Here is a 447,276-nt window from a genome sequence, read left to right as displayed (position 1 = left end):
TATACTTTAATGATTTAGATGAAGGGATTAAAAGTAACATTAGCAAATTTGCTGATGACACAAAGCTGGGTGGCAGTGTGAAATGTCAGGAGGATGTTATGAGAATGCAGGGTGACTTGGACAGGTTGGGTGAGTGGGCAAATGTATGGCAGATGCAGTTTAATATGGATAAATGTGAGGTTATCCACTTTGGTGGCAAGAACAGGAAGGCAGATTACTATCTAAATGGAGTCAAGTTAGGAAAAGGGGAAGTACAACGAGATCTAGGTGTTCTTGTACATCAGGCAATGAAAGCAAGCATGCAGGTACAGCAGGCAGTGAAGAAAGCTAATGACATGCTGGCTTTTATAACAAGAGGAATTGAGTATAGGAGTAAAGAGGTCCTTCTGCAGCTGTACAGGGCCCTGGTGAGACCCCACCTGGAGTATTGTGTGCAGTTTTGGTCTCCAAATGTGAGGAAGGACATTCTTGCTATTGAGGGAGTGCAGCATAGGTTCACAAGGTTAATTCCCGGAATGGCGGGACTGTCATATGTTGAAAGATTGGAGTGACTGGGCTTGTATACACTGGAAATTAGAAGGATGAGAGGGGATCTGATTGAAACATATAAGATTATTAAGGGATTGGACACACTGGAGGCAGGAAACATGTTCCCGCTGATGGGTGAGTCCAGAACTAAAGGCCACAGTTTAAGAATAAGGGGTAGGCCATTTAGAACAGAGATGCGGAAAAACTTTTTCACCCAGAGAGTGTTGGATATGTGGAATGCTCTGCCCCATAAGGCAGTGGAGGCCAAGTCTCTGGATGCATTCAAGAGAGAGTTAGATAGAGCTCTTATAGATAGCGGGGTCAAGGGATATGGGGAGAGGGCAGGAATGGGGTACTGATTGTGTATGATCAGCCATGATCACAGTGAATGGTGGTGCTGGCTAGAAGGGCCGAATGGCCTACTCCTGCACCTACTGTCTATTGTCTATTGTCTTCTGACCTCTCATTAACAAGGCGTTTTTTTCCCCACAGAACTGCCGTTCACTGGATGATTTTTTTTGTGCACCGTTCTCTCTAATCTCTAGAGACTGTTGTGCATGAAATTCCCAGGAGATCAGCATTTTATGAGGTATTCAAATCACCTCAGCTGGCACCAACAATCATTCCATGATCAAAGTCACTTAGATCACATTTCTTCCCTATTCTGATGTTGGGTCTGAACAACAACTGAACCTCTTGACCATGTCTGCATGCTTTTATGTATTGAGTTGCTGCCACATGATTGTCTGATTAGATATTTGCATTGACAAGCAGGCGTACAGGTGTGGTCACTAAGTGTATCAGCCCACGTGCGATGCTTGACTTCTGACTCTGCTGTGAACATGAAACAATTTTGCAATTAACATGCTTTGTTGACGACACAGGGGAAAGCAGATCTTAATAAGTGATAGACCGCTGCACCTGCATCATTTAAAGGTTTAATCAATTGTTTGCTGACTTTATGCAGATAAATTGGAACTGGGCTCATCTCATCCCACTGAGGAAAAGTGAAGAGTCACACAATGAGTCTCGATGAGCATGGAGCTCAAGTTTCCCTTTTATTATTGGTTTTAATGCACAGTGGAGTAGAGGTGCCTGGGGCCACCAGCATGCTCTATTGCAGAAGGTACAAAGGTGAAGACAACTCACTGAAAAGCAGAAGGCACCAAAGATTACATACAAATTAGAATAGGAGTAGACTGCTCTCCATCAAACATTCAGTAAGATCAAGCCTGATCTGATTGTAGCTTCACCTCCATATCTCTGATAATCTTTCACCTCCTTGCTGATCAACAGTTCATCTTCCACCCCCTTAAAATTATTCAAATCTCCGCTTCCATTCTCCTTTGAATGGACAGCTCCTTATTTCTAAACGGTGAAATCTATCCTCTCTATATTGGCAGGATCTTATGGTTCATCCAGTACCACTTACTTCTCTAAATTCCAACAGATCAAAGTCTAGCCAGTCCAAACTTTCCTCATAAATGTTTGATTAGATAAGGAGACCAATAATGTATCCAGTACTCCAAATCTGGTCTACCAGTGTCCTAAGTATCTAAATCCTAACATCCCTATGTTTGTATTCAGTTACTTTTGCAATAAATGACAGCATATTTTGAGCTTTCCCAATTAATTGATTCATATGCATATTCACCTTTTGTGAATCATGTGATAGGATACCCAATTCCTCCATCATAGACCTCTGCAATCCCTACACTTCAGAAGATATGTTTTTATTTTAGCAAAGAAGACTCGATGGCCTGAATGGCTTAATTATGTTCCTATATTTAATATCTTATGTCTTATTTCCCTGCCAAAATGGACAATTTCATATTTTCTCACACGGTATGCCATTTGCTTGATCATTGTCCACTCACTTAACCCACCTATATTCCTTTTTAGTCTCTTTATACCTCCATTACAATTTACTTTACTAACTCACTTTGTGTGATTCGCAAACTTAATAGCCATACCACTATGCTTTCATCCCAGTTATTGATATAAATTGTAAAATGTTTCGACCTCAGCATCAATTCTTTTGGTACATCACCCACTATATTTTACCAAATAGGAAGTAACAAACCTATATATGTGTCTTCTTTCTACTTCCTATTCACATTCTATTCCACTTCTATTTTTCCTGTAGCCAGCCAATTTTCTATCCATACCTGAGAGATTTGCTTTTCCTTAGTAACTTTTGATGTGGAACCTTATCAAAGGCCTTCTGGAAATCTAACTCTACTATATCTAATGGCTTGTCTTTATCTACTGTGTGTGATTCTTCTTCAAGGAATTCCAACACTTTGGTCAAATATAACCTCCTTTTCACAAAACTCAAATTTTTCAAAGTGCCCTGCATTAACATCTATAATAAAAGGCTGTATCAGTTTTCCTCTGACAGATATTGAGTTAACTGCCCTTTAACTACCTGCTTTCTTTCCCCCTCTTCTATTTCCTATTTCCCAGTCTTCCTGTCTTAGCAAATTATGGAAAATTAAAATCACTGCATCAGCATGTTAGCATAACGGTTGGCATAACAGCAAGCCAGGTTCAATTTGGCCGCTGTCTGTAAGAAATTTCTACGTTCTCTCCATGACTACATGGGTTTCCTCTGGGTGCTCTGGCTTCCTCCCACATTCCAAAGACGTATGAGTTAGTAAATTAATTGGTCACATGGGTGCAATAGGACAGCAGAGTCTCGTTGGGTTGGAAGGGCCTGTTACCATCCTGTATCTCTAAATAGAATTAAACTAATTAAGATAACCTATCTCACAAGCCACTTCTTTAAAGACCACCTCCAGGACCTGTAGCCTATAACACCAACAATTTAGTGAATACCTTTTCCCTGATATGGATAATTTTCCTGACTTCCTCCTAATTCCTGATTTGCAGCTTTTTTTGGAAATTTTATTTGCATCCTCTGTAGGGAAAATTGATATAAACTACCTGTTTGATTCACTTGCCAGCCCTTTGTTTTCCACTCTTAATTACTCAAGCAGATTCCTGATCGGATTAGAGCTCATTTAGTTGATCCTTTTTTAAAATATCTATGAAAATGTTTTCGGCTAACTTTATCAAATGCTTTACTTTTTTCTACTTTATTTATTTTTGTTTCTCCTTATATTCTGCCCAACCTACAGACTTGCTTCCAACTTTTGCGTAATTGAACTGTTTTTATTTAAACTTTTTATTATCATTAACATAATTGGGAGAAATGTGCATAATTCACAACCACCGACATTGAGTTGAGGTTTAATTTGGCTGATCTGACGTGATGACATTGTTACGTAAGAATTTTTAACGCACTTTTGCATTTAGGTTTTGGAGGTTGATAAAATGTATTATGGGTTTCATTAAACATAAAATGGCTCACTTTAATTTATTTGTGAAAACCTGTGTTGGTGACCCTGATGCTCTAGGACAATTCCAGAGTTATTGAACTTGTCGGCCAATGCAGTCGCTTTGAAACTGCTGGAGTTTTGGGAGTAAAATGCCATCGCTTGGTTCGCCCTGTGAGAAATCTCTGCCGACACCAAATTCTACTACAAAGTACATGGTAGTATTACTCAGCAATTCCATGGCACGCACGAGTGGTGAGTCTGCTTGAACACCCAGCTGAACATGATAAATACCGATCGCTGCGTGCAAATAGTTGCTCTCCTTACCCAATTTCTGTGATGCTAGGCCTTTGGAGCTAATGGACCACATGATGTCTCTCCTGGGAAATCACCATCCTTGTTTAATTTTTAAAGAACTCTTCATGCTGCAAATGCCTGATCAAATTCATATAGCCCTTGCTAATGCAACCGTGAATGATTATAGGGAGCTTGCTAAAATGCCTGATAGTCTACCCTCAGCTCAGCAGCAATGCATCATTCCTCCTCCTTTCTCTGCTTCAATAAGCCTGGTCAGCAAGGCCCCCAACCTAAGGATGCCCACAGCTGTGAAGCCACATCTGTGAAGTCAGGTCTGTGTTTTCACCATCCTCACTTTAGTATGAATGCTGGGAAGTGCCAACTGGCTTGCAGCTTCAGCAGTGCTAACACATCGGGACATCAGAGATCTGTGAACACCATGGGTTCCAGCTGCCAGAGTCATCTACTGTTCATTACAGACACCCTTTCAGGGCAACGCTTCCTGTGTGACACAGGTACTCAAGTGAATATGCTGCCATCATCACCTATTGATGAGAAGGCAAAGAGCGAGGAAACCTCGCTGGAGGCTGCCAACAACAGCAGGATCCAGACTTACGGGACATGATGGGTGACACTCTGCTTCAGTAGGCAACATTACACATGGGACTTCCTCCTGGCTAAATCGGCTAGACCTCTGCTTGGTACAAATTTCCTGTGTGGCCAAGGACTGTTGGTCGAGCTTAAGAACTGCCAGCTTGTGGATGTGACCCTGCTCCCCCAGTAAGTTCCCCACAATGACTCTGTCAAGCACATGCACCACCACATGTGAGTTTACTCGACTGCTGGTCGAATTTCCAAACCTCACCAAGCCCACATTCTCCACTACAGTCACAAAACATGGGGTTGTGTACGTCATTTTTACTGGACTCAGAAAAGTTGGCATAAACGAAGGCTGAGTTTGCCAGCATTGAAAGACTTGGCATTATACACCTGTTGAATAGTCTCTGGGCTTCACCCCTCCATATGGCCCCCAATCCCGATGGTGGTTGCCACTCATGTGGTGATTACCAGTGCTTTAATGAGGCCACCTCTCCTGATCATTACCCGGTCCCAGACATCCAAGACTTTTGGCATGTTTAGTTGGAAAGTTAATTATTTCCAAATTTGAGTTGTTGAACTTATGCTTCCCCTGTACAGTGCACTTAAAAGCAATACCTCTAATCACGTGTTTGACTGGTCAGCGGACATGACCAGGGCATTTGATGATACTAAACAAGCTCTTTCCAACGTGACCCTACTGGCACACCCGCTCCCCATAGTACCCATTGCCATTACTACTGACTGTGCTATGGGTGCTGTGCGTGAACAGTTGGCTTCTCGGTCTCTATCTGGCTGTTCACCTTTTTCGTTTTCTTCTGGAAAACACAAACCCCTCGTGCACGCAGTGGCCAATATCAGAGCCTTGGTCTGCACAGCAACAGCACCACATGGCCTACATATCGGAGTTCACAACTGATATACAACATATCATGGGGAAAAATAATACTGTGGCTGATTGCCTCTCACAGCCAGCCATTGAGGCCGTACACATAGGGGTTGAGTATGCCAGCATGGCAGCCGACCAAGTTACTGACCCAGAGATCCAGGCTTACCGAACAGCAGTCACGGGCCTGTGGATGGGGAAAGTGCGGTTTTTCTCCTGTGCGATGTCTCAACCAGTCACCCTCACTTTATCACGTCCAGAAACTGGAGATGGACTGTTTTCAACTCCATCCAAGCCGGAAGACTTCAGAGAAACTAGTTGCAATAAAGTTTGTGTGGCAGAGCCTTAGAAAGGATGTGGGTGATTGGAATGCAGCCTATGTGGAGTGGCAGCGGGCAAAAGTTAACCATCATGTTCATGCGCCGTTGGCACCTTTTGCTCCGCTTTCCTGCCCACATAGTTGCATATATTTTCTCTCCCTTCTTGAGGTGTTTTCATTATGAGATCATTAATTACGTCTGTCTCATTTCAACAGTCTCCTCTTGTCTACTCTCTGATCCTTCCAGAGGCAACACTTTATCTCCAACTGTTTGAGACCGAACTTTTCTTTTGCAGAGATCTATCACTTTCTGAAGACAGTGAGTGCCACAGCCAAGTAGCCATACTTGGGCTACATCTGCTTGTTAATACAAAGTTCTTGGCACTTAAATGGATTAGATTTTGGATAATTCCAGGCAAAGCCAATTGATACAGATTCTCCTCAGGTTACAAATATCCAACTTAAGTACAGTCCATATGTATGAATGAGCATTTGGGAGACTGGCAGGATGGATTTACTGTGACTCTGCAGACATTTCCTGCTGTGTGGAAACTCTATTCATGGCAATATTGGAATGGTTGAGCAAGAGACTGGGATTTAATGACATATTGCCCTTGATTGGCCTATGCTTTTATTTTAAACACAAGAATTTCCGCAGATGCTGGGAATCCAGAGTAACACAACTGATATAGTCTGCTTTGCCCATCGCACTTTACTGGATACACTGGAAAAATAGATGTCATCTGGAAATCGAGAACTAATCTATCTACTGTATACTTAACTCCTCACTACACTCCACGTCCTGGTCATGCTGGAAGGTATACTCTAAGTACAATTGGCACAATTACAAGTACACATGGCAACTATGGAGATTGCCATTATCGTCCAAGAGAATCAATGATTGGGATTACTCAAGGGAGCCCTCCAGTATGAAAAATTTAAAAAATGCTGAAAACACTGAGCTGGTTTGAAAGATCGATAGCTGGGCTGTGCATTTTAAAATATCACATGCATTAAGGTAAATTGCTGCATTAGTTTATTAACGCATGTGCTGAAAAACAACGAGGTTTTGTTTTGCATGCCATCCATACAGACACTTCTTTACAATAGTGCATTGAAGAAGTACAAAGGAGTGATGCCTTCCATGGTGAAAGAGACTACTTTAAAGCATTGGTTTGTCAGCAAAGAGCAACCAAATGAACAACATATTAAAGTACCCTAGCAACTTTTAAGCAAACTCCTAAACACATTAGACACTGTAACTTGAGAAGTTCATAACATCAATGGGGAAATAGCAAAACAGAATTAAAATTAATGACTTTATTTGAATGTCCATTATGATAAAGTTCATATTTCCAATTTCCTACCATTGATTCCATGGTATAATTTCAAATCTTTTAATAAAATGATCTGTTGCTCATTATGGTAAAGTGTAAGATGATTTTTCTTTCATTTGAACTCAATATACTGGATACAGGAATATTTAATAAGTAACATTTTATGTTTTGAGGCCTGATTCTATATCTAAATTATGTTTTGTTAGATGCGGCAAAAAGAAATTGCTTTTGATCAAACATTATTAAAAACCTGCAAGGACCTAATAAATTATTGATACATATTTTATTTATTTATTCCCAACATTGTTAAGTGGCTTGTGTTTATTTTGGTCCTCGTCTCTCTGCATATCTATACAAAATATTGAATATATTATTCCACTCACAGTCTCCCACATAGCTCTACCAGGAATCACTTGTCAAATTTTGATTACCACCTCCCTGGGTAAGTAGCTAAGGTCTGTTCACCAATATACATTCACTACATCAGACTGACTACCCAGTTTAGGCTTTAAGATTAGCATGGGGAGCAATGGCAGGCAAACTTTCTTAATGCATAACATGTTGCACTATCCACATCGCAGTGTGAAAGGAAGAACTTACTTCATTAAAAAACAGACACTGCTTGAGACAATCTACAGATCAGGGTGGAGTCTGTGAAGAGAGAAATGCTGTCAGCATTACAGGTTGACGGCATTCCATCTAAGCAGGTTATCAATTTGAAATATCAACTCTGCTTCCCTCTCCACTTATGCTGCTTGACCTAGGCAAGTCAAAGCATTGACTGACTTTCGTGTAACACAACGTACTTTCTAGAGCAGTTTAGCTTTTCAGCCAATGGCCTCCCAAGATGCTTAGGAAAGATCAATTGCCAGGTTTACATCAAGAATTTCTTTGCATGCAACTTGTGGCCAACATTACAGTTTGAATTATCCTTCATTTTCCAGTGGAGTAGATGATATCAGTATTCATATTCCACAGGACTAAGCCCTGTCCTTTGACTCCAAGGAAGATTTAAAGCCATGTTTTCTGAAATTGAATCAAATTGAGCTGTTAGTTCTTTATACTTCATACACCACCTAGACGATGGTTCAACATCAACTGTGTAAATGTTAACTCTCATTTCTCAGAAGGGAAACAGTCTTGAGTGCATTCAAGCTTTAATGGTGGAAATTGCTTGTTGCTCTAGATGTATTTATTTTTGTTGAGTTAGTTGGCATTAGAATAAATGATAGAGTTGCTCAACTGGACTGGGAACCACTCAGTTGGATTTGATTTGATCACAACTGTAATTTAGAATTGTGTCCACATGGTAAGCCAGGATTGTTTACCTCAGAAAAGTAGACTAAGTCAAAGTTACAATGGAAGGAATTTGTGCTGTCCTTGCTCATGACCTTCATTGATGTTTCAGGCTGAGTTCTTCCTGTTTTTTTTACACTTTCAACCTAGTATTGATGAACAGGTGAGACACCTGTCCAGAGTGAGATCTAGGTGTTTTGGGAGGTTGTTGTGTGTGAGTCACCTTCTGCAGAACAAAAGTAAAAGTTATTTCTTAGTAAAGTTGTTGTTCAGGAAGATCACCAACACTTTGAAATAGAGGTACTGTAGATACCCCAGGTATCAGAATAATATTCAATGTGGTCAGTGTTGCTTATGAGTATCCTATTCATTCCTCCACTGTTAATTGTGCTTGTCATGCTTTGGTCCAAAAGAAACTTCCAAAATTCATTGTAAAATATATCTTGTATTTCGATATTGAAAAAAGACATGAAGTGCACCAAACCCTGCAGCTGACTGTGAATCATGCCACAGTGATAGTTCTGTTACTCAATAAGCTGATAAAACTATTTCAACAGCACTGAGGAGCTGCTGAAAGGTTCATTTCCAAACTTCAGTGTCAGGAAGTGTCATTTTGCTGTTGTAAAGTCTATAAACCTTTCTCAATGATTCCATTGGTTCCAAGGACTTGGCCAGAACAATTTCTTCATTCTCTGAGGTTCATCAACACATACAGCAGGCTAGTTTCTGAACTATGTTTTTATAGACATCAAGCAGTGGCAGAAGGAGGATGGACCACCATCTTTATGTATTATCAGCTGCTTCTCCTGGTTGCTGCATGATGTTTTGAGGGATGTAGAACACACATTGAACATGTCATTGCCATAAATTTAGGCCATGATTCTTCAGGTATTTTGGATAGGTGCCATCAATTCTGTCAGCCTCCCAAGGTGGTCGCCAAAACGATCTCCACACCTTAGTGGGAAAGGCTGCCAAAAAGATGGAGACATAAGAGATAGCAGATGCTGGAATCTGGACCAACACCTGGTCTGCTATAGGAGCACTGCAAGTTGAGCAGCTTCTGTGAGAAGGAAGGAATCATTAAAGTTTTGGGTCAAAATTATGCATCCTCATGCAAGTTTTCAATCTGAAACATCAAAAATTCCATCCCCACCACTCTTACCCCACGGATCCTGTTCATTCCTCCAGAAGAACGAATGTTGATACCAAAAGATGATGCTGGAGTGCTATTTTGCAGAGGCACTTTGTTACACTGCACTTATTTTCACTGGTGCCCTCTGTCATTGAGATGGCAGTGACCACCAATGAAGATAATTGCAGTGTGAAATGCCAACCACAGTGTAATGTGCCTTGACCCTTAGTGCCTCATTTGAGGTCAAACTTGCTTGGACCATATTGTCAGAGCTCATTATAGGACATCTATTAATCTGCATCCAGATTCCATGAGGATGAATTCTAACAAGTTGATCACTTCCACTTTATATTGCACACTTCTTTCTACCTTTAGCACCTAAAGGTGTTTTACCTTTAGGTGCTATATGTTAAATCTAGACCACTTGTTTGGCTTAGCTCATGTTAACTCTCCTGGAAGAAATAGCATTAATAGAGCATTTTTCATAGCCTCAGGTTATTCTAAAGCACTTGTGTATGCTTGAAGTGTTTACGGTTGTATGTAGCAAGCAAGACAATTTACGCACAGCAAGGTCCCACAAGCTGAAATGAGTTAATGATCCAATAATCTGCACTAGTGATACTGGTACAGAGAGAGATATTTCTTAGCACCTTCGGGAAAATTCCCTATTCCTCTTTCTCAGAGACACACAGGAAACTTAGCCTAGATTATGCTCTCAAGATTTAGTAAGGAGATTTATTGGTGAAAGTTCAACCTTTGAGACACAATGGTCTAAATAGAATCTCATCCAGCAACAACTGCCATTTTATAATGAATGGGGAGACTCTTTGAAGCTTTTACTTCTGATGATACTCCTCCATTGGTATTAACATCAAGAAAATAATTTATGATTTCTTATAAGCTGAATAGGCAGTCCTAAATGCCAGAAGCAGAAAAAAGATGAAATATGGTGATCTGAAAGTTGAAAATGACAAAAACTATAAATACATTTAAATAATATTCACACATACCTGACATCTAATTTATTAAATTTACACTTTCAGCCATAAACACTTCCCTGGTCCAAAGACACTCTGAATGTTACTTCTCTAAAATATGAATTAATATTGCTCTGGTTAAATAAGATATGTGTTCATATGACACCAGATTATTAATTGGCTTTAAAAACGCTGTTGGGTTAAAATGACATTTTCAAATGGCACTCTTTAATTCTTATTTCAAACTTATATTAAAACTGTTTGGTGATTAATTCGGGCAGTGCATGAAATATACAATGCTTAATACAACTGGTGTGAAATTTGGATTATAAATGGAAGTCCATTTTTAGTTTTGATTTCTCAAAAACTAACAAAATCAATCCAAGTAATATTGCTTCTTAGTGGGTTAGTACCAAAACAAAATAGTTTGCTTGATTATTTGAATGTAACAATAAATGTAGATTTGGGTAATTTTCAACTGTTTATCAAAGATATCATTTTTCACTGATGCATTGGCATTCACTAATGTGAATTTCAATATATCCAGAGTGAACTTTACTTTGAATTATGTGAATAAATTGCTGAACAGCTTATCAGTTATGATGCACTTTGGTGCTGATCCATGACAAGAATAATTTCATAGTGCAAGTTACACATAGCATGCAAAGAGGTAAGGAGAGCTTAAGCCAACTAAATTCAGAGGATTTAATTTGGTGGGAAATGAAAACTTAAAAATAAGTTCAAACTTGAAAGAAGCTACATTAGATTAACATATTTTTGTTTTCTGTAATCCTTTCCTAAAACTGCTTCAACTCAAAGTTTCCAGAAAGGACCTTTCCGATCATGTATTCAGCCTTCTCTTGACTCTTCCTGCTTATTGTCTGTGAAGTGTAACATATAGGCTCTCTCAAGGAACAATATAGAGAGATTAAGGTATAGCTTTAATATGAGCATAAATATTTATGGATCAACTTGATCATTGACATAAGAACATAAGTTGTATTTTGAAGTTATTGAATTCAGTCTTCACCTGATAAATATGTTAAGTGGAATTGTTTTACCAATTAGTTATTGCTGAACATTTTCATTGTACTCTTAGTTATAGTTTTCTTACAACAACACTGGCATGAGTCATCTGTCTGAGAGGATCTATTGAACAAACAGTACTGGTCTTAACAAAGAGACTAAGCTGACTGAAGATTCGTGTCCTTCCTGTTTTGGTGAAACATTACATATTTCTGCATTGTTTCTTCTACAATAATCTGGCCACCGAACCTGCATTAAAGGCCATTGACACTTCAATGCTAGACAGCAGCCTTATTACCCCTAAAGCTAGTTGTGTGTTCAATGATTGCTGAATTGCAAGTAATCGATGTCAAGAAGTATTGATCACCTGGCCAATTCAGTGGTAAATAATTTGTCAAAACATTTTCAAATATATATAGTTATTACAATCAACCTAAGACTGGCAATTAAATAGCATTAAAAGATAGATGTATATCTCCTTTTTGGAAACTCTACTTTACAAAAGCTCAAATTTATTTTAAGTATCAGATACTGAAAGGCTTGGAGGGTGTGGACATGGAGAGGATGTTTCCATTTGTACGAGAGTCCAGCATCTGAGGGCACAGCCACAGAATAAAGGCGCATGCCTTTAAAACTGAGGCAGGGACTAACTTCTTCAGCCAGAGGGTGGTGAATCTGTGGAATTTGTTGCCACAGAGGGCTGAGGAGGCAAGTTATTGAGTGTATTTAAATCAGATATTGACATGTTCTTGAATGGTGAGCAATATAATGGTTATGGGGAGAAGACAGGTGAATGGGCTTAAAATGGGCTGAAAGGCCTAATTCTTTTCTTATGGTCTAAATGCATTTATTTATTCTGATAAACACAAGCAATGTGGAAATCCAGAGCAATACACACAAAATGCTGGAGGAAATCAGTAAGTCGACTGTTTATTCATTTCCATAGATGCTGCCCGAGTTGCTGAGATCCTCCAACATTTTATGTGTGTTGCTATTTATCCTGATAATACTTTTCTTGTTTTAACATCAAGAAATTACTTCATAAATGTCTTATCTGAATATAAGGTAGTGGCTGGAAACATAGCCCCACAAAGGAAGATAGTTATGATTATTGAAAGTCAGTTATCCCAGGACATTGCGGCAGGAGTTTCGAGGGAGAGTGTACTAGGCCTAGCCATCTGCAGTCACTTCATCTTCTATTACCTTCTTCTTTAAAAAGATCAGGCATAAGAATGTTTGCTGATGATTGCATAATCCTCAATTCCTTTCATAATTCCACAGAAAATGATGCAGTTCATTTCATAATGCATAGGGCCAAGACTACATTTAAGCATCAGCTGGTATGTAGCAAGAAACATACTTACTACACAAGTCTAACCACCTACACTTGACATTCAATGGTATTGTCATCTCTGTATCCCCTATTATAAACATACTTTGACAGGGAAGTGTCTCTATTGACCAGAAATTCAGCTGTACCAGCGAAGTACTGTATCACTATCCTGCAATGAGTGACTCATCTCTGGACATCCCAAAGCCTTTCCACCATTTATAAGACTGAACTCAGAAGTGTGATGTAATGATTTCAACTTCCATGCTTGGAGGCAAGTCAACAACACTCAAGGTGTATAGAGGCAAGTGATATATTGGCCTTTGTTGCTAGAGAATTTGAGTACAGGAGTGAAGGTGTTTAACTTTCTGCGGAGGGTCTTGGTGAGACTGCACCTGTATTAAGGTTTAATTTTGGCCTCCTTTCCTAATAAAACACATGCAGAGTCTAAGATAGGGTATAGCAGGATTCACCCGGAGATAGGGCTGCATTCTCCAGAGTTTTCAGAACAAGGGGTAATTTTATTTGAACTTTCAGGGTTTAGCAGGGTGGTACTGGGAGAACGTTTGCCCTGCCGAAGGAGTCTAGAACCAAGGTCACAATCTTAAAGGCTAGACCATTTAGGACTAACATAAGAAGAGTTTTCTGCACTCACAGGGTGGTGAATGTTCTGAGTTCATTCAAAATAAAAATTGTTAATTTTCTAGATAATAAGGGAATCAAGAGATATTGGATAGTGCAGGAAAATAGAGTTTAGATAGAAAGATCAGCCTCAATCTTGATGAATGATGGAGCAGACACAAAGAGACAGCTTATTTTTATTCTCAGTTCTTTTATCTAATTTTATTTTATTTTATTTTATTTATTTATTTTGCTCAGCATAACAAAACTTTCAATTTCCAGATACATTTACATTTACATTTCTTCCCCTCACAGATATCAGCTATCAGAACACTTCCATCAAAATACAGACATCACCACAACATCCTATACAAAAGCCCTTATTAGTATAGCAGACAGGTTTACATCTATATACTGCAGAAAAGGTTGCCATGTTTAATGAAAACTATTTGTTTTTGAGTGTACCATACATGTCAAAAAGTCCAAAGGAATATATTCCATGATTAATTTACGCCAACCAAAAAGTCCAGGAGCCTTATTGGATATCGAACACAGTAAAATATTCTTCCTCACACAAAAAGTAAGGATGTTAAAAAGTTTTTTCTGATGTGCATTAATAATACGACTGCTGGGTAAGCCTAAGAGAAAAGACACTGGGTCCAGTTCAAGCTCCATCTTCAGAATCTTTTCCATTTCACCCAAAGTATCACTCCAGTATGCCTGAAGTTTGGGACGTCCAAAAACAGTGGGTGAAAGTTCCAGTATTTACATTTAGAACATATTGGAGAAACCCGTGTCTTAAATTTCGAGAGGCGATCTGGAGTCAGATGGGCTCTATGCAGAATTTTGAGTTGCAATGCTTTAGTTCTATGACAAACTGAAATCTTCTTTACATTATCACAGATGTCTTCCCATGTTTCAGCTGTAATTTCTACTCCCAGCTCTTCCTCCCAGACCCTTCCCAGTTGCTCAGCCTCTCCACAAGAACATTCTCTCAGGATGCTGTAAAAAGTACTGATGGAGACTGCACCCTTAGAACAAAACACCCTCTTTTATATTCTAATTATGCTTCCATATCAGAGGAGTCCATTTGACTGGCATCCCATTCTCCACCCTAAGCATTCATTCTTTCCACTGTTATGATCCCAGCCCCCTCCTTTGTGAGAATCGCCAGAGCCCTAGTGAAGGGGGGGTCAATGACCCAAGAGAAGAGAGAGATACGTGCGGTGTCCCTCGTTTCACGGCGAGGCAAAGCTGGTGACTGTGGTCATTGTCTCATAGAGACACCTTTGTGAATTGGGAACTGTACTACGTGTATACCCTCAGGGCAACGTGGGTGGAGAGATGGAGAGAGATTGCATCATCGCAACCTGATTGACATCTGAGACCCCGTGAGTTCAGATAAAAGAGGGGTTGTAAAGACGGCCCCCCAGACGCACCAGAAGACACGTTAGAAATCCTGCGACAGCGTTTAATAGCAATAGCCGGTGGGGGGGTTCGTGTGCGTCTTTTCCTTGCCTGGGATTGGTGACCTCACCACGAAAGAACGGCTTTAGCTACCGGAGAGGCCACAAGTGAACGGCCACCCCCCAACAAGACTCCGACGGATCGAACTCCTAAAGGTTGGAAAAAACCCGCCGGGTAACTGTTTCATTCAATCTCTATTTCTCTCTCACTAACAAAAGTGCACCACCGCGACACCCCAGAAGACGGCAGCTGGTGGAACTGCAGTGAACGCAAGAGACTTTTAGATATACAGCGGACAATAAATACCTTACCCCTAGACAACGATAGAGCTTATTTCTTATTGATTATTACTATACCTGCGCTTTAGATTGAGTATTGACAATGTAGGTTATCTGAATGTTTGTATTAACCTTACTTTTGTGCCCCTTTATAAATAAAAACGTTTGAAAATGGTACCATCAGACTTCAGCGGACCTCTCTATCTTTGCTGGTAAGTGATCCAGTTACGGGATACGCAACACCACTCATAGTTCCCCTTTGGCTGAAGAGTGTATCATCTACACAATAAACTGCTGTTACTGGCTCGGTTACTCCTTCAGCACCTTCTAAACATGTGGTATCTACAATGGAAAAGGACAAGAGCAGCCCAAGCATGGGAACACCCTGCACGCGCAGGTTCTCAACAAGCTGAATACCACCCTAACTCTGATAAATATTGCTGATCTTTTGTGTGGGTCTAAATCCTGGAATTAGCTCCCCAACAGCACTATGGGAGTACCATCACCAGAAGGACTCTAGCGGTTCAAGAAGGAAGCTCCTCACTGCTTCTCAAGAACAATTGGAAATGGATGATAAAAGTTGTTCTTGTCAGTGACACCCATATCCCTAAATAAATTGGGAAGAGCCCAGAAATTTATTGTTAACAAATTCAGCTGATATCTATTTGATATAAATAAGTATAGTTGTTTTGTTTTTTTTTAAATTTAGGCTAAGGACTTAAATGTTTTAATTATTTAAATGATACATTTATATTAAATTCAGCTTCTTACTTATTATCACAAGAAGACATACTAGCATCTTTTATTTGTATCAACCACATTAATTTATTATCATATTCATTTCTAGCTTCCTAAGTTTCCTTCATAATTTCATAACAGTATCATTCTCGCAAGCTTCTGTTTTAGCAAGTAAAATTTTTCCTCATTGTTGTAAATATTTTATAATGAGAAGGAACTACAAGTATTCAAACAATGGTCTAATATTATATTTGCAGTGTTCAATACACATCTCTGTATGCATTTAGCCATTTATTGTAATCCATTTTTTCATTAAATTTACTGACAGAGAAAAATGGAAGCCTTGGAGGTGGAATGGAGATGACCACTTTGAGAAGTGGAAAGGTTCACGCTCATGAATTAGTAGATATTATGTGACTGTTATGACACCCCACTCAGGCAGAAACTTAACCAAAGCTGTATCTTTCACATTGAAATACTTGAAAATAATGCAGTTTCCTTGGATAAATCTCATATTTCTAATGGTATTCAATGAAAGTTTGCTTAGCAGGGAGAAAGCAAGGAACTATTGATCCACTATGAGCTTCACACTTCAATGGTCTAGCACTGATGGAGTAGATCCCAACATCCACTCCACCTTCACTCCAGGGAAAATGCATTCACTGGAAGAAGGCTGAGATGCTGCAGATCAATCTATGTCCAGGATTTAGTAACGTTTAGTAAGGAGAAGATAATCAGTAAATGGCAACATCTAAAGGTTCTGGTGGAAGGCCATCAGCAGGAGCTACTTACTCCATCTCCAAAGACTCCTCAACCTGAAACATTAATTCTGTTTCTCTTTCAAAAAATTGCTGTCTTACCAGTCAAGTGTTCTCAATTTAATTCTGGATTTGTTTCTGTCACATTTATACTTTTTATATTAATATCCTCTGTTCCGTAAGAAATTGGAGATCATAAGCTTCAGATATTTAATTGAATTTTTTTTGTAGGGGACCTCCTTGAGAAACAGGAGCAGTGAAATGAATTGTCTTGAAATGTTAAAGTTTTATTTTGTAACCAATATGATTTAAAACATTTCAGATGTGGAACTTGTGATACTTTTTCAATATTAATAGCACAGTATCTGACAGAAAATGCAAGTTTAAGAGAAGTGCACTATTTCATGATTAAATGATAGTAAGGAACAGCTATCTCAATGTGCGATCCTAAGTGACATATAAACTGACCCCGTCATCAAAGGAGAAAATAGGTTTTAGTAATCAGTCATAAATTTCAGTCACCAAGGAGACCATCTGTTCATTCTATTTCTGTTCTATATCCAGAATGCAAAATCTTTTTAAGTTTTTTAATTAATTTTTAAGTTTTAATTGTTGTATCCATATTTTACCTGCTCATTTTCTTCCCCTTCTCTGACATGCTTATTTTACTTTCACCTCCCCACTGCTGCCCCTCCTTCTTCCCTTTCTCCTATAATCCACTCTTCTCTCCTGTCAGATTTCTTCCTCTCCAGCCCTTTACCTTTGTCACCTGCGTGGCTTCATCTATCACTTTCTAGCTTGTCCTCCTTCTCCCCCCCTCCCACCTTTTTATTCTGGTGTTCTCCCCCTTCCTTTCCAGTCCTGAAGAAGTGTCTCGGCCTGAAACGTTGACTCTTTATTCATTTCCATGGATGTTGCTTGACCTACTGAGTTCATCAAGCATTTTGTGAGTGTTGCTTTTTTTAAAAAAATACTTTTCCTTTGCATGGCTCTGCTCCCCAGAATTTGGATTTCAGAATCAGGTTTATGATCACCGGCATGTGTTGTGAAATTTGTTAACTTAGCAGCAGCAGTTCAATGCAATACATAATCTAGCAGAGAGAAAAAAAATCAACCATTCAATCAATCAATTACAGTATATGTATATTGACTAGATTAAAAATCGTGCAAAAACAGAAATAATATATATTTAAAAAGTGAGGTAGTGCTCATGGGTCAATGTCCATTTAGGAATCGGATGGCGGAGGGGAAGAAGCTGTTCCTGAATCGCTGAGTGTGTGCCTTCTGGCATCTGTACCTCCTACCTGATGGTAACAGTGAGAAAAGGGCATGCCCTGGGTGCTGGAGGTCCTTAATAATGGACGCTGCCTTTCTGAGATGCCACACCTCCAGATGTCCTGGGTACTTTGTAGGCTAGTGCAAAGCCTACAATGGAGCTGACTAAGCTTACAACCCTCTGCAGCAGCCCACCCCCGCACCCCCCAATACCAGACAGTGATGCAGTCTGTCAGAATGCTCTCCTCGGTACAACTATCGAAGGTTTTTGAGTGTTTTTGTTGACATACCAGATCTCTTCAAACACCTAATGAAGTATAGACACTGTCTTGCCTTCTTTATAGTTGCATCGATATGTTGGGACCAGGTTAGGTCCTCAAAGATCTTGATACCCAAGAACTTGAAACTGCTCACTCTCTCCACTTCTGATCCCTCTATGAGGATTGGTATGTGTTCCTTCATCTTACCCTTCCTGAAGTCCACAATCAGTTCTTTGGTCTTACTGACGTTGAGTGCAAGGCTGTTGCTGCAACACCACTCAACTAGTTGGTATATCTCACTCCTGAACGCCCTTTTGTCTCCATCTGAGATTCTACCAACAATGGTTGTTTCATCAGCAAGTTTATAGATAGTGTTTGAGCTATGCCTAGCCATTCAGCCACGGGTATAAAGAAAGTAGAACAGTGGACTAAATGCACCGCTGTTGATCATCAGCAAGGAGGAGATATTGTTCTATTTATTATAAACTATTATAAATTACTATAATTGCACATTGCACATTTAGACAGAGAGGTAATGTAAAGATTTTTACTCCTCATGTATGTAAAGGATGTAAGAAATAAAGTCAATTCAATTCAGTACTATCACCAATCTGCACAGATAGTGGTCTATCAGTTAGGAGGTCAAGGATCCAATTGCAGAGGGAGATACAGAAGCCCAGGTTCTGTAACTTATCAATCAGGATTGTGGGAATGATGGTGTTAAACGCTGAGCTATGGTTGATGAACAGCATCCTGACATAGGTGTTTGTGGCTTTGCACATAAGCGCAACTTTTAGACAAATAAATCTTTAATAAAATCATCAAAATTAGAGTCTGACCTTGCTCAGAGTTCTAAATGGTGAAGCATTTTGGTTTATTATTAAAATACCAAAAACATATGGTAGGTATTAATTTTCCAATAATAGGCTTTTTGTTCATATGTCTAGATGCACAGAATGGTCTACCTAATTATTCTTTTGAATCTGGTATATGGATTTTTTCAACTCAAATTAAACTAAATTTTAATCAGATCATCAATATTCTAATGTATGTTTATTCTACAATGAATTGGCCCACCCAGGGACTATTATATGAAGGTGAAGTTGTAATGAATTCAGAGAAAATGCTCCAAGAACACAGAAGAGGGGTTACATTTTTGTATTGCTTGATATTTTTGGAAGAGTTTTTAATATTTCAACTGCAGGTTTATAAAAACTTTTGGAACTAGTTGGTTAAAAAGGACATTGGAACTGATTGTAACTTTTCAAATAGATCTAAGCAAAAAAAAATATTAATTTCATACACAAGAGTGCCTCCATGGAAATTAAACAATAATATAAAAACTCACAGAAAGATATAAAGTGTGAATTATTTTATATTATTGTTTAATGCACAAGTACATGTACACACAGGTACAATGCAAAACTTGCAACAGCATTAAAGGCACATAGCATCAAATATGCAATATTCACAAGAAAAAACATGTATATAAATTATACTCAATTTTTACAAGAAAGAACACAATTAGAACAAAGGAAGTCTATTGTGGTGCAAAGTGGGCAAAATTGGTCATGTACAGTATTGTGATGTTGAGAAAGTGGTAAGGGTTGAGCAGGTTGGTTCAAGAACCGAATGGTTGAAGGGAAGTAGCTGTTCTTCAACTTGGTTGTGTTTGACTTCAGGATTCTGTACCTTGTGCCCAGTGGTAGCTGTGAAAAGATGGCACGGCACAGATGGTGAAGGGAAGTGAAGGCCAGTGAAGGTGAAGGGCCTCAATCTGCTCCATCAGGCTACCTAACAGAGAGAAACTTGGCTTTTAGAATGTGAATGAACTGAAAGATCTACAGTGCTTATAACAACAGTGCTTTTAAAAGACAAGTTGAAGGCTTATGAAATAAACATTACAATGACAGGGAAATAAGTGCAAATTAGAGTGGGTGTTTTCAATGGTATAGAAGGGACACCTTCAGAGTAAGGCAGATTGATTAAGGAAAGAAATAGAATAAAACATGAAAAATATAATACTCTAAAGTGGAAAGAATAAAAAAGAAAAATATAATAATCTAAAATTTAGCATTTTTAAAATGTTCAACAAAATTTAACACACAGGGAATAAGATTCACACTTGTAACAGTTAGCTTTCAGTGACAGAGAATTTTGTAAACATATATGACAACAAAGGGAGATATCAGGTCGCTTGTTGGTATCAGCTTTAGGGCAACTGAGCTCTGCATCTATGCCTCGGCTAGAAAGCTGTCTTACCATGAAGACCACCGCTAGCCCATGTTGTTTGGAAGACAGGACTTGAAGACTGCATGATGATTTGGCAGGGCTTGAAGACTGCATGATAAGTGCAACCAGACAATCCAATTATTTTGATAATGGCCTCATATTCAGCAAGCCTGGGTGCTTTGAGCTGAGATGCTGCTGGAATAGCACACAATTATCTGCGATACATAAGTGGCTTCTTGATCATAGAAAATATAACTTTGGAAGGAGAAAACGTCAATCAAGTGCTGTATGTTGTGTGCTAATAAGACAGGTCAATAATTGCAGAATTGTTTCACTGCGGAGATGTTGTAATAGTGGTGTGTGTAGAACAAAAATACCCAATACCTGCTGGTTCTTTGTCTGAAATGCAACTCTATGTCAGACTTAGATAATAAAGCACAGCTCCCCAGTCCACCATCTTCCCTATACAATCAATATAACTTAGTCTCCTGAGTGACACCACGGACTTCCCACCCGTTACCCTCAGTCTGCAACAGACACAATTCCATTGTGTGATGCGTACAGTATTATTCAAAGGATGAGTACACATTTTTCCAGCTTCAACAATTGAATTCTTAATTATAGTATTGTAATAGATTATACTGTAAACATTAATGTTTACAGAGGCAAATATGGATTAATAAACACAAAAATTAATCCCACTTTACCTATAAAGCAAAATTCTTCCCCTGCCCCAACCTTACTCAAATCAGCAATTTGAGTAAATTGAGTAAATATTCAAATATTGATGTGTAATTCAATAAGTTTGGTAAAGAAAGCTAAATAGGAAGATCAGAATTTTGTAATCATCTATAACGCTATTCCCTGGAAAGTGAATCTGACAGAATCACAGGTGTTATGCAGATGCTCTCTAGATGTTAACACTTTAGCCAGAAAGTTAAAATGATTCAAACTATGTATGCTGGGAGCTGAAGCTGAACAGGGACAATCATTTAAATCCAACGGTTCTGAGCAAGAAAGATTTCATAAAGGACAGAACTTTTCCTTCTTACTTTCTAGCATTTGCCTCAAGGAATCTGGTCTCTTTGCTTTCTGCTAGTTATATTTTATTGACACCTGAAAATTTTGATCTGATGAAACTTAGAACTAGGTAGCAGTTTATAGAGAAATACCAGCCAGCTAGGGACTCGGGTACATGCACATTGCAAGGGCCAGGTACAGAATGTGCAGGAGGTCAGATTCCAGGCATACTTGCAGTCAATAAAAAAGAACTTTCTCACAACACATGCAGACTCATAAGATTCCTACTTTTCATGACACACAAACTGTAAGTGTAACCTGGTGAATCAGTGGTTCATTTGCACTTCTTTCAATTCAATGTACTGCACTTGACGAACTTGATTAGATTTGATTTTGATATCATCAAAAGGCAGTGCCTCAGGAAAGCAGCATCCATCTTTAAGGACTCTCACCATCCAGGACATGCCTTTTTCTCATTACAACCATCAGGGAGGAGGTATGGGAGACTGACGAAGCTTCACCCCTTCCGCCATCAGATTTCTGAATGGTCCATGAACCCATGGACACAACCTCACTATTTTCCTCCCTTTTTACACAATTTATTGATTCATCATTGCTACCTACAATATATTTTTTTAAAAGTCTTGTGCGGTATGCTGCTGCAGACCACCCCATTTGATGACAGTGAACCTGATTCTGATTTTGAATCAGTGTGGTATTCTCTGCAATTGAGAAACTGCAGGTCTGATAACAGTTTGGTAGGGCTCCTTTCCTGTTACCTGCTACTTTAATTCTCCTTCTATTCCCATTTTGATTTACCTTCTGCAGCATCCTGTTATGACAGTCCAAAGCAAACTGCAGGAGCACCATAGCTTCCATCTTGACACAACACAAAGAATGCTGGAGGAACTCAGCAAGACAGGCAGCATCTTTGGAGGGAAGTAGACAGTTGATGTTTTGGATTGAGACCCTTTATCAAACATCGTGCTGACTACCAAACACAATATCAAGTTGAACAATACCAGTAAACATGCTTTTTCTGTCTGCTTCAGAAATGCCATTTCTGCTCTGTCTTCCATGACATTGGCTTTGTTTTAACCTCTTTATTAGCATAGACTGACCTGTCAGTTACATCTGACAACCCTATTTACATTTCTCTGTTTGTATTATCAATATCTAACTATGTTGTAGTACATCAACCACAACATATCTGCACAGTAACACTGGCCTCACCCAATCACAAATATTCTCTCTGCCCTCCCTCTTTCTCAAACTGGCTTGTTTTCCTTTCTTTTCAAGTTCTGACAATGGGTCCTCCACCTGAAACATTGACTCAGTTTTTCTTTCCACAGTTGCTTCTCGACCTGCTGAGTGTTGCCTTGATTTTCTGTTATAATGTAAGGCAACAGGTCTTTAGGAAGGTTTTTTAGTTGACAAAAAAGAGTGAGTAAAACCAGCGATGACCAAGACAGCAGAATTGCAGCAACGCTGGTGGTAAAGCTGAAGGAAATGGTAGTGACAAGCTATGGTGGAGCCATACCTGGGTTTGAAAACAAACAAAATGCTTTTCTTTTAAGAGAGTTTGCATGGAGGACAATATGGTCAGTGAGCATTGGATAATTTTCAACAAGGCTTGGGTGGCCTCAAGTGCTTGGGGGTTAGAAAATGTGAGGTTGGCAAGGGCTATATTGGTGTAGGCAAATCCAAAGAAAACGAAGGCATGGCCATTCAGTTAAAAAGTGCCATTGCTGTCAGACATTATCCAGATAATTTGGCTTGAGGTACTTTACTTTGACCTGTTCCATTCTCTCTATCCTTATCTGACATTTTGCTTTTGCTTCCTAATAACATGTCTCTGATGCTTATACAAGGTACTTAGAATTCTCAGGTGACAAACCTTTTGTGGGCTTTCTACTCAGGGATCACTAAAGGTCACAATTGCTTTCTCATTATCAGCAATGAACATATGCAGTGAGGAAGCAACTGTCATATGATGATAAGTAAAGGATTTTAATAATTAATGCCTTGTTCTGATTATTAGGCTTGGACCGAGGAAAATAATGATTTTCTAAATTTCTACTGGATTTTCGTTTGACAAGGCAAAAGTGCCTCACAAGTTCCTGACTTTTCTTCTGGGATTTGTTCATCATGCAAGCCACCTCCTCTTTGCCTTCTGCTCCTTTTCTCCACTGTTCAGAAGACATGGACTCTGCTGTAGCTGCCAATTATTCCCCTGTAACTAGCTAGAGGCTAATTTACATAAAAGAGCTCCAATAGTGTTGTCATAAACACAAAAAATTCTGCAGTTGCAGGAAATCTTGAGCAACACACGTAAAATCCTGATGAAGGGTCTCAGGCCGAACTGTCAACTGTTTATTCCCTGCCATAGATGCTACCTAACTTGTTGAATTCCTCCAACATTTTGTGAGTAGCTTACCTGGAGTCACAGAATCATAGATCAATATGGATGCAGGCTGTTCAGCCCAACCATCCCGTGCAAACGGTGAGAAATCTCAGTTAAGCCCTACGGCGTATCCATTTGTCATTCAATATCACAGATCCAACGGGCAGGGCTTCCCAAACCATTTTCTAATTTGATCCTATTTTTAATGCTGAAGACTTGACATGATCCCAGACACTGACCAAAGCCAAATTGCAATCAATGGGTACAAAGTTCCAAAAAACAGAAGTGTGATGATCATCAGATTATTCCTAACAGTCAATATTACTCTATCAGTCAGGACAACAAAAAGAATTCCTGAGAGTTATTCAGATGGAATTTTTTTTTAACACAGTTTTTTATCCATTAGTCTGGGTCTCGATTTGAAGATGGCAAGTTTGACATTCCCTCAGGAAACTTCTTAAAATGAAAGATATTGATTGATTGATTGATTGATTGATTGATTGAGATACAATGCTGAATAGGCCCCTCCAGCGGGAACTGAACCCTGGTCGCCTGTACTGTGAAGCGTTGTGCTAACCACTACACTACCATGCTGCCCTATCATATCATATGACAGTGAGTAGGTAATGGATTGTTCAACTGAATCCCTTTCGTTAAAGTCAGCACATTTATATTTCTGAATAAGATTTTATTCCTGCAGATGTTGTGTCCCGGAGACGAGCATCGTGCGCAGCACATTACTCATCAGGCATCATCTATTGTTCATCTTTTATCATCTCAATCCATTCTCCTGTATGTTCAACCCAGTCTCTCTTGGCAGGCAGTTCTCTAAAACTTGTGAGAAAAGAGGCAACAAGTATATTCCTGTTTAAGCATTATGGAAACATTTCTATTAATGGAAAGAAGCACAGAAATATCAGGCCAACTTTTGATTGAAAAATAATGGTCCAAATTTTGCATTTGCAGGTAAGGGTAATCATACTCTCCACCCTGGCTTTCCCTAATGTTGACTTGATTTACCCAGCGCTCATTTTGTTTTTTCCAAAGTCAATTATTCTCTGGCATCAGTTCCAGGAGACTCGCAATATCAACAACAGTAATATCAAGCAAACTGAACAGCCAATCATACACTGAAGATATCTTAGGCAAAAAAAAATCAGGAAGTAAACACTGCAATTTATATCTAACTTCTTAAATATTTTATTAACCTCAAGATGAAGTTTGAAATGTACACATAGCATTATAGGAGGAAGGAACATATTGAACAAGCTTTAAACAATAAAATCTAATTCTTTTAAAATATTTTAAGCAGCCTTTAGGACTTGAAAATGGTTATCTAGAACAATGACAGTTGGGGCATCTACATTTTGAGGGTCAGAGATGGGTTTTACAGCAGGAATTATGGTTTTTAAATCCACTTACACTTCAGCTAACCAAGTATGCCAGTCCCTTGCAGAAGGATCAGCAACTGCACCTCCCCAGACACTGAGTTCTCAGCTCCCAAAAGTCTTATTAATTCACTGATGTCTACAGATTAAGGGGAAAAGACTATAATGTTACATCCCTTGGACACACATGGGATAAGTGCACATGTGTATCCTCTAGTTGAGGCTAGAATAACTTTGGTATGATGGTGAGCACTGAGCGTCTCATTGTTTTTTTTCTTATCACAAATTCAAGGCAAAGATATATGATCAACTCATACAAATGATATCTGCTAGTAAATTCAAGAATTTAAAAGGGTACAGAACTTCCTGGTCAATTTTACATCACTCTGCAATTTGATTTACACAAGCTGCTTGTAGTCCGCAGTCCCCTAATCCAATCCATGGTACTTGCACATTTACTGATCACTAAATTAGTCATAGAGGTCTATTAAACATTGTTGAAGCAATAGCAGTTAACTGGGGCTAGCCTGGAAGGTGAGCAAAATCCCTGAGTCCCATTTATTCAGGTAGTAAATTAAAGACTTCAAAGATGGCTTGAAATTCTTTGGTGTCTTGAATGACATATTAAATTGGTATTGCGTACTGGGTTAATAAACGGTTTCCTAATCTAATACAGCAAAATATTGCAGTGCACAAGGCTGTGCTCTTTTGATTAGCCCTTGGAAACCCAGTGCACGAACAGGTAAATTTAATTGGTTCTTCACTTGTGCTGATAGCAGATAGGGAACGGAATTGATTTGTGGGTTACAAAGTGGGGTAGTGTTGTACGGGAGAGAGCCTACAAGTAGCAGATGGGGATGGGAAGAGTCAGACTTATGATCAATTCGACACTTAAAGAGGTCCTACCTCATGTCGATTCCCATCATCAGACAATATAAATAATGAAATAGCTCTTAGATGTGATCCATTGGGTTCTGGATAACGTTCTTCTGCTACTGGAGAAGGAGTGACATGGTTGGGTAAGGAAGCTCCTCAATTAGTGTGGTAGTATACCACACCAGAGGACCACGAGAGTGGCAACAGTGATACTGATGTGCACAAATGTAATAGAACAGTACTGAAAGCATTGACTATGAATGTAAAGAATGAAAAGAATGAAGTTAATTTTGATCGGAAAAAATCCATGGGCTCTGTTTACCCTAGAACATAACAGGCTGAGAGGTGTCCTTATAGAGGCTTACAAAATGTGGTATTGATACAGGAGTTGGTTTATTATTGTCACATGTACCGAGATATAGTGAAATGCTTTTGTTTTGTGTGCCATCCAAACAGACAGACACACATAATTACAGTGAGGTAGTAAAAAGAAAGGTGAATGCAGAATGTAATGTTACACATCGAGAATGTGCAAGGGACATATTGAAGTAGATTGGGATATCAAGACTTCAGGAGTTAGAAACATAGAAAATCTACAGCACAATACAGGCCCTTTGGCCCACATTGTGCCGAACATGTCCTTACCTTAGAAATTACTAGGCTTACCCATAGCCCTCTAAACTCCATGTACCTATCCAAAAGTCTCTTAAAAGAACCTATTGTATCTGCCTCCACCACCATTGCCAGCAGCCCATTCCACACACTCACCATTCTCTGAGTAAAAAACTTACCCCTGACATCTCCTCTGTACCTGCTTCCAATCACCTTAAAACTATGCCCTCTCATGCTAGCCATTTCAGCCCTTGGAAAAAGCCTCTGACTATCCACATGATCAATGCCTCTCATCATCTTATACACCTCTATCAGGTCACCTCTTATCCTCCGTCGCACCAAGGAGAAAAGGCCGAATTCACGCAACCTATTCTCATAAGGCATGCTCCCCAATCCAGGCAACATCCTTGTAAATCTCCTCTGCGCCCTTTCTATAGTTCCCACATCCTTCCTGTAGTGAGGTGACCAGAACTGAGCACAGTACTCCAAGTGGGGTCTGACCATGGTTCTATAAAGCTGCAACATTACCTCTCGGCTCTTAAACTCAATCCCATGATTGATGAAGGCCAATGCACCATACGCCTTCTTAACCAGAGTCAAACTGCACAGCTGCTTTGAGTGTCCTATGGACTCGGACCTCAAGATCCCTCTGATCCTCCACACTGCCAAGAGTCTGACCATTAATACTATATTCTGCCATCATATTCGACCTACCAAAATGAACCACTTCACACTTATCTGTGTTGAACTCCATCTGCCACTTCTCAGCCCAGTTTTGCATCCTATCAATGTCCCGCTGTAACCTCTGACAGCCCTCCACACTATCCATAACACCCCAACCTTTGTGTCATCAGCAAACTTACTAACCCATCCCTCCACTTCCTCATCTAGGTTATTTATAAAAATCACAAAGAGTAAGGGTCCCAGAACAGATCCTTGAGGCACTCCACTGGTGACCGACCACCATGCAGAATATGACCTGTCTACAACCACTCTTTGCTTTCTGTGGGCAAACCAGTTCTGGATCCACAAAGCAATATCCCCTTGGATCCCATGTCTCCTTACTTTCTCAATAAGTCTTGCATGGGGTACCTTATCAAATGCCTTGCTGAAATCCATATACACTACATCTACTGCTCTTCATCAATATGTTTAGTCACATCCTCAAAAAATTCAATCAGGCTCGTAAGGCATGACCTGCCTTTGACAAAGCCATGCTGACTACTCCTAATCATATTATACCTCTCCAAATGTTCATAAATCCTGCCTCTCAGGATCTTCTCCATCAACTCACCAATCACTGAGGTAAGACTCACTGGTCTATAATTTCCTGGGCTATCTCTACTCCTTTTCTTGAATAAAGGAACAACATCCGCAAGGAGTTCACCCTTTAATATATGAGAGGTCCATTCAAAAACCTGATAATGGTGGAACAAAAGCTGTCCTGGTGTCAGGTGGTTCGTGCTCTCAATCTTTTGCATCTTCTGCCTGACAGGACATGAATAAGGTGAACGGTTACAGTGCATTTTGCAGCATATGGCTGTCTAAGATGACAGAGGCAAGATTTAAAGGGTCTTGAGAAGCATTTTTTTTTCTACACAGAGGGAGGTGGGCATATGGAATGAGTTGCCTGAGGAGTTGATAGAGGTAGGTATAATTACAATGTTTAAAAGACATTTGGACAGGAAGCATGTGGGCCAATTGCAGGCATATGAGACTAGCTGAGGAAGACATGGACAAGTTGGGCTGAAAGGCTGTGTAACTCTGTTGTATAGTTTACCCACTAACATTCCTCACAGCACTTGCTGAAGTGTTCAAACCTCAAATGCTTGGTCTCATTTCCCTTCAAAACAGACTCCATAATTCCCACATATTAGAGATATCAGAAATTCATTCCTATAATTCCCCGGGTTATCTCTTTTAATTAATTAACAGTGTTAATTAATTAACTAATTGGTAGTGTTCTATGCCTGAAAGGTAATTCCCAAATCAAAGCTACTTTTGAAAGCTGTATAAGTGAATATATTAACAAATATCTCATGTATTTATTTTAATATCGTGAGTTGGGAAACATCAGGACAGTGAATTATTTATCCATTATCTTCAGCATTTGTCTATCACTTTTAGAGAATAGTTAATACTTCCCCTTGATTTATTTTTGGATTTCCTTGCATTGTTTTATTCTCCTAATATCGCCTCATATCACAGCCAGCCTCCCCTCATCGCTTGATCCTCAACAGTTTGCTTATCGTCCAAATCGCTCTACGGAGGACGCAATATCCACCACACTACACACAGTTCTCTCTCATTTGGACAACAAAGACACTTATGCCAGAATCCTGTACAGTTCAGCGTTCAATACCATCATCCTGCAGAGACTAGTGGAGAAACTGTCGCTGCTTGGCCTTAACACTGCCATGTGTCGCTGGATTCTGGATTTCTTGAGGGAGGGACCACAGTCAGTCTGTGTTGGCAGGAACATCTCTGACTCTATCACACTGAGCACTGGATCCCCACAAGGCTGTGTGCTTACCCTCTTGCTGTTTACACTGCTAACACATGACTGTGCAGCCAGATTCAAGGAGAACATGATCATTAAATTTGCTGTGGTGGGGCTCATCAGCAAAAATGATGAAACAATGTACAGGGAGGAGGTCAAACACCTAGAGAGCTGGTGCAGTGACAACAACTTGATGCTTAATGTCACCAGAACCAAGGAGGTGATCGTCCATTTCAGACGGTCTCAGCCTGAGCACACACCCCTCAGCATCAGCGGCTCCACAGTGGAGAGAGTGGAAAACATCAAGTTCCTTGGGGTGCAGATCTCGGACAATCTCACCTGGTCTAGGAACACCACTGGGATTGTGAAACGAGCCCAGCAAAGATTGCACTTTTTGAGGAAGCTTAAACAAGCATCACTCCCCACTAACATCTTAACTACATTCTACAGAGGCGTGGTTGAGAGTGTGCTGACCTTTTGCATCACAACCTGGTACTCCAGCTGCAGTGCTGCCAACAAAAAAGCCTTGCAGAGGGTGGTTAGGGGAGCAGAGAAGGTTATTGGGGTCTCCCTACCTTCTGTCCAAGACCTCTTTCAGAGTCGATGCCTCCAGAAGACACGGTACATCATTAAAGACGCCTCACACCCTCTCCATGAACTGTTTGTTCTTCTGCCATCAGGTAAACGTTATAGGAGCACTAAAACCACAAGGCTACTAAACAGCTTCCTCCCATAGACAGTCAGACTGCTAAATAGCTGCTCTACCTGACCCTGCTTTGGACACTTTTAACTTGCACTGGACACTTATAACTTGTTTTTAACTGACATGTGGCTGTTGTGTTTTACTATTTATTGTTATGTTTATTATTTAGTGTTGCGTTTGTTATGTTATGATTGCATTGCTCCTGGGAAACGCTGTCTCATTCTGCCCTGCAGAGCTGATGTACGGTTAGAATGACAATAAAGTTTTTGAATCTTGAATCTAATCTCGTGTGCTAATTGATTGCCTTCCATTTCCTGATATCTAATTTCATTGCATGCCATAACTGTCATTAAAGCATTAAATATACCTTTCTTTTAAAATATTATCAAAAGACTGTAGTGGTCTACTTTTTACTGGAGACTTGTATTTTTTTTGTTGTCAATTAACATTTTATGTATTTGATTTCTTTCCATTTATCCAAAACCCATTAGAGATCAATTTTAGCCTTTGCTGAAATGACGCAACTTTCAAATTAATAATAAAGGTGTTGATTGGTTTTTTTGCCTCTGTTCGTGCTTAGTTCTTCAGCCAGAGGGTGGTGAATCTGTGGAATTCATTGCCATAGACGGCTGTGAAAGCCAAGCCATTGGGTATATTTAAAGCTGATGTTGACAGTTCTGGATTAGTCAGGGTGTCAAAGGTTACGTGGAGAAGGCAGGAGGATGGCACTGAGAGGTTGCATGTGTTCCTGGATTCTGGTCACTCTCTTTTTTGCTGTTTTTGACCAGCTTGATCGACGCAGACTGTGTCACAGGCCTGCAGCAGGCTAACAGCGCTGAACGGAGCTGAACTGACTACTTCTGGATGTTTGTTATTCTATGTGTTGTTCACTCATTTTTTAACATTTGCACAATTTGTTCTTTTTTTGCACGTTGGGCGTTTGATGTTTCCTTGAACAGGTGCCATGGTGTTTCTTTGTTTTGTGGCTGCCTGCAGAAAATGAATCTCAGAGTTGTATTCTGTATACATACTTTGATAATAAATATAACTTGACTCATTGAAATCGGCCATGATGGGATGGCGGAGCAGACTCGATGGTCTAATTCTGTTCCTGTATCTTATGGTCTTATTATAGATGATGCCACATTAAAAACTGAGTTATTCAGCTATGTTAACTGCATCTGTATCATATTATGTCTCAAGTAAAGAATTTAAAAAAACTATAAATGCAAGATTCTTCTCTCACTCCACACTTGGTTACAGCAAAATATGCAGTGGTTTAAATGCAGAGCATAATCACAGTTGAGTGAAATTCAGAATGAAGGATTTCATTTAACAGCAATGAAATTAGTTTAAGGCTTCACTTCGAAAGTGAAGAAAGAGACTTTTGTTGAAGTACTTCAGTACATATTTGATCAAATAATGGTTTGCCACTTGTCCAAAATCTGCAGCTTAAATATATGATAGTCATGAATAAATACAATAAAGAATTCAGAGTTTTTCTTTACTCAGAATGGTTAGAATGTGAAACATGCTATCACATGCAGGAAAAAGGTTGACTACTATTTAGAAGGGTTCTTTCCATGAAACAGGCATGAAAGCAAGGATCTGTTAACACTGATAGTAAATTTATTGGGAGGAGACTCACATGGAGCTTAAACCTTGGCATAAAACTATTAGATTCTTTCTGTGATCCAAATTTAATGTGCTGCTTTATAATTAATGAATAATTAATGAACCGATAACAGGAAAATAGCCTAATGAAATAATGCATAGTATCCGGAATAGCAAAATCACTCTTAAGCAGTGCCCTTGGTAAAATGTGGATAAAAATGACTTTTCATTTGTCAATGAGTCAAAAACAGTTTATTACATATTTTAAATACCGTAAAATTACTTAGAAAAAATTATAAAGCTCATAATTGTTACATTAAATGCCTTTGGTTGTGAGTATTTACTATAAGTACCTTACATCCTACTTTCTGCTCAAACTACGAGACCGTGAACTGATAAGGGAGTGGCTAGGATCAGGAAATTACACTGTTGATGTCTTCTGATTGTTGTTGGCATTGTGAATCCTTTTAGACATTATTAAAACTGAAATAATTGCTTCCCGTGGTAACAAATAGAGACTCCATGTATTAAATGGAACACTTTAGACACCAAAAAAGGTGGAGGCTAGAAGTGCTTTCTACCACAGGTCCCTGCTGATATTCTTCCCCAAACTAAGCATAAATAATAAGTCAAACAGATGGTAGAGCATATTGATCCTGTTCTTAATTTTTCACCATTTCTCCAAGTTTCTGCTAGTCACTTGGTGCAAAATCCAGCAATGTGGCAGGTCAATGCCTGATTCCCTCCACCTACTCCTCAGGGTGTCACAGAGAAGCCTGGAGATATTTCTACCTTTGCTGTAAATCTGATTCTGGGGTATTTTCTGTTGTGGGTCCTGTTCTTGCATCTGGCCTGTTATGTCTTTGTTGCTCTTTCTGCCTCAAAACATTGACAACTCAAAGGAAAACTCAGAGGATTGGAGGGTTGCACATGTTGTTCCCTTATTCAAGAAAGGGAGAAGAGATAGCCCAGGAAATTATAGACCACTGAGTCTTACCTCAATGGTTGGTAAGTTGATGGAGAAGATCCTGAGAGGCAGGATTTATGAACATTTGGAGTGGCATAATATGATTAGGAATAGTCAGCATGGCTTTGTCAAAGGCAGGTCATGCCTTACGAGCCTGATTGAATTTTTTGAGGATGTGACTGAACACATTGATGAAGGTAGAGCAGTAGGTGTGGTGTATATGGATTTCAGCAAGCCATTTGATAAGGTACCCCATGCAAGGCTTATTGAGAAAGTAAGGAGGCATGGGATCCAAGGGTACCTTGCTTTGTGGATCCAGAATTGACTTGCCCACAGGAGGCAAAGAGTGGTTGTAGACGGGTCATATTCTGCATGGTGGTCGGTCACCAGTGGAGTGCCTCAGGGATCTGTTCTGGGACCCTTACTCTTCGTGATTTTTATAAATGACCTGGATGAGGAAGTGGAGGGATGGGTTAGTAAATTTGCTGCTGACACAAAGGTTGGGGGTGTTGTGGATAGTGTGGAGGTCTGTCAGAGGTTACAGCGGGACATTGATAGGATGCAAAACTGGGCTGAGAAGTGGCAGATGGAGTTCAACCCAGATAAGTGTGACGTGGTTCATTTTGGTGGGTTAAATATGATGGCAGTATTAATGGTAAGACTCTTGGCAGTGTGGAGGATCAGAGGGATCTTGAGGTCCGAGTCCATAGGACACTCAAAGCTGCTGTTCAGGTTGACTCTGTGGTTAAGAAGGCATACGGTGCATTGGCCTTCATCAACCGTGGGATTAAGTTTAAGAGCTGAGAGGTAATGTTACAGCTTTATAGAACCCTGGTCAGACCCCACTTGGAGTACTGTGCTCAGTTCTGGTCACCTCACTACAGGAAGGATGTGGGAACTATAGAAAGGGTGCAGAGGAGATTTACAAGGATATTGCCTTGATTGGGGAGCATGCCTTATGAGAATAGGTTGAGTGAACTTGGCCCTTTCTCCTTGGAGCGATGGAGGATGAGAGGTGACCTGATAGAGGTGTATAAGATGATGAGAGGCATTGATCATGTGGATACTCAGAGGCTTTTCCCCAGGGTTGAAATAGCTAACACGAGAGGGCACAGTTTTAAGGTGCTTGGAAGTAGGTACAGAGGAGATGTTAGGGGTAAGTTTACTACGCAGAGAGTGATGAGTGCATGGTGAGTGGCTGCCGGCGATTGTGGTGGAGGCGGATACGATAGGGTCTTTTAAGAGACTTTTGGATAGGTACATGGAGCTTAGAAAAATAGAGGGCTATGGGTAACCCTGGGTAATCTCTAAAATAAGTTTATGTTCGACAGAGCATTGTGGGTCAAAGGGCCTGTATTGTGCTATAGGTTTTCTATGTTTCTATACGAATACTTCAGTGACTTTCACTCCCCACAGGCATGATAAACAGTATATGTAATCTGTCCTTCTTCCTTTGTTTATTCTTCATATCTTGCTGCAGTACCCCAAGTGCTTTGGAAGTCCCTTCCGCCTGGTGGGAATGTTACTAAGACTCTGTCCCATGTGGTCAGTGATGTAGGAAATGGGAGAGGAGGGTGACTTGTAGAGAAATGCAAGTTTCCTGCTGATCCATTACATTTTCAAAGTTCAAAGTAAATTTATTATGGAAGTATGTATAAGTCACTATATGTTACCCTGAAATTCATTCTCTTGCAGGCTTTCACAGCAGTACAAAGAAATAAAATGAAATCAATGAAAAACTACACACAAAGGCAATCAATGTGAAATAAAGACAAACTGTGCAAATACAAAAAAGATACAATAAATAAATAAATAACTAGATAGCTAGATGGATCGAAAGATAGATAGATAAATACTACTGAGAACATGAGTTGTAGAGTCCTTGAAAGTGAGTATATTTTCTTGGTAGAACAGTTGCACTTCAGAGTATCATCTTTTCCTTAACCTATCCATGGAGCAAAGTTATGTCATCTCTTCAATAAGTGACCCCAGGCTGATATTGAGCTTAAATCTTGCAATAGAGACTTTAAAGAGAGTTACATAATAATATGTATCATTGTGAAGCAACCATTCATTTACATTCTGCCCTCCTCTGCTTTGAAGGTTTGCATTTGCTGCTGCAGGACGTTACTGTGTAACTAATGCAACACATTTGATATTAATATAAAATAATCTTAATTCTTCAAATCAGCGTATCTAAAATGACATCCATAAAAATACTGCTGGGAGCTCAGAGCCAGTGATTTACTTTGGTTATTGTGTTGGGAAGCTGAATTTTATTTCTACCTTTCAAACTCAGTTTAAGATGATTGGAATCAAATGGAACAAGGATGTCTGCTTTCTACAGACACTTTGATACCCCCAGGGCATAAACTAAGTATACAATAACATGCAACAAACTGTCATTCCACTTCAAATAGGACTCACAATCAGAGGAACAAAAATGTCATAAATTGAAATTTCAGCATTTTGTGGCAGTAGTGCTGGGAGAGTGTCTCTACTGAGAAGAGATCACAATGGAAAGTTAAAAAAACAATTTTCCAATCTTTTGATCTCCGGTCATGATAGGCAACATCAGAAAGTCATTAAATAAAAAGAAGAACATATGGAGCATTTTAATTGTGACTGATTTGATAAGGAAAAATAGCTCTCGAATGAAATATTTAGAACTGTCGAGGAGTCATTGACTTGAGAAGTTAACTGTGCAGCTTGCTTCCTTTATGTCTAAGAATGGTATTGGTTTCTATTTTTGATATGGCAGCCCATGTAAATGAGAAATAAGAACAGACAAGAACTTGTCATGTCTAATATTTACTTTGGGTTCTGTCTGCACATTCGCTCCATGACCTTCTGGGTTTCCTTTGCAAGCTCTTGTTTCCTCCCTTATCCCAATGACACACATGCTATTAAGCTCAATTAGGTTAATTAGCTACACAAACCTCCCCCATAGTGTAGGTTAATGGCAACCTAAGGGAGTTAATAGACTTGTGTTAGAGAGAAGAAGTTGCAGTGTTATAGGGAACTAACTAGAGGAGGAATAGAATTACTGGGATTGCTCTTTTTGTGCCTGCTCTGGGACCAGAGACTTCACTTGCATTGTTGGGAGGTACAATTGTCCGTGAGTTGTATGCCTTTGGATTAACCTAGCTGAAAAAATAAAAATTCTGATTTTACTGATTCATCACTGAAAATTTGTCCTCCAGTATTATCCAGATCCTGAGTGGCAGGCCATTGTGGTAATATGTTACACACGCAGGGATGGGTGTTCAGAACAAATCCGTCCATGAACCAGCTGCATGTCAAATCAAATCTGAATGTTTCTGAAAGTTGCTCTCAGCCTGAAAGAAACTAAACTTTTATAAATCATGGTACGGGGTGGCAGGGCAGTGTAGTGGCTACCATAATGCTTTACAGCACCAGTGATCAGGGTTCAACCCCTGTAAGGAGTTTGTACATTCTCTCCGTGACGGCATGGGTTTCTTCCCACATTTCAAAGACATACGGGTTAGGGTCAGTGGGTTGAGGGCATGCTATGTTGTCACCGGAAAGATAGTGACAATCGCAGGCTGTGCCAAGCACATCCCTTGATTGTGTTGTTCACTGGTGCAAAAGACGCATTTCACTGAATGTTTTCATGCACATGTGACAACTAAAGCTAATGTTTATCTTCAAATCAATTAGAACAGTTTTTTTTAAATCTCAATAACTTTTAAACATTTGGCTAAGGTCACATTCACTCAAAAGGTACACAGACCACCTACCTCTGTTCTCCAGTACTTTCTGCTTTGAACTCAATGGATTTGCTATCCCTGCACCATGTCTAAGCAGACATAAGCTCACTTATTACTTTCCCATTATAAGGAACTTGCTCCAAATTCACTACCTGCTCCTGAAATCCATGGCAAAAGTTTGTCAGGAAATACCACCAGTTCCATGCTGAACTGCCTAGAATTGCCAGCAATTCTCTGTGCAATTCCATCAACAGACTCTATTTTCCCTGGAAGTTCAAAGTTCCAAAATTGCTGGTTGCCAACAGTTCTTTAATTAGAATTTCCTGGCAACTTGTTTTAATTGGTGTACATTTACCAATTTAAGAATGCCCTATTTTATCACTTTAAAAGGTTAATTGCTTGAAAATCAAAAAAAAATTACCAACCGTGGTAAAATGAAATAAAAGGGAAAGTTCAGCAAGTCGAGCAGCATTGGTGGGAGGAGAAACAGTTAAGCTTTTTGATTGAAGGCTCTTTTTCAGTACTGGGAAAGTGAGAAAACAAGCTGGGGTTACATTACAGAGAGAACAGGGGAGAAAAGGAGAGGACACAGAGAGTATTCCTGATTTTTAAGATTAGCTTCATTTGTCACATGTACATCAAAACATACAGTGAAACGTATTGTTTGTTTCAACGACCAACACAGTCCGAAGATATGCGTGGGGCATCGTGCAAGCATCGCCATGTTCCTGGCGCCATCATAGCATGCCCACAACTTACAAATGCTAATCTGTAGGTCTTTGGAATTTGGGAGTAAACTGGAGCAACCACAAGTGACTCTTTATAGACAACACCCCCGATTGCTGGTGCTGTAAGGTATTCCACTAACTGCAACACTGCCATGCCACCCTGGTGGAGTGAAGCCAATATTTTCTGCAGTTGTTTGCTTGTTCTCACTTGCCATGTCATGCTGTATGTCCTTATCATTGTGGGCCGGGTGATCTGTAGATGGTAAATGCATACTAATGTTGATCAGCATTGAGATGCATTATGTGTAAACAGTTGCCAGTGAAGATCTGGTTTCTTCCCTCTTCCTTTCCAGTCCTGATGAAGAGTCTCAACTTGAAATGCTGATTCTTTATTCCTCACCATAGATGCTGCCTGACCTGCTGAGTTTCTATAGCATTTTGTGTGTGTTACTCTGGATTTGCAGCATCTGCAGAATCATTTATGTTTATGTTCTATGTTTCACCCAAGAATACCAGACTTGGTGGCACTTGTATGGAAAAATGGCAGCATTTCCCTACAATGCTGTGGATTTGAAATCTTTATCTTAAGCATAATTTGAAAAACCAAATAATGACATTCAAACTCTCTGGCACTTTCTGAGTACTTGAAGTGCAAACTATTCTCCACGTTCCAATTGAGGTATTTCTATTGCATGCTCATGAAGCTGCTTCAATAGGAAGCCTATGTTTTAGTCATAGAATGATTCTGAATCTCACTATTACCACTTATATTGGACTAGTACTTGAAAATGGAAAGAAGGTGAAATATTAGATACAGCTACTGAAAAAGATATCTGACCTTTTTGTTTAAACATGACAACAGGCATTTTTAATTGATGGCTGTTGATCATGTTCCCAGACACTTGCACAAATCTCACGCACACTTATTCATTTATAAGCAGTGCTTCACCACTCTGACCAAGGATGGAGGTCAGTTTACGAAACATAGCGTGGGTTGAAGGAGGTTGAAGGGAAAGGATCTTGAGAGCTTTCTTCACTTACCTGATAAAATGGCGAATGTCATCATCCTTCTAGTTTGCAATAGTCGACATTTTGCTACAGGGAAGAAAACATGATCGTAGCCTGAAATTAAAGGGGAGGTGATTGATGAAGTAGGTCAACATGGAAAATTGCATCATAATTCAAGTCTAAGAACACAAGGTAATGCTCGTCCCCATGATATTTTATATATTGAATTGACTTTATCACTTACATCCTTCATATACATGAGGAGTAAATATCTTTATGTTTTGTCTCCATCTGAATGTGCAATGTACACTTTATAGTAATTTATAATAAACAGTATGTACAACAGGACAGTCAATATAAGATAGAAATACAATTGTATCAGCATGAGTTAATCAGTCTGATGGCCTGATGGAAGAAGCTGTTCTGGAGCCTATTGGTCCTGGCTTTTATGCTACCGTACCGCTTCCCGGATGGAAGCAGCTGGAACAGTTTGTGTTTGGGGTGCCTTGGGTCCCCAATGACCCTTCTGGGCTTTTTTACACACCTGTCTCTGTAAATGTCCTGAATAGTGGAAGTTCACATCTACAGATGCGCTGGGCTGTCCGCACCACTTTCTGCAAAGTCCTGCGATTGAGGGACGTACAGTTCCCATACCAGGCAGTGATGCAGCCAGTCAGGATGCTCTCAATTATGCCCCTATAGAAAGTTATTAGGATTTGGGCCCATACCAAACTTCTTCAACTGTCTGAGGTGAAAGAGGTGCTGTTGTGCCTTTTTCACGACACAGCTGGTGTGTACAGACCAAGAGAGTCCCTCAGTGATGTGTATGCCAATTTATATATTTATAAATCTGCTTCAGGCTTCAGTACCACAGCCGTTCCCAGGAAACAGCCTGGCCCACAAGCTGCAGCTAGCTGTCAGGTGGCAGATGCAGGTCACCCCAGCTGCAGAATGTGGAAATCAGCAAGACAGGAGCTCAGGGCCTTGTGTTTGGAGTTCTTTCATTAGCGAGTCTGGAGTTTGGGGTCCTCATCTGTCATCATCAGTAAGTCCTGGGGTCGATACCAAAGATTAAAGCACAAAGGTCAATCAGAAATTTGGAAGTTGAGGCCTGATGGCCAGAGTCCTGAGTCTGAGTCCACTGGGAAAGGCGAAGCCCAATGTCAGTGAATCCGTGAGTCCAATGGAGGCTGGAGGCTGGAGGCTGGAGACTGGAGATGGCCTGTCCTGGGGTTGGAGGATTGTGTGCGTGTGTAGGTGGGCAGGCGGGAGGGGGAAACTGGATTTGTTTTGCTGCTCCAGCTTTGTTGCTTGTTGCATTCTGTTTTGTGTACCGTGTTGCTCTGCTTGGTTAGTGCTAGAATGCGTAGTGACACTTGTGGGCTGCCCCCAGACCATCCTTAGGTGTGTTGGCTGTTGATGCAAACAGTGCATCTCACTGTATGTTACGATGTTCATGTAAGAAATAAAGGAATCAGAAGGAGGTTATCTGACAGCTTGTTACCGTTGACAGCATTTTTAACCATATCCAATTTTCTCTGATAATTAGGGACATATGAAGAATGCTTGTAAATGATTCTAATAACTTAAGACTCTGAGTACTTTTAAAATGACATATGTAATTTATATAAGTTAGGATCAGTGAATTAAGTTTGAATTGAATGAACAGGTATTTGCAGTGCAGATCGGTGATTCTATTTAAATGAATGGGGTTGTACTACCACTGTAGTACATGGTGCAGATAATTGGATCAGCAGATTTGCAGATAACATGAAGATCGGCTGGGGGGGGGGGGGGGTGGTGGTGATGGTAGAGGATAACAAAGAAGACTATCATGGCTTGTAGCAGGATCTAGACCAGATGGAAAAATGAGCTGAAAAATAGCAGATGAAATTTAATGCAGACAAGTGCGAGGTGTTTGACTTTGGAAGGACCAACTAGGGTAGCTCCTACACAGAGAGTGGTAGGGCTCTGAGGAATGCTGTAGAACAAAGGGATCTAGGAATACAGATCCATAATTCATTGAAAGTTGCGTCACATGTTGAGAGGATCATAACAAAAGCTTTTGGATCATTGGCCTTCATGAATCGAAGTATTGAGTACTGGAGATGGGATGTTATGTTGAAGCTAGATAAGATGCTGGTGAGGCCTAATTTTGAGTACTGTGTGCAGTTTTGGTCACCTGCCTACAGGAAAGATGTAAATAAGGTTGAAAGAGTACGGAGAAAATTTATAACCATATAACCATATAAAAATCACAGCACGGAAACGGGCCATTCTGGCCCTCCTAGTCCATGCCAAACTCTTAATCTCACCTAGTCCCACCTACCCGCACTCAGCCCATAACCCTCCACTCCTTTCCTGTCCATATACCTATCCAATTTTACCTTAAATGACACAACTGAACTGGCCTCTACTACTTCTACAGGAAGCTCATTCCACACAGCTATCACTCTCTGAGTAAAGAAATACCCCCTCGTGTTTCCCTTAAACTTTTGCCCCCTAACTCTCAAATCATGTCCTCTCATTTGAATCTCCCCTACTCTCAATGGAAACAGCCTATTCACGTCAACTCTATCTGTCCCTCTCAAAATTTTAAATACCTCGATCAAATCCCCCCTCAACCTTCTACGCTCCAATGAATAGAGACCTAACTTGTTCAACCTTTCTCTGTAACTTAAGTGCTGAAACCCAGGTAACATCCTAGTAAATTGTCTCTGCACTCTCTCTAATTTATTGATATCTTTCCTATAATTCGGTGACCAGAACTGTACACAATATTCCAAATTTGGCCTTACCAATGCCTTGTACAATTTTAACATTACATCCCAACTTCTGTACTCAATGCTCTGATTTATAAAGGCCAGCGTTCCAAAAGCCTTCTTCACCACCCTATCTACATGAGACTCCACCTTCAGGGAACTATGCACTGTTATTCCTAGATCTCTCTGTTCCACTGCATTCCTCAATGCCCTACCATTTACCCTGTATGTTCTATTTGGATTATTCCTGCCAAAATGTAGAACCTCACACTTCTCAGCATTAAACTCAATCTGCCAACGTTCAGCCCATTCTTCTAACCGGCATAAATCTCCCTGCAAGCTTTGAAAACCCACCTCATTATCCACAACACCTCCTACCTTAGTATCATCGGCATACTTACTAATCCAATTTACCACCCCATCATCCAGATCATTTATGTATATTACAAACAACATTGGGCCCAAAACAGATCCCTGAGGCACCCCACTAGTCACCGGCCTCCATCCCGATAAACAATTATCCACCACTACTCTCTGGCATCTCCCATCTAGCCACTGTTGAATCCATTTTATTACTCCAGCATTAATACCTAACGACTGAACCTTCTTAACTAACCTTCCATGTGGAACTTTGTCAAAGGCCTTGCTGAAGTCCATATAGACTACATCCACTGCCTTACCCTCGTCAACGTTCCTCGTAACTTCTTCAAAAAATTCAATAAGGTTTGTCAAACATGACCTTCCACGCACAAATCCATGCTGGCTACTCCTAATCAGATCCTGTCTATCCAGATAATTATAAATACTATCTCTAAGAATACTTTCCATTAATTTACCCACCACTGATGTCAAACTGACAGGTCTATAATTGCCAGGCTTACTTTTAGAACCCTTTTTAAACAATGGAACCACATGAGCAATACGCCAATCCTCTGGCACAATCCCCGTTTCTAATGACATCTGAAAGATCTCCGTCAGAGCTCCTGCTATCTCTACACAAACTTCCCTCAAGGTCCTGGGGAATATCCTGTCAGGATCCGGAGATTTATCCACTTTTAAATTTCTTAAAAGTGCCAGTACTTCCACCTCTTTAATTGTCATAGGGTCCATAACTTCCTTACTTGTTTCCCACACCTTACCCAATTCAATATCCTTCTCCTTAGTGAATACCGAAGAGAAGAAATCGTTCAAAATCTCTCCCATCTCCCTCGGCTCCACACATAGCTGACCACCCTGATTCTCCAAGGGACCAATTTTATCCCTCACTATCCTCTTGCTTTTAAGATAACTGTAGAAACCTTTCGGATTTACTTCCACCTTATTTGCCAAACCAAACTCGTATCTTCTTTTAGCTTTTCTAATCTCTTTCTTAAGATTCCTTTTACATTCTTTATATTCCTCGAGCAATTCCTTTACACCATGCTGCCTATATCTATTGTAGACATCCCTCTTTTTCCGAACCAAGTTTCTAATATCCCTTGAAAACCATGGCGCTTTCAAACCTTTAACCTTTCCTTTCAACCTAACAGGAACATAAAGATTCTGCACCCTCATAATTTCACCCTTAAATGACCTCCATTTCTCTATTACATCCTTCCCATAAAACAACTTGACCCAATCCACTCTCTCTAAATCCCTGCACATCTCCTCAAGTTAGCCTTTCTCCAATCAAAAATCTTAACTCTAGGTCCAGTCCTGTCCTTCTCCATAATTATATTGAAGCTAATGCTATTGTGATCACTGGACCTGAAGTGCTCCCCAACACATACATCTGTCAGCTGACCTATCGCATTCCCTAACAGGAGATCCAACACTGCCCCATCTCTAGTCAGTACTTCTATATATTGTTGCAAAAAACTATCCTGCACACATTTCACAAACTCTAAACCATCCAGCCCTTTTACAGAATGAGCTTCCCAATCTATGTGTGGAAAATTAAAATCTCCCACAATCACCACCTTGTGTTTACTACAAAGGATGTTGCCAGGTCTGGAGAACCTGAGTTATAAACAAAGATTGAATAGGTTAGGACTTTATTCGTTGGAGCGTAGAAGATTGAGAGGAGATCGGATAGAAATACAAAATTATGAGGGGTATAGAAAGGGTAAATACAAGCAGGCTTTTTCCATTTAGTTTGGGTGGGACTACTACCAGAGGTCAGAGGTTAAGGGTGAAAGGTGAAGTGTTTAAAGGGAACATGAGGGGAAACTTCTTCACTCAGAGAGCCGTGAGAGGGTAGAATGAGCTGCCAGTATAAGTGGTGCATACAAGCTCAATTTCAACATTTAAGAGAAGTTTGGATAGGTGAATGATTGGTAGGGTTATGAAGGGCTATGGTCCCAGAGCAAGTCGATGGGAGGAGACATTTTAAGTGGCTAGGCACGGACCAGATGGGCTGAAGGGCCTGTTTCTGTGCTGTACTTCTCTGTGACTCTATGGCTCTACCCCTTGAAATGCCTTACACCTCATTCTAAACCTATGCCTTCTAGATTTAGACACTTCTGAATAAGGAAAAGTCTCCTACTATCAATGCTATGCAGGATACTTGTAATTTTGTAAGCCTCTATCTGGTCCCTCATCAGTTTCCTCTGCTCCAAGGAAAACAAATCCAACTTATTTGGAACAAGATAAAATCTGCAGAAGCTGGAAATTCAAGCAACACACACAAAATGCTGGAGCAACTCAGCAGGCTAGGCAGCATCAATGGAAAAAGGTACAGTTGACATTTCAGGCTGAAACCCTTCTACAGAACTGAAGGGGGAAAAAAAAGCTGAGGAGTATATTATCCCAACTTATCCAGTCTTTCCTCAAAACCAAGGTAATTCATTCCAGCCAACATTTTGGTGGATCTCTCCTGTGCCTTCTCTAGCTGCACCACCAGGAATAAGAATGGAGTCAGTGGTTCCCAAACAGCTTAATTTTGCATGAGATTACTGTTCGGTTGTTGGTTCTGGCATTTTAAGAACAACTTTGTAACTCACTTGCTCTCTGTACCTGGAACATTGGACACTTACCTATCATTATATACTGAACAAACAACCTGTATTTTGAACTTTTAAAAAAAAATATGGAACGCTTCACGAATTTGCGTGTCATCCTTGCGCAGGGGCCATGCTAATCTCTGTATCGTTCCAATTTTAGTATATGTGCTGCCGAAGCGAGCACAAACTTTTTTTTAACCTATTTTCTCTGCAAACTTAAAGCATTTGATCTCTCTGTGCCATGTCTCTGCTCATTTTAGTAACCTACCCTTTTCAACCTGAAGTCTGTTTCCCATCATTGGCAAAATTGATAACCCTGCTTGCCACACCAAACTATAGTTTTTTCCAAAGATTGAAATGCAATGATTGAAAGTCTATCCACTGGGGACATAGCTGCACATTAGCTCCCACACACAAAAAACATCCAGATACCATCCCCTTTAGTTTCTGTCACTGCGCCAAATCTCCATGATGCACCATGCTCTTATTTCCATTATTTGTGGGTGCTTCATCATGTTTTCTTTTGACATTAAAAGTCCATTTTGTCTATAATGACTTACAGAACAATCTCAGCTCTATTCCCCCACTTATTTCTCTTTCTTCTATCATCCACATGACTCAGGGATAATCTATAAATTAACCTCTCAACTAGAATGCCTTTGAGATGTAGGAGGAAATAGAGCACCCAGAGGAACGACATGCCATCATGGGACAACATGCAGACTCAATACAGTTAGCAATGACGTACTGAGTTGTTGAAATTGTAAGGCAGCAGCATTTATGGAATACCTTGGTGTGGTGTAAAGATGCTTTCTTCTTTGTCTGCACTTTTCCATTTCCAAAACTGAATTCCCATGGAAGTTTAGTCCAACATACATTCACGATGAGCTTAATGACACCACTTCCCAATCATTTCATTAACATCAATAAATGAGACTTTCAAAAAAGAATTACACAGGTTTGGAAGACATCAGGAATGTTTAGCAAAGCAGCTATCTAAATTGAGCAAATATAATTTCTCTTTCAGAATCAGGTTTAATATCATAGCATATGTCATGAATCTTTTTGTTTTGCAGCTATTTTGCAATACTTAAAACTATAAATTGCAACAAATATGTGGATACACATATATAAAAATTACATTAAACAAGTAGTGCAAAAAGAGAGAACAATACTGAGGTAGTGGTCATAGGTTCACTGTCCACTCAGAGATCTGATAGCAGAGGGGAAGAAACTGTGCCTGAAATGTTGAGTGTGTGTCTCCAGGTTCCTGTACGTCCTCTTTGGTAGCAATGAGAAGAGGGCATGTCCTTAATGATGCTAGCTGCCTTTTTGAGCCATTGTTTTTTGAAACTGTCCTCAATGCTGGGGAGGCTGGTGTCCATGATGGAGCTGGCTGAGTTTACAACTTTCTGCAGCTTTTCCCAACTCTGTGCAGTGCCCCCCTCCCATACCAGACAGTGAAGCAGCCAGTTAGATTGCTCTCCGTGGTACATCTGTAGAAATTTGTAAGTGTTTTTGGTGACATTCCAAATCTCCTCAAAGTCCTAATGAAGAATAGTTGCTGACTTGCCTTCTTTATAGCTGTATCAATATGTTGGGACCAGGTTAGATCCTCAGAGATATTGACACCCAGGAACTTGAAATTGCTCACCCTTTATACTGGTGACCCCTCAATTAAGACTGGAGTGTGTTCCCCCTTCCTGAAATCCACAAGCAATTCCTTGGTCCAATGGACATTGAGGGCAAAGTTGTTGTTGTGACACCACTCAACCAGTTCATGTCTCTCACTCATGTACATTTCCTCTTTGATACACATATGTCTAGTAAACACCCATATCCTTGGAAAATGCCTTTAATTTACCATATAAAGGAGAGCACCATCATGTTCTGATGTTACAGCTTTGTAACATCTGCTATAAAACACAGGAAGCAGACACTGATAAGCTATTCAGCATAAACTAGCTTGAATAAATATACATAATCTTCTACTTTTAAGCCTTTGGGTGTAAAGTGTCAATCCAAACTTCAACTGGGAGCTCAACAGCTTTTTGCTAAACAGTTCCATGTGTGTCTGGTAAGACTGAAGGCCAGAAGGTCAATGCTTGGGCAATACATCCAATGTTAGACACCCTCAATCAATTAAACAGTCTGTTGAACATGATGGATGGCCCATGGGATACATTTGTATGGTCAGCTGCTGGGCCACCCGAGGTGCCATGTGTGATTAAGTGCATTGTAATATCTGGGTGGTTAAAGAATGTTTAATCAGTTCCTCAGCTTAAACTAATGATAAACATATCAAAACTTTTTCTATTTTTTTGTGAAAGCAGATTTTCAATAATACATAAACACATTATTTGAGGTATATTATTTTAATATGAAAGTGTATAAATTGTTCCATCTTCTTCTGTGAATTATCAAGCCTTTCTTCAAAGGAGATAAACCCATCAATGAACTGCTACTTGTGCCACCTCCTCTTTGATGACATGCTTATTACTTCCTTGTGTCTAAAAAAAGGCACTTGTCTCTAAATTGTTGCTGAAAAGAAAATATGGAGTTTCTCCTTTATAATCATAGCATGTTGAATTGATGTTTCTGAGCTGTGTTGGGTGTTAGCATTTACTTACCCTCAAGCCCACTCAAACCTAACAAATCACCTTCATCAAAGTTGTCCGTTCTATGACCACTTTATAATGAGTTTTGTACAGGGACAAGGAGGAAAAAGAAACTTTCTCAGGCATGGTTGCAGAGATATAGTTCTGGAAAAAGCAGGACTATGGAATAAACACTGCAGCACATGGCATATTTAAAGGCAGAGATGAAAAAAAGGAAGCTGGTGTACCAAAACTTATTAGCAAATGACCTAATTTTAGTAGAAAATAAGGATGTGGATACAACAATGATAAAAAGATTCAATCAGTCTAGTAGATGCAATCTGCAGACCATTTAATATGGGAAGATGGGTAGAGGAAGAAATGTGCAGATAACTGGATAAGCAAGTGGGAAAAAAAAGTACAGTATAGGCGATTTCATCCATCCCATTTGAACTGAAAAAGTAGGTAATGGAGGTAAATGAGCATATTTCTGACTGTATACACTAGATTTCTTTCTAATACAATATATGAAAAGCACAATACACGAGGATTTTCTCTTGTAATAAGTCCAATCATATGAGAATTAAAACTAAAGGGATATCCAGGCAATATGACCATAATCTAAAAGTGTATGTTTTAAGCTGATAATTGAGAAGATTAAAGTGTCATGAGCAACAGATTGCTAGATTACTACTTTATGGGGCTGAGAATTGAACTTGGATAAGGTGGGTAATTATATCATAACGGAAAGATTAAAAAAGGATTGGTTAGAGTTCAATAAACAAATAGGAGGGTCCTTAAGGAAGGCTAATGATATCTCTCTCGTTCATTATCTAGATTTTTTTTGGAAGGCATTCCACAAGCTATGCCATAATAGGCAAATAAATAAAGTCAGAAAGGCTGCAAGTAGTGTAATATACTGCTAATTAAAAAGGCAGAAAAAGTGTGGCTATTCAGAAGGGAAGGAGGTGAGCAGTGATGTTCCATGAGGATCAATGCTGGGACCACTCCTACAGCAGACACTGTACTCAAAGTTCAGTCATAGCAAACAATTTCCAGGTCAGCTGAGTCTCAAAATCTTTTGAAAAATATGAAGTCCTTTACAGTTTATGGGAATCCTTAGGCAATCACTGTTCAAAATCAAGGAGCCCCTGGCAGAAGTACATGGCTCTATGGATTCCATGTTAGGATTCTATTTCAGGACCCACAGAACGATAGTGGAAGCAAACCATCCTCAATCTGCGGCCTACTGTAATGAGATGGTTAAAAGCAGATCTTTTTGTTTAAAAGGGAATTGTCAGTCCACAGTCCATACAATGTGCAGGTATGTTAATTAACAAGATAAGTAAACAAACGGTATTGATTCATAGTGTCCTTGAGGCCTTGAAGCATGCAGATGTGAGGCATTAAGGAATGTGAAAGACAAGATCATTTGTTTTTTCTTGGAGACAAGCAAGACTGGCTCAGTTGACAATGTAAAAACCATTAAGAAATAATTAGTTTTAGAACTGTAACTGGTAGCTCATCGGACTTCTCGTTTTGGGATTGTGACTGGTGCCAAGGACTTTCTTCAGACCAGTCATTGTAAATTGGAGTCCCTGACACTTGCTCTGTCATTAATCATTCTACACTGTGTTTTAGACATACCATTTTGTGTATTTTATATTATATACTCTGTAATAACTTTGAAATGTCCTTTCTCCTTCATTAATCTGAATCCTGGAGACCTGTTTATTTCCCATTACAGCTGCTTAAGAGAAGAGGTAAAAGAAACAGAAGAAGTCATGGCTTCTAATTATTGATGTTACACATGAAGGGCGGCATATTTAAACATAAACACGGAAAGACAACTCATTGAGGGTGTAATTGGAATGACTGCATTGATAAGAAGTTTCTCTTAAACTGCTGCTTAACCTGAATGACTGCATTTTAAGACACAAGCATTAAAATTGATTGACATTATCCTTCATTTGGCACTGAGGGCAAAAGCACTTTTGAACATGATTGTGGAGGAAGTTCAGGGTGAATAACCCATGTCATTTGTATGGGATGCACCAAGCTCCTCTATGCAGCTATGTAACCCAGTCAAAAATATGTAAAATTAATATCATTGCAAATGTGTGGAAATGTAACAAAATTACTGAAAGGTGTGCTTAGCATAGTAAATTCTGGTACAATTTCAATGGTTATTGCATCAATAACCTAAGGTAATTTAAAAGGTTCATTTTATTGTCAAAGTACGCATATACAATATAACTCTGATATTCATCTTCTCCAGATAGCCATGAAATACAGAAAAAACATAAGAGTTGTGTTGAACGAAAGGACATCAAACCCTCCCCCACACAAAAGGGAAAAATAAAAAGAAACAAAACTTGTAAGTCCCAAACCCCCCATCCCCTCCCTCGTACAAAAAGCTAACAGATCGTCTGCTTCTCAAAAAAGAATAGCAACAGTAGTATCAAATGCTCTTGTCACTCACCAACAAGTTGAAATAGAGCCTTTGATGTTATGATATCGCAGCATCATAACTAGTAAACTTCAGCACCACCAAACAAGATGTACACATCTCAAAAGTAGCTGCTACGGACATTCAATACCTCATTAAATTATGAATCCTGTGTTTCCTGGGGCTGGGAAGGTGCTCTGTCATCCTTCATCTTTAGGTCCTTTCCTTTCCTGGTCCAGTAAGAAGTCCCAGATGTTTTGTAGCATGCCCATAATACTGTACTCACATATGGTAATGGATGTAAATGATGAAGCATTCAAGCCAAAGTAGGTACCTATGAATTCCAATTGTTCACCACAGTTCACTTCAGATCCAGATGTAAAATTCCTGTTTTCCAACATGCCAAAATCATAAGGCAAACTGTTTATAATTTTTTAACTAAATAGCTATTTAATCACAAGGAGTTCTCCCCTCTCTTCTGAAGTTAGAAACCACCATTCTAAAAAAATAATTGGAAACTGGGAATGTAATTGGACATAAAGAACATTACTTTATGGCTAGGTCACTTCAATTTGCCATCGATTTCCCCAATAATTCAGGACTGTGTTTTGTGTGTGGCTGTCAGGATGACCTCTATATCCCCCAGCAATGTACTATTACATTTGCATCCATCATCCAATTGACATACAAGTTTGTGTGCAAGAATGGTTTGCAGTCTGGAATGTACATGACTCAAAGTTGCACAAATATATGTTACAGAAGTTGCACATTCTGTTAGTGGGCAACCTCTACATTGGACCCCTTACTGGTTGTAATGAGACACTGGGATGGAAGGAGTTAACTATATTAGTTTATCAATTGCCTAATAGCATGATGGATTTTAGACAAATGCAAACATATGAAAATTCAATGACCAAATTTTGCATAGAGTGGTTAGGCCATGTAATTTCCTACCACAGAAAACAGCTTTGATGTCATCAAAAGGAAACTGGAGAGGTGTATGTGAGAGAAAGAGAGAGAGAGAGGGAAGCAGGAAGATATTGTGAGTATTTGAAATAAGGTTCATAGAATGTGAAAAGACTTACAGCACATAAATAGCAACACAAACTATTTGGGCTAAATAGCCTAGCTATGTGCCAAATATTCAATGTAATTCCTAGTAATCTACTGTAGGCAAGGAACACCATGCATTAGACATGCTCTTACCCATTTATTATCTATGAGCTGTCTCAGAGTGAGATGTTGTAAGTGGAAATAGCACTACACTTTCTACAGAATATCTGGGGGTTTTTCACGGATTAATAACAAACAGAAAGTTCAAAACAACAAGTTCCACCTCAGAGTTCGAAGAAAGTGATGTGGGCTCAAATATTGAATTAAGCATCAAGTAAATTGGAAGAGTTGAATGGAAAAGGCTTAGAGGGGAAGAAATAGAGATTAGAAGTAAAAATGAAACAGCTTTTTAAATTCTCCAACAATTACAAGTTAAAGAAATGTGATTCAATATTGATAAAAGTACATTTTCAAGCAAGAGAATTTGTATATTAGTAATTAAGATAGGCTGAAATATTATTAAAATGTACTTGGACTGAAATAGACAAAGTAACTGTGGTGAATTTAGAATCAGAATCAGGGTTTACTATTACTGAAATATGTTGTGATACTTGTTGCTTTACATCTGAAGTACAGACAGACAGACATACTTTATTGATCCCGAGGGAAATTGGGTTTCATTACAGCCGCACCAACCAAGAATAGTGTAGAAATATAGCAATATAAAACCATAAATAATTAAATAATAATAAGTTGATCATGCCAAGTGGAAATAAGTCCAGGACCAGCCTATTGGCTCAGGGTGTCTGACACTCCAAGGGAGGAGTTGTAAAGTTTGATGGCCACAGGCAGGAATGACTTACTATGACGATCAGTGTTCCAGAGTACAGAGCAATACATAAAAATACTATAAGTTACAATAGGAAATATTCAAAGTTAAATAAGTAATGCAAAAAGAGAGTAAAGATAATGAGACCGTGTTCGTGTGTTCACAGACTATTCAGCAATCTAATGGCACAGGGGAAGAAGCTGTTCCTAAAACATTAATTGTGTGTCTTTCAGGCTCCTGTACCACCTCCTCAATGGTAGCAATGAGAAGAGAGCATGTCCTAAATAGTAAAGTTCTTTAATAATGGATGCTGCCTACTGAAGGTGTCCTTGATGGTGGGGAGGCTAGTGCCCATGATGGAGCTGGCTGCATTTTGCAACCCCCTGCAGCTATTTTACCAATCCTATGTGTACAATGTCCTGTGTATGTTACTAAAAAGGGCTTCTTTGGTTTGTTACGAGTAGGAATGCTTCTTTGTTAAAAGTTTCTCTCGCCGTTGTTTCGCTTTAGAATGGCTGATATGGTAATTGTATTCATTTCTTAATCAATGGGGAATGTTATTGCGTTTTGTGAGGCTGGGAACTTGGGGGAGGGGTTGCGCGGGCTTGGGGTGTGAGGAGAGTCGGGAGGAGAGACGGACGAGGAAGGCGGACGGGTGCTGGACGGCTCGTAGGACCACCGCGACTGGCGCTGGACGGCTCGTAAGACCACCGGGTGGTCCCAGGGGTGACGACGTGGCTGTCGGATGATTCGTTGATTGAGCTCCTACAATGTGCACTACACTGACTGAACTTTGATAAGTTGGCGCCTTTTGTTTTTTTCTTTCCTTGTATATATATATTGTATTGCCTAATACTTCTTTAGTTAATGTTAGTAAATTCTATAAAGTATATTTCATAACGGTATTTGGTGTGAAGTTGATACGGTGAGCGGCGCGAGGCATAAACTCGATTCTCACAGCACCTGCGTGTACGGGAGGTGGGTTGGTGTGTGGCTGGATCTCCGTTTCCCCTAGACATATACCAGCCTGTTGGGTAAGTGTTACATTTGTGGGGGCTCGCCGGGATTGGATTGTCAGGGGGCTGTGGAATCGCGCAGGCAGCAGAGCGGAGATGGACAGAGATAAAATTGTTCGCTGGTGCGGATTTGAAGGTGTACCGGTACAGTACGCATGCGTAGTGAGCGGAGTGGATTTTCGAGTTTCGGGAGACGCGGTAGTGCGGGGGTTAAGTTTGGTGAAGGGTATGGGGCAGGTAGAATTGGTAGCTAGACAGTGTGGTAAAGAGATGGAGTCTAGCTGGGTGTTGGTTAGTACGAGTGCTGACGTCAGGACATTGGAACTGCCGGCGACGGTCAGTGTACCGGGGGAGGAGGGGCTGTGGGGGCTCCACACTCTCTCCAAGGATGAGGCGGAGGAGACATCGGAGGAGGAGCTAGAGCTAGAGGAAAACCCCAGAGAGGTGGCAGGCACTAGCAAAGGGAGGAGGGAGGAGGGAGTCGTGACTAGGCCCCGCTCCCCAGGTAGGGTGGAAGCCTCCGAGCTGGCAGCCGCACTTAACTCCCTGGTGGGAGTGGCCGAGAGGCCATAGCTGAAGCTGGGGGTGTTCTCCGGAGCCAAGCCTACTCCGGACGGGGAGGTGGACTATGAGACCTGGATCGAGCATACGTCCTTGATGTTAGAGGAGTGGCCAGGCTCGGAAGAGAAGAAGAGGCAGCGATTGGTGGGAAGTTTGAGGGGTTTAGCAGCCAAAACAGTTCGGGAGTTGAAAGCTGAAAAGTCTGGGGCCCCAGTGGAGGAATGTATAGAAGTTTTGGAGGGAGCGTTTGGGTTGTCAGGGGAACCCTGGCTGCTTTTAGCAGAGTTCCAACGCCTGGAACAATGGAGAGGGGAAAAGCTCTCCGAGTACATATTTAGGATGGAGGGGATGCTCTCGGGGCTGCGGTGCCGGGGGGGTAGTGAAGGCGCCTGACGTGGCTAGCGTGAGGATGAGTCAGTTATTCAGTGGCTCTCTGGAGGAGGACAAGGTGGCGTGGACTATCCAGCAGGCTTATAGGAAAGGCCCTCCTCCATCGTCTGGGCCACTGATTAGAGAGGTGCGGGAGGAAGAGAGAGCGTTGGGGCGAAAAAGGGGCGGGGGCCTACGGGAGCGATCCTCAGCGATACAGGAAGTGGTGGCTGGGTGGAGGAATGACAGCCCACCGGGGGGTAGAGAACCCCCTCTGGAGGGGAGGGACAGGGGAGGTACCCACTCTCAGGGGCGACCAGTGCCGTGGGTTGGGAGCGGGAGTCGTCCTGGGAGAGGAGGGGCGGCAGGCAGCGTGTGCTTTAACTGTGGGAAAGAGGGGCATTTCAGGCGGGACTGTGGGCGGCCGAGGGTGTGCTATAGCTGTGGAGAGGAGGGACACTTTAGGTGGGATTGTGAGAGACCAGGAGTTCCGCGGAGGACAAGCCCCCCTGCGACTAAGAAGGGGGAGGTGTCGGGAAACTTAGGAGAGGCTCAGTGAGGGAACGGACTGGAGCCTCTGGAGGAACACGTTCCCAGAGATCAGCCAGGGGACCACCGGGTGCCCACGCCTCTATTCCAGATGGGCTGGTAGGACCCCGTGCCAGTGTGGGTCTACGGATAGAGGGAGTTTACGCAAAAGCTGTTCTTGATACGGGATCGCAGGTGACCTTATTGTACCGGTCTTTCTACAACCAATATCTAAAGCATTTGCCCGTAACCCCATTTGATGCCCTGCAGATTTGGGGTGTGAGCGAGGGTGACTACCCGTACGATGGGTACCTATTGGTGAGATTGGAGTTCTCGGAGGGCGATGTGGGAGTGTCTGAAGCTATTGAGACGTTGGTGTTGGTGTGTCCTGACCCGGTGGAAACCGGTGGTGCTGCCCTCCTGGTGGGGACTAATTCCCCCGTTGTGCGACGGCTCCTGGGAGCTTGTAAGGAGAAAGCGGGGGAAGACTTTCTGGAGACCCTCTCGGTGCATCCAGTGTTTCGAGCAGTGTTCGAAGAAGGGGTTGCCTCCCTAGGACTGGACCCGGAGTGTAAACGAGGGACGGTGTGGTGTACGCAGGCGAGGCCCAAGGTGATCCGACCCGGGGAGGTAGCACTAGTGATGAGGACCCCCAGATTCCCAGGAGTGCCGACGGGCGAAGCCCTGTTAGTAGATGCCCCGGACGATCTTGAAGGGGAGACACGATTTCCGGCGGGGGCGCTGGTGAGGCCCGAAGTGCAGAGACCAGGGGTGGTACATGCGAGGCGTATAGCTATAAGTGTCAGGAACACCACGGCAAGAGAAATCACCTTTAAGAGGGGAATGCTGCTGGCACATCTGTTCCCGGTGACGGTAATGTCTAGCGCACCAGTGAGGACCCCTAACGGGGAGGGATCGGAGCATCAAAGGGAGCTGACCGCTGAAGTCTTTAACTTCGGGGATTCCCCTGTGTCGCCGGAGTGGAAACACAGGCTAGTGGAGAAGATGCTGAAGATGGAAGCTGTTTTTTCTCGAGGCGAGTTTGATGTGGGCTGCTCCAAAAGCACTCGCCACACCATCCGGGTGACAGAGGACACCCCGTTCCGAGAGAGATCCCGGCGGCTGGCTCCGGCAGATGTTGAGGACGTGCGGCAGCACTTGTGCAAGTTGAAGGAGGCCGGAATCATAGCTGAGTCCCGAAGTCCTTATGCGTCCCCAATAGTGGTGGCACGGAAGAAGAATGGGCGAGTGCGCATGTGTGTTGACTACAGGACGTTGAATCGGCGAACTGTCCCAAGAGTCGAGGATGCACTGGCCTGCCTGAGCGGTGCGAAGTGGTTCAGTGTGCTGGATTTAAGAAGTGGGTATTACCAGATCCCGATGAGTGCGGGTGATAAAGAGAAGACCGCTTTTATCTGCCCGCTGGGGTTCTTTCAGTTCGAACGAATGCCCCAAGGCATATTGGGAGCCCCAGCCACCTTCCAGAAGCTCATGGAGAGAACTGTGGGGGATATGAATCTGTTAGAGGTGCTGGTGTACCTGGACGATTTGATAGTGTTTGGATCGACTTTGGAGGAACATGAGGAGAGGCTGTTGAAGGTGTTGGGCCGGCTTAATGAAGAAGGGTTGAAGCTTTCCCTGGACAAATGCCAGTTCTGCAAGTCGTCGGTAAGCTACGTTGGCCATATCATTTCGCGAGAGGGAGTGGCTACTGATCCAACCAAGATAGAGGCCGTGACCACCTGGCCGAGACCCCAGAAAGTGGGCGCTCTGCGCTCATTTTTGGGGTTCTGTGGGTATTACCGGCGATTTGTGAAAGGATACACTAAAGTGTGTCACCCGTTGACTCAGCTGTTGTGTGGCTATCCCCCGGTGGGAAAGAAAAGGACGGGGGACCAGAGGCAGGACACTGGAGGATACTGGAACCCGGCGGAACCTTTTGGCTCGAGATGGGATGATCAATGTGAAGAGGCATTCCGATCTTTGAAAAGGGCACTGACCCGATCCCCAGAAGCCATATGTGCTGCACACGGATGCCAGTCGAGAGGGTCTCGGGGCTGTTCTGTACCAGGAGCATGGCAAAGCATTGAGGCCAGTAGCCTTTGTCAGCCGAAGCTTGTTGCCCTCTGAGAGAAACTATCCCACTCACAAGTTGGAGTTCCTGGCGCTGAAGTGGGAGGTGGTGGACAAGTTGGGCGATTACCTGTACGGAGCCAAGTTTGAGGTGCGAACGGATAACAATCCGCTCACTTATATTTTGACTTCGGCGAAGCTGGATGCCACAGGACATCAGTGGCTGGCGGCCTTGTCGGTATATGATTTCAGCCTGAGGTACCGGCCCGGAAGCAAGAATGTCGATGCAGATGCTTTGTCTCGTCGGGAGCCGGGGGAACAGGAGAGGGACAAGGAGTGGGAGAGTGTCCCTGCCCCTGGAGTGAAGGCGATGTGTCAGTTTGCTATCACCGTGAAGGCCGAGGGAAGAGGGAGGCTGGAACGAGCCGTGGACCATTTGGGGGGTTTTGACGACACCATACCCCTAGCTTACTGTGACCTGACCGCACTGCGGACTAAACAGTTGCCGGAACTGAGTCCGGGGTGTCATGACTCCAGCCCCCTCCTTTGTGAGAATCGCGAGAGAGAGAGAGAGAGCCTTACGGTTTGGAATGTGGTCTGGCCGCTCAGCCAGACAAAAGCCTTGGACATAGCCATTGTCTTGGGAGACACCTTTGTGGAATAAGGAACTGGACTATGTGCAAACCCTCAGGGCAATGTGAGATGGGTGATGGGGGAAAGATTGCCTCACCCCCACCCTGATTGACATCTACAACCCTGCCAGTCCAGATAAAAGGTGGGCTGCCGAGGCGGGGCCTCAGACGCACCAAGGAGACACACGAAGAAGACACGATAGCGCTTCCCGTCGGAGCGGGAAGCCATTCTGAAGGAAGCTACGTGCATTAGATTCCGGACCGGGAGTCTATGGCTGAAACCAAAAGGAAAAATCGTTTTAACTAACAACAGGGATTTGCTTCGCAAAGACGACAGGCAAGTGTTCCTTCTCTCTCTCTCCAACACGTGAAATGCCAGCGGTTCCCGAAACGGGGAAGCCTGCAGACTTTGAGTGACTCTTATATTCCATTGGACTCAGTATCCCCTAGACAACGATAGAGCTTATTTTTGATTGATTATTACTATACCTGTGCTTTAGATTGAGTTTTGACGATGTATATGATCTGAATGTTTTGTATTAACCATACGTTTGTGCCCCTTTATAAATAAAACGTTTGAAAATAGTATCATCAGGCTTCAGCGGACCTCTCTATCTTTGCTGGTAAGTCACCCGGTTACTGGGAACGTAACAGGGGGAAGTGGCAGCTGCTCAGCAAAATGACCTGGGCATTGGCACAGTGTGGAGAGCAGTCGAGAGGGGGGATGGGGCGTTGGCTGAGAAGGCGAAACACCCATTCGTGCCCCTGTTGTTGAAGGAGTGGTCTCGGTTGAAGTTAAAGAACAAAATCTTGTACCGGGTAACGGTGCCTCCGGACCAACCCCACTGTTGGCAACTGGTCCTGCCAGAGGAGTATCGGCAGGCTGGACTCCAGGCCCTACATGATGATTCTGGACACTTGGGGGTGGAAAAGACCTATGGATTACTCAAAGACCGGTTCTACTGGCCCCGGATGAGGGGGGAAGTCGAAGAATACTGTAGGGGATGCAGTCGTTGCATCCGGAGGAAGACCCTGCCCGCGTTGGCGGCTCCACTGTCGCACTTGCAGAGTGCGGGACCTCTGGACCTGGTATGTATGGATTTTCTGTCGATTGAGCCTGACACCAGCAACACCGCGAATGTCTTAGTCATCACCGATCATTACATTCGCTATGCTCAGGCATTTCCCACTAAGGATCAGAAGGCGACGACAGTGGCGAAGGTGTTATGGGAGAAGTATTTTGTTCATTACGGCCTTCCCAGGCGAATCCATAGCGATCAGGGGCGGGACTTTGAGAGCCGCCTTATCCATGAATTACTGACTATGCTTGGGGTTGAGAAATCCAGGACTACCCCTTATCACCCACAGGGAGATCCGCAGCCAGAGAGGTTCAACCGGACCCTGTTGGATATGCTCGGGACGCTGGAGATTGGGCAGAAAAGCAGGTGGAGTCGTCATATCGGACAATTGGTTCACTGTTACAATTGTACTCGCAATGATGCTACAGGATATTCGCCCTATTATCTGATGTTCGGGTGGGAAGCGAGGTTGCCCATTGACTTGTGTTTTGGGGGTGAAGTGGGTGAATTACCCGGGAAGTCCCATCTAAAGTATGTGTCCGACATGAAGAGGGAGTTACAGCGGCCGTGCGAGTTGGCCGAGGCGGCGGCTACCAAACAAAATCAGAGGAATAAGATGCGGTATTATTGAAAGGTGAAGTTTGTTCAATTATTGCCTGGCGACCGGGTCCTTTTACGGAATTTGGGACTCCCTGGTAAGCACAAGTTGGCAGATCGATGGGCGGCCAGCCCCTATGTAATAGAGAGCCAGATGCCGAACCTGCCAGTTTACCGGGTGAAACCTGAGGATGGGAAAGGGCCTATCAAGGTACTCCATCGGAATCACCTGCTGCCGCTGGGTCAAGCGGTGCAGGTGGATACGGAGCCCGAGTGGCAGGTTACGCCTAGTACAAGGACTCTGCGAGGGCGCAGAGAAAGGGAAGAGCCCGCTGCTGAAGAGCGGGGACGGGTCCCTCGCCCGGAAATGGCTACTGATTCGGAAGAGGTCGACTCAGATGAGTGGCCCCTGTTCCCATTCGCTGGTGCTCCAGTACCAGGAGAGGAGGCTCCTGGCCCTTCCCATACTGAATTGGGTGAGAGGAGGGAAGGTCTTGAGGGTCAGATGGAGAGGCAGCCAACATTGGTGAGAGAGAGGGTGGAGCCCGAGCGTGAGCCGGAGAGATCTCAGGGGAGGGAGGACCCCCATGAGGAAGGGGGTGAGGGTCTGTCAGGAAGACCTGGGGTGTCTGAGACAGTGGGTTCGCAGGTGAAGAGGGAGCCCAGTGGGGCAGAAGGGGTATGGAGATCTCAGAGGATTAGGCGCCCCCGGAGCGGTTGACATATGTGGTACCAGGAGAACCGAGTGTGATTTCTACTGCTCTGGGTAGTTATGTCACTGCTTTCTGCACCTGGGTTGGGTTTTGTGTGTTGCAAGAAGCTTTGGGGAACTCTAGTAATGCCATGAGGGCATGACATTTGCTGGTGGGGAGAGAATGTACAATGTCCTGTGTATGTTACTAAAAAGGGCTTCTTTGGTTTGTTACGAGTAGGAATGCTTCTTTGTTAAAAGTTTCTCTCGCCGTTGTTTCGCTTTAGAATGGCTGATATGGTAATTGTATTCATTTCTTAATCAATGGGGAATGTTATTGCGTTTTGTGAGGCTGGGAACTTGGGGGAGGGGTTGCGCGGGCTTGGGGTGTGAGGAGAGTCGGGAGGAGAGACGGACGAGGAAGGTGGACAGGTGCTGGACGGCTCGTAAGACCACCGGGTGGTCCCAGGGGTGACGACGTGGCTGTCGGATGATTCGTTGATTGAGCTCCTACAATGTGCACTACACTGACTGAACTTTGATAAGTTGGCGCCTTTTGTTTTTTTCTTTCCTTGTATATATATATTGTATTGCCTAATACTTCTTTAGTTAATGTTAGTAAATTCTATAAAGTGTATTTCATAACGGTATTTGGTGTGAAGTTGATACGGTGAGCGGCGTGAGGCATAAACTCGATTCTCACAGCACCTGCGTGTACAGGAGGTGGGTTGGTGAGTGGCTGGATCTCCGTTTCCCCTAGACATATACCAGCCTGTTGGGTAAGTGTTACATTTGCATTGGCAAAGTTAATATTTGCATGTACAAGCACTTCTCATTGTACAATGCATTTAAGAGCACTCTGTAGTTGGAGTAGTTTTCTCACCTTGATGTAAAATCAATTAATGAACAGAAATAGAAAATAGAATAAACAGGTCACTTTCACCATATTAGGCTGTGATCAATTGGGGCTGCAGGAAATGGAGCTAGGGGTCCAGATGCTCATATTCTACATCAATAATTTGGTGATCAGATAGGATAACACAAGGAGCACAGGCCCCTTACTCATGTAGAAGTGCCTTGGGAGGAAAGAAGAGATTGTTTCAGGCACACTTTCTTCAAGTCTGGAATGTGCTGTCTTAAGAGGTGGTGGAGGCAGATACTTTCAATGAACAACATGGTGGATATGCTACACCTTAAATACTGCAACAGTTCAAGAAGCAGCTCAGCACCATCTCCTCAAGAGTAACTCGGGATGGGCAAATAAATGCTGGCTCAGTCTGTGAAGCTCACAACCCTTCAATGAATATGAAAACAAAAACAATTTTAAAAAATTCTTAAATGGCTTGACAGATACGATGTTTTCCTTGGGCTGTCTAGAAACAAGTTCACAGGCTCAAAATAAGGGATAATTTCTTCAGGTACAGTACTGTTGATCAGCGCTGGACTTGGGGGTGAGAGGTCCTGAGTTCGAATCCAGTTCCATCTGTGGGTTGCTGGGTTGAGTGTCAAGCTAGCAACTCGACCTGATAAAAAAAACCTGGAGAGGGATGGGCTCTGCCAGGTTTCAGATGCCCAAGACATGCCGTATGATGAACACAGCAAAAAGCTTGTCATGACAGCGCTCTGAGGACTCCACCAGGAGTTAAGGGCGCGCGCGCGCACACACACAAAGGTCTTTGTCTCATATACTGTACTATAGTTAGGGTGCATAAGACTTTTACACAGTACTGTATTTGTTAACGGAGCAGAGAGCAAGTCTGGTGGGAGCAAAGGATGTTGGGAATGGTGAGAGTGGAGCACTATGGGAGGGATGTGAGACAGATGGCAGAGAAGGAGTGCCAGGGCGGGGGGGGGTGGGGGAGGTTGCGGTGGCACAGGTGCAGACACACCCAGCTCTGAGACACCAGGCAAGTTCATTTGATTTAAAATAATTGGTTCTTTGATCATTACAGAATGACTCCCTGGTGCTTGCCGCTCAATCCCTTCTCCCTTCCCCTTTTCCCAACCTGCCCCTCTCCCTGCCCCCTTCCCACTCTCAGTCCACAATAAAGACCCATATCCAGATCAGGTTTTTCATCACTTATATAGGTCATGAAATTTGTTTTCCTTGTGGCAGCAGAACAGTATAATACATAAAATGACTACAATACTAAGCAAATGTCTTAGACACCACAAAAAAATTGGTGGCATCCGTCGGTCTCGAGAGACCATGGATCTGCGCCTGGAGTTTCCAGGGCGCAGGCCTGGGCAGGGTTGTATGGGAGACTGGCAGTTACCCAAGCTGCAGGACACCACAGCTATATATATAAATGCCTAAGACTTTTACATGGTAGTGAAGAAATTCCCTGCCCAAGTCTGCTCCAAAGGCTCCGACATTATTATCAATACAAGATAGAATGTAAGAGATTTTTGGATAATAAAAGAATCAAGGGTTACAGGAAAGGTGCTGTTATAGAAGATCAGCTATAATCTTGCCAAATGGTGGAGTAGTCATGAGGTTTGACTAGCCTAATGTCTGTTTCTTACGTTGTATCAATGATGTATTTCCTCTAAGTTACTTATACAATTTAACCTTAAAACAAATTTAAGTTGTTTGTCAGCAATTCCTGAATGTAACCCAGTCAATTAAAAGATATTTTCTTATTTTTCCTACTAGAATTTTTCAATCAGCAAGAGTCTGTAAGGCTTTACACTTTATTCTCAGGTTTTCTTGTCATTTATCTGGTTATTTGCATCCTTTTCTGTTCAGCTATCAGCTTTCCATACTCCCAATGTATTCTGATGAACAGTGACAGGAAAACCTCTTTTCATCTATAATTCACTCTGCTCTTAGACACTCTGATATTTTTGTTCATTCACAGGATGTGGCATTCACTGGTGAGGCCAACAGTTATTTCCTTCCCTAATTACTAACAAAACTCAATAGCAGTTAAGAGTCAATCATACTGCTATGGCCCTGGAATCAGTCATAGAGTGATATGGCATGGAAACAGGCCCATCATGCATGCTGACCATAGTGTCCACCAAGCTAATTTCATTTGCCAGCATTTGGCCCATATCCCCCCCCAACCCCTCCTATCCATATACTCATCCAAATGTCTTTTGACAATCTAGATGGGAGAACGAGATTTCTTTTCTGAAAAACATTAGTGAAACATATAAATTTTTATACTTGTCGATTTCTTAATCACCATTACCGGTTTATTTAATTTCCTGGATTGAAAGACTCCAGCAAGCACCCATGATGAATTCACTTCTATGGATAAATAGGAACGACTTTAGGATTAACTTTTTTTTTGTTATATATATTTACATGTATATGAGGCTGCTTAACAAAGTAAGATCCCATGGTATTACAGGAAGTATACTAGCACGGATGGAGCATTGGCTGATTGACAGGAGGTAAAGGGAGCTTTTTCTGATTGGATGCCGGTGACTAGTGTTCTGCAAGGGTCAGTATTGGGAATACTTCTTTTTACATTATACGTCAATGATTTTGATGACGAAATTGATGGGTTTGTGGCCAGGTTTGCAGACGATGCAGATAGGTGGAGGGGCAGGTAGTGTTGGGGAAGCAGGGAGTCGGCAGAAGGACTTAGATAGATTAGGAGAATGGACAAAGAAGTGGCAGATGGAATACAGTGTCGGGAAGTGTATGGTCATGTACTTTGGTAGAAGGAATAAAAGCACAGACTTTTTTTTAACGAGGAGAAAATTAAATAATCTGAGATGCAAAGGTTAATTTGCAGGTTGAGAAGGTGGTGAGGAAGACAAATGTAATACTAGCGTTTATTTCGAGAGGAACACAATATAAGAGCAAGGATGTAATGCTGAGGATTTATGAGGCATTGGTCAGATCACACTTTGAGTATTGTGAGCAGTTTTCGGCCCCTGATCTAAGAAGAATGTGCTGGCATTGGAGAGGCTCCAGAGGAGCATTCCAGGAATGAAAGGCTTATGGTATGAAGAGCGATTGATGGCTCTAGGCCTTTACTTGCCGGAATTTAGAAAAGTGAGGGGGAATTTCATTAAAACCTTTTGAATGTTGAAAGGCCGAGAGTGGATGTGGAGAGGATGTTTCCTATGGCGGGGAGTCTCGGACCAGAGGGCACAGGCTCAGAATAGGGAGACATCCATTTAGAATGGAGATGAGGAGGAATTTCTTTTTCCAGAGGGTGATGAACCTGTGTCATCTGTTGCCACAGGCAGCTGTGGAGGCCAAGTTATTCAGCATATTTAGGGCAGATGTTGACAGGTTCCTCATTAGTCAGGGTGTGAAAGGTTATGGGGAGCAGGCAGGAGAATGGGGTTGAGAGGGAAATTGATCAGCCATGATGAAATGGCAGAGCAGACTTGATGGGCTGAATGGCCTAATTCTGCTCCTATGTCTTATGGTCTTACGTAATATGAATTCACTGCACTGTGATGTGTGAGACATGCATTGAAAAAGCATTCAACAACTATAAATAACCTCTAACTAAAGTATGAAAATAGAATAGAATGTGCATAAATACATTAAGGCTAGCATGTATTTACAATGTAAGCAGCATTATAAAATATGGTTTAAAGTGTCAACAACACAGTACAGTTATGAAGGTAATAGATAAAAAGGGATTGGGGTGGCTAACTAGAATAGTCAGAAACAGAGAAAATCTACCGTACAATACAGGTCCTTCGGCCCACAAAGCTGTGCCGAACATGTCCTTACCTTAGAACTACCCAGGCTTACCCACAGCCCTCTATTTTTCTAAGCTCCATGTACCTATCCAGGAGTCTCTTAAAAGATCCTGTTGTTTCTGCCTCCACCACTGCCGTTGGCAGCCCATTCCACTCACTCACCACTCTCTGCATTTTTTGAAAAAAAACTTACCCCGATATCTCCTTTGTATCTACTTCCAAGCACCTTAAAACTATACCCTCTCATGCTAGCCATTTCAGCCCCGGGAAAAAAGCCTCTGACTATCTACACGATCAATACCTCTCATTATCTTGTACACCTCTATCAGGTCACCTCTCATCCTCCGTCGCTCCAAGGAGAAAAGACCGAGTTCACTCAACCTGTTCTCATAAGGCATGCTCCCTAATCCAGGCAACATCCTTGTAAATCTCCTCTGCACTTTTTCTATGGTTTTCACATCCTTCCTATAGTGAGGCGACCAGAATTGAGAACAGAACCCCAAGTGGGGTCTGACCAGGGTCCTATATAGCTCTAACATTACCTCTCGGCTCTTAAACTCAATCCCATGATTGATGAAGGCCAATACACCGTATGTCTTCTTAGCCACAGAGTCAACCTGAAAAGCAGCTTTGAGTGTCCTATGGACTCATTGCCCAAGATCCCTCTGATCCTCCACACTGCCAAGAGTCTTACCATTAATACTATATTCTGCCATCATATTTGACCTACCAAAATGAACCACCTCACAATTATCTGGGTTGAACTCCATCTGCCACTTCTCAGCCCAGTTTTGCATCCTATCAATGTCCCGCTGTAACCTCTGACTCCACACTATCCACAACACACCCAACCTTTGTGTCATCAGCAAATTTACTAACCCATCCCTCCACTTCCTCATCCAGATCACGTATAAAAATCACAAAGGGGTCCCAGAACAGATCCCTGAGGCACACCAATGGCGACCGACCTCCATGCAGAACATGACCTATCTACATCCGCTCTTTGTCTTCTGTGGGGAAGCCATTTCTGGATCCACAAAGCAATATCCCCTTGGATCCCACGCCTCCTTACTTTCTCAATAATCCTTGTATGGGGTACCTTATCAAATGCCTTGCTGAAATCTATATACACTACATCTACGGCTCTACCTTTATCAATGTGTTTAGTCACATCCTCAAAAAATCCAATCAGGCTCGTAAGGCACAACCTGCCTTTGACAAAGCCATGCTGACTATTCCTAATCATATTATACCTCTCCAAATGCTCATAAATCCTGCCTCTCAGGATCTTCTCCATCAGTTTACCAACCACTGAAGTACGACTCACTGTTTTATAATTTCCTGGGCTAACCCTATTCCCTTTCTTGAATAAGGGAACAACATCCGCAACCCTCCAATCCTCCAGAACCTCTCCCGTCCTCATTGATGATGCAAAGATCATTGCCAGAGGCTCAGCAATCTCCTACCTCACCTCCCACAGTAGCCTGGTGTACATTTCATCTGGTCCTGGTGACTTGTCCAACTTGATTCTTTCCAAAAGCTCCAGCACATCCCCTTCCTTAATATCTACATGCTCAAGTTTTTTGGCCCGCTGCAAGTCATCCCTACAATCACCAAGATCCTTTTCCATAGTAAATACTGAAGCAAAGTATTCATTAAGTACCTCTGCTATCTCCACCAGTTCCATACACACTTTTCCACTGTCACACTTGATTGGTCCTATTCTCTCTTACTCTTCACATACTTGTAGAATGCCTTGGGGTTTTCCGTAATCCTGTCTGCCAAGGCCTTCTCATGGCCCCTTCTGGCTCTCAAAATTTCATTCTTAAGCTCCTTCCTGCTAGCCTTATAATCTTCTAGATCTCTATCATTACCTAGTTTTTTGAACTTTTTGGAAGCTCTTCTTGTCTTCTTGACTAGATTTACAACAGCCTTTGTACACCACAGTTCCTGTACCCTACCATCCTTTCCCTGTCTCATTGTAACGTACCTATGCAGCACACCACGTAAATATCCCCTGAATATTTGCAACATTTCTTCCGTACGTTTCCCTGAGAACATCTGTTTCCAGTTTATGCTTCCAAGTTCCTGTCTGTTTGCCTCATATTTCCCGTTACTCCAATTAAACGCTTTCCTAACTTGCCTGTTCCTACCCCTCTCCAAAGCTATGGTAAATGAGATAGAATTGTGATCACTATCTCCAAAATGCTCTCCCACTGAAATACCTGACACCTGACCAGGTTCATTTCCCAATACCAGATCAAGTACAGCCTCTTCACTTGTAGGCTTATCTACATATTGTGACAAGAAACCTTCCTGAACACACCTAACAAACGTTACCCCCATTTAAACCCCTTGCTCTAGGAAGATGCCAATCAATATTTGGGAAATTAAAATCTCCCACCATAACAGCCCCGTTATCATTACGCCTTTCAAAATCTGTCTCCCTATCTGTTCCTCGATGTCCCTGTTACTATTGGGTGGTCTGTAAAAACACCCAGTAGAGTTATTGACCCCTTCCTGTTCCTAACTTCCACCCACAGAGACTCAGTAGACAATCCCTCCATGACATCCTCCTTTTCTGCAGCTGTGACACTATCTCTGATCAACAGTGCCACACCCCCACCTCTTTTGCCTCCTTCCCTGTCCTTTCTGAAACATCGAAAGCCTGGCACTTGAAGTAGCCATTCCTGCCCCTAAACCATCAAAGTCTCTGGCCACACCATTATAGCTTCAAGTGTTGATCCATGCGCTTAGCTCATCCGCTTTGTTCATAATACTCCTCACATTAAAACAGACACATCTCAAACCATCGGTCTGAGCGCGTCTCTTCTCTATCACCTGCCTATTCTCCCTTTCACACTGTCTCCAAACTTCCTCTATTTGTGAGCCAACCTCCCTTTCCTCTGTCTCTTCAGTTCGGTTCCCACCCCCCAGCAATCCTGGTTTAAACTCTCCCCAATAGCCTTAGCAAACCTTCCTGCCAGGATATTGGTCCCCCTGGGATTCAAGTGCAACCTGTCCTTTTTGTACAAGTCACACCTGCCCCAAAAGAGGTCCCAATGATCCAGAAATGTGAATCCCTGCCCCTTGCTCCAATCCCTCAGCCATGCATTTATCCTCCACCTCATTCTATTCCTATACTCACTGTCGTGTGGCACAGGCAGTAATCCGGAAATTACTACCTTTGTGGTCCTGCTTCTCAACTCCCTTCCTAACTCCCTGTAGTCTGTATTCAGGACCTCCTCCCTTTTCCTGCCTATGTCATTGGTACCAATATGTACCACTACCTCTGGCTGTTCTTCGCACTTCAAGATATCATGGACACGATCAGAAACATCCCAGACCCTGGCACCCGGAAGGCAAACTACCATCCGTGTTTCTTTCCTGCAGCCACAGAATCGCCTGTCTGATCCCCTAACTATACAGTCCCCATCACTGCTGCCATCCTCTTCCTTTCCCTGCCCTTCTGAGCCACAGGGCCAGACTCTGTGCCAGAGGCGCGACCTCTGTTGCTTCCCCCAGGTAGGCCATCCTTCCCAACAGTACTCAAACAGGAGTACTTATTGTCAAGACATACAGCCACTGGGGTACTCTCTAGTATCTACCTATTGCCCTTCCTTCTCCTGACTGTTACCCACTTCTCTGTCTCCCCAGGCCCCCGAGTGACTACCTGTCTATAGCTCCTCTCTATCACCTCCTCACTCTCCCTGACCAGACGAAGGTCATCGAGCTGCAGCTCCAGTTCCCTAATGCAGTCCCTTAGGAGCTGCAGCTCGGCGCACCTGGCGCAGATGTGGCTGTCCGGGAGGCTGGGAGTCTCAGGGACTTCACACATCTGACACCGAGCACAGAAAACCAGCTTCACACACATACTTTTTGTCTGTATTCTAAACAGATAACCTACTTCGCCTCGACCCTTTATCACTGAAGCCCCGTTGAGCCAAAGCCTTCCTACTCTGTCTCCCTCTACTCCGACACCCGCTGTATGAATCTGTCTTCTTTTTAAACTCTTCCCGCTGTTCTCACTGGCTGACCTCCACGTGCTTGTGCAGTCGTGCCCCATTCAAACCGCTGAAGAAATAACCATCACCTTTTGAACTCTTCTTGCTGTTGATGAAATTAACAGCATGGGAGAAGAAACTTTTAAGATAGTGTGAATTTTTTTTTTGTTTCAATAGCCCTTTAGCGCTTTCCAGAAGGAAGCTTTTTGAAAAGGCAGTCTGCAGGAGCCTGAATCTAGATCTAGATTGGAAAAAATGTTACATTACCTTATATCTGAATTGGTTTGGCCCATTTCCCATGAAATGTTGTTCTTGTTTATTATGGCCTTCCTCTTATTAACTGATATTCTGATGTCATCCTAATAGAGAATACATGATCATACAGTAAATTTGGAACAGAATAGGATCAACATAAGAAGGAAAAGCAATGAGGTCCTGAAGAGAGAATTTAAAGAGTCGGCAGAAAGATGCCTCTAGGATAGTAATTTCTAAATTGCTACCTGTGCCACATGCTGGTGAGGGTAGAATCAGGATGATTTAGCAGATAAATGTGTGGTTGAGAAGCTGGTGCAGGGGGCAGGGCTTTGGGTTCTTAGATCATTGGGATCTTGGCTGGGGGAGGTATGACCTGTTCAAAAGTGACAGGTTGCACCTCAACCTGAGGGGGAGCAATATTCTCGTGGACAGATTTTGTTAGAACTGTTGGGGAGGGTTTAAACTAATTGGGCAGGGGGTTGAGAACTGAAATGAAGGGACTCAGGATAGGACGGATGGTAAAAAAGCAAAGATGGTGTGCAGTCAGTCTGCCAGGAAGGGCAGGCAGATGATAGGACAAAATTACAACCAGCAGGGTGAGTATCAGTGCATTAGGGATGCAGAATCAAAAAGGGTAGCAAATAAAGTACTCAAAGTGTTCTATCTCAATGCACGGCGTATAAGAAATAAGGTGAATGATCTTGTTTCAATATTACAGATTGTCAGGTATGATGTTGTGGCTGAATCACTGAATCACTGAATCGTGGCTGAAGGATGGTTGAAGTTGGGAGCTGACTGTCCAAGGTTAAACATTATATCGGGGAGATAGCATGGTAGGCAGAGGGGGTGGCATGGCTTTGCTGATAAAGAATGGCACCAAATCAATAGGAAGATGTGACATAGGATTGGAAGATGTTGAATCCTTGTGGGTTGAGTTCAAAAACTGCAAGGGTAAAAGGATCCTGATAACAGTTATATACAGGCCCTCTAACAGCAGTTGGGATGTGGACTTGAAATTTGTTAGGAAGAAAGTAAAATCTGACGCAGTAGTATTTCATTGGAGTAAAGGAAATTACAGTGGTATGAGAGAGGATTTGGACAAAGTAAACTGGAAGGAGGTGCTGGCAGGGATGACAGCAGAGCAGCAACAGTGTGAGTTTCTGGGAAAAATGAGGAAGGTGCTGGACATGCGTATTCCAAAAATGAAGAAATACTCAAATGGCAAAATAGTACAACTGTGGCTGACAAGGGAAGTCAAAGCTGATGTAAAAACAAAAGAGAGGGCATACAACAAAGCAAAAATTAGTGAGAAGATAGAGGATTGGGAAGCTTTTAATAACTCACAGAGAGCAATTAGAAGAATCATTAGAAGGGAAAAAAGATAAAATATGAAAGCAAGCTGGCAAACAATATCAAAGTGGACAGTAAAAGCTTTTTTAAGTACGTAAAAAATAAAAGAGAGATGATAGTGGATATAGAACCACTAGAAAATGAGGCCAGATAAATAATAACGGGGGACAAGGAGATGGCAGGTGAACTAAATGAGTATTTTGCATCAGACTTCACTGTGGAAGACACTAGCAGTGTGCCAGATGTTGTAGTGTGTGAAGAAAGAGAAGTAGGTGCAGTTACTATTACAAGAGAGAAGGTGCTCAAAAAGCCGAAAAACCTAAAAGTACATAAGTCACCCAGACCAGATGAACTGCACCCTAGTGTTCTGAAAGAGATAGTGTTAGAAATTGTAGAGGCAATTAGTAATGAGCTTTCAAAAATCATTGGACTCTGGCATAGTGCCAGAGGATTGGAAAGTTGCAAATGTCACTCCACTCTTTAAGAAAGGAGGAAGGCAGCAGAAAAAGAATTATAGACCAGTTAGCCTGACCTCTGTGGTTGGGAAAGTGTTGGAATCAATTGTTAAGGATGAGGTTATGGAGTATTTGGTGACACAGGACATGATAGTTCAAAGTCAGCATGGTTTCCTTCAGGAAAAATCCTGCCTGACAAACCTGTTGGAATTCTTTGAGGAGATTACAAGTAGTATAGATAAAGGGGATGTAGTGGATGTTGTATATTTGGACTTTCAGAAGGCCTTTGACAAGGTGTCACACATGAGACTGCTTATCAAGTTAAGAGACCATTGTAACAGAAAAGTTACTAACATGGTTAGAGCAAGTGGATAAGGCTTTGGGCTGGTGATCCAAAGGTCGTTAGTTTGAGCCTCATCCGAGGCAGTGTGTGTGTCCTTGAGCAAGGCACTTAACCACACACTGCTCCTGCACGTTTATAGCCCAGTGGCAGCAGTTGGTGCAGCATGGACATGACAAGACAAGTGGGAATAAAATGATCCTTGTATGGTTGGCTGCCAGTGACTAGTGGTGTTCCACAGGGGTTGGTGTTGGGACCACTTCTTTTTATGCTGTATATCAATGATTTGGATGATGGAATAGGTGGCTTTGTTGCCAATCTTGCAGATGATATGAAGATTGGTGGAGGAGCAGGTAGTGTTGAGGGAACAGGTAGGCTGCAGAAGGACTTAGATTAGGAGAATGGCAAATTAAATACAATGTTGGAAAATGCATGGTCATGCACTTTGGTAGTAGAAATAAATGTGCAGACTATTTTCTAAATAGGGAGAAAATCCAAAAATCTGAAATGCAAAGGGATTGGGAGAAAAGATGTGCTGGCATTGGAGATGGCCCAGAGAAGATTCACAAGGATGATTCCAGAAAAGAAAGGGTTATTACATGAGGAACGTTTGATGGCTCTGGGTCTGTACTTGCTGGAATTTAGAAAGATGAGGGGGGAGGATCTCATTGAATCCTTTCGAATGTTGAAAGGCCTAGACAGAGTAGATGTGGAAAGGATGTTTCCCATGGTGGGGGAGTCTAGGACAAGAGGGCACAGCCTCAGGATAGAGGGGTGTCCATTTTAAACAGAGATGTGGAGAAATTTCTTTAGCCAGAGGGTGGTGAATTTGTGTAATTTATTACCACAGACAGCTGTGGAGGCCATGTCGTTGGGTGTACTTAAAGCAGAGATGTATGGGCTCTTGATTGGACACAACATCAAAGGTTGGGGAGAAAGTCGGGGAGTGGGGTTGAGGAGGGGAAAAATGAACAGCCATAATTGAATGGCACAACAGACTCGATAGGCCTAATGACATAATTCTGCTCCTATGTGTTGTGGTTTTATAATACATATAGCACTAGTCTTTTATCAGTGATAGTTATAACAAAGTATTATGAGAATTTCTCTATAATTCCATGTGCTTATCTAGTGTTCATATAGGATATACAATCTAGAAAGATTCTTGGTTCATTTCCTAATCTCTCATGATCTTTACTGCCCTGGTGTACCGCACAGAGTGCTGGAGGAACTCGGGTCTAGCAGCCTCTATGGAGAGAAATATACAGTCAACATTTCGGGTCAGGACGATTTATCTTGAGATACTATCCATTTCTTTCCAATAGCTGCTGCCTGACCTGGAGAATTCCTCCAGCACTTTGTGTGTTGCTCCACGTTCCAGCATCTACAATCTCTTGCCTCTCCATTGATACCTTGGGTAAATAATGACCACAGCAGACCAGGCTGGATAATTAATACTGGGCAACATTTCTGTTGCTGTTTGGTAGACACGGACTCCTGCTGCAGTGAATGCATGGAAGTTGGGTGAGGATTAAATCAAGGCTTTGTTGTGACTTTCTAACAGCGAATAGATTGCTTCTGCTCAGCGATGAGCACAAATTCATCATGAATGACAGAAAACTGCATCTCAGTAGGACAACATCTGCATTGAAGTAATGAGTGGAAGATGCACAGATACTAGGACACTAAACTTAGGAATTATATTTTATTCAGATTTGCTACAAAGCTTCTGTTGACCTTTATCACTCACAAACTCGGGACTTCTGCAGGTTAAACTTAAAATCCTATTAAGTTTTTTTTTAGTATTAGACTTGAACACAAATTACAATGTACAGAGTTGTAACAGAGAAAGAAACAATATTAATTGATAAACATGCATCATCATCCACAGCTATCACAATGTTTATTTTTCACAAAAATTGCACAATCAGGTGTTAAATGCTTTAGCAATATTAGCAATGAATATAAATTTAAAATGACAGCCCAAAATATCTACAGCACATGGAATGGAAAGCAGCAGAAACAATGCTTGAATTTATAGCAATGTTAAAAGGATGTACCTTTAACAGTATTGCAACAGGGAGAAGAATATAAGAGGAAATAAAGCAGATCAACATTTTCAACAACTGGAACTGTTCATGTTTCAAGGATTAAATGCAATCTGAAGACCTGTGATGGCGAATTCACATTGAATGTCTATAAGGCAATATTGACTCTCAACACTGCATGACGTGGTCTTGTTCGAGGCTGGTGAAGCTTGCTTCTCAAATCATTGCCATCTGAATGGCTATTGTAACGATTCCTCCTTTGCAACAGAGAGAATTACAAGCCGAGTTATGAGACAAGTAATGCTGGTGCCACTAGAATTTTCAACAATGGGTTAAGCATAAAGATACCACTAAAACAAAATGAAATAAAAAGTCATAATGCTAACAAGAATTGATGTGGTAAGTACAATAAACTGTTGAGAGCTGATGAATCAACTCTTCTCGGGCTTCAAGCCGGGTACAGGTATTAATTATAACCGATGTTTCGATGACAAACTCTGCCATCCTCATCAGGGATGATGCCCAAGCATCATCCCTGATGAAGAGTTAACTTTCCAAATTTATCTCTGTATGCACTGTTTGACATTAGAAAGGCTATGACAAACTTTACAGTAGAAAAGTATTACTGATCTTACAGTCACCTATTTATAGCTTGCATGGGATTATTAAATTTCATATAACCAATGAATTTCTGCTATTTAACTACAAATCATAAACTAGTTAAAAAGATTTTTTTAATTTAAGGATTAAGTTATTCAAGAATGCAGGGTCTGTGTTCTCATTTAGTTGTGGTGGCTTTTAAAAGGCCGCAGGAACAGAAAGCAAAATTACATTAGAGCTAAGTACTTTTCCGATGTCTGCAGCATTTTGTGAAGACTGCAATCAGAAAACCTATAATAATTTAACAGCAAAAAATAATGTGGTAAACAATCTCATTGTTATATATTAACATCATGAAGAGCTTGCTTTTCCTATGGAAATCAAAAAAATGTTTAAAAAAGTTAGACCTGCAATTCCAATAATAATACTGTTTAAAGGAAATCCTTCCACGGTATTTCTGATGCCATTAGCACCCAGCAATCAAAGGACATTTTCCTTTATTATTCCATATAAAAGAAATCAGGCCAGGGTATTTTTGAATATAATATAAAAAATATTGCTTTACTTGACCAGTGATTGAAATGAATAAACACAAGATAAGTAAGCCCTTCAACCCTACTGATCTCCTTTACTACTAAACTAGTGCCGAATTAATTAAAAGCACGCTCTAGTGCTCTCAAAAAGCAAACGTGCAATTAAATTCAGACTGCTGTCTTGAAGCACAAATAGTGGAACAATCCAAGATGCAGAGTTGTACTGCAAGACAAACACTGTAAATTTCCCCCTTTATAGCAAAGGACATTCAAGGTACTTCGTTATTCCAGAAATTCACATGCTAATACAATTTCTGCAGACCAATATAATTTACTGCAACCAAGCTTAGCAATTGCACATTTAACTACAGAGATACATTGGTCAAAAAGAGTATTCATACATTTTCAGTTTTACTGTCAAATGCTAATTTACACACATCTGCAAGTGCGTGTGTTTATACACACTCAAACACACCAAAATAAAATTGCAGGCCAGCTGCTCATTGTGATTTGCTAAATTGCAAGTTAGTATAGCTTGCAGACAAACCTTTTGTATAGACCACACTACCACAGCTTGTAGGGTGATTTTGATGATTTTGTTTCTGGGTCCAATGTCATCTTATTAGGTCTTTAAAGGTAAGCTTTAAGAGGATTAATGATTTCTAGCATTCAAATGTTACAGAGGTGTTGTTTTAATTGGCTTTTGATATTTTTGCTTCCACTAAAATAAATGAAGTCACATTTCATTACACACTCATTTAAAAATAAGGTCTATATCAAATGGCAGGCTAACTATTTAAGGACTACCATTCTCCATGCAGACATGGGACACAACTAGTAATACACTTTATACTCTATAAACAATACAGATTCTTATATTGTAATTTTTTATGCGTAACCATGATTAGCTTCAGAAATACACATCTTTATTGATAATCAATTCAAATAAATGGAGTAATACTGCTCTCAGAAATCTTAAAGGACAAAGCTAGGAAAGTAGTAATTTTGATTACAGGTATTTAAAATAATGCCCCATACTGTTATTAAATCCAAGCACTCTCACCTGCATTCTCTATTGATTTCTTATAAACTCAGTAGGCAAATATGAAGAGGGTATCTGAGCAGTCTAAGAAGTGAAAGCTTTGAATAAGGTTCATTGATCGTGAAGCTAGTTGGGGACAGAAAGAGATATCTGACCATTTTTCAATGTAATCATTAAACATATTACGCAAATGTACTGTACAGCTATGTTTATCTGTAACATGATTAATGATTATTTCGGGCTCCATGCAGGCCTGTCCTCGCACATGACCCTAAACCTGGCAACACAACGCCTGAGCTACTAAGACGCAACTTTACTAAATTTACAGATCTAAGTGAATACCTTGCCACGCTACCTAGGCAAATTGAATCGCAGAGGACAGAGTCATAGAGCACTACAGCACAAAACTAGGCCCCTTGGCTCATCTAGCCCATGCCAAACTGTTAATCTGCCTAGTCTCATCAGACCTCACCTGACCATAGACCTTCATACCCCTCCCATCCATGTACTTAACCAAACTTCCCCTTAGTCTTGCAATTAAACTTGCATCCACCACCTCTGCTGGCAGCTCATTGCGCACTCTTACCACTCTCTGAGTGAAGAAGTTCCCCCTCAGGTTCCCCTTAAATATTTCACCTTTCACCCTTAACCTACAGCCTTTAGTTCTAGTCTCACCCAACCTCAGTGGAAAAAGCCTATTTGTATTTACCCTATCTATACCTCTCGTAATTTTGTATCCCTCCATCAAATCTCCCCTCATTCTCCTATGCTCCAGGATGTGGGCATTACATCTGTGCAATGCTCTGCATATTGCACTTCCCAAACAAATTCCTTAAAGCCTTGTTGTCGGGACAGTTGCTTCTTACAAAACACTCAAAGAAAACTTAGTCAGTGGAAGACTGTCAATCACTTCAGTAATGCAGGTAACACCTTTGTTCACATTTTTAGCATGAAAATGGTTTGTTCATTTAAACATGTGGCTTGGTGAGCCTAAACTAATTGCTGCCTCATATAAATTGCTTGGTAAATATTTTATTTCCCCCTACCAGCTCAGAGAACTGTCCAAGGACCTCAATGCCTGTATGCCCGTTTATGTTGATGGAAGTTGCGTGCTTTGACCTCCTAGGGCTGATGTGCATTTTTTTCAGAATTCCATCCAGAATAGAAGCTGAGTTGTATAGTTTTGACAACCTCATATCCTCCTGCCAAGTCATATCCACGCTCAGTCGAACCCTTTTACCGTAGTGCCAGATCCCTGGATCTGGAGAGGTTCCTGAAGTGATTTTCTTGAAAAAGGGGCAATATAAAATGCATTCCAAAGTTGGCTTTTTCCCTTGGCTGTGCGGTATATGTGTATAATTAAAAAATATAAAGAAAGCTTTGTTTTGCCAGATTTTTAAAGAAGTTTTAATTATTGATCACATTATATAATAGTAAATGACTAAATTCTAGCAATAAAAGACTATTGCAGTAATTAATGAAGGTTCATTAATATTGCAAAAGTAAGGTGATAAGGAAATAAAATATGTCACTTCTAACCCTAGTTTCTTAATTATAAATGAAATTTGACAAACTGTTTCTTTTGATTTGCCATGGTCATAATTTATTGGTTTGATTTGATCAAATAGTCATTGCATTGTGAACATCTTGGAGTCTGGCTTAGGTGCAAATCCACTCTCCCCAGAATAAACAAAAATTTCATTTTAATATGAAGTCCATTTCAGTCATTCAGCATGATTAGAATATCTTGCACCTAGTGTGCAGATGAAGATGATACAACTATGGCCCATGACTGTGAATATGTATCATGCTACCATTCCACTGAAAATAAAAAAACAACGCCCTGCTTAAATTAACAGGTAGAAATTCAGACCATATTGCTCACAAAAGCAGTTGCAGAGCATCAGAACATCTTCACTGCTTGAATTTATGGGAAGTAACATTATAACTATAAATGCTTTTATGCAATTTATAATGAACAATCTCATTTAAACTATTCACAGATAATCTTGGCTCAAATACACATATCTGAGACTTAAGTTAATTGACCCGAAAACTACAAGGTCTTGATAAAACAAATAAGTGTATCTTCCACACAGGTACAATGGGGAATAAATGCTTCAGAATGCATTGAACGATTTATGTTTTAAACCCTGCTGAAATTCTCCAAGCATAACTTCAGAAAACACAACTTTGAGTTCACCCACAAGACAAGTAGAAGTGTTGCACTCAATATATGTGGTCATCTCCAGAGTGAAAGGATCAATGGAAGATTACAGTACATGTAAGAACAAGATCAAAAGGATAATCAGAGAGGAAAAAAATAATTGGCAATGTTTATTGCTAGAGCACAGAATCCCTCTAGCACTAAATTTTAAGCAGACAGTGAAGGAAACAATTTCACATGGAGAATGAAATGGAAAAACAATACAGAATAAATCCAGTCAATAAATACCTTCTTAACAAGAACACAGCTGCATGTACTGCATTACTAAAAAGAAATTCATGCCTATTTTGTGAGCAAGTGGGAGCTCAATTAAATGAGCTCAATTGGGAATTGGGAAGCCAATTTGTTAAGATATTTTGGCATAGAGTACAATTTGAGACATGGAACATGCATAGTGTTCAGTGAAAGAACAAATGAATTTTGAACAATGGCTTCCAAAGCCTTCCATTAGTTAAATAATCCTTGCCTCCTGTCTAGTCCATTGTAGACTAAATGATAAAGATTTATTACTGTGATTTATCAATAACTCTTTCCTTGTGGTATCATAAGACTAACTGGATGGCAGCATTTGCAGAATCTCTTGTTTAGGATATGAATTTTTAAAAACTTTTTTATACAATAATTTTAATGCTCCTATGGCCTTTTGCCAATAACTAACACAATCCATGCAAGAGCGGTAGAGTCAGGGAATGAGCTCTGTGAAACGCTGTTGATCATCACTCAGAAATGTATGGCCCTTTGGACTGAAGGGAAGTTAATATAATCATCCCATTCAAGTACAGACAACCACAGGCCCATTGATAATCTGGTTAAATACTTAAATGTCAATCAAGAGTCAACAGTTGCAGAGTAACATCCATGATGGTTCCTCTTATAGAAACATCCTGCTCAATTAAACTCTGGCTTTTTCCCTCCACAGAAGTGATATCCAAAGTGGATAATATTAAACAAATATTTCTAAACAGTTTTTGCAACTTTCCTTAGAAAAGCCTGCTAAAATTGGGAGACATGTTGCTGATTAGTAGACGTTCTTGTGGATGCATGAAATTTGGGTAAAACTTCTAATCAATATCTGGATGTGGATAAAGCAAGACCTGGAGGAATGGCAGGAAGCAACGGGGGCTTGTTGGTGGATTCGTGTCAAGATGAAGCTGGAGGTATGCTACAGAATCAGTGTCTGGGTCTCCCAACACTTCTCTCTATGTATACGCATTCAGGAATATAGTTCAGCTTGAACTGGATAGAGAGCTCGCCATGTGAGGTGCAGAAAGCAGCAAAAACCTCAGAAGCAAGCATGCAAATAAACAAATCAGCAGCAAGTGACAATTGATGAGTACAGCATCTTAGATTTTGGAAAGAAAAATGTAGCTTGACAAATAAATAGCTAAAGGTGAATGAACATTGAGTGTGATACTGGATTTGATGTATAATTAGTGATAGACAAAATGAGCAGAATCTTTAAAGGTGCTGGGTCGAAGTGAAACCATGTCATGTTACATTTTGTAGACAGACTTTGAACATTGTGTTCAATCACCAAGGTACAAGAATAATGCAGAGGTCAAAGAAGGCCACAATAACTAATTACAGGGTCAAAGGATTAAATATAAAAATAGCATTTGTGTAGAAAATGTACATTAATGTTGATGGTCAATGCTGAATTGGCAGATAGTTTTGTGCCGTATGATTGAGCTGTAATGATATTCCAGAGAAACTAGTGTTTTTCACTTAAGACAGGAGGTGACTGAGAGGATAAGTGATATCATCGAAAAGTCATTAGACAGCAAAGCACTTCTTCAGAGTATGTCAGGCCACAGGAACAGAGAGAAGCAGATATTAAAACAGACAAAATAGCTTACTAAGAACTTACTTGAAAAGTCTTTGACTCTCTCTGATAGGAAAATGGGTATAATATTGCAAACTCATTCAAAAGAGATGAACTGATGACAAAATTGATGACTCCAAATGATGTAAGTAGTTAGTGGTGAATGTTCTTTACATCTGTGGTCCCCCCCCCCCCATTAAGAGGCTCCAGAAGTTAAAGCAGTCCATGAATAACATTGAAGCAATTTAGCTAGGAAATTGGTAAAAATAAAAGTATCCTCAATAGTTGCCAGTCACAAAGCATTCCCCAGGAATCTCTAGTAAAGACCCAACTCCTGATTAAGAATGATTAGTAATATCATTCATTTATGGGAAGGAATGCATATTAAAACTGGAACTTTCATTCATAAAGATTGGGAGTCATTAACAACCTGAACACTGTTCAATAATTGATAATCGGGAATGTGGTCACCTTCTGCATTGAGTAACTGCTCCCTCTTGTGGCATTGTTTAGAACAAAAAATTCACTTGACAATTGATGTTAACAAACGACCAGCAACTCTGAAACATCTGTTATTCAATTGCATGCAGACATTTTGAGATACTGGTTTCCTCTTTTCTAGACAGTTAAATAAGTAATTACTGTTAAAGGACTCAATACTGGAACTTTTCAGCACCATGTTTCACTTAGATGAAGAGAAGATTGCAGATACCGGAAATCTGGAGCAACACACTGTGGTGAACTACATATACCTGTCTGGACACGCCCCCTAATGACTGCTCCTGTGGCTCCTCCCACAGACCCCTGTATAAAGGTGATGGAGGTCTGAGCCTGGCCTCTCAGTCTCCAGGATGTAGTATGGTGGTCACTCACTGCTTGTTCCTTCTTCCAGTCAATAAAAGCCGATAGCTTGCTTTTATGTCTCAGAGTGAGTTATTGATGGTGCATCACACACACAAAATGCTGGAGGAACTCAGCAGGTCAAGCAGCATCTGTGGAGGGAAATGAACAATTGACATTTTGGGCCTTACCTCCATAGGTGCTGTCTGATTTGTTCAGTTTCTCCAGCATTTTGTGTGTTGCTCCATATTTCACTTATGCAGCTCCTTAACACTAATTGTACTGTATGTTGTATTTTAATCACCAAGGGGTTCTATTGGGCAGTTTACTTAAAAAGTTCTACTGGTTTCATGTTGGGAATTTTAAAACCAAATAGTCATGCATATTTTGTAGGAGTAAGTCCTGTAAGAGACCAGGAAGAATTAAAGTTTCAGAATAAAATGGAAAGATTATGAATGCGAAACATGTAAACTAGTGAGTGCCAGCTGGTTTATGAAGGGAGCAGTGGAACAGAATATAAACCCTGACATTATAGCATACTGTTGTTCTGGTGTGATTCCCAAAATCATAAGATCAAGTTTGATCTGCAACCTCAATAGGATGTCATTTCTCTTTGTTATAATGTGTCCATATAGCTGCTTAGGACCAAATTTGAAGTGAGGAATTTGCTACAGACTTTCATATTTACAAATAATCTAACTATGATTTATTTTAATTCCCATTTTAACATATGGTTGTAAGTGCTTCAGTGTCCACCAATTAATGAAGCTATACATTAAAATAATAAACTTCAGGTTAATACAAAATATTAATCAATTTTGAACTCCTACTATTTATGAACAATTACAATTAAAAATGTCATACATGTCCACACTTTTAACTTTACTGTACTGTGCTGTACAATAGTAATAATTACATGGTGTTATAATGCTAGAATCTGTTAAAACACACACACACAGAGCAATTGATCAATGATTATATTTGCTCTGCACCATCAAATGATTGATTAGGAAGTCTGAAAATAATGTAAAACTTGATTTACTATTGGCTCAGTGAAGCAGTAAAGATCTGCAGTGCTTTGAGCATAGAAGGCTGACTTACTGACCACACTAGTTAAATAAAAATTTGACCTTGTTTCAACGTAATTCATCATTAGAATGCATATTTAAAGGGAATTGCTTCCTAGAATTCTAGGATTCCATTGACTATTTTGTTAAATAATTAAGCAAGCTCTTCAGTTTCCAGATAAAATAGTTGTTTTTTGGCCAAAACAATCTGCACTAATCAGTGATAGTTTGCATTGGAGGAGTAGACTCCTATTGACACGTTCCGTAGGGTATCGCTGCATAGCGATTAGTGAGATTATTCTGATTTATTTCTTTGTGTATTAATGTACATGGAGTAGGTTTTCCTCTGGCCACCATTTTAATGAAATCATTAAGTCTTAGCAAATGAGAAATTTGCAATCTTCATCAGACTGTGAGCACCAATGACGCCAAATGGGCTGACAAATACATTGACAAATTAATTCAATATGGGTCAATTGAACAAGTAAACCACACTGAATACTCTAAATAAGTCACTAGGTTCCAGTGCAGTACTGAAGGAGTGGTGAATTATTTGAGATTCCAACACATGACAATGGAGGTGTATTCTTTGAAGGAAAAATTGACTAGGCTCCCATCTCCTCTCATGGGTGTGAGTAAAAGTGTTTTTGGCAGTATTTTTAGAGAAAGGGACTTATCCTGGTAACCTGTGCAACATTGATCTCTTAATCATTATCACAAAAACAGATTAACTGATCATAATTATACTGATGTTCCTGGGATCTTGCTGTGCACATATTTAGCCACAGCGTGTCCTACTTTACAACAATGACTGCACTTCAAAGATGCCTCATTGGCTGTGAAGTACTTTGCTTCTTGAGACCATGAAAGTAAACCTTTCTTATGCAAATTCTATCCGAAATTCTCACAATCTTATGCAGTTGATGTACAGTATGTTTAGAGAAAACCATCTTCACAACAGCAATAAGCACTGACTTACAAGAACACAGACTAGACATATACATCGATTCCAATATTCGCTGTGAATGGTTAACTCTCGGCCAACACTAAATCCTGACATTTCCCAATCTTGTGTTCCTTGATGTACTTTTGGGTAGTGGGCTTGCTTGATGAGTGCAGAGCAAAACTCACTCGTCTTAAAAGCCATTAGGTTATAGAGCAGTATTGAGGGAGTGCTGAATGATTTGAGATGCCAGCAAGCTTTGGACAAAAAATTAAATGAGGTCCAATCTGCTTTCTTGGGTATGTGTAAAATAAGTCACAGTTCTAAGAAAGGGAAAGGGAGTTATTCTGGTAGCCAGGGCAACATTTGTCTCTTAATCACCATCTGATTATCTGGTCATTATCAAATCAGTGTTTCTGCGTAGCTTCTTGCTCAACTCAGGACATGGCAGGATGAGCAGGTAATGTACTGTTGGCCTACACCTATGCTACTTTACAGCAGAAACTTGAAAAAGGGTAGCAGGATAAGGCACGATGAGATGACCTCTATTTTTCCTCTGTTTACAAGAACACAGCATGAATCACTGCTGCGCCATAGGAATAGCTCACAGGAATTGTGCAGGGAAATGCTGTAATGAATTCAATGCAAAAATAATCTTAAATTTCAGATCGCATCACTAGCATAATGCCATTACTGAAAGCAACAGTATGTCACTTCTGAAGATAATAGAACCTAAGTAAGGACAAAATTGTACATAAACATGAAAGGACACATCTTAGTTTTCCCTTGTACTGCCTCAGTGCACTGTTGTAATGAAATGGTCTGTATGGATGGCATGCAAAAGTTTCTCACTGTACGTCAGTACATGTGTCAATAATAATAATCCAACTAATTTTTATTTATGATAAAAGAAGTGCCATTTTCAATTTTATTTTGCTTCATATGAATCATACTACACCTCATTAAAAGGTATGATATAATGGTTAAGGAAATGCTCAATATAAGGTAGGTTTGAGAGGCAATTTAATTTAAATGTAGAGGGGAATATCATAAGAAGCCTACCCAGTACTAGCAAAACATCCTCCAGACATTACAAGTTCATTTGTTCCAACCAGATACTTCAAAAGATCCTCACTACACTACTTATGAAGCAATAGAAGCTGTAGTCTAACAGCGAGTGATTGTCTTGGACATTTTTCTTGTGAGGACAATGATAATATAAAATGCTGCAGGTCTGTTTCCCTTGATTATTGGTGAAACAAAGCAGGGAAGCAGTATGGCCTCAGTTGTAATGAGGACTAGGCCTTGAGGCACAGGCTTGCCTGTTGCAGTAGTCCAGGAGAGGAGATACCGGAGGCGGTATAGCGTGGTGTCCGTGCTGGGTTGAGGGCTGGCCCCTTCCATCAGTGCTGCCCTCCAGTATTCGATCGTTGGAATGACATGCTGAGAACTGCTTATTCTTGCCAACAGCAGCCATACACCATCTATTTACAGGATATGTCACTCAGGGACTTGTGCTTATATATATATTTATTTATTTATTGTGACTGTATGTTTGTTTGCCATCTTATATGTGTGATATATGCCTTATGCTATGTATGACTGTTAGTACTGTGTACTGTGTTTTGCACCTTGCCCCTGGAGTAACACTGTTTCATTGGGTGTTCATGGGTTTTCATGTACGGTTGAATGATAATTGAACTTGAACTTGAACTTGAATTGAACAAGTTTAATCAATTTAAAAAGTATCATAAGATTAATAACTTCATATATGCTAGGTTATACCTTATAACAGGAAATTTAATGAACATTCAGCTAACATGGTTGAAAACCATAAAAGAAACAATTTAACTTTTTCTGAAGTTGTATACATTTCACCAAATACAATTAGCACATACACGCAAGTGAAATTAACCAATTGCAATACAATCTCAAACAGTGGGCACAAGGATTATGCAAACCAGTTGGCTATGAAACCTCTAAACTGTAACAATCTGCAACAATAAAAGTATTTATCAAAAATCCAATATGGCTCAGTGTTTTCTATCTCTCCCCACAACTGAAGGAATATCTGGCAGGTCAAAGCAAGAACTGAGTTTGATGTGTAACCTGCTGTTTCAACTCAACAGTTCAGTTGTTAGTCTGCTAAATGTCCACTGTAATATCCAAGGAAGATAACAGCCATTTCAAAATTCATCAGTGTGAGGGATGTGGATTGTTTGCAAGGTAAGTTACGTGTTCATAAGAGATGAACAAGATGTTTCCTGTATATACTTACTGCTTTGACTCTTATCCCTGCTCTAATTTCTACCCTTCCTCTCTCCTCTATGATTAATCTCACACTGTGATTTCCAATTTAATGATAATTACTGTTGGCTCTTGCTTATTATGAAATGGATTCAGAAGGCCACAAGTCATTCCCTTCAGACACTTGGAGACAAGGAAGGGGAGTTTCATTTCGTCAGACTAGATTCCAAAACCAAGTTCCTGAGTTGAAGGGGTAGCGTGTCAGTACAACACACACTGCAGCCCCTTCTAGAATACCACAGATGGAAAAATAATCACATTTTGTAAGTAGCAGCTTTTAAAATATTTTGTTTTTAACTAAAGCCTTGAAATTCTTACCCTGTTTGGTCCTGCTAAATGTACCATTTGATTGTGTCAGTGCATTGCACCTTGCCTTGGAAATTAAGTTCTATTGAGTTGATGCCAATTGAATGAATTTCAGAGGCAAATTACAATGTACTGTGACATATAGCACCAGTCAGGGATAAATTCCAAAATAAATGTATTATCCTCATGTTTCCCATGCTGCTGCACACAAGCAAGCTGCCTTCTTTATCCAGAAGTATTGAGTAGATTATGGTGGAACTCAGATTGCTGGCTTTGCTGGGGATTATTCATGCTCCTGCAGTGGTTCAGCTAGCAGTTAGGAATATTCAGTCATTCATGGAACAACATTCCAAAGAGATGTCACTTGACAGTGGATTTTCAACGTCTTATCCAGTGCCCTATAGCAAGAGTTGCCTTTCCAACCAAACATTTCAGTTGGTCTTGTGGGATCGATGGGACCAAGATTCTAAACCCATTGACCTGGCCTTGTTGGATTAAATTAGATCTTTACCTATGGTTTGAGATGTGTCTGTTTTAATGCAAGGAGTATCACGAACAAAGTGGATGAGTTTAGAGCATGGATCAGTACTTGGAGCTATGATATTGTGGCCATTACAGAGACTTGGATGGGTCAGGGGCAGGAATGGTTACTTTGAGTGCCAGGCTTTAGATGTTTCAGAAAGGACAGGGAGGGAGACAAAAGAGGTGGGGGCGTGGCATTGTTGATCAGAGATAGTGTCACGGCTGCAGAAAAGGAGGAAGTCATGGAGGGATTGTCTACTGAGTCTCTGTGGGTGGAAGTTAGGAACAGGAAGGGGCCAATAACTCTACTGAGTGGTTTTTATAGACCACCCAATAGTAACAGGGACATCAAGGAGCAGATAGGGAGACAGATCCTGGAAAGTTGTAATAATAACAGGGTTGTTGTGGTGGGAAATTTTAATTTTTCAAATATCGATTGGCATGTTCCAAGAGCGAGGGGTTTAGATGGGGTGGAGTTTGTTAGGTGTGTTCAAGAAGGTTTCTTGACACAATATATAGATAAGCCTACAAGAGAAGAGGCTGTACTTGATCTGGTATTGGGAAGTGAACCTGGTCAGGTGTCAGTGGGAGAGCATTCTGGAGATAGTGATTGCAATTCTATCTCCTTTACCATAGCTTTGGAGAGGGGTAGGAACAGACAAGTTAGGAAAGCGTTTAATTGGAGTAAGGGGAAATATGAGGCAATCAGGCAGGAACTTCGAAGCATGAAGTGGAAACAGATGTTCTCAGAGAAATGTGTGGAAGAAATATGGCATATGTTCAGGGGATATTTACGTGGATTTCTGCATAGGTACAGATGAGACAGGGAAAGGATGGTAGGGTACAGGAACTGTGGCGTACAAAGGCTGTTGAAAATCTAGTCAAAAAGACAAGAGCTTCCGAAAGGTTCAAAAAACTAGGTAATGATAGAGAGCTAGAAGATTAGAAGGCTAGCAGGAAGGAGCTTAAGAATGAAATTAGGAGAGCCAGAAGGGGCCATGAAAGGCTTTGGAAGACAGGATTAAGGAGAACCCCAAGGTATTCTACAAATATGTGAAGAGCAAGAGGATAAGACGTGAGAGACCAATCAAGTGTGACAGTGGAAAAGTGTGTTTTGAACCGGTGGAGATAGCAGAGGTACTTAATGAATACTTTGCTTCAGTATTCACTACAGAAAAGGATCCTGCCAATTGTAGGGATGACTTGCAGTGGACTGAAAATCTTGAGCATGTAGATCCTTAAGGATATTAAGGAAACCATCAAGTTGGTTAAGTCACCAGGTCCGGACGAGATGTAACTCAGGCTACTGTGGGAGGTGAGGGAGGAGATGGCTGAGCCTTTGGCAATGATCTTTGCATCATCATTGGGGACGGGAGAGATTCCAGAGGATTGGAGCGTTGTGGATATTGTTCCCTGATCAAGAAAGGGAGAAGAGATAGACCAGGAAATTATAGACCAGTGAGTCTTACTTCAGTGTTTGTTAAATTGATGGAGAAGATCCTGAGAGGCAGGATTTATGAACATTTGGAGAGACATAATCTGATTACGAATAGTCAACATGGCTTTGTCAAATGCAAGTCATGTTTTACGAGTCTGATTGAATTTTTTGAGGATATGACTAAACATATTGATGAAGGAAGAGCAGTAGATGTAGTGTATATGGATTTCAGCAAGGCATTTGATAAGGTACCCCATGCAAGGTTTATTGAGAAAGTAAGGGGACATGGGATCCAAAGGGACATTGCTTTGTGAATCCAGAACTGGCTTGCCCTCAGAAGGCAAAGAGTGGTTGTAGACAGGTCATACTCTGCATGGAGGTTGGTGACCAGTGGTGTGCCTCAGGGATCTGTTCTGGGACCCTTACTCTTCATGAATTTTATAAATGACCTGGATGAGGAAGTGGAGGGATGGGTTAGTAAATTTGCTGATGACACAAAGGTTGGGCGTGTTGTGGATAGTGTGGAGGGCTGTCAGAGGTTACAGCGGGACATTGATAGGATGCAAAACCGGGCTGAGAAGTGGCAGTTGGAGTTCAACCCAGAAATGTGTAAGGTGGTTCATTTTGGTAGGTCAAATATGATGGCAGAATATAGTATTAATGGTAAGACTCTTGGCAGTGTGGAGGATCAGAGGGATCTTGGAGTCTGAGTCCATAGGACACTCAAAACTGCTGCGCAGGTTGACTCTGTGGTTAAGAAGGTGTATGGTGTATTGGCCTTCATCAATCGTGGAATTGAATTTAGGAGCCGAGAGGTAATGTTGCAGCTATATAGGACCCTGGTCAGACCCCACTTGGAGTACTGTGATCAGTTCTGGTCGCCTCACTATAGGGAGGATGTGTAAACCATAGAAAGGGTGCAGAAGAGATTTACAAGGATGTTGCCTGGATTAGGGAGCATGCCTTACGAGTATAGATTGAGTGAACTTGGCCTTTTCTCCTTGGAGCAATGGAGGATGAGAGGTGACCTGATAGAGGTATATAAGATGATAAGAGGCATTGATTGTGTGGATAGTCAGAAGCTTTTTCCCCAGGGCTGAAATGGCTAGCACAAGAGGGCACAGTTTTAAGGTGCTGAGGAGTAGTTACAGAGGAGATGTCAGGGGTAAGTTTTTTACTCAGAGAGTGGTGAGTGCATGGAATGGGCTGCCGGCAATGGTGGTGGAGGCGGATACGATAGGGTCTTTTAAGAGACTCCTGGATAGATACATGGAGCTCAAAAAAGTAGAGGGCTGGGGTAACCCTAGTAATTTCTAAGGTAAGGATATGTTTGGCACAGCTTTGTGAGCCAAAGGGTCTGTATTGTGCTGTAGGTTTTCTATGTAACATGATGGGAGTCTGAATTGGTTTCTGAGAGTGGCAGGGCTGGACATCAGGGTATCAGCAACCATTTAAGGGCTGCACTGCACAGACCATCTTGTAATAGCGAATGGTGGGTGTATCATGGCTAGGAGCACAGGGTGGGGTTAAGCCAGTGAGCACTAGGGCCAAGCGACATGGACTGGATAACTCAGCTGGAACAAAACAATAAAAGGTGGATTCTTTCAGTGTTCACTTCAAATGAGATGAGCACATCAGCTGGGATATGGTGAAAGGCCCAAATATGCAGATGTCCAGCAAATTTTCTCTAGGCCACTGGATCAAGGTGCATTGAATGGCCCAAGTCTGCAAGCGGAAACTAGTGTGGCTCATTGATGAAAAGCGCTGTTGGAATTTCAGCCCCTTCAGCATTAATGCTAACTGTATAGTTATCTGGTTAGAAAGTAACTCTTCTACTTCAGTGATTGAAAGAAGTTACTCACAGTATCAAATGTTTTATACAGATATTATTTCACTTTTTTATTCATATGGTTCTCTGTAAAACAATTTGTTACATCAAGTTACTTCCTACTGTTGTTTATGATGACACTTTGTACCACTAAAAGAATAGTTTAATGCAACACATAACAAAATGGAAGATAAATTGCTGAGCATTTGTTGTGCCCATTGAACCTAATTAATATGGAATCTCCATATGCATTGCTTTTCTGGGCAATGGATTATCAGCTTGTTGATAGTGCCTAAATGTCAACTACATCTACGGTCTACAAAGCTGTATATAAAACAAGCTAAAGCTCTAGTACAGTGCTGGTTCTGGCATTGGGTGGAACTTTGTCAGGTAATAGATGGAATGGTTCCCATCTGCCTACGTTACAGATTGGAAAGGCAGCTATGTAAATGCCACATCCTCCTATTTAAACAATAGCAAGCACCATGTCAAACATACTCCAGTGTTAGATTCGTTGTAATGTATCCCCTTCGTTTTCCATGGCAATGGTAACAAGTGGGGAAAAAAGGGTGAAGTCTTTCACACACCTGAGTATTATTATGGTCTCTAATGGGAGAAGCACACCTCTCCCTTATATGATATAACTCAGTTTTTGTCTAGATCAACGAGATACCTCAACCTCATTTAAAATGAAATGCAAAACTGGAGAGCTAGTTTACTCTTGGGCATAAACTTGTGGTGATAAAAGGGTAGCGCGAGGTAAATCTCATTCTTAAATAGATTCTGTGCTGGAATGGTTTATTAAGTATATTCCTTGCACTAGCATCCTCCATCCTGTGGAGAGCTCATTCAAACACAACATCAGACACTAACATCTGTAATACACAGCTCCAGAAACTGTTCTGACCATGTATTTTTTTTCCTTTTTACAGTGCACTCTGGTTCTTAAATTTTATACTACATATTACATGGGCTTCAGTCAAACATCTACACAAACACCCACCTTTTTCTGTACATATGTAATGACAATAAGTGGGAAGATCTACCAAGTATGGCACAATGAATAATAATAGGAATGAATAATAAAGCCTGGTAGATCAGAGCAGTTACAATAGAAAAAACTGCAAAATGCAACATTTTTAGTTTCATTAACTTCGTAACCATCTACTCCATTAGTCCATTACAGTTATCATTATTCAACTTTCCTTTCCAATGTTTCTATACATTTTGTTTAATTCCACTTCATATTCACCTGTTCAGTAACAAATTAATGAAATTTGGTTTATATTTTTTTTAAAATTACACGTCTAAAGACAATCTTGATTAAGACAGGTACTGGTACCTTCACACTACTCAAATATAAAAGGACATCAGCATTGGTAGCATGGTGCTCTTAATCACAGAATGAAATAAAATGAATAGATAAAAGAACAATTGTTTACATCAATCTGTGAAAAGAAATCACACATATAACAAGAGAAAAACATACTGCCTTTGATCTCAGTCATTAGAAGATGTGCCTTCTCGCACATGACGTAATGGCAGGCTAGACCTCTTGGTATTCTTAAGCAATAGGTCACCAAGGACTTGTGACCCACAGAAAACTTGCAATTTACTTCTGCAATGAGAATGCCTCCAGTGAACATTCATTTGTTCGAGCCTTTTGATATTATTAAAACTAAATAAGCCGAATGGGAAATTACTAGTTCTGTGGCTTGAGTACCAAGTCCAATCTAGTGCAGACCAGTTCATTGCAACCCATTCATATTCACTGGACAAATTCAATTTGGCCATATGTTTGGAAAGTGACTTGGCAAACTGTATACATGTAAGACAATAATGCAAAAATTCCCTTAAGCACAACCTCTTGCACTGAGTGCAACTGGTACAAATTTTTCAGAAGAAAACAAACAAGAAAATATCATTTTTTAAGACCGGTTGCTCCTGCATAAATGTTTATTTTGAATATAAGTGATGTAATGCTATCTTCTCATCTAAATTGCATTGGAGTTCTTCAGTGACTCTATGCTTGTCTCCAGTTCTGTTACCTGCATAAAGAATAAGAATTGGACGATATGCATGTTAACAGAAAGTACAAGAAGGAGATAAATCCTAGCACAATTAAAAATGGCCTAAGGAAGATCACCTTCCTTCAGAGCAGACCCTGACCTTAACCTTATTTTCCAGGTTCTAAAGACTGACTTTCTTGGCTTGGAAATAGTTTGCTTCTGCCATCTTCTAATGGGTCATTAGCAAGAACACCTACAGGACAACATACTCTCTGCTCATTGACAGAAATAGGAACATTAGTGCCATGAAAGAATTTTGCCCATGCAGTTCTATTTAAAAAGTAAAAAGGCTAACGGAAATCCAAGACTTACCAAGTGGATTGCAAATCCACAATATTTTGTTCCAGCATCCTCTATGTGCCCGATCCAGTATCAACAGAATCTTTTAGGCACATGAAGTGGGCTCTGTGCTACACATGCCTGGAGACCTCTTCTGTGATTTTCAGTGCGACCTGCTCAAGCATGTTTTCAATTTGCCTGTGATGTCCACACCTTTGAATCTTAAAAGTGATTTGATCTAATGCACATAAGTCCTCTTTCAGTAATTTACTTACCTAACTCTCTTTCTACCCCTTGAAGTCTCTTCAAAGCAGCAACAAACATCCCAATTGATGATCACTGGCCACTGTTTCAGCCAAACACAATCCCAATTGATGGTTGCCACCCCTCTCAATAGCTATCAAGATCCAACAGGCCAGCTTTGTCTCAAGCTCCCAGTTTATTAGTTCAATTCAATCATTCTCTCACCACCCTAGTTCTTTTCTTTCTTTCAAACCCCTTTAGCCCCGATTTTCTAAGGAAGGCCCCCCAGTAGCACACCTTTTTCACTTTTGAATTTCTGAACCTTAGGATGAATACATACATCTGGTGGTCTGCCATGTTGCATTTGCTTGACATGCTTTTGTGAGCATCAATCAAAGTCAAAGCAACATAATTCATCTTTCTCCTCAAACTTCCCCTGCCCTTCAATTTGTGCATGGCTGATGTGAATCACAACTATCGTGTTTCCACATTTCTCAAAAATCCAACCAGATTTCCACCACCCTTTCTATGAAGAAATCTTTCAGTTCTGAACAGCCTGGCTCTAACTTTAAGGTAACATCTCTTGCTGTGTATGTGCCTGTAAGAGGAAATAAGGTTCTATCTCTGCCGTGAAATCACTTAATGATTTAATCATTTAATTAGCACCCCAATAAAAGCTATATCTTGAATTCTACATGCAAGATATCTCATGATTGTAGTCCATTATTTAACCCTTTGGCCCAGCCTCACCTGCCAATTCTATGCTGCCTCTACCACATGGCTCAAATACCATGTGCCTGATGCCTCATGATGCCCAGGGTCTGTACAAGGTAATGTCACAGGGAAATGTGGAGCAATAGGACTGATGGAGTTGCTTTGAGAGCCAGCATTAACTTGATGACCCAAATAGCCTTTTCTTTATCATAAAGTAATAATAAGTATATAATACAAGAAATGAACAGTAAAGAATAGATTTGGTTTAACCCAAATGCTAGACCAAACTACAATAACGTCCACCACATTGATTTCTGACTCTTTGAGATATGGCTGAATTTCAGTAATCTAGTTAACTTTCTATGGCACAAAATAAAATCAGAAATGCAATGATTTCAACTTCAATAAGGGCAAACAACAATAACGTGGCAATGTTACTTCAATTAGTGTGATTTCTATTATGAAATCAAACATGAATCACCGAGACATAGAAGCTATGGGCCAAATCCTAGAAGATGGAATTGATATGAATGGATGCCCATTGGTCAGTGTGATGTGATGGTTTGAATGGGTGTATGACTAAGTAATGGACTGGAAAGGACAGTATCACAAGAAGTAGGTCTTGGATTATACAAATGTATATTGATGTGGGTAAAGCAAGATTAACTCTTCACTTCCATCACGATGATACACCATGTACGTAAACAGCAGAAATTCCTTGGTGTTAAACACTTGCCAGAGTACTGCCTGCTGGTTGTTTTCACCTCCTAGAAGAACCAATTGTTAGAGGCTGAGTACAACTGGTTGACAATGTTCCCACTTCTATTCTGCTTTCACAAATGGAATAAATAAATCAGTAACTGTCTATAGATCACAACTGTTTAGCCTTCAGACAATTAGATGGGAATCAAGTGGTCAAATTACTGAAGGATTGATGCTGAAAGACTTAACTTATTCAGTGTGCTGATTCCAGACCTTACCATGGCTGAAGCATTGGTTTTCAATAGAGCCATTCGTGAGAACATTTGCACGATTCAGCCCAATAGTTAATTACCCACTCCTCTGAGCAATACAAATCCATTTCTGTGCCAGGAAATGAACAGCCAAATAAGACAAACTTTTTGGGAAAGCAACTATCCAGGGTGAATGTCAGGTAGGGATTGGGGTATTGTAATGCAAATATGGTGAGCACATGACTTCTTGTGGAAGTAAACTGGGGACAGAAATTGATGAAATATAAATAAATTTGCAGGAAATGAAACAAGACTGGTATCCTCAACAACAAAAGATATCTGTCTGTTGGAAACAAGGACACAGGGCATCTAATGAAAGCCTATTCAGTGCCCTCATAGTGGACTCTTCCACTTTGCAGAAACGGGAGAATACAATGGAAGTCTGTTTTTATCTCGTGAGAACTCTCTTGATTGTGACTTTAGCCCCAACTCCAACAACAGTGCAAACCAGAGGAAAGACAATTGAAATAAACCAAATGGAATTCCACAATAAGTGAAATCCATAAAAAAAGCAGCTGAGAATCTGAAATAAAAACAGAAAATCCTCAGAATGCTCAGCAGGTCAGGCAGCATCTCTGGAGAGACCCACAGATCTGTTCTAATTTTAAATAGAACTCCAGCAGTATATCTGAATATCTTTGTTGGCACAATTCAATGAACAATTGCACACAAGTATTTTCTTTGCATGTCTTTTGGTTTCAACAAATCCCACATCCTCTAACATAGACTGTGCATTGCTTATGGTATAGAGATCTGATTATATATCTTTATCTTGCAATGTAATTGCTGGATGTCCAGGATAGACAATACTACAGACAGTAGGTGATTGCTGCCCCTGGAATTCACTGGACAGGTCGGGGTTACAACCAGATGGTTCTCACAAATATCACCACTGGCAATTATTTTGTCCACTGCCTGCAACACACTCACTGTGCACATTCGATCACCACTAAATATGCTGTTCTCTGGCTCACTATCTCAGTGGGAGAACTCCAATAATGCGCTAGTACGAGTTAAAGCTAGCCTGCACTGCTTAAAAAGGTGGTTTTTCTGGATAACCTCTGGTTTGCTGTGGAGGTTGAAATGCCCCTAACAGAGCATAGTGGCACATAACAAGTGCACCATGGTGATGTCAGGGTTGCCAGCTGTCAATGGTTGGAAATAGATGGAGTTAGATTTATTTAATCTCTTGCACAGGACAAAGCTGGCAAAGTAGTCAACACGGTCATTATCAATGGCATTCTATATCATTGGGGAGTCTGTTCTTTACCTACAAATTTCTAGCAATCAGTCTAGTCCTCTGCCAATACAAATAGATCCTCAGAGATCCTCCTTACAGAATAACAAATGGCAAATTTTGTGCTGTTTAACATGACTGAAGGAAGACAATCAAGTAAAAGTTCACTGCCACCAGACACAGTGACTACTGGCAATGCAATTCTTGCCTTACTCCAAGGCCATCTGGCACATGGCATATTTCACTGAGGTATAGTTATATTATTGCATAGATGTCCTTTCTAATGTTCCTTACTATGTTCCAAAACGGAGAGTTCCGTGTTAATGTGGGCTCCTGATATATTTCCTTTCTCTCTTTATCCTCCTCCTCTCTCAAAAAAATAAAATCTTGCACTAGAGCATCCTGCACAGTGAACTACAGCCAGTGAAGCACTTTTGAAGTTTAGTCTAAATGTAGGAAACACAGCAGCCAATTGCTCCCAGAAATGGCAGTGCCATAATTGCCCAACTTTCTGTTTAAGTAATGTGGACTGGTATACAAATACTTGCCAGGAGACGAGATAACTACCTTGTTGCAGTTAAAAATAGTAAGGTGGTACACATCTGGCCCTTAGACCACTTTAGTGAGTGATCAGCTGCTCCCGTAGAGGATGCTGTAGGGTTACAAGAATCCTTGCTTGTCCTGGCAATAGTGAGTTCAAAGAAAAACAGGTGTCTCCAAATCTTGAGTGCTAACACACAGCAGTGCACTGTCAAGGGTGTGTTTGCAGCATTATAACTAAAGGTGCACTTTACAAATATATTACATTATATGGATGATAAGGCAAATTTCTGTATGTAGATAATTCTATCAAAGTAGAGCAAAGATGAATGGAATATTTAAGTTTCAAAGCTGGAACTGCCTATGAGAAGTAAGAATATCCTCCAGTTAATAGCTTTTCCAAAAAACAAACATTCCATTTAAAGAATAAATTGTGAGCTTCTCCTCAAAGATCAATTACAAAATGGATTTTAAGTGCTCAAGCTCTGTAATGTTCTACATAGAATAAAATATCAAACTGAACATGCAGAGCTAATGTGACATTAGACATTTCAAGCCTAAAAGGCAAGCCCTTCTGAATGAGAAGGCTGGGCTATACATTGATACTGTGTAGAATTGACCAATATTCTATGGAGTTTGGAGGAAAACCAGTGAGATGATCTCCCTCAAACATGTACTGTTCCTTGAGGAGTTAAAATTGTAAAGACCAAGAGGTGTCTACCCTGGCAACTCACAGATTAATGAGTCCTTATTTTGTACTGAGATGAGGATAAGGAGGGGAGAACTCTGGAATTTGCTTCTCCAGAGAGTTTTGGAGGTTCATCTGAGAAGTATATTCAAGACCAAAATTAATAGATCTTAGGGCACCATTTAGGGGAATGAGAGGATATTGTGATGATGTGAAATTGATGCAGATGTTGAGACCTGATACTGAATGATGAAACAGGCACTACTGGCTGTAGGACCTACTTGTCTTTCTTATTTCCTTAATATATTTTAAACTTTTAGAATGTCATAGCAATGTAATGTCAAATATAAAATATTAAGGACTATTAAGACATTAAAGGCAATTTATAATGACAATTCAAGATAGACAGTACAAATTTCACTGGTAAATATTCTATTAGCATCAGTCTGCAGCCATACCTTATTCTGAAGCTTCTCAATCTCTTCTTTATGTGAATTTTCTGTTTCTTCCAATGTTCTTCTTTGAGCTGTTTCCTTTTTCAGAAACTCTATTTCCCTAAAAATAAAAGCCATAAAAAGAAAATTATAACTTACAAATGTTAAACCTCTGGACAAAGGACAGGCTTCATTCAGTTATGCCATGAGTAATATCTCTGATTGGCAAAGCAGATATATGGAAATTTAATATGCTTATATTGTATTCCTCTTTCTGTAAGAAAGACTTGAGTATTAAGAATACAACTACTACTATCCATATAAATGTAGTGCACACAGGGACATACTATGAGCATATGAAATGTTCGCATGTAACTTTACAAACTGAAAGTTTGATCATAGCACCTTTAACACCATGATCCATTTAATGTCCAACAGGAGTAACATGATAAATATGCATCATTGCACAAGCTCATGTAATTGCACAAGCTGAATAATTTTCTGTAAGCACAATGTAGCTCAGTAAATGCTCAGAAGCAAATTGCACCCACAGATACAGATCAGAGATTGGCAGGTTTTTAATAATACAATAGTCTGAAACGATGCAGTTGAATGTTACAAATGATGCTAGAGATTTAAATTTTGTTCATTTGTACTTAGTCAACCATTCTTTAGAAAAGGAAGAAAAACAAGAGAAATCTACAAAACCCTTCACATCTCCTGAGTACAGTGAATGATTTATGTTTGACGAACAGTCATCTTGTAATGCGATTACTGGTTCAATGTAACATCTTGCTAATGTATTTAGTCATGATCACATTTGAACCAGACCTCCTGTCTAACAATACAGGAAGGAGTAAAGATGGCATTTTAGGAAACAGAGCTTGAAATGTTTACAGTTTCACCCAGAAACAGAACATAAGTGGAGCAGGGCAATGGGAGGGATGGGCATAGAATTAATTTTGATCACAATACCATAGGAAGCAGGTTGAAAGATATAATGGAAATAAGTAGGCAAGGGATGTGACAAAATGCAGCTGGGCTCCTTTCTTAAAGATGTAGAACACTACATTTAACTATCCACTTTACTGCTTAATAGAGACATAGATTTGTACAATACCGAAACAGGCTCAGCAAGTCCATTCGCCCATTGTATGTATCTACACTAATCCCACTTACCCACATTATGTCTATAGCTTTCTATGCCTTGGCAACTCAATTACTTGTCTAGATTCTTGCTAAATGTAGTGAAGGGTATCTGCCTCCACCACCTCTTGAAGCAGGGCATTCCAGACTTCAACCACCTGTATAATAAAATTCACCCTTAGATTCCATGACTACTCTCTCGTCTTCGAGTGATGAACCACTGACGATCACCATCCACAAGGACTGTCTAAATTTTTTTTATAGGAGCTGTAAAAGTTTAAATGTTGCAAGCATATGCACAGTCAACTTATACTGCTGCTGACTTAAGTAGCGACCAAAAAGACAAGGAGACAGTTCAGTCTAATCTAAATAAGATTGGGAAATTAGTTTAAAGAATGTCTGAAGGACTGTACGTTGTTCCTAAGGTAATACCAAACTCAGGAGCTGAGCACCAGCAGTTTCACCTGTCACCTGTAGGAAATTGGTCCTGGTATAATGTTCAAATATTTGAGGCAGCCCACAATATAGAACTAAATTGCTTAGAGAAGACAACCATAAAACCATGTCTATCAGTAAATACGGTGTGATAAATCTAATACTGGGTCGGGAGAAATCCATTCAACATTTATGAAAAATTATGCATTTCTTTAGTAAATCACAAAAATCCATCTCAAACTGTGGAAACACTTTTCTCCAGTGAGGCAATGGGATTCTGTCCACAATAGAGTGTATCTACCAACTTTCTCATGGAATCAGGGGAAGTTTCTACTCGAGGAGGGGCTGGTTGTTTGGACTTCTCAAAAATCTTAGATGCAATGATGGAAATGAACCATACTCAGTTCAGAGGAATTGCTAATCTGCTGTCAATGTTTTGAGAAAAATTAGAAACATGTCACACCTACTCCCTACTGGTACAACAGCAGGACCAAACTAAACTTGGCAATGAAGGCATCATAATTTGGTCACATTTTATATAATAATGACTTACATTTGCAATTGTAAATAAACAAAACATTAAAACTCTGGTTGGTTGTTCGTGGTGATCACCAAAAGCAACATAATTGTTTCAACTTGTATACATGTGGCAGCCTTGAACATTGGATCACAAAAGTTCAATTTTTCAGCTTCATGTAAAGGTTAATCTTCTCCTTCAACTTTTAGATTGCTACTCTTCACTTGCTTTGTGTAAGGTAAGATTTTTTTTCTCTATATAGTACTGCAGCAACTCAAATTAGAGCTGATTATATATCGGGCAAAGAGAAATTCTTCCCTGCCTCACCAGCTATAGACATATCATTCTTACTCATAGAAAATTAAAGATTATAGTTGGCTGATGAATGTACTCACCAGTAGATCGGAGGATAAAGTGATAATTCAATTCTATTTGTCAAAGATGCAGAAAATAATAATCTACGGTTTATTCTTTGCACCTTTAAATGATTAATACAATACAATTGACCGGAATTACTTTCTTTAATTATTTCACTGGTTAATAGCATTGCTAAAATAATGGAAAGGGAAAATGAATAAAAACACGTACAGTGGTGCTAGATAGTCTGTGAATTTTCTCTATTTCTGCATAAATATGAACTAAAATCTGATCAGATCTTCACGCGTCCTAAAACTAGATAAAGAGAACCCAATTAAATAGCACAAAAACATTATACTTGTTCATTTAACTATTGAGAAAAAAATGATCCAATATTACATGTATTTGCTGGAAAATGTATGTGAACCTTTGGGGTAATGCCTTTCTACAAACGCTATTTGGAGTCAGGTGTTCCAATCAATGAGATGAGATTGGAGGTGTGGGGTGTAGAGGTGCCCTGGCCTATAAAAAATGACACACCAAGTCAGGTTATTGACAGAGCCTGCTCTTCTCAAGATAGATTTGTTTATGTGCACCATTCCTTGATCAGAACAACTTTCAGAGGACCTTAGAAAAATTGTAGAGATGTATGAAGCTGGTAAGGGCTACAAAAAGCATTTCTAAAGACCTGAGTGTTCATCAGTCCACAGTAACAGAAATTGTCTACAAATGGAGGAAATTCAGTACTGATGCTACTCTCCCTAGGAATGGACATCCTGCAAAGATCACACCAAGAGCACAACGTGCAATGCTGAAGGAGGTGAAAAAGAACCCAAGAGTAACAGCAAAAGACCTGCGGAAATCCATAGAGTCTGCTAAAGTTTCTGTTCATGTGTCCACTATAGGAAAAACAGTGAATTAGAATGGTGTTTATGGAAGGGCGCCACGGAGGAAACCATTACTCTCCGAAAATACATTGCTGCACGTTTCAAGTTTGCAAAAGACCACCTGGATGTTCTATAAAGCTTCTGGGACAATGTTCTGTGGACAGCTGAGACAAAAATTGAACTTTTTGGCAGAAATGCACATCGCTATGTTTGGAGGAAAAATGGCACTACACACCAACACCAAAACCTCATCCCAACTGTGAAGCATGGTGGGAGGAGCATCATGGTTTGGGGCTGCTTTGCTGCCTCAGGGCCTGAACAGCTTTCAATCGTTGAGGGAACAATAAATTCAAAATTGTATCAAGACATTTTACAGGAGAATGTCAGGGTAGCAGTCCATCACCTGAAGCTTAATAGAAGCTGGATGATGCAACAAGACAATTATTTGAGAAACAAGAGTAAATCAACAACAGAATGGTTTAAAAAGAAGAAAATTCATGTTTTGGAATGGCCGAGTCAAAGCCCTGACCTTAATCCTTTAGAAATGTTGTGGAAGGACCTGAAACAAGCAGCTTGTGCAAGGAAGCCCACCAACATCTCAGAGTTGAAGAAGTTTTGTAAGGAGGAATGGCCTAAAATTCCTCCAAGCTGATGTGCAGGCCTGATCAACAGTTACCAGAAATGCTTGGTTGAAGTTATTGCTGTACAGGGGGGTCATACCAGTTACTGAAAGCAAAGATTCACATATTTTTTCCAACAAATACATGTAATAATGGATAAATTTTCTATATAAATAAATTAACAAGTATAATGTTTTTTTGGTGTATTTCTTTAATTGGGTGTTCTTCATCTAAGTTTACGTGAAGATCTGATTACATTTCAAAGGTTCAAAGGTTCAATTTAATGTCAGAGAAATGTATACAATATACATCCTGAAATGCTTTTTCTTCCATGAAAAGAGGAGTGCCCCAAAGAATGAACGACAGTGAAATGTTAGAACCCCAAAGTCCCCTCCCTCCTGTGTGTAAATGGCAGCAAGCACCAATCCCCCCTCTCCCACTGGCAAAAAAGAGCATCGGCACCCGCCACCGAACGCTCAAGCGCGAGCAAAGATTTGCAGTTGTCCAAAGACTACATCGTTTACCCAGCATTCGACATACCACAGGTTCTCTCTCTTCCTAATAAGGGAGAAAGAGATGTCTCCATTTTCTCAGCGAGTGGGGAGACATAACAAACAACTCGGTGGTTTACAATGTTAGAAGTCTGCCACATCGTTTTTTTTTTTAAACTCTGTGCCCAAAGATCACAAGCCTCTGGGCACACGGCTGCAGATATTCCGATTCCAAAGCCCTGATCAAATCTCCAGAGCCCTGAGATTTTAGGTCATATTTATGCAGAAATAGAGAAAATTCAACAGGGTTCACAAACTTTCCAACACCACTGTAACATATACTTCATCTACATCCAAAACTAACCATGCTCGTGCATGTCACTGCACAACTACAACACTGTTACAATAATTTTTAAAATTTGCTCAGATTTTTCATTGTTTTGAGCATGTGGGATAAATGGATTTAGCATATAATAATGAAAGGGAGTTAATACTAACTAATATATTTTTAGCCATTTCGAAACATCAACAGAAGTTGATTTAAAACTGCGGACATTATTCAATCAGCTCCAAATGTTATTAAAATTGATGGCTTTCCTATCAATACTGTAGGTTTATATTTTTCCTATTTCTCACCTAGTCATACAGCACAGAACAGGTCCTCTGGCCCACATGTCTCTGCTGACCATGAAGTATCTATGTATACTAATCCCATTTACCATAGCCTACAATTCAAGTGCTCATATAGTCCTGAGAGTATCTGCCTTCAACAATGCCTCAGGCAGTGCAGTCCACATCCTCTGGGTGAAAACATTTCTGGGATGAAAATTTCCCTGATACTGAAAAGTGCACTTCTTACTTTTGCTGGTATTCTTTAATCAAGCGTTTTGCTTTGCTGTACTTCCTCTCCAAGGCCTGGTACTGAGCCTGTGTCTCTTTCAAATGCTCATCCACTGCCTGACAAAGAGTTTGGGCTTCCATCCAGTAACTCTCCAGCTTCTCCATCCGCTCTTTGTTTTCCTCAACACTTTGCTCCAGCTGGATTTTTTCCATTCGCCAACGCATTTTCTCCTGTTCTGTCGAATGAAGCTGTACAGAGACACAAATACAGACTGAAAATCAACCCCGATTGAAGCTGAAGCATTTTTACCTTCATACACAATAGAGTTTACACTAAACATACTTAGAGTTTGATTGCTTATTCAATTGCAGAATCTAGGGGTTTAGCAAAGAAACAGGAGTGGCAAGAAGAAAAATTGAGACACGAGACACTGTAGATGCTGGAATACGGACCGATAAAAGGTCTCGACCCGAAACGTTGACTGCTATTTCTCTTCATAGATGCTGCCTGACCCACTGAGTTCCTTCTGCACTTTTCATGCTGGCAAGAAGAAAATCTTATTTATGTAAAGAGTGCTTGGATTTTGAAGTTCTATTTGAAAGTTTGGTGGTAATAGATTCAAGTTAACAGATTACAGATACAGATTTACCTTCGCAAGAGAATGGGGTATATTTGTCTTTGTAATCTGTTACAGAAAAAGAGCAAGGTAATGTAGTATAATCCTCCTTAAAGGCTGATCTTCAATGACCCTCACTTCTCGCTGTGACTGTCTTGACTCCCATATTATCTCAGGGTTGCCAGATTGATTGGCTTCTGTCTTGTATTATACCACAGTTCAGTGAATCATCACCTAACATCCGATAAACCATCATTATTTTCATCACCTGTGTTAGTCTGCATTGTCTAAACAATGAATCTTGTATCTTTCAATTCAGGTACCAAAAGTTAAAGTTGGCACTCAACTGGAAGTGGAAGAGGTGGTTAGTCCTTCTGATTCGATAGGTTGGATGAGGCGAGGAAGCTTAAAAGAGTTGGTGGGCTACTGTAACTTGCCTCTAGCGTGGAGGGTGGCAGGTGAACTGGAAGTTGATGGGTAATGTCAGGGAGATCACATAACTGCGAAGTAAGTGGGGCCACGGGATTGATGAGAATGTTCTAATGTGAACTACATTGGTCTGGTATGGGGGAGCTACTGCACAGGACCAAAAGAAGCTGTAGAGCGTTGTAAATCTAGTCAGCTCCATCTTGGGTACTAGCCTAGAAAGTACCCAGAACATCTTTAGGGAGCGGTGTCTCAGAAAGGCAATGTCCTTTATTAAGGACCTCCAGCACCCAGGGCATGTCCTTTTCTCACTGTTACCATCAGGTAGGAGATACAGAAGCCTGAAGGCACACACTCAGTGATTCAGGAACAGCTTCTTCCCCTCTAACATTCGATTCCTAAATGGACACTGAACCCTTGGACATTACCTCACTTTTTAAAATATACAGTACTTTTTTTTTTGCACATTTTAAAATCTATTCAATATATGTATACTGTAAGTGATTTACTTATTTATTATTATTTTATTTATTATTTTTTCTCTTCTATATTATGCATTGCATTCAACTGCTGCTGCTAAGTTAACAAATTTCAAGTCACATGTTGGTGATAATAAACCTGATTCTGATTCTGAATGGCCTTCCATGTCATACAAAATATATACGTACACAGCCTCTTCAGTCCATGAATCACAAGGCCTGTGCAGAATCTGACTGGTATCTGCTCAAAGGACAAAGTCCCACCTCATGGAGATTGCTTAGAATGGATATGAAATGATTGCATCTTAAGTACAATACTCAATCTAAAAATGGTCAACTCCTTAAATCAGTGCTGACAATGTCCACAAATCCAAAACTCTAACATCTTAATGCAGCTGTTTAAACAAAACCTTTTATAATCAACCATACTGAAGTATTGTATAGGTTTCTGAAACACCTTGAGAAAATTCATCAAGTGCTAAATGTAGTTTTACATGCTAGTTAGCTTTTCATCTGTAAAGGTTAAAAACAATCTAATTCCTATACATACCTTTCTTTTCAGCTGCTGAATCTCTGCTTCAGTTACAGCGTGTTTTATCTGGAGCTGGCAATAAAACACAATATTATCATTTATATTATAGATCTGCATGTTCTGTTCCATTCATTTTCTAACCCTCAAGCAGTATGGTTTGCCCTGTTAGTCAAGGGCAATACTATATAAAGAATGGATGTCAATTAAATTTTTCCTATCAATCAATTTTAGGGAATATTCTTGTTGAGGAACAAGACACTTTACCAATCCTGCCACAGACTGAGGTGACATTGGAAAATACTGGAGTGCTGGAGTGAACTGGATGTAGGGTATGAACAACCCTGCAAAATTGGGTAGGCTTGAGTACTTCAGAATTCTGCTAAGTTTCCCCAGAGACTTTGTCAGTAGAAGTAGATCTGAAGGGAAAGATGACAGGCTGAGGAGTTTGGGAGGTAGGGAGTGTGGGGGAGAGAGGGAAGCAATCAAAGGAAGGAGTGTATTTCTGGGAATGGTAGTCCTTTGGCAAAGGTTGGGGATAATTAAGGCAAAGGAGGGCAATTGGGGGAAGCCAGTGTTGAAACAAGAATGGAGCAAGAGGCAAGTGACTGGTAGGGAATTAATGAGAGGGAATGGGAGGTTGCCACAGGAATCTTTGGTATTCCCCCAACACTCAGTACCATAATCAGATGTACTGTTTCAGATTGCCTTCCTGTGAGTCTTCAAGGGTTTTCCCAACAGCTACTAGTTTGGGACCTTGTAAAATTTGGGGATCTTGTAAAAGTTTGGTAAATAAACAAGCTTGGTCTTAATCTTGATAAGCGAGATTGGGACTAGTGTCCTGGAGTAGGGTACTCAACCTCCTTGCTTGGTGATGCATACACTTTACTATTTACTTAAATGCTAAATTATTCTTCACTTCTAGACCACAATTCAAATGTTCAAGACATGCCTGCACATCCTAATTCTGGGGTTAACTCATTACATTTTTAGGTGAGTTCTAGATATCAGAATTAATAAGGATTTAGAGATCTTTCACCAGGCCCAGGTAATAGAATATTGCTGCAAGACATAAGGAACACAACAGTTTAAGAAGGTAAGAAGCAAATAAAGAACATATATTTATGTGGTGCATTTCACAATCTCAGGATATCACACAATATCTCATAGTGTTAAGAGTAGAGTGTATGAGTGGCAAGGAAGTATTTGCAGAGCAACAGGGGAATGAGGCAAAGTGATTAGAACTTTTGAGGAGCAAGCAGACACAATGGACTGAATGGGTTTCTTTTGTCAGTAAAATTTGATAATTTTGAATCGTATGATGTCACTGGCATAAACGGTGATTCCACTTTTAAGACCATAAGACATAGGAGAATTAGGCCATTTGGCCCATCGAAACTGCTCTTCTATTTGATCACGCCTGATTGATTTCCCTCTCATCCCCATTCTCTTGCCTTCTCGCCGTAACCTTTCACGCCACAACTGAATCAAGAATCTATCAAACTCTGCCTTAAATGCAGCCAACAGCCTTCACAACCACCTGTGACAATGAATTCCATCGATTCACCACCCTCTGGTTAAAGAAACTCCTCCTCATCTCCATGCATGTCTATCTTGAATGTGATGTGTGCCAAGTATGAAACAATATTGTCCTGAAATATGCAACAGTGAAATTGGCAGCACTGGAGCCAGTACACGTGCAGTTCAATGTGCACAATCCCAAAATGTCAGTTAGCCTGTTAGCAAATGCAGTAGCTTGATGCACATTTCAGCACTGTTACACCATCCTTGTTATATCACCAGAGCCCTGTTTAAATTAAGCCAGTAATTAGGAAGGTAGAAATTAAGCATAGAAAATAGAAAATGGAGTATAAGATTCTACTTGCCCTCATTTGGATGGAACTGATAGGTGAATCGGTGATGTCTGTAGTCACCAACAGCACTGGCAGACAATTGGCTGAAAATAAAAGCAGGTTGTGTTCTCGTATAAAAGATCTCTACCTTCCAGGGTCAAAAGGATCCCTGCCCTGTTTCCTGATCTACAGCTATTTGCTTTGCAGTCCAACCATAGGCCCAACCATCCTTTGCTGCCCTGGTCAGACTTGGTTACCGTTGTTTGGTCAGATGTGCTCTACTCACTAATGACTACATCAGGTTCACCCCCAGTACTATTCATCAGAGAACTGCCTTATGCCCTCAAGCAGCAAGATCTGTCACCCTCCGGCCTGGGCTGGTAAATTGCGATTAACATTCACACCACAGAAGTGCTGGACGAACAATCATCACCAAAAATGGAGTCTAACACCTGTGCATGATATTTAATGGCACCACCTTTGGTGAGATTCCCATCAACATTCTGGAAGTCCCCATTAACAGAAACTCTATTGGGTAAGGAAGGTGGATATAATTGGAGGCCAAAAGCAGGGTAATCTGCAAAATGTCTAAATTGCTGTCTCCTCTGAACTTGACTCCACACACAAGACATTTCAGGGGTGACTGTATGCTCTGTATCTACCTCAATGCATTCAGGTGTAATAATAGCTCCCACTCTGTTTTTCTATCCATTTCACAGGATCTGAATCTCACTGTCATGACCAGCATTTATTGCTCATCCATAATTGTCCTTAGACTATGACTGAGTGGCTTGGGAGCTCATTTCAGAGGGTATTTAACAATTAAGTATGTAGGACAGTATGGAGTCACAAATTGGCCAGACTGATTCAGGTGACAAATGTCCTCTCCACAGGACATTAGTAAACTCATAGTTTCTGTAGCCTTCTTTACAAAAACTGCTTGGTTAAGTTGTACAGTTGCAGTGGTATTTTATTTCAAGTCTCAGAATCACTAGTCCAGTCCTCTGGATGACAAACCCAGTAGTTCAATTGCTCATACAGGATTTGGCCAACTATTACAATTTGCCAATTTAACACCAGTCAATTATGTATATCAGTGACTGGGATCTATCAGGCTGCAGTAATGTCTACTATTGCAATGGTTTTTTGATCTTAACTGTATTACTCTGGTATAACACGGTGTGGAGACAAAGGACTTCCTCCCCAGTTTGACCAACTTGCTTGAGCCCTCTAGGGGTTGCCTGCTGAATAACATCAGCACAGGTTTAAAGATAACCATAGAGACAGAGAAGAGGCAGAGAGTGAGAAAATGTGAAGGAGATGCATGACCAAAACAAAGGTGCAGTGAACATTTAGCAGAATATTTAAATAGTCCTTCATACCTCCTTGAACTTGTGCACCAGCTTTTCAGGATCCATTTCCACCGGCGAAAGCATATCTTCATTTTCCGCTAGATCAAAAACTTCAATTGCCATGTCATTGTTAGCGAACATGGGGCTCATCTCTTCTTCCTCTTCATCTGTTGCATATTCTCCTGTCTGGTGATGACATGAATTTTACATGAGCCATGTTTTACTTTCCATAAAAATCAAAGACCAAGGGAAAATTTCTGAAAAATGTATATTAGTATCATGGATATTAATATTAAGGCACATATATTAATATTCAGACACATAAGGCACAATGCCAAAATTTCTTCCTTTCTGCTTTTTCTCCACACCAATGCATGTAAGGGTGTGCCAGCGATATTTGTATGATATATTGTAGGTAAAAAGAAATATAATCATACAAATGTCACTAATTGGAGTTGCTCCAATCCATGGTATTCTTCAACTTGAAGTACGTTGAATCAAAGACACTGAAAATTTATTACACTCAGAGACCATTCAGCCCATTGTATTCCTGCCAGCCGAAGAAAAAGCCAAATTCTATCTTCCACTCCATCTCTGTTGTCCTACAGTCCATAGCCCTTCAAGTAGACATTCAAGTACTAGTTAAATATAACAAGGATTTCTGCCTCCATCATCTTTTCACATCCCCGCACTATATAGGTTTAATTATTTTTCTCATCTTTCCTCTAACCATTCTCCCAATTATTTTAAATTTTTGCCCACTCTGTTACAGGAATTAGGGCCGGTCTACTTACTATCTTTTTCTATTTACTTAATCCTCTCTTTCATCAAAAATCTTCCTTGGCCTCCTCTGATTTGAACCCCAGCTTATTCAATCCATTCTCATAGTAAAATTTTCTGGTCTTGGCAACATTTTTGTAAACGTCTTCTGCACATAAAGAAATACCACCATGTCATGCAGTAACCAAAACTGTAAGCAGTCCTCATACTATTGAACAGATGATCAAAACCAGTGAACACAAGCCTTTTACACTTATCTTTTAAGGCCCCAGCTAATAGAGTAAAGCATCTCATTAGCCTTTACAATAACTTTGCTTCACTGTTCTACTATCTTTAGGAATCTTTTTCACAGCAAGCAGGCAGCGCAGTAAGTCGCCATTTTTCTGGAGAAAATTCAGATAATTTTTTTTAACTACTTGGGACAAAAGAGGCACGACTGCGCAGGCGCGTGACCTCAGAGCGCGGAAGGTTTAAAAAGAACACCGCCGTATCCAGCGGGCAGCGGAGTGAGAGGGTACATTAGGCAGAAATGGGAAGAGGCTTCCTGCGACCCTTGAGTCTTATAGTAAAGGAGTAAGCTACAGGTTTATTTATTTAGTAATAACAGTAGCATCAGAGGTATGCATCTAGGATTAGTGTTGTGCTTGGAGTGCCAGATGTGGGGACCCTGGGAGACTCCCAGCCTCCCCAAGGATTACATCTGCACCAGGTGCATTGAGATGAGGCTCCTTAAGGACCGTGTTCGGGATCTGGAGCTGCAACTTGATGACCTTCAGCTCATTAGGGAAAGTGAGGAGGTGATTGATAATACCTATAGAGAGATAGTGGACAGCACCTCTGTGACAGTCCCCCTCAGCAATCGATATATCGTTTTAGATGCTGTTGGAGAGGTTGACCAGACAGAGGAAGACCACAACGAACGGGACTCTGGCACTCTGTCCAGTGCTGTGATCGAGACAGCAAGGAGAAATGTGGTAGTTATAGGGGATTCCATCGTGAGGGGAACAGACAAGAGATTCTGCGAGCTGGACAAGGATACCCGGATGGGGTGTTGCCTCCCTGGTGCCAGGGTGCAGGATATCCCGGATTGGGTCCAGAGTATTCTGAGGAGAGAGGGCGAGCAGCCAGAAATCTTGGTACATGTTGGTACCAATGACATAGACAGCAAAAGAGAGGAGGTCCTGAAAGAAGATTACTGGGAGCTAGGAAGAAAATTGAAAAGCCGGACTTCCAGAGTAATAATCTCAGGATTACTGCCAGAGCCACGCGCTAATGAAGGTAAGAATAGCAGAATTAAGCAGATGAATGTGTGGCTAAGTAACTGGTGCAGGGGGCAGGGCTTCAAATTCTTGGATCATTGGGATCTATTTTGGGGGAGGTATGACTTATACAGAAACGATGGGTTACACCTGAACTCAAAGGGTACTAATATCCTAGCAGGATTGTTCAATATAGCTGTTAGAGAGGATTTAAACTAAGTTGTCAGGGGGAAGGAAACCAGGGTGTTAGGGTTGAGGAAGAGGAAAATAGTAATAAGTCAAAGATACTGTGCAGCAAAGATGGCAAGAAGGACAGGCAGGTGAACAGACAGGATAATCTGCTGTGCGATAGAAATATAGCAAAATCAGTAACAGATACTGATCTAAATGTACTGTACTTAAATGCCCGCAGCATTAGAAATAAAGTGGATGACCTTGTTGACCAGCTACAGGTTAAAAGATATGACATAGTGACCATCAGCCAGTCATGGCTAAATGATGGATGTGATTGGGAGCTGAATGTTCAAGGATACACAGTGTATAGGAAAGATAGGAAGGTAGGTAAAGGGGGTGGCGTGGCCCTGATGGTAAGCAACAATATCAAATCACTAGAAAGAAGGGACATAGGATCAGAAGAGATAGAATCTTTATGGGTCGAGTTAAGAAATGTCAAGGGTAAAAAGACACTAATAGCAGTTATATACAGGCCTCCAAACAGCAGCCGGGATGTGGACTACAAGTTACAGCTGGAAATAGAAAAAGCATGTCAGAAGGCAAATGTCAAGATAATTATGGGGGATTTTAATATGAAAGTGGATTGGAAAAGTCAGGAAGGTACTGGATCTCAGGAGAGGGAGTTTGTAGAATGCCTATGGGATGGCTTTTTGGAGCAGCTTGTCCATAAGCCCACCAGGGGATCAGCTGTTTTGGATTGGGTGCTGTGTAATGAACCTGAGGCGATTAGGGAGCTAGAGGTAATGGAACCCCTTGGAAGTAGTGATCATAATATGATTGAGTTCAGTTTCAAATTTGAAAAGGAGAAGCTGGTATCAAGTGTATCAATATTTCAGTGGAACAAAGGAAATTACAGTGGTATGAGAGAGGAACTGGCCCAAGTTGATTGGAAAAGTAAGCTAGATGGAGGGACGGTAGAGCAAAATTGGATGAAATTCCTACAAGAAATAAGGAAAAATATATTCCGAGAAAAAAGAAAATCATGAATGGAAAAATGGCACAAATGTGGCTAACGAGAGAGGTTAAGGCTAAAATAAAAGCAAAAGAGACGGCATACAAGGAAGCAAAAATTAGTGGGAAAACTGAGGACTGGATGACTTTTAAAAACTTACAGAAGGAAACTAAGAAAGTCAATAGGAAAGAAAAGATGAATTATGAAAGGAAGTTGGCAATTAACATAAAAGAGGATACTAAGAGTTTTTTAAAAATATATGAAGAGTAAAAGAGTGACATGAGTAGATATAGGACCGATTGAAAATGATGCTGGAGAAATTATAATGGGTAGCAAAGAGATGGCAGAGAAACTAAATGAGTAGTTTGTATCAGTCTTCACAGTGGAAGACATTAGCAACATACCTGATAGCCAGAGGTCTGAGGAAATAGAATTAGGTACAGTCAAGATTACTAGAGAGAAAGTGCTTGGGAAGCTAAATGAACTAAGGATAGATAAGTCTCCCAGACCGGATGAGGTGCACCCACGGGTCTGAAGGAGGTGGCTTTGGAGATTGTGGAGGCATTGGAAATGATCTTCCAAGAATCAATAGACGCTGGCATGGTTCCGGAGGACTGGAAGGTCGCAAATGTAGTTCTGCTGTTTAAGAAAAGAGGGAGGCAGCAAAAAGAAAACTACAGGTCTATTAGTCTGACATCTGTAGCTGAGGAATCCCAGCATAATTGAACTTCATTGTTGAGTAGTAATGGAGTAATTTGACAGATGAACTCGTATTTGTCATCCATCACTGTGATCCACAGCAGACCTGTGTAGGCTTAAGACTCATTAGCCTGGGAGTGGCTTACAGCATAAGTTTCACCTTGGAACCAACAGCCATGGTCAACTTGATTAAATAGGCAAGGAATGTTGAAGTAGAAGGAAATAAGCATTCACCTACCAAGATTATGAAGGCATTGATGTACTTGCAGTGAAAATGAATGAAATAATAAAAATTGCAAAGAAAGTGCACACTGATTTCCTATTTGAATTGTTTTCTACACATATACAGTGGCGTGCAAAAGTCTGGGCACCCCTGGTCAAAATTTCTGTTACTGTGAATAGTAAGCGAATAAAAGATGACCTGATTTCCAAAAGGCATAAAGTTAAAGATGACACATTTCTTTAATATTTTAAGCAAGATTACTTTTTTATTTCCATCTTCTACAGTTTCAAAATAACATAAAATAAAAAGGGCCCAAAGCAAAAGTTTGGACACCCTGCATGGTCAGTACTTAGTAACACCCCCTTTGGCAAGTATCACAGCTTGTAAATACTTTCTGTAGCTAGCTAACAGTCTTTCAATTCTTATTTGGGGAATTTTCGCCCATTCTTCCTTGCAAAAGTCTTCTAGTTCTGTGAGATTCTTGGGCCGTCTTGCATGCACTGCTCTTTTGAGGTCTATCCACAGATTTTCGATGATGTTTAGGTCGGGGGGCTGTGAGGGCCATGGCAAAACCTTCAGCTTGCGCCTCTTGAGGTAGTCCATTGTGCATTTTGAGGTGTGTTTAGGATCAGTATCCTGTTGTAGAAGCCATCCTCTTTTCATCTTCAGCTTTTTTTTTTACAGACGGTGTGATGTTTGCTTCCAGAATTTGCTGGTATTTAATTGAATTCATTCTTCCCTCTGCCTGTGAAATGTTCCCCGTGCCACTGGCTACAACACAAGCCCAAAGCGTGATCGATCCACCCCCGTGCTTAACAGTTGGAGAGGTGTTCTTTTCATGAAATTCTGCACCCTTTTTTCTCCAAACATACCTTTGTTCATGTGGTGAACTAGATATACCTGTCTGACTGCTCCTGTGGCTCCTCCCAAGACCCTGCTGACTACCCCTGTGGCTCCTCCCACAGACCCCTGTATAAAGGCGACTGTGGCCTGCTGCTCTCCCTCATTTCCCCAGGATGTAGTGTTCTTCAGTCAATAAAATTGATGCACCATCAATAACTCACGCCGAGACTTAGGAAGTGAGATATCGGCTTTTATTGACTGAAGAACACTACATCCTGGGGAAATGAGGGAGAGCAGCAGACCACTACCCCGAGCACTCCACGGTAACTTTGCACCCTGTACCCGAAGTGACTCCGCGCGCACCGTGCCCCACACAGACTCCGTATGCGTCTGTTCCAGGGCCCTCGCTCACACGCGAGGGATCCCTGACACCTCCTGTTGGGACAGAATTAACCCACTCTCCGCCTTCGGAGCACACACCACCTCCGGCACCTGTGCCGTCATCACCTCCGGCTCCTGTGCAATTGCAGCCGGAGCTCCGTAGATCGCAGCGAACGATTCGACCACCTGATCGACTTAACCTGTAAATATACTTGGGAATTTTTTTTAAACAAAGGAGGGGTGAATGTGGTGAACTAGATATACCTGTCTGACTGCTCCTGTGGCTCCTCCCAAGACCCTGCTGACTACCCCTGTGGCTCCTCCCACAGACCCCTGTATAAAGGCGACTGTGGCCTGCTGCTCTCCCTCATTTCCCCAGGATGTAGTGTTCTTCAGTCAATAAAAGCCGATATCTCACTTCCTAAGTCTCGGCGTGAGTTATTGATGGTGCATCAGTTCATTATGGCCAAAAAGTTCTATTTTAACTTCATCAGTCCACAGGACTTGTTTCTAAAATGCATCAGGCTTGATTAGACGTTCCTTTGCAAACTTCCGACGCTGAATTTTGTGGTGAGGATGCGGGCAAGGATTTTTTCTGATGACTCTTCCATGAAGTTCATGTTTGTGCAGGTGTCGCTGCACAGTAGAACAGTGCACCACCACTCCAGAGTCTGCTAAATCTTCCTGAAGGTCTTTTGCAGTCTTAATTACATTATGAACTGAGGAAACGACTACCTGAAAACACTTTGCTATCTTCTTATAGCCTTCTCCTGCTTTGTGGGCATCATTTATTTAAATTTTCAGAGTGCTAGGCAGCTGCTTAGAGGAGCCCATGGCTGCTGATTGTTGGGACAAGGTTTGAGGAGTCAGGGTATTGATAAAGCTTTGAAATTTGCATCACCTGGCCTTTCCTAACGATGACTGTGAACAAGCCATAGCTCTAACAAACAAATCTCTTGGGGTGCCCAAACCTTTGCATGGTGCTCCTTTCCTTTTTTACACTCTAAAATCGTACAAAACAAAAACAATACACTAATCTTGCTTAAAATGTTGAAAAGAATGTTTCATCTCTAACTTTATGACTTTTGGAGATCAGTTCACCTTCTACTCATTTAACTATTCACAGTAATAGAAATTTTGACCCCGGGGTGCCCAAACTTTTGCATGCCACTGTATATACCTATGGTACGTCTCTTATTTTACTAAGCAGATATTAAATTTTAATCCATAAAGTTTGCAATTTCTTTTGCTACATGACCAGAAGCAGCTTGCTCCTTTGCTCCAGTCAACGTCATTAAGACCAAGGAACTGATTGTAGACTTCAGGAGAGGGAAACCAGAGGTCCATGAGCCAGTCCTCATCAGAGGATCAGAGGTGGGGAGGGTCAGTAACTTTAAATTCCTGGTTGTCACTATCTCAGAGGACCTGTCCTGGACCCATCATATAAATATTATTGCGAAGAAAGCATAATAGAATCTCTACTTCCTCAGGAGGCTGTGGAGGTTTGGCATATCATCAAAAACCTTGGTAGACTTCTATTGATGTGTGGTGGAAAGTGTGCTGACTGGCTGCATTATGGCCTGGTAAGGGAACACCAGGGCCTTTGAGTGGAAAATAGTGGATTCCACCCAGTACATCACGGGTAAAACCCTCCGAACCACTGAGCACATCTACATGAAATGTTGCGATAGAAAAGCATCATCCATCGTCAAAGATCCTCACCACCCAGGCCGTGCTCTTGTCTTCCTGCTACCATCAGGTAGAAGGTACAGGAGCCTCAGGACTTGCACCACCAGGTTCAAGAACAGTTACTAGCCCTCAACCATCAGGCTTTTGAACAAAAGAGGACAGCTACACTCATTTAAGGACTTTGTTAGATTGTTATTTCATGCTCATTATTTATTGCTATTATTTTATCTCTTCATTTGCACTGTTTAAGTTAACAGTTCCTGATATTTACAGTTACTGTTCTATGGATTTGCTATAGAAAAAGAATCTCAGATGTATGTGGTGACAGGTATATACTCTGATAATAAATTTTACTTTGAACTTGTTATGGGGAAATATCAAGCTAAATGATACTGCTGTAAATATGCTTAACAATATATTAAAATTAAAAGCAGATTTAGTCTTTCAAAGGAAAAGTTATTGATTTGAAACATTAAATGTCTCATTCTTCACAGACACTGTCAGATCTCCTAAGTATTTCCAACATTTTGCTTAGTTCAAAGTGATATATTCCACTCAAGTGTACCAAGCTAAAGTTGCCTGAAACTGCAATCATAAGACACCAGTCATACAATATTAATAAAAGGATTTTCATTGACAGAAATGTCTTAAGATTATTGCTGTATATATAGATTAGAACTCCATTTTCTTAAGCGCTGTACTGTTTTACAACAGCAACATGATTTGGCTTTTTATTATTTGGGAAGAGGGAATAACCTGATTTCTTTAGAAGAATGTTATAATACAATGAAGTTGCTGTCAATTAAACAAGGAGAACATAACAAGTTACATTTGTATTTACACAATAGTAATAACTCTGACACCAATAAATCCTCCAGTTGGTGTTAAAACAACTTGCATTTGTATTGCATTTTAAACTGCAATATTCACAAATCACCCTCAAGCAGTTACTTTAACATTATTATTAATTAAATACCACAAGATACCTAACTATTATTGGGCAACAGCTGATTAAATTATGCACACTAAGGAGCTAGTATTTCTCATGCCCAAGAACTTAGTTACCAGGGCTTGGTTTTAATTTAAGAAGCATCCTGAAGAAGGAGAGATGGTAACTCCAACATTTTGGAATTGAATTGAAGAAAGTTAATGGAAAGTAAAAAAAACACATCTTGATGCAAGGTCCCAGAACTGGGATAACAGAGTGTTAGCAGGTTGGTAGGGCTGGTACTGATATAGAAGGTAATGGAATGCATTGCACATGAGGATATGTGTTTTAAAATCCAGGCAGTGATGGAGCAGGAGCGAACAATGATGGCTGCACACCATGCAAGGATCACACAGTTTTGGATGCGTGCAAGTGTTTGGAAGGTAGTGAATTCAGATTCAGATTCAGATTATTGTCATTTATAAACCACAAATACAATGCAGTTGAAAAATGAGACAATGTTCTCCGGAAAAGTTCCAAAAGTTTCACCAGATGCTCCTCCGTGCTTCACACGTCTGTCTCCATCAAATCAGGATTGTACACGGCCCCTACTTACAGATAACAGATATTCATTCCTGGAGTGGCTGCTGCGCGCTGCGTCGCGCCACCATCTTGGCAAGAATGGGAAGTTAGATGGTAAAACACAGATGTAATCATATCTTGAAGTGACAAATATGCGGATAGGGATTTTATGGGCAGGTGGCCTGAGAAAGAGGTGGCATGCGATTGTGGAAATATAGAAGGGGAAGCTCATCTCGGGGCTAACCAGAATAGAAGGTTAGGCACAGAGAGGGAGCAAAAATTACAGTCAATAGATGGTGAACAGATGTGAGATGGAAACACAAAAAACTGCAGAGGCTAAAATCTGGATCAACAAACAATCTGCTGGAGAAACTCAGTGGATCGAGCAGCAAATGCAGAGGGTAAAGGAAATGTCAAAAGTTTGTGTTGAGAGCTACGTCAGAACATGATGTGAGATGGCCCTTGAAGACTATAATGTTTGGTTTCCTGCTAGTTAATCAGAGGAAACATGTGTGTATTCTTCATTTCCAGCCAGAAGTCCTTTGAAATAAACATGGAAAATTTACTTCTGTAACACTTATTTACAGTAACCTTTGCATGAGAAACCATTACATGCCTTTCCAACCATTGGTTCACATGTTTCTAGGGTGGGGATTGGTGGAATGGGGGTGCAGGCACACAACTCCAAAGACTTTTTTTTAGGGTCACTAGGTCAAATGTTTTTCTTCAGTATGAATATGACACAATGAGACAACCCAGATGTGGGGTTTCTGAAGTTTCCAAAGGTTTACATTGCTATCAAACAGAATCATTGAATCAAGCAGTAAGTAGCTCTACCGTCTTCCTGCAATCTTGCTGAATCTGCACAAGGTTCGATCCTGATGGATTCGATACTGCATTCATATTAATTGAGAAGAGTGGCTACAATGGAGAGGCGTAACTTTCAAGTAATTTACACTCCCTTTTGTTAATGGAATGAAATTAAGCGTACTGATGGTCAACACATATTCAGTGGACTAAATAACTTGTCACCCTGCTCTAAGACTTTATAAAAGGATAGTATTCAATTGTTAACACACATTTTATTGCTTTGAAGTGCTTTCTAAATTACACCTAATAATCCAATTTCAATCTTTTAAAAATGTATTTACTTGCACCTTTTAACAAGCTTTTTATTTTACATGGCATGTTTAAAGTCAATACAATTCCCATGTTTGTAAAAGTTTATCAATACTTTTGACAGCAGTAAGCCTTAAACAGGGTGTCAAAGCACCTCTGTGGGCATGCCTCGTTTTTTTCAGGGCAAGGCTTTTAATTAATCACCTATTTTGAAAATCAAATTTTACTGCAGGTAACCGAGGGAGAGCAGCAGTATCTGTGTCTTACCCAATCAAACAACACTGGGTAATATAACTGTTGAAGAATGTTCCTTATGTCAACACCAGGTGTCAGCAAAGGCTCCTTATGAATGTGGACCACATTTTACAGAAAATCCTGCTCCCTAAATTTAAAATCGAGGCACACTAGGGAGCCAAGCACAATTCATATTTGAATACAAATACTTATAATTTCTTAAGTATATGGAAATAAAGGAAATGAGAAAGATGAATATCGCAGTGGGTGCCACAAATATATCAGTGCTGCCTAATTCTGCTCACCAGACCGGGAATATCTAGCAGTTAAGTGCTGTCCTTTTTATCTACCACGAGAGTTCTCTGGGGACATTTTGGTAGCAGAAAACATTCCACCTCAGACCACTGTCAATCAGGCTTTAGATGATCAGAGCAATGGGATCAACATGCATGAAAAAGCACACCCTAATACCTTCACCATCGTTTTGGGGGATTTTAACCAGGCCAGTCTGGAAAAAAAATCACTAAATAATTACCATCAACAGATCACTTGCAATACTAGAAGAAATAACACACTGGACCATTGCTACACCACCATCAAGAATGCCTACCATGCTATTCCACGCCCTCACTTCAAAAAGTCTGATCACAGGTTGTACTTCTACTCCCTGAGTACAGGCAGAGACTGAAGACTGCAGCACCAGTGGTGAGGACCAAGAAGGTTTGGACAAGGGAAGCACAGGAGCACCTACAGGACTGTTTTGAATCTGTGGACAGGACTGTATTGAGGGATTCATCTTCGAATCTGGATGAGTATGCTGCAGTTGTTACCGACTTCATTAAAACCTGTGTGGATGAGTGTGTGCCAACAAAAGCTTGCTGCACATTCCCAAACCAAAAGCCGTGGATGAACCAGGAGGTACATCGTCTGCTGAAGGCCAGATCTGTGGCATTCAAGTCTGGAGACCCAGGCCTGTACCAGAACACCAGGTATGATTTGCGGAGGGCTATTTCAAGGATGAAGAGACAATTTTAAACGAGGTTGGAGGTGACATCGGAAGCACAGCAACTCTGGAAGGGTTTGCAAAACATTACTTCCTACAAAGCGAAATCCTCCTGATGCACCATCAATAACTCACGCTGAGACGTAGGAAACGAGGTATCGGCTTTTATTGACTGGAAGAATGAACAACACTACATCCTGGGGAATGAGGCAGGGCAACAGGCCACAGTCGCCTTTATACAGGGGTCTGTGGGAGGAGCCACAGGAGCAGTCCAGACAGGTATATCTAGTTCACCACACCTCCAATAGTATGAATGGCAGTGATGCTTCACTACCAGATGAACTCAATGCCTTCTATGCACACTTTAAAAGGGAGAACACAACTACAGCTGTGAAGATCCCTGCTGCACCTGATGACCCTGTGATCTCTGTCTCAGAGGCCGATGTTAGGCTGTTTTTAAAGAGAGAAAATCCTCGCAAGGTGGAAGGTCCCAATGGAATACCTGGAAAGGCTCTGAAAACCTGTGCCAACTAGCGGGAGTATTCAAGGACATTTTCAACCTCTCACTGCTACGGGCAGAAGTTCCCACTTGCTTCAAAAAGGCAACAATTATACCAGTACCTAAGAAGAATAATGTGAGCTGCCTTAATGACTATCACCCAGTAGCACTCACATCAACAGTGATGAAATGCTTTGAGAGATTGGTCATGACTAGACTGAACTCCTGCCTCAGCAAGGATCCGGACCCATTGCAATTTGCCTATCGCCACAATATGTCAACAGCAAATGCAATCTTAATGGCTCTCCACACGGCTTTAGACCACCTGGACAACACAAACACCTACGTCAGGATGCTGTTCATCAACTATAGTTCAGCATTTAATATCATCGTTCCCACAATCCTGATTGAGAAGTTGCAGAACCTGGGCCTCTGTACCTCCCTCTGCAATTGGATCCTCGACTTCCTAACCAAAGGACCACAATCTGTGCGGATTAGTGATAACATATCCTCCTTGTTGATGATCAACACTGGTGCACCTCAGGGGTATGTGCTTAGCCCACTGCTCTACTCTCTCTATACCCATGACTGTGTGGCTAGGCATAGCTCAAATACCATCTATAAATTTGCTGATGATACAACCATTATTGGTAGAATCTCAGGTGGTGACGAGAGGGTGTACAGGGGTGAGATATGCCAACTAGGTGGAGTGGTACTGCAGCAACAACCTGGCACTCAATGTCAGTAAGATGAAAGCTGGTAAGGAAGGCGGGCTCTGTCGTGGGCAAAGTGCTGGAGAGTTTAACATCGGTAGCTGAGCGAAGGGCGCTGAGTAGGCTACGGTCAATTATGGAAAACTCTGAACATCCTCTACATAGCACCATCCAGAGACAGAGAAGCAGTTTCAGCGACAGGTTACTATCGATGCAATGCTCCTCAGACAGGATGAAGAGATCAATACTCCCCAATGCCATTCGGCTTTACAATTCAACCGCCAGGACTTAAGAACTTTTTAAAAGCTATTATTAATGCTTTTTGAGATAGTGATTTAGATGCATATCATATTTTTTACTGAGTTAAGTATTGTATGTAATTAGTTTTGCTACAACAAGTGTATGGGACATTGGAAAAAAGTTGAATTTCCCCATGGGGATGAATAAAGTATCTATCTATCTATCTGATCGTGGACATCAGGAAGGGTAAGACAAAGGACCACATACCAATCCTCATAGAGGGATCAGAAGTGGAGAGAGTGAGCAGCTTCAAGTTCCTGGGTGTCAGGATCTCTGAGGATCTAACCTGGTCCCAACATATCGATGCAGTCATAAAGAAGGCAAGACAGTGACTATACTTCATTAGGAGTTTGAAGAGATTTGACATGTCAACAAATACTCTCAAAAACTTATATAGATGTACTGTGGAGAGCATTCTGACAGGCTGCATCACTGTCTGGTATAGGGGCGTGGGGGGGGGGGGGGGGGGCTACTGCACAAGGCCGAAGGAAGCTGTAGAGGGTTGTAAGTTTAGTCGGCTCCATCTTGGGTACTAGCCTACAAAGTACCCAGGACATCTTCAGGGAGTGGTGTCTCAGAAAAGCAGCGTCCATTATTAAGGACCTCCAGCACCCAGGGCATGCCTTTTTCTCACTGTTATCATCAGGTAGGAGATACAGAAGCCTGAAGGCACACACTCAGTGATTCAGGAACAGCTTCTTCCCTTCTGCCATCCGATTCCTAAATGGACATTGAACCTGTGAAAACTACCTCACTTTTTAATATATATTATTTCTGTTTTTTGCATGATTTTTAATCTATTCAATATATGTATACTGTAATTGATTTATTTGTTTTTTTTCTTCTATATTATGTATTGCATTGAACTGCTGCTGCTAAATTAACAAATTTCACGATACATGCTGGTGATAATAAACTTGATTCTGAAGTACCTGATGGTCATAATAGTTTTACATCTACTTTAAATTATTTCATTTTGGTCTATAAAATGATAGTCCACATTCTATTAGATTTTTGTTTTAATAGTCAGTGCAAGTTGGACTTGCTGTCCATTTGCAATGACTGAAATACTCTCAACTACACAATCCTGTAATCATATGACTCATATCTGGATAATTCAAAATTAAAGATTGTTAATGCCACTTCCAGTAAACAAGTGCAAAGGAGAACAAAATAATTGTTACTCTGGATCTGATGCAGCACAAAAAAACAGTAAGATAAAGAACTCAGTAATTAAAAAAAACACAACAAATATAAATAAATAAGGTAGCTTCTTTGCACAGATTGATTGTATGTCTATAAAGTGATGCTAGGTAGAGGAGTGTCTGTGACTTTAACAGAAAATGATAAAGTAGTGGTGGTGGGGTGTGGAGGGGTGGAGTCTAATTATGAAATTACAATTCAATGATGGTGGATTTGGTGATGTACTATTGAAGAAATACCTTTCTCGTGGACTACATTGCACTAGCTACACAGAGTGATTTGGGAATAAGGGAACATGAACTGAAACAGTGATGAATTGGCCCCATCGTGAGCCATTCATTAGTCCAGCTTAACCTTTGACAGCGACTGTGGCTCAAGTTTGTTGAGTCTCTCCAGCGAACTGTCCCTGAAACTGCAAGTTTTGGAAATGTTTATAACAACTTAAAAATTATATGATCTATAAAATCAAGTAAACTTCCCTTGAGAGCATCAATAGAATAACCCATCAGAGCTCTGTTTGGAGGGAGTGTTTCAGTGCATTTTGCACTTTGCAGCCAGAACTGTGAGCAGGGTTTATGGGCTGCAAGTAATGTTGGCAGAGGCATTGAAGGAAGGTCATACTGCTGCTACACCAAGATATTGCATATTGACAAGGAGTAGATGCTCAGGAAATATAATTGGCCTGAAATGTTAACTCTGTCTCTTGCCACGGATCCAGACCGAGCTGCTGAGTGTTCCCAGCACCTGCAGTATTCTGTTAGTGGATCGAATTACAGCTCTGCCATACATTTTCTGGTCACCTTATAGTAGTCACCAGGATGAAAAGGGAATCTTGGATAAGTTAGATCGATAGCTGAAGTAGTAAAGGCAGTCGGAAGTAAGACCAGACTCCTTCGGGCAAGGTTATGTCATAACTAAACTTGCATACTGATGAAGAATCTGAAAATAAAGTACTAACTCATTTTGTGTTGCTGTCTGCTTCATATGAGAAAGTGATAAAATTGTTTCCCCAGTAACTGAGATCATTGTGTTGTTTTTGTTACATCTGCACACAGATAGTATATTAACTAGTAAAAAGTTCTTGTAATAGCAGGCATGATGACTTGGAGTTGTAGTCACTTCTTCAGTCGCACACAGATTAACTGTGGTGGAACATGACCCCAAATTAGATGCAAGGGCACAAAATGATTTACCTCAGACACAGCCCTTCTGCTCACCATGGAAGTACTTCATCAATGTGTCAGAGGGCCAACATAGCTGGTGGGACTGCAATTTCCCTACTGTGATTGACTTATGTAACCAAGTACCACCTTTTTAATAGATGATTGAGTTTCTTTGAAGCCTATAAAGGCAAGTAACACAAAATGGAATAAAATAGCTACTGAGATGTGATTCACAAAGAGTCAATATAAAGACTACAGTGTCAACTGTCATGTTAACGACTCACCTTTTACATTGCCAAATCAATTGAGCACCAAGCAAAGAGATGGAGATGCAAAGTTCAATTTGTAACTTTCTGCTCTTTCCCAAAGGGCAGCAGAAGTAGAATATTTTGAAAGTAGAGGTGGATAGATTCATGATAAGCAATGAGGTGACTGGGGACAGGAGCAGAGTTTACGTCAGATCAGTGAGATCTTATTGAATGGTGGAGCAGGTCTGAGAGGTCGAGAGGCCACCTCTGCTCCCAATTTGTATGAATTAGGATGTCCAGTTTCCTTTTGGTCACTTGAAACCTTTAGAATTTCAGACTCTTAAAACTTGCAATTTGGATCTCCGAAATCTGAAAGTAGAATTTCCAATCCTTTTAGTTGGAGTGTGATGTTTATGCTACAAGGCTGTGTCATCAAACATCACACTATAGCTGCCTAGAGGAAGCTTTCGGTACAGTCTCTTCTATGTAAGGGCAGAACCATATTTTCCTCCTGATAATATGTCACAGATAAGATCATCTAGGAAAGTTGTTTACAGTCTTAGGATACCCAAACCACTTAGTAAAGTGCATCCATCAGACCTCAGGAACACTTTTTACATGCAGTTCTGCATTGGAATTAAGCTACGACTCTGCACATGAAGACAGACAGGCATGTAAACATCTACAGGTCTATCCCAGGTTCTGTTTCTGAGAGCTGGTCATAACCCGAATAGTTCGCAAGTTGGAACTGCAACCAGGAACTGAGCTCCCACATGGCAGAACATACCGCAGACTGTAAATCTACCTCAAACTCTTGTTCACATGTACCAGCTGTATATATATCAGCAGTTCATAAGCTGAGGAGTATCTGTGCAGAGTAATTAAAAAGCAAACATTGTTGGGGAAAATGCATTAACATTGACTAAACTAATTCCCCATCATTACATCAACACTGGAGCACAGTGATACAGCTGGCAGCACTGCTGCTTGAGAGTTCTAACAACCCTTCTGACCTCTGGTGCTGCCTGTAAGGAGTCTGCACCTTCTCCCTATGACTACACGAGTTTCTTCTGGATGCCACAGTTTTCTCCCACATCGCAGAGATGCAGTGGCCACTCTAAATTGGTTCTAGAGTGTGGCTGAGCAGTCGTGTCGGGGGGCGGGGGGGTTGATGGGATCATGGAGAGAACAGACTCGGCTTAGTGTGGGATTAGTGTAAATGGGTGCTTGTTGGTCAGTGCAGACTCAATGGGCAAAGAACTCAATTCCATGCTGTATGGTTTTTTGACTTTCGTGCTAAAAGATCGGCTCTCAGTGAGTGAAATCATAACTTTGTACAATGGTGCTAGAATGATGCTTGAAAATATTACACCTCAATTATTTATATCCATTGGAATATGCTCAATATTACTTAAGGTAGTATTGGGGGACAAAGAAATGGCAGACAATCTTAATGAATGCTTGACGTCAGTCTTCACTGTAGAAGACACTAGCAGTATGCCAGAAATTCATGAATGTCAGGGGGCAGAGTGTGTGTAGTTGCTCTTACTAAGGAGAAGGTGCTTGGGAAGCTGAAAGGTTTGAAGGTAGATAAGCCATTAGGAACACATGGACAACAAAATCTTCAGTGTTGGGAAGATGTTGGAGTCCATAATTAAAGATGAGGTTTCAGGGTACTTGGAGGCACATGATAAAGTAGGCCTAAGTCAACATGGCTTCCTTCAGGGGAAACCTTGCCTGACAAATCTGCTGGAATTCTTTTGAGGTAATAACAGGCAGGATATAAATTAGAGTCACTGGATGTTGTTTACTTGGATTTTCAGAAGGCCTTTAACAAGGGAATGTACATGAGGCTGCTTAACAAAATAAGAGCCCATGGTATTACAGGAAAGATACTTGCATGTATAGAAGACTGGCTGACTGGCAGGAAGTAAAGAGTTGGAATAAACGGGGCCTTTTCTGGTTGGCTGCTGGTGACTAGTAGTGTTCTGCAAGGTTCAGTATTGCGACAGCTTCTTTTCACATTACATGTAAATGATTTCGATGATGGAATTGATGGCTTTGTGGCAAAGTTTGCAGATGATACAAAGATAAGTAGAAGGGGAGAGAGTGTTGAGGAAGCATGCAGTCTGCAGAAAGACACTCAAACTGGGAAAATGGGAAAAGTGCTGGCAGATGGAATATAGTGTAGGGAAGTGCATGCCATACATTATGGTAGAAGGAATAAAAGTGTAACAGGGAAAACTTCCAGAAATTAGAAGTGCAAAGGGACTTGGGAGCCCTTGTGCAGGATTCCCTAAAGGTTAATTTGCATATTAAGTCAGATGTATGGAAGGCGAATGCAATGTTAGCATTCATTTCAAGAGGATACTAGAATATAAGAGCAAGGATGTGATGCTAAGCTTTTTAAGACCCTGGTCAGACTGCACTTGGAGTATTGTGAACAGCTTTAGTCCCCTTATCTAAGAATAGGTGTGCTGGCATTAGAGAGGGTCCAGAGGAGGTTCATGCAAATGATTCAGGGAACGTAAGGGTTAACTTATGAGGTGTGTTTGATGGCTCTGGGCCTGTACTCACTGGAGTTTAGAAGAAAGAGTTGGGGGGGGGGTCTTTGAATCTATTGAATATTGAAATCTCTCAACCGAGTGTATGTAGAGAGGATGTTTCCGATAGTGTGTGAGTCTCAGACCAGAGTGCACAGCCTCAGAATAGAAGGATATCCATTTAGAACAGCGATGAAAAGGAGTTTCTTTAGGTGGTGAATCTGTGGAATTCATTGCCACGAACAGCTGTGGAGGCAAAGTCACTGAGTACATTTAAAGCAGAGGTTGATAAGTTCTTGATTAGTCAGGGTGTCAAACGTTGCAGGAAGAAGGCAGGAGAATGGGGTTGAGAGGGATAATAAATCAGCCACGATGGAATGGCAGAGCATATTCAATGGGCTGAGTGGCCTAATTCTGTTTCTATGTCTATGGTCTTACACTGGTACTATACTCCTCCACAAATTGATTTCTTTTTGATTAAGACCCTGCCGAGAAATTTGGGCACAGTCTCCACATCTGATATTGCACTGCTTAACTGTGATGATGGAGGGGGCAAGTGTCAGGAAGAAAAAATCAGCTGATGGGTAATAGTGGAGTGGAGCAGGGGAAGGACTTGGATTTGTACGACACTTGTAGTGGCCTCTCTCCCTTTGCTGAATGTAATGAAGAAGCTAGAGTGATGTATAGCAGTGTCAGTCAGTTTGTGAATACAGGTTAATTTTTTCAGTGCAGATATTAAAATAGGAATCAGTATCTAAATGAGGAAGTGGGGAAACACTTTCATTGGAGTTTGTTCCAAACTAGGAAAGTGGAGCTTTACCTGACCCACATTATTCATGACCTGCTAGAGATTGATGTGTGATCACATTGTTTCCTAAAATAACAATTGTGTTCCGCTCCTTGGACTGCTTTGCAGCAACTTACAGACTTACTGCTCTGATAAAGATGTTATAATGCTTTGTTTATTCAAAAATGTTCAGTAAATATACTGTCACCAAACTTTTTAAAGGATACTCTCAAGGGTGTAATAAAGACTTCTACAGTGAATTGTTAAATCATTATTTCAGATAAATGAGACCCTTTAAAGTTGGATTCTCTGTTACTTTTCCACCTGATTTTGTGTAGTTGCAAGGGTAATAAAGGGACCATTGTGTGACCCATTGTTTCTTATTGAGAAATTCCTAAACACGTCTTCACTGAGCTCTGCATTCAAAGGAGGTAAACCCCTCAGGCTAGTAACCCCTTCAATCCCATTTACCATCAATTTTTGTAACCCAATGCTCAATAGGTTGCCCTCTCTAAATAGGTTACCTACAGACTTACTTTCAAGGACTCTACAACTTACATTCTCAGTATCATTTATTTATTTTATTTTGAAAAAAATTTGTCTTCTTTTGCACGTTGGTGGTTTGTCAAGTCTTTAGTTACATATAGTTCTCCATACATTCTATTGTATTTCTTTATTTTCCTGTAAATGCCAGCAAGAAAATGAATTTCAAATTAGTACATAGTGGAATATGCATACTTTCATAATAGATTTACTTTAACTTTGCATTATGCTTTTTAATCATTCTGACCATTCTCATCAGACCCTCTGAAAGATTTTGGCTTCATCATGGTGCCCCAGGATAGCTAATACTAGCCAAGGCTCAGGTGTTGGTGTCCTTCTTTCTTTTAAAGGAAGGTCCATGATGCAGTTAGGAATCCTGGCAGAAACCCATCAAAATGGCTCTGACTGGGCTGTTCCCAGGAAATCTGAAAGGGTTGCTTATGTTTAAATTTGGCAGCTAGCTGCATTGTTTGCTGTTTGGGCTTTTCATTCTGCTTTCAACAAAATGGCAAAATCTGGCCTTTACGAAAAGAGATGCAAAAGAGAAAAAAAAGTTGGCCAAACCAAGGCAACACAGAGCCCACACCATGCATTCCAAAACCACTCCATTGTGACAAACCTTTAGCAATAGACAGCAGTTGCTATTATTGTTATTGCTGTTGAAGAACTCGCTCCCTGTGTTGCTCAGATTGTAAGAGAATAGCTCAAAATCCTACAATACATTTCAAAAAAGATACTTCAGTTAGCATTTAAGAGACCTGTGGGCTTACCCCTGAACATCCTCAAGAGCTCGGATTGAGTTGATGAGCCAAATAGGTCTATTCCATAGCAAATTTGATTACATTTTTTTTAGGAAACGATGAAGATGATTAACAAGATAGGGCAGTGAATATTGTCTATCTGGAATTGAGTAAAGCATCTAACAAGGTTTCCTTATGGTAGACTGGTCCAGAAGATTAAGTCACATGGGATCCATAGTGAATGGATAGAGCAGATACAACATTGGCTTTATCATAAAAGACGGAGGGTATCAGTATAGGGGTGTTGTCCGACAAGAGGTCTGTGACTTGTGGCATTCCAGAAGGATCTGGTCTGGGATCTCTGTTGTTTGTAGTAGAAAAATGATCTGGATGAAAATGTAGGTGGGCTGATTATTAAATTTGCAGATGACACAAAAATCAGTGGAGTTGTGAACAGTGAAGAAGGTTGTCAAAGGATACAGTAGGATATATTGTACATCTATTGGAAATTTGGACAGAGAAATGGTAGATGGAGTTTGATCCAGATAAGTGTGAGGTGTTGCATTTTGCAAGAGGGAAGTAAAATGCAAATGGCAGGAATCTTAGGTGTATTGATGTACAGAAGAATGTTGGCATGCAGGTCCATTGCTCCCTGAAAGTGGCAATGTAAATGGATATGCTAGTCATAAGGTATGACTATCTTCATCAGTCAGGCTGTTGAATATAAAAGGGAAGTGATGTTGCAGCTGTATAAAACATTGGCTAAGCTACATATGGAGTATGTAGCTGGAATGTGGAATGTGGAATGTGCTGGTCACTGTAATACTAGATGGATGTGATTAATTTGAAGAGGATGAAAGAAGTTCGTTAGGGTGTTGCCTGGATTGGAGATTATTAGTTATAAGGAGAGATTGGACAAACTTGAATTGTTTTCGCTGCAGTCAGATGCTAAGAGGCATAACAGAAGACAGAACTGACCTGACAGAGGTATATAAAATTATGAAAGTCATAATTAAGGTAGATAGAGTCTTTTTCACCAGGGCTGAAGCATTAAATACTAGAAAGTGTAATCTTAAGGTTCAAGGGTGCAATGTTTAAAGGTGTATGAGGGAAGCATTTTTTCCAACACAGAGAGTGGTTTATGCTTGAAACAAGCAGGCAGATGAAGTAGTTGAAGCAGATACAATACCAACATTTAAGAGGCATATACGTAAACAGATAGGGAGTAAAAGGATATAGACCAAACGTTGGCAGATGGATTTACTTAGATTGGTCAGTGCAGACATGACAGCTCAAGGGTCTTTCATTGTTATTTTCTATATTCCACAGAGACGCAATGAACCTCTGACACAATACTAACCCTCTTCATCACAGTTATGCTCCTTCAGGATCTATGAGAAAGGATGGATAGGAAGGCCAATATTGCAGAGGCTGTATATGGCCCTCTGCACTGTAAGGGTATCACATGACAGTCCAACAATGATTTTATTTATGGGTCTATTGCTGCAGACTTCAGTGACCCCCAGTGTCTTGTGGAGTGAAGTGGGGAGAGAAGGATTGAGCATTTTGGAGAGAGGACTGGGATTTTTTGAAGGATGGAGTTTGGAGCCTCCATTACAGATCAGGTTGGGGAAGAGTTGAGCATACAGTAAGTATGGGACTCGCTTTCGTGAAGTGAACATGTTCCAGGAGTAATCAACAATGGTCAATCTGAGCACTTGCTCTAATTTTTCTGCAATGTTTCATAAGGACCTTTGTCACTTAATGTATGTCTGATGTTAAACTGCATCCTGCAATCATGCCAAGAAGCCGATGAATTTCAGTGAAAGATATGGTCACTGACATGTTTCACTTAGGGGAAAAAAAATTGCTGAAATAAATGACCTAAACAGCAATCAGACATGTTGTATGTATTTGGTGAGGAATAAATATTAGCCAGGACACCTGATATCTTCAATGTAACTCACAAGATTACTCGATTCAATGTCAGAAAGCAGGGGTGTACTCTGTTTACCACTGCATCCAAAGGACTGCACCAGACTGACTGCAACAGCTTCCCCACCTCCCACCTCAGGACTGCACAGAACACCTTAATTTTTCAGCCACTGTTCCTATCTACTCACACAACCTCCCTTAGAACCATAGAACATTACAGCACAGAAACAGGCCTTTTGGCCCTTTTTGGCTGTGCCAAACCATGTTTCTGCCTAGTCCCACTGACCTGCACCTGGACCATATCCCTCCATACACCTCTCATCCACGTACCTTCCAAGTTTTCTTAAATGTCAAAAGTGAGCCCGCATTTACCACTTCATCTGGCAGCTCATTCCACACTCCCACCACTCTCTGCGTGAAGAAGCCCCCACTAAAGTTCCCTTTAGACTTTTCCCGCTTCACCCTTAACCCATGTCTTCTGGTCTTTTCCCCCTAGCCTCAGTGGAGAAAGCCTGCTTGCATTCACTCTATCTATACCCATCATAATTTTATATACCTCTATCAAATCTCCCCTCATTCTTCTACGCTCCAGGGAATAAAGTCCTAACCTATTCAACCTTTCTCTGTAACTCAGTTTCTCAAGTCCCGGCAACATCCTTGTAAACCTTCTCCGCACTCTTTCAACCTTATTAATATCTTTCCTGTAATTCTGTGACCAAAACTGCACACAATACTCCAAATTCGGCCTCACCAATGTCTTATACAACCTCACCATAACATTCCAAATCTTATACTCAATACTTTGATTAATAAAGGCCAATGTACCAAAAGCTCTCTTTACTACCCCATCGACCTGTGACACCACTTTTAGGGAATTTTGTATCTGTATTTCTAGATCCCTCTGTTCTACTGCACTCCTTGGTGTCCTACCATTTACCTTGTATGTTCTACCTTGGTTTTTCCTTCCAAAGTGCAATACCTCACACTTATCTGTATTAAACTCCATCTGCCATTTTTCAGCCCATTTTTTCAGCTGGCCCAGATCCCTCTGCAAGCTTTGAAAACCTTTCTCACTGTCCACTACACCTCCAATCTTTGTATCGTCAGCAAATTTGCTGATCCAATTTACCACATTATCATCCAGATCATTGATATAGATGACAAATAACAATAGACCCAGCACTGATCTCTGTGGCGCACCACTAGTCACAGGCCTCCACTCAGAGAAGCAATCCTCCACTACCACTCTCTGACTTCTCTCATTCAGCCAATGTCCAATCCAATTTACTACCTCACCATGTACACCTAGCGACTGAATCTTCCTAACTAACCTCCCATGCAGGACCTTGTCAAAGGCCTTACTCAAGTCCATGGAGACAACGTCCACTGCCTTCCCTTCATCCACTTTCCTGGTAACCTCCTCGAAAAACTCTAATAGATTGGTTAAACATGTCCTACCATGCACAAAGCCGTATTGACTCTCCCTAATAAGTTCCTGTCTATCCAGATACTTGTAGATCCTATCTCTTCGTACTCCTTCCAATAATTTACCTGCTACCGAGGTCAAACTTGCCGGCCTATAATTTCCCGGATTAACTTTAGAGCTTTTTTTAAACAACGGGAGAACATGAGCTATCCTCCATTCCTCCGGCACTTCACCCGGAGATACCGACATTTTAAATATATCTGCCAGGGCCCCTGCAATTTCAACACTAGTCTCCTTCGAGGTCCGAGGGAATACCCAGTCAGGTCCTGGGGATTTATCGACTCTCATCTGCCTCAAGATAGCAAGCACCTCCTCCTCTTCAATCTGTACAAGTTCCATGACCTTACTACTTGTTTGCCTCATTTCCATTGACTCCTTGCCAGTTTACTTAGTAAATACAGACACAAAAAACCCATTTAAGATCTCCCCCATTTCTTTTGGTTCCATACATAGCCGACCACTCTGATCTTCAAGAGGACCAATTTTATCCCTTACTATCCTTTTGCTCTTAATGTAGCTGTAGAAGCTCTTTGGATTACCCTTCACCTTGACTGCCAAAGCTACCTCATGTCTTCTTTTAGCCCTCCTGATTTCACTCTTAAGTATTTTTTTTTGCACTTTTTAAACTCCTCAAGTACCTTATTTGCTCCCTGTTTCCTATACATATCATACATCTCTCTCTTCTTCATCAGAGTTCCAATATCCCTAAAGAACCAAGGTTTCTTATTCTTATTCACTTTGCCTTTAATCCTGACAGGAACATACAAACTCTGCACTCTCAAAATTTCTCCTTTGAAGGCCTCCCACTTACCAACAACATTCTTACCAGAGAACAACCTGTCCCAATCCACGCTTTTTAGACCCTTTCTCATTTCTTCAAATTTGGCCTTTTTCCAGTTTAGAACCTCAACCCGAGGACCAGATCTATCTTTATCCATGATCAAGTTGAAACTAGTGGTGTTATGATCACTAGAACCAAAGTGTTCCCCTACACACTCTTCCGTTACCTGTCCTAACTCGTTTCCTAATAGAAGATCTTATTTCATTCCATGCTCCACCTTCCTTCCTGATCAGATTCCATCAACTGCAGTCCTCTGTATCTTACACCTATCACCTCTGTCACTATCCCCACCTTCCCCCCTTGTCCAACTGCCAATCAACCCCTTTTTGCCTGGCTCCATCTGCTGCTTGCCAATTCTTACCCTGTCCTTCCCCCTCACCTCTTTATACTGACCATCTCCCTTCTACTCTTCAAGTCCAGATTAAGGGTCTGAATCCAAAACACTACTGTCCATTTCCCTCTACCAATGCCACCTGACCTCCAGCAGCTCGGTTTCTCCTCCGGGTTCCAGAACCTGGAGTCTCTTGTGTCTCCAGAATGGGCAACCCCATAATCTTGCAATTCGAAGATAGATACACTGAGCCACAGCTGGCATAACAGCTTTCCTAATGTTGATAAATGTGTTTGATCAATCAAATTTTTTGGTTGCTTTGTTTGTCCAGATGAGTTTCTATAAAACGCTGCAGCACATCAGGGAGGGGGAGAGTTGCGTGGATTCTCCGTTTCAGGAGGTAGTCACACCCATTAGATTAGCTGCCTCAAATTCGGTCTGTGGTCAGGGACAAGAGGGTGTGACTGCCAGTGAGGCGGGTAGTGGGATCCAAGAGACAGTGCTGGAGGAGCCTCAGCCCTTGAGCTTGTCCAACAGGTCTGAGAATCTTTCTCCCTGTGTGGATGAGAGTGGGGGCTGTAGGAAGGATGGGCAACTTAACTGTGGCACTATAGTTCAGGGAGCCATTCAAGAGGGGAAAAGAAGAGAAATGTAGTGGTAATTGGGGATGGTATAGTCAGGGGAAAAGACAGAGTTCTCTATCGTGAGGATAGTGTGTCCCAAAGGCTGTGTAGCCTGACTGGTGCCCAGGTTTGGGACATCTTATCTGACCTGCAGAGGAATTTGCACAGTGGGAGGGGAAAGATCCAGTTGTCGTGGTCCATGTGCATACCAACGAGATAGGTAGAATGAGGAAAGAGGTTCTGCTGAGGGAATTTGAGCAGCTAGGGACTAAATCAAAAATGAGAACCAAAAAGAGCCACGTGCAAATTGGTATAGGGTCAAGAAGATTAGAGAGGTAAATGTGTGGCTCAGGGTTTGGTGGAGGACTTGGCTAGTGTAAATGGGAACACAGGCTAAATGGTGGGACAGATGAGGAACAGTGTAACACTTTCAAAGATTTTTCACGGTGTTCAAAAGCATATTCCAGTTTAGAGCAAGGACAGTAAGGATGGGGAGAGCCAGCCTTGGATAATGAAGGAGATAAAAGAAGGCATCAAACTAAAAGCTTATGCATGCAAAGTCGCCAAGAGTAGCGGGAAACTAGATGAATGGGAAAACTTTAAAAAGCAACAAAGAACCACTAAGTGAGTAATAAAGAAAGGGAAGCTAAATTATGAAAATAAACTAGCACAAAATATAAAAACAGATAGTAATAGTTTTCATAGTTATATGAAGCAGAAAAGGGTGGCTAAAGTGAATGTAGGTCCCTTGGAGGACGAGAAGGGGGAATTGATATTGGGTAATGAGGAACTGGCAGAGCCTTTGAATGACTATTTTGTGTCAGTCTTCACGGTGAAGAACATGTCTAACATGTCAAAGAGAGATGTTATGGATATGATGAGAGGTGAGGATACAATAGCTATCACTAAAGAGGTAGTGCTGAGCAAACTTGTGGCCCTTAAGATAGACAAGTCCCCTGGTCCTGATGGAGTACATCCAGGGTATATACTCCACGGCAGAAGTTATAATAGAGGCTTTGATAATTATTTACCAAAATTCTCTGGACTCCGGGCAGGACTTGGCGGATTTGAAGACGGCGAATGTCACACCACTGTTCAAAAAAGGATGCAGGCAAAAGTCAGGTAACTATAGGCCAGTTAGCTTAACACCTGTAGTTCGGAAAATGCTTGAAGCTATCATTAAAGAAGAAATAGTGGGGCATCTGGAAAGAAATGGATCCATCAGGCAGCATGGATTCAGCAAGGCAGGTCCTGTTTGACAAACTTACTGGAGTTCTTTGAGGACATAATGAGTGCAGTGGATAGAGGGGAACAGATGGATGTTATTGTATTTACTTGGATTTCCAGAAAGCGTTTGATAAGGTGCCACATAAAAAATTTATCCATAAGATAAGGATGTAGAGAGTTGGGGCTGATGTATTAGCATGGATAGAGGATTGGTTAACTAGTAGAAAGCAGAGAGTTGGGATACATGGGTGTTAGTCTGGTTGGCAATCAGTGGTGAGAGGTTTGCCGCAGGGGTTGGTGCTGGCCCGCAAGTGTTCACAATATACATTAATGATCTGGAAGAGGGGAATGAGTGTAGTGTATCTAAGTTTGCTGATGATATTAAATTGAGTGAAAAAACAAATTGTGCAGAAGATACGGAGAGTCTGCAGAGAGATAGAGATAGGTTAAGTGAGGGCAAGGGTCTGGCAGATGGAGTACAATGTTGGTAAATGCAAGGTCATCCACTTTGGAAGGAAAAATGAAAGAGCAGATTATTTAAATGGTAAAAGATTGCAGCATGCTGCTGTGTGGAGGGACTGGGGAGTATTTATGCATGAATCATAAAAGGTTGGTTTGAAGGTGTAGAAGACTGTCAACAAGGCAAATGGAATGTTGGCCTTCATTGCTTGAGGGATTGTATTTAAGAGTAAGGTTATGCTGTAACTGTACAGGGTACTGGTGAGGCCGCACCTGCAGTACTGTGTGCAGTTCTGGTCTCCTTACTTGAGGAAGGATACACTGGCTTTGAAGGTGGTGCAGAGGAGGTTCACCAGGTTGATTCTAGAGATGAGGGGGTTAGACTATGAGGACAGATACAGTCGTCTGGGACTGTACTCAATGGAATTCAGAAGAATGAGAGGAGATCTTAAAATTATGAAAGGGGCAGGGAAGTTATTTCAACTGGTAGGTGAGACTAGAACTAGGGGACATAGTTCAAGATTCGCGGGAGTAGATTTGGGACGGAGATGAGGAGGAACTGCTTTTCCCAGAGGGTGGTGAATCTGTGGAATTCTCTGCTCAATAAAGCAGTTGTGGCTACCTCAGTAAACATATTTAAGACAAGGCTGGATAGATTTTTGAACAGTAGGGAAATTAAGGGTTATGGGTAAAAGGCAGGTAGGTGGAGATGAGTCCATGGTCAGATCAGCCATGATCTTATTGAATGGCGGAGCAGACTCAATGGGTCAGGTGGCCTACTCCTGCTCCTATTTCTTATGTTCTCATGTTCTAAAATGGAAACTGCAGTACAGCAGATCCTATTTGTGTGTTTTGTGAACCACAACTCATGCTCAATTGAACTGTGTGCATCAGTGAATGTAACCTGCTTATTGCATTATAAAAACTACCCTGGGAGATCTACATATGCTGATGTATTGGTGCAAACCCAATTACCATGAAGTTGGATATAAGAAACAGTCAGTCCTGTCTGCATACCGCATGACTACAGCAAGGCTGAAGTATAAAAGTATTAAACTCTAATTGCATCTTATATTCTTGAACATTCATACAATTAATTCTTAATCACTTTTTTTTCTTTTAAGTGACTGCAGCACGAACATAAGATTTGTAATGGGTGTCACCATACATTCCAAAATTTCTTCTTTAACGCTTTCTTTAATTTGTGTGCTTGTCCTGAAAGAAATAAGTACAGGCAGGTAACCTCTGTATTACAGAAGCATTATGTTCCAAGAAAACTGTTTGCATTGTGATTTTTTTATGACACAAAGCAGTGCCATCTGCATGTGTCATGAAGCACAAACTGAAAAAACTCAGACTGAATCATATTCCATATCTCAAATTTTTAAGTTGTGATTTGTAAATATCCCAAGGGTCAATTTCTGTTACTTGAATGGCCGTAACATGGGGGCCACCTTTATGATAGTTGGTAAAACTGCGACAGAATCACAGTTATCCGATAATAAACAACGGGTTTAAATGAACTAAAAAAATGTCTGCTGGAACCAAGCAACCAGTAGAGAAAGGTCAGACAGGGCTTTGACAGGTGATTGCAACTTCATTGAAATCAAAAGAGATAGAGAAAGCAACATTTATACTGCTTGTTTAGAGTTTCCACTAATTGCTCCAAAGCTTTAGTGGCCAATCCAAGAAAATAAAGGTGAAAATTCAATGCCCCAAATATATTAACAAGAACATAGAACGTGTCACAGGACATTCACAGGACATTACAAGCCCTTTGGCTCATATTATGCTGATCTTTTAATCTACTTAAAGATCAATCTAACTCTTCCTTCCTATATCAACCCCCACACCCCCCCACCGATTTTTCTATCATAATGTGCCAAAAGAGTTTCTTAAATGCTCCAACATATCTGCCTCTGTCACCACCCCTAGTAGGGTGTTCCACACACCCACCATTCTGTAAAATAATTACCTCTGACATCCCCTGTATACTTTCCTCCAATTACCTTATAGTGATGCCTCCTGGCATTAGCTAATTCCTAATGCTGCATTTTGCAAAATAAGCCTTTTGATGGAGAATACCAAACTATCACAAGGGAGCACACTTTGGACACAGTGTGAGTAACAGACTGTAGCATTAGGGAAAGATTTTCTTAAGTACACTTAGCTACGTCAAGCAAGTCTGTATTCCATCAGTGTGAGGATTTCTTCAGTGAGATGTATGTTGAAACCTAGGGGCAATGGTATTAGAATAGATAATAATCCTCTGAGTCGTAAATTGTATGAAGAAAGCTATATATTTCTACATCTCATCAAGAACCATTTCTGAAGTGGTATCACTACTAAAATGAAAGCAACACCATGCAAATTAAAGACCTTACCTCCTCATCTTCATCAACGTATTGTCCATAATGTTGTTCCATCATCTCTCTCTGCCATCTCTCCTGCTCCAGTGTCTGACGAATAAGCTGGGCAACTTCACTGGTTTCTCCAGGTTTCTCCCGTCCAATCAGAAACCTAAAAAAGTCACAATTTTTAAAATATGTTTGATTACCAATACTGCAAAGCTTACATTAGCACCTAATTATTTAGGCCAATTCCAAATCACTGTCATTTGAGTAAATTTAGCAATAAAGGCAAATCGAACAGGGAAGGGTTTGGCCCAACTGTTGCTTAAAGTGCATAAGCATTTCCATTCTTGCTCCCAGCTCAACAATGCGGCCAAAATGAAAACAGTTGGACCAGTTTGGAAATATCACAACTTTATATTCAGTCACAACAGAAGCAGGAACATGTGCAGATGGAACATTTATTTTTTTCCCATATTTTCAGGCAGCACTGCTGCCAAAATACCACAGTGGAAGTTCCATTGAGGCTTTGTAATCCTTGACACGTTATATATCCATATGATACACCACTGCAAAAATATGTCCATGAATGAAAAGCAAACTTTGTCCAATTCTAATATCAAATATAACCCAGCAGTTCACCACTGTTTCCACTCCATCTAGAAGGCCAATATTACTAATCATTACTTTCTTCATGAAGAAGAAAGTATTGTACCAGTTCTAAAGTGAACTCTTGCTTTATTCAGAGACACAAAACACTGCACATGCTGGAAATCTGTAGCAAGACACAAAGGTACTTGAGGAACTCAATGGGTCAGGCAGCATCTATGGCGGGAAATGGACAGTTAATATTTTGAGTTGCGACCCTCCATCTGGAGTGGAAAGATAAAGGGAAGACAGTCGATACAAAAGGGTGGAAGAAAGGAGTGGAACAACAGCCAGCAGTAGACAGATATGTCCAGGTGAGGTGGGGGAATGAAGGACAGATAAGGAAGAGAAGAGAATGGAAATAATGTCAGAAGCTGGGCGGTGATAAGTGGAAGTGACAAAGGGATAAAGGAGATGGAAGCTGATAGGAGAGGATGATGAAGCACAGAGTAAAGGGAGGGAAACTTCCATATACATTGTACTTTATATGTATTTCCCTTTGCCCAACTCTGAGTAAGGTTTAAGAAAGTGTTCTGGATTAAAAACCTATGCTACCATATTCTCCTCCTTAATTACAAGATGCCTGTCTGAATTAACCTCACACCATTTCAATGACCCGTTCATAACCCAAGCAGCTTTCAAGTTGGAAATGCGGCAGCTAATAGCAGTGGACAAATCAGTGTTATGTAAAAGCTATACATACACACAGTTCGTAGGCTGGGCACAACCTACATGTAATATCTAGGCCAACTCATTCAATTTCAAGCTTGGTAACATTTTCAGACAACATTCAGTTTCTCAATGCAAATAATTGTTGTAACATTAGAGACCTTGTTGACTTCACTCATTTTTTTTCTTTAACTCTACAAATACTCTCATCTGTCAATTCTGTCTGATCTACAGAACAATATTTACTTGTAATCAAATTCTGCCTGGCATTTCCACAGCTTTGAAGTTAATTTACAACCTTAGATGTGAAACATTTTCCAAATATATCTTCTACATAGCTCTTTCTCCACCAACTTAATAGATTTGTTTACTTATCTAAGACTAATGTTTTAAAGTTTTCAATTTTGTTTCTACCTAGTGGTGTAATTAGGCCCTAGAATATGTTAGACTCTATCACTGGGTGATGCAGTACTCTGTGATTTTATAAATTCCACTTTCAGTCTGTACTCGGGGTGATTGATGAATACAAAGTCAGCATAAAGGTTGTTTCTTGTGGCTCTCCTACACAAAGTCATCTAGACACTTGGCCTGCTCCCAATTTATATTTTGTTGACTGAAATATCCAATTAAAATTACCTCCCTTTTCTAACCTCTACACAGAGGAGTTTTCTCATGATGACGTGGTGGTCTGTGACACACTGCTAATATTGGCTTGTGTTTTTTTTTTAAAAAAACTGTACAATAACTGCTATTATATCTTATCACCTCATACCAAATAACCAACCTAATTCTTTATCCTGTTTTTATCACAAGGCAAAACCAATAGCTCTTTTAATATTCTGTACATGGGGTAAATAATGATTTTTTTATCCTTTGAGTTTTAGTCACATCTCCTCTATTCCGTCACTTTGCAAATTTAAAAGTAGGTGCACGTCATCCATCTGACTGCTCAACCTGATCCAATATCCAATAAACTCAGAGCAGATCCTCTCCTCAGCACCAACTTCCTGCTCTGATCCAATTTCCCTCGATTCTCTTAATATTCGAAAATCTATCAATTTCATTTTTCAATACAATTAACTATTGTGCAGTCACAGCCCTCCAGGACAGAGAATTCCAAAGATTCAATTCCCTTTGTGTGGGGATAAGAGTCTCCTCATTTGTGGCCTATTCCATATTTTGAGATTGTGAGTATACATTTCCTAGCCAGGGGAAATCTCCTCCTCATATATAGGATGTCAATCCCTGGAAGGATTTTGTATAATTCAGTGAAGTCACCTTTCATTCTCCAAACTCTAGAGGAGAAGCTTAGTCCACTGAATTCCTCTTCATATGTCATCCTAGGAAGTGGTGAGTCCTCTCGCTGTAGTCCCAGTATAACCACATCCTTTCAAATAAGGGGACCCAAACCACCCCAGGTATGGTTTCACCATTGCCAAAGTCCTCTCCTCCCATGGCAGCTTTCAATCTTATCTCCAATATTTCTACCTTTCACTGGCATTTAAATGTTGCATTCTTTCATGTTAGCGTTTTACATGCTCTATCGTATTTATTTACTTATTACAGCACTAATGACACTTGGCCAAAAAGGTCCATGCCAACACCCAGAACAACAAACCTATCAGTCTCATTCCTGCTCACCTTACTTGCTCTGTAGACCAGGGTTAATGCACTAATACCCTATTCCTGATCTATGATTCTTCCCCTCAAGTATAAAATACTCCAGTTTATTTTGCTTAAGAGCTTCTAGTTACTGCCTCAACCCTGCCAGCATGCTTCTATCTTCCTATTTGCTCGAAGTTCAGTGCAATTTTCCTGAATCATTCCTTCCTCATTTGATACATTTCTCGGTTATTTGAAAAGATATCTTTGATGATTCAGCACCGAGCAACCGGACATGTATTTGTAGCCCAGATTTCATCAAAAAGCTTGCTCCTTTTTCAAATATTGAAAGTAACCTGTCACTCTTCAAAATTAAGTCCAGTTACATTAACAACTGACAATGATGACCGCCTTACAAAGGACGTTTAAGCGGATTTTGTTTTTTGGCTGAGTCCCCAGTGTTACGGTCAGCCGTCTTGCCTTTCTATACGTGAATTGGCCAGGTTACATCCCGAATTATTGTCTCTTCTAGCCTAGCAACATATTCCAAATGATAATACATTTTAAACAATGCTAGTTAAAGCACATCTTGCAGACATTGCTTTGACAAAGTGCACATCTTAAATCACACGATTGCTCCAATAATTCATCTAAAAATGAAAGGAAATGTACTGGGGTTAATGGATTTGCATGAACAGACCTTGCTTTTTTAACAAGGACATTAACTGGGTTAACTGATTCTAATAATGCTGCAGATAAAGTAATCTCACTGAAATACATTTCAAATCACATTCCCAGGCCACGATAAAAGCAAATATCGCAAATCGGAAGTTAATTCAGAAAATCCTGGAAATAGCTGGGGTCAGGCAGCATCTGTGGTGAGAGAAACAGAATCAGGATTTAAGGTCAATATTGACATGGAACAATAATTCATGTTCCCTCTTTACAAATATTTCCTGATCTGCTGAGTATTTCCATAATTGTTTTGAATTATACAAACACCAACAACTTTAATGTCTCTTTCTTCCAAAATTATTAACATTTCTTGTCCATTCATTGTTCTTTCTTTCATCTCCCGTGTGGTATTGATTCAATAACTGACAAACATTATAAGGGAATGCCTGTAGTGTGTATGCATAAAACATAAACTGCTGGCAGACCATAAGACTCTTCTAAGCACAGAACACAGAATCAAATATCGCTGAGATGATTGCACGCTCCAGTATCAATTGTTTGGTGACAATAAATAAAGTAAGCTGAGGAGCAAGAAGGCATGGTCAAAGGAGGTGGAGGTGCGCCTACAGGACAGCTTTGAGCTGGTGGACCGGCTAATATGCAGGAATTCATCCTTGTGTCTGAATGAGTATGGTACAGTTGTCATCAAATTCATCAAGACCTGTGTGGATAAGCATGTGCCTTTGAGAATATACCAAACATACCCAAACCAAAATCCATGGATGAACCAGGAGATTTTTAGTCTTTAAGGACTGGATCTGTGGCATTCAAGACCAGTGATCCAGAACTGTACAATTACTTCCTACAAAATGAAACCTAACATCATGAATGGCAGTGATGCTTCACTCCCAGATGAGCTCAACACCTCTCATGCACGCTTTGAAAGGGAGAATAAAACGACACCTGTGCGAACCCCTACAGCATCTGGTGCCCCTGTGATCTCTGTCTCGGAGGCCAATGTCAGAACATCTTTCAAGAGGGTGAACCCTCAAAAGGAGTCGGGCCTTGGTGGACCTGGTGGGGCTCTGAAAACCTGTGCCAACCAACTGGCAGAAGTGTTCAAGGACATCTTCAATCTCTCACTGCTGCAGTCAGAGGTCCCCACCTGCTTCAAAAGGGCACCAATCACACCAGTGAGAAAGAAGAACAGGGTGAGCTACCTCAGCAACAGTGGCACTCACATCTGTTGTGAACTGCTTTGAGAGGTGGGTCATAACTAGAATCAACTCCTACATAAGCAAGGACCTGAAACTGCTGCAATTTGCCTATCGCCTCCATAGGTCTATAGCAGATGCCATCTCACTTACTCTCCACCAGTCCTTGGATCACCTAGACAACAGCAATACCTATGCCAGGCTGCTGTTTATTGACTACAGCTCAGCGTTCAACACAATCATACCCTCAGTTCTAATCAACAAGCTCCAAATCCTGGGCCTCTGTACCTTGCTCTGCAACTGGATCCTTGACGTCCTCACCGGGAGACCAAAGTAAGTATGGATTGGAAGTAACATCTCCTCCTCACTGGCAATCAACACTGGCGCACCTCAAGGTTAGCCCTCTACTATACTCTCTCTACAGCCATGACAATAGGTGCAGGAGTAGGCCATTCAGCCCTTCGAGCCAGCACCGCCATTCACTGTGATCATGGCTGATCATCCACAATCAGTAGCCTGTTCCTGCCTTCTCCCCATATTCCTCGACTCCGCTATCTTTAAGAGCTCTATCTAACACTTTTTTGAAAGCATCCAGAGAATTGGCCTCCACTGCCTTCTGAGGCAGAGCATTCCACAGATCCACAACTCTCTGGGTGAGAAAGTTTTTCCTCAAGTCCGTTCTAAATGGTCTACCCCTTATTCTTAAACTGTGGCCTCTGGTTCTGGACTCCCCAACATCGGCAACATGTTTCCTGCTTCTAGCACGTCCAATCCCTTAATAATCTTGTATGTTTCAATCAGATCCCCTCTCATCCCTCCACATGATTGTGAGGCTAGGTATAGATCAAACACCATCTTATACATTTGCTGACGACAACTATTGTTGGTAGAATTTCAGATGGTAATGAGGAAGCGTACAGAAGCAAGACAAAGCAACTGATTGCATGGTGTCACAACAACAATTTTGCTCTCAACATCAGTGAGAACAAAGAATTAATTGTAGACTTCAGGAAGGGGAACTCGAGGGAGCACACATCGAGGAATCAGAAGTAGAAAGCATGAGCAGTTGCAAGTTCCAGGGTGTCAACATCTTTGAGGATCTATTCTGGGCCAATATATTGATGCAATTACAAAGAAGACATGACAGCGGCTATATTTCATTAGGAGTTTGAGGAGACTTGGTATGTCACTAAAGACTCTTGCAAATTTCCACAGACGTACCGTAGAGGGCATTCTATCTAGTTGCATCACCGTCTGGTATGAAGGGGGCACTGCACAGAATGGGTAAAAGCTGCAGAAAGTTGTGAACTCTGCCAGATCTATTATGGACGTCAGATTTCCCAGCATTGAGGACACCTTCAAAAGGCAATGCCTCAAAAAGGCGGCATCCATCATTAAGAACCCCCTTCATCCAGAACATGGCATCTTCTCATTGCTACCATCAAGGTGGTGGTACAGGAGCCTGAAGACACACACTCACCATTTCAAGAACAGCTTCTTCCCCTCTGCCATCAGATTTCTGAATGGACAATGAAGCCATGAATACTACTTCAGTGTTTTTCCTCTCTTTTTGCAATACATATTTAATTAAATTTTTATATATACATCTTATTGTAATTTATAGTTTTTAATTATGTATTGCACTGTACTACTGCTGAAAAAAAAATTAAACCTAATTCTGATTCTGAACTCAGCAGGTCAGGCAGACAAAATGGATGTCATGACATTTCTGGCTAAGTCTCTGCGTCAGACCTGAAAAGTTGACATAACATTTTTTTGTCCCCACAGATGCTGCATGGTACACTGAGTACTTCGAGCATTTTTCTTTTGCTCCAGACCCTGCAGAAATGCTTCTCTGATGTTGGCGTTTCTTTAAGCTTTGGTTTGGTATCAATTCTTGCTGAGAATCACTTTGTAATAACTGCTTACATCCATATTAGAATTCAAATAACTTGTAGTAATGCCCAGGGCCTTGGGGCTTATTAAAAGAAGCACTGACTAATGCTCTACTGTACCATCTGGTCAGTCAGCAGGAAGAAGTGCGCTGGTGAAAAGAATCTCTACTGGGGGAGGAATAAAGATAAAAACAAACTACAATTCCAGAAGCGAAGGAGATAGTAGAAATTTATTTTATGGATGTCTGTACACTGACCAATGTTTTCTTGATTCAGTCATTGGTAAATAAAATGTAGTCAATGAACTCACAGTTAAGCCTGAAACCAACAACCCAAAAATAGAAAGCATGTTATCTCTTTAAAAATAATTTCCTAGAGATTGGATTCTCAGCAGTTTTGTCGTTATCAGAATTTGCCTGCAGAAATGCAATTCGATTTTGTAATAAATTAACCACACCAGCACTGAATGCAAGAAAACCCAGCGTAATTGTTGTGAGGGGCTGTTTCTAGCTGTTGCAAATTATTTCCACATTCTTCCAAGAAACAACCACTCATTTTTATACATATTTAACTGCACAATATCAGGGAGGACAGCATTTCATGGGAATTCCTAATTGCACTTGCAAAGTGGTGTTGAGCCTCCATTTTGAATTGCAATGGTCTTTCGTGTGAGGTAGTTTTGGATTTCCAGGATTTCAACTCATCGATGATGAAAGAATGCCAGCATATTTCTCAATCAGGATGAAATCTACCTGCTGCTTTTATTCTTCTGGATGTAAAGTTTGTGGAGTTTGAAAAGCAATACTGAAGAAAGCCAGTTACAAACCTTGATTTGTAATTTGCAACAATAAATTGCTCAGGGAGTCAGGAGATTAGTCATGGATTGCAGCATTCTTAACTTTTGACTTTTACTTCAGCCACAGAATCAGTGTAGCAGGCCCAGTAAAACTTCTGGTCAATAGCAATCAACAAGATATTGATAGCTGGTGAGTAATCTAGTTAAATGTTAAAAGGAAGGTGTTAGACTCTTCCTTGAGATGGCCCATGCGTAGAGCTTGTGAGGTACAAATATTACTCGCTACTTAACTATCCAAGCCTGAAAGCTACATTGGCTATGCTGCAAATGGGCACATAAACAGATATACTGCAAATGATGTTGAATGTTGGTTAATCATCAGTTAAATAATGCACTTCTGACACAATGATGGAAAAATATGTCACTGATTTAGCAGCTGAAGCTGGCCACAGGTACACTACCCTGTGGAGTGCAGTCACAGCGATGCCACTCATGCTGACAGATAATGAAATTCCTTACCGAAATTACATCTATTCTCTCACCACCCTAAGTGACTCTTCAATTGAAATTCAAAAACTGAGATTGGGCAGAAGGTGATAACCAGCATGGTATCGTTGCCAATGTTTCACCTTGTTTAATGAGATTCAGATTAAGTGTTGTGGAATTCTAATGCCACTGTGCCACCACCTTCTAATGACGTATCCAAGAATGTAAATTGCAGGCGAAAAGCATTACTGTACTATCCCATTCCGTGATTTGCCTTTGAGACTGAACATAAGACCACAAGACATAGGAGCAGAATTAGGCCATTTGGCTCATTGAGTCTGCTCTGCCATTTCATCCTGGCTGAATCATTATCCTCCTCAATCCTACTCTCCTGCTTTCACCCATAACCTTTGATGTCCTGACTAATCAAGAACCTATAAACCTCTGCTTCAAATATATCCAAATGACTTGGCCTCCACCGCTGTCTGTGGCAATGAATTCCACAGATTCACCACTCTTTGGCTAAAGAAATTCCTCCTCATCTCTGTTTTAAATGGATGTCCTGCTATTCTGCAGCTGTGCTATCTGGTTCTAGACTCCCTTACTATAGGAACCATCCTCTCCACATCTACTCCATCTAAATCTTTCAATATTCAATAGATCCACCCAATATTCAATGAGATCCACCCACATTCTCCTAATCTCCAGCAAGTACAGGCCCAGAGCCATCAAATGCTCCTCATATATTAACACTTTCATTTCCACAACCACTCTTGTGAACCTTCCTCGCTGGACCCTCACCAGCACATCTTTTCTCAGATAAGGAGCTCTAATCTGCTCACAATACTCCAAGTGCAGTCTGACCAATGTCTTATAATACCTCAGCATTACGTCCTTGCTTCTACATTCTAGTCCTCTTGAAATGACTGCTAACATTGCATTTGCCTTTCTTACCACTCAGTCATCCTGCAAGTTAACCTTTAGGGAATCCTGCACTTGGGACCCCCAAGCCCCTTTGCACCTATGAGTTTTGAACTTTTCCCCCAATTAAAAAATAGTCTATGCCTTTATTCCTTCTTACAAAGTACATAGGCATACATTTCCCTACACTATATTCTATCTAGCACTTCTTTGCCCATCCTCATAATCTGTCTCCATCCTTCTTCATCAACACTACCTGCCCCACCACCTATTTTCATATCGTCCGCAATGCTGGTGACAAAGCCATCGATTCCTTCATCCAAATTACTGTGAAGTAACTAGTCACCGGCAGCCAACCAGAAAAAGCCTTCTTTATTCCCACACTTTGCCTCCTGCCAGTCAGCTAATCCATGCTAGTATCTTTCCCGTAAAACCATGAGATCTTATCTTGTTAACTAGCTTCATGTGCGGCTCCATGTCAAAGGCCTTCTGAAAATCCAACAACAGCATCCACTGACTCTCCTTTGTCTATCCTACCTGTTATTTCCTAAAAGAGTTCCAACAGATTTGTCAAGCAGGATTCTCCCCTCGCTGACTTTGGCCTATTTTATCATGTGCCTCCAAATACCCTGAAACTTCATCCTTAATCCTGGACAACAAGACCTTATCAAACACTGAAGTCAGGCTAACTGACCTATAATTTACTTTTTTTGTGCCTCCCTCCCTTCTTGAAGAGTGGAGTGACATTTGCATTTTTTTCCCAGTCCTCCAGAACCATTCCAGAGTCTATTGATTCTTGAAAAATCATTATTAATGTATCCACAATCTCTTCAGATACCTCTTTCAGAACTCTGGGGTGTAGTCCATCTGGTCCAGGTGACTTATCTACCTTCAAACCTTTCAGCTTCCCAAGCACCTTCTCCTTAGTAAGAGCAACGACACTCACTTCTGCCCCCGACACTTTTGCATTTCTGGCAGACTAGTAGTGTCTTTCACAGTGAAGAATGACACAAAATGATCATTAAGTTTTCCAGTGGTCCAACATCTACCCTCACCTCTTTTACTCTTTATACATTTGAAATAAGATTTTATCTTGTATATTATTGACTCGCTTAGCTTCATATTTTATCTTTTTCCCATTATTGCTTTTTCAGTTGCCTTCTGTTGGTTTTCAAAAGCTTCTCAATCCTCTAACTTCACACTAATTTTTGCTTTATTATATGCCCTCTCTTTTGTTTTGTTGTTGCCTTTGACTTCTCTTGTCAGCCAGTTATGTCATCTCCCTTTTTGAATATTTCTTCTTTGGGATGTATCTATCCAGCGCCTTCTGAATTGCACCCAGAAACTCCTGCCATTGTTGGTCTGTCATCATCCTTGTTAGTGCCCTCTTCCAAACAACTTTAGCCAGCTCCTCTAAAGTTGTTCAGGCCTTTACTGCACTGCAATATCTGACTTTAACTTCTCCCTCTCAAACTGCAAATTCTATCATATTATGATCACTGTCTCCAAAGGTCTCCTTTTCCTTAAGCTTCCTGATCAAATCTGATTCATTTTACAAAACCCAATCCTGAGTTCCCTAGCGGACTCAGCCATAAGCTGTTCTAAAAGGCCATCTTGTAGGCATTCTACAAATTCCCTCCCCTCGGGATCCAGCACCAACCTGATTTTTTCTAATCTACCTGCATGTTGAAATCCCCCATGACTACCATATTCATTGCCCTTTTTGCATGCCCTTTCTGTCTCCCAGTATAATTTGTACACCACATCCTGGCTGCTGCTCGAGGCCTGTGTAGAACTCCCATCAGGGTCTTCTTACCTTTGCAGTTCCTTAACTCTACCCACAAGGATTCTACAGTTTCCAATCCCATGTCAACTCTTTCAAAGGATTTGATTTCATTTTTTACCAACCGAACCATCCCATTTTTTTCTGCCTACCTGCCTGTCCTTTCAATACAATGTTTATCCTTGGATGTTAAACTCCCAACTACGATCTTCTTTCAACCATGACTTGGTGATGCCCACAACATCATACCCGCCAATCTTCAACAGCACTACAAGATCATTTACCTTATTCCATATACTGCATGCATTCAAATATAACACCTTCAATCCTGTTTTCATTAACGTTTTCAATTTTACCCCCATGTTGTACTTCAACTCATCCCACTGACTGCAATTTTGCTTCATCATCTGCCTGTCCTTTGTTAGTCTCTCTACATATTGTGTCTACTTGTGTATCAAATGCCCCATCCTCAGCCTTATTTCAGTTTCTACCCCCTACCAATTTAGTTTAAACCCTCCCCAACAACTCTAGCAAACCTGCCTGCAAGGATATTGATGCCCCCTCAAGTTCAGTCGTAGCCTGACCTTTTGTACAGGTCATACCTTCCCCAGAAGAGATCTCAATGATGCAGAACCCTGAAACCTTTCCCCTTGCACCAATTCTTCAGCCACACTTTCATCTGGTAAATCCTCCTTTTCTGACCCTCACAGGTAGCAACCCAGAGATTATTACCCTGGAGATCCTCCTTTTCAGCTTTCTACCAGACTCCCTATACTCTCTCTTCAGGATTTCATCCCTTTTGCTGGTGCTAATATGTACCATGACCTCCAGCTGTTCGCCCTCTCTCTGCTCTCTTAATTTCTGTACATCTCCAAGTGAAAAGAAATTTGGAATGTCTACTGGAATATTCAAACTTGGTACTTCCAATCGTAATACTTCCAATTTTATTGACTTATTTTGAAAGAGCTTTTGCTATATCTGAATGGCTTTCTGGGCCATATTCTTATCAGTCTGAAGCCACATATGGACTGACTCAAAGACAGTAGATTTACCAGTTGTTTCTTTAAACAAACCAGTAGTTTCAAGATTCTCATTAATAACATCAGCTTTATTAACTTGAAACAAATTAATTTTGCTATTTCATTATTATTGAGCTGTCTATACTAAGCAGCAAGGCTACTCTTTATCAGAGACTGAACATAAACATTTATTGCTGTACACAGTATTCTGGGTCTTTTCTGCAAACTTTGTGCAATGAATTTCAGAATGTTCAGCATTAATAAAACAATGACCCTTTCATTTATAAACCAATATATTTACAAAGTACATTATTCCATGTATGGATATTTCCAAAAATGTCCATACATGGAATAACCAGGTGAGGTATTTCAAAAACACAGGGGAGGACAGGGTGAGTTTAGCTCTCCTGGACTTAGTCTGATGGTGTGGGTGCACTAGTCAAAAGTCCTGGGGTTTTGATAGCATTGAAATTGAAGTTTGGCAGTAATTTGATGGTGGGGATTGATGAAGGTGTCATTTGATTTAAAACTTGGCCAGTGGACAAAAACCAAGTAAAAACTATTCAGGGGAACTCTGGCCTATAGAAATGAATAGACCTTTGTATTCCCATTCATTATCTATGAGAATTCAATGGGTTGCTTGTAGAACTTCTAATAACTATTGGAGTTTCAAGGACTTTCAGGGAAAACCAAGTTTAGAACCCCAATCTCATCTTTGCTCACTTTTCCTTTTCTTACAGCCTGGAGTGATGCATTCTGGGAGATCAGTTTGTACCTCCCACTGCTAAATCTGAACATATGCAGTAAAAGAGACATCTCACATGAGAAGATCCATTGTAGCAAACTAGCCTTTTTATTTTTTCACTATCCACGTTGGGAAAGTCCCCATTTTCCCAGCTCCAAGTAGCAGGGACGATCCTACACTCCACAGTGCAGCCTCCTGCAACCTTTCATCTTTCTAATCCTCTCAGCTGACCACCTGCTTGGGTAGGGAATTGGCTATCTGAGTGCCGGATAGGCCTAAGAGTGAATTCTCCAAGACATCATGGCGACGAGGTCAGTGAGATTTGGAAACTTTTTAAAAAACTCTTGTTCACAAAATTCAAAATGGAGATTGAAATCTCAGCACAAAAACATCCTGTGTTATCAGGAGAAATTCTACCCATCTGTTCACATATTGGTAGCTTCATATTAACTTCTAAAGACAGAGAACTACAAAAAATGCAGAAGACAAAAGACCATTCATCTTGACAGACCCAAACATCTTGGCACATGTTCCCTGAAGCCACAGGTGTTTATGCCTTCCACACTAGTTTCACAACTTGCCATCAATTATTTACATGTTCTATTTTAAGCATCAGCAAGACTATTCTAGCACTTCATTCAGATGTGGATTTTAATAATAAATAAGTGGAAAAATTGCTGCTTGCTGTCTTCAGCGTTGTTTAAATTATATTTCCATTCACAATCAGCAGACCAATGGTTTATTGTTTCAGAGCAATAAAAGATACTTCACCATTCCCACCTGAATCTGAAAACATTTAAAATTTAATTTTAAATGCACGTTGCATGAATTGAATCTATTATGCTGTCATGCTTGAATTGAAAACAATTACTCCAAGTATACTTTTCTGACACTACATAGTTTGCAACTGGCTTAAGTTGATTGATTAGAAAAAATATTCTTTAATTTCTGTTCTGAGCTAAGAGCCAGAAAGAATTGTGACGTAAGTATTATAAACATAAAAACCTGTTCACATTTTTTTAAATCACATTCCGTTTATCATAAAAACAGAAAGCACTGGCAACACTCAGATCAGGTAACAGTAGAAAAGAGAAACAGTTAACATTTCGAATCAAAGTCCTTTTGTCAGAATCAGGAAAAAGAGAAAGCATGCTGATTCTAAGATGGTAGAGGAAAGGATCTTTCAAAAGGGCACAATGCAAATTGACATAACTGACTTTCTCTGTTCGTATCAGAACTATTTCTGCTCTAAGTTATCTATCAGTGACTTTCTTCAGTACTTTCTTTCTCTTTGCAGTTTCTGATCTTTCCACTTTTATGTCTGCATTTTCACATTCTATTATCCTTATCTCACAGCTTTCTTCCTTTTTTCTGATCTCTAACTGCCCCCGTTAATCCACTCGATGGGTGACTATAACTTATCCTCATGGCAACCCTGGTCTCATCCACCAGAGATACCATCTTTACCTACCTGACCCAGAAAATGAAACTATAAAATAGTTCTATCATCATGTGTTCTGTTACAGTATGGCTACTTAGGGTTTAATAGTTTGACATAGTCTCAATGCACATTATCTCAAAAAGATATGTACAGTCATTGAAACAGATGTACCAAACTAGTCCACAAAAAACAAACATACCAAACCAAATCAAAAACTTTGGAGAGTAGGGTAAACTTATGTTTTACTATGAGCCTTAAGAAACCGATAATTCAATTACCCATTCTTTGTTGAACACCGTCTTGTCTGTCAAGTAATTTATTTGGAGGAAGATTTACTGTACATCACTAATTCTAGGCCATATATGTCAAACTCAAGGCCCACGGTGGAATTATCTTTGGCCCGCAAGATAATATCTAATTACTATTAAAGCTGGCCCCAGTAATCGAAGCGCCTATGGCGTATGATATGGCTAATGCTAAGTTTATTCAGGTACCAGGTTTTCAGGGTTTTTAGTGTTTATTCGGCAGTCTTCTTCATAAGAAACAGAATTTGTAAAGTGAAACACTTTGTAGTTATAGCAGAGACTGAGACACGTGAGAGCAGGCTGAAAAAACGGAGGCAACGAAAGCTGCGTTCGCACGCGTCCGACTAATCCGGCCCGCATGAAGCTGCATTTTGCTCAATCCGGCCCGTGACCTAAAATGAGTTTGACACCCCTGTTCTAGGCAATTAAACAAAATGACAAACTGAATCTGATCTGATCTGAAAATCAATTGATCATGATCTTCAATGCAACACTGATAGTTTTGTGTTTAAATTGCATATCTGATTCTACAGGATTTTTCCTCACAGTGAATCTCCACACTGGCAACAACTGAGATTCTGTAAAAAAAAATGTAGTATATTGAACAATGGGAGATGAGAAATATCTTTCCTTCACTCCAACTCCAGTATCACAGAATGATTTTTACCAGCTGCTTTAATGCCATAATGTTCAATATGTGAAATGCAGAATTTTAATTTAAAATTGCTATCTAGTTTAATTTTGGAATTTCACTTCAAAAATTTGTTTTTAATTAGCATTCCCATATTTACATCTTGACAGCTAAAGAAATTAAAAATGCCTTCAATTATGGATTATTGAAGCTAATAAGGGTGGGAAATTTGCTGAAAAAGTATAAGAACACAAAACATCAGATAAATGTGCTTCTTTTTCAGTCTTTTTTTGCTGTGTCACATGACTTGAATTTTCCTGTCAGCATATGATTTCCAGAGCAATGCATTATCATAGGAAGTTTTAGGGTACAAGGAGGCCATTAGGTGCACCATGTCCATGTCTGTGACAAAGTATATGTAAAGGGTGGGGGTGCAAAAGATTCACCTTCTCACTCACCAAAGCATCTCCACTTACTTGGGTAAGTAAACCTCTAATGACTCTGAGGAAGCCTGAAGCCAAGAAGTATGGAACAGCCCACATGATTGGCAGCAGCCATCAATCACCTCAAATATTAATGGGAACATATTGCCCTATAGTCATTTATCGTTGCCGAGTCAAAACCCTGAAATCTAACACACTGTGGGACAAGCCTCGGACTGCAGCCTGCCACCACCTTCTCAAGACCAATTAGAGACAGTCAATAAACACTGACCTTGCCAGCAGTGTTCACATCCCATTAATGGTTTCAGTGGCAGTAGGCAGAGTTATGACAAATTAATCCTAATTCTTTGAAGTTTCTCTCACGCATAAGGAGAGAGATGCCAGTAATTAGGGCTGTGCAATTAAACTGACCAGACCTCTGGAGATCCCCAGTTGAAAAGCCTCATATCTATATCTCCTTTCACAAACAACAGAATATGTAGAAGCTGGAAATCCAAACGATACACACAAAATGCAGGAGGAACTCAGCAGGCCAGGCAGTATCTATGAGAAAGAGTAAACAGTTAATGTTTCAGGCCCAAAACCTTTCAACTTTTCCACAGATGCTGCCTGGCCTGTTGAGTTCCTCCAGCATTTTGTGTGTGTTGCTTCTATAGCTCTTTTGGTGACTTTAGACCCCAAGTCTGAGAACTCAAGATTATACATCTCCCTTTCTCTTATTAACATTGACCCTGATCTTCCACTTCCCTATCTCCATACTTTTGAATTTCTTGATGAAACCCCTTTATCTCCCCTTTTCTTTATTTAAAACCTTTATCTAAATAGACCCTGCAATTTTTTTTCAAATCCTTAACATCTGCCTCAGTTGAGTATCCATTTTAACTTGATTTTGCATCGTACAAAACATCGGGACATTTCTAATATTAAAACTACCCTGTAGGTACAAGTTGCTACTGTCACTATTGTTACAAGAAGTCCTGTCCTTTAACTGTGTTTGCTGGATAGATCTGTAATTTATAAGCTTTGTTTCAGACTATCATTAGAAATGGCTCATTTCAAGGTTATTATAATCTCACATCAGTTATACTTGTAAGCACAGAATATTTTCTATTAATTAACATCTATTTCCAAAATGTCTACTTCTTGGCCATTTTTTTTCATGAACTCTATTATATTTCCTCTGAAATGCAGTTTTTCATCCAAAACAGCTTTCAGTGGAAAGCATGCATAAGCCTGAACTGCTTTGCTATTTAATGTCCTTTGGGATTTCCTGTGCATTGCTAAAATAAGCTATGGAACAATGTGAAGTTTTCGGATCAAGAGCCAAGCCAGATTGTTTCTGAAGCTTCTATTGCTGCTTTACATTCCAGACGTTCACACTGCACGTATCAATCCCACATCCCTCTCATAAGTGAAGTCAAGACCCTTCTAGCAGGTTCAGTGCAGAAGCTAGAGAGTTTAGAGAATTCAGGAAGAAAGGGGACTGTTGAGGTTAGAGGAGATCTGTGGAGAGGAAAGAGAAGGGAGGAGTGTTAGGACTGAGAAGAAGGAATCGTAAGGTTAGCGCTTGAGTGGGGAAGAGAAGAAAGTGAATGAGTGAAGAGGGAAAAGGAAGAGGGAGTAGGGTGAAGAAGAAAAATGGGGTAACAGTGTCGAAGAGATAGAGTGAGAGCAGAGGATGGAAACAACGACTAGAGGAAGAATGGAACTTTGGCACACTGGAGGTCAGTGAGTGATGAGGAGGTACAAGACAGGGAGATGAGGAGTAGATAAAGAGAGTGTGAAAGGGAAGCTGAGAATGTCATGAAAGTAGGTAATTGGACAGAATGAAAGGACAAAGACAAACTGAAGGGGCAAATGGCACAAAAGAGATTGTTTGGGGTGGCTGAAGACTACTTTCTTTTGGTATACAGATGTTTAAAATCCTGTTATGGGGAATGGAAGACTGATGGTGGACAATTTTGAATTTACTGGCGTGATGGGGCAACAGATGTTGCTGATTTCAGCACAATATGGAAATGCTACTGTATGTTTTCATTACAAGGCTCTTGAGCAAACTTGCTATTTTTATATATTATTAATATAGCATGTGAGGAGCTGAAAGTGGAGGAGGATTAGCATCACCCCACAGCATGCTGCAAAAGGCTTCCATGAAGCCCTTAGTTACAATGCAGGGAGAATTTAGAACAATAATTTCAACCAGTAAAGAGTTGAATACATTTGTGTACCACATCAATTAAAAGCAGAGTGACAACTTCTGCAAGAATGCCTGAAATAGCAAGGATATCAAAGCTATAGGCAGTTGGTAGAGGTACCAAACATTGATACAACCAAAGAATTTATGTAGCCATAAGTGGGGCTTCCCTTTACCCAAGAGAAATGCGACCTCAGACGTGGTATACTGACCACACTGGCCACCCACCTCTCAATCTCAGCCCACTCAGAAGTCCAAAGCTACTGATACATTAGCTGACTGGCATAATGGAGAGAACTGTATGATGCAAAGAAATACTTGTAGATGTAGTGACTGGAATTCTTGGCACCTTTAGGAGTACATGTTATCAAAAGTAAACAAGGCTTGTCCACATCATGTATCAAGATACTTCTGCAGAACTCCTTCCTCTGGCTGCATTTCCTGTGGCTTCTATAGGTTTGGTGCTCTGCACTTTCTTCACGCAGTGTCCACTCTCCCTTCTTCAACCTTCAGCTTCCATGGGCAGCAAGCCCTGGGACTCTGAGGTATTACAAAGGACATTCTATGTGCAATAGCCTTCCAGATTTTCATCCCGCTCTATTGAATGGAGCTCCAGAGGCAGATCACGTTAACCAGCTGCCTTTTACACAGCATTTAGCACAATGGACCAAAAACAAACTTCCAGGTAAGGGAATGTTTACATTAACATGGCTTAGAAATGAATAAACGACTCTGAGATGAAATTCATGACAAGTATGTTCAATTGTTGGATAATTAGGTTCTAAAAGGATCTTGTGACTATTTTTATAAACGGGTGCTTAGCATCTCTTTGCTATTCAAGTCAATGGTATTTTATTTCCACTTGAAGAATATCTAAAGCCTCTGCTAATCCTTCACACTACATTATACTGCTAACACTGTGAATGTAGTGAAATCCTGATTGAGATGCATTTCTCTATTTTAAAGCGCTATTAGCTTATTGCTTCTCTCAAAGATTAGCCAAGAAAACAATGAATTAACATGCAAATACTCTTTGTACAACAATTTCCAATATGTCATAAGAACATAAGAAACAGGAGCAGGAGTAGGCCATCCAGCCCATCGAGCCTGCCCTGCCATTCAATAAGATCATGGCTGATCTGTCCGTCAACTCAGCTCCATCTACCTGCCTTTTCCCCATAACCCTTAATTCCCCTACTATGTAAAAATCTATCTAACTGTACCTTAAGTATACTTAGTGAAGAAGCCTTAACTGCTTCCCTGGGCAGAGAATTCCACAGATTCAACACTCTCTGGGAAAAACAGTTTCTCCTCATCTCCTTCCTAAATCTTCTCCCCTGAATCTTGAGACAATGTCCCTTAGTTCTAGACTCACCTACCAATGGAAACAACTTTCCTACTTCTATCTTATCTATCCCTTTAAAAATGTTGTATGTTTCTATAAGATCTCCTCTCATACTTCTGAATTCCAGAGAGTATAGTCCCAGGTGACTCAATCTCTCCTCACAGGTTAACCCCTTCATCTCTGGAACCTCCTCTGCACTGCCTCCAAAGCCAGTATATCCTTCCTCAAGTATGGAGACCAGAACTGCACACAGTACTCCAGGTGTGGCCTCACCCGTAGCCTGTATAGTCATAGCATGACCTCCCTTGCTCTTGAAATTCAATCCCTCTAGCAATGCAGGCCAACATTCCGTTTGCCTTCTTAAAAACCTGTTGTACCTTTTGCCTTCTTAATAACCTGCTGTACCTGTCATGATACTCATCAAGACTACAATTTACTCTTGTCCTCTATTACAACTTTGGCACTGGTATTTGATGTACTGAAGAAAGGAAACTAGCTCCCAGCCTGGGTCAAAGTGACAATGCACATCAGGTGCCTTAGCTTCCTCTGCATCAAGTTCTCAAGCTTATTATTATAACAACTTAAAACAAAAGCAGGAATGGGCCATCTGTCAAATGAATGATGGGTGAGAAATCTGGTGTATAAGAAGGAATAAAACAACTCTGGATGAGCAGCTAGATATGTACAGGACCCTACCTGTAGTTGAAGAAACAGTAAAAATCTGATGGCCAAATCAAACAGTTTTATGAGGCTTAAAGCCAGGGAGTTCACCTACTCAAAATGGAAGTAGTGGGATTTTACTGAAATAAACTTCGTATGATTGTAAAACTGAGCTGACAATAAAAAAAAAATGCTTGGAAGGAGATATTATATAACCTTTCACCTTTGGAAGAGAATCATGTGCTCAGTACATTAGACACAACTACATCATGTTCCACACTTCAGTTAAGAGCAATACAATATAAATCTCTTATTCTCCTGAGGTATACCGAAGGCAACACAAACTTTCTAACTGCTGGCAATTTATAAGTTTACATCAACCTCTTAACTTCTGTTCCCTCTGCGATAAAGGTCACCAAAAAATTACTCCACTGTGTCTGTTGGAGTTTCTGTGTGAGAACTCCTGCAGAAATCCCAGGAGACTTATTTTTCAAAATCTAGTTGTTCCAGTACCTTTTCCACAACCACGTGAAATATTACCTGACTGTTCCTTTTGTGTTCCTAAGGACTGAGGCGGCAAAGCTCTGGGTTACACCAACCAGACTGATTCCATCCACTTCCACAATCAGGTCATTCACCTGGATTCTGAATAAAAGTGAAAAAATTAAGTATTGGCTGAATATAAATAAGCAAATTGCATATCTACAATGGCAACAGTCAAACAGAAAGTAACATATGCTTGCTCAGTTCAATCATCAACATAATAAAAAGTGGAATTTCAAGACAGATAATTATCACAGAACAGACTGCATTCAAAGCCTTTTTTTGAATGGTCATATTAGAATGATATATTAAATTGTCACTGCATAAGTGGCATTCTAAAATAATATATTCTTTTAAGAGGCTAGTTTATATGTTATTGTACAAAAATATATCTGTTAAGAGTACAAGCTGATAATCTCCTGTGGATGTACTACTTTCAAAAGATCTATATGTGAAAAAAGAACAGGATTACATAGGAAAGAACAGATTTTAATTTCAGGTTCTAACAGTATACATTTAGGAGACTGATTTCCAGGGGGCAAGGTAGCAGTACAGATTATTATGACCGCCACAAGTAAGGGAAGGATCTTTGCTTTGTTTTGATATGTTTAATCTAACCCTAGAGAGCAGAGATCATTTGCTGCATAATCCACATGCTTATGAGAAGTCAAGCACTAAAATGGGAGACCTATTGTTGAATTTGACGCTTAACAGAATGATTCCCCCGTTAAATGATGCAGCAGCACTGGAAACAGCTGAAGAGTATTACAGGGCTAAAGAAACTTGCAGAGAAAACCTAAAATGGTAACACCAAAACAAAATAACCTTGAAATCCCAGGACTGCCTGCAATGATGCATTTGTGGCTAATAACGTGAGTTGTGCAGCACTTATTAATCTCAGCCCAGCAGGCCTGGAGGATGACAGTTACACAATGGCAGGCTGCATTTTTCCTTTTCAAGGAGCAAGCTGGATTGGATTGGATTGATTTATTATTGTCACATATACTGAGGTACAATGAAAACCGTGTCTTGCATGCTGTTCATTCAGATCTACTCATTACACAATGCATTGAAGTAGTACAAGGTAAAACAATAACAGATGCACAGAAAATGCAGTGTAGGTAAACAATAAGGTGCAAAATCATAACGAGGTGGATTATAAGGTCATGAGTCCCTTTTATCATTACAGAAAACCATTCAATAGTCCTATAACAGCTCTCCTTAAGCCTGGTGGTACATTCATTCAAGGCTTTTGTACCTTCTGCCCAATGGGAAAATGCCCAAAGTGGGTAGTGTCTTTGATTATGTTGGCTACTTTACTGAGGCAGCAAGAAGTATAGGCAGAATCCACAGAGGCTCAACAGCGGCCTGACACAGCAGCTCTGAACTGCTCAAGTCAGAATCAAGCACAGTGTTACTAAACTCAACATCAATAACAGTAGAGATGGGGGTTGGGAGAGTAGACAAAGGTAACAGACCAAGATCTAGCTTAAATGTACACTCTATGCTTGTTGAAAACCTACACTGAACCAGATTGTTGTTTGTGAAATACAACAGCGTGCAACTTATTACTACAGGTATTCTAGTTATGTGTGTGCAACATTATGTACAGTTTAAAGGGTGTGAATGGTTCCATATGACTAAAGACATGGCTGTGGTCACAGCAGACTTTACTTAAAAGGTCTACAATTGCACAACGCTGTTCAATGGGAGCGACAAATCTTGGTTTTGGTATTGGTTTATTATGGTCACGTGTATCAAGATGCGTTGGAAAGCTTGTCTTCCACACTATTTACACAGATCAAATCATTGCACAGTGCAATGAGCTAGAATGAGATAAAACAATAACCATGTAGAATAAAGTGTAAAAGCTACTGAAAAAGTGCAGTACAAGTAAATGATAAAGGGCAAGGTCATAACAAAGTGCATTCTGAGGCCAACAGTCCATCCAGAGGTTCAAGAATCTGATAACAGTGGGATAGAAGCTGTCCTTATTACTGTAAATCTTACTGGTATTGTTCAGCACCCCACTGGAGGCAAAGGGAAATGAAGGATAAATACTGCTGCACAGAAGATAATTGGGTAAAAGTACCATAGGAGGCCATTCCACCCATTGAATCTATGCTGGTTTTCAGAGAATAGCCATTATTTCTAACGAAGAAACACAATAGAATCAATGAAAAGCTAGACACAAAGACTGACAAATGACCAATGTGCAAAAGATGACAAACTGTACAAATGTACAAAAAAGTAAATAAATAATACTGAGAATATGAGTCTTTGAAAGTGAGTCCATGGGTTGTAGAATCAGTTCAGAGTTCAGCACTGGTTCAGGAGCCTGACGATTAAAGGATAATAACTGTTCCTGAGCCTGGTGGTGTGGGACCTAAGGTTCCTCTACCTCCTTCCCAAAGGCAGTAGTGAGGAGAGAGCGTGCCCTGGATGGTGGGCGTCCTTGATGATGTTGCTGCTTTCTTGTGGCAGTGCTCCTTGTAAATATGCTCAATAGTGGGGAAGGCTTTGCCTCTGATGGACCAGCTGTATCCACCACTTGTTAGTTTTTCCATTTTTGGGCATTAGTGTTTCCATACCAGGCTGTGATGCAGCCAATCAGGACATTCTCCATTGTGCATCTATGGAAGATTTTGAAAGTTTTTGATGTTATGCCAAATCTGCACATATTTCTAAGGAAGTAGAGCAGCTGTCGTGTCTTAATTATGATGGCACTTATATGCTGGTCCCAGAACAGATCCTATGATATGATAATGCCAAGGAATATAAAGTTACTGACTTGCTACACCTCTGATCCACTAATGAGGACTAGCTAATTGACCTCAGGCTTCTTCCTCCTGCAGTTAATAATCAGCTCTTTGGCTGTACTGATGTTGAGTAGGAGTTTGTTGTTGTGGCACCACTCAACCAGATTTTCAAACTCCCTCCTATTGCCAATTCATCACCATCTTTGATTCAGTCAACAACAGTGGTGTTAGAAAATTTAAATGTGGCATCGCTGTACTTAGCCTCGTGGTCATAGGTATAAAGCGAGCAGTGCAGGCGGATAAGCACAAAGCCTTGTGGTACACCTGTGCTGAGGGAGACTGTGGAGGATGTTGTTGCCAATCCATACTGACTGGGGTCTGCAAATGGGGAAATTAGGACCCTGTTGTACAATGAGGTATAGAGGCCTAAATCTTGGAGCTTACTGATTAGCTTAAAGGGGATGGTAGTGTTGAATGCTGAGCTACAGTCAATGAAGAGCATCCTAATGTGTACATCTTCACTGTCCAGATGCTCCAGAGCTGAGTGAAGAGCCAATGAAATGGCATCTGATGTTGACCTGTTGGAGCAGATCAAACTAGCTCCTCAGGTAGGAGTTGTTATACCTCATCCCAGTGGACACAAGTGCTACTGGACGATAGTCATTGAGGCAGGGTACCACGTTCTTCTTAGGTGCTGGTACAATTGAAGCCTGCTTGAAGCAGGTGGATACCTCAGACTGCTGAAATGAGAGAGTAAAGAACTTGCAAACTCCACACGGAGGCAATTGAGGTCAGGAAAGATTTCAGGTCCCTACAGCTTCTCAGCACCATGCTGTAGCCCATAAATTATGTAAAATGTTCACTTGTTTTTGAAGAAACAGACTAAAAACAATAAGCGTGCCTCATTTCCAAAGTTCAAAATAAATTTATTATATATATGGTATGTTACTATTTTCTTCCAGACATTTACTTGAAAAAAGAAATACAAAAGAATTTTTACAAAAATGCTACACATGAACAGACAAAGACTCAGAAACAACCAATGTGCAAAAGGCAAACTGTGAACCAGTTGCAAAGTCTTTGAAAGCAAGTCTGTAGGTTATGGAATCAATTTGGAATACAGGTGATTTCTTAATCTAATCGCCAGTGATGATACCAATAGACCAAGAGCATCCAGTTATAAACTGGAGTTTCCTTTAATTTAGTGGAGTCTCAGTAAGTAAATAAATTGGCCTCACTGCTATCCTGTCTTTTTGATTGGCAAGATAATGTTAGTTGCCACTTGATTAAAACTTCAAGGCAAGGATTAAAATGTATTATCATTGAGGCATTTAGTCTGTCCAGAGCAGTGATCACAATCATGGTTATAAAACACTAATGGCTTGCATTAATACAATGATCCATTCCTATTACACTTTACTGCTAGTTTAGCTGTGTGGAGAACTGGACCTGGAGTGGACTGAAAGACTGCCTATTTCCCTACACAGAAGCGCCCTGACTGACTGAGTTCACTTAGCTTTTTGTATGAACTGAAACTGGCCCAGCCTAATCAGTAAGGCCAACATATTGATAGAGTATTCATCCTGCCAGGTGACCTGTTTGAATTTCTGTGATTCGATCACATTTAATTTAGAGTGGTGATCACTGTTTATAGGCAGTTTGCTTTGGTTTGGGGGTGGTGAGAGTTGACTTGCCATTCCTTAATAGGAAAGCGATGACTTCCCTCACAGAATGTGGACACTACATTTTGGAATAGCTGGCACCATGTTGGCTGTCACAGCCTATATATTTTGGAAACACGCCTAATTAATGAGATCAGTATTGACTGTATTGCTGCAGTGGGTGAACATGGAAAGGTTTGACCACCATTATTGATGAGCTTTCCAGATAATGAGCAACTTGTTACATTTTAATGCTGCCAATGCAATAAAATGCTGTCATTTCTTTTTAAAGGTACAAGTGGACAAATATTAATATAGGAAAATATAGACAGTATCTATCATGATGGAGCCTCATCATCTGGGACCTAACCTCTTCTCATTACTACCATAAGGAAGAGGTACATGAGCCCAGAGACTCACAATCAACACTTTAGGTACAGCTTCTTCCCCTCAGCCACCAGATTTCTGAACAGTCCATGAACCCATGAACACAACTTTGCTATTCCTCTTTTGCATTATTTATTTTTTTATATATTGTAATTTATAGATTTTTAAATGTTATGCACTATACTACTGCTGGTGATAATAAACCTTATTCTGATTCTGAACCTTTGAAGACACACCACGTGATACCTGTCCTTGTACAATAATCCTTCTGAAGCACTGTTGGGAAAAGTCTCCATCGTCCTAGATTATCTGATACTGAATATCTCAGGTCAACCACATTTTCAAAGTGCAGCACAGGAATGGGACCCCACTGAGGTTAAGTCCATAACTCATTTTCCTACCCAATTATTTCCAGCAGTTCAAAACCATTCAGCAATTCACAAGGTAAATATGTGAACGTCCTTACTGCATGCATATTTCTATCCATTAAGCCGCGCCCAGTGGTAGTCATCATAACTCTCATTGACCAATTCTGGCCACCATGCCTTCCCCGTGTCTTCATGCATTGACTATATAACATGCCCATAATGATGCAGTATACTTTCCACGTCATCACATATGGTGAAACATATTATCAAACTGTTCAGCTCTGATGTCCAAAACAGGAGATACCCTTGATCAAACACAAACAGTAAGACTAGTAGTTCTGTAAAAAAGTATTTCAGAACCTTAAAAAGCAGACTTTCAATAGATAGGTTATTACATTCTTTTCTGGGCAAGCACTAATGAGGTTAAGGATTTCCCGAGTTCTTTTATGTGCAGAGATGTGTTATCATTTGTACATCTCACAGTAGATTTTCAGCTCTTGTGGTACAAAATATATTAATTGAGAACATTAACTATTCTCTCATCTTAAAAGAACATATTATTCTGTAATGTCATTCATGGATCCATGTTTCTATTTAATTTGAATCACAATCAATTTGGAAAAATTTAATTTTAAAAGGAGGCTGTTAAATGAGTATTAATAAAAAACCTCCAAATAACCTCATTTCTTTCCTTGGGCAAGTCTCTACTTTTTCTTGCAACTATTTATTTATAGACACACACTTCTTTCGCTCACAGCTTTCCTAAGAGGGAACATCGAAAAGCCTCTAAAATTAAATTCAAGAAGCCACAGATCGTGTGACTGTAGATAAATGGCAGATCTTTTTAACTAAAAAGGCCCCATCTTAATGGTACAATGCTGTAGAGAATGAGGTTTTGTTAACAACACCCCTTCTCACCCTACTGATAGAGTTGAAAACCAATCATTTTGTTGTGCTAACAAATAATTCACATATTATTACTGTATGCATATTCCATAATAAATGCATTTAACCTGTTCATCATATCTTAAGAAATATAGTAATTTGTACAAGAATAACTCAATAATTCACTCAGATCAGCAGCAATAACTAGAATTTGAAGATTTAGTGAAATGTCATTAAAACATATTTCAAGCCGCAGATAGCTGACAAAAATTGAAAGCCATTTTTGGTAAGAAAATACAAGTGAAATTTAATTTTAGTATGGAAATTGTAACTACTGCTAAAGCTGATAGTACTGAGTGGCTGCCTTGAGGAATATCACCTTTCACTTGGATGAGTGGAACTCACATTGAGCCTTTCTGGAAAATATTCCTTAACACCACATTCCAAAATTAAAAGAAGATTGTGAGCTACCATCTGTTTAGCTTCTCCAATAATTATGGGAATAAAGGGTAATCTGCATCCACTCTCTGCACAAGGACGTAATTTGTAAACCCTGTGTCTAACCCCTTATCAGTTTGCAATATCACTAAAGAATGCAGCAGCATTTAAACAGCATGGAAATTTGCTGCAATAAATTCAATTAATTTAAGAACAGATGTGGGCAAATTCTACAATTTATATGCCTTATATTAAAAGCATAATGGAAAATCTATTCTTCTTCAATAAGAAACAATTATGAATAAAACACATTAAGATCATATAAACTACAACTGTCAAGTTTCAGTAAACTGCTTTCCGAGCTCAAAAGGCACACTTAAAAATTCTGTCCACAAACAGCATGATAAAATTTTGTTAAGATTCCACTTATGCTAGACTGGTTCCTGGTTTTCTGTTTATGAAGTGTTAATGCAGAGAAAGATCAAGATGCATGTTTTGATGTTACTATCACAAAATTCAACCAAGTAAGAATGGCCAAAGATTACCATGAGCACCAATGGACACTCCTGCAGGTGCAGGCCTTCATTACGCCCATGAAGGACCCTATCAGTCTAATAGCTATCTTCACCACATCCTAATTACAATCAGCCCTCAATGTGTCTACTCGATAAGTCTTCACAGTTACAATACCCATCTTGTAACCCACAATTAATCTGAGCTCCTTTCCCATTTCCGCAGTGGCTGAGATACTGGATGAAGGCCTCTTAAAGAGGTTTTGATGTGTGAGTGTTGTTCTATTGCACACAGCAACTTTGGCCTTGTGCTTAATAAAATACTGCACTGGGAGACTCATGCACAAAACATCTTATTACACTTACCAGCACTATTTCCACCCCCCCCCCCCCCCCCCCACCCACACGACACATCAACAATTAACTCACCTTCCCAGTACAGTACAATCTCTAAGTCTGGAACATTTTTGAAATTAACTATCAGGCATCTAATTGCCACAGCATTTACTAAGAATTTGTTAAAAAATTCTATCTCCTCTTTAATTGCAGTCAAAAATGTTTTTTTAAAAATGTTTAAATACTTAATCAACTTAAATATCCAATGCCTTTAAGGTCAAACTTAACACGCATAACTGATGTCGAACATTAATAACTGCGATACTTTAAAGTGTATAGACGTGACACAAGCATGCACAGGATTGTTACGGTGTTACTGACCAACAGACATCAAACCATACCTGCTGTCCCTGTGAGCAGCTCCACCTTCAGTTACTGTCTTCACAAATATTCCAAGTTTTTCCAATCCCATATCTGCTCCAGCTCCCATTCCGATGATGCTTATACCTAGGCCATCACCATCTACAAAAAGAGATACATTTCAGTTTAGGACATGTTCAAAAGTATCTTCAAAAGAATAAAAGATCCCAAATGGGACATACAGCAACGAAGGGTAAGGAATCTGTACTAAAGGTGTTTGGAGCAGGTTTTAATGGAGATAATTATCACCATTGTTAAATTTATACGTTTTGAAGGTGGAAGCATATATGCAGCAAGACAGAAAGCTTAGGAGGGATATTCCAGAATACAGTGGATTGCAGTTAATTGGGCCACATTGGGACGAGTGCATTTTGGCCCAATTAAGCGGGTGCCCCAATTAGCCCAAGTTTCATGGAAATAGTTAAAATGGTATTAAAAAAAGACAAACTACCATTTAATTGAGTAATAAATTATGTATTTAAATGAATACAGAACAAATTAGAACATTACCAATACTACCACAGTACTATAAAACTGTATTAGTTCATAATAGTTATCGACGGAGGAATTCAAACAGTGTACGCTGCCGTGCTCTTTTGATTGCCTGTAAATTAATATAATCAGCGCAGAGACATAGGGTAATTTGTTCAGCCAGTATCAAATCTTTTCGTAGCATCTTGGCAAGGGTTTGAAATTTTTTGGAGTCAAAATAAAAAACAAAATGATCAAAAGTCACTGCGGTTTGGATTGGCGTCCTTCGGCCCAGATGGATAACACAAGCACACGCACCTGATGCTCTTTAAAAACTGTTTGCTCTAAGCATGGTGCAGTATCTAACAGCCACACAAGTACAAGCGACTGATGCTAGTTAGAAACCGTTCAGTAACAGTCTCCTGTCCCAATTAAGCAGCGTAGTGTCCCAAATAAATTAAAGGAAACCCAGCTATTCTCTGGATTAGTTTTTGTTCTTTAAGAGTTGCCCCAAATAAGCTGCTTCCCTAATTAACCAACAGCCTAATTAACTGGAATCCACTGAATTTGGATTCGATTCAGGAAGTCATATAAATTTACAACACAGGAAGAGGCCATTCAGCCCATTGTATCCATGCCAATCAGTATGTCCATAGTCCTATAGGTTACAGTTCTTCAGTACATTTTACATGTGGTGGGGGTTTTGCTTCCACTCCCCATTCCTCCTTCAGCCTGTTGAGCTTACTCATGCAATGTTCTTTTTCCTCAGCTTCTCCTGTTAATACTTCTACCAAATTAGTTACATTTATCTCAGTGATACTGACCTTCCTGCTAAAAGAGCAGGTTCTTTCTGCTTACTTTTCCCCTCATAACTTTACATAAAACAATTCAACCTCTCCTCAGTCACTTTTGTTCCAAACCACCCTGGGTTGGACAATTTTTCCTCAACATTGTAATTCTCCAGTCTGGATAATATCTTCATAAATTCCTTCTGTAACATATTGAGTGTTATCATGACTTTTGTGTAACGTGGGAACCGGAATTGTACTCGGTACCCCAGCCACAGATTAATTAATTTTTATATAATGAGAGCCTGTTCTCTTTGCTCTTTTTGTACCTTAATCATTTGAGTAATATATTTGCTTTCTTCAAACCAATATCCACCTAATCTGTTCCACCAAGTCACAAATAACCTTCTGTGAAGAAAAGGTCTTGACCATCTTTGAACTCAACAGGTGATATATTCCTTCCCACAAAATTTTCTGACAATTTTCTCACTGCTAATGTCAAGCTTATGGTTTGCAGTTACAAACTATGTCACGTTCTTTGCTTGGTAAGCAATGTTGCCACATCAACAAACCTCTAGTACTCTCACACTATTTCTGCAACCAAAAGTAACAGAAAACTACACCCAAGCACTGCTCTATTTCCTTCCTGCATGACATTACGATTCAGGTTATTCAGACCTGGCAATTTAGCTAACATCAAAGATGTCAGATCCTTAATTTGTCCCTATTCCCTCCATTTATTATTTCTAGTCTCTTTCTTAATATCAACACCTGTAATACCTCCTTCACGTAAAGACACATACAGAGTACTCATTCAGAACTTTTGCTTTCCACCTCCACACTCTGACAATGGTCTTGATTTTACACAACATAACCCACTCTTTTCTTTCTAATTCTTCCCTTAACTTATTTACAGAATATCTTCAGGTCTCCCATGATATGGATCAGCAACATTTTAATCACACACCTATTGTTTTTCAGATTTCCATTTTAAGTTTGCACTCCACCTCCTGCACCCCTACAATCTTTCTGTTGTACTGTGCTCTTGAAACCTGTTATTTTTCTACTTCATCTTGCAGAAGTCTTCCTCATGTTCAGTGGGAATCTTCAATTGGAATTGGATCTCACTCTGGTGGTTCAATGGAAATGTGTTCTAAACCTTTATTAACTTTAAGAAGTCCTCTAACATTGATTTATCGTCAGTTACTTCCAGTACATCTATGTTCCATTATATCTCACCTTGGTAAAGCAGACATTGCCCCAAACGTAAAGCTTTTAATCCAGACCTATGGCTGCCTTTTTCTGTAACTACACTAAATTCTCCCCACCTTCTTCACTAGCTCAACTTCAGAGCCTAAACTAAGCCCAGCACAGCTGTTACTCCTTTTGGACTTGCTCCATCGTGATTTACAGAAAAATGCTTGAACGCATTTCAAGTATTCTGCTCCTTTTATACTCTTTACTCTAGTACTGTCCCAGTTAGTATTAGGACAGTTAAAGTTCCACCAATCACTATCTTATTAATTTCTGGAGTTACCAGAAATTTGCCTGTTTATTTGCTCTTTTGTATCCCCCGACTGTTCAGGAGTAAAGACAACCCCGTCACTGTGACTGTCCTTTTTCATGTTCTGCAATTGGACCCTGAAGGTCTCCTTATTGATTTTTCTGGCATAACATCCATTCTCATAGCCATTTTGTTTCCTCCAACAAAATTAAGGAATCAATACAACTGTGAGGATGGATGTTGCTATATATCAGAATCAGGTTTAAAATCACTGGCATACGTCATGAAATATGTTGTCTTTGCGGCAGCAGTACAATGCAATACATAGTAATGGAGAAAAACAGATTTACAGTATTATTTCCATATATATATAAAATAGATACATTAAATAAGTAGTGCAAAAATATTTCTTTTAAAAAAAAAAGTAGTGAGATGGTGTTCACGGTTCAATGTCCATTCAGAAATCAGATGGTAGAGAAGAAGCAGTTCCTGAATTGGTCAGTGTGTGTCTTCAGGCTCTTGTACCTCCTTCCTGATTGTAGCAGTCAGAAGAGGGCATGTCCTGAGTGCTTCTTGAAGAATCGCTCCTTGAAGATGTCCTGGATACTACAAAGGATGGTGCCCATGATGGAACTGACTAAGTTTAACTTTCTGCAACCTAGTTCACCAGCATTGCTTGAAAGCGAGATGGAGATGTTATTTCCGATCTGCATGGACGATGCTCTTCCGGTTAGAAAGTGAGGACCCAGTTGCATAGGGAGGTGCAGAGGCCCAGGTTTTGGAGCTTTTCGATCAGAATTGTAGGAATGACTGCGTTACCTGCTGAGCTGTAGCCAATAAACAGCTGACATAGGTATTAGTATTGTCCAGGTAATTCAAGGCTGCGTGAAGAGCCAATGAGATCGCATCCATTGTTGCGATAAGCAAATTGGAGTGGATCCAGGTCCTTGATGAGGCAGGAGTTGATTCTAGCCATAACCAATCTCTCAAAGCATTTCAACACTGTAGATGTGAGTGCTACTAAATGATAGCTGTTAAGGTAGCTCACCCTACTTTTCTTGGCACTGGTATAATTTTTGTCCTTTTGAAGCAGGTGGGAACTTCCAACTGTAGCAGTGAGAGATTGAGCCTGTTTTACATTGGCCCGAGGTGGGATATACACCACTGCCAAAATGATGGCTGAAATCTCCTGCAGCAGATAAAATGGCACTTGATCCTATTTATCTCTCCCACCCTCCCCTGATCTTTCTAACCTGTAAACCAGGAATGTCTAGCCACTACTTCTGTCCATCATTAAGCCATGTTTCAGCAATGGTAGTGATGTCATACTTCAATATATCTGTATGTGCACACAGTTCATTGCTCTACAATAAATGGCAGATAAATAAAGAAGATGGATTCTTATTTCCCAGTTCTCATTTTATCTGCCTTCTAAACTCATTCCTCTGGTCTCCAAGTTTGTTTATTAAACCCTTGCCCTCCATGTCCATGTTGACTCTCCTCTGAAACTACTGAAGGTTGCTTTCACCTGCCAAGCTAGCTTAAACTTCTCCAAATGCACAAACAAGGCAAAACTTAAATCAGAATCAGGTTTAATATCATCAGCACATGTTGTGAAATTTGTTATGTGGCAGCAGTACATTGCAATACATAATAAAATTTGTGAATTTCTATATATATATATATATACACACACACACACACACACACACACACACACACACAAACTGTATATACATATATATTAAAAGTTAAACTAAACAAGTAGTGCAAAAAAGTAGCGAGGAAGTGTTCACGGGTTCACTGTCCATTCAGAAATCTTATGGCAGAAGGGAAGAGCTGCTTCTGAATCATTGAGTGTGTGTCTTCAGGCTCCTGCACCTCTTCCCTGATGGTAGCAATGAAGAGAGGGCATGTCCTGGGTGATGGGGGTCCTTAATGATGGATGCTACTCTTCTGAGGTATTGGTCCTTGAAGATGTCCTGAATGCTGGGGAGGCTAGTGCCCATGATGGAGCTGACTGAGTTTACAACTTTCTGCAGCTTATTTCGACATTGTGCAGTAGCAACCCCCCATACCAGACAGCACTGCAGCCAATTAGAATGCTCTCCACGGTACTTTTGTGTCTTTGGTAACATACATCTCTTCAAACTCCCAATGAAATATAGCCACAGTTACGCATTCTTTGCAACTGCATCAATATGGTGGGGCCCAGTTTAGATCCACAGAAATGTTAAAACCTGTGAACTTGAAATTGCTCATTTTTTCCACTTCTGATCCCTCCATGAGAACAGGTGTGAGTTCCATTGTTTAAGTCCGTATCCATTCTTTGGTCTTACTGACATTGTGTGCAAGTATGTTGCTATGACAACACTCAACTAGCTGATATATCTTGCTCCTGTACATCTTTTTGTCGCCATCTGAAATTCTCCAACAACAGTTGTGTCATCAACAAACTTATAGATGGCATTTGGCATATAGATGGCAAAGCAGCCCGTATTAACTGTACTGTTCTTACCTCCCGCAGAACATTTGCAACACCAAGAATCCAAAGTCTTCCCTCCTTCAGCATCTCTTCAGCCATGTTTTTATTTCTGATATCTCCATACTTGTGTTAACTGATGGACAGCATTGGTAGAAATGCAGAAATAACTATCTTTGAGGAAATTAAGGAACTGAACCTCATTTTCCTGCAGGTCTTTTTTTTAAAAACCTATTTCATGAACACAATCATTGGATCTTCACCCTTCCATCTCAGAATGCTTTCCAACTGCTCTGTGCCATTCTTAATGCTGGAATAAACTCTGTTGCCACAGAAATGCTAACTTCTCATTTGATATCCATCACTGTAGTTATTCTGCCATTTCAACCCTCATTTGTATGCTGTTGACTCGGCAATAGCTGTAGCCTCTTGAGGAATAGACATCTCTTTTAGATTTGTGATTAAGATTTGTGCTGTTTTCAGTGGACTGCTGTAATACCCATTTGGTCTGGCTCATGGTTACTCATTCTCCCCCGCTTGTAAATGAAGAAACTTTCTGGAAATGTGTGATCCAATCATAAATGCACTGTGGTAATGCCAGCCACCACTCTGGCTCTGAAATCCAAACCACTTCCTGCATATTTAGATGCTCAACATACAAGAAGCATCTTGGATTTCCCACATGACCCTGCAGTTGCTTACTATTAGACCAAGGAGACTGCAATGTTTCTATGTGTTTAAGTGACAATTAAAATTTGCTCTCAGGTCATGATTTTGGACTGGTTATATTGTTGTTTTCTTTATTAATTTAGCCTGTTCTTGAAATAAAGCTAGCAGTTCTCCAATTGATCCACCCAATTCCCAACTGCAGGAAGTACTCTCCATGGAAATTTCACAGGAATGATGCAGAGTTTTGACTCCAAACATTGGCAAGTTCTTTCTTCCTTCTGATGCAGCTCAACCCATTGAGTTCCTCCAGCAATTTGCTTGATCATTTCTGGCTGCAATTGCAACACAGGAGAAGACACCTCTACTCACAATCTTTGTGGACAAGTCTGAGCTTTGCTCACCATCAGATATATAGCTAATGACTTTATCATCCATGCGTTGGATTCTGATGCTTATAATCGAAGCTTCTTTTGGAAGTCAGGAAAGAGGAATAAAACTTGTTGCTTCACAACTGTTGTATTAAACACAAAGAGAACAAAGCGATTTGGAAATGTAGAGCTGCAAAAAGTCTAGTAGCTAAGAATAGAGAACAGAAAGACTAAAGGCTGATTTCTACTTCTGCGTTGTAGCCTATGCCGTAGCCTTCATAAGTGGCCTGCGCTGTTGTGAGCATTTATACCTGTGCATTGGTGTGTCTGCATTGCTCTGCAATCCACCGCCAAAACGCTATTTGGCAGTGGGGTTTCTAATGGCAACTGAACGCATCATGTTGGAGTTGGAGCTAATAAATGTTGAACAAGGGTTACTTTTATTGAAATTACTGCAACGCAGAAAAGAGAGAAAACGTCGGAGGAAATGGTGTGTATGACCATTGAACGGATTGAGGCAGAAGGAGGGTGAATTTTCTGTGCTTGTCCAGCCACTGAGAGACATGGACGAGGAAATGCATTTCAAATACTTTCAGATGTCGGCAGGTAGATTTGCTGATTTGGTTCATCGTCTCCAACCATTTATTTCGTGTCAGTGTACGCATAGCATGCCTATAGACAGGAGGAAATGCGATGCTTCCAAGCAGACCAATCACAATTGTTGCAGTCTGCATTGCCGCGATGCGCAGTTACATTTTTGGAGAGGTGCACGTCAGGCTATGGCATAGGGTAGGGCGCAGGGTACAGCGTAGGTTACGTGGCTACACTATACCTATGGCGTTCATTTGACGCAGAAGTACAAATCAGCCTTAAAGAAAAAGATAGCAAACCAACGTGGTTGACCCTTCTCATACCACAGATGAGAGATTCCATTCAAATTTGTAGATAAGACTTAACCAATCAGGTAGCACCTAGTCAAATAATGCAACACTAGAGAAGCTTCCAGAACTTTTCAGATTGATACAAAGAACTGTAACCACTCAGAGATACACTGATCAATTGTATATACATACTGTGACTGCTAGGAAATACACTGAATAGTTACATGTATATAAATTACAAAATACATGTAAATAAATGTTAAGATGCAAAGAAAATAATTAAACAATCTAATCTAACAATCCCCCCTTGATTCTAAATCACACATTTAGAATCATTACATCTGAAAATTCAGAGGCAGAAAAACTTCTGGTATCCATGTAAAGTATAAAATATCAAAAACTACAGGCCCCCAAACAGCAGTCTGGATGTAGGGTGTAAGTTGAATGAAGAGTTAAAATTGGCATGTCGCAAAGGTAATGATACAGTTGTAATGGGGGATTTCAACATGCAGGTAGACTGGGAGAATCAGAATGGTACTGGACCCCATGAAAGGGAGTTTGTGGAGTGCCTCCGAGATGGATTCTTAGAACAGCTTGTACTGGAGCCTACCAGGGAGAAGGCAATTCTAGATTTAGTGTTGTGCAATGAACCGGATTTGATCAGGAACCTCAAGGTAAAGGAACCATTAGGAGGTAGTGACCATAATATGATATGTTTTAACCTACAATTTGAGAAGGAGAAGGGAAAATCGGATGTGTCAGTATTACAGTTGAGCAAAGGGAACTATGGAGCTATGAGGGAGGAGCTGGCCAAAGTTCAATGGAATAATACCCTAGCAGGGAAGACAGTGGAACAAAAATGGCAGGTATTTCTGGGAATAATGCAGAAGGTGCAGGATGGGTTCATTCCAAAGAAGACGAAAGATCCTAAGGGGAGTAAGGGGCGGCCGTGGCTGATGAAGGAAGTAAAGGGCAGTATAAAAATAAAAGAGAAGTATAACATAGCAAAGATGAGCGGGAAACCAGAGGACTGGGAAGCTTTTAAAGAGCAACAGAAGATAACAAAAAAAGCAATACGCCAAGAAAAAATGAGGTACGAAGGTAAACTAGCCAAGAATATAAAGGCGGATAGTAAAAGCTTCTTTAGGTATGTGAATAGCAAAAAAAAAATAGTTAAGACCAAAATTGGGCCATTGAAGACAGAAACGGGTGAATTTATTATGGGGAACAAGGAAATGGCAGATGAGTTGAACAGGTACTTTGGATCTGTCTTCACTAGGGAAGACACAAACAATCTCCCAAATGTAATAGTGGCCAAAGGAACTAGGGTAAAGGATGAACTGAAGGAAATTAATATTAGGCAAGAAACGGTGTTGGATAGACTGTTGAGTCTGAAGGCTGATAAGTCCCCCAGGACCTGATGGTCTGCATCCCAGGGTACTTAAAGAGGTGGCTCTAGAAATAGTGGATGCATTGGTAATCATTTTCCAATGTTCTATAGATTCAGGAACAGTTCCTGCTGATTGGAGAGTGGCTAATGTTGTCCCACTTTTCAAGAAAGGAGGGAGAGAGAAAACAGGGAATTATAGACCGGTTAGCCTGACGTCAGTGGTGGGAAAGATGCTGGAGTCAATTATAAAAGAGGAAATTACGACACATTTGGATAGCAGTAGAAGGATCAGTCCGAGTCAGCATGGATTTATGAAGGGAAAATCATGCTTGACTAATCTTCTGGAGTTTTTTTTTTGAGGATGTAACTATGAAAATGGACAAAGGAGAGCCAGTGGATGTAGTGTACCTGGACTTCCAGAAAGCTTTTGATAAAGTCCCACGTAGGAGATTAGTGGGCAAAATTAGGGCACATGGTATTGGGAGCAGAGTAATGACATGGATTGAAAATTGGCTGGCTGACAGGAAACAAAGACTAGTGATTAACGGGTCCCTTTCGGAATGGCAGGCTGTGACCAGTGGTGCTGGGACCGCAGCTGTTTACAATATACATTAATGATTTAGATGAAGGGATTAAAAGTAACATTAGCGAATTTGCTGATGACACAAAGCTGGGTGGCAGTGTCAAATGTCAGGAGGATGTTATGAAAATGCAGGGTGACTTGTAGACAGGTTGGGTGAGTGGGCAAATGTATGGCAGATGCAGTTTAATGTGGATAAATGTGAGGTTATCCACTTTGGTGGCAAGAACAGGAAGGCAGATTACTATCTAAATGGAGGCAAGTTAGGAAAAGGGGAAGTACAATGAGATCTAGGTGTTCTTGTACATCAGTCAATGAAAGCAAGCATGGAGGTACAGCAGGCAGTGAAGAAAGCTAATGGTATGCTGGCTTTTATAACAAGAGGAATTGAGTATAGGAGTAAAGAGGTCCTTCTGCAGCTGTACAGGGCCCTGGTGAGACCCCACCTGGAGTATTGTGTGCAGTTTTGTTCTCCAAATTTGAGGAAGGACATTCTTGCTATTGAGGGAGTGCAGCGTAGGTTCACAAGGTTAATTCCCGGAATGGCGGGACTGTCAGATGTTGAAAGATTGGAGCGACTGGGCTTGTATACACTGGAATTTAGAAGGATGAGAGGGGATCTGATTGAAACATATAAGATTATTAAGGGATTGGACACACTGGAGGCAGGAAGCATGTTCCCGCTGATGGGTGAGTCCAGAACTAGAGGCCACAGTTTAAGAATAAGGGGTAGGCCATTTAGAACAGAGATGCGGAAAAACTTTTTCACCCAGAGAGTGGTGGATATGTGGAATGCTCTGCCCCAGAAGGCAGTGGAGGCCAAGTCTCTGGATGCATTCAAGAGAGAGTTAGATAGAGCTCTTATAGATTGTGGGGTCAAGGGGTATGGGGAGAGGGCAGGAACGGGGTACTGATTGTGTATGATCAGCCATGATCACAGTGAATTGTGGTGCTGGCTAGAAGGGCCGAATGGCCTACTCCTGCACCTACTGTCTATTGTCCTAAGTTATGAAAATATCAAAGGCGATATATTCTAAGTATTCATAGGATTATGCCATTGTTTGGCAGATTAGTAGGCCCGCTTATGTGAGTTTAAACTATTTCAACAATGATCACCCTTACACAAGTAAACAAAATGTTAACAATGATAAAGCATATTAGTACTCATTGTAAATTATGGAAATTGGTAAAAAAGGTAACAACTAATATTAGAATAAACTTCATAATGATAAGTAGTTGTCAACTTTGTTCAAAGTCTTCTGACTGATTAGTGATATGCTCACTGTAGCTCAGCTGTGTAGGCACTGGATCAAGAGGTTACTAGCACATTATCCACAGCACTTGTTGTCCTTGTTGAATACCACTTTAGCTTGCTTACAGTGGCTGGTGTGTATTCACTTACTGTCACCTTCTATGTTCACCAACAAGTTGGTTAGTAATTGCACTTGTTAAATGCCTTCCCTACTGAGCTCTCAGTAGATCTTTATGTGGTTTCTTAATCAGGACACAATTGTCAGTAATCAGTGTGTCTCCCTTCTGCTGGATCACTTCAAGCAACAGAAACCTGTTGAGACACAGACTGCACAGTTTGGGTTAATTTCACACAATAGGTAACTAAACTGTCTGCCATATTGTGTACATCAGCCTCTCTGAGATCGAGGGCTCCTGGCAGGGATACAAGATGTCCTGTTACCACCTCAAATGGACTTCATTTAGTTTTCTTCTTTGGGGTTGCTCTGATGCCACACAAGGCCACAGGAAGAGCCGTAGGCCATGCATGTTACGTCTCTCTCGCGATACTTAAGTCAGCTGTTGTTTGATGGTACCATTCATTCATTCAGCTTGTCCTGGTGACTCTGGGTGACGTGGACAATGAAAAGACCATTCAATGCTCATCAGTTGATATAATTCCTGACAAACACTCCCAGTGAAATGTGTTCCTTGGTCAGTCGATGTGATTGACCCCATCTAGGAATATAATCCTTGATTATGCTCTCCTTGCTGGAACAGCTTCCACACATCTTGAAAACTTGTCCACTAATACCAGTATGTCTGAATATCTTTGACACTTTTGGCAAAGTAATGTAGTCCACCTGTAAGTGTAAAAATTGACCATATGGGGCAGGAACACTTAACTGTGGCAGCTTTTCCACTGCTCTAGGATTCATTTTCCAGCATGTCATGCATCTTTCAAATGTTTATCAAGCTTGTTCCCTTAACTTCATACTCCACCACCATTGGGAGAATCTATTAATCATCTTTTGCACTCCAATGTGTCCTAGAGAGTGCATATGCTGTGCCAGATAAAGAAGAAACATAGTTGGAGCTACTAGTCTATGACTAGTGCCATAAACTCCACTCTCCATCACTATGAAACTTCCCACCATTCTCCAACCAGAACCTTTTTTTCCTGGTTAGAACAATGAGATTGCATTTCTTGAATACCTTGTATGTTCATCTGTGATACAGAGTTCAACTTTGCTTCCATAATTCTAGTTGTCGGATTCACTGCATGCTGTATGTTCTTGGTGCTTTTATTTATTTTACTCCTTCCTGTGCTGCCCTTTTTGCAATGTCATTGGCGAATGCATTTCCGTGGCTTTCCATTGTAGTCATTTTGGAGTGATATCTACATTTTAATACAGACACTTCTGACTGCAGTTGATTGACATTCATAAGTCCTTGTACTAGTTGGCCATTCTTGATTAGGGTTCTTTTTGCTGTAAGAAAACCTGTTTGTTTCCATAAGTTTCCAAAATTATGAACAACTGTAAAACCATATTGAGAACCAGTGTAGATATGATCTGACCTTCCTTCTAACAACTTAGACTTCCAGAAACAAAGGCCCATCCAGCCATTCGAATTCCTCTCTCAATTGTTGAGGAGCTATAAGTGTACAGATTTAAATCTGGGTTCAATAGAGGCATTTTCCTTGTAATAATTTGTATCTTCATGGCATGTTATTGTTCTTGCACTATCATGGTCATCATAGTCTTCCATATCCTATATTAACAGTATAGCAGGATTCGCTTGCTGGATGACGGTAGTCAGTGTCTCAAGAACAGTAGATCACTTGGACCACTGAACAGCTGTTATTTGAGAGGCTCAAATGCTACATTACCTAATTTGGCAGAGTAATAGCCAACAGGACATTGTCCGTCTCCATGTTCTTGAGTAGCCATGTTTCTCATTGGCATACAGGGTAAATGGTCTACCTGTACTGGGGATTCCTCATGCAGCTGCAGTACACAATGCTTCCTTTAAAGTTTGAAATGCTTTCAGTTGTCCTCCGTTAAGAGTCACAGGGTCACCTGAGCATTTACTGCTCCTGCAACAGATTGATGAGTGGTTGAGGAATTTCAGCATATGAATTGACCAATACTCTAATGTAGTTGCACAAACCCAGGAATGACCGGACTTGCTGAACTGTTGTAAGGGGCTCTGCTGACTCAATGGCTTTTGCATGATCTTCAGTGATTCCCTGACTACCTTGGAAAATTTTCCAGTCTCAAATAAATTACTTCTGCTTGTTGAAATTGTGCCTTGTCTAGATTTGCTTTGTGACCTTTGTAGGATAGATAAATCGAGCAAATAAAGCACATCATGTTCCTGCTGGTCTTCAGCTTCAGATTCAATCATGACATCATCCACATATTGTACAATGGCTGCTAAGTCACTCAGGGGTTGTCTCAAAACCATGTGATAGACAGTGGGACTGTTGTGAAGTTCTTGTGGTACCCTCGTACACTAGCATTGTTGACCATCAATTGTGAAAAGCAACCATGGTTAACATTCAGGAGCCAGTGGTACTGACCAGAATCCATAAGCAACCCAGTAATCCACTCTCAGTCTCCAGGTACCATGTGCTTTCTTAACAGACCAGACTGGACTGTTCGATGGGCTGTGTGTTTTAACAAGAATCCCTTGCTCCTGCAGCTGGTGGCAATACGCAAATTACCTTCTATAGATGTTCTGATCAGAGAATACCACTTCTTACAAGGTGGCATCTTTTATTTCCAGCAGGTCACAGTCGTTTTTATTTTTCAAACCTATGATATGATTGATTAATTCAAATTTGACCAACCACATGAAATTCCAAATGACTTTACTCTCCACAAACTCAAGAGTGGAGTTTAAAGTTAACAAGACATACATTCCAAGAAGTTGTGAGATTTCTCCTACCCAGAATTGTATTTCTCATAGATGACGACCAAATTGTACTTCGACGGGTTTGCTTTTGATTAACGTAGTTCTCTGTCCTCCTGCGTCATATGCACATTTATACATATCAGTTAAATGGTATCTTGCACCTTTGGGCAAAGGATTTGATTATACATGTTAGCTCAGCTCCCGTGTCCAATAAGAATTCTGCACATTTATTTCCAATCAATAACATATTAGCCATCTAATTTTTGCTCTATCGAGGCAAGCGAGGGCTGCAGAGAAGGGTCTAGTCAGTTTTTTTGACCATGACGATGCATCTATTATATCCACCATTGTTTGTTGAAACCGTTTCATTAAATTAGAATCTTCCAAACTTCGCAAGGCTGGAGATTCAACTTGCTGTTGAACTTGTTTCTGTTGTCCACCTCATTTCCTATGCCAACATTTTGAAGGCCAATGGCTGTCAATACCACAGAAGTGACACAGTGTCTTAAGGGATTGGTCTCAGAAACGTGAATCAGACCGAGATTGCTGTGATACACATGGTGAATTCCAGTCCAGTTTCTTCAATTGGTTAATAGGTGATGGCTGTTGACTCACCTGTAGTAGCAATGGCTGTTGATCAACAGGTAACTGACCCAACTGCAATGATCTTCGTCGGATTTTGGTATCTCGTTCCACTTGTTTGGTGGCTCATACTAGCTCAATATATGTAACAGGGGCTTTGCTCCAATTCAGTTTTGTCAGCTTCACCATTTTAGGAACATTTGGTTTCAAGCCATCCATAAAAGGTTGATTTTAAGGGAACGCATGTTATCTTCGTTTATGTTCAGGACTCCTGAATAACGTAACCATGCTGTACTATAGTGCTTATCTTCAAAAACATCCTCAGAAACCTTTTGCTTGCAATCAACAACTTTCCTCCAATCTGCCTGCATTGGGACCCGTACTTCCAACCATCATCTCCCATGCCATCGTCAACTCTATCACACAACTATCTGGTTTGCTGAGAAGACAACATAGTAGCCAAAATTTAGATGCCATCATATGGGTGAAGTTAGTCTATGTTCTTGATATGCTGAAGCTCAGCCCAGGTCTTTAAAATGTCATTTTTAGGAGGTAGATCTTCCTTGGACCATTCTTGTCTGCTTCAGGTAGTTGATGGTAAATCACAGTCTCCTTTCACAAGTTCCATTTCTATGCTTAAGTATCTTCACATCTTTAGTCTTTATTGGAACAAGCTGTAACATAGCTGCCGATGCTACTGTTTCATCACTGTCATCCTCACTTGAGTAGCTAGAGGCCACTGTAGTGTCCATGTCATGTCCATCCTGTAATTCCATGGAGTTCAGACAGTGTTGCTGTCTCAGGAGACTGTTCAACGTAGGCTGTAATTCCTCAGAGTTCATATGGTGTCACTGTCTCTGGGGAGTGTTCAGCGTAGGGAGTGTTCCCCAAGAAAAAATCATTACTGGCTGGACCACCCACTTGAAGTACCGGCTGCATTCCTTTTTATCAACTCAGTCTGCCATGAAGCTCCGCACACAACACTTCCGGTTGATTACATTTATCGTGTTGTTTTCTCACCCATTCGGTTAATGAGGAGACTCGCTCTTTAAAATGTTTACCATCCATATCATGCTGTTTTTGTGGTTTTTCTTTCCCTGTTTGGTCAGTTAACTGACAAATTCAATTCTCAAGCTTAACCTGTTCTTCTAACCCAACACATTCGCACTTTCTTAACTGCGTTAAAAATACCATCACCCAGGCAGTACTTTTTGTTGCTTGAAGTCATTTCCTGGAACTTATCCCATGCTTTCTCAATATCATCTAAGAGCCATGTTTCGTAGACTCAGCATCGATGGTGTATTTCATCTGGATTTTTTCATTAAATTTATCAAACTGGAATGTTTTTTTCCCCAAATAAGAGCTCAAACCCTCAGTTATCTGTTCAAATGTAACTGGAGATTCTGTAGTTAGTTTCATGACTTTGGCCACTGTTTTAATTCAATCGCATGTAACACTGAATTCATACGTACATTTTATTACTTTGACCGCGATCTCAAAATGTTAATAGATTGCGATCAAAATTTTAAATAGGTTGTCCTGCAACCAAAGTTTTCTCATGCACTCCACTGACTGGCACATGTTGTGCCCCATCGCCTGTACATATTTAATACTTTTTCCGCGCTCCACTGGCTTGCATATATTTGGCGCTCCACTGCTTGCGTGTATTTATTTTTTTCCGCGCTCCATTGGCTTGCACACATTTCGCGCTCCACTGCTTGCGTGTATTTAATTACTTTCCGCGCTCCACTGGCTTGCACACATTTCGCGCTCCACCACTTGCACGTATTTAAATTTTTACCGCGCTCCACCAGCTTGCACGTATTTAATTTTTACAGATCTGTTTTTTCAAATAGCAATGTAGTAGTTTCCTCACTCCTACTTCCATCCGATGATGTATTGAAGCCAGAACTAGGTTTTCTCTCAGACAATTTTGAATTAGGAGAAGCTCTTACCTCCTTTGTTTAGGCGCTGAAAATTTCCACTTTGTCTGGGATTCTTCCAAGTCCTTAAATCTTCGCAACCATCGTTTGCCGACTACGCCAAATTGTTGGATTCTGATGTTTTTAATCCAAGGTTCTTTCGGAAGTCAGGAAAGAGGCATAAAACTTGTTGCTTCACGATCGTTTTATTAAACGCAAAGAGAACAAAGAGAATTGGAAATGTAGAGCTGCAAAGGTCTGGTAGCTAAGAACAGAAAACATAATGACTAAAGAAAAAGATGGCGGACCAACGTGGTTGACCCTTCTTATACCACAGATAAGAGACATTCCATTCAAATTTGTAGATAACCAATCAAATAATGCAACACCAGAGAAGATTCCAGAACTTTCCAGAATGATACAAAGAACTGTAACCACTAGGGGACATACTGAACAATTGCATATACATACTATGACCACTAGGAAATATACTAAACTGTTACAGGTATATAAGTAGTTAGATAAAATACAGCAAGTGACTAATTGTTAAGCAGCAAAAAAAAATAACTAAACAGTCTATCCTACATGTGTGACACTCTTTCCCACCCTTCCCAACAATGAGTAACGCTTCACTAGTTTGTTTCTTTTCTTGTTATTTATAGAACACTCTACTGACACCTATAGACCTAGACAGGACAACTTGACAAGCGACTCTAGCCAACAGAACGTGCTTAAACAGACACTGAATGCTTTCTACAGCATTTAGTAGCTGAGCTGCAGCTGGAGGAAGGAAATGGACAGGCTAATTATGCAGAAGGGTACAGAGAGGCTGAGTGGAGGCATTGCACCAAGAAAAACTCTAAATGTGACTTAAAAATGAGGAACAGATTAGGTCTACACCGCCAACTGCCTCTATTCTCCTATCACTACAATTACTGCAGCTACTCCATCCACCTTGCTACATGAACACAGCACTATCTCCACTCCCCTTGTGCAAGGCACATTATCAATACATACTTGCATATTGCATCAAAAATACACAAATAATATGGTTTATATTCATTGGAGTTTACTATCAATATCATAAGAATATGATAACCTTTTTCTTAACATTTGTGAATACAAAATGAGTAATTTAGAGTCAAATTGAGACATTGCAGTGAATTTCCGTAGCTATTTCCGCTGATTCACACTGATATTTCTTGTTGATTTCCATCTTTACGCTTTAAGGCACCAGCAGATCAGTAGCTTCATCTGCTCATTTTAATCTACACTTTATTTATCTATTTCTCAGCATTGTAAGCACATACCAAAATAAGAGTACTTTGGACAAGTTTGATCATTCTAAATAATTATTTTCAATCTAAACACAAGGTCTGTAATTTCCTCATAGTTTTGTAATAAATACCTTTCTCAAGTTCCACAGGAAAAAGGTCCAGTCTTTCCACTCTTTTTTCCAACTCGTACTCTGCGGATGCTGCCATGGGATCCACATCATCATTGCGCCGGTCATAGTCTTCATTGGAATAGGTGGTGAACACCTGCCAAACAAAAAAGAGTCATTTTAGTTTGAAGTCTCAATGTATAGACCTTTCAAATCATCAATGTTACAGCAATGTTCCAGTCTTGAATTAGCCTGCTAGGAAATTGGGAATGAATATCAATTAACTATCACAGATTAAAAACTTTTCCATTTTCCATTTAATTCTACTGTCTCACTTTAAGTAAGGAATTTAAACAGACTGAAAGTCTCTTGCAAAATGTGTGACAATCACTGGGAGATATTTTCTGATCACAAAAAAAGTCACCAGGGCTTGGCTTAGTTCAAAGGGACTAAGGGTAATGTTTCCTTCATGTGATACATTTTGCAAAAATCACAAGCATAGGTGTTATTAAAGTATGAAATAAAACAACAAATGCTGGAAAACTCAGCAGGACATTGTAGAGAGAGAGAAACAGAATAAACATTTCAAATTCATTGACCTTTTATTAAAACAATTATATGTCTACACACGATATAAGCCTAAATTATTTGGGACTTGCTTCCACAATCTTCTGATCAGGGATGATCAGCTTACTACTTCCTTAAAATGAACTTCAAATTGCAACCGTTCTTCACTCCATTTCCACCTTCCATTAATCAGAAGCTTGACTCCATCTACACTTCTGGTGCCCCAGGAAAGCAGCAAACAAAATCAAAGAACCCTCCCACCCTGGTCTTCTTTGTTATCCCCCCTCCCCCAGGCAAGAGATAAAAATGCCAAAGAGGTCAAATGATCAGTCTTGACAACAGCTTCTCTTGCACTTTAATCAAACTCTTGAATGGATCTCTCATAAGCTAAAAGATGAATTCTTGATCTCCCAATGTACCCCACTGTGGCCCTTACACCTTGTCTATCTCTGGTACACTTCCTCTGCAACTGCATTTTGCCTTTTAAAAAAAAAAATTACCTCAATGTAATTATGTATGGTGTGATCTTTCTGGACAGCACGTAAAACAAAAACTTAACACTGCATCTCAATACCCATGATAAAACAATCCCAATAAACTATAGATAATTTTAATGAAACACTCACTGGATGAGATAGTGCCATCCAGAACATCACTGAAGCAAGTAACATCCCAGAAATATTCTCGGTTATAAAATCCATCCCCCAAGAATCAAGTTGATCTGCTGATGAGCTCTTGGTGTTAGGGAGCAAATGCTGATCTTGGAAGGGTGTTATCTTTATGAAGATACAATCACGTCAGCATGTTTTGGGAATTTGAACTTGGCTCTCTCCCTTGCCACAGTCACGCATGCGCTCCCAATATTGTAGCAATGCATGAACCCACCTGTAGTCTCTGGCACGAAGCAGTTTTGCTCTTAACTCCGTCACGGATAGGGCCTAGCCCAGCTTCACAAGGAAGAGGGTTGGGCATGGGGCCAATACATAGAAAAAAGCAGTGCTACAGAAATGCCAACAGCAGTTCCAAAGCCCTCAGTCCTGGGAGAGGAAGGATCTTTGCCTGGAAGTATGAAGTCGTGTGGTGAAAGTGGAAGCCACACTGCTGATCAACCTTCTATCGGCCCAGGTCAGAGGACTTTGGCGAGCTGCTGTCAGCGACCTATGCCACAGTTGGGGTGATGGGCTTACAAAGATGAGGTTTTGCTCTTCACTTCCAGCCACTCTAACAGGTTTCAGGAACCATGTCAACACAGGCAGTCGTAAGGAAAAAAAGACAGGATTTTAATGAGAGGCAAGGATCTAGTGAAGAGGACAGGGACTGCAAGGGAGACAGATAGGAATAAGAGTTGGGGGTGGGAAGAGATAAGAAGTGTAATGAGAGGGCTATGGATAGTGGTGAACCCAAGTGCAGAATAAGGTCCAGAATTAACTCGGACTCAAAATAAACAAGACAGCACAAACAAAATCCAAAGACAAACATCACAAATAGTATCACTATATAAAAAAAAATAGGATTCCTACAATTGAGCACTAGGTGGTCAGCACAAGGCCTTTAAGTACAGACTTTCCATGAAGGAATGTGGTAGGCAATAATTGGTAGTCTGAGTCTTAAAGGGACAGTGGCAGATAATCATACTCCGGGGGACTGGAGCCCCAAAACTTGGATGCCCACTGCGGTTCAGCTGGGACCATGCCAGAACCGCACCCCCACCAACCCAGCTCCTGACAGCCCAGAACAAACTGAATGGTGCTGATGAAAGTCTTCTATCAAGGTGGGGTCCAGGATGCCCTATGAAGGAATCCAGCTTCTTTCTTCTGGGCCATATCCCTTCCAATCCATGAGGGACAGCCTTTCACCTTGAACAATGCAGGTGTCCAAAAGTTGCTGGACTGCGTAGGCAGGTTGTCCCCTCAACAATTCTAGGAGGCAGAAGAGATTTGGGAACTGAAGCAAAGGGACTGGCACTCAAGGGCTTCAGGCGGGATACATGGAACATGGGGTGAATCCACATGGTGCTCAAGAGTTGGAGATGATAGATAAATGGGTTGACACATTGCAGGACTTTGAATGGACTGATGTCATGAAGGGCTAATTTTCTGGATTGAACCCACACAGGGAGAACTCTAGTTGAGAGCCAGACCCACTGACCACAGAGAAGTGCTGGTCCCTATCTTCTCCGGCGGTTGGCCTGGTTTTGCTGTTGCCACAGATTAGCCAACAATGTCCCTCTCGCCATAACCCGGTTCTGGTAACATCTCTGGGCAAATTGATCCACTGATGTAAATTCCCCCCTCCCCCCGCACCTCTGCATCTTGTTCCAGGAACAGCAGAGGACAGTACTCAAGTTGGCATTTGAAAGGGGACATCCCTATAGAGAAATACTGAAGTGAATTATGCGCAAGCTCCACTCAGATCAGGTTATCACTCCAGGTGGTAGGGTTCCCCGAGGCTTGAGATCTGAGTGTTCCTTCTAGGTCCTGGTTGACCCTCTCCATTTGCCCACTGGTTTGTGGATGGAACTCGGGCGACAGACCTGCAGAGGCCTCAATGAGCTCACAAAAGGCATTCCAAAACAGAGGCAAACTGGGCGTCACAATTGGAGATGACATCCTGGGAGAAACCATGAATCCCGAAGACATGCTGCAACATGAGCATGGCAGTCTCTGAAGCCGATGGCAGTTTGGGAAGGGGTACGAAGCAGCATGCCTTAGAGAATCTATCTACAACTACCATGATTACTGTATTACCCCAAGATGCCAGAAAATCTGTGACAAAGTCCATAGAAACATGGGACCAAGAGTGAGTAGGAATGAGGAAAGGCTGAAGCAGACCTTGAAGCTGTGCTCGGGGTTCTTTATTTCGTGCACAGACATCACACGCTAAGACATATTCCCGGACATCTTCCATCATGCCTGACAACGAGTAATGTCCCTTGACGGACTGGATACCCAGTCAGGTTTAAAGTGTGTACCCAGTTGAGCACCTCCGAACAAAAAGGTTCAGGAACAAAGATATATCTGGGGGGACCATTACCCGGTCTACCCCACACTGCTCTTGGGCTCTGTGCATTATCAAGTCAGAGGTACTGGGGTTAGAGGAGGAGGATTCAACAGGCAATTCCGAAGGCATGTCGGAAGTTGTCTCGGAAGTAAATTCAGGAAGTATTTCAGGAGGTAACTCGGAAGGTGCCTCAGGCTCCTTTTGGAGACATTTCTTTTTGCACTGGTTTGACCAACCCAAAACGACACCAGTAGTCCAACTGACTCTCGGGTTGTAGAATGACCCAGAATGAGTGGTATTTCTGAGGAGCGAATGAGATGGAGCTGGATTGAGTCCACATGCTGGCCAATCTTGAGCTTGAGTGGGGATGTTTGGTGGTTGATCTGCCCCAACACCAAAGGTTTCTATTCAGGGCCGTGGCAATGAGCTGCCAGTTGAGATGCAAAAAGGGAATTTCCAATGTTCTGGCCAAGGTCCAAAAAATTCCCTGCTGCACCAGTCAATAAAGGCGTTTGGGAAATATTTATGGGAAAAGCAACACGGGGAGTACCACTTTGGAGGGAGCTGAGCCTAGTGACCTCATAGTCCTCTCTATGCTGGATGGTCCTGGGAGTTTCCCAGCTGCTTGGGACAAGACATCTGATAATGTCCAGCCTCTCCACAGTAAAAGCAGCACCTCTCCCTCCTTCTTCTCACTTTTTCGGCTCAAGAGACCTACCTTTCTTTCTTTTAAAATCTTTTTATTAATTTTAAACAAACATAAATGAAACATGAATACAAAGAGTCTGAGAGTACATAGTTAATAGGTTAAAGTATAAATACAAATAGATGTTAATCCATATATAATAACCTCCCAAACTCACAGTAATTACGAAAAATGGAGTAGATAAGAAAAACCCCCAAAGAAAAAAAAACCTAACCAACATGGGCCATTGCATTATATCAAATATACACAGTAGCGTCAATAACTCCACACCTCCATCCAAATAATTAAGGATAATAAAAGTAAGGTTTAGGAAAAGTCAGTTTTGCTCATATGAAAATGTTGAATAAATGGTCTCCAAGTTTCTTCAAATTTAACTGAAGGGTCAAAGACAACACTTCTAATTTTTTCTAAACTCAAACAAGAAATAGTTTGAGAAAACCACTGAAATATAGTTGGAGGATTAATTTCTTTCCAGTTCAATAGGATAGATCTTCTAGCCATTAATGTAACAAATGCAATCATCCGCCGAGCTGAGGGGGATAAGCAACTATTATCCACCATTGGTAAAGGCTCAAGAGACCTTAGTCCGGCCTATTTGCATAGGCTCCTCAGAGGCTGGGATCAATGGCAGTTGAGAAAGAGTCCTAGCCCAGGGAAGGTGAGGATGGAGGATAGTCAGGGGGAGAGTCTCTTTGGAATAATACCCTTCATCTATCCCTTCTCCTTTCTGTTAATTGGTTATTGAGTCAAATCACCAAGTCCATAAGACTCTCTAGATCCTCCACTGGGTCTTGGGCAACAAGGGAATCCTTTAGTTCGTCATTCAATCCCTTCAGGAATAAGGCAGTTCGTGCTTCCATATTCTAACTGCTCTCTGTGGACAAGCTACAAAATTCTCTGGAATAATCATCCACAGATCCATTCCCTGGCACAAATTGAGCTTTATTACAGACGCACGTCCTCAGGCAGGGAATAGAACACCCTCCTCAAAGTCTCTGAAGAGGTCTGCCCTGGCACAGATGGGTGTATCCTTCTCCCAGAGTGCAAGGGTTCTTTCAGTAAGGAGCGAGATGATATAGGCAACCTTAATGGCTCTGACAGGAATTGGATGGATGTAACTGGAAAGCCAAGGAGCACTGTACCAGGAATCTTCTTGGCATAGTTTGGGGTTACTGTCATACTGTTCGGGAGCCAGTAGGTGCTGCGGTCCATCATGAGTATTGACGGAGTCTCCAGACTGAACAAGCATGGAACTGGCAGCCACACCAGCTGAACTCGGATCCTGCCTACCAGAGTCCGAGAGCTTCTGGAGAGTGGTAAGGATCTCCTGAAGCATGTTGTCATGTCTGCCTACAGATGCTCTTTGGTAGGCCAATGCAGTCCACAGACATTTATACTCTGCTGGGCTCATGATGGCTCAATCGTGCTGTAACAAGAGAGCTATGGATAGTGGTGAACACGAATGCAGAATAAAGTCAAGAATTAACTCAGACAAAATAAACAAGATGACACAAACAAAATCCAAAGGCAAAAATCACAAATAGTAGTACTAGAAATGGAATTCCTACGATAAGCACTGAGTGCTCAGCATAAACCCTTGTTTTATATATGTTTTATATACAGAGAGCGGAAACAAGATTGGATGAGGACTAAGCAATCAGGAGGGACAGATGACGGGGGATACAAACACCACCAGATGAAGTATGCCCAGGCATCATCCTTGATGAAGGTGGCAGAGATTGTCATCAAAATGTTGGTTAAAAATCAATACCTGTATCTGGCTGGAAGCCTGAGAAGAGTTTATTCATCATGTATGCTGGGAAAGCACGAGATCCTTTCTCATAGGGGATAAATTCACTCAACCTCTTTAACTCTATCACTGAACAATTCCCACAAACAATGGACTCACTTTCAAGGACTCTTAATCTCATGTTCTTGATATTTATTGCTTATTATTATTATTTTTCTTTTTTCTTTTTGCATTTCCACAGCTGGTTGTCTTTTGCACACTGGTTGTCTGCCTAGTTGGTACGGTCTTTCATTGATTACGGTTATTTGATTTATTGAGTATACCTACAAGGAAATTAAATTCAGGGTTGTATATGGTGACATATATGTACTTTCATAATAAACTTACATTGAACTATATGTTCACTGCTGTTAAGACAGAAATTGCCTAAAAATAGTGTGTCCCCATTAGTTCCAAAGCCTCCACTTACTGCACTGACTTCTTGTAGTGCTCCTAGCATATGAAAAAATACACAAATTAATACTCGCTAAAGTTACAAGAAATCAAATTATATCCACAAATTAGGGATATGAAGAATTATACCTCGGAGAGATGAAATGTAGAAATCGGATACTAGTTGGAGTGATTGCGCAAGGGTGTGGGGAATATCTAATGAGGAATTTAAAAGGGAAAGATCAATAAAACAGTCAATATGTGAATAATTGAATGTGATCGTAGCTGATTGCTACAATGGATTTTTTTTTCTTTACAGAGTCAGCTTATTTATGGAATGTGGCGGGGATTTTGTTTTTATTTTCCCAATGAATGGAACAAGAGAAACACTGAAGAACTATTACTAAATTTCCTTGAGATAGTGGTGATCATCGACATTCTGAATGTGCTGGGGTGGGTATGATGAAGCAGGTCCTACTGTGTGGTTGGGTGGGCAGTTCTAAGACTTTGGTCCAGTGATGATCAAGCAACAGTGATTAATTTCAGTGAGAATGCTGTGTTACTTGGCAGGGAACCTCTGCAGCTGCTACCCTTGTCCTCCTGGATGTTACAGATCAGAGTTTTAAGAAATGTTATAAAAGTAATTCTACATAAAATACAATATATGGAATGCAAAGTAGCCTGATGTATGGTGCAGTGCAATTTGTGTAATTGGAAGTAATTTCACTGGTGCAGAACAATGTATGTGGCATATTTTGGCCCAATTAAGCAGCTGCCACAATAAGTCAAAGTTTCATGGAAATAGTTAAAAAGGTATATTAAAAAACAAACTGAGTAACAAATTATGTATTTAAATGAAATACAGAACAAATCAGAACACTATCAATACTACTGCAATACTATAAAACCATATTAGTTCCTAATAGTTACGAATGGAGGAATTCATCCATGTTGCTTTCTTCTGACTGCAAACAAACAAAATCAGTGCAGATAATGGACTGTTTTCAAACAATGCTGTCGATGATTGCATCCTTCAAATCCTAATTTTTATTGTAACACTCAAGATGATTGTCAATACCTTCCAATTCTTCATAGTTACTAACTTGTAGAACTCGTGAAATCATTTCACTTTCACCGTTTCTGGCATCTCTGAGCCTGAATGCTTGAGACCACAGTGAGCAAAACAGTTCTGCATTGACTTACAGCTTATTTATTGCCAACTATCAGTGACAGAAAAAAATGCTGCTTTTTGAACACAAACACACAGAACTGATGCTATTTAAAAACTGATCGCTCAAAGCACGGTGTTTTGTCTCACAGCCAGGCAAGCACACGACTGCCACCAGGTAGAAAGTGTCTCCTTCCCAAATTAATCGGCATAGCGTCCCAAATAAACAAAGGGAATTCTGGCTGTTTTCTTGATTAATTTTTGTTCTTTAAGAGTTATCTCAAATAAGCGGCTATCCCAATTAACCCGATGGTCCAATTAACTGGAATCTACTGTATATGCTTCCTCTCAATTTACTAGGTTTACTAAAAACATTATAATACTGTAAAACCTAAATGGAAGTGAATTTGAAAACGTGTTACAGTATGAATAAGAAACAAAAAGCGATTGTGCAGAAAATCTGCCAATCTGACACTACCAAATTCTTGAGCATACCAGATTATCAGGGATTTAATTTAACTCTGGTACGTTGTCAACATTTTCAGGAATAGTTATGTTAATGGTTTAACAAAGAGACAGCTGCAAGAATGTGCTGGGAATTGCTGCTATTCCTGGTTAATATATTTACTTCATGTCTGAATACAGCAACCTCTTCTTTAAAATGAAAACCTTATCGAGGTGGGGTTATTTGTTTTTATTTTCTTTAGATAGTATTTACATGTCTGTAGGTAGTTAAGATGAATAGCAGAAATGTCTGTATTCTCCTTTGCTCTGTTGCAGAATGCTTCATGGTCGTCATAGAGAACAGTTACCAAGGTTACATCTTCTGATAGGGTAGTGGACCATTGGAAAACTGCCAGTGAACAATTGATGCTAATGCTGGATGAAACCAAGACTGAAAGCAGATTGGCTAAAACAGGCAGAAATTGGCTAAAATTGTTAACATTTCAGAGTGATATAATGTATATTTCATGCAGGTATAAGCAAGAGAGAGGAGACTGTAACACTTTGAGCTAACTCACTCAGCAATCACACTGCAGTCAGTAACATTCATGGGATTGGAATGTTCTAAGACTTTGGGGTGTTTAGATATATGCCATGGAGCCTCTCTGGCCATACATAACATTTCAATCACAGATCCAATGCATTTATATTTCAAGAAACTGGTTACAGTTAATGTATCCAATTAGCCAGCACCATTAAGCGCCACTATTTCCAAAGCACTTAGCTCAAAACAATCTAAGAGAATATCAAGGGGAAAAGCAGACAATAATTTGTGGACTAGGTTTAGAGATCAGAAAGGAGCTGACTGGTCCACGTCCTGTACATTGAATATAGGCTGATTTAGTGCTGATATGGTAACAGATGTAACAGGAAAAAAAGCACATTTGGTCTTGCAACTGAAAAGAATTTGAGCAGAAGTGTACAACTTTTCTGACCCACTATCTGTATTAAACCAAACATGACAATAAAGGCATAATGGATTATTTCGTAATATTTGTGGGATCTTGCTGTGGACAAAATAGCTACACAAGTTGTGCATATGATCCTGTCTATTATACTTTAAAGAATGTACATAACTCGGTGGTATGGGCAGTGAACATATGCTTCTGTTCCTGGGATGTAGGGTTGTAGGAGGAGCAATCCTGATCTACTTGGCTGCACGTTAAAGCAAGAAGCTTAGGAGGATCTTAGGAGGATTAATGGCGCCTAATGGCGACTCCTTTGCTTGCATCTTCAGAAACAGTTCTATTTTCATCTTTAATATCTCTATTTTTCTCTTTCAGGGTTCTCTTGAAGACCCTGACCTGGAGTTACATGCTGACTACAGTTCTTTGTGGGAATGGGACCTGCTCTTGGGATTTCATGAATGATCATTGTTCGCCTCTGGAGACCGGGGGGGGGGGGGGGGGGGGCATCAGAGGTCAGTGCCTCTGCAGGAGATCGGTGTGCCGTTGGAGACAGAAGATCTCTGGCTGACAGCTGCCTCAAGGTAGATCAAAATTTTCAAAGCCCTTTGATGAAGAGAATTTCAAAGACTCACAAACCTAACTACACATCTTTGAGAATGTGAGAGGAAATCAGAGCACCTCGGAGGGAACCCACACAGTCAAAGGAAGTGCATACAAATCCTTATGAATAGCACCATTGGTCTGGATTGAACCTAGATCTCTAATACTGTGAGACAGTGGCTCTCCTTGCTGTGTCACAGTGCCACCTCTTCTGTGCTAGTTTCACACAGCAATCAAATCCCTGAAATTTCAAAGAATTTACCACTTCTTTTAATAACCCCATGATCTAGCCTCCACAGCCCTTCAGGGTTGAGAATTCCAGGGATTTTCCACCATCTGTGAAAAGAACCTCAATTTGAAATGACTGCCTCCTAATCTTGGAAATACTGCTCTCTAACCCTGTAACTATAAAAATCACAATGCAACCACAACATCTAAAACAAAGAACACACACAAAATGCTGGTGGAACACAACAGGCCAGGCAGCATCTATAGGAAGAAGTACAGTTAGTGTTTCGGGCTGAGACCCTTTGTCAGGACTAACTGAAAGAAGAGTTAGTAAGAGATTTGAAAGTGGGAAGGGGAGGGGGAAATCCAAAATGATAGGAGAAGACAGGAGGGGGAGGGATGAAGGCAAGAGCTGGAAAGTTGATTGGCAAAAGGGATACAGAGCTGGAGAAGAGGGAGGATCATGGGACGGGAGGCCTAGGGAGAAAGGTGTTGTCCTTATATTCTGTCTGGGTAGCCTCCAACCTGATGGCATGATCATTGATTTCTCTAACTTCTGTTAATGTTCCTCCTCCCCCTCTTACCCCATCCCTTATTTATCTATTTCCCCCCCCCTTTTTCCCCTCCCTCTGTCCCTCTCACAATCATTCCTTACCTGCCCTCCATCTCCCTCTGGTGCTCCCCTCCCCCTTTCTTTCTCCTATCATTTTGGGTCTCCCCCTCCCACTTTCAAATCTCTTACTATCTGTTCTTTCAGTTAGTCCTGACGAAGGGTCTCGGCCCGAAATGTCGACTGTACTTCTTCCTATAGATGCTGCCTGGCCTGCTGTGTTCCACCAGCATTTTGTGTGTGTTGCTTGAATTTCCAGCATCTGCAGATTTCCTCGTGTTTGCGGATCTAAAACAAAGACCTCACTAACCACTCTAGAGAACAAGTATCTGGACCAAACCATCCGCACAATATACTTCGCTGTTCAGCGGAGAAAAGAAGGAATTTGCTCATACAAGTATTAAATCTTTGGAATTCTCAATCCAAAGGACCTATGGAAGGTCAGACACTAAGGATACTCTTAAAAAATCATTTTAGATATTAAGGAACTCAAGGAATATCGGATTAGCACAAAAAGGTAAATGGTAAAAGATCAGCAAGATGTCGTTGAATGGCAAAGCAGGAATAAGGATTGAATGACTGCTTATTTTTCCTGTTTCTGACAGTATTATGTTAGTTATGACTGAGGTAATGGAACTCAAATACCTGGCACCAAAACCTGGTTATCAATATATGAATAGTCATAACCACCATACAAATAAAATTAATTGTTTTGATTGGTCAACTCCAATACTGGTTCTGCAAGAGGATTGAATAATCTTTGGTCTTTTTCTATCCAGCAATATTTTTGCTTAATTTTTGTTATAGATCATTATTTGAGACATCAATTATTATAAACAAAAGTGGTCTGAAAATAACTACAGGAATAAAAATTAACACTCAGTCCCACAATAGGTTCTGAAACATAATTCTACTGCCTTCCACTGAAACAAACAATAAACAATGAACTCCCAGACTATTCATTTTCAATTATTAGAAATTAATAAGTAGTGGACCATGTGCCCAGTTAAGCCAGATCAGTGCTCATCGAGAACACGATTCACCTTCAACCTCAACTCGCTCACCCCAACACCATACTTTGACTCTTTTATTCTATTCAAGGATTTGACTGCACTATATGGCATGCTTAATTTTAGTCATTTTCTGGTACCCTTTTAAATTACCTCAATGCACACTGTTGTAATGAACTGCTCTAATATTGGTATGCAAATTTTTCAGTGTACCTCAGCACGTGACGACATTCAAGAGATAACAATTTCCTTTATCTCTGACTGAAATGAGTGAACACTTATTTTTAAACAGTTATCGTAGTTCAAGAGAAAACATCCACTTCTCTTCCACCCTGTCAAAACCCTCTGGCTTTTATCTGTGCCTCTCGCTCCTCCAAACTCCAGTGGACACAAACTGGTCTGTCCAATCTCTCCGCATAATCACCTACCCATTCCAGCTGTCAGTTCAGTAAACATTCTCTGAAGTATTTCCAACACAGTCACATCCTCACTTAAATAAAGTGACCAATCTGGAATAAAGTATTCCAGATTTGGTCTCATCTATTTTGTTCTATTATAAATTAACTAAGTGGCACTCACGAAGGATTGGATTCAAGATTTAAATGAAACACAATCAATTTCTCAGAAAAAAATCAACACTATCTTGAATACACTTCACACTGCTTTAATACAAATCTCCATTCCAACCTCAAATTATCCTCAGACTTGGTGTTCCAGAAGTTGAGAGATCCCAAGATCACAATGGTAAGCGTATTTGGAAAAAATGGTTGCAGAATCAGGGCTTGAGTGCTGGGAGGAGCTCCCTATTGGGAATGCAAGTTTGTTAAATTTATACTTTGAGGAACAATAATTTCCCATCATTGTATCTGACTGTTCAACTGAACTAACTTAGGTAACTGGCAAGATTTGCTTCCCACGTTGTGCATGTAAAACCGAATAATAATAGTGATTATCTTGACAACGTGGTGCGGTTGCAAGCTGTGAAAAACAGAAACAGAAGAGACAATGTTCATCTCTGGCAGGCATAAGCGCAGTGGCCAACTTCACTGTGAAGGCTGGGACATGAGTGCTTGATCCACCACCCATTTTACAACAATGCCAACAATGAGTTTTATTCCATTATATTTATAAAATGATATTTTTCAAACCATGATCCTGCACGGGAAAAGATTTCAACTAAGTTATAAAACTTAACACCATGCAAATTTGCCCTCACTGCAACACTCAATTTTGCATTCAGCTGAGCTTTTCTTGATATTGTACTAGACCTAGGGGACATAACCTCAAGATTCAGGGGAGTAGATTTAGGATGGAGATGAGGAGGAACTGCTTTTCCCAGAGAGTAGTAAATCTGTGGATTTCTCTGCTCAATGAAGCAATGGAAGCTACCTCAGTAAATATGTTGATTTTCCATATTCCTAACTGCCAGAAAAGTCCAGGTTGTCTGTGTCTTTCAGAGGTTCATTTATTATTAAAGTATACAACTGATATTCTTCTTCTCCAGATAGCCACAAAACCTAGAAAGAAAAGAATGACACACACAAAATGCTGGAGGAACTCAGCAGGCCAGGCAGCATCTATGGAACAAAGCACAGTCGACGTTTTGGGCCGAAGCACTTTGGCAGGACTAGAGAAAAGAAAGCTGAGGAGTAGATTTCAGTCCTGCTAAAGGGTTTCAGCCCGAAACGTCAACTTTTTTTTCCCCATAGATGCTGCCCAGCCTGCTGAGTTCCTCCAGTATTTTGTGTGTGTTGCTTGGATTTCCGGCATCTGTAGATTTTCTCTTGTTTGAGAAAAGAACAGCCACTGTTTTGAGGGAAATTATAATAACTTGGGGTGGTGGGGTGGAGATATGTCCTATCAAAAGGAGGTGTAAGGCATTCCTTCCCTCTGCTAACCTTGGGCAAGGTATAGACACTCAATCAGGGTCAAATGAAGCTATGGAAGCAGGTGGTGGATGATCGTATGAATGCTTATCACAAGTTCTGATTATGTGATCACTGATGCCAGGCAGACAATCTCTGAAAAGTATTGATAATGGCTGGAATCACACGCCTCGTAAAGGCATTGCCCCGAAGAAGGCAATGGCAAACCACTTCCGTAAAAAAAATTGCCAAGAACAACCATGGTCATGAAAGACCATGATTGCCCACGTCAAACAACATGGCACAAAATGAATGAACAATAATAACTTATGGCATATATCAATTTGAAACTTTGAGTGTGTTGTTAACTACGAACAATGCCACAAAGAAAGTACCTGAACCAATCTGCACAATTACAACGGGGCGCACTCATTTTCAAGGTGGTGTATTTTTTTTCTATTTAATCTACTTTTAGCATTTCACACATCTCCCGACCAGACCCCACACAATACTACCACTATCAAAGCACATTTCAATATGATTGCAATAAACAAATGTTACAATCAAATTTTGATTCATCCTTTGAATGTTTTTCCAGTTTGACCTTAAGAGTCGTAAAGCACTACAAGCTTGCAGACACCACACCGCTCCAGGGTCAACCAGAAACAAACATAACTTTGGAACAGAGGCTGGCTGTTGCCTCAGATGGCCTCACTGACATCTCTGGACCGATGAATGGCCACCTTGACCATGCCCAGGAGCATATCTGTGCTCCAACTTGAAACATCTTGCTCACCCATCACCCTGAGCTCACAGTTAAAGATTAGATTGATGTCATAAGTTGTATCCTTCTTTCTATGGCTTTGACTTGTCTTATCTATATGATCACCATTTTTATAAATAACTGCATATGCTGCATTCCCTTCATTAATCAGCCAAGGGGTCATTGATTCAGCTGTCTTAGTCCTCGTTCAGGTATTCACATACCTCGCCAACTTCCCATCTGGATTCCTTCATTTAAGATGGCTCTGAAAGCCTTGCCAATATCTCACATAAAAAGGTGCCAAATGTTATTTGATCAGTCTCTGGTGAAGTGCTTTTGTATATTTTCCACTAAGGGCTCTTTAAAAGCACACTTCTGTGGTGTAGAGATGAATACAAGATAATTACACAAGGGTTGTGCAATTTTCACTTCTCTTTTGATAAAAATAAGCTGCTTTCTATTGGTCCACCACCATCCCCCTGTCCCCCCTTTCCCCCCTCCCACACACAGCAGTTTGCACTCTATCATATTCTAATCTGATTCCAACTATTCCAACAGATGATTGGGAAATCTTTAAGGAACAACAGAACTTAACTAAAAAGGTAATACGGGGAGAAAAAAAATGAGGTACGAACGCAAGCTAGCCAGGAATATAAAGGAAGATAGCAAAAGCTTTTTTTTTGGTATGTGAAGAGAAAGAAGATAGTTAAGAACAATGTTGGGCCCTTGAAGAATGAATTGGGTGAAATTGTTATGGGAAACAGAGAAATGGCAGAAGAGTTTAATGAGTACTTTAGATCTGTTTTCACTAAGGAAGACACAAGCAATCTCCCAGATGTATGGATGGGCCAAGGACATAGGGTAACAGAGGAAATGAAACAGATTGACATTAGGAAGGAAACGGTGATGAGTAGACTGATGGGACTGAAGGCTGACAAATCCCCAGGTCCAGATGGTCTGCATCCTAAGGTACTAAAGGAGGTGGCCCTGGAAATTGCGGATGCATTGGTAATCATTTTCCAATGTTCCTTAGATTCAGGATCAGTTCCTGAGGATTGGAGAATGGCTAATGTTATCCCACTTTTTAAGAAAGGAGGGAGGGAGAAAACAGAGAACTATCGACCTGTCAGCCTAACATCAGTAGTGGGGAAGATGCTAGAGTCCATTATTAAAGATGAAATAGTGGCATATCTAGATAGCAGTGATAGGATTGGGCCGAGCCAGCATGCATTTACCAAGGGTAAATCATGCTTGACTAATCCATTGGAGTTTTTCGAGGATGTAACCAGGAAGTTAGACAAGGTAGATCCAGTGGATGTAGTGTACCTCGATTTTCAGAAGGCATTTGATAAGGTCCCACATAGGAGATTGGTGGGTAAAATCAAAGCTCATGGCATTGGGGGGGAAGACATTGACATGGATAGAAAACTGGTTGGCAGATAGAAAGCAAAGGGTAGCGGTGAATGGGTGTTTCTCGGAATGGCAGGTGGTGACTAGTGGGGTGCCACAGGGCTCGGTATTGGGACCACAGCTGTTTACGATTTACGTCAACGATTTAGATGAAGGCATTGAGAATAACATCAGCAAGTTTGCTGATGATACTAAGCTGGGTGGCAGTGTGACATGTGATGAGGATGTTAGGAGAATTCAGGGTGACTTGGATAGGCTGGGTGAGTGGGCAGATACTTGGCAGATAACGTTTAATGTGAATAAGTGTGAGGTTATCCACTTTGGGAGTAAGAACAGGAAGGCAGATTATTATCTGAACGGTGTAAAGTTAGGTAAGGGAGAAATACAAAGAGATCTAGGAGTCCTCGTTCATCAGTCACTGAAGGTGAACGAGCAAGTGCAGCAGGCAGTGAAGAAGGCTAATGGAATGTTGGCCTTTATTACAAAGGGAATTGAGTACAAGAGCAAGGAAACCCTCTTGCATTTGTACAGAGCCCTGGTGAGACCACACCTGGAGTATTGTGTACAGTTTTGGTCTCCAGGATTAAGGAAGGACATCCTGGCTGTAGAGGAAGTGCAGCGTAGATTCACAAGGTTAATTCCTGGGATGTCCGGATTGTCTTACGCAGAGAGGTTAGAGAGACTGGGCTTGTACACACTGGAATTAAGGAGATTGAGAGGGGATCTGATTGAAACATATAAGATTATTAAGGGATTGGACAAGATAGAGGCAGGAAATATGTTCCAGATGCTGGGAGAGTCCAGTACCAGAGGGCATGGTTTGAGAATAAGGGGTAGGTCATTTAGGACAGAGTTAAGGAAAAACTTCTTCTCCCAGAGAGTTGTGGGGGTCTGGAATGCACTGCCTCGGAAGGTAGTGGAGGCCAATTCTCTGGATGCTTTCAAGAAGGAGCTAGATAGGTATCTTATGGATAGGGGAATCAAGGGATATGAGGACAAGGCAGGAACCGGGTATTGATAGTAGTTGATCAGCCATGATCTCAAAATGGCGGTGCAGACTCAAAGGGCCGAATGGTCTACTTCTGCACCTATTGTCTATTGTCTATATTGCATTTTTCCATCTCCCGGCCAATCCACTTTACTGACTGCTCCTCTAAGGTTGATGTAAACTAGTCATCCCAGGTACCGAGTCTAATGGGGAAAACAGCAAAGCTCGAATAATCCTCTACACAACTATTGATGGTTTAACAGTTGGCTCACCAGGCGATGTTTCCTGCATTCCCTTTAAACTTACTGCATTCACTGGGAAACATAATACAGGGAAGGGCAGAGGTCTAGTGATCCTCCTAACACTTGTAATTGTCCTCTGCAATTACTTAGCTTATTGTATTTGGGTGTTCAATGGTCAGCATGGGCTCAGGGGCCAAAGGGACTGTTTTCTGTGACCATCATCTATGTTTACAGATGCAACATCACTTGGAATAGCAACTGCACTGCCTAAGACTGCAAAAAATTGTGAAGTGTTATGGGCACAGCCCAGTTTATCATGGAAACCAGCTTTTCCTCCATTAATTTCGTCTAAACTTCCTGGGAAAGTAGCCACAATAAATAATCAGGGACACAACCCGCTCTGGTCAATCTTCTTCTCTCCCTTCCCATTGGGAAGAAGATAAAAAAGCTTGAGAAAATGTACCATCAGAATCAAGTGCAGATTTTATTCTACTGTTACAAGACTCTTGAATATACATCTTTCATGATAAAGACAAATTATTGATCTCCCAATCGACCTCATCATGGCCTTGCATCTTATTGTCTACCTGCACTGCACTTCCTCTGCAACTTTAACACTATATTCTGCATTCTGTTATTGTTTTCCTTTCATACTACCTCAATGTGCAGTACTTATGTACACAATCATCTGTCTGGATGGCATGCAAATGTTTTACACTGTATAATAATAAGTACTTTATTGATCTCGAGTGGGAAACTATTTTGTTACAGCTACAACATTTATAAACAGACTTAGCAATAATAAATAATATAATATTAACTAAAGTACAGAATAATATACACAATAATTTACCAATGTGCAATACTGTGCAATAATAATGTACAAAATAATAAAGCAGAGACTATTGTACCATGATATGTGTTCTCATGCCGCACAGAGACAAACTGTTGTATATGCTTATTGCATTTGAGAAGAAAGAGTTTCTGTAACGATCCTTGTGACGGCAGAGCTGAATGTTCAAAAGGGTGCTCCGCTGCTTATTCAGTCGGTCATGCAGAGGATTGTCTGATTGTCCATAATGGAAAACAGTTTGTTTAGTGACCTCTTCTCCACCACTAACTCAAAAGAGTCTGGGTTGTAGCCAAGGATGGTGGTACATGTAACAATAAAAAACCAATTACAAGTCTACCATCATAAGAACTGCATTAAACAGGTGTAGGGACATCAACAGAGATGACATTGAATAGTCTGTAAAATCTGCTTGTCCAGCATCACCAAAGCCCCTGGCATGGAGTGGTTTTACAACATCACGCTACCTTGAGTCACTGCATCTTTAAGCTATCCTGATGGTGGGGAGGTTCATACACTTGATGGAGCTGGTCAAGTCTACAACTTTCTGTAGCCGCTTGTTATCCTGTGCACTGGAGCCTCCACACCAGGCGGTGGTGCGACTAGTCTGAATACTGCCTACAGTAACATCTGTAGAAGTCTTCAAGAGTCTTTGGTGACATACCAAATCTCCTCAATCTCCTATTGAAGTATAGACATAAGTTCCCCCCCCCCCCAATTCTAATCCTTCTGTAGGATTTCAACACTCTAATACAAAAAAGGCATGTTCTAATCCTGTTGCAGAAATATTTATATTATAAATTGTGATTAGTACTCATGAGCCATCATCATCGTCATGGCTGTCCCCCGAGGTCGAGGATGATGGTCTTTGTTCCGTTTCCACAGAGCGAAGACAAGTGCATGTATTTGTTTAACGTGTACTTGATGTTGCACTCCAAGAAGCACACGATACTTCACAAATCAACCAACTGATTTCAATGGCATGGAAACCACAACGATGGGAGCTGATGGATTTTTTGCAGCCTTCATCCGCCTTCACAGCCATTGAGTTCGAAGTAACTTCGTCCGCCTGTCCCAACGTTGAGGTCTTGGTTGGATTGTTCTTTGTCAGGGACCTCACCCTCGACCTTACCGCCATGGGTGACCCTACCAGGAGCACAGCTCCAGACGGCTTCCTGAGCCATATGGCCATTACAGGTAAAATAAAATTTCCCCAGTCCTACTAACACCTCCAGAGTGCTCTTTATTTCAGTCCCATGCAACTGAAAATGCTCTTTGGGTGAAGTGAAACACCAATATGACGTTCTCAGGGTCATTTCACTGCTCTACAAAATATCAGTGTGAATGGCACTTGTGCATCTGATATGATGTTCATCTCAGACAGGCATAAAATGGTGACTTTCTCTTTTACTATAAATATTATACCTTGGCTCTCTTTAGAGCAATTATCATAGGACACTTACATAGAAATTGTGTTTTCACTGTGCATTCCTTGATTAGGTTCCATATTTAAGACCCCACTCAACATCTGAGCATGACAATCCCTCCCATTGCCCAATCTCACAGCTCCAGTTCTCCCAAGTGCCAATGAGACCAGTCACCCAATGATTCAATGTTTCAAATTCTCCAACACTCCGAAGTCCTGATGTGCAGGATCAATCACTGCTGTGATCACATGACCATCTGATGTGCCAAATGGAGGCCCCAATCTTCCATCACTTCTCCTCATTGTTAATTCTCTCAAGACCAACATAATCACCACGCTCCCAAGCTGATAACTGGCCCCAACTTCTCCTCAGGAGTAACCCGTTTCAGATTGTGTTCTTTTCCTACTCTTTTCCACAGTATGAAATGAAAACTCTAACAGCACTTCAGTAACGCTTGACAGCATGGGCATTGTTGAGCTTTGCACAGCCCACCACCAAAATGATCACTTCATGAAGACCATGTCCTCATCAGCTATAAACCTGCAATGCAGTTCTTAGAAATAAGCTGCTTTGCAGGCCAGTCTGTATTAATAATGACATGAAGAATGAGACTTAGTTTTAGAGCAGTCTAAAACTTATATACTGATATACTTAGGACACATTCTGTGAAGCCTTTTCCATCCACCCCCTCATAACCATCTGCTAAGTAGATTTGAAGGAGAAGCAAGAGCAGACATTGTGTCTCTTCAGTCTCCATGTCGGGAAGTGGAGAGACATCCACAATGACCAAGGTTTCCAAACCAGAACAAAGCAGATCGCAAAATCCACCTCATCGTAGAACTGACTCTGGGGTTGATCTACATTCTATGTGGTTGAGAAGAGATTTAATGTCAAACACAAATTCACTTCTATTTATCCACTCTCTGTGTTTCAGCAGTAGCTCCATTGTGGGATGCCAAATGAACTCACTCTAAAAAAGAAAGACATGCCTGGGCATGTGGGGCAACAGGAGGTGAATGGAAGGACGAATATCTGAAGAAAGCAACTGTGCAAAATAAGCCATGCTTTTCATTTCACTGGAAATTTTGGTTTTCCCCAAAATGGCATCATTCCATCACCACACAGAGTGACTTCTTACAATAAAACTGAAAACTCGTTGAAATTGTTTATAAAGCATGAGTGGGGAATTTTTTTTAAAAAGAATAATACGATTCCAAATCTTCTATCCCCAACTCTGGCTAGGAATATAACACAAACTCAATTGGTGCAAAAGAACAAAAGCTCAAGTTAAGTCTTCTTTTAAGAGTATTTTAAAATAGTCAAGTAGATGAAAAGAAAATCATTACTGTGAACAGAACTTCAATAGGTAATGATGTGTGAGAAAATTGTCATGAAATTGTTTCATTTTGTGGATTTAATTTTCATGGCTTATGATCACTAAGATCACTTATAATCACTGAGTCTCAGTTGTTTTCTTTGGCATCACAAGCGGGTATTATTGATGGGCTACATCAACTTTGAGCAATATTTCCTTTTTGTGTGGTTCAAATAATGCATGAATTAGTTTAGTTTAAAAATTCCCTTTTGTGTTAGCATTGCTAGTCAATTGTATTCACCATAATTCTGCATTAACTTACTCTACAGCTTCACAGGATTTGTTTTTTAAATAAATCAACTATTCACTGCACACAAATGCTTCATTATTAACATCTTTGTCTGCACCTCATACATTAATGGTGCACTTTTCTAAGGCAATTGTAGTTCATTTCTAACTCATGAAATCAATTAGCTTAATTCTAAAAGCCCAGTCTGCAGGGCACAGTCTGCTCATTTCATGCTCTCCCCAGATATGCCAGAATATATTCAAAGATAGGGATTTTCAACTCTCGTCAATTTTGGCCTTTCTCTTTCCTCCATCACCAAAATCAGCAATCTTCCAGTAATCTCATCCTTTCTTCACACATATACACATTTTCATCCCACTTAAACCATGAAAAAGACCAACCTTGCAATTAATCGCGCATTGTGCAACTTGGTGTCATAGAATTACAGAATAATACAGGGCAGATTGTACTACTTAATCTTGCACTCCACTGACAGGTCAGTGCTGGGGTCTCCAACTATTTAAAGATTATAATTAGGTACCAAAGAAATTGACCACTGGTAACAAAATACATGAGTATTCCGGAGCAGGGCTAATTGTATGCCTCTTTCAAAGAGCTGCCAGAGGGACAATGGGCTGAATAGCCTCCCTCTGGGCTGTCAGATCTGAAAATTCACCCCCAATATTTTCATGGCTTGATTCTGGAGGAAACGTGTGGAGAGTCCAGAGACTTCCTGAGCAGCTGTCATGTATTTTCTGATGGCAGACCAGAAGTGAAAATGGCACCAGCCCAAGTTACTTCCTTTTCTAATTTCCACCATCTGCAGCCTGACACCACTGCCAAACACATTTTTCTCTCGTCTTCCCTCTCCTCTAAGCCCTCAACAAGGACCGTTTTCTCTGTGACACCCTGGTTCATTCCACAAGTGACTACAACTGCACCCTTTCACCAACATCATCCCATGTCATCGGCGATATAGACCCTTTATTGCGTCCCTTCTCACCATCTAGGCTAATAAATGCTCTTTCCAGGTATTGTTCAGTTAGTATACTTTCTGCTACTGAATTACCCTTTAACACACTTTCCATCAATTTCTGTACCTTTACTTGCAAGTCTGGAACAAGCAGCCATTCCAGGAAATCATGGGGATAAGACGCCCAGCAGTCAGTGTTGAGTTGAAGCCTAAGAGGATATTCAGGACTGTGGATCAAGAGTGGTCATGGATTGGGAGCTGGGAATCATGATTCCTGTTGGTTCCAGCAATCTGTGGATGGGGAGGTAGTGCCAGCCTGAGCAAGTGAGGAATTTAATTAATCACTTGCTTTGCTTTAGGTCCGATGCTTGCTCCCATTCCCCACCCCTCACCCCTACCACCACCAAGACTGGAGGACAGTGAGCAGGAACAAGGAAGGATTCAAGTTCCCAGTGTGCCAATGCTGGAAGCTGCAAATGGAAACCCCACTTAAGTTGTACTGCTGCAGAGAAAGTCATCAGAATCTAGTTATACTAAATGTACCAAATGTTGGAGGAGGCTCACAACAATTTTAACTAATTCCTTGAGCTAAGCTCTAAAGAAGCATTTCATTGGGAGTGATATCATGAGGTCCATATCCAACACAGTAAACAGATCATATCCAAGCACAATTTCTGCTTGGAAGTATAAGAACACAAGAATTTAGGAGCAGGAGCTGGCCATCAGACCCTTGAAGCCTGCCCCACCATTTTATATGATCCTAACTGGCTTTAACTCCTTTTCTAAATACTTCTCCATTCCTGGATCTATTAAATAATAATCCACCTCCACTTTAAGTACTTCTAATGATGAGGCTTCTACCACCCAAAATATCTCAATTTTAAATAACCAGTCCCTTATCTTATAGTTACCACTAGCAAAACCATCCCAAACAACCCTGTCAAGCTGAGCAGAATTTATGGACTGGTTGGATACATAATTGCATTTCACTCTAAAGAAACAACAATCTTCATGGGAATTCAGCAAAAATCAGTGTTTAAATGTTGGAACATAATTCATGGGAACAAACCATCACACTTCCCTGTCCCATTGCCAGCATTGAAGAAGACTTGCCCCAGCTGACAAGTGAAGCTGCACTTAAGCTTTAGACCTCAAACTTCCAGACCATAAATTTCCTGATTAATAGAGCATTACAGCACTGGAAAAGGCCTTTTAGCCCATCTAGTCTGTGCCAGCTTAGTTTCCTGCCTAGTCCCATCAACCTGCCCTCTGTACCTCACTCATCTATGAGGTGTACCTATACAAACTTCTCAGCTGGTACAATTGAACCCACATCCGTCACCTCCGCTGGCAGTTTATTCCACGTTTGCACTATCCTGAGTTCAAAGTTCACGTTCAAAGTAAATTTATTATCAAAGTACATATATGTCACCTCAAGCGGAGCGGCCAGTGAAAGAGTGGAGATTTGAGGCTTTGACTTGAGAGGCTTCGACAAGAAGAAGCTGAGGACGAGCTTCACTCCAAGTGAGGTAAGGCCGAGTAAGTTTCTTTCAAAGGAGAAAGTTTCAAAAGTTGAGGCAAGTATTGGGTAGGTCATGGCAGCTGAGATCAGCCCTGTGGTTTGTTCATCCTGCAGCATGTGGGAAATCAGGGATACTTCCAGTGTCCCTGATGACTATGTGTGCAGGAAGTGTGTCCAACTGCAGCTTCTGGCAGACCGCATTGAGCGTCTGGAGCTGCAATTGGATTCATACTGGAGCATCCGCGATGCTGAGAAAGTCATGAATAGCACATTCAGTGAGTTGGTCACACCGCAGGTAAAGGCTACACAGGCAGAAAGGGAAGGGGTGGCCACTAGACAGTGTAGCAGTAGGCAGGTAGTGCAGGAGTCCCCTGAGGTCATCTCCCTCCTAAACAAATATACTGTTTTGGATACTGTTGGGGGAGATGTCTCATCAGGGGAAGGCAGCAGCAGCCGAGTTCATTGCACCATGGGTGGCTCTGCGGCACAGGAGGGAAGGAAAAGGAGTGGGAGAGCTATAGTGATAGGGGATTCGATTGTAAGGGGAATAGATAGGCGTTTCTGCGGCCGCAAACAAGACTCCAGGATGGTATGTTGCCTCCCTGGTGCAAGGGTCAAGGATATCTCTGAGCAGCTGCAGGACATTCTGGAATGGGAGGGTGAACAGCCAGTGGCCGTGGTGCACATAGGTACGAACGATATATGTAAAAAACGGGATGAGGTCCTACAAGGTGAATTTAGGGAGTTAGGAGATAAACTAAAAAGTAGGACCACAAAGGTAATAATCTCTGGATTACTACCAGTGCCACTTGCTAGTCAGAGTAGAAATAGGAGGATATTTCAGATGAATACGTGGCTTGAAAAATGGTGCAAGGGGAAGGGATTCAAATTTCTGGGGCATTGGAACCAGTTCTGGGGGAGGTGGGACCGGTATAAACAGGACGGTCTGCACCTGGGCTGGACTGGAACCAATGTCCTAGGGGGAGCATTTGCTACTGCTGTTCAGGAGGCTTTAAACTAATGTGGCAGGGGGATGGGAAAAAGTGCAGAGAGAGAGGGGTGTAAAATGAGGGTAGAAGCAAAAAGTAGTAAGGTGAAAAGTAAAAGTGGCAGGCAGGCAAATCCAGGGCAAAAAGCAAAAAGAGCCACTTTTCAACATAATTGTATAAGGGCTAAGAGTGTTGTAAAAACAAGCCTGAAGGCTTTGTGTGTCAATGCGAGGAGCATTCGTAACAAGGTGGATGAATTGAATGTGCAGATAGTTATTAATGAATATGATATAGTTGGGATCACAGAGACATGGCTCCAGGGTGACCAAGGATGGGAGCTCAACATCCAGGGATATTCAATATTCAGGAGGGATAGACAGGAAAGAAAAGGAGGTGGGGTAGCATTGCTGGTTAGAGAGGAGATTAACGCAATAGAAAGGAAGGACATTAGCCTGGAGGATGTGGAATCGATATGGGTAGAGCTGCATAACACTAAGGGGCAGAAAATGCTGGTGGGAGTTGTGTACAGGCCACCTAACAGTAGTAGTGAGGTTGGGGATGGTATTAAACAGGGAATTAGAAATGCGTGCAAAAAAGGAACAGTAGTTATAATGGGTGACTTCAATCTACATATAGATTGGGTGAACCAAATTGGTAAGGGTGCTGAGGAAGAGGATTTCTTGGAATGTATGCGGGATGGTTTTCTGAACCAACATGTCGAGGAACCAACTAGAGAGCAGGCCATTCTAGATTGGGTATTGAGCAATGAGGAAGGGTTAGTTAGCAGTCTTGTCGTGCGAGGCCCCTTGGGTAAGAGTGACCATAATATGGTGGAATTCTTCATTAAGATGGAGAGTGACATAGTTAATTCAGAAACAAAGGTTCTGAACTTAAAGGTAACTTTGAAGGTATGAGACGTGAATTAGCTGAGATAGACTGGCAAATGATACTTAAAGGGTTGATGGTGGATATGCAATGGCAAGCATTTAAAGATCGCATGGATGAACTGCAACAATTGTTCATCCCAGTTTGGCAAAAGAATAAACCAGGGAAGGTAGTGCACCCGTGGCTGACAAGGGAAATTAGGGATAGTATCAAGTCCAAAGAAGAAACATATAAATTAGCAAAAAAAAGCGGCACACCTGAGGACTGGGAGAAATTCAGAGACCAGCAGAGGAGGACAAAGGGCTTAATTAGGAAAGGGAAAAAAGATTATGAGAGAAAGCTGGCAGGGAACATAAAAACTGACTGTAAAAGCTTTTATAGATATGTGAAAAGAAAAAGATTGGTCAAGACAAATGTAGGTCCTTTACAGTCAGAAACAGGTGAATTGATCATAGGGAACAAAGACATGGCAGACCAATTGAATAACTACTTTGGTTCTGTCTTCACTAAGGAGGACATAAATAATCTTCCGGAAATAGTAAGGGACTGAGGGTCTAGTGAGATGGAGGAACTGAGGGAAATACATGTTAGTAGGGAAGTGGTGTTAGGTAAATTGATGGGATTAAAGGCAGATAAATCCCCAGGGCCAGATGGTCTGCATCCCAGAGTGCTTAAGGAAGTAGCCCAAGAAATAGTGGATGCATCAGTGATAATTTTTCAAAACTCCTTAGATTCTGGATTAGTTCCTGAGGATTGGAGGGTGGCTAATGTAACCCCACTTTTTAAAAAAGGAGAGAGAAACCGGGGAATTATAAACCGGTTAGTCTGACATCGGTGGTGGGGAAAATGCTAGAGTCGGTTATCAAAGATGTGATAACAGCACATTTGGAAAGAGGTGAAATCATCGGACAAAGTCAGCATGGATTTGTGAAAGGAAAATCATGTCTGACGAATCTTATAGAATTTTTTGAAGATGTAACTAGTAGAGTGGATAGGGGAGAGCCAGTGGATGTGGTATATTTAGATTTTCAAAAGGCTTTTGACAAGGTCCCACACAGGAGATTAGTGTGCAAACTTAAAGCACATGGTATTGGGGGTATGGTATTGATGTGGATAGAGAATTGGTTGGCAGACAGGAAGCAAAGAGTGGGAGTAAACGGGACCTTTTCAGAATCGCAGGCAGTGACTAGTGGGGTACCGCAAGGCTCAGTGCTGGGACCCCAGTTGTTTACAATATATATTAATGATTTACACGAGGGAATTAAATGCAGCATCTCCAAGTTTGAGGATGACACGAAGCTGGGCGGTGGTGTTAGCTGTGAGGAGGATGCAGGGTGACTTGGATAGGTTAGGTGAGTGGGCAAATTCATGGCAGATGTAATTTAATGTGGATAACTGTGAGGTTATCCACTTTGGTTGCAAGAACAGGAAAACAGATTATTATCTGAACGGTGGCCGATTAGGAAAAGGGGAGATGCAACGAGACCTGGGTGTCATTGTACACCAGTCATTGAAGGTGGGCATGCAGGTACAGCAGGCGGTGAAAAAGGCAAATGGTATGTTGGCATTCATAGCAAAAGGATTTGAGTACAGGAGCAGGGAGGTTCTACTGCAGTTGTACAAGGCCTTGGTGAGACCGCACCTAGAATATTGTGTGCAGTTTTGGTCCCCTAATCTGAGGAAAAACATTCTTGCCATAGAGGGAGTACAGAGAAGGTTCACCAGATTGATTCCTGGGATGGCAGGACTTTCATATGAAGAAAGACTGGATCGACTAGGCTTATACTCACTGGAATTTAGAAGATTGAGGGGGGATCTTATTGAAACGTATAAAATTCTAAAGGGATTGGACAGGCTAGATGCAGGAAGATTGTTTCCGATGTTGGGGAAGTCCAGAACGAGGGGTCACAGTTTAAGGATAAAGGGGAAGCCTTTTAGGACCGAGATGAGGAAAAACTTCTTCACACAGAGAGTGGTGAATCTGTGGAATTCTCTGCCACAGGGAACAGTTGAGGCTGGTTCATTGGCTATATTTAAGAGGAAGTTAGATATGGCCCTTGTGGCTAAAGGGATCAGGGGGTATGGAGAGAAAGCAGGTACAGGGTTCTGAGTTGGATGATCAGCCATGATCATACTGAATGGTGGTGCAGGCTCGAAGGGCTGAATGGCCTACTCCTGCACCTATTTTCTATGTTTTTATATAAAACCTTGAGATTTATCTTCTTGTAGCCATTCACAAAAAATAAAAGAAGCACAACAGAATCAATGAAAGATTGCACCCAACAGGGTGGACAAACAGTTAATGTGCAAAAGACTGTGCAAATACAAAAAGAAAAATTAATAAATTAATAATAATGAGGAAATTAGGCCTACACTTATGTAAATCTCCAGAAAGCCACAATATTAAACACCACTAGAATAGTCCAAAAGTTCCTAGTAATCGAAAATTGAGTGTGCTTGGCTATGCCTGTACCTCAGGTTTTACCAGCTTGAGCTGAGAAAAAAAGTAATAAATAAAAATAATAAGTAAATAAGCAATAAATATCAAGAACATGAGATGAAGAATCCTTGAAAGTAAGTCCATAGGTTGTGGAAACAGTTCAGTGATGTGGTGAGTAAAGTTATCCCCTCTGGTTCAAGAGCCTGATGGTTAAGGGGTAATAGCACTGGATAACAATTTTTTTTGGAAGTGGTGCTTTCTCAGAATTTCTTTTCTGATAGATTGTTTGAAGCTGAACACAAATATAATCTCAGCCTACTTGTATCACATAGGAATTTGGAGAAACAAGAAATGAACTTTTATTGAATATAATGTGTTTAATTGCATAACGGTGCTGATGCTTTGCAATAGTTCAACTGAGCTAAAAATGTTTTGTTGATGGTTTTCATTTGTACTCAGTGTCTGAGGCTTCCTGCTTAAGTGTCTAACAATAATCAGCCAGCATTGATGGATTCCAGTTGCTCTGATACCTTTTCTCCATGACTTCAATGCCCTGGTGAAGCCAAGATTTGCAGGGAAAAAGTCTGAATGGCAATGCAGAAAATGAATATGGTTATGGTTATATTTATGGTTTTGTATGCTTGAAGAATGCTGTCAAACAGCTGCACATAGTTTGGTGCTCTGTAGTTGCCAAGAAAAACAACATCCTTGAATGCCTTCCATGCGATTTTCTCCAGTCCCACTAGAAGTTCCTTGAATCGCCTGTCATCGATGACCTATAAGAGAAAATCTGCAGATGCTGGAAATCCAAGGAAAACACACAAAATGCTGGAGAAACTCAGCATTTTGTGTGTGTCATTGATGACCTGTTTGATTAGTGGACCAAGAAAAATGCCTTCCTTAATCTTGGCATCAGTTATCCTGGGAAACATCCATTTCAAATATTGAAATCCTTCATGGAAATTTTTTTGCCCAGTGACAGCAGATTCCATCCTTGCAGCCTTGGATCCAATAATTCAGCTTTTGCCTTTGTCAAAACCAAGTCTTTGATTAGATCATTCAAGTCAGATTGAGTTATCAGATGAGGCTCACTTGACATAAAGGGTTCAAAATCTGTATAATGTCGTTTTCCATTCCTGACTCATGCATCATGGCATCTTCATTTGCCTCTTCTATACTGCATGTTCTGTTTTTCTAAAACCAGTCCCACTGTGCAACATCTTCCCTGCCTAAGCATGGCCAGGCATGCCTGGACAAGATAAAAAAACTTCTCAGTTTATATTTTGGGCAACATTTTAATTGACCCAAGCTTCTTCAAATACGACTCAACAATCTACAATAAGGAAATGCAAAAGGACAGCCACACTCATGTTGTTCATAGAGTCAAAAACAAGTCATAGAGTAGTTGAGCATGGAAACAGTCCTTTCAGTCTACCTCATCTATGCCAACCATCCAAACTGGTTCCATTTGCCCACATCCCTCTAAATATTTTGAATCCACGTACTTGTTCAAATGCTTTTTTAAATACTGTTTTTTTTTTGTATTTGCTTTAACCATATGGCAGCTTATACTGTATATGTACATACCAGACTCTGCATGTAGAATGGCCCTCAGGACCCTTTTAAATCTTCCCCTTTCACCTTAAGCTCATGCCCTCTAGCTTCTGCTTCCCTTTCCCTACGAAAAAGACTATATGCATTCACCACGTCTATGCTTCTCATGATTTTATACACTTCTGTAAGGTCATCGGTCATTCTGTTGTCGCCAGTACAATCTCCTTGCGGTGGTGTGCTGGGACACAGGTGATGCTAACAGGCTCAATAAACTGATTAGAAAGGCTGGCTCAGTTATAGGAGTCAAACTGGACACACTGGAGGCTGTCGTAGAACAAAGGAGCCTACGGAAAATCCTGACAATTCTGGACCACGTTTCTCACCCTCTGCGTGCCACCTTGGTTGAACAGAGGAACACTTTTAGTAATAAACTAAGACAACTGCACTGTTCCAAAGAGCGCTATGTGAAATCATTCTTCATGATGACGATGATGATGATGATGATGACGATGTTGACTCAGGCCTGAGAGGCCAACGTTGAGCATTTTCATGCCTTACAAGGCACGGAACGAAAGACTGTGTGGCGTGCCACTCCTCACACAAGATCATTCTTACCCTCGCTTATTAGGCTCTACAATGCGTCAACCTATAACCAGGGAAATGATGACCCCCTCCTGTTAGACCACTTGAGGTAACTTTTTTTTATTCTTTCTTACTTCTCTTCTAATATTTATATATCTGTGCACTTGTAATGCTGCTGTGACAGTGTAACTTCTTTTGGAATCAATAAATTATTTATCTATTCTCCTACACTCCAAGGAATAAAGTCCTAGCCTGCCCAATATCTTTCCAGAACTCAAGCTCTTAAAACCTGAGAACATTCTTGTAAATGTTATGACCAAGTCTGTGGATGATACAAAGATAGGTGGAGGGGTAGGTAGTGTTGAGGAAGCAGAGAGTCTGCAGAAAGACTTAGACCGATTGGGAAAATGGACAATGAAGTGGCAGATTGAAGATAGTGTAGGGTAGTGTATGATCATGCACTTTAGTAGAAAAAATAAAGGTGTAGACTATGTTCAAAACAGAGAAAATTCAAAATTCAGACTTGGGAGCCCTTCTACAGGATTCTCTGAAAGTTTAAACTTTCAAGTTTTGTTGGTGATAAGGCAGGCAAATGCAATGTTATCATTCATTTGAAGAGGAATAGAATAAAAGCAAGGATATAATGCTCAGTTTTTATATGGCATTGGTCAGACTGCACTTGGGAATATTGTGAGCAATTTTGGGTTCCTTATCTGAGAAGAGATGTGCTGGCATTGGAGAGGGTCCAGAGGAGGTTCATGAGAATGATCACAGGAATGAAAAGGCTAATATACGAGGAGCATTTGATAGCTCTAGGCCTGTACTCGCTGGAGTTTAGAAGAATGAGGGAGGATCTCATTGAGACCTATTGATGCTGTGGAAGACAATAGCAATATGCCTGATGTTGTAGTGTGAAGGAAGAGAAGTGGGTGCAGTTACTGTTACAAGAAAGAAAATACCCGGACCAGAGGAACTGCACCCTAGGGTTCTGAAAGTGGTAGCATTAGAGATTGTGGAGGCATTAGAAATGATCTTTCAAAAATCATTGGACTCCGGCATGGTGCCAGCGGACTGGAAAATTGCAAATGTCACTCCGCTCTTTAAGAAAGGAGGAAGGCAGCAGAAAGGAAATTATAGACCAGTTAGTCTGACCTCAGTGGTTGCGAAGATGTTGGAGTCAATTGTCAAGGATGAGGTGATGGAGTACTTTGTGACACAGGACAAGATAGTACAAAGTCAGCATGGTTTCCTTCAGGGAAAATCCTGCCTGATGAACCTGTTGGAATTCTTTGAGGAGATTACAAGTAGGATAGATAAAGGGGATGTAGTGGATGTTGTATATTTGGACTTTCAGAAGGCTGTTGACAAGGTGTCGCACATGAGACTGCTTATCAAGTTAAGAGCCCACGGTATTACAGGAAATTTACTGACATGGTTAGAGCATTGGCTGATTGGTAGGAGGCAGCAAGTGGGAATAAAAGGATCCTTTTCTGGTTGGCTGCCAGTGACAAGTCGTGTTCTACAGGGGTTAGTGTTGGGATTTCGTTTTATGCTGGAAATAAATGATTCAGATGATGGAATACATGGCTTTGTTGCCAAGTTTGCAGTTGATACGAAGATTGGTGGAGGGGCAGGTAGTGTTGAGGAAACAGGTAGGATGCAGAAGGACTTGGATAGATTAGGGGAATGGGCAAGAAAGTGTCATATGAAATACAATGTTGGAACATGCATGGTCATGCACTTTGGTAGTAGAAATAAATGTGCAGACTATTTTCTAAACAGGGAGAAAATCCAAAAATCTGAGATGCAAATGGATTTAGAAGTCCTTGTGCAGAACACCTTGAAGGTTTACTTGCAGGTTGAGTCGGTGATGAGAAAGGCAAATGCAATGTTAGCATTCATTTCAAGAGGTCTAGAATACAAGAGCAAGGATGTGATGCTGAGGCTTTATAAGGCACTGGTGAGGCCTCACCTTGAGTATTGTGAACAGTTTTGGGCCAATTATCTTAGAAAAGATGTGCTGGCATTGGAGAGGGTCCAGAGGAGGTTCACAAGGATGATTCCAGGAATGAAGGCGTTATCATACGAGGAACGTTTGATGGTTCTGGGTCTGTACTCAAAGGATGAGGGGGGATTTTATTGAAACCTTTCAAATGTTGAAAGACCTAGACAGAGTAGATGTGGAAGGGATGCTTCCCAAGGTGGGAGAGACTAGGACAAAAGGGCACAGCCTCAGGATAGAGGGGTGCCCTTTCAAAACAGAGATGCAGAGAAATTTCTTTAGCCAAAGGGTGGTGAATTTCTGGAATTTGATGCACATACAGCTGTGGAGGCCAGATCGTTGGGTATATTTAAGGCAGAGATTGATAGGTTATTGATTGGACATGGGATCAAAGGTTACAAGGAAAAGGCCAGGAACTGGGGTTCAGGAGGAAATAGAAAACAAGGATCAGCCATGATTGAACGGCGGAGCAGACTCGATAGGCCAGATGGCCTAATTCTGCTCCTATGTCTTATGGTCTTATAGTCTATTGAAAAACTTAGATAGAGTGGATGTGGAGAGAATATTTCACATAGTGAGTCTAGCACCAGAGTGCACAGCCTCAGAATAGAGGGTTATCCATTTAGAACAGAAATGAGGAGTAATTTCTTTAGCAAGAGGGTAGTGAATCTGTAGAATTCATAGCCACAGCCATTCAAAACCAGTGTCTGTTAGTGTATTGATATATGCACATGCATGCTTAATAAGGTCACCATAAGTGGCAGTATGACAGGGGAGCAACACCCAGGTTAGGGTGAGCAGTTACAGGAGGGACCTTGTGCACTTTCTAAATGGTCAATCAGCACTTCATTCAAAAAGGCATAGCTGATTTATTCTTATCTAGTTTCTAGGCAAAGACTACAAGTATAAATCCATCATGTTGAACACGTGAGTGGCACGAGGATTTTCTACAATGACCCATTTAGCAAGTTAAAAGTCATAATAGGACACATGGTTTCACATTCATTAATACAGATTATTTCCTAAGGCGAGGTAGAAATGTCTCACTTTGCATTTGGACTGTTATCACTGAGCTTCAAAAGGCATTTTCCTTCTTTTTTTTCTTGAGTAAATAGAAACTTCACCAGAAATGCAAAGGAATAAAGTAGGAAGCCTAACACATCTCCAGGTCTTTAGCCACACATCTCAATCCCAGAAAATTCATTGCAAATAGGTTTTCAACTGTCCAAATCTTTTCCAAATACATAATTTTGACAAACTCATTTGGTTGTATTCTACTCTATTTCAATCCCTATTCTTAGTTCTACTAATTTCTAACATAACAATGATACAGTACAATATATTGAAAGCCTTTCAAGTTAGTACAGTATTATTCTCATGACATACAAGAGGCAGTAAAAGTAAAAGGCTGATGGCTGAAAGTTTAACAAGCCACTTATTCTTAAAAATGGCTCAATTTGTTAATTATGACTTTGGTCATCATAAAAGGAATCAAATGGTGCAATAAATAATTACTCATTGGGGCTGTGACTGCTGAATATAGCTCTGTGCAGAAACAAAATTGCATTTCCTCTGAAAGCCCTTTTGCATAACTTGGGCAAATTTCATTGCGAGCTTGCACTCTCTAAAAAACTCGAGCGAGCAGTAAGTTGACTTGACTTTGGTGAATGATATATTGAAATTTAATACAAATAATTTGAATAAAAAGCTGGAATATACTGCACAAACGTATGGATTCACCCTGTCCCCATGATCAATATAGTTAAAGGAAATTGAAGGAGCAAGCAATGTGCGATGTCCCACACATACACTTAGAAAGTAAATTTTAAAGTCCAATGCTATCTACTAACATTTTTCTTAATCTTGTTCCCAGAGAGGACCTGATTTCATGGATGTCAATCTCTCCACAGCTGATGGAATTAACAACTTTATCAGGAAGTAGCTCTCTGAAATGACGATATCCTCTTTTATGTGCTCTGATGTTCATCAAAGCACTAAAATATCAGAATCAGAAAAGGGTGCATCTCCTTGTACAACCTTCCCTAATCTCATCTGTTGAGCTTTCTGATGGATCCTGAACAGTTATTAGATGTAACTTCACTTAAAATTGATCTGAATCATTTCCTTCATTGGAAATTTGGAAGGGTAGGAATGGGTTAAGTAACCTTGGCTACATAGTGAACCCTTTTGCTGGAATGTAGCAAAGCCTAGGACTTAGGCCAGTGTGTCTGCTTGATGTAATGTTAAACAATAATAACCAGATTATACTAATGTACCTATACACAGCAGCACCTCTACTTCTTTAGGAGTTTGCAAAGATTTGGCATGACATCTACAACGTTGGCAAACTTCTATAGAGAGTATATTGACCAGCTACATCACGGCCTGGTACGGAAACACCAATGCCCTTGAATGGAAAATCCTACAAAAAGTGATGAATACAATTCAGTTGATCATGGGTAAAGCACATCTACATGAAAAAATGTTGCAGGAATGCAGCATCCATCATCAGGTACCACCACCCAGGACTTATTTTCCTCTCGCTGCTGCCATCAGGACAAAGGTGCAGGAGCCACAGGACTCACACCACCAGGTTCAGGAGCAGTTACTACCCTTCAACCATCAGGCTCTTCAATCAAAGGGGTAACTTCACTCACCTTCATTTCCCCCATCATTGAAATGTCTCCACAAGCTATGGACTTACTTTCAAGAACTATCCTTCTCATGCTCTCAAAATTTATTGTTTATTTATTTATTATTAGCATTTACTTCTTTTTGTATTTGCACAGTTTGTTGTCTTTTGCACATTGGTTATACAACCAAGTTGGTGTGGTCTTTTTTAATTGATTCTGTTAAGGTCATTATTCTATTATAGATTTATTGAGTATGCCTGCAAGAAAATGGACCTCAAGATTGTATATGGTGAAGATATACATGTACTTGGATAATAAATTTACTTTGAACTTTTTGAACTATGTTCTTCAGATTGCACTTTATTCAAACACTCACCAGCTAAAGACCCTTGCATATAAACTGCAAGTGTACCTGAGGTAGGATCAGCAGCGAATGAGGGAGTTTACTCAGAGTTTACAGCCTTTACCTGCTTCTTTTTCTCATATCTTGAACATTCAGGCATTTTGGTATCTTTAAGTTAAATCAGAATCAGGTTTATTATCACCAGCATGTGACATGAAATTTGTTAACTTAGTAGCAGCTGCAAGCCATTCTTGAGGATAATTGTCTTAGTCTTGGAATATTTGTCCCATGTGTTAGCAATATGGATTATCAACAAAAGCAGTTCGAAGGCCATCTAGAGGATACCAGATCCCCTGGGCTTTCTCTGTACAGTGTGGGAGTAGCGTGGGATGTACTGATTCCTCTAATTGCTTATCAACATAAACATTGGGTTGGCTCAGGTCCTTCTAAGAAATAAATCATTCCCAAGTCCACTCTGTGAAATGAGCACAATTATTTTGGTGTCTGTGAGCCTTTAAAAGTATAGAACATCAGGAGCAGTGCAGAATATACTGACAAGACCAGAGTGTGTAGCGTTGCTGGCTGAGATGAATTTCCAGTCAATTTCCATTTCTAGGACAGAGAACTAAAAGTCAATATTCCTCCCTCTCAACCAACCAGCATTTTTACATGAACACCATGTTAATGGACTGTCTAGATCCTTCATTTTCAAGTACAGAGCTCAACGTATCAATGAATTGGTTGTGCAGAGGGAAGTACAACTGGCAACCAATGATCAAATGCCAGAGACCAAAGAAAAGCTTCTTCTGCTTTATAATTTGAGTGTTTCCACTGACATCCCAAATCTAAACACCAACTTTGAAATACTAAACCCTTAGTTTCCAAATGTCTTGAATGAAATGAGATACCAATAGTTAATCTCCTAATCTAAATCAAAGCAAGTCCTGAGAAACCAAAATGGCTGTTAACATGGTCATAATGATGACCTGACTGGAAAAGATGCTGTAGAATGTCCATGTCAACAACAATACCAAAATTACAAAGTAAATTTATTATCAAAGTACATATTTGTCACCATATACAACCATGCAATTCATTTTCTTGCTGGGATACTCAGTAAATCCAATAACCATAACAGAATCATTGAAAGACTGCACCCAACAAGATGGGCAAACAACCAGTATGCAAAAGACAACAAACTGCAAATACAAAAGAAAAAAAAAATAATAATAAATAAATAGACAATAAATATCGAGAACATGAGATGAAGAGTCCTTGAAAGTGCTTTGTTTTGTGTTGCAGGGAACCAATCAATGGAGATCCCACCAAGCAGCACTGCTCTGCCAATCAAATTTCAGTACCACTAACTTGCACTGACTTCTTAACATCAAAGAATCTATCAAGCCTGTTGCATAAAGAATTCACTATTCCTTGAGTGAAAACATTTCTTCTTAGCTCTACTCTGAATGGATAATACAGTTTGACATAGTTTCTGTTAAGATGTTAAAATGCCTTGGAAATTCAAGTGTTCTTCCAGATTTGAGAGTATTGTCTCCTTCTCAGGTACTGCTCTCCACATTACAACCAGCTTCTGGGTAAAAATACATTCCTCAGATTTCCCAGCCCCACCTGCACAGGACTCAACTCCATTTAATTTGATCATTCAATTTACCAGGAAAATAGTTTTACTCCATTGAACTCTGCTGGAAGTTGTCAAAAAGGTTCCTTTCAATTACACAGAGGGAGCACTGTGTTGAGAGTGAAACAGTGAACTATCAGATGAACGGCACTGAGGAGGCATTGCATTATCAGAGGAGCAGATCGCAGAGAGAAATTGACTATGATAAATGCAGTAATGAGAGAGGCTGTATTGTCAAAGAAGCAGTACTGAGGAAGCGCAACACTATCAGGGGCAAAACTGAAGGAACCTAGAAATCCTATACTGACAGAGGCAGTAAAGCAGTAGCTTGGCACTGTGGGATCTACCATCTTTCAGATAAGATCACAAACTCCTGAACCAGCGTGGATAGCTTCACTCATCTCAATACTGAACTGAATCCTCAACCAATGGACTCATTTTCAAGGACTCTACAGTTCATGTTCTTAGTATTATTCATTTATAATTTTCTTTTGTATTTGCACAATTTGCCTTCTTTTGTCAGTCTTTTTGTGTAGTTTTTAATTAATTCAATTGTACTCCTTTGTTCTACTATGAATCCCTGCAAGAAAATGAATCTAGTATACTGTGAGATATACGTAATTAAATATATATTTACTTTGAACTAAATCAAAACATCATCTTCTCTCCCAGTTGGACATAAAATGTTTTGTGGCACCATTTCAAAGAGAGTGAGGAAGGTTTTCCTAGTGTTCTGACCAATATCTGTCCCTTGTTCATTGCTACAAGGTTGGGTAATTTGTTTGTGATATTACTATTTATGGGAGTGTGCTGTGTACAAGAATTCTTCCAATCCAAGAGCAAATATACTTCAAAAATATTTAACTGGATGCAAAGTACTCAGAATATCCTCTATATAGATGATGATGAGAGTACCAAAGGCAGGATCCCTCCGTTTGACTGCACTTATGTATTTGATTCTGAGAAATGGGATTTGCAAACCTCAGACAAATTCAACAAGTTCAGCCAATAAGCACTTGGTACAACAATCATGAATAGCAGTAACCATGAATGGACCATTGTGTTTTACCCAGCACTTAAAATCTTGAACAGATGCTGGAGTAAGCTTTGTGACCCAAGCATCCAGGCAATTAGTTTATTTTAACGTATGTAATACACTTCACTGATTAGTGAACATAATTACAATATAAGACTCCTTGGCCCTTACATGCCCTGTAAATACACGTTCTTTCTGTCCAATCATAACAGTTGTTCACTTCCTGCTTGTTTAATCTTTTTCAGGGGTCTATGAAGCAAAGGATTTGTCGATCATGAGCAAACTCAACAATATTTCTTTTATAAGCTTATCGTGAAACAAACAGCATCGCATCCACCACTCTAAACTTCCAACTTCTGCATGATTTGCGCACACATGTGTGTGTGTGTGTGTGTGTGTGTGTGTGTGTGTGTGTTCTACAAAATACATGGCAGTTGCTTATCCAAGCTACACTTGATGGCATCTCTCACACCTGTGACCTCTATCACCAAGAAGGACAAGAGCATGGGAACACCACTGCCTGCAGTTAAACTGTGCACTGTCTAACTTGGAACTATATCATGGGCATTCATCTTCACTAAGTCCATACCCGACAGCACAGTGGGAAGGACTATAGTATTTCATAGCCTCTCACCTCCCTGACCTGAAGGGCAATTAGGAACAGGCATTCAGTGCCAACCTTGCCAGTGCAGATTGGATTCCAGAAAAATAAGTTTGTAATTTCTGAAGGTTCAACACCAAGTACATATTGTGTAGGTATATTAGCCACCTGACAATCTAATAAAGAAGTATCAACCTCAAAACAGCATGGATAAAACTTATCAGAATGTTTAGTATCTTAACAGCTCATCAATTTAAGGCCAATTCAGAGTACTAGTTTCCTGGGCTACTTTTCCTGCCCATTGGTGGACTTCTGCCTCTGAACTGACCCTACCATGACCCTTTACCCAACTTCCTGCATTTCATCCATATGTGGCTAATTCCAAAGAGGAAGCAAGCCAGTGAAATCTGGCGATGCTGAGTGCAGCTGAAATCTATCAGTGGAGAGGAAGGCACCAAAAGAAAAGTACTTTTCCAGGCTTTGTGTTGGGCTATAGTACAAATGAACGAAGCAAGGAAATCCGTACTTTAGTTTAGTTTGAGTTATGGATACTGACAAGTTTGGTGTTATAGGATCTCCCACATCCACCTGAAGAGGCAGATTCAATAAGTTTACCTCATGGTAAGTACAGCATTCCCTCAGGCTGAGAGTGTGTACTCAAGTCTCTGGAGTGGGGCTTGCTCTCACAGCCTCCTAACCCTTCAGAGACAAGAGTGTTACAACTAACACCTGAAGTACTAATCACTGAGGCCTAAGCAGATGAAGGGGTCTCTAATATCTGTTACTTCCCATCAAAAGTGTGCATCATTGGGCTCTCCACCACTACCTCAGTGACGGTCACATCCTCTATCCCAGTGATCACTGGAGCTTGTGGAATCAGTGGGAATATCTTAGATCACTTCACAAAGCCTCCCACCTCCCACTGCAGCAGTAAAAAGCTTCCTTCAAATGGAGTGGAGGAAAATTGACATGAGGAGTGATCAGACACAAGTTGGATTTTGACAAGTTTCCCTGACAAATTTAGTGTGGTAGATATTTAGCGAGAAACCTCAATGCATTGCATGGGAAAAAACAAGCAAAATCAAAAAGGAAATTGTCCTCGTCAGGTGATGAAATACCTGGGGTTTCACATGGGCGAAGGTACATCTCTCATTGATACATAGTACTGTATCTTTGCTCCTGAAACAGGTCAGCTAAGTCAGAACAGAGATTAAAACGCAAAAGGCTTGAGATGGCAACTTACACCAAGAAATCCAACTGTTGCATTTTTTTTTTATCAAGTTAATTAATTGAAAATCAAATGTCCCCCATCACCCATCTCCCAGAGTGAGTCATAGATATGCTCACATCTTGGTCACTTCACTTCACTCCAGAAATTCAACTTGCAACTTCCAGAGTCTCCACCCATACTCCCTTGACATGATCTCTGGGAGTGGGGACAACTAAGGTTTACTGCAAGCAGCCACTGTCCATGACAGTCACTACTGCCTTGCTACTGTGCTTATGAAGTGGACTTCAGATTCCAGCCAATAATCTGACTTGAATCTACCAACAATGCAATGCCTCATTTTGTTGGGGTTTGAGTAGAGTCAGTGGAGGCAGGAGGGGGGGGGGGGGGGGAATCTTGACCTACCTGCTCATCTGAAACATACTGGGCCTTTAAATATTATAAGGCGGCTATATATCTTTGATTTAACAATAATCTCATTTTTAATGACTGTGTCAAGGTTTCCATATGTCTCTGGATGCATGATAGCTAAAGCAGAAGAGCTGAATCCAAGAGGGAGGTACCTGCACAGTGCTAAATGTTTCCTAACCCCATTTATAGCACAGGGTCCCCAAAATCTCTCCCACGTCCCTGAGTCTTCAGCCTTCCAGGCAGAGGTTCAATCCAAGTGGCTATAGTTTGTCAATCAATCAATCACTGGAGATCTGCAACTAAATTAAGGCATTCAGGAAAATTGGTTTCCAAACTTAATAACTATTTGGTGAAACAGAGGTAAATTCCACATTAAAACACATGACTGAATTTCTGTATTTTCCCCAAATCTGCCAAACACACTTCTACAGAAGACTACTGAGCAAAGCTAGCAAGTTGGATAGGCTGGGTCTATATCTGGACCAAAGGCAGCTGAGAGGCAAGATGATAAGGTATACAACATTAAGAGAGGGATAGATATGGTAGATAGCCAGAGTCTGTTTCCCATATTGAGGGTTTCTAAAACCAGAGGGCACAGGTTTAAGATAAGAGACATGAAGTTTAAAGGGAGTCTGGAGGGGTCATTTTTTTCCTCACACAGAGCATCTGGAATAAGCTCACAAAGGAGATTACAGAGATTCAAAGGGCATTGGACAGATATTTGAATGAATAAGGCATGAGATATGGGATTAATATAGTATAAATAAGCATTATGAACAGCATAGATGCAATGGGTCAAAGGGGCCATTTCCATGCTGTACAAGTCTATGACTGAGTTCCAGCAGTGCCTTTACAATGTAGCAAAAATACGCATCTCTTTCTGATCATTTCATCCACTTTTTGGTTTGCATTTCCCTTTAGTAGACCATGCATTAGCGAATGCTAGCACTGGGATACAAATAAAGATCTCAAGATCAAACCCTCCAGAGGACAAAGCTACTGGTATCAGTGATTATGGGTTAAACATATTAAAGGACATCACTTCATCTTAAATCACCTCAGAAACAGCCCTTTAATACAGGTTAGCCAAGAGTTTCATAACAGCTCTGGATCCATTATTAAGATACAAATTTCTGAAAAAGTGCTAGTTAACATCATGGTACATGCTATTCCTTCTAATTACCTACTCAGTAATGTTCCCATCTCAGAGGTTCACTGCACAGGCATTTACAAATTGCCTGTTTAATTCAAAAATTTCCAAGGAAATCTGATCAATACATAATCCTAATTCCGACGTTAGATTGACTGTTAAACTAATTTGCATTTATCAGTATACAATTGCACTTAATCTGGTTTAGTCTAATTGAGCAGGCTGGAGAGATGCCAAGATAGAGGTTGAAGGTGCTATGCAGTAGCATGGACAGCTTTTATAGAAATTAGGTCATGCAAAAACTCATTTTATCTCCATTAAACCATTATTTCTATTGCAATCGATACACACCATTAGGCCCTTCATTGGATGGTTGTTCTACTGCTGTGCTGGATGACTCTGTTGATGTTTCTCTTGAAATGTACTTCCTGGTGAATTGTTTCTGTGTCTCAATGCTGGATTAAGCATTTCTTTTTAACAGTGAAGTAATGCAAATAGTTTATGTGGAAAACCAAGACGAGAGTTTTTTTGGAGTATGGCACTGGGGTGCAAATCTATCTCATGCACAGAACAATGACAAGCCACCAATGTGGGGCAAATGCTTGAGATCTACAATTCAACCAAACCCGAGCTGTGATTTCATTTCAATGACAGATGAGCTGAGGGTATGGCCTAAATCAGTAACTGAATTAGCTGGTGAAGTGTGACAATATACTGCTACATATACTGAGATACAATGAAAAACTTAGTTTTGCAAGGCTTCAAGGGAAAAACAATAACAGAATGTAGAATATAGTGTTAGGGTTACAGTTACAGAGAAAGAGCTTCAAAACCTGGGCTTCTGTACCTCTGTCTGCAACTGAATTCTTGACAGCTCAAACGCCATCTATAAATTTACTGATGACATCACTGGTGCTAGCAGAATCTCAGATGGTGATGAGGAGGCATACAGGAGTGAAATATTTTGAACTATTTACTTATTTTATTTCCTATTGCAAGTTACGGTAATTTCATATGTATTACACTGTACTGCTGCCACAAAAGAATAAATTTCACAACATATACTCAGTGGCCACTTTATAAGGTACACCTGTTCGTTAATACAAATACCTAATCAGCCAATCCTGTGGCAGCAACTCAATGCATAAAAGCCTGCAGACATGGTCAAGACGTTCAATTGTTCATACTAAAAAATAAGAATGGGGAATTAATTGGACCTCAAGTGATTTTGACCATGGAATGTTTGTTGCTGCCAGACGGGGTGGTTTGAGTATCTCAGAAACTGCTGACCTCCTGGGATTTTCACGCACAACAGTAGAGTTTACAGAGAATGGTGCGATAAACAAAAAAAAAAAATCCAGTAAGTGGCAGTTCTGTTGTTGAAAAAGCCTTATTAATGAGAGAGGTCAGAGGAGAATGGCCAAACTGGTTCAAGCTGACAGGAAGTGTCCACTCAGTGTATGTCAGTGATAATAAAGCCGATTCTCATTCAGTGCAGCACAGATAGACAATAAGGTGCAAGGCCTTATGCAAGAAAAATTGTGAGGACAAGAGTTCATCTTTAACAGACAAGAGGTCCATTCAAGAGTCTAATAACAGTGGCATTGAAGCTGTGCTTGAGTCTAGTGGTGGTGCATGTTTTTAAGCTTTTGTATTTTCTGCCAAGTTGAAGAGGGGGAGAAGAGAGAATGGAAATGGTGGGAAAGGTTTTTGATTAACAAATTTGTGATAGACTGAACTGTTCCCACAATCCTCTGCAATTTCTTGCAGTCTCAGGCAAGACATGCAAGTGGCATCAGATGTATTCAGATAGGATGCATGGACGGAATAGCAAGACGTACTGATGAGGGAGTGGCGTACACAGTCATTACAAATGAGTTAAATCAACAATGTTAACTGTACAAGAAAGGACCTTATGGTAGATTCACCCTAACCAGCTGTTTCACTGACAACATGCCTTGACTTTGTCTGGTGAAGTTGAGAAGTAAAACACAACCTGTCTGAGGGCAATCATCACAGCCACAACAGGGCTATGGACCCAAGACAAGGCTTCCGGTTCTGCAGGAGAGTAAGTGCAAACAAGCAAAAGACTCTTTTATGCCTCAAAAAGTACATTAAACCAGAAATAGATAGCAGGTTATCACATGTTTTGTCTCTGTGCCTCACCCACACTCCCCTCAATAATCTGTAGTGCACAGCAGGCAACAGCAGAACAGTCCACAGGGAACATTCTCCTGCAAGGCAGACCTGACAGGACATTACCAGGACAGCATTCTGCAAGAACATCTACACCTTCTCTCAATGTTTGTGCCATGAGAAGCCCACAATGCGCAAGTGCCTATTTCTGTTTGGCCTGCTTCTGTTGACTGAAAGAACAGCAAATGCAATTTTCCCTCAGTAAGTGAAGTCGCTAATAAAGCAAACCATGAGATGTGGCAGACATCAGCACCAACTGCTGGAAATAGTCCTAAAATTTGTAAGCTGAAAGTAAATATGGCCTCTTGCGGGCAAGGCTGTCAAGCCACATCTCTAAGGTTCCATTTAAGGTCAAAGGAGATTGCAGGTCCCAATGAGGACAAGGAAGACATTTGAGTGTTGGCCTTTTCAACAGCGCAGCTTCAGGGAAAAGGAACGACATTCTGTGAGCAAGCTCAGCTGTTTTTCACTCCAATGGGGGAGCTTTAAACTGGAAAAAGAGGTTTCCGTCACCATGATTCGATTAATCTAAATTAATTAACTAATTAATCATCCATCCAAAAATAATAACTCAGGGTTATTTGGAAATCAAACAAAAAGATGTAGCCTTGGCCTAGTTTCAGTTTTGTTGACATTCAGTGGATTCCTAAAAAATAATTTGCCTTTTACAGGTCTACTGATCATTCAAGAGCACGGCTAACAAACATAAAATGTCTACAAAAAAGCTTGTAATTATATTGTTGCTTTTATGTCTCTGAGATGTCTCAAAGCACCTTTGGAGTGCAGTCACTATTGTATTAAAAGTAAACAAAGCCAGTTAACACACTTGAAACAAGGAGATCAGCACCAGACAGTTGCTCTGAAGTTCTGACTACCTATAGACATTAACGCTGGAACTTCCCTACAGAAACCCCAGTTTCTAGTGCTGGTAAGGTCCTAAACTGGCGATAACATCTCCCTCTTCCTTGCTAGCTGAGTGGCTGTCAACTGCACTGAACCTCTCAACATTTATATTAAATGCCCTGACTTATGAAGGCCAGTGTGCCAAAAGCCTTCTTCATGGCCCTGTCAACTTATGAGTCTACTTTCAAGGAACTATGTACTTGCACCACTAGGTCCCTCTGTTCTACAACACTCCCCAGGGCCTTGCCATTCACTGTGAAAGTCCTATTTGAATTTGACTTTCCGAAATGCAATGCCTCTCACTTTTCCGAATTAAATTCCTTTTGCCAATCCTCAGTCCAGTTATTCAGCTGATCAATATCCCCTCTGTAATTTTTGATAAGCTTCTTCATTGTTTACTATGTCAACTATTTTAGTGTCACCTACAAACTTACTAACTATATCATGTACATTCTTATCCAAATCATTGATGCAGATGACAAACAAAAATGGGCCCATCACAGAGCCCTGAGACACACAACGAGTCACAGTGCAACTCACCTCCTGACTCCCCAAAGCCTGTCCACCATCTACAAGGCTCAGGTCAGGAGTGTAATGGAATACTCGCCACTCGCCTGGATGAGTGCAGCTCCATCGACACTCAAGAAGCTTGACACCATCCAGTACAAGGCAGCCCACTTGATTGGTACCCCTTTCACAAGCATCCAATTCTTCCACCATCGACGAGCAGTTGCAGAAGTGTGGGTAGTATCTACAAGGTGCACTGCAACACATAAAAGTTCTAAAGGGAGCACCTTCCAGACCCACAACCACTAGATAGAAAGACAAGAACAGCAGACACCTGGGAACACCACCACTTGGAAATCCCCCTCCAAGTCACTCACCATCCTGACTTGGAAACATATTGCTTTGGATCAATCATCCCCTGTTACTAGATTACCTACTAAATCTGCTTTAGCTATTCTCTCTTTTCTTTCTAACTATGGTATCTCTGATATATGGCGTTTCTTTCATCCTACTGAGAGAGATTATTCCTTTTTTTCCACATGTTCATCATACCTTTACTAGAATTGACTATTTCTTAATTGATAATCAACTTATTTCATTTGTTCATTCTTGTGACTATCAGAGTATACTGATCTCTGATCATGCCCCAGTCACTTAGTCTCTAAATTTTCCTAGTCTCCCTCAAAGGAATAAACATTGGCGCTTTAACCCGACTTTATTATCGGATGATGATTTTGTAAAATTTATTAAAGACCAGATAATTTTTTCCTAAACACTAATACATCATCTGAAATTTCATCCCAGATTGTCTGGGATGCTATGAAAGCATATTTGAGGGGTCATATACAGCGAATCTTAATAGAAAGTCCCGTTCAGAGCGATTAGACCTGATTAATCAGATTAAAGAATTAGATCAATTATATGCTCAGACTAAAAACCCCGAATTATATAAGAAGCGTGTAGAACTCCAAACTAAATTTGAGCTTCTCTCTACTCAACCAGTTGAACGTTAATTTCTTGAAAGTAAGAGTCGTTTTTATATTCATGGTGACAAATCTGGCAAGTTTCTAGTTAATCAGTTGAGACGTTCTAAAGCTAAACAACATATTACAAAGATCCAGAAGGAGAACAGGGATATTACATCAAATCACTCAGAAATTAATGACTTATTTAAGAATTTTTATTCTCGGCTTTATTCCTCTGAATCCCTGAATGAGAATATTTCTGTTGACCTTTTTTTTTTAAAAATAGCTTGAATATCCCTTCGATTTCATCTGATTCTAAAGCAGAACTTAATGAGCCTATATCATTAGAAGTAACTTTTGCAATCTCTGCACTGTCGTCAGGCAAATCTCCTGGTCCTGATGGGTTCCCCATAGAATTTTATAAATCATTCTCTTCACTTCTTTCACCTCAGTTACCCTCAGTACTATCTGATTCGTTTAATTATGGTAAATTGCCACCTTCATTTAATGAGGCATATATTATTCTTTTATTTAAAAAGGGCAAAGATCCAACAGAGTGCTCCTCTTACAGGCCGATTTCTTTGCTTAATGTTGATGTTAAAATTTTGGCCAAAGTTTTGGCTCATAGATTAGAAACTGTTATACCCTCTATTATTTCTGATGATCAAACTGGTTTTATTAAAAATCGTCTTCCCTTTTTTAACATACGGCGTTTATTTAATATTTTATACTCACCTTCAGCTGGGACTCCTGAATGCGTTATCTCTCTCGATGCGGAGAAAGTGTTTGATCGTATAGAGTGGAACTACCTCTTTGCGGTTTGAGAAAAATTTGACTTCGGTCAAAGTTTTATCTCTTGGATCAAATTACTATATTTATGTCCTACCGCCTCTGTTTTGACTAATTCTCAGCAATCCCAGTTGTTTACCCTTAAACGTGGCACCCATCAAGGATGCCCCTTAAGTCCCTTTCTTTTTGATTTGGCTGTAGAGCCTCTGGTGATTGCATTTCGAAGTTGTCCTGAATTGACGGGGATCTGGAGGGGGGCTGTTGAGCATAAAGTTTCTCTTTATGCTGATGATCTATTACTTTTTCTTTCAAATCCATCCACATCCTTACCTCCAATGTTTTCACTTCTTGATCAATTTAGCCAGTTCTCTGCCTATAAACTTAATTTACATAAGAGTGAACTTTTTCCAATTAATAAAGAAGCACAAGTATTAGTATTTCGCGACCTCCCCTTTAAAGTAGTTGAAAATCAATTTACCTATCTTGGTATTACAGTTACAAGGAATTTTAAGGATCTTTTTCGTGAAAATTTTGCCAATCTCTTGTACTCTACAAAACAGAGTTTGTCACAATGGTCACCTTTATCTATGTCCTTGGCAGGTCATGTTAATGTTATTAAAATGTATGTTCTCCCTAAATTTTTATACTTATTTCAATCTATTCCAATTTTTATTTCTAAAACCTTCTTTGATTCCTTAGACTCTATTATTTTGTCCTATCTGTGGAAGGGTAAGCGTTCCAGAATTAACAAAACTTAACTTCAAAAATCTAAAAAAGAGGATGGTATGGCCTTACCTAATTTCCATCTATAATACTGGGCAGCTAATATTCGTTGTCTTATCTCCTGGTCTTTTTTCCATAGCTAGTCTGACCGCCCTAAATGGGTAGCAATGGAGCTGAATTCCACTAAGGATCTCTCTATCTCTGCACTTCTTGGTTCTGCACTCCCTAGTAGTTTGCCTAGACTAATTGTTAATCCTCTTGTTAGACACACTCTGCGAATATGGGCCCAGTTTAGGAAATTTTATGGTTTCTATGGTTTTTCCCTTTCTAGTCCTATTTTACATAATCATCTTTTTCTACCTTCTATGCATGATTCAACATTTTATGATTGGTATAAAAAGGGCATTAGGTATTTTGAAGATCTTTTCATTGATAATCGCTTCGCATCTTTTCAACAGTTCTCTGCTGTTTAATCTACCTAATGCCCATTTCTTTAGATATCTCCAAATTAGACACTTCATTAATCCTTAATTACCCAACTTCCCTGAGATGCCCGAGAAAAATGCTATGGACTTGTTTCTTTCTATTAATCCATTGTGTAAAGGTTTAATATCTTTTATTTGTGATAAATTGGTATCCTTATCCTATCCTTGCCCCTTTGGATAAAATCAGAATGGCTTGGGAGCATGACTTAAATATCCCTTTATCTGATGTGGTTTGGGACTCGATTCTTAAGTTGGTTAACTCAACTTCTCTTTGTGCTCGCCACTGTCTTTTACAGTTTAAGATTGTTCATAGGGCTCATATGTCCAAATCTAAATTATCTCGATTTTATCCTAATATTAGTCCTCTTTGTGATAAATGCAAAAGTGGCGAGGTTTCTCTCATTCATATGTACTGGACTTGTCCTAGTCTAGAGAAATTTTGGAGGGATGTTTTCTTAACTTTATCCTGTATTCTGAATCTCCACTTAGAACCTAACCCATTAATTGTTCTTTTTGGTTTCTTGGCTGAGACAGATATACGTTTGAGTTTGACTAAACGTCGAATATTATCTTTTGCTTCTCTCCTGGCTAGACGTCTAATTCTTCTTAGATGGAGAGATGTTGCCTCACCCACGCATGCTCAATGGCTTAATGATATTATGTTCTGTTTAGATCTTGAAAAAATTCATTACTCAATTCTTAATTCGGACATAAAGTTTCATAACATCTGGGGACCTTTTATTGAGTATTTTCATAACTACCCTTTTGACTAAGTTTCTTTTTCAGTCCCTTTCAGTTGCTTTCAGCTTTTTTTTGGTAGTAGGCATTATCTTCTGTTTTTAATTGTGTTTACAGTTTTGGGGGTTTGAATGTTCTGATTTATATTTCCTACATTTTGCTGTGGTTGGTCTGGAGTTTTTTTCTTGCGGGGGTGGGGGTGGATACTAACTTTATACAACTTCAATTTGGGTGCTTTTTCAATTATTATATTCTGTATTATATTACCATTGTATGTTTATCTTGCACTGTTTTAATTTCCTATTTCATTCTTGGGGTTTTTTTTGTAGTGTTGTAGAAAATGCATTAAAAAAATCAATTAAAAAAATGCTACATGTGTTTTTGAGGGGTAATGATCACAGAAGATTTTTGCACCATTTGTCTACTCCTTTGTCCTTTCCTGGTGGTCACATAACTACTTCAGCCATCATCTATCCTGTTGATTATCAAACTTGCATAACATAATGGCTCTGGAAGGAAATGTGTTTTCAACAGATTCTTTGTTTATATTCTTTTGCTAGAGTGAAGCAACTGATGTTAGAACATGCAAAATTAATGTTTGCAACATAACTGTATTAAAAAATTACTATTATTTTCCCAGATATGTACTTCATTAATTGTCATTGCGACAGTGCAGGACAGCTGGGTAAGAATTATCATAGAACAAATGAACAGTGCAAAGGTTAACAAGTGGTTTTCATAACTGCAACTTAAGATAATTAGAAATCCCAAGCATTAAGGTATTGAGTGCATGATTTTTTAAATGCTTTGCTACTGTTTTGTATAATATTTTCATTTGTCTATCCCAGAGCCATATTTTTACAATATCATAGAAATGTTCTGTATTCCAACATATCCAGAGGAACTGCAGCCATCTCCCAATTGCACTTTCTAATGCAGAACAATTTAGTCTCCCAAGTGAAACACAATATAAATTTATCTGTGTTAACAACTCTGAAGAACTGAAATGCCTCTTCAAATATCCAGGAGGGACCAAAATCTTGAAGTTGGGGACCAATCATGTTCACTGTTCTCCATCACAAAATGGCCTAAATGACTTGGACTATATTACATACAAAGGCAGATTTAAATCTTTAAATTTGTGATGACTTGAGTGTTGTTAACAGGAAAACTAAGCTTTATGGTTTCAGCAGATATCCTATAGGAAAATGAACAAAGGATTCTCTGCATGGTTTATTTAAAATGGAAGTCCAGTGGAGTTCCAGAAAGAAGTCACTGGGATATGGGAATTTGCCATGAAATATTATTAGTAATTCAATCACACTATGAAAAATATTACTTTATTTTTTAAAAATGTACCTAAAAAGACCAAGGTAACATGTCTGAACGACTGGTGTCCTGTCACACTCATCTCAATAATAAGCAAATGCTTTGAGAGGCTGGTGAAGGACTATACCTGCAGCATGTTACCACCCACACTGGACCCCCGACAATTCGCCTACCGACACAACCGATCGACAGACGACGCAATAACAAAAGCTCTACACACCGTCCTTACGCATCTGGAGAAGAAGGATACTTATGTGGGAATGCTGTTCTTGGACTACAGTTCAGCATTCAACACCACAATTCCCTCCAGGCTCGACAAGAAGCTCAGAGACCTCGGCCTTCACCTTGCCTTGTGTAGCTGGATCCTGGACTTCCTGTCAGATCGCTGGCAGGTTGCAAGAGTGGGCTCCCTCAGCTCTGCCCCTCAGACCCTCAACACAGGTGCCCCTCAGGGCTGTGTACTAAGCCCCCTCCTTTACTCTCTGTATACCCATTACTGACTCACCACCCACAGCACCAATCTGCTAATTAAATTTGCTGACGACACTACACTGATTGGCCCAACTCAAATAATGAGGCAACCTACAGAGAAGAAGTTATCAGCCTGACAAAGTGGTGTCAAGAAAAAGGGCCCGAAGGATCATTGGGGACCTGAGTCACCCCAACCACAAACTGTTCCAGCTGCTACCATCTGGGAAACGGTACCACAGCATAAAAGCCAGAACAAACAGGCTCCGGGACAGCTTCTTCCACCAGGCCATCAGACTGCTTAATTCATGCTGACACAACTGTATTTATTATAAATTGCATATTACACATTTAAATGGAGACTTAACATTTCTTAATCTTTACTCCTCATGTATATGAAGGATGTAAGTAATAAAGTCAATTCAATTCAAATGTACAAACTACTCTCACCAAATCAGGACTATAGCTCTGAAAAAAGTCTGTGGCTGATTTTTCACTCATATCCCATTTCTTACATAGGTAACTCATTTTGCTCCCAAAAGGAATATTTCCTTACAATTCTATGAAAATGGAGATAGAATTAACTAACACAAACCTATTCTGCAATATCTTTACAGAGGTAATAGACTTGTTCTGAGAATTAATATTTGCAGATATATACATATATTATTAAAAAATAGACCTCACTGATATTGCTCATCCCCAAGTGTACTTCAGAAGATTGTGTATCACAACATCTGTTTACTTAGAATAAACAGAGGTTGTCACAAACACCAAAAATTTTCCCATCCCTTCATTGGCAATCAATTTCAATAAGAACTCTCTCAGGAGAAATTTGTTAGAACATTACATTGATTCTAATGACAAGCATAAATTAGTTTACTATTTCTGAAACAAGTCATTTGGCTTTGGTTACTAAATACATGCAAAAGGACTGCTTGTTGGCTATACGAGGAGGAATTTCTTCAGCCAGATGGTGGTGAATCTGTGGAAATTGTTGCCACAGAAGGCTGTAGAGGCCAAAGCATTAATGTATCTAAGGCAGAGATGGATAGGAGCTTGATGGGTAAAGCGGTTAATGGTTATGGGTTAGGTGGAAGTAGGTGGAAGAAAGGTGTTGGAAAAACCATGATTGAATGGTATAGCAGACTCGAGGGGCCAAATGGCTGCATTCTGCTCTTGTATCTAATGGTCTTAAGCTTCACCCCTATCCTGAACTTCAAAGTACCCCATGTTTATGGCTGCAACTCAATACTACCACTGATCTTAATTATAAAAGCAGAAAGAAAAACAACTGTCAAAGTGAACTTGAATTGGAAGTCAAAAATATGACCAAATGCACTTGAACAGTAAGATACATTTCTTTCATCTTAAAATATCAATGTCAATTAAACATATAGTAAAATTTGTGTAAGTATTTTAAGTAGAACTTGGGGCTAAATCACTTGCAATGGACTTTTACCTGGAATGGGAAGTGTTACAAAGATTCTCAAAAACAAATTTACTTTTCCCTGATAAATTCTAGCAAAAAGTGAACACTATTTTCAATTTCATTATCAGCTTTTCTGCTGTGCACTGCTAACCCAGCACAGCTCTACTTTCTACGGGTCCTCAGCAGTTACTTTTCCTTGGTTTCTTTACCCAGAAGTGTTCTGAGCAGTCTCAGAGCCTTTTAACGTTTACAGCCTTCAGCTGGGGGCAAACATGCGTTTGTCTCTCCACCAGCTGCAGTGAGAAATGCAAACCAGCCAATATCGTTATTCCACTGCAAGGATTGACCTACTTACTGTGGTCCCAATAGTTCCTGAAAATCTCCTGCTCTGCTTCTGTCTGGCAGCCAATAGAGAACAGTAAGGGGGAGGACTGCAAGTAGAGAAGTTCAGTACTACAGATGCCGATTTAGAACTGCTCTCCCAAAACTACAATCAACAATTGTAACTGCTTAAGGATTTCATTATCTGAAACAAACGTGATAGTCCGATAGAAGTATGCCAAAATCCGTAATACTTCCATTTCATGGGGGGGGGGGGGGGAATACTACAGAATAACAACCTGCAGTTGCACATGAGCCACTGGAGTTTTGTATTCACGTGCGCTTCACAAAATTCCCCATCCACTGTCTCAACACATCATACCTGCCAGGCGAGTTTATCAGCTTTTATTAAGGTAGAACCCACCAGGGAAGTATTCCCTCCTACACCTTGGTGTACAGTGGACCTTTTCTGTCAGACTGTGATGGCTGCTGTCAGACAGCAGAAACTTGCAGCCAGTCTCTATGGAAGGTCAAACTGCCAGGATTCTTAGCAACGTCGGCGAACAAATGAACCTTGGGGGTCTACGTCCACAGATCCCTCAAAGTTGCTGTGCAAGTTGATAGGGTGTTTGAGAGGGCGTATAATGTGTTGACCTTCATTAGTCGGGGCATGGAGCTCAAGAGCCACAAGGTAATATTATAAAACTCTGGTTAGAACACACATATTCAGTTATGGTCACCTCACTGTAGCAAGGACATGGATGCTTTAGAGAGGGTGCAGAGGAGATTTATCAGGATGCTACCTGGATTAGAAAGCACGCCTAACGAGAATAAGTTGAGCAAACTAGGGCTTTTCTCTTTGGAGCGAAGGAGAATGAAATGTGACTTGATAGAGCTGTATAAAATGATAAGAGGATAGTCAGAGGCTTTTATTTCCCAGGGCAGAAATGCTAATACAGAAGGGCATAATTTTAAGGTGATTGGAGGAAAGCATGGGGAGGGAATGTCAGAGGTAGGTGTTTTTTTTTACACACAGAGAGTGCTGGGAACGTGGAGCACACTGCCAGGGGTGGTAGCAGAGATAGATACATTAATGACATTTCAGAGGCTCTCAGATAGGCACATGGATGAAAGAAAAGTGGAGGGCTATGTGGGAAGGGAGTGTTCGATTGATCTTGGAGTAGGTTAAAGGTTGGCACAACATCGTGGGCCAAAAGGCCTGTACAGTTCTATGTTCCATATTCTTCACAGCTAATAAATGAGGTAGGAAGATAGACAGTGGAATTAATGAAGTAAACTTTTTGGCACAGCTTCACCATACAACACTTGAACAGACTTTATACAACTGCATGTTCTTTCAAACACACACTATCCTGTTTTCTAAGTTAATGTTCCCTTTTTTTACTGAATATTCACCATAAGCTGATTAAATAACAACAGGGGGACAACAAACAAGATGCTGGAGGAACTCAGTGGGTCGGGCAGCATCTGTGGAGGGAAATGAGCAGCTAATTTGTTGGGTCGAGACCTTTCATCTAATCTGAAAGATAGTGGGAATACAGTTAGTATAAAAAGGTAAAGGGAAGGGTGGAGCAAGAGCTGGCAAGCGATGGGTGGACTGGGGTGAGGAGGGGGCGATAAGCAATGGAGTAAAGCTTCTGTCCTGATACAAAAATCAATGCCCTTTTAATTTGCTTATTCCTGAGATAACAGCTGACTGTTTGTCTGTACCTTCTTCCATTAACAAAGCTACAATTAGACTCAACAAACTGACAACAGCTTAATTTGAGCATCAAGTTCTAAATTAAAATAAGCCTTATGTTACATAAATCATGCTGTGAATGAGGGAGTGGGAACCATGTAATAGTTTTATCTGGATGATCATGCTAGATTCTTTCATGGTCTTCAGCACACCATTCCTTTCAAACTGCAGTGAATGCAATGCTTTTCTCTTTCATCTGTGGCCTTACCAACATCCAGGACCCATGCAGTTGAGATGAAACATAATGACTTTGTACTCGTGTGGCTTACTATAATGCAGTTGCTGTTCACTTTGCAATCTATTCTCCTAGGAGAGAAAAAAATAACGGCAACCACTCTGCTAAACAACCCCTCAATCAGCTAGAGCAGCTTTCCGAAAGAAGACTGTGATTGGGGGTTTCACACTCCAGGTAAGAGCAAGTGATAGCCAGTTTGGACAGCTTGCCAATCACTGGAAATTTAGCTCTGTATGTGTATTACTGCCCAATTTAAAACTCTTTCCATAACTATTGCATTCCTTGAACAGTGCTGAAAAAGCTTTATTCCATCTTACAGTACAGGGAAAAAGTCTCACATTTTGAATGGAATGGTTGAAGCTTTTTTTAAAATTTCCAACTAATATTATGTCACTTCAGAAAGAATGGGATGAATTTCAGACCAAAAGTGTGTTCTGTGTTTTAAATGGAAGCCAGGATAGAGGCAATGTTGTAAAGTATCTATTTTGTTTCCCAGATGTTTTCAGTGGATTTAGTAAATGTAAATTAGGCTAAGTATTAATAGAAGTGAGTACACACTTATTTGTTGAAGATGACCATTGCCTGGCACTTGTCCAAGTCAAATCTTACTTGCTACTTATTAGCCAATCCCTGAACACTGTCTGGGTCTTACTGCAGGTGAACACAGACTGCTTCCTTGCCAGAGGTACAAATGCAACTAAATACAGTGCAATCATCAGCATACATCTTTATCTTTCTGGCAGGGGTTCCCAAACATTTTTATGCTATGGACCAATATGATTAAGCAAAGGGTCTGTGGATCCTAGGTTGGGAACCCCTGTAAGTAATTGATGAAACAACCAAAGATAATTGGGCCTGGGATACAACCCTGAGGAACTCCTAAAGTAGCACATTGGGACTGAGATGATTTACCTCTAAACAATGCAATCATATTCAGCTCTTCTGTCCATGTTATTTTCAAGATTATAACACAGTTTGTAGCTAAGTGGTCCTGGCAAAATTCAAAATGAGCATCAGCGATCTGGTTTTGGTGATCAAGAGGTGCTTGAAAGCACCACTGAATGTACATTAATTTACATCAGTAACAACTGGACAATTTACATTCTGTGGCCACTTTATTAGGTTTTTTTTTGTGTGCCATACTCTGCCAGAGCCTTGGCGACCACTTTTTTTTCCCCCCAAGTGGTTGTCTTGGAGGAAAGATTCTGTGAGTGGTCCCCCACGTCCTTCTCACGGTGCAGTTTTTTTTTTTTACGAGGCCGAGTTGCGAGCTCGACACTCAACCCGGCACAGATGGAAAGCTTGCCCGGGAGCGGCCCAACTGGGTTCGAACTTGGGAACCTTCGCTCCGGAGTCCGGTGCTGATGTCACTGCTAAATAATGCAAATCTCTCATCAGCCAATCATGTGGCAGCAGCTTAATGCATAAAAGCATGCATGAAGAGGTTCAATTGTTCATACCAAACATAAGAATGGGGAGAAATTGGACCCAAGTGACTTTGATCATAAAATCTTTGCTGTTGCCAGACAGGGTTGTTTAAGCATCTCAGAATCCAATGATCTTTTGGGATTTTCACACACATCAGTCTCTAGAGTTTACAGAGAATGGTGTGAAAACAAAAAGGAAATCCAGTGAGCAGCATTTCTGTGGGTGAAAATGCCTTATTACTGAGAGAAGTCAGAGAAAAATGGCCAGACTGATTCAAGCTGGCAGGAAGGTGACAATAACTCAAATAACCACATGTTACAACACTGGTATACAGAACAGGATCTTTGATCACACAACACGTCAACCCTTGAAGTGGATGGACTACAGCAGAAGAGGTACATGAGGTACCTAATAAAGTGGCCACTGAGTGTGTATTTGTCTGGCACTCGTCCAAATGACAAGTCCGGGAAATTTTCCAGATCACTGGGTAGATGGCAACAGGGAGGTGGTGAAAGGGCTGTATTGAGACCCAGCTTAATCTGCAGCAGACGACTTTAGCACCACGCTCAGAATCCTGTCGACATTCAACCTATGCTACATACAGCACTCAAATGTTTCTTGATGCCACGTAGATGAGCACAAGTTCCCATACGCAAACGTTGAGTAGAGACAGTCCTGACTGAAATGTACTGCTGTACCTAGGCTTCTCCTAAAAAATTAACAGATGGTTCACCATTCTTGTGTCATTAATGACTTGCCATTTCTAAGATGGGCTAGTTTACCGCCATAACGACACTTGCCTCTTCATCTCATCTGCTAAAAGCCTCATCTTTACATTTGTTACCTCTAGTTTTGACTATTCCAACAACTTCCTGTGGCCATTTATTCCATTAGTGGGTTGCAACTTGTGCCCTGTCCAATTCCTTCATCACTTCAACATCTGTTGACATGCAATGGATCAGCTAAGGAGTACCTCAATTAATTTAATATTCCTCTATGGCAGGGGTTCCCAACCATTTTTATAATGCCATGGACCAATACCATTAAGCATGGGATCCATGGACTCCAGGTTGTGAACCCCTGCTCTATGGTACTATTTCACAAGACATTGTATTCTCTTCGAGCCCTACCTTCAAGATAGCTGCTCTTCTCCAATTCACAAGGATCATTGATAGGTGAATGTGCATGACCTTTTTCCCATGATTGGAGAATCAAGAACAGGAGGGCATAGGTTTAAGATGAGAGAGGAGAGATTGTTGTTGTTGTTTTGGTTTTTTTTTAACATAGGGTTGGTCAGTATATTGAATGAGCTGCCAAAATAAATGATTGAGGCAGGTACTAAAACAACATTTAAAAGGCACTTGGGCAAGTACATGGATAGGAAAGGGATATGGGCCACACACAAACAAATGAGCCTAGCCTGGATGAGCATCTTGGTCACAATGGCCCACATGGGCCAAAGAGCCTGTTTCTGTGCTGAATGCCTCTTTGACCCAGAGGGTGGCAAAAACTGAAAGGCACTGCCTGAGGAGTGACCAGGCAGGTTCTGTCACAGCATTAAATATGTATTTAGATAAGTACTTGAAAGACCAAGGCGCAGTAGGCCAAAGGCTAAAAGTGGTAAGAAATAGTGGTCTAAAGGACCTGCCTTCTTGCTCTATGACTATGGTTGTAATTTTATATCAGACAGAAATGTTTCAGTGTGGCAAGAAATCAATTAAAATGTATATGAAATTGCTTTACTATTTTTAAGTTAGTTAAGATCAAGATTGGAAAGTACATTAAGATATCATCTTAAAACTTTGAAGCAAGTACGAAAAGCAGTATTATGGCAGATCTCTATCCTGGAAAGCCAATCAGTAATTATTTGACCATTTTCTGAATATATTCAGCCTTATATGGTAGTTTTACTAGTTAAGCAATTCATGAGGTTTCTTTTTACAAAGTTCCCTTTGTAACTGAAGAATTGGGAATTAAAGGCTTTTTTTAAGAAAGAATATGTGTTGGAACAGTGTTCAATAAGCATTGGGTAAACATGGATAAATCTGTTATACGGTAAAATTTCTCCAGTGCAATAAGACTGCATTTCATTTGAATTAGTTCCTTGAAACATTGTGTAAAGAATATGAAAGGGAATTGGCTTGTGATCGTGTTTGTGTAAAACTCCTCCACCTGCTATTTTGTGTTAATCCTCTTCAAAATAACCCTTTCAAAGTAAATGCGTTGAACTACATTGAAATCATAAAGCAATTTCATATGCATTTTAATAGATCTGTTGCCAATATTGCAACACTTCATTTCAATCCACAAAAATGAAAAGGAAACGGCCATCATAAGGACATTTGGAATATTTAACAATTCACAGCTGCTGCTTGTCTAGAAATATACAGATAATGAAATCAAACACGCACACACACACAAATACACCCATACATAAAACCTTTTTGCAAGAGTGTGTTATAAAAGAGGGCCAACTCAAATAATGTAAGAACTTGATTTGTATAAGTTGAGAATGTGAACTTGAATAACACCAGGGGTCATGCTACAATGCGAGTGACTATGCCACAGGTACATTTTCCATTATAGAGGTAAGTCATGTTGTCAGGTTATTTCTTCTGGATAGTTTTAATGAGCTTTCTCAGATAGGCGAAAGGATAAATGTGCAGACACAGGATTTCTGTGTAACTGCTCACTTTTGCATAAAATACCAGCCAGTCAAATAAGGCCAACATGTCACCACAAATAAAGCTCTTTGTCTGTGGCGTAACTAATAAACATCCTCTCTGTCTGACGGAAACAATGATTTCAGTCCCTCTGAAAGCGTGTTTTGTGCTCAGTTGTCATTTCATGAACCCCCTACTTATGGCCATGAAACAGTCACTGTACAAATTCAAACCACATTCTCTGAAAGTGATCCTCTCACACTGACATCACATCTTACTGCCTGATTACTCTTGAAGACTGCAAAGAAGAGTTCAAGTGAAATCAAGTATTAAACAGAACTGAATAAAGAATTAACTTAGTCTCACTCCAGAAGCCACTGACCCCATTGGTGATACAATTCCATTTTAAGTTTTTAAAATGGGACATTTCTTATTTTGAGTTTAGAGACCTAGTGTTCAACAGTCCAGCCATCTGTGTACAAACAGATAAGATCAAATATAGTTTTGGTTTCCAGTCCGTACATGACATCTAATAACATCTTAAACACAAGACATTCTGTAGACACTGGAAATTCAGAGAACACACACAAAATGTTGGAGGAACTCAGATCAGGCAGCATCTATAGAGGGGAATGAACAGTCAATATTTCGGGCCGAGGCTGTTCCTCAGGCCTGGAAAAGAAGATGGAAAAAGCCAGAATAATACATAATTGCAAATAAAAACCATGCAGAACTGAGGATAAGAAGGCAGAGCCTAAAATCTACTCACTGGGACACAAACAGCCCATGAAAAATCAGCAGAAGCAGTAGTATGAGGATTTGACTGTAAACAACAGCATATAGAAACATAATGAAATTATTACAACAGGGCCACTCACTCCACCATGTTCATGATGATTTTTTTCCGGGTTCTTTCTCATTAGCTGCCAATTATTTTCCCTCAAGGGGTTACCCAATTTCCTTGACTGACTTTGTTCCCATCCATCTTACAAACAGCAAATTCCAAATCATAATTAGTCACTCTGCAAGAAACGTTTCTCCTTATTTCTCCCCATGTGCCATTTGCTCACTATTTTGAATCTACATCCCCTGTTCTTCAAGTCATCCACTCACAGAAACAGCACAGTGAGTGTAGATGCAGAACCAAAAGATGAGAACTTGGGAGGGATAGGAAGAAACTTACTGAAAGGAAACACGGTAGCAAAACGAAGGGAATCAGGCCACTTTTGCTTGGTTAAGAGTGAGGAATTATAGCTCTGGTGGATATACCAGAGGAATGGAGGGGGAGGGACTAGCCCATGAAGGGAGTTAAGTGAACATTTGGGCACTTTCAAGTTGAATCATTCCAAGACCTACTGTGGGATGGACATGACCACCAGAGCTCCAAATGAGCTAACCTTTAAAAAGTGCTGAAGAGCAGCCAGAGGTGAAAAATGAGGGTTAGTAAAGCTGCTGACCAGAGGTGGAGGCAATGCCACAAAAAGCTACAAGAGTAGTAGAGGGTGGACATGGTGAGGGAGGAAGTCTGAGATCAAAAATTATCAGGATCGTCGTACCAAGAAAGTATCTGGAATTGATAAGGAGTAAATAGATTGTGGGGCAAAAGTTAAAAGCGACAATCATGGCCTTCCTAACATTCACCTCTAAAAAGTGATAGCTCATTCACAGTTTGATGGTGTATGAGCAGTGTGACTGCCCAAATACAATGAAGCCCTCAAATAAAAAGATGAAAAGGAATCTTCACCTCATTAATTCTGGATAACTCCCATCAACTGCCACCAAACTCATTGTTTCCTTACCCATCACTGCTCACTTCTACCTCGTACTCAAGACCCACAAACCTGACTGTCCAGGTAGACCCATTGTCTCTGCCTTCTCCTGCCCCATCGAACTCATGTCCTCACACCTCAACTCCATTCTATTCATTCAGTCCTTTCCCACATATATCTCCAACACTTCTACACTTCTCATGCTCTCAATCTCCTCACTAACTTTCAATTCCCTGGCCCTGACCACCTCACCTTCAATGTGGATGTTCAGTTCCTATATACATCTGTCCCCCGTCAAGAAGGCCTTAAGGCTCTCCACTTCTATTTCAATAAAAGAACCAACCAGTTCCCCTCCATTACCATCCTCCTCCATCTGGCAGAACTGGTCTTCACTCATCAATTTCTCCTTTAGCTCTTCTCACTTTCTCAAGACTCCAGGGCACCAGCATGGGCCCCAGCTATACCTGTATTTTCATTGGCTATGTAGAACAGTCCATGTATCAAACCTTTTCCAGTAATGCTCCCCAACATTTCCATATACACCTATGCAGAATTTGTCAATTTCATCAAATTTGCCTCCAACTTCCACCCTGCCCTTAAATTCACCTGGTCCATTTCTGATACCTTTCTCCCCTTTCTCAATCACTCTGTTTCCATCTCTAGAGACAAACTGTCGAACAACATCTTTTATAAACCTACTTATGGTCATCTGGATGAAACCTCTTCCCACCCTGTCTCTTGTAAAAATGCTATTCCCTTTTCTCAGTTCCTTTGCCTCTGCCGCATCTGTTCTCAAGGTGCAGCTTTCCTTTCCAGGACATCAGAGATATCCAAAGGGATCCTACCATCAAGCATATTTTCACCACCACCCTCCCACTGCTCCCTCCGCGATTCCCTTGGCCATTCATCCCTCCCAGCACTTATCCCTGCAAAAGGCCAAAGTAGTTCACCAGCCCATCCATCTCGTCCCTTACCTACATTCAAGGTCCTAAACAGTCCTTCCAGGTGAGCAACACTTCACCTACGAATCCCCTGGGGCTGTTTATCGTATCTGGAACTCCCAATGCAGACTTCTCTACATTGGTGAGACCCGTCATAAATTGAGAGACCGCTTCATCGAGTACCTCCACTCAACTGCCAAAAGCAGGACTGCACAGTGGCCAAACATTTCATTCCAATTCACATTCTGACATGTCAGTCCATGATGTGGACTCCCTCAAAGTGAAGGAGCAACACCCTATATTCCATCTGGGTAGCTTCCAACCTAATGGTATGAATATTGATTTTTCCTTCTGGTAAAAAAAAGTATTCCCTCCCCTCCCCTCTTTTTTTATTCTCCACTCTAGCCTCTTACCTGTTCTCACCTGCTTATCACCTCCCCCTGGGTCCCTTCCTCCTTCTCTCTCCCCTATGGTCCACTCTCCTCTCCTATCTGATTCCTTCCTGTGCAGCCCTTTACCTTTCCTTCCCACCTGGCTTCACCAATCACCTTCTAGCTATCCTCCTTCCCCTCCCCCCCTCCCTTTTATTCTGGCATCTGCTCCCTTCCTTTCCAATCCTGAAATGTCAACTGTTTATTCATTTCCACAGATGACCTGCTGAGTTCCTCCAGCATTTTGTGTGTGTTGCGATGGAAAGGAAGTGCTAGACGTGAACAGTATACATTGTTATAAGAAGGTCGCATAAGCAATGTAGTGTCATAGATCCAGCGATGGGACTCAAGGATGATGGTGTCTTGGTGTGTGATGGTGTGTGGCAGCAGTTCAAGAAAGTGGCTCACTACCACCTTTGCAAGAACAATGAGGGACTGGGAATAAATTCCAGTCTTGCCACCTGTATCTGTGTCCCAAAAGATTAGAAGAGTCAGAAAATAAGATGTCCTATCTGCAATCATATCAGAAAGAATGGAGGATCTATCCCAAAGTGGTAAACAATGGTGAAATAAGGTGTATGATTTGATGCACGGAGGGATCGGAGAGGACCTTGTACTACAAGGTCACAGCCATGAAGAGCACTGATTATGCCTGAAGTGATAAACATTTCTGTTCTATGAAGTGGGAAGAAGAAACCTTACTGGAGGGATTCAAACAGGGGACATGGAGAGGTAGTTGCTGATCTGAAAAATGGAGCAGTCATTTTTAAAGATAGAGAAGGCAGTCAGAGAAACGACAAGTAGGGAATGAGAAAAACAATGAAAAATCTGTGAAAAGAATACACAGACTTCAAAGTTATGAATTTACTAAGGTTTTTGCAGGATGTGGAACTTCAGATTTCATTTCAATGGGAGACAGGTAATGATATTCGAGGGATAGAATTCATGCAATGTCAGAATGGTGGAATATGCAGAAGTTATCATAATGAATGGGAATAAACAGATAACAAATGTTCACAGTGTTAACAGGATACACCTACCTGAAATTTCGGCATCAACTTTATCTAACTTGCAACTTGTTAAAAGTTGGATTTGTTTGAAAGACGCATTTAGCATTCCAGTGCAGAGCAAATGCAATTTCTCTGCATAAAAGGATGTAAAGTGACAAGTTCAGGATAAATGGCAGGTTTCAGGATGGCCCTGTGACAGGGGGTGAGGGGTGGGATACAGCAATGACTTCTCAGATACTGGACTGTCCTGGTGAAGGGCTAAAGATGAAACTTCCTATTCTTGTGAGTGAAGGAACCCATCATGACTGACCTCCTTCCCTCCCTCACTCTTGTATTGAATCCCCTGCTGATCTCACTTCTCCAGGAGGAGACAGGTGGTCTTCTTGTCCAAGAGATCAAGAGGAGGGTCAAGCAAATCCTTTTAGCCTGCTTTGCAGCACAGCATCACATGCCTGGATTTTAGGTAAAGTCCTCAGAGAATTTCCAGAATAAAAGCTGATAAATCAAGTGAAACACCCTGGAAGGTTATGCAAAGTTCTTTAAAGTTCTGTAATTGATTATGATCTCCTTTAGTGAACACCAAAGAGTATCTTGAATGTCAATCAATCAGGCAGATGCTCATCAAGCTGCTACCAACTCATCATTATGACATCTTGTGCTAAATGTGAACTAAACCAGCCCTTTAACCCACAAAACTGCACCACTCACTAAAATAATAATTAACTGCTAATTAAACTTTGCCTACATGAGGTCCACATCCCTCCTTCTTTGCACATCCATATCCCAATCAAAGAATCTCTTAAATACCTCTATCATAACTGCCTCCACTGCCATCCTTGGCAGTGCAGTCCAGGCACCCGCAGTCTGACAGCACAATGATTAGGGTTGGCCAGCATTCATCATATCACAAGGAGATGTCACATGATCATTATTTGTCCAATCCAAACTTTGGAATCATCAAGAGCAAGGAAAATGGTCCTTCAGCCCAGCAAGTATGCCAGCCTTCTGTGCACTACATCAGGATATCATAAACAACAGTTGTACAGCACAATAGATAGTGTAGACAGAATCTTTTCCTCAGGTTTGCAATATCTAATATCAGAGGGCATCCATTTAAGGTGAGGGTAGGTAATTTCAAAGCAGATGAGAGAGGCAGGTTACTTACACAGAGAGTGGTGGATGCCTGGGTCGTTGTAGAGGCAAATACATTAGGGACTTCTAAGAAGTGTTTAGGTAGGCAGATGAATGTGAGAGGAATAGAAGGATATGGACATTGTGTAGGCAGAAGAGAATAGTTTAGTTGGCAATTTGATTAACTTAATTGGTTCAGCACAACATTCCTGTACTGTTCTATATTCTATGTTCTAATGTTTCACATTCATTGAAACAGGACCAAGTTACAGTGTCAGCTGATCTGAAGGTTGCTATGTAAGATTGGTACTGTCCACCTTAATAATCACAAAAGCCTCCAAGACTAAGAATCTTTGAAAAGATGCTGGCAACAGGAGATCTATTATTAGAAGGAAAGGGAGGGACAGTCACTAGTAAATAAACAGTCTATTTCTCGTCAGTGTTCTATTTTTGGCTACCTGGAAATTTTGCCCTTCTGCTTTGAGGACAGGAAATTGTTTCCTACGTCTCAGTCTTTTTTGTGACGAATTTTCCATACTTCAGCTTTTGTAGCTGGTAATTCCAATATCAAAATGTCCTTCTTCTGACAGAATCTAAAGTAAATAGACAGAGTAAAATGTAGCAGATGCTGGGAAACATAAGCAGAAAATGCTGTAAATGGTCAGCAGGTCAGGCAGCACCTGTGAGGAGAGAAACAGAGTCGAATGTTTGGGCCAAGGACCTTTCATTAGAACTGGGAACAGTGAGAAGACTGGTGCAGTGGAGGTGCAGCAAGCTTTACACAACTCTCAGAGTACAGGCTTTGTGATGAGTGGGAGGTTTCAGTGAGAGGGATTCAAGGAGCCTTCTCAACAGTGGCCTTGGTTGGATAATGTCATATTGGTGCCAGTCAGGTTGGTGGGTATTTTCACTTACTCTATGCATTTCAGATATGGTGTAGGAACAGAGAAAGGGGTACATTTCAAGGGGCCTTTTCTAAATTAAGTGCCAAGTGCCACATATTGCTTGGGAATGAAAATGAGGTTTATTATCACTGACATGAGCAGTTGTGAAATTTGTTGTTCTGCAGCACAGCACAATATATAAATATACTATAAATTACAATAAGAAATGTATATAATAAAAATTCATTAGGTAGGGCAAAAAGAGCAAAAATAGTGAGGTAGTGTTCATGGGCTCATTATTCATTCATAAATATGATACTACAGGGAAAGAAACTGTTTCTAACACGTTGAGTGTGATCCTTCAGGCTCCTGTACCTCCTATCTGATGGTACTGTAGTAATGAGAAGAGTGCATGTCCTGGGTAGTTCTTAATGATGGATGTCACCTTTTTGAGGCATCCCCTTTTGAGGCAAGTACCCATGACAGAGATAGCTAAGTTTACAACTCCCTGCAGCAGTGGCCTCTCCACACCAGATGGAGATGCAACCAGTTAGATTGCTCTCCATGGTACATCTGTAGAACTTACCTCGAGTCTTTGGTGACATAGCAAATCTCAGATTCCTAATGGAACAGAACTGCTGGAGTGCCCTCTTTGTAACTGCATCACTACATTTGGCTCAGGGCAGACCTCCAGAGATGTTGACACCCAAAAACTTGAAACTGCTCACCCTTTCCACTGCTGACTCCGCAATGAGGATTGGTATGTGTTCCCTTGACTTCCCCTTCCTGATGTCTACAATCAATTCCTTGGCCTTACTGACACTGCATGCACGATTATTGTTGCCACACCATTCAAACAGCTGATTTATCTTACTCCTGTACACCTTGTCACCAACTGAAATTCTCCAACAATAGTTGTGCCAATGACAAATTTATAGATGGCGTTTGAAGCTGTGCCAAGCCACACAGTCATGGCTATAAAGAGTAAAGCAATGGCCTAAGCACATATCCTTGAGGTACCCAAGTGTTGATTGTCAATGAGAAGATGTTACTTCCGATCCACACTTACTGTGGTCTCCCAACGAGGAGGCCCAGGTTTTGAAGCCTATTGATTAGTACTGAGGAGGTGATGGCATTGAATGTGGAGCTGTAATCAATAAACAACAACCTGGTGTAGGTATTGCTGTTGTCCAGGTGGTCCAAAGCTGAGTGGAGAGCCAGTGAGATTGCATCCACTGTACACCTATTGTGGCAAAAGGTCAAATGCAGCAGGTCCACGTCCTTGCTTAGGCAGGAGTTCATTCTAGCCATAATCAACCTCTCAAAGCATTTCATCACTGTAAATGTGAATGCACTGGGCAATAGTTGTGAGGCAGCTCACCCTGCTCTTCTTACCACCAGCATGATTAGTGCCCTTTTGAAGCAGGTGGCAACTTTCTAACTATAACTGAAGATGTACTTGAGCACTCTAGTCAGTTGGTTGGCATAGGTTTTCGATATCCTACTAGGTACACCATTGGGGCCTGACACCTTGCGAGGGTTCACCCTCTTGAAAGATGTTCTGATGTTGGGAAGTGTTAGATCAAGTCTCAGGAATATAGCCGGGCAAACGATTGGAGTGCATTTTGGAAGTAGCAACCACAGGTCTGTAAACTGATAGGAATGAAATTGGATAAATGAGGTCAGGCATTGGTGGGAGGTTGATTTTGATATCTTAAGGCAAAATCTAGCAAAAGTAGAATGGGAGCAGCTATTTACAGTTAGGTCTGCATCTGACTAGTGGGAGTCATTTAAAAGTAAAATAGCAAGAGTTCAGAGCCAACATGTTCCCAGGTCATGCTCTCTTCTCACTTCTGCAATCAGGAAGGTGGTACAGGAGTCAGAGGACTCACACCATCAGGTTCAGGAATAGTTATCACCCCTTAAATATCAGGCTCTTGAACTAAACAGGATAACTTCACTCACCCCATCACTGTAATGTTTCCACAACCTATCAACTCACTTTCAAGGACTCTTCATCACATGTCCTCAATATTTATTGTTTATTTATTGTTGTTGTTTCTTTCTTTTTTGTATTTGCGCAGTTGTCTTTTGCACACTGGTTGAACACCCAAGCTGGTGCACTCTTTCATTGATTCTATTTTGGTTATTATAAACCCCATTTCCAGAAACGTTGGGATATTTTCCAAAATGCAATAAGAACAAAAATCTGTGATATGTTAATTCACGTGAACCCTTATTTAACTTACAAAAGTACAAAGAAAAGATTTTCAATAGTTTTACTGACCAACTTAATTGTATTTTGTAAATATACAAAAACTTAGAATTTGATGGCTGCAACACACTCAACAAAAGTTGGGAGTGCACTGAAGATTGAAAAGTGCACTGAATATTCAAGTAACACCGGTTTGGAAGACTCCACATTACGCAGGCTAATTGGTAGCAGGTGAGGTATCATGACTGGGTATAAAAGTAGCATCCATCAGAGGCTCAGTCTTTGCAAGCAAGGATGGGTTGTGGCTCACCCTTTTGTGCCAAAATTCATGAGAGAATTGTTAGTCAGTTCAAAAGGAACATTTCCCAATGCAAGCTTGCAGAGAATTTAGGTCTTTCAACATCTACAGTACATAATATTGTGAAAAGATTCAGAGAATTCAGAGACATCTCAGTGTGTAAAGGGCAAGGTCGGAAACCACTGTTGAATGCGCGTGATCTTCGAGCCCTCAGGCGGCACTGCCTAAGAAATCGTCATGCTACTGTGACAGTTATAGCCACCTGGGCTCGGAAGTACTTCGGAAAACCATTGTCACTTAACACAGTCCGTCGCTGCATCCAGAAATGCAACTTGAAACTGTATTATGCAAGGAGGAAGCCATACATCAACTCTATGCAGAAACGCCGGCGAGTTCTCTGGGCTCGAGCTCATCTCAGATGGACCGAAAGACTGTGGAACCGTGTGCTGTGGTCAGATGAGTCCACATTTCAGCTAGTTTTTGGAAAAAACAGGTGTCAAGTTCTCTGTGCCAAAGATGAAAACGACCATCCTGATTGTTAACAGCGAAAGGTGCAAAAGCCAGTATCTGTGATGGTATGGGGGTGCATCAGTGCCCACAGCATGGGTGAGTTGCATGTATGTGAAGGTACCATTGACTCTGAGGCATATATTAGGATTTTAGAGAGACATATGTTGCCATCAAGGCAACGTCTCTTCCCGGGACGTCCATACTTATTTCAGCAGGACAATGCCAGACCACATTCTGCATGGGCTACAACAGCGTGGCTTTGTAGACACAGAGTGCGTGTGCTTGACTGGCCTGCTGCCAGTCCAGATCTATCTCCTATTGAAAATGTATGGCGCATCATGAAGAGGAGAATCAGACAACGGAGACCACGGACTGTTGAGCAGCTGAAGTCTTATATCAAGCAAGAATGGACAAAATTTCCAATTGCAAATCTACTACAATTAGTATCCTCAGTTCCAAAACGATTAAAAACTGTTATTAAAAGGAAAGGTGATGTAACACAATGGTAAACATGCCTCTGTCCCAACTTTTGTTGAGTGTGTTGCAGCCATCAAATTCTAAATTTGTGTATATTTACAAAATACAATTAAGTTGGTCAGTAAAACTATTGTAAATCTTTTCTTTGTACTTTTGTCAGTTAAATAAAGGTTCATGTGAATTAACATATCACAGATTTTTGTTTTTATTGCACTCTGGAAAATATCCCAACTTTTCTGGAAATGGGGTTTGTATTTTTTTCTGGATTTATTGAGCATGCCCGCAAGAAAATGATTCTTAGGGTTTTATATATACACTATATACATATTATATACATATAGTATGTGTGTGTATACACATACACGCACACACTTTGATAATAAATTTACTTTGAAATGTACAATAAGAACATATGGAAACACAAGAGACTGCAGATGCTGGAATCTGGAGCAACAAACAGGACTGGTTAAGAGTTTCAACCTGAAACATCATCAGTTCGATGCTGTTCAACCCACAGAGTTCCTCCGGCAGATTGTCGGCTGTTAAAATAATAACAGAAGGTTTAAGAGAATTGAAGAGAGGAGAAGCCCTTCAGGAGTAAAGAACATGCAAATTTATATATATATATATATATATATATATATATATATATATACACAGGAGAATAATGGGGGTATAAATCCCAAAGCATTTTATAAGTATATTAAAGACAAAATAGTCAGCAGGCAAAGAGCAGGGTGCATTAGGGATCAAAGTGGCAAACTGTGTAGAGCCAGAGCACACAAGTGAGACCTTAAATGAATACTTCTCATCTCAGTTTACAGAGAAAGACATGGTAGTTGGAAAATTCAGGAAAGGAATGGTCTAGTTTCATCCCATATGCCAAAGGCATGCTGATTAGTGTGCAGGTGAATGGCAAAATTTGGTGGGAATTGATGGGAATATGGGGAGATCAGGTTAAAGGGAAAATATGATGTGGAACACTGGTTTGCTTTGTGAACCGGCAGACTGTAGGACCAAAGTGGTCTCTTCCGTTATATAGAAACAACAGATTACTTGCTGGAATGAAGGGGTTATCTTAGGAGGAAAGCTGGGCCTATTTTCATTAGAGGTTAAAAGAATAAGGTGTGATTCAGGCCCTTTAGAGGTTTCACAAAGTGGAATCTGGGAGAATATTACCTGCCCCATGAGGAAATCTGGAACAAGGAGCTTTGTTTCAGAACAAGGGAGCAACCATTTAAATTGGGAACGTGGAACTTCTCTTTCTCTTAAAAAGTTGTGAATTTTTGACATTCTTTGCTCCAGAGATCGGTGGAGGCTGAGTCACAGAATATAATCAAGGCTCTGATAGATTTTGTTTTAGAAAGTCAGGGTTAAACGGAAAAAGCAGGAAGGTGAAGAAAAGACCAAGAATGGAACTGACTAAGTGCTGGAGCTGCCTTGAATGATCGTGTGACCTATTTCTGCTCCTATGACTTATGTGCTACAGTCTTACATACTTCCTTTTTTTTTTTAAAATAAAAGACATTTCACAAAATACTCTTTCACATGTTTTCAGCCTCCACACTCATGCTATCTTTGTGGTCTCTTATAGATTGCTGTTTTTTCTCTGCAAACTTTCACTTCAAGTATTTATAAAGTACTGTAGGATTTTCCATGATCTTTCCCCCAGAAATTTTCATGCATAACCTTCCTAACTTTGTTTCTAATTTTACTTCTGCACTTGCAAAACATTTTCTATAGAGCTGAGTTCTCAATATCTGCCATACACTTCCTTTTTTGCTCTTACAAATACTATGCATGCTACTGGGCTGGGATAAACACCTCAAGGTTCAGTGCCTTCAAGAAATCAACAGGGCAAAAGGGAGAAAGGCTGAAGAAATAAAAACAGTAATATACTGTGTTCAGTACATTGAGTGTTAAGGATGCAGTTAGTTACTTGATGCAGTCCAGAGTTGAAAATTTAAACTGAATTATGCAACAAGAAAATTAGCAAACCACAAATGGACAAGTAGTACATGCCACTGAGTATTTAATTGCTAATGTTATATATATATATGTGTATATATAAAATAATGGAGCAGCAGGTAGGATAGTGGTTAGCACAACACTTTACAGTACTAGGGACTCGGGTTCAATTCCCACCACTGCCTGCAAGGAGTTTGTACATTCTACCCGTGACCGCGTGGGTTTCCTCCGGGTGCTCCAGTCTCCTCCCACAGTCGAAAGATGTACCTGTTGGTAGGTTAATTGGTCATTGTAAATTGTCCCGTGATTAAAGTAGGGTAAAAATTGGGGGGATTGCTGGGCGGCGTGGCTTGTAGGGACGCAAGGGCTATTCTGTGCTGTACCTCAAAAAATAAAAATAAAATAAAATGTTTAGTAAATGATACAAGTAATTCATGTACAGGTGTCCCCTGCTTTACGAATGTTCACTTTACGCCGCTTCGCTTTCTCAAAAGACCTACATTAGTAACCTGTTTTCGGATTACAAAGAGGATTTTTGCTTTTACAAAAATTTTTCCCATATAAATTAATGGTTCTTCGCTTTACGTCAGTTCGGCTTAGGAGAGGTTTCATAGGAACGCTCTACCTTTGTAAAGGGGGGGGGGGGGGGGAACACCTGGAATTGGATAAAAAGCGGATACCTGCAAAAATGTTTAAAGCATTTACGGTGCTGACGTGATGCAAGCAAAAACGTCAACACAACATTATGCTTGTTCACAATTTCTGCTCAAGGAATCTTCATTTATTCTTCATTCAAGCTAACATGAAAATTTCCTGCAATTACATGGAGTCATTAGCTTTAAACACACGATTTTTGCACAACAAGGAACAAATCAATTTTTCTAGTATCATATTGCTAATCCTAGTGTTTCATTTTTAATATCATTGAGACAACTGCTCTGTATTTCCTGTTTCTCAAAAATGCATTTTTTGGCATTATCTAAACATTAGAAACTGAAAATCTTCTGAAATTGTATGCTGTTACACTGCTGAGATAATGTGCTTGAAACTTTAATATTGATTGGCAAGAAATTTGGGTTAAATAGACATGTGGGTAACTGAAACCATAAATAAGTGTCAAATAAATTAATTATATCTCATTGAGAAATGATATAGAGCAGTAATAAAGATTCTGCCTCAAAAGACTTTTGACAAGTTTCCACAATTTCTTCCTCTCCATTTTCTGGAACTAAGATAACAAGTATGAGCTCAACATCTAATGTTCACAAAGTGGTTCTGCATTTCAACAGCCACTTCATAACACACATAACAAGTGCTAATCAAAGCAGACTGCGGTTTAAAAAACAACCTTTAACAGACAAGCTTTCTTGTACTTGCAGAAGACTAACAATGGGTCAGTCACTGCTATGTTCTGGAGGGAGATCCAAATGGCATTTACACAGGCATGATGAAGTCAACAGATACAATTTGTACTGCTCTAGGGATGTAATTTACAGAAACATTTCATTTCCTAATGTGGATGTACCATTATACTATTTGTCACTGCAGTCTTCAATAGTAAAGAATGAAGCATGCATTTATTTATGACCTCAAAAGAGAACACACAATTGGGAGATTCTAACAGTGCTGTGCCATGGGACACAAGTTTATTTTGTCAAGAGTCTCCCTAGCAAGGTAAATCACCTGCAATAATTAATCATCAAAAGCATGAACCATCTGTACTTCAACTTGTTCTGTCCCTCATGCTTCCCATCTTCTTATTAAACTCATTAACAGATGAAAAAGCTTGGTGGCATTATATAAAGAATATATCAGGGTGTATTGTGTCTCCAGGACCTGGAGCACACGTTGATATCGTGTGAAGGCTTGCGTGCTTCAAGGACTCCATCATGCAATGCCAACTCAGGGCCACCCATGATGGAACGGATGTGGACGAGATGCCAGACGAAGATCAATCCAACCCGGGTACCACGGAGGGACTCACATCTGCCCCTCCCTGGTACCACGGAGAGACTCACATCTGCCCCTCCCAGGCCACACTTCAATTAGAGTGTGAAAGCCATATGAAACAACAAGGGCATGTTATTTAAGAATAATTAACATCTGTCCAAATTTGGTTTGCTACGCACTCTTTGGATAACATGGCAGCTAATTTGAACAATTTGTCATTGTCATTATGCAAACTGCATACACTAGATAGCCACAATTTTAAATATAAAGTGTGAATGGAAACCAATCATTTGTATTTGTATACAGCTCTGGCACAGTCTGGCCTGCAATGGTCCCTTTCACCGGTCATCAACATTTAGCAGCAAATACATTACTAAAGTATGAAATTTCTATTCTCATTTCATTACTCTTTTTATTCCAGCTTCCAAATGAACACTATTACCTGCACATTGTCTTCAGTGGCCATTTATTGCAACAGTGCCAAAGACAATGTCAGCAGGCATCTATAATAGGAAGGCTGATTCTGTACAAAGTAAAGATCATGAGGATGGTGGTGAGGTGCAGAAGCTAATTTTGGTCACCAGGGCTAACTGAATGCAAGATTACTGTGTGTCACTTGTACTACCACCAGGCTTAAGGATAGCTTCTACCTACAAGACTATTATATAGTTGCCTCGAAGGCTAAATTGAAATCTTGACCCCGCAATCTACATTGTTATGATCTTGTGCCTTATTGTTCATCTACTCTGCACTTTCCCTGTAGCTGTTACACTTATTGTTTTACTTTGTTCTGGCTCATTGCTCTGTGTGATAATCTAATCTATATGAACAGTGTGCAAAACATGCTTGGTACGTGTGACAATAATAATAAATCAAAAACCAAAACCAAACATGTTCAAGGGGTGATCAGAGGTGGATGACAAATTTCTATCTGTGTAAAATCCTGAGCTATTGGCATAATCCCACACAATCAGCGTTTTAATCATTGCATCAAACACCGGACATTACCTCAGTATGCGAAGGGCCTTAGACTTCCATTCCCTTTCTTTAGGCGAAATGCTACATAAAGCCTTTCTATTACATCAGTGGGCTTCAGGGCTTAATTATCACACATTACTGCTTAAACATTCTTATTGATTTACTAGTCCCTTAAGTGCATCCTCAATACTTGGTCACTGATACATGCACCATAGTTATTTCTATCCCTCAGATCTCCCTAGTTTATATTTGACAAGTGGGATTATAGCCACCAGTTTAAGGCTCTTATCCCATCTGGTAAATACTGGAGCTCAACTGAACTCATCATCCTGTGTTAGAATTGAAAGTGACACGGTAGCGCAGTGGTTAGTGTAACACTCTATGGGGCCAACAATCATGATTGGAGTTTAATTCCCACTGCCATCTGTAAAGAGTTTGTACATTCTCCCCGTGACCGTGTGGCGTTCCTCCCACATTCCAAAGACATACAGGCTAGGGGTAGTAAATTGTGGCAACACTTGTGGGTTGCCCTCAACACAATCCTTGGGCTGTGTTCGTCATTGCCACAAACAATACACTTCACTGTACGTTTCGATATGTCAATGACAAATAAAGTTAATCTTAATATAATATAGAACAGCACAGCCCAGGAACAGGCCTTTCAGCCCATTATGTTGTGCCAAACCAAATTAAGAAACAAATGGCCAACTAAACTAATCCCACATCCCTCCATTTTCCTCACATTGATGTGCTTATCTAAACTCTTAAAAGTCCCTAATGTTCATTTCTTCAGAAATTAGACATTTTATCAGCCCTCTGTTTTTGAACTTCCCTGAGGTATCCAACAAAAATGTCGTTGATATGTTTCTCTGCATGAATCCATTGCGCAAAGGTGTAATATCTACTATTTATGACAAGCTAGCAGTTCTGAGGTGAGCCTCCCTTGACAAAATTAAAACTGCCTGGGAGCAAGATTTAAATTATTCACTGTCAGATGATGTATGGGATATAGTTCTCAAGTTAGTTAACTCAACTTCTATGTGCCCGCCACTGCCTGTTACAGTTCAAGGTCGTACACAGGGCCCATATGTCTAAAACTAAATTATCTCGCATTTACCCAGATGTTAATCCCTGCTGCGACAAATGCAAAAGGGGTGAGGCTTCCCTTATTCACATGTAGTGGACATGTCCTAGCTTGGAAAAATACTGGAAAGTTGTTTTCCAAACTCTATCTCAAATACTTAATTACAATCTGGAACCTAACCCTTTGATTGCTCTTTTCGGCACCGCCAGAGAGGGGGGCACGCACCTAAACGTCGCACACTGTCTTTTGCCTCTCTTTTGGCCAGGCACGCAGTCTTGCTCAGGTGGAGGGATGCTGCCCCGCTCACCCACACTCAGTGGCTCAGGGACATCATGTCCAGTCTACACCTTGAGAAGATCCATTATCCAACTCTCAATTCAGACATAAAGTTCCAAAAGGTGTGGGGACTCTTTCTTGAATATTTTCAGAATTCCCAGCCAAACTAAAGGTTCATCCTTTCTTCCTTTCCTCTGCACATAACTTCCTGACTTTCAGCATTCTCCGGTAAAACTCTACGAACTCAGACGTGTAAACATACAACAGTTTATGTGTTAGGAAAATACACCTTCTCTATACCGATGCAGCTCTGTGGGGATAAAGGTTCTGCTTCACCCTTTTTGCTAATGCAATGATGGCCTGGAGATGGGAATTGGGAGGGGTGGGTCGGGGCAGGGAGGCAACCAAAGCATGATTGTACTATGGGTACATCCCTTTCATAGATGTGAATTGTACATTTGTTATGTACTGCACAAACCTCCATTGTACTTGAGCTTTCTTGATTTAAAAATCCAATAAAAATATTGCTGAGAAAAAAAAAGTCCCTAATGTATCTGCCTCTAACACTACCCCAGGCAGTACATTCCAGGCACCCGTAAATTTCTGGGTAAAAAAACTTGCCCTTCTCACCTTTAATGCATGCCCTCTGGTTGACATTTTGGCCCTGGAAAAAAACTGTCTTCCTATTCTATCTATGCCTCTCAATCTTATAATCCTCTAACAGATCTTCCCTCGGCCTCTGCTGCTCCAGAAAAAACAACCCAAGTTTTTCCAACCTCTTGTAATAGCTCATGCTCTCGAATCCAGGCAGCATCCTGGTAAATCTCTTCTGCACTCTCTCCAAAGCCTTGATTTCCTTCTGATTCATCCTTCATTCGTCCGATAACTATTTTGGAGCACTAGCACTTGTTCTCCCACCAACCTCTCTGCCATCAATAGGTTAATTTCCAGGACCCACTACAACAGGAGCCTGGGTTTTCCTACATTAGTAATCTTTGCAGCAGTTTTTAAATAGTTGTATCTTCAGAGGCTTATTTTTAAGAGTTGTAAGTCAGTCCCCTAACTCAAAGCCACTGTCTTTGAGTGAGGGGGCTCAACAGGACTGAGAAGCAGCATGAGTGGGATGAAGACTGATAAGAACCTCCAAATTCCATTGATCATCCTCGAGGTTCCATAGTTTCAGATCTCTCAATACACACTGCCTACCCTTCATAGGAATCATACCTCTTGTTTTTCTGGAAGAACACCAGAATCAATCCCTATTCAAGGCTTAAATCCCCTTGGACCACCCAGTCATCAGCATAAAGGATAACAAAATTTGATTGTGGTTCTCGAGACAACTAGATGGCTGATGTTGGAGGGTAGGTGAAATATTTAAGTTGAAAAAAGACAAGAGAAAAAATATGATCTGTCACAACTTTGTTTTTAAGTGCAATGAGTATTCAGAGTTATCAGGAGCAGACTGAGAGCAGAATTGGTTTGTTAATTTGAAAATGCTGCATTAACACTAGCCATGTCCTTGCAAATGTCTGACTACACTCAAAGATACCCAGTACAAAGTTGCTGAAGAACCTATCCTTAGCCCACATATTTTGTAATTACAGTATAAACAATTACCTACTTAAGAGTAACCACACTCGAGTTATCACAAGGTTGAACTTCCTGCACAAGATTAAGCATGTGGATTGTGAGTATCTACTAGCAGTTCAGCAGACTGGCAATGTGTTTATCTTAGCTGTAGTAAAGCAAAGGATAGAGGCCACAAACTTTGTCACAAGATGAGTAATTGGGTTGCTCTATTTTTGCTCTGAATGGATGAAACTACCAAAAACCAATAGAAAAGAGCTTCAAGCAGACTGCTGTTCTTATCAAACACATTATGGACTGTATTGTAGGTAAATGATGGAAATCAGAAGCCAGAGGAATGAGGAAGAAAGAAATACAAGCAATAAAAACAAAAAATATTGAAAATACCCAGCAGGTCAGGAAGCATCTGTGAAAAGAGAAATTGAGTTAATGTTTGAGGTCACTGACCTTTCATCGCATTGTGGAAAAAGAAATATTAAGCTTGTTTCACTGCTAAATTTTCTGAATGACCTGAAATGTTTATTATGTATCTTTTGCATACATGATGACATGCACTACTTATTTCCACTTTAGTGACAACAGTTGAGTACCACTGTGCAACCCACAGCCTTTATTTAAACTCACAATAAAACCAGGAGCAAATCTCACAACAACTCGGCCGGGAGATGCAAATTAAAGGAGTGCCAACTAGGAGATCAATGTGTCACTGTCTTCATCTGCTTTGCCCGAGTCTTCAACACTGTGCATATTTGTTATATTATTCCAGGGTCTCAGTGTCTTTTGCAAGATTTCAAAATCAATTACTGTCATTAAATCAGACAAGCAATGCCTATGATGTCACCATGCGCGCAAACTGTGCTGTAAATTTTCAGGTAAATCAAAACTGAGCAAAGTTAGAAAAAATACAAGCTTAACATTTCTGACTTTCCCTTTTCATGAAAGGTCAATGTCCTGATATATACATTGTCTTTTTTCTCCCCACAGATGCTGCCTGACCTACTAGGAACTTCCTATGTTCTGTTTTTATTCCTTTTTTTCCCTTTCTCCTTCATGGGGCCAACAATTTGCATGATTACCACCCCAACAATTTTTGTTTTAATTTTCCAAATTACATGGTTTTTTTTGGAGATCATCCAATTACATGTCCACTTTTCCCATACATAAAAGTTGTCAGCACTTACTCATAACAATGCAAAATAATGGCATCAGCTAAATCTATCCAGCCAAAGGATCCATCAAACCACACTAATCTTTCAGGCTCTGAAAGATATATGTAAGTAGGAGGCCAAAGCCAATGTAGTAGTACTTTAACACCACCATCCAAATACCATTCCACCCCAACTCCATCTTCACCATCCTTGCACATGCACCATTTTGCTTCAACTCCAAATACTTGATTCATTCCAGCTCAAATAAAATTTATAAAATCTAATCAAAATCCATGCCGTTACCTTGACAGCTTTAGTTCAATACTTATTCTCCATTATCTGATAGCAGTATGTTTTCCAAAGCATTAATACAGATTATGCAATGTTATCTATTACATACTATCTTTAGGGATGTTAGGGGGGAGGGGTTAAGGGGAGGGGGGCTGGGTAACATTTTTTTTCTCATACACTTTTATTCTGTAACTATTTGAAAACAATAAAAAAAGTTTAAAAAAAAAAGAATGTTATGAATTAAACAAACTTTGGACTTTTTTCTTTAACATTTCTCTATTTTAAAATTTGCCTGCAACTTCTAATTAGCTGTTGTAAGATCCGATAAGCTACAAGAACTGATGGTGACTGTGTTTCTTTGGGGAATGATTACAAACTGAAAGACTTGAAAAGTAAAATTGTCAACTAACTTAAATATACCATCCAAAAAACAATAAACAAATGTAAATGGTCCCATTAAGCTACTACTTTGTTTTACATAATTCAGTTTTCCATAACCACAACCTTCTGACTCAGAGGCAAGATATCTCATCATATTGTGATTTGAATTTATTTCCTCAACCACACATAGCAGAAAATGCTTTAAATGGAGAATTTATGTTGAGTAGTTTGTAGATGTACCAGTATTCCCAAATATCAAGACTTTGGCTTTGCTTGTACACAGCGCAGTGGCATAGCTGGTTGGGAGGAAAACCTATGAACCAAATTTCTATAGCAAAAGAACTTGCTGGAGGAACTCAGGCATTTAACAGGATCTGTAGAGGCAAAGGGATAGTCGACTTTTCTGATCAAGACCCTGCATCAGGACTAAGTATTGGGGGTGGGAGGGATGGGGAGTGGGAAGGAGACCAAGTATATGGAAGTGAAAAGGAGAAATGATCCTAATAAGAGAATTCACCCTTCAGTTTCAGATTGAGAAGCTAAAATTGGATGTATCAGAGAAGAGATGGCCAAAGTTGATCAGAAGTGGACCCTAAAAAAGATGACAGTATAGCAGCAGGGGCTGAAATTTCTGGAAGTTATTCAAAACACACAGGATCAGTTCATCCCAAAGAAGTAACAGCATTCTAAAGGGAGGATGAGGTGACAAGGGAAGTCACAAAGAGCATGAAAGAGAGGGCACATAATATTGAACAAATTAGCAAGAAGCTAGAGGATTGGAAAGCTTTTAAAAAACACAACAGAATGCAACTGAAAAAGCATTAAGGGGAAAAGATAGCTAGCCAATAATATAAAAGAGGATATTGTAATTGTTTTCAAATATATAAATTTAAAAAAAGACTGCTGGAAAATGACGCTGGAGAAGTAGTAATGGCGACCAAAAGAATGTCAGATGAACTAAGTACTTTGCATCAATCTTCACAGTGGAAGACACCAGAAAATGCCAGAAATTCAAGATAGCCAGGGGATAGAAGTGAGTGTATTACCCAGGAGGAGGTTCTTGGGAAGCTGAAAAGGCTGAAGGCAGAGAAGTCATCTGGACTGGATGGACTAAATGCCAGAATCCTGAAAGAGGTAGCTAAAGAGATTGCGAAGGACAAAGACCAGAGGGCACAGCCTCAGAATGAAGGGACATCCCCTTAGAACAGAGATGATGAAGTATTTATTTAGCCAGAGGGTGGTGAACCTGTGGAATTCATCACCACAGATGGCCATGGAGGCCAAGCCATTGGGTATATTTAAAACAGAAGTTGATAGGTTCTTTTTTAGTCAGGGTGTCAAAGTTTATGGGGAGAACACAGAAGAATGATGTTAAAGAGGGCAAACTAACATCAGACGTGATCAAATTGCACAGAAGACTCAATAGACCAATTGACTTAGTTCTCCTCCCAGATCTTATAGGTGAGGCAGGGGCTTGCAGGTGAAACCAGGTGAGGAGGCAGAGGAGGTGGGATGCAGTTGGGAGAAGGCAGCTGATGGGGATGATTGATAGAGACAGGTAAGGACAGAGAGAAAAAAAAGGTATATAGACCCAGTTGGGTGTGGGAAGAGGAGGGGAGGGCAGAGACAGAGGCTATAAGCTGATAACTGGAGGTAAATGAGTTTGCAGTTGCTGAAATACATTAAGAAAAAAGGTTATTAAATGGATCCAGATAAGGGAGGGATTCTGGGCAGGTGGAATCAGTTGAGGAAGAGGATCAGAGAGCCAGTAGATATAGTACGCGAGTGATAAACAGATGGAATCAAATGGGGAGAACCTCAATGGTTCAGATGAAGAAAGAAAGGAGCATGGGAAATGTTGGTTCTCTGAAGGATGGAAAACTTGGTTTTAATACTATTGGTTGAAGACTATCCAGGTGAAATATGAGGAGTTATTCTTCTCATTTGCATTTGGCTGCACCTTGGCAGTGGAGAAGGCAAATGGCAGACAGATTGTTGTAGGAATGGGAAAGAGGATTGAAATAGCATGCAAGCAGGAGCTCAAAATGGCAGCTGCAGATACAACAGAGGTGTCTCACAGAGGTCACATAGTCTGCACCCGGTCTCACCGATATAGAGGAAGCTACACGCAGAGAACTGAATGCAGTTGGAGAGGTATACGTGCATCTCTGCCTGACCTGGTGATGCACCATCAATAACTCTCGGAGACATGAGGCGAGATATAGGCTTTTATTGGCTGGAAGAAAGAACAAGCAGCAATTGACCACCACACTACATCCTGGAGACTGAGGCCAGGCTCAGTCTCCAATCGCCTTTATACCGGGGTCCGTGGGAGGAGCCACAGGAGCAGGTATATGTAGTTCACCACACCTGGAATGGCTGTTCAGATCCCTAGACACTAGTGAAGGAGATGGAGAGACCAGTATGCACGTCTAACAGGGAAAGTGCCTGGGAACAGAAGGGTTGGGTGGGTAGGGCTGAGCAAACCATAGTGTCACAGATAGAGTGATCTCTGCAGAATGCAGAAAGTGTTGGGAAGCGAAAAAGTGACTGGTAAGACCCCATTGCACTTGGTAGAAATGACAAAGGATGACGTACTGGACGACAAAGCTGGTAGGATGAAAGGTGAGCACTAAAGAAATTCTGTTTCTGTGAATGGGGGTGAGAGGGGTAAGCACATTAGTCCAGTAAATGAAGTACATACAGTTGAGGGGAAACCATGTTTCTAAAACAAAATGGACATTTCAGATGTCCTGAAATGTTACACCTAGTCTTGAGAATCAACGTGATGGAAACAGAAATTGAAACAAATTTCAAAGTTGTAATATTTACTAAATATTTCTGTGCTATTACCATATTATCAACTTCCTTTTTTGGAGTATAAAAGTGAATGAATAAGGAATAACAAGACTTTGCTTGGTGAAATGCAATTTAAGTCTCAATTTAAAAAGTGAAGAAATTATTTCCTTTAAACATAGGCCATGAATTCAACGACTAACACAAAAAAAGTTAATATTAATGGAGGGCCAGAGCTTCCTTTATTTGTAATGGCTGTTCCTGTTTTCCAAGAAGTTTTGAACTCAACAAAAAGTGCTGAAAGATTAAGATAATTTTTTTGATGTTTACCCTTAATCAGTTCTCACCTTTATGTGAGAAGGTGAAGGAAATGTCATGAGAAAGTAGTCCTTTTGGTCTCATCAACAACTTGCAATAGTTGGAGAATAATAGTCATGAGGAGTGGTGAACTAGGCTGGGATTGTTTTCTTTGGAAAAAAGGCAACCGTAAGGAAACATGATTGAGATTTATAATTCATAAGAGATCTTGACAAGGTGAACAGGAAGGACTTGTTTCCTGAAGCAACAAGGATTATAAGTAGAGACGATAAATTTAAAGCAGAACAACTACTTTAAATTTATAATCCCTAGTTATTGTTGCAGTTGTTATTGGGCCAGGTTGCTGGCTCTATGGGGCAGTAATTAGAGCTACTGCTTCACAGCTGTAAGCAAATTAGGTTCAAGCCTGACCTCTGGTGCTTTCTGTGAGGAGTCTGTGTCATTTCCAGGGGTCCACACAGTTCTCTCCAGATACTCCAGTTTCTTCCTACATCCCACTTCCACTAGAGTGTTACTGGTCAACTGGACGCTATAAGTTGCCCTAGGAGTGTAGGTAAGTGTCAGAATCTAGTGGAAGTTGATGGGAAAAGTGGGGCAGTGGGGGGTGGTGGAGGCAATTAGTATAAATAGTTGCTTGGTGGTCAGAACCAAACTTGCTAGGCTATTTCCACACTGTACCACACCACATGGCTTTATAAAAAAAAAGACCATAAGACATGGGAGCAGAATTAGGCCATTCAGCCCATCAAGTCTGCACTGCATTCAATCATGGCTGATCTTATTATCCTTCTCAGTCCTACTCACTTGCCTTCTGCCCTTACTAATCAAGAACCTATCGATCTCCACTTTAAATAAACCCAATGATTTGTCCTTCACAGCCATCTGTGGCAATAATTCAACAGGTTCACCCTTTCAGGCTAAATAAAGTCCTCCTCATCTCTGTTCTAAAGGGATGTCATTGTATTCGGAGGCTGTGCCTCTGGTCCTACACTTCTCCACTATTGGAAACATTCTCTCAACATTCACTCATCTAGGACTTTGAATATTCAATACATTTCAATCAAATCCCACCCCCTCCTATTCTCTTAAACTCCAGTGAGTACAAGCCCAGAGCCATCAACCACCCCACCTTACATTAACCATTTTAATTCCCATGATCATTCTTGTGAACCTCCTCTGGACCTTCTCCAATGCCAGCACATCCTTTCTCAGATAAGGGATGCTTGATAAGGCCTCAGCATTACATCCTCACTTATATATTCCAGTTCTCTCAAAACGAATGCTAACATTGTATTTGCTTTCCTTAATACCGACTTAAGCCGCAAGTTAACTTGCAGTGAGTCCTGCACGAACACTCCCAAATCCCTTTGCTCTCTGATTTCTGAATTTTCTCTCCATTTAGAAAATAGTCTACACCTTCATTACTTCTACTTAAGTACATGACCACACACTTCCCTACACTGTATTCCATCTGCCATCTCTTTGCCCATTTTTCTAGTCTGTCCAAGCCCTTCTGCAGACTCCTTGCTTCCTCAACACAGACTGACCTCCACCTATATTTGCATCATCCACAAACCTGGCCATAAAGCAATCAATTCCATCATTTAAATCACTGACACACAGTATAACATGAAAAGGAGTGGTCCTAAAACTGACCCTTGCAGAACACCACTAGTCACTGGCAGCCAACCAGAAAAGGTCCCCTTTATTCCTACTTGTTACCTTCTGCCAGTCAGCCAATCTTCTATGCTGGTATCTTTCCTGTAATACGATGGGCTCTTAACGTGTTTAGCAGCCTCATGTGCACCACCTTATGAAAGGCCTTCTCAAAATCCAAGTAATCAACATCCACCGACTCTCCTTTGTCTATCCTGGCTGTTATTTCCTCAAATGAATTCCAACAGACTTGTCGGGCAAGATTTCCTCTTAAGGAAACCACGCTGACTGGCCGATTTTATCATGTGCCTCCAAATACCTCAAAACCTCATCCTTAGTTATGGAATCTAACATCTTGCCAACCAGTTTAGTCAGGCTAGCTGGCCAATAGTTTCCTATCTTTTGCCTCTCTCCCTTCTTAAAGGGTAGAGTGACATTTGCAATTTTCTAGTCCTCTGGAGCCATTCCACAATCCAGTAATTCTTGAAAGATCACTAATAATGCTGCTACAATCTCTTCAGTGACCTCTTTCAGAATCCTGGAGTGTAGTCCATCTTGTCCAAATGACTTATCTACCTTCAGACTTTTTAGCTACCCAAGACCCCTCTCCTTATTAATAGCAACTGCACATACTTCTATCTGATGCTCTTAAATTTCTGGCATGCTGTTGGTGCCTTCCACAGTGAAGACTGATGCAAAATACTTATCCAGTTTGTTTGCCATTTCTTTTCCCTCCTTTACCACCTCTGCAGCATTCTTTTCCAGCAGGAGAAAAAGCAAAAAGAAAGTTCAGAATTCTTGTTTGCATTGAACAAGCAGTGGATTACCAGATCTTAACTGTCCGAAAGGCAGAATGGTGTCAGAATACCAGGTCACATTGAAGAAATCCTTGGATATCAATTTGAAGAGCTGTACCCCATGGACAAAGAGTTGACAAGTACAATTAACATCAAGAATACAGACACAATGGGCCAAATGGCCATTTTCTGTGTTGTAATTCTATGAATATTAATAAACCATGTTTAATAGAGAACCACAAAGACCTTCCAGAATCCTTGAGGCCACAGAAATAAAGTGAACATATTTGATCACCCACTCTATGTGTTTGTAAATAATTATTTTGGAAAATGCATTTACGATTCCTTAAAAATATTTTTATAATAAAAGTCCAAATTGTTTAATTATGTATTCTTATTTCCACTTTTCTGACTGGTTTTCAGTTGAAATGAACTAGGTGAACTCTCACCCTCTAGCAGTACACACAAGCATGATAGGAGGAAATGTGCTTGCCTGTTCACACACTGAGCAAGGACTATCACAGTATCAGTGCAAAGTCAGCTAACTCATGAAGTGTCACTTAGCATTCCTTGAAACCAAGAACATTAGATTTTGGCACAAAAAAACTACAAAAAAAAATAAACTTAGCAAGCTAACTTGGCAGCCAAGTTGGATGTTGTTTTGCATCTTTAAACAGCTGGAGGCCCACGGACTAGGAACTAAAGCAGCTTTCAGTACATAACTGAATAGACTATTCCCAATATCTTTTCACATCTTAAGGCTTTCCCCCAGCATTTTTCTTATTTTTTTCATTTCCCTATTATACCTAGCAGTGTTGTGTTCTAACCCGAATAACATGCTCCCCAGTCTTGACCAGAAAGGAATTTACAAGTTCTGTTCAAAAGTTGTCTTTCTCATCTTGAGAAAAAATAAAACACACTTCATCAATCTGGGCACAAAACTGCACAATGCTTGCCAGTATCTGGCATTATGCCAAGTGACTTTCTACAACAAATGCTCACCTAATGACCAGAGACAGATTAAACATCAAAAAATGACATACAATGCTCTAAACTCCCTCATCTTTTTTGGTTGGGAGTGAAATGTGAATGATCCAAATGTTGATTCAAAAGCCAACATTCTGTGTTTCATTACGTTATTTAATCTTCTTATGCATGCAGAAGATTTTTAGGATTGGAAATTTATACCTGGAGCATGATCTCAACCTTAGCAGGCATAACATTAAAGGAAATTCCATAAACCTGGAATTTGAGTCAGCAAGACATCAAAATTCCTTCAATATTTTTGAAGAACTTTGCCAGGCTTTCTGACTGTGGTCCTTCACTTAGCCCCAAGAACATATTGATTAGTGATTCAATTCATTAGTCGATGTGATCTTGCTGACTACATTAAGATGGAGGTTTTTACCTACACAATACGAAGCTAAAATACCAACTAAATATGTGCAGATCAATCCTTTAGCATACCAAAATAGTGAATGTAATATTCTGGCACATCAGCCTTTGTGTTTGGATTCTCCAGTTACAATTCTAAGACAACCTGAAAATCAGGAAAATGGAATCTACTTTCTGAAAGAATTCAATTGGAAGCTAAAGCATCAAAATTTCAGAAGTTCAGTACAACTTCTGTGTGTGCAAAATTGCATTTACCTTACCAGTCAGGATGAAACTTTAGGCAATTAAATCTCCTCTGGCAAATAATGTTATATCACATATGCCGAGTTAATAAATAATGACTATTTTAAGATGACCTCCAGGTTGAGGAATTCAGTCACTCCATATTCTTCTAGTCACTGCTGAAACCTGTATCCTTTGCAGCCCCCACTCCAGAATTTGTAAGTAATTTTCATTTACAAACACCTCCCTTTTAATAGACTCCTGGACGGGTACATGGAGCTCAGAAAAATAGAGGGCTATGGGTAACCCTAGGTAATTTCTAAGGTAAGGACATGTTCGACACAGCTTTGTGGGCCAAAGGGCCTGTATTGTGCTGTAGGTTTTCTATGTTTCTAAGATACAACCTATTAATTACCACACAACCTAAACAGCACCCTGCCAAAGACACATAATCTGAATGCAATTAAACAAACAATATGGTACGTAAGACCTGGTCTCTGGAACCAGCTGCAAACCAGCCATGCTGTTCTAGTACAGTAATGGCATTGGCGTCCACAAGCATCCAAGTATGTCCTTGTTCACAAAAAGCAAAGGAAATCTAATCTTAATCTTTAAACTTCTCTCCATAATCAGTAAAGTGATGGAAAGTACAGCCAACATTGGCAAATGCCAGTTCCAACACATCGACAACCCACTCACCGATCCACAAATTTAGGATTCATTGGGATCACATCTTCAGGCCTCCTCTCAAGTCTTGGGCCAAACATAGACTGTTAAGCTGAATTCCAGAGATGTGATGAGGTATAGTGTCAATGAGCCCTGGTTAACCCGAGTTCAATTGGCATCAGGGGGATAAAACTCCAGTGATCAGGACCATATCTTGTACAAAAACAGGTGATTTTGGTTGTTGGAGGTCAATCATCAATCCTATTGGGCAGTTTACTGGTAAAGCAGCTAGGTCTCCTGCCTCATGGTCTAGAGACCCAGGATCTGTTCTGACCTCTGCTCCAATCAGTGTCGAGTTTGCACGTTCTCCCTGTGATACCTGGGTTTTCCTCAGTGGTCTGGTTTCCTCCCACATCTCAAAGACATGCTGGTTGGTAGATTAACTGGGTACTTTAAATTATTCCCAGTGTAGCTGTGTGGCAGGAATTGATATACAAATGAGATGAATAGGCTAATGGAAAAAAAGTGGCTTAATGAAATTGCTTTGAGATCCAGCATAGACTTGAGGGGTTGAATAACCTTCTTCCATGTCTACTTTATACAAAAATAAACATGCAACATGGAAATATTATTGCTGTTCAAGGAAATCACTGCAAAACATCCTCAGGGTAATATCCCAGAACCAACCATTTTCAGCTGCTTCATTAACACCATAAAAGCAAAAGTGAGAATGTCCAATTCCATTCACATCTCCTCTGCAAAAGAATAAATCCAGGTCTGCATATAGCATCACTTAGGCAACATTCAGGCATAGGCAGATAAGCGGCAGGTAATATTCATCCCACTAGAATGCCAGGCAATGACCAATTCCTATGAAAGAGAGCTTAACTACCTACCCTCAATATTCAGTGGCATCGCCAGATCCAGGTCCTGCACCATCAACATCCCAGCAAATTCCACTGACCTGAAATTCAATATGACTGCCCACCTAAGCACCAAGGTTGCAGGAACAGGCAGAGGCTGGGTACCCTGTGGTGAGCATCTCACCTCCTAACATTCCAAAGCCATTCCACCCTCGACAAGAGCATGCAGCAGCTTCTTCCCTCAGGCTGTGAAACTAATAAAAACCCTACCAGCACTGAGGTCTCATCACCAGGACAGTGAGCTGCTGTGCTTTACTATATGTAGGTTGAAGTATATTTTATTAACCTATTTAGAATTTACTATTTAGGTTTATGTGCTGGGTGTAATATATGTTGTGTGGGTGCACCGTGGTCCAGAAGAACATTATTTCGTTTGATTGCATATATGTAGAATCAAGTGACAATAAACTTGAACTTGTCAAAACCATACCGGAATACTGTTTGTTTACCTGGGTCAGCGCAGTACCAGACACCGTCAAGAAACTTAAAGCTAACTGGAATGGAGCAGTTGTCTTATTGGTTCCCCGACCACAACCATACGTTCTCCTTGCCTCCAATCCACCATGTACAACAGGGGTGTCAAACTCATTTTAGGTCACGGGCCGGATTGAGCAAAATGCAGCTTCATGCGGGCCGGATCAGTCGGATGCGTGCGAACGCAGCTTTCGTTGCCTCCGTTTTTTCAGCCTGCTCTCATGTGTCTCAGTCTCTGCTATAACTACAAAGTGTTTCACTTTACAAATTCCGTTTCTTATGAAGAAGACTGCCGAATAAACACTAAAAACCCTGAAAACCTGGTACCTGAATAAACTCAGCATTAGCCATATCATACGCCATAGGCGCTTCGATTACTGGGGCCAGCTTTAATAGTAATTAGATATTATCTCGCGGGCCAAAGATAATTCCACCGCGGGCCGGATTTGGCCCGCGGGCCTTGAGTTTGACATATATGATTAAGGTGTATACCACCTACAAAATGCACTACAGTTACATGGATGGGTTAGTCCAATAATATTACCAAACCCATAACATCCACAAATAAGAGGGACATGGGCTTTGGGTACATGGAAACACCAATGACTGCAGGTTTCCCTCCAACATGCACATTGTCCTTCACCATTCCTTTCTCTTTACTACGCCTGGATCTTAGAATTCCCTCTCCAACATCACAGTGGGGGTACCATCAGAATGGTTCAGGAAGGCGGCTCACCAACAAATTATCACAGGTTAGCAATAAATTCAGACCCCAACAGCATACAACACCAGGTGAAACTTTCTTCTCCAGTAACAATGCACACTGCTATAAAACATTAAATAAAGGGAAATACCTCTTGGGGCATAATCAGAAAAAAAACGCACTCAAGCAAATTAAAGACAGCAATGGAAGTGAGGTTCTTAAAGTGAAGGAGCGAGAGAAGTGATGTGGATTAGGAAAGGAAAGTCAGAGCCTTGAGTCTATTTGCTTAAATAAATGCTTGCCAATGAAAGACTGCAGACGCTGCAAATCTGGAGCAACACACAAAGTGCTGGAGGAGTCAGCAGGTCAAGCAGCATCTATGGAGGGAAATGGACAGACAAAGTTTTGGGCTGAGACCCTTCATCAGGACTTTAAAGGAAGAGGGCAGAAGCCAATATAAAAGGGTAGGGGGTGGAGCAAGAGTTGGTAGGCGATAGGTGAATCCCAATGAGAGAAGGAAGATACCTCTCCCTCCTGCCTCTTTCCTTCTCACCCTTTCATACTGCCTTCTTTTCTCTTTTATTCAGTCTTGATGAAGGATCTCAACCTGAAACATCAACTGTCAATTCCCCTCCACAGATGCTGCCTGACCTGCTGAATTCCTAGAGCATTTTGTGAAAATGCCCATCTATAATCGGGTGATGGAAAGGAAATTGGAAATCTTAAGAATATCTGTGGTTACACTGCCTGATGGCACAACGGGAAGAAAAGGCTATATAAAGAGTTGAAGAGCAATCAAGGGGAGAGGAAGCAGATGTGGCCACCATGCTGATGAAGTCCTGAGCCACTGGTGATCCTGTTTACAATGGGGTGACAGGGGCACAGTGTGAGGCAACTGACAATGGGACAGTGGAACTTCCAAATGCTGCAAACAATAAGGAACAAGGAAACTCAAATGGGAAAATGTGTTGACCACTAAATATGAGGCCAGCAGAGATTTTAATCTATACATTAACATCAGAATGAAAACTCACTGGGGACTTTAGTTTGATGTGTTCATTGTTTTACCTGACAGTTCTATGAAGGTTACAGGTTGCACCACTGAGCTATAATTTATGGTAAGAGCAGTAATGCACAAGTAGTAACAGTATTAGTTACACTTGGTGCTGGAAAATTGCTGGCACTTAGAGGATCAGCACATGGAACTGCCTGGATATGATTTCATCTGGAAATTATTACTCTGGGTTAAATCACTTCTTTGCATAATTCAATCTCTAGGCTAACATATCACAGTAACCTTATTTAAAACACTTTCTAAATAACACTACCATATATCAGGGTATAAAAAACAAGCCAATATATTAACCAACTAAATCAGACAACACAAATATCTATTGCATGTTACAGAAAAATATTAAAACCAAAGAAAATACCACACATAAGACAGAACAAAATCCTCATGTATACTAGGTAAAATGAAAATCAGCAAACCATACAGCATCAAACTGATTATCATATAACAGGAAGAAACACAAAATAACTCATATTTATGGATACAACCGTGCACATATGTGACAAACCAAGTGATCACCCAAAAGCACTGAAATTCTGGCAGAAAACTAACAAGAACACACAGAAACAGGAGCAGTCTGCTCAAACCCGCATTACCATTCAAATTCATGGAGGATCTATGCTGGCCTCTACCTCTCTTCGGTGCCAGTTCTCCATAACCTTCAATTCCTTGATCTTTTAAATACTTCAAATCTATATCCACCTTAAATCTAATGATCTGACTGTCACCATGTTCAGGGCCAGAGAATTCCAGAGATTCACTGCCTCAGAGGAACAAAACATAACGTTTTAAATTCTTTTTCCCTTATTTTGTAGCAATGTCCCTTTGTTCAAACAGAAACAGGCAGGACCAAGGAGATGATTTTTCCAAAACAAGAAACCAATATATCAAACACTAATATCACCAATACAATCACTGTTGGCAGCAACACGTGATTCACAAGTAGGCACAATCATTACAGTACAGAAAGTAGTACAGTCAGGCAATAATTTATCAGGGTGTACAGTAGAAATCGTAAACATGTTAATATGTGTTCCAATAATCAACAATAATCAACAATGTCAAAGAAGTAATTTGTTTTAAAATGAGTCCATAAAAGGTAAGCAATGATATACCTCATTCAGCATCAAAAAAAATGGTGGGAACAGGAATCTTTGCTTTTTTCTCTTCTAACCTGTCCCTATCGGAGGGGGGAGAGGGGAGGTAAATACTGAAGCAAGCTTTAAAAAGCAATTAATTATGTTTTCTTATTTAAGCTCTTGGATATACGTCAGGTCAATTTAAGTGCCTCAGATGGGCAAATTTGATCTATCCATCAGCCTGAATACAAGATGAACCACTGTGTGAAAGTGAGGCAGTCAATCTTGGGTGAAAGTGAGGACAAATTCACTGGGCTCTTCCAGCTCCGATTATTCATCCTCTGAGTTGACTGCTTTGATGATCTGAGGCTGATTTGCTCTGCTGGTTGGTGGAGGACAATGAAGAGCAGACAAGGTCAAAACAACAAAATCGGTTAACTAGCAGCTTCTCTTTTAGTTTCTTGTATGTTCTTATATGCCTTTTACAAAACTACAGATGAAAATTGCTTCCAGTTTAAACAGCAAGGTATGACACCTCAATTAAAATAAGTACAGAGTTAAATAAAACCTTTAGTATTTACAGCCATTAAAGCCAGCATAAGTGTTCCACACTATTCAGGTGTTTCAATCTACACCCTTGGCTCCCCTTTAATTCCAGAGATTCCAGCCATCTTTCTGCCTCCAAAACCCTCTGCTAAATTCAGCTCTAAACATGCTTCTGATTCCTTCATCAAATTTCTCTTTATCGAAAGTGCTTTGGCATGTTCTGCCACTGGTAAAAAGTGATAATAATCATTTACAGGCAGCAGTCTTTTGTTAAATTCCTCCTATTACAGAAGGTATGTCTTGATTGGGTATGATAAATATCGCATGTAATGTTTTCACTCATGCATTGTAATTACACACCAATTTCCACAAAACTGACCACTTTCTTCATTTTTGGGGGTACACTCAATTGATTTTTTTTGTAGCAAGCCAGCATAATTTTTTTACATTGATAGCACTGTAAGAAAATTGCTCGAGTCTTAGTACATTCAAGCTTCCAATTATCCACCAATAACCACCTTATCCCTCTCTTTGCTTTGACTAATATTTACATAAAAACAAAACTTTTGCACACCAGTAACCTGGAACACTGATGTACAGCAATGTCTTTTCTCCTTGAGGATGCTAGCTATATATTTCCAGCATTTTCTTTTATTGTTCACTGCACAAACACCTTTGTGACTATGCATCATTGTCAATGGATTCACAACCCACAGCTCTCTTAAGGACTGCAGCTATCCTGACACACACACAAAGGTGCACCTGTAGAGTCACTAACCTCTTTCAGTTTTGTGACTTAGGCACACCATTAACACGCTAGGTGCAACATAAGTCACAAACACTTGGCTGAAAATGAACCAAGAGCACAGTGTGTTGCTCATTGTGCAAGAACAAGTGTTTGCCTTGTAAGAGGAACAGCAGCAGAAAATTGCCTTTCATAAAACGTGATGCAAAGTATGGTCTCTAAGTGCCCACTGCTTTATTCAATATGGAAAATGATAGCATGCTATTAATCAGCTGCCACTATTCCATATGTTTGGCAACGTGTTCTCTGTGAAACCATGAAGAAGCATTGGCAGTCAGCAGAGAAACTTGTCACCTATTTCAAGAGGAAGAGAGAATGAAAATTAGAGGAGTGTATGGCATTGTCCCAATTTAATATCATTTAGCGTTACTTATTTTCACTTCAGACCAACTTTATTTTATCAACAAGTAACAACAAGTATATGAAGAAACAGGAAGGGAGAGCAGAGCTTGACTGAGAATCGACCCTTTTTGGCGCAAGTTAAATAAGACTACCCACCAAGACATTCAGAAGGGATGAAGTACATTCCTAATTTATTAAAGGATAATACAAGGCTCAGGAAGAGTCAACTGGTGCTCCCCTTACAAATGCCATACAGCTGCTGGGCACATTTCAATTAGCAGCTGGTGGGAGAACAGAGTAGTAATGATGTTTGTATACTCAAAGTGCCTCTTACAGCTGTTGTGAAAGACGACACATTGCTCAAAAATTATGATTGCAGCATTCGAATGCCTGTTAGAAATGTTCAGCTTTGTCCACCAGTGCCAATATCAATATTGTTCAATACATTAAAAATGCTTACACAGTAACAACCAAGACAAATAAGATTAGCTTTATTTGTCACATGTACATCAAACCATGCAGTGAAATGCATTGTTTGCATCAAATTCGATCAGTGAGGATTGTGATGGGCTGCCCATTAGTGTTGCCACGTTTCTGGTGCCAACATAGCATGCCCACCACAAACATACAAGCTACTTATAGACAGCAACAAGATTTGAACCCCAATCTTACAGCTGTAACCGCTGCATTTCCGCCATGTCTTTTGAAATATAAACACATATATTGCTTGCATAGATCTATTGATACCTTTTCCATTTGTCAAAGGTGCAAAACCGTTGGTGTTTTCAGGTTATAGTCAATTTCATTATGGGTGTCACAAAATCCTGCAGTGTGCAGACCAGAATACAATCTACTAATAAAGTCACTGGCAAATACCTTATAATATAAGAGAGTTGTCAATAAGTAATCTTCAGACCCCAGTGATTTTGTTTTCATCTCTTTCACTGCAATTTTGACAGAAAACTCATCTAATGCCCAAACTAAATTTTCAATAAGACTAAAGTAGTAAGCATGGTGAAATATCCCAAGAAATCCTCAAAGCCTTTCACTTTGCCATATTTCTCATTTCAAGATGAGTGAAGTGCATATAAATTGTTTTACTCAACCAATTTCAACATGATGGATTCACTGTATTCCAGCGTTTTCACGATGTGGTTCATCATTCGGTTTCTCAACTACAATAAGAATCCCAAACATGTGAAAATCTGCAGATGCTGGAAATCCAAAGCAACACACACAAAATGCTGGAGGGACTCAGCAGGCCAGGCAGCATCTGTGGAAAAGAGTAAACAGTCCACGTTTCGGAATGAGACCTTTCATCAGGACTGAATAATAAGAATCTGTTCTTTGAGCAATACAAGACTCCATTCATTAAGTTCAAAACCATCCATTCATATGAGCATTTTCAGATACATTTTCAACTGTTGTCAGTCTGTCCACTTGCAGGTTTGCTTAAATACTTCACCCACTATACTGTTATTGCTAATTGTAAGCCTGGTATCATGACCGAGATTGATTAAACCTACTCCAATTTCTTATTTCATAAATGGAATTCCGGCTATTTAAGAAGATTAACAACAGTATGAGAAATTGACTCTTGACCCTACCACTGAGCTCACTTCCTCACGCCCACATTATTCCACAGAATTCATTGCTTCTTCTCTACTAGCCTTGCCACTACCAAATTTTGCCTGAAATTAGATGCTGAGGTTCAAGTTAAAGTCAAGGAAATCACAAAACACTGAAAAACTCATCTCGTTTCCATAGCAACATTTCATGCTTAACATTACAAAGTATTTCTCTGGTCTAGTTACGTGTTGGGACTTCCACTGTCAACATGGGATGCGACCTTCTCAAAAACATTCACCCTGTACTTCCTTCTTCCAAAATCATTTCTCCCACTTTTCACATTCTAGTTTGCTGACAAAGGTCAATTTAAATTCACTGCTTGCATATTGCATCCATTCAAATTATACATTTAAGTTAGCCATTTATCAGATGTGCAGCTGGAGAGACAGAGGCTATTCGTTTTAGCATTCTCATGATTTATGTATTCTCAGCTGTTTTTAACCTGATTCCCATATCTGATTTCTGACTGCACTTTAACTGTCACCAAATGATTTTCAGTGTTTTCCCCTGTCACTGGGCAAAACAGTGATGTTATTGTAAATTCTAAATTGCATCCCATTTATTGCAAAACCTGCTGAGAACGAGAGTGATTAATTAGCCATTGTCCTTTCTCCAGGACCAGCCATCCTGTGGGCTACATTTCACTGCTCTCTGCAGTTTATTCTAAATGTGGACTGTGCCGTGTAGGACCTGAGCAATCAAAGCCTGTGGAAGTGGGAAGAGTAAATCACAATGGCTCATCATCATTTCTCTGAGTGATTTAACTGTAAAAAATAAATTGTTTCACCAAAATAATACCACTTGCTCTCTGGTCGCACCCAATAGATGAAACAACTAAATAACAGATTGGCCGATTAAGATTCTGAGCTTATCATTTATGTATTCTTTTGCTCTTTCCACTAGCTATTCATCAAGCGTCACTTACAGTCATGAGCCAGCTTTTGATACCTCTGCTAGTCTACTGATTAAGTGCTCAGAGATGCAGATCTGTTGGATAAATCAGTCTTATTAACCCTGTCCACAATTTGCTAATCAGTGGGCGTTTCTTTCCAGGGGCAAGTGTGGAGGTAGCAAGTTAAAAGCCTCATCCATTTATTAACCAAGTCACCAACATGTCAACAATAATAACTCCCATACTAAGCAACCTTAAAAACAGAATTAGATTGAAAGCTTTTAAAAAGGGGGATAATCTGAAGGAATGAAGTTAATTCAAAAGAACTGCCTCCCAGTAGCTTTGCTGGAATACAAATGTGCAAAATCTTTTTTGCTTCAATTCTTTGTTTTGAGAATAAGTCTACAAAAAGAAGGTTTGAAGAAAGTAAAGGTGACTGGAGAAAGTCGACACTTCTAACTTATTTACTGTATTTTAAACAAAGAACGGGGGGGCTTGTTATATACATCTTGGGGCAGCTCACTCACCTTTGGTTCCAACCAGACACTTAGCTCTCACCTGTGGCTCAAAGTAGCTGTTCGTGAGCAACAGCGGCTACACCCCAGAACACCACTTCAACAGGCGAGGATTGCCGACAGTACCACATCCCGGTGAGCATGTTGTCCCAGCATGCAAAGTCAGCTCCGGCACACTGCGCGGATGAGACCTACAGTGAGATCCCACAGCTAGGAAGGCAGTACTACAACGCTCTGTGGTGAGCAAAGGACATGACAAGGCACAGAAGATGTCATGATCATCCATTGCAACCAAGGAAGACCCCAATTTGTGACACTTGTCCATACCACTGGACCCAAACTTCTGAGGTCAAGAGAGTGAAACAGCTTTTCCACTTTAAGAACTCTCCTGGACAGGTTTTCCTGTCATCGTCACACATGATGGACAACCAGCATGGAAACAGTTTAAAAAGTACAAAAAAAATGAACTGAGTAACAAATGATGTATTTAAATGAAATACAGAACAAATCAGAACACTACCAATACTACTACACAGTACTATAAAACTATGTATTACTTCCTAATAGTTATCAACAGAGAAATTCATACAGTGTGTGCTGCCATGTTCTTCTGATTGATTGTAAATGAACAAAGTCAGTGCAGACACTTACTGCAGACTGCCTTCATACAATGCTATCGAATGCATCCTCCAAATCTTCACTTTCATTGTAACATTCAAGATGACTGTCAATACCTTCAACATTTTTGTAGTTCCTAACTTGGTGAAGCTGTGAAATCATTTCATTTTCACTCACAGCCATTTCTGGCATTTCCAAGCCTGAATGCTTGAAACTGCAGTGAGCAAAACAGTTTTGAATTGTCTTACTGCTTATTTGTGCTTATTACTGCTTACTGCTTTATGTGACAAAAAACACTGCTTTTTGAACATAAATGTACACAACTGCTGCTATTTAAAAACTGTTCATTTGAAGCACAGTGTTGTATCTTATGGCTATGTAAATCGCCTGCAATTGACACCAGTTAGAAACTGTTCAGCAACAGTGTCCTGCCTCAATGAAGAGGCATAGTAAACAAAGGGAATCCTGGTTATTTTCTTGATTCGTTTTTGTTCTTTAAGAGTTGTCCCAAATAAATGGCTGCCCCAATATAACTGATGGCCCAATTAACTGGAATCTATTGTATATTAGCAAATGAAACTGTCCAAGGCTTATATGTCATTTTTTCCTCTATCAGTTTAACTTTATGTTTTAATTATCACAATCCAGAGAAATTATTCCCGGTAAGATAGGATCAAATCTCATCTTACTTCAACTGTAACTCATGAACGTTTCTGTCACTGAATGACACTAAAAGTGTAAAATGTTTACATAATGTAATAAGTTGTCAATTTTCAATTGATCATTATGGATTTTGAAACAGCAGCAAGCTCTTCTGTTTTGTTCTTTGCTGCTCAGATGATTTACAGAATAATTCTTGTGGATATATCTAGCAATTTTGACTTGTGAATCAAGCCAAAACACATGCCGCTGTCCTCAATGATGAGGTTGACAGTTCTTTTTTCCCCTATTTTCTCTTATTTCCTGAGTATCACTGGTAAAGCCAGCATTTATTGTCCATTCCTTGCTGCCCTTGAGAAATTATCGTCTACCACTTTCTTCAACTGTGGCAGCTTTTTCTAAGAAGATACGCCCACATTACTGTTAGCAAGGAAGTTCCAAGGTTTAGTCCCAGCAACAATGAAGGAACAGCAATGGATTGGTACAAAAACAAGCAAAATCACTGGAGAATGTCTACTAATCAAAATGCCATGGTGATCACAACCAGTCAACTCATATCTGTCTAGCCTCAAAAACTTTTAGTGACATTAGATATTGCAGTGATACGCAATGTTATGCAATTTCTAATGTCAGTCTATACAGACTGTGCAGCGCATCTTTGCAAAGTTTAGAGTACAGTAGTTCAAGAAAAATAAAACAATGCCTCATCTTCAGAAAATATAAATGACTGGACATGACCAATGGCACAAAACCATTTCTTCAGTCACAGTCAGTGTAAATTGGAGAGTGGATGTTGCAACCAAAATAGACAAGATGTTCAAAATAATTGAGTAACTTTTTCAACTTGTAACAACAATGGATACGGTCAAAGAAGAAGCACTGGTTTAATGCAGTGGCCCCCAACCAGCTGACAGACCTTCTAAATTTAGGAATTCCTTAGATCAGGGGTTACCAACCTTTTTTTATGTCATAGACCCCTGCCATTAATCGAGGGGTCTGTGGACCCCAGGTTGGGAACCTCTGCTCCAGACAGATAACTGAGGACTTCAAGCAGCAGACAAAGTTGATATATGGATGACTCTAACTTTCCACTTAGAGAAGGAAAACTGTGGGGGAAGGGGGTAATGTGGGAGAAGGGGTTAAGTGGGGGAAGGGGGTAATTTGGGGGAAGGAGGCAAGATAATGAGTTTCAACCCTCACTATTGATTATACCTACATGACTTACTTCAGAGTAGGAAGAACATCATTTTGATAGCAGTTCCACAACTCAATCACAATGACCACAGGCATTAACCGTGGCCCCAAAGCCCACAGAGTCTCCAGTTCACTTATGGAAAGGTATGATTCCAACAATTAGAGCTTTTTCCCCTTTGATGCCCACTGACTACATGGTTTTTTTTTTACCAGGGCACCTCAGTGCTGCCTTGGTACCCAGGGAAGGCATTGTCACGTCACCACTGGAGTTCAGCTCTTGGGCCCATGCATGAACCAAGGCTGCAATGAGGTTCAGAACTGAGTATCTCTAGTAAAACCAAACTGAGTATCAGTAACAGGTGACTAAGAGACAGTTAGCAACAGCTCCTGTCGCTTTGTTGATGATTGAAATGATGTGAATTGAATTGCATTGACTGAAGGCTGACGTATGATGGTGGGGATCTCTGAAGGAAGCCAAGATAAATCTTCTATTCAGTACTTCTGGCTGAGCATGGTTATGTAGGCCTAAACCTTGTCCTTAGCACTCACATGCTAGGCCTGGCCATTGTTTAAGCTACCTCCTCTCATTAGCTGTTTAACTGTCCACCACAATTCATGACTGACTGCAAAACTTGATCTAATCCGATTGGTTGTGAGATCACTTAAACTTTGCCTCATACACACCGTTTCTGCTGCCTGTGACACTTGGTCACTTCTACTAATGCTATCATGAACAGATGTCACAGCTGGGGGTGAGATTGAGCAGGTTTATTCTTTATGTTGCTTTGCTTTGTTTCATGTGACAAAACTTTGAAATCCCCCACCAAGGGTACATTCCATGACCTTCCTACTTTTAGTGTTTTTTTGAATGTTGGTAGTGGTAATCAGGATTGTGTGTCCAAATTTAACCTGATGCCATCAGACATCATGATGTCTGGAGTCAATATTGAGAACCCTCAAGACCTACTCTCACCCACTGCCCCCTTCTTTGGATGTATTCTGCTGGTGGGAAAGAATATGATAGAGGAGGCTGGCACATGGTCTACAAGGGATGATTTCCTGAATTTGACTTCGTGGTTACCAAAGGGAGACTTTGCAAGGTCATCTGGGCAGGAAGTGAGTTTGCCATGTCCAAAATCTGTGCCCAAGTAGATTCTAGGTGGTTTGTCTAGTTGTATTCTCTCTGGTACAACTGACTGACTTGTGTGTCCAATTCAATGTCAACCAAGAGTCAACCACAGTCTGAAGTCCAAACTGGTTAAGGGTGACAGATTTCTTCACAACGGACACAAATAAACAGGTGAGTTTTTACTTTGATGCATCTTTGCTGATGACTAACTTGTATTTTGTTTGTTGCAGATTAATTCCATTAGTGCCTGACAAGAGCCTGACATTTCCCCTTAACCCCCACTTTACCTCTTGTAATAGCATCTTTCTCAATAGCAACTGCAGGCAGGAGGTGGAAATGAGTCCTAAATGACCCAAGGATATCAGGAGCACTATTAGGAATGATTATTTGAACATGAACTGTCCTACTCTTCAAGTATTGAAGACAGCTGAGCCTATGCCTTCATTTAAACTTGTTAATATTAAAAATAATCTTAATTATGCTTAATGTGATTGTCCACAGCTTATGCAACCTAGAGAGTTTCTTCTCACTCTTTCTCATCAGAGTGGATTTTTAAAATAATCCTTTACGCACTTTTATAAATATTCCATATATCAGTGTAAGGAATGTCAAATGAGTATGCAAGACCCATCTGTCATGTGTTTTTGGTGTTATCTGCATCAGCATGCTGAAATTATATAAAGGCATTCAGAGGAAATGGCTCATCCAGCACCATACACATACAATATCCTCTTTGGATTCGTGAAACAGCAGCTTAAAAAGGCATCAAGACCATAGTAGACTGTTGACCATTAACAATCAGGCTAATGTGGGTGAATATCATCTAGTTCAGTCAACTCTGTAAACAGTGCAAAAACCTATACACAATTCTGAAATGATACACAACATTTGGCGTAGGTATCACTGTCATTCCATATCACTAAGATTTTTGAAATTCAGTGGAAGTACCTCAACATCCGACAGTTAAATATTTGCTGACTTTCTCTGGGAGGTTCCTAAGGTAGACATAGCCGGGGGGTGGTAGTGAGGATAAGCTCCCACTACCGCCACAGAAAACTGGGGTGTCGTGGGAGACGGAAGATCAAAAGCAGCGAGCTGCCTGCTGGTTGTGTTCCCAAAGACCCGAGTTCTTTGGGCACAGAGCTCGAAAGAAGCGACGCAACAGATTTTTAGCATAGTAAATGAGCGAGTTGTTTTATTATGTCTCCCTCTCACTGTGAAATGGGGACACCTTTTTTTCCCTTATTAGGAAGGAAGAGAGCCTGTGGTACGTCGGATTACTGGGTGAATGAGTAGTCTTTGGGGCACTGTAAGTCTGTGTCTTTACTGATGCTTTGCTGCACGCTTGAGTGCTCGGTGGGGGGTGCTGATGCTTTTTCTCTGGTGGGGGAGGGGGGTCATCGCTTTGCTGTTGCTTATGTGTGGGAGGGGAGCTGGGGGGGCTTTGGGGGTTCTAACATTTAACTGCCATTCATTCTTTGGGGCACTCCTCTGTTTTCATGGATGTTTGCGAAGAAAAAGAATTTCAGGATGTATATTCTATAAATTTCTCTGACATTAAATGTACCCATTGAACCCTATAAAGTGCTCCAAATGATGTGCGACTCTAACAGCCTCCAACAACCAAGTCCAACTCTTGGCTTTCACATGTGGCTTAGATCCCCTGGGATCGATGGCTCTCTGGGAATAAAATGTGACACAATGCCTTTTCATTTTACTGTGATCTTTGTGTTGCAACAGTGACAGAGATATCATTGTGAAGCGAGAACTCATGGCAATGATATTCTGCTAATCATAGAACACTTGGATCTGTAATATAGGTCGTCAATGAGGCTGAGCATGTCATAGAAAATGGAACATTAATGAAAATGTTTAAATTTTAGTTGTAGGAATCAACATGCAGTATACACAGTCACAATGCAGAGTAGCAACTCTGAAACTTCTGGTAAAAAGCACCTTTCAACAAAATCTGCTTATTTTGAAGATGATTTATTCTAGAATGCTTCAAAAATGGCTTCTTTAGATCCATAATGGTTTGTGTAACATATTCAGAAACCCATTGAAATTTAGTAAACCCCTTAATCTAGGGTTTAACTACTGGATATGCTTTACGAAACCTTACCACCTCTTCTGTTAATTCCACTGCTTTGCCCAAGCTCTTCAGTCAATCCTTCCAATGTCCCCTTCATTGGCTTAAAATTCAGACTGATTTCACCTTGATTAAAATTTCTTTACATTTAAAGCACTATATAAATACAGATTTTACTGTTACCTTTAAGTTCAATAAGAATACACAACAGAACTCCTTCTTAAAAGGTGGGGGACTTAGGATAGGGAAGAGGAGTCCTTTTAAATAACTTATGTACATATAAATTAAGTACAGGAGGTGGTCACCCAATCCCTGAAGCCCGTTGCACCACTGAACAGGATCATAGCTTGTGTGATTGTGACTTCAACTTTGCATGATTGCCTACTCCCCGTTAACTATCCAAATTACCTGCAAATCATGTACTAGGACACCCTCTGCTTCTCAGTTCCATTACCTCTCATCATTCAGATAATATGCTCCTTCTCCACCTTGCCAGTCAAGATTTCACACTCTCCCACCATGATCCTCCATATGCTAAATCTTTGCTCACTTACTTACAGTAGCCTACTGATGTTCTCTTCACAACATACTTCACTAACTTACTGTGTTATCAAGCTACTTAACAGCCACACCTTCAATGACTTTATCCAAGTCATTTATATAAACTTGTAAAAATTGTAAAAAGAAACAAAAGCCACCGCATGGACAATATAAAAATGAGATTATCTTTAGCTTCTTACTGGCGAAAATCTGTGCAGGAAAATAATCTGTCTCCAAGGGTTTCTCCACTTTCATGTTATCGCAACCCACTCTCTAGACTGCCCTCATTAGATATACTGGTGGTTTGTGAATCACATCCATGTGATCAGTTGGAACCAGTGCATCTAGAGGGTCTGCAGCCAGTTCAAACACTAATTTCACCAGCTACTGCTTTTATACTAACTTGGGAATTAGCACGCCAAGAAACTACCACAAGTAAAGAACAGCTGCCCACCCGAGGAGCTGCAGATACTCAGTACTTGAGAATATTTAAGGCTTTAATCCTTAGATCTTTGATCACAAAGTCAATTAAGGCGCATGATGACCAAGTAGAAGAAAGTAAATACAATTTTGATGGATGGCAAAGAAATTCCAAGGGGCCATGTGGTCTACCCTCGCTTCTTACTATTCAGGCACTTTATATACATCACCCCTGCTCAATTCCTGGGAGTGCAATCTGAGTTTGCTGGTTATGCTGTGATTCTAGAAGTGGTGAAGATGGAATTTCAGCTCACCAAAACTCTTCAATTCCAAGATTTGCCTATTACATCCACTGGACATTACCGGCAACCACATCAGTCTGCCCCAAGCCGCTACTTATACATTCCACAGTACAAATTTCCAACAAACAAGAGGGTACACTGGACGTGGGTTTGGGATTTCCTTTAACTGCCAGCACTCTGAAAATACAACTCCCCTCAAACAGTGAACACAGCCCAACTGTGTATTCACCTTGACTAAGACTTGAATACGCATTTCTGTAACTTAATACAAGAGCACTATCACTGATACAAGGTTGACATCTCCAATATAAATTTAACACTTCCTCCAACTTTAGTTGCTTAGCAATTATGTGCATCAAGACGGACCATCTAAAGATCACATTGACCAACAGTACTCTCTCTTGCTTCTATTACACTGGTGACCAAAGATAAATTTCTCCAATATATTTCCTAGTGTGTTTACCACACCTTTAAGAATTCTTTATCTACAGCAGTCTCTTATATGCGACAGAGTTCAGAACAAAGAGAAAATTTAAAGAAGTTAAAGAAGAAGGATGGCATTACATATATTTATTAACCAGTAAGTAGTTATTTCTGCTTGGACCCAAGTTGAATTTTATTTGAATAACACTCTCCTGGGAATTTGCTTTTAACAATCCAACTGTTAAGAAACTAATGGATGCTATGAAAGTTTTTATTCTATTAATGTTTGAAGGCAAAAAAATCTGCATCATAAATAACATCAAGTTTTATGTGACTATATGATACACAATACCTTGAGTAAGTTTTGTGATTTACCTACATGTTCTGTTTCATGTAGTTCTTATGACGAATCTTCTGGCTACAATTAGCACCAGCCTTTCACCATTTACCTGAATCAGGTTATTATAATCATCGGTGTCTGCACAGCACTATGCAGGGATGGATTCAATGTAAGAAAGTGTTGAATCACCTGACCAGCAGAGCAATTGTAACAATTGAGAGTTCCTATCTGCCTGATAGGAGTCAGACCTTTATACTGCACCTTTTTTTCTGAACCCATCCATCCCCAACAGTGCGAGTTTCCTCTCCCCCTTATACTCTGAATAACTCTTTAAGGGAAAATCTTGGTTAGCAACAAATTCTGACTTTTTGAATACCTATACCTCCAAATTTTAAAAACATTTGTTTCTTGCCTCTTCCCAAGTGAAATGCTTCTACAAAGAAAACAACTGTTAGAAGATGATCATAATGATTATGAGACATAATTTTATTCTTGTGTTGCAATTATTTTTGATATTTGTATAGCATATAACCATATAACAATCACAGCACAGAAACAGGCCATTCCGGCCCTCCTAGTCCGTGTCAAACTCTTAATCTCACCTAGTCCCACCTACCCGCACTCAGCCCATAACCCTCCACTCTTTTCCTGTCCATATACCTATCCAATTTTACCTTAAATGACACAACTGAACTGGCCTCTACTACTTCTACAGGAAGCTCATTCCACACAGCTATCACTCTCTGAGTAAAGAAATACCCCCTCGTGTTTCCCTTAAACTTTTGCCCCCTAACTCTCAAATCATGTCCTCTCGTTTGAATCTCCCCTACTCTCAATGGAAACAGCCTATTCACATCAACTCTATCTGTCCCTCTCAAAATTTTAAATACCTCGATCAAATCCCCCCTCAACCTTCTACGCTCCAATGAATAGAGACCTAACTTGTTCAACCTTTCTCTGTAACTTAAGTGCTGAAACCCAGGTAACATCCTAGTAAATCGTCTCTGCACTCTCTCTAATTTATTGATATCTTTCCTATAATTCGGTGACCAGAACTGTACACAATATTCCAAATTTGGCCTTACCAATGCCTTGTACAATTTTAACATTACATCCCAACTTCTGTACTCAATGCTCTGATTTATAAAGGCCAGCGTTCCAAAAACCTTCTTCACCACCCTATCTACATGAGACTCCACCTTCAGGGAACTATGCACTGTTATTCCTAGATCTCTCTGTTCCACTGCATTCCTCAATGCCCTACCATTTACCCTGTATGTTCTATTTGGATTATTCCTGCCAAAATGTAGAACCTCACACTTCTCAGCATTAAACTCCATCTGCCAACGTTCAGCCCATTCTTCTAACCGGCATAAATCTCCCTGCAAGCTTTGAAAACCCACCTCATTATCCACAACACCTCCTACCTTAGTATCATCAGCATACTTACTAATCCAATTTACCACCCCATCATCCAGATCATTTATGTATACTACAAACAACATTGTAGCATAGAGCCTTCTTGTAAAAAGAAATCCTATAATAACAGCATGCCAAAAAAATGGCCACTGGAAACCCTGCATTTACATCAATCTCTTTACCCTGTCAGGTACCAAAAGACATCACTGTATTTCAGTGATTGTATATTCACTCCTGGAATGCAGGAAGGAAAACAGAAAACTTGCACACAGCAAAATCCCATCAACAGAAAAGAATCCAGTAATCTTTGCTTGTTACAGTAACTAAGAAACAAATGTTGAGCAAATATTGGAAATAACCCCCTCATCCCAAATGATGATGAGTTGAAGTACAGGAAGAGAGAGCACTTAATGAAAAGGTGCCATGACAACAACCTTTCCCACAATGTTAAGAAAACAAAAGTCACTAACTTCAAGGGAGTTGGGGGGGGGGGGGGTGCACACACTCATGCCTACATCAACAGTGTGAGGTTGAGGGCGGTGAACTTTAAGTTCCTAGATGTGAACATCACTAAAAGTCTGTCCTAGTTTAACCACATTGATATCAGAGTAAAGAAAGCTCACCAACACTTCTACTTCCACAGAAGACTAAAGAAATGTTGGCATATTCCCATTGACCCTTGGAAAGCATTCTATCTAGATCCATCACAGCTTGGTATAGCAACTGCTCTACATGTGACTGCAAGAAACTGCAAAGAACTGTTTACACAGCACAGCATGGAAACCAGCCTTCCCTCTATGGACTCTGTCTATATTTCTCACTGCCTCAGTAAAGCAACCAACTTAACTGAAGATCCCATCTCTCTTCTCCCATTAAGCAAAAACAAGAGCCTGGAACCAAGCTCAAAGGACAGCTTCTATCCCACTGTTATCAGACTCTTGAATGGACTTTTTGGATGACAAGAGGAACTCTTGACTTCACAATCTTCCTTGTTATGATCTTGCACTTTATTGTTTCTCTGCTGTGCATTTTCTCTGTAGCTTTTCAATTTTATTCTGTATTGTTATTGTTTAACCTTGTTCTTCTTCAGTTCACTGTGTAATGATTTGATCTGTATGAACAAAATGCAAGAAAAGTTTTTTACCATATCTTGGTACGTGTGACAATAATAAACCAATACCAATCTTCTTGTGAGGCAGAAAGGGTTTAATAAATGCTCCTCATGACTTGGCTCGGCCCGAAACATTGACTCTTTTCCATAGATGCTGCCTGACCTACTGTGTTCCTCCAGTATTTTGTGTGTGTTGCTTTTGATTTCCAGCATCTGCAGATTTTCTCATGTTTTTAAGGGTTTAACATCTTTTCCAACAGGCTGCACCTTCACACCTTTATCAGAACCTTACTGGGAGAATGAGGGGCAACCTTATTTAAACATACAAAAGCTTAAAGGGCCTGACAGGGTAATGTTGAGCTCTTTCCCCTTTTGGGAGAATCTCAAACAAGGGGACGCAGTTACAAAATCAGGAGGCAGTCTTTTAAAACAAAGGTGTCTTGGAACTTCTCCTAGCAGAAGGTAATAAATCTCTTGAATTCTCTTCCTCAATGAAAATTACATTATTGGGGATCTTTCAAGAGGAAGAGCAAAGATAAGAGAATAGAGAGCTTTGTGGAACTGGCACAGAAAAGGAGATGAGGCCTGGGCAGATCAACCATGATCACATTACATGGCAGGGCAAGATTGAGAGTCTGAGTGGCCTATTCATATTTTCATGTTCTAATGAAATATCAATTTTTTGTTAATTCTCCAGCAAGGGATCTGAACATGCAGTTTCTGATCCAAAGCAGAAAGTGCCACTGTGTAAGCCATAACTGGCACATTCACCATGTAACAGGGAAGAAAACTATATTACAGAAAGTCACCACAGACACAATTCTGTCACTGAGCGCATTTCTGGTCTCACCTAATTTTCCATTTTAACTTGAATGTAAAACAAAAACTCACTCATGTTATTTTATTGTAAATATTGCAATGAAGAGTGTAAAAAGAAAAAAAAAGACCAGAGTGCTCTCAGCTTTCGCCAACGTGCCTTACGGGACCTTGAACCATGGAATAATTTAGACACGATGAGAGACTAGAAAGTCTGGGCTTAAGTTCCTTGGAGCAGAGAAGACTCAGAGGAGTCTTTTATAAGGGCAAATAAGGGCAAATATAGGGTGAAATAGAAAGAAATGTTTCTTCTTAGCAAAGGTGTCTATAATTTAAGGGCATAGTCTTAAAGATAGGAGATTATTTTCTTAAACACTAAGGATGGTTAAAATCTGGAATATAACTGTCTGAGGGCGTGGTAACAGGCAAGAAGCATTTCAATGAATACACTTCAACAGCTATGTTCTACTAGTTAACAGGCCAAGTGCTGGAAAATGGGATTTGGATAGGAACAATAGAAAATTCTTGAAATAATGAATAGATTGTGCCACATCTATGAAATAGGAAACAAATTTAATATTGTCTGCAGTTCTGGTCACCCACCTACAGGAAAAATATTGATGAGCCTGAAAGAGTGCAGAGAAAATTTATACAAATGTTGTCAGGACTTGGGGACCTGAGTAACACGTTGGGTTGAATAGATTAGGACTTTATTCCCTGAAGTGCAGGGAAATGAAGGGAGATCTAGAGGGATACAAAATTATGAGGGGTATAAATAGGGTGAATGCACACAGGCATTTTCTTACCCACCCTCAGGTTGGGTAAGACTAGAACTAGAGGTGAAAGGTGAAATATTAAGGGGAAATCTGAAGAGGAACTACTTCACGTAGAGGGTGGTGTAGTGCAGAATGAGCTGACAGCAGAAGTGGCAGATGTGGGTTCAGTTGGAACATTTAAGAAATGCTTAGTTAGGTACATGGATGAGAGAGGCAGAGAGGTTTATAGTCTGGTGCAGGAAGATGGGACTTTGCAGAAAACAAGGCCGGCACAGACTAGATAGGCTGAACGGCCTGCTTCTGTGCTGTAGTGCTTTATGACTCTATTTCAAGTCATCAGAACCGGAAAGAGAGATAACAACTTGGTTTAAAATTAGCATGAGGATCAGGAAAAACAGGGAATATCTCTGCTAAGATGAGGCGGTGATTGCCATGGGATCAGCTGTAAAGATGTCATCAACGAGCTAATGAGGGCAGTTGAAGAGAGAGAATACGATCAAAAGAATACAAAAACTATAAAATTAAGATGTTTAGAGAGTGTGAAAACAAATAAATTTAAGAGTTGTAAAAGCTTAAGGCAGTCAGAGACTGAGAATAAAAAGCAAGGGCAGACAGACCCGTTTAACATATCCAACATTTTCTGTGTGTATTTCAGGTTTCCAGTTTTTTTTTTCATTTTCATTTAGTAGAGATATAAACTTGATGACTGACAGAGAGAGTGAGCCGAAGGGCTCATTTCTGTGCTTTGTGACACTAGAACTCAGTGGAATTTATAAAACATAAACTTCTGACAGTTTCACACCAGTATTGCTATTTCAACACTCTTCCCAGTACTTATTTATATAACACTGCTAGGTATCTATTCGTCAGTGCTCTCCAGATAACTCTATTCTGACAGCCCAACTAAGACTTACACCATGAGATCTCACAGGTCATTGCTCCCTGCTGATGTAGTTTCACCTTTTGTATAACAAAGGTGATGTTTTGAATGGGATATCATGGAGAAATTATTATTGTAAATTAGTCATTCTTCAGGTCCTGCACACAATGTTTCAAAGACAGTACATCTAGATTTATAGAATTAGAAAAAAAGTCTTGAAATTGCAAAATACTTAATATAATTGTGAACAATTACAAAACATTTGTCAAGAATGTAAATGCTTTTAATTTTTCAAATCATTTGAAAGATTTCCAAGATCTTTCAAGTCAAAAAATATAGTATTTGCTTCGACTGGAAACTGTCCTCTCAGGTGAGTGGTGATGAAGTGAGAAGCTGGAGCGGACAGGGAAAAGGCAAAGGGTCAAAGAAGGAATCTGACAGGAGAGGAGAGTGGACCCTGGGGGAAAGAGAAGGAGGAGGGGGGCACCAGAGGGAGGCAATAGGCAGATAAGGAGAAGAGAAGTAAGAAGGGAGCCAGAATGGGGAATAGAAGAGGGAAAGGAGAGGGGTTAAATTACCAGAAGTTAGGGAAGTCAATGTTCATGCCATCAGGCTGGCAGCTATCCAGATGGAATACGAGATGTTCCATTTAGCTTCTCCCCCCTTCCTTTCCAGTCCTGATAAAGAGTCTCAGCCCAAAATGTCAACTGCTTATTAATTTCCAGAGATGCTGCCTGACCTATTGAGTTCCTCCAGCATTTTGAATGTTTTAATCTGGGTCTCCAGCATCTGCAGAATCCCCTGTGTTTATATGAGAATCAAAATTAAGTGTGTGACCCTACCATGGTATTGCATGTTATATTTTCTTGTATTTTAATGAGATTTATTGAATTCGACCAACTCTAAATGCAAAAGAATTAGAGAGGCAGCAGATTATTTCCAAGCTATTAATATCAAAATCTCTATCATCTGAGAAAAGCTTACATCTGTTCACTTCAGACCTAAATGGTACAAATAGGAAACACTGTTAGGACAGTAGAATCAAAACCATTCACGACATCTTCAACAGCTGTTACTGAATCTTCCTGTGTTTTTAGTTTGGTTACCCATCTCTAATCTGATTATTAAAGCAGGTCTCAACACTTACACCATTTTATTGTAATGCTTCTGTTGGCTATGATCATTCTGATCTAAATGGTTCATTTGCAACTCAAGAGTCTCAAAAGCTAATAAGTCTTAAAGAGAGAGCACTGCCAAAGAGAGGAACATTTACGTTAAATTACAAAGCTCACTCTTTCTTTATCAGCTGTTTCTGATTCACCTGGCTGCCATAATTCTTCCTTCATGATGGTAAATGACACATCTGAAGATTCAGTTCCTGTGAGAAACTAACAGGGAATAAAATGCTATGGCAACAACGATGACCTAAATAAGCACGCTCTGATCAGTGAATAAAAATAGACAAACTAATATGATGTAGAAAGACCTACAAATATGATTTTTAGGATATAACTCTGAGGAATTGAGCTAAAAAGAGCTGTGGAAGCTGTTAGTAACTGAGGCCTTAGCTGTCCACTTTGAGTGAAAATCACACATAACAATCACAGAATGTAACAAAATTTGTGTAGTTACTATAGGTAAAAAAGACAACGTCCTTACTTATTAAGGGATATATTTACGTTACATTGCCCTACCTAAGGAATCTGCTGAAAACTGGAAATTCCCTTCCTACCATGAGAAATTTGTGATTTTAATTCACTTGGGATGAGATGCTCTCCCCTTCAGTTTCACAAGTATAAACTTTGCACGAGTGAGCATGCATGTATCAGAACATAGTATATTGACTAAAGACCTGGATAAATTTACAAGTTTTTTTTAAGTGAACAAAAACAATTCATGGGATATTAGTTGAGCTCCCAGACTGTTTTAACAACTTTATATGTTAGTATCAAAATGTCAAAGTTATTCACTAAACCTAGTTTATTTTGTACAAGACAAAATATTCATACATGCTTTATATATTTTTTACAACACAAAGGTAGATTATTCAACAATCTCTATGGTACACTTCAGTCCATACATATTTCTCTGTAACCTAATCTCTCTCATATACCCAACACCTGGACCCTAACTCACATATCTATACCAGGGATAACTTAATGCAGCCAAGTAGCCCACAAATTCTTGTGAGGAAACCAACGCACCTGGGAGAACGTGCAAACTCCAGAGACAATATCTAAGATGAGACCTGATCTGGGTCATTGGAAATGTGCTAACTGCTGCCATCCACTAATTGCACTAATTGGACAATAGCATGTCCAGCAGCGACACGGCCATCTTCTTCCCCCACCTTATAAGTGACTTTAAGCTCCCATTCTGCCAAGATTAAGACCATCTTTGATTTTTCATGTTCTCATGGGTGATTTCAATGCCATTTATGGGATTGAGTGGGAAGGAAAGTGGTGGTGCATTGGCACAGTTAGTGAAGCCGCTGCCTCTCAGCTCCAGCATCCTGAGTACAATCCTGACCTCTGGCACTGTTTGGATAGGATTTACACATTCTTCTTGTGAATGCCAGGCTTTCCTCCAGGTCCTGCATCTTCCACCCATGTTCCACAGACATGCTTAATTGGTAAGTTAATTGACCACCACAAAAGGCCAGGAGAATCAGAGCAACTGTTGTGCATGAATCGGTTATAGGAAATAAATGGGGGGGGGGGGAGGAAATAGGTTAGGATTGATGCACTTATTACAAATAAGGCTAATCTAATCTTAAATATTATGGGGCAGTTACTAATTCTCCACCTCCTACTAGGTATCAACACCATTCTCCCATCAAACAAAGCTAAATATCAACACAATTTCCTGTTCAAGACAAGAAAATATTTTGACAAAGAGCCGGCTGCAACAACAAAATTTTCCTTTCTTAAGTGGAGAATTCACCATTCACCTCACTAAAATCCATTGATGACCCATAATACATAAGAAAGTTGCAATTGTTACTGACAAAATATAGCTGAAGTATTGCTACATCCATTCTGTGGGGTGATTATTCGGTACAATAGTTTTAAGTAGATAACTGCACCATAATGTATATGAAGGATGTAAGTAATAAAGTCAATTCAAATGAATAATCTTTCTGTTGAATCCACCATACGAGAACTCTGATGATCTGTTCATTAAACATAGTTGATGAAACTTTTCAGTAATTGTATTTGAAATTACAGGAAAGTCCATGAAAGATTCAGAACTGAAAACGGTTTTTGAATACACTCTATCCTCGTTTTATGCGGGGGGTACATTCCTAGCAGTCGATGCATAATGTGAATAATTATTTAAATGAAGAAAATAGGGATGCATTCTGGAGGGCTTCCTAAATGTTTTATCTGTAATTTATTCACATTTTCATACCAATACAACACAAAAACAGTACCAAAGGCAACATTCGTATTATATTTCATCAATTTAAGGTAATATTCAAAGTCATAAATCATAGAAAGTTAACATACCAGGGTGTACAGTACTCACCAACAGTGGCAGGTGTGTTCGCTCTGGGAGATGAGTGGTTGTTATGGTGTCGGGCAGCTTTACACGGATGAGGTGGATGGTTGTGTGTCGTCAGGATCATCAAGGGGTGAAGGAAGACTCACAGGGCTCTCAGTACTGCCAGCAGCAGGAGATGACACCAGTTTGAAGAAAGCGGTGAGGGTTGTTTGCCTGGCAGCATTTTGTTTTTCAGCATAAATTCGCTTGTAGGGATTAAGGCTTGACTGCAGGGAACGACGGAAATGCTAACTCCATTCTAAACTTGGGTCCATGTCCATCGCCATTTGTGCCAACTGTTCCACAGCCTTAAAAAAATTCTGCCAGTTGCTTCACCGTAAAATCCTTCACCTGCAACTCGACACTTTCCTCTTCATTGTTATCACCTTCAGTCTGAGTTAAACACAGAAGGTCATCAACACTTGATTCTTTATCATGAGAATCCAGGAGTTCTACCACGTGAGCAGTCTCGAGATCTGAGAATCCTTCCCCACCAATTTTACAGCTCAGGCCACACAATCCTGGACAGCTGCAGTGAAGGCAGGAAACTCCTTGAGGGTGTGCATACCCTCTGCTGCTCGGCTTATGGCCCAGGACTGGATATCGGACGCTTAGGAGGCATAGTTAAATATTTCAAGCACAAAATCACTGCACCGTAGGTAAAAACAACAAAAGTTTCAGAGTGCAAGATCGCACATCCACACATTGCCAAAACCAACACGAGACTGGTGGGAGTGAGACCGTGAGGCATGCGCACGTGACTTGTGTTGGCGGGAAAGCAGTGCTCCTCGCATAACAGTGAGTTTTGGGCGCATAGAAGGAGACGTTAGTAGAAATAGGTTCCTCGCATAACTGTGAATCCGCATTGTCTGAAGATGCATATAACGAGGATTACACATTACTTAGACAGATTTTGATCAATGTACAGACAAGGTCCTGAAAACAATCCAGAATCTTCACACTCATTCTGTAAATAGAGATCAGTCAAGTGGGGTCATAGTGTGCTAGTACCTACTATTTCATACACTGGTAGTAGCTAATACTTTGACAGAAAGGACTTTGCCTCAGCTTGAAACCAAGCACAGAAGTCTTATCAGATTGAACGAAGTAACTGCAGCAAGTTTTGTTTGCCAATCTTGAAACACCAGTAAACAAATACAAGATTTGGCAAAATTGTAGGAATAAGCTACCAAAAAAATTCCTCTCCAAATGGTTTCAGGTATGCAAATAATTCCACATGAAATAAAAACAAGAAGCAAACATATTCAACTTTTATCTCTCAGTAGATCTTAGTGCCCAGCTTTGCACTGAAACTCAAATGATATAATAATAGTCATTAAGTGCTTAGTAAAAAGAAAAAGGCACTCTAATATTCCACGCTTTGGCTCTGACTCTAAACAGGCGTTTGAAGATAATGCAGGAGCACAAAGTCCCCAAGCAGTGCAAATAAAAGGGCCAACTTCAGGGCACAGGCCCTTCCCAGAGTTTATTCAACTGAAGAATTATAGATGTGATGATCAAAAGGGAAACACAGTTCAGTACAAGGAAATATTCTAACAGTGAAATTATTAAAATGCACGCAAATGATTCACAACGTTCAGTGCCACAAAGACTCAGATGAATTCTAACAAAGGAACCATCAAACCAAGACACAAGAGAGAACTATTATTAAAGTGAGCAATAGTTTTCTCTCATATGTATGAATGAGGCATTGTGCAAGACACAAATACTGAACAGCTTTTGGTTCCTACCTATGCAAAAAGGCCTTGCCGAGAGCACACATGCAGCACTAACAGCTCCATTTATTTATAACACTGCATGTTCCACCTAATAATGGAGCATACTGTTCCCTTTGTGCAACACAAACCTGACTGGCAGTGGGTAGGATATCCCAGTGCATCAACAAAAGGACAGGCATTTGACTATGTTTGATCTTTATCTTGACAATCAGGCAATATTTTATTATTTACAGCTATAATTTACTCAAGAACTAAAGTTAGTTGTTTAATTAGCAAAGCTACCAGATGCATAGTGCAGAAGGTGAATACAAGAAAGAATTTACCAAGTGAAGCTCTCCTTGTTTATTACCAAATTATGCCCAAGCTAAAAGTTGACATGTGATGGTAGGTGTTGTGCAACCTTAATACCACTTAATATACATAACTGTCATAATATATTTTATGTGCAAAGAATTTTGAAATAAGAAAATCAGACCATAAGACCCATTGAGTCTGCTCCACTTTTCAATCATGGCTGATTTATTTTCCTCTCAAAAGATTCATTTTCTTGCAGGCATTCACAGTAACTACAAAGAACTACATAGAATCAATGAAAAGCCACACACAAAGATGGACAAACAGCCAATGTGCAAAAGACAACAAACTGTGAAAATACAAAACAAGAGAAAAAAAAACTGAATTGTAATAAATAAATAAGCAATAAGTAAAGAGAACATGAGTTGTAGAGTCCTTGAAAATGAGTCCAGAGGTTGTGGAATCAGTTCAGTGTTGGGTTAAGTGAAGTTATCCCCTCTGGTTGAAGAACCTGATGGTTGAGGGGAAATAACTGTTCCTAAACCTGGTAGTGTGATACCCGAGGTTCCTGTATATCCTTCCTGACAGCAGCAAATCTGGACCCTCTCCAATGCCAGAAGATCCTTTCTTAGATACAGGGCCCAAAACTGCTCACAATACTTCACATGCAGTCTAATCCATGTCTTATAAAGTCTCAACGTTACATCTTCACTTTTATATTTAGTCCATTCGAATTGAAGGCCGACTCAACCTGCAACTTAACCTTTAGGGAATCCTGCGCTAGGACTCCCAAGCCCCTTTGCACCTCTGATTTCAGAATTCACTCCCTATATGTAAAATAGTCTGCCTTTCTTCCTTCTAATGAAGTTCATGACCATACACTTCCTGACACGGTATTCTTTCTTTGCCCATTCTCTTAATCTGTCCAAGTCGTTCTACAGACTCCCTTCCACCTACTTTTGCATCATCTGCAAACGTGGCCACAAAGCCATCAATTCCATCATCCAGATCATTGACATGTAATGTGAAAAGTAGCGGACTCAACACCGACCCCTGCGGAACACCACCAGTCACAAGCAGCCAACCAGAAATGTCCCCCTGTATTTCCATTCTCTACCTCCTGTCAGTCAGCCAATATTCTGTCCGTGTTACTATCTTTCCTGCAATACCATGGACTCTTGTACAGTATTTCATGTGTGGCACCTTATCAAAGGCCTTTTGAAAATCCAAGTAAATAACATCTGCTGACTCTCCTTTGTCTATCCTGCCTGTTATTTCTTCAAAGAGTTCCAACAGATTTGTCAGGTGAGATTTTCTCTTAAGGAAATCATACTGACCTTAGACTATTTTACCATGTGCTTCCAAGTACCCCAAATCTCATCCTTGATCATCATTGCCTATTATTTATGACATTATTGCTTTAATCACAAGGATAATGATAACAATGGGCTTTTTAAAATTCACTGAAATTCAAAAAAATAGGTACTTCTGGCAAGAGTTGCATTTATCCTCAGTTAAGTAAGTTTTCTGGGCTCTAGTGTTAAAAAAAGTAGCTGTGATTCACAAATAAAAGTTCTCAACTAAATTGGTCAAAATCTCTGGTTGTTATATCGATTTATGTGAACAAAGGGCTGAGGGCTGAATACTTTTAAAAGGCACTGTAGGCATCACATGCAGACAGATGGGATTTCTTTAATTTGGCATCCTGGCCAGCACAGATAACATGTACTGAAGGGCCTGTTCCTGTGCTATACTACTTTATGTTCTTACCAACCCATAAATGTCTGCTTCTTATGATTTTCTGCCAATATTCTCCTAAGAGATTTGAAGGAGTGCTTTAGAAACCTTTGTAAGTTTGGAATTCTACATCAAATCAAACATAAGACAGCATATTCCACCACGTGGACTACACACAACCAATTCCTAGAGCAATCTACTAAAAATAGTCAAAAGATGGAAACATCACATGTAGATCATCACAAAAATGACATTTAATTATCATGCTTCATTTTTCTAATTATAGAAATAATATAATTTCTAATTATAGATGTCATAAGAGTGCACACAATTCAAATGAAAATGAACTAAAGCCATTTTTTTGTATTAAAAACTAAATTACTCCAAACATTTTAATTGAGGAGCATAAATAACATAGCAGAGTAGGAACTTAAGGCTTCTGAAATCATTACATAATTGGAGCTGTGGTTTAGAATTGCGAGCAACATGTAGAGCTCAGTAGTCCAGACTACAAACCCATCACAGAACTCAATTTATGTGATGAGTGACCTTCGAATAATTTGCAAAATAGCCACCACTGTTCAAATTTTACTAACATAAGCACAAGCTACAAAGAATGTGTCATAAAAATGCTTTCTGTGCCAAAATAGCAATTTTATGAATTTGTGAAGATCACATGTCAAAGTGTAATTGAAATTCAAGGTCGCCTGAAACATTCACCATTGCTACTGAACTTCAATTAAGATGTCATGTAAATTAGTATTACCTCAAAATACTAGTCTATCGGATGACTCTGAGCAATTCCCTAGGTCAAATTATTAAAGGAAAGGAAATTACAGTCACTCTTCTACCACAATATGATAGATAGATAGATAGATAGATACTTTATTCATCCCCATGGGGAAATTCAACTTTTTTTCCAATGTCCCATACACTTGTTGTAGCAAAACTAATTACATACAATACTTAACTCAGTAAAAAAATATGATATGCATCTAAATCACCGTCTCAAAAAGCATTAATAATAGCTTTTAAAAAGTTCTTAAGTCCTGGCGGTAGAATTGTAAAGCCTAATGGCATTGGGGAGTAAAGTTTGTGCATTTTGTCTGGCTGCAAAATGCACAAACTTTGGGAGATACAACAAACACCAAGGCTGCTTCACCAGAAGGGCAAAGTAAACAAGTGTCACCTGTGGCTTAGTGGGTAGCTCTTTCACTTCTGAATTGGAAATTTGTGGATTTGGTCCATTCTAGGCAAATGAATCAGGGATTTACGCTTCAATACCGGCTGACCAAGTCTTGCATTGTTGGAGGTCCTGTCTTTCCAATGACAGCCATCTGCTCAACCAAGTAGATGTACATATTTCAAAAATCAGAGGACTTATTTCCCACTGTCTTTGACAATATTCATTCCACAATCAGCATCCCCAAACAAAATGTTTACTTGATGATAAACACATTGCAGAGAGCAAGCTTCTACAAAGAGCCAGGTGGCTGGCACATTTTGAAAGCCAAAATGATACAGATAATGGACATCTAAAATAAAAATAGAAAATGCCACAAGTACACAGCAGGTCCTGTGACTTCTAAGAAAGGAGAAACATAGTTAGCAGATCAGGTCAAAGGCTGTTGGACCTGAAACATTAACTCAATTTCTCTTTTCTCCATTACTGTCTGATCTCCTGGGTCCTTCCAGCATTAGTTGTACTGTATTTATTTCAAGCTGTGACATTTTGGGCCCTACAATAGTGGGTACAATTAAGTATTGAACATATGCCCTGAAGTTCTCAAAAAACTGCTATAGGTCTGCCTTTCCTTTTTTTTTGATCACGGGATGATATATTACAATTACAAAACTAGGCCTTCTGTTCTTTTTATTGCCGAAACACATAAGGTGAGGATGAAGCCAGACTGAGTTGCAGCTCCTCCCAATCAAACTGCTCTGACTTGCTGAGCTAGTGAATGAAAGCAGTGTAATCAGTCAGCTGTGGACCAGTGTCCAGCAAGTATAACAACAACCTCTACAGCCAAAGTAGAATAATGTTTTATAACCTCCCTTCACTCCTCCAACAAGGAGTTTCTACAGAAAAATCCTGTGCTTCACACTCACCCCAACTACTTTCAGCACTTGCTACTGAGTGGGTAACTCAAAAAACAGCTTCCCATAGACAGGCAGGTGTACTGTTAAACTAACCAACCAAACACACACCCGCAAATATTTAGAAGTCTTGTAAGCTGCCTGCAAAATGTCACTGTGTATTGCTAGCTCCATCTTGATTTATTTCACCTGATGATGTATCTTCAATCACTACTAGAGCTCGAAAGGCACCTGAAATTTACTGAGCCAAAACACTTACAGAATCAAGCACCAAACTCATATTTATCCTTTCGCTGCCACTTCACAAGTCATCCTAAAGATCTATAATTGCTCTGTCTCTCCAACCCAACTCCCCTGGGTTTTTACCCTACAAAGATGCCCTGCATTTTAGCTCAAGTAGACATCAAACTGTGAACATCACGGTTTCATTTCGAGCAGAAGACTACTTTAAGGCAAGTACATTCCGATTTGCAAAGCATCAAGACCATGCAATATACATGATGAAAAATGTTTACATCCCTAAATGCACAGAGATCTGATTTACTGAGCAACACACACAAAATGCTGGAGGAACTCAGCAAGTAGCATCAGCAGGACCTTCAAAGGGTTTTGGCCCGAAATGTCAACTATACTTTTTTCCCCCCACAGATGCTGCCTGGCCTGCTGAGTTCCTCCAGCGTTTTGTGTGTGTTGCTCAGATTTCCAGCACCTGCAGATTTTCTCTTGTTTGAGATCTGATTTACTGGTGAGTTATTACATTGTGCATTATGCTACTCCTGGTCTTTAAAAAAAAAACTCCACAAAGAGTACTAGGTAAGAACTGCAGCAAAATGTCTGTGGTATCTTTAAGTGATAAATGATTACTTTCCATCACCTTACCATGTGTGTCATGTTTAAAAATATATAAAGTAATATTTACATCTTATTGTTTATCTGCACTGCACTTTCTCTGTAGCTGTTATGCTTTATTCTGCATTATTACTGTTTTACATTCAATGACCTGAACTGTATGGACAGTATGCAAAAAAAGCCTTTCACTGTGTCTTGGTACATGTGACAAAATAAATTTATTCTATTGGCAGATGACTGGAACTATCATTCATTTCAACTATTCCACTAAAAATACAAGCCAAACCCTAAAAGTCATCAATGCAACACAGCAGTGAAATATGTTGAACTAGAGACAGCCATATCGCTTTAAAGTGCATATAATCAACTAGTAACTAAGATAAAATCTTTGCCAAATAATGTCTAAACTTGAATTTACTGAACACCACTTAAGTAGCTACAATTCATACAGAACTGCAATTGGACTTAAGACAGAAGAGCAATGTGGAATACCTCAGCTGTCACTATCTTGCTAAATCGACTCAGCTCAGAGTTCTGCTGCTGACTCAGTTATTACAAAACTCATGTTAATATTCAGTGATTCATTTTGACTGCACAGTTTCTGCTTCTTCGATATTGACTTTTATTGTTCTCCATGCCCAGTACAAGACATACAGGCCAATAATTCCAGCAGGATCTTCAATCTATTTCTGTGGTCACATCAGAAAGAACAATGTCCTCTTTGCTTTATTTGATTACAGAACATTTTTAATATATTAAGAAATAACCTATTTTGGACTGTACTCTTCTTCCCTAAATAGTTACTACCAACTGCAGCTGAATTGCTTACTTGGATATCTGATGATATTTCAATGTTGCGATCAAAAAAAATTATCTTTCATAAGTTAATACACTGAAGCATAGTTGTTAATTTATAAGTTCTTCCCAAACCAATAACACTAATTTTATAGCCAAGAATAAAATTCACACATGAAGATTCTCTAAATCAGCAAAGCATAATCCGAGGAATAACATCATTTGGCTTGGCAATAGAAAACTGGAGCTTCACTGGGAGAGAAGTGCCCAGCTGGTCTCTTCCAACATTTGTAAAAGTAGAGAATATGTTGTCACCCACAACCTGGAGGCACAATATTCCAAGTAGAACTTCTGTAAATTGTCTCTTTACTCGAAGGATGGATGCAATGGTTTTTTTTTTTACTTACCACAAATTGGGCAAATTATTCTAAAATTAATAATCCATCTTCCACAGATTTATCAAGCTTTAGTGAACCACTCTGTTAGCCACTTCATGTGCATGAGCCAATTTATTTTAAACTGAGTAAGATATCCAATGAGATAGACAAGACTTATACAACCTTACCAAGCACATGCCCACAAACATCAACAATAATTCCTCAGCTCATACTCAGTAACCTATCTGAATTTTGAACTCTTTCCATTTCTCTGTGAATGCTTAAATAATTCAATGTTCATATGTCTCATTAATCAATGCATGTGTCACATTTGTATTGCTTCCACATCGATTGTAACAAGTGGCATATCAATCTAAAATTTATGGAAAGGACAAAAATATTTGCAATAATATAAAGTCATTCAGCATTTCTATAAAGTGTTTGTTAACAATTAGGCATATTTGGAGTGTTGCTGAAGCTTTGACATTGGAAAACACCAAAAATTCGATGAGGGATAGCCCCAATACCAGAAGTGAAATAATGACCAGATATTCTTCTTTTAGTGATGTTGGGTGAGGAATAACCCTCAGTTCTTCTTCATGGTAGTGACTAAGTTATTTAGCTAGTATCCAAAAGCTTAGATTAATGATCCAAAGATGAGGTCAGATCCCAGTATGCATACATCTTGTTCATCAAGATCCCCATCTCTTTTCCTTATCATTGTTTCATGAAGTTGTCAGTGACACTAACATTCAATGGAACCATGATCAAAATATGGAGAATAATAAGTTCTTATGGAATTTATGAATTATGTAAATTGCTATTAACCTGTAATAGGATATCCTGATGTCTTGTTGGAAATTGTGCTCTCACAGGATAAGCCTAGAGATTTGACATGTAAGCCATTCACTCACAGTCTAATGCTGCATGATCGACAGATTTACTTACTGACACTACCATGAGTTTTCTCCGTTAACCTTCTGCACACTCAAACAACCAAATTGCCCACTTGAGCACAGTGGTTTCTTTAAGGTAACTGAAGCTTAAAAATTAATTTAGAACAGAGATCTCTTGCAGACAATTCAGTTGGTAGATCATTGCTGGGAAATTTTCCAGGTGCAACAGCAGACAAATATTTATCCCTTCAGTACACTCCTGCTCTATATCAGCAGTTCGAATTAGACACTGACAATATTCTACCCTCATGTGGTTATGTTACTTTTGCAAGACTGAAGTCATCATCTTAGGCCCAAAGTCCTAAGGCATTAGTTCTAAAACCGTCCCCCCCAATTTGCCCCAACCCTGACCACAAAGGAAAACAGACCATCTTCTTCCTTGGTATCCATCAGCACCAAAGTTGTGCTTCTGTTCTTATATCAATTCCACCAAAAAACATCCCGTTTCTTCCATTGTAATAATGATCTTTGCACCTCCCTCTACCGTGCTTTTGTTCCATCTCAAATTGGTGACTCCAGTGCTCTCTAGCTAGTCTCCCACCGTTCCATCCTTCATAAACTTATCTACCACTCTGCTGCAGCTCACACCAGGTATTGCTCAGTTTTTGTCCCTTTGGTCATTACCGACATTAGCTCGCAATCTGCCAATGCCACAAGTCCATTCATCACCTCACTCTCTATGGTGTCATCCAATCAATGTGTCTGCTACTCAAGTTACTAACACATCTCTTGTTCCTTTTTCCCGACCTTAGGGTCTGTGTCTTCAAACGTCCTGGCCCCAAAAGATTGGAAATCCTTCTTCAAGCACACTGCATCTCTCCTCGTCTTTATCCTACTTCACTGATGTGCTTTTTAATTCCTTTCTAACAGTTTCCTTCAATTATTTATGTCAATTTTGTTCAACAACACGCTTGTGATGTACTCCTGCATTACTTGTGCTCTACATGAGATTTTTCATTATATTCTTGAAAAATCACAGAATATTTTTGTGCATTCATCATGGGTATACTGTAAAAAAAAAATCACTAGTTAAGACATGCAAAGTCGCTCTATGAACAGAGCACATCTTTAATTATCAGGCTATTCCGGGGGAAATAGCCTTGATGTTTTAAATACAAAGTTTGTTGGGGCAGTTTTTTTAAGTTCTAAATAAAGCAGAAAAGAACTAATTACTGAGCATAAGTAACCTCACCAATCAAGTACCAATATTACTAGCCTAATGAGCAAGTGCAACAATCACCAGGTTAGATTACCACATTCAAATGACAGATGAAGTTTAGTTGGGAGATTGGTAGAAAATTACAGGTTAGATTTTAATTCTAGAAGCTGCATTTAAATGTCATCAAAGCAAGTATGTAAATCAGTGTCAACTTAGTACAAAGTGCTTGTGTGCAACCAATTATTTGTTCAACAAAAACATCATATACAAAAACAGATTTTCAGCTAGCCAAGGCTGGAGCTATTCAATAAATTCTATTTTCTGTTCTTTCCCCATAACATCATATGTTATTTTTCCCTTCAACCATTTCCATGAATGCTTCAAACAGTATATGTTTATACACAACTGAGGCCTATCCAGTGTGTTAGTAAAAGTTCAGCATCACTGCCTTAATCTTGTTTTTGAATGTATTTATTTTTCAGGATGTGGTATGGGTAGAAACGCCTGCATTCATTACCCATCACAAGTTGCCTTTGAGAAGGTGGTGGTGAGTCACTTTGTTGAACAGCTGCAGTCCTCCTGATGCTTCTGGGATTTACTCAAAACCATGTTGAAGGACTAGCAATGTATTGCCATGTAAGGATGGTATATGAATTGCAGAGGAACTTGGGGGTAGTGATGTTCTCATGCATCTGGTATCCTCGTCTTTCTTGGGAGATGCTGTTGGAATAGCCCAGGAGATTGACCGTAGTGCGTTTTGCAGATGATACACAGTGGATGCGCTAAATCTCAGTGAACCAGTCTTGTACAGAGTGAAGTCTTTGGAGTATCAAAAGGCAAGTCACTAGCTGCAAAATACCCAGCTTCTGATTTGAGCCATGGCATTTATATGAGTGATCCAGCTAAATTTCTTGTCAATGGTGGCCCACAAAATGTTGACAATGGGGGAAAATGGCAATGGCAGTGTCACTGAATGTTGAGAATAGATGTTCAGGCTCTTATCTTGTAGAGTGTTGTCATTGGCTGGCACTTCTTCAGTGCCATACCTGAATATGGTCAAGGTAAACCTGCACACAGGAATGGTCTGCTTTATTTTCTGAAGAGTTGCAAATGTGGTGCACACCTCACCATTTCCGACTTTATGATTGATGGAAGGTCAGTAATAATGGGGCTGAGTTTGGTTGATTCAGAGGAATTCCTATTGTGATATCCAGGAGCTGGAATAATTGATACTCAACTATCACAAACATCTTCCTTTGTTAGAGTATGACTCTGTTCACTGGAACTCTTTAACCTTAATGCCCATTGACTTCAGCATTTCCAAGACTCTTTGATACCCTTGGTCAAATACAACCTTGAGGTCTGTTCTTTCACTAAAAGAGCTTAATCTCAATTATTCAATGTTTTTAAAGCTTTCTTAACCTGACCTCTCACCTTCAAAGACATTTGTCCACACATCCCCTGCTCCTACAACCCCTTTGGTATTCCTACCTCAGAACTCTAGTGACACAGATTCAATCCTGACTTGCAGTGTTGGTTGCATGGAGATTGCAGATGGATTGTTTAGGGTTCCCTTTGGTTTTCCAGTTTCCTCACATACCATTCTTCTTAGTAGGTTAATTGGCCACTGTGCAGCTGAGTTGTTGGAGACCCAAGATGGAGTTGATGAGCATTTGAGGATAAATAGGTTAGAAGGAAATGAGTGTGGCATGGGATTGGCAGGATTGGTCTGAGCTCCATCATAGACTCAGTGAGCTGAGTGATCTCCTACATCATACGGGAGAAATGTAAGGGATGTTACACTGATTTGCATTGTCAACAGCTGGAGATTTGTGGCCAATCCAGGAGAAATGAAATAGCAGACAGACTATTCAAACACTCACCAGTAATCACACTACTACAAAAAAAAAAGACATAACATATGTAGCAAGCATGCCACAAGCAGGAACAACTTCCAGATATTGATGGGGGAGGGGTGGGGGAACAAGTACATGGGACAATGGAGCACCATCCTGTGGAGGATGAAAGCTAATGGTCAACTTAGTGGGACCCAAGTTACCCTCTCACCCAGGTCACCTGATCAGCAGCTGATGAGCTAAAATGGGGATACACAACAAGCAAATGAGGAAAGAGACAGATCATCCAACATCTTATGGTCTTCCCACATTTGACAGATAATAAAGGGGTCTTCATAATTTTTCAATTTCCATCTATTTCACCTCTCCTTAAGACTGTTACTAGGGGAGATGAGTCAGATGGATTTCCTAGTTTCTCTCAGCACTTTACAATTAGAATGAGAGGATATTTTATTACATCCTTCTGCTGCGCCCTGAACTTCATCGAGATTACACACCAAGGAAAAAGAGATAGTATGAATTAGAAAGCCAAATGGCCTCATCTCATGCTAAACCAATCTGTAATCCTATGTACTACAGTGACTCATCTGCAGACTTCAAAATTATACATTGGATACCTAAATGCAGGCCAATCATAACAACATACAGGATGATGTGTATGGCACTGTACATCTCCATCTGAAATGCACAATGCTTAACAACGTGTACACTCCTGCTACTACTGGTCTCTTTAATTCAATGAATTTTACTTTTTCTAACAGGTCTTGTGGTATTATGCTAATTACCTTTTCAAAACAAAACACACACATCAACATAAATATAAAGCAAAATATTAAAGATTTAAGAAAATCTTGCAACCAACTGCCTGCAGATAGCAGAAATAGCTTGCAATTATTTTTGTGCTATAAAATTATTAACATAGTTTACAATGAATTTACAAAAAATGGAAAAGGCTTTATTCACAAGTTCACCACATCCTGTCTATATACATAAATAACTACACTTCAAAAGAATTTCACTCCTCAGGGTACAGTTTACTGTATAAACATAAGTATTATTAGAAATTATATTTACACTTTGTGACAAAGGAATACACAATTCATTGCCTATTTACTGGTTTCACTGAAAGCATTACAGACAAAACATTACTTTATAAAGGTTGGGATCATGTTGCACAATTAGACAATACAAGGGGTGATACTGTGGGCAAACTCCAGTTAAGATGCAAGAGACAAAGTCTAGGATTATTTAAGAATAAATGGACGTTGTGATGAGAATGGGAAGGACACTGCCCATTTTTCTCCCAAAGTGGATAAGCCTGGATAACTTGAGTTTTTTTTCCCCAAATCATATCTACTCTTAGGTCATCTAAGTAAGAGTACAGCTACAGGAGACAGATCACTTTCTGTGAATTTTAAAATTAGTATTCTAACTAATTAAAAAATATCTGAAAGTTACCACTTTCTTTGTTCAGTAAATGTCCTGGTTAAAAGCTGCTAGTGGAAAATGTCTTTAAATTTAAATCCATTTCCTACTACATTAGAAACTGTTACACAGGAAGTCTTATTATGCCCCTTCCTGTTATATATGTAGGAACTTCTGTGGTGACCAGTTCAGAGTGATAAGAATAGTGAAACCGACAAACTTCATAGGTTCAATGTGCAATGTTCTCAGTACTATACAAGTCAGAAAATGGTTTGTACACAAAAATGCCCAGCTAAACCGGTGATATGTACAAAATAAAAAGCACATTTTTAAAAAAAATTCTGCAACTCTGGAAGATGTTTATTTCTAACTAACATCTAATGAAAGAAAATGTAACTCCAGGTTTCATTCACCATTAAATACCTAACATCAGATAACAGCATCCCTACAGATCATCTTAATCAGCAATACATAAACATCATGGAGTAATAATATACTCATGCAACAAAGAGTACATGCATAACGATATAGATTACTCTATGGATGAAAAATATTTTACCTCAATATTTCATTTGCCTTCTTCAAAACGCAGTACTGATTTAGTAATCAGTTAGGTATAAATAGTACCAGTTCCAATTTGTATAAACAGCTAAACTGATCCCACCCACCTACAGAAACACCAATGAATGCAGGTAACTAATTTCCATGGTGACAGGATACCTAGAGTTAACAGCATGTTATACTTACTGGTAAAATGTCATTCTCCTACTGTGCAATAGATTCAGGCTGCAGGATCATTCAAAATCTCAGCCGAACAGTTATTTGGATAATAAAAATAATTAAAGTGAATTCTGTAAAGTTCATATTATTAGAATTCAAGTTGTTCATAAAGTAAGCAACATGAGAAAAATTGTTTTCCAATAGATATGACTAAATCCACATATCATTTATTAAGCTTTTTAATTCTTAAATAATTATCAATACCAGAGAAAATAGTATACTAGTTGCAGAGCATCTAAAGATATTTCTCTTCATTCTCTTATTTTCCACTTAATACTTAGGGATACATTAATGATAATAACTATAGCAGTTGTAAATTTGTAAATCTCCTTCATTTATGCTATTTCATGACATGATTATATTTACAACCTGTGGCTAAATTTTCATTTATTGGACTTACTTTAATTGATGCTGTACTGAAGCGAATCTTCCTGTGTGGAACAGGCTCCTCTTCGTCAGATAGCCCAGTGATTTCTGAGTAGCCACTTTCAGGTTCAAATGCATCATCCTCATCGTCATCCAGACAACTTCCTTCTGATTCATCACCTACCCCACTAAAGGCGCTAATATCCACCATATCTGCCTCAGAGAAGTCTTCACCTTTTTTGCAATGGTCATCTCGATCAATGTCATTTTTAGCTTGTTCTCCATCTTCAAAGGAACCAGCTTTCGACGACAAAGACTCCTCCGCCTGATGTGTAATCCCCTCTGCAGATTCCAATGATGGAGGCTGCAAATTATCCAAGCATTCCTTAGGAAGATCTCTATTTTCTGAATTAACATCCAGGCCTGGTGCTGTGGTGCCAACCATCTGAGGCTCACAAGTCTCTGGAACAGCTCCTGCTGGCTGTAAGCCTCTGCCACTTTCAAGATCCTTAGGGGCAAGTTCTGAATCGTTTCCATCGTCTGTAGATTTAGATTCCTTCTCCAACTCTGCAGTGTCTTTCACATCCATTGGTCTAATTTTCCTCACCTCTTCATTTTTTTGTGACATTTGTGTGGACGCCACAGGCCTTGTTTCTTTCAGACTGTCCCCTTGTTTCACCAGTGATGCCAGCTTCTTGGCTAGATTACTGCTGGATGGAGATCCAATCAACAACTTATCCGTCTGTAGGTCCTCACTTTCTTTTCTGAGTTGGCTAGGGCCTGCAAGATCAAGGGAAAAGTCACCATCGCTGTTAGTCCCACTGTCTGTTTTAAGTGTATCCTGTTGGCTTTTAAGAACCACTTTTGATTTTTTCGGTAATGGTTTTGTGTTAAGTGAGGAGGTGCCATGCCTGATCACCTTGTCCAGGGCACCAGCCTTTTTCTGATGTGCACCACTCTCAAAAACTGCACTGAGCTGGCTCACTGTGGGTGAGATAGCTTCGGTCTCCAGGCTGTCTAGGGACTCGGTACTTCCATTGAATCGAACCACCACATCCAGCTTGCTGTCCTTGAGACCAGCCCTCTCCTTCTTCAGCAAGATTCTGTTGGAAAGGTTCTTCTCTTGGATGTTCTTCTCAAACATCTTTCTGGTCTCCTGAAGCTTGGAGAAAGGTCTCTCGCTCTTGGTGTCAAAACGGCTCACTCTCTCTGAGACACTGGTGCCAAGTTTCAACAGGGCACTGTGGTCCACGTTTTCATTGAGGCTGCTGGCTCTGGGCAGAGACAGGCGCACAGATCGCTCCTTGCCTTTGGCTGGGATGCCAGTCGCCTCGTTAGGGGTGGTACCCATCTTCTGCAGGAACATGTTCTTAATCCTGTGCACGTTAGAGCCGTATTTCTTGCCCCGGCTCTGCTTCTTGCTCTCGGCATCCTCGTCCGGCTTTTCTTCCCCGTTACTCGTCTGACTGGGGTTTTGCAGAGCCTGGATCTCCGCCTCGTAGGCATTGCGATGGGGAGAGGGACTCCGCAAGCTGGCTGCCGAGGATGCTTCAGTCTTCATCATGTTTAATTCAGAACTCTCCTTATCCAGATCTGCATAGTTTCCGAAAGCACGTTAAGAAAAAAAAATACACACTACAGCACAAGACTCAAGGTTTCATTCTGTCGAGCTCAAGAAGGCGACTTATCCTGTAGCTCTCCATCTGAAGAAAGGAAAATAAAGACTAAAATAAATCCCAGCAGTAAATCAGCAAATACACATCAAAGAATGCACGCCGTGTGGTGGATTGCAAACATGTAATCTGTTTGATTGCATCAGTTTGAGCACCAAATCCTGATCGCTTGATCTTTCTGCATTATCAACCAACTGTGGACCAACCGGGCTCTCCCTGGGTCCTAGGCTCCACTAAATGAAGTTAGAACGCTGTTTAACAATTTCAGGGCATCTATTGGCAACGCAGTCTCAGCCAATCAGTTAAGGTGGGGCAGGGCTGTGTAGCAGACAATGTCATTTTACTCAGTAAATTTGATCAGAAAATGGAGTCTGTTTAAAAGAAAACGGAAAGAGAATTTAAGTCTAAATTCACAGGAACTGCAGAAACTGACAAATATAAATTGGGTGCATAAAATTATTCCCAGGCATTTATTGCAGTGTGGGCACCAGGCTTGACAGAAAGGGGATTAATCCAATCTGAACTCTAGCTGGGGATGGCATTCAAATTCTATGCAGCTACATGCCCATAGTACTTGCATGTGTCAGTTCTTTTTGTTGATTTGAGCAGATATGTTTACCTCAAACCCACATTTTAAAAAAATAAGCATCAACATTTCAGCTTCTTAAATATTAACTTGGATTTGATATCTCAAGTTTACTAAAATGTACCTGAATTCATGCAAGACCCAAACTCTGAGCTGCATTATTATTTTGGCAAGCATATTCAACATCTTAGAAAAAGAAATAAAAACAATGACAGATTCTGGAATAAAAAAAGAAAATAAACTAGTATTTGTGAGATTTAATAACATTTTCAAATATTACATTGTATTCTGTACCCCTGTAGAAACTGCCTTTATTAGTTTAAAAGTTTATAGACAGTACGTTGTCATTAACTAGCTTGTCAGCACAGAGAACAATGCAAAATTTATACATTTGTATTATCTTAATTATTAATAATGGCACTCTTACAAATATCTAAAATTCACTGCTAAATACAAACTAAGAAGCAAAATATTGACTACAATATTCAGACTTCCTCATTAATGGGCACTTTGTCTACAAATGGGATTTTATACAATGTGGAACTCTAATCAACAATAATAATGGAAAAATAAATCTTTCAACTATGACTTTTTAAAAAGGAGGAAGTTTCTTATTTGGAACATGATAGATAAATAGAAGATATTTTAAAGAATTCTGAACTATACAGTTATTCTAATTGTACTTCCCTAAAGCAGATTCCTAATCTAAAGATGAACTTTAATGATTTTTCTGAAGTAACAATGAGCCCTCTATATTTTCTATAAAGTCCTAACCAAAAAAAAAAAGATGACACAATAGTGTAGCAGATATTGGAACATTTTACAGTGTCAGTAACCAGGGTTCTATTCCACCACTATCTGTAAGGAATTTGTACGTTATGGTATTCCTCTGAGTGCTCCGGTTTCCTCTCACATTCCAAAGACTTAGTGTTAGTAGGTTTTAGGTACGCTATGTTGGCTCTGGAAGCATGGTGACACTTGCAGGCTGCACATCCACAAACTGAGTTGGTCATTGACACAAACGACACATTTCACCATATGCTTCGATGTTGAAGTGACAAATAAAGTTATTCTTTAAATTACAGAGGCAAAGCTAAGCTACCTAATCCTTTCCCTGCTCTAGTTTATCAAGATCATGGCTGAACTACCTTGGCTATACTTTCCTGCGCTATCCATGATATCCCAATACTCCTCTGACATCCATAAATCTCTATATTGAATTCTTTCCATGATACACAATTCCAATATTTCACCACATGCCAAGGGAATAAATTTCTCCTCATCTCAGTTCTAAATGGTCTACCCCTTATTCTGAGACTGAAACTTTTGGTCGGAAATGCCTTAACAGAGGAGACCCCCCCCCCCCCATAATAACCCATGAACCATGTAATAATCTTGTAAGTTTCAATTAGATCACCCCATTCAACTAAATTCCAGAAAATGCAGCCCTAGTCTATTTTCAACCCTTCTCATAAACCAAGCTGCCCCTCCAGTAACCAATCTGGTGAACCTTTGTTGTATTCCCACTATGGCAAAAACATTCATTTTTAGTAAAGTAACCAAAGTGGTTGAGGTGTGGTCTCACCATGCCCCTAAATAAGTGCAATGAAAGGTCTTTACTCCAGTAGTTACATCCTCTGATAATAAAGGCCAATATTCTATTTGCCTTCCCAATTGGTCATTTCACCTGCATGCTAGCTTTCAGTGTGGATATATGATTTATGAATGTCTCCCTAGATGTAACCCTATAGATTAGAACCATTACGCATAAGTACCTTTTGAATATCAACATTTCACAATCTTTCACCATTTAAAACTACTCTGCTTTTTTTCTATTTTGTATACTGGAGCAGATGACATCACATTTTTCCACATTACATTCAATTACCCTGTTCTCACCCACTCCTAGCTTCCTGTAGCATCTTTCTATCCTCTCTGCTCACAATCTTACACTCCATGTAATCAACAAGACACATATATAACATTTGACCCCCCCCCCCCAGCCAAATTGTTGATATAGACTGAATAGCTGGAACTTAACATCCGCTAATCACAGCCTGTCAGCCTGAGAAAAGCAGATTTATTCCTGTGAATGGTCTCTGCTGTTAACCAGTTCTCCAACCATGCCAGTTATTATTCCCCATTCCACGTTAACCTTGCTTACCAATCTCACACTTCAATATATAGAAATCCTTCAGAAAAAGTCGCATTTACTCGCACTGTATACTTTCTATTAACTACATCCATTGGTATTCCCTTATCTAATCTTCTAGTCACATCCTCAAAGAACTCCAGCATGTTAATCAAACAGGATTCCCTTTTCTTAAGTCCTCACTGACTCCACTCAATCCCATTATTCTAAGTGATCTGCTATTACATATTTCAGCACTTTTGCCACTATATCAGCACAAGTCTACCAGGTCAGTAGCTCTCCACTTTCCTTCTCTCTTTTGTTAAATAGCGGGGTTACATTTGTTACCCTCAAATTCACATGGACCATTCCACAAAGTATCGAGTTTTGAAAGATGATAACCAATGCACCTACCATCTCTACAGCCATTTCTTTCAGAAGTTTGCGATGTAGGTCACTGGGTCCCTGGGGTTTATCAGGTTTTAATCTCATTAACTTCTTTTGTATTTTTCTCCTTGAATACTAAATTCCTTCTATTCCTTACTCTTGCCAGATATTTCATTCTCCTGTATTTTCTATCAGATGTTTTTTGTATCTAATTTCACGAAGACAAATGCAAAGTATTTATTTAATTTTTCTGCCATTTTCTTATTTCTCATGTCTCTGTAATGGACCCATATTGGTCTTTTCCTTTTTATGTCCAATGGAAGTTATTGTAGTTTTTCATTATCTCATGTTCTGAGAATTCTTTTAAAGGTGAACAGAGAATTGCTAAGACAAGGAATGCTAGAGATCAGTTGTAGAAACACACAGAAGAGAAAATTGAAGATCAGAAATGTATCTCAAAGTGCAATAAATTTTAACCAACTTGAAATTCCACAAAAGCTATATGCAGTGCTTAGTAATCATGTTCCCTTTTCTTGGTGTTTTTTTTTTTCAATCCTAGATGTCCTCCAAGTTATTTTAATATTTGTATGTCTACATTTAGCATGGAAATTATTTATGCAACCTTGTCATGACTGAGTCACTTCAATAGCACAATGGTATTTCATTTAAATATCACCTAGCTTCTTAACCTGCTTCAGAGATAATTCAGCTAGTTTTCTTGTCAAATTAGCATACCCATTACCATTTACAATAAAATATAAAATCTAATATGTGAAAATAAGAGCAAAATAAGCCACTTTAATAAAGATACTGATCTATATCTAAGGACTAAATAAATTAGTCATAACTGACTACAAACATGATTTTTCAATAAAATTTCAGATGACTTTAAAAAGAAACCAATTGCTGCTTCTGGCTGGAGATTGCATATTACTTAAATGACTTGGAATTATCAAACAGATTAAATGCCCTTTAATATAAACTGACAATATAAATGATCATTTAATACTGAAACTAAAAACAGAAAATGTTAGAAACACTTAATAGGTCAGGTAGCATCTGTGGAAAAATAAACAGAGTTAATGATTCAGGTAAGAAAACACTTCTTGGAAAGAAAACTTGGAAAGTAAGAAAACAAGTTAGTTATCTAACTAGACTTCTGAGAAAATAAATTTGTTTTTATGCTTTCCAGTTCTCATCAAAGGCTGTTAACCTGAAACATTAACTCTGTTTCTCCTTCCGTAAGTACTGCCTGATCTGCAGAATGTTCCTGCATTTTCTGTTAGTTTTTCAGCATTTTAGTGTCTCCAGTGTTCCCATTTTTAGTCTGGAACTGGATAGGCATACACTCTAAATAATCACTCAGAAACCATGGTACTTCTAGTTGCAACCTACAGAAGCTAATCTATAATTATCTATATTATAATCAAACCAGTGCTCAACTAATACCACTCCATCCTTATTGTATAAAGAAGGTCATTTACAATAAAATGCTGGAGAAACACACTTAGAATGCAATCCTATTTATTTTTGTTGCAGTATAGTGTTTCCTCTGAATGAATTAAAAATTTAGAAAAGGTTAATGCAAATTGAACCTCCTAATCTTGAAACTTCTATGATTGATAAATGTCATTAAAATCCATTCAAATTATTCTTGAGCTAATTTATATCTTAGCTGTAGCTTCATGAAAAGATGTTACAGGATCAGATGCCAATACACTCCATTCTTTCTACATTTCAAGTTTACCGGCCATTCACAAACAATTCCTAATTGTTCAATTGTTGCGGGAGACTAATTTTAATTGTTAAAGAATATGTCCAGCTATATGCAACTATCAAATCATACCATATATTAAACTTAATGAATGCTAATTCCTTACTACCTCCTTTCTCAACAGGCAACATTGGATACATTGTATGTGATATTAAAAATTATATGTTCACCACAAAGTATCCATTAAAATAATTAAAAGTGAATGAAATGTTAAGTCAGGGTCAACAAGTAGAAAATACTGTATTTTCTTTTGTACAGCTATAAGGGAATGAGTGGTTTATTGCAAATAAACCATTGGCATCACAACTTCAATGATCAAAAGTTACAGCTCCCACAATCCACTTTTTAAGCTGCCCCTTGGTGACATACATTCTCATGTCCTGAAGTGCCAAATGTAAAAGACCAAGAATGTAACCAGTTTTTATATATTGGTGTTTTTTTTATTTCGACGAGAGAGAAATGTTCAATCCTTTTCCAAATGATTGGTTTGCTGAGTCAAGTTACTTCTCCTGAATATTTGATTCGGGAGTATTGCATTTCGGTCGAATTATGAGGAAAAACTTCCATTTATATAGCCCCTTTCATGTGTTCAGGATACACCAAAGCCCAACTTTTAAAGTGTAGTCACCATTGCAGTGTAGTTAAACATGAATACACTCATGAATGTAATGTGCTAGGGGCTTTCATGTTCTGGCTCTCCTGGATCCCAATGTTTCAACCTATGGGGTCTTCTTCTACATAGATATAAATTGTCTATATACTCTAGAAGCATTGCCGCCTTCAATTGAAAATGAATATGCATTATAGTAAGAAATTAAAATAGATAACTATTAAAGTTTAAAAGACATTATGTATATCGAGCTACAATTTAATTATGCATATTTATTTAAGGCATCAATACACCCAACGTACATGCATTTTACATTAATTCCGGTATACATACATAAATGTCTGCACCGCACTGTTGCAAATGAAACCCTGTAGTCAGCGGCATTGAGATCCAGAAGAGAGCCACTACACAAAAGGCCTGACTCCGCTGCGTTTCCTACGTGTTATTTCCCATTTCCCTAATAGCTGTCATTTCAGCCCAAAACGTCGGATCCGGTAAGCGTTACAAACAGGAAACGTTTACATATTAGATTAGGTTTCTCTTTTCTTATATAAAAAAAGAACGCTTTGGTGTTGGTCTCATTCTGCAAATGCTCTGTTATTTCTGTGACTTACATAATCGCCCGTTTGCAGTTCTCCTCTCGGTTTTTGCAGTGCTGTTTCCGCGATGTGCCGCAGTACTGGGCTTTACCAGCCACACATGTCATACTGCCTTTAACCATCACAGCCACGCTGCAGGCGGAGCTTGTAAACAATACCCGAAAGTGACGTTGGTAGCGTCTTTGTGTGTTTTCTATTGCAAATTCCACTTATTTATTTTTAAACGGAAGCACTAAATATATGCTTAATTTTAATTAGCTCAATTCAAATATTATTAAGTGGTGCTGTCAAAAGAGAGGAATCTTGCTTTTTTTTGTGACAAGGTCGTGTCGTTTGCTTCAGAACCCCTGGCTGGTCCAGGAAAATAACGTTTTCCTTCGGCCAGGTAATGTTTTGTATGTCGGTTCCATCATTCAGCTGGAATGAATACAAAGATGTCACAGTGAAAAAGCTGTTCTATAAGCATCAATTTAATATTATAAACATTTCAACATCTAAAAGCCACTTCCGTTTTTGTCTTCCTCATTCCTTCCAACCTCCTACATTCATTCACTCTGAACAGAAATTTTTACCACATCTTAATGACCCGATCTACACCGCTTGCAAAAATCAACCTACTTTCTACCCAGTGCCTCCCAGTTCATTTTTTTTTGGAAGTGGAGCACATTAGAAAGATTTGACCTATGATTGGATGTACGCTCTCCAAGCGTTCTTTTTCAGCCAATGGAAGGCTAGGATTTTTGAGATTGGCATTTTCTCATCATGGTGACCAGGTCAAACTGCTGCATTTTTTGAACATAAAAATAACCAAATGAAATGCAATTTGGTCAAATAATCTGTTGTAATAGTTTATTAAATTGAATACAAATATGGTGTAGATCTGGTTATATAATTGTTTTCTTAAATGTATGCTGGGAGGTGCAAATTATACAGGTAGCTGGTAATATTAAAATAAACCATTAAAGGTGAATTCCTTCATAAGTATCACATGTTGCTCCATCAGTATGAAATTTTGTGCATTAGTATCAAACTTCCTTTCATTCTTGATTACTCTAAAATATTGAAGAAGTCAATGCATTTTTTTCCTTTCCCTGACTTATGGATGCAGCGTTCCAAAGTTCTATGAAAATCTGGTGGAAAAATCACTTACAAATTGATTTCTGTTCTATTAAAATAACTTCAGGTGGTTACAAGATGTAAATATACTGTACACCAGACATTATTCATGTATTGCTGTAAACTTATCGCCCATGTATTAAATGAACAGTGCATGAACCTTGCAGAATACTACCCATGTTTCCGTACAGAATTTCATGTCATTTCTTACATTTTCTAGTGCAAAGTAAAAGTAAATGAACAATGCTTTCTACAAGTGCTGTAGCTGAACACTGTAATAACACAGTCCTAACTTTAGAGCAGAGGGCCTCTTAACAGTGTGCTGCTTGGAATTAATACAATGTTCTCAGAAAAGCTCTACAAAGAGGCCAAAGTTGAATATAGCCAAACTGAGGGGACCCAATCAGACAGAAGATCCAGATTGGGGATACTTCAAACAGAATGAGGAGATTGGTGAGATCATATTTTTGAATGTCATACCACCAGCCACAAGATGTTTATCGTTCTGTTTGCAGAGCTGTAAGATGGATCTTCTACTTGCACAAACAACATCAGTACCCTGTAAATGAGTTTAACCGCACAAGTTTCCCATGTCTTCAAGTGCTCAATGTTAGCTGGAATACTGAGAGGCTTGATGTATCAGTCCACCAAACTGGAAAAACGTGCTTACATGGAGCTTTTGTTTTGATTCCTTAAAGAGAACCCATATTTATACAATATATTTATTGGCATTATAAATGAGGAATCTCTGTCTTTGTTCTAGGGAGGAAGGGGGTCTGACAGCCACTGTAGACCTGGCAATTAACAGAATCAATGGAACAGAATCTATAGAGTCATATCCACACCTCAGTGTCTCCACCCAATATCTTTACTACTTTTTAAAATTTTGAATTTTTTTCTCATCTGTCTCAAAATCTCTATCTATTTGGAACATTGGGTGGGATGTGGACAAAAGAGACCTGAACCAGAAGTCGCAAATAACCTAGCAGGAAAGTTTGCTAGTGTTGCACAGGGGGTTTTAAACGAGAGTTGCAGGAGGATGGGAACCAGAGTTCCAAAATAGTAAGAGGAGTGGTTGTGGCTCCACATCTTGTTAAAACTTCAGACAGAGTCAGGAATCAAAAGGTTGAGCGTGGTGCGACTAATGTCCCGAACTGTGTATCTCCTAATGCAAGAAATATTGTAGGAAAGTCAGATGAGCTCAGGACGTGGATCAACACCTGGAATTATAGTATTGTAGCCATTAGTGAGGCTTGGTTGCAGGAGAGGCCTGTCTGGAAATGAAGGGGTTAAAATATGAGGAGCGTTTGGCAGCTTTGGGCCTGTACTCACTGGAACTTAGATTTAGATGCGACAGAGCAGGAGGGATTAAAGGGGGAAGGATGAGATCAAGGAAAATGTCACAGCAGTGCTCAACCAGGACAGACTGGAGAACTAGACTAATGAGGCATTATGAGTGGAACTGAATAATAAGAAAGTTATGATTATGTTAATAGGGCTATGTTATAGACCACTCAACAGCCCGAGGGATTTAATGGAACAAATCTGTAGAGAGATCACAGACTGCTGCAAGAAACACAAGGTTGTTATAGTAGGTGATTTTAACTTTCCTCATATTGACCAGGGCTCCCATACCGTAAAGGACTAGATGGGATAGAGTTTGTCAAATGTGTTCAGGAAAGTTTCCTTCATCAGTATATAGAAAGTTCAAATAATTATGAAAAAGGATAGGTCTGGTCCACGGGTTGAGATTCTAAACCAGAAAAATGCCAATTTTGACAGTATCAGAAAGGATCTGGCAACTGTGGATTGGGACAGGCTATTTTCTGGCAAAGGTGTACTTGGTAATGGGAGGCCTTCAAAAGTGAAATTTTGAGAGTACAAAGGTTGTATGTGCTTGTCAGAATAAAAGGTAAAGATAACAGGTGTAGGGAACCTTGGTTTTCAAGAAATATTGAGGCAATGGTCAAGAAAAAAAAGGAGGTGCATTGCAGGTACAGACAGGTAGAAACAAATGACGTGCTTATGGAATATGAGAAGTGCAAGGGAACACTTAAGAAATTAATCAGGAATGCTAAAAGAAGGCATGAGGTTGTCCTAGCAGACAAGGTGAAGGAAAATCCAAAGGGATTCTACAGATGTATTAAGAGCAACAGGATTGCAAGGGACAAAATTGGTCCTCTGGAAGTCAGATGTATTTACTCAGGAGACAGACACAGAGTCTACAGAAGGAAGGCAAAATGGCATCAACTTCATGAACTCTATACAGATTACAGAGGATGTGTTTGTTCTCTTGAGGCAAATTAGGATGGATAAATCCCCAGGGCCTGACAATGCGTTCCCACTGCTGGGGCCCTAGCAGACATACTTAAATCATCCTAAGCAACAGGAGAGATACCAGAGGATTGGAGGATAGCCAATGTTATTCCACTGTTTAAGAAAGGCTCTAAAAATAAACCGGGAAATTACAGGCCAGTGAGGTTGACATCAGTAGTGGGAAAGTTATTGGAACATATTCTAAGGGACCAGATATATGAGTATTTGGATAAACATGGACTGACTAAGGATAGTCAGCATGGCTTCATGTATGGTAGGTCATGTCCAACCAATTTCATCGAGCTTTTCAAGCAAATTGTCAAGTTTATGGATTAGGACTGTATTCTTTAGAACATAGAAGATTGAAAGGAGATTTGATAGAGTTATACAAAATTATGAGGGATATAGATAGGGTAAATGCAAGCAGTCTTTTTCCACTGGACTACAATCAGAGGTCATGGGTTAAAGGTGAAAGGTGAGAAGTTTAAGGGGAACAGGAAGGAAACTTCTTCACTCAGATGGTCATAAGAAAGTGGAATGAGCTGCCAGCACCAGTGGTTCATGCAAGCTCGATTTCAGCATTTAAGAGAAGTTTGGATAGGTACATAGATAGTAGTGATATGGAGGGCTATGGTCCCAGTGCAGGTCATTGGGAATAGGCAGTTTAAGTGGTTTTGGCATGGACTAGATGAGCTGAAGATCCCAGAGCAGGTCAATGGGAGTAGGCAGTTTAAATATTTTGGCACAGACTACCTGGGCTGAAGGGCCTGTTTTTATGCTGCATTTTTCTATGAATATTATTTTTCTCCATATGTATTCTTTCTCTCTCAAGAGCTAAAAGACTGTTCTTACTATATCCTGTTAGAAGTGGTAGTCTATGTGTCTACTGTTGATCCAGCAGGACATTAGATATAAACATAATAAAGTCTGCAGATGCTGGAAATTCAAAGCAACACATACAGAATGCTGGGGGAGCTCAGCAGATCAGGCAGCATCTATGGAAATGAATAAACAGTCATTTTTCAGCCGAGAACCTTCTTCAGGAAGGAAGGAGTAAGATGCCAGAATAAGAAGGTAGGGGGAGGAGGAAGAGGATAGCTGGAAGGTGATAAGTGAAGCCAGGTGGGTGGGGAAGCTCAAGGACTGGAGAAGAAATTATCTGGTAAAAGAGGAGCGTTGACCAATGGAGAAGGGGAAGGAGTGGAGCCGGGGGAAGCGATAAGCAGGTGAGAAGAGATTAAAGGTCAGAGCAGGGAGTAGAGAAAGGTGGAAGGGGAGGGGAGGGATTTTTTTGTACCAGAAGGAGAAATCAATATTCATGCTATCAGACTGGAGGCTACCCAGACAGAATACAAGGTGTTACTCCTCCACCCTGAGGGTGCCTCGACTTGGAACAAAAGGAGGCCATGCACCTACATGTCAGAGCAGGGATGGGAATCAGAATGAAAAAGTTTGGCCACTGGGATGTTCCATTTGTGGTGAATGGTGCTGAGGTGCGCAACAAAGTGGCCCCTCAATTTATGACAGGTCTCACCAATGTAGGAGGCCACATCAGGAGCACCAGACACAAAAGACAACCCCTACAGGTTCACAGGTAAAATGTTGCCTCACTTGGTAGGACTGTTTGGAGCACTGAACAGAGGTGAGGGAGGAGGTGAATGGGCAGGTAGGCTGCTTGCAGGGATAAGTGCCAGGAGAGAGATTAGTGGGGAGTGAAGAAGGAGCGATCCCAAAGGGATGGGGGGGGGGGGGGGGGGAGGAGAGGGAGGTATCCAAGACTATGGGAAGATGGGGTGAGTGCAAATGTTCAGGAAATGGAGGATATGTGGGTGAGAGCAGCATCAATATGGAGGAAGAGAAACACCGCTCGTTGTAGCAAGTGGACATCTGGAACTGAAAAGTGAATCCTGGGAACAGATGCAGTGGAGGCCAAGGAACTAAGTAAAAGGAATGGCATTTTTACAGGAGATAGGGTGGGAAAAGGTATACTCAAGATAACCGTGGTAATCAGTAGGTTTATAAAAGATGTCGGTTGACAGCATGTCTCCAGAGATGGAGACAGAAAGATTGAGAAAGGGGAGGGAGGCGTCAGAGATGGACTAAGTGAATTTAAGGGCAGGGTGGAGGTTAGAGGCAAAACTGATGAAATTGACGAGCTCAGCGTGGGTGCATGAAGCAACACCAATGCAGTTATCAATGTAGTGGAGGAAGAGTTGGGGAGTATTACAGGAGAAGGCTTCGAACGTGGACTGTTCTACATAGCCTACAAAGGAGCAGGCCTAGCTGTGACCCATGTGAGTGCCCATGTCTACCCCTCAAGTTTGGAGAAAGTGAGAGGAGTTGAAGGAAAAATTGTTGAGGGTGAGAAGTTCTGCTAGACGGGGGAGGATGGTAGTGGTGAGGAACTGGTTGGTTTTTTTGTCAAGAAAGAATTAAAGAAATTTGAGGCTTTCTTGATGAGGGATAGAAGTGTAAAGGGACACTAGATATGTATTCAGTTCCCTTTCAAAGAAAACTGGAAACATTTACTGCCCATTCTAAAATTAAAAGCCAAATCTATTTGAATATATGACAGTGAAATTGCATGTAAATCAGAACTATGAAGTCCTTACAGCACAGGACCAGGTCAATCAGCTCAGAAGCTGCCTCCTACTCCTCCTTCTCCAACACCTTACCCATTATGCCCACACCCCTACTCCACACACCCTGTATCTATGTGCTTATCTATTTTCCTGTTGAATATATCTTTTAAAGTAAAGAGATGAACTTTATTTGTCAATGTCCATCAAAACATACAACGAAATGTGTCATTTGGCATCAAATCAAATCAGCAAACCCTAACCCGTACAATCTTTGGAATTTGGGTGGAAAGCAAAGCACACAGAGGAAGCACGCGCTGTCATGGGGAGAATGTACAAGCTCGCTAAAGACAGCAGCGGGAATCAAACCCCAATCTTACAGATGGCGCTGTAAAGCAATGCACTAATTGCTAGACTACCACGCCGACTTATTTGTCTCAACCACATCCTAACAATATGATATCCATACTCTATCTATACTATTGTTGAAGTTCACCTTGAATACCCCACTGTATTTATTAGTGCCTTTCTTCAACTGGTTCTGATCTCCTCTCAAATCATAATCCCTAGGCTATCCATTTATAATCATGAAGTCCTCAATCAGATTACTTTAAAACTTTGTTTCCTTATAGAAAAGAGAGCTACCGTAAGATTATTCAGTCAATTTTGAAGTGGGAGAAACAAAGATTTAAAGTGCTGTAAGTCCTCAGTTTAATGCAGTTGTAGGTGATTGTACAATCTGCTGTGTTGCGTGAACATCAATATTCAGTACAATTGGTTTCCTGGTAAACAAAGAAAGTATCTGAGGCATTACCTTCGACAAAGTGGTTTTTAGGTTGTGCACATGCTATAATTAATAAAACAATAGGTGGGGCTACCTAGATAATTGTCCTAGAATTATTTTCTGCCTATGATTGCTGCATGCCAAACCAGTGACTATTACGGTCATGTGCCTGCAGTGTAGATATGCAGGAACAAGGACACAAACACAACCAAATCAGCTTCGCACGAGGAAGGGATTTCCTCGGGGAAAAGTATACATTCCAATTGGGCCAAGGTCAAGTCAAATGAGTTGCAGGTTCAGAAGCCTGAGTTTGGTAGTGGGTGGGGTGGGGAGAGAGAAATGTTGAATAGGGTTGGGGATGCTGCTGACTAGTGGTGATAAAGTGGGTGAAGCCTGACCGGTCTGATTTGGTACAAGGATGTCTGGTGGAATAATTGGTTGCTGAGGAAATAGTGTGGCAATCGGTGTGTGAGAGCTTCTAATAGTCAATAGCTGAATGGTTGAATTCAGTAAGGATCAAATGAAAAATAGGAATTCAAGAAGGATAGAGGGATCAGGATGTCTGTGCTTAAGGTCACAGAAAACCAGACCTCGCCAAAGTTGCCTGCAGAATGAGCGGGTCACCCCAAAGCAAATAAAACATCTGGAATTATCATCAGATATGTATTGCATATCAATGGATCCCATTAAGCATGTCTATGTATTGTGCACTAGATGTGGAGAGGAGCTTTGAGTGAAAAATGGGACCATTATAAATTTTAAATTTTTGATCATGCTCTTTCATAATAATTGGATTGCACTGTGTGAAAAGTTAGAGGTTTATATTATTTCTAGATAAGTGTAAGTAAAATAGTGTAGTGGGGTGTAAAACAATTTAGAAGTAGGGCACGAGGTTGTTATTATTTGCTAATGAATAACAGGAAATCTCCCCCAAACATTTATTTGGAAAAGTTTTTTCTTACTTAAGGAAGCTGACAGTGGCTATACTTTCACAAAATGCTGGTGGAACACAGCAGGCCAGGCAGCATCTATAGGGAGAAGTACTGTCGACGTTTCAGGCCAAGACCCTTCGGCAGGACTAACTGAAAGGAAAGATAGTAAGAGATTTGAAAGTAGGAGGGGGAGGGGGAAATGCGAAATGATAGGAGAAGACCGGAGGGGGTGGGGTGAAGCTGAGAGCCGGAAAGGTGATTGGCAAAAGGGATACAGAGCTGGAGAAGGGAAAGGATCATGGGATGGGAGGCCTAGGGAGAAAGAAAGGGGGAGGGGAGCACCCTCTTTTTTCTCCCTCCTCTTTTTTTTCTCTCTCTCTGCCCATCACTCTGCCTGTTCTCCATCTCCCTCTGGTGCTCCCCCCTCCCCCTTTCTTTCTCCCTAGGCCTCCCATCCCATGATCCTTTCCCTTCTCTATTATGTATTGCATTGAACTGCTGCTAGTAAGTTAAAAAATTTCATGTCACATACTGGTGATAATAAACCTGATTCTGAACAGTGCTGGCAAGTATCAATAATGTAAAATGCCCAGTATGTTCCTATTTTTATTACTTTAAGAATGCCTGTTAGAAACTACTGACCAATTCTATTTGATGCAATGTTATGTGGCAGAAGAGTAAAAGTGAGGGAGGAAATGGTGCAAGAAACAAAAGGTGTTGATAGTTTTAGTTACCTTGTGATGGTTTTGTAAAGGAAGTACTGAGATGATATCTGACCTCATCTGTAACTGTTCTTATTTCCTCATTTTGATATTGGAGTGCTTTTATTTGCGAAGCACAACAGCGCCTCTACTTCCTCAGAAATCTGCAGAGATACAGCATGTCATCAAAAACCTCGGCAATCTTCTGTAGGTGTGTGGTGGAAAGTGTGCTGACTGGCTGCATTACAGCCTGGTGGTGGAAAATTCTACAAAAGATAATGAATTTGGCCCAGTACATCAAGGGTAAAATCCTCCTAACTATTGAGCATATCTACATAAAACATTGGCATAGAAAAGCAGCATCCACCATCAAAGATCCTCACCCTCCAGGCCATGCTCTTGTCTCACTGCTGCCATCAGGTAGAAGGTACAAGTGTCTCAGGACTCGCACCACCAGGTTCAAGAACAGTTACAACCCCTCAACCATCAGGCTCTTGAAGAAAACAGAATAACTACATTCATTTAAAGTCTCTTTTACATTGTTATTTTATGCTCATTATTTATTGCTATTTATTTATTATTTTCATTTGTAGTTTGTTTACCGTTTCTGATGTTTACAGATCCTGTTTCCAGTTGCTGTTCTATCGATTTGCTAAGTATGCCCGCAGAAAAAGAATTTCAGGGTTGTATACATTGACATGTATGCACTCTGATAATAAATTTTACTTTGGACTTTATAGACCAGAATGCATCTCCAAGTGAACTTTGCAATAACTGAAAATACTTGATTTTTCAGATAAACTGAAAAGCATCCAAGATGAATCAAAAACAAAAAAAACTCAAGCCTTCTTTTTGAAGAATCTATAAATTATTTGCAGCATTAATTTATTATACAGACAAGATAAATGTTCTGCATAATGTCAAACTTGCTTTTCAGTAATCTCACTTTAGTAAATATTACTTAATCTCTTGGGCCTTAATCTCTTCTACCTTAACCAACATGACTAAAAACACCTCAGTAAGTTGGCTCCCATGCTTCCCTGTGCAGATGCCACTGAATGTAAAGAAAAGTTGGCTGTGCTATCTTTCACTGGAGGCAGTTATCTCCTGCCACTTCTTAACCTATGCTTCAAACTCCCTATCTAATATCACTACATAGGATCTTTGCCACGTAGTACACAGTGAGTCATGGTGAAGCTCACCATCACTTCTCAACCTAACTAGGGATATTATTTAAAAATCACATTCAAATATCTTATTTAGGCTACCAGAATTTCACCATGAAAGACAAAGTTGTTAAGCTCAGGGTTTAAATTGATGATCCACTCTTATTTACAAATGGAGTTCACACTAGGACCATTGCCCTCTGCAGGATGAGGAAAATAGTTCTATTACTAAGTCCATTTGAACTGATGATCAAGCTGAGCAGTCGAAATCCATTGGGCAAGAAATTATTTTGGAGCAGTATGTAAGATATAATTTCGATTTGTTGGTCCTTCCAACAATGAGAGCAGGTTACAAAAAAAATAGTGAAATTAGTTTGGATATAAAGCAGATTGCCATGCAAGGTCAACTTTACGCATATTTAAATGAAGTATTTTAAATGGGACATAAACTTCCAGTGAGTGAAAAGGTGAAAAAAAAACCTGACAAACCTAATCAAAACCAATGTTCTCTACTATACACTCCATTCGTTGGCCGGTGGTGTCGTGGCATCTGCACCGGACTTTGAGGCGAACGCTGCTACCTGATACACCACAAAGCGCACAAAAGAACAAAAACAATAAACTCGTGTAGCCCCTGTACCTAATAAAGTGGCCTGAGTGTTTGTTGATGCTCTTCAGCTACTGTGGCCCATCCACTTCAAGGTCCTATGTGTTGAGTGTTCAGAGATGCTCTTCTGCACACCACTATTGCTTATTTAAGTTACTGTCACCTTCCTCTCAGCTTGAACCAGTCTGGTCATTCTCCTCTGACCTCTCTCATTAACAAAGTGCTTTCACCACAGAATTGGATATTTTTGTTTTTCACAAGGTTAAGTTTTTTTTTCCTTCCCTTCTTTATAACTGCTCAGCTAAGACATGCCAGGCAGGATAGTGGAATGTGTGAAGGCAGGGAGACCTCCAGTGTCCGTGATAACTACAACTGTGAGAAGTGCATCCAGCTGCAGCTTCTAACAATCTGTGTTAGGGAAATGGAGCTGGAACTGGATGAAGGAGGCTGAGGGGGTCATAGACAGGACGTATAAGATGTAGTTACACCAAAGGTGCAGGACACAGGAAACTGTGTGACAGTCAGGAAGGAGAAAGGGATTAAGGTGTCATTACAGAGTACCCCTGTGGCCATTCCCTTCAACAAAAGGTATATCACTTTTGATACTGTTAGGAGGATGACCTAACAGAGGAAAGCTAGTGGTAATATCTCTGGCACTGAGTCTGCCTCTGAGACTCAGAAGGGTTGGGGGGGGGGGGGGGGGGAGAAGAGGCACACTGTGGTGATAGGGGATTCTATTAGTTAGGGGAACAGACAGGTGGTTCTGTGGGTGAGAACAAGATTCCTGGATAGTATGTTGCCTCCCAGGTGCCAGGGTCCAGGGTCCAGGATATCTCAAGTCTTCAGCATTCTTAAAAGGGAGGTTGAACAGCCACAAGCCATGGTCCATGTAGGTACCAATGACATGGGCAGGACAATTGATGAGGTTCTGCTCAGGGAGTTAGGTGCTAAGTTAAGGGCAGGACCTCCAGGGTTGTGATCTCAGGATGGCTACCCATGCCATGAGCTAGTGAGGCCAGAACTAGGAAGACCTTACAGTTTAATAGATAGGTAAAGAATTGTTGTAGGAGGGAGAGCATAAGATTTCTTCAGATACCTAAGTGTAAGAGAGGTGAGAGTGGATATCGGACCGCTGGAAAGGTAGTAATGAGGGACAATGAAATGGCGAACAAACAGAATAAGTATCTTGCATCAGTCTTCATTGTGGAAGACATAAGCAGTATGGTGGAAGTTCCAGGTCTTTACGTGTGTGAAGTTGGGTACTCGGATTTTCAGAAGGCCTTTTTTAAAAAGATGTCACAAGAAGCTGCTTAACAAGCTACAAGACCATGGTATTACAGGAAAGATCCTAGAATGGATAAAGCAGTGGCTGATTGGCAGGAGGCAAAAAAGTGGGAATAAAGTGAGCCTTTTCTGGCTGGCTACTGGTGCTCGACAGGGGTTTGGTTGGGACCGATTCTTTTTATGTTATATGTCAATGATTTGGATGATGGAATTGATGGCTTTGTTGCAAAGCCTGCAGACGATATGAACATAGGTGGAGGGAAAGGTAGTTTTCAGGAATTAGAGGGGCTACAGAAGGACTTAGATAGATTAGGAGAATGGGCTAAGTAATGGTAGATGGAATAGTGTCGGGAAGTATATGGTCATGCACTTTGGTAGAAGAAACAAAAGGGTTAACTATTTTCTAAATGGAGAGAAAATACAAAAACACTGAGGTGCAAAGGGACTTGGGATTCCTTGTGCAGGATTCCTTAAAGGTTAATTTGCAGGTTGAGTCTTTATGAGGAGGGTAAATGCAATGTTAACATTCTTTTCAAGAGGACTAGAATATAAAAATAAGGATGTAACATTGAGACTTTATAAAGCACTGATGAGGCCTCACTTGGAGTATTGTGAGCAGTTTTGAGCTCTTTATCTTAGAAAGGTTGGGTTGAAACTGGAGAAGGTTCAAGAAAATGATTCCATGATTGAATGGCTTGTCATATGAAGAATGCTTGATGGCTCTGGGCCTGTATTTGCTGGCATTCTGAAGAGTGAGAGATGACCTCATTGAAACCTATCGAATAGTGGAAGGCCTTGATAGAGTGGGCATTTCTTATGGTGGGAGAGACTAAGACCAGAGAACACAGCCTCAGAATAGAGGGGTGTCCTTTTAGACTAGAGATGAGGAGGAATTTCTTTAGCCAGAGAATGGTGAACCTGTGGAATCCTTTGCCACAGGCAGCTATGGAGGCCAAGTCTGTATGTATATTGAAGGCAGAGGTTAACAGATTCTTGATTGGTCAAGGTGTGAAGGGATACAGGGAGAAGGATATAGGGGCTGAGAGGGAAAATGGATCAGCCATGATGAAATGGCAGAGCAGACTCAATGGGCCAAATGGCCTAATACTGCTTCTATATCTGATAATATTTATATTTTTCCTGCAGTGGTGCATGGCCAAGAAATTTATATAATACTTTATACTATCAGATTTTTCATATCAGGATCTTGCAGGCTCACATATTTATTTAATTACCATTTCAGTAGTAAGCAATGCAATTCAAGTATCAGATGTGGAGGATTTTCTCCTGAGTGGCAACAGGGAGCAGGTATAGGTCCTATAGATATGGGTGGGAAGCGCACTTATTACTTCTGTGTATTTTTGTCAGAAGTGATGGGGGGGGGGGGGGTGGAAACCCAGAAAACAGGTGAGAATATTCAAAGAACATTACAGGTCAGGAATAAAAAAAAGTCATCCAAAAGTATTCCTGCCATTTTCAGCCTAGCAACAGTTTGTGCATCAAGAGCTTACTTGATGCCTGGAATCACACTTCTCAAATCAGGCCATCAATCTGCATAAACAGTGAGAAAAATCATAAGTGAAACAGAGGAGGCAGCCATTATGTTTTAGTTTTATTGTAGAAAAATCTTTAAGTCCCTTTCTTGCATTATTTGTCTGTTTCTCTAGATTTTTTCCTTAAAGTACTATCTAATTTCCTTTGAAAGAGACTGTTGAAACTGTATCATCACACTATCAGACATGGAGGGTAATAAAGACTTTCCAGTCACTTCTGATTCTTTTGCCACCCAGTAAGCATCCTCTTACTATCACATGGAAGTCACTGGAAAGCAAACTAAACCTTTCTATAAGCACCTCCATAAAATTTCCTCGTAGTCTTTCCCGCTCCAAGGAGAACCCAGACATGTTCAGTAAATTAAATATTTTAAAAATAGCAAATGCTGAAAATCTGAAATAGCTTTTTTTTAAAAAAAAGCTCAGTTGATCAAGTATTTCATTCTTCATTAATGCTTGCACCTTGCTTTAAAGAATAAGGATTAGTGTTATTTGTCACACGTACATGGAAACATACAGTGAAATGAACTGTGCATCAAATCAAATTTATGATCAGCCTGCAAGTGTCACCACTCTTCTGTCACTAACATAGCATGCCTGCAGCTCACTAACCCTAACCATATATCTTTGGAAAGTGGAAGGAAACCAGAGCTTGCAAAGAAAACTCACGCAGTCATGGGGAGAATATACAAACTCCTTGCAGGCAACGGCAGGATTTGAACCCTGATCAGTGATCACAGGTGTTGTAATAGCACCACTCTACCCACATTCAACACCACAACAATGAAAATTGTTTTGTCATCCAAGTGTGCCAGTATCATTAATTATAGCAATTTACTTAAGAAACAAACAATTGGATTAGGAGGTGGTGAGTATTGTCACATGTTCCATAACCTTAATGTAGAATTACTTCTGTGGACTCAGATCAGTTGGGTATTCACTTCATACAGAACAGAAAGAGGGCAGAGTATTCCCATCACTCATTACCCTTTGCCTGCAACTTGTTCTCTCACATGTCCATCAACTCCCCTTTGATTTATTCACCACTTACCTCCATTAAGAGGTAATTTACAATAGCTGATTAACCTCCCTACACATTCTTGGGAGGTGGGATGAAACCAGAGCTCCTGGAGAAAACCACCTTCAAGGGGAGAACATACAATTTCTGCAAAGACAGTATCCAACTGGATCTATGAGGCAGTGGCAGCATTAATTGCTGCACTACCACACCACCCAAATGCTCAGAATAAATTCTCAAGTTATGTCAACATAGGAAATTTTCTATCTATTTGAAAGTTCAGGTAGAGATTAAAACATCCAGAGAAATCAAAAAAAAAACCCAGAATCAGGAAACAAACAGAAAGGCTCAGGAAAACTCATTGGCACAATCTGATGAAAACACAGGACTGAAATACACTGAGCAATAAACAGAGAGGCAGATGATAGGTGGAGCACAATGAGACACAGGTGGCAGCAATACAGGTAATAATGAGAAACAGATGAGAGATGGAGTACTCAGTGATACAGGGGCTGGAGTAGAGCAGGAGCGGGGACAGGAGTACATGGCAACACAAAACCACAGACTGACGGCTAGGGGGAAAACACACAAAAAGACAAAGTTCAACTGGAGGTACTGACAGTAACCCCCCACGGATGCCTCCTGGCATCACGGCAGGTAGAGCTGGATGCTGGTGATGAAAGTCCCTGATGAGAGAGGGGTCCATGATGTTACGGGCGGGGAACCAGCATCTCTCCTCAGGACCATAGCCCTCCTAGTCCACAAAGTACTGGAGGCCATGGCCCCGGTGACGAACATCCAGCAGTTGATACACTGTGAAGACCCCTGACCTATTGATGAGCTGTGGGGGGGGGGGGCGTGTTTTGGGACAGGACACAGAGTTTGGCTCATGAAAGGCTTGATGCGGTACACATGGAAGGTGGGATGAATGCGGCAGAGAATGGAGGGGAGCTTGAGACAGACGGCAGCAGGGCTGATGATTTTAGCAATGGGAAAGGGGCCATTGAAGCGAGGGGCAAGCTTGCAGGAATCCACCTTGAGGGGCAGGTCTCGGGTTGAATGCCACACACGCTGTCCCTGGCCTTGGAGCAATGGCTGTCAGCTTGACGTTTGATCCTAGCAGAGGCACGGAGAAGGACAGAGCAAGTGCGCCTCCACGTCCGCTGACAATGGCGGATGAATGCCTCGGCAGATGGAACGCCGACCTCCTCCTCCTGGGCAGGAAACAGTGGAGGTTGGTGGCCAAGGCAGCACTCGAAAGGGGACCGACCGGTGGATGAGGATGGATGAGAGTTTATGGTGTACTCGGCCCAGGGTAGCTGCTGACTCCACGGGGAGGAGGGGTTCTGGGAGACCAGACACTGCAATACAGTCTCTAGCTGTTGGTTGGCCCGCTCGGTCTGGCCGTTGGTCTGTGGGTGGAATCCTGAAGACTGACTCATGGAGGCACCCAGAAGATTACAGATTGCCCTCCAGAAGTTGGATGTGAATTGACAGCCCCTGTCTGACACAACATCTACAGGTAAACCACGTAATTTAAAAACATGCAGTACAAGTAATTTGGCTATTTCTTTGGCAGAGGGGAGTTTAGGTAAGGAATGAAGTGTACAGACTTGGAGAAATGATCAACTACTGTGAAAATGGTGGTGTTACCATCTGATGGGGGAAAGACCGGTGACAAAATCCAGGACAATGTGGGACCAGGGTCTCTTGGGGATAGACAGGGGTTGTAACAGACCAGCTGGTGACCGATTAGAGTTCTTGCCTTGAGCACAGTCCGAGCAGGCTAAGACAAACTTGCGGATGTCATCTCCCATGGAGGGCCATCAGAACCGCCAACTGATGAAGGCCTGAGTATGGTTGGTTCCAGGGTGACAGGATAACCGGGAAGAATGACTCCACTGCAATACCGGTGAGCAGACAGAGCTGGGAACATAGACACGGTGAGTGAGGCATTGACTCGGGGCTGCCTCTCTCTGTCGAGCAGCTTGCACAATGGATTCAATGTCCCATTGCACTGCACCCACAAGACAGTGGGCAGGGAGGATGACCTTGGGTACCTCAGGGGTCTCAGAGGAGGGAAATCTTTGGGAGAGGGCATCAGGTTTTCCATTCTTGGAACCTGGCGGAAGGACAGAGTAAAATTGAATCTTGAGAAAAACAGGGACCAACGAGCTTGACAGGAGTTGAGACCCTTGGCCGTATGGATTCTAGTGATCAGTCCAGACTAAGAATGGCACCTTGGCTCACTCCAGCCAATGCCTCCACTCCTCCAGAGCTAGCTTCACAGCCAGCAACTCCCAGTTTCCAACATCATAATTCCACTCTGTGGGAGTGAGACGGTCAGAGAAGGCGGCACAGGGGAGTATCTTCTCATCCTTGGCCGAGCGCTGAGAGAGAACAGCTCCTACACCAACATCAGACGCATCCACCTCCACAATGAACTGCCGGTCGGTGCCGGGTTGAATCAGGATGGGGGCAGAGGTGAAATGTTCCTTCAGATCAGAGAATGCTTTTTCAGTAGCAGAGGATCCGGAGAATCTGACAGCCGATGAGGTACGAGCAGTGAGTGGGGCAGCCAGTGTACTGTAATTTCTGATGAAGCGGCGACAGAAGTTAGCAAAGCCCAAGAAGTGTTGCAACTCCCGACGAGTCAAGGGTCGGGGCTATTTGACCACTGCCTTGATCTTCTGTTGGTCCATCTGAATGGAACCGCCTGAAATTACGTACCCCAGGAAGGAGATGGTATTGCGATGAAACTCACATTTCTCAGCCTTCACAAAGAGCTGGTTCTCCAGAAGGTGCTGGAGAACTCTGGACGTGACCTGTGTGTTCAGCAAGGGACTTAGAGAAAAATCAAAATGTTGTCAAGATACACAAAAACAAATTGGTTCAGCATGTCCCTGAGAACATCATTTACCAGGGTTTGGAAGAGAGTGGGGGTATTGGTGAGACCGAATGGCATGACCAGATACTCATAATGGCCTGAGGTGGTGTTGAAGTCTGTCTTCCACTCGTCCCCTTTGTAGATACGGACAAGATGGTGGGCGTTACGGAGATCAAGCTTGGTGAAAACTGAGGCTCCTTGCAGGAGTTCAAATGCCAAGGTCATGAGCAGAAGAGGGCAATGGTTCTAAACAGTGACTTCATTCAGTCCCCGGTAATCAATGCATGGACGCAAGGAGCCGTCCTTCTTTTCAACAAAGAAAAAAACAGACACCAGCAGGGGAGGAAGACGGCCGGATGATGCCTGCAACCAGAGACTCTGAATGTTCTTACTCATGGCTTCTCTTCCACGTACGGACAGGGAATCCAGGCGGCCCCTTGGGGAAGATGTGCCAGGCAAGAGGTCATCAGCACAATCATATGGACGATGAGGTGGCTGGGAAGTGGCCCGGGACTTGCTGAACACAGCCTTGAGGTCCATGTATTCAGGGGGGATGGCACTAAGGTCCAGAAACTCCTCAGGGGGATCTGGGCTTGGAGACAAGGGGATCTGAGCATGGTGGAGGCAGTGGGAGTGACGGAATGGGCCCCATCTACAATCTTGCGACTGAGCCAGTCAATGCGGGGGTTGTGTCTGACTAACCAGAGATGGCCCAGGACAATGGGAGCTTGAGGAGAGTCAATAACATAAAGGGTTAACTGTTCATGATGGTTGCCGGATAAGCTGAGACTCACCAGGGCAGTGACATGAGTGATGTTAGCCAGTCTCTGACCATTCAAGGCATTGGCCATTAATAGTGACTGGAGAGCAGATGTGGGTAATCCCCACTGTGCAGCCAAGCCGGAATCAATAAAACACATCTCCGCACCAGAATCGACCGAGACGGAGACTGCTCACCATTGGACGCCCCACTCCAGAGAAGCAGGTCTGAGAGTGAGTGGTGTCGAGGAGGGCCAGACAGGGGTCAGGCTCACCAGTACTGGTGAGCGCTTGGCTTTTACTGGGCAGGTGGAGATGAAATGGTCTGGTTGGCCACAGTACAGACAGGAGTGGGTGCTGATTCTCCTTTGTCTTTCAGTCGGTGTCAAACAGCAGGGCAACATAGACTGACGAGGAGCTTGGAACTCACCCAGTGACCCTCTGGAACCCCTCCCTCTGTGGCGCTGCTGAAGGCGAACATCAACATGGATGGCCAAATCCACCAGGGATTCAAAGGTGGCAGGAAGGTCCTGGGTGACCAGCTCATCTTTGATGTCTTCGGAGAGGCCATTCAGGAAGGTGTCGTACTGTGCCTCCGAGTTCGAGCCGCTGGAGGTGGCGAGGGTCCGGAATTCTATGGTGTAATCTGACTCAGATCTGAGTCCCTGGTGCATGTGCAACATTTCACGGGCAGCCTCTCCCCCATGTTTGCAGCGATCAAACACTTTTCTCATCTCCTCAGAAAATAACTGAAAACTGATGCTGAAAGGGGAGCCTGCCTCCCAGACAGCTGTTCCCCATTCTCTCGCCCGACCAGACAGTTGGGTGATGACATAGACTACCTTGTCTCGATCAGTCAGAAAGGTTGTTGATTGCAATTCAAAAGTGAGGGTGCACTGGGAAAGCGAAGTGCGGCAGGTATCGGGCTCACCTGAGTACTTTCCTGGAGGAAGCAGATGGGGCTCTTGAACAGGAGGAGCATGCGAGGACACCGAGGGCCGGGCGGAAGGTGCAGTCAGAGAATGTTGATGGGTGCTCTGGACAGCTGGAGTGTCTGAGTCTCGGCCACAAGATCAGCTACATTGGCAGAAAGCGATTCCACTGCCCTGAACACGGAGTCCAGCTGGTTCTGGTGTCTCCCCAGCATCACTCCCTGTTGTTTCAGGGCAGCTCTCAGACAACTAGCGTCTGCTGGATCCATTCTGGCCAGATTGTACTGTCCGGGACATTGGAGCAGGGATCCAATCGCAGACCCAGTACTGTGCACACACTGATATTAATTGAGTAACAAATCCCAAGGTGCAAACAAAGTCAGTGTCAAAGTTCAGGCAGAGATCAAAACATCCAGAGAAATCCACAAACCAGAATTGGGAAACAGGCAGGGTACAGATACAAATGCTGGGAAGGCTCAGGAAAATTTACTGACACAATTTGGTAACAAACAGGTGAAAACACAGGACTGAAATACACTGAGCAATAAACAGAGAGGCAGATGATAGGTGGAGCACAATGAGACAGAAGTGGCAGCAAAACAGGTAATAATGAGAGACGGAGTATTCAGTAATACAGCGGCCGGAGTAGAGCAGGAGTGGGGACAGGAGCACATGGGGCATGAAAACAAACAAGAGCACATGACAATACAAAACCACAGACTGACAGCTAGGGGGAAAACACACACAAAAAGACAAAGTTCAACTGGAGGTACTGACATATTTTTAATTTGAGCAAATACCATTGCAACAGAAAGAGTAAGAGAATTTCCAGATATGCAACTTTATAAGATTGAAGGTGATAAGAGACTCTTATGCACAGGGCTCATCCCTCCCCTTTTACCACAATCAACTGGAAGTTGTAGTTTCTGTGAACTATTGTACAGTTGAGAAACTGGACTATTTCCTTATTTTGACTGTACAGAGAAATGCTTTCTCATAGAGTCTGAAAACAATTCAAAGCAAAAGTTGCCTGGATAATGTCACAAACGGAATAACTGACTCTTAAAGGAATTATTAGTTGTCTGGGAATCTGGGAGCTTACCACAATAAATATTGAATCATCAAATTTAAATTGCTTTGATGAAAGAAATGTTGATGGATTATTGCTTAATATGTGATTGCCTCACTTCAAGTGAATGTACACATCATAGAGATCTTATTATTGCTTTACATTTTAACACATTTATCCAACTAAACAGTCATTGTAGGTTAATAATACACTTATAACCTAACACATCAAATAAATTTTTTACTGACCAAAATATGTGTAATATACATTGACCAATATTTGAAAGACTGCCTGGCAGGATTGTCTCTTCAGAACTGACATGCAAATGTCATGCATGGTAAATATTTAAGCGCATGAATGCAGTGGATTCCGGTTAATTGGGACACATTGCGACAAGTATATTTTGGCCCAAATAAGTGGCTGCCCCAATTAGTTGAAGTTTCATGGAAATAATTAAAAATGTATAAAAAAGACAACTACCATTTAACTAAGAAACAAATTATGTATTCAAACAAAACAGCAAACAAATTAGAACACCAACAATAGTACCACAGTACTATAAAACTGTAGTTCCTAATAGTTATCGATAAAAGAATTCATCCAGTATATGCAGCCACTGTGCTTTGATTGACTGTAACTGAACAACATCAGCACAGGCACCTAGTATAGATAATGAATTGCCTTCATACAATGCTTAAGATGATTGCATCGTCCAAATCTTCATTTTCAGGGTAACATTCAAGATAATTGTCAATACCTTCAAATTCTTCATAGTCCCTAATTTGTTGAAGTAGTGAAATCATTTCATTTCTAGCATCTCCAATGCTTGAAACCACAATGAGCAAAGCAGTTCTGAATTGTCCTACTGCTTACTTCTTGTCAACTATCAGTGACAAATATAAATGCTTTTTGAAAACAAACACACGTAATTAACGCTATTTAAGAAACTGTTTGGTCTAAGCACATTGTAGTGTTTAATGGCCACACAAATGCACGCGACTGATGCTAGTTAGAAACTTTAGCAACAAGCTCCCGTTCCAATTAAGTGGCATTGTGTCCCAAATAAACAAAGGAAATCCTGGCTATATTCTTGATTAGTTTTTGTTCTTTAAGAATTGTCCCAAATAAGCAGCTGCCCCAATTAACTAATGGTCCGTTAATCAGAATCCACTGTACTTCCCATAATGAAGAAATGCAGTACAGTGAAATCTACCCAGCATTATAAACCGAATGAGGAAGGCACACAAGAGGTACATCATATTCTAATCATAAGACCAGAAGACATAGGATCGGAATTAGGCCATTCAGCTCATCGAGTCCATTCCACCATTTCATTATGGCTAATCCCAGATCCCATTCAATCTCATACTCCTGCCCTCTCTTGATGTCCTGACCAATCAGGAACCTATCAACTTCCACTTTGAATATACCCACAGATTTGGCCTCCACCACAATCTGTGGCAGAGCATTCCACAGATTCACCACTTTTTAACTAAAAAAAAAAAATTCCTCCTTACTTCCGTTCTAAAAGGTCGCCCCCTCGATTTTGAGGCTGCACCCTCTACTTCTGGATACCTCCACCAGAGGAAACATCCTCGCCACATCCACCTTATCTCGTCCTTTTAACATGCGGTAGGTTTCAATGTGAGCCTTACATGTTCTTCTAAGTTCCAGTGAGTAAAGGGCCAAAGCTGCCAAATGCTCCTCATATGTTAACACCTTCATTCCTGGAATCATCCTCGTGAACCTCCTCTGGATTCTCTCCAATGACAATACATCCTTTCTGAGATAAGGGGCCCCAAACTGTTGACAGTACTCCAAGTGTAGCTTGACTAGTCTCTTACAAAGCTTCGGAATTATCTCATTGTTTTTATATTCTATTCCCCTTGAAATAAATGCCAACATTGTATTTGTCTTCTTTACCAGAGACTCAACCTGTGAATTAGCCTTCTGGGAGTCTTGCACAAGGACTCCCAAGTCCCTTTGCACCTCTTATGTTTGAATTTTCTCCCCATTTGGATAATAGTCTGCACTATTGTTTGTTTTACCAAAATGCATTATCATACAATTCCCAACACTGTATTCTATCTGTCACATTTTTATCCATTCTTCTGTCCTGTGCAATCACATTGCTTCCTCAGCACTGCCTACCACTCCACCTATCTTTGTATCATCTGCAAACTTCACCACAAAAGCCATCAATTCCATTATCTAAATCACTGACAAACAATGTGAAAAAGTAATAGTTCCAATACTGACCCCTGAGGAACATCACTAGTCACCTGTAGCCAACCAGAAAAGGCCCCCTTTATTTCCACCTACTGCCTCCTGCCTGTCAGCCATTCCCCTATCCATGCCAGTATATTTCTTGTAACACCATAGGCTTTTATCTTGTTAAGCATCCTCATGTGAGGCACCGTATCAAACACCTTCTGAAAATCCAAGTAAATGATATCCACTGCCTCTTCGTTGTCCACCCTGCTTCCTCGAAGAATTCTAACAGATTTGTCTTTACAGAAAATAACTTTGACTTATTTTATTATTAGTGTCCAAGTACCCCAAAACCTTGTTCTTAATAATGGACTCCAACGCTCTCCTAACCACTGAGATTGGGCTATCTGGCCTATAGTTTCCTCTCTTTTGTCTTCCTCCCTTCTTAAAGAGTGGAGTGACATTTGCAATTTTCCAGTCCTCCTGGACCATACCAGAATCAAATGATTCTTGAAAGATCATGACCAATCAGTGGCATATCTAAGGTATGGCAGGTATGGCACATGCCCTGGGTGCCACTTGAAGGGGGGCACCACTGAGCAGTTTCTATTAAAGTCAGACAAGCCATCCTCGGATAGTGAAAAAAGAATTTTCTTCAGATGTATGATCTGTCTTTGATTATCATGGGTGAGAAGCACTAAGGTGGCCTTATTTCAGAGCATTGTGTAAGAAGACCATGAAACGTTTCTTCACAAAGCAGAAGGAACGTGGAGCTGAAGGATGGAAAGTTGGAGGTGGAGGAAGCCAAGAAGTTTAGCAGATTCTTCACGCCCTTTTTTGAAAAGCCCAGAACAAGTAGCTCGATGTTTTCCATGGGTCACCTGCACCTGCTACAAGTTTGTTAGAATCCAAAGGTGGATCAAGTCCAAATGCGTCACAAGCCAAGGAGGAAGTCAAATCAGATAAATCTGAGCATGACGAGATTAAGAGTGAGGCTGCCACAGAGAACGTGGACATGACAGGAGGGGAAGACGATGGTGGTGTTGGTAATGGTGAGTTTATTGATGAGATTTTACCTGACGACACTGAGGCTAGTGAACTGGATGGTGTCAAAGAGCCTCGAACTGTCATACCAGAAGTGATTGAACAGCATGACATTGGACTTCTGAAGTTTGACAAGGATACTGGAAAAGCAATTCTGCCTGATGCATTGAGAACAGAAATAATAAAGGTGGGTTTGAAGTATTTCCAGAACAGTGAGGGGCCTTTCCTACCAACAAATAACCGCTCAATGAACAAAACTTGGTTCAAGAGGAAATTGGGAAATGGTCGTGGTGAGGAAGTGACTCGCTCATGGCTGGTCTATTCCCCTTCTAAAAAGTCTGCATTTTGTATCTGTTGTCTTCTCAATTCCCAGTCAGATCATCAATCCTCATTGGAGCAGGAAAGTGGATTCAACCAGTGGAAAGCACCTGAAAGGATTAGTGTTCATGAAAATGCCAAGAATCTTCGGGAATGCTTCACACAGTGGAAAGAGATGGAAAGAGATTTAGCTGGAAACAGAGGAGTTATTGACGTGGTATTTCAGTCACAGATTGAGAAGGAAAAGCAGAAGTGGCATGATATCTTGATGAGAATCCTTCACTGCATAAAATTCTTTGCGACTCAGAACCTGGCTTTGCGAGGACGCAGTGGGTCACTTCAGCTAGACGATGACTCCACTGTGGGAAATCACCTTGGCTTACTGGAACTACTGGCCATCTTTGACCCTGTCATAAAAGAACACCTCAGTTATCTGGAAAGTTATCCTGGATCCAAGTCTCATCTTTCACTGGGTGTGCAGAACGAATTCATCCACATGATGGCATCCACTGTTCGCCAGAGTTTACTGAGACGCATTCATAAAGCCAAGTACTATGGTTTCATGTTCGACTTGACTCCTGATCAGGCACACCGTGAGCAGATGTCAGAAGTAGTGAGGTATGTGGAAGTTGATTTTGAGAGGAAAACAGTCCGTGTTAGAGAGTCCTTCCTTGGTTTTATCCAGATAAGCCAGAAGGATGCTGAGAGCTTGGTTGAAGACATCTTAGAACAGCTGGAGAAGGATGAAATGGAGCTACAAGATTGTTGGTCACAGTGCTATGACAACGCTGCTGTGATGACTGGACACAGAAGTGGTGTTCATCAAAGAATAAGTGAGAAAAACAACCTGGCAGTGTTTGTGAATTGCGACAATCACTCACTCAGCTTGGTGGGTGTACATGCAGCCTAGCAGGATATAATGATGGTCACGTTTTTTGGAACCATCAAAGCTCTCTACATATTTTTCTCTCATTCAGCACAGCACTGGGAAAAACTCAAAAATGCTGTGCCTGTGGTTGTTAAGTCAGAGTCTGAAACCAAGTGGAGTGCAAGGACAGAAGCAGTGAAGCCCATCAACAAGTACCTTGAGGAGATACTTCAAGTTCTCCAGGACATGATAGACAATGAAAACAAGACCAGTGAAACAAGAAGTGACGCAAGGCAGCTGTACAACCGCATGTTGAGTTACAATTTTCTGATTTTGCTAGGATTTGGAACAAAGTACTCATTGACATTGACTGTATTCAAAAGAGGCTGCAGGATCCCAGCATGAACTTCCACGATGCTGCCCTGGATTTGAAAGCCCTCCGAGATAATTTTTATGATGAAAGAGATGTGTTGGTCAGTGAGTCACTCAAAGAAGGAGTCGGTCTCAGTCAAGAATGGAATATTGAAGTTGAAAGACGTCAGAGACGAAATAAACAAATGACTGATGAGAACTTGAGAGATGCTGGGTTAACAGCTAAGGAGGAAATGGAAAGAGTGATGAAGGGAACACTCGACCATCTTCACAGAGAAATGGACAAAAGGTTTGCTCGTTTGCACGACACTGACGCCAAGTTTGGGTTCCTTCTTGATGTCAAGGGACTGTGTAACGGCACTGACTGTAACGACCTAAAGAAGAAGTGTGAAAATTTGGGCGAATTGTACAGCTCTGATGTTGATGGACAGCAGCTATATGAAGAAATTTTGGATTGCAGAATGTTGCTATCAAGGCAGATCAACATGAAAATATCAAGACCTGAAGAGCTTCTTGAATTTATTGTTCAGTATGGAGATGAGAGCGTCTTCCCCAATCTTCGCATTGCTATTCAAATAATGCTAACCATTGCAGTTTCCATCGCCAGCTGTGAGAGATCATTCAGCAAGTTAAAACTAATACTTTTGTATTTGAGAGCCTCCATGGGTCAAGGCAGACTCTATGATCTTGCTCTGCTGAGTGTAGAAAGAGAAGGAACTGAAAAAACTGACTTTGATCACATCATAGACCAATTTGCATCAGTGAAAGCAAGGAAGGTGCAGTTATAATTTTCATGTAGTGTCATCATTTGTTAATTAAAAGATTAATGAGCTTGACTTGTATTTTTGAGCTGATATTATGGTAAAAGATGGTTGTCAGATGTTTGGACAGAGGCGCAATTTCAGTGCTTGCCATAGGCGCTATTTTCCGTAGATACACCCCTGTGACCAATGCATCCATTGTCTCTACAGCAATCTCTCTCAGGACTCTAGGATGTAGTCCATCTGGTCCAGGTGAGTTATCCACCTTAAGATCTTTCAGTTTGCCTAGCACTTTTTCCCTTTGTAATAGCAATGACACTCATTCCTGCTCCCTGACACTCATGGACCTCTGGCATACAGCTAGTGTCTTCCACAGAGAAGACTGAAGCAAAGTACTTACTAAGTTCATCTGCCATTTCTTTGTCTCCCCCCCCCCCTCATTACTATCTCACCAGCATTATTTTCCAGTGGTCAAATATCAGCTCTCACCTCCTTTTTACCCTTTATATAACTGATTTTTTTTTAGTATTTTGCTTTATAGCATTGGCTAGTTTGCCCTCATACTTCATCTTTCCCCTTCTTTAAGCTTTTTTTAGTTGCCTTTTGTTAGATTTTAAAAGCTTCCCAATTATCCTACTTCCCACTCACTTTTGCTACATTATATGCCCTTTCCTCAGCTTTTATGCAGTTCTTAACTTCCCTTGTCAGCCACGGTTGCCTGGCACTGCCATTTGAGAACTTCTACTGTGGCACATATCTATCCTGCACCTTGTGAACTATCCCCAGAAACATTAGGCACCTCTGTTCTGCCATCATCCCCACCTGTAACCCCCTCCAATCCACCTGGACAAGCTCCTCTCTCATGCCTCTGTAATTCCCTTTATTCCATTGCGATACTGATACATCTGACTTGTGCTTCTCGCTCTCAAATTGCAGTATGAATTCAATCATATTATGATCACTGCCTCCTCAAGGTCCCTTTACGTTGAGCTGACTATTAAGATCTGGGTTATTACACAACACCCAATCTCAGATAGCCTTTCCCCGAGTAGGCTTGAGCACAAGCTGCTCTAAAAAGCCATCTTGTAGGCATTCAATAGATTCCCTCTCTTGCGATCCGACACCAACCTGGTTTTCCAAATCCCTTTGCATATTGAAGTCCCCCATTACAACTGTGACATTACCCTTATAATATTCCCTTTCCAGCTCCCTTTGCAATCTTATCCCCACATCTTGGCTACTATTTGGAGGCCTATATATGATTCCCATATAACCCTTGTAATTTCTTAACTTCACCCACAAAGATTCGACATTCTCTGACCCTGATTGTGATGTTGGCAATCTTAATAACTACACTATTTTACCATATGATTCCATTCAATGAGTATGAATCTGATCGGACAGTTCTCCCTATTCCTATAACCTAACAACTGTCACAAAGAGCAAATGCAAGAGATGCATTAGATCATCAAGACTTAAAAGATATGTATTTGAATTAGAAAATAGTTGTTTTCTTTCATTGTGGGTGTATCCAAATTCTGTAATTCTCAACTGAGCTGCATAATTGCAAAATTTTCACCAAAGGACCACAGCAGATCAAAAAACCAGTTCACCTCCTTCGGGGTAATGGGGGATGCACATTAAAGGCTTAAAATCTCTGACATGTTGACTTTAATCTTTCTTGGAACGTTACATTATTCAGAGGATGGGGAGATGACATTAGTAAGAAATTATACCTTAACTCAGTTATAGTTCATGAAACTCCACTGATTTCCTTGGCTAGGGAATACACACTCCGGTCCCGCCAAACCCGTGAGATTGAGATGGCTCTCCCACAAAAAGAAGCTAGATATTTGTGTTGACTTAGGCCATGAAATTACATTGATATTGTCAACGCTCAGAATTTAATCAAAACTAATTTACAGCCATCACAATGTAAAACTCTGCAAACGCTATAAGTACAGTTTCCAATTTAGTTATTTTCTGATTAATATACTTTAGAGAGTTTTAGGTTTAGCAAGCAAATTAAATTGTTGCTCTTGGGGACTGGATTTAATTAGTTTTAGCACAAAAATGAATATGGCTTAATTCTGGCCTCTTGGGCATTCTTGATTTTAATGCAATGCAATTGGTGGCTATCCCTTCAGTGGATCTCTGAAACCCCTCCCAAAAGCTCTCCCTCTCCCTACCTCTCTTTCCTTCTTTAGATTTAACCCTGTGGCTAAGCTTCTAGCTACCTGCTCTCATATCACCTTACATGGCTTGATGCCAAATTTAAGTTAAAGTTGATATGGTTAAGTTTCAAGCTGTAACATTGAAAACACTATTGTGCAGCACAACCAAGGGAGACCCATATTCTATAAGGCAGCTGAGGCTATAAGACTATTTGAGGTGAGAATTACAGATCTGGAGGCTGAAATGGATAGCCATCCACTCATGTGTCTTCTGTATCACATGGTAGATTTGCAAATTTAACAAAAAGCCCACATATGACCATTCTGGCCTGATTTTTCCTCAAAGGTGCTTCCAATTGCTCTGGGTTTTCAATGTAAAAACTAGTTTAATTTACAGAATTGAAAACCAATATTTCAGTAATTTTGAGGCCACATGTCGCCTGTGCCAATTGGCTCCTGGGTTCATGAAACCCGAGTTTAAAAATGTGGCCATCTCCTATTTTTTCTCTGGTGGCCATCCCAAGGTCCCCTCCCTCTCCCCACCTTTCCCCATCCACAACATTCTACACTAATGAAAATTCCCAGGCAGTGCTCCTCCTGCTAACTGTGATCATGAATGCTCATCTCTTATATCCCTCAGCATTCTTTTCCTTCTCTGCTTACACAAGTACTGGATGCTTGTTGACTGGGAAACATTGTCCATGTGTGAATCTGAATCGTGAATGCTAATCTGTCTTGGACTAAGAGCATTTCCGTTAAGGCTGGTCTTGTCCTTATCCAATTTCCCACATAAATATATCTTACAAGCTAGATTCCTGAATAGAAAGAGAATATTGGCTTGATTTATTTTTATCCCCCTCCCATTGTAGTCTATATCATAGAATTCTCAAAGTGGCCCAAAATTTGCACTGATAAATGGTTTAGAAGGAAAGGAACTTGAGAAAATTTGAAGGATTTATCAAGAGTAATTTTAAACTTTTTCCACAGGTTGCACTTCTATAATACAACTTTGAGTAACCAGCAAATTAAAAAATTCATAAATGTTATAAATATTCCTTCAGTAAAACATGGTGATGTATGAGCTGTAAAATTGCTGTTGTGTTTGATTGAACCATAATTGCTATTTAACCACACCCCTGGGCCCAAAAATCAAATTTTATATGTGAGGATATTCACCCGATAAAACATTCCAAGCCTCCACAACTATTTATAATAATAAACGTTTAATGTCTGGTATTTTAAACAGTATTTTAGCAGATCAGTCAGCATCTATGGAGGGAAATGAACAGTTGACATTTTATCGCTAGACCCTTCATCTCGACTTCATCGTGAAATATTCAAAATGTTTATTGAAAATTGTTTGCTATTTCCCAGTGTAATGTGATTTTACTCATTTCAGTATGATTGGATGTTCTACCTGATTGATGACTTCACTTTCATTGAATGCTGGAGATCTTCTTGAATTGGGTTAGATAGTCACCAAGGTGGCAAAGGAGAGATGGATGGTACAAAGATCCATAGATAATAATAGGCAGCTCTTTTTGAGGTCAGCTGTGATTTCTATTGCCCCATGGGGTATGTCTCAGCCTCTGAATTTTTTCCGAATGGACTTGCAAGGGTTGGATGCCTTCTCACAAGCAAGGAAGGAAAATTAGAGCTAATTCGGATCTCCTACATTCCATCTACTCAGAGTGGTGGAAGCTTCACATCAGGTCCTAACAACTACTTCCCTATCTTACTTGAGGATTGGACACAGAACAAATAGTACCTCACCCTCCTCTAAAGCATGTAGAAAACAGGAGGAAATTAGCATCAAACACCAGGTTCGCAAGATACAGTATTATGTATGTTTTCTGGTCCAGTAATGACATCCAGAAGCTGGATTGTTTCATGTAGAGTCCACAGCAATAGATTGGGTGATATTGTAGGGGAAGTGTTGCACCCTCTTGAAACTTAAAAGGATGAAAATAAATTATGGCAAGTGTTCTTATACAGTATGAATCACTTTAATATATCAGGCTGCAGAACAGATTGTCTGTTGAGGGGTTAAAAAGCTAATTCCGCGTGGAAGAAGCTAATTGTTAGGCACATGCTTGAGAGAAGCACAGCTGTATGTAGAATCAGTCTATGAACTACCAATGATGCCCCATTTCTTTGTTCATTTACTGAAACCCTTCTGTGTTTTTTGCTATTAGAAATGACCTTTCACACAGCTTTCTTTCAGATTCAGTTGCGCAAGCAGTCTGTTGCTGAGGACAGTGACAGATGAAGTCTTCAGGGAATCTCATACCATCTTTCACTGCTAATCTAAAGCCCTCTGTGGCTCTTACATCAATATTCAACAAGCTTTGCTATATTTAGCTACATTAACAAAACAACCAGCTCCAGAACAAAATACTAGAAAAAAAGGTCAATTGCATTATATGATTCCAGCTATATTAATGCTCAAGTTAATCTTTTACAAAATGGAGACAATTGTGCACAAACTACATCTTTATAAATAAAAACTAATATTAATGCAATGTGATTTGGTCATGGTGTTTCACACATTTGTAAAAATCTAACAAATTTTTTTCAGATCCAGGAATCAACTAAAGGCTGTTACACTCACTGAGAGAGTTTAGTATAATGTTTTTCTTAACCTCAGAATGTTCTTCAACATGTAATAGTTGTTGTGTTGTAATGCAGGAAGAGCACAGCCAAAGTAGGGACTGCAGTGTGATAATGACCAGATGATGGCCGTGAAATTTGGTTCTGTGGGAACCTTTGTTTGAATTTGATGTTTTTTTTTCTGTTTGTTTCCAGCTTGCCTAACAGTGTTCATGCATAGACTCTTTGGAGAGCATTATGCTGTTTGTCATATTGGGAAGAGCAGTGTCAAAAGCAATGCTCATGCATACTGGGAGGATTAAACAGATAATGATCCCATGATAAACAGATCATGATAGGTTAATTTGTCCCTGTAAATTTTCCCTAGTGTGCAGGTGAGTGGAGAATGTGGAGAGTTGGTGGGAACGTGGGAAAATAAAATGGGGTTAATGTAAAAGGGTACTTGGGACTTTGACATGTGTGCCAAAAGGCCTCTTTCCCTGCAGTATTACTCTGTGACTCCAAATAAATGGACTGCTCTGGGCACACTTTGCCATACCACAAAAAACACTGGAGGAGCTCAGTCGGTTAGATATGTAGGGAAATTGACCCCATCTTGAGTCCAGATGATTCTTTGAACACTGATGGCAAAGCAGTGATGGCAGAAGTTCTGCATTCTGGTCTTGAATGAGAGCGGTCTGAACTTCTAGTACAGTGTAGACTTACCGGGCATCACGTTGCAGCTATAATGGAAGCTGATGAATCAGACTTCAGAAGCTACGTTCATCTGTACAGGGCAATGATCAGACTGTGTAATACTGCAGAGACCAAAGGAAACCCAATCAATGGTATATTTGCAAAAGACTAAAATGCAGTTAGAGCAACAGGTTTGGAAAGCTAACATGATGTTATTGCTTAGTGCAAGGGGAAATGAGTGCAAAATTAGAAGGTTTACACAGAACATTGGTGGGACTATGCCTCATGTTCTGTGGGTTGTATTAGTCCTTTTAATTGAAGCTAACATTAACATCTTAGAAGCTAATACCTGGAATGAGCAAGTCATCTTGTGGAGACAAGCTGGATGGGCTAGGGTTATATTTGCTGGAGTTTAGAAAAGAAGGGACTTGCTTGAAGCATAATTCTAAGGACTACTGATGGATGTGGAGATGTTCCCTCTTGTGGGATACTCTGGAACTAGGGGTCATAGTTTAACAATTGAGGGGTCACCCATTTAAAATAGAGATGGGTTGATTTTTTTGGAGAGTTTGAGTCTGTGGAACTCTTCCTCAACTGATGGTGAAAGTAGAGTCCTCTGATTATTTTTGAAGCAAAGGTATCTTCTTGATAAACAAAGGCAATTGGACAGCAGAAAGCATTCTGACTAGTTGCATCATGGCCTAATATGGAAATTCCAATGCACAAGATCATAATATCACCACACCACCAGAAAGACCACAATGCATCATTCATTTCATATACCCATCAACCTTAGTCACTTGGCTTCATCAAAATCTTCACCCATGACCCATGCATCAGAATGTGCAACATCCTCTCTGGGGATCTTCCATCTGTTCTGACCTTCACCATACCGCAGCTGCCCAATGACTCATACTGTGCAGAAGCCATGGATGAATCAGGCTGACCAGTGGTAAATATGTGACAATAATACTGGTGGGTCGAGTTGGTAACATACAGCTAACAATTACAGTCTAAATTAAACACTGCAGTTAACCATAGGATTCACAAAATCATTTAAAAGTAATTACTGTAAGATAATGAGACATTTTAACTTTAAGTTCTAATTAAAATGTTGACTAGTTTGCTTCTCAATGTTCATTCAATAAAGGAGATAGAACGTAATCTTAATATCCTTTATGAAATACAGCCCATGAGGAAAACTGCTCCTCAGCATTGTCTGCCTTTTTCACAAACTCATTCCTGCTTGAAAAAGAATTCTCAAACATACATCTGTTACATCTTGCTAAATTACTTTAATATTTAATATTAAAACATCCACATCCTAATTCTTGCATAATCTGGTTCATATTTTATTTCACTCTTTATTTATCTCTTTGGTTCTTCAGATCTTAATGTATTGATTTCTATAAACCTTGTTCCCAATTACACAATCTTTCTCAATCCACTGAAATGATGCAATATGCTTTTGATCTAAGTCCAAACCTAATCTCCTCTGTTCCCTGATGGCAGTAATATACAGGTCTCAAAACAGTATCTGGGATGTGGACCACAGATTACAACAGGAAACAGAAAAGGCGTGTCAAAAGGGCAATGTTATGATACTTGTGGGAGATTTTAACATGCAGGTCAATTGAGAAAATCAGATTGGTCGTAGATCACAAGAGAGTGAGTTTGTTGAATATCTACAAGATGGCTTTTTAGAGCAGCTTATCATTGAGCCTACTAGGGGATCAACTATACTGGATTGGGTGTTATGTTATGAACTGGGGGAGATTAGGGAGCTTAAGGTAAAGGAACCCTTAGGAGACAGTGATCACAATATGACTGAGTTCATCTTGAAATTTGATAGGGAGAAAGTAAAATCTGATGAAACAATATTTCAGTGAAGTAAAAGAAATTACAATGGTATGAAAGAGGAATTGGCCAAAGTAAATTGGAAGGAGATGCTGGCAAGGATAACAGCAGAGCAGCAATAGTGAGAGTTTCTGGGAACAATGAGGAAGATGCAGGATAGATATATCCCAAAAATGAAGAAATACTCAGTTGGCAAAATAGTACAACTGTGGCTGACAAGAGAAGTCAAAGCTAATGTAAAAACAAAAGAGAGGGCATACAACAAAGCAAAAATTAGTGGAAAGATAAAGGATTAGGAAGCTTTTAATGACCTACAGAGAGCAACTAAAATAATCATTAAAGGGAAAAGATGAGATATGAAAGCACACTAGCAAACAATATCAAAGTGGATAGTAAAAGTTTTTTCAAGTCTGTAAAAAAAAAGTGATGACAGTGGATATAGGACCTCTGAAAAATGAGGCTAGCGAAATAATAATGGGGGAACAAGGAGATGGCAGATTAACTAAATGAGTAGTTGGCATCAGTCTTCACTGTGGAAGGCACTAGCAGCATGCCAGATGTTGAAGGATGTGAGGGAAGAGGAGTGCAGTTACAATTACAAGGGAGAAGGTGCTCAGAAAGCTGAAAGACCTAAGGATACATAAGACCAGATGAACTGCACCCTAGTGTTCTGAAAGAGGTAGCGATAGAGATTGTGGATGCATTAATAATGATCTTCCAAAAATCATTGGACTCTGGTCTGGTGCCAGCGGACTGGAAATTTGAAAATGTCGCTCCACTCTTTAAGAAAGGAGGAAGGCAGTGAAAGGAAATTATAGACCAGTTAGCCTGACCTCAGTGGTTGGGAAGATGTTGGAGTCAATTGTTTAGGATGAGGTTATGGAGTACCGGTACTTGGTGAGCACAGGACAAGATAGAACAAAATCATCATGGTTTCCTTGAAGAAAAATCTTGCCTGACAAACTGTATATATTTGGCCTTTGACAAGGTGACGCACATGAGGCTGCTTACCAAGTTAAGAGCCCATGGTATTACAGGAAAGTTACTAGCATGGTTAGAGCATTGGCTGATTGGTAGGAGGTAGCAAGTAGGAATAAAAGGATCCTTTTCTGGTTGTCTGCCAGTGACAAGTGGTGTTTTGCAGGGGTCAATGTTGGGTCTACTTCTTTTCATGCTGTATATCAATGATTTAGATGATGCAATAGATGGCTTTGTTGCCAAGTTTGCAGATGATATGAAGATTGGTGGAGGGGTAGGTAGTGTTGAGAAAACAGGTATGCTGTGGAAGTACTTAGACAGATTAGGAGAACGGGCAAGAAATTGGCAAATAAAATATAATGTTGGGAAATGCATGATCATGCACTTTAGTAGAAGAAATAAATGTGCAGACTATTTTCTAAACAGCGAGAAAATCCAAAAATCTGAGATGCAAAGGGACTTGGGAGCCCTTGTGCAGAACACCCTAAAGGTTAACTTGCAGGTAGAGATGGTGGTGAGGAAGGCAAATGCAATGTTATCATTTATTTCAAGAGATTTAGAATACAAGAGCACAAATGTGATGCTGAGGCTTTATAAGGCACTAGTGAGGCCTCACCTTGAGTATTGAGGACAGTTTTGGACTCCTCACCTAAGAAAAGATGTGCTGTCATTGGAGAAGGTTCAGAGGAGATTCACGATGATGAAAGGGTTATCATAGGAGGAACGTTTGATGGCTCTGGATCTGTACTTGCTGGAATTTAGAAGGATAAGGGGGGATCTCATGGAAAACTTTTGAATGTTGAAAGGCCTAGACAGAGTAGATGTGGAAAGGATGTTTCCCATGGTAGGGGAGTCTAGGATGAGGGCACAGCCTCAAGATAGAGGGGCATCCATTTAGAACAGAGATGCAGAGAAATTTCTTTAGCCAGAGGGCAATGAATTTGTGGAATTTGTTACAACAGGCAGCTATAGGAGCTAGGTTGTTGGGCGTAAGGCAGAGAGTGATAGGTTTTTGATTGACACTGGCCTCAAAGGTTACCAGGAGAAGGCCAGGGAGTGGGGTTGAGGAGGAGAAAAAGGATCAGCTATAATTGAATGGCAGAGCATACTCAATGGGCCAAATGGCCTAATTCTGCTCCTATGTTTTATGGTTCCAGACAAGGCTCATCTTGCGATCTTTTCATTTCCATTCTATCTCTGCCAGGCTGTAACATTTAAGCTAAATAATTACTTTGCAGCTTTTGTCCCACTCTGAATTTTCCTTTGGGCATGTTGTGCCTCAGTTCATCTCTCCCACATCCTTAAGACCATCCAAAATAACCCTATGGTCATCTGCCTCAGGTCCCCTTTAACCTCTGCTGATTAAATGAGGATTCATTTCCCCCTTGTGAGTGGCTGTGTCAGGACAACATGCCTAGAACAACGCTAGCTAATGAGCAACCACATGAAAGAGTCACAAGTGTGAACCATGCCACTTTTATTTGAGATTTCATAAAGACACATTACACAAAACCTAACAGTGCATAATACAGGTCACTGTGTTGCCAAGACAGTGTTGATGTGATGTAATACAGAGAGACTGACTGAATACAACCCCACCATAATCCCTCAAGCCAGCCTCTACTTCAAGTTGCCAGTGACTACCAAATTTACCAGAACACTCTCCAGCTTTTTCAAAATCAGGATCAGGTTTATTATCACCGGCATGTGTTGTGAAATTTGTTAACCTAGCAGCAGCAGTTCAATGCAATACGTAATCTAGCAGAGAGAAAAAAAAATAAACAAGTAAATCAATTACATATATTGAATAGATTAAAAAATGTGCAAGAACAGAAATACTATATATTAAAAAAGTGAGGTAGTGTCCAAAGATTCAGTGTCCATTTAGGAATCGGATGGCAGAGGGGAAGAAGCTGTTCCTGAATCGCTGAATGTGTGCCTTCAGGCTTCTGTATCTCCTACCTGATGGTGACAGTGAGAAAAGGACATGTCCTGGGTGATGGGGGAATTTAATAATGAACACCGCCTTTCTGAGGCACTGCTCCTTGAAGATGTCCTGGATACTGTGGAGGTTAGTACTCAAGATGGAGCTGACTAATTTTACCACTTTCTGTAGCTTATTTCAATCCTGTGCAGTAGCCCCCCACCCCCCCCCCCATGCTAGACAGCAATGCATCCTGTCAGAATGCTCTCCATGGTATATCTGAAGAAGTTTTCAAGTGTTTCAGGTGACAAACCAAATCTCCTCAAACTCTAATGAAATATAGCCGCTGTCTTGCCTTCTTTATAGCTGCATCAATATGTTGGGTCCAGGTTTGATCCTCAGAGATCTTGACACCCAGGAACTTGAAACTGCTGACACTGTCCATTTCAACCAACATCCTATCAACATTGCTACAGGGTATAGGAAAGGAATTATAGCTTGTGTAAGCATAGCACCTTATCTGACTTATAAATGTTCCAAAATTATTAATAGCCAATGAACTACTTTTGAAATATAGTCACAGTGTGATGCTTGTTTTGCAGTCACAATTGTGATGTAATATCCAGCCAGCCTATGCACAGCAAGCTCTAGCAAACACCATACAAAGTATCAACCTCACACAATCTCTTTTTAGCAGTTAGTTGACATATAAACATTGAGCAAGATGTGGTAGCAGACCCTTTTGCTTTCTCATAATTTCATTTTAGAGTTCATCGGAGAGGACAGTTCTTTGACCCTCATATCTGAATAATGGAACCTGAAGAAATACAACCTTCCCTCAGCACTGTTCCAAGTAATCATACTCCTATTCCTCAGAGCGAGGTCTCACCTCACAAGATTCTGACTCAGAAGGAACAGCCACAAGCATTGAGACCCAGTTGGCGTCAAGACAAAAATATTGTGACTTTCAAATACTTTGGAATCCATGTAACTCGTTGCCAGGGCCTTTACGTTGATACATTAGTGAAAACAAATATGGAATAGAAGTGCGACACATTAGATTGATCAGTGCCAGTCCAAATTGGAAATATAAAATCAATCTCCAACTCCTTTGTTGGTCAGCCTATATCGAAACAATTCCAATAAATTCAGTGAGCAGCAGATTGATAAGTCACCAGAGTGGTCAGGTCAATGTAAAAGTTTAACAGCTGTGTACTGAAGGCAGAGAAAGGTTGGGGGTAGGAAGTGTGATTAACGACCAGTAAGAAAACATCTGTGTGGAAAAGTTTCAATAATTTTAGATTAATTAAGTGGAACTCAGCAGGACATTGTTGGAACTGATTTTCCATTGAACAGCAGCAGTTAAACCTATTTATTCCCACGATATTAGGGAGCCTGCTTCATAACTCTTGAAAGTTAAAATTATTTAAGAAAATATTTTAAATTGTGAAAGAGTTGGAGTTTTTGAGTTAGGCTTCTATGTGTGTATTACCTAAAGCAATTTTTTTAAATTAGCTATATTAACAGGCAGCACCTGTTGGCTATTGACACAAACGACGCATTGCACTGTATGTTTCAATGTTTCTAAGTACATGCGACAATTAAAGCTAATACTTCTAAAAATGGTGTAATGGTAGTCAACAACAAAGCAGAAGTATAATTACGAACCTAGAATCAAGACGCAATGATATTTGTGGCTGAGAATCTCTTTCCTCCAACGAACAGTTGCAGTCCGTTAGGAAGAGCATCCTTGCACTCAGCAACAGTGATGTCATCAAATTGCTCAAGCAGCCACTCAGAATTCCAAAGAAATCTCACAAAGAAACAGTAAGGAGAAATTAAATCTTTACCCAACATTTTAAAAATGTCAGAGTGTGAGATAGAGATTAGAACAGGAATATGAAGTTAAAAGGGAAATGAATTATTAAGTTCAAGTTCAAATTCAAGTTTTTGACATCTGATTGCACATATGTACAACCAAACAAAATAACATTCCTGTGGAGCGCGTGCATCCACACAATATATCATGAAGAAACATTTTGTAATGTAAAAAAAGCTCTAAAAAATGAATTAGAATCATCATTTTTAAAATAATTTTTTAAGTACCAAGAAATTTGCTAATGGTCCAAAACTTAATTAAAATTCCAGTTAGACCTACAAAAAGTAGTGGATATGGCCCAGTCCATCATGGGTAAAGCCCTCCCCACCATTGAGCACATCTACAAAGAGGTTGTCACAGGAAAGCAGCATCCTTCATCAGGGATCCCCACCGTCCAAGCCATGCTCTTTTCTCACGGCTGCCATCAGGAGGGAGTCATAGGAGCCTTAGGACCCACACCACCAACCTCAGGAACAATTATTACCCCTCAACCATCAGACTCCTGAACCAAAGGAGATAGCTTCATTTAACTTCACACACCCTTCGCACAACCTATAGATTCATTTTCAAGGACTCTTCCTCATGTTCTCGATATTTATTGCTTATTTACAGTATTTATTATAATTATTCCGTTTATTTTTAATTTTTGTATTTGCACAGTCTCTTGTCTTTTGCACGTGTCCATCTTGTGTGTGGTTTTTCATTGATTCTATTGTGTTTCTTTGTATTTACTGTGAATGTCTGCAGGAAAATTAATCTCAGGGTTGTAAATGGTGACATATGTCCTTCGATAATAAATTTACTTTGAGTTTAGATTGAGAAAGAAAATGTAGCACTTTATAGGCATTTTATAGTGAGGATAGTTTTTCAACTTACCAACATCTCTTCCACCTATAGAAATGATGCAAAACAGTGTGATCTGTGGAGACTCTTCACACAATGTATTTTTTACTCACAAGTGTAAATTAATTCTCATACCTTTCTCCCCAATATATTTTTGTCCTTGGAAAAGTGTTTAGGTTTTGAAAGAATAGGTGTTAATGTAAAGAAAAAATGTGGACAATTTCTTACTGTGCTTGTTCCTCTACTCTCTCAGTTCATTAGAAAAGTATATAACTTTCTGGGTGGCAACTCTGTACCATTAAAACAGAGATCCAGAACTCCTCAAACGTAAAGTATATCCTCTGAGCAAAGGTGTATTTGGGGGAGTAGGAAGACCCGTAGATTGTTGGCTAGAAGCTTGGGTAGCCCAAGAGCTGCCTCAGCAGAGGCATTATCTCTGATGAGACTGCATCAGTGGAAACCTTTTAAAAGATGCTGTACTTGTCTCATGCACTTTGAAACATATAGTGAAATGCTTCATATGTGTCACTGACCAACAAAATTCAAAGACTGTGCTGGGGGCAGCCATCATGCGTTGCATGCTTCTGTCGCACAGTTCTCTAATTATGTTTTTAAAGTAAATTTGCTATCAAAGTATATGTCATCAAGTACTTCTCCGAGATTTATTTTCTTGCAGGCATTTGCAGTAAAACAAAGAAATACAACAGAATTACTATGGCATTACTTTACTTAGAATCAATGTAAACCTACACACAAAGACTGAAAAGCAACCGACATGTAAAAGAAGAGTTACTGTTGAAATACAAAAAAACAAATATTAATAATAAATAATACTGAGAACATGAATTGTAGACTCCTTGAAGTGATCAGTTCAGTGTTAAGTGAGTGAAATTGTCCACACTGGTTCAGCAGCCTGATGGTTGAAGGGTAATAACTGTTCCTTAACCTAGTGGAATGGGCTAAGGCTCCTGTATGTCCTTCCTGATAGTAGCAATGAAAATAGAGCATGGTCTGGATGGTGAGGATCCTTGAAGATAGATGCTGCTTTTGTGTGGCAGCACCTTTTGTAGATGTGCTCAATGGTAGGGAGGGGTTTTTGTGTGATGAACTGGGCTATATCCATCAGCTTTTGTAGGTTTTTCCATTCTTGGCACTGTGTTACCATGCCAGGGTGTGATGCAACCAGTCAGGATATTCTCCACTGTGAAGTCTGTCAGTACCTCCAGTTGAACTCTCTTTTTGTGTGTTTCCCCCAGCCATCAGTCTGTGGTTTTGTATTGCCATGTGCTCTTGTTTGTTTTCGTGCTCCTGTCCCCGCTCCTGCTCTACTCTGGCCCCTGTATCACTGAGTACTCTGTCTCTCATCTGTTTCTCATTATTACCTGTATTGCTGCCACCTGAGTCTCATTGTGCTCCACCAATCATCTGCCTCTCTGTTTATTTCTCAGTGTATTTTACTCCTGTGTTTTCACCTGTTTGTTACCAGATTGTACCAGTGGGTTCTCCTGAGTATCTGAACTCTATCTGTCTAAATATTGACTCTGCCTGTTTCCAGATTCTGGTTTTAGGATTTTCTGGGATTTGTGATCTCTGCCTGAACTTTGATGCCGACTTTGTTGGCTACTCAGTAAATATCACGGTGCGCACAGTACTTGGTCTGCGATCGTGTCCCTGCTTCAGGGCCCTGACAAAGTTTTAGATGACATGCCGAATCTGCAATAATTTCTAAGAAAGTAGAGGTGCTGGCATGCTTTATTTGAAATGGCACTCACATGCTAGTCCCAGGACATATCCTCTAATATGATAATACCCAGAAATTTAAAGATATTGGCCCTCTCCTCCTTCGATCCCCTAATGACCACTGGCTTATGGACGCCCAATTCCTTCTTCCTGTCATCAATAAGCTCTTTGATGTTGCTGACATTGAGTAAGAGGTTGTTGTGGCACCATTCAGCCAGGTTTTCAATATCCCTCCTTTAAGCAGTTATGTTACTACCTTTGATTTGGCCAATAAAAGTGGTGTCATCAGCAAACTTAAATCTGACTTTGGAACTGTACTTAACCTCACCGTCATAAGTATAAAGTGAATAGAATGGGGGGCTAAGCACAAAGCTTTGTCATGCACCTATGCTGATAGTGATTGTGAAGGAGATCTTGGTACTAATCTGTACTGACTGCCTTCTGCAAGTGAGTAAATCAATGATCCAGTTACACAAGGAGATATCGAGGTCTAGGTCTTGGAGTTCATTAATTAGTTTTGAAGGGATGATAGTGTCGTATGCTGAGCTGTAGTCAGTAAAGAGCAACCTGATGTATGCACTTTTCACTGTCCAGATGTTCCAGAGCTAACTGAACAGCCAATCTACTGTGGACCTGTTGTGATGGCAGTTAAATTGGAGTGGATTTGGAAACTGAAATCACTCTTCAGGCAGTAGTTTCTTTGTGCGACTTGCCACTGTTCCAAATTATTTTGTTGGCATAGGCACACACTTCTGCCAAATTTCTCCCCACTTTGACTCTGAGAGAGCAGACTAGCAGAGACCGATCTTCATCATTTGTTCTTAACAAGACTTGGTGGTATCATTCAGCAGATGGAAATGTAAAAATAATAACTATCAGTCATGATGAGAACTCTGTCAGGATTTTCAGGCAATTACTTTCTACAAAGCGAAACCTAACATCGTGAATGGCAGTGATGCTTCACTTCCAGATGAACTAAATGCCCTTTATGCACACTTCAAAAGGGCAAATATAAAACAGCTATGAGGATTCCTGCAGCACCCAGTGACCCAGTGATCTTTGTCTCAGAGGCCAAAGTCAGATAATCTTTCAAAAAGGTGAACCCTCGCAAGGTGACAGACCTTAATGGAATATCTGGTAGGGCTCTGAAACCCTGTGTCAACCAACTGGCGGGTGTGTTCAAAGACATTTTCAGTGTCTCATTGCTACAGTTGGAAGTTCCTACCTGATTCAAAGGGGCAACAATCATACCAGTGCCCAGGAAGAGCAGGGTGAGCTGCCTTAATGTCTATTGTCCAGTAGCACTCACATCTACGATGGTGAAATGCTTTGAGAGGTTGGTTATGTCTAGAATCAACTCCTGTCTCAGGAGGGACCTGGACCCACTACAATTTGCCTATCACCACAATAGGTCTACAGTGGACATGATCTCACTGGCTCTCCACATGGTCTTGGATCACCTGGACAATACTAATATTTATGTCAGGCAGCTATTTATTGACTACAGCTCAGCGTTTAACACAATCATTCCCACAGGAATGATCAAAAATCTCCAAAACCTGGGCCTCTGTACCTCTCTCCACAACTGGATCCTCCACTTCCTCACCATTTTGTGCAAATCAGAAATAACATCTCCGCATTGCTGATAATCAACACTGACGCACCTCAGGGGTGTGTGCTTAGCCCACTGCTCCACTCTCTCTACACCCATGACTGTGTGGCTAGGCACAGCTCAAATGCCACCAATAAATTTGTTGATGACACAACTATTGTAGGCAGAACTTCAGATGGTGATGAGAAGGTGAACAGGAGTGAGATATATCAGCTAGTTGAGTGGTGTTGCAGCAAATACCTTGCACTCAATGTCAGTAAGACCAAAGAATTGATTGTGGACTTCAGAAAGGGTAAGATGAGGGAACACACACCAGTCCTCATTGAAGGATCAGAAGTGGAGAGAGTGAGCAATGGCTATCAACATTTCTGAGGATCCGTCCCGGGCCCAACATAACGATGCGGTTACAAACAAGGCATGGCGGCAGCTATATTTCATTAGGAGTTTGACGAGATTTGATATGAAATCAAAGACACTCGCAAATTTCTACAAATGTACCATGGAGAGCATCACCGTCTGGTATGGTGGGGGCACAGGATCCAAATCAGCTGCAGAGAGCAGTAAACTCAGTCAACGTCATCATGGACACAAGCCTCCATAATATCGAGGACATAGTCAATGAGCAATGCCTCAAAAAGGCAGCATTCATCATTAAGGACCCCCATCACCCAGGATATGCCTTCTTGCTACCCTCAGGGAGGAAGTACAGGAGCCTGAGGGCACACACTCAGTGATTCAGCAACAGCTTCTTTCTCTCTGCAAGAGAAAATCTGCAGATGCTGGAAATCCAAACAACACACACAAAATGCTGGAGGAACTCAGCAGGTCAGGCAGCATGTATGGAAAAGAGTAAACAGTCGACGTTTCAGACCGAGACCCTTCATCAGGACTAGAAAAAAGATGAGAAGTTAGAACAAGAAGGTGGAGGGTGGGGAGGGAGAGTAGAAGGTGGTAGGTGATAGGTGAAACCAGTAGAGTGGGAGAGGTGAAGTAAAGTGCTGGGAAGCTGATAGGTGGAAGAGATAAAGAGCTGGAGAAGGGGGAATCTGATAGGAAGGAGTAGATGACCGTGGAAGGAAGGGAAGGGGAGCAGCACCAGAGGCAGGTGATGGGCAGGTAAGGAGACAAGGTGAGAGAGGGAATTGGGAATAGGAATGGTGAGGAGGGGGCAATGATCGGAAGTTCGAGGAATCGATGTTCATGCCGTCAGGATGGCGGTTACCCAGATGTTTCTGAGTGTGGCCTCATTGTGGCAGTAGAGGAGACTATGGACTGGCATGCTGGAATGGGAATAGGAAGTAGAATTGAAATGGGTAGCCACAGGGAGATCCCACTTTCTCTGGCAGATAGCTCACAGGTACTCAATGAAGTCTCCCAATCTGTGTTGGGTCTCACTGATATAAGGAGGCCACACCTGGAGCACTGGACACAATATATGATCCCAACAGACTTACGGGTGAAGTATCGCCTCACCCGGAAGGACTGTTTAGGGCCATGAATGGTAGTGAGGGAGGAGGTGTAGGGGCACTTGTTCTGCTTGCAAGGGTAAGTACCAGGAGGGAGATAAGTAAGGAGGGACAAGAGAGTCACATAGGGAGAGATCCCTGTGGAAAGCGGAAAGTTGGGGTGGGGGGTAGAGGAAAATGTGCCTGGTGGTGGAATCCAGTTGGAGATGGCAGAAGTTATAAGAATTATGTGCTGGACGTGAAGGCTGGTGGGGTGGTAGATGAGGACAAGAGAAACCCTATCTCTGGTGGGATGGTGAGAGAATGGGGTGAGAGCAGATGTGTGTGAAATGGAAGGATGGAGCAAAAAGAGCAAGGATGTAATGCTGAATGTTTACAAAGTATTGATCAGACTGCACTTGGAGTATTGTGACCCTAATCTAAGAATAGGTGTGCTGGTATTGGAGAGAGTTAAGAGGAGGTTCTCAGGAATGAAAGTCTTAACATATGAGAATGTTTGATAGCTCTGGGTCTGTAATTCTTGGAATTCAAAAGGATGAGGGGGGAGTCTCATTGAAACCTACCAAATGCTGAATGGTCTGAATGGAGTGGACATGAAGAGGAATGCCTAGAGCCTCACCCATCAGTAAAGATGCCCCTGTAGAAATGAGATGAGAAGAAAGTTCTTCAGCCAGACAGTAAGGATTCTATGGAATTTGCTGCCAAATGGTTCAGCAAGTTATGTACTAAGATAAAGGGCATCTCCTCCAGGGTTGCGATCCCAGGATTGCAACCTGTACCACGGGCTGGTGCGGCCAGATATTGGAAGATTATACAGTTTGACCCATGGCTAAGGAGTTGGTGCAGGAGGGAGGGTGCCGATTTTTGGATCATTGGGCTCTCTTCCGGGGAAGGTGAGACCTATACAGAAGAGACAGTTTGCACCTGAACTGGAGGGGGACTAATATCCTAGTGGGTATGTTTGCTAGTGCTGCACGGGGGTGGGGGGGAGCACCGGAGTGCCAGACAGATAGTGAAGAGGTTGTGGAGACATGTTGTTAAGACTTCAGACAAAGTCAGGAGTCAAAAGTTTGATCATGGTAGGATTAATGTCCTGTATATTTCGATACACAAAGTATCATAGGAAAGGCAGATGAGCTCAAGGCATGGATCACACCCGGAATTATGACATTGTAGCCATTATTGAGACTTGGTTACAGGAGAGGCTGGACTGACAGCTCAGTATTCCGGGGTTATATTGTTTTAGATGCAATATAGTGGGGGGGATTAAAGGAGGAGGGGTGACATTACTAGTCAGAGAAAATGTCACAGCAGTGCTCAGTCAGGACAGACTGGAGAAATTGTCTGAGTGGAACTGAGTAATAAGAAAGGTATGACCACATTAATAGGGCTATATTAAAGACCGCCCAACAGTCCGAGAGATTTAGAGGAATAACCTTGTAGAAAGATCACAGACTGTTGCAAGAAACACAAGGTTGTTATAACAGGTGATTTTAACTATCCACATATTGACTGGGAACCCCATACTGTAAAAGGACTAGATGGGATAGCGTTTGTCAAATGTGTTCAGGAAAGTTTCCTTAATCAGTACATAGAAGTCCCAATGAGAGAGTGTGTGATACTTGATATGCTAATAGGAAACGAGACAGGACAGGTGACAGAAGTTTGTGTAGGGGTACATATTGCATCTAGTGAACATGATGCCATTAGTTTCAAAGTAAATATGGAAAAAGAAAGGTCTGGTCCATGGGCTGAGATTCTAATTTGGAGAAAGTCCAATTTTGATGATATCAGAAATTATCTGGCAAGTGTGGATTGGGACAGGCTGTTTTTGGGCAAAGGTGTATTTGGTAAGTGGGAGGCCTTTAAAAGTAAAATTTTGAGAATACAAAGCTTGTATATGTCTGTCAGAATAAAAGGTAAAGATAACAGGTTTAGGGAACCTTAGTTTTCAAGAAATATTGAGGCCTAGTTAAGAAAAGAAAGGAGATGCAAAGCATTTATAGGCAGTTAGGAACAAATGAAGTGCCAGGAAATGCAAGGGAACACTGAAGACAGAAATCAGGAGGGCTAAAAGAAGGCATGAGGTTGTCCTAGCAGACAAGATGAAGGAGAATCCTAAGGGATTCTACAGATATGTTAAGAGCAAAAGGATTGCAAGGGACAAATTTATATCTTCTGATTATACTAATATTTGTTATCACAAGATCTTGCTAATTTGGGGATTACTACATTTAGCAAGTCCCAGAGAATGAGCAATTTATAATGTTACAAATACATTGTTTAATTTTGCATACTGGTCACACTACAGTGTCATATGTGTATTGTTTTTGTACTGCACTTCATTGAAGAGAACCTGTGGAACTTATTTTCAATACAAGATTTGAGTAAGCCAGAATTTTACTTTGGACTGTTTAGAATTGGAGATAAACTTTTTTGCTACCAAATGTACAGCTGTCAAAATGGCTGAAAGAAAAATACAAAAATAGTACTGTCACAGAAAGCCTATCACATTAGGTGTTAGAATGCTCAGCTGCTATGAGTCTTCTTCCTTATGTTGCTGTCTATCAAACTTCAGGCACTTTCTCTTTACCTTTTAAAGGAAGATGGCAATACAGAGAGCTTGGATTTATTCTTCTGCAGGCAAGTTTTTATTGATATTATCCAAATATTCTATGAAGAAGTGAAACAATGGATTTTAATATGAGAAAGTACATATCAAAAGAAGTATGTTTGTATCATAAGTTGTATTTTATAATTTTGTATTTCTTTCTACCATTGTATCTTGTTTCTGACAGATAGAATCTGAATAGAGCCTTTCCAATAATTCAGTCCAAATTGAACGATACAATTGATACATTATTCTCCTGTATTTAACATAGATAAAGTATCTCTTTATCAATTTCACTTTGAGCAGATGGCCAGGATGTGCAGTAGTAAAAGTATGCCAGAAAGAGATTTTTTTTAATTAACTGTTATGTAATTTCTGTTTTGGTAATATTGTGGCAAATGTATTTTCAGCAATCTTCTAAAATGGATTATGAACAGATCTACCACAAAGAAATAATCTAATTTCATAGCACAGTTATGGTTTTTATGTATTGTACATTGGAATAGGGTATTTGTTAGACTTAACACAATTTGGATCAGCCAAACAGAACACACCACTCTTTATTTAGGTGGTGAAAGGCAAAGGCTCCCAATTCTTTAAAGACATTGGCTTTTCTTTCTTGAGTAATTCGATGGTTCTCTTTGGTTATGGAACTCAGGTATAGAAAATGAATGATACCAGTTTGGAGTTGTTAATGGAGAATTGTTTGACAAGCCAACAGATGATGTGCCCCTGCAAAACTCCAAAGCAGATGGGATGGTTTGGATTGAGAGATTGATAGTCATGGGAGAAAATGGGTAAGGTTGGTAATCTTGAAGCATAGTCAATTATTTGCATGAAGTAGGAAGGTTAGGGTCTGAGGAAGAACTGGTTAACTGTGTATGTATAAGCGGCTTACCTGAGTTGAATTCTCATCATTGGCTTGTGAACATTCAAAGCAGATTTAACAGGTACATTAGCACCTGCTTCTGCATGAGTGTCACCGCACAGAGAACTCTGGAAGCGGCATTCAGATGTACATTGCATCCCACCAGATATTCAATGTCCTTCACGCACCGTGTGTCACATACACAGAGGACGTAGAATGAAAATTCTACTCTTTGTGAATTTCATGTAATTTGTTTGATTTTCATTAAGCAATTTGTTTTTCATAGATATTGAATTACATATTGCATGAAAAAGTGGCAGTGTGTAATCCAGGTTCAAGGTACATACTTTCACCAATAGGATGTCATTACAAGTGAAAGTATAATCATTACCATTAACTTCAAGAACTTGCAACAAGTATGAGCTTGAGATGATCTAGATCTTCCCTTATTCAACAGAAATAATATGTGGTCTAGATTTAGAATTGTCAATATGATAGCGATTTCAATAAACTAAGGTGTTTTCCGAATGTATATACTGTATATGAATTAGGAGCAGAGTTAGGCCAATTAGCTCCTCAAGTTTACTTCACCATTCAACTGTAGCGTAGTGGTTAGCACAACACTTTACAGTACAGGCGACCCGAGTTCAGTTCCCACTGCTGCCTGTAAGGTGTTAGTATGTTCTCCCTGTGACCACATGGGTTTTCTCCAGGTGCTCCAGTTTCCTCCCACAGTCCAAAGACATACCAGTTGGTAGGCTGATTAGTCATTGTGAATTGTCCTGTAATTGGGCTAGGGTTAAATCGTGTGTTGCTGGGTGGTGTGGCTTGAGGGGCCTGGAGGGCCTTCTCCGCACTGAATCTCTGTAATAACAATAACTAAAAAAAATTGCCACCCATCCTTAGCAACCTTTCACTTTCTTACTTCACAATCTACTTCTGCTTTAAAATATATACTCTGCGTCCACTGCCCACTGAGGAAGAGTTGTAAAGCCTCGTGATCCTCTGAGGGAAAAAAACTCATCTTTGTCTCAAATAGGTGAACTCTTTTGTTTAACTGTGACTTCCTAGTTCCAGGTTCTCCCACAAGAAGAAACAATCTCTTCATGTTCACTCTGTCAAGACTTTCAGGACCTTATAAAATATACGATATATGTTTCAAGGCCAAAAATATCTCTTTGGTCCATGAAAGGTTACTGGAAGCAGGTGGGAAGGTGGAGTTAACATTACAATTTGATTGGCCATGATCTTATTTAAGAGACCAGCTGGTCTACTACTGCCTTTCTTTATATACTACCTTAATACTTTTTTTGTCTAGAGTTAATTTGTATATTCAAACTACTGCCTTGTTCGAAGTCAAAACAATGAACAAAAATCAGCTTCCTGTAAATTAACCTGCATTTTCTATGCTGGAGTTCCTTTGATAACCATTTTCTTGAATTGCTTTGAGGGTTAGTTTAAGCACATCATGCACATTTAAAATTTTAAGGGGTGAATAGAGAGGAACAGGCATGGCCATCTCCTTGCTTAACACATTGCTTTCTTGTGTTGTAGTCAATAGAATATTTCATACAAATACAGATAATAAATGTGAATGTATACTTAATAACCAGTAGTGTCAATCTTTAAGTAGGTCCTTCCCATGAACAGGGAATTCTGATTATAGGTAGTGACATTATTTGAGTATAGGTAGTGACATTATTTGCACAAAACTGAACCCTGCTTGAGAACTGCATCCTGCAAACAGACCATAACCTGGACGGTTGAAGTTTGCTCCAGCATTATTTAAAGCTGCCTTTGCTCAACCAGCTATGCGAAGGAGTCCTGGGCATCCAGCTTCTTCCAGCGAAGTACCTCTTTAGTGCAGTCAGCATGGTAACATGTTAGTGTGGCACTTTACAGCACCAGCCATCAGGGATTACCGGTAATTTACGCCACTGTCTGTTTGTGTGTTCTCCCTGTGATTGTGTGAGTTTCCTCCAGATGCTCCAGTTTCCTCCCACATTCCAAAGAAGTACAGGTCAGTAAGTTGTGGGCTGGACACTTGCAGGCTGCCCCCAGCATATCCTCGGTCTGTGTTAGTTGTTGCAGCCAGCAACGCATTTCACTGTACGTTTCGATGGTTCAATGTACATGTGACAAATTTTAAAAAGTTAATAAATAAAACCACGCATTCAAGCTTTATGATTTCCCTTCCCCCACTGATCATAGAACAAAGAACACAGAACAGTACAGCTCAATGTTTTAGGAACAGCTTCTTCCCCTCCCCATCAAATTTCTGAATGGACAAGGAACCAAACCATGAGCACTACCTTAGTAATTTTGCTCTCTTTGCACTACATACTTAATTTAATTTTTAACATAATATTTCTTACTGTAATTTATAGTACTTTTATGTATCGCACTGTACTGCTGCTGCAAAACAACAAATTTCGTGACATGTCAGTAATAACCTAATTCTGATTCTATGGTTGTGAAATAGTTTCTTGTACAGCCATCTGCTTTGTTTTGGATAGTGGAAGCTTTATAGCATTGTTGGAACTCCACCCTGTTTATAGCAATTCCAAATAAAAAGAAACATTGTTTATCACTCAAAAACAAATCACAAGAGGCATGTTTGTTCCATTGATTTACTTCATATCTTTTGCTTTGCAGTATTCGTGACTACAATATGTTCCATATTCGCTGATCAGAATGTGAACCACTTCGCAGAGTTCTTTTTCATGCATGTATTAGAGAGGGACTACTTTCAAGAAGGATTTCAATCCTTTCAAGAAGCACGTGGTGAGGAAAACAATCTTGCTTTCAATCTATTTACACTCCAACTTTAACCAATGCAGCAGCCTCTCAGTTTTGCACTGATGTTAAATCAACAATGTAAATACAAAGGAAACCCCAACCTTAATTATCAACCAAAGTAGCATGAGCTTAGAACACAACTTTGATGCAATATCAAGCCTGGTCTTTGTAAACCACATCAAACCTTAATTAAAACATTTACAGAGCAAAGCATTTTTCTGACATATGTCAGTTTCTAACTTTGGGAAGAAAGCTTTGATGATGCAGTCATGAAGGCATATATAGAGTCCTCCCCAAAATAGCAAAGCTGTGTTGCCCGCCAGGCACAAATGACGGATGCCTATTTGAAAATATCAATCAAAGGTTTACATTCCAAAGCAATCTTTGCATATGGTAGCCTTGTTCTGTTGTAAAAATAAAGAATTGTATTTTGAATAAGATCTAGATCTGGAAGATGGTAACATGATATGAATTTGGTTTCTATCTGTATTTGCACTTTTGCAAAAAATATATCTTGAGTTTCAATGCTCAATTTTTAGAATAAAATTTTCTGAGAATTTGAGCCTGTCTCTTCTGAGACTTTTGAGTGGTTTACGTTTTCAAGGCTGTTCCAAACAGCTAAGTTTATGAATAAATCATATATTAAGAGTAAAATATAATTAACATTCTGTTCTCTAGTAGACTTCTGTGGTTATTCACAGGAGCCTTCCCAAGGGATGGTATGAGAAACTTGAAAAAGCTCAGACGTAATGAATGTGGACAATTAGAGGAAAGGACAATCAGAAGATAACATAATTACAAGGCCTTTGGAAAGTCTCAATTTAAATTTTTGCCAAATCTGAAAGAATAGCCTAATAGGATTTTGGGAGGTCAAACTGAAGAAAAAACAAGATCAAAGCATGGGTTTAGTTTTATTCGCCCATTACACAACTATTACTTGAAGGCTGCTGAAGTCAAGGTACTGTAATGTTGCAGCAGAATCTTGAGAGATAGTTTTCCATCCATACAATTTAGTTTCCTTAGCCAGAGGCAAGGTGGGGTAGGGTGGTCCAGTCAAAGTTCTTGCTGAAGCAAACTATTATTGCTACTCCTCATGCATGCCCTGTGCTGCAGACTTCTTGGAGAATCATAGAAGATGATATCTATCTATCAATAGTGATGTTTGATTCTTTCCTTGGCCTATAATAAATAAAAGCCTGATATTTCATGGCTCGATTCTTCTGAGGCATTACCTCAGGCATTAAGCTGAAACAAGCTTTCATGTACTGTAGTCCACCAGTGTGGTCTGTTTACAGAAACTCCTTTGAAAAATAGGACTTCCAGCAGCTGAGATGGAATGGTTCAATCTCTCTTTGCAGGCATAGATCTTGGATGGAGGACATAAGCCACCTATACTTTTTAATTTACTTATTTGAATTTGAAGTGACTTTTGCTCTCAGATTGTCAAATTCAGAATCATTTTCCATAAATGTGAAGTATTCCTGAATAAATTCCCAGATGATTCCAAAGGAAACTCCTTACTCTCAGAGTGGTGAAAAGGTGCAAAAGATGACCAAGTGAGATTTGAGAAAGTTTGAATAACTTGAGGGAGAAAGAAATAAAAGGAAATGTGGACAGAGCTGGATGAAGTGATGTGAGATGAGGGTTATGGGAGCATAAATCCTAGCGTGGGCACGTTGGAACAAATGCACTGTGGATTCCACATATGCATTGGACATTTTACAATTATTATTTTGGAACAGTTAAACCTCATCCATTAGAAATAAAAATTGAAACTGGAGGAAAGGCTCAGGAGGCAAGTCATAATATTAACAGATGGAAACAATTTTTTAAAAAACTATCTGTTGGAGGAACTCAATGTTGGAGCAAAAAAAAAGCCCACTGGAGAAACTCAGCAGCTCAGGCAGTACCTGTGGAGGGGAGTGAACAGTCAACATTTTGGGTCAAGACCCTTCTTCTGGACTGCCACATAGATTGACCAATTCCCTCGACAGATGCTGCCTGAGCTGCTGAGTTTCTCCAGTGGGCTTTTTTTTGTTCCAGATTCCAGCACCTATCCTTATCTAACATTGCAGGTGAACAAGCTTTCATAAAAACTGTCCCAGTCCTAGCGCATTTAATGTAAAATTGTCAATTCCTTCTTTATTCAACCTCTGCTCTCTACTTTAGGTATAGTTACCAGTACCCCCATCACTTTCAGCACCAACTTATATGACCACCCTGATCGTCCTCGCTGGCTTCGTTTCATTCAACGCACCGCATATCATGATGGAATTCTTTATGGAACACCAACTAGGAGAGATGTTGGACAGAAAATAATTGAAGTATAATGATTTTTGTATATCCAACAGATGAATTTTAATATTCTGATAGTATTATACACTTATTTGAATAATATTCACAGTGAATATATGCTGTACTTATAATCAAATTTCTATTTAGAATTCCGGAATACTATCATTATATTCTATATCAAGTCTGTTACGCTCTGACTACAGTACTGCATTGTTCTTGATCTAAATTCATTTATTGATATCCTTTGTGTAAGATTAAAGTGAGAGATCCATGCATATTCTCATACTGATGCCATTTTGATTATTAAAGTAATATTCAACCTTTATTGACATAAGAAAAATATTGTTAATGTCTAGTTAAGGTTTAAAATATTTTGACTTTGTACTGACCGATACATACATAAAGTTTGAGATGTAATTCTACGTATCATTAATTTAGGTCACTGCTGTAAATAGGAAGACATTTGAGACAACAAGGCAAAACATTGTCATTAATGTTGAAAAACCAAAAGGTAAGATTCCATAACATAAATTGTTTGCTTCAGGAGTACAGGCTGGTTGAATTGAAATATACACTCAGTGGCCACTTTATTAGGGACACCTGTACACCAGCTTGTTAATCCAAATATCTAATCTGCCAATCATGTGGCAGCATCTCAAAGCAAAAAAGCATGCAGACATGATCAAGAGGTTCAGTTGTTGTTCAGACCAAACATCAGAATGGGTAAGAAATGTGATGGAAGTAACTTTGATAGTGGAATGATTGTTGGTGCCAGTCTGGGTGGTTTGAGTATTTCAGAAACTACTAATATCTAGAGTTTACAGAGAATGGTACAAAAAAAAACAAAAAAAAAATCCCATGAGCAGCAGTTCTGCAGGTGAAAATGCCTTGATAATGTAAGAGGTCAGAGGAGAATGGCCAGACTGATTCAACCTGACAGGAAGGCAACAGTAACTCAAATAACCACACATTACAACTGTGGTGTGCAGAAGAGCATCTCTGAATGTACAACAGGTCGAACCTTGAAGTGTTTGGGCTACAGCAGCAGAAGACCATGAACATACACTCAGTGGCCACTTTATTAGGTACATATTTGTTTTTATTAACCTCCTGATAAAGACAAAAAAAAAACACTTCTTGAAGTTTGGTCATTGTTGCAATGTTGGAATACCACTGGATAATGACAAAGAAATTTGTTTTTAGAAATGTTGATTGAGAGTGAAATATTATCCAAATTATTGGGAACATCTCCCTTGCTATCTTGTGAATTATTGCCATGAGTCATTTTACATGACATCTGAAAACAGATGGGGCCTTGGAATCATGTCTCATCCAAAAAAATCACCTCTGACTATGTCGCACTCCCTCAACGTGCTTGACATTTAGTGCTCAAGTCTTTGGAGGGAAATATAAACTCAGCGAAAAGAATGCTACTAACGGTGCTATAATTGCTATCTATTCTTTTCCAGAAACCAACACGCTCTTTTGGATTTTTACATGGTACATATATATGCAAGTTTCTGAACAAAGTCATGCAATAATTGACAGCAGTGGCATCACAGGAGTTGCCAGGCAGTGTTGAACTCAGTGTAGGACTGCCTTAGCTTTGGATTTTGCCCTCAGAGTTTATTCCCGAAGCCTTCCCCAGGTGTGGGTATAGTGCACGACAGCAAAGGGTGGAGATCAGAATTTTCCTTCTCCGAAATGAGCTCCATATACCCAAAGCAAATGGCTTTAAGTGTCAGTAGCCCACTTTTGTCCCCTCTCCTGTCAGTAGAAACTGTTCCACCAGGCTTAGTAGCCACATGTGAAGGCCAGGAGCTGGACTTCATTATTGGAAGCTAGTTGGGAAGCACGCCATTGGGAGCATTTAATAGGTAAAACATAGAAACACAGAAAACCTACAGCACAATACAGGCCCTTCAGCCCACAAAGCTGTGCCGAACATGTCCTTACCTTAAAAATTACCTAGGGTTACCCATAGCCCTCTGTTTTTCTAAGCTCCATGTACCTGTCCAGGAGTCTCTTAAAAGATCCTATCGTGTTCCCCTCCACCGCCATCACCAGCAGCCCATTCCATGCACTCACCACCCTCTGTGTAAACAACTTACCCCTGACATCTCCTCTGTACCTGCTTCTAAGCACCTTAAAACTGTTCCCTCTCATGCTAGCCATTTCAGCCCTGGGAAAAAGCCTCTGACTATCCACATGATCAATGCCTCTCATCATTTTATACGACTCTATCAGGTCCCTCTCATCCTCTGTTGCTCCATGGAAAAAAGGCCGAGTTCACTCAACCAATTCTCATAAGGCATGCTCCCCAATCCAGACAACATCCTTGCAAGTCTCCTCTGCACCCTTTCTATGGTTTCCACATCCTTCCTGTAGTGAGGCAACCAGAACTGATCACAGTACTCCAAGTGGGGTCTGACCGGGGTCCTATGTGGATAGCTGCAACATTACCTCTCGGCTCCTAAATTCAATTCCACGATTGATGAAAGCCAATACACCGTACATATTCTTAACCACTGAGTCAACCTGCGCAGCTGCTTTGAGCGTCCTATGGATTCGGACCCCAAGATCCCTCTGATCCTCCACACTGCCAAGAGTCTTACCATTAATACTGTATTCTGCCATCATATTTGGCTGACAAAAATGAACCACTTCACACTTATCTGGGTTGAATTCCACCTGCCACTTCTCAGCCCAGTTTTGCATCTTATCAATGACCTGCTGTAACCTCTGACAGCCCTCCACAGTATCCCCAACCTTTGTGTCATAAGCAAATTTACTAACCCATCCCTCCACTTCCTCATCCAGATCACAAAGAGTAAAAAACCACAAAGAGTAGGTGGTCCCAGAACAGATGCCTGAGGCACACTGCTGGTCACCGACCTCCATGCAGAAAATGACACGTCTACAAGCCAGTTCTGAATCCACAAAGCAATGTATCCTTGGATTCCCATACTTCCGTACTTTCTCAATAAGCCTTGCATGGGGTACCTTATCAAATGCCTTGCTGAAATCCATATACACTATATCTATGGCTCTGCCTTCATCAATGTGTTTAGTCACATCCTCAAAAAATTCAATCAGGCTCGTAAGGCATGACCTGCCTTTGACAAAGCCATGCTGACTATTCCTAATCATATTATGCCTCTCCAAATGTTCATAAATCCTGTTTCTCATGATCTTTTCCATCAACTTACCGACCACTGAACTAAGACTCACTGGTCTATAATTTCCTGGGCTACCTCTACTCCCTTTCTTGAATAATGAAACAACATCTGCAACCCTCCAATCCTCTGGAACCTTTCCCATCCCTGTTGATGATGCAAAGATCATCGCCAGAGGCTCAGCAATCTCCTCCCTCACTTCCCACAGTAGCCTGGGGTACATCTCATCCGGTCCCGGTGACTTATCCAACTTGATGCATTCCAAAAGCTCCAGTACATCCTCTTTCCTAATATCTACATGCTCAAGCTTTTCAGTCAGCTGTAAGTCATCCCTTACAATTGACAAGATCCTTTTCTGTAATGATTACTGAAGCAAAGTACTCATTAAGTACTTCTGCTGTCTCCTCGGGTTCCATACACACTTTTCCACTGTCACACTTGATTGGTCCTATTCTCTCATGTCTTATCCTTTTGCTCTTCACATATTTGTAGAATGCCTTGGGGTTTTCCTTAATCTTGTCCACCAAGGCCTTCTCATGGCCCCTTCTGGCTCTCCTAATTTCATTCTTAAGCTCCTTCCTGCCAGCTTTATAATCTTTTAGATCTCTATCATTACCTAGATTTGAACCTCTCATAAGTTCTTCTTTTCTTCTTGACTAGATTTACCACAGCCTTTGTACACCATGATTCCTGTACCCTACCATCCTTCCCCTGTCTCATTGGAACGTACCTATGCAGAACTCCATGCAAATATCCCCTGAACATTTGCCACATTTCTTCCGTACGTTTCCCTGAGAACATCTGTTTCCAATTTATGCTTCCAAGTTCCTGCCTGATAGCCTTATATTTCCCCTTACTCCAATTAAATGCTTCCCTTACTTGTCTGTTCCTATCCATCTCCAATGCTTGGTAAAGGAGATGACATTGTGATCACTATCTCCAAAATGCTCTCCCACTAAGAGATCTGACACCTGACCGGGTTCATTTCCCAATACCAGATCAAGTACAGCCTCTCCTCTTGTAGGCTTATCTACATATTGTGTCAAGAATCCTTCCTGAACACACCGAACAAACTCTACCCCGTCTAAACCCCTCACTCTAGGGACATGCCAATTGATATTTGGGAAATTAAAATCTCCCACCACAACAACCCTGTTATTATTACACCTTTCCAGAATCTGTCTCCCTATCTGTTCCTCGATGCCCCTGTTACTATTGGGTGGTCAATAAAAATCACCCAGTGGAGTTACTGACCCCTTCCTGTTCCTAACCTCCACCCACAGAGACTCTGCAGACAATCCCTCCATTACCACCCCTGGCTATGACAACCTTAAGGAACCAAGTGAGGAAATTATTTTGAGAATGTGGCTGAGAAGCCACATCAAATCATCAGTGAGCCCCGAGTTTCCATCTACTAATCATGCTCCTCATTGCTCTTTGTCAAGTAATTGCAAAGTAAGTTAGCTATTTTTCATGGTGATTTAAATCCTTTGGAAGGCACATTTTATTTTGATTCTTACTACTAAACAATTAAATAAACATATGGAAGGTTGACCTCAGGAGAGGTGGGAGTTAGAAGGATACGTAGGGGGAATCATAGTATTGATCTTCTTGAATAAACTACAAACGTTTGTACATACATTAACTGAAGTATATCACTTTGCTTGGATTTCAACTGCAATTTATTTTTTTCCATTCAGTTTATCTGTTTAAATTTTAGAATGTAAATTAATTGTATGAATTTGAAGAAAGTTATCTGTCAACTAATGACACATACTCCAAAACAATTAGTAGAAAAATTAACACTGGCAGTGAAATCAAGAAATGAATGCTCTCTATAATTAGCAGTACAATCATGCATATGTGAGGCAAAGGAAACAAAGGGTTAATCTGGCCAAATAAGGTCAGACTTTTAGAGGCTCAGAAATATTTTCACCAAAGATTCAATTAAAAGAAAAGGAAGAACAAAGCCAATAACTCTTCACCTTCTGGTCACCTATCGACCGTCTTTACTCTTGACTTGTTATCTGGTCATTTGGATCATTCACAAGGATGTTTCCAGGACTAGACAACTTGAGTTATGAAGAGAGACTGGACTGTTTCCCTTGGAGTGTAGGAGGATGAAAGGTGACCTTATAGAGTTCATGAGGGGCAAAGATAGGATGAATAGTCACAGTTGCTTTCCCAGTGTAGGGCAATCTAAAATGAGAAGACATAGGTTTAAGGTGAGAGAAGAAAGATTTAAAAGCACCCGAGAGGCAATTTTTTTCACATGGGTGGTGATGGGTATTTGGAGCAACCTATCAGAGGAAGTTGGGGAGGAGGGGGAACAATGATAACATTTAAAAGTCATTTAGGAAGGTACATGGAAAGGAAAGGATTAGGGAGATATGAGCCAAATTTTCTGCAAAAATATAATGGGTTTTTTTACGCTCTGGGCAGGACTGTATCTGGTTTGTTTTGACAAAGCATAGACTGTGAGGCAATATATCTCTGTTTCTAATGTACATGGGGAAATTTTACATTTATTAGTTAAATTAAGATACTTGTTTTCTTGCTGCAGGCTTGACATTGCCCTACCATGTTGAGTTCTATGTGAAAAACAGAAATGTGGATGAAGTATTGCCCTTGGAAATGCAACAGTATTTCCAGGGCAGACTGTTAACCATTTGGGGGTCAAGTAATTTGACCATGATCAACATCACCTCGGCACTGGACAGAGGAGGTCGCGTTCCACTGCCTCTCCCAGGAAGGAAAGAGGGGTAAGAAATCATATTCGATATTAGGTGAAGTTGGAGAAGCGCTTATCTGTATGTATTTACTTTTGGATTAAGAGGCACTAAGAACAGTGAAAGATTGCCCTTGAACTAAACAACTATTGTTCAGTAGTAATTGCCCTGCCCTAATTGCCTTTGAATAGAACAGTTATTGCCCCTTTAATAGAACATTCTTCTTTCCTAATAATTAAGAAGCTGCCAAATTGCTCTAGGTTTTGTTTCCTTCCTAACAGGGTTTTTGTGAAGGAATTAAGTCTTAATAACATATGTCCAGTAGACTTACTTAATAGGCTTGCTGAACACTGAACTTGTGCCTCGGACACATTTGTCCGGGCTTATCATTCCTAGTCCACTATGCTATGATGTCCTGTTTATCAGTATAGCAACTGAAAGGGGAAAGCAAGGAAAGGGGAAAGGGTTTCCTGCATGATCACAATTATTGAAACAGTCAGTACTTCGTTTTGTGCAATCCCTTGCTTATCCATTGCTTACAGTGACATGTATGTACTCTGATAATAAATTTTACTTTGAACTTTGAAATAGAATCAATTAGATCTTTCAAAAATTGAGAGAGATCTTGAGGGAGAATAACTTACAAGTTTATTAGGAAAGAAAGAGGGAATAGGCAGCATACACTTGATGGGATAAACAGATTCCTGGACTGTAACAATTCAATGATTTATTCCTATAAGCTACTTAATTTATGCTGTGCCTGACTTATTTTAAATCATGCCTTTGCCATAAAATGCCAGAATAAATAGTAAATAGAGTTATATACAGAATCTTTCTCCAAACTGGCACATTCTGTCAGTGTTGTAGCACTGTAGAGAATGATATTTTGAAGGAAGAGTGTGCACTATAAGTTAAGTTTTATGTTAACACAGTCTCTCAACAACTATTGAATTGTTATTTCCAAATAGAGGCTGGTTCCTTAGCTAAATAAGAAATTTCATCAAACCTAACCAGTAATTTGAATGTTCACTATTTATATAGATAGCCATACAAGAAGCAAATGAGTGGAAATATATTGCATTTTTTGTATTATGGGTAGTAGCTCTGAGAATTATCGCAGTACATAGAGACTATTTTTAATTTGTTGCAATCATGAGACATTTTCAAGTACAGAATGGAATCTGGCAGAGGACAAATTTTGCCATGGCAACAATAACCTGTGTGAAGAACCCAGTTACTGTTGAGGATTAAACTTCTGCCACATGTATTGGATCTGGCTATTCAAACATAGCACAGATTCATTCAAAATTCCCATTCTGCAGCTGGGTGACTGATACTGATAGCAGTCATAGTGCTTTATCCCTCAGTGGAAAAAAATGTTTTTTGAGTCCATCAAGTAAACAGATATATACAGAATGATGCTAATCTATCTCAAGAGTATTATTTACACTGAAACAATATGGCTTGATTGCATTATCAACTGGTATGTAAACATCAACAGAAGTTTAAGCTGAGAGGAAGGAATCTTAAAGGAGATGTGATGGGAATTTTTTTTAAGAGAGTGGTTGACAGCTGAAGGTGCTGCCACAGGAGGTGACGGAATCAGATACAATCACTGTTTTAGAAGCATTTGGACATGCACTTGAACAGCAAGGCACGGAAGGAAACAGACCAAATGTGGGCAAATTGGATTAGTGTAGATGGGCAAAAAGATAGCAACGGGCAGATCAGTTGAAGGGCTTATTTCTGTGATATACATTTTTGTGATTGTGTCTGTATCCATGATGAAATAAAGTGTATTATTAGTTCACTACTTCCAAATATTTTTAATGCATCAGAACTTTGAAGAGTCAAATTCCGCAAGGGTTCTGTTGTACTTCCCAATGGAATTGCTGCAAAATCCCTGGAAAACAATGTGAATTAGCCGCCATAACAGCTGAGATTAAGATTAGCTCTATTTGTTACATATACATCGAAACATACAGTGAAATGTGGCATTTGTGTTGAATCAAATCAAATCAGCGAGGATTGTGCTGAACAACCCTCAAGTTGTGTCGCTCTTCTGACACTAACGTGGCATGCCCACAATTCACTATATGACTTTGGAATGTGAGAGGAAACCAGAGCGCCCAGAGGAAACCTATGCAGTCACGGGAAGAACATACAAACTCCTTCCAGAGTTAGTTGTTAGTTGTGTTTGGCAACTGAATAGGAGGATCTCTGAGGAGATCCACCCAGTGCAAAAAGAAGCAGCACACGTTGCAAAGGATTACTCAGCATTCTGTTCAATAGCTCAACCAGTTACAAATACAGTGTGATCCATACAGTTGTTTTTTTCATCTTTTCAATGCTCTGCCTTAGTGGGGGGGGGGGGTGGAGAGGAACTGTTTCAAACACTACGTTCTGACAGAATCAAATTCAGCATTATAATAATTCTGATAATTGGGAAGAATTTACTAAAAGAACTGAAAAATTGTGAACTATTTTAATCAGATGAATAAAGGAAAAGACCATGAAAATTCAGAACAACTGCAGAAGCTAAAAATCTGAAATAAAAGCCAAAAATGCTGAAAAAATTCAGAAGATCAGACATCTGTGAAAAGAGAAACAAAATGATTGTTTTAGATCGAAGGGCTTTCTTTATTTAAAGAAAAAATTTTCCCTAATGGATGAATTGAAAGCTTGTCAATACATCCAATGGAAAATTAAGAGGAAGATAATTGTGAAGGAAGTGGTAGGATGGTAAGAGCATTTAAAGAGAGTTGTAAATGAATGGAAAGCTCTATTGATGGTGTTGGACGAAACAAGGGAGATGAGGTTTAAGGATATAAATATCCAGAGTGGTTAATAGGCTATTTTTGTGTAATTACTATGTATTTCTATGTCATGCACAAACACATTAAAGAACACCTACTAGGGATGTGTTCATTAGCCCAACACAGCAAATTTATTTTCAACCCATTTTCTCAGGTATACCTTTTAAATCTACTTCTTTTCTTTTCTCCAGTCCTGCCAAAGGGTCTCAGCCCGAAACGTCGACTGTACTTTTTTCCATAGATGCCGCCTGACCTGCTGAGTTCCTCCAGCATTTTGTGTGTGTTTCTCGGGTATAGTCCTTATACCAACATAAATTTGTGTTTTACTGACAAACTAGCAGATGATTTCATTGCGGGTTTTACCCAGATTATGGAAAAACAGTGAAGTGCAATGGTCCCTGTGGCCAATTAGTATACAGATTCAAATGTTATTTCTCATTAATGAAGTTTGCTCCTTGTTCAACCAAACATCTATCTGGAGAGAGAGAAAAAAGATCTTACTTAGTAGACTGAGTGCATGGAACTTTGTTAGAGGATTACTTTAAACAATGAAATATATGATGTTATCTAGGCTACTGGCATCCATTAGCTTCATTCAGTATTGGTCAAGATCATGGACACAAGGTGCTTTAAAAGAGTCACCAACATTAAATTTAATCTGCAGATATGAGAAATAGAAGAGAAAATGGTAGAAATACTCAGCAGAACAAACAGCAACTGTTGGTGTAAAATGAGATTTTAGTTCAGCCTTCATGACATGCATTCATGGCATCTTACTTACTGTCATGGAATTGCTTTAAGGTTGAAAGTTCCACAATCAAATGCCCTTTCAGTCTCATGTAAGTATGGAGTCAAGGTCAGTTGTCTTCATTACAGAAGTTCATATGAAGGGAATGTTTTGAGGTAACATTGTTCTGTCATATTTTATCTTCTTGTCTGGTCTTGAAAGCCAATTTTACCCTGTAACTCTTCCCAGAAATGTTTAACTTTAGATCATTATCAAATAATTTCTAGGCAATTTCTAAGGTAAGGACATGTTCGGCACAGCTTTGTGGGCCGAAGGGCCTGTATTGTGCTGTAGATTTTCTATGTGACTGACTACCATGTCCAAGTCGGCATTGCTTTTTCTGGCTACCTTTGTGTTTTGAGGGATGACCTTTAGCAATGCCAACTCTGAACTATTTTGTTTTTTTATTGAAATTTACAATGCAGAATTAAATACTGAAAATTTACAAAGGTAATTCATTGTTCCAAACTCAGGTGTGGATTCTATTGCTAACTGAAATTCTCCCAGCCTTCAGGAAGGCCATGTAATTTACATGACTTTCCTTGAGACTTGGAGAATACTGCAAATTTTTCTTGATGATAACATTTTCAACACCAGTAGGTGGCACACATATAAAAGAAAATATATTCTACATATTAATTTGTCAAATTTCATTTCTTTGAATAACCAGCTCATTGATTTTGCAAACTGAAAAGAATATTCAAAACCCACATTTTCCAACTGAGCTCACAAATAATTAATAATAATTATCCAGTCAATTTTTAAATCTTTCAAAATCTCTGCCAACACAAACAAGTATAAAGATCCTGCCCAGAATTACAGTAATTCCAGAGCCTAAAAATGGAGCAATTGAACAAACTGATTAAAGTGGAGTTTGTTTTGTTTTGGCATGGATTTAAAAGTAATTGTTTGAATTTAGTTCATAGAATATAGAACAGTACAGCACAAGCACAGGCCCTTTGGCCCACACTGTTGTGCCAAACCAATTAAGATAATGACAAAATTAAACTAATCCCTTCTGCCTGCAGATGGTCTATATTTCTCCACGTTCTGACTCATTTCCTTCGAATGATATGGCTGCAAGGTGTTTGCACGAGTGCTTTAAAGCTCACAGTGCCCTAAGAATGAACTAAATATGAAAATATAAGTGATGAGTATTGCCACACTAAAATTGGTGAAATTAGAATCTTGAGCTTGAAGATTTACAGCTGTTCTATATTCTGTGAACTAAATTCAAAGAATTACTTTTAAATCCATGCCAAAACAAAACAAACTCCACTTTAATCAGTTTGTTCAATTGTTCCATTTGCTTGTTTCTGGATGACCATGGGTGGCACAGTAAGATAGCTACTTGACCTGCATCCTCATTGCTGCAGCAATGTAGGTTCAATCCTGACATCCATTGCTGTGTGTTGAGTTTGTATATTCTCCCTGTTTTGGAGTGGGTTTCCCCAAATCTCCAATTTCCTCCCACATCTCAAAAGCACGTGAGTTGATAAGTTTGTTGCCACTATAAATTGCCCCTAATCTGCAGGTAAATGGTACAATCTAGGGGATTTGTTCGTAGCATTAAAAAAATAAAATGGGACCTGAAGAGAGTCCATGCTTGATAGACTCTGCAGGCCATAGAATATGCTTCTATGCCAGGAACGGACGATCTACTGGAGGAACTCAACAAGTTGAGCAGTATCTGTGAGAGCAGGGGGAGGGGCTGGTGAAAGAATTATTCCTGTTTCAGGTTGAAACCCTGCAGCAGGACTGACAGTGGAGGGACAAGATTTCAGTATTATCACAGTTAACTCGCCCAGCATCTCAATGATTGGTACATAGATATGAGTTAAATTCCCATCACAGCAGCTTGGGAACTAAAACTGAGGTAATTTTAAAAAAAAAGGTAGAGTAGGATAGGACCAGTAATGGTGGGCAGGGAGCACCGATTAGAATATTGAGATCACAGAGTCAACAAGCTCACAGAGCAGGTCCTTTGATCCACTGAGACTACATGGAAATTCAAGCATTTACCCAGCACTAATCCCAGTGCTTTTCTCACCCAGTTATGTCTATGTATGACTCCAGACCCACCAATGTGTTGACTATTGTTTCAAATGGTTTAACAAGCCACTGTGGCATAAGGAACAACGAAAAGATAACAAGTAATCTCTGCTATTGTCATCTCCAACCTCTAAACAAATAAATAGATCATACTTAAAAAACATCAATAGTTACTTAGTTTTGTGCAGTTCAATATTCATGGATATCTGATATTTTGTGTCACTCTAAAATGACAGCAACAGCATCTAGTTGCCTCGGAAAACTGCCTAAAGCATAATTGTTTACACATAATAGAAAAATCCCAAGGTTCTTACTAAACACCCTCAGATTTTGTTTGTGCCTTGGAGATCATAACTGTGGTTTCACTTTCACCTGCTTTGTACTTCTAAAAGAAACATATCTCATTGAGAAATATACATATCACGATATGCTTGTTTTACAGTGTGTATATAAAAGTTGGTTCCAATATTCCCTTTCCTTCTTGCCTGGAGGAGGAAGTACTTCATGGCGAGCAGTGCAGTGAACAAATGGGACCCATCAACTGTGAAGATGCATTTAGTCCTCAGTTTATTATTGATTGGTGCAATATTTTATTGGTAGGTTTTATTATTGTAGAGCAATATTTTGTAAAAAATTGGTAATAAAAATACAAAAGCACACAAATACTTGCTTTGTATGGCAAATCATAGCTCTCACTTGAATTCTGAACAATTCTGAGAAAAAAAGCTCACCAAGTTTAGTTGTATGAAGGTTTGAGCAGTAAAAAATGTGAGGGAAAGCTGTCTTCTATACCTAGTTGATGAAATTTTGCAATCATTGAAAAAATGGTTTGATATTTGGTGACACGGCATGTTGTTCTCAGCTGATTATCACAGCAGCAGGGAAGCCGTTGCATGCCATCAGGATTCTGCACAAGACAGTGTATGAACATCATAAAACTACTGATATGGAAAGTCTGAAATTAAAACAGAAAATGTTGGAAGCAGACACTAGGCCAGTCAGCATTTGTGGAAAGGGAACCAGAAACATTTCAGTTTGATGACCCTTTGCCATAACTGGGAAAGAAAGAGTGTAAGATAAGCTTTAAGTTGAAGAGGTTGTGGTGGGAGGATGAATAAGGCAAATGGAATATCATTGAGAGGGTAAGGCCAGAGATGTCATGGGGACAAGTTCTTGATGAAGTAACCAGTTGATTGATGAGCTGTTTCTTCTGGGTGCTTAATGTTCTTTCCATATCACTAGCAGGCCAATTGACTGTTATAACTTCTGCTCAGTGTAGATTAATAAGAAGAATTACAGGAAAGTTGATGGGAATGTGTGAGAAAAAATGAGTTGCAGGGAAATAAGGAGTGGTGGAACAGGACTGATGGGATTGCTGGCTGGGAGCAATTCAGAAGTGACGATAATGCAGAGTTCAATTCCATTCACAACCCTTCTGAAATTGATGATCTCCAAGCCTCCGCAGAATAAGTAACACTTGACCACAAAAGCCCCTTGGACGAAAGAAGTTGTAACGGCTCAAGTGACCAACTCAAGGAAGTCCTGTAATTAGGTGACCAAAATTGCACACAATACTCCAAATTCGGTCTCACCAATGTCTTATACAACCTCACCATTACATTCCAACTCTTATACTCAATACTTTGACTTATAAAGGCCAATGTACCAAATGCTCTCTTTACGACCCTATCCACCTGTGACACCACTTTTAGGGAATTATATATCTGTACTCCCAGATCCCTCTGCTCTACTGCACTCCTCAGTGTCCTACCATTTACCTTGTATGTTCTACCTTGGTTTGACCTTCCAAAGTGCAATACCTCACACTTGTCTGCATTAAACTCCATCTACCATTTTTCAGCCCATTCCTCCAACTGGTCCAAATCCCTCTGCAAGTTTTGAAAACCTTCCTCACTGTCCACTACACCTCCAATCTTTATATCATCAGCAAATTTGCTGATCCATTTTGCCACATTATCATCCAGATCATTGATATAGATGACAAATAACAATGGACCCAGCACTGATCTCTGTGGTACACCACTAGTCACAGGCCTCCACTCAGAGAAGCAATCCTCCACTACCACTCTCTGGCTTCTTCCATGAGCCAACGTCTAATCTAATTTGCTACCTCTCCATGTATACCTAACGACTGAATCTTCCTAACTAACCTCCCATGCGGGACCTTGTCAAAGGCCTTACTCAAGTCCATGGAGACAACATCCACTGCCTTCCCTTCATCCACTTTCCTGGTAACTTCCTCGAAAACTCTAAAGATTGGTTAAATATGACCTACCACGCACAAAGCCATGCTGACTTTTTTCTAATAAGTCCCTGTCTATCTAAATATGTGTAGAACCTATCTCTTAGTATTCCTTCCAATAATTTACCTACTACCGATGTCAAACTTACCGGTCTACAATTTCCCAGCTTACTTTTTGAGCCTTTTTTAAACAACGGAACTACATGAGCTATCCTCCAATCTTCCGGCACCTGACCCGTGGATATCGTCATTTTAAATATTTCTGCCAGGGCCCCTGCAATTTCAACACTAGTCTCCTTCAAGGTCCAAGGGAATACTCTGTTAGGTCCTGGGGATTTATCTACTCTGATTTGCCTCAAGACAGCAAGCACCTCCTCCTCTTTAATCTGTATAAGTTCCATGACCTCCCTGCTTGTTTGCCTTGTTTCCATAGACTCCATTCCAGTTTCCTTAGTAAATACAGATGCAAAAACCCATTTAATATCTCTCCCATTTCTTTTGGTTCCATACATAGCCGACCACTCTGATCTTCAAGAGGACCAATTTTATCCCTTACTATCCTTACTACTGCCTATTCAGGGGCAATTAGGGAAGGTCAATAAATGCTGGCTTTGTGAGCAATGAGCAGGTGACACAAAATGTATATTTTCTTTGAAAGACTTCACAGTCAAATTAGGTACAGAGACTAGGTAAAGAGCTAGAGAAAAGTATGGATTACAAATAAGTGATAGGAGGTTAAGAATATATTTATGCATATTTATTCATATGCAGCTATATCAAATAATCCACCTTATATTTTTCTTTACAGATTGATAAATCCAAGCCAGGTTTACCTGAAGCTGATGTGGTTCCTGGGGATGGTACCCTTACTGATAGTGCAGAATACAGTCCACCTTCAGATTTCCTCGAAACCAGGGACTACTATTTGGACTATGTGGTCACAATTATGGTTCCTTTAGCAATTGCACTGATTCTGTGTCTCATCCTTGCTTACATAATGTGCTGCCGGCGAGAAGGAGTGTAAGTTCTGTTTTAAAGGCTCAGAAATGTATTTTGTTGCACTCTCTTAATATTCAACAAATTGAAAATGTGGCAAGGACCATGTCCACTTTGCTTTGCATCATTCTGGAAATGAGATTGATCATTTCTTGAAGAAAATTGAACGAGTTGTGCAATTTCAATGTTAGATGTATTCATAATGGACTGGTGCCAAGAAGTTAGTCCATGCATTCCTCTTGTTAGTCATTCCCAGTGGTGATACATGTTTGCTTTTAAGTGGAACTGAAATGGGATCACATTCAAGTAAGTTCACATAAGTTAAGTACGCACTTAACATTTATACTTCATCAAAACCCCACCCCTCAGACCAAACATGACTGACAACTCCCTCCCATTCATTAATCGCCACAAAGTCTGAACATCTCAAACTTTGAGCAACCTAATTTTGACCTCTGATCCCTTGATGTATACCTTTACACATGCCTCATCGCTGACCCTTCCCCTACTTCAAACTTTTGAGTACTTGTGAACACCTTGATCCAAACTTTAATTATTTAAAGCCTTGATCACCCAAACCCTGATCCTCAGTGGAGATTCACAATCTCCACAAACCCCAATTATCTGCTTGCCAACCACTATCATTACCACTGATCTTCTAAGCAACAGCAAACCGCCATTGAAAATAATGGTTGCCAATTCCTCTTGCCCTTTCACCTCCAGACTAATCCTGTTGCCACTGTGAATATGGAGAGGAAATTGCCCAGAATTGCTTCAATACTCACCAAATATATCTGTACCACCATGCCACAAATTCTTGGTCATGGCCTCAGATGACAAGTCATAATTTAAATGTTATTTTTAATCTGTTAAATAGACAGTCTAAGAGTGTTGGTCATTAAAGAAACCATGTGCATCTTCCATGTCCTTTGAACACTACAAAGCACTTCATAGCCAATGAAATACTTTCCGTGGCCTTTCACTATAGTAACGTAACAACAGCCAGTTTACACACTATGTCGTCCACAAATGCAATTGAGATAACTTATCACATGGTCAGGAAGATTTTCAACCACTTTTTGACGTGTAACTGCCATGACAACTTAATTTTCCACTATGAAGATTTTCCAACCTTCATTTCCAGAGGTGCCCAAAAGCAGCAACTGAGTTGCAATACGTGTTTTGTGCTAGAATGCATGGTTTAAAATCCAGTGCCAGTTTTGGTGATGTTAAAAACTTAGTTTGATAATTTGCTCCCTTGCATATTTTCCGCTCTAGATTGAGTTAAAATAAGGTATATTTTGAGTGAAAATAGGATTTATAAATTTGCACTCAATATTGTCCAAGTAAATATTGTTTTCCCTAAACTTTTCCTGTCTCTCAAAGCTTTTAGCCCAATGATGCATTCTTTCTTTAAGTCAAATGTTGACAAACCAATGCCCAGAAATACAGATGCAAAGATGTGGTAGGTGATACACAGAGGACAAAGGAATAGTCTACCATGAAGTTCAGCAGACCAGAGAGAGAGAGGCTCCACTGCTGCTGAAGATTCATATTGGAGACTCTGAAGACCACCAAGGAATTCTCAAGATATACACCAAGAAAAGCTATATGTTCTGTGCAGCCTGCCAAAGTGCTTGCATGTAAAGTCCGGAGAACATGGGAACATCTACTTCTAGCTTGCCTCAAGACTTTGCATGAAACATTACTTTTTCAACATGAGCATTGTGAAGATAAGCATTTCTTCAGTGCACTGTGACATTCAATGGAATTGATGGCAGAGCAAATCCAGGTGCAAAACCAGACAGGTCTTGGTCTTAATCAAATCTCCTTTCCCTCAAAGGCAAAATAACATTTTCTTAACACAATTTCAAGGTGGATGGCTGAGTAGAGATAAGATCTGGCTCAAATCAAGGACAAAAACAGGAAGTGGTATCAATGAAAGGCAAAAATAAGATGGCACACAAATATTTTAAGGCAATATTGAATGAGAAAGAATTAGTTTGAAGCAGTTAAAATAGAATGATAGAAGATAAATTGATGGAGCAAATCCTTTCTGATGTTAAATTAAGCACGTCTGACTGGATTTACTAAATTGCATTCTAATTACAATCTAAACTGATTTCAATGTGCTGATTAGTGTAAGTTTCTCCTTTGAATTCTTCAATATTGCATTTGATGCTCTTCATGATTTTCCCTTTCCCTTATTCAAAGTACTTTTGACACTTATTGTTCTGTTTAATTGCAGGGAAAAACGAGATGCAAAGACTTCAGAGTAAGTTGGCATTTTTTTTCCTTTCTGCGTTTTAGTTAAAATAAATCTGATGGTAAAAGAAATAGGTATTTTGCATACAGTGGAACAACTGTGTTCATATGTACAAAACAGTGTGATACTTCTGCAATGGAAATTGTCCAATGTTTAAATGTGAAATATTTACAGGAATTTATCAGAAGAGGAATAATTCTAAAAAGGATGCAGTTGGCAATTTGCTGTTTTTGTTAAAGTCACAGATCATTGATAAACCAATGCCCAGAATTTTGTATGCAAGATCGTGGTCAGTAAGGAGCCATCCACTGACAATTTTCAGAATTGAGAAAGCCAATATAATTGATGCTGGTTCCAAGGTTTCTGGCAGACATGAGGATATTAGAGTTGGTGATGGATTTGAAATCCAATTTACAAGGGTGAAAGATAGCCACTAATGTAATCTTTGCAACAGAAATGTGCCGGGGACTGTTAGCTGCAGACAAACTCATTGTTACCTTGACTTTTTCTGCATCTGTTCAATCTAGCATAGTACTTATTTCCCCCTTATGCCTCTCCTACATCCTCCCTGCAGCTTTACAATCTTCTTGTCTCCTTTTTAGTTTTGATGAAGTGTCTTTGACCCAAATATTAACTCTTCCAATAGATGCAGCCGGACCTGCTGAGTTTTTCCAGCATTTTCCATTTTTGTTTCAGAGTTCCATTATTCGCTGCTATTTTGATATTCACATAACAATTAATGCATCAGTTCATGTGCTAAGCAGGTGACAGAAATATTGGTTACCATGGTGAACAACATTGTCTCTTTTCCCACTGGTCTATTAATAGAACCAAAGAAATGAATATCACATTTCAGTATAGTGCTTCATTTGAGAAAGCCTCCAGGTAAAAATTGACACAGTTTGGTGGTTATTTGGGCAGTGGGCCTACTCCACAGCATCACTTCCTCCATATTCACCGTCTGATGTGGTGCGCACATTTCATTGGCTGTACACTTTAGGAGGCATGTGGTGATTGCTAACATTGCTGTGTGTCACTTATGTGGTTTGATCTATTCTAAGTATCACACTGTACCTAGTGTAGTAAATGGCTGTTGTGTGTTCTTTATGCTGGCTGTTGGAGTTGTGGGAGACCCAGAGTCTCCCAGGGAACTACATCTGCATGGAGTGTATCCAGCTGCAGCTCCTTGAAGACCATGTTAGGGATCTGGAGCAGCAGCTGGATGACCTTCTGCTTGTACAGGACAGTGAGGAGATAAGAGTTACAAGAAGTAGTCACCCCAATGTGCAGGAAGCGAGTAGCTGGGTGACTGTCAGGAGAAATGGAAATGTGAATAGGCAGTTAGTGCAGAGCACCCCTGTAGCCATTCTCCTCAAAAATAAGTACACTGCTTTGGATACCATTTTGGAAGACCTCCCAGGGGAATGCCACGGAAAGCAGGTTACTGGCATGAAGCATGGTCCTTGGTGCAGAAGGGAAAGAAGGAGAAGTGGGGAGTCGTAGCGATAGGGGACCCAACAGTCAGGATAACAGACAGGAGATTCTGTGGGCGTGAGAAGGACACCGGGATGGTATGTTGCCTCCCAGGTGCTAGGGTCAGGGATGTCTTGGATTGCGTCCACAGCATTTTGGAGGGGGAGGGGAGCAGCCAGATGTCTTGGTACATATCGGTACCAATGACATAGGAAGGAAAAGCAAAGAGGTCCTGAATAGAGAATTTGGAGAGCTAGGTAGAAAGCTGAGAAGCAGGACCTCCAGGGTAGTAATTTCTGGATTGCTGCCGATGCCAACTGCCAGTAAGGGTAGAAACAGGATGGTTTGGCAGATTAATGCGTGTCTGAGAAGCTAGTGCAAGGGGCAGGACTTCAGTTCTAGGATAATTGGGATCTTTTCTGGGGGAGGTATGGCCCGTTCAAAAGTGACGGGTTGCACATGAACCTGAGGGGGAACAATATTCTTGCGGGCAGGTTTGTTAGAGCTGTTGGGGAGGGTTTAAACTAACTTGGCGGGGGAGTGAGAACTGGAGTAAAGGGACTCAGGATAGGACGGATGGTAAAAAAGCAAAGATAGTGTGCAGTCAGACTGTCAGGAAGGGTAGACAGATGATAGGACAAAATTGCAGCCAGCAGGGTGAGTATCAGTGCATTAGGGATGCAGAATCAAAAAGGGTAGCAAATACAGTGTTATATCTCAATGCAAAGAGTATAAGAAATAAGGTGGATGATCTTGTTGCACTATTACAGATTGTCAGGTATGATGTTGTGACCATCACTGAATCATGGTTGAAGAATAGTTGTAGCTGGGAGCTGAACGTCCAAGGTTACACGTTATAATGGAGGGAGAGGAAGGTAGGCAGAGGGAGTGGAGTGGCCCTGCTGGTAAAAAATGGCACCAAATCAATAGAAATATGTGACATAGGATTGGAAGACATTGGGTTGAATTAAGAAACTGCAAGGGTAGATGGACCCTGATGCTAGTTATATACAGGCCTCCCAACAGTAGCTGAGATGTGGACTGCAGATTACAATGGGAAATAGAAAGACCAATGTTATGATACACGTAGGAGATTTCAACAGCCAATTGGGAAAATCAGGTTGACCATAGATCTCAAGAGAGTGAGTTTGTTGAATACCTATGAGATGGCTGTTTAGAGCAGCTTGTCATTGAGGCTACCGGGGGATTAACTACACTGGATTGGGTGCTATGTTATATAACATAGAACATAGAATAGTACAACACATTACAGGCTCTTCGGCCCACACTGTTGTGCTGACCCTCAAACCCTGCCTCCCATATAACCCCCCACCTTAAATTCCTCCAAATACCTGTCTAGTAGTCTCTTAAACTTCACTAGTGTATCTGCCTCCACCACTGACTCAGGCAGTGCATTCCACGCACCAACCACTCTCTGAGTGAAAAACCTTCCTCTAATATCCCCCTTGAACTTCCCTCCCTTACCTTAAAGCCATGTCCTCTTGTACTGAGCAGTGGTGCCCTGGGGAAGAGGCACTGACTGTCCATTTTATCTATTCCTCTTAATATCTTGTACACCTCTATCATGTCTCCTCTCATCCTCCTTCTCTCCAAAGAGTAAAGCCCTAGCTCCCTTAATCTCTGATCATAATGCACACTCTCTAAACCAGGCAGCATCCTGGTAAATCTCCTCTGTACCCTTTCCAATGCTTCCACATCCTTCCTATAGTGAGGCGACCAGAACTGGTCACAGTACTCCAAGTATGGCCTAACTAGAGTTTTATAGAGCTGCATCATTAACTCGCGTCTCTTAAAATCTATCCATCAACTTATGAAAGCTAACACCCCATAAGCTTTCTTAACCAACCTATCTACCTGTGAGGCAACTTTCAGGGATCTGTGGACATGTACCCCCAGATTCCTCTGCTCCTCCACACTACCAAGTATCCTGCCATTTACTTTGTACTCTGCCTTGGAGTTTGTCCTTCCAAAGTGTACCACCTCACACTTCTCCGGGTTGAAATCCATCTGCCACTTCTCAGCCCACTTCTGCATCCTATCAATGTCTCTCTGCAATCTTCGACAATCCTCTACACTATCTACAACACCATCAACCTTTGTGTTGTCTGCAAACTTGCCAACCTATCCTTCTACCCCCACATCCAGGTCGTTAATAAAAATCACAAAAAGTAGAGGTCCCAGAACAGATCCTTGTGGGACACCACTAGTCACAACCCTCCAATCTGAATGTACTCCCTCCACCACAACCCTCTGCCTTCTGCAGGCAAGCCAATTCTGAATCCACCTGGCCAAATTTCCCTGGACCCATGCCTTCTGACTTTCTGAATAAGCCTACCGTGTGGAACCTTGTCAAATGCTTTACTAAAATCCATGTAGATCACATCCACTGCACTACCCTCATCTATATGCCTGGTCACCTCCCGGTTACGAACCGGAGGAGATCAGAGAGCTTAAGGTAAAAGAACCCTTAGGAGGTAGTGATAACAATATGACTGAGTTCAACTTAAAATTTGATAAGGAGAAAGTAAAGTCTGACATAACAGTATTTCAGTGGAGTAAAGGAAATTACAGTGGTATGAGAGAGGAGTTGGCCAAAGTAAATTGGAAGGAGCTGCTGGCAGGGATGACAGCAGAACAGCAATGGCGTGAGTTTCTGGGGAAAATGAGGAAGGTGCAGGATAGATGTATTCCAAAAACAAAGAAATACTCAAGTGGCAAAATAGTACAAGCGCGTCTGACAAAGGAAGTCAAAGCTAATGTAAAAGCAAAAGGGAGGGCATACAACAAAGCAAAATTTAACGGAAGATAGAGGATTGGGAAGCTTTTACAAACCTACAGAGAGCAATTAAAAGAATGATTAGGAGGGAAAAGATGAAATATGAAAGCAAGCTAGTAAACAATATCAAAGTGGATAGTAAAAGCTTTTTCAAGTATGTAAAAAAAATAAAAGAGAGATGAGAGTGTATATAGAACTGCTAGAAAATGAGGCCAGAGAAATAATAATGGGGACAAGGAGATGGCAGATAAACCAAATGAGTATTTGGAATCAGTCTTCACTGTGGAAGACACCAGCAGTGTGCCAGGTGTTGAAGGGTGTGAGGGAAGAGGAGTGAGTGTAGTTACTATTACAAGAGAGAAGGAGCTCAGAAAGCTGAAAGACCTAAAGGTACACAAGTCACCCGGACCAGATGAACTGCACCCTCGGGTTCTGAAAGAGGGAGCGGTTGAGATTGTGGAGGCAAAAATCATTGGACTCTGGCATGGTGCCATTGGACTGGCAAATTGCAAATGTCATTCCACTCTTTAAGAAAGGAGGAAGGCAGCAGAAAGGAAATTATAGACCAGTTAGCCTGAGTTCAGTGGCTGGGAAGATGTTGGAGTCAATTTTTAAGGGTGAGATTATGGAGTACTTGGTGACACCGAACAAGATAGGACAAAGTCAGCATGGGAAGATCTTGCCTGATGAACCTGTTGGAATTCTTTGAGGAGTTCACAAGTAGGATAGATAAAGGGGATGCTCTGTAAGTTATATATTTGGACTTTCAGAAGGCCTTTGACAAGGTGCCACACATGAGGCTGCTTACCAAGTTGAGAGCCCATGGTATTACAGAGAAGTTATTGGCATGGTTAGAGCATTGGCTGATTGGTAGGAGGCAGCAAGTGGGGAATTAAAAGGATCCTCTTCTGCTTGGCTGCCAGTGACTAGTGGTGTTCCGCAGGGGTCGGTGTTGGGACTGCTTCTTTTCATGCTGCATATCAGAGGATGGAATAGGTGGTTTTGTTGCCAAGTTTTCAGATGATATGAAGATTGGTGGAGGGGCAGGTAGTGTTGAGGGAACAGGTAGGCTGCAAAAGGACTTAAACAGATTCAGAGTATGGGCAAGAAAGTGACAAATGAAATACAATGTTGGAAAATGCATGGTCATGCACTTTGGTAGTAGAAATAACTCTGCAGACTATTTTCTAAATGGGGAGAAAATCCAAAAATCTGAGATGCAAAGGGACTTGGGAGTCCTTGTGCAGAACACCCTAAAGGTTAACTTGTAGGTTGAGTCGGTGATGAGGAAGGCAAATGCCATACTAGCATTGATTTCAAGAGGTCTAGAATACAAGAGCAGGAATGTGATGCTGACGCTTTATAAGGCACTGGTGAGGCCTTGGTGAGTATTGTGAACAGTTTTGAGCTCCTCATCTAAGAAAATACGTGCTGGCCTTGGAGAAGGTTCAGAAGAAGTTCACAAGGATGATTCTGGGAATGAAAGAGTAATCATATGAAGAACATTTGATGGCTCTGGGTCTGTACCCGCTGGAATTTAGAAGGATGGGGGGGGGGAGAGATCTCATTAAAACCTTTTGAATGTTGATATGCATAGACAGAGTTGATGTGGAAAGGATGTTTTCCATGATGGAGGAGTCTAGGACAAGAGGGCACAGCCTCAGGATAGACAGGCGCCCATTTAAAACAGAGATGTGGAGAAATTTCTTTAGCCAGATGGTGGTGATTTTGTGGAAATTGTTACCACAGGCAGCTGTGGAGGCCAGGTCGTTGGGTGTATTTAAGGCAGAGCTTGATAGGTTCTTGATTAGACACAGCATCAACGGTTACAAGGAGAAGGCTGGGGAGTGTGGGTGAGGAGGGGAAAAAAGGACCGGACGTGATTGAATGGCAGAGCAGATTCAAAGGGCCAAATGGTTTATTCCTGCTCCTATGTCTATGGTCTTAAGTCTTTACAGTTTCAACTCCTATAGTTATTATTATAGAATAGCAGTACATGTTGCAGTGGAGACACAAGAGACTGCAATGCCGGCTGCAAGAGGTATTCTTAAATTTACTTTATTTTGCTGTGATTAATCCTGTGGTTTCAACCCATCTTACACACTCTACCTTAAACACAGGATAACCATACTGCTATAATCAAAAATCAAAAGCTGAAGATAAAATGTTTAATGTCAGAAAGGGCCGATGCCACCCGGGCTATGACAAAATAAGCCACAATTAAACAGTGGAAGTGTCAGGCAGAGGTGATGCAGTTAAGTTTCACTCTATCTTCAGAGGCTGAATCAAACAGATGGTAGGAGGTATTCTTCCATTCAGATAGTAGAAGGGGTTGAAATAACAGGGCAGATGGTGGGATGCTGAAAACTGGGATTACATAGAAACTTAATGGCTATTGTTTCCGAATGATCATGTTTATGTGAAGAGTAAGGATGCAGTAGAATGGTATTAACACAAAGTTTTGCAATCTCCTCTTCTACACTGATACTCTTACAGACAAGAAAATGCAATTCAGCCTTCTGGAAAGGAGAAGGGGGTTCACTTTAGTCTGTGGCTTTTTCTTTGTTTTATCTGCCGTATTTTAAATCAAATACATTTGAGGTTGTCAGACATACACACGGTACGGTGTGATGGGGTGCCTCAGTAGAAAACTATATAATTCAGCTACATCATGCCACCTGGTGTTTGCTTTCTGATGCATAACTACCGGTATATGTGTTCCAAAGGTTTCAGTGCAAACTGTGGTTTGAATATAATTTCCAATGTTCACAATCGAAATTTGAGCTATAAAATGCAATGAGTTTGAAGTTGAGAGAGATTGAGTATATTACTAATGATGGCTAATATTTGGCATTGTGTAAACTTGCTGGTAAATATCTTGACATCTTTCTTAATTTGTGCCTTGATTTATACCCCCCATTCTCAGCTTGTGCACTAAGTATTAATGATGATGCCATCTTTTGCTCAGGGTAGTTATCACAGAAGACCATATAGCTTGAGAAATCAATTTTTTTTTTGAAAATGTAGTCCCTGGTATTTGATACTCCTTGAAGCAACAGCCAATTCACAACTAATTTTTAAAAAAGTCCCAGACAAATCAACAATTACTATTTGGAGAAATTGATTAGAAGAATAAATATTTCTTAAGGTTCCAGCCCTGCTCTTCGTGGCGTCTTCTACATGCAAATCAATAAACAAATAAGGTTTTGCTTTAATGGATTATCCAACATTTGAGATCAATGGAGCAATCTTTCAGTCTTTTCTTGGTTCTCAAGAAAGGTTGTGTGCTCAAATCTTTGGAATGTGATTTAAAGACACAACTTTTAGACTCAAAAGTCAAGAATAATACAAGGCTAAACTGCAGCATTCTTCTTCTCATTTAACTTTATTTTAACTTAACCTCTTACAAATCCTCATTTTTTGTTTAAGAATACTACCTTACACTCATAATTTTAGTCACAGGAACCACTTTAAATGATCATGGTTTGAAGAATTGTTAAGTGCTTCCCCTGGCAAATCTTTCCAATTATTTAGAATCATTTTATAGTTATGCTGGAAATAAATTATATCAACATGGAAATGACTCATAAAATTTGATATATTAAATCTCTCTAATTTATAGGTCCATAGTCTCATAATTTATGTGTAGAATTGCACATTTTTGCATTTGATATTTAGGTAAGTGTAGAAGGCTGCCATACATTACAACAGGACATTGATAGGATGCAATGTTGGGCTGAAAAGTGGCAGGTGGAATTCAATCTGGAAAATGCGAAGTGATACACTTTGGAAATTCAAACTTGAATATAGATTACAGGGTTAATGGAAGGATTCTTAACAGTGTGGAGGAACAGAGGGATATTGCATCCATGACTATAGCTACCACACATGTTGATAGGGGGTTAGGAAGGTACTGTATATGGTGTGTTGGCCTTCATTAGTTCTGGACTTGAGTTCAAGAGCCATGAGGTAATATTCAGCTCTATTAAACTCTGGTTAGACCATACTTGAAGTATTGTGTTCATTTCTGGTTGCTTCATTATAGAAAGGATGTGGAAGCTTTAGAGAGGGTGAAGAGCAGATTTACCAGGATGCTGTCTGGATTAGAGAACAATTCTTAAGAGGATAGGATGAGCAAGCTAGGGCTTTTCACTTTGGAGTGAAGGAGAATGAGAGGTGGCTTGACAGAGGTATATAAGGTAAGAGATATTGATGGAGTGGAGAGCCAGTGACTTTTTCCCAGGACGGAAATAGCTAACACAAGAAAGCATAATTTTAAAGAGATTGGAGGGATGTATGGGGGGGGGGGGGGCGGGGTACTTCAGAGGTAGTTTTTTTATACACTGAGAATGATTAGCGGATAGAATTCACTGCAGGAGTGATGGTCGAAGAAGATACATTAGGGACATTTAAGAGACTCTCAGATAGGCACATAGATGAAAGAAAAATGGAGGGCCATGTGGGAGCGAAGCGTTAGATTGATCTTGGTTAAAAGATCAGCACAACATCGTGGGCCGAAGGCCTGTACTGCGTTGAATTGTTCTATGTTCTATGAAAGTGGTTGATTGAGTATAATAACATTATAAGTAATTCTCTGATAGATTCTCAAAGATAATTTTACAAGGAAGATAATTTTCAAATTCCCCATTACTCTATTTCAGACATTGCCGGCTACATAACAATCCAACACCATGTCGTACATATCCAACCACTCCACCACCTACGTCTTCCCCCAAACTACCAAAGATGCATCCATATTGACCTGAGTTTTTGCTGGAGCTACGTTCAAGTTAAAGTTCATGGAGAAGTTTTTAGATTATTGTCCTTCAGCTGTACACATGTATACAGCAGGTAAACAAAACACCTTTTCTCAGGGACCAAGATGCAAAACACAGTACATACATCACATACAGCACATAAAATAATATTAACCACAATGATATTAATCGATGTACTTGCTAACTTCAGAAACTTCAAGGAGGTCAGGCTCAGCTGACTGGGACTCCTGTTCCACCAATGAAAACTGTAGAGCTTCTGTCCAGGAAGATAAAATGTATGATTATTTAACTTTTGCCTTTTCTTTTCAGTATTCAACTTGTCCATCACCATTCAATTCAAGATGATACCAATGAACTCAGGAATCTGGCTAAGAGCAGGGATGGCTTGCGGCCTCTATCCACTCTCCCCATGTTTAATGCAAGAACTGGAGAAAGGGCACCTTCTCGACTCCCCTTTAATTCTGATACATCCAGAGTTCCTCTTATTTTGGACCAACAGTAAGTTCTTATTATTTATAATATGTAATGGCAATGAAATATGCAATGTATTATTAAGAATCAATGTATACATCTTCTTTGTTGTATATATTGAACATAGATATTTATTTTGTTTGCTGAATGAAGGAGTATTTTTTAATTTTCTTTCAGATCAAAAGGTTAGAATTAAATAAGCACCTTAATGACATTCATAAACTAATCTGGACTGTCAAATGTAACTAAAAATTAATTTAATTGCAAAGTGTACTGTGAGTGCATATTTGGTGTTTCAAGTAACCAGCTACTACGAGAAGGAAAAGACAGAAGCATTCTCAATCTATTGATGTTTAAAACATTAAAATATATTTACAATATATGCAAGAACTCTGGTAGTTTAGTTTAACTCCAGATTACAGTTACACTGCAGTAAACAACAGAAATTAGCATTCATAAAAGTGCATTCAATGTTGTAAAAATAATACCAGTATCTATCTGACTTAGCACCATATAGATGTTAGACCAAAAAAAAGCAGTTGATGTCAGAGGAAAGTACTTAGAGTGGCCACTTTATTAGGTACACCTGTACATCTGCTCGTTAATGCAAATACCTAATCTGCCAATTATGTGGCACCAACTCAATGCATAAAACCATGTAGACATGGTCAAGAGGTTCAGTTGTTGTTCAGAACAAACATCAGAATGGGGAATAAATGTGATCTAAGTGATTTTGACCATGGAATGATTGTTGGTGTCAGACGAGGTGGTTGAGTATCTCAGAAACTGCTGATCTGGGATTTTCACGCACAACAGTCTTCGGTCCATGAACATACAGGAATACACTCAGTACCTCCTGTACCTAATAAAAGTGTCCACTAAGTGTATATGTGTATATAGGGAGATAGAGCAGAGAGAATTAACGAGGGAATTCTGGTGAATGATGGCTAATATACCCCAGGTCCCAACTCCTCTTCTGTGCTAATTCCTCCTCACCCCTAACGTATAAGATTAACTCAAAAGACAATATAAAAAAAAAGCAAAGCAATATTCCCCTTTGCTTCCAATTCTTTATCTTACTATCTTTGTTGAAATCAATTGGTTCTTAAATTTAATCTGTGGCAGAATGAGAGGAAGCCCCACTGCTGCCAAGTAAAGGTGATCAGCAAGGCTGTTGTTTGCATTTCACAGTGTGTGCACAAGAAGGAAAAGATCTACAATTGGTAGCAATTGCAAACAGGCAAAAGTTTGTTAGGAAGCAATCACTGCTTGATTTGGAAATCCAGTGGGCGACCAAAACACATGTGAGAATGGAACATGGAATATGTTTTCTACTCTCAAAGACGTAATATTTTTCATTTAAAGAAAATGATTGTGTTGTATTGTTGCATTAGAATAGTCAAAGAACTAATGTTTTAGATGAGGATTTTATCGAGATGTAAATTATATTTATGCTTATTACTGTAAAACACATACATAACATTAAGTAACTTATACATTTACAATGTGTAGAAATAAAAGTAATCATAATATGTCATCAGAAATTAATAAACAATTACAAATGCACTTTATTGAGAATAAGTATTCCTTTATTATGTTATAGTGGGCTTTTGAAAGTAAATTATAAATTTGCCCTAGAACAAAAAGGCAAAATTAATATTTTATGATCAAAACATTATCCAGTACAATAAAAATGTTGAAGTATAATAAATAGCACAGGTTCATAATTTCATTTCACTGGTAAAGAATGGACAATTCAGAAGACCAGTGGGGAAAAAAATTCATAAAGTGATACTTCCTTTTATTTCTTTAATAACTTTTGTCACATTTTGATGATTCACTGAATTTATTCAGCATGGTAATCTGATCAGCACTGTAACCAACTGGAGACCATCACCTCTCATGCACACTTGTAGAAAGTAACAACAAATATTTGCACTGAAGTTTAACATGGCACGAGGAGACATTTTACATTTTTTTTGTCTGTGTGGGAATATCGTAAGTTTATTCTCAATATATTTGTTAAATAAATATGTATCACTGAATTATTTATCTATATAACTGTTAGTTAATCGTTTATTCATGATTTAATTATTTTCATTTTTTCTCATCAGGGAACCACATAGTGATCCTTATCCCAGGTAACTTTGCTTATTACCATACTGAAATACTTTAAAATTTGGTTTATTTAATTTAAATTGTTAGGAAATCTAATTGTCAATTTGGTTTAAATGTTTAAAAAAATCCTCTTGTGATTCAGCTAAAGTACAATCACTGCAAACAGGTCATTGACACCACCTACAGTTCAATGTATGATACTGCTACAGAGAGTCAATCATCCACCAGCGATAACCACATCACTTTATGATCTTGTCCTTTGCAGAACCCAGCCAAAGACTCAACAGTAAAAAGATGTTGGTTAGTATTTCAGTACTTGGATTATATAACAATGTTTGAAATACAATTGTTTTAAAATATATGCTACGAAAATATTTAATGTGCCTGAAAGTAAACAAAATATACAAAGTGAAATTGGCTATTTGCCCCTTGAGCAGGTTCCATCACTCAGTTTGTTCATGGTTGATCTGAAGTTTAACTCTATTTAAACATTGGTTTTGTATCCCTTAAGACCTTAACTAACAAAATGTATCAGTGTCAGTTTGAAAGTTTGTTTTTAGTTGGCAGAGTCTCAACTACCATTTGTGGTGAGATCCAGATATCCACCAGGTGAAGGGCTTGTTGACCTTACCCTTGAACTCCCTGGATCTAACTTGATGCATTCTTGCTCTACATTTTCCCACCAGAGGAAATAGTTTCCATCTGACTTAACAAACTGTTTCATTACCTTTAATACCTCAATTTGGTCATCCCCCGAATGGACTACAATCAATTATATTGCAAGCTTCATCTGTGCAACATTTCTAGTGCACCCTTCCTATTCCTGAGTTCTACCCAAATGGGTTCAGTGTCTGACCCCTTCATTATGCCTCACCTGAGTGCAGCTGTGATATTATCCCTGATTAGTAGTGCAACTCCCCCCCACTCCCCATTACCTCCTCCTCTACCTGTTCTGAAACTTTGAAAACCTGGTGCATTAATCACCCATTCCTGCCCCTCTCTCAACCAAGTCTCTGTAATGGTCACAACATTATAATTCCATGTACTGATCCATGCTCTAAGTTCATCACCTTTACCCATAATATTCCTGGCATTAAAATAGGCAGACTTCAAATTATCCGACCCATCATACCTGTTATTTCAATTTTGCCTTTCAATATTTTCCCTGATATTTACCTTCTGGTTGGATCCTTCCCTTACTGACCCGGGGCTCCGGATCCCAGCTTCCTGCAAAACCAGTTTAAACTCTCCCGAGTAGCATCAGAAAACCTCCCAGCCAGGATATTGGTTCCCCTCCAGTTCAGGTACGTGTACAGGTCACCCCTTTCCCAGATAAGGTTCCAATGATCAAAGAACTTGAAACCCTGTCCCCTGCACCATCTCCGCAGCCACTCATTCATCTGTGCTATCACCCTGTTCTTGCCTGCTCTAGCTGGTGGCACAGGGAGTGATCTGGAGGTTACAACCTTGGAGGTCCTTTTCTTCAGCCTCTTTCCTAACTCTGTCTACTCACTGTGTAGAACCTCTTCCCCTTTTCTGCCTATGTCATTTGCACCACAACCTCTGTCTGTTACCCCTTCCCCTTGAGAATATCCTGCAACCACTCATGGACCCTGGAACCTGAGAGACAACACACCATCCTGGTGTCTCTTTTGTGGCCATAGATTCTCCTTTCTTCCTCCTAACTATCGAGTCCCCTATAACTGCCACACTGCCTGACTTGACTCTTTCCTGTCAAGGCACAGAGCCAGCCACAGGGGTGCCACCAGCCTGATGGGTCATTCTCCTCCCCCAGCAGTATCTAAGGGGGTATACTTGTTGCTGGGGGCTCTGACCTGATACACACTCCTCTAGTGTGAGCTGCTGAAAAAGAACTTAAAGCTAAAGAGAATGCTATTTTTTTCCTGCAATTATTGACCCTTTACAGCTTATCCTCTGGGATTTTTTTAACCCCTAGCCCTGTTGAATGAACTTTGCACCTCACTGGGCCTGCAGTCTTTAATCTTTGGCCTGTTGCTGCATTTTTAAAGTCATTTTCATTAAAGCTTATTCATCATTTTAATTTGAGGAAATTTATCTTGTATGATAATATATTGATCCTTTTATCTAAATTGGTAAGATCTTAAAATGTTGTGTGGTGTCCAGATCATTTTTCACTGATTAAGTGTGATAGAAGGAAAAATTCTCATTACATTTAAAAGGTACTTGGACTTGCATGGATACTATTAATGGCAAAAACCAATTACTGTTTATCTTTGCTACAATTGTACAACTGCTGGGTGGTTCTTTATTGATCGCCACAGACTCAATGAGCAAAATGACCTCCATCATTAAATCTATCCTGATTTATTTATGATGTGTGCCAAAACTGTTCATGCCATTTAAAAATAGACCACTGTGGTATAATACAATCTAGTTCTAAACCCTATCACATTGCTTTCTCTACATATTCCACCATGACTGAATATTGACATGATTTTAATTTGATGGTTAAAATCTTCTGTTTTAGTTTGTACTGCCATGTAAAATTGTTATTTACCTTCTGACTGCCCACAAGTTTGGCATTCCCATCTTGCCTGAAGCAAAAATGCAGAATTTCTGCGTGGTTGCTCTACGCTGACAAGATCACTGCACTCCAATGCTGGAGTCAGATGATACAACACAAGCTCTACCAAATATTTCTGAGCTGGGTCTAAACAGGTAGAGGAACGTCAACCCCATTCGTTTTAATGTTGATGAATGAACGTAAGGGAAAAGTATAAGTTAATTTATAATTTTAAGTAATATTTTTGAAGAGTTTATATGAATCTTTTGTTTGTTCATGTTTTTAAGTGTCTATACTTAAATAATGGAAAGCATTTTATTGATAGCTTTAGAATGGTTTGCATGTTAGTGGATGTTTATGAGATATTTACAAACATTAAACCACTGATAACTTTTTCTGCCTCGAGAGTTGCTTAACTCTCACTTGAGTGAGTCCAATGGTGCAATTTCTTCCAGGAAGCCTGTTCTGACCTGATTCGAGCCTTCAAATCAGTTCTATGGGCAGGGTTCTAATTGTTATTTTGAAGACTTCAATCAGGTCAGACCCTCACTCAGAACATTGGTTAGAGCACACTTTGAATATTGCCTGGTCACCACACTACAGAAAAAAATTAGATAGTGTTAGAAAGAGTGCCGAAGAGATTCAACAGGATGTTACCTGAAATGGAAAGCATTAATTAGAAAGAGAGGTTACATAGACTGGGATTGTTCTCACTGGAGCACTTGAGGCTGAGGGATTACATTATAGAGGGGCATAGAAAGTCACAGTTTTTTTTGAATGGTAGAAGAGTCTAAAACTTGAGAAAATTGGCTTAAGGTGATAGGGGAAATATTTAAAGGGGAGTCTGAGAGGCAAATGCTTTCACACAGAAGGTGGTAGGTATATGAAACAAGCTGACAGAGGAGGTGCTAGAGGCAGGTACAATCACAGTATTTAAATGAATTTGGACAGGTACAAGGATCAGAAAGGAATAGAGGGATTTGAGCCAAATGCTGGAAAATTGGATTAGTGCAGATATCATCTAGACTGAGTGGATGGGTTGGGCCAAAGGGCCTGTTTATGTGCTATATAGCTCTGATTCCAACTGGGTTTCTGAAAGAAATTGCACTATGGGACCCATTCAATGGATGATTAAGTAGGTAAGCTGCTTGTTAGAATTTTTAGGCCAATGTTTCACTAATTTTTTAAAGAATGGATCTGTTGAAGCTTAAAGATGTTTCTTTTCAATTAGGTAAATAAAGTCTTAAAACAAGATTTCTGACTGGATGCTAATCACGCCTAGACAAAATATGATATTTTCCACATTGGTAAAGAAAGTTGGAAACATATGTAAACTATGTCTCATGTTACTACTTTTTAACAATACATCTTATAATTATTATTAACATGTGCACATTTAATTCTAAGCAACTTAGATTGATAAACAAAAAAGTACAATTATGCTTTTCATCTAATGAATGTGTTGCAAAATAACACCACCAAGCTACAAAAGGCATTCATTGGTACATTATCATATTTATAAAGTGATATCATTTAATTTTAAGTGCAATGCAAGAAGTATTTTATAATTTTACGTGCTTTATAACTGAAATGAGGAATTGTTAGCATGGCAGTTTTCACCATAATAAACTGAACAAAGACTTGGCAAAGGGTCTCGGCCCGAAACGTCGACAGCGCTTCTCCCTATAGATGCTGCCTGGCCTGCTGTGTTCCACCGGCATTTTGCGTGTGTTGCTTGAATTTCCAGCATCTGCAGATTTCCTCGTGTGAACAAAGACTTAGTGGTTTATGAAATTCATCTGAATTTCAAAATGGAATAGATGTTTTATGTTTTCTCAAGTTATTCTGTGGCATGTAATTATTATAGCTATATATTAATCTCTTGAATTTTGTTCACACTTTTTAAGAACTCAGCTTGTGTTAATGATGTTAGAGAATGAGCACTGTGATGGCGTAAGCGTTTTTCTGCACATTACTGAAAAGTAAAATATGTTACAAAACGCATTAGTATTTCATATCAAAGCTGCATTTTGGCAACTCTACTACAGCAGATTAAATTTACTTAGACTTTCTATAAATTTATATGTATCATGAGATCTATGACTCACAAATACAAAGTAGTTTTATATGAATTTCAATTTATGTGAAAAAATCCTTGTTCCATGATAAATCATTTCAGTATAAGAATGGCATGTCTTCACTTTGTTGAACAGAACAAAGTCAATTGGAAAAGAATAGTTCTTAGAAATATATATTTATGGGTTATTTCACACTTACCTTCATTACCTTAAAGTGTTAACTGTTTCTACACTTTTTAAAAACAGAAACACAATAGATGATGAATGTGATGGCTGGCTCCAACTCTTTGGCATTGTTTTTTTTAATAGTAGGTGTGGAAGATTAAAGATTAATCTGAATTTATCTGTTTCAAGTTCAAGTTCAGTTTATTGTCATTCAACCATTCACATGTATACAGCTAAACAAAACAATGTTCCTTAGGGACCAAGATGCAAAAACACATACTATATATACACACAAGTACGTATATCACATAGAGTGCATAAAATAATATTAACTGATTTTTAAAAGGTATTCTGTAGATGTACAAGTTGACGTAAGTGAATATACAACAGTATAATGTTACTGGTGCTGTCATAACTCATGAGTACTGGGCTAGTCCAGTTCTATAGTTAGAACCCTAAGGTACCAGCAGTAATTTATATTACTCATGAAGATGAGATGAGCACTTGTTCAAATACAGCAGGTGCAGTAGTGGAAACAGATACCACTGAAATATTTTTATCCTGGATGCCATCTATATTCATATTAAACTAACTAACCTCATTGTAGTTCTCATCCTTTGCTTTGGTCTTCAGATTCTGCAAGAAGCCCTAAATCTTTATAATTGGAGTCAAAAATTTGGCAATGTACAGAAAACCAGCAGTCTTTCAATTACTGTGGGCATCTGACATTGAATGCTATTGTTGTGGCACATGCTGTTCTTATATCAGGGTAATATATTGACTTTGAATTACAAGGCAACATCAGCTCACTGGGATGAGGCTCTGGAGTAGCAGGTTTGGTATGATGCGTTACTGAAATCATTGAAAGAAAACATCTTTCTTGGCATACTGTATTTAGAGCAAGAACATAGCACATTCTATTTCTTTAATAAATGTATGATATCCATTGAATAGGCACTGGTTTTCTTCTTTCCTTTCAAGAATTTCCTAGATATCACTCAGTGCTACTACAGATGTTATTTTAAGAATAGAAACTGTACATGAGCTCCAAAGTCATATTCTACCAGTGTATAAGAAAACAGGTTCCAATTGTTTTCAGAATGCTTTTCCTTTTTTTGTCACATCCTGTGTCTGATGAAAATGGAATTCTACAATGTGCAATGGTTATGGATCTTTAAGACTGTAATATGATTAAAGAAGGTAAAAGAATCCTGCCATGTTTGTTGTAATACCAGGGTCATAGAGCACTACAGCATAGACACAAGCCATTTGTCCCATCTAATCTGTGCCGAACAGTTATTCTGCCTAGTCCCATGGACCATAGCCCTCCATATGCCTCCCATCCATGTATTTATCCAAACTTCTCTTAAATGTTGCATCCAAATCCTCATCCACCACGTCCGCTTGGAGCTTGTTCCATACTTGCACCACCCTCTGAGTGAAGAAGTTGCTCTTTGCATCTATCAGATCTCTCTTCGTTCTTCAATGCTCCAGTGATAAAAGTCCTAACCTATTCAACCTTACCCCATAACTTGGGTCCTCAAGTCCCAGCAATACCTTTGTAAATGTTCTCCATACTTTGTCAATCTTATTGATATCTTCCCTGTAGATAGGTGACCAGAACCACTGAAAATTTGCTCAAAATTTCAAAATTTGACCTTACTCACATCTTCTCCAACTTCAACATAACATTCCAACTCCTATATAGAATACTGTGATTTATGAAAACCAATGTACCAAAAGCTTTCTTTACAACCCTATCTACCTGTGACATCACTTTCAATTAATTATCAACCTGTATTCACAGATCCCTTTGTTCTACCACACTCCTCAGTGCCCTAACATTCACTGTGTAAGACCTACCCTGGTTTTTCCTCCCAAAGTACAACACCTCACACTTGTTTGCATTATATTCCACCTGTCATTTTTCAGCCCATTTTTCCAGCTGGTCCAAATCATGCTGTAAACATTGATAGCTTTCCTTGCTGTCCACTACACTCCAATCTTGGTGTCATCTGCAAATTTGCTGATCCAGTTTACCACATTATCATCTAGATCATTGATATAGATGACAAACAACAATAGACCCAGCACAGATCCCTGTGACACACCACTCGTCACCGGCCTCCAATCAGAGAGGCAGCTATCTAATACCACTCTCTTGCTTCTCCCACAAAGCCAATGTTGAATCCAATTTACCACTTTGACCTCAATACCAAGCAACTAAATCTTCTTGACCAAACCACCCACATGGGACTTTGTTAAAGGCTTTGCTAAAGTCCATCCACTGCTTTGCCTTCATCAACTTTATCAACTTTCCTGGTAACTTCCAGAAAAAAACTCCATAAGGTTGGTTAGACATGACCTACCATACACAAAGCAATGCTGACCATTCCTTCTTAGGTCCTGTCTATCTAAATTCGTATATATCAGGTCCTGTAGAATACCTTCCAATAATTTACCCACTACTGATATCAGGGTCACCAACGTATAATTTCCTGGGTTATTCTTGGAGCATTTCTTGAACAATAGTACAACATTAGCTATCCTTCAATCCTCCAACACCTCAATTGTGTAATGGATGGTTTAAAACTCTCTGCTAGGGCCCCTGCAATTTTTACACTTGCCTCCTACAAGGTCCAAGAGGACACCTTATCAGGTCCTGGGCATTTATCCACTCTAGTTTGCTTCAAGACAACAAGCACCTCCTCTTCTGTAATCTAGATACAGTTCATGATCTCACTATTGTTCTGCTTCAGTCCTTTGACCCTGTTCATCTCCAAAGTAAATACAGATGCAAGATATCCATTTAAGATTTTGCCCATCTCTTTTCTCCCTTGCTATCCAGTTGTTCTTAATATATCTGTAGAAGCCCTTGGGATACTTTGTCACACTGTCTGCCAAAGCAACATTATGTCTTCTTGTAGCCCTCCTGATTTCCTTCTTAAGTGTTCTCTTGTATTTCTTATACCCCATAGCACCTCATTTGTTCCTGCCTGCCTATACTTTCTGTGCACTTCCTTCTTCTTAACCAGGGACTCAATGTCCCTCAAAAACCAAGGTTCCCTAAATCTGTTAGCCTTGCCCTTTATTCCAACAGAAACTTATAAGCTCTTTACTCTCAATATCTCACTTTTAAAGGCCTCCCACTTACCTGGAAACATCCTATCCCAATCCACACCTGCCAGATCCTTTCTTCAATTCTGAATCTCAGTCCTAGGACCAGACCTATCCTTCTCCATAATTAGCTTGATATTAATGGAATTGTGATCACTAGATCCAAAGTGCACCCTACACACACTTCTGTCACCCACCCTATCTCATTCCCTAAGAGGAGATCGAGTATTGCATTCTCTCTAGTTGAGACCTCTATATATATTAATTAAGAAAACTTTCCCCAAGCATATTTGACAAACTCTCTTCCATCTAGTCCTTTTACAGTGTGTGATTCCCTGTCATTACGTGGAAAGTTAATATCACCTACTATCACAACCTTATGTTTCTTGCAACAGTCAGCAAGCTCTCTACAAATTTGTTCCCCCAAATTCCGCTGACTTTTGGGTAGTCTGTGTTACGTTCCCCAGTAACCGGGTGACTTATCAGCAAAGATAGAGAGGTCCGCTGAAGCCTGATGCTACTATTTTCAAACGTTTTTATTTATAAAGGGGCACAAATGTATGGTTAATACAAAACATTCAGATCATATACGTCGTCACAACTCAATCTAAAGCACAGGTATAGTAATAATCAATCAGAAATAAGCTCTATCGTTGTCTAGGGGTAATGTAGATATATATTGTTTGCTGGATATCTAAAAGTCTTTTGCGGTCACTGCAGTTCCACCAGCTGCCGTCGTTGTGGTGTCGCGTTGGTGCACTTTTGTTAGAAAGAGAGAGATTGAATGAAACATTTACCCGACAGGTTTTCCAACCTGTAGGAGTTCGTCGGAAGTCTCGTTGGGGGAATGGACTCTCATCTGTGGCCTCCCCTGTAGCTAGGCCGTTCTTCCGTGGTGAGGTCGCCAATCCCAGGCAAGGAAAAGACGCACACGAACCCCACCACCGGCTGTCGCTATCAAAACGCTGTCGCAGGAATTCTAGCGTGTCTTCTGGTGCGTCTCAAGGGGTCCTCCCCCCCAGACCCTCCTTTATACTTCCTCACGGGATCACCGGTGTCAATCTCTCTCTCAACCAGCCCACTTTGCCCGAGGGCTTTACACGTGGTCTTCATGAGACAATAGTCAGAGTCGCTTTATTCTGCTTCCCGGGGGAACGTGGTCTTCAGCACGTCTCCCTCTCTCTCCCATTTTCCTGTGTCTATTCAGCACATCTCTCCCCCTCTTGGGTCATTTGACCCCCCCTTGACTAGGGCTCTTGCGATTCTCACAAAGGAGGGGGCTGGGGTCATAACATCTGTAATACAATTCTGTTAACATGGTCATCGCTTTCTTATTCCTCAGTCCCACCTATATAGCTTCAACAGGCGACTCATCTAGTCTGTCCTGTCTGAGCCTGTCATGACATTTTCCCTGATTAGTAATGCCATCCCTCCCCTTTTAATACCACTTCTCTATCATGTCTAAAACAATGGAATCCAGGAACTACCCCTCTTACAAAGTTTCACTAACAGCTCCAATAATATAATTCCACATACTGATCCATTCTCCAAGCTTAACTGCCTTGTCTGCAATACTCCTTGCATTGAAGTAGACACAACTCAAAGCATTAGTCCCACTATTTTCAACCTTCCCACAAGTGCATTGGTCTCCTTCCAGTTCAGTTGCAAACTGTCAGGCTTGTACCTTTCCTGGAAAAGAACCCAATGATCCAAAAGTCTGAAGCCCTCCCTCCTGCACCATCTCCTTAGCCATGCATTAAACTATATTTTTTTCCCTATTTCTTGCCTCACTAGCGTGTGGCATGGTTAGCAATCTTAATATCACCACCCTGGATGCTAACTTAATCCTTTAAGTTAGCACCTAACTCCCAGAACTCACTTTGCTGGACTTCATCACACTTCCTTCCTATGTCATTGATACTAATAAGGCTGTCAGAGATGTCTTTGACCTGGGCACCTGGGAGGCAACATATCACCCAGGAATCTAATTCTTGTCCAAAAAAACTCCTGTCTGTTCCCCTGTCACTATTGCTCACCTCTTCTTCACCCCTTCCATTCTGGGTCACAGAGCCAAACTCAGTGCCAGAGACCTGACAGCTGTAAATTTCCTCTGCTGGGTCCTACTAAAACTAACTTCTTTTTATCAGCCCTTGTCAAGTGCCTAATTACCTAATGATCTCAAGCTTTGCTAAAAGGCCTCTGATGCACCATCAATAACTCACTCTGAGACGTAAGAAGCGAGATATCAGCTTTTATTGACTGGAAGAATGAACAACACTACATCCTGGAGAATGAGGCCGGGCTCAGGCCTCAATCGCCTTTATACAGGGGTCTGTGGGAGGAGCCACAGGAGCAGTCCAGACAGGTATATGTAGTTCACCACAGCCACAAAGGGCCCACTCAATTTTAAAATCTCATGCTCCTTCACTACAAGCAATGGCTCACACGATCTCAAGTTCCAAAAAGTGGTTCAATGTTACGTTGTTTGGAATGGCAAAATAACAATTGTTTCATTGAGTGTTAAAAAGTTGACTAATCTGAAACACATTGCTTTTTCAAAGGGCATGAAGTCTCTTTCAGTAGGAAAGAAGTCATCCTCTTTGATAAATTTAGGGCTAAAGCATGAAACATGCATTTAATTGTGGCATCACTATCAATTCCCAATATGCACATAGAATATGTCATATTGTTCCATTTTAAAAATGAGCCAAGTCATGCCAACTATTTGTAATATATTGTTCATAATTTACCAAGGAGTTTTCTACTGTAACAAAATAACATCTCAATAATCTATATAAATAATTATTTATTGGAATCTTAGTCACCATCATTGTGAATAATTTGATTAATAATTACTAAGAGACCCCAAACCAAATGGATTGTAGAAAATCAAAATACATCCCTCAGAATTCAAGAAAAAGAATTTAAATATGTGGAAGACAATTTCAAGATGCTTGTTTGAAAACTGTGAGACCGTTCTGTTATTAATTTGTGACATTACACAAGACAAGGAGCAAGAGTTATCCATTTAACCCTTTGCTCCATCACTCAAGATCATGGCTGAGCAACTCCAGAACACATTTTGTTGCTCCACCCCATACCCTATACTATGCAGAAATCAATTGATCTTGTTTTGAATTCAACTAATAACTATGACACAACACAGTAGGGTAAAAAAATTTCGAGTGAAGTATCTTCTTTTTATATCAGTCCAAAAAAGCCAAGCCCTTATTTTGAGACTGTGAATCCAATTTTAAGACTCCTCAACTTGGGAAAAAGTATTTCTCTCATCTACTCTGTAGAATCCACCAAAATGTTGTATATTTTTATAAGTAACCACTCATTCTTTTAAAGTGTAAAAAATAAGAGGGCGAGCCTACTCAGTCCCTCTTCATATGAGAAACCTGTAATCCTAGGCAGACAGTCTGCAGAAATCTTCACTGCACTCCCTCTTCAGGAAGTGTACAAAAGTGGTATACAGGATTCCAGTTGTAGTCCAACCAAGACCTTCTATCATTACAGTTAGTAACCTTTACTCCTGATTTTAAGTCCTCTAGCAATAAAGAACAGCATACTCTTATGTTTTGTAACTCCAAAACATAAAACTAGTCAAAAGAAAAACATGGGACTGGGAATAACATGTACGTTTTGTTTTCAATTTTAGTGAGGCGCACCCATATGACGTGGTGGCATAATGACATATGCCATTTACATACTTTTACATAATGCATTATGTAAACAACAAAGAATGCTTAATCAAACAATTTATTTACAATATTACTCAAATATTACTGAAGCATTAAATACACAAATCTCCTCCCTGCTTAGCAATAAACTCCAACTCAATATAGAATGCATCTCAACCTATATACACATTATATATGTGTGTGTAATGCCCTGGTCCATATTTTTACTGTTATGCTGGATGTATTTCATTTAGCGGTTCTGTAAGAGTAGTTTGTTCTCCTTTCAGCCTGTTTGAGTTATTGCTAAGGGATGATAAAGAACGTGTGCAATCCAATTATGATAGTAGAACTGAGGGGAGGTTTTTCTGGTGAGGTTGGGCTTGGGGCTTTTGTTCAGGGAAAGACGAAGAGGGAAGACACTGGAGAGAGCAGGTCATAGGATTTGACCCAGAGTGGGTAAATGATTGGGCAAGGACAATGATTGATTGAGGATCAGTGAATATGTGAAATGTTGAGCTGCACCTTGTGTACATTTGACTGTTTAATTAAAATGGGTCCTTTTCTTTTTGTTTTTCTTTACTAACCCTTCAGTTAAGTTAAGATTCATAAATATAATTCTTTTAATCACGTGTAGTGTACTGTCTTGCATTTTGTGGCACTAATTTGTAACAGGGTAGCAAATTACACAGCATCCACACAAACCGGGGTTTGGGATGGGAGAGCCGTCTCAATCTCACAAGTTTGGGGGGAACAGAGAGTGTCTTCCCTAGATTTACGCAGCCAAGGAAACCAGGGGGTTTCACAGTATGCTATATAATACAACTATGTAGGCATCTATAACATAGCAAATTTTAAATTACCCCAGTCAGGCTTAAAGATTTAATCACTGTGGAGGATTTCTCACTTTTGTGGGGTTGTGTGCTTAGTCCCCTGCTCTACTTGCTTTATACTTATGACTGTGTGGCTAAAACAGTTCCAATGCCATTTTCAAGTTTGCTGATGACACCACTGTCATGGGCTGAATCAAAGGTGGTGATAAATCAACATATACACTAGGAAGGAGATTGAAAATATGGCTGAATGGTGTCATAACAACAACCTCTCACTCAATGTCACCAAGACCAAGGAACTGATGATAAACTTTAGGAGAGAGCAACCAGAGATCCATGAGCCAGTCCTCATCAGAGGATCAGAGATAGAAAGGATCAGTGATCCTTGGTGTTACTATTTCAGAAGACCTGTCCTGGACCCAGCACATAACTGCAATTGTGAAGAAAGCACAGCAGGGCCTCTACTTCTTTAGGAGTTTGTGGAGATTCAGCATGACTTCTAAAATATTGACAAACTTCTATAGATGTGTAGTGGAGAGTGTATTGACTGGCTGCATCATAGCTTTGTATGGAAACACCAATGCCCTTGAATAGAAAATCCTTCAAAAAAGTACTGGATACAGCCCAGTCCATCATGGGTAAAGTCCTTCCAACCACTGAGCATATCTACATGAAATGCTATCATTGGAAAGCAGCACCCATCATTAGGGACCCCCACCACCAAGTTCATGCTCTCTTTTCACTGTTGCCATCAGGTAGAAGGTACAAGAGCCTCAGGACTCACACCACCAAGTTCAAGAGCAGTTACTACCCCTTAACCATCAGGCCTTTGAACAAAAGTGGAGAACTACACTCAACTTCACTCATCCCATCGTTGAAATGTTCCTACAACCAATGATCTTACTTTCAAGGGCTCTTTATTTCATGTTTTTGTTATTTAATGCTATTTATTTATATTTATATTTACACAGGTTGTTGTCTTCTGCACTTTGGTTGGTTTTTATTTTTATTTACTTTTTTACTTTTTGAGATACAGTGCAGAATAGGTCCTGCTGCCTCTTTGAGCCATGCCACCCAGCAACCCCCAATTTAATCCTAGCCTAATCATGGGACAATTTACAATGAACAATTAACCTACCAACTGGTAAGTCTTTGAACTGTGGGAGGAAACCAGAGCACCCGGAGGAAACGCGGTCACTGGGAGAGAATGTGCAAACTCCTTACTGGCAGTGGCAGAAATTGAACCCAGGTTACCTGTACGGTAAAGGATTGTACCACCCCAATCAATGATCTTTCATTGATCCTGTTATAGTTACTACTTTATAGATTTGTTGAGCATGCCCACAAGAAAATAAATCTCAGGGTTGTACATGGTGACATATATGTACTTTGATAATAAAATTTACTTTGAAATTTAATGTCTTTCCTGACAGGGGGTGGGGGGGGGGGGTCATCACTCTGCTGGGCATATGAAACTTGCAGCTGTGAAACAACCTCAGGTTCTGGGTCCTCCTCTGTGGTGGTTGTCCAAGTTGGCTCTGTGACTACAGGAAGTGGCTCTGACAGCTCTGCCCACCTTTCTTCTCTAACAATTGGCACTGCTCTCCTCAACTGATAGATGTGTTGTCTCCAGATGACACCAGGCTCAATATCTATTGTGTTATATTGTGTTCATCTTGCCAAGTACCCACTTTTGATCACCTCTGTAGTCACTCACCAAAAAACTGCTTGTCCAGGAGTTAAACACCGAGCCCCCTTGTTTGAGGAGCATTCAATTTCTCTCAGCTCTTTGTCTTGCATACTCCTTCGGAGACTGGGTTTGAGCAGATCAAAGCATGAACGCAAAGGATGACCCAGTACTACTAAGTTTGGATATGGCCCAAGTGCGGAGTGAGAGGCACTGAAGCAGGTTGATTGTTCACAGTCTTTAATACGAACAGTGTTAAGGGGAAAATGAATCAATAAACATTAGGCCAAACAGGGCTGTTAACTACTCCACCAAAGTGCATGACCATACACTTTCCAACAATGTATTTCATTTGCCACTTCTTTGCCCATTTCCCTAAACTATCTATGTCTCTCTGCAGGCTCTCTAGTTTCCTCAGCACTACCTGCTCCTCCACCTATCTTTGTATTATTGGCAAATTTAGCCACAAATCCATTGATACCGTTGTCCAAATCACTGACATACATCGTAAAAAGCAGCGGCCCAACACCGACCCCTGAGGAACTCCACTGGTAACTGGCAGCCAGCCAGAATAGGATCCCTTTATTCCCACTGTCTATTTTCTGCTCCACCCACACTAGTACCTTTCTTGTAATTCCACGGGCTCTTATCTTGCTAAGCAGCCTCATGTGCAGCACCTTGTCAAAGGCCTTCTGAAAATCCAAGTACACCACATCTACTGCATCTCCTTTGTCTACCCTGCTTGTAATTTCCTCAAAGAATTGCAGTAGGTTTGCCAGGCAGAATTTTCCTTTCAGGAAACCATGCTGGCTTCTGCCTATCTTGTCATATGCCTCCAGGTCATAATCTCATCCCTAACAATCGATTCCAACAACTTCCCAACCACTGATGTCAGGCTTACAGGTCTATAGTTTCCTTTCTGCTACCTTCCACCCTTCTTAAATAGCGGAGTAACATTTGCAATTTTCCGGTCATCCACTACATTGCCAGAATCTATCGATTCTTGAAAGATCATTGTTAATGCCCCCGCAATCTCTCCAGTTACTTCCTTCAGAACCCAGGGGTGCATTCCATCAGGTCCAGGAGATTTATCCACCCTCAGACCATTAAGCTTCCTGAGCACCTTCTTAGTCGTAATTTTTACTGCACATATTTCACTTCCCTGACACTCTTGAATGTCCAGTATACTGCAGATGTCTTCCACTGTGAAGACTGATGCAAAATACACATTCAGTTCCTCTGCCACCTCTGCGTCTTTCATTACAATATGTCCAGCATTATTTTCTATTGGTCCTATACCTACCCTTAACTCTCTTTTACCCTTTATATACTTAAAAAAGCTTTTAGTATCTTCTTTGATATTAGTCACCAGCTTCCTTTCATAATTTATCTTTTCCTTCCTAATGACCTTCTTAGTTTCCTTCTGCAAGTTTTTAAAAGCTTCTCAATCCTCTATCTTCCCACTACCTTTGGCTTCCTGGTATGCCCTCTCTTTTGCTTTCACTTTGGCTCTGACTTCAATTGTCAGCCACAATAGTGTCCTTCTTCCATTTGAAAATTTCTTCTTATTTGGAATATATCTCTCTTGCACCTCCCTCATTTTTCGCAGAAACTCCAGCCATTGCTGCTCTGCTGTCCTTCCTGCTGGTGTCCCTTTCCAGTCAACCTTGGGCAGTTCCCCTCTCATGCCATTGTAATTTCCTTTATTCCACTGAAATACCGACATATTGAAATTTAGTTTCTCCTTCTCAAATTTCAAAGTGAACTCAATCATACTGTGATCACTGTTCCCTATGGGTTCCTTAACCTTGAGCTCTCTTATCACCTCCGGATCATTGCACAACACTCAATCCAGCACAGCCAATCCCCTAGTGGGCTCAACAACAAGCTGTTCTAAAAAGCCATCCCTTAGACATTCTACAAATTCTCTCTCTTGAGGTCCAGTACTAGCCTAGTTTTCCCAATCCACTTTCATGTTAAAATCCCCAATGATTATCATGACATTGTCCTTCTGACACGCCTTTTCTGTCTTCTGCTGTAATTTGCAATCCACATCCCAGCTGCTGTTTTAGACAATAGACAATAGGTGCAGAAGTAGACCATTCGGCCCTTTGAGCCTGCACCACCATTTTGAGATCATGGCTGATCAACTACTATCAGTACCCGGATCCTGCCTTGTCCCCATATCCCTTGATTCCCCTATCCATAAGATACCTATCTAGCTCCTTCTTGAAAGCATCCAGAGAATTGGCCTCCACTACCTTCCGAGGCAGTGCATTCCAGACCCCCACAACTCTCTGGGAGAAGAAGTTTTTCCTTAACTCTGTCCTAAATGACCTTCCCCTTATTCTCAAACCATGCCCTCTGGTACTGGACTCTCCCAGCATCTGGAACATATTTCCTGCCTCTATCTTGTCCAATCCCTTAATAATTTTATATGTTTCAATCAGATCCCCTCTCAATCTCCTTAATTCCAGCATGGACAAGCCCAGTCTCTCTAACCTCTCTGCGTAAGACAGTCCAGACATCCCAGGAATTAACCTCGTGAATCTACGCTGCACTTCCTCTACAGCCAGGATGTCCTTCCTTAACCCTGGAGACCAAAACTGTACACAATACTCCAGGTGTGGTCTCACCAGGGCTCTGTACAAATGCAAGAGGATTTCCTTGCTCTTGTACTCAATTCCCTTTGTAATAAAGGCCAACATTCTATTAGCCTTCTTCACTGCCTGCTGCACTTGCTCATTCACCTTCAGTGACTGATGAACAAGGACTCCTAGATCTCTTTGTATTTCTCCCTTACCTAACTTTACACCGTTCAGATAATAATCTGCCTTCCTGTTCTTACTCCCAAAGTGGATAACCTCACACTTATTCACATTAAACGTCATCTGCCAAGTATCTGCCCACTCACCCAGCCTATCCAAGTCACCCTGAATTCTCCTAACATCCTCATCACATGTCACACTGCCAACCAGCTTAGTATCATCAGCAAATTTGCTGATGTTATTTTCAATGCCTTAATTCAAATTGTTGACGTAAATAGTAAACAGCTGTTTACAACTGTATACAACTGCCATTAGGGTCCTTTTACCCTCATCATTTCTTAACTCAACCCATAGAGACTCTATACCTTCCGATCCTACGTCATACCTTTCTAATGATTTAATATTATTTCTTATACACAGAGCCACACCACCCCCTCTGCCTACTAACTTATCTTTGTGATAAACCGTATATCCTTTGACATTCAGCTCCCAATGGCAGCCATCATTTAGCCAAGTTTCAAAGATGGCCACAATGTTATACTTGCCAATCTGTAGCTGAATTTCAAGATCGTCTATTTTATTTCTTACGCTGCATGCATTCAAATATAACATTTTCAGTTCAGTATTTGTTGCTTTCTGTTTTAACTGCACCACACTTCTATTGCCCTGTGTTCCATCCCACTGGCTGTGATTATGCCTCATCTCCTGCCTGTCCTTTCTATCATGAGCATGACATTGCTCACACACATCAATAGTGTGCACACTGTGGTAGAGGCTATTGGGAACACTTCTAGTCACTTTGTAGCTGCATCCACTACTAACAAGAAATTTGTGTCCATGAATGGTTCAGCAAAATCCACATGAATCCTCTGCCAGGGCTATACAGGTCATTCCCATGGGTGGAGAGTCTCTGCTCTTGGTACCTTCTGGACATGGTAAACCATTTGATCTGCTGATCTATCCCAGGCCACCAGACAAAGCTTCAAACCAACACCTTCATTTTGACCATGCCAAGATGATCAATATGTAGCTCCTTCAATACTTAAGCTCAGTTTGGATGTTACAACAACTCTCAATCCTCACATAAGGCAAAATCCGTCAAGGGCAAATTCGGCCTGGCACTGGTAAAAATGGGGGGAATTCAAATTCCTGCTGCACATTCCAGTCTTTGTAGGTGGCCATGTAGCAAGAGACGGTGTGTGATATTTTCTCATTTCCCTTTTGATCATATCTATTTTAATTGAGAGACCTTCGATTTGCATTAGGGAGAATACATCAAGTGGAGTGTCCTCCTTTGTAAATTTTTCAGGTATTTCCTTTTCCAAGGGTAAATGGGTTAATTTATCAGCATTTCCATGACTAGCTGTCCTCGTGAATTCAATCTTGTTATTGTGTCAACCAAGAAATAGTGGAACACCCTTCTGTGGATTGAAAATGGACACTCGTGGTTAATGGTCAGTGATGAGGGTAAAGTCTCTGCCATACAGGTACTGGTTGAAACATTTTACACCCAAACCAGACTCAAGGCTTCTCTGTCAATCTGTGCATAGTTTTTCTCCGCAGCGGTAACAGAACATCATGCAAAGGCTGTGGGGCGTTCACTTCAATCACTCATACCATGCAACATGACTGCACCTATACCATATGGTGGGGCATCACAGACAAGCTTCACTGGACGATATGGATCGTTATGTGTGAGTACAGTGTCTGACGTCACCATTTCCTTTAACTTTTTGAAAACACCTCACACTGCTTTGTCCATTGCTATTTCTTCCCGATCTGTAAGTAATGAGTTCAAAGGGTGAAGCACAGTTGCCATGCTTAGCAGGAACCTGTTATAGTAATTGACAAATCCTAGAAAGGACCATAACTGTGACACGTCCCTTGGCTGTAGGGCATCCACCACTGCTTAAGTAGGCGTTGTGGGTCAAAAGAGTGACCACAGTAGGTGACGCTTGGTTTAAATAATGCACATTTGTTGTGTCATGCTCTGAACCCATAATCTTCTGATCTTTTTAACACTGTCTTGAGATTTTGGAGATGTTCCTTGTCATCCTCATTGGTAATAATGATGTCATCCAGTGCCTGGGCAGCCTTTCAGCACCTGGTCTATAGCTTTCTGCCAGAGTGCAGGTGCAGATCCTACTCCAAAAATAAAGCCCTTTGTTGGTATTTATGGTGAGAAACACTTTGGACTCCTCTTCCATCTCCATCTGTGGGAAAGCCTCATCTAAGTCCACTTTGGTGAAGTGTTTTCCTCCAGAAAGGTATGCAAAAATATCCACTAATATGTGCAGAAAGTATTAATCTTCTTCCAGTCCTGGGGTGATGGTGACCTTAAAATCACCACAGGTTCTGATAGAGCCAATCTTCTTGGCTACTGGTACCTCTGGCATTGCCAATGGGCTCCACTCAACATTGGGAAAAACTCCTTCAGCTTCCATGCAATCTAGCTCACAGTCTACTTTGACATGGATGGTATAAGGAACTGGATGGGCTTAGTAAAACTTGGGTGTGGCATTTTCATTTAACACAATTTTACCCTTGGAATGTTTCAGTTTTCCAATGCCATCCATGAGCGCTGTTGTAGCATCATCCAGTACCTTTCTTAATTCACATTCAGTAGACTCCATTGAAAGGGATGTGGCATGCAAATTGTAGATGGATCTCCAATCAAGATGTAGTTGTCTCAGCTGCTCATGATCCCACAATGCTGGCCCACCTGCATTTACCATATACAAGCCCAATGTGGGTTGTTGGTTGTTGTATTTCACTGTTACGAATATCATTCCCACAGGGGTTATATTTTCTCCAGTATAAGTTCTTAGTTGGATATCTGCAGGCTTCAGTTCACTCTCTTTGAAGTGTCATTTAAACTCATTTTGTGGAATGACAGAAACAGTCAAGCCAGTGTCTAATTCCATTTTAATTAATTTGCGGTCAACTTCTGGTGTAAGTCATATTACTTGTCTATTGTTACTTTTCACATTGCAAATCTTAAGGCTATACAATCCTGTATCATTCTCATCATTATCAGACTTTGCATCAACAACATTAAGATTAGTGCTCTTTTTGAAATTGCAGCTTGACTTTTTAACTTTTGCTCTTCCCTAAGCAGTCCATTTACTTTTGTCTGCCCAACATGCTCTTTATCTGTGTCCTACTTTGATAGATAGATAGATACTTTATTCATCCCCATGGGGAAATTCAACTTTTTTTCCAATGTCCCATACACTTGTTGTAGCAAAACTAATTACATACAATACTTAACTCAGTAAAAAAAAATATGATATGCATCTAAATCACTATCTCAAAAAGCATTAATAATAGCTTTTAAAAAGTTCTTAAGTCCTGGCGGTAGAATTGTAAAGCCTAATTGTTGCATTTTCTGCAAGTTTCGCCTTTAAATCTGCATTGGTCTGGTGTATGTAAGCCTCTGCCACAATGGTAACACAATTTGTATGGCCAGGCCGGTTTCTGTTTAGATGTTGCAATTTTGTTCACACTCACTTTTATTCCTGATTGCAACTCAATTGTGTCTCTGGCTGCTGTTTCCATTGATACAGTGATTTCAATTGCTCTTTCAGTTGAGAGCTGTTTTTGAATGCTTTCGTGTAAGATTCCACAAAGTAAACAATCTCTCAGTATATTATTAAGCCCAACACTGAACTGATAATGTTCAGACAACTTCAATTCAGCCACGTATCCTGAAATGAACCCCCCTTTCTTTTGATTCCACTTATGAACCTTAAGACATTCTGCAATCAATAATGTTTTCAATTCTAAATGTTCCTGCATTACTTTCACGATATCAATAAAGTTTGTTTCGGCTGGTTTGGTTGGAACAGTCAAACATCAAAACAAACTGTATGCTTTTAAACCCAATGCACTCAGCAAAGCTAGTACAGTCGGCCCTCCTTATCTGCGGGGGATTGGTTCCAGGACCCCTCGCAGATACCAAAATTCGCGGATGCTCAAGTCCCTTATTTAACCTCTCTCAGTGCAGTGGACATTAGGACCCAACAGGAGAGATCTGAATCTGCAGTGTTTCTGTTCACGAAAATAATCACGATCACGATTGAAAATAAAGTGGAAATAATAAAGCGATTGGAAAGAGGTAAAATGCCATCGGTCATTGGAAAAGCGTTAGGCTACGTCAGTCAACGATCGGAACAATTTTAAAGGATAAAGTGAGAAAGGCCCTGCCCCGATGAAAGCTACAATTATTACTAAGAAATGCAGTGATTTAGTTATTGAGTTTGGGGGTTTTGGGTTTTTGATCCTCCACATCAACCCGTCACGGTGGAGAGTGCACTTGAAAGTGGTCTGTCACTAGATCGAACTCGGGATCCTCCTGAGCCCGGCGCTGAGACATACATTCTTAAGTGTTTTATATGCATATGCATAGTGTTTTATCTGCTCTTTTTAAAAAAAATTATGATTATTTTCACCCGGTACTCATTGTTTGTGAACCCAAGAAATTGTTCAGTTTCTGCCTTTTTTTAAAAACTTGACTGTGTGTATCCCTTCTGAAGAACATATGCTGCACTATTGAATTTTTAATTGACCGTTTCTCGCTTCACTTCTTTTTTAACTTGCGTGTCTCGCTGCGCTTCAACCAGTAGGTAATCATATTAAAAACTTCCTCATCACCACTGTTATGTTTTGTAACTCCAAAGCTTAAAAACTAATTGAATGAAAAACAAGGGAGCTGGGAATGTAAGTCTAGCTTTGTTTTTACTTTAAGCGAGGCCCGCATCTATGACACATGTTACTGAAATGATGTAAACAACAAAGAATGCTTAATCAAACAATATATTTACAATATTACTCAAATGTTTTTATATTGTGGATTTTGGCTTTTGGATTAATCCCTTGGATTTGGTTGCCCTGGATCACTTCTGTAAATGTGTGTAAATGCTATAAATATAGTATATTGCAAATAGGACTGCCTGTCTCTGCTCTGTCCTTTTTCCCATCACAAACAATGCACCACCCAGAGGGTGGACTTGTTTTTATGTTGTTTCCCCAATACCCCTAGACAAGAGCTAGCAAGGGGACATAACACATATTGTTCATTAAGGAAGACAAGCTAGCCACAGAATGTGGTTAGAACATATGTTTTACTTATAAAATACAGAATACAAGACCCAAGTAGATAGTAGGATGCAAGTGATTAGTCCTCACTTTTGTTTGACAGATTCCAAATTGAAATTATACACTGTACCCATAAAATGCTATGATTGAATTTCTAGGCCCAGGATCAATGAAATAATGTTTTAGAAAATCTAAAGTTATAGCAAAATTATAAGATATGCAGCCTTGTTTAAATGAAAAAAAAGGTTTCTTTTGTGATAGAATTGCTTTAGTGAAAGTATACCTACACTTCCCAAATTTGACTTAATGAGTTAATTTTGGGATATTAAGATAATATATATCTTAATGAGATATATGGAAATGTATCTAAATATATCTAATTTATCTAAATATGTGTATGTCCAGCATTTTTATTCATTTTAAGAATGAGATTATGCCAACAAGGTTGGCATTTATTGTCCATCACTTAAGAATTGCTTGAACATTTGCATTCAGTAACTAACGTATTACTATGAGTCAGGTGAATCTGAATGTGGGCAATCTTTGCAGGAATGCATTAATTGGAAAAATATACAGTAACCAACAGTCGCCTAAAGCCTTGGCTTTTAGTGATAAAACTGAATTTTAAGCACTTGTGCTAAAATGCTGTATGATTTCAAGACTAATGCTTCTCACAATTATAATAGGAAAGTTTTTGACTAGAAATAATGTAATTTGTTTCACTATTTTGGAATTGCTCCGTTACAATGTAAGTGTTGATTGATCATTGTGATTACTAGCTACTGGACAAAATGCAGAAAATGAGTGTTGAACATCTACCATGTCAGATTTACAATTTTGATTTCCGCTTTAAAAGTTTGAAGTAACCAAAAGACCACACCTGAAATTTTAACTCTTTGACACTACTCACTAAGAGGCAGATTCCTCTCCCTTTGCAAAACTTCGGCCAACTCAAATGTTTGCATATTGAAATGTTCTACTGTTATTTAAATATTAAATTAAATGTTATAGTCTGTAGCAGAGAGCTCCTGTGGCAGGAATGAATGAAACTGGAAATCGGGCAGCCTCTGCAGTAGTATTGTGGACTGCATTTCTCTTGCCAAACTTGTCATCAGTTTCAAAGGGTCTCTGGGGCGCCCGTCAATGATGACTTATCAAGCTGGCAGTGCAGATTGGAGAATTATCACAAACAACCTACTGGAAAACTGTGCCATTGACGGTCACCAGCCCAGCCACGAAAAGAGGAAGGTTGTATTTTTTTCATAACAACCGAGTGCTACACAAATGCCAAGGGAAGTTCCATCCCTGGGAGAGGAAGGATCTTTGAAGATGGGCTACACCTGGGGATAACTTGAAAGACTGGCCCAGGATAGAAGACTTTGGCAAACTCATGTTGGTCAATACCCCAGTAGGAGTAATGGGCTTAAGAAGAAGTAATTAGAAGTGTTTTTTTTAAATAATCTTGTAAGTAAATTTAATATTATCATCAAGATTTATGGTTGACTACCATAATGTTTAAACTAACTAATTTTTACTCATTGAAAAATCATGATTAAAAGGTGAGACTAATGTCCTGAGCTGCGTGTATTTCAATGCAAGAGGTATCGTAGGAAATGTGGTTGATCTCAGGGCATGGATCAACACCTGGAATTATGATATTGTAGCCATTAGTGAGACTTGGTTGCAGGAGGGACAGGACTGGCAGCTCAATATTCCGGGGTTCCGTTGTCTTAGACACCACAGAATGGGGGGAATTAAAGGAGGAGGGATGGCGTTACTAGTCAGGCAAAATGTTACGGCAGTAGCCCATCAGGACAGACTGGAGAACTCGTCTAGTGAAGCATTATGGGTGGAACTGAGAAATACAAAAGGTATGACCATGTCAGTGGGTTTATATTACAGACCACACAACAGTCCTAGAGATTTAGAGTGTTACGAACCCCGTAACTGGGTTACTTACCAGCAAAGATAGAGGCGTCCGTTGGAGTCTGGTGATACTATTTTTAACAGTATTTATTAATAAAAATACACAAAAATAATATCAATGCAAATATACAGATAATATACATCATCAATACTAAACCTAAAAGTGCGGGTATAATAATAATCAATAAGAAATAAGCTCTATCGTTGTCTAGGGGATAATGAATTGTCCGATGGAAATATAAAGTTCATTTCAGTTCACACAGGCTGCAGCCGTTGTTTGTTTGTCGCTGTGTTGCAATTGTTGGAGAGAGGGAGAGAAATAGAAGAATAACTTGCCGACTTTCCTTGGTACGATCTTGATCCGTATCCGTCCTTTAGCTAGACCGTTCCGTGGAGGTCTCGCCACCCAGGCAAGGATGGACACACACACAAGCCCCCCACCGGTCTCATACCTTTCTCCTGGTGTGTCTGAGGGGGTGTTCCCCAGACCCCTCTTTTATCCTCACTCACGGGATCTCAGATGTCAATCAGGTTGGGATGATGCAATCCCTCAACCAGACCACTCTGGTTGTCCCCTGAGGGGTTTCAATGACTAGTACAGTACTCAATACACAATTCCTTCTCCAAGAGACAATGGCCGTTATCAGTGGTTCCGTTCCGCTTTTGTTAGGAGACATTCCACCTTGTTGTGTATTCTGCATTGTCTATAACAACTGCCTTTGCTGTGATCCTGCATCTCTCTCTCTCTCATTTCCTGACATGCTGTGTATCTCTCTCATTTCCTGGGTCTTAGACCCGAAATAATAGCGATCTTGTGATTCTCAAAAAGGAGGGGGCGAGCATTGGCGATTCTGTACCCTTCTGTCCATCAGATTTGCTCCTCATTCGTAACAAGAGGGACAGATTTGTAAAGGAATCGCAGACTGTTGCAAGAAACACAAGGTTGTTATAGCAGGTGATTTTAACTTTCCACATATTGACTGGGAATCCCATACTGTAAAAGAACTAGAAGGAATAGAGTTTGTCAAATGTGTTCAGGAAAGTTTCCATCATCAGTCTGTAAAACTCCCAACAGGAGAGCTTGCAATACTAGATCTGCTATTAGGGAATGAGACAGGGCAGGTGACAGAAATTTGTGCAGGGGAACACTTTGCATCCAGTGACCACAATGCCATTAGTTTCAAAGTAACTATGCAAAAAGATAGGTCTGGTCCGTGGGTTAAGATTCTAAAGTGGAGAAAGGCCAATTTTGATGGTATCAGAAAGGATCAGGCAAATGTGTATCGGGACAAGCTGTTTTCTGGCAAAGGTGTACTTGGTAAGTGGGAGGCCTTCAAAAATAAAATTTTGAGAGTACAAAGCTTGTATGTGCCTGTCAGAATAAAAGGTAAAGATAACAAGTTTAGGGAACCATGGTTTTCAAGAGATATTGAGGCCCTAATTAAGAGATTAAAGGAGACACATGGCAGGTATGGGCAGGTAAACAAATGAGGAGCTTATGGAGTACAAGAAATGCAAGCAAACACTTAAGAAATAAATCAGGAAGGCAAAGAAGGCATGAGGTTGCCCTCACAGGCAAGATGAAGGAGAATCCTAAGGGGTTCTACAGATATGTTAGAGCAAAAAGATTGCAAGGGACAAAATTGGTCCTCTGGAAGACCAGAATGGTAATCCATGTTTGGAGACAAAACAAATGGGGGAGATCTTAAATGTATTTTTTGCATCTGTATTTACTCAGGAGACGGATACAGGGTCTATAGAAATGAGGCAAAGTGGCATCAACTTCATAGACCCTGTACAGATTACAGAGGAGGTGTTTACTACCCTTAGGCAAATCAGGGTGAATAAATCCCCAGGGCTTTTCTGATTAATCCCCCTACAGGAGGCAACTACAGAAATTGCCGAGGCCCTAACAGAGATATTTAAAACATCCTTGGTGACAGGAGAGGTATCAGAAAATGATGTTCCACTGTTTAAAAAAGGCTCCAAACAGAAACCAAAAATGATAAGCCGGTGAGTCTGATATCAGTAGTGGGAAAATTATTTGAAGGTATTTTAAGGGACTGGATAGATAAGTATTTGGATAGACAGGGACTGATTAAGGATAGTCAGCATGGCTTTGTGCATGATAGGTCACGTCTAACCAATTTTATAGAGTTTTTCAAGGAAGTTACCAGGAAGGTGGATGAAGGCAAGGCAGTGGATGTTGTCTCCATGGACTTTACGTGAGAGGGTGGTCAAAAAGGTCCAGTCACTCGGCATTCACGATGATGTAGTAAATTGGATAGACATTGGCTTTATGGGAGAAGCTAGAGAGTGGTAGCTGATGGTTGCTTGTTTGAGTGGAGGTCTGTGACTAGTGAAGTTCCACAGGGATCGGTGCTGGGTCCATTGTTGTTTGTCATTTATAACAGCCATCTGGATGATAATGTGGTAAAATGGATCAGCAACTTTGCGGATGACACCAAGATTGGGGGTATAGTGTACAGCAAGGAAGGCTATCATGGCTTGCAGAGGGATCTGCATCAGCTGGAACAATGGGCTGAAAATGGCAGATGGAATTTAATGCAGACTTCAGTAGGACCAATCAGGGTAGGCCTTACATAGTGAACAGTAGAGCATTGAGATGTACAGTAGAACAAAGGGATCTGGGAATACAGGTTCATAATTCATTGAAGTTGGCAGCACCGGTAGATAGGGTCGTAAAGAAAGCTTTTGGCATATTGGCTTTCATAATGTATCAAGTACAGAAAATGGGATGTTATGTTGAAGTTGCATAAAATGTTGGTGAGGCCTAATTTGGAGTATTGTGTGCAGTTTTGGTCACCTACCTACAGGAAAGATGTCAATAAGGTTGAAAGAGTACAGAGAAAATTTACAAGGATGTTGCTGATCTGGAACACCTGAATTATAAGGAAAGATTGAATAGGTTAGGACTGTATTCTTTAGAACGTAGAAGGCTGAGCTGAGATTTGATAAAGGTATACAAAATTATGATGATATAGATAGAATAAATGCAAGCAGGCTTTTTCTACTGAGCTTAGGTAGGACTACAACCAGAGTCATGGTTAAAGGTGAAAGGTGAGAAGTTTAAGTGGAACATGAGTAGATTTGAAAGGTTTTCTCCAGTCCTGTCAAAGTGTTTCAGCCCAGAACATCCACTGTACCTTTTTCCTCCAGCATCTTGTGTGTGTGTTGCACTCTTTTATAAAACTGTGGTAGTATTCTAAATTGTTCTGTATTTAGTGTAAATCATTGTTACCTTTTTTTTATATGTTTGTAAGTATTTCCATGGAACTCTGGCCAATTGGGGCAGCCACTTAATTGGGCCAAAATGTACTGGTCCCCATGTGCCCCAATTAACCAGAATCCTATCAGAGTCTCAACCTATCAGGGCCTTTTGTTTTCTACCCTGCTGTCTTCTCTGCAACTGAACACTAATTTGCTTTGTCCCTTTCCCAGTTCTGATGAATGGTCTTTGCCCTGAAAATTTTATCCAGTTTCTCTTTGCACTGACACTGTCTGACCTGCTGAGTATTACAGCATTCTCTGTTTTCTCCTTCTCAAGTTCAAAGCGTCGATGCAGGTCCTGCTCAGTGGGTCTAATTGATTTATTAACATACAGCGTGGGATAGGCCATTCATGTTCTTGGAACCACACCGACCAGCAGTCCTCCACAGTTCATGATTTTGTGAGAATGAATGAAACTTCACAATTTCTCATTTATAGGTTAATTTGGATACTCAGACCAGCTAGCAGTGCTTCAATTCTTTTGTAGGTAGGCCGTCCAATAGAAAATTTAATATAATTTTAAATAATTATCATACTCCAGCTTTTACCTTAATCTTATGTTCCAATCTTTACTTGGCTATCTGTAAAATGCTTAGAACATGATTTCCCTTCTTGGTTTGGTGCGTGTGTGGACACACCAGGTCCCAGAAGGGCTTTACCTCAGCGGGAGCAGCCGATCCTTCAAGAAAACTACAGCTGCTAAAGGGAGCGGGAAACATTGACACCTGCAGTTGCTGCCTCAGGGGTAATTTTAACCGTCTCAAATTACCGATAGTAAATTACGCTTCACTTTACAAACACGAGAAAATCTGGAGATCCGAACAAATGCTGGAGGAACTCAGCAGGCCAGGCAGCAGCCATGAAAAAGAATAAAGTCAACGTTCGGCCCCAGACACTTCATTTTACCAACTTTCTCCTTGAAGAGGACGGCCAAAAAATGCCGCCCAACGCCGACTGTCAATCATCACGGCGCCAGCCAATCACTGCCCGAAAATGCAGCTAATGCCCATCAAGCACGCACTTGGTTCGCATCTCCAGCCAATAGAGTACCCACAAACAGCCAATCACAGGCCTAATTTTAAGGAGTTGTGGATTTTTCTTTCAATCACAGTCCAGGCACTGCCCAATCACCGAGTACAGCAGTCACAGAGCACAAAGCGACTGGCGCCATTCAGTCACCACCCGCCAATCACGCTCGCTTTCCAGCAACGGAAGCCCGGGAGGTAAATTGCACTCGAGCTATCCAGTGAACTGCGGCGGGTGGAATGTTTTGGCCTTAAGGTGGTACACTGACGTGGAAACCGGCCACCGCCTGAGACGGATCTGCTGTGCCGGGAAGATCATTAGAGGTGCAGAAAACAGATTGCTGTAGGAATTCAGCGGATCAAGCAGCAACTGTAGAGGGCGAGAGGTCCTCCGTGCATCGGTCCTTTACATCCACAAAAGCTGTTGGACACGCTGAGTTCCTCCAGGAGATTGTGCGTTGCTACAGATTCCAGTATCCGCAGTCTCCTGTCTGTTGTCCGGACTATGAGAGCAACACGCGCAAAATGCGGGAGAAATGCAGCAGGAAAAGAGTACAGTCAACTGCCTGGCCTGATGAGTTCCTCCAGCATTTTGTGTGTGTTGCTCGGATTCCGAGCATCTGCAGATTTTCTCGTGTTTATGATTGGACTGTGAGAGGACAGGTTTCAGTAATAAGCTAAGCAAGTACTGATTTAAAAAGCATTGCTTTAAAAAATCTCAATCGAATTGGTGATCATGAACTTATTTTAAACCAATGTTCCCATTCCTTCGTCCTTTCAAATTGTTATCTTCATTCTAGTTGGTAAAACCAAATGGATTTTCATACTTCACTCCACCACAATTGTCTAAATTGTTATTTAGCTCAAAACGTATTTCTATAATACTGTGTTGAAGCTCAAATGCAATACAGTACACGTAAGATGCCTTCAACAGGACACAATGTCCCAAGGAATTTCACAGATGTGTTATAAATACGGAATATTACCAATCTGTTAATGCTGAATATTCCTGTTTTGTATTTTGTGCAACCTGGTTTTTGCACTCAGCAAAAGGAACAAATTCGTAGACAAAAGTTACTGGGTTCCCTGACTGGTTACATCTATTACTGCATAATTTTCAGATTAGCACCTTCCACGGGGATCTGCGGCGCCCAGATTATCAACAAAGCTTCGCAGATATTCAAGGTAATTGTTCACATAGACAGTAAATTGGAAAATAATACAAGAAACACTGGGTGCTATTGGTATTTTAATCTTTTTACAGAACATAAAAATATTAATTGTTGAAATACTGAAAATGAAATTGTAAGAAGATAATATTTTAACGAATTATGAAAGAACAATTATACACAAAGTTAAGAATTTTCAGAACCAGTGAGATCGTATCGACATAAGAATTATTACACCTGGTTCAACAAGATTTAACACTTCCTGTGTCTTTTCTGGTAATAATAATTTATTGGTTATACGTTTTATTGAACCCAGGAAGACTGCCGCGGGCAATCCTATATAGAATCAGGCGTAACCTTGAAAGAAACATCGGCACTTCTGCGTTTAATGTTGAATATAATAATTCCATAAATTGCTTTCAGTTTTCAAAACTGCTGACAATTTTACTGTCATCATAACTAATTGACTGTAATTTGGTCTTCTGAACTGAATACAAACGATTTTGGCGTTACGCTTGTCTTAACACCACCCCCACCCCGACACACACACACACACACAATCTGGGAGTGAAACAGTATTATGTCCAATGGCACAGATCTGCTTAATGTCTATATTTCAACAGTGGAATAAAACGGGCCAAAACAAAGCAGTTATTGGCACAAATAAGCACGGACTTTCCAGAAATTCAATGCAACTTAAACTGGTTTTCTGCATTTTCTCTTGTACCCATTAAATCTTAGAAATAATAGACTGAAAACTCAGACGATGTCTCGGTCCTTTAAGTAAAACGCACGAATATCACATTAGGCAAAAAAAACTTTCACTCACGACATTAACCAGGATTAGACAATACATTTGCAATGCGCATTCGATTACAATATGTAACTGAGTGTATTTCTCTGTTTTTGTTACCAAGGAAGTGAATATGGAAGTATATTTCCAATACGATTTTAAAAGTACCGCAATGTTGGATTGAAAACGTAAAGCGGAAAACGAGATCCGTCATAAAATAAAACATACAGTTTAACAGCACAATAATGTTATTAAGCAGAGCGGCACAAACGTATCTTGAAAAGTCAGAACTGAAAGAAATCCAAACCAATTCAGTTTAAACCAGCCGAAGACATTGCGCAGAGCTCCTTCCCCGTGTTCGCCAAGTTCTGGCAAAGGAATGCAAACGCGAATTAAAAGCTGGAGCACTGCAACGCCACGAAATGACACGCAGCAGTTCAGTAGTCCTGCATTTCTTGTAATGTTATAGTTAACGCCCGTGGGCAGTCTTCACAGTGATGTGCAGATATGTGACCAGTATAAAAATTATCATAGAAAACTGTTGTCACCCACAGGAATGCTCTGAAATCGCTAATGTTTAAACCTTTAATCCGCAGTTTCCACCCTCCTGAATTTCACAAAATTAATGGTGGTGGATATTGGCAAAGTTAATATACTTTTTCGTTTTTAAAAGTCGTAAACAATTTCTATATTTCTCTTTAAAAGCGGGAGTTTCAGTCACACAATAACTGAGTTGATAAATGTTGTTCTAAGCAGCAGTAGCAGCTATACAAAATATAATAAATTATTCATTCAAAATCCATTGTTTTTAAAGTAAATCATTGATGTCCCCTTCAAAAGTAAAAGCACCCGATGTGAGGAAAACAGAAATTAAAAATAGTAAGCTTCACCGGCTTAGTTTTACAGAGCATTGTTCTTTTAAACTGGCCGTGTTGCCGCCGATGTCCCTGAAAATGCTATTTTTTTAACCAGCAAGGGCTAATTTCACTTGGGCAAGTCGCCTTACTTGATATCGTTGATGTCTCCATTTCTCGCCCCTTGAATGACGGAGAAGATATAAGCTCCCGATTGTGCAAGGCGATTTGATGAGTCACCCCGAGACACCGTAACACGCAACATCACCTATGAAACCCCCATTTTACAGAAATATCTCAGCATTCTGTTTGAAGTTACATACACTGTGAATAAGAATTCCCTGACATCAATTCTGAAAGCACCCATGAGTAGTTTCTATTTGTTCCCTAATTTTACTTATGCAGTTACATTTAAAGGAATATTTCCGTTGAAGCTTGCCATTTGATGTACCAATGATTATCAAATCTTGATAATATTCCTGTGAAATCTACACATTTTTAAAACTACAGATGTTCTAAATCTGAAATAAAAACAGAAAACACTCACAGGTTAGGACAGGAAGAAGAAATAAGGTTAATATTTCAAGTTGAAAGCTTGGAAGAGAAGCTCATTACAAACCTTAAGATCCTGAATATCTTATCACAGAAGAAGACTACTCAATAAACCATATCCATAACAAAAAATATGTCTGCTGAATAATTCTACTTTTTTACTGCTGGTCCCTGGTCTTTTTAAGTATATCCAGGTGATTTTGCCTCCATCCTTATAAGAAGTTGAATTCCTGACCCCAACAACTCTTTTGATGCAAGAATTCCTCAAATCCCCTACTGAACACTTTAAAATTAATCCCCCACTTTCAAATTTCTCTGCTAAATGATAGATCCTTCTATTTTGCTTATACAGGCATCGCATAATGTAGCATTCCTCAATTAAGCCTCCCTTTGCCCTCCTCCAACTAAAACAGACCCGACCTAAGCAATCTTTAATCATAACTCAGTTACTCCATTCCATTCCTGAAGCCACCCCCAAAATCTCACCTGTATATTCTCTGGAACTATCAAGTCCTCATTGTAATGTTGTGGATCAGACTGTGAACAATACTCTAGTGCAAATTCTGAACAAACGGCACTGGAGATCAGCACTACTGGAGATCATGGAGATTGGAGCCATGAGGCAGCAGCACTACCACTTGTGCCACTCTATGTCTTTCAACAGTCTGCTTTCTTCATTGAGTTGTGGATATGGTCTCTAATTCCCTTTATTTTGCAGTATCCTATCATTACTTAAGTAATCCCATGCATTGTTTGTCATTTTCAAATGCTTTGCCACTAAGTATCTTCTTGTTGCTGCTTCGATGCCCTTTATTATTCATACTTATTATGGCCAGGCCTAACATAATTAGAGTGTGGTGACTTGTTGCAAGCTGCTCTCTGCAGATCTACTCATTTACCAATTCACCTGTAACATTAACATGGGCTTTATTCGCTCCACACATACTAAGTATTTTCAACATTCTCTTTTGTTTCAGGTTTCCAGCAACTGCATTTCACAGTTTCTGCATGTTCTTTAGTCATTTTTTCTCTTTCTCTAATGGCTCTCACTTTGTTTCTTCCTTCTCTTAGGCATTGAGGATGGAGGTCACAGATGACTTTCTTCCTCTCCAGTTCTTTTGGTTTTGAGGTTCATAAATCAGGCCAATGTGGAGACTGCGGATTCTTCCATTGTTTGGATAGGACGTGTCTGACAGGGCAGTGAGATAACTTGGGAGGTGATCTGCTCCTGTATATGCTAAGCATGCACTCCTAACAAATGGATTCAAGGTTCCCAGTAGTGTCCTGAACTCTTTGTCCACTGGAGGGATCATAGATTGGGGGATACCCACGAGTCAGTGGAGATGTTACAGTTTTTCACGAAGGCTTTGAACTTGGAATAGAGAGTCTGTTTCTGGAATCTGTCAGTAATACAAGTTATTTGTCCTGCCCATAAGGCTGAGAGCAGTTAGGGCTTAATGCTGGGAATACTGGTCTAGCAGAGGATACTGACTTTGGTTTATCTTTCTCGTGAAATTGGAGCATTTTGTGGGGACACTGTTAAGGATATTTTTCCAGTGCTTCAAGGTCTCTGCTGCAGGCAGTTCAGGTGTGAGAAGTTTACAGATGAATAACATTGCTGCTAGACAGGAGATGGCCTTTGTCTGGGGTGTATTCATTATTCTCTCTCTATCCTTCCTCAGGTCTATAACTCTATAACTCTATCCCTTCCCTCCTCCCTTAAGATCTCATTTGCAATTCACTCACTTGCCACATTCATGTCATTCACTTTAACCTCCAGTGTATCCCTCATATCCCCTATTTTCTTTGTCCCACTATTGACAGATGTGTCTTCAGCTTCTTAAGCTCCAAGATCAGGAACTCCCACCATAAATGTCTCCTACCTCTACTCCTTTAGAAAATCCTATGCAGCATTAACTTTTCTCACCTGCCTGTCACCTTCCCCTGGGTCCTCCTTCCCTTTCTCCATTGGTCGACTCTCCTCTCCAATTGGATTCCTTCCTCTCCAGCCCTTTACCTTTCCCTCCCACCTGTCTTCACCTATCACCTTCCAGCCAACCTCCTTCCCTTCTCCCCAGCTTTTTATTCTGGCATCTTCCCCTTTCCTTTTCAGTCCTGAAGAAGGGTCTCAGCCTAAAATGTCGACTGCTTACTCATTCCCATAGATGCTGCCTGGCCTGCTGAGTTCCTCCAGCATTGCTCTACATTTTCAACATCCGCAGACTTTCTCGTGTTCAGCCTTCCACTTTGACTAAACTTTTGGTTACTTGCAATAGTATCTTTTTATTGTTGAAATGGGTCATGTTATTGCTAGAATTAAATCAAGTAGCAATAAATATGGTAGATTATTAAGTATGTCAAAAGTAACTGAAACATTGATAGATGTATCATTCTTTAAACTGCATTTGTTGCCAAATTAGCATGCTGATTAAAGTATATTGTGATGTGACATCATTCAGCAATGAAGAGTTACCGAGTAACTAAAATTAATCTGTTTACCTATACCAATAGCAGGCAGGGCTTGCTGAAAATTGCCTAGTCAGTAGAAAGAAAGAGTGAACTAAAGATTGGTCATCATTGTTGGAGGTACACGATGTATCCAAGACAAATATGGATTCATGAAATGATTTGCAAGGATTGCCTGTAAATCCAGTGAATTGATGCTAAAATTTATTGATTTACCTAAAATATAGCAAGCCCTTCTGTATTTATTAATCTATCATTAGGTGTTATACTCTTACAGCGTTAGAACAGATATTAGTTTCTGTCTCAGAAACAAGCTGCAATATTTCAAATGAAAGAAAAACTTTACTATCTCCATTCCAAGAATAAGCCAATTTCTCCGTAACTTATCATTCAAAGATTTTACTAATTTCCTGTGCAGAGGGGTTGGGGCAAAAGATGAAATAATAACATTCAATGCTGTGGTAATGTAAGCGGTATTAATAGGTAAGGAGTCTGCTTACTTTCCACAGATCTGCAAAGGAAGAAAGATTAAAAAAATGATGGGGGAAAAATTACATTTGGCTTTTAGCTGATAGGAAGAAATGGCTGCATTCGGAACAGCTGAGCAGAGTCGGAGGACCGAATCTTAATTTGTTACAGTATCTTTCATTCTGAAGCCTTTTGGGACCTATAATGTTACATAATGTAAAATTGTAGCAAGTAATTAACAGAGGGTTGTTGATATCTCTTATTCAGTATACCACTGTGTTGTGACAGTTAAAGTACAAAAGAAATGAAAGGGAAAAAGATTGTGGTCAACTAAAAACATGGCATAGGTTACAGTATGTGGACATAATGTTGCATTTTTCATATCACAATTTGTTTAAAATAAGCATCAAGTGAAAATAAAACTTTTAGTTTTGGGAGAATATAAAAAGGCTGCTATGATTTTAATAAACCTTGCACAGAAGCAATGTCAATGTAGCAGTAGAACAGCCTCCTTTTAGGTGTTTTTTTACATCTGTGGGAAACAAAAGACAAAGATATTTAAGAAATTCGTGACATCCTACATCCACAAAGATTATGATGAAGTTTATGTTCATGAATATTTATTTATTCTCTTTGGATGGATTTTATTTTGAATGTTAACATTTCCTGTGTTCTTACTGAGTGAGCTTCCCTGCACTGCCATTTTCTGTCTGTGCTATTTAGAACTCAAAGACTAAGTAAAGTTTTTAATGATTTAAATAAATGCCATTCCTGGAGTGAAGCTTTTCAAAAGTTCCTGTTTCAATGTCCTAAAAAGTGCCAGAGCTTTTAATAATATTGTTTAAACAATGTAAAAAAGGCCTTTTCTAGATGAACTGAATGACTGATTTTAAAAATAGTAATGGATTGATGTGAATCAATTAATGTGTGAAGAATACATATTCACCAGTATTTCTTAGATCATTTAACATGCTTTATTTCAGCATTCAAAATAATTAAAAACATCTCAAATTATTATACATATACAAAATAGGTACATATCCATGTACTCGCCCCAGAAATGTCTGCCTCTTTTTCATCTCTTAAGTAGAAAAAAAAGGTGTATTGCTAAAAAAGCATGAAAAGGGCATTGAGATGAAACAGGAATGGCAAGGGAAAGAGGGATCCACATGCTTAAATTTGAAAAAGACAGGCAGTTTACCATGTTTTGTTTGCACATAAAAGCCTTCTCCTAGGGTATAGACATACACTTATAAATAGCACCTCATTTGGAAAAAGAATTTCACTGTATTCCCTGACAGTGAGTAATGTATCTTAGCACCAGTCAAAGGTTCTTCAAGCTTTCCTTGATGTGCTGAAGGACTGAAAGAACCTAAGCTTAAATAGCACCTTTCATTTTGATATTTTTGCCTTAAAGCTGTGTAACCTATCCCAGCATTTCTTTTTGATTCACTGGCTTGTTGATACTTTAGGTAACATTTGTGTGAGGTAGCCCTACAAGTTTTATATTGAGGATTTGTATCTTCTGCACTACAACATAGGAAAGAACAGATTTTGATGGTTTCTTGCCACATGTAGAAGGACAATAACAAACTTTTGACATTTTTTCAAATTTATTTTGCCACCTGAAAATGGTACATACAATCTTTCAGTTTTTCTCTGCAGTGGTATATGGCAAAATGTCACCTGCAGTGATCTCTGAACTCCAAGGGGAAGTTTACACCTGACAAGTACTTTTTTCCTGTTGCCATAGAAACAGAACTTAAAAGTGTCCTTGTAGTTGCCCCACCTGTCTTCAGGCCCGAAGTTTAAGCAAGTGGACCGTGGCTGTCGAATGAATTAGAATTCAATGCATAGAAAGTTTAGAGATGACTGCAAGTAAATTTCAAGTCCGTTTTACAAGAAGCAGACTGGGCCAATGTCAACACCAAATTCTTGATCAGCGCCACCAACGTCCATAGGTGCAATGTCAATAATAGGCAGTCGTGTTGTTCTCATTGATTTGTATTCAAAGACTGTTCTGCCCCATTTGCCAGTATGTCTCTGTTGAGTTAAAGGAAAACCAAGAATCATTAATAATTCCTGAAATGAGACTTAACTATTGTATCTTGTGCAATGTATTTTAGCCTAGGGATCCTGTAGAAGATGTGGGGGATGGGGGGCAGTGGAGTACATTCTACTTCACTTGCATGCTTTTCATCCCACTTGATTAATCCCCAGATGGTGGAAGTCAAAACACGCCCCACAAAATATTATGGTAAGGTGCTCCCCAGTAAATGAATCATAGGTATTCCTTCAGTAATTTAAAGTTAATTTCATTAAAATTAAACATTGGGAACAAGTTTCCTGATAACTAAACTGGTTCTCATTTCTGCTATAGGTGCAATTATTAATAACCTATAGCCCTTAAGGTCCTGTTAATGGTATCGACAAACTCACCGTGCAACCATCCTCAGTAACACTGTATGTGAATCGACTGTTGCCTTCTGCTCTGATTTCAATTTCATTGGATCCTTGGAGCAATACGGCCTTCTTCAGATTACCAGTTTCCTCATCCATGTAGGCAATGCTGTTCTTACAGTGGTATGTGATGTTCTGTGTTGCCTCAGATGACATTAAGCGCAGGAAGGTAATCTGGATTGCAACATCGCTGGCAAGAACACCATCATCACCACCATAGCCAAACTAAATTGAGAAATAATGCAGTTTTATTAAAATGAAAATTAAAGTTATTCAGTTAAAAAAGCTTGTGTGACATGGAAGCATACTTCCAAGCAATAAGATGCTTCAAAGTCACTTAATAAACTGATATATCATTTTTGCTAAATACATCTATTTTAATTTACCATCTGATTATTAATACATAAAACAAAATCAGACACATTTAATGAATAATAATTTGTATAAATACAAAAACGAAACATTTGTTCATACCTGGAAGCCACCATCCATGTTCTCGCCAAACCAGACGTGCTTCTTCTCTTTTGGATTCTTGGTTGTGTACCAGTTCTTTTGTGGGATGGACTGTGGGCTTGGATAGACACATGTCTCACCAGTTTCCATGTTACAGAATACGCGGATGGCATCCAGAGAGCAGCCTTGGTTTGGATCAATCCAGTAATCACCTGTTGAAGAATGGTGAACGTGTTTAATGTTCCACTTATAATTTACCCAGATCAGCTTCAGATGCTATGGAACTTTATACTACCCTGACAAAGCTAAAAGTTAATTCAAACCTAAATAGGAATGCTATTTGCAGTTGAATTTTACTTACAGCAATTATTCCTTATTACATTGTATTTTCAATCATAGCATTTCAATCATTTGCCTCGAGTGCGATAATCCCTACATGCAAGTTTACTCTGTGGGTAGTTTCAATATTGGTTGTGAAGAGTATGGATGAGGTTCATGTTTTAGCTTACCGCTCTTCCATTCTGGGTGGCACATCTTCAGGTCACGGCAAGTGCGGGCTGGGTTCTTTCTAGTGCCTTCTGGGCTGCGGATGCTCTCTATTTGCTGGGTGAGGGATTTCAGGGTGGTGTCAACTTGGATATCACGGTCTGCAACAGCACCAGCATCATCTGCCCTGAAGTAACGGAGAGGATCTGGACCTTTCTCTAGTGATGGTGCCAAGAACTGGAAGTCAAATCCTCCATGAGCTGGACCAGGGGGGCCAGGAATACCAGGAGGTCCAGGTGGGCCCTACAAGGTGGTTAAGGTTTAATTAAGAAAACATCCCTTGAAGAAAATCAAGTTCCTAATCAATTGTAATGGCATCAGCTGAGTTATTACTTACAACAGGGCCAACTTCACCAGTACGACCACGAGGACCAGGTGGACCAATTGGACCAGGCAAGCCACTAGCACCATCTTTACCAGAAGAACCAGGTGGACCAGCAGGACCCTAGAAGAAAGGAAAAGTAATTATTAATGAACTCTGTGATCATTTTGTCAAATTATCCCTGATATTAAAGTTAGGAAGGTTCTGCAATCCAACATTTAATGTTTTCATTTTAGATATTTGATTTTATTAAATGAAGATTTATTTAAAGCTGCTTTTTGTTGTAAAGAATTATTGTAGCTAAAAAATAGACACCTCTTTCTGCAAGGAAGGAGATACTTACACGTGGACCAGCAGCACCAGAGGGGCCAGCAGGACCTTGTTCACCAGGAGGACCCTGTTTGGCAAAGTAAAATATTTAAACATGGTAATAATATTAGACAGAATTAATTATCTGAAGAATTAGAATAAGTAATTTCTCATGAAAACGGATAACTTACAGGAGGACCAGGCAGACCTTGGACACCTGGGAAGCCTCTGTGGCCCTTAATACCTCTTGCACCAGTCTCACCAGCTTCACCTCTGTCACCACGTGGGCCAACTGCACCCTGTTTGAAAAGAAAATCCAGTTAGTTTCTGGTATCTGGTATTTCATTGTTTACAATTCCAGAAATCTAAGAATGGAAAGTCCAGCTTGAGTTGGGTTAGTATGTCCTACACTGTTTTTATATTAAGCTTAAACCTTTTCCATAAAGTCAATTACACATTGTTATAACTAATTGTTGTCTTTTCATTAATTAAGAATACAAATAGGTGTACATTATTATAAATACACCTGTAAATTTGTTTGCTAAGAATTATCATTGGTGGTGCAGACAAAGTCTAGCTCTATGAAATAAATATGAACATTTTGTAAGATAACATTAAAAAGCAATGCTACTTACAACTGGACCACGAGGACCCATTGGACCAGCAGGACCAGCAGGGCCAGCAGGACCCTGTAAAATAAAGCAAAATGCAAATATAATTTTCAAATCAATACATCATTTTAAAACCAATACATTTCAAATGGTTGGGTTTTTATTAATACTGTTAAGTGAAAAATGTTTATCACTTTGAAGCTGAAATTGTAGAATGAATAAAAAGAATTATAATTACAGCTTCACCACGGTCGCCATTCTTCCCAGCAGGACCAACTGGGCCAGGAGCACCAGGAGCACCGGGAGCACCAGGAGCACCAGACATACCAGTTTCACCACGATCACCCTAAAAGTGAATATAATATTAATTTTTAATCATCATTCAAAAATAATTAACTGCTCGTATTAACAATGTTTAGGAGCTTGAAACAGAGATGAACTACAAACCTTGGGACCAGGTGCACCATCACGGCCTGGGATACCTTCAGCTCCAGGAGCACCCTGTAGGAGATACATATTTTAAAAATTTAAAAACTAATATTTTAATATTAAAACATCACCTTTATCACTTTCACCAACAGTAGTAAGATGCATTTACTTTACAAACTGAATCAGAATGCCAGACTGAAAAAGTGAGAATCCCTTGACACAGGGCTTTATGATTCAGAATGATATTGTCCCAAAATCCGATTGACACTATGCACATTTAATATCCAGTGGAAGTGAAAGTACTTCCCACTTACAAAGATGCACAAATTATGGAAGTGGTGTGCAGCCATATTTATCTGATACTATAGCTGCATTTTTTACATCACCAAAAAAGTGAATATAACACACTCTCTTTTGTGGAAATTGCAGGTAGAAGTGTAAATGCAAATTCAGCATGTACTCCAACTAAGATCTTTAAACAAATGCATTCCTAGAAGTAGCCAAGTAACTGATTCTATAATTGATTTGTTGAAAATATTTTGATTTAATATCTAATTATGTATTTATCCATATAATTCAATTTGGCAGGCACACAATACACTCAATTTAATACATAGAAAAATTATGGATAATCCTATTTTAAATTACTTATTAAAATCAGATTTTTTTAAAAAAAGTGTGGGTGCAAAGAAAAAAAAGAACATGAAAAAAATTGCAAAAATTGTTAATGTGCAAGAATGTTTGATTATTGCACTTTGGAAACAAATGAAATCAACCCCTCAGGTGCTCTAATTTGGTTACATTCATACCTCACGTCCAGATTCACCAGGTGGGCCAGCTAAACCAGGTGGACCCATTGGGCCAGGAGGACCACGCTCACCAGGTGCACCAACTGGACCTTGTTTGCCAGGTTCACCCTATGTATCAAATAGAGAAAATAGTTCTATTCAATGTACATAAAAAACATTGGTTAAAAGATGTAATGCTGAAATATGACAGATCATATTGTAAAGGAAATTAATATCAAATATATTCATAATCAGGAGGAAACCCTAACTTAAAAGTAAAATCAGCAACAAATATCTTTTATAGACAATTTGATAGTCATGCATTTACTGCTGATTCCACCAAGAAGTAAATGATTAAATTGTTCAAATTTTTATTTGAGATGTAGCTTATTGCAAAGACTATATCCTACATGAAGAACTTCACAAAACAAAAACAAAAAAAAATTGATCTACACTCACAGTTTGACCTTGGAGACCCATGGGACCACGTTCACCTTTCGGTCCTGAGATACCAACAACACCACGGACACCGGCAATACCCTGAGGTCCAGGAGGACCAGCTGTTCCCTAGGAGAGAAATAATTCATTGGAGAAGGTAAATAACAACTGAAACACACTAGCTTCATTTTTAATATATTATAATTCACCCGAGTAATTTACCCGATTATTTACCCGAGTAATAGTTTTTGATGCTATTAAATGCAAGCCAATCATTTTATTGTCTGAATAGTAACTTCTTTTGTTCATTTTGCATTAAATAGCACATGAAGGATATGTACCCACTGCAATTCACCCTTCTAATATTTGCATCAAGTAAGTTATAGTTTTAAGGGATTAAAAGCTTTGGATTTTGACAATGCAAAATGAAATTTAACAGATGGCAGCAAATTGGTATCCCTTTGTAAATGCTTCCTTGAAAACCATATGTAGCATTCAACTACATTCTATTTTGTACCACTGAACAAGGAATTTCTCCTTTATTGTTTGCTACTTTGAATGCTTATATTAATTTGTTCTTTCAAATGTTAATTATGGCAGGTATTTTTCAAGTGACTGGTCAAAGGGGAAAAAAGAGCGTGCAGAAAGCCTTCACCAGGAGCAGAGTGATTTAAGCCACTTACAGGAGGACCATCAGCACCAGGAGAACCCTTCTCGCCAGCAGGGCCAGGAGCACCGACAGCACCAGGCTCACCAGGACGACCAACAGGACCAGTCTCACCTCGGAGACCTTTAGGACCTTCTTTTCCAGGAGGGCCAGGTGGACCAGGAGGACCAGAATTTCCCTACAGATGAAGACAACAGCTAAAGTATTTGTGTCTCAGTTTGTAACTTTATTAAATGAAAGCAAATAAACAGTTCAGAAAATTTCACACAATTGCCAATTAATATTGTTAATATTTTATAAAGATTATATTTGGTGTGCTTTTACATTACTAAATAAATAGCACAATTGTGCTTTGCTTTATAAACATAACATTGATTTGAAAATAAAATAATTACCATGTTACAAGTCACATCCAATAACTGTACTTACACTAGGACCAGGTGGACCAACTCTGCCAGCAGCACCAGGGAAGCCAGTAGCACCCTAAGATAAAGCAAATCATAATTAGGATGGTTCACATGTTTATTTTGAATATGTATTCAAAATTGCAATTTATCTGATTGTACTTTTATTTACAAATATCATGACTATCACAGAATTTATCCTCATTTGTGAAAACACAAGTTTTTAGATATTGAGGGATTAAAGGGATACAGAGTGAGGACAGGGAAGTAAAATTGAGATAAAAGTTTAGCCATGATCTTGTTGATGGACAGATTAAGCACAGGAGCTCCCATGGCTTACTCCAGCTTCTATTTGATGTTTACCAAAACTGCATTAAACTGAACAAATGCTTTTATCAACACTTCCAAAGATTTACAAAGTTTTATGCTTTATGGATCATCACTTGAATATAATACTAATGACCAATTGGCAAGTATATTTTTAAACTGTTTGATAGTATGAGGCATTCTACTTGATGTCAATTGTATTAAATTATAGTGGTGAAAAGGAACACATAGTTGCTACTAAATAGCATATTTTACACAAACAGGTATGAATTTCTGGACAGAATTTCTCCCTCTATTTTTCTGTGGTCAAGGTAAAAGAACTGAACTTAGTACTACATGGCCAGGGGCTTGGTTCAAGGCAGTCTACTAGAATTTGAAAATGAAAGCATCAGCATCAGTGGAGCCTTGATTCTGTGATACTGGTCAGGATTCTAGTATTTAAAGTTAAATAGTTCAAAATATAAACTTACAGGTGGACCTGGAGCACCGCGAGCACCTTTAGCCCCAGTAGGACCAGTAGGACCCTGAGGAAATAGAAAGAAAAAGATGTATTTGTATCAGATAAAGACATGCATAAAGACGGAAGGAAAGCAGGTTTCCTTCTTAAGCACTGAGTTTTGATTTGAGCACCCTTGTGTTTCTGAAATGTTTACTTACAGGTGGCCCAGCAACTCCAACTGCACCAGAAGGACCTGGAGGACCAGGATCACCCTTTGCACCAGTGTCACCAGCTTCACCCTTAGCACCGGGTTGACCATCAGCACCCTGTAATGATTAACAGGAAAAAAAAGTCAATAAGCAATGATTACTTTATAACTGATTGCTTACAATTACTTTTATTTAAAGAATAATTCTTGAGTAAATTCTACTATTTTAGTTACCATGCTCTTAGGAGGCCAAGGTAATATTTAATAAATTATGCGATATCTGTTGCACTAAATAGAAGTTTTAATACCAACATTACTTTCATATAGGCTGATATTTATTTAAGCATAAGCAACTAGAAACTCATCTGCATTATACCAAGAAAACCAGCAGTGTTGACTGATTTTATACATATTTCTTCATGATTTAATGCCAGTGACTAATATGCTATAGACTTGTTTGGTCTGAACTTTTCTTGTTCTCTAGCAGTTTTCTTGGATTTCACTTTGCTCAAGTGAGTTCAAAAGTGTAATACTCAAATTAGGTTTCTGGTCTGTTTACTTCCAGAAGTACCAACATTTAATAACTAAAGGCTCAATCTGAAGCCGCTTTAACTGGGCATACACATTTCTCCTGTGGTCACAATTCTACACAGCTCTCTGCAAAACAAGTCTCATGGAGACGGACCCAAGTTAGGATCTTGATCTCCATACCCTCAGGAAGGTTTCAGATGCCAATTGAGTAAAAAGAAATATATCTGACAAAAGAGGATGCACAGGACACTGACTCCACTAAGGCTTCACGCGCCACCCCCCCCCCAACCCCCAATGAAAACTTCCAGGAGGAACTGTGCCTATATAGGATTACCCTTCATTTCATATGTGATGCTTGAAAAAAGCTCACATGTGACATCATTAACATCAGTATCAGGGTCACATTACTCTTGTCTCAGAGTCCTTGCAAAGTGATCTATGTGACATTTTAATGTTCATTGCTGAAAAGCAAAATCAGAAAAATCTATTGGCTATTTAGAGATTTTTGCTGAATGTTTCTTCTATATTTCTTCTATATGTTTCTTCTCCCAGAAGGGAGATTTGGCTGCAAGTGTAGAGTACCCAAAAGTGAAGACCCTCATACAGGACATTCATGCCCTTACAAACTTCTCCCTGGTAACCTCTTGCCACAAGTGCCCCATAAACATGGAAGCTGCCTCACGCGACACCTGTTCTTCAGGAGCCCATGTATGTTTCTCTGCCCCTTCTCCTCCAGCAGTCTCACATCATTCAAGCAACCACTTATTCCATGCCAATGTTACCGAGCAGCTGAAAGAGTGCTGGTTATATTATCCTTTACTAGCTACTTCAAGGTTAATAGATGTGAGGAAATGTGCTGATAATATACCAAAACCTATAGTGTCTTCTACTCCGGAACACAGTACTGTCAAATGAAGGAACTGCTGTAGAATTGGTGCTAACAAAATTCATTATTGTTTTAAGATTTTTCTGGAGCAGTATTAGGGAACTTCCTCATTCTCTTCTTTTAAAGATGAAACAATGAAGCAGATGAATTTCTGTGCCACAGTTATTTTTTCTTACAAGATCCATGTCAAAGCCATTTTATATATTAAGTTCCTTTTATCAATGTGAAGACCATAGTTATTAATTATTTATAACTTTTATATTAAAGGATGACAATACTTACAGGAGGACCAGCAAAACCAGCAGGGCCAGGAGGACCAGGTTCACCACGTTCACCCTAAAGAGAGAAATAGGAGGTCAGCTACATGTACATCTTCAAGGAGATTCAACATTTAGAAGCTGAACAAACTTAATAGGTACTACATTTTAAAATACAAGGATAAAACAGTGGTACATTTTGAATGGGCTTTACAACTACAACTTTGAAAATACATTTAGGTAAGTACACAGATAGAAAAAGTTTAGGCAGATATAGGCCAAATGCAGGTAAATGGGATTAGCTCTGGTAAGCCCCTGGTTGGCATGGTGAGTTGGGCCAAAGGGCTTGTTTCCATGCAGTATAACTCTATAAGACTGGTTTGTAGTGGTTAAAAATTTGCATGTTCTGTGTGCAATTCCCTCACCCCCTCTCCCACCATTGCATATGAAACCCATCAACAGGATGGGAGCCTGGAAACAAATTATTCATATACATATTTAACAACATAAAATATGCAGTTAGTTGTTGTGACATGTAGTATAGTAGAAGCTTCACATTACACAAAAGTTTTAAAATTTGCTTCTATTGATTTCAATAGAACAGAGTTCTGTAACTACTATCACTGCCATAGTGCAAGCAACCTTGGATGAATTTCTAGTTCATGGCCGTATAAAATGAATTCTACTTACTGTCTGACCACGAACACCAGCAGGACCAGAAGGACCAGGAGGACCAGCTTCACCCTGTAATCAATGAATGCAATGATGTAGTTAAGACATAATAGAAGATAACTTCAAAATAATAAAAACTGTGAATTTGACATTTAAGTATTAACAACAAACAATATACATTTATTGAATGTCATTTGGTTAGAATGATTATTATTGTGTTGATTGTTAATAATTTTGGAAAGAAATATATTCTCTGTAAGTGTCATGTGAGTTTCTGTATTGATTGCCCTTGAAGTACTAATGCCATAATGAGGATCGATGGTGTATGATATCAAGTCTGTAATGTTCTGAAAGGTATTTAGTTAATGATAAATAGAATTGAAATATATTACCTTCTCACCAGGGGCACCAGCATGTCCAGGTGGTCCAATTGCTCCTGTCATACCCTAAGAATAATAATAATATTTTAAAATTAGTATCCCAGTTTTCAGTAACGTTGGACTATTTTGACATTGGAAACTGCAGATAGAATGCAAATGCAAACAAACCTACTTAGATATAGGAACAAGTTGAATGAATTGATCTAAGTAAGTAAGTAAAGGGTAACACAGTGGAACAGCACCAGCAGACCAGGTGTAATGCCACCACTGTCTAAGAAATTCACGTGTTCTCCTTGTGATCACGTGGTTTTCTCCCAGGTGTTCCAGTTCCCTCCCACATTCCAAAGATGTACAGAGTAGTAGGTTGATTGATCACATGGGTGTAATTGGGCGGTGTAGGCTCATTCAGCTGGAAGGGCCTATTACTGTGCTATATCTCCAAATAAAATGAAAAGTGCAGGATGAAGACAGAGTTCTAACATTCATTCTCTATCCTGAAAGCTTTGCTTAAAACCTCCTGTACTATAAGTGCATATGATTGGCCTTAGTGAAAAAAAATAAATTCAAGGAATATATGACTACTTACTCTCATTCCATCTTTGCCTGGAGGACCATCAGCTCCCTTTGGACCTGCATCACCCTATTAGAGACAGAAGGGCAAAGGAAAGAACAAGAGATAGTTACTTTTAAGCACAGGAGCATAATTTATACCATATTATATTGATAACTTGGTGAAATTTAACAAAATGTTAGAATATTCAAGGGAAGAAAACTCACCCTTGCACCTTTGGCACCAGGAAGTCCACTAGCACCACGCTCACCAGGCATACCCTGCAGACCAGGTGCACCTTGGCCACCAGGAGCACCTTGAGGACCAGTATCACCCTAAAAGGAACCAGAAGCTGTTCTTTAACATCACTGGCTGCATTTAGCCTAAAGCTTTCAAAGTTAAAATGAATATATTTCTGGATATACTGAAGTAGTCCTTATGATGCTGTGCACATTTTGAATTCATGTTCTAAACTGGAGGATATTCTAAGGAAAAACATCAGTGCCTCAATTATTCCTTTTATATTGGGATGTGTACTTCTGTTTCATTCTTTAGAAGGTGCCATGCATAGTACAATATCCTTACTTTGAGAGAACTTCATTCCATGCTTTAAAATTTTTATAGTCATATTTTACTTGTACCTTCAAATATAGAGTCAGCTGTTCCTGTTCCTTTTGTTTCCAATCGCCACCAATTCCTCCCACACCTCTCCCAATCCAGTATTTGGTGTCCTGACTACATTTCCCCCTGACCCACATCCTACATGTACCACCTAAAGAGCAAATCAAACCTTGACCTGAATTCTGCAGACTTCGTCATATTGAGCTGCTGAGAGACACTAGTTTGTTCATTTTTAATTCCATGCATTATTTTCTATCCCCAATCCAATTGATTTCGTCCCATTATTTTGCTCAGAAATAATTAAGACCCACAGATGAACTCCTTCCCTACAAAGTTTAATCCCAAATAGTGTTCTTTCTTACAAGCATTTGCCCTGGGAGGAAAAAAAATGTGAGGAAATCAAATGAGTATGCAGATGATAAATCAAGTAGGTTTAGTTCTGGAATGGCAAATATAACAAATCATCTTATTTATCTGAAATTACTACCACTTATATCTGGTGGAAATCCCTTCCCTTTTATACGCGTGAAGAATTACCTTGGGACCATCACTGCCAGAAGAGCCAGGAGCACCACGAGCACCTGTTGGACCTGCAGGACCAGGAGCACCACGTTCACCAGTGAAGCCTCTCTCACCCTAGTAAAAATAGCATTGGAACATTAGAGAAAAACAATGATGAGGTAAAAAGGGATGAGGTAAAATTATCCAATGCAAGATTTTCTTTGTAATAAGGATGCATTTTAATAAACTTACTCTTGGACCAGTCATGCCAGCAGGACCAACATCACCGGGCAAGCCCTATTGTACAAAAGTAAAGAAATAGTAATTAGACTTTAAAAAAAGCACTACATTCATAAAACAGTTTATCCTTTCTGTTACATCAAATATTTTTTGTATAATTTGCAATTAAAATTGTATTATTGCACCATTATAAAACTGTAAGAATCTCAAACTGGCATCCTCTGTGCAGTAATCCACATTCTTAAAATTTTGTATTTATAATTTTCTTATGGTTTACCCTACAGAGGGAAACTCCTGTTAATAGTTTTGCACAAGTGTGTATATTTTCTGGCAATCAGAGAAGCCATTTTAGAATTTTAAACCAAGAGTTTGTACTTATGCCCTCTACAAAGGATATCAAATTTCTGTCAAATTAAACTAATAACATCAATTTCATCTCAGTTAAACTAATGGTTTCTTATATAGGATAAAGCTATGTAAAATTTAAAGATTCACAATTCTCAATTGTCAATATTTCTATAAAGTTTAAATTAATCAAAGATTATTTACATGGACAATGCAAACAGTGACCAACAATAATTCTTCAGATGTTACTCTAACACACAATTATGTCATGATACAAACCTGTTCACCAGCTTTTCCAGGTTCACCAGCAGCACCAGGAGGACCAGGGAGACCCTAAAGAAATGAAATTAGGATATTGCATATTAATAATTACATAATGCAATGCTTTGATCCAAAACATTATACAATCTTACACCCTCTTAAAATAATGGGATGAACTAATGTTTATACCTGGAAGCCAGGAGGTCCTGGGGGTCCTTGTTCACCTCTTTCACCACTTGGGCCCTGTGTAAAAAAAGTTACAGATTCAAATAATGATTGTGTCATATGCTAGTTTAGTTATTGCATGCATTATTAACTATAGAGTAATGTAACTGAATACCCAGTTTCACATGCATTACAGCTGTAATATTATCTTCTATAATAATATAAGTGATTCTAATATAAACATAAACAGTTACTATATAATTTGTCTGAAAACTTTTACTTTAACCCATATGTTTGTAAAACAAAGAGATTAGGGGCAATATTTTCCTTTCATGCTTTCTAAACCAATCCCATACTAACATTAAATTTGAGGTTGCCTCATTTATCACGTTGAATATATTTTCTCTTAGATTTTTCATATTTTACTTACAGCAGGGCCAGCAGGGCCAGGAGCACCAACTTCACCATCTTTGCCAGGAAGGCCCTAAAATTAAAAAAAAAATAATTCTTTGATTACATCTGTCCTTGACATCTAGTGGTTACAAATGTTACTCCCTAAAGTTCTGATGTAGGAATGTTGAATTCCAAATATATACAGTATACGCAGCTAATACTTACCATTAAACCAGCAGGACCAGGAATTCCCTTCTCACCATTTTTGCCTGGCTCACCCTATATGAGACATAGGATTAGAAAAAAAACACTAATGAGATTATTGTAAATATTTAATCATATAACATAACTTTTTTCTAATAAATTAGATGTTTCATGGGTTAAGAGGGACAATAAATCAGCCACAATGGAATGATGGAGCAGGCATGATGGCCTAATCCCGCTCCTATGACTTAAGGTTTTACTATTTCAATGCCTGTGCTACGCAGTCTGTACTTTTGAAGGGATAAACCATTAAGAAATTACAGATCACTGTCTTCTGAAGTAACGGTTTTACACTTGTTTCAGCTCCCAAATCCTGTTAGAATAGGGGCTGGTGTGACTATATGAAAGCAGATACTGAACATGTCTTTGCAGCTGTACTTAATGAGCTGTAATTTGTTTTTTGCCAAACTTTAGCCAATTGATTCCAATACACAATTGAGAATGAAAACTATACATTATATTATCTTTGAGCTTTCATACTTACAGCAGCACCCTTGGGACCAGGGAAACCCATCACACCAGGTTGACCTCTTGGACCAGCAGCACCAGGTGGACCAGGGCGACCATCTTGACCAGCTGGACCCTGTTAGGTTAGAATATACTGTACATTGATGCTGTGAAAATGATGCAAACCTAGATTTCTTCTGTGGAAATACTTGCTACTTATATGTAGTAACAGAACTTAAATTTAATATACATTGTCTTTATTTTTAATTTTATTTCAGCTCTCTACTTTTGATGAAAAATTACAAGTAATTAGCTTAAAATAAGATTTTAAAATGCTATTCAAACGAAGAGATACATACGGGAGGACCAGGCTTGCCATCAGCACCAGGACTGCCAGGGCTACCAGTCAGACCCTAAAACAAAAAAAGGTTTTTAAAAGTGCACTATAATTACATCTCTTACTTTTCAGACAATGATTTGCAGCTACTAAAAACAATGAGTTATTTGCCAATATGTCTGTTTTTAAGGCTTGAAGAATGTCTCATAGTCTTATATATCAACCAAACAGAAAAAAAATGGAATCAGTAGATTACCACCTTTACATTTAAGTTACTCATAAACTGCACCCATCCCCCCAACAATACATTAAATAGGGATATATTTCAATCACCTGCAAGTTTCAGAAAAGATGCAAATGCATTGTGACTTTCTATATTAAGTAGTCTCAAGGGCCAATTGTAAATATTATCAATTTTGATTTGTAATCTAAGGTGTTTTAAAAATAAGTTGAATTTTGCTTTCTTTTCCTTGTGGTATTGGCTTATCAGGCATATTAAGCTAATTTGATAAAAATAATAGGTTTTGGTTTGAAAAAAATGTAGAACTAGATCTTCCTCCAATTTCAGCATGGGACACTTTTTAATTTTGTAATTTAAAAAGCTACAATTTAAAAAAATAATGCACATTTTACACTAAGAAACAAAATTGTCTAGATCATTTTCTTAGTATGCTTTACGTAGGTTTTGTCTTACACTATTGGGTTGGCTTTTACATTATTTATACATTAGGTCTGCAACTTAGCTTTGGAGAAAACTCACCCTTGTACCAGGCAGACCGGGCTCACCAGGTCTTCCAGATTCACCAGAGGCACCTTTGGGCCCAGCAGGGCCGATATTACCACGTTCACCGGGAGGACCCTGTAGGAAACAGGCATTAGAAGAGTTTAGAGAAACTCATATATGGCACTGTCCTTGTAACAAAGAACAAAACAGAAAAGTTTTAACAACATTTACATACTTTAGGTCCAACAAGACCCTCAGGACCAGGGAAACCACGATTTCCAGGGGATCCCTGCAAAGGAATAAGAGATAATGAAGCAAGATCATGCACAAGAGGAGAAATATTTGAAGCTAATTTTGTTGTTGAAACCTATATTCAACTTACACGTTCACCAGGGCTACCAGGAGCACCCTGAGCACCAGGCTCACCACGAGCACCTCTCTTGCCCTCCTCTCCAGCTGGACCAGGTAAACCTTGGGGACCAGTAATGCCCTAGAGAATAGAAAATGTAATTAATAATCAGTCGACTGGAGCAACTAATATCTACATGTTTTATAATTCAATCACATTTCCAATTAAAAATTAATTGTGTATAAAGCACAAGATGCATACTTACAGGTTCGCCTTTTGCACCTGATTCACCCTTGGGACCAGGGGCACCAGCTTCACCCTAAAGTACAAAGTTATGGTAACTACTGGGAGGTCAAAACAAAGACACCTTCATTTTATGATAATGATTAGATTCTGACTATATTACTGAAATTCTAGAGGCTTACTTTTCTCCACCTCTATGCCTCATAGGAAATCAGCAGAACTTCTAAGAAAGTGATACAGTTGTTTCAAGCTTTGTATAAAATTTACTTGGAGTTAGAAAGGGCATTCAGCAATATGCATGGGATCAATAGCATGCAAATTAAATAACACTTGTCATTATCAAAATATTTTGCTAGTGGAACACTGCATTGTCCTATTAAAATAATAATTAGTAGGAAGAATGATGTTGATATTCCTTTTCTATTTACAGGGGATGAATCTAAATTATATGTGGCTTATAAAGCTACTCTATCATATTGGAAGATTTTAATACCAAAATGATCAGAAAGCTTGGGAAAAGTGCCATCTCTGGGATAACCCAGATCCATAAGCACTAAATATATGATCTTCAATGCCATCACATTACTCTGGATAATTTAATACTTACAATGATGCAAAAATATTTTTGATAAATCCAGTAGTTACTTACATTGTTACCCTTAGGGCCAGTAGGTCCAACTGCGCCTTGTGGGCCACTTGGTCCTCTTGGGCCGGGGAAACCAGGAGCACCAGCAATGCCAGGAGCACCCTAGTACAAAAAAAAGAGAAAAATATATCAGTCAATGACACCAAGACATTACTGGAAGCAAATTCATTTCAGAAAAACATTAATTTAATAAAATGTACCAGTGAGCTTTAAATGTGCATTATTATGAACTCTTGTTACTAATCTATGTAAATACTCATCAGTTAAGTTCTATAGCAAAGGAAAGAGAAATGAAAAATAAAATTATTGGGGGGGGGGTGGATTTCAGAGCTTGGTATCTCCATAGCCAAAGATCTGGTTGCTAATGGTGCACTAGCTAATATTAGAAATGAGGAAGAGGAAGAATTACAGATATCAGGACTATAGAGCTGGAAATGATAGGTAGGTCATGAAGGGAATTGAAGAACAAGGATGAAAGTTTCATAGAGCCAATACAAGTCAATGTATGAAATAGTACTGGATGTGAATTAGGACATGAACACCAAAGATTTTGGTATCCTTAACTTTATGGATGATCGAATATCAGATGCTGCCCAGGAATACATCAGGACACTCAAGCCTAGAGATAACAATGAGAAGGCGAGCTTCAACAGAAGAGGAGCTGAGGAAAGGATGGATAGGTTATGCTACATTAGGTGGAAATAGGACATAGCACTGGTTGGACCTCCTCTGAAGTCAACTATGATGCCAGCATGGCAATCTAGTTCAGTTTCAGACAAATACCTGGGAGTAGAATTTTTTGGCAGGGACTAGACTAAATCAGAATAACTGCTAGACAAACACTTGGTTCGAGAGATAACTTACGTAATGAATTTAATACTCACAACTGCACCTTTGGCACCAGGAGCGCCATCAGTACCAGGGTTGCCCTAAAGGTAAAAACAAAGATTAGATGAATCAGTATTTTAGAAAAGTAACCAACTTTTTAAACTGTTAAATAACTTGATTTTTAGTGCTGATACTTACAGCGGGGCCAGTTGGGCCAGCAGGTCCAGGACTACCAGGTTCACCACGAGCACCAGAAGGACCATCAGCACCACGACCACCAGCAGGGCCAACTTCACCCTAAGCCAAAAAAAAATGGCATTTTAACTAGGCTTTTTTGATCATCAGGGTTGCAACAGCAAAACAGCACTGGCAGGTTTAAAAGCTTTACTCAATTAACACTTGGCTTTTGATTTTCTGTTTTAAAGTATGAAGGATATCAAAATATCTCTCAGAAGTAAGTACCTCTAATAATTACTGCGAGGGTATAGTGAGATCATTTTTAGACATTGGTTTAGGTTTCCATACATGGCTGTGGTTTGAACCACAGAAATAAAAGAAATTCGCTGTCAAATTGTGGTGTTCACTATAATAGTTTATTGATAACCTAATCGTGATAACCCAATATTGCCATACAATTCTAAGGTGTTGTTGCTATAAAAGCCATTGACCAAATCTTCATTACATATGAAGCACATCTCCTGTCTCCATATGCACACTGATTTTATTCAGAGAACTAATTCCCAAAACCAGATTCTTATATTCATAAGAACTTTACTCCTTTATTCCAATAATAAAGAAGTTACATTTGTTATTATTGTTCCATGCTATCCATTCCTAACATCTGGAATGTTATCTCAGATGGAAGTGTCAAAAGTATCATTGAAGTCCATGAAATTGAAATTTGGATGTTCAATGTGCATTTAGATCCTACGTAACCAACAATGAATTTCATCCACCAGACTTCAATGAACTAATGATTACAATAGAATGGAAATCCTTGGAGTCAATAGAACTCTTGTCATGTAAAGACAACTAGATAATCATTGATCCTAGATATCAAGTCTATCAAAACTAGCAGTAAATGATGGAGCAATTTTTGGCATTTTCCAGTCTGCTTTGACAAGAATAAGTCAGTCATGACAATGTTCTCATAGTGAGATGAAACACAAGCTACCAAGATTAACTTTCCACCACTCCTATGACAAGCAAATAACTTACAATATCAGTGTCTCAAGTCCAATCTACATTTGCCTCAACCTGATCTTTGTGCTAAATGCGTAGTGCATTTTTCTTAACTTACCTCAGTTCAGAAATCATAATTTCTGATGTGAAATTTTTAATGGAATCACTTATATTAGTAAACAAAAAGCACAACTTTTAAAGTTCAAGTTGTGGCATGTAAACACACCTTAGCTCCAGGAGCACCAGGGAAGCCAGGAGGACCAGCTGGACCAACAGAACCCTGAAAGACAAGTATTTAGCTTAATATTCCATTCTGATAAAAATGCAGAAAGTGTAAGAACATGAGTCAGATTAATAAAAAGTGCTTACAGGTAGGCCAGCAGCACCAGCTGCACCATCGTTACCACGAGCACCCTAGAATCATTAAAAAAAGACTCATTATTATATTTCTTTCAAGCTGTTCAGATTATATATGCATAACATTTAAATGGTTAAAATATTATGACAAATCTTAAGGGCTTGTGATTCATTTAGAAATGTGTTGTACACTTACAGCAGGGCCAGGAGGGCCAGGACGACCTCGCTCTCCACTTGGACCACGTGGACCCTGTTCACAGTAAAACATGGTGTTATTTCTATTCCATTTATTGCATATCATAAATACAATTACACTTCTGTTAATGATTTGAAACAATACAGATTATAGCTCTTTTCAATCAAGATGATAAACTGAAATGCGCTGCCTTGAATTTCCATTGGATTCTCTTAATTTTTATCTTAGCTTCACCTGGTCACAGCTTTACCAAAAACTGCATGATAGCTGGTTTTAGCCATGTGCATCATTTTGCTCAGTTAGTAAAGAATCCCATAGAAATATCACAGGTGTCAGTGTACTGTAACATAGTTTTGCCTTTTATAAGGAAATCCAGATTACTTAACAGGAAGAATCTAGATGATCATCACAAATGAGAAGGCAAAACTCAATGTACCTAACTATTTTTAAACACCATTGTATTAGACACTTCCTCCCCTCATATAAGATATTCTTTTCAAATAAATGTTAAATTTCACTCATATTCTAACAAATTTATGTTAACTTGCTTACCATTGCACCAGGAGTTCCATTTTCACCAGGAGCACCAGTTTCACCCTGTTGTGAATGGAATGATAATCATTTAGTGGATTGAAAAATTACAGTGCAATACTAAGTATTGAGTGTTCAATTAGAAAGGGGAAAAAGTAGAGTGCTGAAATAATCACTCTTCCTTCTAAGTGAAAACATTACCTTAGGGCCAGCTGGACCAGTGTCACCCTTAGCACCATCCAAGCCATTGAAACCCTGTACAAAAAAGGAAAAGTAATGAGAAACAATGCTCTTAATGTCTTACAAATTATTTTATCATTCTGACTTCAAAGTGTTATACAGATGCACTTTGCATGTTTTACTAAAATAAGTACTTCTCTGTACTGTTTGTTAAATACCAAGAAAGATCAAGCTATAAGATGGTCTTACTCTGTGTCCTTTGATTCCTGGAAGTCCAGGAGTTCCAGGGAAACCACGAGCACCCTAAAGACATAATAAACATTTGGTAATATCAGGGAAGGAATACATTTGAAAAATGTATCGGCTAATGCATTTTAGTGGTCAGGTAATATTTTTTCAATCCAAATGTTTACAATGAACAAAAGATTGTAAATTATGCATGGAATTAACCACGAGGCAGTAAGTGACTCACATTACATGTGATGAAGAAGTTGCATAATGTTCAAAGAATATCAACTGAAAATCTGTTACCTGAGGACCAGGAGGACCACGATCACCGGGGCGACCAGCTTTGCCATGTTCACCCTATAGAGGAAAGTAACCAATATAGCCAATATTAAAAAGACAGTAGAAATTAAAGCCTAATATTCAAAATAAAACAAAGAGAATCATATCATAGCTATGGATGTAGCAATAGTTTTATCTAGTATGTGCAATGATTGGAGTTAAATTTTATTGTATTAGTGATAAATAATTATTTCAAAATATAATATAGCAACAAAAGATTTTAGATTTATTCTATATATACACCACTACTGCTGAAAATTCTACTTATTTATGCAATTTGTTCAATGCAGAAATAGAAGTTCAGACGCACATGTACTAAGTACTTTTGCTGATTTCTTGGCTACTTACATCATCACCATTCTTGCCAGGGGGGCCAGGAGGACCACGTGGACCCATGGGACCCTAAAGAGTTAAAATATCTAATTAAGAATATTGGAACAGAAAAATAGAAGGATGTTATGTGTTAGCCAGAGGAGAATTGCAATACCTTTAATACTAAAGGC

General features: G+C 40.2%; 3 protein-coding genes and 1 non-coding gene across 5 annotated transcripts in view; 1 reads left to right on the top strand and 3 right to left on the bottom strand.

Annotated features, from left to right (window-relative positions):
- Window positions 1-44,066: 44,066 nt before the first annotated feature.
- LOC140741657 (U6 spliceosomal RNA) lies at window positions 44,067-44,170 on the bottom strand. Its single transcript, XR_012102114.1, has one exon. It is a non-coding gene; the product is annotated as a U6 spliceosomal RNA (small nuclear RNA).
- Window positions 44,171-71,242: 27,072 nt separating this feature from the next.
- LOC140741449 (neurabin-2-like) lies at window positions 71,243-311,010 on the bottom strand. Of its 2 annotated transcripts, none has more exons than XM_073071657.1 (11): window positions 310,888-311,010; window positions 303,147-304,815; window positions 178,724-178,856; window positions 161,511-161,631; window positions 153,761-153,865; window positions 133,782-133,917; window positions 104,861-105,016; window positions 101,647-101,700; window positions 99,594-99,823; window positions 94,306-94,402; window positions 71,243-71,846 (listed from the first exon to the last, which is right to left on the bottom strand). In XM_073071657.1, exons 2-11 carry the CDS (start codon window positions 304,674-304,676, stop codon window positions 71,829-71,831), a joined length of 2,580 nt encoding a protein of 859 aa, XP_072927758.1. In that variant the 5' UTR covers window positions 304,677-304,815; window positions 310,888-311,010; the 3' UTR covers window positions 71,243-71,828. The 2 variants fall into 2 exon arrangements, with proteins under 2 accessions (XP_072927758.1, XP_072927757.1); XM_073071656.1 differs by lacking the exon at window positions 71,243-71,846 and adding an exon at window positions 82,372-89,112.
- Window positions 311,011-356,484: 45,474 nt separating this feature from the next.
- On the top strand, window positions 356,485-397,199 carry sgca (sarcoglycan, alpha). Its single transcript, XM_073071655.1, has 12 exons — window positions 356,485-356,550; window positions 360,042-360,170; window positions 362,355-362,509; window positions 362,919-362,991; window positions 368,220-368,418; window positions 374,483-374,636; window positions 377,112-377,323; window positions 379,548-379,574; window positions 388,923-389,111; window positions 391,199-391,225; window positions 391,468-391,502; window positions 394,979-397,199. Exons 1-11 carry the CDS (start codon window positions 356,514-356,516, stop codon window positions 391,490-391,492), a joined length of 1,227 nt encoding a protein of 408 aa, XP_072927756.1. The 5' UTR covers window positions 356,485-356,513; the 3' UTR covers window positions 391,493-391,502; window positions 394,979-397,199.
- Window positions 397,200-427,313: 30,114 nt separating this feature from the next.
- Window positions 427,314-447,276, bottom strand: part of LOC140741447 (uncharacterized) — a 23,582-nt gene continuing 3,619 nt past the window's right edge. The window contains exons 9-52 of the mRNA XM_073071654.1: window positions 447,122-447,175; window positions 446,738-446,791; window positions 446,456-446,509; window positions 446,228-446,281; window positions 446,048-446,092; window positions 445,496-445,549; window positions 445,312-445,356; window positions 445,169-445,222; window positions 443,959-444,057; window positions 443,817-443,861; window positions 442,936-443,034; window positions 442,309-442,362; window positions 442,077-442,184; window positions 441,930-441,983; window positions 441,731-441,829; window positions 440,993-441,046; window positions 440,671-440,769; window positions 440,148-440,201; window positions 439,960-440,013; window positions 439,554-439,607; window positions 439,383-439,436; window positions 438,771-438,815; window positions 438,555-438,653; window positions 437,624-437,731; window positions 437,433-437,486; window positions 436,859-436,912; window positions 436,485-436,538; window positions 435,820-435,873; window positions 434,131-434,238; window positions 433,944-433,997; window positions 433,172-433,225; window positions 432,759-432,920; window positions 432,097-432,204; window positions 431,659-431,766; window positions 430,868-430,921; window positions 430,659-430,766; window positions 430,445-430,498; window positions 430,001-430,108; window positions 429,844-429,897; window positions 429,516-429,623; window positions 429,142-429,421; window positions 428,654-428,844; window positions 428,159-428,404; window positions 427,314-427,762 (exon numbers count right to left, since the gene is read on the bottom strand). Coding sequence (XP_072927755.1) covers window positions 427,616-427,762; window positions 428,159-428,404; window positions 428,654-428,844; window positions 429,142-429,421; window positions 429,516-429,623; window positions 429,844-429,897; window positions 430,001-430,108; window positions 430,445-430,498; window positions 430,659-430,766; window positions 430,868-430,921; window positions 431,659-431,766; window positions 432,097-432,204; window positions 432,759-432,920; window positions 433,172-433,225; window positions 433,944-433,997; window positions 434,131-434,238; window positions 435,820-435,873; window positions 436,485-436,538; window positions 436,859-436,912; window positions 437,433-437,486; window positions 437,624-437,731; window positions 438,555-438,653; window positions 438,771-438,815; window positions 439,383-439,436; window positions 439,554-439,607; window positions 439,960-440,013; window positions 440,148-440,201; window positions 440,671-440,769; window positions 440,993-441,046; window positions 441,731-441,829; window positions 441,930-441,983; window positions 442,077-442,184; window positions 442,309-442,362; window positions 442,936-443,034; window positions 443,817-443,861; window positions 443,959-444,057; window positions 445,169-445,222; window positions 445,312-445,356; window positions 445,496-445,549; window positions 446,048-446,092; window positions 446,228-446,281; window positions 446,456-446,509; window positions 446,738-446,791; window positions 447,122-447,175 — 3,753 coding nt within the window. The 3' untranslated portion in view covers window positions 427,314-427,615. The remainder of the gene's footprint in view (window positions 427,763-428,158; window positions 428,405-428,653; window positions 428,845-429,141; window positions 429,422-429,515; window positions 429,624-429,843; window positions 429,898-430,000; window positions 430,109-430,444; window positions 430,499-430,658; window positions 430,767-430,867; window positions 430,922-431,658; window positions 431,767-432,096; window positions 432,205-432,758; window positions 432,921-433,171; window positions 433,226-433,943; window positions 433,998-434,130; window positions 434,239-435,819; window positions 435,874-436,484; window positions 436,539-436,858; window positions 436,913-437,432; window positions 437,487-437,623; window positions 437,732-438,554; window positions 438,654-438,770; window positions 438,816-439,382; window positions 439,437-439,553; window positions 439,608-439,959; window positions 440,014-440,147; window positions 440,202-440,670; window positions 440,770-440,992; window positions 441,047-441,730; window positions 441,830-441,929; window positions 441,984-442,076; window positions 442,185-442,308; window positions 442,363-442,935; window positions 443,035-443,816; window positions 443,862-443,958; window positions 444,058-445,168; window positions 445,223-445,311; window positions 445,357-445,495; window positions 445,550-446,047; window positions 446,093-446,227; window positions 446,282-446,455; window positions 446,510-446,737; window positions 446,792-447,121; window positions 447,176-447,276) is intronic.

Source organism: Hemitrygon akajei, chromosome 18 (assembly GCF_048418815.1).
Source record: "Hemitrygon akajei chromosome 18, sHemAka1.3, whole genome shotgun sequence".
Classification (NCBI taxonomy): domain Eukaryota; kingdom Metazoa; phylum Chordata; class Chondrichthyes; order Myliobatiformes; family Dasyatidae; genus Hemitrygon; species Hemitrygon akajei.
Note: the sequence above shows the minus strand (reverse complement) of the source record. Positions and strands in the feature narration are given on the sequence as shown.

Bases quoted from the DNA above. Each gene is read 5' to 3' on its own strand.
- LOC140741449 (XM_073071656.1), bottom strand. From the start codon at position 304,676: ATGATGAAGACTGAAGCATCCTCGGCAGCCAGCTTGCGGAGTCCCTCT. The intron at 133,918-153,760 runs GTAATATTTCAC...TGACTTTTTTAG, and splicing joins AACACAAAAGGAACAGTCAG to GTTTCTGATTGGACGGGAGA. The intron at 101,701-104,860 runs GTATGAAGGACT...TTTTATTGCCAG, and splicing joins TGGTGCACAAGTTCAAGGAG to CTCCAGATAAAACACGCTGT.
- sgca (XM_073071655.1), top strand. From the start codon at position 356,514: ATGGCAATACAGAGAGCTTGGATTTATTCTTCTGCAG. The intron at 389,112-391,198 runs GTAAGTTCTTAT...TTTTCTCATCAG, and splicing joins CCTCTTATTTTGGACCAACA to GGAACCACATAGTGATCCTT. The intron at 391,226-391,467 runs GTAACTTTGCTT...TGTCCTTTGCAG, and splicing joins CATAGTGATCCTTATCCCAG to AACCCAGCCAAAGACTCAAC.